This window comes from Ischnura elegans, chromosome 6 (assembly GCF_921293095.1).
Source record: "Ischnura elegans chromosome 6, ioIscEleg1.1, whole genome shotgun sequence".
Classification (NCBI taxonomy): domain Eukaryota; kingdom Metazoa; phylum Arthropoda; class Insecta; order Odonata; family Coenagrionidae; genus Ischnura; species Ischnura elegans.
This window is the reverse complement of record NC_060251.1, coordinates 121,005,490-121,582,205: the sequence shown is the minus strand read 5'-3', so window position 1 is coordinate 121,582,205 and position 576,716 is coordinate 121,005,490. Positions and strand designations below refer to the sequence as shown.

Sequence of the window (576,716 nt, the reverse complement as noted above, 5' to 3'; positions counted from 1 at the left end):
TAGAACGCGTGCAAAGAAGAGCTGCCAGGTATGTGAAAGGTCGTTACGATAGTCTTGTCAGTGTAACTGACCTCTTTGATAAACTCGGATGGGAATCTTTGTCGGACCGTAGATTGAAAAACAGAATAAACCTTTTAGATAAATTCAAGAGCAGTGTCTTTTCTAACGAAGTTAATCATATCTCACGGACACCAACATACTACGGAAGATCAGATCATATGAAAATCAGAGAGATAGATTGTAGAACAGACAGATTCAGATTGACTTTTCTTCCACGATCAATAAGATATTATAAAGGTAGCGTTAGAACTCAAAAACAGATTAGATGACTTGCATTGTATCCTACTCACATTCATATAACTTAATGCATGTTTCCGAATTTTATTATTATTTCTAACAGCACGTGGTAGCATAATTTCTGAGTATGCGTAATGTTTATTGGGTCGTGTGGTGTGCATGTGAGAATCCAATTGCATGCTGATAAATGATCACACCCTGCCAAACACACTGGAGACGGCTCGCAAGGTATTATGTAGAAGTAGATGTTATGAAAACCGGGTCGTGTTCACTTAAATATGTTAGTGAACCCAACAAGGTAAATGCTTATATTTTCCATGTATTCGTAAAGTTATTCAATGGATATATGTAACGGAGGGCCGATTTCACGAGTCCGAATGAGACCGAAGATTCCTTAGTTCGCGCCAGGTTTGAGTTGCGTCACTTATGTCGAAGAAAATTTGTGAGTAATAGAGGCGGCTTAGCCCCAAAACCGGTGCCTTAACTAAGTCTCGGCGTTCCCAGAATAATTAAAATACGTAAGGGTTCCACTATCAGAAAGAATGTCCGGTGGAATCGATTTCTATCTTAAACTACAATCATAATAACGGGGCTGAACTATGAGGATTTACGATGATTTGTAGTACGATCCCAAAGTAGAGCAACCATTGTTATATTACTCTTAATATTAGAATTTAAAAGATGTAGTTTGACATCAACATAAATTGAGTTAAACACTTCGTTCCAATCACAAGAAGAAAGTTCCTCATGGAACGTGACAACATTTAAGCCTTTCAAATTCCGAAACGAGAAAGTAGGTAACGGCAAATGCGGAAATTTAAATCGATAGGTTTGGTATGGCAATCAAATCGCTGGCAGAAAGGAATGAGGTTTAGTAGTAGTACATTATTTTCTCAGGGTCGTCAACAAAAAATTCAATGGTGGTAGAATTCGAAATGTGTTTCAAACGAAGAATGATAAAGAGAACGTGGTTCGCTCGAGTAAGAAATTAGGAAATGGTGAGAAGAGTGGAAGAAGGAAAAGAGAAATACTATTTTTTAAATCATCCGAAGAAGATGGAACAACGAAATCTGTCTCGCTATGACGTCTACGTCATAGTGTGCTCTCAAGTCATCTACATCTACATCTACATAATACCCTGCGAGCCACCTCTAGGGTGTTTGGCAGGGGGTGATCAATCACCAGCATGCAGCATGCATTTGGACTCCCACATGCACACCACACCGTCCAAAAAACGTCCCGTATAATAACAAACTAAACTACTATATGCTGTTAGAAATAGAATATAGAATAGAATTTCAGAAACATGCATTAAGTTTTACATAGGTTAGTAGGCTACACTACAAGTCATGTAATCTATTTACGAGTTCTATTGCTGCCGTTATAATCTCTTATTGATCGAGGAAAAAATGACATTCGGAATCTGTCTGTTCTGCAATCTATCTCTCTTATTTTATTTATATGATCTGATCTTCCGTAGTACGTTGGCGTCCGCAAGATATGGTTAACTTCGTCAGAAAAGACACTGCTCTTGAATTTATCTAAAAGGTTTAGTCTATTTTTCAATCTACGGTCCGACAGAGATTCCCATCCGAGTTTATCTAAGAGGTCAGTTACACTAACAAGACTATCGTAACGACCTTTCACATACCTGGCAGCTCTTCTTTGCACGCGTTCTAACTCTGTTATTAAGCCTTTTTCATGAGGGTCCCAAACACTGGCAGCGTATTCCAGATGTGGGCTAACGAGGGAAAAGTAGCTAATTTCTCTCACTTTGTCGTCGCACTTTCCCAATATTCTTTTAACAAAACCCATTTTACGATTAGCTTGACCGGTTATTTCTCGAATATGTTTATTCCACGATAGATCATTATTGAGTCTAACCCTAGATATTTCACGGATTCAACTGCCTTATTGGGTTCCACGAATTATATAGCTACGTTGTAGGGAGTTATTCTTCTTCCAGAAATTCATTACGACGCATTTTTCCAAATTTAATTCTAACTGCCAAGCATCGCACCAAGCTTGGATAGCAGCAAGGTCATTCGTTAGTTCATCTATATCTTTGCTGGAACGGATTTCTCTGTAAACTACAGCGTCGTCTGCAAATAATCGTAACTTACTCTGCACTACTTCGCCAATGTCGTTTATATAAAGAAGGAATAGGAGTGGGCCAATGACACTACCCTGAGGAACGCCAGAAGTGACTCTAACCTCATTGGAGACTGCACCATCTAATACTACTCTTTGGACGCGGTCGCTCAAAAATTCTCTAATCCAGGAAATGACATCTTAGTCTAGACCATAAGATTTCAGTTTTATTATTAACTTTCCGTGGGGGTACTTTATCAAATGCCTTTTTGAAATCAAGGAAAATCGCGTCTACTGGAATGTTGTCTTCCCCGGAGATTAAATATCGTGGGCGAAAAGCGCTAACTGAGTTTCGCAAGATATGCTTTTCCTGAATCCATGTTGAGTTCCCATTAATAAGTTATGCGCGTCTAGGTGTTTCATTACCGAGCTGACTACGATGCGTTCAAGGACTTTGCAAGAGATGGACGTTAAAGATATCGGCCTGTAATTAGATGGCTGTTCCTTGTCTCCACTTTTAAATATTGGCGTTACATTAGCGATTTTCCAGTCATTAGGTACTTCGTGTTGCTTGATGGATTTACTGACAATGAATATTAACTGCAAGTAATGGGCAATTTCTGAGGCTAGTTCTTTATATACGCGAGAAGGGATTTCGTCTGGACCAGGTGATTTATTTGGACTAAGCGATTTCAAAATATTTTCTATTCCGAGCGTACTAATGTCAATAGCTGGCATCTTATGTATACAGGGATTGTCATCGGTCTCGGGTGAGTTTTCGGAAGGCTCCGTGAACACGCTCTTAAAGTAGGAATTTTATAAATTGGCTTTATCGTAACTGCTTCTCAACACATCTCCATTGTCGTTTCTCAGGGAACATACGGTAGATCGTTTACCTTGAACTTCCCTAACATATGACCAAAATGCTTTTGGGTTATCCTGTAACTGCTCTACTAGCGTTTTTCTTTTAAAATTCGTGAACGCATTCCCGAACACTTCCTTCGTGGTGGCTTTAGTCATCCTATATTTTTTAATTATTAGCTCGCGTTCATTAGCGGATAAATCCGAGCTGACTTTTTTCATTTAAGCATGACACGCTCTCTGTCGCCTCAATGATTTTCTCACTTCCGCGTCGTACCATCCCTTCGTAAATTTCAGGGTTAATGGTACTTTGTTCGGTTCCCCAAAGGAGGATGACATAGTAGAGAATAATATGACATAGTAGAGAATAATATCAACTGTTGCACGGAGGCCATAAGGACATCGGCAGGCAAAAAAACCTTTCATTTAAAGAAAAGTCCCTTCGTAAATTTCAGGGTTAATGGTACTTTGTTCGGTTCCCCAAAGGAGGAGGGTTACAAGAAATGGGTAGACCGACAGAATATTAATTGAGAAATTACAGCAAGAAGTCCAAATGGAAAAAGAACCAACGTAAGAAATGAAAATAAGGAAGCAACGCTAGTCGCTTACTTATGCAACACAGCTTCATAACGACTATTACAAAAGGAAATATTCATTGCAAAAGACAATTGATGACCGAGAACGTCATACGAATAGGTATTGGCGATGGAAATGGGATGAACCTTTTATAGAGTGACATGAAATATGTAGAATGAAAAGGTGAAAAATGGAGATATGTTGTTAATTATGGCTGCAGCAACGAGCAGAAACATATCGAAAATAAAATATAAACTACTAATGGTAATTTGTAACACTTAAACATAAATTCAAATACCTAATTACTACGTCATTCTAATGAGACAGTTAAGGCTAAGTTATATATATGAAACGCTCTATCTTTCGCGAAGCCAATCTAAAAGCGTATTTCAACAACCAGTGCTCAAAGTTAAAAGTGATTCCATATTACGTCAATCTGTATTGCAAAACACCTTATAGGCAGAAGAGTTTTAAATTAAAGTCTTTAAATTACCGTTTGTGCTTTAAATTTTATCATGGATATATCGCATTTTCACCAAGTCAAGCCTGAAACGATTACATACGAGGTACAACATCTCCAGAGAAAAAATTCTTCAACGTCTACAGAAATATCTGTGGAATATTGAATATTCTTCCATTTCTGTGTGAACAGAAAAGGTTGTCCAAGTATCGCCCGCACGCCCTTCTTGGCCTCGGAGTTAGCGTGTACCCTCCCCCTCCTTCTCCCACTCCCTTCCCCCGTGAGAGTTCAGCGGATAGAATACCTCAGGGATATAAGGCGCCTCTGCTCAAAGGGTATCGGTCAAAGGGCATTCGACTGCAGCAACGAAGGCAACTGTTGAAACATGAAGGAGCTAAACAAACCCGTCTTTCGATTGCCAAAGTTTTTCCAAAGACTAAAAAACCACGGCAATAACTCTGATGGTCAGCTTCTCTATTCCGCAAAATTCAGGAGCAAATGAGTGAGCAAGCAAGTTATATTTAATTTATCGTATTTTCTACCAAAATTTTCAGAATATTATCTAATTGTGGAGGAAATTTTTATTAAAACATCGAAATCTGGAAGTAGGTGACTCAAGAATTCCAATTTGAATGTCTTTGGAAAACAAGAAAGTGACAATAGGTAGTGCGAAACATCCAAAGAGGAAAAATCATTCGCCTTCGCCGAGATGCGGGTGACTCAGTAAAAGTTATCACCGTGGCTAGTCTCGGTATACATGACAAAAGGTACTTAAAACGTACTCTGAAGTGGCTGAAAAACAGCCGGATGTGTAACTTAGCTGTTACACGCAAATATCTATAGCAAGGATCTCTGAAATAAACGGAATCCTCAAATGACTCATATCTAAATGCATTCGGAAAAATTGGATAGTTAAGTTAGGAGCATTTGCCATAATTTAAACCATACTGTAGAGACTCTTGCAAGGAAATACCAAAAGCTGTTGGCAAAGAATCGGGCTCATTTCAACACATTTTCAGTCAGTTTCTACAAGACAAAAATATTAAGATTATTTTACTAGGTTAATATGTTGTCGGAAGCCGTAGAACCAATAATGAGTAGCATCGGAACATTAACGCCTTAATGTTCCTAAAGAACCAATGTACTGATTCACCAAGTGTAAACATACTCATAAGATCACTCGTCAAACGTATTCAGAAGACGTTGATATTAGTAATGAATACAAAGGTGTAATTAAATTTTAGAAGCCACTTTTGGAGCAAGTTAACAATGTAAAGACAACTATGTCGCATATATGTTAAGAATTGCATCAAAAAACCTAACCGCACAAATTTCCACGCCTCTTTTCTGGTATCTTCCCTGGAATTTGAAAATTTTAAGAACTCCATTCAAGGCGAAACAAGCCAAATAAAATAATAGTTTTTTCCTAACCTTAAGTATGTAATCCCGTGAATTTTTTTCTATTTCAAGAAAACAATAAACATTAGAAATGGCAACAATTTGGCATATAACATAATAAAATGATGTGTAATATTAAAATTTTAAATTAACTCACCATTCATTCTTCAGGATCACTCTCCAATGTACAAGAATTCCAAGAAATATCACTCGGATAACTGACACACAACAACTCTCACATGAACTCGATATACTGAAAAGAATCAGAGAAAGACACACATCAACATAATGCTGTAATCATGCACGAATTCGTAGTACGAAATGCATAAAATTTGAAATATTATCGCAGCACTATGAGAAACGAGGTTGATGAATAATGATAGTTAACACACTAATGAATTCGAAAATCCTTACTTTATGATTGCTAAGTCCATGTAAGTTAACGGTCGGGAAGAGAATATTTAAGAAGAAAAACAGAAAGGTTTCGGATGGTTAAACACCAAGGAAATTCCCGAATATTTGAGATAAAGTTAGGCAAGTACAGCCACTCGCCGGCTTCAAACAAAGGCGTCAACAACTCTCAAAACGAAATTTTAAAGAATATATTTTGAAGGAACTATAAATAATAATACCATGGCACTGGTAACTACAAGGTTAGGCAATCTGCGGTTAAATGACGCAGCCTTACAATATTCAACTATCTAGGTGACAATGTCCCGAAAATTCTTTAACAACTTCCTTACGGCTAGAGCTAAGAAATGGACGTGAAAACTCGATTACAATGGCCTCTAGTCAACGATGGGAGACAAATTATTATTTTTCAGTTGTTCTCAAAACCCTTAAGGAATCACTGAAGAAGCACGCACGGATGACCTTCAAGCACTTCGTCGTCGACACACAAATACTCAAATAAGATAAAATTATACAGAGTACACCTTAGTAACTAAATTATCACAATACGACCACTGGATCGCTGCAATGAACAATTTTCCATCATCATATACGTGAGATAAGCAGATAACAAGAAGTACTCAGTAATGAACAATTTAGACGTATCCCGCATCAGAATATCAGTCGGACCGTGAAAATGAATAATCGATAACAATAAGGCACGGATTGGAAAAATATCCCCACTACCTCCTCATCTATGACAGGAACAGTGAAAGCTTACAAATCACTGGCGAAGGTATCACGAAAACACTTCCTTCAAATCTTAAGGTTCTTTGCTATGAGTAATACCTGTTCCGTATGAATAAAGCTTAATTAAGCAATCACCTCACATATAACTATCGGCACTAATCACAGCTAATTCACTGATATCTTAAACACTAAAATAATAAAGTAATGGCGTAGTTATGAAATAGGGAAGCGGTAACTTAAACATGGAATATTACGTACCTCTTAACTCGAAGACGACTATCACCGGACTGAGATGGGTCGAGGCTCCCGAAGATTCGAAAATTGAACAGGCACGTGATTGGATAACAACTATTACGTCACGAAAATAAGGCCGATATATTTTCGTAAATATAATAAAATTGGCTCTCAGTTTTAAATAAATAAATAGGATATCATCGAAATTAATTATGAAATGTAATACTTTATATAAATTCATTTATAGTAATTTAGTTTTCCAAATAACTCGTAGCCTTGAGTTGCGTAATAAGTTCGATAGTTTCAGTGCTTTTGACTCTCCAACGGTTTCAGTGCTCTATTCAACCAGGCATTGCTAAATTCCATTATTGATCCTCCCCACTCCCTAACTTCCTTGGAATTTCTTGTCTTATTAACAGTCAGGAGACCATGAGTCATCCTCCAGTGTCATTTCAAAAACTACTTCCGCACATTTAGTGTTGCAGTCTCTACACCAACGGACCACCCTCTATAACTTCATCAACATCGGCTTGCACACAGGGCACGCTTGAGAAATTTGAAAGGAGTGAGAAAACGTGTGCATGTGAGGTTAGAGTAGGATGATAGCGTGTTGCAAACAGCGGCTTGCTGGGAATAAATTCACGGGATTGACCGTGATGTAATGAGTAAGTAAATTATTGTTATTATTTTGCTGGATATTATTGCTATCATAATCTGCATTCCATATATTGGTGAGCCGGTTGTCGGCAAAATTGCTGTCATGGTACATAAAATTATCGTCGATTTTTAGCATTTAATGACTCAATTGCATTAGTTAGCTATCCACTCAACAGCTCCTTAAGAAGTGACACTGGTAAAACTGATATTATTTCAAACTTTGGTATTCTGCGATAGATTCTCTGAAAAAAAACCGTCTTAGTATTTTTTGAACCTCTCTGTCTTATTTTTGTATCTATCTTCTATTTTGTGCCTTGCTAACTTTCGCCATTTGCCGCATTAATACTGAGGTTGGGGTTTCAATGTTGACATCAGTTTATTGGAATTTCGCGTCTCTTGTATGTAAAATGTAAGAAAAAAATCGAAATTTTGATTATATTCACTTAAACAGATGTCCTCTGCCGATGCAATCCATGGAAGTAAGAAGCGACTATCAGAGGGATTTTCTTCCTTCCGCGACCTTCAATTCTCAGCACATTTATGAGGAAGCGTTTGAGCCCCCACCTTCAAACTCCTTCCCCACACACCTACCATAACCGACGACCTCAAATTAGAATGAATGGCCATGTCTCATACTAAAGTTCCCCTACTCCCGTTTCTTTCCAGCTGATTGCATTCGTTCTAAGTACAGTAGAGTCTCGATATATAATCAGAATTATTTAGGGACCAAGTCCACATTATAAATAATTTGGATATACCCTAAACTTGAATAAACATTCGGTAATAATTTGAATTCACTATGGTTCTGTTGTTAAATAATAAAAGTCGATTAATAAAACCATTTCATATAAAGTGTGTAGGCAATATTTCAATGAAGCATTCCTATTCATGTATGTATGTACTTTTTAGTCACTTCATCTTATGTTCCGCTAGATAAGAATCCACAGTATCAACGGTCCAGCGTTTTAACATCCTGCTTAATAATGATCTACTGTACTTTATATCGCACATATATATTCTCTTAAATTGGAATAAAAGTTTATATTCTAAATTATGAAGTGAGAAAGCTCAAGCATATGTATTTCATGCTTTGTCGAACACATAATGTTTATGTTAGGAATAAAAATAAATCGTAGACATTGTAATTTCAATATCATGGCTTCTAACTGTTCTTCATACGGACTGTCTAAAAAGCAAACACATAGTAGGAATTAAAATACAAGTACTAATATGAATTTATCACATAGTGTTTGAATAAACATAACCTTATATTTATGTACGTAAGTCAACTACCTTTTCGCAAATGCGAATCCATATTTTCTAGGTCCGTATTTGTAACGTACTGTACAGCAATGCTAATCTCTTTTTCACAAAAAGTAATCATTTGAATAATTAAGCAACCAATGAATTATTCTTTTAATCACGGAACAAACCGCGCATCAATCCTGACATTCAGTTTAAAGGACTAAAGACCTTCAAGAGTATTTTCATTAGGTAGACACAGCCATCTTACCTGCTACCCGATGAATTAAAGAGAATTCAATACGTTTTGACTTATATCGACTTATGACTGAGCTAAGGCTAAGTTACGGAATTTTAAGTAGTTTTGAACCATCAATACATTCTTTAAGAATTTAATTCCATTTTTAGTTCAATGCGAGAAGGAGAATACTTCGGAAAGATAAGCAAAATATCCCATGTGGGCCTATTTTTACCGGAAAACAACCTTTAGTTTACGCTCAATAACGAAGAAATCAATGCGAACTGCAATGCGAAAGTTTAATAAAAAAGTTCTCGGTGAATTACTCGAAGAAAATCCGAAATCCTTTTGGTCGTAAGCGAGAGAGCTTCAGGGAAAACATTCAACCGTAGATTCGTTATTTGATAAAGATGGTAAACTTGTCACCGAAAATATTGACAAAGCTAACACTTTAAATTCCCACTTCGAAAGTGTATACACTACTGACGATACTCAATTCAATTTAGACATTCCATATACTGAGGAATCGATGAAAGAAATATCTATACAACGTGATGGGATAACTAAACAACTTCAATCGATTAAGAATAGTAAATCTCTGGGTCCGGAGGGAATACCCTCGCGTGTCCTCAAGGAGTTAGCTCCACAGATCGCACCTTACTTAGAGATTATATTCAAGCAGTCACTCTCCGAAAGGAAGTTACCGCTAGACTGGAAAACTGCAAGCGTTACACCCATATTCAAAAAGGGAAACAGACATGACCCAGGCAACTACCGTCCGATTTCATTAACATCGATTATAGGCAAGATACTTGAGCATATCATCGTTAGCAATATCATGACTTTCTTGGACAGACGTAACTTCCTCCATGACTGTCAGCACGGATTCCGAAAAGGTAGATCATGCGAAACACAGCTTGCGCTCTTTCTTCACGACGTTATAAAATCTGGTGAATCGAAAAGACAAGTTGACGCACTATTTCTAGATTTTAAGAAAGCTTTCGACACTGTACCTCACAACAAACTTTTATACAAATTACAGTCATGCGGATTAAACGAAACAGTTGTAAACTGGATACGCGACTTTCTCAGAGATCGTAAACAAAAAGTAGTTCTTGACGGAATTAGCTCTGATGTTGTGAAAGTTACATCAGGTGGTCCACTAGGAAGCGTAATCGGCCCCCTGTTGTTCATTATATACATTAATGATCTTTGCTCCCGCATTAGCAGAAAAATACGTTTATTTGCTGACGACGCTGTCATCTACCGCGAAATTAGTGATCACTCTGACTATGAAATTCTATCTTCTGACTTAAAAAACGTTCATTTGTGGAGCCAAGAGTGGGGACTCGAACTTGATCTGAGCAAATGCATGGCGGTACATTTCTTACGGAATTCGTCCAACTCTAACCATGTTTATGCAGTGGATGGCATTAACATAAAGGCATCAGACGAAGTGAAGTACCTGGGAGTTACGATAACCTCGAACCTCACGTGAGGAACACATTAAAGAATATTTGCGGTATAGCCCTGAAGAAATTAGGATTCGTCAAGCGTATTGTGGGAAGATTTTCGGATGAGAAAGTAAAAGAAAGGTCCTATTTCGCTCTCGTCCGACCGCACCTTGAATATGCAGCGAGCGTATGGGATCCGGTGCAGAAAGACTTAATCCGCGAACTGAATAAAATACAAAGGAAGGCTGCACGTTTCGTCAAAAACTGCTACGGGCGTACAGACAGTGTTACCCAGATGTTAAGCGAATTAGGCTGGGAGCCGTTGGAGACTCGGAGGCTGCGCGCTAGGCTTAGATTGCTTGAACAATTGAGAATGGATATCTTTAAGAGCGACACAGAGAACATAATATTAGAGCCACACTATATTTCCAGGTCCGATAGAAGCGATAAATTAAGAGAGATGTTTTGCCGAACGGATAGATATGGGAATTCGTTTTTCCCCCGAACCATAAAGGACTTTAATAAACGCTAGTCCCAACCTCGTTAGAGCACTTCTTTTTTTATAGTTGTAAACGGCTGGCGTCCTAACACCCCCTGCCACACGCCTTTTAGGTGGCTCGCGGGGTATTATGTAGATGTAGATGTAGTTATAATGTATCTAGGAAAACTATCTTTGAATTTGTGGACGTTTTATAAAAATTTTGTTGGTGTGGTTTCATGAGGATATCAACGCTTATTCTACGTATTTTATAGAAAAATATCTGCACATATGACATACGGAATAAGGATTAGTCGAATAAAGGAGACGTAACCACTTTGGTCCTAACATAGTACGTCGATCGTCAATGGTAATTCTGTATTGCATCGCGTAACTTCCATGCGATTAGCGAAAGGGAGGATTGTTTATGCGCATTTTGAAGGCAAAGAACTATCACTAAAGTAAATCTTAGTGGCAAATTATCGATGAGTCGATTTAAAAATATTTTAATGTATTGTATTTCATTTTAATGTATTCTTAATTTTTCCGTGCGTTCATTTTTTTTGGAATGCTCTCGTCACGTTAAATATTCGATCGGTACATGTGTTTACTAAAGAGATTTCTGGCTATCCGACATCTCCTAAATTTTAATCTAAGACGGGATGGCAGCATACTCAAGGAATGGAGAAAGTAAAGTGTGCGTAGAGGAGGAGGAACAACGAATTGCTGGAAATGGTGGGTTGGGAAGAACAGCTTCTAGATGAGATACGAAGTAGACAGAGGGTATGGATGGGGGGAGCAATTAAGGAAGAGGGGATGTTGAAATCAATCAAATATACCTTTTGGCCATTTAAAAAATCAAACAATGGGTAATATTTAATTTTAAAAATCTATTTGCAATGCGAAGATGTCGTTCTCTCCATAAAAAATACAATGTCATTACAATAATAATAAAAAATACAATGGAATTTAACAAAAAAATATTTTCTCGTAATGACATGAAGAAGACGATCCTTTCGCCGTTGTTATAGTTTTTCACGTGTTTCTATTCACTTTTTTTTTAATTTTTTAATGATTAGTACTTGCTGTTGAATAAACAGTGAGTGTAACGATACTTGACGCGATCTTACAGATCTTCAGCAGAATTTCATACAAATACTTAAATTTCAGAGTTCTACCTTTTTTGCGGCAAAAGTACTTGGGTGATTTTTGTGTCCGGGAGGTGCTAATGCTACACCGTGAATGTGAAGAATACTAAATACACCCAGTGTGATTGATAAAGCCAATATAATTCGAGTCGATTGGGCGCTTGAATTCATCAAGCGGCTTATTTGGGGGGTGGGAACATAGTTGTGTCACGTGTTTCCGATTCATGTGCCCATAAGTGGTTCAAAAAGCGAAAGAAACACTCAAAATATCGTTTAAATGAGTGAAATATGCGGGCAATACGCTCATTCACTGTCAACAATACTTAAGACCTTCTTAGCAACCACGGTGATCAATGCTTCGGGAAACCGTTTTGATATGAATGATTTACGCAATGTAGAAAAATATAGTGTATGGTAGATGAACTTATGAAATGTAGCCGATTTTTCGTCTTTCAGCCCTTACCCTAGGATTGTATCACCTCTTGATTTACTCACCTATTTTTGATTTATAATGTTAGAATACAGAAAACTTAATGAAATTAAAAACGTCAGTTTTAGAAAATTAACGAACAGAGACTAATGAAATGATTATCCGAATAAATATGTCTCGAATAATGAAGTAATGTTCGGATTTCACTGACGATGTATGTCTCTCAATGCTGTCATATTATTATATCTAAGGAAGGTTTATAACAACAAAACAAATTGATAACAATAAATATATGAATACGGTTAAGAAACTTGAGTTGGAGAAAGAACCAAAGAATGTTCAACTGTCCCCGTAGATGTTAAAATCTATAAGTAATAGCAGTTCGATATATTTTACAAAAACGTAGATTCGATTTGTGTGGAATGGGAGCTTGGAAAGCAAATAGATTTAATTGATGCAGCATGAACAATGCTATAATAAACATATTCATTAAATTTCTTCGGTTTAACATCAATAGTTAGACAGATACGAAAATTTGCGTATTTGCTACCGTAATCATCGAATTATCAAGTATACTGAAACGTGAAATTAAAATTTCGCAATCATATTGATTTATCTTCCCGTTTGGTCATCTACCGTATATTTCATGGTCAAATACGCCCGCGGATGTAAAATCCTGCATGTTATAGCAATTCGATATATTTTAAGAAAAGGCTGAATCGATATATATCTAATAAGACACCACATGCAAAACATATTTCCATTGGGGTTTGTGAAAAATACCAGGATGTACAAATTCACCAAATTTCATTGGTCCGACGGATATACGAATCAAGTTATGCCAATTTGCGTGTTTTCTATAATAATCGATTCCATCTTTCGATTAAACTAACATCTGCACTGTAAAATCCACAATGCTGCATATTATAATTGCAGTTAATAGTCATCTACTCTATAATTCCTGGTCAACAATGCCTGTGGATGTAAAATCCTAAATTTTAAGGAAAATCGATATAATTTGGAAAATGAAGATTAGATATAAATCGCAAGTGAGACCATATACAAATCACATTTCAATTGGGCATTGTGAGGAATATCATGATACACCCATTCACAAAATTTCTTTGGTCCCACTTATATAGCAATCAAGTTATGCCAATTTGCGTATTTGCTATAATTATCGAATCGATCTTTCGATTATACTGACATCTTTACTGTAAAATCCGCAACGATATTAATTTTATTTCCAGTCTATGGTCACCTACTATATAGTTCCTGGTCAACTATGCCCTTGGATGTAAAATCCTATATGTTATAGCAATTCGATATATATCAAGAAAAAGCATATTCGATATATATCGAACGTGAGACTACAAACAAAACATTTTTCCATTGGGCATTGTGAGGAATACCAATATGTACCCATTCACCAAATTTCATTGGTCCAACGGAAAAACTAATGAAGAAATGCCAATTTACGTATTTGGTATAATAATCGAATCGATTTTTCGATCATACTGACATCTGTACTGTAAAATCCGCAATGCTGTTGGTTTAAAATCCAGTCAATGGGTGTCTACTATTTAATCCCTAGTCAACTATGCCCTTGGATGTAAAATCCTACATGTTATAGCAATTCGATATATTTGAAGTAAAAGCATATTCGATATATATCGAACGTGAGACTACATACAAAACATATTTCTATTGGGCATTGTGAGAAATACCAAGATGTACACATTCGCCAAATTTCATTGGTCCAACGGGTATACTTTTCAAGTTATACCAATTCGTGTATATGCTATAATAATCGAATCGATTTTTCGATCATACTGACATCTGTACTGTAAAATCCGCAATGTTATTGGTTTAAAATCCAATCTATGGGTATCTACTATTTAATCCCTAGTCAACTATGTCCTTGGATGTAAAATCCTACATGTTATAGAAATTCGATATATTTTAAGAAAAAGTAGATTTGATATATATCGAATGTGAGACTACTTACAAAACAAATTTTCATTGGGCATTGTGAGAAATACCAATATGTACCCATTCACGAAATTTCATTGATCCAATGGTAAATCTATTGAAGTTATGCCAATTTACGTATTTGCTATAATAATCGAATCGATTTTTCGATCATACTGACATCTGTACTGTAAAATCCGCAATGCTATTGGTTTAATTTTCAGTCTAAGGGTATCTACTATATAATAACTTGTCAACTATGCCCTTGGATATAAAATCCTATATGTTATAGCAGTTCGATATATTTGAAGAAAAAGCATATTCGATATATATCGCACGTTAGACTACTTGCAAAACATATTTCCGTTGTGCACCGTGAGGAATACCAAGATGTGCACCTTCGCCAAATTTCATTGGTCCAACGGGTATACTTAGCAATATATGCCAATTTGCGTCTTTGCTATATAAATCGAATCGAACTTTCGACTATACTGCCATCTCTGCTGTAAAATCTGCAATGATATTGGTTGTACTTCCAGTCTATGGTTATCTTCTATGGGTGCTTTCCATTCGTCGACGCAAGTTGACTTGCGTCGACACTTGTCGTGTTTTTTGCTTTCCATTCGTTGGAGTTGCCGACACAGGCGGACTCACACCGACTCTGACGAAAAGCTGAGTTTGAGACAGCGGACAGACGAATTGCGCATGCATAGTTGTTTTGGCGCCTTTCACCTGCATTGGAACTGGAGTTAAAACATTTTTTTAATAAGTTATTGGCGATAGTGCGATATATTCTAGGTATGACGTTTTAAATAAATAGCTTATATGCAGAGATAATAATGAATTTTTTAAATTTGCAGCAATTATTAAACAATTGTGAGATGATTCTTATTATTTTAAAATTTTGTGATTTTGAGTGATATTTGAGCATTAGCGATTTCCAAAAAGTTATGAACCCTTTGTAGTCTCTGTCCGTTCATTATTAAATTCATCACAGGAAAAAGAAGCTCTTCATCTAAGATAACATCGTCCCCAGATTCCTGGCTTTCACTCTGGGTTCCGCTTTCTAGACTCTATTCGGAATCATCACTGCTACTGCTACTATGTACTTCTTCCATTACATAGTCTATAAACTGCTCTTCGTTAATCTAAAATAAAAGACAATTTTCAGCACAAGTTTTAATATAAAAGGTCAAGAGAACAATCCAAATGGCCAATGATCAGAATCCAACATTGGTCAATAATATGCACAAGAAACATTCCAGATCTTCATTCTGAATCACTTACATCGTTCTCTTTGGATAAATTTCCCGGTGTTCTACCAAGTCCTACGCGCATCAACTTCTGCGCATACGGTGCTTTCCATTCGTGGCTGGCTAGGAGTTGACTAGAGTTAACACAAGGTGACACGTGAGTCGCCTGAATGGAAAGCACCCTATATAATTCCTGGTCAACTATGTCCTTGGATGTTAAATCCTACATGTTATAGCATTTGGATATATTTTAAGAAAAAGTAGATTCGATATATATCGAACGTGAGACTATATACAAAACATATTTCTATTGGGCATTGTGAGGAATACCAAGATGTACCCGTTCACCAAGTTTCATTGGTCCAAAGTATACACTAATCAAGTTATGCCAATTTGCGTATTTGCCATACTAATCGAATCGTACTTTAGGCTATACTGACATCTGTACTGTAAAATCCGCAATCCTATTGATATCCCTTCCATTCTATGGTCACTGCTTTATCCCTTCCTTCTCTACTATCCCCGCTTTCAAAATTTAAGCTATGTTCTTATATTGGTGACGTAGATAGACGGGATGCGTGTATTTCTTACGGGGGCCTATTACAAAAAGGTATAAATTCATATCGATGTATCTTCATAAGGAAACATAATTCATGTAAATAATTTATGTGTGCGCATAATTCATTCTTTTCCTCACATATTGTTAAAATTTTTATCCCCGTTACTATGTAAATTAGCCCAAAAAAAGGCTCAATCGAATACAACCTTGTATCGATCATAACTTCAAGTCTAATCAATCGATCCGCTTGATTTAACTTTTTTCGGATGAATGACATTAGTAGTTGTATAGTGTATGACTTTCATGTTTAAAACTTGATTAACTAAAAAGTTATTAGCGATTAAAGCGTATCCAAGGAGATTGGTATCGATATAACTCGCACGTGAATCGATCGAGCGGAATGGCAATCATTGCAAATGTTGACTATTTTAATGATGCAATTACCCTGAAAATTTTATTCCTCTAGCTGAAATAGTTGCTAAGATATTCAAGATTGTATGCTCCACAAAAAATGGCGACAATGATTTTTCGCGTGCAGGACATTTTTCGGAATTTAATTATTAATTAACCAAGAGGGATACGGAGAAAGTGAGCTCAAACGTAAAACCCTTTACGGTTTTCTAGGAGATTCCAAATTTTCACATGGCACATGTCTCAACGCCGAAATCCAAGATTGAAAATTCGACCACCTCTACAATGGAAAGTCGAAATCGTTTATTCCTCGGAATTATTTCGACAAATGAAAATTCCGAGAAAGCCAAAAAATCAACCAAAAAATCTAGTATCTGGCGTTTCAAGGAATTTATCCTGCAATGATTGCAAGTTGGTCAAAAAATTCTTTACGTAGTGCCATAAGAAAAGCATGGGGCACTTTCAAAAAATCATAAAAAATACTAAATATCAATTCATCGCAATGTCAACCACATCAAAAAATCGATCAAAATATCTAGTTTATATCAAGGGAATGTCATGTTCCTCACAAATTTAGAAATACATAATAAAAGTGAAAAAGTTTTAGTCCCATAAGGCTCCCATGTTAATTCAAGTCGATATATCTTTAAAACTAATCGACTTTTTAAAGATTTCAGATTTTTCCTCCCGATGAATATTTTTTTACTTTTACGTCCAATAAGCCAAATATCCACACCTAGCACAGTTTGGGCTACTAATTTGTATCAATAACCCAATCAGTGAATCAATTTCTAGCTTTTATAGGGACGAGTGGATGGGTGCTTGAATTCTTCAAGCGGGTAATTAGGGGGGTAGGAACATTGTTGTGTCATGTGTTGTCGAGTATTGTGTCCATAAGTGTTTCAAATATTCACAAATTTCCCCGCCGTTTTTTTTAATGGGAAATGATCTTAATTGTTTACTCATAAAAGAATTTTAATGTTCAATAGGATTTCATTTGACGGATAATTCATTCTATGGATAGGTTAAGTATAGCATTTAGAAATAATTGAACTGAGATTTCAAGATAGTGGTTATTTGGTGGTTATTTTTCAACTCTTAAAGTCCATAAGCGTTGTGATAGGCGAATCTTGAAAATGAAACGCAGATTCGTTAGATAAATATATTAAGATATACCACTGACGAAATATATTTCCATCATGCAATATGTAAAATACTAAATTCCCCAAATTTCTTTAGTTTTAAAGAAATAGTTTTCAAGATATTACAATTTGCAAAATGGCCTTGATAATGGTAACGGTATTTCAACTAAACAGACATCTTCTACAGATATATACTATTGATTTCTTTCCATTCAATTATTGTCCCCAATAATTGCCAACAAATCTATACCCGCAATGCTATAGATTTAATTCCAGTCATTGGTCATCTACTCTATAATTCCTGGCCAACAAAGCCCGTGGATGTGCAATTCTAAATGAAATAGCAATTCGATATAATTTGTGAAAACGCAGATCCATATATATCGAATGTGAGACTACATACAAAACATATTTCCATTGTTCATTGTGAGAAATACAAAGATGCACTCATTCACAAAATTTTATTCGCCTAACAGGTATAGTAATCAAGTTATGCCAATTTGCGTATTTGCTACAATAATCGATTCAAATTTTCGATCATACTGATATCAGTCCTGTAAAATCCGCAATGCTATAGATTTTAATTCCAGTCATTGGTCATACTATATTATTCCTGGTCAACAAAGCTCGTCGATATAAAATTCTAAATGTGATAGGAATTCGATATGAATTTGTGAAAACGAAGATTCGATATATATCGAATGTGAGACTTCATACAAAACATATTTCTATTGAGCATTGTTAGGAATGCCAAGATGAACCCATTTACAAAATTTCTTTGGTCCAATTTATATAGTAACCAAGTTATGCCAATTTGCGTATTTGCTATAATTATCGAATGGATCTTTCGATTACACTGATATCTGTACAGTAAAATCCGCAACGATATTGATTATATTTCCGGTCTATGGTTATCTACTACAAAATTCCTGGTCAACTATGCCCTTGGATGTGAAATCCAATATTTTACAGCAATTCGATATATATGAAGAAAAATCATATTCGATATATATCGAACGTGAGACTACGTAATAAACATATTTCCTTTGGGTATTGTAAGGAATACCAAGATGTACCCATTCACCAAATTTCATTGGTCCAACGGATATACTATTTAAGTAAGGCCAATTTGCGTATTTGCTATTTTAATCGAATCGATCTTTCGATAATAGTGCCATCTGTACTGTAAAATCCGCAATGCTTTTGGTTCATCTTCCAGTCTATGGGTATCTACTATATAAATCCTGGTCAGCAATGCCCGTGGTTGTAAAATCCTACGTGTTATAGCAATTCGAAATATATGAAGAAAAATCATATTCGATATATATCGAACGTGAGACCACATACAAAACATATTTCTATTGGGCAATGTGAAGAATACCAAGATGTAACCATTCATCAAATTTCATTGGTCCAATGTATTTTCTAATCGAGTTATTACAATTTATGTATTTGCTATAAGAATTGTATCGATTTTTCGATCATGCTGACATCTGTACTGTAAAATCCGCAACGCTATTGGTTTAACATCCAGTCTATGGGTATCTTCTTTAAAATTCCTGGTCAACTATGTCCTTAGATGTAAAATCCTATATGTTATAGCAATTCGATATATTTTAAGAAAAAGTAGATTCGATATATATCGAACGTGACACTGTATACAAAACATATTACCATTGAGCATTATGAGGAATACCAAGATGTACCCGTTCACCAAGTTTCATTGCTCCAACGTATACACTAATCAAGTTATGCCAATTCGCGTATTTGCTATGCTAATCGAATCGTACTTTCGACTATACTGACATCTTTACTGTAAAATCCGCAATCCTATTGATATCCCTTGAATTCTATGGTGACTCCGTTATCCCTGCTTTCTGTATTATCCCCGCTTTCAAAATTTAGCCTATGTTCTTATATTGGTGACGTAGATAGACGCGATGCGTGTATTTCTTACGGGGGCGTATTACAAAAAGATATAAATTCATATTAATATATCTTCGTTAGGAAACAATACTCATCCAAATAATTTATGTGTACGCCTAATTCATTTCTTCCCTTAAATATTTTAATAATTTTTATCCCCGTAACTATGTAAATAGGTCTGAAAAATGGCTCCATCGAATGCAACTTTTATCGATCATTACTTCGACTCTAATCGCTCGATTTGCTTGATTCAACTTTTGTCGGAGAAAAGACATAAACAGTAGTATTATATATGACTTTCATATTCATAACTTGATTTAGAAAAATGTTATTAGCGATTTAAGCGTAACCAAGGAGATTGGTGTCGATACAGGTGTGCACATGAATCGATCGAGGGAAATGGTCATCATTGCAAAAGTTGACCATTTTGATATAAGTATTACCCTAAAAATTTCATTCATCTAGCTGGAACGGTTGCTATGATATTCAAGATTGTATGGCCCACAAAAAATGGCGACAATGATTTTTCGCGTGCAGGATAATTTTTGGAATTTAATTATGAATTAACCAAGAGGGTTACGGCGAAGGTAAACTTAAACGTGAGGGTACGAAGTACCCTCTACGGTTTTTCTAGAAGATTCCAAATTTTCATATGGCACATGTCTCAAGGCTGAAATCCGAGTTTGAAAATTCGCCCATCTCGACAATGTAAAATCGAAATCGTTTATTCCTCGGTATTGTTTCGACGTACGAAAATTCCAAGATAGCCAAAAAATTAACCAAAGAACCTTTTTGGCAAAGGAATTTGTCATACGATTATTGCAAGTTGGTCAAAAAAATTCCTAAAGTTTTCCCATAAGTAAAGCATTGAGAGCGTTCAAACAGTAATAAAAAATACTAAATATCAATTCGTAGCTATTCGCAACCACACCAAAAAATAGACCAAAAAATCTAGTTCATGTCCATTGAATATCATGTTCCTCTGACGTTTAAAAGTACAAAATAAAAGCGAAAAAGTCGTAGTCCCATAAGGCTCCCATGTTAGTTCAAATCGATATATCTCGAAAACTAATCGACTTTTTCAAGCTTTCAGATTTTTCCTCCCGATGAATTTTTTTTTACTTTCACGTCCAATATTCCATATACCCACACCTATCACAGTTTGGGCTACTAATTTGTGTCAATCACACAATCAATGAATTACTTTCCCACTTTATAGACGCAACGAGTCGATTGGGCGCTTGAATTCATCAAGCGGCTTATTAGGGGGGTGGGAACATAGTTGTGTCACGTGTTTCCGAGTCATGTGCCCATAAGTGGTTCAAAAAGCGAAAGAAACACCCCAAATATCATTTAAATGAGTGAAATATGCGGGCAATACGCTCATTCACTGTCAACAATACTTAAGACCTTCTTAGTAACCACGTTGATCAAAACTTCGGGAAACCGTTTTGATATGAATGATTTACGCAATGTAGAAAAATATAGAGTGTACGATAGATGAACTTATGAAATGTAGCCGATTTTTCTTATTTTAGCCCTTACCCTAGGATTGTATCGCCTCCATTTTTGATTTTTAACGTTTGAATACAGCAGACTTAACGAAATTAAATACATCATTATTAGAAAATAAACGAACAGCGACTTTGAAATGATTATCCGAATAAATATGTCTCGAATAATGAAGTAATGTTCGGATTTCTCTGACGATGTTTGTCTCTCAATGCTGTCACCTTTTTATATCTAAGGAAGGTTTATAACAACAAAACGCATTGATTACAATAAATATATTAATACGGTTATGAAACTTGAATTGGAGAAAGAACCGAAGAATGTTCAACTGTCCCCGTAGATGTTATATTCGGTAAGTAATAGCAGTTCGATATATTTTACAAAAACGTAGATTGGATATGTGACGAATGGGAGCTTGGAAAGCAAATATATTTATTTGGTGGATCATGAACAATGCTATAATAAACATATTCATAACATGTCTTCCGTTTATCACCAATAGTTAGACAGATACGAAAATTTGCATATTTGCTACCCTCATCATATCGAAGTATCAAGTATACTGATAGGTGAAATTAAAATTTCGCAATCCTATTGATTTATCTTCCCGTTTCGTCATATTCCCAATATTTCATAATCAAATATGCCCGCGGATGTAAAATCCTGCATGTTAAAGCATTTCGATATATTTTAAGAAAACCCTGAATCGATATATATCTAATGAGACACTACACGAAAAACATATTTCCATTGGGGTTTGTGAAGAATACCAGGATGTGCACATTCACCAAATTTCATTGGTCCAACGGATATACGAATCAAGTTATGCCAATTTGCATATTTTCTATAATAATCGATTCGATCTTTCGACTATACTGCGTCTGTAATGTAAAATCCGCAATAATTCTGATTTTAATTCCGGTCTATGGCCATTTACCATATAATTCGTGGTCAACTTTGCCCGATGTCGTAAATTCCTATATGTTATAACAATTCCATATATTTTAAGAAAAGCAGACTCGATATATATCGAATGAGAGACTACATACAAAAATGTTTCCATTGGAAATTGTGAGGAATCTCAAATTGTACCTATTCACCAAATTTCATTGGTCCTACGCATATACTATTCAAGTTAGGCCAATTTGCGTATTTGCTACAATAAGCGATTCGATCTTTCGATTAAACTGCCATCTGCACTGTAAAATCCGCAATGCTGTATATTATAATTCCAGTTAATAGTCATCTTCTCTATAATTCCTGGTCAACATTGCCTGTTGATGTAAAATCCTAAATGTTAAGGCAAATCGATAGAATTTGGAAAACGAAGATTCGATATACGAGGGTCAGTCAAAAAGTAATGCCTCCCATTTTTTTTCTACTTAAAAAAATTAAGTTAAGTGAAAAATTTGAATTTGGCGCCATTCCTCAAACCTTCTTCTGCAATCCACTGCAGTAGTAACTTTCTGTGTCAACAGGTGGCAGCACAGCAGAAGTTTGTAAGATGGCCGACATCGATGTTCGTTTGAGACAGCGTTGTGTGATTGAATTCTTGAATGCAGAAGGTGAAACGCCCATACGCATTCATGAAAGACTGAAGAAGGTGTATGGTGTTGTGACAGTGGATGTCAGCACTGTTAGACGATGGGTTCGTCGTTGTAAGGAAGCTGAAGGGCAAACACCGTTGACTGACGAAAAGCGGAGCGGCAGGCCGGTGAGTGCAGTGACTCCACACAACATTCAGCAAGTTGATGACATCATTCGTGGTGACCGTCGGGTGACTGCAGATGAAGTGTGTCGCATTATTTCTCTCAGTAAAGGCAGTGTGATCACGATTATTAAACAATTGGGGTACTCAAAAGTTTGTGCACGGTGGGTTCCAAGAATGTTAACCGATCAGAATAAAGAGGCAAGGAAAACAATAGCCTCCCAACACTTGCAGCGCTTCCGTTTGGAGGGAGATGAGTTTCTGAAAAAAATTGTGACCGGGGACGAAACATGGGTGCATTTTTTTGAACCCGAATCAAAGAGGCAGTCAATGGAGTGGCATCACACAACCTCGCCGAGGAAGAAAAAATTCAAAACTGTGCGATCGGCAGGGAAAGTTATGGCAACAGTTTTCTGGGATACAGAGGGTGTGATTCTGGTTGATTTTTTGGAGCAGGGATGCACAATAAATTCTGTTCAATACGTCACAACCCTCAAAAAACTTAAAGCACGTCTTCAGCGAGTTCGCCCAACAAAATCAATGGCAGATGTTCTTCTTTTGCATGACAATGCAAGACCACACACCAGTCGTCACACCTCTGACGAGATTGTCAAAATTGGATGGGAAGTTTTGCCTCATCCCCCATACAGCCCTGACCTGGCACCATCAGACTTCCATCTGTTCGGGCCACTAAAAGAAGCTCATCGTGGGATTCATTTTGAAGATGAGGAGGCCGTCAAAACATCCGTGCGTCAATGGCTTAGCAAGCAGAGCTGTGATTTTTACCGTGCTGGGATACATGCCCTTGTTCAAAGATGGACCAAAACTGTAGAGATGGGCGGAGATTACATTGAAAAATGACAAAATGATCCTCAATGTTGTGGTTTTCAACCTATGTAATTGCATTTAAATTTCCTGACAATTAAACATAGAAAAAAAATAGGAGGCATTACTTTTTGACTGACCCTCGTATATCGCATGTGAGACCATATACAAAACAAAAATCTATTGTGCATTGTGAGGAATATCATGATATACCCATTCCCAAAATTTCTTTGGTCCAACTTATATAGCAATCAAGTTTTGCCAATTTGCGTATTTGCTATAATTATCGAATCGATCTTTCGATAGTACTGACATCTGTACTGTAATATCCGCAACGACATTAATTTTATATCCAGTCTATGGTTACATACTTTATAGTACTTGGTCAACTATTTCCATGGATGTAAAATCCATTAGGTTATAGCAATTCAATATATTTTAAGAAAAAGCAGATTCGATATATATCGAATGAGAGACTACATACTATACATGTTTCGATTGGGCATTGTGAGGAATACCAAGATGTACCTATTCACCAAATTTCATTGGTCCAACGGATATATTATTCAAGTTATGCATATTTGTGTATTTGCTATAATAGTCAAATCGATTTTTCGATCATACTGACATCTGTACTGTAAAATCTGCAATGCTATTGGTTTAACTTCCAGTATACGGGTATTTTCTATATGATTCTTGGTCAACTATGTCCTTGGATGTAAAATCCTGCACGTTATAGCAATTCGAAATATTTTAAGAAAAAGTAGATTCGATATATATCGAACATGAGACTGTATACAAAACATATGACCATTGAACATTGTGAGGAATACCAAGATGTACCCGTTCACCAAGTTTCATTGGTCCAAAGTATACACTAATCAAGTTATGCCAATTTGCGTATTTGCCATACTAATCGAATCGTACTTTAGGCTATACTGACATCTGTACTGTAAAATCCGCAATCCTATTCATATCCCTTCCATTCTATGGTCACTGCGTTATCCCTGCCTTCTCTACTATCCCCGCTTTCAAAATTTAGCCTATGTTCTTATATTGGTGACGTAGATAGACGGGATGCGTGTATTTCTTACGGGGGCCTAATACAAAAAGGTATAAATTCATATCAGTGTATCTTCATTAGGAAACATAATTCATCTAAATAATTTATATGTGCGCATAATTCATTGTTTTCCTTACATATTGTTAAAATTTTTATCCCCGTAACTATGTAAATAGGCCCAAAAAATGGCTCAATCGAATACAACCTTGTATCCATCATAACTTCGAGTTTTATCAATCGATCCGCTTGATTTAACTTTTGTCGGATGAATGACATTAGTAGTTGTATAGTGTATGACTTTCATGTTCAAAACTTGATTAACAAAAAAGTTATTATCGATTAAAGCGTATCCAAGGAGATTCGTATCGATATAATTCGCACATGAATCGATCGAGCGGAATCATCACCATTGTAAAAGTTGACTATTTTAATGATGCTATTACCCTGAAAATTTCATTCATCTAGCTGAAATGGTTGCTAAGATATTCAAGATTGTATGCTCCACAAAAAATGGCGACAATGATTTTTCGCGTGCAGGACATTTTTCGGAATTTAATTATTAATTAATCAAGAGGGATACGGAGAAAGTGAGCTCAAACGTAAGGGTTCGAAGAACCCTCTACGGTTTTTCTAGGAGATTCCAAATTTTCACATGGCCCATGTCTCAACGCCGAAATCCAAGATTGGAAATTCGACCACCTCTACAATGGAAAGTCGAAATCGTTTATTCCTCGGAATTGTTTCGACATATGAAAATTCCGAGATAGCCAAAAAATCAAGCAAAAAATCTAGTATCTTGCGTTTCAAGGAATTTGTCCTGCGATGATTGCAAGTTGGTCAAAAAAATTCTTTACGTAGTGCCATAAGAAAAGCATGGGGCACTTTCAAAAAATCATAAAAAATAGTAAATATCAAATCATCGCAATGACAACCACACTAAAAAATCAACCAAAAAATCTAGTTTATGTCAAGGGAATGTCATGTTCCTCACACATTTAGAAATACATTATAAATGTGAAAAAGTTTTAGTCCCCTAAGGCTCCCATGTTAATTCAAGTTGATATATCTTGAAATCTTATCGACTTTTTAAAGATTTCAGATTTTTCCTCCCGACGAATTTTTTTTTACTTTTACGTCCAATATTTCATATACCCACATGTATCACAGTTTGGGCTACTAATTTGTGTCAATCACCCAATCAGTGAATTAGTTTGCAGCTATTATAGGGACGTTAATTAGTTTCTAGCTATATAGGGACTTTAATTAACAAAGGAATTATATTCCTTTGTCCTTGAGACTCACAATTAGGGCTATATGACGTCTGGTAAACCAGATAAATGCCTTAAAAATTTAGTCGCCGATTGATTATTTATAAAAAAAGACTAGTGATACAAATATACAAAATAACCTCTCCGGTGTCTGAGACGAATTGATATATAATTCTTTACGCTCTCCTTTTTTATAAATCCAAAAGTGAATATTTGTCATAAAATTTTAAATCACAATTGCCATAATTTCTTCGACTGGGTTTTCATGTACGGTCAATTTTAATACCAGTTTTTTTATGCATAATATGGTTCATTCTGTGCATTTAAAGGAATTAGTATGCATTCCAATTTTGTAAAAGAAAAATGTACGTGAAAATTAAAGTTTGTATTTTTTTCAGCATGTGTGCTTTCAAATACCCCTGCCCTATATGATCGCCAAATGTCCGAAAATTTAAAGACCTTGTGTCCCATATTTTTCGCTGATATTGCGCAACCATTATATGATTTCTCCAATGGCTATCAATCAGTGAGCGATTGTGCCAAATTTATCTTTTTTCTCAATTTATGTAATCGCAAATATTTCAATATTTCACTGGAGTTTGAATGATAAATAATTGTACTCGTGGGCTGAAGTTTTCGCTACAAATGCCCAACGTAGATTTTTTTTAATAAGACTCATTATGGAAATATTCAGAGGTATTTTTGAGTAAATCTTTCTACTTCAGGTTCAAAATTTTTGCGATGAAATGTAATAAAATTTCCCTTTGGAAAATCCCTGCATATCTAGCCGATAAATGCAGCTTTAAGGTGCTGTCGATGCTTGAGTCCCGTAAGCCTAGACCGAAAAGACTGCCGACGAATTTCATACGACGGCCAACTGCACAGCAGTCAGTCTTTATGGCAGTGGCGGCGCGTGCGTATACGCATGTTAGCAAGTGCACACCCAAAGATGAATGAATTATAAAAGAAAACTATTCCTTTGCAACGAGAAGGATAAAAATCCTGTCTGCATATGCTAGAAACATGAACGCTACAGCTATCTTCACCGCTCTACAAGTGTGCGATCCAGTGGCATCGCGCCGGGCCAAAGGCATTGACCGGGCGCATTTTCGGTCTATGCGATCGCTTGAGGGTGTTCTGGCGGGACGAAGTATGCGGGGGGGTATATGCAGTTCAAATGGGTGATGGGAGCAGACTCAAAACGATGCGAGTGCGCAGGCGCATGTTTTTGGTGAGTGACTCGCAGGTAGTGTAGTGGTGTAGTCGCCACGTACACTACCTGCGCCCAGGATCCTAGTCCGTCTACAGAGTCATCTGTATGGCCGTTTTCTACACTACTTCCTCATAGGGTGTAAGGAAAGGAGAATGAATTTCGCCTACCGTCACTTGTAAAGGCGTGTTTAGAATAATTATTTTCATTAATGCTAATATTATTTCTGTTCATGCAATTTTAAGGTTAGAATATGCCAGTTATATGTTTTGCTTGCGATGTATTCTATTACGACGAAATATGATGCTCATGGATTAGCATTAACATAATATAATTAAATCATCCTATATCTGCTCTAATGCACACCCTAGATAAATTACCACCAGCCGCCACTGCTTTATGGGAAAAAATTCTTACGTTGCTCCGATGTTAGCAATAGTAATTCATAATTCCTGCGATAGTTTAGCTCTAGGATAGCTAAACTCGAAAAACTCGCCTCTGCAATTATAAACTTACTGTAATTGTCAATAAAGCTATCTGCATGTATTTCTTGGCGTGTTATAACTCATGCATGAATCGGTCACCATGCTAACTTAAAACAGCAAAATCGTTATAATTTTGATTATTATTATGATTTTGATTTGAAAAAAGCTAGAGTCGCCTTCTATACCCCGGCAACATTGGAGTAACGATTGTGTAACTCTATGGACATACATAACCAAGAAAACAAAAGTGGTATATACTTGCTAAAGTGTAATAATTGTGATATTCGTTATGTAGGACAGACTGGGAGGAGATTTAAAGATCGAGTGATTGAATACAGGAATAGTTTTATCAATAATGACGAAAAATCTTGTCTCGCTAAACATTTGAACTATTATAAATATTTTAGTAACTTTGATTTTGATATTTTACATTACACAGAGAAAGGGCAAAAGCTGGACTTAAACGAGAAATTTGAAATTGTTAATAGCCCGCATAATCTTTGTATTGACGAATGTATTCTACCATAGAGTAAGTATATATAGAGAGCTCACCACACGTACAAAAATCGTATACGTTTTTGGTGTAGTTCTAGAGCGATTAACCAGATGTCACTAGAAGAATTTTGGCAATTTTTTTAATTTGCTCGTTCCACAAGTCTAAAAATATATTCTGAAGCAGAAAGGGTTGCTACGTTAAGTGGAGACATTAATTATTCGATTTTGTTTATAACAATTGTTATAAAAATATTTTATCGAATTTCGGCTAGTTACTTGACTTTTCCGAGTTTATATTCCTAATCCATTTTCCGGCAGACTGTTCTTAGTAGAAAGTTGAAACTTGCAGGAAATGTTTATAGTACATTTTTTTCCATACTGGTAAACTTTAATTTGTTCATAACTCAGTTTCAACGTTGTTATGTGTGTTTATATATCTTTCGTACGAAAAATCTGGAATTTTGCAGGGTAAAAATCAATCGCCTGCTAACTTTCGTATCTTACGATATAGGTCCATATATGCTGCGTATGAAATTTGAACAAAACTATAAATTTATTTTTGGTGAAAGAATTGTAACTTTATCTCGATTACAAGGGGAGTTATGAATTTTTAATGAACGCACCTCGTCAGGCTTTCCTTTCTGGCCTGGGTCCACGCTGAAAGCTTCCGCCTCCCAAGGATATCGTTTTGCCATCAGATAGGTTGGCGAGGTGAGATGTTGTTTTGACGAGGAAGAGATTTTCCGTGAGGGAAGATTTTTTCCCTTCAAGAGACTTATAAATCTTATTGATGTTCATCGCTTCATTGAACAATCAACATATAGAATGAAATACATTTCGAGTGGTGTGCTTCAGAACTTCAGTTATGAAATACCTCACTTTGGTGAAGTGTAAATGTTATTTGCAACACCAAGTGCCGGAATATTACAATAAAATAGGAATGCGAGATAGGATCCCTACACTGAAAAACAATGCACTGTTTGCCTTTCGCTAACGGTCATAGCCTCTTCACCACAGTTGGTAACTAAAGCTTAAAAGTATTTGGTAATGAATTCTTAAGCGCGCAGCTTCAAACGAACACAAAGAGGCATGGATCAGCAGTAGCATTTTTGGGAATAGGGGTGGTCGGTGACCTTGATTTGTTTGCTCGATAGCGGGATGAGTAATGGCCCATTCTGTTACCACGTCGAAAATGGAAAGGTTTCTTTCGGCTCTACCATTTTTCTACTTCGGGTCTTACGTATGAGGCAGAGGATCATCTAAAGCATGTTTTTGTCTTTCCTTGAGACCTTATTCTGATCATAGTTGTGATAATCGTCGTCTCGTCAATAACAAGACGCATTGTCGTTTGAGGAAAGTTTTATTTTAAGCGTTAGCATTTAGTTGAGGCTCTTAAAAGTAAAACAAATAGCGGCTGCAATTGAGCCCAGGTTCACTCATTGCTTAAATTCTTGCCTCATTGTATGAATGAATCCCTTCTCCTAGGGGCCGAAAAACTAAATATCCAAAGATACATTTTACGCGGTGAGCATTTATACAGGAATATCGAATGGAGTATTTTTGGCATATTCCGATTGTAAGTTGTTGCGGCACTAGAAAAATATGGCGATTCAAAATTATACGCCCTCCCCTTTTTCGGAATTAAACCTCTTATTATGCAGTTTTGTGAATCGAAACTGCAAGCAAAATTTGCTTCGTAGGCCTCATGGGGAATCCTAATCCGTAGGCTAAAATATGTTATTGCGTTAGAATCTTGAGTTGTCCATTCATTAATTGTTATAAAACATTTGATTCTATGTATATTAAATATTGATTGCTTTTCGTACACAATTTAACAAACCAAAACCTATTTTTTTGTCTTTGATGACGAGTTATTCATTTAAATACAGATTTTCAACACTAATACAGGATTTATTATAATCTTGCAACATAAAGTAGGTTCGAAGATTTTCGCGGCGTTGATCAGATTATCTTTGCATTCTCTTCGGGTTTCCACCGCGTCCGTTGGCTTTTGTCGAAACTGTTCTCGCCAAAAGGCAACGGACGCGGTGGAAACCCGAAGAGAAGGCAGAGATCATGCAACATAAAGTTTTAAGTCCAAACTTCGAACTGTAACAGACCTATTGACGAGCCTTTCCGGAGATACTTCCTCTGAGTGGCTGAAATGTCACCTAGCAATGATTTTCCCGAGGTGTAATCCTCATTTTCCTCCATTGTTGGGGACTCATGTCCTGACGAGTAAAAACTAGTGATGTGTTTTTAGAAGGTTAAAAGACTTCCATCTGATGTAAAAAAATTTCGACGGAGTCGACGTGAAAGTAGCCCTCCGGCGCGAGAATGTAGGAAAACAAAATTGTGCGATATATAAAATTATATTACTTTTGCTAATCCAAGTAAATCTCACCGTATGAAAATTAATCACAAACAAGTTGATTTTGATCAATCAATTAGAAGATAAACGAAGGAGATTTGATTATTTCCAAAGCAGAAAAAAAGAACAGTGTGCTAATCCGTAATAAGATCTCATGCATCGCAAAATGTTACATTCAATTTAATGTTACATAGATAGGTCAATCTACCTTTAAATGCAGTCAATTTCAATTGTGAACTTTCCACAATGAAATCAATTGCAATTTCAAATGGCTACAGCTTAAATACTTAAACTAAAATCCTTCAGAGAAAGATGAAAACGCGAGCTATTTCTCAGCTTTGCTCCCTTCCGCCATCACAGAGAATTCTAAAAATTGGTGCCGGTCATTTTTTGTGGGAGACCTTTCCAACAGGCTTGCAAACAAATTCCCCAAAAATAAATTCTATGTTTCTTTCTACAACCCTTGCACTCTCGGTGAAGTTCTGTGTCGTGACAAAGAAAAAATAGAACCCATCCATCAACCCGGCATTTACAAAGTTAATTGTGAATCGTGCAACTTGAGTTTCATTGGTCAAACAGGCAGAAGTTTTATTATCAGAATGAAAGAACATAGAAAGTGCAGGAAATTGGGATGAAACATCACTTCTCGCCAAACATTTGGTACAGACTTTTCATTCTTGTCATTTTCAACCATAATTTTCTTCACCCCTTCAGTAATGGCACAAGGCTTGATGTTTTAGAGAAATTTGAAATAGTACAAATTTATACAAATATTCTTATTAGATGTTCCCGTAGACATACCCCGTTAAGACGGTCTTAGGCACAGCTCCGCGGTGTCATAAAACGTCCGTTTTCGCAGTAAAACCCTGGGGGTGAGGGATCGGAGAGTACAGAAGGTATAACAGTCTCAGCTGGTATCTTTCTGGTAGGTCTTTTGTATGATTCCCGGGAAAACAAGTCACTTTTTCGAAGTGTGAACGCTTTTAAAGAAGCATAGTCTTCGATCGTATCCAGTGAAAACGAAATGAACTGCAATGAAACGTGAACTCACCTCGGCTAAAATACTTCCACTGTCTTCACCACAGACCATTTGAGAATCGGTGTCTTGAATAAAAGCATAAAAACGGTGAATGCTGTGCGTTAAAACCCATACAGTTTCAATAACATTACCACGTCGCGGCTAATCCAACTCCCGACGTGCGCATATTAAAGAAAGAACACCATGCCAATAGATTATTTGGTTTTTTATTCCGCAAGAATCCACCTACAACTTCACCTTCTACATACTTTGGAAGATTTTCAGAGAAAATTGAAGGCGGGCGTTTTCATGGAACGTTGCTCACGTTTAAGCCTGTGTATCTCAGAATCGGGTAGGATCTTTGTCAAATGAATTGCATATCCTTAAATTTCAATCAGTTTTGAGTATACCTGCGAAGTTTTAAGTTTATAACTCAAAAAAAGTCATTTTGTAATTTTTTCCGGCTTTTTCCGATTTCCGCCCACTGTGCGATATCCCACGGTCAAATTTGCATCAAAATTTAATGCAACTAACGCGCACCCTGTCCCACCGTCAAAATTTCATCCAACTGGCTTTTGGTACTATCATTTGTACAAAACACCGTTTTGTCCAAATGGATAGGGCAGGTTCTAAATTTTCATCCAATGGGATGAAACCAACAATTCACAGGGCCCTTGACAAAAAGCATCGCCTAGCGCTGAAACAGAGGCCACATAGGTTAAGCCGGTGTCCCACGGTCAAACGGTGCAAATATTTTGATGCAACTGGACGGGGGTGTCCCACGATGCATATCATTTGGACGAAAAGGAAAAATACGATATTTATATATACAAATTTGGAAGCTTATGGAAGTGAAGGATTCTGTCTTTTTTAGCAAGCGAAATTGTCTAGACAGGCCTCTTGAATATTGAAGAGGCGAAAAAAAGAAAACAGAAGAAATGCTGAGCTTGGCCTTGGCTGGAAAAGGGGGTATGAATGGTTGGAATAAGCATGCTAAACATGATGGAGAAGGAGTTGGTCGCCGATGTTCCCGTATATTATCGATAATAATTGACGATAAGTGAGGATATTTGCATGTCCCTTATCAGCAAGGTTGGGGGCAGAATGAAACGGCAGGATACAAACGTGACTCAGTTTATTCCCGTGGTGAATATATTATTAATAATTAGATGGATATTGTGGTTGAGAAGATGTTATGATTAGTGCCGTAAACGTGCATTTAAATCACATTTTTCCTCTCCTAATCTAGCAGTTGCTAAAATAAGGCCCTTATCCTAAAATAATAGTGATAGAAACGGGCAGCTGTAGTGTTTCACAGGTATAATCGTCATTTCATATTAGTCATTTCTCCAGCTGCTCGCTCGCTCGGATTGCATGCCCGCCACAAAGATAACCTGTAGAATTCGGTCTCGATATCTTAAGTAAATCTTTTATTATTTCCAAAACTCCCCTCCTAGTATTGCGATTCTAAAGATAGCTTCCTTCTTATTAAAGATCAACTCATTATAACGGATTTCCTGGTTGAGAGTTTCCATCGCCTATCGAGACCAATTTTTGCTCATTTTTACTTTTAGGACCACACCAGTCGATGAAATAGACGATCACGAACGTATTTGAAATAATGTTTTGTGAACTCACTTCGCGGTATGGTGACATTACAAATTCAAAACTAAGCCATTTAGTATTCAATACAGTATTAATGAAAAAAATCAACCGGTTTCGATATTTTCAGGTATTTATCTAGAGGTTTACGATAACGCTAATGACCTGAAAAGAAGGAAACCGGTTGGGTTTTTAATGCATACTGTGTGGAATACAACAAAGTTTGCAAATGAGCATTTTAATTAATAAAATATATATTATGGACACAAAAATAAACTTTGTTGTATTCCACACAGTATGCATTAAAAATCCAACCGGTTTCCTCCTTTTCAGGTCTTTAGCGTTAATTGTATTGTATTCGATCGCTTCTCAGAACGACTTCAATTGCGTTTTGGTGATATATTGAAGTAAATACGATAGGCTACATGCACTGCTAATGGGAAAATCTACTACCGGCTTCCCTTTCTTTCAATCCGAAGTGGCAAGAGACCCGTCACCCGAACACATGCCGGACCTTAGGGGCGTGGGAAGTGGTCCTTAGTCGGGACCTTATGTTATCTTAACTTGGAGCACCACCCAACTTGAGTTAATTTCCTAGAGGTGGTCTGACTTGCAGTTGAAGCTACACTTGTTAATAGATGAGGTCTTTACCCTCCACCCGCCTCCTTTTGGACGGGTTGTATTGCAGGTCCGCCGCTATTTCATGGCATTGCATTTTCGCACAAAATCTAAACATTTCACATTCTCTTTACGGGTCCAACCCTACCCCTACAAGTTACCTGGGGGAATAGCCACATTTTCATGGCTCTTCTTTTTAACCCCGTCCAAATAGCGGTCAAAACATTTTGTTACCATTCAGTTTCTCCTTTTCTGCCGATGTGAACACATACCCATTACTAATTGAGAAGTCCTATTTTGGCCACAGTTTTTGTGTTTAACAGTGATCTCACACAGAAGTTATAGTGTTGTGATAACTAAAGAAATGTGATTCAGTGATTTATTAGTTCCTGACAACCACATACGAGTAGGCATACTATGTTTCATTTATTTCCGTTTCTAGTTTCCGTTTTTTTAAATTGGTCTGAGACGAGGCACAGCACTATTTTTCATATTTTCCCTTCTATTTTATGTTTCAACTTTGTAGGAAGAAGACTGTTGTGTAGCTTTTTACAAATCTGTGTAATTATTGTTGACTGTCAAAAATTTCATGGACTTTTACGCGGCGAGAACTGCACGGAAAAATGCTGGAGAAAAAAGAGAAAACCATAGTTGCTCGAAAAAGGAATTTGAATGCATATCTAGGGGGTTGTTTCAGATTACACGGAGATGAAAGGCAAAACTTGAGCTTATTAATTTTTTGAACATGAAATTTCTTTATTCCGACGAGAGAAGATGATGAGCTAGTTCACGATCAATCTCTTTTGTTTTTTAGAGGAATGGCAAATGGTTGGACAAAATTGTTGATTTCCCTGATGTATTTCGCAACCTTCCAAGCACCTCGAGTTCGTATTTTCCTAGTATTTTAATGGTGACATGGGGTCCCCTGGGATATTGTTCTAGTAGTCTTATTTTTTAACAGGTACTTCCGATATACAAGGGGGTAGGCCAAGTAACCAATTCACTGATGTTACTACGCGCTCCAAAATTAGGAAAACGAAGCTGCTTGAAGTCAATTAATTTGCAGGAGTAGAAGAAGAGTTAATCTTTCAATTCTCAACTAGTTTGAGATCTCTGTCTTGCAGATTTTTGATTGATCCGGTAAAATTTAAGAAGTTCTGCTTAGATACAGCGGATAATTTTGTGAGACATTATGGATGGTTTTACATGCCACCCATGGAGCACGAAGTATTTCTACATGGTGCAGATGTTATCGAGTTGGCTCTTCTTCCTAATGGAGAACTGTCAGAGGAAGCCCAGGAATCTCGCCATAAAGATATTAGAAAATACCGCGAGCATTACGCGAGAAAAATATCTCGAATTCATACGAATGAGAATATTTTCCGGTGACTGATCCTGACATCGGACCCTTTTATTAGCACATGAGGAACTGACTGAACAAATGTCGGGGCCTTAAAGATCTTTCGCAGGAGGTTCGTGATCTCTTGGTCTTGCATGAGTCTCAAAATTCTGCGAGCGAATGCGAAGAGGAGAGGGATGGGTGGGATTGAGAAGAATCTGATGATGAATAATTATAATACATAATTCGTAAAGTTATAAATCATTAACCATGCTTAAATGAGAATGAAAGAGTCACTTAAATACTATTTTGACATTTATTTAAAAATTACTTTTAGTCCATACAGAATAACCTCTCGAAATCTGCAAATTGCACCTCTTTCACGTAAGTCAATGAACCCAAAAACCCTACTTTTAGCCTTTTTTGTTTATTGACTAATTTCAAAGATCATTAACTCATACTTTATAACTAATTATAATTTATTTTCATGTTTTATCATGATTTGGGTTCGTCCATGCAGTCAGCGTTACAATTGGCCAGTTAATAAGTTAAAGTTCCACGTATCGCCTAAAATAATATTTTTTCGTGAAAATAACTGCAGAAATGAAAATAGCATGCCAAAAAACGTGCAAAGAGCAATTTTCAAAGACATCCAACGAAAATCTGATTTTTGTCCAACTTTTTCGCGATCTGGGCCATTGTGCGCCGCCTGTCCTCCTATGCTCTATCAGGCCGATATAAACATCTTGTTCCCTTCCTTCGATGCTTGGGGCTCGGGAGAACTGAGTCAGGAAGAGGGGGAGCGGGAAGGGAAGGGGATAGGCGAGTTGACCTTGAAGCGCTCTCGCCTCTGGCTAGCTACTGTCGTGCCATCTTCCCGCTTTTTGAGAATTAAAACTGTCGATACGATTTCCCCCTATGCCGTGAGCCCTCTAGAATATACTTACTCTATGATTCTACCCAATCGCCTCTTTAAACCTGAACATTCCTGACCGCTCTGTGAATACATAGATGTTTTTAATTTCTGACCTTCGCCAACTCCCGCTCCTCTCCTGGTTGCTATGACTTCTACATCTTCATCTACATAATACCCCGCAAGCCACCTAAAAGGCGTATGGCAGGGGGTGTTAGGACACCAGCCTTTTACAGCTATAAAAAAATCAAAAATAAAGGGCTTACACGAGGTTGGGACTAGCGTTTATCAAAGTCCTTTATGGTTTGTGGGAAAAACGAATTCCCATATCTATCCGTTCGGCAAAACATCTCTCTTAATTTATCGCTTCTATCGGACCTGGAAATATAGTGTGGCTCCAATATTATGTTCTCTGTGTCGCTCTTAAAGATATCCATTCTCAATTGTTCAAGCAATCTAAGCCTAGCGCGCAGCCTCCGAGTCTCCAACGGCTCCCAGCCTAATTCGCTTAACATCTGGGTAACACTGTCTGTACGCCCGTGGCAGTTTTTGACGAAACGCGCAGCCTTCCTTTGAATTTTATTCAGTTCGCGGGTTAAGTCTTTCTGCACCTGATCCCATATGCTCGCTGCATATTCCAGGTGCGGTCGGACGAGAGCGAAATAGCACCTTTCTTTTACTTTCTCATCCGAAAATCTTCCCACAATACGCTTGACGAATCCTAATTTCTTCAGGGCTATGCCGCAAATATTCTTTAATGTGTTCCTCACGTGAGGTTCGAGGTTATCGTAACTCCCAGGTACTTCACTTCGTCTGTTGCCTTTATGTTAATGCCATCCACTTCATAGACATGGTAAGAGTTGGGCGAATTCCGCAAGAAATGTACCGCCATGCATTTGCTCAGATTAAGTTCGAGTCCCCACTCTTGGCTCCACAAATGAACGTTTTTTTAAGTCAGAAGATAGAATTTCATAGTCAGAGTGATCACTAATTTCGCGATAGATGACAGCGTCGTCAGCAAATAAACGTATTATACTGCTAATGCGGGAGCAGAGATCATTAATGTATGTAATGAGCAACAGGGGGCCAATTACGTCTCCTTGTGGAACACCTGATGTAACTTTCACAATATCAGAGCTAATTCCGTCAAGAACTACTTTTTGTTTACGATCTCTGAGAAAGTCGCGCATCCAGTTTACAACTGTTTCGTTTAATCTGCATGACTGTAATTTGTATAAAAGTATGCTGTGAAGGACCGTGTCGAAAGCTTTCTTAAAATCTAGAAATAATGCGTCAACTTGTCTTTTCAATTCACCAGATTTTAGAAAATCGTAAAGAAAGAGCACGAGCTGTGTTTCTTTTCTGAATCCGTGCTGATAGTCATGGGGGAAGTTACGTCTGTCCAAGAAAGACTTGATATTGCTAACGACGAGATGCTCAAGTATCTTGCCTATGATTGATGTTAATGAAATTGGACGATAGTTGCCTAGGTCATGTCTGTTTCCCTTTTTAAATATGGGTGTAACACTTGCAATTTTCCAGTCTAGCGGAAACTTTCCTTCGGAGAGTGACTTCTTGAATATGATCTCTAAGTAAGGTGCGATCTGTGGAGCTAACTTCTTGAGGACACGCGCGGGTATTCCCTCCGGACCCAGAGATTTACTATTCTTAATCGATTGTAGTTGTTTAGTTATCCCATCACGTTGTATAGATATTTCTTCCATCGATTACTCTGTATATGAGATGTCTAAATTGAATTTAGTATCGTCAGTAGTGTATACACTTTCGAAGTGGGAATTTAAAGTGTTAGCTTTGTCAATATTTTTGGTGACAAGTTTACCATCTTTATCAAATTACGAATCAACGGTTGAAAGTTTTCCCTGAAGCTCTCTCGCGTACGACCAAAAGGATTTCGGATTTTCTTCGAGTAATTCACCGAGTACTTTTTTCTTAAACTTTCGCATTGCAGTTCGCATTGATTTCTTGGTTATTGAGCGTTGTGCAGCGTAACTTTCTTTAGTTTCAAGTTCCTTCGATTTATTACGTGACGTGATGGATTTTCTGTACAAGTTGTATAGTTTTCTTTGTTTCCTAAGTTCCCCTCTGACATCGTTATTGTCCCGGCGAGGTTCTTTATTATCACATTTCAGTTTTTGCGGAATATGTTCATTGATTTCTTGGCGCAAAATTTCTAGGAAGTGTTTCCATGTTACATCTGTGCTTTGGTCCTTTGATTTAACTACGAATTTTTGGTAGTAGTTATTAAGCATCTCGCCAAATTTAGTGAAGTTGCATTTATCAAATAAGTAAATTTTGCGTTTTTGTTTTACGGCTGACACTACATCAGTTTTTAACGTTGCAAAGATTACTCTGTGATCGCTTATACCGTAAATAATATCGAGTTGTTTTATCAAATTAGGATGGCTTACTACTAAAAGGTATAATATCTTATTTCCTCTCGTAGGTTTGTCAACTACTTGGGCGAGAGAGTGATTTGCAAGTATGTTGAGTAATACCTCGCTGATTTCTCTATTCCTTGAATTCGTTTTTACAGTGTAAGTATCCCAGTTCATGGATGGAAGATTAAAATCTCCCCCGATTACTATAACACTTTTACTGTCTCTCTGGGTAAATGCGGATATTTGATTTTCTAGAAGGTACATAATATCGACTTCGGAGTTCGGCGGTCTATAAAAAGAGCAAACATAATTACTCCTTTTGTTTCGTTGTTTTAATTGTACACCATACGCTTTCAATTTCGTTGTCAATTATTTCGTGGGCGGCGCTTTGTAAATGGGATTTAAATGCAATAAAAACTCCGCCACCTGTTCTATTGCGTCGATCGCATCTGTAAATTTTATATTCTAGAGGAAAAACTTCGCTGTCGCTTATATCTTCCGTAAGCCAGCTCTCTGTCCCCATGACCACGTCTGCGTCCTGAAAAATATGCTCGATTTCGGCGCGCTTGTTTTATACGCTACGGCAATTAACTACAACAAGGTTAATGTCATATTTTGTAGTTAGAGTTTCGGTTGGTTCTTTTCCAAGCTTTTGTGTACTCAGCGGGTGAATTTTATTGGCCGTGCAAATAATATTTGACATGTTTTCTTTCTCTGGAGCACGCGATTTGGGAATAATGACGCTATTGTCCGGCGTTACCGCTCTTAAGCTTACTTCCTCGTATCTTTCGCATTGCGGATTTCCTCGGAGGCTACGTTTAATTAAATCATTGGTAATCCCGCTAGATGACCTACCCTCTAGTCTAAAAAATGCCTTCAGTGCTCAAAAATCCTACGACCCACTCGTTCCGACGCCTCTTTGGAATAATACACCCCAGACGAATTGAGGGGAGCCCGGCACGATCTAAGCATCGGCCGAAGATCCACGAACCCTGCCCCAATGCTCACACAGAGTTCCCACAGCCTCTTGTTGATCCAGGAAATCCTGTCCCAAACTCGAGGGCCGCAGTCCGTCCGTGGAACAATGCTGCAGATGGACAGTCGCATATCGACACCAGTGCCCCTCCGCCCGCGTTTCACTTCCGAGCTTAGATCCCTGAAGGAATTTAATATCTCATCAGCTCTGCGTTCGGAGGCATCATTAGTGCCGACATGGGCCACCACCCGCAGTTTAGAACAGCCCGTGTCCTTCACCACTGCTTTTACCGCCGCCGTAGTATGGGGTACAAGGTCTCCTGGTATACACCAGGAAGAGACACGTTGCACAGTGGTCGGAAATCGAAAAGCGCCGGACAAAAGTCCGAAATGGCTTTTTTTGAGGTAGACAATTGAAATTTGGCACAAATACGGGGAAATAGTTGCTGATTTTGAAATAGCAAGTCATTTTTATTAAGTCTCAGCCGTTACGGAGGCTTAAACATGACGAAATTTCGAAAAACACGCCATTTATCATTTTTATTCGAAAATGTAAAAAGTTACGCAGATGGTAGAGCAGTGGATGGATTTTCATGAAATTTATAACATGTTCATCTGTCATTATAGTTTCTTGCCTGTACTTTGCATAAGTTTCAGACATTTTTGTTGATATTTGTGTGCTGTAATGTATCAAAATGGCGGTAGCTTTTTTCAAGCAAAATTTCACTTAAAGCAGTCATTATCTTTTTTATAAGAAATATGTATGTCGAGATATTTCGTAATAATACTAAGAAAACATATTTAAACGTTTGTCTGCAAAAGGTTTGGGAAAAAGTTTGCGGCCCTGAGAGAAAATTCGAATTTTCGACCGCGCGTCGCGGTCCGGCTCCACGCGGCGGACCCCGGTAATATCGATTGCGTGTGATGGTTGAAGTTGTTTGCACCTAAATTCCTCAAATTTGCCTTTTTCAAGCAAAAAACACTTTTGTGGATTTCCTAAGGATCTATATCGAAGATATTTTGAAAGCAGTATTGGTCATTAGGTCATAAAATGGCGGACATTTTGTTAGGCAAAAGTTAACATAAAGTAGTCATTATCTCTGGTTTTAGAAAAATGTATATAATGATTTTTTGTCAGGGTATTAAGTAAACATAATTTTAAAGTATTCTGCAAAAATCTGCGGAAAAAGTTTGCGACCCTGAGAAAAATTTCCTATTTTCGATCGCGTTTCGCGGCCCGGCTCGGCTCAGCGCGGCCTCGAAACTCCGACTCCCCGCACTGACGAATTTCTGAGGACCTTAATGTCCTGTATTCGCCTTACTCATGCTGTCAATGATAACCAAATGTCATATATTTATTATCATGGAGGGATACTATATCCAGCGCATGTGTTTGTAGACTGTGATGCCTAACTGTGATGAGTATGCTTTTCTTCGGTTACTCTACGGCATGTCTTTTGAAGAGGTCGTCGTTGGTGGCAACTCTGGAGTGCTTCCTAGTGAACCTTTCACGAAACTTTCTCGTATCTTTATTCCGAGCCTCCATCACCTCTTCGGACAGCTGACCCAAGGGAAGAATTGATTCTTTCGAAATTTCGCCACCATGAAAGACTACCTTATGGACAGTGATTGACATATAATACCAGGGGTAGAGATCCACATATAAATCTGCAGTCCTTATGCAGTACTGCGAAAACGCCTCGTTATTGAATGGTAGACCGCTGGATATGGCCTTCAATATAATTGAAAAATGTTGAACTAGGTCATAGCTAACTCCTGGAATAAAAACATCGCAAAATCATTATTGAAAATTTAGCAATGAATTAGGCTATCGTGTGGTGTGATATAAGTGATAACAACCTGTAAGTAGTTATTTATTTGATATAAGCCATTACCTGTTAGTTCTGAAGCCAGTTTTGGGGAATGAAAAAATCGCCTTGCAATATTCCCATCATTTGTATTGCCTGATCCGGGTCTGGGCACATTAGCAATTAAACCCATCCTTTCTCTAAAAGCTTTCTGTATCTTTGTATTTCTCTTAGAAAGTTGTTCTTTTCAATGACCACGAGCCTAAAGAGGAATTTCATCGAAATTTAGTGATAGTGAATTATTCTTTTACATCTTTGAGATACTATGTTTTATCTAGAGTAATTTTAATGCATTCCAACCTGCCATTGTTTAAAATCCATACGATAGGCTATGTGTAGGAGGCATTCAAAAAATCTGATGTACCAATGCAGAGTTGACAAACCGAATGAGTACTTGTCTACATCAGTCGGTCGCCGTTTCATCGCATTGATGACATTCATTTCGGAAGTTTTTGCTCCGCAGATGTAACATCTCATGCTTGCACAGTCAGTCAATGCATTGCAAACCTAAGAGAATATTTTTTAAGGTTAATAATTTAAGCCATATATTATTTTACTGCATTTGAGATTGGAATTGGCCTTACTTTTCCGTTTATCATTGTTAATAGCAAATTGAATGCTACTGAATAACCCCTAACATTCAATTTATCCAATCCATCAATCTGTTCTTTTATGTAATCTCTCTCTGCTTTCGCAACTTCTCTAGTCTCTTTTTGCCACTGAAGGCGAATAGGCCGGCAAAATCTCGTAGAAGATGGCCGAGGATTCGCCCATAATATCTCACCTGGAATATTAAAAGTACTAAAAATTCCCGTAATGATTCCAATTAGATAAATTACAGATAAAATAGACACATAAATCTCATACCTGTACTGTCATTTAGTAATCTAAGCGGCACCAGGGAGCTCATAAATAAATACTCATCTGATGAGTCAGATAGTTCCCACAATTGCTTATATTGGGCATGGCCCGAACTGCCATCAAATCCATATTTGCACACTAGTGTGCAATCTACTTCATCATATGAGGTTTCAGCAGTTGAAATGTATGACAGAATTCGCGAAGCTGTGTGATTTAAGAGAGTTTGAAGACTCACTTCGCACATGTTTTCAGTTACCCTGATTCCTTCGGGGTATGCCATACTTTTCGCGTTTAGGACTCTATCGTAGCTTGGATAAAGCTTGTGTCCATAATTTTGAGCCGAGCGTCTCAGTGTATTGTACTGACTCTTCGATAGCTCAGTTGTAATAACGAGAGACACAGCTTCTTCAGGGGTCATTTCCCTCTGGGAATTATCCCTTTTTCTCCATTTAGACAAAACTCTTCTCGCCCTACTAGGAGTGGTTGTCGTTACCTCGGAAATTAGTTCGGCGGCCGCAATATCTCCTTCCTCCCTTAAACTCAGAGAGGTTGCCAATGCGAGCTCCGCAGTAGAGGAAGACATTTTAATATTTTGGACCTTACGTCTTTTTGATCTCTCCGAGGAAACACTAAAATCTATATCCGGCCTTCCCATTGAACCTAGGAAGTAAGTAAATAACCCAAGAATAAAAATATTATGTCGTTCAATGAAAAAGAAAGGTTTTCACTGGATGGTACTTACTAATCTCAGCAGAATTGCTAGTCAAATACTGACGCACGGTGTCAGGAAAGTTCATCGACTCCATGAGCCATGCGTTATTTCCCTTTAAAAATGTTTTTTTATTCCGAGAACTTCTATTCCACCTTTGCAAGTAGGGCAACAAAAAGCTTGTTCTGACAAATTCACGAAGAATTCTAATAGCGTCATCAAATTGACCTAAATCAAATCTTCGCACAAGAAAATCCACCAAATACTCCATTTTTTCAGTTGGTGATTTGAACTTTATGCCCATCAATGTATTATGGAGATCAAGCCGTGTGATAAAATTGGAAGACATATCCAATCAGGACTGAAAAACTTGTCTAAGGTCTGAAAATTAATGTAATAGAATGAATCGACCCATTCCACAAATTGTTCAACAACGATAGGCTACATAACACCAGAAAGTAGGGGCGAAAAATCGGTATTGCAGAAAGTTTGTAAAAAATAGTTCAAGGGACGTTAGAAAACTGGGACGAAAAAGCACGAATGACTAACACCAGGCAAAAACACATGGAAATATATCTTACCTCGAATAAGGTGTGGATTTCTGAGGAAAAAAACAGCGATGTAAACCTTAGAAAAAAAACTCGGTAAGGATTCCTATCACTCACACTCAATATCGCGAGTAAAAAAATATTTATTCAGATCAGATTTCTCCCAATTCACTTCACCACAAATGCCAAGATAGAAATACTGCTCAACATGCATTTTCTTTGAAGGATAGGGAAGGTCTACCCAGGGAAAACCATCATAACTGTTAAAGGGTGCGCGGTGTCATAAAAACTCCCTCAGGGACCGAGTCGCATGGTGCTGTGAAGGCGGAGGGATTTGGCGGCTTGCAGTTTGAAAATGCAAAGAGAGTGGAAAGGGAAAACAGCCAACCCAACACCCTTCCACAAAAGAGTGGGGTTAGCCTCCGCTTCCCCCACTCCCCGACTTGGCCGTGCCACCGCCCCCCGCCCTTGGGGTACAACCACCCACTCGGGCCTCAGGTTATGAGTAATTCCCCGACTCGAAGACTGCACCGTCCTCTCCAAGGTCTCCGCGCAAGCTACCGGCCCCGAGCTTGCTCGAGACACCGTAGAGGAGACGCTACGATCCCCGGATCGTGGGATTTCCCCAAAACTCGTTACCCGGGCGTGTATTTCTGCCACCAATTTCTTGAGTTCGGTGACGCGTGCCTCAAGGAGGTCGCTCTTCGCCTTGCTCTTGGCCTTGGTGACGGAAGATCGACCAGCCATACTACTCTAGGGGCTTTATCGACTTTATAAAAAACGCTTTGAAGTTACACAAATCGACCTCCCCGATTCACTGATTTACGTAATCCCTAGTCCCCCCCTCCTTCAAAGACCTTCCCTATTATGCATCTTTTCCGTCGAACTGTGTCCCCCCTCCCTTGCTAGCCTTCCCAACCCACCTTTCTCTTGCTGGGCGGTATATATAGAACTTGGAAAGCCAAATTGATACCTTGATAATGACACTACGTGTCGAAACCGGGTCGCTACTTCAGTAAATAAAATTGTATGGAAGGTTACCATTTTATTTTCTCCTCATGGATATAAAGCATTTCCACCAGATATCGCCGGACACTGTGAAGTATAATGCACGGTACATTTTTGGTGGTGAAGATTCATTGCACTTTTGATGAAGATATTTGGACACAAATTGCAACTCGTTGCTGTTAAAAATTTCGCTCATAATCAGTGCTGTTAATGAAATAACTCAAGTACTTCAATGCCACTTATTATCTTGAAATGTGGACAAAATTGCAAATCTTAAATGTTAATGTGGACGCGAAATAACAGTGCTGTTCGTAAAATACCTCGGCTGTTATTAGCACTCATTTCCTAGTAAATCCGTTTTTAGATAATATGATACACGATAAATTCAAGTTTAGAAAACTTTATGAAATTTAGAATCATTTCTGGACCAAATCAGGACACAAATTGCAACTCGTTTTAATTGGGTTTTACGCGGACTTTTAGTGCTGTGCGTGAAATAACTCAGCTGTTATTCCGCTCATTTTCTTTGAAATATATATTTTGGCGAAGTAATGAAAAATATTTAAGGTCAATCCATCGCACTTAGAATCATAAAATTGGGTAACAAATGAAAATCTCTACTGCTAAATTATACGCGGAATTCCAGTGTAATAAACGAAGAAACTATCAAGTTATTCAATCTCATTTCCTTTGAAATTCGTTTTTAGACAATATCGTACACAATAAATTTTAGTTAAGTCAGAACCATCCCACTTAGCACCATGAAACTTGGGCACACATTACAACTTCTAAGTGTTAAATTTTAACCTTATTTGAGAGGTGGCCAGATTGGCGCCAATGCGATTCCACTCCACGTGACGTCACAGGGGCTAGATGCTGCTATATGTGTAGTCAGGAGTTTTACATTCTCTGAGATTACCAATGCATGCATGAGGCACAGAGCTCAGGGAAACATCTCTTAATAATCACCTGTTAAAATTACCTATGGTCGGAAAGTTTCCTTCGTTTGATAAGGTATTAATAATCCTTATTTAAGCCAAGCGCTACCTGTTAGCAGGGTAATCTGCTACCTGGTAGCAGCCTGCGTCGCACAGTGGGCTGAAATAAAAAAGCTGGCCAAAAATTGCTGTAGACTAAAGTATTGCAAAATGAATATACTTTTTGTGTAATGTGTAGACACAATGAAACTTATTAATTTATATATTTATTATCAACTTCCCCTTAAACAGCACATGACGGCCTTTTATAAAGAGGGTTTCCAATTTTAACGAAGTAGGTGCAACTCAAACATCCATGCCCTGGACAGGGATCACCTACCCAGGCGGGATTCGAACCCACGACCTTCGGTTTGGAAGGCGAGGACTTTATCCCACCGCCACCGAGGCCGGCTGGATTAGGATGATTTAGTCCAGAACATTGTTTAGGAGGGTGGTAAAATTAAAAAAATAGGTAAAAGTTATGCGGTAACCATAGTTACCAGGGTCAAATCGAAAATCACCAGAGAATTTTTCTCCTCTTAGGTAATATTTTTCAGTTTACTGGAACCCCCGCAGAGCAAGAAATGAAAAGATCTGACGTAAGCAGAAGCCTATGGAAAAGGTCATTGTTTGTGGCAATTCTAGAAATTTTCCTGGTGTGTTTTACGCGATATCTTCTTATATTCTTGTGTCGGGCTTCCAACGCCTCTTCGGGAAGCTGTCCAATAAGAAATATTTCATTTTTCACTAATATCCGATCCATGCAGTAATGCTTTATGAAGAGTTGGCGGCATGTGAAACCATGGATAGAGTTATATATAGACTTTAGCTGTTTAAAGGCAATAAGCTGAGAAAATCTTATCATTTACTCGCATTCCACTCGCGACATATGTCAAAATTACCGAGGGGCGGGTAATTAGTTCTTCAAAAATTCCTAGAGAAGAATTTAAGATGGCGTTCTATTATGATTGTCGATTAATAATAATTTACCAACCCACGCAATAATAATATCCTAACAGATTAAAGATTAAGAAAACCCAGTAAGTTGACAAAGTGAATTTCCTAAAGTAAAAATACTATTTCCACTTTCATAATATTTTATGGTATTTAAAATCAATATCAACTTTCAACAATTTTCAATTTCAACTCCCAATTGCTTACATTAGAATATTTTTGGAATAAAATACTTCGCTTATGATTCAATTCAGAAATCTACTATTCACTATGGTGCACGCATCCCTCTTTCTAAAGTATTTATTAAGAAACACTTTTTGAATGAAGGCTGCAAGCAAGTTTTTATTTTCTCATCTCCTCCCAAAAAAACATTTTTTGTGTAAAATCTCCAGTACTAACGTTTTCTTCTGCTTGAAGGTCCCCCTTCTATTTGCCTATATCACACTATGTAAATCTCAGTGAGTCACTATTGCTGTGTCCATAACTGGGGAACTAAACAGTGAACGTCCTTCGACACACACTTCACCAAGGAATACTGAAGGGAGACTGATGCTGAGCACTCGGCTAGAAATGAGCGTGCCAATCGCATAGACTGCATATTTTGGGAAAACACAATTTGTAGAATGGAAACACTTGCCCGCGTTCATAGCAAAAGAACAAATCTGGGTGCATAAAGGGATAGCCGCCGAGGACCAAGGGCTTGGAGAGCGCGCGAACCGTTAGGTTTATTGCCGTCCCCACGCGGCTCCCGCGGAAAGACCCAGGGATATATTCGTCAGAAGAGGGTACAAACCATAAATACACCGCAAATAACAAGTAGTTGAGTACAATGCACTTGCAATTAAGGGAAAATCCAGTCTCTCAAATTGACTAAGACGCATGTCGTCCTAAGTTCCCGAATGCCTACGCGGTGTATTGCGGGTCATGGGGCGCGACAACCGCCCGACATCATTTTGCTTTACCGCGAAAAAAATAGGAGGGGAGCAAGTTGAAGTAAGATTTTTTTTCCGTCTAATAATATAGACTTCAGTCTAACTCCTCGTTTAAATATCTTAGGAGCAGCAAGCGGCGGCAACTACTTTTATCCTAGCATTAGGTAAAAAATTAACGAAAAACAGTGATACTTTTAACAATTCATAAAGTTGATGAATAACAATTGAGTAAAACAAAAGTTCGTTCTTAATTAACGAAAAGAGTGGTACTATTAATAAATATCCTCAAAAATTCCGAATTATTTACTGTATTCCATTGCATAGGGAACAAACGTTGAACGTTTTCGTGTAAATCGCGCAGTCACGATTTCATAGATTTTTGTTGATTTTTGGCGAGCTATAAAAATTAAACAAAAAATGTTGACAAAATATCAACTTCAGTTGTACATGCCCTAAACATACTAAAATGATTATATGTTATTCCGGGTTCGAAATGAAAAAGGCGATATTTTGATTTTTGGCCAGCTTTTTTCGATTTCAACCCACTGTGCGTCGTAGCTGCGCTCATATCCTCGCCACAAGGTCGCCTCACTTTGCGGCAGCGGGAACCAGAATGACGTCACACGGGTTTTTCCGAGTATCCGTACTTAGCCGTCGCGTTTTAGCGCGCTTGTGAATTTTCACTTTTCATTTCATCGCGAAAAATAGACGTCGTCATTTAAAAATCTAAAAGTGTGAAATACGTACTCAAGGAGTAATAATATTTCGATTTAGGTAATAAAAAATAACATGAAACCACCCTGCTGCGAATCGCTATTTTTTTATTACAAGCGGAATTTCAGTGTTGTGAATTAAAAAAAAACTCCTAAGCGCTCTTTTTCTTTGAAATCCGTTTTTGTAGACGATATCTTTCACCAAAGATTTTAATTATGATAAATCCATTCCACTAAGGATTATATCATGGATTATATCCTCGTATATTTTACAGTAACGAGTTGCAATGTGTGTCCAATGTTCATGATGCTAAGTGGGATAAAACTATCTCAACTAAAATTGTTGTTTGATACAAATAAAAGTTTAAAAGCAAAGAAGACCGCGAATTACACATGACTTATGTGCACTGCACAGCTATGAAATTTTGCGAGTATTTTTACGGCATTATATATTGTATTCTATGTCAAAATGCCATGCTCCTTAGTGGGATGGATCTATCTCAAATGAAATTTATCGTACTGATTTTGTCTAAATAACAGATTTCCAAGGGAGGAGCGCGAAGAACTTCTGGGTTATTTCGTGCGCAGCACTGTAATTCCGCGTTTATTTATTTGTAATACATGGATGGATCTATGATAACTCAAATTTATCGTGTATGATTTTGTCTAAATAACAGATTTCCAAGGATGAGAGCGCGAATTGCTTCCGAGTCAATTCTTGCACAGCACTGAAATTCCACGTTTATTTTAGCAGTAACGATTTTGCATTTTGTGTCAAAATTTCATGATTGTGGGATGAATCTTTCTTGCCTTAATTTTATCGTGCAAAAAAGGAAGTTCAAAGAAAGAGAACGCGAATAATACCCGAGTTATTTCTTGCACAGCAATGAAATTCCGCAAATACTTTCACAGTAATGTCTTGCAAGTTGGGTCCAAATTTCATCATCCTAAGTGGGATGAATCAATCATGCCTCAATTTCATCGTGTATGATATTGTCTAGAAACGGATCACCAAGGAAAAGAGCTCGAATAACTTCTCAGTTATTTCGAGCTCAGGACTAAAATTCGGCGTATAATTTAACAGTAACGATTTGCAATTTGTCTCCAAATGTCATGATTCTAAACTGTAAGGAACTATCATACCTTAACTTAATTGCATATGATATATTCTGAAAAACGGATTTCCAAGGATAAGAGGGCGAATAACTTTTATGTCATTTATTGCACGCACATCACTGATATTTCACGTCTGATATTACAGCAACGATATAATTTTTGATGGCCGACTTTCATGATCTGTATTTCCATGGGTAAGTCTATTATGAATGAAATTATTGAGCATGTTATTATGTGCCGTTTGGATAATGGTTTTGCCAGGAAAGAGAGCAATAATAACCTCCGAGGTATTTTAATTTGCGCTTCAATGCAATTTCATGCATGATATTGTAATATCGATTTGCGATTTGTGCCCTAATTTAATTATGCTACGTGGGATGTATATATATCATAAATAGAATTTATCGAGGACGATATTGTCTACAGAGGCGCAGCGAGGGGGGGGGGGGGTTGTGGGGGATAAAACCCCCCTCCCCAGAGCTCAGAGAAATTTTTAATTTTAATCCATTTTACTTAATCGTATTGATATTACTAATAGAATAGTGTAAGGATTAATAAAATATCCCTCATGAAGCCGCGTAACACACCATTTTGAACAATTTATCTTAAAATTCCGCAATTTATTAATCTTGCACATACCGCTTATCCTGGTGGGTTTTCCATACCCCCACACACCCCGGTATTAGTTGCACCAATACCCCCCCCACTCCCCAGCCTTAATTTACAGCTGCGCCCTTGATTGTCTAAACGGTTGTGGCGCTTCGGACCGCCCTGTTTTTTTCGACCAGTATTATGTTAAATTTTTGATGAATAATAAACCATTAGAAATAAGGATTCCTTATTAAATTTCGCGATTTAGTAATCACAATTTCAGAATTGCTCCGAAAAAAATAAGTATTGGAGGAGTTGACGGTGTTCAAATATATGTGATGAATTATTTCCTGAACGTCTCAAGATTACGTCTCTGATTGTGAGACTTTCGAGATATTCGAGGCCATGGTGAGACGTCTCCAAGGCATTCATTGTTATGCGGCACCGTCGCAGGCTTAATCGCCTGCATTGCCCCAGAAGAAGCCCCAGTGGTTGACGTCACCAGCTCCTCGCGACCCCGCAGTGACTGCTGTTCTAATAGTGGCAGGAGGGTCGCAAGTGCGCCCCACCCAACTACTCCTACTCATACGTCGAGGAAAACACCGCGGGCAGATTGTGATTGTAGCTGCGGACCTCCTGCCAGCCGCCTTTTCATGACGAATATATGTCGAGTGCACCAAGGTGCAACTCCTGGTGGACATCGGAGTGCATCTGACAGTGCATCCGTGATCATTCATGAAAGGATCACGGACCAACTACCAACAACACTGCCATTGACACTTACGACCGCAAACGCTCAATTTAAATTTCAAACTTTCTCGCAATTTCACTCGGCGCTTTGTGGTAGCCGAGGTTTAAAAGCCAATCATTGGCGTCGACTTTTTAACTCACTTACGACTTTGGGCGGAAGTGAGACAAAATGGTGTAAAATACCTTTCATCGGCCCTTTGTCAAATACTGTTACCCAAGCTATCCATAAAAATAAATACAAAGTTGCTTTTAATGATAACAATACCTTGGGAAGACTGTTAAATAATGCTTAAGATGCTATTGAACCCAAATTATAATCTGGCATTTATAAATTAAAGAGTAATAACTGTGATTCATCCTACATCGGCCAAACGGGACGGGACTTCAAGACAAGGATGAGGAACACAGGGTGTGTTGGAAGGACAAGGATGATAGCAGATGATAGATAGAAAAACAAGGTTAGCTTTCGCCCGACACCTTTAGGAAATGGGGCACAGCAGTAGTTTTGACCCAAAAATACTCCATTTTACCAGTAATGGAAGGCGGATGGATGCCTTAGAAATTCAGGAAGTAGCTATAGCTACAACGTAAGAAACGTAAGTTAGTAAGTGACTACTTTTTACCTTGCAAAAATCAAAATTTTCTTGTCCTAAAGGGTGTTACGTCGGCATAACAACATTTTAACTCAATATTTGTACAATTGGTGAAGACCTTCAAAGAGAAAATAGTGTGAAGAATGTTGTGCAGAAGAATCAATTCAATACAGACAACGGTCAGGCAGCAATTGCGAGAAGAAGATAAAGTAAAAAAATACACGTTTCTGACGGAAATTTAAGGAAATGTTTTTTATAGCTTTTGTTATAATTTTTAGCGAAAAACTATTAAAACCATTGAATGCAGCATCTCTTTCTACATTAGAATGCAATTTTTAATCAGTGCATAACGCAACATTAATTTTCGTGCTGTTATTGACAACACCGCGCTCCCGGCCTTATGGAGATTAACATGGGAAACGATTCTCCATAAGAGCCCATACTGTCAACTAAATGTGGAACGCTCTATACAAATGGAAACCTGGATAATGATATGATATATCCCAACCCATCCCCCTTAAAACTCTTCACCCACCCAAATCCCCCACCACCACAACCCACTTGACAAATCCCAGGAATTTACCCAGGAATTACCAATCCCAGCTTTTAACCAAATTCCCCCCACCCCTCACAGTAACAACCATAGTATGTATAAACCTGCCCCCACCATATATTTCCTGCATTTGATAATGGTGCAATAGTGGAAAGCGATAATAAAATAGAAAATTTTATAAACTTGTGGAGGAAACAATGCGTCTTTCACTGTTAATATGGAGCTTTTCCACCACGTACATGCTTCAAGTTTCGATTGTATTTTGAAGTGAGAAACACAAAACTTATCAACGGTGCGAACTCACTGCATGCCAGCAGTAGTTGTATTGGCGTCCACTCCGAGGTCCAAATAAAAGCGGTTGTCCACACCCTTAAGTCTCATTTCCCTGAGAGAACTCGCCCAGAAGGAACGCCCGAGGGAACAAAGCACTTTGCCATTGTGCAATAGGGAAATTGCATACTTTTTATAAACAGTATGCTGATATTCTACAGTGCACACTTAGTACCGCATTATACTTTTTTCCGCTTAAAATTCAGGTTATACACTAGAAAATGACTCCCAAAAGTCTCCCGAGTTTCGCGGGCTAAAAAATACCGCCCCCACTAATCTTTGGCCGTGACGTCATAGTTCAGTAGGAGTCCAAGATCCAAGCCCAGTAACTGCAGGTTTGGAAGAGCCACGTTGCGTTTAAAGGAAAACATGGGTGAAATAAGGAAAAATTACAAGTGGTGCATTGTTTCTCTGTGCAATAACACCCCAGAAAATATTTTCGTGAGCATTCCCACGGAGGAAATAAGAGGAAAAGCCTCGATGCATGCCGTCTGTCGGGATGAGCGTTACGGAAAAATAAGAGTATAATAGACGGAATGATAAACCTGTGTGCTATGTGAGCGAAGATAACTTTAATATAAATAACATTTTCATATTTCATCGACTGAATAACTTGAAACTGGGATTTTTCTATAATTAGGCCGCCGTAGAATAAAAACTCAACTTCTCAACAAAAATCGAGATACTTGTTTCTCGATGGGTGCGATGGACTCGAATTATTTATGGCCCTTGTTCAATTTCAGTTACGGAAGGACAAGGAAAATTCCATGATGTTTAAAATCAAGGGAGGAAATATGAGAATAAAGAGCAACGTTGATCCTCATGCATTCGAGTGCCAGCCAAGAAGACAGCGTTTTCTTCTACTGTCGGCGTCAAAATGATGTGCCACTGTACTTTGCAAATTTATATCCTGGCTTCACTGCATGCTATAATGATGAACTATACGTCATTTTAAAGGAAATTTTATCCTAAATTCTGATTTATTTTATTATAAAAAAATTGAAAAATGTAGACACGGCCAGTGCAATAAATGACTCCGCGCACCGAAAAATTAGCCGTTTTGTCAACTTCATGAACTTTGTAACTCAACCTAGGGAAAATTACCACGTCTACAGTATTCGTCTTCCACAATAATTTACACTCACGAGTGCGGATTAATAAAATGGCTTTTGTGTATTTTTAGAACTTATATTTTGTTATAAATCAATGAAAATATTTAAACATTATCTTGTCCCATAGTTTACCCCGAAAGATAAAATAAAACTGATAGAATCACTTTCAATTTATTTGTAATTTTTCTATGATCCATAATCTATAAAAATATTGATATTTGTGAATGTTAATCAACTCTTTGCTATGTTGCCAAACGGGGCCGCGCCGGGTAAACAAGCAGTTGCTGTGAGAATGTATTGGAGAATTATTATATAATGGAAGTTGTAGATGGAAAAAGAATGGAATCCAGAGGTGGTCACAAAAAATGAATCGCAGCATTCTTTGATTTTATTCTACGCCGTTGCTTGCTTTTCAGAAAAAGTTGAGTCACAAGAGGAATGTTCCCCTGCCCTTGATTTGGAACTGTGGAGATAAGAAGAAGACATGTGTGGATCAGCTATTTCCATTTAGTTGGTTGTCAGGATAAACAAAGGATCCATTTAAAGGTTGTCAGGCCATCGTATAAAGATAGGACTGATGTGCACCACAGGGGAAATGGTGTGTTTGAGAGAAAGTTAAACCCAAAGTTGCCCAAAGAACGTGCAGTTCTATGTTGCTCTTTCCCCAGTTAAAACCAAATAGAAATTGGATTGGGATGATATTTTCACCACGGGTTCCAGTGATAGTGAGAGTGCAGGTGATCACGGTCATCCTCGAAGGTCATCCCTCCAGGATTTCCGATACGGAATTTTTAAGTGACAACCGATCGCAATGACGATGAGCTCGCCTTTAGAGTAGGTTTCAGATATATCGTGAGAAAATCTCCCAAAATGTATTAAAGACTGTTTGGAAAACATTCACATTTTAATGCTAATTTATGAAGGATCTCATTACAAAAGTAACTTATTAACACCTGAAGACGTTGTGTTTATTATATTGATCGAAGTGCGATTGACCGATTCTTTCTGCAGAATAGGAAGTAGCTTCGGGGTTTTGAGTCACAAGATGGTAGATTGTGTTGGAAGTTCGTCTATATTATCGCTACTAAATTGAAACATTAATAGTCTGGCTTCCTCAGAGCTTCCTGTCGCACTCCAGGCAAGGTATTTTTAAGTTGAAAGTATCATCGACAGCTTCGAGGTGGAAATAAGTTCACCATAAGACTCTCTACCGGACTGCCAAAAGAATACACATTTCACATGAGTATACGCTTTCCTCAATATTATACGCAAGTCTCACTTTGTTATGAACTATAAAACATTTCAGATGCACATCAGCTACCTTTCCATTTCTCGGCATCGACTTTCGGCGCCGACAAAGTCTACAGTTTCACTAAAATACCCTGTTATCATGATGGAATGAGTAACAGGAAGCTCGCTAGGATTAGCCTAAGAATAACCATATTCCTTCATCTTTACGCAATCTATCGCTTTCAATGGAGGAGAAATAGATCAAATAATAGCCCTGAAGTCACAATGAACAACTCCGATACGTCTGCACTTCAATAAATGAATCATAACCACGCCGTCGCATGTATTCAATTCAAGTACTATGGCCGTGCCTCCTCGTACTGAACTATGACGTCACTTTTCTACCAGCCAATCATCGGGCGTTTTCGCTTCTCACTTGCATTTGAAAATTCTCGTGAACTTTGATGCATTAAATATCGTAAACCACGTCATAAAATAATAAAAAAACTTTCACCGAGGTATGCAAACATGTATTTTTATATAATTTTGGGGCTATTGATTATATCTGAAATATATGGAAGTTCCCTATCCGAGGGATTTGCGGATGTCTGATAAATTGCAAGTACTGGCAAATCTGAAATATTATCCCTCCCAAAAATAAGATAAGTATATACTATTCTTATTTTCTGTCGTATATACGACGAAAATCACAGGCTATAATAAGCAGTAAATGTACTTTTCATGAGAGTTGCACCATCGATAACAGCTTGTACACACACATATTAGTATCGTGATCAAATCTACATTTCCAGAATGATTACACAATTCTATTGAAACTGAAATTATTTATACAATCAATGCAAAAAAATCTCATTAAAAATAAATTTTAAGTACACATAATTTAACATTTATATTAAAATAGATTCAATTTAGTAAGAGAGAATGATGAGAGCCGTCGTACATCTTGCGTTTTCTCAGTGTTACTTCATTCCTCCACTGTGAATGACATTGACCACTGGAACAACAGAACCTGTAATTTAAAATATGTATAATTTTGGAGCTTTGGCACACCAAAAAATGGAATCGTACAGCTATTTCATCGCTTCTCAGGATCCTTGGGGACTCTAAAAAGCGAAATCCCCGAAGTCTTGTGGCCATAACCAGTGGTGCAACGCGGTACCACACACGTCCACGGCATTTTCCTTTTTTCAGTAAATCTACAATATATATCCACGAAATATTAATGTAGAACAATAAGGAAATAATGCAGAAAACTTACATACGAAAATAAATTAAAAATAAATCTTAATTAATTACAAAAATCACCATTTCCACTCACCTGTAGCACGCACTCAACGATAAGGAAATGGACTTACCCGCTAATGCTTGCCCTCCAGAATACGTGGCGCTGCCCCGGCAAACGTGCGGCAGGTTGGGGAAACGACTTCAATAAAAGACCATGGGTTCCCATTGAGTGTCATAGGGCTGCAACAAACACATAACTACCGTGTGTGTAAACAAATCTCCAAGCAATTGTTGATTATCAGCAGCTCGATTCTGTAAATGTCATACCTGTGCTTCGCGTGGTTCGAACCACAGTGGAGTTCTCACGCCTCTCACCGTGAAAGACGTTCAAGCGATCCTGCAAGCCTGTGTCGTGAGAAGTTTGACGAATTGCAAACTATCACTTTAGTTTCTTATGTTGGTAGCTGTGCGGATGCGAGGAACGAATCAGAATCTCCGACACAAACGTACTTCAGCGGCCAACTGCAACTTCAGTTACCATAGAGAAACATATACAATGCCGTGGAATATTCACTCCCAAAGTAAATAATACTTCTTTACTCAATTTTGAGTGAGGTCTTTTCTTTTAAAAGTACCTATTAATGATAAGTGTAGCCAAGTGTATCAAAGTGTATCAAAGCCAGTTATCACGTAGCAGGCTCGTAATTGCACAATTAGCACTAATTTTCTTTGCAATAGCAATAATTAGCAATAATAATATGGAGCAAATGCTTACGCGGAATGAGAACAAGTGTTATTTTATTATTTGATAATGGTTCATTCTCGTATGCGTTTGAGCTGTTCTCATCATTTCAGTACATAATTTTAAATGCGCCGTCGTGCATATTTATTTGTCTGATTGTGCAAGCACATGCCACTATTCACGATTTATACTGGTGAAAATGTCTCTGGCGCGAATACGAGTTGATTATTAAAAGTTTCTGCTAGAAGACGAGATGTTTATATGTCTTAGTATTTCTATTATGTCAACAGAAAAAAGAGTCATGTTGGTCGTGTTACTGAACGTCGGCAGCAATAATGCATGGAAGAGATGGAATGGATGATTAATGTTTACCTTAACGTTCTAAATCATGCCCCGGCAAGCCACCTAAACGTCTACGAATTAATAGTGGTTTGAGCTCAGTGACAATATCCATCGCCAATCCTCGAGATACGCGGGACAAACCTCTTAAATCCTCTTCCCGCATCTCGAAGGGATTGTTGATATCGCGTATCTGCCGCTGAAGTATGTGCATCTATTGCCTCCGTCGACATTGATGCTCATGCAACAGTAGCGGAGCTATGTAAAGAACCTCCATTCTCCTTAATAAAAACAAATCGAAGGCTTGAACTTACGAAACAAATATTAAATAGATCTGTTAACATTCAATACCGTACAATACTTTTACCATTGGTTCTACTCCAAATTATTATGAACATTAAGTTTTCAGTATTTCACTTGTATATTCTAGCAGATGCAGAAATATAAGATAATTGTCAAACCCTCAGCGCAAAGTTTAACTTCTCACCAACTTCAATCGCAATAAAGGCAATGTCGCAATATTAAATGGTACGCTGATGTAAATTTAACTTTACGCATTTCTTTTATTTGTTTTTAATACATATTACTTATGGGAAGTGACAATATGAAATAGCCACCATCGTAATTAATGAATAATGTGCCATTAATTATCAATCAAAGCGTAAATTCATAATGAAAAATTAGAGCGCATTGCCGCGACGAAGCTACCACGGACCCTCTTGGGCGTGAATACATTCACGGACGCGGCTGTGAGAGTGACGTCACTAAAAAGTTTCAGAATCGCTCCAGCGTCAAAGCCGTGAATACATTGACGAAATCCGCCTGTGACGGGCATATCACATTTACAGAATCGAGCTGCAGTAATGTCCGTGTACTCTGCATGAATTCAAATCTTTTAACTTTCTGAATATTTAAAGTCCTTGGACTCACCTGGCTTACCACGGCACGATTTACAGCTAAAGGTAGGCTCTGTGTTCATGATCTTTCGAAACCTAAACCAACCAAAACTATCCAACGGAACGTGTTTGGTTAAAAAAAAAAACTGATAATGAAAGTGATTCACGCCACTATACTCAAAGGAAAATTCAAAGATGAGGAAGTTCTCAATCCGAAGATTCCATGATCCCAACTTATATGCCCTCTTGAGTTTAAACGTATTCAATTTCCAATTCGTGTTGCATTTGTGATAACGATAAACAAATCGCATGGTCAGTCTTTCAGTTTCTGTGATGTTTGTTCTCATGTGTCAGTGAAAACCCATGATTTTCTCATGGTAAATAATATGTGGTATGTTTACGAGTCGGTAAACCATCCGTTGTATTTCTTCCTTCGCTTCAAGGGCGCAGCTAGGAATTAAGGATAGGCGCAGCTAATACTGGCAGGTCTGTAGGGTATAGAAAACTCGCCGAGGTACCTAAGCGAGAGGTGTGGGGGCCCTCCCCAGACATTTTTTAGGATAAAAGGTTCAAAATGGTAGGTTTTGCGGCTGTGTGAACAGTTAAATATTTTGTGACTCATCCGTCCCCCTAATATTAATAACCAAATGTTTTATAAAAAGATTCCCTGAGCTTTTGGGGGGTTCTAACCCCCAAAAACCCCACTCGATGCGTCCCTGCTTCGCTTCGCTATTTTTATTTAGCTTCATTCGCTTTATCTTGCGCCTGATAACAAAACAAGGCGCGACCGGAGTTGGAGCCCCTTGGCGTATTGACGGCGGTTTGTAGAACTATTTTTACCGCGCGCTATGGTTACAAAAATGTTATCAACAAATCTTAAATTTTATCTCAGATGACTCTTGGAGAACCAAGAACCCTTTCTAACAGACCGTGAACATTCATGCTGATTATTTAAAGATTGATTTTTACATACCCATTCATGCCCATCAGTCTTCTTAGGTCTCTTCGTTAACTTCATTTGCCTTTCACACTTAGGACATTCATAACCGGACGCAATCAAACCTTCATTCATACACCACTCCAATACACACATTTGTCCGTAAACAGGCAGTAAAGCGAAATATCCGCTAGAGTATTTAACTTCTCTCTTAAAACATTCATCCAAATTCTTTTTATAATCCACTTCCAACAGAGTCATGTTTGAACGTGTTATGAAATGTTAACTTCGATAAAATATAATTTTTGTGGATAAAATTTTTGTAACTATAGCGCGCGGTAAAAATAGTTCTAGAAACCGCCGTCAATACGCCAAGGGGCTCCAACTCCGGTTCACCCCAAAACAAAAACAGTTGTTTATCAGAATGCGCTTGACGCAAGACATGTGTAGGGCACACCGTGGTGCCTTTACGCATGCAGCACGTTTACGCAGTGCATTTTTCCAAACAAAGATACTGTAACTGGCGCATCTAAAGTCATTTGATACGAATGCTGCTTCATAGGGGCTTTTCTTACACTATTTTGAGCATCAGTCAAGCGTTGGTCTAGTGTTGCGTTAACCTGCCCCGTGAACGAGCCAAGTTTACGCTAAGGACTTAGACCTAAAAACATTTTTTTACGGTTAATAACACAAATAGCCAACAACTGAACGAGTATAATTTTTATTTCATTTTATTCAATTTTCAAGTATAAGCAAGATCCCCAAAATTATATAAAAACTAGCTGACCCGGCGAACTTCGTACCTCCTAACATTCAATGAACTTTTGTTTAGTTGCACCATTTATAAATAAAGAGCGGCTGTATCGTTGTAATCATATTTGATTTATTATAAATTAAATGAGAAAATATTTATCCAATAACGATATCCAATGAATAGCTTCCTGGATGAGGAAAAACCAACTACAACTCAATGAAAAAAAACTAAGGCTATTATAATCGGTCCTAGACATCTTATTACTCAAATTGATGTGTCCGCTCTGGCAAAAATTCAATTAGAAAATCGTGTAATACCGTACAAATAAACGGTAAAAAATCTTGGAATAATATTTGATAAGGAACTCAACTGGAAAAAACAAGTCCATGTCACAAAACAGAAATGTCTGAGCATACTACATCAATTATATAGAACCAAGAACATAGTTCCGCCCAAAATTCGAACCACCTTGGTTCAGTCACTAATTTTTCCTCACCTTGACTACCGCTCCTCTCTGTTTACTAATCTCAGCGAAGAAAGTAACAACAAATTGCAAGTATCAATGAACTCTTCAATGCGCGACATTTATGACCTAAAAAAATGGGAAAGGATATGTAATACTTACGTTCGATTATGTTGGTTGAAACCACAGTTGAAACTAAAACAGCGTCGTTTATACCATGTGATCCTGCTAGCCTATAAAATTTTATCCACTCGTAATCCCGTTTGCCTATCTGCTAGATTTACGTGGAAAAAAGATCTACATGCAGTACCCACTAGGAATCACTCCGTAGATCTTCACATCCCTCAACATAGCACACTTCACGTAACTAAATCCTTCACAATAATCGCCTCTAGAGTATGGAACTCCCTACCATCCAAAATTAGAAATATTAATTCCATACATGCCTTCAAAACCCAGGTGTACGATATTTTAATAAATAACCCTAAAATGCTGTCTGTTTAAAATTGATTAAAGTAAAATTAAAACGGTGTTAAATCGAATGGCTCAAACATATGGTTGCAGAAAATTGAGTTTAAAATTGTGTTAAATTAGAGTGTTATGCCAATCTGCCATTTATTTTTTTGAAAATATTGTTTGTGTGACACTATTGTCATAATAAATTGTTGCCTTAATTTCTTGTAATAATTAGTCAGTTATATCGCAGAATGATATTTTTCCTTTCGATAATATTGTTTTGCCGAATTGTCTGTAAGTTAACGGCGGTCTGCAACGAGTGAATCTTTTGTATTTCTTTTCATTTTTTCTTTTCTTTTATGATTGTAATGTCATTCTACTCTTGTAAAAGTTGTACAATAATTATCTCATGGGCCACAAGGCCCACGAAATAAACGAATTTATCATTATTATATGCAAGTTCCCTATTCATGCGCACAGCACGCATCCCCCAAACCTCGACGCCTGGCCTCAGACAAGATAAACAAGCAGCAAAGAGGGAATAGCTGCGGAAGGTGGGACAGTAGCTGGTCGTCCCGAAAACAGTGGCACCACTGCGCAGACTACAGTGCCTGAAATGCACGTAGCACCTTGGATTGTTACTCCGTCCTCCACACCAGGGGCGCAGCCAGGAATTAATCCTGGGGGGTTGGGGTTTAGGTGCAACTAATACAGGGGTGTGTGGGGGTATGTAATACCCACCAGGATACGAGGTAGTTGCAAGATTAATAAATTGTGGAATTTTAAGATAAACGGTTCAAAATGGTGAATTTTACAGCTTTATGAGGGATATCTTATTAATCCATACACTATTCTATTAGTAATATCAATCCAATTAAGTAAAATTAATTAAAATTTAAAATTTATCTGAGATCTGGGGGGGGGGGGGGGGTTTACCCCCATAACCCCCCCTCGCTGCGCCACTGCCCCACGCACAGGACTATTCCCTGAGTGGTGGCAGAGTTTTTTCCACTATCGAATTAGTTAAGGCATGCAATCAAACACCCTGAACACACTCCCAAAACTGCCATCAGCATGCCTGCAGGGCTTTCTCAATTTTCTCATTATTTCTTATGAACACGCAATGCGGTGCAGACATTTCAGAGATAATTTTCGTTTCCATCCCTCCCTTCTTATATTCCAATCCCTGTCATTGGCAAATTTTTCTTTCCCAGGGTTTCACTGATTATTCCCTCGAGCTATTCAAACACCTCATCTACTTCTTCCTCCCTATGATTGCTATGTAAACTTGAGTCATCGCAGTGTTTGTGTGTCATTGTGGTATCAATTTCTAGAGACAGAATCGCTATGTATGTACTCCATTCGTACCACTCACATATCAAGTTTCCTATTGAATACCAACACTACCCATCACTTTCCTCCCTACAGCTGTATTCAATCCAATAGTCCCCACTATCCTTCCACTTCACCTCACACACACCTATTCTCCCTCACTCCAACTCCCTTTTACTATTTTCTAGCCTACCCATCCTCTTCATCATCCTAGCATCTCACGTCCCCATGAAAGTGGTTGCTTCCTTCTTTTCCATCTTCTAGATCCTCTTCTCTCCTCAGATAGTAATTGAGTTGGAATGGTGAAAATGTCAGAGTACGTAATTGGAATGCAGATTGATATAATTCTCCTCCTGCATCAACAATAGCATAAATGCATTGAATTCAATTCAATTCCATTAATTCAATTAATTTATTATCGTGGGTCATTTGGCCCATGAGCATAGGCGCCGACTCCATGGGGCCTGAGGGGGCTCGAGCCCCCTCAATAATTCGTTTGGGGGGGCGGAGCCGCCCCAATAATTCAAGAAATTAATTAAGTTATATTATGCTTTGTAAAATCACAAAAATATGTTGGTATTTTTTATTTTCCTTGTTTGGCGATAGTAACCTTTTAAAATACATTCAGTGATGATATAAAACAAATAATTATTACGGTATTAAACAGGTTAACTGAAAAAAGTGGTGTAAATCGTGATAGTGTTTCAGGGCTGCGACACACTTTGAATTTTTCCCGGTGTGTGTTTCCTTCGGGTACAAACTGGAGGGCCAAGACGGATGTAAGCTGCCTCCCGGTTGATTTTAATGGAAGAATGACTTATTTTTGCTCCAATAATGATCACAAATTGACCAAATACGACATAAACCCTATTGAAACCGGCCAGATAATAATGGGAGGTTTGTGGCGTTTTGGACCCTTTGTGTTACCGTAGTTACTCACACATAAGATGGCTTTGAAAAAAGAGCAATATAGAATTTTAGAGAAAAAAAGAAATTGGACCTTCTTGCTCCTACTAAGTATTATGGGTGACGTTTTGAGGGAGAGTGGGGGTCAGGATTGTCTTACATGGACTTACGTAACGAGGGACTGGAACCATATTACGTAAGATCTTGTCCGTATTGTAACATTGTATTGTTCTTCAATAAAACTTAGTTGTGGAGGTTAAGCATTCGCTCGCTACTTTCGTACATTTTGTAATCTCACCCCTACCATAATACTACTCATCTGTCGCCTGACTGCCTGGCTACATTACCTTCATGGCCAACCAAAACAGAAAGTATGCGGGAGACATTGGTTGATGGATTGGTCAATCCACCTCACTACATTGTTGTGGAAGGTGCAACAAAGATGCTAGCCAGAAATGGTCGATTTGCGCCTATGGGTATCAGATGACATCGCTGCCACACCGGGCTCATCAACACGTTCGCTTCCGAAGCATACGCAGCTTGGAGTCGTCTGCCGCGAATCCTTCTCTCGCGCTCATATAACAACCCCGATTTAAAAAGTGACAAGAATCCTCATCCTACTTGTAAGTAAATACGGTATAGAATTGAATTTTAGAGACTTTTTAGAATTATAATGACTTTTAATGATCAAGATCAGCTGAAATAATGGCCAATAATGGTAATAATGACCAATTTGCAGCCCTGCGGGCCAACGCTGCGGTCGCGGCGACTGCAAAAGGACTGAATCAGAAAGCAGAAGCACCTGAAACCCTGCGCGCCTCCGCATCGTGGCGCCTTGACACTTCAAGACATTACGACGCCGCGGCAATATGGAGTTCACCCTGCTGGAGCAGTCATTCAGTGTGGATATTTCCTTTCAGTGCAGACGTGTTTAGCATTTCGACTTTAGTATTTAGGAGACTCTTTTATGTGGCTATATATTATTTGTTTACTTTAGTCTCTTAGTGCATTGTGAATTAAGTTTGCAATGGATAAATTTGTTACCAAAAAGGCGCGCTTGGAAGTTGATGGTACTGCAAGTCAACCTCCGACAATTATTGTGTCGTCAATTGCTTCATCGTCTTCAGGCGAGAAGTGCTCACAGCCGAAACCTGTACAATCCGGCAAGGGAAGATCATTTCAGAAGTCTTGGTTAACCAAATATGCATGGTTAGAATATGAAGCATCTACCGAAAAAGTTTATTGCAAAACCTGCAAAGAGGCAGATGCTAAAAATCTATTGCAATTTTCTTCAAAAAAAGAAGATGCATTTCTTTCCCTAGGCTTTTCTAACTGGAAAAAGGCTTTGGAAAAATTCCGTCTTCATGAAAATACGTTTACGCATAAAGAAGGTGTTCTGAGACTAAATTCTATCCCTAACCGAAGTGTGGTCTCCCAACTGAATGAACAGTTAGATAGTGATATGACGAAAGGCCGTTTAGCTCTTGAGACAATTTTTACTACCGTGCAATTTCTATGCCGGCAAGGACTATCAATTAGAGGGCACGAAGATGTAAACTCAAATTTTTTTCAATTGTTGGAACTCCGAAAGAATGACGTACCTGAGTTAAAAGATTGGTTAGGGCGTTCGGGGTACAAGTGGACATCCCACGATATTCAAAACGAGATCATTGATCTACTAGGAAAGACTGTGTTGAGAAAGGTATTGGCTTCAATCAAGAAGACTGAGAATTATTCTATTATAGTTGACGAAACAAGTGATTCTTCGATTCACGAACAAGTGTCATTTTGTATTCGTACTGTCGATGATTCCTTAATCATCAACGAAGACTTTATTGGCTTATACGAGATCCCCAACACTGAATCACAGACTCTATTTATTATAATAAAAGACGTTCTGGCTCGTCTTGATTTGTCAATGGATAACTTGAGAGGACAGTGCTATGATGGTGCCTCGAATATGAGAGGTAGGCTCAAAGGACTACAAAAGTTAGTTTTGGATGTACAACCAAAAGCACGTTATGTGCACTGCACTGCTCACAGTTTAAACTTGGCAGTTGTAGACAGTCTCCGCGATCTTACGTGTATGAGGGATATTATGGCTTTTGCCAAGGACTTAATAAACACCGTAAGGGAATCCACCAAAAGGATGGGACTTTTCAGAAGCATACGCTGTGACAGCGCCAACGATCAACCTGGTCTACGACCTCTTTGCCCCACTCGATGGACAATGCGAGCTTCCAGTATTTTGAGAATAGTGAAAAACTTTGAAGAACTTCTAGAGTTTTTTAAAACATTTAGTGCAGAGGACAAAACAGAGGCTGGTTATAAATGTGCAGGCTACCTTGAGTCAATGCTACAATTTAAGACTCATTTATTTTTACGTCTTTATTGCCATGTAATGAACCCTGAGGAGGATGTCAATGAAAAAATTCAATGCCCTCATCTAAGTGTTGCTGATCTCGGAAAAATATATGAGGGCTTGATTTATATATTGAATGGAAGGCGTGATTGTTTTGAACACTTTTGGGAATTATGTTTAAAAGAGAAACCTTCAAAAGTTAATGATCCTTCGCTTCCTCGTAATCGACTTATGACAAAGAAATATGAAAACGACAAAGCCAGCTCACCGCACACTTTCAAAACTCCAAAGGATTACTACAAAGTTATCTACATTGAAGTTTGTGAAACGGTGCAATCTTGCATTAATGAGCGGTTTTCATCCACTGGACTCACGCAGGTTATTGCAGTTGAGCAAGAGTGTTTGCTTTTAGTGAACAGAGGGGAAACAAATTTTGTAAACTCAACTGAGTTTTTCAAAAATGACCTCGACATTGAGAGATTGCGCCTACACTTGCATATGTTAGCCGACATCGCTAATAAAAAACAGCTGGTCTTAAAAAACATGCGTGATGTAAGAAAGTACATTACACAAGAGCCTGCAGTTGGAGAAATGTTATGCGAAGTAGTGAAAAGCATTAAGTTTCTCCAAGTAGTTCCAATAACGACAGCGACAGCAGAACGGTCATTTAGCTCCCTTAGACGACTGAAATCATATCTTCGATCAACAATGGGGCAGAAGCGATTGAACAACTTGGCTGTTCTCCATGCCCACCGTGATGTTTTGGATGAATTGGATATCCGACCAGTCATCAACGACTTCATATACAGTAATCCGGTCAGACGGTCGACATTTGCACCTTTCTAAATACACTCTTGCACTAATAATGGCATTTATAGAAACATTAAAAATCTTTATAAAACAGATATATACATACAGAATGTTACATTTTCAGTTTCAAAATGTTAGTGCTAGGTCAGTACTGTATTTTTCTATTATGATTATATCTATGTTTCGTACTATAGCACTGTATTATTTATTTTCAAGTACTTCAGTATTTTTAGAGTGTAAGACCCAATTAAAACCCGCTATTCACATACTTGTTGACTGAAAGTATTAGGCGTACTTTATAAACGTTGCTAACTGTTTTAAAGGATTAACGTTGAGATATTGTTTTAATTTAATGAACCGCGGAGTCTTCTTCAAAGTAAACTTAAATTACCTATATAACCTATTAATTAAAGTGCTATTGCTGAGCAACAGCAATATTTTATGTTTTATTCTTTGTATGATAGTTTAGGATTTATTTAAATATAATTTTAGCTTGTTCAGAGCTATATATTCACTGCTCTGTAATAGTCTATGAGCGTAATTATAACTGTAAATGAAATTAGCTTTTTACCAAAATACCGTGCTGTTGATGTTTTGTTTCTTTTTTCAAAGGCAAAAAATGTGTCAGGCTTGCAGAGTTTCCCGAAGTTTCGAGTTATAGAGAGTCGAGTTTTCGGGGTTCTAATGTTGATCATATGACCCCTCTAAAGGCTTTAAAAAAAACCTTAAAACTCACTATTTTTCATCTAAAATTTAGAAAATTTCCCGAGGCAAGACCCGCGGTATGGGCCCCCCCAATATTTTTTATAAGTCGGCGCCCCTGCCCATGAGATAATTTACAAGTGCACAACAATTCAGTAAAAATCATTTGACCAAGGTTCAAAGAAAAAAAACACTACATCAAGACTCAGTAAATGCAAAAATAGAGAGAAAAAAAACTAAAAATCAAAAAAACAAAATATAAAGCTATACAAGCGTATGCATACAATTGCATCCCGAATGCAGATATCTGGGTATCTAGCCACACAACATTTTCATACATATTAAATACATTTGAAACAGTATCACTATTTATCCAAAGAAAAATATTCCGGTGTATCAGAAAAACGTAGGACCAATAGAAAATTATATCATGAATACAGAATATATTCTCCCTCATCACATCAGTACTTGATCACGTCAGCATGGCTAGTTACACTGGGAATTGCCAAGAACTATCATTAAACAGCTTATATACTTTATTCTTAAATACATGTATTGATGGCAAATTTCTTATTTCTATCGGCAGTGAGTTCCATATTCCTGCCGCTGTTACCATGAATGATTTATTGAGGTTAGATTTTCTATGGTGAGGGATATGAATGTCAAAGTTGTGGTTTCTAGTGGGTATGAAATGACTATTTCTTTTCCAAATATGTTAATATTTTGTACAGATAAGGCGGGTTACCAGAAGAAAGTATTTTGTATGCGAGGTAGGTGAGATGATAAAGGCGACGTAGTTTGAATTTCATCCAGTTTAGGCGGGCATACTAACTACTACACTTTTTGAGGTCAAAAATAAACCGTGTTGTCGAGTTCATTGTCACTTGTAAGTTGTTGCTGTTTTCTTCATCTACATTTGCAAGCAGAGAAGAGCAGTCTTCCAGGTGTGGAACGATTAGTGTTTGTACAAGGATGGTGCGTATTTTTGGTGGTATAATATTCTTTGATCTATACAGCTGGTGTTTTATACCTAGGGTTTTCTGTTTAGTTCTTTGTATTTGTTGCTTTCAAATAAGATGTTTATCAAATGTTACAGCAAGGTTTTTTATTGCTTCTTCATATGGTATGGTGTACTTTCCGATTTGAATGTTGGGTAGAGATAAAATGTCTATTTGAGCATGCAAGTAGCTTTGCCCAATTGTTATGGACTTTGTTGTACATTCATTTAATCGTAGGTGGTTTTTCAGTGTCCAGGATGCCATTCGCTCAACGCCTTCATTGATCAGAGCAATTGTTGATGTTAAATCCGGAATTGACGAGTGGCAATACATATATCTGGAAATCATCAGCGTAAAGATGGTATTTACAGTGTTTTATGACTTTGGGGAGATCATTTATGAATAATGATAAAAAAAGAGGGCTAAGGACTGAGCCCTGCACTACGCCTCTGGAATTATATATCCAGTTAGAAAGTGTGTTATTCGGTCCAACCACTGATTGGGTTCGGTTACTGAGCTAGGATCGAAACCAATTTACTGAAGTACTTGAGAAGTTATATTTCGTGAGTTTATGAAGAAGAAGTTCAGGATCTACCATATCAAATGCCTTTGAGAAATCAAATAGTACTAGGAGTGTGACTTCTCGGTTCTCCATAGCCACTCTTATATCTTCAGTAATGTTCAATAGTGCAATTTGAGTACTGTGACATGTTCGCAAGCCGGATTGTAATGATTCTAATATGTGGTTATCAATGACAAACCTATTGATTTGTTCAAATACCACACGTTCTAGAATCTTAGCAAAAGCACAAATGATGCCTATTGGAGTATAGTATAAGGGATAGGTAGGTTCAGAGCATTTGGGGATTGGACGTATTATGGAAAGTTTCCATAAAGTTGGATATTGCGCTGTTTGCAGAGAGGCATCGAAAATATTTAGAAGCGCAGGAAGTATCACCGGAAGAGCCATCTTTATTGTGGAAATATTTATTGTGTCATGACCTTTTACACTTGTCATGTTGTTTTTGCATGTTCTGGTGACTGATAAGGAAGAAATGTGTGAGAAATAAAACTGGTTTCCAGAGAGATTGTTTTTTTATGACCTTCTAGGACGTTGCTCACTTTGCATTCGTAGTTTATTTCTTTTAAAGAGAAATGATTATTGAGTATATCTAGATTTATGATGATGACATTCATATGTTTTGGCTGTATTACACCAAGATCACGAATAGTTTTCCACATTGTTTTTGTAGCAGTCTGCATTCCAATGGTATTTTGGAAGCATTCGCTTTTGGCCTTACGAGTCATATATTTGACTTACTTTTGTAGTTATTTGTATTCAGCGTACATGACCGGGTCCTTGTGGCATCTAAACGTAGCTCGAGCTACGTTTCTTTCTTAAATGTTAAGCTTTATTTCTGTTGAAATCCAAGGTTTTGGTGGGTGAGTAACTCGAGCAGTCCTAATGGGAGCATGAATGTCGAGAGTGTCTAGGAGCAGAGAATTTAATGTCTCCACTGTTTCATCGATCGAGTCGTGTTCACCGATACTACACCAGTTTATTTTGTAAAGGTCATTTGTGAATCCCTCGTGATGAAATGACTGATGGGCATTGACTAATACAGTGGAACTTCGTTAAAGCGAGTACGGGCTATAGCGACACCCCCGCTATAACGAGAGAGCCGATGCACCGTCAATTGACCCTATAATAAGCGTGTTAAAAATTTCGTTTTTACGAGACACTTTTGGTGCTGGCTCTCGCCATAGTGAGGGTTTCACCGCTGGAAGACTTTCATCAAGACTCCTTAACCTCTGTAATTGCTAGCGATCTGTTAGAAATGAAGTTAATGGAGTGCTCAGTCTCAAATTTATGTGGTAAACTGTCGCTCGATAAATAAGTAGTTAATTTTGGTGAAAATATTGTGGCATTAGCATTCGCGAATGCTTCATCCTCTTTTGTTCCTCGGGCGGCAGAAAGCAGTCGGCAGCATACCCGCACGTCCGTGAGTTGCAAGAATAGAAAGCATTTGATGGCAGTCACCATGGCGAAACAACACCAAACACGTCTAAGCGAGAAAATAAAAATAAATGAGTAATATGAGAGTGTCGAAATTAATTTATCTTCCTATTCGCCCTGCAAAATTAAAAAAAAACAGAAGCGCCCAAGGAATGCAGACGATGAATAGTTATAAGGAGCTTTGTTCGGGTGGTTTTGCCCATTCAAATCTGCTGGAACTTCTGAGAAAGGGGCTACGCCCAAGCCTAAAGCGGAATATTTCAGGGATAGATCGCGAATCGAGAATTTTAAGAGTGCAGAAGGTTGATTATACTAATGCGAAGCACCAAAGCGTTATCTCCCCTCATAGTTGCTGGTGATGCCTGCGGTGTAAACCCGAAGTCTTGGAAGAAAGGACTCCGATCATAAGTATCTTTAGAAGTGTAAGATTTCACTTTTTCCCGGCGTATGATGGCGGTGAATTCTTCTCGAGTTTCCATCCGGGTGAGCTCCATCTCCATCGCTGCCGACGTTTCGATAGAATCCTTTTCTATCGAAACGTCGGCAGCGATGGAGATGGAGCTCACCCGGATGGAAACCCGAGAAGAATTCACCGCTATCTTTAGAAGTGTTCCCCCCGTCATATAACATAGACGAAACGGAACTTTTTTTTACATACAACTCCCCGACAAAACCCTTGCAGTATGAAGTATTTCTTGCAATGATGCCTCTAAAGGTAGGTAGTGCGCCTTAGCGATGATGTAGGATGTACGAAGCAATAATACTCAGCGTGAATTGTCCGTATGGACGTATTTATTCTCCGTTGCGGATTTACAAGGGTGAACTATTCGCGTCAGTGGTCGGAGTCGTACTGGCGCTCTCTTTTGTCACGTGGGTAGCCGTGCATCCCCTGGTGGCCGCTGGAAGAACTCACAGAACAACTAACTCTCGTTTGCAGTGCCGTAGTAAACTCGGTGTATCTATATTATATACATTATTTCAAATACGTCGCGAGCGTAACACTCAAAAAGAAACTTTTTTTCGATAACGGCATTTTTAATCACATAATTTTTCAAGCTTAGCAAACTTTTTACCGTAGATGATGTAGATATTACATTATCTGATAGAATAAGTCTTCCAAGGCGGGAAATTTATACAACCTTCCACCGTTTTCGCCTGTAGAAACAAATGTAATGCGTTATTTCACTTCACTGCCGCTTACCGTACAGAAACAATAAACATACACCAATGGAAACATTTGAGGCATAAAATAACCGCGATACTGTTTTATCAGTTAATTTTTGAATTTTCAGTGGAAAATGGCAAAATAATAGAATGATCACGTAAATGAACTAATTAAGTGCATAGAAAAATGGCTTCGTCGGTTGTGCATTGGCATAATGATTGACGAAACAATGCTTTCCATGATTTTTATTCAGTGCGGCGCTCATAAATTGTTTGAATACAGTGGAACTTGGTTAGTACGTTCCTCGTTAGTACGTTTTCCTCCTTAGTACGGCGATTTCTCTCGGTCCCGGTACCATCGGAACAAAATACAGGTAAAAGTATTTGGTTAGTACGTTCGAAAAAATTGCGCTTTCCTGGTTAGTACGCTCAATTGCTTGCCGTGACGCAACCCGCAATTCGTTCTCTAGTATCTTCTTAAGGGTCGTAAACCTCCGAATTCATGATTTAATTTATTATTATTAGCCATTAACATTCTTGCATTCATTCCACATCTCTTTCTTCGACCGTGATTTATCCAAATGCATTTCTCAATTCTTATGACGTGATAAGTAATAAAATGCGGCCATTTATCAGGAATGTCTGACTATGTCAGACATTCCTGATAAATGTCACTCAAAACTGCAGCCAAGGAGAAGCCCCAATTTTCCCCACCCCGAGCTCCTCACCTTCTGTTGCCTCTGGAGTGCCCACTGCGCACAAATTTCGCGAGTGGGCAATTGTTGCTATTGCACGAGTCATCATGATGAAGAAATGAGTCTTATTCAATTCCCACTTTATCTAAAGCAGTACTGCACGCACTCCATAAACTCGGCGTCAAGGCTATGGAAGCATTGCATTGCTTCTCCTTCCAAGGAACAGTAGAAATAAATGAGATAACATTCTACAATTAGTATTATACTGCCTCCTTTAAAATGGTCTAGATTAGGTCTAGCGTATTTGACTACTGCTGCGGGAGCAGACGATGCTCTGGATCTCCACGCGAAGCTTAGCTTAAAATACGTTATCTCGGCACGTAAGCAGACGACATTATACAAATTTCTAAAGTAACTTTCAACTGTACAATATATAATCTTCTTGTAATTACGTCGTAATATAATAATCTTGCGTGTTATTAATCGATATATCGATCGATATAACAATCGATATGGTTTTATTACAGAAGCGAATGTGTACGGCTGTTGCCGTAATTTAAGGTTAATACAATTTTGTCCCATTTTTATGATGTTTAAAAACAACCAGTGGACATAATCAGGGTTGCTGTTACATTCTCCGAGTATGCTGTGAGAAAAAAGAAATGACTTAGCTTTACTTTCCTCTTTCTATAAATATATATAGGATAAATCACGGGAGATAGACGCCGTTTTCATGTAATTATCTTCGGGAATCCGATGAAATATTGATTTTTATTCACATGGTATTGTTTTTCAATGTAGCGCTCATTTTCGTGATTTTAAAGGTGGAAAGAGTTCAGGAAGGCGATCCTACGAGAACTACCGATAGTAATTGTAATTATGACGACTTTTCCACATATTGCAATTACCCCGACTGCTATTATTTACTTTCCTCGTTAGCACGTTTTCCTGGTTAGTACGTTCATTTTTTGTGGTCCCTTCAGAAACGTACTAAACAAATTCCTCTGTAGTTAGTCGTTGTTTGAGCAAGGAAATTTAGTGATCCAAAAAAACATCGCCTTTCATCTGGATTTATGCTTACGTTTATCGGATAGATGTTTATCTGTCGCCGCACCACTTCTGTTCCTGTATATCTGTTCGCAACAGGTTTATTGGCGATTATATGCTCCACCTCCTGTAAAGCGACAATTCGCTATAGCGAGTGTTTATTATTGCACCGTGGGGTGTCGTTATATCGAGGTTGCACTGTACATACTTGACATACCATTGAGTAATGCCTTTAATTTCCTAGTGAAACATCCAGTGATCTCTAACAGAGTGCTATTTGAAGTGTGATTTTGATTCAAGTGCATTTGAAGTTCTTTCCAAGTGGTCGTCATGAAGGGATTGGGAAGTCACTGAAAAATCTGCTGAGATTTGATCCCAGGTCCACTGAGTGGAAGGCCAGTATTCTACCAATAATACAAACATGATCATTTAAGATGATATCTTTAGTAGTATGGAAATGGCGACTTTGGGACAAGGTCAAATTAAACGTTCCCTTTCACTCCCAGTGAATTCCAGACACGTGCCGAGGCCATAGCTTCAGCACGTGACTCCCACTCGAGTTGGATATGTTCCCATTGATAGTTAGCAAGATCTTCTCATACGTGGAGGTAACGTGAATCGTATTTCCCCGTCTACGCATCGGAAATAACCGAAATTACACCTCTAACTTCTTTTTTATTTAACATTTTTGAAATAAAATGCTTTTAAGTGAAAGAGCAAGTTATTATAAGCATAAAAGGTCTCTTACACTTTTTCGATACAAGTCATAGTTATGAAGATAAATAGTATCTTCTCTTATAAACAATTGTTGATTATTAAAAATCGCAATAACTTTGCTAATATTTAGGCTATGATCACCATTTAAATTCGTATTATCATCAAATTAAATAAAGAATACTATAGCATTTCCAAAAATTCGTTACCAAAGCGATGAATACTCATTTTCATAACCCTCCTCAAAAACTGCACATATTGTCTATGGGGTGAGGCAACGCTATAAGTGAAAGTCGTTTCCAAGCGATCTAAGTGGGATGGGTAGGTTACGCCTAGATTTGCCCCTTCCACGATACCTTCTAAGCAGTATGTAAGGCCGTGCAGACACTGAGAAAATCACCAGCGGCCTCCGAACTAGTCTGAGACCATCGGTCCAACTGAATCATCGTGTAGGTCTTCAAGAAGTGAATTCTGTATGAATTCTGTATGAATTCTGCATGAATTCTGTAAGAATTCTGCATGAATTCCGGAAGAATCATCAGAGACCCAGACGCCGAAGGAGTTTGCTGCATTGAGGTAAATATGATCCGTAAAACTGAGTTTTTCGGATTTTTTTCTATTTTTTCTATTGCTTCTGGAACCGGGAAAATTCATGAGCAGGTTATGCCCTTCGACTCCCGGTAAAAAACAGGATGAATTTTTTTTAAGTATCCTAGGATACCAAGGGTATGGTAGAAATCCTGGCCCTAGTACTCTCGTTTTCTCCTCAAAAATTCGGGGAGATTAGTAAAGGAACAATTCCGTTAAAAAATTTTGATAAAGCAAATAGTTTAGATTCGGGGGGCCAATTTATGAGTGATGGTATTAGGAGAACATAGGTTAGTAGCAGGTATCGTTGTAAGAAAATCTTTAATAACTCCCTTTTTTGAATAAATAGGACCATAGTTTAAATTTGAATGTTGATGAGTTAGTGACCACTCATCTTTGGCGTGTAAAAGAAATCACCTCACTCCAAGGGCGTGGTCCCTATACTATGGAGATAATTCCTGCGATGGTCTATAACTCCATTATTTGAACAAATCGGACCATAGTATAAACTTGAATGTTGATGACTAAGTGACCACTCATCTTTTGTGCGTAAAAGAAATCATCTCACTCCAAGGGCGTGGCCCCTATACTCAGGAGATAATTCCTGCGATGGTCTATAACTCCATTATTTGAACAAATCGGACCATAGTTTAAAATTGAATGTTGATAACTAAGTGACCACTCATCTTTTGCGTGTAAAAGGAATCACTTCACTCCAAGGGCGTGGCCCCTATACTCAGGAGATAATTCCTGCGATGGTCAATAACTCCATTATTTGAACAAATCGGACCATAGTTTAAATTTGAATGTTGACGAGTACGTGACCACTCATCTTTTGTGCGTAAAAGAAATCACCTCACTCCAAGGGCGTGGCCCCTATACTCAGGAGATAATTCCTGCGACGGTCTATAACTCCCTTATTTGAACAAATCGGACCATAATTTAAATTTGAATGTTGACGAGTACGTGACCACTCATCTTTTGTGCGTAAAAGAAATCACCTCACTCCAAGGGCGTGGCCCCTATACTCAGGAGATAATTCCTGCGATGGTCTATACCTCCTCTATTTGAACAAATCGGACCATAGTTTGAACTTGAAAGTTGATGACTAAGTGACCACTCATCTTTTGCGTGTAAAAGGAATCACTTCACTCCAAGGGCGTGGCCCCTATACTCAGGAGATAATTCCTGCGACGGTCTATAACTCCCTTATTTGAACAAATCGGACCATAATTTAAAATTGAATGTTGACGAGTACGTGACCACTCATCTTTTGTGCGTAAAAGAAATCACCTCACTCCAAGGGCGTGGCCCCTATACTCAGGAGATAATTCCTGCGATGGTCAATAACTCCATTATTTGAACAAATTGGACCATAGTTTAAATTTAAATGTTAATGAGTAAGTGACCACTCATCTTTTGCGTGTAAAAGAAATCACCTCACTCCAAGGGCGTTGCCCCTATACTCAGGAGATAATTCCTGCGATGGTCTATAACTCCCTATGGTAAAATTGAGCTAGGTTTTCCACGCTGCTGATGTCCTTCAGATACCTACTCTGAACACTCATTTGAGGTGAAAGGAAATATGGAACGACTTTACAATATACCTTTTGAAGAGAGAATTGAGCTAGATGTTTCCACGCTGCAGGCGTCACTCAGTTGCAGGCTTTGTAGATTTCTTACCTTATTTGGGGTGAAAGGAAGTAGGGAACGACTTTGCAATCCACCCGGGGAGAATTGAGCTATGTATTTTCCACACTGCTGGCGTCATTCAGTAGCAGCTTTGCGCATTCCTTACCTTATTTGGATGTAAGGATATGCATAACTTTGTCATCTATCCGTGAGGATTGACCTCGGTTTTTTTCCACTTAGTTGGAATACCTCTGCAGCTGACATCATACACAGTCTTCTCAACCCACTTGGCAGCCATCCGCTGAAGAGTAGAAGGAGAAGATTTTCTTTTATAAATACCGGTCGAAGACAGAAGCATTCATTGCAATCTCGTCATTTGATCCGAGAACTTCCTCTTTGTGACTACTCCTCAAAGACAACGTCATCTTTTCTCTAAGAAGACAACATCATCGTATCTACATCTTGGTAAGTCCAACTTTTTAGCCATATTCCAAGTTCCCAACTTAAAATACCACCTTGAGGAAGTTATCATCGCAGAATAAACTAACATTTTATTTAAATTGAGATTTTAAGTAGATGGTATGCGTTACGAGGTTAAAATCGAACGTTTTTATGATCCTACAATTGATCCAAGACGAAGAATGAGATAAACTTTTCTCTATTTTTTCCGATTTCTCACTTTAATCATGACATCCATTAGAGACATCATTTTTAACTTTAAAAACATTACATAGAGAACTAAAGAAGAACTTGAACAAGCGTTAGCGTGCATTTACAGAAAAGAAGCTTTTGAAAACGAAAGCATTGATGACATGGAAACTTATCATGAAATGAAAGATGCATTAGATAAAGCAAATGGTAGAAAATTTTGCTTTTACTGCGAAATATTCTACAGCATTGATAAGGCTATGCCTCATGAGAATACCAATGCACACCAGATGAAAATTAACGAGCAAATAGGGAGAGGGTTCAATGAAATCGAATCGGCAATTAGATCCAGGCTAAAAACCTTTTGGATAACTCCCGAGGGGGATGTTCAGGACGTCGTAACTTTTCTCGATGGAATAAAAAATCTATTGATTGAGAAAATTAGAGAGCAAATAAGGACGAACAGAAGTATAAAGTTCAACCTTGTATTGATTTGCAAATTTCGAAAAGGAGAACACGAGGAGCTGGATACCTCATTTAAGACTAGTAATCAACGAGTCCTACTTGTTGATCAGTTAAATGAGATTATGGACGAGAATTTTTCTAAACTTTTAAAAGAAAAGTCCGAGTTTCAAGCAAAAGGGTCAGGATGGACTTTGGCTGAAGTTGTAGGTTTAGAGCTACGTATAAACAAGTACACCCTCCTTAGAGGTTCTACATTCATCGAGCTACCTACAAAAATTAGGCACACTAAATCCGTTATCAATGTGAAAAATGGTGATAAATACTGCTTTAAGTATGCTTTATGGGTAAAATTTGTAAACAATCATCCCGAACGAATTTCAAAATACAATTGCGAAGAATTTCGGGAGACCTATACTTGGAAATGTATCGATTACCCAGTCGATCTGAAGGATATCCTTAAATTCGAACGCATTAATAACATTTCAATTAATGTGTTTGGACTAGATGATAAAAACAATGTGTATCCTTTGAAAATTGTAGATCATGAGCTCGAGGCTCATCGCGACCTCCTCTACATTACCAACAAAACAACTGCTCACTATTGCTGGATAAAGACTTTTGAAAGACTCGTGCGCTCCCAAATAACAATATACGAACATAAAATCTTTATTTGTAAACGGTGCCTTACTCACTATCATGATGATCAAAAATTGCAGGCTCACAAAGAATTATGTATAGGAACGGGGACACCAAGTAAAATAGTGCTACCAGACGAGGACAATAAATTTTTAAGATTTACGCATATAAATCACTCTTTCCGTATACCTTACGTAATATATGCCGATTTTGAATGTCTACTTAATGATGTAAACACATGCGAACCGTCTTCTAATACTTCGTTCACTAATATCATACAGAAACATGACCCATTCAGCTTTTGTTATATGATGATGACTCCAAACCGATGCGAGGAGCCAGTATTGTATCGAGGACCTGATGCAGCACGTGTTTTTATTGAAAGCATAAAAGACGAAGCCCAGAAGGTTTTCAAAATTTACAAAAAAACTATTCCTATGACACCACTCACTGAGGAAATAGAGAGCGCTTTCCAAAACGCATTGACGGGCCACATTTGTGGGAATGAGTTGAACGAGGATAGGGTTAGGGATCACGATCACCTGACGGGACAGTATCGAGGTCCAGCTCATTCCTTTTGCAATGTGCAATACAAGATGTCTCAATCTCTACCAATTTTTATTCATAACCTGTCCGCGTATGATGGTCGTTTCATTGTAAGAGAGTTAGACTATGATGAGAGACAGATATTCGTTATTCCGAATTCTGAAGAAAAGTACATTTCTTTTTCAAAGTCTATCGACCATAATTTCAAAATTCGTTTTGTTGACACATTTCGATTTATGCCCGCCTCTCTTGCTTCTCTAGTCTCGAACCTAACAGAATTTAAATATACCGCAGAAATATTTGGAGACAAGACACGACTAGTTACACGAAAGGGGGTTTATCCCTATGATTACACAGATTCGTTGAATAAGCTCTATGAAACCTTGCTCCCGGACAAGGATAAATTTTACAACAGATTGAACGATGAGCATGTTTCAGACGAAGATTATCAACATGCAGAAAATATATGGGATGCATTTAAATGTCGAACACTCGGTGATTACAGTGATGTGTATTTGAAAAGTGACGTCACCCTTCTCGCTGATATTTTTGAGAACTTTCGTGACGTGTGCTTCCGAGCCTACAAGTTAGATCCAGCGTGGTATTACACGGCACCAGGTTTAACATTTGATGCAATGCTTAAGTACACTGAAATAGATTTAGAGCTTTTGACCGACTATGATATGATTCTAATGATTGAGAACGGTATCCGTGGTGGAATATCAGTGTTGTAAAAGATATTGTGAATCTAACAATAAGTACATGTCAGGTTATGACCCGGATAAAGATTCGACATATTTAACCTATCTAGACGCGAATTATCTCTACGGATGGGCCCTCTCCAGACCCCTTCCTTACGGTGAATTTCGATGGTTAACACAGGAGGAAATTGACGGAGGAAAATGTTCCCGATGACAGTAAAACTGGATATATTCTCCAAGTTGATCCTGAGTACCCACATCGGCTGCACGATACGCACTCAGATTTCCCTCTTTGCCCGGAAAACAAGAAACCACCTTACGGTAAACGCGCCAAGCTGCTTGCTACGCTCGAAGATAAAACTAAATATGTCATTCACTATGTTAATCTAAAACAGGCTCTTTCGCTAGGTCTTGTTCTAAAAAAGGTGCATAGAGTCATAAGTTTTGATCAATCGCCGTGGTTAAAAAAGTACATTGACTTAAATACTGAGAGAAGGAAATTGGCAGATAATGACTTTGAGAAGGACTTTTACAAGCTCATGAATAAAGCCGTATTTGGTAATACGATGGAGAATATAAGAAAAATAATTAATATGCAATTAGTGACTACCGAAAAAAGACTACAAAAATTAATCAATAAATCAACATTTTTGGATAGAACGATTTTTAACGAGACTTTAGTGGCAGTCCACATGCGGAAAGCTACCATTAAAATGAATAAGCCAATATATATAGGTTATTGTGTTTTTGATTTGAGCAAAACATTTTTGTACAACTTTCATTATCATACAATGCTACCCAAGTATGATAAAATTTATCACTAGCGTATACAGACACGGATAGCCTTATGTATTGTATAAAAACACAGGATATATATGTAGACATGCTAAGTAACCTTAATGCATTCGATACTTCGAATTATCCAAAAAAATCACCCCTGTTATTCCGAGACGAATAAAAAAATTATTGGTAAAATTAAAGATGAGTATGATGGCCAAATAATGACTCATTTCGTTGGTTTACGTAGCAAATTGTATGCATTCAAGATGGAAACAGGGAAGGAGAAAAGGAAAGCAAAGGGGATAACAAAATCCGTAAAGGATAAATGCTTATCGTTTGATGATTATGTGAATTGTTTATACGAAAATTCGACAGAATTTCGTAAAATGAACGTGATTAGGAGTAAGAAACATGAATTGTACTCATTACAAATGAATAGGTTGCTTTGAACGCATTTGACGATAAAAGATACATCTGTGAGGAAGGCATCAATACCCTTGCTTGGGGACATTACAAAATTCCACGGAAACGTACACATGATCAGGCATTTGGTAATGATTGAAATTGATAAAAACTAGTTTCATCGTAATCATAATTCCAGTGTTAATCATGACGTTGTCCTGGAAACATCCTTTCACATGCATCTAAGCGGGTTCGTCAGGTTGTGGAAAAACCACATTTGTCACGCAGTTTTTGGAAAAGTTGGATTATATGATAGATAGTGCTATAGAGCAAGTGGTTTGGTGCTGTGCCCCAGGAAGAGAGCCTAACATACGAATACCAGTTGAATTTTACTCCGAAATACCTCCTTTCGAAGAATTTGGTGGTGTTCCTACTTTGTACGTTATAGATGATTTAATGAGCGAGGGAGCCTACAGCGAAGATGTGTGTAGATTATTCACCAGAGGTAGCAATCATTTTAACATTTCGGTGTTTTTGATCACGCAGAATATTTTCTATCAAAGCCAGCAATCGAGAAGTTACAATTTGGTCATTTAGCTAGACAGGTCTATCAGAAAAAATCGGGGGAATTGGAGAGGGTATATAAACAGGTTACACAAGAACCATTCGGTTATTTGGTTCTAGATCTTGGTCAGGACTCCGACGACAGATTCCGCTTTAGAACCAAAATTTTCCCACTGTCATTTACATGCCCCAACGCGATGAAAATATTGAAGAACAATAAACACTTCCTCCACGTCCTAAATCTGCAAAGCCTAAATTACGTACTGCCATATTGAATAGCTCGGACGAGGAGCTGATTAAAACAATTTGCGATTGTTGCCTCAATACTCTAAACGGAAATCATAAGATCGATAAGCGATTGAAATGAAAATTATCCAAGCATCGTAACACACTGAGAAAGTTGGCTGAACGGAGGACGAGTGTAAAAAGGAAACGAGCGCTTCTCGTACAAAAAGGTGGCTTTTTGCCATTAATACTGGGTTCGATTTTAAGCGGTGTGATCGGTAGCCTGCTTGTAAAATGAATTTGCAGAAAATGCTCGTATTGAGTCCCGAAGTCTTTGATCGAAGTCATGCAAAGGCTAGGTTGAGTAAATTGGATAAGGAAATGAAAATTGTGTTAGTTAGTAAAGGGCTCAAGGATATTGACAAATGGCATTTGTATAAAAGAATACTCGATAAATATCTCGACTCAGTGTCAGACTTTAAATCTCCCGTACACGTTCCGATAGTGAAACACTCACCACCAACACGACTAGTTGAGGGTAGCGATGCAATGAGAAGGCGGTTAGCCGAAATTAAGAGGACAAATTCAGAGTTGGATTCGACATGGGCACGAATAAAGGAACAAATCGAAAGCGATTCTCCACCGAGAGAAATGAAGCGGATAGTAGCAACTCCAAGAGAGCCAAGCACACCTCAAAGGGAGCAAAGAACATCTCCAAAGGAGCGATGGACATCTCCGAGAGCAATTCCAAGGCGAACCAAGCGAAAAAGGGTACCAAAAATGTTCGGAGCAGAGTGGGACACGACGTAATAGCTAGCGTGTACAACAATCCCGCACACCCTGCTAGTTTTTCCACAGAACGCAAATTAAATAAAGCGACTGGAATCCCGATAAAAACAATTCGCGAGTGGTTGGAATCTCAAGAAGCGTACACGCGTCACAAGCCGGCGAGAAAAAAGTTTGTTAGAAACCGTTACGAAGTAAAGTATATAGATGAGTGTTGGCAATGTGATTTAAATGATTTGAGAAGTTTGAAAAAATACAACAATGGGTTCTGTTACATTTTAACCGTAATAGACATATTTTCCCGTTATGCGTGGGCTAGTTTTCTCAAGTCAAAAAGACCGGAAGAAATTATAGAAGCATTTAAGGTCATATTTCGCGAGCGCAAACCATTGAAAATTCAGAGCGATAAGGGAGGGGAATTTGTTAATAGCAAGTTAAAAAGTTTTCTCTCGAATCAAGGTGTAAATTTTTACACTACAAATAATCCAGAATTTAAGGTTAGCCTCGTGGAACGCTTTAATCGGACTCTCAAGACAAAATGTATAAATATTTTACAAAATACGCAACTTACAAATATATCGATGTCGCGTCACGGGGCCGTTGTGCTCCGCCCGAAATGCAATGCATGCAGGGCCGGAACTAGCCTTACATTTACGACGAAAAATAATAAGAAAAGAGAAATGAGGGACTGGAAACCAAAATTTAAATAAAGTGAAAGGAAGAAATGACGGGGGTGGAAGAAAATAAGGAAGGGAATCCCGCCTTACCTTGGCTTCCGCCCGAACTATGCACCCCATGCGTCCTTCCACCACTTGATTCTCGTCAGAGCTTCGACGAGATAAACGCGTCTTCGCCTTGACCTCAGGCGAACGAATGCTGTCGTCTTCGCCCGGACCCAAGCGAATGAATGAATACCGGTGCCGCAGGCCAGCACCGTTCTTCCGGTGCTGCTCAAGCCCTCTTTAGGCAAAAAAGTACGGCACAAAACAAAAAAACCAAGGCAGGCGGGAAAAAGAAGAAAAGAGGGAAATTCAAATGGAAGAAAAGAAGACATAAGGCTGTTCCGGCCCGAACAATCGATGTGATTCCAAAATTCATTAGTTCTTATAACCATAGTACGCATTCTAGCATTGGGATCGCTCCCTCTAAAGTGAATGGTAAAAATGCATTTATCATTGCTAGTCAGCGAAAAAGCTTAAAGAAGGCGGATGCAAAATTTAATAAAGGTGATTTTGTGAGGATTAGTAAAGAGAGGATTCCATTCACCAAAGGATACACACCAAATTATACTGAGGAAATATTTAAAGTTACAAACATTGATCGAATGAAACTAATACCAACCTATAAATTGAATGATTTGAACGGGGAGGATATAAAGGGTAGTTTCTATGCGTAAGAATTAGTCAAAGTTAACGTGTCTCCCGACACGGAGTACAGGATCGAGAAAATATTGAGACGTCGGGGGAGTGGTCCTAGGTTGGAGTATTTTATTAAGTGGGACGGATACCCACCGTGTTTTAACTCGTGGATTTCAGCTTCTTCCGTGTGTAAAATGTGAACGAATTTTATCTTACATTACCCAGCGATAGCTCGAGGGATTTTTTCCCAAGAAATATAATCGCTCATTATCGTACAAAGTTAAGTCATCGCATCGATTTAGAAAATAGCGAGTGGTATGTCGGTCTAGCTGAGATTTAGATTCCTTCTATTGAGGTAAAAAATGCTCCAGAAGACACACCTGCTGTTATCGAAAACTTTACTCCAGCGTCTCGCGTAGCAGACGAATTGCCTCCTAAGGATAATAGGACCCGGACTGAAGAGGGATTAGTTCGAGGGGATAAAGAAGTTATAAATGTGAAACTTTTAGATTCATACTTTACAATTCCATTGTTACTTATGACAGTATTGCGGTGGCATTTGCAAAACCATATATTACCTCAAGTACACAAAAGCAAACTTACATTTCAAATGAAGTAATGCGTTATATTAATAAACTGAGTGTAAGGATTAATCAGGTTGGAGTTGATGAACGCATATTACCACCGTCTGTGCAAATTTTTGCTAGCGGAGTAAAATACTCGTTGTCTCCGGGAACGTATGATTCGTTTGCTAACTTATTCAATAGAACTTTGTCAGGCTTCAGTGGAAAAGGCAAGAAAGAGATAAAAAATGACCTATCATTATTATCGGCTGTTCTTATTAGATTATCATTTAAAGATTCAACGTTGACAGATGATGAGTTAGCTGAAATCCTCGATGGTGCCAGGCTAGAGATTAACACTAAAGACGACATAGGAAAAAGAGGAAAATGAAGCATTGCAACCTCCTCAACAAATGTTTACGTTTACATAGATATAATAAAACCGCAGTTGGTTGGTGACACTTTGAGTCGATGCATCCGCATCATAAATGTCAAAATTGGTGAATATCAAACTTTCAATCCGATTTATTACTACCCCGTCGAGAAAAACAATATCGAGAGCGTTGAAATTCTTTTTGCAGATAAACTCGGTGAAGCAATTTCTTTTCATAGTGGGGAGCAAAGCTCGATAGTTGTGCTACACTTTAAAAAAAAGAATTGATTCACGTTAGTATATCATTTTACGACGAGATGGCACCGGTGATGGATCGATATTATAGTTATTATTCAAAACAGGTGGGTGGAGAGATTAGATCCTTGTATAGAGCTTATTATAGGGTGCAAAAGGGACGAGGTAGCGGGAGTTTCCTCGCGGGATTGTGGCGATTTGCAAAACCTTTGGTATTTGGTGGGCTTAAGACTGTTGGTAAGGAGGCCGCGAGCGCTGGGGCAGCAGCTCTTGGAGACCTTGGAACAAAACCGGTTAAGGAGATACTGCGCAGTAGAATAAACGAGGCAGGTCAGAACTTGAAACGCAAGGCTGAGGAAAAGATAAAAGGCATATCTGGAGGTGGGTTGAGGATCGCGAAACGTCCAATGTTAAATAAAATAAAACATAGCGGCGTAAGAAAAAAGCGACAGTCGATGAGAAGTCGAAGAGGAAAGAAGGTTGTTGGAGGAGATATTTTTTCGCGATAATGGCAGAGCATATGCTGACTTCGTTGGATTTATTTCAGCCCAATCCGCCGGTGCAAACTAACATCTTGGCAAAAAGACTCGTGTCCTACAAACCCATATCTTCGCTAGATAATCGATCGGTTATAGAATTACTGATCAAAGACTCTGGGGATGCGTACAAGGATTTGAATAGCATATATCTTAGACTGAAAGTGAAACTTTGTAAAAAAGACGGGACTGATTTCAATGAATCCGCTACCAATCAACCTGGAGTAGTGAACAATATTCTGCACTCACTCTTCGAGCAGTGTAACGTTTATTTCAATGGGACGTTGGTCACACCATCAGAGGATAATTACCATTATAGAAGCTACCTGGAAAATATGCTAAATTATGGTACAGATGCGAGCAAAACACATTTTCGAAATGTGGGGTGGGAGAGTGACACGGGAAATGATATTAACATGACAGATACTTCAAATTCTGGTTATACAAGACGCATAGGTTGGTTTAAAAATAGTGCAGAGGTTGAGTTGTACGGTAAACTGCACGTAGATGTTTTTAATCAGATGCAATTAATGATGGATCGAGTAAATATTGGTATCAGACTATTATTCTCTAATCATCCTTTCCATCTTATGGGAGGGAATGATGATGGACTACTGAAAATTTAGACGCAACTTTATACGTTCAACATTTCGATATTAACCCATCCATTTTAGTTGCACATAATAAAATCCTGGAAAACGACAATGCCAAATATCACTACAAGCGTACCGAGTTGAAAACTTTTACTGTTCCTTCTGGTGGACGAACTTTGAGCATCGAAAATGCGATCGTGGGTCGAATACCTAATATTATTATTTTTACAATGGTTGATAATGAAGCATATGCAGGAAGTTTGAATAAGAATCCATTTGCTCTCTCTCACTATTCGCTCGAGAATTTTTCACTCTTTGTGAACGGTGTGCAAATTCCATCCGAGGGATTACAATGCAATTTTTGAAGTAAACAGTATTGGGCGCGAGCTTATGACACAATATTCTCAGGTAGTGGGATTAAGCATTACAATCGGGGTAATCAAATCACTTACGATATGTTTGGACACGGTTATTTTATGCTAGTCTTTTATGCTAGCTATCTAACACCCGATGATTCGGGTAATGAGGATTATATAAGTTTAGGTGATAGAGGTGTGGTGAGAATAGATGCGAGATTTGAAAACGAATTATCGAGAACGGTTACATGATTACTTTTCTCAGAGTATGATGCAACATTGGAAATTGATAAAAACAGAAACATTATCACAAACTTTTAGTCATGGATGGAATTCAAATTAACAGGTTACTAAGACCACTCAATATATTTCGCGGAGTTTACGTATCTGATAGGTTACCAAAATCACCACGAAATGGAGTTTACATAATAAATTTAGATCCATCTAAATTACCGGGTTCACACTGGGTGGCGGTATATTTACATAATAATTATGCAGAGTATTTCGATTCTAACGGCCTACCTCCTTTTGATTCAAATATAAGTAATTTTTAAAAGTCATTTTCAGTCACTCGCAATCACGTTCAAATTCAAAGCTTTCGTTCGGATATTAGCGGTGAATACTGCTGCCTCTATACCGATAGTAAATCATTCGGTCAAACACTACACAAATTCCTCACACACTTTCATCACACCATCCCTCATCTCAACGACTGTCGAGCCCTGAAGCTGTTTCATCAGACCTTAAAGCGGGTTTGGCGGGCCAAATGTCATCCCAGAGCTCAGCGGTGCTGTTCCCGAATAAATACGATGAGCAGGAAGAGGAGTTGATTATTTGAGAAGAAACAGCCGCAGAATGCATATCGTGGTATCTGTGACTTATAGCCAAGGCGGGGTGACGGAGCTTGCAGCCGTCGACGTCGATTCAAATCGTTTATTTTGGGGCAGTTTCAAGAAACATGGGAAGCTCATCGCTGGTGGAAAGAAGCTACGTTTCCCAGACCCCTTACAACGAGAGGAGACATCCTTCAACGAGGGATTCATTTCACATACCGAAATTTCAACTACCCTGGAAGCTATGACTGAGGGTGCAACCGCTCTCTACGCATTCAGCGAAGCAGAGTGTGAGTTCCTGACCGATCTCACAGGACGTACTTTCATCTCTCTCGAAAAAGAGTTAAACTGTCCCCCTCCCGAAAAATGTTCCTTTCTAGCCTTTACCTGCCTCAATCCTTGTCACAAATTGCGCAACAGCACTTGCGCATTGAGAGATGCACATTCTCTCGCCCAGTGGTTCCAGTATAACCGTCTCAAAACCGAAGTTGATCCTTGCTCGGATGACTGTTCCCCCACCCCTCCTCCTACATCAGCCTCTAAATAAGGACGATTACGTCACCATACGTCAGTCGTCATGCAGTCATCGGAGGATGCAGACCATCAGTCTCCTCCGGTGAAGAGAAAGAAACCTGCCGGAAATTTTATTCCTTCTATTGGACAATCGGACAATTTACTTCTTCAAACTGTGTATTATTTGAATAAAACGAAGACAAAGAGTGTGTGTATTGGTTACGATCCTGGTAGAGACTTTGAATCAGTTGTGCAATTTAATCAAGTTGGGAAAAAAGTGTAATTGTTTCACAAAGTGAGTGGGTAAACACCTTGAACTGTGAAAAGGACGTGGATTTGTTCTTTTACAAAGGAGAAAAGCATTTTTTAACTTCCTGTTTGGCTTATGGGAATTACTTTGGGAAGACGCATTTGGTTATTAAAAAGACCTTTAATTTAAAGGAAGATGAGTGGTTTGCATTTGTGAAACTCTTCAATCTGATTGATTTATTTCTCCAGAGACTTTAAGCTAGTCGCGACAAAGTGAGACATTTTCTCCTCACAAAATTAGCAAAGAATATCACAGATTGTGATTTTGAAAGACTTGAATTAGAGATGGTACTCATAGCGTATGGTTCGGCTGATAATCAAAAGTTGTCAGCTTGAGTGTGAGTGAAAGGCTTTCTAACCTCTGGCGTGAATGAAAGTTCCATAAGTTAGAGAGTCTTGATGTAAGTTCAACCCCTGGCATTGGGCGTAAAAACCTTGTAAGTTGGACATACATCACGATGGGTGCCATTGTCGAATTTCAAGGATTTTCGGGCAGCAATGGAAATTTTATTGTCAAAGAATTGGCAATCATTGCTGTCCAGAATAAATGCTGTAATACGTGGTTATTTAAATCACCACAGAGATTGCTCTTTACAAAAGAGTCTTCTTGGCTGAGAAACAACTATCACGGCTTGTGCGAATACTCTGGAGATGTGGATTATTCAGAACTGGAGAGTATACTTCACAATTTTACTAAAAATTTTAAATATCTATTCACAAAGGGTGCTCAAAAAGCTGCCTTCTTAACAAGTCTTCTTCCCAAGGGAATATGTGTGGCTAATCTGGAACTTTATGGGTGTCCTTCATTCACGAAATTGACCACGAATGAGGGTTGTTTTATTGAAATTCATATGGATGGTAATCTACAATGTGCCAGAAAAAATTGTTTTAAGCTAGCTGATTGGTGTATACGAAATAAAATATGTTAGTTTTTTTGTAAATTTTATTATTTTATTACTTTACGTCATCGTGTTCACTTTGATCATTTACGATGCTATACAATTGAGACAATATGATTGTATCTGGGGATATTTAATCGAATGTGGTTATTTAAACGAGAGTGTTAAAGGAGTGTCTGCGCTCAGACGTGCTGTTCAATTGTTTCAAGAGGATTATAACATAAGTATGAGTGGGGAAATGAACTATGAAACCATGTATATGGTGAACAATGTAACCAACTCATCTGTGTGTGGTTGAAGAAAATAAACTTTTGTTGTTAAAATTTACCCTGGTCTTTCATTTGGAAATAAAAAACACATAATATAGTATTTAATATATTTATTGTTAATAAATATACATATCAACTTCAATTTTGAGTATAAACTTTATCACTCTCAGACGGGTACCTTTAATGGCGTCTGTGGTACCATAATCCACTTTTGATTTTCTATGGTCTGTATAACACACAGGTTTTGGACCGTCAATACAATCACTTTGAATCATTCCTCCTTCTCCTTTTGCGTAGACTCGAGGCCGGATGCATTCGAACACATCACACCAGATGATTGGGTGCTGCTTTTCCGCGAGGCGTCGCTTTTCCGGATCGGTAATGTCATCCTGGGTAGTTATATTAAATCTCTCCACAACCCCATTCTCATTCTCGAAGCCGGAGAAAGACACCTTCTGTCCGATCGCTTCAAATGTCTTTCTTTGGTGTCGGAATATGCAGTAGTAAACTGCGTTAAAAAGGACGGAGAGCACAAAATCTGTGCCTCGATGAGGGATGTATACGATGTGAGTATCCGGATCTGACTGCTTCTCCACCCGGAGATTGGTGTCCTCCAGGGAGGCTTCGGGATCTCTTCGCAGCTCAGCAACAGTTCTGGAGGCCATGTTAACGTTGAATGAGGTAATAATCACTCGGGAGTCATTTATATGCGGGAGTGGGAGGAGTCACGTTGCAACCGCACGTGTTAAGACCTTGGTAACTGCCAATGGGAACATATCAAACTCGAGTGGGAGTCACGCGTCGAAGCTATGGCCTCGGCACGTGTCTGCAATTCACTGGGAGTGAAAGGGGACGTTTAATGTGACCTTTTCCCAAATTCGCTATTTTCATATTACTATCTTTGCCACATAGAGTATTCTCCATTTTCTAATATCACATCATTAGTAGCAGTTGCTGCAATACGAAAATGATCAACCCTTTCTTGCCGAAGGTGGCTCATATCTTCCATTGCCCCACGGACCATTTCAATTGGATATCCCAAAATCTTGTGCTTTGTGGGGAAATTATTAGCAGGATGTGATCACTATCTCTTAACTCTATATGTTATTTTATGTAAATAGTGCATTTAAAGTATGTATGTATGTAACTGCATTTTATGCATGCATATAAAAATGAAATTGATAGCATACTGATGGAAACCATGATAACATGTGTTCACGTATTTTTATTGGTGGCAGAGATAATGAATGTCTCAGAAATATTTCGTATGCAGAAGTGGTGGGCATTAATTGTTCCATGGCTGACAACCACTGAAAACGATTAATTATATTCCAAATCATGCATTTTGGTACTAACTTGATGCCTTGCAGATCGCACAACACACAGTTGTAACATATCCTTCCCAGGGAATACAGCAAATCTATAATTGACTGTGAAATTAACTTACCACTTCTATTATATTATCATACTATGTATGTACTTCAAAATTTATACCGGCGCGACCGGAGTTGGAGCCCCTCATTCGCCAATTGACGGATTGGCGGCGGTTTCTAGAACTATTTTCCCCGCATGTCATGGTTACTAAATTTTTATCAACAAATCAAAAATTTTATCAAATTTTATTTGTCATTACAGCAAAAGTTAATAATTAATAAGAAATTTCGACAGTAATTCCCACTCCTCTATTTGAGTACTTTCTTCAATCAGTACAGTCTCACACACTTCTCTACAAAAACTATACCAATCAGTCACTGTTTTATCTGTCACTTTCAAAACTTCCATATTGTACTTTTGCATACACTGTCCTAACCATTGACTAGTCAATTTTAAAATTTGACATATATGTACTTAGATGACTATTGAAAAACCAAGAACCCTTTCTTACAGATCGTGAACATTCATGCGGATTATTTTGAGTTTGATTTTTACATACCCATCAGTCTTCTTTGGTCTCTTAGTTAATTTCATTTGCCTATAACACTTAGGACATTCATAACTTGATGCAATTAAACCTTCATTCATACACCAATTTAACACACACTTTTGTCCGTAAACAGGCAATAAAGCGAAATATCCGCTAGAATATTTAACCTCTCTTGAAAAACATTCATCCAAATTCTTTGTAATCCACTTCCATCAAAGTCATGTTCGAACGTTTTATGAAATGGTAACTTCGATAATAAATCCGATTCGTTGATAAAAATTCAGTAGCCATAACGCGCGGGGAAATAGTTCTAGAAACCGCCGCCAATCCGCCAATTGGAGAATAAGGGGCTCCAACTCCAGTTCACCCTTTATACTTGAGTGTGTTAAATTATTAATTATAATTGAATTAAGGGCTGTTCATAGTGATAACGCCCCTTTTTATATGAAAATTTCATATTTTCCTTCTTCATAGTCAAATTCAATAGTAGTGTTCCAATGATTTGGGTATTGAAATGTAAGGTGGATGGTGTGAATGCTCTAATCCTCTCTTTCTTGCAGTTTGTACTACATATCAAGCCGATTTTTGTTCTGAGGACCGTTGTCATGACTATAAAACAACTAGGTACCCAACATGACACAATTTATTTATTTTTAAACAACTATGACAATTGTATCACATTTGCAATTAAGCAAAAAACTGCCAACCTGCAAATTACTATGTGTAATAAAATTGCTTCCAAAATGATATTTTCAACATTCAAGTATCATATGAAATTGTCCAAATCATAAACATCTAAAAATTTACTGTTTTCCTCTAGCTTTTCGGAGTGATCATTTCTTGTTTTTTAAGCTGAAATTTCATGATACATGAATTTATTAAGTTAAAAGTAGGCTAATTTTAGATCATTCATATTTGCCAACAATTTAATTTTTTTTCAAGAGGTGGTGACTCCACACTTTTCATAAGGGCCCTAATGAGTTTCAATAGAATAGCTCTGAATATTTTTCTTTCAGAAGCACTTTTCCATTAAATTGAGTTTTGTGAGAGAGACAAATGGAACTCATTAGATATCTTGAAATGATCATTTTAAAAAGTTTTATTTTAAGATTTTGAACCAATATTCCCACCAAATTATATTTTTTATTAGAATAAGAGAAGGGAACAACTACCTAACTTCAGAGTTCTAAATCATTGTGAGCAGTGGGGCAGCGAGGGGGGGGGGTTGGGTTGTGGGGACAGAACCACCCCAGAGCTCAGAGAAATATTTAATTTTAATCCATTTTACTTAATTGGGTTGATATTACTAATAGAATAGTGAAAGGATTAATATAATATCCCTCAGAAAGCTGCGAAACTCACCATTTTGGACCATTTATCCTTAAAATTCCACAATTTATTAATATGGCACCTACCGCTTATCCTGGTGGGTATTCCACACCCCCACACACCCCAGTATTAGTTGCACCTAAACCCCCCCCCACAGCCTTTTAATTCCCAGCTGCGCCCCTGGTTGTGAGGATTTTTCCGCCCGTGAGCAAGAGGGCTGAAGACTGCAAGGAGTGCAAAGGAATAATGCTTTTGGGGTAAATCATGCGAGAGAAAAGTCATGCGTTGATTGGGAAAGCAACTCAACTAAGGGATGTGAAGCTCAAGATAAAAAGAGGTGGTAATAAACCTGAGAATACGGAGCAGTTCAACTATTTTGAGCAGCACGCTTAAGGAAAAGTGAAACAGAGGAAGGGAAATCTGGAAAATAGCAAATGCATTAGCAAAGTAGATATGAGTAGGAGTTAATGAAAGAGCTGATGAGAGAATTGTTACCTAAGCAGTGGTGTAACTATGGGGGGGGGGGGGGATGAGGGTATAGATCCCCTCAAAACATCAGAGAAAAAAAAGTTATTTAAAAATATAGCCTAGTTTTGAAATATAAGAAATGAACCTGCTCAAATTTAAATTTTTGTCATTTTTCAAATTTCATTTTTCAATAATTTTCCCACCCCAAGCCATTTCATCCTCCACCCCCAAAGCAATCTCCAAGTTACGCCACTGTACCTAAGAGTAAGGAAATACAAGGGTGGAGTCTCATCTTAAGTGTAGTGTCTTAAGGCTCCCGGATACCTAGTCCAAAAACTACGCTGCAGACGTCTGGGCAGATTCGTCTGACGCCTCTGTTATTCTATGCACATAACATTTGAATGCATATTTACGAAGAAGAAAGATCGATATTTAAAAAGATTATCGTCATTTTTCATTTCTCGTTTTTCACGCTGCAATATTGACCACGGAAAAACACGAAATTTGGTAAAATTGGCTGCCTGCTACGGCGTGTATAATGACGGAACCCAAAATTTTTTACAGTCTTTATAAACTATAATCCTTTATCTTCATATTAATCCATACCATTTTAATGTAGTCCTCATAGAAGCGGCACTAAATCAATCTATGCGAACCTTTGCACGCTATTTTTGCGCTCTCCACGGCGGCGACATTCTCCCGTTCACATCGCCGTCAGCCACTGAGCGAGTCTCATCGTGGCAGTGGAAGGGGACAACGCTTGCATGGAGTCTCTTTCCTTCAGTTCGCCGGCAGCTGCCGAGCTGCCGGGTATGGCGGGAGAGAATTCTGTGTCATTGCTCTTTGCCGCGTGAGGGTCGCTCTTGTATGTGAGATGCGTGCTTCGGAGCCGAATTTTGATCTTGTCCAACAACACGCTCAAGGACATTAATTGTTTCACGGTAGGAGCGCAGAACGCCACGTACTATTTAACAGTACATGACCCTATTGCCAAAATACTGTCTTACCATGATGATTTTTCCCTGAATCTTTTGTCCCGATGTAATTACAAAAAAAACGTATCAATACAACCAAGATGCATTTCCCACATTGCATGCGAGGAGATATACTTCGTACATTTGCTATCGGTAATGCCGGTTTATTCTCAGCGAGGAGGATTGCTACAAATGACCCTGGTCAGTTTATATCCGCTTCAGTACTGCATTTTACGCTGATACATCAGTTCATTTCGAGATTAAAAGTTTCCTCTCATCGGTGCAATCTTCCTTGCCATAATTTTATACGAAAAATAAGATCAATTACATTAATTCTGCTAAAAATGAAAGATTAGCTTTATATTTATGAGTCTCGGATGTTTATTTTTAAGAAATTCATTAGTTTAAATGCCTAAAATTATGTAACAAATATAATTCTTGATAGCTCGAGTCACGTCATAGATTACGCACCGTGTACCAGCGTGCAGATTTACATCCGTGTGTTCTATCACCGAAATTTTCAATTTTTTGTAATTGAAGTTTTTTATAACGTGCAAGTCAAGAACTCATGGACAACTTGTACTATGCATGATGCATGGAAACATGTTTGCTTAATTCATAGAAAAACTTGCTAATTCTAAATTGGTAATTGTAATAGAAAATGCTAATTCTGCGGTGAATGCATTTGTCAATTGCCAGGAAAATATTTAAGACATCGGTCTCTTACAACCCACGCTTGCACTCTACGGTCCCTAAAATAGAATTTTTCTTGGCTTCTTTTTTGTCTATTTGATCAATTGAGACGGAAACTTAGATGAGTAAGTTATAATGCAAAAGATAATGCAGCATTTTCGAATTCGTAATTCCTACATACAGGGTAATGGTCTAATTTTTCTGTGGAATGAGTGTCGTTTTGGAAACTTAAAAATAGATAAAATATTTTAGGACTAGTTTTGTGTCTCTCATTATTTTAAACTTAAACAGAATATCATATCGCACCCTATTTAATTGATTCAGGGATCCATAATTTTTTAAAGAGGTAACAGGATGCACGAGTGAGGAAAGGATTCCGCACTCGCGTCATCGCAATCCACGCAACACCGCATATTTGGATATTTTGCAGCATAAAAATGCGATAATTTGATTCTCATCTTCCCACTGTCCTATTCGTCTCTCGTCAATCCTTAGACCCTTGGTTTTTACTACTAGTTCGCTCGCAGTTTCATCATTATCAACTAAGCCTTATAAACCGAAAAAATAGGCATTAGTTTCAAATAATGTTACATTTTCATGGGTATCGAGTGAAGGACCTCTGGTTAAATTAGAATGAAATCACCTTGGCAAATGCTTATTTCTTTTATCGGAATAATCTTATATTTCCCTTGGATTGGAACTGCCCGAAGATGATTTTAATCTGGGACAGAAGTCATTGGAATATATGGTTGCACTGGACGCTTCCTCCGAGACGATACAAGTTCAAATCACGCAAGTCCTAAAACAGAGTAGCTATTATGGGCTTATCTTGAACTGTTCGTGATATTTGGTGATTTTTCCGGGTATTCTTCCGCGTTTATCCATTTTTAGGACGAATTTCGCCAAGGTTCCAGTTGGTTTCCTCAGGTCCATTGAAGTGTTGATGAAGAACAAAGAAGGCCGCTACTACCCGAGAATAATCAGGGAGGCAATTGAAATCGCCACCACAACAAAGAACATCAACCTTGAAGACGGCTACACTCTCTCCAGCGCGAGGAAACGGGTCTTCAAAGATCGCGACCAATTAAGGCACACCTCCACAAAAAAGGCGGAAAACGGGGTGTATATAAGATGAAAAACTTTATGCATCTTGTCAGTGACATCAAAACTATCGAAAAACTTGCCCAACATCCTTGCATCTGGGCGGAGACCTCAATGGCAAAAATACCGACTGGGGCTGCCGTACCACCAACCTGCACGGTGAGCTCCTGAAGAAAATAGCTGCTTCCCACACAATTCAAATTTCCGCTCCTGATTCACCGACTCACTTCCCCCCTTTCCCACACCTTCCGGACATCCTAGACTTAGTCCTAACCGATAACCTTCCCACCACCATCGCGCCGAGCACCATTGATAATGCTGCCTCGGACCACTGTCCAATAACATTTACCATACCACTCTCCCACGAAATCCTGCCTCCTCCTAACCCCCGAATAAACTGGAAGCAATTTACAGAACTTATTTTATGTAAATAAAAAATCTAGCACATTCTCCCTAAGGTGAACGAAACGAAACGTAATATTCAAAAGACTTGTGAAAAAATGAAGGTGAGGAAATACAATGTTAAAACTTTAATGGGAATATGAGGAGAGATTACTAACTTCTGGAGATTCGAATGGCAAAGAAAACTTGGATAACGAAGGAAACTAAAAAAGATATGGCGGTAATAAGGAAGTGGAAGACTGTAGACACAGCACAGGGAGAATTCTAAGTAAAATTAATCATCTATTACGGTGAGAAACCAAGAAGTAAGACAGAATTGGTGGAAAACAAGGAGAGACATTGAGAGGAAATGGAAAAGATTCAGAAGTAACGAGAGGTAGACGCGTTGTACATCAAGGTTAAGTTGCTATCTGGCGGCAAAAGAGGACAAGCCATGTCAAAAATTAATGCTAAAAATGGAAGGATGCTAATTGAGCAAATCGAGGTTCAGAGTAGATGGATGGGGAGAGAGGAGGATCTGCATGACAGCGGAAACAGGCAGGAAAGGTTTAACATGTAGAAGGGGCAGTGGTGTAGCATAATCTTGGGCCGAGGAAGAGGCCGCTTCTAAGACAGAAATCGAGGGAGCTCTCCCTGATATGAAACCTAGGAAAGCGGTGGGGGTGGATAATATCCCATGTAAGCTGCAGAATAATCTACGTTAGAATGGTATGAGAAGGTTATTCGAACTAGTACGCAAGATGTATGAGGAAGGGTCTTGGCGGGAGGATTTTGCGACATTGGGCAATAAGGCTAAAGTGGTACTGAGGATATTAAAAAGAAGAATAGAGAAAAGGACTATCGATTGCTTGGGCGAAGATCAGATTGGATTCAGAAAAGGTAAGTGAAAAGGCAATTGCGGTAATGAGGTCGCTGGTGAAGAGGAACCTAGACTATAATCAGGTTGTGTTTGCCTTCTTCGTGGATTTTGATAAAGTATTTCATAGAGTGGACTGGACAAAATTACGGATATTTTCAAGAAAATAGGCGTCAATTGGAGGGATAGTCGACTCATTTGTAATCTTCATATGGCCCAGCTGCGCAAGTGAAGGTAGCGGACAGAGAAACTGGGAGGGCAAGCTTTGGCCAAGTAGTAAGGCAAGACTGTTCACTATCTCCATTGCATTCTAGAGTATATGCTGAGGTGATGGTAAGAAAAGCGTGGGATGAGTTGGGAACTGGAGTAGAAGTGGGAGAAAAGATGTAAAATCAGTAAGGTTCACGGACGATCAGGCGTTGATTAGCCAGTCAGCGAGAGGGCTGAAGGCTATAGTGGATGCATTGGACAAGAGATGCGATGAATATGGCATGAGGATTACTCACAAGAAGACTAAAAGTCATAATTAAGTTAACCAAATTTCTAGGAAATTTAAATTCATCCACGCGACGTTTTACTCCCTTCGCAATAACTGTTACCCACAATTTATTAAAACTATTCATAATTTGTTAGTGCAATCATAATTAAACCACTTGATAACCTGCTGGGGAGGGGTATTAAAATCTGAGCAATCGGATGTTCTCCAAAAAGCAATATAATGATTGCTATAAAATATAATTTGAACCGTCTTTCCCTATATTTATAGATTTACAGTTCTCCATTTACGTCATCATTACCTTTTCAAAGTATTCAAAATTTTCCACCCCATAAGTGGATATAAACCTAAAGAACCTGAAACCAATTTATTAAACTTCAGATCTACAAATTTTATATTTTGCCGACGCCAAATTTTACCGTTCAAACGCTCATTTATCTACGTAAGACAAAATTATTTTCTTGATGGTCAAAAGTATAAGAGGATCAAATAATTTGACATATTTTTTTTGAAAATATTAAATAAATGGTAACTTAATGTAAAAGTCCAAATAAAATAATTTGCTAATAGTGCGTTTAATGCTCAAACTATTTTTTTGCACTACAGGTTGAGATTTAATAAAAAAATTATATTTGTTTAAGCATTTATTTTGTTTCGTATCTGGTCTCAGATTACTAATTTTTTCAATTCGTATTGTCATTTGTGTTGAGGTATCCTACAGGCAATGCCTAAATGGGATTCCTGCTTTATCCTTATTTATTTGAAATGTTTAATGTACTTTTAATGATGATTCCACGGATAAATAGAAATAAATTGGTTAATTTATTATTTATACGGTTCGTAAAGATTCACGAACTACGCTAGAGACAAAAGATAAAAGTAGGTGGACAAGAACGGAGAAAGTGAAGCGTACGGAGAAGAGGAAGAACGACGAAGTGTAGGACACAGTAAAGTAGGAGAAAAAACTGTGTTACAGGAAAGAATGTCGGGTAAACGAGAGATAGGAAGGAAATAAGAGATTTGATGGAAAGGAATTTCATAGTGAATTGAAGAGGAAATCCATGAAAGGAGGAAGTACAGCCAGAATGTTTCGTAAATAGTCATTACAAACCTACCTTGATCGGTAGGTTACTTTAGTAATAATTAGTGATGGGTCGGTTCGATTCCTCGATTCTTCGATTCTCGGTCAAGAATCGGAATCGAAAATGAGTACTTGCCAATGTGAAAAATCGATTCCGATTCCAGTAGTACTTCAAACCACAAATTTAAATATGACCGCGTTTCCAATAGTCATTTGACTTTTCGCGCCGCGTTGTCGTAACAACAAAACACATTATCTTCTAGGGATTTGCGAGTACTCGAAAGATTGAGTCGAGTCGAGTAGTTGGTACTCAACTCCAGTGTTTCGAGCAGCATTACAAATGTCGAGTCGAGTCAGTTACGGTTACAGGGCTTTCGAGGCTAGTACGTCCAGCAATCTGCCGACAGGAAGCGCTATCATGAAACTCATGTAGTAATGCAGTTTTCAAAGCCGATAAATCATTCTAATGCCTTGGCTTGGTAGTTTTAGCTTGCTGTACACTCTATAGTTGTCGACGTGGGCGCCGAATACATTTACGCCAGCCGCGGCGGCCGATCGTCTTCCGACCCGGCGCACACCGATCCGACATCGGAAAAGGCTGGAATGAAGTCCAAAATCACCTTTTTGAGGATAGAGGCATGAAACTTAGCGTAAATACTCATAAATCATTACCAAATATATACTTATATGCCATTTTACATAAATACGACGCTTTAGTGATGATACAGTGGCCCAAACATGACCAACTTTTCAAAACCACGCGCGATCTCGTTAATCCTCGAAAATTTTTAAATTTATCCAGGTGGTGTTGCGTTGGTATGATTTTTATGGAATAAAAAACGCAATATTCCTTTCACTTCGTGCTTTGTCCATACTTCCAATGACTTTTGGAGATTTTGGCTTTCATCTGTCTGGTTCACAACGCGAAATGGTCGACCCGTTTTTCACTTGAAATTTGACATAAAGTAGAAACTATCTTTCGTTTACGAAAAATATAACTCGGAAAATTTGAACCACAATATAAAGTAGAGAGTAAAGTTCTACTAACTAGTACTAGTTCTAAAGAGTACTAAGCAGAAATCATAGGAAAAAAAACGTTTGCGAAGAATAAGAGCGATTTTTCAATCGCGCGCCCAGGCTGAGCTATACGCCGCGGAACTCGGTAACTGAGGCCAATTTTTCAAGTTTTTTAAAACTTTAGTCTTGAAAATTGTCATTTAAAGCATGGATAATCGCCTTCATTGACTTAAAACACTAAACTGAGGGTGTTAAAAAGGGTTATGTATAAATCGACTTGACCATTTAACGCATTACTCGAGTGAAAATACTAAGGATTGGATATTTTTCGGAACCATCCCATGCATAAGAAATATGGCTCGGGTATTGAATTAAAGTGAAGAGATTAAGTCGACATGCTTAAGAGAGTGGAAAATGAACTGTTTCCTTGAAAGGCAACAACCGATACCCTTTTACCCTCTCCACCTTCGCAGTGGTGAGCCGCGCAGAAAGCAGAGTTTTCACATCACAAGGCATCTTTTAGCCTTTTTTGTTACTGCGTCCGTCCAATGTGATATTCATTTGTAGCTTTTAGTTTCTTTCTTGAACTTAAAAAAACAAGAGTTTTTAAGGTTGATTAAACGACGTGAGAAGTATAGATATTTTTGGCTCCACAAAACTAAAGCTAAGTTCTTTAGTTCATTTGCTTAGGCAACTTGAGTTCCAGGAGGATTCAAGATCCTTAAAGATCGATGATGTACTTCAAGTTTCTAAAATATTCCAATTTTGGGAAGAAAGTACTTGCCCAGCCACACAATTATGTAGCAAAAGGCAATTTTCTGCAGGCAGTAATACTCTAACATGGAGACATCAAAACCTGCTGGCTGAACATGAACATGTTGGTTTTTCTGCTTGAGAATTTGAAAGGGCCAAATATTACCCAATTCATATAAGTATTATTTAATCTTAATTATAACTGTGAATATGACTTTACTCAGGGCTCTCCCTTGTAGCTATAAGTGGTCTTTTTCTTGGAGCCTATGGCGTCAGAATCGATGGAATCGGTATCGGTAGAATCGGAATCGAAAAGTCAGATTCGGAATCGGGATCGGAATCAATAAAATTTTGGAATCGACCCATCACTAGTAATAATACATACATTTTGACGCATATTTTTGTACGAATTATATTTGTGAAAATTGTAAAAGTGCCTAAAATACCACAACACGCGTCTTCGTCATCCCTAACGTCCAGTTGCAGCCTCCAGGTAGAAGAAATTTCCTCCCGAGATTCTCCACTTGATGATTACTGTGAAATCCGGGAAGGAAATATTTATCTGAAGCGAATATCACAGGTTTTTATGAAATACAGAGGAAACAGAATATTTCTTTTGTATTCCACGTGGATTTATTTAAGAAAGAAATTAGAGGGACAAGGTTTTATGGGAAAACCTCATGGCGGAGAAGTTAAAAACATTTTACCTTCTTCCATAAATGTTTTAATTGGAAAAAGTGGGAAATTAATTTTTTATGTATCGGGAGTTAAGTTTTTCATTGAAAACGAAATCTCTAAGATATTTTGACGGGTTGAAATACCATGAAGAACAAACGATATTCTGAAAATGTCAAGGAATAATAAAATTGTACCTTTCAATTCTTACTTGCCGAATTATATCGCTACTACAGGAGATTGCTTTAATTAGTAACCAAATCAATTTTTTTATATTTGAATACTTCCGGATTTTTGGAGACGAAATCTCACTAATCTCTGTGCTCTACACTTCCGTAAATAATATCCATTTCCCAATCTCGAAGACCGCCGTGATGCCTTGAGATACATCTACTTCCATGCGGCGGAGAGACTAAGCGCGGTGACACTCGGCTACCTAGGTGTTCAACAGTCACAAACCCAAGTCCCAAGTTGGCGAGAGGGTTCCCAAAATTTCAGTCATCTAAACCCCATCCCCTCCACACCGCCTCCCCTCCCTTCCCTAAACACTGCCCCCTATGTACCCTCCCTCTACTCCAAGGCCGCTCGCTAGTCCGCTAGGCTCGTTAGCCATGAGGCCGAGTTTTTGAGGAGTGGGGGGAAGAGTCCACATCTCAGAAGTGCCTGATGTACCCGGCAGCCTTAAGGTGTGAAAACATGCAGGGGCGCAGCCAGGAATTATGGCCAGGGGGGGTTTGAGGAGCAACTAATACTGGGGTGCTTGGGGTATTGCATACCTGCCAGGGTAAGCTTGAGGTGCGAGGGCCCTCCGCCAGAAAAATTAAGATAAATGGTTAAAAATGGTGAGTTTTACGGTCTTCTGAGGGATGTTTTATTAATCCTCACACTATTCTATAAGCAATATTAATCCAATTAAGTAAAATACATTTAACTTAAAAATTTCTGTGAGCTCTCGCCCCTCGCTGCACCACTGAAAACTTGGACCCTTAGGAAGGAAGTTGAGAGAAAAGTGGAGTCGTACAAGATGTGGGTGTGGAGAAGAATGGAGAAGGAGAAGTGGAGGGAGAGGAGGAGGAACGACAAAGTGCTGGGCATGGTGGGTGAGGAGAGGCAGCTTTTAGATGAGATATGAAGGAGACAGAAGGTATGGATGGAGGAGGTATTGGCGGGGAGGGGATGTTGAAAATTGTGTTAGAGGGTAGAATGCAAGAAATGTGAGGGAGGGGAAGGATGATAATAGGAATTATAAATTTTATGAAAGGGAATTGGCCTCACTGTGACTTCAAGGGGAAAGTTCAAGCTGTAAGAATTGAAAGGCAGGAGTAATCTATAAAATGCATACTCCTCTTGAAGAGTAGAGGAGCTGCTATTGATGACACGATTTCATTACATAGTGTCAAATATACAGGGCAGTTTTTGAGGAAGTATGTAGTTGATGGAACTATTCCACATGAGATTTCTGCTAAAATTACAATCAGGGACGCCGACTTATGTAAAATATTGGGGGGGCCCAAACCGGGGATCATGCCCCGGGAAATTTTATAAGTGGTGAGTTTTAAGTTCTTTAAGCATTTAAGAAGAATCATATGATAAATATTAGACCCCTGTTAATTCAAATATCGATATCTGCACACTCCGGGGAAAATCGGCAAGACTGACACATTTTTCCTCTCACCCATAACGAATTCTTGAGGGGGCTCGGGCCCCCCAGGCCCCATGGAGTCGGCGCCACTGATTACAATGGCCATAGTTACCACCAATTATAAATATGTACCTACTTCCCAACATGGATAAGGGTACTGGCTTGCTACTCTGCTGCATTTCCCAATTAAAAATGGCTTGGTTTTATGCCAATAGAAATGAATTGAAAGATTTCAAAAATTAAAATTTCTTTTATTCAATCAAAAAAAGACAGCAGATAAATTTAAACAATGTAATACTCTGGTTTTACGAAATCATTGACTAAGTACATGACAGTTATTCACAGTTTCAGTAAGTTGTTTGGTCTACACAACCCAAAATTATATCATTAGCTCACATTTGTGGTCCTTTTTAGAAAACTATCTGGAAATAAAATGCAAGTCAAAGAGTGAAAACCCGCTGGTAAGAAACATGGTTACAAAAGATTGGTCGCGCAAGTCTCAATATGACTTTTAATTTGTTGTTGCTTTCTGTATATCTGTCATTATAGATTAAAAAAATACAACTTGAAGGACACATCAAGCTTTCTTACTTAAATGCTAACTATTAATTGACCAATGATTTTCAGCTAAATTGAACTAGCATTTTGTTTTACAAATATTTTCCTAAATAGATAATTAATGTCTACTACACTGGCTTCAGCCAACAATATACAATGGTAAGGGACGCTGACTTTTGTTCAAATATTCAATTCAATGACAGAATAATATTTTCCCATTCAGCAAATTGCATTATTTCATACCAACAGCAACACACTCTGCGTCAGCAGAAGTTCACAGACATCATTACTTTGCAGTATATTATTTCTAAGTTCCTACTTAACATTGATGACATGATAAGATTTTTTGAAAATTGATTTTTGGCACTGCAAAAATATTCCCTATAAATTATTACTTTGGAAAGTGTGAATCTCACCCACAACGGATTCAAAAAGTATAAGGCAGTTTAATTAAGCAAGGATGATATTTGGAATTGGTCTCCAAAAATAACGTGCTATTTTCATGTTTCAATGAATGAAGTGGATTCTCTTTTCATTTTTTGGTTGATATAAAAATTATACGATGCATAGATACATAAGAAAATGTTTGAAGAAAGGTGTGAATGAATGCAAAAAATCAGTCTTAAATGAATTCATCATTTTGTTCAGGATATGTTCACAGACAATGTAGCGCTGCAATAATGATACCCAAAATTTTCTCCGTTTCTTTAAATTCTGCAAACTTTTTGCCATAAACTGTGTAAACATTGAACATTTTCTTAAATTTCACAAGCACATGAGCACATCAGCCAAATGGAAAACATACCAGTAAAGTAATGCGTGTCTACTGTAAGGTAAAAAAATCTACTACACCAGATAGTTAGCCATGCCTATGACATTCTCTCTCATCTGTTCACTAAGGCTTATTTATTTTAATGAGGCAGTTTATTTTGACAAATTTTTTGGGTGCTCTTCTCCTCGGCGTGTCTCCATTCCTCTGTCTCTCTCTTTCAAACTGGTCTGCTAGTCTCTGGGAAATGTCGTCAGGTGGATATGTTTTTGACTGTACTGAAGTATTCATTTGTAAGTTTTTTAAGTCCACTTGTGAAAACCAAAGACAATTGATGGTCAATTACATGGAGCACCTTCATGAACCGTTGAGGCACGAAGCATGGAAAACTGCTATAATGCGTTTGGTGAATAGTTTGATGACAGCTCGTCAATTGCATTGATAGTGATAAATGACGGGATGAGAGCACTAGCAGTCCACTTCGTGTCTCACTTCCATGTAATCGGGATCATGCATTATGTCCTTGATCATATCCTTGAGTATCGTGTAGCGAGGGAAGATCGGGTAGACTTTGGAGTTAACATATTCACTCTGAAAGAAAAGAGAAACATTTGATGAAGCAATTGGTGACTCAAAAAGGTATTCGGTCGAACCTTGATTTCAGTGAGAGTTCCAGGAACCGGCATTTTTCCTCTCATTTACAGACGTTTCTGACTCTGTCAGAAACGTCTGTAAATTTTCTCAGAATGTCCTCCCTCACTTATTGAGGTACAAATAAGGAGGTTGGGGGAATCTATCATAATATACTTATTATGTACGTAATTATCTATCAAATTTAAGTTATTTACAATTTTTATTTAAAGAAATCAGTTGATGTCTTTTGAGATTCCCATGTGGAACTATTGATACGTTTTTTTTATCTCATTTCTCTCGTTGAAAATGGATTGTTACCTTTTTGAAATGACTTTACCACAATCAATTTACTTGATTCTAAGATGCTAAAAATGTAAACTTCTGAAATTTCCTTCGAAATAATAATGCTGTCTTTCTCTCTTAACCTCCATCAAAGTGAGGGTTAGCAATTGATAGGGCCATGAAGAATGTGTTCCCCTCAAGGGGGCATTAACTAAAGTGTAAACAAATCTAAAGTTTGAGTGGGACATTGGTTTCCCATCATTCCATATTGAGTAGAGATGTGCGAATAGTATCCGCGAATACTCGAATACCTCGAATACTAGAAAGTATTCGATATTCGAGATCTCGAATAGTTATGCCAAAGGTACCGTCTCGAATACCTCGAATACTTTGAATTTCGCGTCATACACTGTCGCTCGCACGTCGTTGGTAGTTGATTCGGAAAAATGAGAACTCTAGTCGTTTAGTGCATGCAGCGCCGTTTTAGGCAAGCTGACGAAATACATCAAATTCGCGGGTTCGAGCGGTGAAAAGAGTTCGACGTGGGGAACCGAAACTGGTCGGATGAAAAAAATCCGAAAATCCCAGGTGTCCCCCATCAGGAGTACCTCAGTTCCGTGGGATAGCAACATTGGCGCATTTCCCACGATCCGCTATCCCCCTCCATTCAGCGTTCGCCCCACCCCCTCCGACGATTTCCTCTTCCCCGAAATCAAACAAAAAGTCCCGGCTCGTGCCGAGATCGTATTACGAAGACCTCAGCTTTGAAAAAAATATCAAGTTACCGGAAAATAATAGAATCGCGTTTCACCCTTCCCTCTTTCTCCCCACTGACCATTTTCCCGCATCCATCTTTTGATAAAATGAGAGGAGGTGTTTGCCATGTGTCTTTTGTGGCTAATAACGACAGGCACTTATTTTGAATCTTCCCCAGGAGATGAAACTACCATAGGGAAGAACTCAGTGCCGTGGGATAGTGACATTGGTGCATTTCCCACGATCTGCTATCCCCCTCCATTCAGCATTCGCCTCACCCACTCTTGACGATTTCCTCTTCTCCGAGCTCGCGCAGGGATTGTATTACAAAGACTTTAGCTTCGAAAAAATATCAAGTTACGCGAGAAAAATAAAACCGTGTCTCGCGCCCACCCCCTTTTCTCACCCACTCACCTTTTTCTACCTACCTGCTTCGAATTTCCCCCTTTCTGAAGGTCAACTGCTGCATGAGTCATCTACTAGCCCGAAAGGTGTCTAACAATGACTTTCGGCAATTGTTATTACACCTTTATTGGATTGAAATATTAGTAATGTGCGCGTAATTTAAAAAAGAATAAGACCAAACACGACATATTTCTGACTTTATTTAAGCATTTTACGCAGGAAAATAAATACCGGGAAGAAGAAGAAATACGACGGAGGCTTAGCATTTTGGCGTAATGCTCAAATAGGGTGGTTTCCTATTATTTTTTTATTGCCTAAATCGAAATATTAATACTCCTGAAGTACGTATTTAACGCTTTTAGAGTTTTATAAGACGATATCTATTTTTCGCGATTAAATTAAAAGTGAAAATTTTCAACCGCTCGAAAACGCGACGGGTAAGTATGAATGCCGGGAAAAACGCCGCGTGACGTCGTTCTGGTTCCCGCTGCCGCAAGTGAGGTGACCTTGGGGCGAGGCTCTGAGCACTATTACGACGCAGGATGCTAGCAGGTAGCCGAGTACCATGTTAGCTGGTAGCGCTTGGCTTAAATAAGGATTATTAATACCTTATCAAACAGACTGAGTGATTATTAACACATGTTTCCCTGAGCTCTGTGCCTCATGCATGCATTGGTAACCTCAGACGATGTAAAACTCCGATCCTCTCGTGTAGAAAGTAGGTCCCTGTGACGTCACGTGGAGTGGCATCGCATAGGCGCCAATCTGGCCTTTTTCGAATGACGTAAAATTGACCATTGTCTAAACCGGTATTTATAGAACCAAATAATTTGTATTTTATGAATACAGTAATGGTGGGTAACGAATCACAATCAATGCCTTTCGTTTTCTTTAATGAAGGAAACTACCCTATTGTTTACATAAAATTAAAATATTCCATTAATCAGCTAAATTCCTGTTTGAATCCTTTAAAGGCAATCACAATTACTCGCCAAAATCTCGGGTTTCCTGCTGCATAGGCGACCTAGTCAAACATTTTCACATTCATCGTTTAGTATTCGAGGTATTCGAAATTCGAGGTATTCGAATATTCGAGCAATGATTTGATATTCGAATTCGATATTCGAATTCGAGAAATCTACTATTCGACCCATCCCTAATATTGAGTCCAACAGCATGTACTCCATTTCCCCACCTGAAGTCAGCCAAAAAATCTCTCACTTTTAGAGGCCCCTAGAATCATACGCACTTACAGAGGCATACGCTTAGGGCAAAAATGATGGGACATGAAAGTGATGAGTCTCACTTATTCAGGTTTGACTGTATCTATGTTTTTTGGGGATATATTGATCACATTTGACATTTCACAGCCAATGCAGATCACATACTGGGATCCAAATGCCAACTGATGAAATTATATTATCCACAGGGCAGTGGCGGACTAAATTCATTGTTTTGCGGGAAGAACTGCACTCATTTATTCCAGACACAATTCTGCTGTCATTGTATGAGTGTATGTTCAGTGGTGGCTGCACCCCCGTAATTTCTTGAAGAATTGAAAAAAGATGGTGTTATCTATGGGGAGTCTCCATTGTACGATTTTAGTTCACCTTATCTCAAAAAGTTTTAATAAATAATTTTAGATGGCTATAAATCCACTTTTCCACAAACATTAGACCATAGACATATATGTAGATATTATTGCTGAGAGCTATTGCATACCCCCAGAAGTTAAAAACAGACCCTCCCCCCAAATTAACAACATTAATCTAGCCCTTATTGTGTAAGCATGAAGTTTTCTGCTATTTCAGGAAGTCATACGTAGTGGAAAAAAATTCCTGTTCAATGATGATCAAAGAACATCAGAAGGTTGCCAAGGACAAGTTCGTCTGCCTCTCCAAAAATGTCACTCATAGAATAAAGCCACATATGTGAAATTTTACTAGATGAAGCTTTTAGTAAAATTGAGCTGTTACTTCCCTGTACAGGTACAAAAGGCCATTAAAACTCATGAAATGCAGAGTCCCTTCAACAGAAAGGACCGTTACTAGCTCCACACATCATGGAAGAGACTTATTCGAGCCAATCAACGTGTAGTATCTTGACCACCATCGGCGTATACATGTAAACAAGTCAAGAATGATACATCACCCCATTTGAACTGAGGATGCCTACAGAATAGTTAGTGAAGCTGTTGTCTAAAAACCAACAGACATGGTTGGATACCCAGAAAATGCAGACATACATTCATTTATGAAATTTTATTTGGATTCATTCACTCCAGATCAATGGGTTTCTAAATGCCCATGTTTCTGTGGCTGAGACATCCACTATAAAAAGGATACAAAAAATAATTTTGTCAACAAGAAAATTCAGTTTTCCCATCATTGTTGTTGTTGTTTTCAAAGACTGTTGCTTGGTGCCTCTTGTTCGTAGCAAAACCTCCAGATGGGGCTCAAGACAAAACTGGCGTCACAGCCTACATTGCTTGGTACTACTTGGTGAGATCAGAAAACCAAACATACTATTTCATTCATTTATTCTCTACTTTGCACCTCGCCCTGGTGGAATACATTACCTCCCAGCAATAATTCATCTACTAATAGCGGATTTTAGATACTCTCCAATAATCTTTGCCATGTATTTGTACATACTATGTCCATCTGGAATATTGTACATATGTCTTTTTTTATATGATGGTGGTGCCATTGTGGGTGGTATTGCGCTCACTCTGTCTTGCATTATGGCCGTCACTCATGAAGGAAGTGTCTCGTGTCACCATAAGTCTTTTAAATCATTTCATTCAATCAGTGATTGTTTTCACATATGAGACATCAATTGTTTAATATTGTTTGTTGAACTAGTGACATGAAAACTTGAATTGGAGAGCCACCTTAATGATACTCTCTTTTCAATTTTTCCAGAATATAGGTATTTGGGGGGGGGGGTTGCCCCTGATTTCTCCCTCTGCCTCTGGGTGGCCTTCTGGTTGAGTAGCCAACTAACCTACAGCCAACACTCGATGCTGATTGGCTGTGCAGCCAGAACGTCATCCTCAAAGCAATACCTGTATGAAAGTATGCTCAGGCCAAATTCAACTAGCTAGTATTAGATTTTATCTGAAGATGAGGCCTTTATTGGCAAAGAAACCTCATGATCAACATGCAGTAACATGAAAAACATGGTTATCATGGGCGTACCCAGTGGGGGCAGCAGCTTTCAACCCCCTCACCCCCCCAAAGTAAAAATCGCTTAAATCTTTCACGAAATTCCATACTGGATTGAAAAGAAACTTTTCCACAAATTATCTTTAAAACCATAAAAAAATGATACGAGCGTAACACATGTAACTAAAATAATTTCTTTAGGCAAATGATTTAAAAAAGAGTAATGAAGCAGTGTTATAATTTTCTTTAAATTGTTGGTTTTATTCACCTTTTCCATTTTGAATGTTACCAACCGTGGCTTGCCCCCCCTTCCCCCTAGTTTTGATCCTGGGTAAGCCCTTGATGGATATGCCTGCACAAAATCAATACAATAGCTTCAATTGGCATGGTAACTTTGAGTTTGGATCAACTTCAAGGAGTGGAAAACAGTCTTAAACACTAAGGTTTCTGGAATACAAATATCAATCTTTCCATTTGAATGACGGTGAAATTCACGTTAATTCCCCTTGGGAAGAAATTCCCCTCTACCATGAATCAAACCTTTGGCTATCACTGCTCAGACCTCTATGCCATCCAGTATCTTGTGTTCCCTTGGAGATATCCTAAGGCTCATAATGCCACATGTTAGACCTTTCATATAGGATGCCTATGCAAGAGGATATGGGTTTCAAAGAAACCACAACAAGTGGAAGTCCCTCCATGCCAGCACTCGACTCTATTTGTGATCTGCTCCAATCCTGCTGGGAATCTCATTTATTAAAGGCCATTGGAAAAAATTCCCCTGGGCTGCACCACTGTCCTTTGACTTTCAGCACAACATCTGGAACCTCAGCACAGCTGTTTGTGTGAACTTTCGTGTCACTTATGTCTACTTATGCATTAAGTACTCACCTTCAATTCTCTAATTAGATTTCTTAGGCCAGAGTATTTCTTGAGTAGACGATAGAGACCGTTGGTCATTTGTGTATTTTCTGCTTCAATTTGGGCAGTGGTCATGTCTGAAATGAAAAATGTATTTCATTAAAATTTTCAAGAAGGCAAATTCCTTCACAATTAATCTGTTGCATTTTTGGCTCTCTATTCATAATTTTATACTTCAGATGAATTTTGGGATGCTTGAGTTCTTAATCCAGTAGGTCTCTGATTTATAGATGAGGTGATGAGTAATGAAATTAATCAAATTGAGGCGAAAAGAATCAAGATAATTGTGATTAATTACAAAAATTAAATTATACTATTCGTCAACACATGCATGTCCTCATGGAATTGCGAATGATGAGATGTCATGAAACGTAAGGATGTAAATTTTTATAATTGAAAATAGTGATCAGACAAAGTCTGCCCCTCCACCATCAGTCAGCGAGAAATTCCATTACCCTTGTGATCGCTCGTTATTTCTAACATTGTCTTCGTATTTTCACTGTACAATTTGGAGGCTGAGTACTTCCATACAATTGAAGTTATTTTATAGTGTTTTCAGTAACATACAATGCTACATTAGATCATCTCGCTGCTGACGCTGAGGGGAGAGCGATCCAAAATATCACTAACTAATCATTTTTAATTTTGACTCTCAACTATTATGTAATATATATTACTGATGATGTGATCAATGACATTCATAACTTTTCAGTGCTAATTGAAATGACTGCAAATATTATATAGTAGTAAATATTGAAAATACATGGATCACTCTTCCCTCATTGCCACGCTGCAGACATTTGTGAAAACGATTAAAATGTGGCCGAAGTGTTGACGAAGAAGCAGCTTAAACTGGATGGATGGACTGGTGGCTCCTCTACGATAGATTTCCCCTCGCTTTTCACTCACCTCCCAGTCGATCGAGTCTTTCTCGCCTCTTCTCTTCTTCCTCCGCTATCTTCGCTGACGTTTTCACCCCCTCTCCTGACTTTTGGGTGTTCTCCATAATCGAGCATGCTCTGAGGACAAACGCAGGCACTGTCTCCTGCTTCTCTTGCTTGGGGATGTCCACCAAAGTCCAATACTGAGTTTCCAAGCGAATTACCTCCTGAAATATAGGAGAATTAGTCATTAATGAAAGTATGTATAGGGTTAATTTTAAGGATTTGAGTTTGATTCTACACAGCAGCAGATCCAGGATACGGACAAGGTCACTCTCCCATCCTGATTGTATTTGACAACTGAAGAAAATAACATCCATGTAACAGTGGCAGCGCATACATATTAGCAAGTGCAAATCCAAACATTAATGAATTATAAAAGAAAACTATTCCTTTACCACGAGATGGATAAAAATCCGGTCTACATAAATATGAATGATAAAGCTCCAAACGCTACAGCTATCTCCTTGGCGAATTCACCGCTCTACAAATGTGCGATCCCGTGGCATCGCGCCGGCCACAAATTCGGTCTACTTGATTGCTTGAGGTGCTCGGGTGGGACGAAGTAAGAGGGGGGGGGGGGTGTCCCATGGTCAAATGGGTCCTGGTAGCAGTATTAATACGACGCGAGTGCGCACGCGCATATTTGGTGAGTAACTCGCGGGTAGTGTAGCGGTTTAGCTGCCACCTACACTACCTGCACTCAGGATCCTAGTCCGTCAATGCATTCAGTGCCATTCAGCAGCATTCATTTGAACTTCATGCCCTTTTATATCATCATATATCTTCTCCAATGCATACCCTGGATATATAACCACAAGCCACCGCTGCTATGAACATAGTTTAAATTGAACACCAAATGCTATTACAGTGGAACCCCAACCTATCGTTCCCGCATTCATCGTTCGCAGTTCCTGGTCCCAAATAAAGTCCAATAAAGACAATGTAATTTTTTTCCCGCATCTATCGTTCCCCGAAGTATCGTTTTCCCGCATTGATCGTTTGAAGATCGCGGTCCCGTCGTATAATTTTCCCGCATACATCGTTTGACGAAAATGAGACGAAGTGTTTACAACGTGTTATTTGTGGCTTATAACGACAGACACCCCCAGGAGATTGAAATACTATAGGGAGAAGCTGAGTACCGTGGGATAGTTACATTAGCGCATTTCCCAAGATCCACTATCTCCCTCCATTCAGCACTAGCCTCCCCCTCTGAAGCTTTCCGTTCCCAGCTCGCGCAGGGATCGTATTACGAAGACCTTAGCTTCGAAAAAAATATCAAGTTGCACGAGAAAAATAGAATCGTGTTTCACGCTCTCCGATTCTCGCCCACTGATTTTTTCAGCCTATGAATCGCCTACTAGCCCAAAAGGTGTCTAACAATGAATTTCGGCAATTGGTATTATAATTTTATTGGATAGAAATATAAGTAATGTGCACGTATTTCCAAAAAGAATGATACCAAACACGACGTATTTCTAACGTTATTTAAGTATTTTAAGCAAGGAAATGGTTGGAATAAAACGATGGTGATTTCTGGCGAATCTACATATCCTCGCACTGATTGTGAGCTTCTCGGCAGTTGAAGCAGCATTTTTTTTTTCGAAAACAGGGCTTCAGGTTGCAATTTACGAATAGGGTGGTTTCCAATAATTTTTTTAATTGCCTAAATCGAAAGATTATTACTCCTGGAGTACGTATTTCACGCTTTTAGATTTTTAAATGACGATATCTATATTTCGCGATTAAATGAAAAGTGCAAATTTTAAAGCGCACGAAAACGCGACGGGTAAGTATGAATGTCGGGAAATCTCTCCGTGTGACGTATTTCTGGTTCCCGCTGCCGCCTTGTGAGGTGACCTTGAGGAGTGGCTTAGCGCTGATACGACGTCGGCTGCTAGCGGGTAGCTGAGTACCCTGCTGGCTGGTAGCGCTTGGCTTAAGTAAGGATTATTAATACCTTATCAAACGAAGAAAACTTTCCGACCTTAGCCAGTTTTAATAGGTGATTATTAAGACATGTTTCCCTGAGCTCGGCGCCTCATGCATGCATTGGTATTCTCAGACGATGTATTACTCCTATCTTCTCGTATAGAAACTAGGTCCCTGTGACGTCACGTGGAGTGGCATCGCATGGGCGCCAATCTGGCCCTTTTCAAATGAGGATAAAAATGGACCATTGCCATTCGTCTAAACCGGTATTTCTAAAACGAAATTATTTGTATATTATGAATACAGTAATGGTGGGTAATGAATCGCAATCAATGCCTTTCGTTTTCTTTGATGAAGGAAACTACCCTATAATGCTACAAGTCTCACTTGTCAGAGTTGCTAACGAAGCGATGTCTTCTCATGATATTTTGTTTCTCCCTACTAGCAATCTGAATTCATCTGCTCATCTAGAGCTACTTATTGTTAGAAATGAGTGGGTAAGTTGCCTTCTCTATAGGACAAAAAATTTCTTCGCGCAGTCACATGGTCATGCTTCACCCTCTGCAGTAAGCTCTGCTTACGCCGTACGCGATACCATTAGTCCCGAATTTCACCTCGTACGAGTGGTTCCGTACTTTCCAGGGTGAGTTGACTTGAAACCATCGAGTGTTTTCCGTGTGGGTTCAATGGAGTGCGGTTTCATTTTTATTAGTTTTATTCTTATTCGTCTTCGGACCATGGCCCTTCCGAAGATACAAGTGAGAACTTTAAAAGATGGACTCAAAATAACTGAAGATGAAGAAAAGAATTCGGGCAAGAAGCGCGCGAATATTGTAGAGCGCCTCGGGTTGTCCGCTAGCACATGACGGCAGGGTTGGGGGTAGAGTGAGATAACTGGTTGAAACAATTAGTGGGATGAAGCCGAGGATCAGGTGGGCGTGCCGCTGACGATTAACGAAACATTGTTAACTGGACACAATGGACGCTAACGTGAGACGCGAGCCGTTAACGGGAATCGGTAAAAATATGGCGGAAGGGAAAGCTTATAGAAGGGACGCAACCACCGTTTACGGAGAGTTCGTAAACACGAGAGATGGGCAACTTTCATCTCTTCCCGTGTCCCGTACACGGAAAGCCAATCACAGCGATACAGCATTGTTGGCGCCCATTGCTGAATATAGAAGTTGTTGTCGAGCAACGTGAGCTGAAGAGAAGACAGTTAAGGTAAGCCATTACTTAATTTAATTTACGTGCATACTATCCTCGTCGATTTCGAACATTCTTCAAAACTCTTCCTACATACAAACGAAAAGACTGAAGACCGCAAACAAAACCACTGCGCGGGCGTTAGTCAATTATCTTTTCGGCCACGGGAAGGTCAATTGTGACCGCACGGTGGCGTTTCCCGTCTCGCGTTCTCCCGGATCCCGTATTCCGTCTCATGATAGCGTTGATTGTGTCCCAGCCTTAACGCTCTACACATCGCCTCAATTATATTAAAAATTTAATTGTTAGAAAGGAACATTTCAAGTAATAAACTATTTTTGGCCTTTTTGATCCATCTCGCAACCAATCACTGCGTCGGCGAAAGCGGTTGTTTTAGGCATAACATGCACATTGCTCTCGTAAATTCGTGTAGGATTTTTGAAAGAGATATAAGTCGAATCAACAATATGTTTCGATAAAGTAAAAATATTCCTGTAATCAGCTAAAATCTTGATTGAATCCTTTAATGAATAGCATAATAGGGTAGTTTCCTTCATCAAAGAAAACGAAAGGCATTGATTGCGATTCGTTACCCACCATTACTGTATTCATAATATACAAATTATTTCGTTTTATAAATACCGGTTTAGACGAATGGCAATGGTCCACTTTTATCCTCATTTGAAAAGGGCCAAATTGGCGCCCTTGCGATGCCACTCCACGTGACGTCACAGGGACCTAGTTTCTATACGAGAAGATAGGAGTAATACATCGTCTGAGGCTACCAATGCATGCATGAGGCACAGAGCTCAGGGAAACGTCTTAATAATCACTAATTAAAACTGGCTAAGGTTGGAAAGTTTTCTTCATTTGATAAGGTATTAATAATCCTTATTTAAGCCAAGCGCTACCAGCCAGCAGGGTACTCAGCTACCCGCTAGCAGCCTGCGCCGTATCAGCGCTCAACTCGCCTCAAGGTCACCTCACTTGCGGCAGCGGGAACCAGAAATACGTCACACGGAGAGATTCATACTTAAGCGTCGCGTTTTCGCGCGCTTGAAAATTTGCACTTTTCATTTGATCGCGAAAAATAGATATCGTCATTTAAAAATCTAAAAGCGTGAAATACGTACTCCAGGAGTAATAATCTTTCGATTTAGGCAATAAAAAAGTAATAGAAAACCACCCTATTCGCAAAAATGCATAGTTTCCTGGGACATAGGCAACCTGGTCAAACATTCCCGCATCGATCGTTTTCCCGCATTCATCGTTTTTTTCATCCATCCCCCTGAAAAAGGACAGACCGAGGTTCCACTGCACCCTCCCACTCCTCTCGATCCGCCACTAGTTCTATAATTCTTGGATACACCAGTTATTGAGCTCAAAGCCAGAGGTATTCCAGAAGCTTAGAATTTTGTTTTACGGTCGCACATGCAGACCACACTGATGGATGGATGGATGGACTATGTTTATTGTTTGGTGAACTTTTTGTCTCTAAGGAACCGATTTATAATTAATAGTGGAGCAAAATGCTAAATTACTGGAAAATCGTGAAATATTATGAACATCGAAAATCCGTGATGACCAAATGTACGTAAAAAATTGAACAATCATAGATATGTAACTGAATGGAAGGAAAAACATGATAGACATTTAATGATAAGATATATTTTTCAAAAGTTCTGTTATTTTTATTGAAGTTAAAATAGATACATAAATTACTAAGAGAAATAAAATGATCAGATTCCCAACAGAAAAAAAACATCTTTGAACAAAGAGAAGAATAAATGAATCAGAAATTACATTATGAAATTTATAAATTTACTATTCTAATTTTACTGATATATTTTTCATTGATTTTAAGAAAAGAAGATCTGCACATAAGGTAAAAAGTCAATCATGAATACATGTTTCAGTATACAAATACAACATGCAATACAATACAATATACAATACTCAGAGATAATCCAAATGAGTCGCACATCCCTCGAATTTACGCCTATTCTCTTGAGGATATCCATTAACTCTATCCAGTTCAATCTATCAAATGCTTTCCCAAAATCCACGAAGCAAACATACACGTCCTGGTCATATTCCAGGTTCCTCTCCACCAGGGACCTCATTATTGCAATTACATCACGTGTTGACTTCCCTTTTCTAAAACCAAACTGATCTTCGCCCAAATACTTTTGCCTCCGCCTCCATTCGTCTGTTCAATATCCTCAGTACCACTTTCGCCGCGTGCGATATTAGGCTAATAGTCCTACCATTTCTTAGTCCTACCAGCTTTCTTCTTTTTCGGTAGCGGAATTTAAACCGTCTTCAGGAAATCCTACGCCCGACATCCCTCCTCATAGATCCTGCGAATTGCCTCGAAAAACATTTTTTTACCATCCTTCACTAGATTCTTCAATAGCTCGCACGGTATATTGTCCACACCTACTGCTTTTCTAGCCTTCATATCACAAAGTGCTCTCTCTATTTTCGAATCTAATATCCCCGGCCCAAGATTATCCTCCTCCACTGCACTTTCCTCCTCTAAAGTAAATCTCTCCGGCCTGTTTCTTCCGTCATACAGATCCTTCACGTATTCCTTCCATCTACTCTGTATCCCTTCTCGCTCGGTTAGCATCCTCCCATTTTTAGCCTTCATTTTAGACATTGCTTTATCTCTTTTGCTGCCTGATTGCGACTTAAATTTGGCGTACAACGCACCTACCTCTCCTTCCTTCTGGAACTTTTCCATTTCCTCACACTGCCTTTTCCACCATGCCTCCCTTGCCTTCTTAGTTTAACGTCGTAATCGATTATTTAGTTCTCTATACTTTCTTTTGCCCTGCTCTGTGTCCACGTTCTTCCACTTCCTTCTCTCCTCCATCACTTTTACTATTGCCTCCATAACCCAAGGCTTTTTTATCCTTCTGCTTGTCAATGTGGCTAATTGACTTCTCCGCCGCTTTGACTATTCCCGTTTTAAAACTATCCCACCCTTCCTTTACAGTCTGTGTACTTCCAATCTCCCAGATAATATTTTCTGCTAGCTCCTAATATTCTCTCCTCATAGTACCCTTCAGCTCTTCTAAATTCCATTTCCTTGCCTTTATAAGTCTTTTGAGTCTTACGTTGCATTTCATGAGCACTAGGTTGTGGTCTAAATCTGCATCCGCTGCAGGGAAGCTGCTTAAGTTTTTCACACCATTCCTAAACCTGTCTCTTGCCATTATGTAGTCTATAATGATTCCCCCCATGATGATTAAACCACGTGTTTGTAATGAATAACTTGTGTCTCCTCCAAAATTCTGCTGCTCTATCTCCCCTGTCGTTCCGAATTCCTAATCCAAATTCTCCTGCTCCGTTTCCATCCCTACCTTCCTCGACTGAAGAGTTCCAGTCCCCCATTACAAATAAATTTTTCTTACCCAGGGTTTCTCTAATTTTATTTCCTCGAGCTGTTCATACACCTCATCTACTTCTTCTTCTCTATGGCTGCTAGTGGGCATGTAAACTTGGATCACCACAAGGTTGGTGGGCCGCGCCTCAATTTCTACCACCAGAATCCTATCGCTTACCTGGTCTATACCTACCTCACGCTTACCCATCTTCCCGTGTAATACTAAAGCTACCCCTCGTTGACTTTACTCTCCACCACTATGCATAATCCTGTACCCGTCACTCCAGTAGTCCCCACTGTCCTTCCTCCTAACTTCGGATGAGCCCAAGATATCTATCCTCCCTTTATCCATTTACCTTTTCATATTTTCTAGCTTCCTCGCCCTCATCATTGTCCTCTCATTCAACATCCCAATGTTTATTAACCCTTTGGCTGCTCTTCAGGTCTTCTCATACTTAATACAACAATTATTGTAGAAAATATTCTTCATTTCGATATGAAAGTTATTAATATTAAAATAAATGATGGAGACTCGGTAATACACAAAATAAAACGAACCTAATGATACCCGTAATAAAAATCCTGTCTATTTCTTACGCGTCTGGGGGGGTCACGTGCCCCAACGGGCTCGCCCTCGGTACCTCGCCCAACCGTCATCAAAGTCTTTCCCTGATTGGAAGGCTGTTTTGCGGCCGAGTGCCGACTTTCGATGGTCCAACATTCGAAGGAACCGCATTGTTGCCATCTGACTACTGCCGGCGTCAAAATGATGTGCCGCTGTACTTTGTAAATTCATATCTGGACTTCAGTGCATGCCATAACTATATATAATATGTCATTTTACAGGAAATTTTATTCTCTATTCTTATTTATTTTTCGTTTTATGAAAAATTTAAAAATGTAGTCGCGCCAGTGCAATAAATGACTCCGCGCACCATAAAATTAGCCGTTTTGTCAACTTCATGAACTTTGTAACTCAACCTAGGGAAAACTATTACGTCTACAACATTCATCCTCTACAAAAAGTTTCAACCATTAATATACATTAATAATATGGCTTTTGCGCATTTTTATAACGCAATTTGTTGTAAAATAACGAAAATGTTTACATACTATCTAGTATTACAGTTTACCCCGAAAGAAAAAATAAAATTGATAGAAACACTTCTTAATTTATTTGAAAATTTTATATGATCCATAATCTATAACAATATTTATATTTTTGAATGTCAGTAACTTCTATTAATATCATGTTGCCAAACGGGGCCGCGCCAGGCCAGTGGTGGTTACCAGGAAGTAAAGTTTAGCGCGCAAGACGTGGCAACGCAGCTTTCGTTCACTATGGCGTATTTTTTAATGCCCATACATAGTCTATAATACATAAAAATCATGTATTTTCGGATCACAGAAAAATTGCAAATAAAATCAGACGTATTTCTATGAATTTTATTTTTTCTTTCGGGGTAAACTGTAGGACTAGATAACGTTTAAACATTTTCGTTATTTTAAAACAAATATGAGTTTTAAAAATACGCAAAGGCCACTTTATTAATCTACATTAATGTTTGAAACTTTTTCTTGGAAATTATTGTTGTAGACGTAATAGTTTTCCCTAGGTTGAGTTACAAAGTTCATGAAGTTGACAGAACAGCTGATTTTACGGTGCGCGGAGTCATTTACTGCACTCGCGTGTCTACATTTTTAAAATTTTCATAAAATAAAAAATAAATAAGAATTTAGAATAAAATTTCCTTTAAAGTGACATATTATTCATTAGTATAGCATGCACTGAAGTCCAAATATGAATTTGCAAAGTACAGCGGCACATCATTTTGACGCCGACAGTAGGTTGATGACACTGATATTTGACGAGAGTCGCATTCAGCAGTGGAATACGATAACCTCTAATCTGCTTCGCTTCACTCTCGGAAGCCATCGACTCCCTTTGCACCCCCCTCCCCTCACCCAGGGCTGCTATTCTGGATAAGCGTTGCAAAAAATAGCATAGGCTATTCTGCGGGTCATTATTGCAACGACCCCGTATTCTGAATGAAGCGTAGTAATAATTTTGTTCGGAATAGCAGCATGCTATTTCTTGCGCGAGCTATTTGGAAGCTCCCCCTCTTCCCGTATGAAAAACTTTCTGAACAGTTTTCGCAACCAATGAGGGAGAAAATATTTTATAAAATTTTCTGTATTTTATGGAATATTGACTTGCAATTATAAACAATTGCTTTATTTACATTTAAAAATTAAATAAAAATCTTGGATTTATATAATACGCTTTGAAAATCTCACTTAGGAAATCAGCTGTTTGTTGTGGCTGTGATAGATTTCACAATGGCTTCAGACAGGTGGGTTATAATTTGATAGTGATAATGATGATTTATCGGGCATAAATATTGAATCAATTACCTGTATCCGATCGGTTGTTTAACGTGAGATATTTGCTATGCGAGGTAATCATTGAAAGCTAAATATATTTGATTTTCTTCGTAATTGTCTTAGGCTTCGAATTCTGTTCGTTGCATGTTAAAATAAATATGTATCAACTTTTATTGCTTTGCTCGTGGCGATATAGCTTTACTGTATGAACTAGAAGCTTTCGTTTCTATTACTAGCTTTATATTATATGACTCCCTAATTTTAGTATTCATTCTCTGTTTAGGAAATGAAGTAGGTGGCAACGTCACCGCTGTGCTTTCATGTAATATGATGGAATAGTATCGATATTTCAGCTGCAGATTTGGAAAAAGCAGAGGGAGGTGATGGTGAATTTGAGGATGGATGGAACAGCTGTGAAAAAGTGAATCTAGCAATAGTGAATCGTGTGGAAAGTGCTGTTGTGTCAGTTATTACTGTTTTCGTATAAGCTGATTTTAATGTGCTCACTGAAATTTTTGATAGACCCTGAACTATGCCGATATACTGAAACTTAATTGTGTGAATAACTTACTTGTCTATAGAGGAAACAATTTGTATTGAATTCCACATGATATATATTGCATTAATGATGTACATGGATATTCCATTAAACGTTTGTGGCGAATCATATTTGTTCGGAAACTTTATTGGTGTTCGGAGAAATCCTTTGTTTTCAAGCAAGTAATTCAAGTCGACTGCCCGTGTTATAAGTTTGTAAATTTTAAGTTTTAATTGTAGAAGGTAGCGAATAGTGGGGAAAATAATTTCGAATCGTTGCATGTTTTTGTATATACAGTCCAATTGAGGAAATGAACGGCTGATCAAAGTATATGGTATTATTATGGTAATATATGGTTTTCATTGAAAGCTATAACTGTTATTATATTTGGCGAGTTAGTGTGTTCACACAAGCTTGAAAATTTTCAAGAATCGACCTGATAGCCTACATTGAGGATATTTTTAGTAGCAAGTCAAGTGATGAAATAAAATTATGAGTTGTAAATATGAATAAAACACGGAAAATTTGGGCTAATGGTAGTAATTCTTTCCATTATTGTTATCGTACTGTCGATGAAGCAAGCTTGAGCTTCATATATTAAGCTCGAATGTTAATTTCTAACCAATTCACTTGACTAGTGAAATATTCATCACTTATGCTACTATTATTTAATTAAAATAAAGCAGATAACATTTTATTTTTGGCTATTATTCCATTTTTCAATGCTTGATTATGTTACTTTAACCTCAGAAAAACAATTCGACATCGCAATACGCACGTTTTCAGGGTTGCAATACCGAATAGCTCGGCCTCGAAGACCGCGTAATATTATAGCAAGCCTACCGGTTGCAATTCACCGTTCAGAATAGTGAATTGCTACGGGCCTATGCTATTCTGAGAATTACGTCTTCCGGTGTAGTAAAAACACGAATTGCAACCGTTCTGAATACCAAATAGCATAGGCGTTGCAATATGCTATATTATAGCAACATCGGTTGCAATAACGGAGAATAGCATAATGCTATTCCATCCAGAATAGCAGCCTTAGTCTAGCTTTGAGCTTTCAATCTGTGGATCATGGAAAGGCAACCTTAAATGGCATAGAATTTTCATAATTAAATTTCGATTTTTTTGGAATATTCTTTCCTTAATGATTTTTTAATCAAAATTGATAAAAATAATAAAAATGTTACCTTTGGAAAGACATATTTTAATTTTCAATGTATAAATTGACTTTGTGTATAATTTGGTACAGATATCAACAAATATCATAATAAAGCATTGATACCATATTCAGTCAATGACTGAAGATATAAGCTTGTCATTTAAGGCCACATCACGAGTTAAGCGCCTGATGCATGTTAATGAATTTTTATATTATGCTTAGTATTTTAGATTTCCATGCTCTTAAGTTATTTTCATATTATGGAAAATGGATTAATTTTAAGGCTTCCCCAGCTGAGAGATTGAATGGGGCAGTCTATTTCCGTGATGGCTGGGCCAAGGGTTTTCCCAACATCAGCCTTGTTGGTGTAAGCAACATGACATATGATGGATATACCATCAGAATCCTATCTGATGTCATTGTTTGGAAACATATGGTGGTAAGTAAATGTCGCCTTAAACAGACTCTCCCCATTTCTACTGCTCCATTCTCTATTTTTATTACATCAATATTGATTTAAAATTATCTGTAGATGCAAAATACAAAGTGTTTTCACAAAAATTTGTTGTAATGGTGCACTTTCCCTGTTTTGGGGCCAAGTGCAGACTTCATCTTCCAGAGTTTTCCCAATTTACCTTTTCCCTACGTAGGCCGTGTTTTTCATGGCTTGAATTTTTCGACGCTTAACCCTCATACGGATTTGCTGCGCCTTAGCGGTGCTCGCGGTTTTAAAAGTGGTGTAAAAATTTTCCATTCCTATGGATCATTTTGAAATTTTCAGTAGTCTATTTTTTCTGCTTTCTTCATCTACATATAAAATTTTGTTTGCATAGTGTCTATAGTTTACATTTTATTCGCCTCTACTGAAAATCTTTACGTCGTTGGATTTACGGCGCCGCTGCAGCACTCAGTATTTCCTCGTCACTACATCAGGGACTGCACTCTCAATGTTAATGACAAAGCAATTATATTTTGTATGAAATGCTATAATCTATTTATAATCATATTTTTTAATTTTTAAACTTTATAAACAAAATGAAATTGTTAAACAAAAGGAAAATATTACTATACCAATTTTGCTTTCTATTTTCGCTAATAATCATTATGTTTGCCTCGATATAATGCTCATTGACAAAACTTCATCTTTTTACAAGAATAATCCATAGAATCTCATGGCTAGCCAAAGTTGTTTTTCCTGGGCCTCCTACTTAGTTTTGCTTGGGCCGAGAATTTCCTCGTCGCTACGTCAGGGACTGCACTCTGAACGCTAATGTCGAAGCAATTATGTTTCGTATGAAACGCTATAATCTATTTATAATCCTATTATTTAATTTTTGTAAACTCATAAACCAAGTGAAATTGTTGAAAAAAAGGAAAATATTACAATACCAATTGTGCTTTCTCTTTTAGCTAAGAATCATTATGTTTGCCACGTTGTAATGTTCATTGACAAAACTTCTTCTTTTTGCAAGAATTATTCGTAGAAACTCATGGCTAAGCTAGGTTGTTTTTTCCATGGCTTCCGTCTTAGTTTTGCTTGGTCACCTTCTCCGCTCCGCGTCCACGTACCTGCCGTGGTCATAGTCACCTTTGAGTAAATCCCAGTGTCACTCTGTTTAGAATTACACCAAGCAGCAATTCTAAGAAAATTTTAACACAATGCATAATCCGAACTTGCAGAATAATGCTTCCTCACCGTCGTGTGAATATTTCTCGTTGAATGAGCAACTGTAACTTGCCAGGAGATTCAGAGGTTTCACCGACTACCATGAAGAACACATCGCACGGTTACTGTAATATGTCTTATACCCTTCATTCGAAAATATTCCTTTGCGGCTACGATGGTCTATACAAAATTGCTGACGTTTATATAATTACCGATGACGTGACAGTTTACCATTGGGGTGAAATCAAGATAACTACCCAACTATAACTGTGTGATAGAAAATAATTTCTTTTTCCTGACCATTAATTCAGTATTTACATGGTAAAAATCGTTTCATGATGAATAGGAGAATAGCTAATTTACTGTGAAGTGAACATTTGTAAATATATTTCTCGTTTCTTTGTGTACTCAAATGCACAGATATTTTATTCATTGGGGGTTTTACTAACGTGAAGGGGTGAGTGAGGAGGAGAAAGGAGAAGGAATGCCAGGTAGGTTGTTTTGAGGTGAAGGGGTGGTAGTGTGTCGACTGCTAAGGATCAGGGAATACCCAGATCGTTAGGCCAGGTAAGAGTAGAAAACCCTTATCGCGAAAAAGGTTGGGAGTGCAAGGAGACAATGAGATACAAAAGCCTGCTTTTTCTTTATCTTTCCATCACTGCATGAGGGACAGGGAACAAAAGCCTTGTCAAAACGACCTGTGGTGGCCCTCGCTTCATTCCAAGGTCTAGCTCGGGTGGGTCATTAGGGCGGAGAGAAGTTCAATCAACTTTTGTGGGAGGGGGAAGAAAGCGGTGAATGACAAATAAGGAAGCATAGTGGGAAGGTATGGATAGTCTCAATGTTTAGGTCAGTGAAACACTACGGAAAGAAAAGGTGAGGGAAGTCCTCCCAGCTTGAGGGTATTTTTGTCACCCCAGAACATTCTTCCATCAGTCCCTCACGCAGAGCTGGACCGTAGAAAATAGGCACCTGTTCCTTCTTCCCTACCACCTATAACCCATACTTCTAAGAAGTTATTTTCTTGGATTTCCCGCCAATCCAGGAGTAAAACCTCATCTGGTACACTCCCACGCATCACATTTACTCGTCCATCTCTAGGGAAACGTCCTCAGTGAGGGAATGGGGCTCCGCGGCCGGAAAAAAATACCGGCTCTTCTAGCTCCACCTACGAAGCGGCGTTGGGTTGTTGGACACGTCGCTAATTATCCCATATTCATTATATTTCAAAACCCATAGGACTTTATTTTTTTAATTGCAGGTTATAAGCTCCCAGAATATTCGTAAGATTTGCCTTGATCGCCAGAATCCTGTAAAAATCACGAAAGTAGCACTCGTCTCTTCTCACTTCACCTACAACTGTTTCATTATTAACACTTAAAAACTTATCCTTCTTTATACACTGCCAAGATAAAACATATGGGTGGACGCAGTAAAGCAAAATTATGTCATATGGGCATAAACGATTTTATTCGCTACTCATTTTTAGTATTTAGATACATAAAAATATAAGCAATATAAACATTAAAAAGCGGAGTTTGTCCAGAACTGCATATCAGAAAAAATATTTCAAACAACCATTACACACAAAATTAAAACTTTCATTCGAAAATAACAGGCAAAGGGAGCAGAAATAGGAAGCATTATGGCAAAAAATGGAAAAGAATGCAGCGTTCAAGATTTTTTGTTATAACTTCCATAATAATGGGTTAAATCTAGCAAAACACTTTGAGAAATAAAGATAATAGATGTATTTACCATTATCAATCAGAAAACTTTTAAATTCAGGCTAACTTTGAAAGATAATAACAAAAAATGACGTGGCGCCGCTGCGGTGCCGTAAATCCAATGACGCAACTAAATTTGTAAATCCAATTGAGGGTTAAGGATGAAGGCCGTGTTTTCACTTTGATGAATCATTGTAATTCACTTTTTTAGCCTCTCCACGTCTTTTGGCTTTACCCTTTCCCTACGTTGGCCGTGTTTTTCACGGCTGGAATTTCTCGACGCTAAAGGACGAAGGCCGTGTTTTCACGGCTCTGCAGTCAAGCATGCCAAGTGGGTCCCAAGCACCATTAGGGTCCCTAGGTGCGAGAGGTCCGACCCTTTCTTATTGTCCGTGTGGGGATTATCTCGGCCCATTCCGGCACTTAATGTCCCACTCAAGGAAGGTGCTCATGGTCACTTATTTGTTTATTAGTTAGAATAACTAAAAACGTACATGTTGCATTTATTGAAAATCAATGCCAAGTATTACATTCAGGATGTTCTGCTGATTGGTTCCAAATTTTAAACGGAACTCTAGCGTTCAAATTAACGGAGGTCATCATCATCTAGAACATATTTTGGAGACGCTAAGGTTAGATGTATCATTGTTATTTTTAAACCTTATTAGCAAATTTATAGGAGCAATTTTGTTATGATTTACATCTAAAAATATACGTTACTCTGTTAGCCACATTCTAAGTGTAAATTTGTGGTGAAATTTGGTGAAATATCCGATTGAACTCATATGAAAAAAAGCCCTCGTAATGAAATGAAATATGATTCTCTTCTCTTTCTTATTTCGTGCGTAATATGAATTTATATTTATTTAAGCGAAATTGCTTTATAAATATAATTTAGCCATTTCAAACAACAAATTTGTAAGATTCAAGTAGTTTTATGAGAATTTTTCTGGAAAATATTCTTGAAAAAAATTCGAAAGGTGGTTTCATTCTCATGTTTTCAGAATGCTCGTGGAGAGCAGACGCGAATGAGGAGAGTGTGGATTTGGGCATCATGGATCTAAAATATGTTAATATCATAAATCGTAAATAACTAGAAGTATGCTAGGTACATTGAAAGATTTCGTTCCCTTGAAAGTACTAGTTGGTCAATGATATGCTGAAAACCCTAAAAATAGCCGAAAAACTTCGTTTAAAAGTTCTAGAGGCGAATTGCAAAATGAAAGGTGTACACTGATGAACTGACATTTGCTGCAATAGTAACAATTAAAAAAAATAAAATCACACTAGCAACAATAAACTGACCGCAAAAGTACGCCGTGATGGGCTGCCTTTGGGAAAAGGGTCGAGGATTATATTTGCCCAGTGGCCGAGGAAAGGGTCCGGCACCCCGCTAGGCAAGGTCCTTAAGTGGAGGAAGCGACTACCTGGACAATTCCTTGCCAAGAAACAACTCCGTACAGGGCGAAAAAGAAATGCTCAAAGCCTTTGTAGAGGCAAAACCAACTTTCCGTGAAGGAGCCCAGTGCGAAAGGGTTAAATTATGGGAGATTTAATTTGCATGCAATGGATTGATGCAATGCAAGGTCAAAAACTATTGTAAGGATAAGGGTCCATGACTTCTGTATAGGGAGGTTTCTCTAAACTTTTGCTTTACGGTAGTTCTATAGCAGTATATCACTTTGATGATAAAAATGTCATCATTTTTTCAGTTTCAGTGATATATTTTCGACTATTAATATATTTATATTGTATGTATATTTAAGTGAATGTATAATATATAAAATGAGATCAAATAGGCAGCACTATATTGCTTGGGGGTACATTATCTTCCATCATAGCTCTTCAGAAAATGTTGCTAGGAATGCATTCCCTACAAACACAAAAAGGATCAAATCTGTATTTTAGGGAGATTTCATAATACATCAAATCTAGATTTCCAAATCCTTTTTAAATACGGATTAAATCTGTTTCCGAAGTTTCTGCGGCGCTAGCGTCGGTGACGTAATTTTGCAAAATGGCCAAAACATTAGTGATGAAGAGTGAAAGTGTGTTTTGTGATTGTTACTAAACGACTAGATTTGACCGACACGAGCTGCATATGGTTTATTTGCTCCATTATCTGTTATATTTTTCCTTAATATCCATCGATTGCATAAGTATCGTATTTGCACCTCACAGTAACCTGGATCTTCCGTATGTAGTGAACTTTATCATTCAATATACATGCATAGTTTTTTTTAAACCATATTCCATTACGTTGGTGCACATTTATCTATTACGTTGGTTCATTATGAGCTTCATTTTATGACTGTATCGTAATGTTTCAAATTGTAAAGTGCCTCTGAAAATAGTAACGAGGGATGGTCTTGGCAACAAAAACGACGACGAGGAGAAATTTTTTGTTTCTCAATGTTATTCGGTGGGCTTATTGAACCCTGAAGTCTGAACTCCGTTTCCATAATTCCCTTCAGATTCCTTCTTTTGAACCTGGTTTCTCCATTAACTTTTTTCTTACTAAGCCCATGGTTGAACTGTGCTTTTAGTGTCCTCAGGTATGTTAACTTCAATGGCTTTGTTATTATGAACCTGCTTTCTAACTGAACCTTGCAATATAAAAATTTTATCATTTCTCTCCCTAAAAATTCAATAGAGTGACCGTTATTGGGCCCATAGTTGAACTGTGACTTTAATGGGCTCACTTATATACAGTGAAACCTCGATATAACGACACCCCATGGTGCACTAATAAACACTCGCTATAGCGAATTGTCGCTTTACCGGAGGTGGAGCAAATAATAGCCAATATACCTGTTGCGAACAGATATACAGGAACAGGAGTGGTGCGGCGACAGATAGACATCTATCCGATAAACGTAAGCAAAATCCAGACGAAAGGCGATGTTTTTTTGCATCACTAAATTTCCTTACTCAAATAACGACTGACTATTCAAACAATTTATAAGCGCCGCACTGAATAAAAATCGTGCAAAGCATTGTTTTGACATCATTTGTTTATCGAACGACAGTTTACCACATAAATTTTGAGACTGAGCACTCCATTAACTTCATTTCTAACAGATCGCTAACAATTACAGAGGTTAAGGAGTCTTCATGAAAGTCTTCCGGCGGTGAAACCCTCGCTATGGCGAGAGCCAACACCGAAAGGGTCTCGTAAAAACGAATTTTTTAACACGCTTATTATAGGGTCAATTGACGGTGCATCGGCTATCTCTCGTAATAGCGGGGGTGTCACTATAGCCCGTACTCGCTTTAACGAGGTTCCACTGTATTGACTTAAATGGCTTTATTTTTATGTATCTGCTTTCTATCTTAACTTTGTATTATAAGCATTTAACTCTGCCGTGAGTGTCGTCATGTTTGTTGATTTCAATGCCTTTGTTTTTATTGATCTGATAATCAACAATTCGACTCGTTGCATGTTTTTGTATATACTGTCCAATTGAGGAAATGAACGGCTGATCAAAGTATATGTTATTATTATGGTAATATATGGTTTTCATTGAAAGCTATAACTATTATTATATTTGGCGAGTTAGTGTTTAACACAAGCTTGAAAATTTTCAAGAATCGACCTGATAGCCTACATTGAGGATATTTTTAGTAGCAAGTCAAGTGATGAAATAAAATTATGAATAAAACACGTAAAATTTGGGCTAATCGTAGTAATTCTTTTGCATTAATTGTTATTGTTTTCGTACTGTCGATGAAGCAAGCTTGTGCTTCATATATTAAGCGCGAATGTTAATTTCTACCCAATTCACTTAACTAGTTAAATATTCATCACTTATGCTACTATTATTTAATTAAAATAAAGCAGATATCATTTTATTTTTGGCTATTATTCCATTTTTCAATGCTTGATTAGGTTACTTTAACCTCAGAAAAACAATTCGACATCGCATTGCGCACGTTTTCTGGGTTGCAATACCGAATAGCCTCGGCCTCGAACCCTACCGGTTGCAATTCGCCGTTCAGAATAGTGAATAGCTACGGGCCTATGCTATTCTAAGAATTACGTCTTCCGGTGTAGTAAAAACACGAATTGCAACCGTTCTGAATACCAAATAGCATAGGCGTTGCAATACGCTATATTATAGCAACATCGGTTGCAATATCGGAGAATAGCATAATGCTATTCCATCCAGAATAGCAGCCCAGGAATCCACCGTCTGTTTCTCTCCACTCCACTTCTGGCATTCGAACGGCTTACCTCTCTCACCGGAGGGGGTCGACCTTTGCCTCCGTTGCAGTTCCATCTTCTGGCCAGGAGTTGGATAGATGGTTTGGCGATGGAGGGGAAGTGTCTGTGAAAGATGTGTGGGGGGAAAAGGGAATGGTTAGAAGGGAGGGGGAGGTCGGGGAAGATATGGGAGGGTAGAAGACGATGATAAACAGTGGTCCAGAAGAAGGCATGCAAAAAAATCATTTTTTCGACTTCCTTTACGCTTTGCTTTGACTACGTAAGTTATATTGTGTTATGTCTGGGTTATCACATTCCAAGCTTATTTTTTCATTAAAACATTTCTTAGCTTTGATATATTGCGTCACCATATTGCTATTTCTTGCGGAAACGTGCTTTATTCCGATTTTTTATTTAAAAAAATGCGTGTTTTAGATTTATGTTTGGATTCATGTCGCCAATTGTATTTAAAACATTAACGGCTTACTAGAAAAATATAGGCTTTATCTATGCTATCAAAAAATGTAGATGTCTACCTTTTAGAGATGTGGATGACTGCTGTAGAAGTAAATTGAAACTTTTTTGTCACTTTTTTGTTGCAAAACAATCGCGTGAACGTTGAGATAAGAAGAAAGTGACGTATTATTGCGCGGGTATGTATATTGGTGACAATTCAGATAGTATTTTAAAGATGTTAGCAAATAAATCAGCTGCAAGACTTTTTTTTCGAGCGAGCGATTAACTACGATTTTTTTATTGGAGGGGTGGGGAAAGGTGTGAGGAGGGAAGGGAATTAAAGGGGGTGGGGAAGTAAAGGGGGGTATTGGAGGGGGAAGAGCGTCGCTCGTGGCAACTACGTCATCCGATGTCTTCCGAACACTGCCGACCGTCTTTCGTTCGCTCTCTTGCCAAATTAACACGACTCCGTAACCTCATCCCGGACCTACCCCCAACCCTCGAACGCAGTGCCCTCAACCGTCATGCATCAGCAGAGGAGGGGATGATTGCAACTGGAGTAAGTGCTCTCTTACCAGAGTCAAATGGGACGCTGGCGAAGGCTCTGCGAAGGCATTCAACAATCCCCTCCCACTGTGAACCCGCAAAACAAAATCGCATCACGCGTAAATAGCTATCTTACCAAGAACCTTCCGATTTGCTAGACACACGATAAATCGCGCGTTTCTTCTCATTGTCACTCCATGTAAATCGCGTGAGATTGCGAGTAGGGAAATAAATCACTCTAATTGCAGACGGCACATTTTTTCAATTCAGAGTACACAATTTTTTAATCAAATTTTAGGGCCATGTTGGCCTCAGCCCGGCTTCTATTGCTCCTGCGAGCGGTGCATGGCGTCCAACATCATCCATTGTTTTGACTTAATAATAGTAATAAATCGGCTTTATTGGGCGAGATTGGGACTAGATAGTCCCATCTTCCATCTCACCCCTCGTCAAATATGAAATTTTTACAGATGAATACATTGTCGAGTTACTCTTGAAATTACATGCAATCAACTATGGCAGAAGAGAAATAGAAGTAAGTACGCTTTTCGATCCACAAACAAAATTATAAGCTAAAGGAAAGAAATAAAAATTAGCAATCAAGGTCAACTCTACACTATTGACATTCTTTAAATATTGCTAATATTTTACGCGAAACCGAACATGAATTCAATAGTCTATCTGAAAACTCCCTTCAAGTGGCAGATGAGCTGGGGTTTAAAATATAACACAGAGAACGTGCATGCGTCAAAGAAACAGAGGCAACGCTCCCGTAGAAAATCCAGAAGAATATTTCAGGAGATCAATACCCTACCTTTTTTGTATCATTTTATTTCAGAGATAGTTTTACAATAGACAGCAGAGGTTTCTGTGGAGTCCATCCTCTTGAAGGGCAACCTATCAAGATTCGCAATTGGTCAAAAACCTCCACGGACGAACAGAAAGCTTTACCCAGATGTTAAACGGAAGGGATTGGGAGCCGCTAGAGACTCGGAGGCTGCGCGCTAGGCTGAGAATGGACATCTTTAAGAGCGACACGGAGATCATCGAATTAGAACCTCTCAACATTTCCGGGTACGACCAAAACGATAAAATAAGAGAGATATTTAGGCGTACTGATAGCTGCGAGAATCCGTTACTTCCCCCGCACCTTAAAGGACTTCAATAAATGCTAGGCGAAATTTCGTTTGAACATTTCCTTTTTTTTCGTTAACGGCGGGTGTCCAGACATCCCCCGCCACACGCCTATTGATGCAGCTTGCGGGTTAGTACTTATGTAGATGTAGATGAACAACACAATACTTTTACTAACAAAACGGCATACTACATGCGCACAGCAGTGTCTTTCTCTATGAAAGAATTAGCCAAAAACCGCCGCTTTTGAGTCTTGAAAATCCTAAGTATCCTATATCCCCAAGCCCTTTGACAGTTGGGCATTCCCTAAGCCCCCGGATCCCTCCCCCTTTGGTCCAAAATTAGAGCCGCTTCTGGTATCAGGCGTATCACTGCAGGTTTTGCAATGGTGAATCGTTTCTTTTCTTTCTTTGCGTTTGGCGCAATATATTGAAAACAGAAACTAAGCGCACAAAAAAATAAAATATGTAATATAAACTCACTGAAAAATAAACTCGACTATGGAGAGAAGGAATAACCGCACGGCATGTTGCCTATAGGAGCGTCACCAGACGGTATTTATTAAACTATGTAAATGAAAATACGAATATTCAAACGTACCTGAATTTGAATGCGAACTCTCATTGTGTAGTAAATCGATATAGCAACCGCTGTTCTTGTTCAGCCTAACACTCAAGGTTTTTGAGGTATTATTAACAATAAGATTTTCTTCTTCTCATTTCTTTTCTGTGCACCGCTTTTGTAAACACGTTTCATATTAACAATTGGAAAAGGATGAAACTCTCTCACTAACCAAACCACCATTCACTGAACTACTTAGGATTTCGCGGTGTGTGTGAGGAAAAATAGAGAATACTTTTGCTGCGCGATGGTCACTTCCTCCCTCCAACAACGCTTCATCCGTGGCATACGCTGTCACTTCCTATTCCCACGGTAATTGATACCCCTTGGTCAAAAAATCAGATAAGTGAGAGGTGTAACTATACCCAAACATAGTAATCTGAGATTTTTTCTCGATGAATGAATTGGGGTACCAGAAACACCTGCGGGGATATCGGGTTTCGCTACGGAACTGGGGACTTTGGGAAGAGTGGACGAGGAAAAAAATGGAATGTCACAAAATGCGTAGCGGTCCCCGAAGTATAGGTACTGACATATACACGGTCGCATTTGCATTTGCTACCGTGGTCTCATCTCACGAGGGATATGCACACGAACTCGTCGTATTTGTCCAAAACGTGGGACAGGAGAGAGAGAGAGAGAGAGAGAGAGAGAGAGAGAGAGAGAGAGAGATAGAAGAGACGCATCCAGCGCTCCAGTGCATGCCGGCCGTTTCATAATATACGCGAGCTTTGCGGGGAACCCCAACGATCGTGGATCCAAGAGTCCTCTGAATGGCAGTTCTTTACGGTGGCGCAGCGAGCCACTGGGTGATGTAACCCCCCCCCCCCCCCACCAGGCTCAGAGAAATTTTTAAGTTTAATCCATTTTACTTAATTGGATTGATATTTCTAATAGAATAGTTTAAAGATTAATAAAGTATCCCTTAGGAAGCCCTAAAACTCACCATTTTGAACCATTTATCTTAAAATTCCGCAAGTTATTAATCTTTCACCTACCGCTTATCCTGGTGTGTATTCCATACTCCCACACACCCCAGTATTAGTTGCACCTAAACCTATCCTTAATTCCTAGCTGCGCCCCTGGTTATTTACACTTCGTAGGGTTATGAACTGTGTAGTGTATATTTGACAATCAAGAGGACTTTAGGGGTCCGTAAGCTCGGAGCCCTCGGCGATCGCCGACCAGCCGAACTGGCCTGATCGCCCCTGACTATCACCAGGGGTGCCAGGGCGCGAGGCTCTGTGAGGACAGCATATTTTGTTGACTTCATATTGATCGTAAGGCGACAAGTTAATAATTAATTTAATTGTAGCAAGCATGGGCACTACGATATTTTTTTATCATCATAATGGCGTTTAGGTGTGAATTATCTTGGCACTGCATCTGGAAAGGCGAGTACCAATTCCTTTGACGCGCTATTTGGATGCATCTCTGGTCAGCCGCTGGAGTCTCCCAAATGAGATACTGTGAGTAATCGCTATTACTTACTTGTTACGTAGTTTTGAGGTATCTTGGTAATTCATTTTCAAAATGGAGTACCGTATCTTTAGTAGCGCTCACTGCAATCAGGGGCGGTCTGGCCAGGTCGGCCATCGCCGAGGGCCCCGAGCTTAGAGGGCCCCCAGAACGCTCGCGTCTATCATAAAGCATATACAGGAGGTAAGTAATAAAGAAAACTCGCATAACTCTAAGCCAGGGCCGGCCCTAGCAGGTGCGGGGCACTTCACATAAAATATTAAACACTATACCCCATCTACAAACTCGAGCATTTTGAATCCCTACCACTCTCTGGCTAAGTATGTGTTCCCCTCCCAAATTCAGACTTCGTAATTACGCCGTTATGATACCTTGATTCAAAACTATCGTATATTTTAATTTTTTGTCACGAACGCGGGGCCCCCCAAAGCGCGGGGCCCGGGGCGGTCGCCCCGCCCTAAGGCCGGCCCTGCTCTAAGCAAAACGTTTTTGCAATTACAAAGTGATACGTTTTCATTAGTTGCCTTATTTAAAACATATACTAAGTGTTAAGAGATTATCTGAAAAATAAATAAAATAAAGGAGTCAGGAGTCAAAATGAAGAAAACCTGCTGTTTCTTTGAAAGGTTCTTCGAAAAGGTTATTTTAGAGGTCTTTTCTTTTAGATTTTTGTTTAGTTTCAAGGAAAATCAATAGATAGATAATATAACCATAATACATTATTAAACTAAATAAGATGCGAAGTTCGCACTATTTATGCATCGTTTATTACGAAATAGCTATTTTTACTAACTATTATATAGTTTTTAAGATCCAGAATGGCAGATCAAAATCCATTTCCGGGCAATGCATTTCCTAAGCTGTTACGGTGGAGGATCCCCTCGTAAGGAGATGACGGGGCCTATCCGATGGCCCCCGATCACCCCCGACTGCGATAGGTACTTGGGCATATCGGGCGTTGGAGTCTCCCACGCGGGGGCGCAGTTGGACTCACTCCTGTCCGCTCGCGACACGCTGCACAGTGGGCGGAAATGGGAAAAAGCCGGACAAAATTACAAAATGGCTTTTTTTGAGTTATAAACTTGAAACTTCGCAGGTATACTCAGAAATGATTGAAATTTATGGATATGTACTTCATTTGACATAGATTCTACCCGTTACTGAGATACAGAGGCTCAAACGTGAGCAAATTTCCATAAAAACGCCCGTCTTCAATTTTCTCTGAAAATCTTCCAAAGTAAGTGGATGGTGAAGTTATGGGTGGATTCTTGCGAAATAAAAAACCACATAATCTGTTGGCATGGTGTTTTTTCTTTAATTTTCCGTAATCTTAAAGAATACCGTCCAGAAATTCTTACCGTGCAGTAACAAAATGGCGGATACTGTTTTTCGACAAAGTTTTACATTTAGGTAGAGTTTCAAATAGGTTTTCGGCAAGGTCGCGCGGAGTAACTTATATGAGAGCATTTGTTGAAGATTTCTTAAGGTTTTCATGCAGTTTTCTTTGTAATAAGTTTGCGTCGCCGGAAATGACATTGATTTTTCGACCGCGCGGCAGGGTTCGTCTCCGCGCGTCGGGAGTTGGATTAGCCGCGACGCGGTAAGGTTATTGAAACTGTATGGGTTTTAACGCTCACCATTCACCGTTTTCATGTTTTTCTTCAAGACACCGATTCTCAAATGGTCTATGGTGAAGACAGTGGAGGTTTTTCATGCGATGTAATTGCACGTGTCATCGAAGTTTATTCCGTTTTCTTTGGATACGATCGAAGACCATACTTCTATTAAAAGCGTTCAAACCTCGAAAAAGTGAGTTGTTTTCCTGGGACTCATACAAAAAGACCTACCAGAAAGATACCAGCTGAGACCATTATACCTTCTTCACTCTCCGATCCCTGACCCTCAGGATTCTACTTCGAAAACGGTCGTTTTATGACACCGCGGAGTGGAGCCTTTGAATGTCTTAACTTATTTCCACGGGAACTTCTAGCTTTTTTAAAATGTGTATCATACCCTCAGTTCTACTTTATATTCATAAAATGTTTTCTTCTTTAGAAGCAGAGAATAATGTTCATAAATATGGCTAATAATACAGTGTTCAGTGACTTAACATAACTACTTATCATGAAGCTAGGGCATAACATCTGATGGCAACTAAATAATCTAAATTTTATGGACGAAAATTATGGATCGCGTGACAATCTCATGTTCGGCACCTACAGTAAGTACTAGAAAGTTGTTGAAGCAGATACGATGAAGATAGGGTAGTTTAGGTAGACAATTCATCGGAACTTCTAGCTTTTTTAAAACGTGTGTCATACCCTCAGTTCTACTTTGACTGTGGTGTAGGAAAGTTAAGTTCTCTTGAGTGCGCAGAATTTGTGAAAGTGACTTGAATTTGTTTGTGGAGCGTAGAGATTTCAAACTTCCTATTGCCTGTAAGTACGTCTTTCAATAAATCCCCGAACATCTTTTTCAAAATAGTTATTTTAATTTATATTACTAATTTTTACTGAAAAATTTCTTAGCATTCCTTTCCTAACGAAAATAAATTACAGCTTAAATTATCAAATGACACTGTTTAAATTCCAATCGATACGACATATACAATATGTTGGAAGTAAGGAAATAAAACTTTGTAAGGTTCACTGTTATTTAATTATGGGCACGACCCGGGTTTCGTAACTTGGTTACATCGTCAGGTTGACGATGCCCTGACGATGTAACCAGCTGTTACGAAACCCGGGTCTTGCCCATAATTAAATAACAGTGAACCTTACAAAGTTTTATTTCCTTACTTCCAATGTGGAGAGGTTTCGCAAAGTAAAGCCTGAAGTTATTAGTTATATACAATACGCGTTCAGAAAATCGTATGTGGCAATGCAGCGTACACAAACCAACAGAATATTTATCGATATCAGGTGTACGATATTTTACATCTCCTAAGTTATTCATACCCGACGCTCTTGCTCCGCAGATTTAGAACCTCATGATTCAGCTGTCCGTCAGTGTGTTGCAAACTAAAAACTATCGCTTTTCTTAATTTCGAAATGACTATACTTTCCTGTAGGATGATAAATTATATGGGTTTTAAGATTAAGAAAAAATTAGGAAAATAAGGTGAGCAATATAAGCATTACTTTTCCGTTGATCATTGTCAGAAGTAAACAGAACTTGATCGTGTAAATTCCTGATCATTAACGCCATCCACTTGCCTTTCAATATAGGTAATGTCTCTGATTTTGTAACTTCTTTCGTCTCTTTTTTTCACCTAAAGCGGATGGGATGACAAAATCGTGTCGACGTCGGCCGTGGATTTTCCCAGATAGTGTCACCTAAATTGTAGAGCCCAGGTGTGAGAAGTGCCTCTGGTGGAAGTTAAATTTTTTATCAAAAGTTTAGAGATAAATGTAATTAACCAAGAGAAAGTGGAAATAAGACTTGAGTCGTTACCTGTAGCGTCGTTAATCAAACTAAGAGATACAAGGGAACTCATGAATAGGTATTCGTCTACAGCATCCACTTGTTGCCAAATTTGTTTATATTGAGAGTGGCCCAAACTTCCATCAAAACCGTACTTAGAGATTAATGTGTAGTTCAACACACATTTTAATTCTTGAGAGGTGGAAGTGGTGGCTAAGCAGGCTATTGTTCTCGATATGGTGTGGGTCAGTGGTGCTTGGATTGAACAGGGTGGCAGGGGGCGGAGGGGAGGTAGGAGCCCCCTGAATAGGGTTCCCCTCCAAACCCTCCCCTATCACCATCGGCATAAAAGGCGTGACTTCGCTTCCGATCTGTCATTACGCCAGTGCTAACGTTTGGCAGTTGATTAACCTCCGTGTTTGCCTTGCGGTACCAAGTAGGTCCGCTACCGTGGTAGTTGTTCTATTCGTTCGAACTCGTCAGTGAATTGCAAATTTCAGTGACGGCAGTTTCTAGTAGTTAGTGTTCTAGTGGTTGGTGTATGCAATAATAGTAATGGGGAGATGTCTTCAGTGGTCATAAAACTTCAGGATGACGGAAAGGTGTGAATTCGGGTAAGTAATTGTTACTGAGGTTTGTGTCGTAATTGTACATGGGCAATGCTGTTGCTTCACGTTTTTGATCGAGGTAGTACTCTTAAACCAATTTATTAACTTTTCCAGGTCTATAGCTGAAGCTTGATTGCGTTACCCGAATTGCCGGGACTCATGGATGGAACAATAGAAAACTATATTGGGCACGATAGACGCTCACTTCGTAGTGGAAACTTTAAAGCTAAGGATATGTTGCCCTCCACAGTATTCTCAGTTCTCCGGGATTAAAATGGCCTCAAGGAACCACTTCCTGATTTTCTTCTGTGCGTATTGTGGATTCCAAACCAGATCGTTGCCCTCCTCTCCCCATTGCTCCTGCTAATCAGAAAGTTAAAACGCATAGCCGTGTTACGGATTTTATTCGCGTGGGCTTGAAGAGCTCTAATCCCAGCAGTGGCAGATACATTCGGGGGGCAGTTGCGCAGCGAGGGGGGGGGTTTGGAGGATATAACCACCCCCAGAGCTCATAGAAATACTTAATTTTAATCCATTTTACTCAATTGAATTTATATTACTAATAGAATAGTGTAAGGATTAATAAAATATCCCTCAGAAAGCCGTAAAACTCACCATTTTGAACAATTTATCTTAAAATTCCGCAATTTATTAATCTTGCACCTACTGCTTGTCCTGGTGGGTATTCCAAACCCCCACACACCTCGGTGTTCGTTGATCCTAAACCCCCCCTCCCCCCACAGCCTTAATTCCTGGCTGCTCCCCTGACGGAGGGCGCTCCCCCCTTTACGGGGGCCGCCCACATTCCCGAGCATTGCAAAACCGCAGAATTAATCTTTTTTTATCATGAGATGGCTTTGACTTTTATGTGCATCACCAGTTTTAAATATTACTTCCTTGAACTTTGCATGTTACTTGATCATTTGTTATTACGACTAAAGTAAAGGTAGCGCTAAGATATCTTTCTGCTCCCCCCTTTGAGTGTGTATTTCTGTAACCACTGCTGAGACCAGGGCTGGGTGAGCTCTACCATCACCTCTCCGAACCAGCCTTTATGATTGAACTGGGCGAGTGAATCATTATGTTGAAAAATTCTAAATAACGAAGAGGTAATTTTATACGTTATTGCATCCCTTCAATCTTCTGTTAATCTAATTTTCATGAGAATTCCATTCTGATTTAAGTGAGAGAGGGTCTGGGAGTACATTATGTATGGCTCAGATGTTATCATTTTTTCCTATTTCTTATTTTGGATTTTCTTTACTTTAGTATGTTTTACCAAATGACTAGGGCGTTCAAGATAACTAAAGTGCCCTGTTGTGATCTTTCGTGGGTGCAACACCAACCCCTCTATGTACTTCAGCCCAGGGGTGTAGCCAAGAATTAAGGCTAGGGGGGGGGGGGTTTAGGCGCAACTAATACTTAGGGGGGGTAGGAGAATTGCATACCCGCTAGGGTAAGCGGGAGTTGCGGGGGCCTCCTCCAGAAAAATTTAAGATAAATTGTTCAAAATGGTGAGTTTTACCACTTTATCAGAGATATTTGATTAATCCTAACACTATTCTTTAAGTAATACTAATCCATTAAGTAAAATGCATTAAACTTCAAAATTTGTCTGAGCTCTGAGGGGGTTTATCACCCAAACCCCTCCTCTCTGTTAAATACATTTTTACCAATGATTGTGTGCAGCTGGTTTAAAGTCTTCTCTGCTGCATTTTTAATAAGCTCTGTGGAAATATCATAAATTCCAGATGCATTATTTATCCAAAGGTCTCTTACAGCTGGATCCACTTCTGATCTTATGACTAGGGCTCCTGTGTAATCTTCATCCACTTCCCTCTAGTTTTAGATAGCATTCATTCTTAGGCTTCTTCCTTTGTGCAAATCTATCAGATATTTTTTCCATCTCTTTCCTTTGCCTTAGTTTTCAATCATCGGTTGTCTGGTTTTCTGCCTAAGGGTATTACATCCTACACCTCTTAGTGGTTCCTCACTAGCCAATAAGCAGCCTCTGCTTCTCCATGCACAAGATTTTTCTGCACGTCTTCACAGATATTTTTCATTCACGCTTCTCTACTCTTCCTCGCTTTATGACATATCACGTTCTTTCTTATCTTGTAACAATTCTGCGCTTCCTCAGTCTTTGCAGCGTTTTGTCTTTCTTAAATGAGATGCAATACTTCCTGCGTGATCCATGAATTTTTCATAATGACTTATGTTTTACCAAGAACTTTCTCAGCTTCTGTCTGCAGGCCATTTCTAATGGTTTTCCAACTCTCTTCCTCTGATTTATTGGTCATATCCTCACCTCTTGCTTCTACAGCTTCTTTAAAAGCCAGTTGATGCTGAACTTCCTTCAAATTTTCAACCTACCATGTATTTTACATGTCTTTAATTTTTTGAATTTCATATGACATTTCCTCATAATAGTAACTGTCAATATCTCCCCCTGGTAGCTTTTGTCCTTCACCTGGTTCCTGAATCTTTCTTTCACTAGAATGTAGTCTACTTGGAATCTTCTTCGGTCTCCTGGCATCTTCCATGATATCTTCCTTGCAGGGGATTTGTGGATAGTGTTGGCAAGAATTAGCCAGTGTTTCATGCAGAGCCTTTCTTGTCTTTCATTTAGATTTCCTAATCCATATTTCCCTATTATCATTCCATGTTAACTTTCGCCGACGACAGTGTTCCAGTCACCTAATATAATATATTCTTCTGCCCTTACCTGCTTGATAACATCCGTTATATTTCGGAAGACATCTTCCACTGCTTCATCTTCATAGTCGGATGTTGGCATGTAAACCTACATCACTTGAGTAGCTACGGGTTTAGTTTCTATCTTCACCATTAGTCTCCTTTCATCAAACTGCAGGTAGCTTTGAACACTAAACCCAGTGCTCTTTCTAACCATTATCCCCACTCCAGCATTAACTTTTAGTGATCCTGTGTTTATCATTGCGTAGCTACCACTTCCTAAGTCTCTCCCAGGCCACCTCATTTCGCTAATACCTAATAAGTCAGGGTTCATTCTTCCCCTCTCCACCATCAATTTTTCTAGCCTACCGCAGGTACGAAAGAATCTAACAATCTAATCTTAAAGGGTATTTGTTAACCCTTTCGCTGCTGTTCAATCTCTAAAAACCTTCTCCTCACATGCGACGAAAAGGTTAAAATGCGTTTCGTGGGCCCATGGAGCAGGTACTTCCAGGATGGGCGTGGTACACCCTCCCAAGGGTTGCTAATCCAGGACCCTATCCTCGACGAGGTCACCCACGCAAGACCATTTCATCAACCCTACCATTTTCCGGAGGTCCACAGCCACGTTTTTAGCTAAGTTAGCAAAATCGTTATTTTTCATCGCAGAAACACTGTTCAAAGACGTACTTGATTGCTTGATTGGCAGGAGTGCAATGCAAAAATTAATCATTTTTTGATGATCGGATTGATTGATTGATTTTCAAATTGCAGTCAGTCGGGAGGGAGGCCCCCTGCTGGTAGGTTCGATGAGACAGTCCTGCTTGGGTGAGCTCGTCGGGGAAAAGGTCCCTTAGGGATTAGGGACCCTTCGAAGTGCTTTTGCCAAAGTGCATGGTGGGGGGGAAGGAAAAGAAGTACGTCCACAGCAGTCTGCCGTGCGAACGTACGTCCACAGCAGTGAAAGGGTTAATAAAAATAATGGAGGAAACTTTGTTCTCCAATTATGTAAGTCATGAAACCAATTTAAAATTTAATATTCAAGGTCAATGGGTAAAAAATGTTTGTACCCCAATAATATTTTTTATCTCTTTCCCTCTAGGCATGTATCTGCGATGCCATAATACTTCTACAATGCTGTTTTCCTGGAATTCTGCCTTGGAAAGATGTCTTCTGGCATTGGAGAGGCAAGTCATGTCATTAGACAAATTTATCTTGAGCATTGAAGATTCCTTTAGAAGCATTTCCACACATATTTGTCTTGCTGCATTAGCGAAGAAATTTTTTAATTACTTATCTATCAGCATAAATATGTACCTACATTCCTAAATAGGGCTACAATGGAAGAACATTTCTTTCGTGTGCAAATATTTTTTGTATAATTATTAAAATTACCTGGTACTTTATCTGAAGAGCATAATAGAAGCATAGGGGAATAAGTTTCATTAATCAAATTCATGAAACTTTAAATGATTTGATGCAGTGATAACTATAAAATAACTAAACATTGACTGATACAATAATGTAAACATTAACTTATATAGTACACTGTAAACGCCACCTGATTGCTCATAAAAATAAGATTGCATATGGTCCCTTGATTGAAATAGGAATAAATGTTTTTTTTTCAGGTGGAAGAGTTGGCCTGAACAAATAATACACACACACACATTCACAATGCATACATTAAGAGAGCTAATTGATTTCCCTCATGAATGTAAATAAAATAGCTGAATAAAGTTCTTGAAGAAAAAGCTTATTACGCCAAAAGGCTATGCATTAAGGAAAATTGACTGTTGGTGGAATATTAAATTTGTATTATTACAAATTCAGTTGGAAACTTCTATATGCTAGTAACTTAGGGACTCCTCCCACAAAAAGGCTGACGCCTGTGGGGGAAGAATTGGTGACTGCCTGCATCACCCTGATATTATTCGTAATAATTATGCTGGAAAATTAGTCACTCCTCCAACAAAAAAGCCGACGCCTCTGGAGAGAGAAATGGTGGCTATCTCTATCACAAAATACTAATGTTAATTATATACCTATGTTCTAATGGCAGCAATTGTCTTTTTCAGTAAGTATTACAGTAAAACCTCTTTACATCGTAATGGAGAGGACCAAAATTTGGGCAGTTTGATGTATGGAGACTCAATATAGAGAGGTTTTAGTGATAGGCACCATTTTTTCATATCCTTCGGAAATGAAAGGCACTGCTGTCTTTTAAACCATAATATTTATGTGTTTAAACAAACATGCATGAATTAGTGAACATGTGTTTAGTATTTCATAATAACAGAAAGCAAGCGCTATCACATGATTTTTACCATGATTCGAGAGAAAACAATGTGATCTCTTTTAATTCAATTGTCACTTAAAATGATTGGGATAGTTGGATACCCTTTTTCTTATTTACTGTTAGGTATGCTCTCATACCAAATGGCCATAACTATTGGTTATCGTGAAAATTACAGCATATTAAAGGTGTAAAAGAAAAAAAATAACGGTGAAACATTTATTGCTGAAAATGTCATTCCATGTATGTAATTGCAGGTGCATTAATGGTCTCCTTTTGTCTCGGTACGATTTGCTGAGGTAGTTATGCTCTCTCGGGGGTCTCTCCTTGGTATGATAAGTGGCAGTTTTACGATATGAAGAGGTTCACTACAAAGAGGTTTGCCTATAAATTTACATGTAAATCTGATGGAACCGTAGGGGTGGTATGAAGTATGGAGGTTTATGATGTAAAGAGGTTCACTACATAGAGGTTTTACTTTATATCTACTATTACTTGTGTTGGAGGGAATTTTTCTAACGTCCATGTATAATGCTCTTGTGGGTTTTGTAACATTGTTACTTAGGAACACACCAATATTTTTTGTTGTTTGTTATTTATTTATTTATTTATTTATTTCAAAAGCCCACATACAGCAATTATTGCCAATTTACAGTGGCGCAATAATAAGATAATAAATAATATATAACAAGAAATAAAATACACATAATGTTACGGGAATCACATCAACCTAAAATATGCAAAAAATCACGTACATAGAATATAACGAGAATCAAAACCTCGAAATTAAAGGACACAAGTATATTAAACTAAGGAAAATTGTAGCAATGGTAAGAAATGGGAAGCGTTGTTACTGATGTTCAGAGAGATAAGATAGAGCCAGTTTAGTAAAGACTTTCGGGGATAGGGAAAAGGGATCAATACTCGGAGGAAGGGAATTCAGAAGTGAAGGAAGGCGGTAAAAAAGTGAGCGTTGAATGAGTGATAATCGGGGAACTGGTGTGTGGAGCAGTGAGTGGGTGCGTGTGGGGCGGGAGGGTACTCGGAAATTAAGAAAAGAAAGGAGTTCAGGACAGTCTGTGATTGAGTTTAGGATATTGTAGATAAATTTAAGGTCACTTTTGAGACATACAGAAGGAAGATTGTGAATGGAGAGAGAAGTTAGAATGGTGTTAGTGGGCATATTACGCATGTGAGGTACTCTATATTTTACTATATTTGAGAAAAAGTTAGTAAGAGATTTAAAGGCGGAGAGATTTGACGGAGCCGACATCGCCCAAATAGGAGAGCAATGGGCTATAACAGGGAGGACGATTGTCGAAAAGTAGCAACGAAGAGCTTGTGGTTCTTTGATTTCCGAGCTTTTAGCTTTATAGGTTATAATAGCTTTTTATTACTTTTTCATCAACTTTCACACTATCAATGTTACATACGTACACTTCCCTCCATGGTGTTGACTTCACGCATGCTGATGCTGAAAGGCCTACTTCCTCATCACAGGAGGCTGTTCTTTGTTCTATTTACGTCATCTTTATGAAGATCGGTGTTCAGTTCTAAGTGTATGGTCTTTATAAGCCCTGTGTGCGTGAGTGTGAGTGTTTGCTTTGTATTTTTGGGCTAGTGTTCAAAAGTGATAATGCGTGTGCTTCGTGGGATCGTCGATGGAAAGCTGAGAATCTCCCTCCGTTGGACCTTGGTGTGTGGTGGTAGGGACTCTTCTCCTCTCCTTGCATGATCTAGGATTGGTGACACTGGCATACATTTAAGGTTAGCCAGTGTTGCTCTCATCGTAGGGCCCTTAAGTTGAAATCACATGTGACTCACACGAGATGTGCCTGTTGAAGCATGTATTCCCTCGCATGTGTCAGCAGTTTAGTGTATGTATAGGGTTTTGTCACCTCTGTGAGTTTATACATGGTTCTCTGATACGCATTTTCCTTTTCACTCCACACCCATGTGATTTTGACTTTAGTGGGCGATAGAGAAGTCACACTTAGAGAAAACAGCATCCTTGATGAACAAATGGTTGTTAGGTAGGCAAATTCCTTGGTTTACCATGTTCTCATATCATGAATATATACCCCTGTTCAAGGATTCTCTTCTTCATTTAGTTGGCAGGTTGAATGAGCTATGATTCTATCCCTATGGAACTTGTGATAAGTGGCTGATGTGGCTTTGTCACCATGGGTTCCTTTGCTTCAGTGTCCAGCTAGGATTTTAGAGTCCTTTCACACCCGTTAGAACTGGCCATTAGGTAGTGCTCTGGGTCTCCTATTTTCCTGCTGGATCTGAGGCCTGGGTTCTTGTGATATTTTCACCTTTTGCAGGTGAAAATAGGATTCCATTTAATCCTCTTATTATTCCTGCTATTGTACTTAGATGGGTGTTTCCTAACACAAATCATCATTGTTTACTGCGCTACTAGAAATGGTTGACTTACCTTTTTATATGGTTTTTCTTTTATGTCATCTCACTTTTGAGAAATTCTGATAGTATTTTCTATTTTTCATGCAAATAATGGTATTTTGCTTTTCAGGACCTAATCCCCCATTTAATCATTTTAACTTGTTATTGTTTAAATTTGTCTTTCCATGTATGTATTCAAAACATTCTAATTTTTACATAAATATAATACTATTTGAAACCAACAGTACTGAAGTCATGGATAATACCTTTAGCAAAGGAAACATAATCATTACCAAATTCTTTTTCTGTGGTTAATTTATGTTGAATGAACTAACCTGAACTTTCTTAAATTAAAAGTTGACTATCATGAGAGTAGCTAAAATATGTTTAAAAAATATATTTCACATTCAAATATTGATTGTCTAATGAAAATTATCTGATTGTATCAGCTAATACTGTATTTTCAAAGTATTTACTTTCTTGTATTTATGTAATGAATTTTGTAAGTACTTGCTTCTAATACTGTTCTTTTTCTCTCTCATGCTGAAATATGGTGGAGTCATTCTGCCCTTTTCATCCTCCATGGTTTTTCGGCCTGTCCATGTGATAATAAGCCAAAACGGTAACCTGGAGGTTATCATTGGTGGAATTCCCGCTCATCGCATGACTGGATGTCATTTTCATTGTGTGATCAATGCTTTGTCTCTTCATTTCCAAGCAGTGGCATAGCCAGGTGGGGGTTGAAACTGGGGGGGTCTGGACCCCCCCAAAATGTAAAATTAAATTATTTTCCTTTACAAAAGAAAACGAAATATTGAAAAATCATGAAATTATAAAATATGTCTTTAACAAATAGTTTTTCTATAATCAAGTGTTAAAATTAGTTTAAAAACCATTACTTTGTACCTGGTTTTTCAAACCTTTTCCCCCATGGTTTTGGACCCCCGCCCCCTTAACCCCGAACAAAATTCCTCGCTACGCCACTGCTTCCAAGGGTGATATCCATTGTTGTTACAATTTTCTTGATGCATATTGTTGTAGATGAGAAGAGAAATATAAATTTAAAAAATAAGCTGAATTAGAATTTTCTATTTCTATATATTTTTTGAATCTTGCTTACATTTGTTTTTAATTTTCATGAATGTGTTTTTCAATCTATTCGTATTTATTTTCCTTCCAAGGTATATCGTTGGTATGTCCATTTGTTTTCTGTTAATGTTCTTGCTGTGCTGCCACTGAAGTTATTGCATTGTTTATTGGACTTGAGTGCTTATTTCACCCAAAATATTGTATGTCACTTCAAAAAAAATTAATCTTTATTTTATTAGTTATTTCTTTCCTTTATTGACTAATAGCTGGGAAATTTCATGGGAGAGGGAAATTATTGGTGAATGACCTTCCCCATCAGAAATGGGTCAAATACCTAAGGGTAGACCTCTGAACCGAAGTCTGCAATACTTGAGTAAAACTCCTGTACAACAGCATGTTATCAACATGAATAATCAACTGCATTAGTGTAAAGAATAGATGACTTAAACGTGTAATATATCTAAAAGACCACAAGCATAAGTAACGGAACTTACCCCTCTATTGAAGAATCTTTAAAATATTTGAAAACATTTTGATTAATACCAAGTACAGTAAAACCTCTTTACATCGTGATGGAGGGGACCAAAATTTGGGCAATTTGATGCATGGAGACTCACTATAGAGAGGTTTTAGTGATAGACACCATTTTTTATCCTTCGGAAATAAAAGGCACTACTGTCTTCTGAACCATTATATTTATGTGTTTAAACAAACATGCATGCAATAGGGAACATATTTTTATTATTTAATGATTACAGAAAGCAAGCTCTATCGCATGGTTTTTACCGTGATTCGAGAGAAAACAAAGTGATCTCTTTTAATTCAATTGTCACTTAAAATGATTGGGATATTTGGATACCTTTTGTCTTATTTACTGTTAGGTATGCTCTCATATGGAACAAAATGGCCATAACTAATGGTTATCGTGAAAATTACAGCATATTAAAGGTGTAAAAGAAAAAAAATAAGGGTGAAATATTTATTGCTGAAAATGTCATTCCATGTATGTAATTGCAGGTGCATTAATGGTCTCCTTTTGTCTCGGTACAATTTGCTGAGGTAGTTATGCTCTCTCGGGGGTCTCTCCTTGGTATGATAAGTGGCAGTTTTACGATATGAAGAGGTTCACTACAAAGAGGTTTGCCGATAAATTTACATGTAAATCTGATGGAACCGTAGGGGTGGTATGAAGTATGGAGGTTTATGATGTAAAGAGGTTCACTACATAGAGGTTTTACTGTACTAATTTTCAATTTACGAGATGGACAAATGTTAACCAGTATATCCACATCACAGGATGTGGTCATTAAATCCCACAATAGTATTTAGGGTGCTCTTAAAGAAAGTAGTCTTTCAGCATACATCTTGTGGTACTAACCGCGGAAGCCTCCGTAATAATTTACATCTTGTGGTGTTTCACTGTTGTGCCATTTGCAGTATGGTTTATTGAAATAACTTTCTGCGGACTAATTTCAGTCTCATGATATAAATATGAATGAGGCCATATCACATCCACTGGCTTGCTGTGTCACCATACTATTTGTTGCAGGAAGCAGTGGAGGTGCAGGGAGGGGGGTTTTGGGGAATAAATCCCCCCCCCTAGATCTCAGAGAAATTTTTAATTTCAATCCATTTACTTAATTGCATTAATATTACTTGACGAATAGTGTAAGGACTAATAAAATATCCCTCAGAAAGCCTTTACCCTTAGGCTGTGAGAACAGTGGAAACGAGACTCCAGGGTGGGCTTGCGGGGATACACTCCTGGGGCTATAAGCGCTAGCTTTTCTCCTCTGCGCCCAGAAGGGGAAGGACAGGAGGGAACAAGGAAGGAGGCGCCGCCGCGATGAGAGCCCGACGACGCCTCTTGGGAGGGGATAGGGAAGGAAGGGAGGGACGAGGAATCCCGCACCGTCTCAAGGCGAACGAAGAGGTCCTACGAACAGCGAAACCAAGCTTACGCAATTAATGTTCTAGCGATCTTGGAGGACCATTCTATGAGGAAGAATGACCCAGTGATCAAATCGTTAGATAGGCTGTGAGTACAGTCCGCATGGTGGGTGTGGGGAAAACGTTTTTCTACGTTTGACCAGATTTTCTTACCTCTGGCAGCCTTTCCTTCTGATTCTATTGCCATCATTTCTGCGGTGGCTTGAACTTGGCTAAGCCTAATGGCAGAGAGTACGAAGGCGTCTTTCGAGGACTGGGCACCCCTCACCACAGAGAGCGCTACCCAGATTATCTCTTCTCAGAGTTCCCTGCTCTCGGCGGCGCATTCACTGTGAAAACAATTCCAATGAATCCTTGCGTTTCGTAGGAATTTATCTCCTGATTGTCCATTAGCTGGGGAAACTTATTTGAAAGCATTGGTCTCTCTTCTCTGTCTCCACGGAGATCCATGGAGAAAAAATTAGTATGCTGCGATTTGCTGACTACATTGCAGTCATAGCCGAGACAGAGAAGGATTTGAAGAAGACGTTGACAAACATGGAAAGGACAATGGCCAGATATCAACTGAAAATCAACAAAAAGAAGACTAAAATATTAGTTTGCAGCATTAGAGAGCAGGCTAAAACAAACAACAACCTAGGACAGCATAAGCTTGAAGAGGTGAACGAGTTCTCTTACCTGGGAAGCCGAATTACCAGCGATGGACGGAGCAAGAAAGAAATACACAGTAGAATAGCGCAGGCGAAAAGGGCTTTCTACAAAAAGAAGAATCTTCTTACAGCTGAAAATACCAGCATAGAAGTAAGGAAACAACTCATCAGATGCTACATATGGAGTATGTTTCTCTATGGAAGCGAGGCTTGGACGTTGACAGTGGCAGAGAAGTCAAGAGTGGAAGCATTCGAAATGTGTCGCTACCAAAGAATGATGAAGATAAAATGGATTAACCAAGTGAGTAACGAGGAAGTGCTAAGGAGAGTGGGAAAAAAAGAGAAGCCTCCTAAAAACATTAAGCAGAAGAAGGGACAACTTAGTTGGCCACATTTTGAGGCACGATGGTCTGATGAAGACAATCGTTGAAGTACAGGTGGAAAGGAAGAAGGGCAAGGGACGGCCCCGAATGAGATATATATTACAAAGGGTTATAAAGGATGTAAAAGAGAAGAAATATGTAGCTATGAAAAGATTAGCGGATAGGAGAGAGAAATGGAGAGCTGCGTCAAACCAATCTTAGGATTGTTGACTAATGATGATGATGGTCTCTCTTATACTTTTGGTGGTGGGTCTTCCGTCCCTGCGTAATTACCAAGGACATGTTATATTCTTGGTCTGTCTTCAGGGGGGATAGAGTGGGCAGTCCCGGATTATGAGGGTCCACCACCTGCTAGACACGCCCCCAGGGTTGACGGAAAAATATTTTTGCTGTTCATGTCCCGTACACAGTGGCAGCCAAATTTTAACGCTCCCGCACCTAAAGGGTTATAACTCACTGTTTATCCTAAAATTTTTCTGGGGAGGGCCCCCTTACATCCCGCTTACCCTGGTGTGTATTTTATACCACCCACCGGGATAGGGGGGTTTTTAGGTGCACTTAAAACTCCCCCTAGCCTTAATTCCTAGTTGCTCCCCTGGCTGGAGGCATCACTCCTGGTGTTATCAACTTTGAAATGGTTTTGCTATTTTGAATACTGAGGGGATAAGAAAGCATATTTTGTATCGCCCATCTGCATTTTCCTTTGATAGTGAAGTTAATGCAAGGGCAGTTATTAGTTCTTTTATTTTTTGTTGAGGAGGCAGTCAATTATTATTGTGTCGCATTGGATTGCTATTGCTTTGATTGCGTTTAGTTCTTCGAGGAAACTTCCTTTACGTTCATATAACCTTTGGGTTGCTAGCTGAGGAAGATGCTTGACTAGCTCTTACAGAGTGCCACTAACCTTGATCATTGCCTTCAGCATGGCGTAGCGCTGGAAGACATTTCGAACAGATTTGCTGTCGGTGTACTTTCCCTGGAGGATGATGAGGGCCTGCTTTGCCGTGTCGTAGGACTCTTCCAGGCGAATGCGTACAGCCCTCAGCCTCTCGTTCGTCTCAATCACCTCTTCCTTCGTGAGCCCACCTAAAAGGAATAATTCTCCCATCAGCTCATCATACACACAGTGAGTGGACATTCCTGGTTAATTTTTAGTCATGATATTTGTCATGGGCAGAGTTTTGGGGGAGTCAGGGGGAGCCTGATCCCCCAGACTTAACACGTTGCATAGCGGGGTATTTAAATTCCTAGGGATTGCCGATTCTGGGTGGAGGTGTTGAGATTGGAAATATGCCTTTGGTTTAAACATGATTAAAAAGTTAATGTTTATAATATAACTTTACCCAATCAAACGTTATGATGCATCAATTCATTATGAATAACGAACAACAACTGAAAACGTAGTAACGAATACGTATTGTACGCTTTAAAATTGTTTAGGCTGACGTGTTTAAATGGCGAGAATCTTCGTCATCCGTCCGGAACGTTCGGGAAAAAAATGACGAGAATTCTCGCCATCCGTACGCAACGTGTTAAATGGTAATTTGTCCAAAAAAAAGTACAATACCAGTAAATTCAAGTACAATGAAAACAAAAACATCAAAATTTTGTATAAATTTTAGTCTTACAATTAAATACTTAAAATGCTAAATTCAGTGGCTACATTAAAGAAATTTTCCAGGGACACTTGGGGGTGATAGAGTAAACCCATCCCCTGTTTCCCTGGGGGGTGTTCCATAGCCCCGGCAGGAAGGCTGACCTCCTTCAGACGTAAAACTCTTTAACCTCGCCCATGATATTTGTAACCTTTACCCAAAAAGTTAATCCAGTTTGAACAAAAATTGTTTGCTTCCAGGTGTAATTTTGTGTAAATGTTGAGCATTCATATTGTTCAATAATCAGGCTTGTAAAATAATGAAACTTTTTGAGTGACCTCGACCCTTTTTATGTAAGCCGACTGATGCATTGGCCCGAGAAGTATGTGCTGCCACGGGCCGATCCATCAGCCGGCTGTTTTTAATGAAATTTGAAAAAGAAATAGTTTCTCAAGTTTCCCAAAACTATGCTATTTCCTCTGAAATTTTATTTTGCAGTATGCATTTCACCACACTGTGGCATTGTTATGTATGCTATCACAATGCAGGCAGAAGTAGGTGTACATATTGTGACATACCGACCATATGTCACGTATTTTCTTTCTCTGTGTAATGACCCGAGTAGGGGATGATCACATATTTGTGGATGAGCGTGCGTATGTCTGAGTGTGTGCGTGGATAGTTTGTCATGCCCCGGGCATGAGGTACAAGTGACTCACAAGTGTTTAGTGTTTGGTCAGCACGGACTGGTGGTTGCCCCACTCAACAGTGAGGCCCAAGTGTAACCCCTCTTGTCCCAAAAAAAACCCATCCCCTGTGTATCATCCCCCTCCACATCACTATAAATCCGCGGACGGAGAGAGCCTCGAGGCAAGAAATGCTAGTTTGGTCGACGGGGCGAGAAACGCTATCCTGATCGACAGAGAACGGGATTGGTGACGTGCCAGATTGGTCGTCATTTTTCTGGTGGTAACCAGAGAGTGCTGTTTAGCGGGACGAGATTGTCTACGGAGGTAGCCAGCAGCGGAAAGCAAGATTGCAGACGAGCGACAGACAGGACCAACGCCCAGAGGTCGGGAGAAAGACAGCCCTCGATCCCACGGACATTTGGGGTCCAACGTGTCGCATCATCGACGGCTCCTACTGCTCAAGGCTCCGACAAAACCGTAAGAACGTCGCAGTTAGCGACCCGTCCCCGTGCTCGTTCGCCCAGGCCCGATTTAATCCCCAAACTGTGTAGCCAAAATATTTGGGTTCTTTCTCTCTATCCCGGTGCGCCGTATCTAATCATCAAACTGTTGACTCCTTGTCAGAAATCTGATTCAGTTTTACCACGAAAGCAGCCTAAAAACTTAATTTGGGCAAATTGTAAACTCGGCCCACGAATTCTACAAATCACAAATTGTTTCTTTTTGTATTCTTTTGGAGGGGGGGCAATTGAATCGTATCATCTTGTGCATTTTTCGTTCACCTCATTTTCATCAGGGTATTTAAGTTCGATAAATGTGTGTGTATGCTATGTCTGAAGTGGAAAATATATTTTTTTGTGTCTCAAAGTACTCAATAATTGTTCGATCATTCCGTACTCGGGACCATTAATGCCCTCCCAACCAAATAAAATATGTGGCGTTTTCATGTTCCGTCATAATATATTGGTTGGGGTCTGGGATAATAAAGGAGGGCAGGGCGATGATCGATACTGTTATAGATGCATTTCTGCAAAATTGAGGGTGGCACAGTGAAGTGGAACTCAATATTTGAGTTTAAAATAAAATTTCAATGGAAGTTATGAAGTTTTGATTGTTCGAACATAAAGACTGATAATTTCCAGGGAGGATACTAGGAATTTGACTAAGATTATTTTGTATGGTGTTAGGCATGATGCGGCGGAAGTTCTTAATATAAGTAAAATTGGAAATTGCAATGCATATTTCCACTGAGTTTTATTTTGACACTGCGCGTTTCATTGCTACAAGCAACATTATCAAGTGTAACACAAGAGTTCTTCCTTATATGGGCCTTGGTGCTTGAAGGGGAGGATGGGGTTTGGGTGTCGAGAAGTGGGGATATTGAGGGTTGTGGGAGAAAGAATCTTTTATAGGGCTTCGGAAGAGGAGCAGGGAGGACAGTGGAAATATTGGAATGTCCAAATTTACTCAAAACTAAGATTGGTTCTATTGATATTACCATTGTGCATATAATGATCCTGAGATTGGCACCCTGCAGCCCTTTCCTGTTACATTTCTTGTTCCCTTAGTTCCCTGATTTCCTTCTTCCTTGTGATCTTCTCTATCTGTCCTAAGTACCCATGTACTTTTGGACTTCCTTGGAATACTTTTCTTCATTCAATACCTCCCTCCACCATATTTTTCACGTAACCACTTTGTATCATGACATGACCTCTCCACCTAGTGCTGGCCTATGGCGCTGCATACATAGTGTCCTCTCTTCTCCAATGCTTTGCTGCGCCTCCTTTTCCCTCTCTGCATCCGTCCATTTGATCTTCTGCATCCACTGCAAGCGCCACGTCTCAAAAGTTTCTATTCGTTTCTGATCAGATTTTTATTAATTTTGAATACTGTAGTCAGCTGATAATGAGATGAAGGCTTCACTAATTTTTGAAAAATTTGGCATAATTTGTTATTCTAGAAATTAAGATTGATATTTCTGAATTACTTGATGTAGTATTTTTTTTACTCTAAAGATAGTCCACAAATTTAACTTGCTGTAATCCACAGGAGACATTCAGCAATGTAAGGAACCTATCTGCGATATGCTGAATTTTCATGGGAATTAGCAAAAAAAACTTTTATGTACTCATCACCAGTCTGAGGTGCTGTGTTTGGAAAAAACATCTTATACTTACATCACATTAAAAGGGGTATAAATGGTTATCCAATTACATCTTGGACCATACAGTCATGTGAAGACTGATCATGTTCATCAGGTATACCATAATTTCTTTTTAATGCATTCCATTCTTTGACGTAGGTACGCATTTTCACTCAGCTTACTAGCAGTCACTCTGTAACCCTTTGTTGTAGCTAGATTGCAGCTATTCTATCCTGAGTAGAAAAATTTGCTAAGGAGTGTAGAGGTGTTTTCTGGCGATAGGAGCAGAGCAGGTGTAAAGGAGCCTTGCAATGGAGCCTGCATAGGGCCTCCAAAGGGCATGTGTAGGGGGAGGGACCCAGGGGGAGGGACCCAGGGGGAGGGACCCAGCCATTAAGGGGACAGGATTATTGGAATTATGGATGATTTAATGGTGACTTTATTTCATCAACCAAAATCTACAAAACAAATATCACATGGAGTTTACTAGTAATTCTCCATTTATTTGACATCAAACATCAAGAAAATTGGTTTATATATACCTACTCACATCAGGTAAAAATCTCTTAGGAATCATTATTTCTCACCAATATAAACCAATTACCTTCTCGTATTCCCGTGTATCAGAGCACATATTCAGTGTAAGTACATAATTTATGAAACAAGATGTTCAATTATGTCTTGGAGCAAATTAAAATTTAATGCGCATTGAATGTGAAAATATAAGGTTTCAGAACTATCATAAAAAATATGAGTCACGATATTTTTATTTTCAAACAAAGACAAAATCACCAAATGACGAGCTGAGTCTGTCCCACTTTTTAAAATAGTTCAATGGCATAATGGAAACTAGGGATCGACGGATCCAGGATTTTTATCAGATCCGGATTCAGATCAGATCCTTCGTTTTCGGAGCCGTATCTTTCGGATCGGATATTTTCGGATCCAAATGCATTTTCAAATTTCTGACGCTGAGATTCCCCCAATGATTGTTCAATCTCTTGGGATGAGTCGCACTATGTGCCAGTTGTATTTTGCCTTTTTATTTTCCACGGCTGAAATTCTCCTACGTAAACTCTGTGAGAGATTTCAAGCAAAACGGTTCATGAGTAGGACAAGAATCGCATGCGATGGCACATTCCAAGATAGAATCAGAACTCTTTCCACCCTTATGGGGAATTGCACTCACTGGCACTATTATTTAAAATTTCGGATCCAGATCCAATGTCTTCTGCGACTTTGGATCCGATGTATCCGATGAAGGGCAATATCCGCTGCTATTTGCATCCGAGGTATCCGATCCGACCATCCCTAATGGAAACTATTAAAATTTTTGAAAATGACTCAACCTATCATGCTGTATATCTTCTTCAAGGAAAAACTATGTTTGAAATAACACAGTAAACTATCAGGTTTGTTTTGGGAAACTTTACAAAATGGTATCCAGAACTTGAGATAAAGCCACCCCTGTTGCAGTTGAAATATATTTTCAAGTGATTTAAAAACTTGCTATGCACATAGAATGTGAGGTGTTTCATTGTTACTGACCGTGTATATGAGCTTGAAACGTGTGCAGAAAAAATCCACGTAAAAAATTCATTCTCTAGTTTTCTTTTTTAAAATTATAACTTCAGAATCCAGAAGGAACAATTTGCCAGTTCCGCTATACATATAGGGGACTTAGTGCAGAATTAAATTCAATGATCAGTGCAGTGACCAGTCGGAAGTCCCATTAAGGAGATCTGGAAGAAATATGTATACTATTTCCAAAATATTTGAACGACTCTTTTGTGACTTAACAGTAAATTAGCATTATCCTACTGAGTATATGGGTAATTCATGTCATGTTTGCATGTTCCTTTTGTTATCTTTTTTCAATGAAAAGATGGTTACTCTCATAGTCCCTGCCTTTCGTCAGCATTATCAGTATTGTCTTTTGTTTTTCTTTGTCAATCATGAAAGATAATTGAAATTTTTGTCCTTTAATAAGATAATGATTAAAAAAAATATTTTCCTTTTTTCCACATTTTCATAAAGTCACCATCTTGCGTGTTTGTTTTTTCTTGTGAGCACATCTTACTAGCAATCCCATCTAACCCACTTCCTAAGAGCTGTCTGGTAAAATTTTTTAGTACAGATCAGAACCAGATGAAAATGCATTCTTATGTTATTTTAAGCTCTTCAGTGGTTGCATGAGCCAGCGGCACAGCTAGGAATTAAGGCTGGGGGGTGGGTGGGTGCAACTAATACCGGGGTGTGTGGGGGTATGGAATACCCACCAGGATAAGCGGTAGTGCGAGATTAATAAATTGCTGAATTTTAAGATAAATGGTTCAAAATGGTGAGTTTTACAGGTTTCTGAGGGATATCTTATTCATCCTTACACTATTCTATTAGTAATATCAATCCAATTAAGTAAAATGGATTAAACTAAAAAATTTCTCTGAGCTCTTGGGGGGGGGGGGTTTATCCCCCAAATCTCCTTGCTGTGCCGCTGGTATGAGCCACCATTTTTGACAATTAGCAGTTTTATAATTCCCTTAGATCATGAGATCTTAATATTGTTTTTCAATCACACATTATCCTTTTTCTCTCGTCTCTGTTGTATATGTCTTTCCTATAATGAACTCTGGGTTGTAGCATGCTCCACCAAGCTCAACCAAGGATTGTGATGTGAGTGGCATTGGCAACTTGTTTCTGCAGGCAGTTGCATTCTGTCTGCAGTTGCTGAGGGTTCCAACAGAGGCCACCAGGTGGTGTGCGGAAACAAAAAGTGGTTTCCTAGTTAAAAGACTGCACACCATTATTAGGCCACACCATTTTCATATTGTGTATCTCACAGTAAAGGATCATCAAACATTGTAATATTGATATTATAGTGCTCTTATCGGAATGCACACAACCCACAAATACTCAGCGATTGTTAAGTTAATATGTTTATAATAATAAAGTTAATTCTCAACAAAATTTACACATGCGTTCCAATGACTCATTTGATTTGTTTAGCATTGTGTAGTGCTATTGCTAAATAAAGAAAGTTATTTCCTTTGCCAAAGTTATTCAAATATCCATTAAAAAACAACTTCTGTATGAGCTCTTTACAGAGACCCCTATATGCAAAAAAATGGATGCATTTTGGTCTCTTATGAGTGTATTTACAGTAGTTCACTTATGAGCTGTATGAGGTGGGACTGTTGTCTATGGAAAGAATGAAAGGCATAAGACAGCAGCCACTATAGCTGTAGCACAAAGAAACATATTGAAATGCATGTGGTAGATATCCTTTCAGCCAGAATACAGCTTGAGTTTGGTCCAGTGAAGAAAACAATCGTTAACTCAAGGAGGTAGCCAGAAATTTACTATCCAATATGTAAGCTGTGTAAAGCTAGTGATTCAAATATGTACACTATAATAAATGGGAATCAAGTTAGAAGGCAGGTGAGCTTATGCTGGAGTTAGCCCCAGGGGTTTGAATTTCACTCATTCAGAGTAGAGGGGTGTACTCCTTTCCCAGAACCACCTTGTATGTACTTTGATAGATATTTGGGTTATCAAAAGGTTTCCCCTGGGATTTGTACTCTGGTTCAATTGATAAGCCACCCAACGAGCAATCCTTTGGGCTACCACTCTCCCAGGTTGAAAGGATTGGCGGATTTATGGTTGGGATGGGGAATCACAGTGTGCAGAAAAATTAATAGGGAGAAATACGTTTGTGCCTAGTAAATTTCCTCCTTTAACAGAGGAAATTATAGACTTCAATTCAGGATAAATTAACTGGTTCACAGCCATCGTGATCCATTGACAGGTAAATAATAAAAAATCTAATTAAGATGATACCCCCTCATTTCATTTTCCAGTTAATTCATCAGTTTTTTCAACTTTTTCTTAAATTAACTGATTACTGGTGGAAATCATTTTGTAATTAAGCTGTAAGGCGATTGCAGGTGGTTGGAGAGGCAAGAAGTCCAAATCTCCCTGAAATTAAAGTAACTGAGTCTACCTTCGAATAACATTTCAAGTCAATGAAAAAGAGGTGGTACTCTTTCCACAAATTATTGAGTAACATAGTATGCATTTTGACTGTTTGGCCATTTATTTAAACGGCCTAAATTACCTAAGGATTGACCAATATCATCATATTTCTTTGTCTATGACTGTGTATCTGATGAGTATACTTTTGAGTGGAGTTTATAAACTGGGTTATCTTGCAACTAACTGGAGGTAAACCCACCATCCTCAACCTGCATGCAGGGATACATTCCATGGCTTTAAAGCTACTCGGATGACCCTAAGGATTTTAAAATTTGCTATGCGTATAGGCTGCTATTTCTCCAAAATAAATTTCTAGCATTTGCTAAAATTCTTAGATAATAGCTCTAATGGGATGGTGCCCTTAATATCTATTTTTTGCCGTTTTGGTTGAATTTCAGTCAAGTACCTAATTGCTGCATTTGTTGAAATTTGGATTGAAAAAGGGGACCCATACTCACTTGATGTTCCTTCATCCTTCACATCTTGGACAATGCGTCGAACACTCTGGGTGAATTTTCCAACAAGGTTACTCCCTGTAATGAAACAAATGAACAAGGATGAGTTACAGTTCATTTTCAAGGTTAAACGTAGGAAAGGTGAAATTCAGGAAACATGGGTAAAAATTTGTATTTTTAGACCAGCGTTTTCCAACCTTTTTCCTCCTGTACCTACCCCTCTGTATGTGTACAACTTAATACTGTACCCCCAAAAATGTAATGTGTAGATTTTATGACATAATTTCACTACGGGTAGGTGACACTTTTAGCTATGAATAATTTTATGAATAATTTCAACAGATTCAGGCTTCAATTGGTGGACATATTTAAATAAATAAAAGATCGTAATACTTTTCCACAGATTTTTTTTATTCTGTGGAAAAGTGCTACGATCTTTCATTTATTTAAATAATTCTATGAATGGAAACTTTCTTATAAACACCCCATGCATAAAATGTACATATATTTCCTGATGCATAGTTCCTGGCGTCCACCATTTCCGATTACATATTTTTGCCGTACCCCCGACTGGTTCGTCGAAGCGCGCACGAGGCTATAGAATTTGCTTGGGTGGTATGCGGGTTGCCTACGCTATTAATTTGCTGCCGAATCGCACGTGCACTTCATTAAATAAGCTATTTATTTCGTTTGCATAATGCTGCAAGTTAAATTAAGCTCTTGTTATTGCTAAAATGGCAGTAGTCGTTACGGCTTCACCTCGATAGGAATTTGATCCTCATGAATTACACTGCAGAGCTGCTTGGTGGCATTCGTTAATAGGTATACGTACTGTCTGTCTATTGCAATTGCGCCGCAAAGCGATTCGCATCTGTCTCTGCGGTGATTCCCCTGGCAATCAGTCTGATTCCCCAGATACGCTGTCACTCGGGGAATACCCGCCTCCGTATGTGACTCTGAACTTTGGTGCGATCAAGGGCGAATTGGGGAAGGCAGTGGATATAACAAAGCGTGTGTGTCGCGGGTATCTTCGCGGCTTGAATTATCAGCTCCTCTCCTCTGCCGCAACCACCTAACTCAAGATGCCCTCGACACAGTGGCGTCTGTAAATCCTCATTTTTTTTGGGGGGGGGGGGGGGAGGGAGGAGCGCGACCCCTCTGGGCCTACACCCCCTCTACGTTCGCCCCAGAAGGTTACTTTCATTACGATTTGTCATCAAAGTATTCTACCGATTAAGGCAGGTTTAAAAGGAGCATCAAACCACTGCCCGTCTAACCTCCCAATTAGAAATTTCCTTCTCAATTCACAATAAGACCTTCTCCATTTCATTCTATTTAAAGAAATCTTATTCTCTTCCATCCCCTCCCTCGCTTTCCTAACATTCTTACCATCAACACTATTTTAACATTCTCTTCCCACGCAGTACTCGATCCATTGAATGTGTTCAACTTATTCATAATATCATATATTAATCTCTATAGTATCAGGCTCAACTTTGTGGAAGTTGATTTCAATAATTAAAACGAACAAACTTTGTATTTATCCACCATTTATTTTCGTGGTAAGACTAGTTTCGACGCAACGTCCTCAGGTAACTGAGGATGACGCCGCTTGGATTAATACAAAGTTTGTTCGTTTCAATTATATCATATATTATTATTATTGTTATTATTATTATTAAAGTAATCTACCGATGAAGGTAGGTTTTCCTGGAGTATTTAAGATTTAAATCTGGCAATCTACCCTCCCTTCATGGACTTCCCTCCTAAATTGGCATTTAGGCTTTTGATCTATCTACAAATCCGATTCTCTTCCTTCCTCTCCCTCGAGTACCCTTATCTTATACCCTCTAACATCGTTTTCGAAATCCCCTCCCCGCTCAGCACTCGCTACATCCAAACCTTCTGTCTCCTCCGCATCTAATCTAGAAACTGCCTCTCCTCACCCACCATGTCCAGCACTTTGTCATTCCACCTCCTCTCCGTCCACTTCTCGTTCTCCATTCTCCTCCAGGCCCGCGTCTCCAGAACGCTTCTAGTCTCTTCTGTTTCTCCTTCCTAAGAGTCTTCATATTTCCGCTCCATAAACCGCTGAACTCAAGATCGGAATCCTCTCTAGCCTTTTCTTTGAACTCTGACATATAGATCCTCTCACCGGCTATTTCCTGTCCTCGATAGCCTCCTCTGTTTACGCAATTCTCTTCCTAATGCCCTTACTGCCGTAACCGTTTTCTTCCTATAAGTTGCCCAAATAATTGAACTGTACTCACATTTGCACCTCAAAATAGGGGTTTGTCCCTGATGCAGAGCGTAACCTTGTGACGTGATATTTCTTGAATTTTAGCCGTGTGTATATTATTTTGTGAGTTGAAAATTTATTTAAAACTCTAATTTACTTTTTTAAATTTCCGGAGCAGCCATTCTTCCGTAGTTGCATACTACTAATGAGTTTACGATTAGCCTACGATTTATGTGCCTACTGGCCCTTGTTCACTTCTAAACTTAAGCCGCTGGTGAATCGCAGCTTGAAATGGAATGACCGATTCGATGGGGGTCTTGGCTTGACTTAAATTCATTATATACATAAATTAGACTGAAACCCATAAGCCCTATGCCCAGTGCTGTAGTTGCGAAAAAATTTTAGGCGGTACTCACCAAAATCTGCCAACAGCTGGACACGTATATATAAGGATATCTGGGCGCGATTGAAATGTCAAACTCCAACTCTTATATTAGTTCAAAGTTGTGCCACGAGATAACTCTGAACAAGTAAATTATCATTTCCGATTTTTCTTAGTGAAATACATTGGGCAATTTACATTGGGGCTCTTTTTTACAGATTTAAAAAAGGTAGTTTAATGGTACGCTTATAACGAGCTTGGATTCAAGGGGGTACGCCGTTCCAGCCCGTACCGACCCAACTACAGCACTGCCTATGCCACAGGTGGGACCGCGCCCCGCCCGAAATTTTTTTTGTATTCTAGAAAAATATGTTTTTCCAAAGCAAGTTTCTATTTCATCAGTTCCGTATGCAGAGGTGGTTTTGGTTTTGCAAGCACTGTGTTTCGTGTCTATTGATTAAAATACGATAGGAGATACTATAACTCTAATGCCGATTCGATGACGGTTATTGGATACCTTCCAGGTAACACGGTGAACCCCAGGCGTCCAGATGTTGCCATGCATTTCCTACTTTTCTGTGTTGATATTTGGGTGTCATGCCGGCTTTTTCCATACATACTGCCGAATGATCTGGCTCTTTGACCTTTGATAGGATGTTGTTCTGACCATATGAAATGGTATTGGGTTTCACGGTTCTATTCTTAATCCGTATTTATTTTGGAAGATGGGTTGAAAGAATTTGTAATAGTATTTATTGTCTGTTAGAGGTAAGAATGATTGGTGAGAAGGTATGGGGGAGGAAGAGAATGGGGTTTATAGATGTAGAACGAAAGGTAGCTGGCCATATTGTGAAATGGAGAGGGAAGTCCATGTTGAGAGGTCGAGGTAATCTGCACAATGCTCCATGTAAACCTATCTTAACTGTAAGAATACTTTCAATACATAATGACGCGAAGGTCTAGTATATTACGGATTTAACCTTGATGGCGCACATTAATTCTGCAATTGATAACTCAAGTTCGCATGCATTTGCTGCAACCTCCAAAGCTATGGATGGCTTGTAGAATTATGACTGAGGTGATAAGTATTTTAATATCAGTTCGCTATTATTTGTATGCGTTTGGGCAGTCAAGCTATTTGGGCAGCTCACTAGAGAGACAGCAGTAAAGATATCAGGAAGAGGATTGCGTCACTTAGGAGACTTTCATGTATAGGAAAATGCTGATGAGGAGATGCTCATGAAAGAATGTTGGGAAACACCTTGCGAAGAGTCTAATCTGGATTGCAGTGCTTCACGGAGCGGTTAAACATGGAAACTTAGGAAGGAGGACGAGAAAGTGGAGAAAAACATTTGCACTTGGAGTACTTGTGTATTTCTTGCACTATATAGCTATTAGTTTTTGCCTTGGTGGTATAAAAATTTTTTCACGTGTATTCACGATTCTTTTTTGGCGAAGACTATTGAAAATTTTGTTTTTTAAAGTATGATAAAACCATTTCATAAATCCCACAAGGATGAAAATGGTGCAAAAATAAGTATGACCATCGCCGCAGATAACGGTGTACCGATAAGTTCGCTATTCTAGTGGTAATCTGTCGCTGTGTCCTGCCCCGAGTACTCGGGGTGGCCATAGCCGTCGAGAAGCAGTGCATCATGGGAACAGAACAAGCGGCTTAAGTAGACGAACCCATTTTAATTATTCTCCCGTCTAAATGGCCATTTTACTCGAGTCGTGATGAAAAATAATAAGCAATAATCGTTATATCTGATTTGGTTGGGCTTTCGTTTGTGTTCCAATGTTTTGCGTCGCCATGGCGATAGCGACCCGGAAGTGTGTGGGAATGCAAATTGTTAGCCATTACTCGCGAGTGATCTCGGATGAAGGTGGACGTCCAATGCGGTCACGTTTATCGCAAACAAATGAGAAACTCCCTCCTTATCCTTTGTGGTGTGCTCAAGATAATACGAAGATAATGCACGGATTTCTGTGAAACTTTTCACGCGTGTTTATATTGTGATACACCGGCATGAAAGCTGGAAAAATTATACTTCACCGAGTTAGTTTTGTAAAAAGTAGAAGCAGTTTCATCGTGCAGTCTCATGAAGCGCTATGGAAATATATACTTGCAATTTTCCACCATTATATAATTTATTACCTCCTAAGTTTCAATGTGACAGCATCATCTTCATGTAGTAGCATTGGAACCTACGTTATAATTAATTTAATAGTAGTGGAAAATTGCGAGTATTAATTTCAACATGGGAAAATTCCGCTTCATCAAACTTGAATCTCAGGATTTATTCACGAAGCATTGCATATATTACCATTTAAATCGATCAAAATTATGTATTCATATTTTCATGTATTCTTTCGAGAGGTATATTATGCGTAAAATATGATTGCAAAGGATGGAAATGAAAATTAACTAAACATACCGTCGAAATGTATTGAAAAAATGTGTTTTAATTATTTTTTGCTGACGTCACCACAATGCGAGCGAATTATGTCGCAGAAAAAGATGGTATGTGAGTACCTTTTACTTATTGCCTTCAGAGCTTCGTCGCTCGTATTGTTCCAAGTTAGGTGTCTGCTGATGTAGATTATTTGCACGCCATACTTGACAGCGGATATTAATTATTAAATTGTCAGCATACCACTAGACGTGACATCACAGGGGCCTAAATGCTTTACGAGTAGTCAGGAGTTTTACATCGTCTGAGATTACCATGTCAATGCATGCATGCGGCACAGAGATCAGGGAAACATCTAATAATCACCTATTACAATTGCCTTGGTCGGAAAGTTTCCTTCGTTTGATAAGGTATTAATAATCCTTATTTAAGCCAAGCGCTACCTGCTAGCAGGGTACTCTGTGCTACCGCTATGCTCGGCTTTTCTTCGACTACGAAATTTCTTCGCATGCAAGCATCGCGAGCATTGCGCATAAAATGATTAACGAAATTTGTATACCGGGTGTACCGTTATGTGATAATACATTTACCGTTACAGAATCTTTCACACTGGCTCGTTATGAATCTTTTGTAGGCTGTTAGTGTTGCACTCTCACTGTTACTTGTGTTTCAATTGATTACCTTCATTAGTATTGACGTGAAAAGTTAACTTCACTAAATACTAAGGTTTTTCATGGCAAGATGAATGGCTTCAGAATCTGGCTTTGTTAGAGGGAGTTCTGATAATCTACCGAAAGTGAATATGGCCGTGGTGGGGTCTCCAAAATAGGTCCCGCGGAAGGCTTTCATCCGGCTCGCGCACTCGTTTCAAGTAAGTAGCGTTCGTTCGTTTCTCGCTCGTTTAACTCTGTGAGACGCCGCTAGGAGCATTGCAGCGCTGTTCTGCACGTCAAAGTCGCCTTCAACTGTTCGTAAATAAGAAATACGCCACCGGATATTTCAGTAGACGTTGGTAACGAATACATAGGCAAATTTGCTAACCGGCCCGCGGGGCGATTCGGAACTTGGAATGTGGCCCTCGTGGCCTAGTAAATTGGAGACCCCTGGTATAGATCATCAAAGAAGATCGGCGTTTCAACGCAAGTGATATAATATAGAAACTTGAGAAGTATAGTTTTTGCTCGAAACGTTGAGGGCATCCTCTCAGATGGTGCGTCGTGTGCTAGCAATGTGCAATCGTAGCCTGCATCGCAGCGGCGCTCATAGCCTCGCACCAAGGTGGCCTCACACGGCGGAAGCCGGAACCAGAATGACGTCACACGGGTTTTCCCAGCATTCGTACTTAGCAGTCGCGTTTTCGCGCTCTTGAAAATTTTCACTTTTTATTTAATCGCGAAAAATAGATATCGTCATTAAAAAAATCTAAAAGCGTGAAATACGTACGCCAGGAGTACGATTTAGATGACGATTTAGGCAATAAAAAAATAGAAAACCATCCTATTGTGGTTCATGCCTTTTTGTCGCTGTTTCTCGTTTTCATGTCAGGAGCAGTTGCGCTGAAATATGATTCAATACCACAGCTGTCCATAGAGATTTTTTAGAGTCAATGTCTGATTTCCCATCGCTCCAGTGACTGGCATTTTTAGAATATCTTACACGCGAGGAAATACCTTTATTGGAATAAATAGGCGCAATTTTGGGCTAAACCTGGACTTTATGCAGCAGAGAAATCCTATTTAGGAAACTTTATATTTTCAAATTTACCTGCAATCTGTTTGTGTCGCATCTGGCTTCTAGTAAGTATTTGTCTACCGATTAAAATTATACCCCTAATTTTCGATTTTTTTTTCTACCATTAATGAATCTGGGTGTCGCCTTAATTGCTAAAAACTAAAAAAATTGATAAATTTAAAAAGGATTTCATTTCAGAACTATAGCATTTGGTGAACAATTATTGCAATAGGAAAAAACCTGCGTGCTGCTTAACGTAATTTACGCGGCGAACCCGATGACGATCGAGAAAACCGTTGTGGCGATTCGTCGAAATACAAACAGAGACATAGCATATAGCGCCATCAAATCACCAGTAAGTAGTTTGAACCTGATAAAAGCGATAAAAGAGTAAAATATGTGATTTCGACTCCAAATTAACATTAAGCACTTTATCTATGGCATAAATAAACCTATAGCAAAGATTTTTTAAATAAATTTACGCCGTTTTAAGTTGCTGTTGACTAACATACACTCTCCTTAAATTCTCTGCTCCTAAGTTACGTCGCATTAAGCTACTATAAATAATATGCACTCATCTTGAGTTCTCTGCTCCTAAATCTCACCGATTTAAGTTACTTTTAACTAACACACACTCTCCTCCAATGCCCTACTCCTAACTTAAGCCGCATTAAGTTGCTATTATTAATATGCACTCTTATTAAATTCTCCACTCCAAGGTCACGTCTCTTTAAGTTTTTATAAATAATACTCACTCTTCTCCAATACTCTGCTCCTAAGTTTAGCCGATTTAAGTTGCCGTTAATAAATACTCTGCTCCTAGTTATGCAGCGTTAAGTTGCTATTAATTTATACACTCTCCGTATATGTATGCGTACGTTACGCCATGTTAAGGTGTTGTGAACGCGAGGGCTTAAGGGTGCCACCTTTCTCCTTTTTCCGTGGTGAGGGCGGAAAAAGGAGGGATCTGTGGATGCAGGGTTCGTCGCTTGGAGGCGCCACCATGAAAAGGGTTCTTTTGGGAGGCATAGATAGCTGTGGGATCCCTTTGCGGGCGTGGAACCCTGGAGATGGAGCCTGGGGGGGCGTAATCCCGCCTCCTATGGACCCTGGAACACGCTTGTCCCTTTCATTCGGGCTCAATCCATTCCATACGCCACGGCAAGGAATCAACTCACAGATATATAATCTGCCGAGTCAATTTTTCTCAGGACTACCTCGGAAAAGTCAGTATCTAGCTCTATGTAGGCATTGCAGGCCTTTTGACTCGTGACTATCTGCCGGCGTTTTTGAGTCACTTTCATGATTGAATCAACTCCGAAAATATTTTGTCCGTACGTTAAGGCTGGATTATATTTCAGACATTTTTCTGTCTATCCGAATTCCCACTGTCCCTATCTGGGATTTTTCTACCTCATAGGAAAATCTCCTCGGGATGGTGGTAGATTAATTGCGTACGCTTGGTTTCGTTATTTAGTGGGCCCTTTTCGCTCTGTAGCGTTGAGGTGTTTTTCCCCGTCCCCTTCCTTCCGCTCCTATCCCTTCCCAGAGGCGTCGACGGGCTCCTATCGCGGCGGCGCCTCTTTCCTTTTCCCCTCCTCTCCTCTCCCTCCCCGGGTGATCGGGCGTATAAGCCACGGGCTTGGTTCCCGGCCCCGGTGCGTTGTATCCTTAAGAAGGTTCACCTAGAACCCTCATTCTCTGTCTTTCCGAATCTATCTACCGATTCGATCGATGGACTTTTCTTCCTCATAGGAAAATCCAGTAGAATTGGTAGAAAATTAATTGCGTATGCTTGGATTCACTATTTAGTGGGCCCTTTTCGCTTCTATAGCGTTGAGGTGTTTTTCCCCGTCCCCTCCCTTCCGCTCCGATCCTTTCCCAGAGGCGTCGGCGGGCTCCCATCGCGACGGCGCACAGTGGTCTGGGGAGCGCTTTTTTCCGGACAAAAGTCGACTGTCCCATTTGTAGAGGTATATGATGGCGTTACACAACTTAAATATATCTTCTAATGCATGCATAATAACTTTCTCAAAAAATAAATACGCATTCGCTATTTTTTCTGAATAATTACACTACAACGACGTGTGATGCAATGGTGGTCTGAGAAACACCTACGCATTTATAAGTCGCCAAATCCAGTTTTACACGAATGAATGGATGTTTTCTCACTTAGAGATAATTACATGACCATTATGCTTTGGGGGGAGATATCTTTTATGAAAGTATTTCGTAGAATTATTAATTAATGAATCAATAATTAAGGGAAGCAAATGGATATGAGGAAGTAAAACAATTACTCTTCATCCGTAGTTTCTTCACTGTCTTTGTACACGGGTGCCGAGTCTACGTTTGGGGATGAAAGCAGTCGTAGCACCAAAAGGATAGCACAGTTTTTTTTACAGAAAGAATTTCTTCTTAAGGAGGTTAAAGACTTGCTGCCATTAGAGATCTGGCCCCTTTCCTGATGGACATAGTATACTGATGTTTAGTCAACTTTGCCTCAATCATTAAGCCTAATGCCTCGTCTGCATTGTAGGGAAGAACTACCTTGGTGTCAGATCTATGGATATTCCACGCATGCCTTATATTTCTGGCTATACTGGGGCTAACATGAATTGCCTCATCTACCATATGAGCTGCATCGCTTTGTTTGTTTGCCCGAAGACTTGCGTTCGTCGCATAAACCAGCTCTTCAGTTGTTTTTCTGTCGAGCAATTCCGTGGTTCTCCTCCGCTTTGATCGCTCGCACAACGTTTCAAAATTCTTACACGGACGACTGAAAGGACACCTAAATAAAATCAATCTGTTGATAGGTAATACTCTCATTTACGTAAATGCTATAAAATGTCCCATCGATAACATTGAACTTACCCGAGGAAGAGGGTTGAGAAGTTTCCGAGCTCGTTATCTGGGACTCGATTTTTTCCCGCCAAAAAAATCAATATCTGAATTAAGCCACAGATTTTTATTCTGCAAAAACACGTTTATTGTTCTACGGCTCTTTTCCCATCTCAGTGTCGCCCGAGTAATGAAAGAATAAACAGCCAGTTTTGAATTCTTAGCTTCCTGTCATCTTTCACGTCCGACCTTCCTTGTGACCTTAGAATAAGACACAAAAATGATATGATACGCAAGCTATGGGTTAATGAATCCACTTAGTACGTTGCACCTCGGAATTAAATCACTTCCACCTACCTTAAAATGTACTCATATAGATGCTTGTAACGAACGCTGTCCTTCTCGGCCCACTTCTCTGGTAAATTGAAAAAATATTCCTTCACGAGTGCCATATCCGAAGACTGGTTCACAGAAAATAAGTTTTCAATTTTCACTGAACAATTAGAGGAATCTTAACAATAGCTGGAGTTGTCGCACACTGGGAGAAGCCTAGTGGCAGCCGAATTGTTAGTTTAAGCCGTGTCAAATAGGCTATATTGTTGCTCATTTGGTCTCTGAATCATGTAGTATTTAGGCATGGATAAAATTTTTGCTGATAATGCTAATAAATGAACCAATTGCGTCTGATAGAGAGACTCAAAACGGAGGATTTTATCAGCGAAAGCGACTTGCCGAGAGATAGCGCGCCATGGCGTTAGGATAGCCAGGCGTCTCTGTAACACATTTCGGCTTATTTTTTAAAAAAAAGGCAACTAAAGGCAGATAATTCTTTCTAAATTGCTTCAAGGATAGTATTTTCTTTGCATCCTATTACATGAGAATACAGTGGTAGAGCGTGGTTTTTTTATATCTCTAACTGTGCATAATTAAAAATAAAATATTTGCTTATGATATTATAGCGCGCTATCCTGAGACCCCGGACACTTTCATAACATTAATAATTAGGTTTATGGATCATAAAAAAGGTGAGTTTGCTGAAATAAACTCAAAAGAAAACAAAAAATGGCAATTGGTTATGATATTTATAAAGTTAAAAAGCCGTCAAAAATTTGAGAAATTACACTCAAACAACTTTCGCTAAAAACCACTCCTGTAATTCGAAAAATGGGCAGTAAAGGAAGATATAAAGATCTATTTACAATGGAATGATGTTTTAGCTTCACATAATTAGCATTTTTGGATAGTTAGAACGCAATCGAAAAATCGACTTTTGTCCGCCGAAAAGGGCATCTCAGACCACTGTGCGGCGCCTCTTTCCTTTCTCCTTCCTCTCCTCCCCCTCCCCGGGTGATCGGGCGAATCAAGCCACGGGCTTGGGTCCCGGCCCCGGTGTGTTGTATCCTTGAGAGGGTTCACCTAGAACCCTCATATTTATTGTCCATCCGAATATGACATAATCAATTGAAATATTTTTGTCATTCCACTTCAATTTAGCAAACACAATTTAATAAATTATTTTTTACGGGATACCTCGGGAAAATGATTCTTGATAGAATGAAGTAAAAAGTATGTATTAACATAGAGTAAGTATATATTATGGTATCTATGGTATTAAGTAAGAACAACATATTTCACATTAAAGAATAATTTAACACTAATTTTTTCATGCAACATGTGTTCGGGAAGTTTCCTCGCTGTCGGACATCTTCACGTGGTTCTATTTTATGCGAGATAGTCAGGCGCACCCTAAAATTTTGTTTTTACGTGAAACTTCCGAAGTTTCTATTTCGTCACCATGCAGGAAGAGCACGCAAGCAGCTGGAGGAATAGGCGGCGGTCACAATCACGGAAAAATAAACGGACCTCTGCGTTTTTGTGAATATGAACAATGAAAATAAGCGAAACATGTGAACGTGATCATTGTGTTTAAATTGGAAAGCATGTACTTAGGGTGTCATTTGAGATTTATTTCAATCCTGCTGCGTGGACGGTAGTGAAATTTACATAAACTGCCGCGATAAAAATATTCTCTTTGGTCGGGAGTCGAACCGCGGACCTTCGGCTCTTGGGGCCACTGTGCAGTCCACTCTGTCATGCAGGTTCTTTAATAGATATGGCAATACACTCCCATAAATGTTCACACATCCCATATTGAGATTGACTATATTTATCTTGTATGGTGTTGGGCACGATATGATGGAAGTTTTTAATATTACCAAAATAAGACATTGCAATATTTCCACTGACAATGAGTTTTATTATGACACTACGCGTTCCGTCGTTACAAACAGCATTATCCAGTGTTAGACTTGAATGTGTTGCTCGTAACGACGAAACGCGTAGTGTCATAGTAAAATTCAGTGGAAATATTTCAATTTCTTATTTTAATAATGACTACATTTACCTCCAAGCGCAGCGTAAGCGCTGGAATGGGATTCACGTCTCGGTGGTGAGGCAAGGGTGCTTCCAAGAAAGACAGACTCCCTTGCGTCATCATCCTTGATGGACCGATAGGACTAACATCTAGTACTGTTGAAACTCGGTGAAATTGCAATGTCAATTAATGAATCTGGCTAGGGTAGTGGTCTGCGTAATGGCCCGGGAAGCCAAAGGTACGTGATTCGATTCCCGGAACATGGGAATTTGTTTTCTTATGGCAATTAATGTGACAATTAATGTGCCATTTGAAGTGATTCAATGATAAAAGTCCCATTACCTGCTTCTTTTTGTTTCCTTCTAAGAATTAGCTGTTTAGGCTTATGTTCAGTTCTTATCTCAAGGCGCAAGCTTTCAGTAGGTTACATCTTTAAAAAAAATTGGTCCGTAGAATAATTAGGTTGCGATTCGAGAAAAAAAAACATTCAGGCAAAAACCTCTGTTCTCTTCGAGTGCTGAGAAACTTTGAAGCTCATCCTTTAAGCCTCTCCAAATGAAAATACATATATCTCAAAGTTTTGCTTTTCTTCGCCATTGAAACTTTTTCCTGGGCACAAATACCTTGGAAAGATATAACTTTCAATAATTTTTGGCAGAAAGACTTTAACTCATCCTGCGAATTCAAGCTAAATATTAAATTTGTTATTATTTTAACGGAAGAATAGTTTTTCCGTCAACCGAATCTTTACTGTGATGTATAACAAGTTTAAAAGTTCATGATCTTACCTGTTTGCTGAAGAAGTCTCCTTCAATAATGATAAAATGTGCCTGAGACCTACATGGATGCTAAGTTCTGTGCATGAGTTTTTGTTTTGGAAATTTTTAATTAGGCTAATGCTAATGAACTATGACGACTAAATTTGATGTGTTATATTCTAAAAAAACTGGGAATGTAATTTTGTGTTATCTTTATATACTTTCTACCAATAGGGAAGTGCACTAGTGTTTCAAATGCACCAAACACATTTTTAAAATTAGAGTTCAGAATAACATAATGTCGTAAAACCACAGTTTAAATCCTAATAGTGAATACTTGATTCGAGATGACCGTCTGAAATATGGAAAAATTCAAAGGCCGCGAAAACGGGTGTCCATGTTGAATATTGGCCGTGACGTCACAAGGCAGTAGCAGAAGGCAGCTTCTACACCGTTTAGTTCTACCACTATTATTGCATAGAAAAATTACAGAATTTGAGGGCATCCGTTTTTTTAATGTCATAAAATATCTTCAGAATATATATGTGGCTGATTCTCTTTTGAGTAAACGACTTCATCATTGCGTAATATATTAATATTCATTTACGTGTCAACTTCAAGTTTGGAAAGAGTAGTACGAATAGCACATTGAATCTTTAATAAATACATGATGGCATTTATTTTTCGCTGGGTATATTTTGGCACAATGCCGTTTATCATGCCAAAACTTTTTTTGTAAGAACCGAGTCAAACTAATAAACCTATTTCAGACGTTTGCTGCAAGACTTATTCGTTGCGTATGTATTCACGCCGGCCGGAACGTTCGCCCTTCGCTACTAGAATCATGGGATGTTAGCCTTATTTCCGAGCTGGCTGGTTGTTGCAATGGTTCGCTGTCCAGGATGGGTTCAAGAAAAGATAATCTTGGTTGGGAGAAGGAAAATTCCAACGATTTATAAATGGTATACCAAACTTTGATGTATTTATGGTTACTGAATTTTTGAATAAGGAGGACAGGTTCAACGCTCCATAGAAATGCGAGACGTTAAGGCTAACAAGGGGAGACCGCGTACCTTGCTGCATCTTTTTCAATTAGGGCGTTAGTTAGGCTGTAATTAATTAATTTTCATGCGTTACTTTTTACTAGTTATAAATAAAAATCCAAAATATCCACAATGCCCCATTGGGTCGGTTGGGGTAGTGATAGCGTGCACGAGTCACAGAAAAAATGTTACCCGAAGGACCGTGGTTCAAGTCTACGTCATGGCATTATTTTTTTGTTGCCTTCATTGTGATCATACGGCGTCTAGTTTATCATTAATTATAATTGCAGCAATCATTGACATGAGACAATTTTTTTATCGTCATTATGGCGTTTAGGTATTTTAGCAGTGTCATTACAAACGCCGAGATACGATGACTACAAGGGTTGGTGTGCGCTAAAATGTTAATTTTTTCTTTGCTTATACTGACCAGCTTCCACATTAAAAATGAAAACCACTCTTGCAAGAGCACATACCATTAAAGGCTCGCGGCAAGCAACAATATGCGTACAGGCATAATTAATAGGAACACAAAGCGAATATAAAATGCCATATATCTCGAACACTTGTAATTCACATTACTCCAAAGGGAGTTTACTTACTCAGTACATACCTCAGTACCTTGTACTCAGTACCTACCAGTTTACCTCAGTAGCAGTGCTAAAAGAACCATTCTGAAATATAATTTCAACTAACAAATATGATGAAATAAAAGTTGATAACCCTGGACCGGGCGCGCTGGCGTATAAAATACGTCAATCTTTGAAAACCAAGGATTTCGACATTGTACGTACATTCTGGGCTATAATGGTCTCGTGTATTCTTACAATGTACTTTGACTGCCTATATTGCGAGTTTTCAAAGTTCGAGGTATTGTAGCTAATTTTTTAGATCAGCAAGATGAACCCGTCACCAATGGAGTACAAATTACGCCGCGCGACCTGCCATGTGCCTTTATATCTGTATCACCTATAAATGTACTAATTTCAACAAATAAAGATTAACTTTAACAAAAATCGTTTGTTATCATATATGCACATATCATGGGCAAAGTACGCATTTTGCCCGGTCGTGTAAAAAAACAGTCGCGCCATAATTCTTTAACCAAACTACTTTCAGTTTATAAATTACGTAGGTCTACGCGGAAGATGCTATATTTTGACTCAACACACTTTCTGATGTGACTGAGGTACCTATTAAGTAAATTATTATAACATAAATATCAATTTGATCTTACAATACCTTCAAACGATCTTCAAAACAGAATATCATCGATAGGTAAGAGTCAGGAGCAGCCTTGAACCATTTATTCCGTATAGCTTGTGCTTAAGGCACGGGAATGAATATCTTCTCCAGGCTTTTGTTTCGACGTCGAGATGAAATTTGGAACAAAAAATAATTTATAATTCTATTTTGAATTCATGTTTTCGGTACTAGACGACATTTTAGGAAGCAAACTCCACCGATTCCCGGAAACTCTCGCCGCGCTAAAGAAGGCGACGGAATACAGCGATACTCCACTGGTGACTACTGCCTTGTGACGTCACATCTCAATCAAGATGGAGGCACTGTGTTTCAGCGCAACATGAAATTTTCCGACTTTCAAAACGTTTTAAAGTGCATACCCCAGATGCAGAAAATAAAAGTGACTATACTAATGTTTCTTTTTTAGGCTAAACTTTCAAATTCAGCAATAAAATAAAATTAGTGCACTTCCCTATTGTGTTTTTCCTGTAATTATGTTCTACATCTACATCTACATAATACCCCGCAAGCCGCCTTAAAGGCGTGTGGCAGGGGGTGTTAGGACACCAGCCGTTTACAGCAAAACAAAAAAAAAATGAAGTGCTGTAACGAAGTTAGAACTGGCGTTTATTAAAGTCCTTTATGGTTCGGGGGAATAACGAATTCCCATATCCGTTGGGAAAAACATCTCTCTTAATTTATCTCTTCTATCGGACCTGGAAATATAGTGTGGCTCTAATATTATGTTCTCTGTGTCGCTCTTAAAGATGTCCATTCTCAATTGCCCAAGCAATCTAAGCCTAGCGCGCAGCCTCCGAGTCTCCAATGGCTCCCAGCCTAATTCGCTTAACATCTGGGTAACACTGTCTGTACGCCCGTAGCCGTTTTTGACGAAACGCGCAGCCTTCCTTTGTATTTTATTCAGTTCGCGGATTAAGTCTTTCTGCACCGGATCCCGTACGCTCGCTGCATATTCAAGGTGCGGTCGGACGAGAGCGAAATAGCACCTTTCTTTTCCTTTCTCATCCGAAAATCTTCCCACAATACGCTTGACGAATCCTAATTTCTTCAGGGCTATGCCGCAAATATTCTCTATGTGTTCCCCACGTGAGGTTCGAGGTTATCGTAACTACCAGGCACTTCACTTCGTCTGTTGCCTTTATGTTAATATCATCCACTGCATAGACATGGTAAGAGTTGGGCGAATTCCGCAAGAAATGTACCGCCATGCATTTGCTCAGATTAAGTTCGAGTCCCCACTCTTGGCTCCACAAATGAACGTTTTTTAAGTCAGAAGATAGAATTTCATAGTCAGAGTGATCACTAATTTCGCGGTAGATGACAGCGTCGTCAGCAAATAAACGTATTTTTCTGCTAATGCGGGAGCAAAGATCATTAATGTATATAATGAACAACAGGGGGCCGATTACGCTTCCTAGTGGACCACCTGATGTAACTTTCACAACATCAGAGCTAATTCCGTCAAGAACTACTTTTTGTTTACGATCTCTGAGAAAGTCGCGCATCCAGTTTACAACTGTTTCGTTTAATCCGCATGACTTTAATTTGTATAAAAGTTTGTTTTGAGGTACAGTGTCGAAAGCTTTCTTAAAATCTAGAATTAGTGCGTCAACTTGTCTTTTCGATTCGCCAGATTTTATAACGTCGTGAAGAAAGAGGGAGAGCTGTGTTTCACATGATCTATTTTTTCGGAATCCGTGCTGACAATCATGGAGGAAGTTACGTCTGTCTAAGAAAGTCATGATATTGCTAACGATGATATGCTCAAGTATCTTGCCTATAATCGATGTTAATGAAATCGGACGGTAGTTGCCTGGGTCATGTCTGTTTCCCTTTTTAAATATGGGTGTAACGCTTGCAATTTTCCAGTCTAGCGGTAACTTCCCTTCGGAGAGTGACTTCTTTTCTACTTCTATTCTACTTCTTTTCGGAGAGTCACTGCTATTTTTTCTAAATTTTCCTCGTGTTAGGGGAGGAATTTGCCCCCCCCTCCTGTGTACGACTTGTGCATCTCGAAAGAGATCTTCCTTTGCCCGTCGTCCCTCACACGATTGTATTCGTCAGGATTCTTTACGGAATATGCTCCTCCCATTGAGTTTGCTCCTTTACGGAAGTGAGGAATGGACAGTATCATCAACGGTAGTTGCCTGGGTCATGTCTGTTTCCCTTTTTAAATATGGGTGTAACGCTTGCAATTTTCCAGTCTAGCGGTAACTTCCCTTCGGAGAGTGACTTCTTGAATATGATCTCTAAGTAAGGTGCGATCTGTGGAGCTAACTCCTTGAGGACACGCGCGGGTATTCCCTCCGGACCCGGAGATTTACTATTCTTAATCGATTGTAGTTGTTTAGTTATCCCATCACGTTGTATAGATATTTCTTCCATCGATTACTCTGTGTATGAGATGTCTAAATTGAATTGAGTATCGTCAGTAGTGTATACACTCTCGAAGTGGGAATTTAAAGTGTTAGCTTTGTCAATATTTTCGGTGACAAGTTTACCATCTTTATCAAATAACGAATCTACGGTTGAATGTTTTCCCTGAAGCTCTCTCGCGTACGACCAAAAGGATTTCGGATTTTCTTCGAGTAATTCACCGAGAACTTTTTCCTTAAACTTTCGCATTGCAGTTCGCATTGATTTCTTGGTTATTGAGCGTTGTGCAGCGTAACTTTCTCTAGCTTCAAGTTCCTTCGATTTATTACGTGACGTAATGGACTTTCTGTACAAATTGTATAGTTTTCTCTGTTTCCTTAGTTCTCTTCTGACATCATTGTTGTACCAGCGAGGTTCCTTATTATCACATTTCAGTTTTTGCGGAATATATTCGTTGATTCCTTGGCGCAGAATTTCTAAGAAACGTGTCCATATTACATCTGTGCTTTGGTCCTTTGATTTAACTACGAATTTTTGGTAGTAGTCATTAAGCATCTCGCCAAATTTAGTGAAGTTGCATTTATCAAATAAGTAAATATTGCGTTTTGGTTTTATGGCTGACACTACATCAAATTTTAACGTTGCAAAGATTACTCTGTGATCGCTTTTACCGTCAGTAATATCGAGTTGTTTTATGTTGTTGGGAAAACAATAAAAACCAATAAATAAATAAAATAATAAGGATGTAAAGAGCAAAGGAAGTATATTTGTTATATCAAACTGAAAGGCTTCATTAAAAGATTTACCTTGGTACAATGAAGTAGCTTTATTCTGCGGAAACTTTGTGTAATACGTGTTACATTTCAGGAACACTTTCAACTCTACTAACCTGAGACAGCTTATACAATAGCCTCATCAATGCCTGAAACTCCCGACCGGACCGCGATAGGGCGAGTTCGATTAAAAAAAGTACTTTTCCCCATGATCTTTGCCCGCTCGGTTATGTTACGGACCAATTCGACGGCAAATGTCCCTCGGCTGCTGGACTTGAGGACCCATTGGACGGCGCACCAACGACCTCAAGTGGACCGTTTCGCTGTCTTTAAATAGAACATGGACATGCGAAGGAAAAAAAGAACTGTTCAGAAACTTCTCCTCCTTTCTGCTTGGATTCGATAAAACGCAATGCTAGTTAAAGCAATCTATAGTGGAATTAGGTTTTCTCATCCGAAGTAATTAAAAATTTCCGCCGTCTTTTTTCATGTTCTTCGGTCGCGCATTTAGGCAATGTTCTCAGCTTGTGATTTACCTTGGTTGAAGCGAAATAAGGGAAATATGGGCTTTAGGCATTGGAAAATAACATATATATTTTTTTCTAAAGATGGTTTTAAAAAAATCTCTATTGTTCACGGGTAGAAGTCATTTCTCTAACTCTCCGTTATCGTATTCCTTATCCATCTTTTGTGATAATCAATTAGTAGGCAGTATAAAAATATCCTTAACGCATTGATATAGTTCGTTTTGTTTTTTATGAAATGATAGAGTCAAAGGTTTCGGCACTCAGCGGTCGAGAATTTGTTTCCATTCTACGAGTTGCACTTGACTCGCTACGCTTTTTAACTTAGTCTTGTTCACCTTCGTTTTTACGCTCCATTCGTTGATACCATTAAGATGCAGATCGTGAGTAAATATAGGCGTAAAAAGTGGAGTTCTTAAAAATAAAAACTAGTGTATTTTCTGGAAAAGTAAGTACGTAAAAAAATGGAAAGGTGACTTTCAACCTTAGACTTACTAAATAACTCGAGCAATATAAAACATTGAACTATACACTCTAAGGTTTCAACCCTCAATACGCTCGTTGTATCTCCCCCTCGTTGTTGTTGTACAGCTCAACAGCTCGTTGTTGAGGCCCCCTCTCCCGGTAATCTTTGTCATGGTGGTATTATTTAGTACAGCCAATGGTGTGACCTGGGTTTTGGAAGATTGAGGTTATATGTTTCTGTAATTATCATAGTGGATCTTAATTAAAAAGGTTCTGTCGAGTTTCGGAAATATATTAGATGATATGATATTCAGAATAAAATCCTGTGAGAGATAATACAGCTTGTGAAACGTCTGTAATACTCTACTGGTGAGTGATATGTTTCGACCAATTTATTACTCTGAACTGTAGTTAAAAGTACGAGTTAAATGCAAGTTTGGACAGCTATTTATTTGATATTCTTGAAAAATAGAGCATAAATTTATATTTAATATCAAAGTGATGTACTATTTTTAATCAATTTCAGGTTATGACATCTCATCTATTTTATAGTACTTCGTCTGGATGCCATGTATAAAAACTTACAGGAGACTCTAAACTATAACTATACCTTGAGTGACTATAAACTTGGATTAATCACTGTTTAAACTGTTTTCGCACTGTTTTCAACATTTTTGCTCAATTTTGGCTGGAAACAAACTCGTGGTGCTTCATGTTCACTCCAAATTCATTGTATTCCAGGGTTAAAAACTTTTCATAACTAAAATGGATCAAAAATTTAATACTAATTGGAATATTTGCATAAATGTACTTCCCGATAGGGTGCGGCCACGAAATTCACGTGATAGATGCTTTATTATTGCGCCTGTGCAACGCTACGTTGAGAACGCGGAATGTTTAATCTTAACAGGTGTAAGTGTCGAAAAATGATAGTTGTACTATAGCTAGAGAGCTGGAATTTTTACTAACCGATTTTGGGCAAACCGATGTTATGTAAGAAAACCCCTCAAAAACGCCGGTGGCTTCCTGAATGACCCCCGAAAAAAATAAAATTTTGTAACAAGTCGGAAAATTTTGGTTGTTTCCGCACATTTCTACCGCAATACCGTGCCCCTTTGACTCAATGCTAGGGAATTCATGTGGACGATGGTGAACGTAGTCACTACACTCATAAAATGATGGTTGTTCTACAGCTAGAGAGCTGGAGATTTTATTGTGGGCGGGAAAACAAATACCATCCTGGGAAACACATCCTGGATCGAGTTAATGTAAAAGTCCTTACATTTTTCTGAAGTGGGATATGCATAGGCTGGTAATTATCACGCGTGCGGTTTTCATAATAACTTTTATAAAATATATACCGAGCATGGAGATTCTGTTAAAATTATTTTGAAAGATAGCTGATGAAGCAAATGGTATATCACCGGGCGCGAATTCGGGAGATTCGAGTTCGAATCCCGGTAGAGCCTAATGACATTTCCCCTGTGGAATTATTCTATTGCAAGTGCGTTTGCGAGTGTCCCCGTCAACTTTCACTCCTTATTTTTTTTGCGATAATTCCTGGAAAGATAATGAGACAAGTCATAGAAGCATGTGCGTGAAGAATAAGTTCGTGAAAGCCGAATGCAGTTCTTCGCACGTGTGTGATGACTTGATGTGCTATTTTGCACTCGTACGGCCCCACTAGCGGATACAAAAAAAACTCAAGGGGGAGGGGGGGCGCAAAAGATATGTTGAGTTACCTTTACTTTTTATCGCGAGAAAAAATAATCAAGTCACTTGCAGAGTTTAAGAAAATTTTAATAAAATTTATTGCACACATATACAAGACAATGCCATCTTATGATATAAAAAAGTTATAATTGTGGTTCTGCTACGCTTGGCAATACGGGCGGGCTCGCAAGGGGGGGGGGGGCGCCCCCCATCTGTATCCGCCACTGTACGGTCCCAACCTAAATGTGAAGCGAACACCTGGGGTCCAGCGCAGAACTACTTAATCCGTGAACTTGATACAATAGAAAGGAAAGCTGCGCGTTTTATCAAAAACTGCTGCGGACTATTCAGAAAGTTCTTATTGATGTTAAACGAGTAAGAACAGGAGACTCCTACGAGTTAGTCTTCGATTTCCAGACTTATTGAGAATAGATATCTTTCAGAAAAACACGAAAAAACATCATATTAGAACCCCTCTCTATTTTCACTTCCAAAAGAATAGATATATTAAGAGAGATATTTTTCCGAACGAATTCGTTTTTCCCCGGTGCGATAAAAGACTAGTATATGCAAGGGATAACTTCGTTAGGGGATTTTCCTCAATGTATGCGTCAATGGTTGGTCTCCTAACACTTCGAAGGTAACAATTTGCCCATGGTAACAACTATTGAGGTGGCTTGCGGGGTAGTAGGTATGTCAATGTAGACTCCATGTTGGGAAGTTTATTTCTTGGGCACGTAAAAGAGTGTAAATCCAACGATGAAAGAAAGGTTCTTCCTCACATCCATTTGGGGATTAGTGGCGTGTTTGAAATTTGAGCACCACCCAAGTGATACGTCATGAAACCTTTTGGGCTGATCTCTTTCTGATGTGAACGGAATAATAAAAGGAAGAAAATGGGGTGACGTAGGGAGTCGTTCGACCCTTGTCCCACCTACTACTATCTCTTATCATCAGCCATGTTCGCGGAGGGGCGCGGTGTTAAATATTTTGGCGAGAGGCCAAAGAATGGCTCGCGGGCAGTCAACCCTCGCTCGTTTTTTTTTATTTTGACAGAGGTCGTTTTTGACTCTTATTCCGGTCTTTCTCGGGTCTTTAATGAGTTTGTGCGACGATTGTTGGCACGGTTTGGGAAAGGGAACTTTTATGTCATGCTGGAGACGTGGTGTGGCTTACTTCCTCTCTCTCCTCGATGGGTTGATTTGCAGTGGGGACAGAGGAGAGCCATTCCATCGGACTTCGGTTCATACACATGAAATATGCAATCAGGTACAGTCAAAGACAAGTTCTCGTCAGTGCGATTCTCGATACTTTTAATCGGCGAGAATCTGTGGTTTTTTTCATCTTTAGAAGCCATATTGTAGTATTATATGTCCCTTCAAAAGACATTTTGCACTTAAGTTACTTTTTGATTTGTAAGGTTATTTATATCCCGCAATTATTATTGTTTCGCGAATCGCGAATGATCCGTACAGCCGCTGACAACATGAATCGTCTGTGTACTTTTTCCCTTACCTCGAAGGATCTGCCAGTTTTACCGATGTAAATAGCATTCCAGTCGTTGCATTTAAGCCACCTAAATATACTTTCCGCTCCTATTCTTCGGGTTCACTTTATCTTTCGTCTTTCTAATTTATTTTTTCAAAGGATTTCTATCAAATACCTTCACTTATAGATCTTACTGTCAACACGTTGGAAAACATGTGTACTTGGGGGAACATTCTTTATTTTTACGTTTCCACCACGAATATTAAAATAGGTACTTCCATTCAGTCGCCTTTTGGATGTGTTGTCACTCACTGCGCGTTCAAATAGGTTTACGAAAATCGCCATTCGCGTCGCTGACGGCTGGTGCGATCCGAATTCCTCGGACAATTAAGTTATAATTATGGCCGTTAACCGAAATTTAAGTTCAATACGATGTGATCCATCAAATGCAGCAGTATTGATAAGTAATCGTGTAAAAGTAATCGAATTACTTTTAACGATTAATTTTGTAGTAATTTTTACTTGGTAGGAGTAATTTTTACGAAATGTAATTTTTAACTTTTTTTAAACTAATTTTATTCCTTACGTTGAAAGAGGAATCGATACTTTCGCTGTTATCGCTACTTGCTCGTAACCCATTTCATTGATTTACATAGGGCAATAGATAACTTCCAGCGACTCTTATGTTGTACATGGGCGTACCCAGCGAGGGGTAGGAGGAGCCTTCCCCAGAGCAAAAATCGCAGGAGTCTTTAAGGAAAATCAGGTGTGGATTGAAACGAAAGTTTTCAAAACGTTTTCTTTGAATCCACGCAAAATGATATTAGTGTAAGACATGCAACTAAAACAATTTTTTTTCGAGAAAGTAGTTTTAAAACTATTAAAGCGTTATCATAATTTTCTTAAAATGTTGGTTTCATTCATATTTTCCAAGCTAAAATGCTACAACTTGAACAACCATGGCTTGACCCCCCCCCTAGTTTTGTTCCTGGGTGGGTACGCCCTTGATGTGGTTGCCTCCTCATAATTATGCACATAATACGTCACCCCTTGTGTTATTAGACCAATTATAATTCTATGTATCGCACGTGAGATTGCAATTAGCAATTTGCATGACTCAATTATTCCGCATCTTTACTAAATTCCGCAAATATTTATGGCTAAGGCATGGGACAATACTCATGAGGAAGAAGGAGAATGATCAAGTAATCACTCTGAAATCCTCTGATGACCTGGAGAAACTGTAAGCATTCTGTGAGTGAGTTATGTATGTCTTCAACCTATCTTTACTAACAAAATGCAGAGTACTGTTAATGATAATGGATTTAATGGTGGCAGGTTCCTTGTCTTGCATCAAAATATAAGAAGTCTAAGAGCTAATTTTGATAAATTTGTATTTCAACTAATTAATCTCGATATAAAACCCGCTGTAATTGTTTTGACAGAAATTTGGGTCAATGACACTGAAGTATCTATGTATCAAATAACTGGCTATCGGAGTTTTGATGTGTGTAACAATAACTATAGGGCTGGAGGAGTTATTGCATATGTAGCAGATACTTATGAGTGTTCTTCTATTGATCTGGGTGAATTAAAAACTGCTGATATGGTTAAAATATCAGTAGGGATAAATGATTCTTCTTGGATAAGCATTATTGGTGTATATAGACTTAATTTTAATCCTGTTGAACATTTTTTGAGTGAATTGGAGAATGTATTAACCATCTCTAGTGAGAGGAATTTAATTGTAATTGGTGATATTAATTTATGTTTATTACAACCCAACGATATTTCCTTTGAATATCAAACCCTTATGGCTAGTCATGGACTGGACCAGCTTATTCGAGTACCAACTAGAATTAGCAAAACGGGTAGTACATGTATAGATCACATTTTTTGCAGAAGTAGAGATAACTATAAGTATGAGGGAAGAGCGGACGATTGGGGTTTAACAGACCATCATGCTGTATCATGTTCTTTAAATATTAATGTACCCATTAATATATACGAACGAGTTTATCGAAGCCATTGCCGGATAAACTTTAACCATCTAAATAATAGTTTGCTAAGATGTGACTGGAATGATGTTTATTCACAACAAAATGTCAATGAAGCCTATGAAATATTTATAAATAAACTGAAATGCTGCATTGAAAAAGCTGAATACGTGTCAGACAGTAACAGATCGGGAGGAATGAAGAGGCCATGGATGACTTACGCTTTGTGCGGGAGAATTTCTAGGCGAAATTTTCTGTATAAAAAAATGAGGAAACACCCTGAAAATGAAAAGCTAAATAGGTACTACGTATCGTACACGCAAAGATTAGAATATGATATTAAAAAGCGCAAAGAAAAGTATTACAGGGACCTATTTGATAGTAATGTCAATAATACCGCTGCTCAATGGCGCATTTTAGATTCACTCACGGGAGGAAAGCAAGGAAATGAGAATTGTGTAAAAATTAGAACTAGTAATGGTATCGTTGTCACTAAGTGCCAGGACATTGTAAACGAATTTAGTTCACATTATGGTAAAGTAATTCAAGAATTGACCCAGAACAATTATTTTGAAAGTAATACGAATAAATACAAAGAAATATTCCCAACCTCCAATTCAATTGACTCACTGTTTTTTGTTCCTACTGATGCGAAAGAAATTAGCAGCATTATTAAGGAATTAAAGTCTAAAAAATCTAAAGGTGTTGATAATATTTCCACACAAGTTATAAAAGAAGTAAATGCAAATATTTCGGAGGTCCTTGCCCATATTGCTAATCTAAGTATGTATACTGGAATATTTCCTAAACAATTAAAAACTGCAATAGTGATACCAATTTTTAAAAAAGGTGATAAAATGAACGTAAATAATTACAGACCAATATCCCTATTATCTGTATTTGCTAAAATAATAGAAAAAGTTGTTAAAGTCAGACTTCTTAAATTTCTAAATCAGCATAGTTTTTTCAATAAAAACCAATTTGGATTTATGAGTGGTAAGAGTACAGAGGATGCATTATTAAAATTCTGTTCAGAGCTGAACGACGGACTGAATAAGAACTGTAGAGTTGCTGGCTTATTTGTAGACATTACCAAAGCCTTTGACTCCATTAATCATAACATACTAATGAATCGATTATGGGAAGCGGGTATACGTGGAACCGCATATGATTGGTTTCAAAGTTATCTTTGTGATCGAGATCAATGTGTGCGTCTCAAAAATTGCTACAGTGAAAAGATTCGACTCACCTGTGGTGTCCCACAGGGTTCTGTGTTGGGACCCATACTGTTTTTAATATATGTAAACAATTTATGTGCTGGCAGGTTTAAAGGTCAATTAACGTCATTCGCAGATGACACTGCACTAAGTTACTCTGTTAATAGTGTTGATGATCTATATGAACACATACAAAGTGATCTATTAACACTCAATATGTGGTTTTCGGCTAATTATATGTTGTTAAGTGAAAAAACGAAATATATTATGTTTAGCATGAGTAAACCTACCTCAAACAAAAGTAAACTATACTATCAATGTGCAAATTGTATAAAAGATAATGTTACTTCCTGTGATAAATGTATTTTGATCGAACAGGTTAGTCACATAAAATATTTAGGTATATATTTTGACCAAAATTGTAAATGGAAGTCTCACATAAATAAATTAAAATCAGAAATGATTACTATTGTAAGAAAATTCTACTTCCTCAGATACATATGCCCTGAATCAGTGTTAAAAATGGTATATTATGCTCTCGTTAATTCAAGATTGCAATACGGAATAGCCTGCTGGGGTGGAGCATATTTTATCAACATTAAACCATTGATAGTGGCGCAAAAAAGGGTTATCAGGGTTATAACACGATCGTATAGGAAAAGCCACTCATTTCCTCTATTCAAAAAATTAGATGTCCTCCCACTAAGGCATTTATTCATTTATAAAGTCCTTAGAATATTCTATAACCGTAGTGGTGAAAAGGCCCGACCACAAAACTATGACATTAGAGCTTGGAGAAACTTCCATATACCTAGGCCGACGACCGAAATTTATCGACAGTCATACAATTACTTAGGGCCTAAATTGTTTAGCATGTTGCCGAGTAATGTAGCAAACTCGGAAAAAAGATGGGGATTTAAATCCGCCGTTAAAAAATGGCTTATGATGTGTGAGGAAGTAGAGTTTCTACTAAGAAAGGTGGGTTAAAAAAGTTTACAATAAAAGGTATATTGTATATTCTATGTATGTAATTATGCGTTTATATAAGAAAAATAAGAAAAATAGTTATCCTTGTCCAAATATTTGAAATACGTTTTGTAATAATGAATGCAATCGGCAATAGAACAAATAACTGAATACAAAGAAATTTTACTTCTCATGTGTGCTAGCACCAGACCTATGTAAAAAGTTTATGATGGTAGCCCCAAAACTACTAAAAGGGGTACCTATATATTCCAAAATATTTAAGTATGTTCTAAAATGTAATATTGGATTGTAAATGGAATAAATTATATATTATTATTATTATTATTATTATTATTACTGCAATATTCGACAGATGCCAGTACATTCTCTGGAGCGGACTATCTTACGAGAAGTAATTGGGATTGTGACATTAATTTTACTTATTACTTTTTAAAATCAGTGATTTGTAGTAGTGATTGATAATTTTTGTTCGAAGTAACTGTAATTCAGCTAGTTTTAATTTTCTCCGTACCTTTACCATCACTGCATTCCTCGAATTTTTAAAGTATTTTTTGTAAAATGTGGAGAATAATTGGATCGCCTTGGAATCATTGCTACTGGCATCTGGACTGCAACTGGAAATATTGCTACTGGCAAAAATGCCCTCTGCGGACATTTTTGAAAATCGATTGAAGTGCCTTGAAAGTGGCAACAATGAATGAAGCTTCGATGGGACGGATTGAGGGTTACTTTGTTTGTTTGGTTTCCACAGCTAATGACAAGAGGGAAACGAAATGAAGAGAAAGAAACGGAGGCGGCAATGGCAAGCGGCCCTTCCAAGGTCAAATGAATCTCAGGTTGGGCTGGCCTGCCGCCCACTGCCAATACCTGCGGAACTGCATTCTTCATCTCATCCGGAACAGCAGCCGAGTTAATGTAATATCAAAAATTCCCGTTGAATCAGGAGCGGTTGCAGAAAAATCTCAAGGAGAGGGGGGTGGGGGATCGCAAAAGATACCTTGAGTTGCCTTTACTTTAATCGTAATAAAAAAAATAATCAAGTCGCATTCAAGGTTTAAGAAGGCTTTAATTAAAGTGATTAAGTAAAAATACAAGACAATGCCATTTTATGATGTAAAAAAGTTAAAATTGTGGTTTGGCAATACGGGCGGCCCACAAGGGGGCACGCCCCCTTTACTCCCCACCCCATCTGTGTCCGCCTCTGCGTTGAATACAAGTGCATTTTGACAGATGTTAACATATATTAATGACCTGTGCTCTCGAACCAGCAGTTAATTAAGTTTATTTACTAACGTTGATGTCATCTATCGCGAAATTACTGAACACAGCCTTAAAAATCCTATCATCGGACATAAACGACATAGGTTTATGGATACGTGGATTAAAGGGTGGGGACTAGATGTGAATGTGAGCGAAGGCACGACACAGCATTTCTTGCGTAGTTCGGTCGCCCCTCTCCATGCATTCGCAAAGCAATGGATGCGTCAATGGATAGACGTCAGTGGAAGTCAAAAGCTGGAGAGTTACGATATCTTCAAACCGGTGGTGGAACCACGGGTGGGAAATATTTGTGGGAGAGCCGTGAAGAAGCTAGGTTGTGATGGGAATATATGTATAAGAAGGTGATACGTCGCACTCGTCACGCGAATGAATGGCGAGCAATCAGTAGGGTGGTTTCCTATTATTTTTCTGTTGCCTAAATCGAAATATTATTACTCCTGAAGTGCGTATTTCACGATTTTAGATTTTTTAAATGACGGTATCTATTTTTCGCGATTAAATGAAAAGTGAAAATTTTCAAGCGCGCGAAAACGCGACGGCTAAGTATGAATGCTGGGAAAACCCCGTGTGACGTCATTCCGGTTCCCGCAGTCGCAGTTTGAAGTGACCTTGGTGCGAGGCTATGAGCGCCGCTACGATGCAAGCTGCTAGCAGGTAGCGCTTGGCTAAATAAGGATTATTAATACCCTATCAAACGAAGGAATATTTCCGACCTTAGGCAGTTTTAATGGGTGATTATTAAGAAATGTTTCCCTGAGCTCTGTGCCTCATGCATGCATTGGTAATCTCGGACGATGTAAAACTCCTATCTAATCGTATAAAAACTAGGTCCCTGTGGCGTCACGTGGAGTGGCAACGCATGGGCGCCAATCTGGCCTTTTCAGGTGATGATAAAATTGACCATTGCCATTCGTCTAAACGGGGATTTCTAAAACCAAATAATTTGTATATTATGAATACACTAATGGTGGGTAACGAATCGCAATCAATGTCTTTCGTTTTCTTTGATGAAGGAAACTACCATATTGTAAATATTAGTTTGGGCGCAATGAAGAGCATAACCTGGGTTACGGGATTTGATCGCAACTCTTCAGATACTGGAGAGGAGTATTCGTGAAACTCAGTGAAGGTATGGGGACATATACATAATCGCATTCATCAAAATATTTCGGAAGTCGATGGAAGGGGAAAAAAGTTTCTACGAAAAAACAATCTTACCCATTCAGCCATTACCTTGTAAGTTTAAAATAAGAAAATCTGAATGTTTCTGTCCACTTTTCGTGAGTTTGTGACGACGCTCCGTTATAGATCTGGCTCACTTACACCTTATGTGTGTGTGCCTTTCCTTGAGGAAAGAAATCGCTCACAAGAGTGCAAACAACTACGAACCACGCGAGGCCCATGCAAAATATCGAGGAGTAGAGGATAAACAGAGACAATCTCAGCATGAGTTAGTGACGTCATCAACTCATCTGCGAAAGGGTTAATGCCGTCGCTTTTCGTTTCAAGGAGCTCGAAAAGTAAGCGATGGAATAGAAACAGGAAAATACGGAGCTCTTTATTTTTCAAACTCCACCAAAATCGAAAATAATTTTTAAAATGCCGAACGAGCCGATTCTTGCCTCTCTCTCTCTCTCTCTCTCTCTCGCACTCTCTCTAATTGGCAATAGTTGGAAATGATCAATCAATGTCGGAGGCCAATGTAAGGTTTGGTTAACTAATTTTGATCAACGACTCCTTATAAAACAGTGCTCTTCCCTTTACAAAGACAGCCTGTATATTCAAACTGATAGTACCATCTACGGTTGTCATCATCACGTTAAGAATCACAACAGAACTTAAAACGGAAATAATAATAACTGAAAATTCCATTTTTGCAACCAGTGAAGCAAAAAAATGTTCCGTTTACTAGTCTTTATTATCCTTGCAACTTAAATTTCTGACGGATGGCGGCGTAAATCATGTGTGCACAAGGGCATAGTTGATCTGTCATTTGAAGAATCATTTGTAGCTGTAAGTTTAGTGGATAAAAATTTACAAGGTGTTTTAACCTCTCTGTTCATTTTGAAACGAGAGGTTTTTAAATGCATACGAATAATTATAATATTGGTGACGGAGTATCACAGCATGCCCCGAACATTTCTTCGTACTTAAACTCATTAATCTAATTTTCACTGCTATTTTTTCTAAATTTTCCTCGTTTTGGGGGAGGAATTTGCCCCCCCCTCCTGTGTACGACTTGTGTCACCTGTTACATGCATCTCGAAAGAGATCTTCCTTTGCCCGTCGTCCCTCACACGATTGTATTCGTCAGGATTCTTTACGGAATATGCTCCTCCCATTGAGTTTGCTCCTTTACGGAAGTGAGGAATGGACAGTATCATCAACGGAGTAATCAACGGCTGTGGAAGAATCCGCGAGTCTCAGACAAGGAAAAGTATTTATTGCGCGGCAAATTTCTTTCTTTATGTTACTCTAGAGGAAAGAGGTTTACCTGATTGGTGTAGCGTTTGACAAATGACCGAAGGGACTCGGAATCGAATTCCGGTTGGGGCCTTCGGACATTCCCAACCAATAGGGTGGTTTCCTATAATTTTTTTATTGCATAGATCGAAAGATTATTACTCCTGGAGTACGCATTTCACGCTTTTATATTTTTAAATGACGATATCTATTTTTCGCGATTAAATGAAAAGTGAAAAATTTCAAGCGCGCGAAAACGCGACGGCTAAGTATGAATGCTGGGAAAACTCCGTGTGACGTCGTTCTGGTTCCCGCTGTCGCCGTGTGAGGTGACCTTGTGGAGAGGCTCTGAGCGCTGATACGACGCAGGATGCTAGCAGGTAGCAAAGTACCATGCTAGCTGGTAGCGCTTGGATTAAATAATGATTATTAATACCTTACGAAACGAAGAAAACTTTCCGACCTTAGGCAGTTTTAATAGGTGATTATTAAGACATGTTTCCCTGAGCTCTGTGCCTCATGCATGCTTTGGTTATCTCAGACGATGTGTATATCCTATCTCCTCGAATAGAAACTAGGTCCCTGTGACGTCACGTGGGGTGTAATCGCATGGGCGCCAATCTGGCCTTTTTCAAATGAGGATAAAATTGGCCATTGCCATTCGTCTAAACCGGCATTTCTAAAACCAAATAATTTGTATATTATGAATACACTAATGGTGGGTAACGAATCGCAATCAATGCCTTTTGTTTTCTTTGATGAAGGAAACTACCCTAATATCCCGGACGTTCCAGGTAACGCATGGAAAGGAACCGACCCCTTAACCCTAAATATGTGAAATTTACTAATATGTGGTTCAGTCCAGGGTGAGCTCCACCCTCACCTAATCAAACCAAGCTTTTGGCAGTAGTTCTGAATGAGTTTTTATATATTTGTATAACCATAGCGTCTGTTTCCATTGTTTTAATTATTTCTGTGAAAATCTCATTCCATAATTTTTATATATTAATATCTTATGCCTTTCATTTTAAATATGCCTGAGAGTTTTTTTTTGCATAAATGTGATATATGCACTTATATTAATGCCTAAATTTTATTTTTTCCATAGTATATTTTTTCATGAAGTGCTGTATTACTTACTCTGATGACTAAGCTCTTTAAGCAATTTTAATCATTGTTCTAAGAATTTTTCTTTTTCCAAAAACTAATTATTTATTTTGGAAATAGGTAACGTCACCCGTCATTAAACTTTATGATTATTACAAAGGTGTGTGTTTCGTTAAAAGATGCTAATTTAGGGCATTCTCGTTAATACGTCTGGTTTTGTTGGTCAATCTTGGACGCCGAGGAAAGAGGACGAGAAAAGACTGGAGGTGTTCCTCATAAGAGTATGGAGAAGAATGGAGTAGGTAGGGTGGACTTTGAGGAGGAGGAGGAGCGACGAAGTGCTGGACATGGTGGGTGAGGAGAGGCAGCTTTTAGATGAGATACGGAGGAGACAGAAGGTATGGATGAAGCTTAGCTTACTTAGCGGGGAGAGGATGTTGAAAACAGTTCTTGATTTCCCGTGGCAATCGTACCGAGGCTCATGATACTAGATGGTAGGCCCTTGCAGTTGAGGAACCGGTTGTGTCTTCATGGAAGTAATTTCTCCCTCGCGTTGCTGCCTTGGATGGATAGCAAGGGCCAAAAACAACTGTATTAGTGCCATGAGCCTCGGTACAATTGTCATGAGAAATCAGGAACATGGATAGCGTAGTGGTCTGCGAAGTGACAATGGTCTGTGTTTCGAAAAAATGAAAAAGCAGAAACTTTGTGCTCTCACATGAATATGTATTCACACGACCATGGCTGCAACGCTGTACGCCATCATAAGGTGAACTCTACAGAGGTCCATCACATAATTTTATACCAGACTAGGAGGATAAAATGATGCGATGGACCTCTGTGGAGTTCACCTGATGATGACGTACAACGTTGAAGCCATGGTCGTGTAAATGTGAGAATAAATATTCATGTGAAAGCACAAAGTTTCTCCTTTTTCATTTTTCATTATGAATCGCTTTCACAAAGTCACGCCTCGAAACCATCAATTTTGTCTGTGGTGCGATTCCCGGTCCAGGGGAAACTTTTCTCATGGTAATTCATATTTATTTAGCGTGCGATAGTATTCCATTTCCGATTTGTCTTCTGTAACGGATTAAATATCGCAAGGCGAGGGTGCATCTCAATTTACGTCGCGTTGCCATCTTGGATGTACCGCAAGGGCCTAACATGAAACTCGGTACAATGGCCGGGGGAAATCAGGAACATGGATGGCGTAATTGCGGGGAAACTTACGTTCAATTTTTTCGCAGTCTTAACAAGTGCCTTTTGGCCACACTTGGTGCCGCAATCGTTGTCGAGATGCTTCCGAATGATAAGAAGGAGATGACGATGAGGAGGAAGAAGGGAGGAAATGGGAACTTGGTCTCGGTCAGACGTATTCGCGTGGAGGGCGTCGAGGAGGGGAAGGGGTTCTCTTCCGAAGTGAGCTGATTATGAAGTGTGGGGGAATGGAGGGGAGGGGAGGGGAGAAATGCTAATGGCCGCTGGAGAGGGGAGGGAGGAGAGGGGAGGGGAAACAAAAAATGAGCAAGGTTAACTTTTCGAGCAGTGGTTGGCTTCGCGTGGTTGATAATCATCGCCACTAGACCCGCGACTTCCCCACTGAGCAGTTCGGGAAAACCCAGCGTTCTGGCCCGCAGAGAACGACCGCTGATCCATCCTGCAGCCGTCCCGTCCGGCCTTTCGACTTCGCTCGGAATCAAAGCGCTGCCGTTTCAGGGAGGTGAGTGTATTCACAAACTGACCTCCACTACTCCCGGGCTTCCTCTGTTTAGAGGTTGTTCGTCTTGTCGCCATCGCGCCACACTAAAGCACTACAATATAAATAGAGGGTTCTCCAATGGAACCCACGACGCATTTGAATAGGTTTTCTGAAGTCGCCACTCGCGACGCTGACGGTAGGGTGAACCGAATTCAGAAATAAGCATTGATTACGACGGTTAATATATACCTGTTTTGATAATATAATGTATTTAGTGTAGGTTCGAAGATTTTCGCTGCGTTGATCAGATGATCTCTGCATTCTCTTCGGGTTTTCACCGCTTCCGTTGGGTTATGGCGACAACAGTTTCGATACCTAAGCGACAGGATAAAACTGCAAGACAAATTAATATACATTCACAGTCACCATCGACCTGAAGACGCTGACTGCAATGTCAGCGAAACTGTTGTCGCCCAAACCCAACGGACGCGGAGAAAACCCGAAGAGAATGCAGAGATCGTCTAATGTATTTAGTTCTTGAGTTTTCTATTCCTAACTAGTAGTTTAATTTGCATGGTAGGATGTTCGAGTCCATATCATTCTCCGACCGCGTGCTGTTGCTCTGACAACGAGTGCTTGGCCAGTGTCCGGAGACCGAGATGTTTTTTTTTTTAGTAATACTAGGATGAGTGGTGCATATCTGGTGTGCAGTCACCCCCTGCCACACACCCTGGTGGTGGCTTGCGCGGTTCCTACCTAATGTAGGTGGCCAATGCGTGAATAGAGGATTCTCCAGTAGGATATTGGAATCGCAGCTACACCACGGCAGGGAGACATCAACACAGTAAGTGGAGCGGTCCGAATTTGGAAATAAGCTATGATTAGGGCTTTTAATATATACTTTGGTGATGTAATGTATTTAGTTCTTAAGTCAACTCAACTCCCATTAAAAGCTTTTACGCTCTCGGACTAAAACATGGAAAGTTGAAATAAACGCATGATTAAAACACAAATAGTAATATCCACACTATTTTATTTAACACTTAACCGACCATGGCTTCGACGCTTTTTGCTATTTTTAAGGAAAAAAAATCTTGAAAATGACACAAAGTGTCGAAACCATGGTCGGTTAAGTGATAAATAAAATATTGTGGATATTACCATTTGTGTTTTAATCATGGATAGAGCATTATTCCACAAAATGAAGCCTGAAACGATTTTATACGTGAAATAAACGCTTCTAAAATTACATTTTCACTTTTCTTAACGTAAGAAACACGCAGCGCAAGTGAGACCACGCGATAATAAACAAAATATACCAAGACCAACCAAAGGCAAATTCTTCGGAGTCATTTTCGACAGTAAATTGTCTTTCAAACCGCATTTTAATTACAGTCTTTCGAAAGCAATAGCAGCTGTCCGTCGAGCATTTTATTCTCCCTCCCACCATTTCACTCTCTCACAGTTCAAGGATTCATCCAAACAAAGGCTTCATTCTCCCGGTGGCAATGTACGCATGCGAAATTTATTGCATTGCTTTGATGATATAATCTATTAAGTTCATACCTATCTTATGCCATTCTTCGCGGGTGCAGACACTCGCCCAATCCTCTCAAATACCCCAATTGCTGTCAAGTTTGAATGTGTGCGTTTGAAACCGAGCGTAGATGACATCCACCTGCGCGTAATCCCCATTCGTCAGTCAACTCGAGCGTATTTCTGGCATACAAAGTTCCCGTAAATATACCTACAGCTTTTTCATAATACGCTGGAAATTCAGGTATTTATCCATGGCTTACGCGGTAGCAACCGTCTACATTATCTAAAGCTGACCACGGTAGACTAGGGATCTGGTAAATTACCTGCCAAAGTGCGTGCAATAGCAAAGCAGCGTAAACAAGGCTCTTACCGAGACGGAAAAAATAAATCATCCCCATCATGTGTCATCAATCCGTTTTGACGCAGCTCTCCATTCCTCTCTCCCATCCGCTATCCTTTTCATAGCGACGTATTTCTTCTCTTTCACATCCTTTATAACCCTTTGTCCTATGTCCTAACTCATTCGGGGCCGTCCCTTGCCCTCCCACTAATTCTCTTCCGATTGTTTTTATCAGGCTATCATGCCTCATAATGTGGCCAAGTACAAGTGGTACATAATGTGGTGTAGTGCAGAAAGTTGCGAGATGTCTTGAGGCATAAATAGAAATGAGGGAAGGCAGAGAAGAGTGGAGGTGGGCAGTTGTTGAGGCGCAAACGCATCTCGGACTCACGTGGCCACGCGGGCAAGAGCAAGCCTAATTGCCAGTTTATAGAAACTATAGAGAAAAATTAAATCGAGGAGGAATCGAAAAATTCTCTAAAAGGATTCGGGGCACTTTATAAAAATGTTTACGCCTGCTGTACGCCATCAATCCTTCTTTTGAATATCACCATCTTTAGTCAGAAAATGTAAGATTGGTTTGACGCAGCTCTCCATTTCTCTCTCCTATCCGATAGCCTTTTAATAGTGACGTATTTTTTTCTCTATTACATCCTTTATAATCTGTGCTATGTATCTCATTCGGGGCCGTCCTTTGCCCTTCTTCACTTCCACCTGTCCTCCAACGATTGTTTTCATCAGGCCGTCGTGCCTCAAAATGTGGCCAACTAAGTTTTCCCGTCTTCTGCTTAAGGTTTTCATGAGGCTTCTCTTTTCTCCCACTCTTCTTAGCACTTCCTCGTTACTTACACGTTCAATCCATATTACCTTCATCATTCTTCGGTAGCACCACATTTCGAATGCTTCCACTCTTGACTTCTCTGCTGCTGTCAACGTCCAAGCCTCGCTTCCGTAGAGAAACATGCGCCATATGTAGCATCTGATGAATTATTTCCTTAACCATATCTCGGAGAAGCCAAGCGATTTTTCCATAGCGATTTCCATCCTTGGTGTGAATCTGCACCACAGCGCGTGACTGCGTACAGAGTTAATTCAAATAAAATATTGATAAAAAAATAAGAATTAATTTTTATGCATATCAGGAACCATAATGTCATCAATAAAAGAACACGCGAGTGACCATCAATTAGTTTATTTGAAAAGTTTTCCGTTTCCTTCTCTCTCCGCACTTGTTTCCCTGCGGTTACCGGTTTCTCAAACCTATTTTTATATATATATATTTTTTTTTTAGATCACGAGATGTGGGTCAATTGTAAATATTATTTATTTTTTCCAAACTTTGCCAACGTTTCGGACATTATATTTGTCCATCCTCAGGGCTATAAAAATGATAATTTATGATACAAAATTAGTTAAATACAGGCAATTTTACAGTTGTTATACATTAAAATACATGGAAATACATATTCAAAATTTACCTTTAAGTCTGCTGTTGTTTTTATTTATTTATTTATTTACAATTTGGTTGCTTGGATTTCTTTCTTTGTTGGTTATGTCATTTATTAAATTATGATAAATTTTGCTAAGGTAAGTAATGTCTGTTCTTTTATTGCAGCTTTTTTTATTTCTGGATATGTGGTACATTTCTTTGAATAATCTTTTTGATAAAACTGGTTCTGTATCTAAAATTTTGGCCTCTTCGAAACGAAATGAGTGACTGTTTGTAATTGCATGATCTGCTAATGCACAAATTTGAATTTTGGTCTTAATTGATGTTTTATGTTGTGAGATCCTATTTTTTAAATATTGACATGTTTGGCCAATATAATTTTTATCACAGTCTTTACATGGAATTGAATAAATGATATTGCTTCTAAGCTGCATAGGGGTATTTGACTTAAGTTTAGAATATATGAGTTTATGTTGGGTTTTATAGTTTTTATGTGCTATTTTAAAATTTGTTTTTTTGAATACTTTGGTAATTTGTTCTGATAATCCATTTATATAAATCATTCCTCGATATTGGTCTGTATTTGTGTTTGATATATTTGTTGTAGTTATTGTATTGTGAGTCTGTGAAGATGATTTTTTATTTGAATACAGTATGTTATTGATTAATTTTTTTGGAAAGTGGTTTTTTTCTAAAATATTACCAATTATTTTCAAATTTTTTTTATGGAAAATCTTATCACTTAAACTGAGTGCTCTAAATTTGAGTGCCATGGCCGTATTTATTTTGTGCTTTAGAGGGTGGTGGGAAAGAAAATTTAGATATCTATCTGCTTTATGCGGTTTCCTGTACCAATCTATTATTATGGATCCATCAGAGGTTCTTTTAGTGATCATATCCAGAAAAGGAAGTTCATTATTTTTTTCTTTTTCTATTACAAATTGCAATTTAGGATGGAAATCATTGAAATGTTGTAAAATAGTGTTATCTTGTATATTATTTGGTATTGCTAAATATAGGTCATCAACAAATTTGTAGATGAAAGGTATATTAAAAAGTATCTTTGGTAGCACTGTATCTAATAGTTTGTTCATGGTGAGATCTGCCAAAATGGTTGCCACTGGGGATCCCATAGGAACACCATTTTTTATATGGTATTGACAATTTTTATATTGTAAATACCCCTGGTTTATACATAAATCAAAAAGTTCAAAAAAATCTTCTTTGTTTAGAGTTGTATTTTGGTTTAGTATTTCCCAATTATCCATTACAATTTGGTTTACCAAGTCGAGGGGGATATTTGTAAAAAGGGATTTGACGTCTAATGAGCAAAGGTTATAATTTAAAGGAATATTTTGTTTTTTAATTTTATCAAAGAATTGAAAAGAATCTTTAATATTGTATTTATCTGAGGATAAATTATTAAGAATGTTGGAAATGAATTTCGCACATTCGTAAGTTGGGCTGTTTACGAAACTTACTACTGGTCTTAGAGGATTTTCCGGTTTATGGTCTTTAACTAATCCATAGAGTTTTGGTGGAGTACTATTGTGCTTAATTACAGACCAATACAAATACAGACCAATATCGAGGAATGATTTATATAAATGGATTATCAGAACAAATTACCAAAGTATTCAAAAAAACAAATTTTAAAATAGCACATAAAAACTATAAAACCCAACATAAACTCATATATTCTAAACTTAAGTCAAATACCCCTATGCAGCTTAGAAGCAATATCATTTATTCAATTCCATGTAAAGACTGTGATAAAAATTATATTGGCCAAACATGTCAATATTTAAAAAATAGGATCTCACAACATAAAACATCAATTAAGACCAAAATTCAAATTTGTGCATTAGCAGATCATGCAATTACAAACAGTCACTCATTTCGTTTCGAAGAGGCCAAAATTTTAGATACAGAACCAGTTTTATCAAAAAGATTATTCAAAGAAATGTACCACATATCCAGAAATAAAAAAAGCTGCAATAAAAGAACAGACATTACTTACCTTAGCAAAATTTATCATAATTTAATAAATGACATAACCAACAAAGAAAGAAATCCAAGCAACCAAATTGTAAATAAATCTATATATATAAAAGAAAGTCGAAAATCGTGTTAGTTAGAACACTTATAACTCGAGAACGGCTGCACCGATTTCAATGAGATTTGGTTCTTTGGATTCGTCTCAGGCGGGGTTAACATATAGGCTATTAAAAAAAGGATAATTTCACAAAAAAAATTCATCTCTTTCCTATGGACATGCTTTTAGGAGTTATAGTAACACAACAATTGATAAGTCGGTCAAAACTACAAATTAAATAATTTGTTTTGTTTTTACCACTTTAATAACTGAATTTAGTAGCAATATAACATTTTAATTACTAAATATATTCAAAATATTAATTAAATTGAAATCACATTTTTTAAATTTAATTCGAGCTGATTGTAAGCCCAGCCGTGGCCCAGCTCGAGTTGACACTTCACTACCGTGTTTGTAAACAAATCTCCAAGCAATTGTTGACAAACGGTAATGACCGTGTTCCTGTCGAGGAATCGAGTAGTTTTAACTCATTTCCTTGGAATGAATGCAAATTAGTTTTAGCGGGTCCATCAACAAAGAGTTCCAGAATATGATTGATCACCAAAAGAATCAAAGATGGTTGATTTAGCGAGCAAGAACGAAGATGTGGATGACTAAAACGAGGTAAATTCAAATAGTTCGTACTCTGCATGGATTCGAATCTTTTAAATGTGTAACAAACGAAGACGAAATCACCAACTATCTATCTGAATATTTTAAGTCCTTGGACGTACCTGGCTTACCAAGGCACGATTTACAGAAAAATGTAGTTTCTGTGCTCATGATCTTTCGAAGCCTAAACCAACCATAACTATCCAGCGGAACGTGTTTGATCATTAAAAAAATTGTTGATGAATGTGATTCACGCAACTTTACTCAAAGGAAAATTCAAAGGTTAGGAGGTCCTCATTCCGTAGATTCCATGATCTCAACTCATATGCCCTTTTGAGCTGAAACGCATTCAATTTCCAATTCGTGTTGCATTCGTGATAACGATTAAAAAATCGCATGGTCATTCTTTCAGTTTTTGTGTTGTTTGTGCTCATGTGCTAATGAAAACCCATGATTTTCTCATGGTCAATTTAGCGTGCTATGTTCACGAGTCGATAAACCATCCTCTGTATTTCTTCCTTCGCTTCAAGTGCGTAGCTAGGATAGGGGGTTTTGGGCGCAGCTATTACCACGGGTCTGTAGGGTATAGAAAACTCGCTAAGGTAAGCGGGAAGTGTGGGGGCACTTCCCCCAGACATTTTTTAAGATAAATGGTTCAAAATAGTGGGTTTTGTGGCTGTGTGAATAGTTAAATATGTTTTGTTTGTTAGTCATCCGTCCCCGAAATATTAATAACAAAATCTTTCATAAAAAAATTCTCTAAGCTCTTGGGGGGGGGGGGGTTTATCCCCCAATACCTCCCCTCGCTGCGTCACTGCTTTGCTTCGCTATATTTATTTAGCTCCATCCGCTTCATCTTGCGCCTGATAACAAAACAAAAACTGTTGTTTCTCAGAAGGTGCTTGACGCAAGACATTAAACCCGAATGTGTAGGGCTCACCGTGGTGCGTTTACGAATGCAGTACGTTTACGCAGTGCATTTTTTCCAAACAGAGATACTAAAACTGGCGCGCCTTAAGTCATTTAATGCGAATGCTGCTTCATAGGGGCTTTTCTTGCACGATTTTGAGCATCAGTCAAGCGTCGGTCTGGGGTCGTGTCAACCTGCCCCCTGAATGGGCCAAGTGTATGCAACAGACTTGGACCTAAAAACATTTTTTTACAGCTAATAACGCAAATAGCCAACAACTGAATGCGTATAATTTTTATTTCATGAACTGCTTTATTAAACCACAATGCCCAAAATTTCTTAAGCTAAAACGTAAGAAAATTTGTTGAAAAAAATCCGCGTAAACGTGCTCCGATTCACCCTATGTAGATTCAATAAAGAAAATGTCTTTCTGACAAGCAATTTTGTTACTCATTTACGTAGTTTTATTGAATTTGTATCCTTATTTTATTATAATAAATTAAACATGATTAAAAACGATACAGCCGCTCTTGATTTATAAATGGTGTAAGTAAACGGTAAGTTCATTGATTGTTAGGCGGTACGAAGTTCGCCGGGTCAGCTAGTAAATAAATAAAAACAACATCAGACTTAAAGGTAAATTTTGAATATGTATTTCCATGTATTTTAATGTATAACAACTGTAAAATTGCCTGTATTTAACTAATTTTGTATCATAAATTATCATTTTTATAGCCCTGAGGATGGACAAATATAATGTCCGAAACGTTGGCAAAGTTTGGAAAAAATAAATAATATTTACAATTGACCCACATCTCGTGATCTAAAAAAAAAATATATATATATATAATAAGGGGTCGTGAAGCATAAAGTTTGAACTATATTTTTATCCGAAACTTACCCCTTGGTGTCTTTGATGTATGAATTTCTACCCATGTATTTTAGGCGATTCGAAATAACTCCCTCGAGGTCCAAAAAAGGCTTTATCTTTTGGTTAAGTTGCTTTCGAAGAATATTTCCACTCAGTATTCAGGAATTCACAAGCAATTTATTAATTTCGTTGACTTGAAAACTTCTGAAGTTGCCTTGGATAACCTTGATACCAGAGCATCAGTATTATGTAAGCAGTGATGGTATATGTATTGAAATCGGGCGCTATTAAAATTACACTGTCAAATTTTAAATAATTTCAGTGACTCTTTGTAAAAGTTATTTGTTGGATTACAATTACATTAAAATAATTTTTAAATGTTGTTCCTGTACATGATTCAATTGCTATCAACATTTTCCCCAACAGGGAGTAATGACATGCAAAACAGAGTTTTAATTATTATCTAAGATAGAGGTGGTTGAATTCTGTTATTTGGGAAGTAAGATAACTAGTGACGGGAGAAGTAAGAAAGAAATTATCAGCAGAATTGCCCAGGCGAAGAGAGCATTCCACCAAAAGAGAGACCTGCTTACAGCGGGAAACTTAAATGTGGACGTGAGGAAACAATTTATAAGAACCTACATTTGGAGTATGCTCCTATACGGAAGTGAGGCATGGACAATGACCGCAGCGGAGAAAGCAAGGATAGAGGCCTTCGAAATGTGGTGCTACAGAAGAATGATGAAGATCAAATGGATCGACCGAGTTAGTGATGAAGAAGTCCGAAGGAGAGTAGGAGAGAAGAGAAGCCTCATGAAAACCTTATTTTAAAGGCAGAATAACCTTATAGGCCACATCTTGAGACATGATGCCCTGAAGAAGATAATCGTCGAGGGGCAAGTAGATGGCAAGGAGAGAAAAGGAAGAACTCGAAAGAAATATACGGAACATTTGAAGAATGATGTGAAATGGAAGAAATACGTATGTGAGAGAAGTTTAGCTGATGGGAGAACTGGGTGGAGAGCTGCGTCAAACCAATCCTAGTATTATTGAGCAGTGATGATGATGTCATTGTATGAAGTATTAGTTCAAATATTTGATTCAGGCACTTTCGGCATTAGTAATTATGTTCTAATCAATATTTGCACCTGTGGAGGTGGTTAATGTAGATCTGGAAAACCTTTCAGTCAGCGTGCGTGGAACGGAAATTTTCACTCATTCATTACTAAAATGTAACGATTACTCAAGTGCATGGATTACTCGTTCGACATTTAAAATAGATCGCAAATAAAAACTTATTATTAAATATTAATCGATTTAAAGTAGAAATTACCAAAGACGTAATCGTTGACATTAATTCAATTACTTTTGCTCGGCTACATTAAATCACTGGTGCTACGGCATCGTTTCTATCCGTTAGGTAGGTACATATTCGCACCTTTAGAGGCTAAATCCCTCTTGCTTTTAACTTGGGACGTGATTTCGTGCCACCACGCCATATGGGCCTTGCAAGGACTGCTTTTATGCTTCCTTTCAGCAGGAAGTTAGATTAAATGCGGGTAGGGCAATATTGCGTCTCTGTTTTGAAGTGATATCTCTATGGCGTATCTTGGTGACCCACATTAAGTGACGCAGTGAAGATTTTTTAGCTTTTAGCTTTCATTTTTTGCGGATTCTTATTTCACTTGGGAGTTATATGGTTCACTCCCTGAAAAAAATGCCACAATATCGCCAGTGGTCGCGTACCAAATCGTTGTGACGGAATATTTTGGTATAGAAATTCGTGATTATTTATTGCTGCTGTTACAAGTGCGCGATAAAGTATACCCAGCTCTTAACGGCTGGTCTTAATTCGATCAAAAATTCACTGAGTTTAGAGAATGTTATAAAACATTTTCCCTTCATCACATGCAACAGCCATTTCCATGGAATCCTTTTCATTACCTAATTTGTCTTGGGAGCGATCTTTCTTCTTTCTTTGCGCAATATCTCCCATTTCTCATTTTATCTGCCATTTTATCTATCATTCCATCCTTCATCACACCCACATTTCGAAAGATTCTTTTCTATTTCTTTCCTTCTTACCCTATGTCCACGCTTCACATCCATTTATGAAATCTCTCCTTGAAAAACGTAAGCAATTTTTCTTCTGGCACTAAATGTAATTAGTAAAAATTCAAACAACTTCTCCGGTCTAAGATTGGGAAGACTTGGCAGGAACCACATGAAAAATGAAAACTATTCGTAACCTGGGTTTGAAGATGTGTGAAGCAGCAATGTTTCGAATTCGTGGAGTTTTTACTCTCCATTTCCATAAATTCCTATGTCCATATCCTAAAAAAGAGACACTTATTTTTGACGGTAGACTGTGGGTATTCTTTGATTGAATATGAGTTTTTGAATCATACATTTTTATTCCTGGCTCTCGCTGTATACACTTAGAGTCATCATTATGTTAAGCTTTAAGCTATGAGACAAAAAAAGATCCGCTATAATGTCATAACCCTATGCGACCTCGACACGAGACGGTGTTCGTAAAAATGTCAAATCCGTCGTCATAAATTCTTTTTTTTTACTTGCATCGTTAATTGCCCAACCAAGCGATCCGTATGAGTACATTATCTCTCCAATTGTGCGCCAATTTTTTCTGTTACTCGAGGCATCATCGATCCTGCTTTAACGTGAAGTCGTGACTTTAGCTTTTAGGGGAACTGTTATTTTCTGCGAGCAGGCGTATTATTACGCCGAGCATAAATTCCATTGATGAGGGATTGATAACCTGTGAAACCGGCAATTAGTGTAATTGATGCAGGGAGGAAGTCTTCGTTTTTACCTTCATATTTTCTTTTTCTTCCGACTTTTCGAAATTGATGGCTTGTTTATTTCATTTTCACTTGCGAAACCATTATTACACACCAGATACATCTTTCTTTAACTACACCGACACTCGGATCTTTTGAAAGTGACGACACTGCTAAATTTTCCATCAATATCAAGCAATACTACATGTGAAGGGAAACTTATAATTGTTATATCATCCCTTGAATGTCATCTTAATTTATCTCTGTAATCATGCAAATATATCGATCAATCGAATGCTCTGTTATAATACTCGTAAATCAATCGCTCATAAAATGTGAAACGATAGACGAAAAATAATTTGGGAGGAAGATACTTAAAAGATCTGTTTCTTAGCAATGACTTTGGCTAATTATTGCCCTCAAATGGACCCTTTCATGTAATAAAATGGGCTTTCAGAAGAATTATTTCTCCGAAATTATTTGAGAAATTTATACTATAAATACGTGATTTTGTCATGATTTCGGGGCTTGGAAGGCAAGTAGTGCTCCTATAGTTCGTGAAGGTTCAAAATAATGCCCTCTATCAAATAAGGCACTTGGTGATGAGCGCCATGTCCCGTGGAAACACGTGTTGTAGAGTTTTGAAATTAAAAAAAGTACGATATCTTTGTGCATCCTTTCACAATGGTGCTCTACGATGTCACTATTGAACTATCTAGCGAAGTTATTAATTCCATTTAAAAGTTTATCTCCATTAAAAAGAAACGAAGTCGTACTGAGGGTATCTTTATTCAATTGAATTTGTAATAGGGTAGATATGAGCATTTCTTTATGTGTTTGTGAATATCTCCCCAAGGCATCCCTTTAATCATATTAGAATACTCTAAAATTGAATGCTAGGCTATTCACCGTAATTAATTTAATCAATGTAACACTTAGATGATTGATGAAAGATATTATTAGGAAGAAAGATACTTGATATGTCTGTTTCCTAACAAAGGTAAATTGCCCTAGAAAGGTGCTCCAATTGGCCTTTTATTTCCGGAAAATTGCCCTGTAATATAATATTTTCTCTGTATTAAGAAGGATGCATTATGGATTAGTGATTGTAGGTTAATCCAGAGGAGTATTGCAGTCAATTGTCATCACTATGGTACTCGATACTTTATAGGAAATTTAATGGTTCAATTAAGAGTTTATTGGGTTGCATAGAGGAATTCTCGGCTTTCCCTCCGGGTGATGAGGTCAATGGCTGCGGACTTTAAGATGGAAGAAGAGTTATCCATCTTCGGCGGCTCACTAGGATTAGGACCAGGGAAGCCCCGAAGAAGAAGGATACCTCTTCCGCCGAAACGTCGGTAGCCTTAGACGTCATCACCTAAACGGAAGCTCTAAACATCTTCTGTATAAAATTATCCGGAAAAAATCTCGTCGCACTTGTTTTGAGCTACTTTAGTGTCTTATTAGAGAATGTTTTCATTCCTTTTTTTATGTAGTTAAGCTTCGAAAGCGGCGGTGAGTACAGCGGACATCCGTGCTCATTTAGCAAATGGTTAGGTGCGTAATTACTGTGTGAGGACTTTTGGAAGAAGGCGTATAGCGGCCACGCGGCTGCTATTTCAAGGAAGGCGTCTAAATGAGTTCTCGACTCAACGTCAATTCTCTTGCTATTGTCCAATTTTACTTCCTCTTTCGCAACCACGTCGCCTTGATAATGTTTTGGCGCTTTGTTGCTGTGATTTCAGTTGGCTTTTGACCTCTATCAAGTCCTATAATCCCCTTTTATTTCTTGGACTGTTCTTTTTTGAAGGCGATCATCATGTGACAAAGGAAGGATTTCTTTTTCAGGACTGATGAAATTGCAACGCATAGTAGTCCCAAATGGAAAAAAAGTTGGCTGAGAGTAATTGTTTTTTTTTTTAATTTTGTGTACCTACGTAGCACCGTGTAATCTCATTGTAGATACTTAATTTAATGTCACTCATCAAGTACAAGGATGCCAAAATTTCTGAAACTGTGTGTGTCAGTTTTTTTTTGTCTGGGTAGGTCGCCGACTATGCTGATAGTCGCTGGTTCGAATCCCATCAATTTCATATCGTAAGTTATATCTTGACTTTTAAAAACAAATAATATTTATTTTGCCTTAAAATTACGCTGTTTCAAGTTCAACATACATCACTCGTAATCAACAATGACTATGATTTCTATATCGAGATTTTATAAGAATTGTTTAAATAATAGCAGCTCAAAAATTTTAAAATATAGAGACAGTGTAAAAATGATTCCAAAATCTTATTCAGGCAAACACAAACGATGGGAATAAGCTTTTTTGTCGCTAATTTGGGTGATTTAACGACGTTAATAATTTTGGCTTACTTTTTTGGATTTGGGACCACTGTGCACCGTCGCTCTCCTGAAATAATTAAAATATTTACGGCACCATGTAATATTAGTCCAATAAAACAAATAGAAAATAAACCTTGAATCTTCCGCATTACAGGCATTTCGTAGGTGCATACAAGTTCCCAGGACGTCTTACTTCTATCTCCCATCTCTAGATTTCCCAACAACCCCTTTACTTTATGGCTCATCCTCCCCTCCTTTCCTCTGCAATTTGGAGAAATCCCACCTCCGGCATTTTTTCATGGCAATCTGCCTTGGTAATGACAATAGCGACAATACTTTAGGCAATCTCTTTATAACGAAGGAGGAATCGATTTAGATTAAAATCGAAAATCGAGTTTTGAATGTAAAAGATCGTGGAGATCGAAATCGAGCCTTCATCTTCGAGTTTCGGTAAAAAATCGATTTTTCGACTTCGATATTGATCATTACCTTTGATATCACAATCAGTAGCTTCACTGTCGGCCTGCGATAATGTCATCCGTTCCGTGTGTAAGACTCTTCTTTGAGGTCGATAATATTTAAAAGCACGCCCTAGATCATCAAGAAAGCATCGCAAGCAGTAGATACATATAAAAAATTTAGTGCAACCGATTGGTTCAGAGCCGTGATCACACAACTGGAATATGGGTGCATTTGTATAAATGTGTACTACTAATATAATTAACGCATGGGTTCTAAATAGATTTTGTTGGGATTGTTCCTTCATTTCAGATTTGAATTTTGAGTGTTTTTCGAATGTGCCATAAACATGTTTCTGCAAAAACTGTATTTAAAGATAACCACTATCGATTTTTACATGTATCGATGATTTGATTTATTTGATTTAATCTTCGATTTGTATGGAAAAGTAGAACTTTTCATTTAGATTAAAAATCGATTTCTTCAAAAATCGATTTTGACTGATGTTTTTATGCTATTCTTTTTGCCACCCTTATGACCTTGACGGTGACCTTACTGGGTCAACGGTCGCATTTTCGCAAATAAAAGTGTTATTTTCGGGTTTCTTGGTTCCGAAACCCTAAGAATTGACACCTTGGTCAATGAATTTTAGACATTTTTCTATCTCGATTTTTTTAACATTGAAACATAAGGCAAATTCAAATTTTTGGTTTGGACCCAAATGGAGAGGTCAAAAGGTCAAAATTGTAAAATTTTGCTTACACTCAACAAAACTTAGGACCTTTCCCCATAAGTGTGCCAATTTTCATGAACATTGCTCAATGGAAAGTTACTAAAATTACAGGTCAAAAATGACACACGACCCTTGGGACAGTCTTTAGTTAAATCATACTCTGCTAGCCGTTTCTATAGTTAATTTGTAATATTCTTTGATATAGTTATTATTCAAAATTCATTTTGGAAAAAAATCTGTAGTATTTCCAACGCGTATCACTGCGGAATCGAATCTTTTGTTTGGCGTCGCCATAAGGTAGGTTATTTTTGTAGCACGGCTATTTTAACATTATGTATGAAAAGGTAAAAACATATATTTCTTATTCACGTTCCTCTAATACGTGTGTTTTTCAATTATTGAAAAAAAATTCTTCCTTTCACTACCTTTGATTTTGAATATTTTATGTTTATGTCTTAAATGGCAAAGCAAATAAAAATAAAAAGCCAAAATGTAATTTTTTTCTTTTAACCGATGAGTGTGGCCCCTCCTTTGGGCACTACTTCCTTACCCTTAGTAGTAGATACATAATTGGTTTAGCGATGTCTAAGAAGTGAAAAAAGTGGACAGGTGTCTTATTCTGCGATGGATCTCTCGCATTAATCCGTTCGAGTCTCGTTCCATCAGCCATAATTGAATTGCGTGCTAGCCGGCTGCTTATCTAATTTCCTTCCCTTCATTAATTCTCGTTTGGCTCCTTCTCATTCTCTCCTTTGTATCTAATACTTCTTCTTGTCTTACCTCCGTGACAAATGGGAATTTAGAACTGGTTCCTTGAATTAATGATTAAACCGTTGACTTATATTCCAAGTTCCGTGATCTAGATGTAGCTGTTCCCCTGAAATTTGGATGCAACATTCAATTCTTAACTCTAAGGAACGTGTCTAGGTAATATGTACACCTAACTGATACCATTTATTTAAAATCTGGTCTATCCAATTGTTGGATTTTCTTATTCTACCATACTTCCTTATCGTCATCACTGGGAACCGATAATAAGAATGTTTCGACGCAGCTCACCACTCAATTCTCCTGTAAACCCCGTCTTATTTGACATTTCATATTTTATATGACGCCACTTATACCACCCTTTTGCCCAAAGTTTAAAAAATTAAAGTAGTTTTTAAGTCACGCGGCCCCAAGCAATGTTCAAGATCCAATTTAGTTAAAATCAATAGTTCCACGAATTAGAACAACTCTGTCAACAACTGCATTATGCTGAAATGATCTAAATTACCCCGTTGTACTCGATGCGTGAAGATGAAGCTCATATGGAGTGAAGTGAGTTTCTGAGAGTTAAGATAATTTCAAACCTATGTTAGAGAACGCGTAGCAATTGGAAATATTTTTGGCTGGGAAACTGAAGAAGCTAGGATTCGTCATTCGTGTCGTTGGAGGGATTTCGAATGAAAAAGTGAGGGAAAGGTAATGTTTCGCTCTCGTTAGACCGCACATCGATTACACAGAGAGCACGCGGGATCCGGTAGTGAAAGATTAAATCCGTGAACTTAATAGAACACCAAGGAAATTCGTTGAAAACTGCTCCGGCATAACAGGGAGAGTCACACATCTTTTAAAGGCATTGGGCTGGGAAACTCTCTAGATTCGCGGGCTGCGTGCTACCCTTATATTATTTAAGCTGTTATAGACATACATCTTGTATGGCATTATATATGTTGTATGGTATATGGCAAGATGTGGTGGAAGTTGTTGGTAATAGTTAAATAAAGAATTGCAACATTCTCAATGAATATCTGAGGAAATTCAATGAGAATATTGCGATAATATTGAAAAATAATTATAAAAGGAATAGATGTCTAACAGAGAAACATGGAAACATGATATTTAAACTTCACTATGTTTCCATATCCAGCAGAAACGATTAAATCAATGATATATTTTGCCGAATCGATTGGAAATGGAAATCGCTTTTCCCTTTGGCAATCGAGGACTTAAATAAATGCTAATTAATGCTACTGTGTAGTCTAATATCTCCAACATGCGTATCCTTTTCTTTTTTTGTTTTTGCCAACTGTTTGTTCCAACATTCCCTAAGCCATACGCCCGTTGAAGCTACCCGCGTTGTAGTATTTAAATGTAAAAGGAAATGAAAGTCTTTGTGTGTCTAGAGAAACATTTCGGTTATTCTGAAACGGTGGGAATCCGACGAGAAAGGGAAAAATTGGGGTTTCGTTGTCACAAATAAAAATCAAAACATCTACACATTTATTTATTTACTACCCTTTTTTCAACTCATTCCAAATCGTCAGCATTCCCAGCATTAGGGGTGTTATTAGCAGGCCAAACTCAACGTATGCAAATGGTATGCTGATTAAGAATCATTCATAAGTTGGCTAAATTGCTTCCTGCCCATTTTGCGATGATTTAGAAAGCAACGCATATTTTTGGCATTGGATGGCTTTCGGCGGCGTCCTTTGGACTGATAGAATAAGTAGAAAAAAATGACCAGAGGTTCTGTGTCGTCTCCAATTTATTCTCTCTGACCTCTTTAGCTAAGTGTGATCACCCTTCGATGTATGTATATGTGTGATGGATGTTATGGAAACCAAAGCTTTCACGGAACAGAATGGCCCAGTTTCAGCAGAAGGCTTATCACTGAGAGTCACTGCTGCCACTCAATGGAATATTCCGAAGGGAGAAAAAAAAAATACTCTCCTTGACCCGAACTTGAATCTGGTTTTCCCGAAATATGAGCGGCCGAAGGTTTAGACAATCGTAAACGCTCACATTAGTTGCGCATTAATCCATCTATTAGAATTATCTAGCGGTCTAGCTAGCGGAGACGAATTCTTATGAATTAACCGCGAGTGCACTTTATGCCCTTGCTGCTAGGGCGATCTCTCTTGGTGACGGATTAAAACTATATCTCCACTAGTGAGTCTCATCTCGATATTCATCTAAGACCTATGTCCATTTATTTATTTAATCATTCTAATACAACGGCCTTCCGTTGAATATAAAACGTATAATCCGAAGCTTTAACAAATTTAAACTATGAAAAGGATGAATCCAAGATTCAGGTGAAGATGGCTTTTCGAACCTGCTTCCGGAATGGCATTGAGAGGTCTAGGGAAAGGAGAGGAGACGAAATGGTGTTGAAAAAGTAGGAAGTGTATGATAGAGTGATCTCTGGAATAGAGAAAGACGGAGTTTAGGTTGGTATAGTAGGTGATCATCACGCAAGGAGCGGGTGGGAATGTGGAGTGAAAAGATTGGGGAGCATCTAAGGAGATCGGTACTTGCCATTTAAGGCAGAGTGATTCAAAGAAAGGTCGTGAGTATTTCTGCGAGAGTCTAAGGTTGCCAATGAAAGGGCAGGCATTATTTCAGAGCGAGAAGAATCACGGAGGTGAGAAGCGCGGTGTCGGACGACTGAAATGAAGAAATTAACGATTGGAGACTGTGTGTAATATTTCGAGCCGGCCCTCGACCGGAAGTCGAACCACGGACCTTAGGCTTTCCTGACCATTGCGACGAACATTATATTATCCTGTTTCCAAATTTTAACGAATACAGTTTTCAGAGTGGTATTTTATATTATTCAATATCTTTCAACGTATATAACCGTTAAATTATATTTTATAGCTCTCTCATCGCTTCAACCCGGAGGTTTATTTCAGAGGGCAGAGCTCGACCCAGATTAATACTAAGAGTATGGATAACACACATTTATGTTAGGTAATCAGTTTTTTTTCACTTGGTCACCTTGAATCCTGAGGAGATCTTACTTTTATTTTATGATTCTTGAAGGCTTCTCTAGGGATTTGAACTCAGGAAAAGTAGATCAGATGCCTAAACACCAGTCGATCAGATACCTATGCACAGCCAAACGTTTAAATTCAACGTGGTCCCAGGTTGTGTTGTAGAACAGATTTAATAATGAATATATTTTTACACCAATAGGTATCTTTTATAGCTGTAAAAGTCAGCCATATTTTCCTCCGCAAAGGTTGTCTTAACTATAATAAGAGCGCATTAACTGCTTCCTCCTGAAAGACTGGAGTCCGTCGCCTACTTACTTCGTCCATCAATGAGCTTTTTAAATTCATTTATTATTTATTTTTTGCATTTTTAATAATGTTTTTAGTTGCGAACTTCTTTTCGCTCGAAAAATATCATTTATCCTCTTACGTAGATACTATTACGTTGGATACGTCAGTGAACGTTGGAAATTCAGGATGTACTTCACAGGCATTCGAGTACAAAACTATGTGCACCTGAGTTTGGATGTCAATGAGATAATAATCAACGATAGTGAAGCTTAATCAATGCATAGTTTTTGATTAGTTAGCATGAAGCGATAATTCATAAAACCCATCAAATCCTTTATTAATGTTTTGTAATCGCGAGTATATGGATGGCGAAATGTATCGGTTTCATTTTTTTGTTTTGATTCCCGTTCTTTGTCTCTCGGTGTTTAAAAAAATATCTCCTTAGTAAAACCGCAACTATTTTCTCGTAATTATGTGATTGAGAGAATTTGAGCCATTCATTGGGAATGGCTCAAATTACTGTCAAGCCAATTTCAAGGAACATAGAAACATCTACCGACAGTTCTAAATATTATTAAAAACCGTGTAAAATATTTCGTGGTTGATATGCGACCTGAACTGTAATTGGTGGAATATGTCGGGCCATATCGGCCAAATTGAACGCCGAGGTAAACTTGTATAAACTGGGCGGAAAGTTATTTATCCGGGCTAGGTGGGATTATTTTTTAAGTGTGGAGGTTATCTGAAAACCGGAAAATGAAATGAAAGGATACGAGACTATTTTTGTCGTCCATGTTTATGAAGACCAGTGAACTTTCCCTCGCTGTTTCCTATTTACGGAAGTCCTCTGTCTCCACCTCTCCTCTCTATCTACGGCTATATCCTGTGGTCTATACCGTGTGACTGCGGTAATCTAGTTTTCTTTCGCTAAAGATCCGCCTTCCTGGTGGGAAAATGTTATATCGCGTTTTCCTTTGATATTCCCACTTGTGATAATTTCCAGTGGGCTATAACTCCGTCGTAGACCTCTCTATTCATCCGTTCCTCGGGCGAGATTTATCACATATAAGTTGCTCGCGGTTTGTAAATATTCTTCAGGTTAGGGATCGGATAGAGGAAGTTTGAGTGGAGTTAAGGCAACACCGCAGACTGATGTGCAAAATACATCATCATTAACGTATAAGAAAAACCAAACGTGCCTTTTATTTTATTTTTGGTGAACTCCATTCTTTGATGTAATTCTTTTCCTTCCTTTTTTTAACCAATCCATCCGGACCCCCGAAATATAAAACACATTTATTTTCCTTCAGAAAAGAAAACAAAAATAGAATAATCATGAATTTACAGATTATTTCTTTAACAAATTAAGTCTTTTCGATTACGAAAACGGTTAAAATTAGTTTAAAACCCATTATTTAGTTTCCTGTTTTTTAAAAAATTTCCCCCCTGGTTTGGACCCCCCCCCGAACGAAATTCCTCGATACGGCAATGATCTGATGAAGTGACAGACGCAGTCAAGGTATTTTTGATTATTCGGTGCTGAAATGGGTCAGATTGATGAACACTATGACTCTATTTGATAGCCAATTGTCCAGAAGTAGTAATGGAGTTCTAAAGGATATTGAATTTCCATGAAGCGATAAAGGACGGCTAGGAATATAGCTTTTTTTACTTTCTAAATGTTTGTGGGACTAATCTAGTTTTTGGTCGGTTATAATGCCCGCGTAATTCAGCTCTAACGGAAAAGAGAATTGAATTGGTGGCGTAGTTAAATATAAGAGGTTGCGTTTCCACAACAATAGTCTGGTGATGTATTTTCGAGGTTCTAAGTTTAGTTTCCAGGTGTCACGCACGTGGTGCCAGAAGTAAGCTGTATATTCTACAGTGTGCTGTATCCTTTTTTACCTAAAATCACTGCTCTTTTTGAAGCAATTAAATGCGCACGTTTGGTGATACGGTAGGCTACACGTGGGACGAGGGAGAATGTTTTTCTTTTTCGGGGTTATCACGACCTCTTCAGCCGCGTCCCCCGGTGCGATATGCAGATGCATTGTGTGCAAACCCTTTGGAACGTGTTCCGAATCGCTAATTTGCGCAATAATGGATGCGTTGTCGGCCGCGAGACCATTGGCCCGTGACCGCGCGTCAACAACGGACCCTTCTTTTGTTTGTTTGTTTATTTAGAGCCGTCACCATGAGAACGGCGGACCCATTGCCCTGGTTGGAGCGTGCATGAGCCACGGGGCGAAATGCGATACCCACCAGTGATTGGACATGCGTATGCAATGCTTTTCGGAGAAGCGCATGGTTGTTGCAGCAGACGTGGTCGAATTTTCAGAGCGGGCACACATCCGTGATGAGTCCTCCAGAGCAGGTAAATGCACGAATGGCGTTCGGCGCAGTCGTAAATTAAAATAAGACCAACAATGAAACGGAGTGGCTCCCAACCAATAATTTTTACATCTTGAATGCGAATTACTCAGGGCATGATTTTCTGGAGTCAGATACTGGTTCTGGCATTTCATTTATTCCTAATTCATTGAATGAAAAGAAGTTGTCGACGTGTAAACTTCAAGACACTGCTATTCCCTTGAAAATGTATGACAAATTAATGCTCAAGTACGTTCAAAGGATATTCGTGGACCCTGTAGACTTAATGTTGCTGAGGGAGGGAGGCACACTTCCTCGGTTCGCGAGGGATCTAATGCTTCAATTCAATTTTCTCAGCAGTAATTTCATTAACTACTCAGTAAATGCCATTAATATTGTTAAATATTTAGCTGATTTTATGCATAAATATTCCATCTTATTGAAAGAAGGTTTGGGTAAGGTTATTTAGGAAAAGATATCTCTAAAATTCGTTTCCATTATCGTCGCCAAAATCAATAACTTGAATAATATTTGCTCTATGGAAAATTTTTATAGGTCATAGAATTCTTCAATAATACCAAAATTAAAATACAAAAGTACATGAAGAGTTTCTTACTGGGATAACAAAATAGGAAAAATGAATAGATACATTCAAATATTAATAATAATAAGAAATACTAATAAATAACAATACTAATAAATATTAATGATAAGTACTTCCAACATTAAAGTTGAAATCATGAAAAAGTACTGTCAAAGCAACCGATCTTTGTATCGAAATTTTATAGTACCGCTTTTGATGGAAAGCAGTGCCAGCAAAACTTTGCGTGAGAAGAGGCAAGATATGGTCGGTACTTTTTTCACAGAAGCACTAGTTTTCAGAAATAAGTGACGAAACGATAACTTCTTTTTGGCATTATGTGGTGTGCATTATAAAGCAAATAATATGGAAGATAAATGGTACTTCGTCGTTTCTCCTCCTCTCCGTCCACTTCACCTTCTCCATTCTTCTCCACACCCACATATCGAACGCCTCCCATCTCCTCTCGTTCTCTCTAGAGTACATGTTTCCGCTCCGTAAAGCGCTACACTCCAGTGAATCGGTTTTGTTAAAAAGCGAATGAAAGTAACCGTAATGGCTAGTTTTGAATGATTCAAAGCAGGTGCGTTTTTTGGAGGTTCTGGTCGTCATGGGGACGTTAAATGAATTATTCGTCAGCTCCAGAAACACCAAGTTCCGTGTCCGCCATTTTAAATACTTTTTTGTCTCCTATATTTCGGTGTGGTTTTCCGAGAGGCCGATGGCTCAATCGTGAATCACGTCACGTTCGCAGTGCTCCATATTATCGTGAAACGACGCAGGAGGCGCGCTTCGGATTCCATCGCTCTCTTGTCTTCCTCTCTTCTCATCCACCATTTGGAGGGTTTTCATCCGGTATTTCTCATACTTCCAATGCATGCTGGGCTCCCTCTTGTCCTTTCCGATGGATCTTGAGTGGGGCGAAAGGTCGCAGAATTCCATGACATGCCCACCGTTGAATCCCACCAAACACGTATACCTATACTATATTGTATTGATGTATATGTGGATGTGTGGGGTTGGTGTGTCCCTTGGAGGGATTAAAACGACCTCTTGTGTTTATTTTTCTCTTTCGTGGGAATTGAAGCGTAGATTCGACGGCCGATTTGGTTACCATGGGAACTCAGCGAGTGTAGGTAGGTAAACAACCGCGCGGCTTTTGTTTCTGTTGTTCGCAGATTACGTTTTCCCCCGCGGGGCGCCACTGTGCGTGATTCTTTTCTGACTGAACGCGTGCCGCCGCACAGTGGTCTGAAATCGGAAAAAGCTGGACAAAAGTCCAAAATTGCGTTTTTTGAGGTAGAGACTTGAAACTTGGCGTATATACTCACAAATAGTTGGTGATCACGGTATAATAAGTTATTTCTCCTATATCTAATCCGTTACTGAGATACAGGGGATCAAACATGACCAAATTTCCAAAAACACGCCCGATCTCGTTTTTCTCCGAAAAACTTCGGAGTTAAACTGCTGGTAGAGTTTTTGAAGGATTTTAATGCAGTAAAAAACGTTATATTCCAAAAATATGGTACTTTATCTACATTTTCCATTATTTTTTAACTTTTTGGTTAGTATTGGTGCAGTATAATGTCGCAAAATGGCGGACCCTTTTTTCTGGCCAAATTTGACATAAAGTAGACAATATCTTTAGTTTAAGAAAAAAAATATCTCCAATTTTTCCTCAGAGTATTTAATAGACATCATTTAAGAGAATGGAGCAAAAATCTTTGAAAAAAGTTTGCCCCTTCATTAATGAACGCGATTTTTCGATCGCGCTGCACGTCCCGGCTCCGCGACACGGGGGCCTAGAGACTCGGGGACACCGTTGGATATTTCACTTTGTTTGGAACTTAATTATTTAAAATCGTAATTTTAAGCACACTATACAGTCTCTATTGACCCAAAATACTTAACTGAAGACATTACTAGAATATTGGATCGATATACTTGGTTACTGAACGCCGTAACTCTGGTAAACATGCTTTGGTTTCGAAACCTAACTGAATCATTACACTTTTTCTTTCACTACGGAAGCACATTAGGAACACCCTTTGGGTAGGATTTAAGTTTTCTCGCGAAGCTTGCCATGCACAGTTACCAGGAAAGGCTGCAGCCCGGATTCTTTCACTAATTCTTTCCCTTTTCACCCACGCCGAGGAGGAGCGTGCGAAAAGGGACATTTTATGATACCGCGCGGCCGTTGAGGGAATTTCCGAAGGGGTTTTTCCAAAGGGTTTTTCCGCTCCCTTTCCTTTTTAACCATGCAATATTACCACGAGGAAGTTTTAGTAATGATGGGATAATGAAATGGTTAAATAGATTTTTTTACCTTATTTTTTAATAACATGGCGTATTATATATAAAGATGGAAATTATGAAATAGCATTTTTATTCTTCCATTGCATGTTTAACTATTGAACATCCCATCCAATGTAAATTATCTAGAGAATATACCTCAATTAATACTAAATCAAAAGACAGACCAATAAAAATATTTTTCAAATTTGATGAAGAAAAAGCAGGATATACACTCCTGAAGGGAATAATTTGAAATCATAATAAACATGTGTACAATGAAATAAGCAAAACATGCTAACTATAAATCTTACGAATGAAATAAAATTAATTTTAAACACCTAGGAATAAGAAAATGTACAATTTTGATGTTGCCTAATACCACCCTGGGTGTTAGTAATTATGATTATTGTTTGAAACTTCAATCAATTCAATACTTCAGTCCTCCGAAGAATCTTGGTCATCACCATTATCTGACTCTTCTCCTTCACTTTCATCTAAATCTAGTAGTTCCCTCAATTCTTTAGGTATTTTCCTTGATATTTTCTGTTTTATTGTTAGGGTTGATGAAATAAATGGATCCGACGTAATCAACAGTCTTTGAATGAGATCCTGATTAGTGGCCACGCTTGAGTGCTTAAAATTACGATTTTAAATAATTAAGTTCCAAACAAAGTGAAATATCCAACCGTGTCCCCGAGTCTCTAGGCCCCCGTGTCGCGGAGCCGGGACGTGCAGCGCGATCGAAAAATCGCGTTCATTAATGAAGGGGCAAACTTTTTTCAAAGATTTTTGCTCCATTCTCTTAAATGATGTCTATTAAATACTCTGAGGAAAAATTGGAGATATTTTTTTTCTTAAACTAAAGATATTGTCTACTTTATGTCAAATTTGGCCAGAAAAAAGGGTCCGCCATTTTGCGACATTATACTGCACCAATACTAACCAAAAAGTTAAAAAATAATGGAAAATGTAGATAAAGTACCATATTTTTGGAATATAACGTTTTTTACTGCATTAAAATCCTTCAAAAACTCTACCAGCAGTTTAACTCCGAAGTTTTTCGGAGAAAAACGAGATCGGGCGTGTTTTTGGAAATTTGGTCATGTTTGATCCCCTGTATCTCAGTAACGGATTAGATATAGGAGAAATAACTTATTATACCGTGATCACCAACTATTTGTGAGTATATACGCCAAGTTTCAAGTCTCTACCTCAAAAAAAGCAATTTTGGACTTTTGTCCAGCTTTTTCCGATTTCAGACCACTGTGCGCCGGTCTGATTGGAAAATTTGCGGTGTGGACCAGAAGCAGACTATGTGGGCCGCGATGCGCCCAAGGTATCCGTTGATATATCGATGCTTCCTTCAGAAGCATTCAAAATTCAAAATGCGGATTTGCTGAACTCTCGCAGACCACAATATCAAGGAAATACATTCGAGAACGGTGAAGTAAAAAAAATTCATTCTTCCTGAGATCGAATGAGGAGCAACTGCTGTACGGAGAACCAGGGAGCGTGATATTCCATTACCATTGCGTCAATGAAATCATGGAAAATATTAAGCGCAGAGACGTGAAAGTAGCGCGGAAATCAGCGCGGGGTTTGTTCGATTTCGAATTAACGGGAAGATTAGCCGTATTCAATTGTTTAAACGCTTTACAACAGTGCTATGTTAGTTTTAACTATGAATCACGGAAGAGAAGTCCTCTTATGTTAGTGAAAATACCGTTGAAATAATATGGAATTGAGATTTAAACTGCGGAAAATATATTGATGCACATGAGAAACAGCTCAACTCAATCCCAGCACCTCATTTGCGACAGTCTGCTTTTATGGTTCTGTAGAATAATAACAGATGGCGTCTAGTCCTCTCTATTTCTTTTATGAATTTTCCCCGCAGTTGTGAAGCTCATTTTTTCATTAAATCTAATTCATATCTTTTGCTCTTTTTTAACTTTTAACCGGCTTTAACGCTGCAATGTAATCCAAGGATAACGAAATGCTGAAAGGATTCGAAAAATTTGGCGTAGATGTCAGTTGCTAAGTATAAGATTGTATCGGGAATTAAACCGGGAAAGCATAAGATAGTACGTCAATCATTCGACGATTTTCCCATTTCCAAGCACATTTTGATTCCTAGTACATTTTAATAAAATACATATTTCTCGGCGATAATGTCGGATGCTGAGTGACTTTTCTTCGTTCTAACGCTAAACGATATGAAATGGCTAAATTACATGCATTATCAAGAAGAATATAGATATTATTAATTTCATTTAATTCTAATAATTTAATTCTATTGAGAACGTTGCAATATTTATAACACGGTTGTATGCGTTACAAAACCGTTTTGAGTTTCCCGTTGTATGACATAGCGTTTCCGATTTGAAAATATTAATGAGCAAAATGCACGACATCAAAGGGACATGGAATGACCCAATCTCTGAAATCTGAAAATGCATTTTGTTGCATGCATTGCATGATGCATTTAGCGAATAATTTATAGTTGTTTTCGTAACTTTTCACGCTATACGAAAAGTTTGGAAAACAGCTTGTGTCAAGAAAAAAGATTTCTTGCGTGAAATATAGACATTTCTTTCGAAAAATCTGTACCCATCAATGTGTTCTGCCTAACGCCTGCGATAAGCTCACAGCGGCGGATTGACGTGTGCTGTCGAATCAAAGTCACCGAGAGGATTAAAAAAAAAAGAGCTTATGTCTGTCGGATAAACCTTCGGTCACAAGTCTGCCAGTGAAACATGAATATAAAAACTCCACCTGACAAGATATTTTCAAATCAATTGAAACTTTTCGCCGCAAAATACCGTTACAGTCTAGACAACAAGACGCAAAAGTATTAGAGAAACTTCATCAGGCAAGGGTTTTTATTCTTGATTGATAACTTCAGGCTTTACTTTGTGAAACCTCTCCATATTGTAAATGAAGAAATAAAACTTTGTAAGGGTCACTATTATATATACTACTAGTTAACTATTAACTAATTCACTATTAATAGTGAACCTAATATAATATTTTTATGTAATTCACTATTATAATAGTGAACTTTACAAAGTTTCATTTCTTTATTCTCAACTTTTATTCTTGTTGGCAAATTGAATGGCACAACGTTGTTTTGAAAAGGACAAAAAATTCAAATTTTATATTTTGACTTGTTAGGAGGATAATGTCAGTAAATTGTCATTATCCATTTCGCAGCCAGCCTAAAATTATTTTTTTAAATAGTTGTCAGCCTTCTTGCTGGAATTGATCAAATAAATCATATCTATACAGTTATTTTCCAGCTTTAATTTTTCAAATTGCTCCAGGAATGCATGAGATCCACAAGCCTATTTTTATTTTTAGCTCCCATTGTTACTTAATGTTATCTTGCTCCCAAAATCACCCTACATAGTATCCTCGAATGTTTAACACGGATCCTTTTTCAAAACATACCTTCCATAACTTACCAATATATATATATATATATACGGCTATAGAGGTTTTGGCGTGCTATATTCGTTTATATCAACCACCGTGCAGCGAGCCGGGAAGAAAATCACACAAAAAATAATAAAGTCCCCATGGCACTCTCATGGTTTCTATGGAAATAAACGATAAATAAGCATAAATCAACATATTAATTCGCATTGTAGAGCACACCGATGCGTCAGACAAAAAATATCGGCCATTCACGTAACAATGGTTCTAAAATGCGCATATTTTAGCATGGGAGAGAGCGTAGAAAAACGTTACAGGACTAAGCGCTTCGCCGGAGAAACGATAGAGGTCAGGCGCATCGGAGCGTTAAAATACTCATCAGATTGTTTTGACGACACGTGCAAGCGAAAAAATGAGTTAAATTCATTCACGTCACAGATTTTACATACGTTTGAAAAGGCTCCGGAACACTAGTAGCCACAAGGTATTTTATAATGGATGGATTTAATAATGTATTCTAATTACACAGGATACTTACTGTTTGGATCGCATCTGTCGCATTTTTCTTTACTCGCATACTTTTTATCGTCCTGTAAAAAAAGTGTCATAAATACTATCCAATTCCACGATAAATTGATAGGGCGCGGAAAGGACAGTTTGTGGTCGTCATCAATACATGTAACTCAACTATGATTGGTTAGACGCCGCTCTCCACTCTGCTAGCCTTACAACCTGCCTTTCCATAATTGCGTGTTTATTCTTCGTAACACTCGTAATTACCTGCTTTATGTAGCTTATTCGAGTTCGTCCTTTCTTCGGGCTTCTCGTAACTTACAATTAGACCTTTATATCCTCTCTGTGATACTCGCTCCGAAATCCGATTTGGAGACTTTTTTTGCCTAAGAAATATATTACTCGAGAAAATGCAACGTGACTCTTATAAAAAAATTGTTGGAGTAGCTGCGACTGCTCGTGATAATACGAGGGACGTTTTTTTCAACCTCCGATAGCTCAGCAAAAACAGAATACAAGCGACAAGCGGGAACTGCGCGCATAGGACAACTGCGCATGCTCCGCACCACACGCTCAAGTCATTTGTGAACTTAAGTTTTTAGTTTAAGGCTATCAGAAATCTCATCGACTACTCTGCCTCAGTGGATTCTACCACCAAGTGTGCACTGTGGAGCGACAGCCAGAAAACTGGACGAACGACTCCAGCACTGACAAGTGTTCACCTTTCTGCCGAAAAAAGAGAATTTTAATGTTAATGCAATTTGGATAGAGCGTGAAACATTAAACCCATTCCCATTCAAAACAAAAGAGGAGACATGCTGGCTTCAGGAAGTGTTCTGATGCATGACAACGACCGTCATCTCAGCGCTGATGCAGCCAAAATTCTCCTTGAGCAATTTCAATGGGACATTTTCGATCATACACGGTGCAATGTCGACATAGTGCCGTGTGAATTCCATCATAACACTGTGGTGAAGAATTGGCTAGGAAGGAAGGGTTTTCAAACAGGCTTTGAACTTCAGAACTAAGGCAAAATTCATTAGAAGTCACTGGCGGCACCATCTTCTGAAGAGGGTATAGTAAAGCTTGACCACAGGCACGACCAATACCTCAATTGACGAGGCGATTATGTCGAAAGGACAACAAAAGTGTACTCAACATCTAGCAATGAAATAATGTTTAATCGATCACTTCGTCTTCTGTTCATGACCCATCGGAGGTTGAGAAAAAACGTCCCTCGTAGATCGTTTCTTTCCTGTGTTTGCGTTTGGCGCAAAATATTGAAAATTGACACCAAACGCACAAAACATCAAAATTTTATGCACAAAACAAAAGAGGTGATTATAGAGAGAAGAAAGAACCTCACGGCAATGTGACTCGTTGTGCATCACAAGGCGGTATTTTAAAAAAATATTAAAATGAAAATACGAATATTCCAACGTACCTGAATCTGTATCTAAATTCTCGTTGTCTAGTGAATTGGTACAGGAACCACACTTCTAATTCAGCCAGGTACTCAAGTTATTTGAGATGATATTGACATAAAAGAGTTTTTCTTCTGCTCATTTGATTTCTGCGCACCGCTTTTGTAAATTCGTTTCATATTTGCGCTTTAAATAGGATGAAACTCTGTCACTCACCTAATCAGCATTTAGTGAACTACTAAGGATATCGCAATCTGTGTCCCATATCAGAAATATGGCAACACTGTGGTTCACCAGGTTGTTATCATTTTCTCCTGGGAATTAAAATCGGCACTGATTCCCAAAGTAAATGATACCCCTTTGTCAAAGACTCAAACAAGTGAGATGAGAGGTCGTTGACCTACACTCCAAGAAATTGTTTTAACACGAATTAAACGAGCTCAAGATAAGGAAAAAAATTAATTAGTTTTGAACTTCACCAGTGTCGAAGGAAGTGCTTAAACAGTTGATTTCGGCATATCGCAGCCGATAGTCTGCTTAGGTGCACATCGCAAATTTTCCAGCACACCGGCGGCGCGCGTTCTGTCAGAAAAGTATCCCGCACAGAGGCGCCCAGCGGGGGAAAATTTAATCTGCGAACAACAGAAATAAAAGCGGCGAAAAAAAGCAGCCGAATAAATAATAGGTGACATCAGCGTGGGGGTTCGATTTTGAAACAACGCGATAACAAACGTGAAACTTTGTAACGCGCAGTGCCGTATTCACTTGTTTTCGTGCACTTTACAACCGTGCTTTGCTAGTTCCAACCGTGAATCGTGGAAAAAGATTCCTCATTATGAAAAATATCGTTGACACAATAAGAAATTGAAATAAGAATTAAACTTTTCGGTTGTTTATTTTTGTGAATTTTGTCCGGAGATCGGTGGAGCATGAGAACGAAAGTAACTGGGCACCGTTGCAGTTGCGCAAGTAGCATCATGTACTAGTATGATATAGTAGAATAGCGTAGTAATGTAATATGTATTAGAGTTAATCCATCTAAGATTTTCCCTTTCCCGCTTATTTTCCCAAACGTCTGCGTTTTTCAAGGAACTTGGTATGATGAACACAATCAACAATGTAGGCGTGAATCTTAATTTTCAGATTTCAATTATGAAATGCACGAGATATAAGCACGACTGAATTCATTTTTAAACGACGAGGAATACACGCAGAATTTGTTCAGTATTGAATGAAATTCAAATAAAAATGACTAAAGGTTAAAATGCATTTACGCCACTAGGCATGCGTGCGTTGTACAGTGAAAAAGGGAGCCTTTTTGGATCAAGTCTTAACGTTTCCCTTTACTTTCCGATTTACAATGATTCGCTCGTCTCCATTCCATTCAATGGTTGCAAAGAAGACTCGCTGTGACTCCGCTCCAGAATAAGAAAGCGATCCCTGCGAGGAATAATGTTCCTGTTGGTTTTCGATTTGGTCTCATTCGTATTCCCGTCGCGTCCGCACTCGCTTCGCCGCTCTCCTTTCTTTTGTTTCCCGTTTGCGTTCTCCTGAGCGATCCAGCGCATGTAAACAGAATAACCCGTCCTTTTTTGTTCCCTTTTCTTTACTTTCGCTTTTTGTTTCAATTCGGGCGTTCCGGTCATTTAAATTCGCCGCCTCAGTCCGCTTGACCCGTGACCTTCCCACCCTTCCCGCCCTCCCCCTCCCTCGCTCATGGATTCCCTTATAGATGCACACTTATAATACATTAAGTGGGGTTTTAATTTGAACGGCGGTGTATGAGGGGCCAGCCTTGGTCTCAGCGTACACGCAGTTATTGACGACGGCAAATAGGAGAGCGCTGTAAAAAAAAAGCCAGCACAGAGAGAAAATATTATTTACACATCAAAGTTACAACTCTCCTATATCATTTAACATATTCTCGTAGTCAACTTGTCGCACCGTTTTACCAATTTACCAATTCCGTCTGTGTAAAGAGCGTCCGTCTGCAATTTAAACCAATGTGTGACAGCGTTTTTAAGTTCCTCATTGTCAGCGAAATGCTGTCCCCCAAGCTTTTTTTCCTTGCAGTGAACGAATGATAATCATAAGGAGCCAAGTCCGGGCTGAAGGGAGAATGTTGGAATGCATCACATTTGAATTTGAGCAAAACTTCTCCCGTTCTTACCGCATGAAGGCGCGCGTTGTCCTGCAGAAGCACAACCCCGGAACTCGACTCGTTTCAACGTTTCGTTTTTTTTATACCGCGATTCGGAGGTTGCTCTCCGAGTTGTCCTAGTACATTCAAGATGAATGATCGTTCCTTAAATTTTAGGTATATAAGAGAAAATAACAAGGAATTTCGGAGAGAAAAGCATCTAAACAATTAAAATTTAACAATGAAAGAAGAAAACAAAAAAGTAAGAAAGTGGCAACTAAGTAAAAAAAAAACAATTTAATAAAAACGAAAGGCAAAAATGCGAGTAAAACAGTGAAAAAGAAATGATAAAAATTAGGGACTTAACAAATGTATAAAAGGGTTTTATTTGTTAACCCCATTGCGTGTACTGCACTTGCCCAGTATGTGTATATCTTTAAGCAGATGGTTGAACGTTCTCGCAAATGTAACTGCTAAAGACCCGGCCATCCTCATCGATCGGTGAAATGGAATTTTGAATTTAATCATTGTATTTATTGTGTTCATTTTATGTACTTTTCCCAAAATAGCCATTCTGCAATGGGCTTAAGGAGGGGTAGGTATGTGGTTTCAAATGGTTATTACAGTGAGAAATATTAAGAATGGCCTTTGTTCTTTTATTTTAGAATCCCTCTCGCACCGGTAGTGAGGGATGAAGTCCTCGGAATCACAAGAATCTGTTTTATAAGGTTTTCTCAATCCTGTTTAAAAATGAGTAGCTGGAGATGTAAATATTACCATTTTAATGTATTTTATAGTATTATATGCTGTTTTATGTATTTTGCTTGAACTCATTACGTACTGCTTTGTCCTATTTGTGCTGAATATTATTTCCTTCGAAGTTGAAACTCGCGGAAGATGAGTAAAATGGAATATGGTGACTATTCACTTAAATTCTTAGGAGATCAAATTTCCCTGGACCTGCAGCTCGATTCTGTAAATGTCATACCTGTGCTTCGCGTGGTTCGAACCACAGTGGAGTTCTCACGCCTCTCACCGTGAAAGACGTCAAGCGATCCTGTAAGCCTGTGTCGTGAGATGTTTGACGGATTGCGAACGATCACTTCAGTTTCTTATGTTGGTAGCTGTGCGGACGCGAGGAACGAATCAGAATCTCCGACACAAACTTACTTCAGCGGCCAACTGCAACTTCAGTTACCATAGAGAAACATAAACAATGCCGTGGAATATTCACTCCCAAAGTAAATAATACTTCTTTACTCAATTTTGAGTGAGGTCTTTTATTTTAAAAGTACCTATTAATGATAAGTTACGGTTGTTTAATTAGTATATAGCTATACACTGGACATTTCCTCTTTTATATGTTGTCAAGTGCTGCGTATCAAAGTCAGTTATCACGTAGCGGGCTCGTAATTGCACAATTAGCTCTAATTTCCTCATAATATGGAGCTAATGCTTACGCGGAATGAGAACAAGTGTTATTTTATTATTTAATAATGGTTCATTCTCGTATTTGTTTGAGCTGTTCTCATCATTTCAGTACATAATTTTAAATGCGCTGTGGTGCGTATACATATATGTCTGATTATGCAAGCACATGCCACTATATTCACGATTTATACTGATGAAAATGTTTCTGGCGCGAATACGAGTAGATTATCAACAGTTTCTGCTAGAGGACGAGATGTTTACATGTCTTAGTATTTCTATAATGTCAACAGAAAAACGAATCATGTTGGTCGTGTTACTGAACGGCAGCAATAATGCATGGAAGTGATGGAATAGATGATCAATGTTTATCTTAACGTACTAAAGTATGCCCCGGCAAGCCGTCTAAACGTCTACGAATTAATCGTGGTGTGAACTCAGTGATCCATCGCCAATCTCACGTCTCGAAGGGATTGTTGATATCGCGTATCTGCCGCCGAAGTATGTGCATCTATTGCCTCCGTCGACATTGGTCCTCATGAAACAGTAGCGGAGGTATGTAAAGAGCCTCCATTCTCGTTAATAAAAACAAATCGAAGGCTTGAACTTACGAAACAAATATTAAATAAATCTGATAACATTCAATACCGCACAATACTTTTACCGTTGGTTCTACTCCAAATTTTTATGAACATTAAGTTGTGAGTATTTTACTTGTACATTCTAGAAGATGCACAATTATAAGATAATTGTCAAACCCTCAGCGCAAGGTTTAACTTCCCACCAACTTCAATCGCAATGAAGGCCAATCAATTTAAATACGACGCGAATGTAAATTTAACTTTACGCATTTCTTTTATTTGTTTTTAATACATATTACTTATGGGAAGTGACAATATGAAATAACCACCATCGTAATTAATGAATAATGTGCTATTAATTATCAATCACAGCGTATATTCATAATGAAAAATTAGAGCGCATTGCCGCGACGAAGCTACCACGGGCCCTCTTGGGCGTGAATACTTCCACGGACGCGGCTGTGAGAGTGACGTCACTATAAAGTTTCAGAATCGCTCCTGCGTCAAAGCCGTGAATACATTGACGAAATCCGCTTGTGACGGCCATATCACATTTACAGAATCGAGCTGCTGGAGTCGAACCACGGACATTTGGCTTTCCGGACCATGGCGCTGACCATTGCGCCATTCAGGTTTATGATTTCTCATGGCAATCGCACCGTACAATTGCTTTGAGAAATTAGATAGGTGATTTTTCTTTTGAAAATACAGAATTTGCCAGTCAGGTCTAATTCGAAGGGGTTAGCTTTCTATAGGTCTTTACCATAGTTCTGTGCTTATCTCGTCTCTCTCTATTGTTCTCTTTATGCAGGTAGCTCTGCCCAACCGGTGAATACCCAGTGGATTGCACGGCGTCCAGGATGCAGGCGACTCACGGCTTGGCTTTACTGGCAGTGCTAGTGGTGTCCTGTGGTGCGAACGGCCTGTCGCACCGCTTCTACTTTCCGTCGCAGAATCTTCTGCTGGAGGCGGGACGTGACAGGTTGTACTCCACATCGGGGGATGTGCCCGAGGGGTCATCGAGGTCAGGGGGGAGCGGATCTGCCACGGTGGACATGGCCCCGGCGCCATCTCAAAGCCCCTCGCCGCAACAGCCGTCGAAGATCAGGGAACCATCCAGGTGCGTATTAGGTACACCAGACGAAATGAACACGCGTGAAGTTGGCCCTGGGGGCCGTCTTTATTCTATATACGAGGAATGTTAAAATATACATGTACTGACGTCATGTAACAAAACATCTGCATCGACATACTACCCCGCAAGTCACCTCAGTAGACGTGTGACGTGTGGGGGTTGTATGTAGGGGAGGGTGGTGTACCTATAGGAACACTAGGAAATATCGGCAAGTGCTTCCACGTAGGGGCTAGAAAGTAAGCTATTATGTGGAAGATGCGCCAGAGAGTAGCATAGGTCAATTGGAGTTCGTTGGGTTGTATTTACAAAGAAGGCGCTATTTTTAAGTTTTTGACGCTGAATAGTAAATATTTTTAGTTGCATATCGAAGTGTTTTTACCAAAAATCTATCACACCAACAGTGATTATCGTAGCACGGGTGAAATTGAAATGTAATGGTGATTAGTATTAGATACTTATTTGGTATTTTAGATGTAATATTAACCCGAAAAATCAGCCGGAATTCAAAATGGCTACCTCTTGTACCAAGGGACACAAGCACACGATGTACCTAGGAACATGTTTTCATAGGAGATATCTGTTAAATATACAATCAAATACATTATCAGCGGATTTAAGACTCTTGGAATTTTCCCTCTGGATCGTGGTGTATTCACAGACGACGTCTTTACGCCACCATATGTTAGTAATCGGCCTCTTCAACGGAAGATATCTGTTTTTGTTCTTGAAAGGAGTTATATTTTAAAACTGAGTTTTAACCAACTACAATATATTCTTTGAGTAACATTTTAATTTACTTTCATATTTAATAAACATTATATAAAATGATTTCATTTTTTACGAGTTTCGCTGCTGTTCCCGCCAATCTCACTTGTGTTCCTTGGTACAATACGTAGTGTCCCGAGGTGCATGAACATGATGTGCCTAGGAACAATTGCAAACACTTTTAGAACATCTAATTAGATACATTAATAGTAAAGGTACAAGTATAAAACTGAAAATTTATGTGAAGTAATCCAGATGGATAGAATTGCTAATATTAGACTGAATCTTAAGTAAATATATTGTGATTAGTATAACAAAGTTGAAAAAGTGTATGTCCCGTGGTGCAACACTCTCCCCTTCATCAGCCGTTAAAAAATAAAAAGGAATTATTATTTCATTAAGTTCGCGGATTCAGTCTTTCTGCGCCGGATCCCATATCCTCACTGCAAGTTGTGGCCGGACGAGTGTGATCACCTTCCTTTTACTTTCTCATCCGAAAATCTTCCCACAACACGCTCGACGAGCCTCTTCAGGGCTCTTCCAAAAATATTTCCTATATTTGCTCCCCACGATATCTTCGTAGTTTCCGTTAACCCCAGATACTTCATCTGTCGTCTTTATGCTAACAATTTTTAACTTTTAATAACAAAACTTTTTTATTTAGAAATTACATGTCTGGGTTTACTTCAAAGTAATCTCCTTCCCGACACACACAATTATCTAACAGTTGTTCCCACTTTTGGATACATTCTTGGAAAGCTTCCTTTCCGATCTCCATCAATTCCCTGGTTGCATTGGCCTCAATTTCGGGAATCGCCTAGAATATTATTCCTTCCACATGATTTTCGAATGCGAAGATGACGCAGGGGCCGAGGTCAGGTTGATAAGTTGGGCGGGGAGGAACAGTGATCGAGTGTTTGACCAAAACTTCACGAGGGCAGTGGGATGAATGAGACGTGATGAATGAAACCAGTCCAGACCGCTGACTTCTGCGAGCATGATGACACTGAAGACGCGTTCACACCGGAGTTTCAAACAAAAATTTCAAACTTTTGTTTGAAATTTTTGTTTTAACTTTGAAACAATCGTTCGAAACAGTTGTTTCTTACAAAAGTTTGAAATTTTTGTTTCATGGTTTTTATTTCCATGTCTCATGAAAATGTTTGAAACACTTTCGACCTTGATCACTACCCTGATGATAGCATGGCGCGACGAGTGATTAAGTGGTAGTGGTAGTGGAGGTGGAAGCGCGGAGGAGTAGCTGGGTAATGTTTATGTTTCATGTTTCAACGGCACATAGTTACCGAAACAAGAATTTCTGTTTCAAACACTGTAAAACTGTTTGCAGCAGTGAAATGTTTCGTCTACTAATGAGCGCTTTTTGAGATGTTTGCAATTTTTGTTTGAAACACGTGTTTCAAACTCCGGTGTAAACGCTGCTTAGGCGAATATAATTGGAACTAATTCGGACCGCGCAATTCACGCAGTCTACTTGTTACTGGACCACTTTCGTGCAGTTCATTCATTCATCCATGCATGGTATTATAATCTTAAGATTGGTATACGTACTGTCCATTTCTCTCTGTCTCCCTCCCATGACAGTTCTTCCATCTCCCTGAAGCTCCTTTTCCACGTACCTTTCTTCATCTGTCCTATTGGTAATTGTCCCTTGATATTCCCCTGGGGACTTTCCCATCAACAATTCCTTCGATTAGTGGTGTTACTGGGGGAGGGATGAGAGAATAGATCCCTCCCAAACCCTCAGAAAATTTTATATAATACTAATGTTTTCCCTGTTGTGATTATTTCTCGCGGATTGACGAGTGAAACACAAATTTTAAGTTCCAAAATTTTGTAAAATGTATTTCCAGGCATGTCATTTTTTTAATTTTCCCGTTGCCTTGGACGGTGGGGGTCGGGGTCACCCCTTTACCCCCTAATCCCCCCCCCCCACTCCCCCCCCAATGGATATTGCTAGTTACGCCACTGCCTTCGATCATGTTTCCCACGCGACTACCTACTGCGTGACAGTAAGCACGCAATCCTAACGTATTCCTTGACGCACTATATCCTCTCTCCTCCCATTCTTCTTCATTTCTCTCCCTATCCGTCCATTTTCTCCCCAGCATCCTCCCCCAGCACTAGGCCTTAAAGGCCTCTAGTCTTTTCGCACCACTCTTTCCAACTCTCCAGAACCCGTTTAGCTGATCTTCGCTCTACGATGCATTTTCGACTTACGACGCATTCGGGTAATCATCTCAGCTGACTTTTGCACTCACTTTTAAAATTTCTGTTTCTTCCTTTTTGTTTCCTCTTGCATAATATGCCATCAATTATTTAATTATACTCCTCATCTTTTTAACGGAACACATTTTAACATGACACCATTCAGTGCACTAATGCTCTATAAACTGAATCCATGTCCGAAAACAATGCAGATGCTACTTAAGATGGAATATTTTAGAACCGGGCCTCGGAGCTGACTAATACCATAAACCGATGGTTTACTGTACATAAAACAGGGGGTTTAATGGGATTTTGGGGTTGAATGGCAGCAGCCACAAAATTAATTATCACTTTGAAGCCCGTGGTGTTTTCATGTGCGGGTTACGAGAAACCCAGGCGTATTGTTGTTATTTTTATAAAATCGTTTCCTAATACGAAAAATTAAATTGATAGAACCTTCCGTAAAGGAAGATCGCATGGCTAAAGAAATGGGCTACGTAGTAATGGCCCGAGAAAAAAGCGTGGAATATTTTTATATGGAATCAAATACGACAGCCCTATACGACATACTCGGGCTCGAGTCCCGGGCGGAAAATATACATCCCGAGGTACACTCGGTGTAACAAGAAATGTTTTTGTTTTTCTACTTCGTATTATGCCCCACGTTGTGAATAAACATGTAACACGTAAAATTATTGATTCTTTTACCTGGAAAGAAACCATGATTGCGATATCTTCTCTTACCTTATATTTTAATTACTTTGACCCAGCTTGCTCGACGGAAAAGAAAATACAAGAAACATTGCAGGTTTAGAGATACGTTTGCAATTTACTTGAGAAAATGAAGTATTCAGTTTACAATAAATCAAAATAAGTCCTTGTACCCTTAAGTCATGATCAACTGTGTATTCTAATTTAAACAAAAATTTAGTATATGAAAAATTATTCCTTCTTTTAAGTATATTGTCTAATTATTTTCCACACTTCATCACTTAACTTTTACACATAATCCAATTGATACAAAGGGATACCAGTCACCAACATAATTCTTGGCCAATTAAAACCTCTTGCCTTATGGCTTCTTGTATCTTATATGAAAATAAAATTACATAGTTACAACACAATTATGTAACGACACAGGTTGGTTTGTTCCTCTGTGGTCTGGAAAATCCTCCCAGCCTGCGTGGTGTTCGTCTTTGGCGGGCCCTCAGCTTTTTGGGGTCTCGTCCTGTTGTAAAATCTCCCGTTCTCCTCCATAATCCCAGCTCCTTTGTCAATTCTCCTTTTCTACGTGGGCTATGCCTCGCACGATGCCTCACTCTTGGAATTCCCGCTACCTGAAACTCGCGTGCTCTCTCTTTGCACGACCGTACACTCCGACGGTTTGACCCACAATACCCCCCGCGCTCCGCTTACACTCCTTAAAGCCGTGTCCCAACTCGTTAGCCATTAGGCATCATGTATTTAGCCAGCCAGATTCTGGGCAGCTAACCACGAGGGAGCATGAATTGGGACATCCTTACGCAGGTGCTGCCATCTACTGGGCACTAGGCCAATGCAAAACCAGAGATAATCGGAATGATTTGAACAAATGATGAACAAAACCCACCCTAAATTGATAAAATGTGATGTGTCAAGTGATTTTGAATATTAGATATCGGAGAAGAGTATTTAATCATAATTTTAGTATCTTAGACAACCTTTTTGTTATAGCAAAGTAGGGGTATACTTTCAAATTCGTATTTTTAGTTCCGTATGGTTTTGTTAAAGAGGTTTTAGCTAAGTTTGTGGCGAAATGTTAACGTATATTCCTTTTGATTGGTTTGTAATATTTCAATCGTCTCTCAACCAAGTACTTTTTCGTATTCCTTATATTTTAGCAATTTCATTTCTAGTTTTGTATTATTAGAACAGGTCTATTTAGTCTATTCAAACGGTTACCGTCTGACTTGGGAATTATTTTCAAAATTTATTTAAAGTATGGTTTACGTACATAAATCAGGTTTCGGTATCATCTTATAATCACTATAGATTTTAATTTTTGTTACTTATTCCGATTCCAATTTCGGGACTTTGTCCAATAACATATAATAATAATTGTTTATTCTTACGAGTGTTAACCTAATGTACAAAAAGTTTTAAATAAGAATTTAGAGATAGTGTTACATAATTAAGTATATATTAGAAGCATATAAACATCAATAAGCATTATTTAACACGTTAAAAAAGTAAACGGTAGCAAAAGATAACATGTGATCGGTATAAAAAGTTATAAAATAACATAGACATACATAAGAAGCATACAAACATTAATTAGCATTGAAATTAACGCCGCCTTCTCATTAACTAATTTCTCCGTAATTCTTACACTTCCATTAACGCAATTTCATTATTATAAACAAAATAAAAATTAATAATTATTCGAACAAGTCTCAAAATATCAACACTACTTGCAAACAAGTACTATCCCTTGTTGACAGCCATGATGCCCTTTCTTCTGAAGACGCTTTGCACGCTTTGAATCATGGGAAAAGTGTGGCGAAGGATGCACTCCTCGATGCCTAAATCTGGCGGCCGCGTTAGCTGCCTAAATTCCCTCCCTTATGCTGGCTAACGAGTTGGGACATCCTTCCAAGATGGCGTCATGGCTAAATCCTGGAATTGGCATAGCCTAATGGCCAATTGGGACACTCCTTAAGGGTGCCTTCATAGCTCGGCGTTGCGTACTTGGGGGCGGAGCTAACTCATCGCAGCAAGTTGTAGCCCTTCACAGCTCTGCGTTGTGAAAACAAATGAAAGGCAAAAAGCGTCGGCTCCTAAAAATCGGCCTGTGAGCATATCATCTTATGATATCGAACCAAACGCACAATACATATGTTGTTTTCTGCATGTTTACCCAATTTCATTTCTTGAAATGTTCTTCTTAACTATAAATAACATTTGAAGTTAATATGGCGACCTTAAAGTCGAAAATAATGCATGTAGTGATGGCCTTTGCCTTTCCATATTATGTTTCCATATTATGACCTTTAAATTTTATTTCATAACTCGGAATATTCGAAAAATAGCTAATTACATACACTCAATGAAAATGAGTAACGTGGAATGTTATCAGGAATATTTATTAATGATAACTGTTGTTCAAACAGATTGTCCTAGTCATGTTATCTAAATAGCTCTAACTGAGTTGATCATGAGGGCACAATAATTGGATATAAAATGGAATTTAAACGACCTTAGTCACCAACAAGCACCTCTCACGCTGTATTAACTTTTGATACCATTAACGGGTATGAGTTACGCTAATCTATGCTCCTCAGTGATTGTAATCTAATTTAGGGTTAACATTTGTTCTTATGTTTAGGAAAGATGCGAAATATGTAGGCTGAACACTTCAAAATAATAGTAAATAATGCAATAAATAGGATTTGCCACTCCCATTAGAGCTAATCTTGCATGCGAATTAGGCTGGGAGCCGTTGGAGACTCGGAGGCTGCGCGCTAGGCTTAGATTGCTTGAACAATTAAGAATGGATATATTTAAGAGCGACACAGAGAACATAATCTTAGAGCCACACTATATTTCCAGGTCCGACAGAAGCGATAAATTAAGAGAGATTTTTAGCCGAACGGATAGATATAAGAATTCGTTTTTCCCCCGAACAATAAAGGACTTTAATAAACGCTTGTCCCAACCTCGTTAGAGCACTTCTTTTTTTTTTTAATAGCTGTAAACGGCTGGTGTCCTAACACACCCTGCCACACGCCTTTTAGGCGGCTTGCGGGGTATTATGTAGATGTAGATGTAGATTTGTATACTAGAAATAAACACCAATTCGAAATCGTCGGCGTACTGCCGCCTTGACGCAGAGAAAATCGGACAGGTTCAGTTTTTCTGCGACGACGCAGCGAGCAGGAGACGTGACGTCATCAATTCTCAAAGACGGGCTCTGATTGGCTCGCTAGCCGCGGCGTCAACGCAACGCCGAACTGTGAAGGCCCCCTAAGTCTATTGTTTATTCTCAAAATCCACAATATGGCGGGACCCTTATTGCTATTACAAACGATGAGGCGGTAAAAGAAAAATGGAGAGGCAAGCGTTGTGTTACATCGGGCTTGGACCATCAAAGAGTTATAATAGGGTGGTTTCCTATTATTATTTTATTGCCCAAATCTAAAGATTATTACTCCTGGAGTATGCATTTCACGCTTTTATATTTTTTAATGACGATATTTATTTTTCACGATTAAATGAAAAGTGGAAATTTTCAAGCGCCGGAAAACGCGACGGCTAAGTATGAATGCTGGGGAAAGCTCGCGTGACGTCATTCTGGTTCCCGCTGTCACTGTGTGAGGTGACCTTGGGGCGAGGTTATGTGCGCTGCTGAGATGCAGGCTGCTAGCAGGTAGCAGAGTACCCTGCTTGCAGGTAGCACTTGGATTAAATAAGGATTATTAATACCTTATCAAGCGAAGGAAACTTTCCGAGCTTAGGCAGTTACATTAGGTGATTATTAAGCGATGTTTCCCTGACCTCTGTGCCTCATGCATGCATTGTTAATCTCATTGTCAGACGATGTAAAACACGTATCTACTCGTATAGAAATTAGGTCCCTGTGACTTCACATGGAGTGGCATTGCATGGGCGTCAATCTGGCCTTTTTCAAATGAGGTTAAAATTGACCATTGCCATTCGTCTAACTGTGATTTCTAAAACCAAATAATTTTTATATTATGGATACACTAATGTTGGGTAACGAATAGCAATCAATGCCTTTCGTTTTCTTTGATGAAGGAAACTACCCTATTTTACGTGTTATGTGTTGATTGCGTTTGCAGGTGCAGCTTCGCGATCGTTGGCTGCTGCCGTGCTGGTTCCATGCGCGTCAACGACCAGTGCTTCGAGCAGTTCCAGTGCCACGGTCCGTTCTGGGGAGAGAGCCCTTGCAGGACGGAGAGCGCGGTGGCGGCGCACAACATCGTCAGCAAGTACTACGAGGCCAAGGAAGCGGAGAAGAGGGCGCAGGAGGCGGCGGCAGCCGCGGAATCTGCACCCGCTGCAGCCGCGCCCAGCAGGCCGGAGGCGGAGCCGGAGGAGTCCTCCCCTTTCGATCCCATCGGTCCGCTGCCCTCCAGGGAAGACGCCATGAGGCACGGCTGAAGAGGCATTTGTGCTCGCTCGTGAAAAATGGACGACCTGCGTGTGAGAGTCCCGTTTGAGGAGTTGCTGATCTCCTGAGTGATCCTTGTGTCACGTATTTGAAAAGCATTTATGTAAACTTATTGCGCTATCTAAAATATTTGCCTTTATTTGAATCGAATAGAACTTACAGAACGAGTTCCATTGTCTCTCCTAAATATCTCTAAGGTATTATACGAACTCAGTTTGGCATTAAAAAGTATTCTACTGATGAATAATTGGAATCTAATACATTGTATCAAAAAGGTTTCGGCATCATGTGCTCTTCATGATTCGGAAGTCGGACCGAAGGAGAAATTCGAATATATTTTCAAATAGCAAGGTTGTGCACAAGTGTTGTCTTCCTGTGGCTGTACTCAACCTTAGAGCAGTTTATGTTCACCAATATAAATAAAAAATGTTCTCTCGACAGAACACATTCATTTTCATCGGATCAATCGATTTGATACCTGGATAAATAGCGGATAAACTCTTGATTATACTTTAGAGGTCGATTATCGGGCTATATGGATACTATCACAGCAATATTAAAATTATGTGTTGTCGCGTCGTAAATAAATTTGCTCGTATTTATGATTTGAAAATTATTTAAAATTGAACATTAACGCGGCAATTATGTGAATCCCGCAGTGAATTTCTTTCAATTCGAGTACCTGCAATGAATACACAGGCTAGTGCTTATATTATTACGTCTATGTAAACATTGTATTGATTCAATAGCTCATTCATTAATTCACGTACTCGAATATTCATTTGAGTCCTTACATGTTTTCCTGAACACTCGGATATTTATTTCAGCATTCAGGTGTTAATATGGCCTCTCTAATTACCAGGGAATAATTAATTTTGATACTTACCCTAATTCTGGGAGAGGTAAAAAGACTACTCGCGTACCCATGTGACATCCACACGGGTCATATATTTGGCCATTTAATCGGAGGTCTTATGGAGATTCCATTTTGTGTCAGAAGTACTATTTCAGACGACATTTTAGTGTTAAGTCATAATGAGACTCGAGGTCTTTTGGAACAATATCAACTGGATATTATACCAGCAGAAAGTATATCAAATTAGCTGGGATACCTTCTTTCTTGCTTGTGTTTAAAATATAGTTATGCGATAATGATGAGTCAAAAGTTTTGCCAAGAAGATATTTTATTTAAGTGAGCGGCCTTATTACTAATTTTGCAACAATTGAAGTTGGCCGTTAATGGGTTGAACATCATTAAGGCAATGGTTGTATAAGTTCAGCTTAATAACTTCAATTCTCTTTAAGTTTTCAGTTTTCAAATATGGTTTCAGCGCTCAAACCTTCACTATGTTTAGGCGATGAGATGATTTTTGACTGATAGGTAGGCTTTTCCTTTCGTACCTTTGTGTCAATGATTTTTTGGTTCTTGTTCATAACGATAGTTTTTTGTACTCATAATGTAATTTGAAATGCATATAGATCTCGAAAACTTTGGCATGATCAAATCGTTTTTAGTATTTTTTCAATCGATATCCTTAACCCAGTATGCATACTTTTAATTTACTGACCAATCTGTCAGTTGTGTGTGGCTAATTCGTCTCGAACATAATGCAGCGAAAATACATTTCTCAAATATTATAAGTTAAAATGTTCACCTTTAAATATGTTCTACGGCATTTTCCATCGTACTTATTTTGAAAATTTTCCTTGAGGTGATAATTTTGTGATGTGCTTGAGTTTAGAATAGAAGTTTGATTTCAAATTTTTGGGAAACGCAGCTTCTTTATCATATGCTTTATCCACGTTGATATCTACTTAAAAACTCACATGAATTTCAAAAATGTTGCGCATATTTTATAAATTAACCAACTCTGCCTTAAATTGTGGCTTAATATCTTTTCTATCCGCATAAGAATAATTCTCCCTGCAGGAGCGTTAATGTGTAGTGATAATATCATTTTGCTATCCATGATAAACTGGAATAGTGAGTGGGATGTTGGATAATCAGGAAGTGGGAAGAAAAGAAAAGAGTTCATGGTTAGAATGAAGATGAATAGGCATGATGCTTAACCAGAAGAATAAATGTCATTTGTAGTATAATCATCTTCATGTTTCAATTTAAGTCCATTAGGTATCAATTTAGTATCACCGATTACTAATTTATTCATGCATCCCTTAGGTGATTTATAAGTGATATAATTTATTATTTTGGATATTAAAATTTCCACTACTTTCGTTGAAAAAATTATGCAGTCGATAGAAAAAGAAACCAAATAAATATCAGTTGGCGCAGTAAGGGTAACTTTGGCCTGTTAATATTTTTAATTGCACCGCACCAGATCAGCTTTCAGAAAATGGCGGAAAAGTGATTTATTATTTTTGGCATTGAGGTGGCAGTCACGTTTTGATCACCTAGTGACACTGAGGTGGGTATACCAAATTGATACAACAATGGAATATTGCCTTCGATACAAAAAATCATCAAAAATCATCCTAGACTTTAAGCAACCAGCAACGATGTTTAGATATTCGTAATTGGTTTCAGTCTTCACTATGTTTGGATGCTTTTTGAAAGATGAATCCAGGAGAGTTTTCTATACGTACCTTAATTTCAATGGTTTTTTGTTCTTAGTGACAGCTTTTTTTGTCTCATGACTAACTTAAAAATGCATACAGATCTCCGAAAAGGAATGATAAAACCAGTTTTGTGTTTTTTTCTCAATCGACTCACCAAGCCAATTATTTGAGAAAAATCCTGTGACGTACTGGCGAGGACCGCCATCACGCAGCTTTGCAGTATTTGGTTTCACTCATCGTCTCATCCGAACTTCTTCCCTCTCGATCCTGCCTCCCCCAAGTTTGAGTGACTATAACGATACGTCCACTGCAAAAACGCTCAGCAATCGCCCACCGAATCAAATCCGCTCATCAAGCAGCCCAGCAATACGAATTTGCTCAGCTGGCAGTGTCCGGAGCATAACTGCTCACCTCCAAGCTTGGAGAATAGGAGATGAGCGGCTATGCTCCGGACACTGCCAGCTGAGTGAATTCGTGTTGTTGCGCTGCTAGATGAGCGGATTTGATTCGGTGGGCGATTGCTGAGCGTTTTTGCAGTGGACGTATCGATAAGTTTTGATATCTCCGATTACCAAAGTACTTGATGATGACGAACCTGATCGAAACCTAGGTTGCAGTGAAGTTTTGTGATAGATCCATGTGGAAAAAATAAGATATTCTTATCAATGTGAAATTATGAGTAAATTCCACATGGTCACGCCAGAGAAAGTAGAATGTATACTGGTTGAATGTATGTTGTATACAAGCTCAATTCAATTATTATCCGCAATCTTTGTTTATTTTGGTAGTAAGGTAGTTTTACTTTGATGCTGAATGCTTAGTTTACTTGTTTTTCTATGTCTTTGCAAGTTTCAAGTTGCTAAGGTTTGTTTCGTTATCGCTGTCGTGCTGTTTATTGTGGCTGCTCCAGTTACTATTTTTTCACCAAAGAAGGCCGATGCACGGTGATCCGTTTTTTTGTGGTCGCAAGGCGCATGGGGGGCCGAAATTCATCGAGGACTTCCTGTAGGGTACGGAAACAGTGTTTTGACAGCGGAGTGTCTACGAATGGATGGTAACATTCCAAAATGGTCGCACAAGTTTTGCGGACGATGAAGAAGCCGAACGACCGCCACAAATGAAGAAAACATTGTGCTTTCACGTGAAATGATTCTCTTAGACATACGAGTTAAAGATTGGCAACGTCTCAAAATTAGTCACGGTTCTGCCTACGAATTTTATATTTATATTTTATATCAAATTCGTTGACAGTATTGTAGTATTAAATAGGGGGAAACTGGGGAGGAACGAGGTAAGCGATTTTTTTAAGTGCGAAAAAAACTGCGCCAGCATTAGTTATAGTTATTAGTAATAATTATAGTTATAGTTAGTTTAGTAGCATTAGTAATAGTTATAGTTATTGCCATTTTTTCCGCACTCAAAAAAATCGCTTACCCCTCCCCCTATGAATAAAATTTTATAGCTACATTGCGGCTAATGTTTAAATTACCTGTATGTATGCCAAATTCATTTTCACACAGATCGCGAATATACAAACATAAATGCAGATTGAAGATGAAATAAATGGATAGGAAAAAATACACATGGCGTTGACTCGGCGGTGGCGTGGAGATGAAATGATGGCCGAAAACAAATGGACAAATTTCAACTCTACGGGGAATATACATATGTCTATATATCGAGGAAGCAAAGAAAGCCCTATGGAAGTGATGGTTCAGATAATTTTTCTCTAGATCTCGTTGGGTGATCGTTACACTAAAAGATTTTCTCATCGATCAATATTAGTTAAAGATAAATAATGACCGTGCAATCGCATTGATACTCGGAGGGTAGCAGGAAAAAGACAAGGGTCCGGCTCGTATCCCATCCGAAAGGGGAATCCCGACAGTCAATTACTACTCTCCACAAGGGTTTCTCTCTCTCTCTCTCTCTCTCGGGTCGGATTTCTCCCGCCGCATCCATCGCGGAGGCAAGGGGTTGAAAACCCCTTCGGCGACAACAATACACCCGCAAAGAAACGGGAAGGGATGGAAGAAAGAGACGTTGGGGGAATTCCGATATGTCCGCGAAAGTGGGGCAGTGCAACGATAGCCATTCATTTCCCGTGGAAAGCCAAGCGAAGCCGTATCCAAGGGAGTCCTCATTCTACGTAAGCCTATCCCTCGGCCATTCGGTGATAACTGGAATCTGGCTGGGTTTTTTTTCTCACCTTCGACCACCATTACCTCCAAAAGCTCAACGTTGCGTCGTAAAGTAAGTGAAAGAATGGCCATATATTTTTACTCGTTGGTTTTCGCATTGTCTTTTGTCTATAGCTTTGAGTGAGCCGAAAAATGAATTTTTTCAGGAACGAATTTTCCCTATGGAGAAAAGTGCCAACTTATGTAAGGGTCTCAGATGTGAATTTTTTTCAAAATCACATGTTGTTAATCACTTGCTTGGTCTGTTACGCGTAGCTTTCGCCGCAGCGGCAGGGAAGTTCATATGCTAACCATGGACTGAAGGGAAGGATGAATGGAGGAGTGGAAAATGAAACGCAGCATTTCCTGGAATAAACAGCCATAACCACCCAGATAATTCACTCCTTTAACCAGTACCATCAAACGGAAGATGTAGGAAATATATTTCGTTAGGTAAGAAAAACTCCTGTGCCATTCCTTTTTCATTTAGGTTGGCTGACGGAGTTGCGCGGAAAATTTTGCGCATACCCTGGAGTGGGTAAAAAGGCCAATAATACACGACATTGAGATTTATGAATCATACTTTTTTTTCTCTTTAAAGCTGTTGATAATGGCGTGTTTAGTTTAGGTGATCGATGCGCAGCAAGTGATGCGCCAAAATATAAATACACGTGTAGAAGACGCTTCTGATTTACGAGAAGGCTGCACTTGTTCAGGCGTTAATTTTATCAATGAATCGCAGTGCAGATTTCCCATGCGGTTCAAAATTACCTGCTGTTCAACTTGGCCAAGAAATTGGGGCACTGTTAAAAAGTTTCATGAAAAGTTAATTTTTCCCGCAACGAACTGCCAGAATTTTTCCGCGGAGCCGCTATCTAAAGGGAACACTCTCGTATTTTCCTTACATTTTATTCTATATAATGCACCTCGCTTGAAACCATCTATGTTATATATCTGCTTTTCTTCTCGAGGCATAAAAGTTTTATGAAGTATTCCTATCTTAATTCAGTCTTCCATTTAATTTAATGTTAAGGTGTCTATACAATCGTTCCACTCTCAGCGATTTTCTGCCCACCGCACGTACGTAAAACAATGGATTTCTCAGCGAGCTTTTCAAATGTATTAAATACCTCCCATAACTTTCTTAGCTATTAGGGATGGATTCTTCATTCCCCTCAATAAATACTGAAATCGTTCTGACAATTTTTATTATGCATTTCACCATTAATTTAGTAAACAATCTGTTAAAATTTTTGATTTTTTAAATGTTACGACTCGCTTGCCGCGTCGAATTATATATCAATAGGCCTATCTCATATAATACTACATTTAGCATAAAGCCGATATGGGCATGTTGCCCTATTCCTCGATGATTTACTAGATTTCAACTAGCTCCCAGAAGGACATACGTGAAGACAACTAACGTTGGCTTCAATGAGACACGGTGCTATGCTCAATTTTCTTCTCATTGTACTTCAATTGGGAATGAAAACGTTATTATCGATACTTCCGAGGCCTCTTACAAACTCCATGACCGCATAAAACCTTCCGGCTTGGCTCCTGTCGCAACTGGTTCCGTCATTATTACCAATGAGTACTATTTAGCATGCCAAAGAACTTGATATCAAGGTACAGTATGGTATGGTATTTGGAGGAGGCCACCGATAGATAAGATCATTTACGCCATGAGGGAAGGGGAATAAGGAAGGAAAGGTGGAGAGAAACCCGGCGTCGGGGTTAGCCTGCTCTTAACGAAAGGCGCCAAGGGGACCACGATTTAACGTCCCATACGACGGACGGAGTGTTGCACTTCAAATATTCCCCAAAATTCACCCAAGCAGGGATAAGGCAGTCTGGAAAATCTATGTAACTCCCGGGATTTGAACCGGGCCAACTGGGTGGAAGGTACACACTCTAGCCACATCCACCAACCCGATCCCTAAGGTTAATAATAAGAATTTTTGCTGGATCACAGGCATATAGCCAGAAACGAAATCTGGAGATTTTCCTCGGAATTATGATGAATTTTAAAAGTGAATGCCAGCAATATGAAAAAGGCTGGTCACCCTTGATTTAATCTAAGCCTTATCACGTCAGTTGTCTAAATCAAATAAGAGGGTCAGTTGGATAAAATTGCCTAGAAAATTCATAGGTTTAAAAATATTTTAAATAAAGTTACAACCATCAACGTTTTATTTACCAATTTTTAGCTATACATTCTCGGTATTGCCTGAAATGGACAATTTTTTTGTAGGATGTGGGAAAATTATTTTTGTAGTATCGCGCAGTAGGGGACTTCAAAACCCCTGTTCCCACCCAAAATGTGTATTCCCATTGAGACGTTTTTTTAGGCATCGCATTTCAGCACGTGATTTCCCAAGCGGTTCAAAAATTACGCAACCCTCGCCTCGGCCACCCAATTAGCGCGCTATTAAAAACCCCTCACGAAAAATTCATTCCTCCTCATCGAATTACATCGAGGCCGGCCTATAAACTTTTTCGTGCGCGCAAGTACTCCTCCATCTCCCTGGATACCAATTCAACATCTGGCGAGAAAGAGGGAAAGGACGAAAAGATTTTTTAACCCAGACGCGAAGCCGCAAAGCGAGATGAAATGCCAAGTAGTTGGCCAAAACGTGAATATGCGGGCAGAAAAGGAGGGAAATTTGTGCTCATGGGTAATTAGGTCGCTGATTATGATTCCGAAGTCAAGAAGAGAAGATATTGAGGGTAAAATGGATTATATTTAAATATATTAGTAAGTATTTAATTTACATTGTGTATTGTAAGGGTGGCATTATGTAATGAATGAATTTTACACAACAGTGGAGTCTAAAATGAAATAATCACCATTTAGTGATAAAATAATCTATGTTCAATCCAAATTATTCGGAAAAAAATGAAAATTAGTCATTTTTTAGGTTAATCGAACTAAAAATTGTGGTGATTTTCGTTTTGTTGCCTTTTCCAATGCAATATGCTATCAATTACATATATATAAGACATTGGATACTTGAAGCCCAAATCTATATGCTCTTTCCTCATACTGACACTGAGGCATAACAGTACTCACTAATATTGAAAGGAGTAGCAAATAATTCACTCATGCTTCAATTTTTAATTTAATAAGATTTGCACAAAATGCGCATATTTTCATTGGTGATCCACTAGAGTAATATCCATATGAACTAGTATTAATAGTGAGGAACTATTCTAAGGAACACCGCGTTAAAAATGAAATTTTTCTCAAACTTAATTATGTTATTTATTTAATAATGTGCGTTTCTATTAAAATGTAAGCATTTAATGAAGTCCCCAAGTTACGGCCATTGCATTTGTTTCCATTCCCAGTTAAGCATTTAATGATCTTTGAATCCAAAAAAGAGTTTACTGCAGTGAAAACAGAGAAAAACAACGAATTATAACAGGGATTTGCGTGTCGGCATGCATTCCTGAGTTTATATGCTGAGTGAAGAATTGGTCACTCTATGAAAAAATTATGCGTCGATACTATCTTCTTTATGATATTCTCTTACACGGGTGGCACATATCTCATAATGCCCTTTCCAAATTAAATATAACGATGTTAGTAACGTCACTTTGGGTTGTTTCGTCTAACTTGTTCGGGGCTTGGGCCCACACGCCGAAGGATTTGAAATCAAATCATGACCAAAACTTATTTGCCGCTCCGGTATGCTGCTCTAAGGCGTGAAATTACTAAAAGAAGTTGTGTTTGTCTCTCAAACTTTGATTTTAAGATTAACCAAACGTAAAAATAACGCAATCGAAGCAAAAAGCGTAGTCTCCACCGTAAGTATATATTTACCTCATTACTTTATTGGAAAATAGTATTCCGTCCTTAATTTACACTTTTGCCAAACTTATTTCCGCGGGGGACTTTCGGGCGGCATTTTGATTTATGTCATGTTATTTTTTTTATCAAATCACCTTCTCCCCACTCGTCTGTCTGATTTTTTTAAATTATGAAGACAGGCATTAGAAAGAAGTAGCATAAACATGATACGAGACGCTTACGTATAATTTCGAGACAATTCAACTCCAGTGATTAGAAATTCAAATTAAAGTTTATATTTTGATCTCTTTAAGTTTTGAATTTTACTAAGCTAGCTTTAGACGATAAATTAAAAACTATGTAACATTTTCTTTAGGAAGTCAAATCAAGTATTTGCTTCTTAGGATGATGAAAACGTCAATTTAAGCAATTGATCAACACAAAAATTTGCTTATCTGTTCATACGGCGACGCGGCAAGCGCGTGGATGCAATATGGTCTCATTCACTTTTATATGTGGATAACAGATATGATAGTGATAGAAAATAATCACCAGTAATAAATATTACTACGAATGACTCCTATTATGCAATCGCTGGGCACTGCAAGAGGTGCATTGCAAGGTTTCTTTTTTTGAGTGCATTCCGTATACTACTACGGAGAATGGACTTAAATCGTGTGCTTAAAGTAGGGAAACGGACTCTTTTATAAACAAACAAACTATATAACAATAACAAATAACATATTCCTTAAACGTGATGGAAAATGGCTCGAGACAGTATTTGATTTTACCGAAATATCAAGTACTGTCTTGGTGCTTGAATAGTACATTATTCTTATCCAGTAAGTTTACTTAGTTTATATCTTTGATTTAAAGCAATTAATAACTATTCCTTATGCAGCATAATGTACAAGTTGCTTTAGTTTAGCAACTGCAGGTGGATGTCAAGTCGTATGTTCTCAGGGTTGTAGCAAGAGAACGAAAAGGGGGAAAACGATTGCAGAAGTAAGATACAGTGACCATCCTCGGAGGCAAGAAGGACCCTTGCCAAGTGGATAGAATGCAACCCCGAGTATTATGTGCTGCCAGATTAAGAGTACCTATCACTAAGTAACTGTGTCCATGCAGCTCACAAAATTTCAGTACAAGGGTCTTCGAAAATCTGAAATTCCCATGATATAATCTTAACGCCAATTATGAGAGAGTGAGGCGAGCATACGATTCCATTTACGCGAGTGAAATTATTGTAGCAGAGGCTATATGTGAAGTTTCCAAAAATGGTTTTGGACCATACTGCGTCTCTAATCGCAACGTGCATTTCAACAGATCCAAGTCTCGCGTCGCATATAAAGTGCACTTTCATTTGCAATCACGGCTTTGACAGCAGTTAGGACATGCTCAATATAATCACATGTTGGAACGAGAGCCTATGTCTCATGAATTCTTGCTCGTGGGCACCCTTGTGCCTTCTTGTTGTGGTAAAAGATGCTCTTCGTTCGGTAAAGCATGAAACAGGTAAGAGTATTCAAAAGTCATCACAATTATTCTAGATTTCCTCTCTAAATAGCCATCACTGACGCTTTAAAACCAATTATTCTATGCCTCCGATCGTACATAAGGTCTTCATTCAAGGAGGTTACGTTTTGAAAGCATACATTATCCGATAAGAGTAATATGCCTTTCGAAACGTTTACAGCTAGCAGCAGTCCATACCAAAAACAAGGTCGAAGGGCTCCGCACTACAACAATACTACAAAACGACCGTTGTCAGCAGGCCTTAAATATGTATGGGAGGTTAGGAAGTGGAGACCATTGATCATCGAGGACTCTTGCCTAGAAATAGAGTTTGTTTGTTTATAAATGCGTCCGTTTCCCTACTTTAAGCACACGATTTAAGTCCATTCCCCGCAGTAGTGTATGGAATGCACTCAAAAAAAGAAACCTTGCAATGCACCTCTTGCAGTGCCCAGCGATTGCATAATAGGAGTCATTCGTAGTAATATTTATTACTGGTGATTATTTTCTATCACTATTATATCTGTTATCCACATATAAAAGTGAATGAGACCATATTGCATCCACGCGCTTGCCGCGTCGCCGTAGGTACTCTCCGCCGCCGCGGGCCAGAACCGGAGTCGACCGCACGCTCGAAAAAACGATTTAAAATTCGGGGTTGCAAGTTGGTGCAAGGTTTCACTTTAGATCCACAATGTAGAAGCTTCATAGAACGACATGATATAAGTTACTTAGTGAAAGTCGATGATAATGTCTACTTTTTTTCTACGTTTATGTAAAAAAAAAGGGCTGAAAACAGGCTCCGCCATTTTGTTATATATCTATGGTTATTGATGAAACAAAATCTTTAAAAACCCTTCAAATGAAAGAAAAGGAAGTGTAAATTAATATGATATAACAGTTTTGTCGATAAAACTATTCATGAAACCACCGCACGAGGATAAAGTCGGCAATTTTCAGAAAAAATCGAGGGTCGTCGTTTTTCGCTAAATTTGTTCAACTTTGACCTCACATATATTTTTAACGTGAAAACACAGGAAATAAGGAATCTGGAAAGGTATGCAAAATTTATTTAAAAATATGTATGCGAAGTTTCAACTTCCTAGCTCAAAAAAACCGATTTTGACGTTTTGGCCAGCTTTTTTCGATTCTAGCCCACTGTGCGCTGTGTCCACGACTTCGCAAGCGGACGCGAAAACGATCCCTCTGCTGCCGCTTCCGTGAATTTGAGAGAGAGAGAGAGAGAGAAAGGCTTATCCCGAATGTTCCCGCAATGCACGAGAACCGCGTGAACGCCGAGCAGTCCACAGGCAGATTCACTCCAGGGGAAATCCCTTCGCACGGCCCTTCATTCATACTTCCCCAAAAGCCGTCTGAATACCCGTGTGGCAGAGGTTGTTAGGACACCAGCCATTGGCCAGTAGAAAGAAAATGCACCTAGGAAGTTTAACTAGTAATAGGGTAGTTTCCTTCATCAAAGAAAACGAAAGGCATTTATTTCGATTCGTTACCCACCATTAGTGCATTCATAATATACAAATTATTTGGTTTTAGAAATCCCAGTTTAGACGAATGGCAATGGTCAATTTTATCCTCATTTGAAAAAGGCCAGATTGGCGCCCATGCGATGCCACTCCACGTGTCGTCACAGGGACCTAGTTTTTATACGAGTAGATAGGAGTTTTACATCGCCTGAATGCATGCATGAGGCATAGAGCTCAGGGAAACATCTCTTAATAATCACCTATTAAAACTGCCTAAGGTCGGAAAGTTTCCTTCGTTTGATAAGGTATTGATAATCCTTTTTTAAGCCAAGCGCTACCTGCTAGCATCCTGCATCGCAGCGAAATAACCCTCGCCCCAAGGTCACCTCACACGGCGACAGCGGGAACCAGAATGACGTCACACGGGGTTTTCCCATCATTTATACTTATCCGTCGCGTTTTCGCGCGCTTGAAGATTTTCACTTTTTATTTAATGGCGGAAAATAGATATCGTCATTTAAAAATCTAAAAGCGTGAAATGCGTACTCCAGGAGTAATAATCTTTCAATTTAGGCGTATAAAAAATAATAGGAAACCACCCTATTGTTCAAGCACTTAAATATTCAGGGGATAAACGAATCCCCATGCCTATCCGTTCGGAAAAAAATATCTCTTAGTTTATTGTTTCCGTCGCACGTGGCATAGTGGTGAGATTCTAATATAATGTCCTCCGAGTCGCTCTGAAAGATATCATTTCTATCACTCTATTATACACTGTGCAGCGGCGGCCTATCCAAGTAAGTCGTAGCAGTGGAGCTAAGGAATCAGGAAAAATGAAGAAAAAAGTCCAGACGCCGGCGAATAAATGAGGGAAAGGTATCGAAGACGAGTTATCTATGTTTAGTTACAGTTACTTTAAAAATTTTGTCGTCGGCTGCAAGCACCTGTAAAAATTAGCCAATTCAAAGTCAATGTTCCACGCTAGAAGTGAATAAGTGCATTTAGTTTTGTTAATTCTGTGCTCTTACTATAAAATACATCATATGAAACCAAGGAAAATGCAGAATTTATATCGTCTTAAGTATGAACCTTAATTTTATTTCCCATTCGCTGGGGTTGAGTTTTATCGAAATAAAGCATGTGTATGAGGTACCTCTCTATGCGTCCATAGTTCAATCAATCAATAGCTCACACATAAAGGCGGGTAGAAGGCAAGGGAATGGATGAATAAGACTTTTTAAAACGACTTTTTTATAACATTTTTTAGCGAATGAAAGGTTTGGCAAATGCGGAAATTAAACACGGTATGATTTTCGTATACACTACGTATATTAATCATGTAGAACCAAGATGTTTAGCCACAATTGTGCTTTTTTTTCTCCTTCATTTATCTGAAAATAAAAAAATGAGGGTATCGCAACTAATTTCGAAGCATTTCCCTGAGTGGCGAATATTTTTCTTGGCAATGATTTTTCGTTTTCCGCTAGGTGAAGCGAGATTAATCCTCAAGTTGGCAAGAGGACAACTGTTGCGGATAGGGTAAAGGCCAAACGCCATATGGGAATATTCCTTTATCACAATTGTGTTTTTTCTTTGAAAAAAAAACTAAAAGTTTTCGCAGCAAACTAGTTTTAAGAGTGAGGGATTTGCACCTCAGGGAAATACTTAAATGAACAATAGGCCACTCTTTGATGCTCCAGAGATAATTGTCCAACTGGGAATGCACATCACTCATCCACTATGGCGTCAATTTTGACTTCATTGGTTTTCGCAACGTTTTTATGCCAAATGTCACCATTTTCCGTTTCAATCTATGATTTATTTCCCCTTTGGGACGAAGACTCGTTTGCAGGATAAAAGGAAAGGATATAAGTGTACGCATGAAAACCACGGCACAAGAATGCTTTGGAATCGGAATTTTCTGGCGCAAATTGACATAAATAAAATGTAATTAATATCTGAAACTAATAATTTTTAACGAATTCGCACATATCTAGGCTTTAATTATCAATTAATGAGTAGAATAAATTAATGTAAGACTAGATGATGGTGTAGCCACCGATACCGGAAGTAGAATTTTGTAATAATCACGTGGAGAATGGTATAAAGTCATGCTCATATTTCAATCTTTTAAGGCTCCCGGATACCTAGTCCAAAAACTACGCTGCAGACGTCTGGGCAGATTCGTCTGACGCCTCTGTTATTCTATGCACATAACATTTGAATGCATATTTACGAAGAAGAAAGATCGATATTTAAAAAGATTATCGTCATTTTTCATTTCTCGTTTTTCACGCTGCAATATTGACCACGGAAAAACACGAAATTTGGTAAAATTGGCTGCCTGCTACGGCGTGTATAATGACGGAACCCAAAATTTTTTACAGTCTTTATAAACTATAATCCTTTATCTTCATATTAATCCATACCATTTTAATGTAGTCCTCATAGAAGCGGCACTAAATCAATCTATGCGAACCTTTGCACGCTATTTTTGCGCTCTCCACGGCGGCGACATTCTCCCGTTCACATCGCCGTCAGCCACTGAGCGAGTCTCATCGTGGCAGTGGAAGGGGACAACGCTTGCATGGAGTCTCTTTCCTTCAGTTCGCCGGCAGCTGCCGAGCTGCCGGGTATGGCGGGAGAGAATTCTGTGTCATTGCTCTTTGCCGCGTGAGGGTCGCTCTTGTATGTGAGATGCGTGCTTCGGAGCCGAATTTTGATCTTGTCCAACAACACGCTCAAGGACATTAATTGTTTCACGGTAGGAGCGCAGAACGCCACGTACTATTTAACAGTACATGACCCTATTGCCAAAATACTGTCTTACCATGATGATTTTTCCCTGAATCTTTTGTCCCGATGTAATTACAAAAAAAACGTATCAATACAACCAAGATGCATTTCCCACATTGCATGCGAGGAGATATACTTCGTACATTTGCTATCGGTAATGCCGGTTTATTCTCAGCGAGGAGGATTGCTACAAATGACCCTGGTCAGTTTATATCCGCTTCAGTACTGCATTTTACGCTGATACATCAGTTCATTTCGAGATTAAAAGTTTCCTCTCATCGGTGCAATCTTCCTTGCCATAATTTTATACGAAAAATAAGATCAATTACATTAATTCTGCTAAAAATGAAAGATTAGCTTTATATTTATGAGTCTCGGATGTTTATTTTTAAGAAATTCATTAGTTTAAATGCCTAAAATTATGTAACAAATATAATTCTTGATAGCTCGAGTCACGTCATAGATTACGCACCGTGTACCAGCGTGCAGATTTACATCCGTGTGTTCTATCACCGAAATTTTCAATTTTTTGTAATTGAAGTTTTTTATAACGTGCAAGTCAAGAACTCATGGACAACTTGTACTATGCATGATGCATGGAAACATGTTTGCTTAATTCATAGAAAAACTTGCTAATTCTAAATTGGTAATTGTAATAGAAAATGCTAATTCTGCGGTGAATGCATTTGTCAATTGCCAGGAAAATATTTAAGACATCGGTCTCTTACAACCCACGCTTGCACTCTACGGTCCCTAAAATAGAATTTTTCTTGGCTTCTTTTTTGTCTATTTGATCAATTGAGACGGAAACTTAGATGAGTAAGTTATAATGCAAAAGATAATGCAGCATTTTCGAATTCGTAATTCCTACATACAGGGTAATGGTCTAATTTTTCTGTGGAATGAGTGTCGTTTTGGAAACTTAAAAATAGATAAAATATTTTAGGACTAGTTTTGTGTCTCTCATTATTTTAAACTTAAACAGAATATCATATCGCACCCTATTTAATTGATTCAGGGATCCATAATTTTTTAAAGAGGTAACAGGATGCACGAGTGAGGAAAGGATTCCGCACTCGCGTCATCGCAATCCACGCAACACCGCATATTTGGATATTTTGCAGCATAAAAATGCGATAATTTGATTCTCATCTTCCCACTGTCCTATTCGTCTCTCGTCAATCCTTAGACCCTTGGTTTTTACTACTAGTTCGCTCGCAGTTTCATCATTATCAACTAAGCCTTATAAACCGAAAAAATAGGCATTAGTTTCAAATAATGTTACATTTTCATGGGTATCGAGTGAAGGACCTCTGGTTAAATTAGAATGAAATCACCTTGGCAAATGCTTATTTCTTTTATCGGAATAATCTTATATTTCCCTTGGATTGGAACTGCCCGAAGATGATTTTAATCTGGGACAGAAGTCATTGGAATATATGGTTGCACTGGACGCTTCCTCCGAGACGATACAAGTTCAAATCACGCAAGTCCTAAAACAGAGTAGCTATTATGGGCTTATCTTGAACTGTTCGTGATATTTGGTGATTTTTCCGGGTATTCTTCCGCGTTTATCCATTTTTAGGACGAATTTCGCCAAGGTTCCAGTTGGTTTCCTCAGGTCCATTGAAGTGTTGATGAAGAACAAAGAAGGCCGCTACTACCCGAGAATAATCAGGGAGGCAATTGAAATCGCCACCACAACAAAGAACATCAACCTTGAAGACGGCTACACTCTCTCCAGCGCGAGGAAACGGGTCTTCAAAGATCGCGACCAATTAAGGCACACCTCCACAAAAAAGGCGGAAAACGGGGTGTATATAAGATGAAAAACTTTATGCATCTTGTCAGTGACATCAAAACTATCGAAAAACTTGCCCAACATCCTTGCATCTGGGCGGAGACCTCAATGGCAAAAATACCGACTGGGGCTGCCGTACCACCAACCTGCACGGTGAGCTCCTGAAGAAAATAGCTGCTTCCCACACAATTCAAATTTCCGCTCCTGATTCACCGACTCACTTCCCCCCTTTCCCACACCTTCCGGACATCCTAGACTTAGTCCTAACCGATAACCTTCCCACCACCATCGCGCCGAGCACCATTGATAATGCTGCCTCGGACCACTGTCCAATAACATTTACCATACCACTCTCCCACGAAATCCTGCCTCCTCCTAACCCCCGAATAAACTGGAAGCAATTTACAGAACTTATTTTATGTAAATAAAAAATCTAGCACATTCTCCCTAAGGTGAACGAAACGAAACGTAATATTCAAAAGACTTGTGAAAAAATGAAGGTGAGGAAATACAATGTTAAAACTTTAATGGGAATATGAGGAGAGATTACTAACTTCTGGAGATTCGAATGGCAAAGAAAACTTGGATAACGAAGGAAACTAAAAAAGATATGGCGGTAATAAGGAAGTGGAAGACTGTAGACACAGCACAGGGAGAATTCTAAGTAAAATTAATCATCTATTACGGTGAGAAACCAAGAAGTAAGACAGAATTGGTGGAAAACAAGGAGAGACATTGAGAGGAAATGGAAAAGATTCAGAAGTAACGAGAGGTAGACGCGTTGTACATCAAGGTTAAGTTGCTATCTGGCGGCAAAAGAGGACAAGCCATGTCAAAAATTAATGCTAAAAATGGAAGGATGCTAATTGAGCAAATCGAGGTTCAGAGTAGATGGATGGGGAGAGAGGAGGATCTGCATGACAGCGGAAACAGGCAGGAAAGGTTTAACATGTAGAAGGGGCAGTGGTGTAGCATAATCTTGGGCCGAGGAAGAGGCCGCTTCTAAGACAGAAATCGAGGGAGCTCTCCCTGATATGAAACCTAGGAAAGCGGTGGGGGTGGATAATATCCCATGTAAGCTGCAGAATAATCTACGTTAGAATGGTATGAGAAGGTTATTCGAACTAGTACGCAAGATGTATGAGGAAGGGTCTTGGCGGGAGGATTTTGCGACATTGGGCAATAAGGCTAAAGTGGTACTGAGGATATTAAAAAGAAGAATAGAGAAAAGGACTATCGATTGCTTGGGCGAAGATCAGATTGGATTCAGAAAAGGTAAGTGAAAAGGCAATTGCGGTAATGAGGTCGCTGGTGAAGAGGAACCTAGACTATAATCAGGTTGTGTTTGCCTTCTTCGTGGATTTTGATAAAGTATTTCATAGAGTGGACTGGACAAAATTACGGATATTTTCAAGAAAATAGGCGTCAATTGGAGGGATAGTCGACTCATTTGTAATCTTCATATGGCCCAGCTGCGCAAGTGAAGGTAGCGGACAGAGAAACTGGGAGGGCAAGCTTTGGCCAAGTAGTAAGGCAAGACTGTTCACTATCTCCATTGCATTCTAGAGTATATGCTGAGGTGATGGTAAGAAAAGCGTGGGATGAGTTGGGAACTGGAGTAGAAGTGGGAGAAAAGATGTAAAATCAGTAAGGTTCACGGACGATCAGGCGTTGATTAGCCAGTCAGCGAGAGGGCTGAAGGCTATAGTGGATGCATTGGACAAGAGATGCGATGAATATGGCATGAGGATTACTCACAAGAAGACTAAAAGTCATAATTAAGTTAACCAAATTTCTAGGAAATTTAAATTCATCCACGCGACGTTTTACTCCCTTCGCAATAACTGTTACCCACAATTTATTAAAACTATTCATAATTTGTTAGTGCAATCATAATTAAACCACTTGATAACCTGCTGGGGAGGGGTATTAAAATCTGAGCAATCGGATGTTCTCCAAAAAGCAATATAATGATTGCTATAAAATATAATTTGAACCGTCTTTCCCTATATTTATAGATTTACAGTTCTCCATTTACGTCATCATTACCTTTTCAAAGTATTCAAAATTTTCCACCCCATAAGTGGATATAAACCTAAAGAACCTGAAACCAATTTATTAAACTTCAGATCTACAAATTTTATATTTTGCCGACGCCAAATTTTACCGTTCAAACGCTCATTTATCTACGTAAGACAAAATTATTTTCTTGATGGTCAAAAGTATAAGAGGATCAAATAATTTGACATATTTTTTTTGAAAATATTAAATAAATGGTAACTTAATGTAAAAGTCCAAATAAAATAATTTGCTAATAGTGCGTTTAATGCTCAAACTATTTTTTTGCACTACAGGTTGAGATTTAATAAAAAAATTATATTTGTTTAAGCATTTATTTTGTTTCGTATCTGGTCTCAGATTACTAATTTTTTCAATTCGTATTGTCATTTGTGTTGAGGTATCCTACAGGCAATGCCTAAATGGGATTCCTGCTTTATCCTTATTTATTTGAAATGTTTAATGTACTTTTAATGATGATTCCACGGATAAATAGAAATAAATTGGTTAATTTATTATTTATACGGTTCGTAAAGATTCACGAACTACGCTAGAGACAAAAGATAAAAGTAGGTGGACAAGAACGGAGAAAGTGAAGCGTACGGAGAAGAGGAAGAACGACGAAGTGTAGGACACAGTAAAGTAGGAGAAAAAACTGTGTTACAGGAAAGAATGTCGGGTAAACGAGAGATAGGAAGGAAATAAGAGATTTGATGGAAAGGAATTTCATAGTGAATTGAAGAGGAAATCCATGAAAGGAGGAAGTACAGCCAGAATGTTTCGTAAATAGTCATTACAAACCTACCTTGATCGGTAGGTTACTTTAGTAATAATTAGTGATGGGTCGGTTCGATTCCTCGATTCTTCGATTCTCGGTCAAGAATCGGAATCGAAAATGAGTACTTGCCAATGTGAAAAATCGATTCCGATTCCAGTAGTACTTCAAACCACAAATTTAAATATGACCGCGTTTCCAATAGTCATTTGACTTTTCGCGCCGCGTTGTCGTAACAACAAAACACATTATCTTCTAGGGATTTGCGAGTACTCGAAAGATTGAGTCGAGTCGAGTAGTTGGTACTCAACTCCAGTGTTTCGAGCAGCATTACAAATGTCGAGTCGAGTCAGTTACGGTTACAGGGCTTTCGAGGCTAGTACGTCCAGCAATCTGCCGACAGGAAGCGCTATCATGAAACTCATGTAGTAATGCAGTTTTCAAAGCCGATAAATCATTCTAATGCCTTGGCTTGGTAGTTTTAGCTTGCTGTACACTCTATAGTTGTCGACGTGGGCGCCGAATACATTTACGCCAGCCGCGGCGGCCGATCGTCTTCCGACCCGGCGCACACCGATCCGACATCGGAAAAGGCTGGAATGAAGTCCAAAATCACCTTTTTGAGGATAGAGGCATGAAACTTAGCGTAAATACTCATAAATCATTACCAAATATATACTTATATGCCATTTTACATAAATACGACGCTTTAGTGATGATACAGTGGCCCAAACATGACCAACTTTTCAAAACCACGCGCGATCTCGTTAATCCTCGAAAATTTTTAAATTTATCCAGGTGGTGTTGCGTTGGTATGATTTTTATGGAATAAAAAACGCAATATTCCTTTCACTTCGTGCTTTGTCCATACTTCCAATGACTTTTGGAGATTTTGGCTTTCATCTGTCTGGTTCACAACGCGAAATGGTCGACCCGTTTTTCACTTGAAATTTGACATAAAGTAGAAACTATCTTTCGTTTACGAAAAATATAACTCGGAAAATTTGAACCACAATATAAAGTAGAGAGTAAAGTTCTACTAACTAGTACTAGTTCTAAAGAGTACTAAGCAGAAATCATAGGAAAAAAAACGTTTGCGAAGAATAAGAGCGATTTTTCAATCGCGCGCCCAGGCTGAGCTATACGCCGCGGAACTCGGTAACTGAGGCCAATTTTTCAAGTTTTTTAAAACTTTAGTCTTGAAAATTGTCATTTAAAGCATGGATAATCGCCTTCATTGACTTAAAACACTAAACTGAGGGTGTTAAAAAGGGTTATGTATAAATCGACTTGACCATTTAACGCATTACTCGAGTGAAAATACTAAGGATTGGATATTTTTCGGAACCATCCCATGCATAAGAAATATGGCTCGGGTATTGAATTAAAGTGAAGAGATTAAGTCGACATGCTTAAGAGAGTGGAAAATGAACTGTTTCCTTGAAAGGCAACAACCGATACCCTTTTACCCTCTCCACCTTCGCAGTGGTGAGCCGCGCAGAAAGCAGAGTTTTCACATCACAAGGCATCTTTTAGCCTTTTTTGTTACTGCGTCCGTCCAATGTGATATTCATTTGTAGCTTTTAGTTTCTTTCTTGAACTTAAAAAAACAAGAGTTTTTAAGGTTGATTAAACGACGTGAGAAGTATAGATATTTTTGGCTCCACAAAACTAAAGCTAAGTTCTTTAGTTCATTTGCTTAGGCAACTTGAGTTCCAGGAGGATTCAAGATCCTTAAAGATCGATGATGTACTTCAAGTTTCTAAAATATTCCAATTTTGGGAAGAAAGTACTTGCCCAGCCACACAATTATGTAGCAAAAGGCAATTTTCTGCAGGCAGTAATACTCTAACATGGAGACATCAAAACCTGCTGGCTGAACATGAACATGTTGGTTTTTCTGCTTGAGAATTTGAAAGGGCCAAATATTACCCAATTCATATAAGTATTATTTAATCTTAATTATAACTGTGAATATGACTTTACTCAGGGCTCTCCCTTGTAGCTATAAGTGGTCTTTTTCTTGGAGCCTATGGCGTCAGAATCGATGGAATCGGTATCGGTAGAATCGGAATCGAAAAGTCAGATTCGGAATCGGGATCGGAATCAATAAAATTTTGGAATCGACCCATCACTAGTAATAATACATACATTTTGACGCATATTTTTGTACGAATTATATTTGTGAAAATTGTAAAAGTGCCTAAAATACCACAACACGCGTCTTCGTCATCCCTAACGTCCAGTTGCAGCCTCCAGGTAGAAGAAATTTCCTCCCGAGATTCTCCACTTGATGATTACTGTGAAATCCGGGAAGGAAATATTTATCTGAAGCGAATATCACAGGTTTTTATGAAATACAGAGGAAACAGAATATTTCTTTTGTATTCCACGTGGATTTATTTAAGAAAGAAATTAGAGGGACAAGGTTTTATGGGAAAACCTCATGGCGGAGAAGTTAAAAACATTTTACCTTCTTCCATAAATGTTTTAATTGGAAAAAGTGGGAAATTAATTTTTTATGTATCGGGAGTTAAGTTTTTCATTGAAAACGAAATCTCTAAGATATTTTGACGGGTTGAAATACCATGAAGAACAAACGATATTCTGAAAATGTCAAGGAATAATAAAATTGTACCTTTCAATTCTTACTTGCCGAATTATATCGCTACTACAGGAGATTGCTTTAATTAGTAACCAAATCAATTTTTTTATATTTGAATACTTCCGGATTTTTGGAGACGAAATCTCACTAATCTCTGTGCTCTACACTTCCGTAAATAATATCCATTTCCCAATCTCGAAGACCGCCGTGATGCCTTGAGATACATCTACTTCCATGCGGCGGAGAGACTAAGCGCGGTGACACTCGGCTACCTAGGTGTTCAACAGTCACAAACCCAAGTCCCAAGTTGGCGAGAGGGTTCCCAAAATTTCAGTCATCTAAACCCCATCCCCTCCACACCGCCTCCCCTCCCTTCCCTAAACACTGCCCCCTATGTACCCTCCCTCTACTCCAAGGCCGCTCGCTAGTCCGCTAGGCTCGTTAGCCATGAGGCCGAGTTTTTGAGGAGTGGGGGGAAGAGTCCACATCTCAGAAGTGCCTGATGTACCCGGCAGCCTTAATGAAATGCCATTTTGGGTTGTGGGTTTAACCGTTGGCCTACTCTTACGACGACATAAGCTTTCCCTAGGACTGTATAGGATCACCCCGGGGCGGTTTCTCCCTCCCTCCCTCCCCCCCCCCCCCGCCACGTGTAGATTTCGGTGGAACGTCGGATATTGTGTGAAACATGGACGATAGAGAGCCTCATTCCCCGGCTTCTCTTGGATGTTTTCCAAGGTCTTCCTCGCCCACCGCCGCTCAAAAAGGACTCCACTTCCCGTGAAATTGCTTTCAATAACCCACTTCAACATTTTGCGGGCGCTGTGCCAACACCTCAAACACCTCTCTCTCCGTCAGGGTCTGGCTTCCGGGTCAAAACATTCCCAAACGCCGACCACACACTCACTGCAGAATGCACATCGGAGTCATCATTGATGAAACGGGGTCCAATGCTCCAATATTTCTTTTTTTCCCTACCATTAGGTGGAATCTAAAAGATAAGAGTTCTGCAATTGCAACAAATGAATAGGAGTATTAAAAAAATAGAGATGGCACTTTTCCACAGGTTTACTTAAAGTACGACGCGTTTCAACCGTTAGGTCGTTATCAAGTACAATCCTATCCCAATTACAATCCCAATTAACAATGACCTAATGGTTGAAACGCGTCGTACTTTAAATAAACCTGTGGAAAAGTGCCATCTCTATTTTCTTTTAATACTTATAGGATGTCATTCCATTACATTTCGCCTGCTTCTGTTAATTTTACTGAATAGGAGATTTCGAAAATTACCACTATTATTTTTTATGAGTATGTGTATTATGTATTTCAGCAGAAAGCAATGAGTATTCTGACGCTACACATGTTACCTATATAGACTATTGATTCAATTTGATCGAAATATAATTTCTTTGTTTATGAGTGATTGAAATTAAAAAAATGAAACCGTGGAAAAATGAAAACCTGGTATAAGTAATAATATTCTTTAGCTTGAAGCATTAGAGATCAACAATATTATTCGGTTGATGGAATGAGTAAGTTCCTCCAGTCGCCCTCCTTGGTGAGGTAGTGGGGGTGGAAGAAGGGGAAGGGGAGAGGGGGGGAAAGGGAGGGTAGGGTTTGTTTTGGCTTTTAATGGGCGATGTTTAGCCCGGGCGTTTCAAACGCCCTTTCAACCCAGATGTGTGCCATTTCCCTCGTTCTCACCTCGATGATAGTTGCCCTCTCTGGCAAAACTTCAATGAAGGTTAGGGAAAAACATTGGTCGAAGGTACTGTTGTGTGAGGAAGTGTGAATGGGGATGGGTTCATGAAAGGGGGGAGTTTTGCAGGAGTGCCTGTGGTTATTCATTCGGATGGATATGGGTGTGGTACATTCTCCTATGTAGTACGCGGGGCAAAAATTACAAAATAGCCACAATAAATAAAATAAAATAAAAAAATAAAAAAATTGTACTAATAAAAAATAATTTTTATTAGTACAATTTTTGTTCGTCCGCCTCGATCGGCCATATACTTATATTATCGCTTAGTGCGCTTTCATCAAGGTACCTTCACTACAGCAGTTGCCATCCACCACACACCAAACGTTCCATCCCTTATTCCCTCTCTGTCCGGGGACACAGAATCTGTAATAACCCCGAAGACCTTCAAAAATTGCTCTCCAAACCTCACTTTACACTTCAATCCCTCATTCTGAGGGACTCGCTGCTCTCCGCCACTATCTTTCATTACGACCCACTCCTCAAAACCCTAGCACTGACTTCCTTCTTGATCTTTCCCATTTCATTCTCACCCACAATGCCTTCTCTTTAAACAATAACTACTATCTGCAAATATCTGGCTGCGCCATGGGAAGTAGGTTTAGCCCTTCTTATGCAAATCTTTTCCTTGGCCTGTTTGAATAAAATTTCCTCACTGATTACCCTCTAAAACCTCTTCTTTGGCTCAGATACATAGATGACATTTTCATTCTCTGGCCTCATGACATCGACTCTCTCAATACCTTTGTTTCTTCACTTAACGCTTCTGTCTCAGTCTCTTTCACCTCTTCCATCTCCAAAACCAATATCACCTTCTTAGATGTGGACATACACCTTTCAGATAATAACAAATTCAAAACATCGGTTCACATCAAAGCTACCAACAAACAATAATACCTTCACTACAGCAGTTGCCATCCACCACACACCAAACGTTCCATCCCTTATTCCCTCTCTGTCCGGGGACACAGAATCTGTAATAACCCCGAAGACCTTCAAAAATTCCTCTCCAAACTCCACACCTCTCTTCTTCACCGCTACCCCGAAAAACTCTTGTTGAACAAAATAAGAAAAAAACCGGCTATTCACAATAAACCCCGCGCAGACAAACATTGCTCTCCTTCTCTGCTCACAACCTACTTTACTGGTGCTCATTTGCTACAAAATATATTGAAGGACCTGTACCCCATCCTTTCCAAACACAAGTCCACCTCTCAGATTTTCCCTTCCACTCCTCGGATAACATTTAAGAGACCGCCGAATTTAAACACCATATTTAAAGCCACCCGCCCTCTCCAAAAGTCGCAGTCAGTCACTATCTCCACACCCTCACCTTGCAATCGTCCCAGGTGTAAAACCTGCAAGATATTCTCTCCACCCCCTGCCTCTTTCCTCCCCAAGCTGAAATTCCTACCGATTTTCCCCTCCACTACTTGTACTTCCACCAACATCTTTTACCTTCTTCACTGTAATTTCTGCCCTGCTTTCTATATTGGCCAATGCACTACCCATCTCAATCTCAGAATTAACAATCATCGCGCCTCCTGTTGTCCATCTTCCCCCCACTCCTCTCTACCAGTTCCTACACATTGTCTTTCACATGATTCTATTTTCAATCAATGCTACAAAGTATCCATTATTGCCTCCCTCCCTCCCACCGACTCCGCCCTCAACCTCCACACCCTCGAATTGGCTTGCATTTGGCACTTTCAAGCCAATAGCTTTCCAGGTCTGAACGTCGCATCCTAACCCCTATTCCTAACTCCCCCTCCCCATACACCTCTCCCCTTACCCCTCTTCTCCCTCTTCCAACCCTCTCCTTTCCTCACCATTCATACTTCAGCTGACGAAGAAGCCTGAAGTGCTTCGATAGCTTCGAGTTTATTTATTCAATGTGAGTGTTTCTTCTTTTTTGTGTCTCTGTGTTTATCGATATTAACTTGAACTATTTATATATATATATACTGTGGTAAGAACCAGTGTTGGGGTTGCCATCTCTTAAATTAAACATACAGCTGGCTGGTGCGGCCAAAAACAAAAGAATATACTGTAAGTAATGAGTCAAAGTACGCTTTTCTTTAACGTCTGTTCCTTTGAGAAAATTATGAAAAATTGAAACATAAAAATAAATGAAAACAAATACATTAATTACCATGATACATAGAAATATTTCATACACTGTACAAAAATCAGACTAATAACATACAATGTAAAAAATAATGTGCAAAGATAGTATTTACAAGTACACTTCAATATTGTCTATAGAGAACAACCATATTTTTAATTCACGTAAAAACAACGTGAAGGACTTTATTGATGTGATACGAAATGGTAGGAGGTTAAACATCTTACTAGCACAATATAAATAAAATCTTCTGAAAGCTTCATTATTCGGTTGTGGAATAGGTACTCTATTCCGTGACCTCAAGCCATGATAGGGAATATTTACATAGCCATTGACATTTCCTCTTCTGATATAATACATGCGTAGGGCTCTATAAACATATAAATATCTGAGGGGTAAAATACCTAGTAATTTAAATAATGGGTAAGAAACGTCGTCTCTTTTTGCCCCCATTATCATTCTTATTATTTTCTTTTGTGGCACTAAAACTGGATTTAGATTCGAGATATATGTTACTCCCCAACAACAAAGACCATACTGCAGTTTGCATATGTTCTTTAACAGTTGGCAGATCTTTTGCAGAGTAAGACAAGGCTGTGTCATCAGCAAAACAGGTAAGTTCCCCATTGAATAGTCCAGTACATAAATTGTTGACGTATACTAGGAATAGAATAGGTCCGAGTACTGAACCTTGGGGCACACCATAAAGAATAGTTTCAGGTAAACTGTAGCAATCCTTACATTTTACCAACTTAAATTTCTTTAAAACATTTAAATTTCTTATCCGGCGAAACTACGAAAATTACGCGCGGTCTGTTTCTTCAAACATATCTTCCAGTCCCAAAAAATTCTGGACCTTTATCAATGAACGCCGTAGCCGTCCGCAGATTCCCGAAGCAGTCTCCTACAATGCCAGAAATGCCTTGGGCTCAGAGAGGCCTAATCTCTTTCTCAAATTCTTTTCCGATTGTGTACAGCCTACTTCCTTCCACAATGTAACCCCTCCTCAGTCCCTTCAACCGCTGTCTAGCGATTCCCTATCATCCATTCAGACAGATTCCAGGGAAGTTTATAAATTCCTTTGTAAAATACCCCTTCACCGCTCACCCGGTCCTGATGGTCTCAGCCCTAAACTCATTCGCAACTGCGCCTCTTCCCTTGCACAACCTCTAACCCTTTTGTTTAATCGCTGCTTTTCATTAGGAACCTTTCCTCCTCAATGGAAATGCGCCAACGTTATCCCGATACTCAAAGCGGGAAACAAAGCTGACGTCACAAACTATCGCCCTATATCTTTGCTTCCAATACTTTCTTCCGTCTGTGAGCGCATAGTTCTCAATAGGATTTTCTACTTCACCTCTCCCTTTTTATCCCCCCAGCAGCATGGTTTCCTCCCTGGGAGATCATGTCTAACAAATCTTGCTGTCTTCCAGCACCACGCCGTCACTGCAATAGACAACTCTCGTCAACTTGATACCATCTTCCTTGACTTCTCCAAAGCTTTCGACACACTCCATCATCAACTCCTCCTTCATCAACTAAGCCAGCAATTTGGCATGCATGGTAAGTTCCTTAGCCTTCTCTCAAGCTCTCTTTCCCACAGAACCCAGCGTGTAATACTCGCTGGTGGATCTTCTTCTTGGTCTCCTGTGACGTCAGGAGCTCCTCAGGGCAGTGTCCTAGGACCTTATCTTTTCAATTTATATATTAATGATCTTCCGTCCCACCTTCTGTCCTCCCAAACACAAACTCTTCTATATGCGGACGATTGCAAGATCTACAAGGAGATAAAAAACACCTCTGACTGCAGAGATCTCCAAATTGCCCTAAATAAAGCTTCCCTGTGGTGTGACACTTGGAAATTAAAGCTCAACCCTAAAAAATGCAGCATCATGACTATTGCGTTAAAAACACAGCCCATCAGTTTCAACTACACCATAAATGCATCTCCCTTGACCAGAGTTACGACGATGAAAGATTTGGGCGTTATAACCGACCCCAAACTAAACTACTCCGACCAATTCAGACTGTAAAAAAGAAAGCCATGTCTCTGTTAGGCCTCCTTTACCGCTTCACGGAAATTAAGGATCCCATTGCACTTCACTCCTATTTCTCAACGATTGTCCTTCCCATAGTTTTGTATTGCTCTCCAATTTGGTCCATGTCAGCCCCGAATAACCTAAAATCCCTCGATTGCATCCCCCACTTCTTTGCCAAAATAGTTAGGCATAGAATCCCTCACTTACGCAATATGTCCTCTGATGCTGTATTGTCTTATCTTTCCTTGTCTAATCTTCAGAATCTCAGACTTAAAACGGACTTCAACTTTCTACACAGTATATTGAACTCGACTTTAGACTGCCCTGGACTCCTCTCTCAGTTGAATTTTAGAATACCGACTCGTTCCACCCGCTCGCTCTCCCTACTCCACCTTCCTATTCCCAGAATCTCCCTGACCAAGCGCTCACCTTTATATCGCCTCTCCTCCCTCCTAAATTCGCTCCCTCCTTCCATAGATCCTTTTTATCTGTCACGCAAAAAATTCACCGCACAAGCTTTGACCCATATGTCTGCTAATTGAATGTTATACTTCCCTACTGGTTAATTCTTTGTTTGTTTTTATATTGTTATTGTATTGTGTCTAACTCATGTATGTCATTATTAAAAGTTTCACTGTAAATTAGCGTCACAGCGGTATGTGAAATTTACTTAAATAAATAAATAAATAAACTGCGTCCTTCCACTCAAGTAGCTACAAAACCAATTTAGAGCTACGCCTCTTACTCCTGCTTCCCTTAGTATACATAGCAAAATATCATGATCCAGTGAATCGAAGGCCTTTTTATGTCAACAAATATGCCTGAAACGCATGATCCTTTAAGCAACAAAAAAACTAAAATATGAGAGTGCAGCACAAGAGAAGAAGTCAAGACAAACATTAAAATAGGAAAACAAAAACCGGAAAGGATGGATGAATTTTGTCATTTGGGAAGCAGTTTCGATAGCGATGGGAGAAGCAAGAAAGAAATTATCAGCAGAATAGTCCAAGCGAAGAGATAATTCCACTAAAAGAAGTATCTGCTCACAGCGGGAAGTTTAAGCATTGAAGGAAAATTTTCATCAGAACTTAAACTTGGAGCATGCTCTGTGCGGAGGTGTATGAATTATGCTTCTGTTTCTTCTTCTGTATGGAAGTGTGGCATGGTTAATGACATCGGCAGGCAAATCAAGGAAAGAGTCTTTCGAAATGTGGTGCTACAGAGGAATGATGTGGGAAAAATGGATTGACTATGCACGTAATGACGAAGTCGTAAGACGTGTTGGAGAAATGGGAAGCCTCGTGGAAACCTTGATAAGAAAACGGACATTTCTTGAGACATGACGGCCTGATGAAGACAATCGCCGAGTGACAAGTGGATGGCAAGAACGGAAAAGGAAGAAACCGAATAAAGTATATGGAACAGGTAAAGAAGGAAGTGAAAGAGAAGAAGAAGAAGAAATACATAGGTAGGTGTGAAAAGATTAGCTGATAGGAGAGCTGAGTGGAGAGCTGTGTCAAACCAATCCTAGGATTGTTGACCAAGGTTGACGATGATTGGATAAAAAGCATATAGCTTTAATTTCTTCCGGAAGTCTTAAGGACTAATGACGATAGGAATGTAGTTATCCTAATGATATTTCTTTGTAAAGTGAGATTAGCTATCTTGCATTCTTCGTCCTTAACATATTTTGTGATTAAAATTAATCATTTTTAAATCTTTCCTAGCTTCAAATGTTGGGAATAACTCCTCAAAAAAGTTCAATATCATCACCAATAATTGTGCGAAAAATCCACAGAGGAAAAATCATTCGCCTTGACCGGGATTCGAACCCGGATCCCTCGATTTCCGGAAATCGAGGGATCCGGGTTCGAATCCCGGTCAAGGCGAATGATTTTTCATCTGTGGATTTTTCGCACTATTTGTGCATTGCGGGTGACTCCGTAAAAAGTTATCACCGTGGCTAGTCCCGGTATACTTAAATAAATAAAACCAATAATTGTTATTAACTAATGAGCGGATGAGATTACGTTCGTTGCAAAGGTTACGTATAGAATAAAGTTAGCGGGTTTGCTTCTATAAAATCAGAGAAATGTTTTTGGCAATTTTCCTTATGACGAGTGCTGTGGCAGAGGTTAAACATCTTTCGAGTCTTATGGGGCAATTTCACTAGCGCCATAGAAGGGCGAAGGTACTTATATGGTACCCGCAAACTGGAAAAAGAGGGAAAAAAGAGATAAGACAGAGAAGTGAAACACACCCATTCCCACAGGAAAAGATCAGATACGGGAAGGCACTCTTATTTATTTCATTGAAGTATTCTGCCGATAAAGTAGGTTTGAATTGAGTATTTACGAAGTATTCTGGCAATTTTCCCTGTGTTCATGGATTTCCCTCTTCAATAAGGCCTACTCCCTTTCATCCTATCTAGTTCCATCTATTATACCCTATCTTATCCTATATAGTATACATTCCATCTATTCCTTTGTCTCCCTCGTTCACCCAACATTCTAAACTCTAACACCTTAAAGATTCCTCTCCTCGCCCACCATATCCTGCACTTCGTCGTTCCTCATTCTTCGCGTCCACTTCACCATCTCCATTCTTCGCCACACGCACGTCTCGAATGCCTCCAGTCTTCTTTCGTCCTCCTTCCTAATGTCGATATTTCCGCTTCGTTACGTGCTACTCTCCAGATCAGTAGCCTTTTCTTTAAAAATATTTCATAAAAATCTTATCATCAGCTGTTTGCAGTGTATGTACGCCTTTTTTGCGAACACAATCCTGTCTTTGGTGTCTTTAAATTGGTTTCAGATGCGAGGCTTATTTAGAACAACGAGAATTTTAGTTTTTTGAAAAACATATTTATTTATTCGTCTTCATTAATGCTGTTTCCTTCCAAATAGTCCCCATTTGGTTTTCATTGTATTAGATGTCCATAGTTATTTCTATCCATTTTTCCCAGTTATCATCGGTCGTTGTTGCTCTGGAGCGTGTTCTTCATCTTCAAAGTATTCACGGCCATCTTGGAGACGCGTCAACGCTTATACCTCTCGCAAGTTTGTGTTTTACCCATAGCAGCCTCACCATAGGCCTTCGTTAACATTTCACACACATTGGTGCACTTTGTTTGCTGATCTTTCATTGCTTAGCTAAGCATTCTTTGATTCGCAATTTTAACAAACGGAAATGGCCGAGCGATTAAAAACGCGTCTAACCTTAGTGGCTGCCGCGGAGAAAGTAATCAATGAATGTAGCTGAAAATTTTATCATGCTTCAGGGGCATGGATACCAACAAAATAAAAAAAATGACTATCGGACTCTCCAAACCCACGCAATTAAAAAATTCTCGTTATTTTCTGAACACACCTCGATGTGCATATCGTTGTATTTTTTTTAAATACTGCGCATCGCCGCTGTCCTTGCGATGAGAGTGTGTAGTTCGTGGAATGATGACGAAAGCAGAGGGATCGGAGGTATTGATGATGGCAGCTGTGTCAGGGGGGGGGAGGGTTTATGGGAGGATCGTCGGTTGCCAGGGGAGACGGTGGCCAATGGACCCGAAATCGAATCTCCCCCGCCCGCCATCCGTCTCATTCCCCTTCCCCCCCACCCACACAGTAACATTTCATCGTCTTCGAGGAGAAAAATAGGGTCTCCTAGGATATCCAGGGTCTCCCGCTGCTGTCCTCGTTTCGGATTATTCTGACCCTTTCCTTCTACATGCTACATACAGCTCGTCTTAGCGTATCGTTGTCTCTACAATGTTGCAAGACTACACTCCATCAAATCGCTGAAAGACTCGACCGATCCCACCCTTGATTGCGAAGACGCAAAATTACATTTTTTATAATTTTATTCAAAATTGTACTTGATATGATTTTAAAGTCAGTCGTAATGTAATAATTATTAATTGCCTGTATAATTATTTGAAATTCCTGATATTTATTTGTTATTTTTTGATAAATGTGACAATTTGATTTACCAAAATGTTTTATAAGAAGCCCCTTACTCTTAGCTTGCTTTGAGACTTACTTTTCTTATTTTGTGGTATGAAGGAGTTGCTCATACCTTTGATTGATAAAGTGAAAATGGCTCAAATGGAGCAAAAATAGTTGGAATTTAATTCGCGAAAAAATATTTACCTGCTAAAAATATCAAATATATGTTCAAACTATGAGAAAAGTTTTACGGTATGTTTGGGGGTTTCGAAAGACTTCATCTGGGATATGATCCCTTTGGGACACTTGGATCATTATACCACCGCTCTAACCACTTGACCACCATCCCGTATCACATGGCACACGGTTTCCATAAAAAGCAATCGGTTACCTCAGTTAAGCAAACTGTATTGCCATCTCAAAGAGAAATAGCAAAAGCTGCACAAATTTTTTGCTGTCGTTCTTCCGTGTCAAATATTCGGATAGCTTTGATAAGTTATAGGTTCGTAGCGTTTTAAGTTAAATGTGTAAGTTAGTACGTGACATCGCGTTACAATGGCTTTGCGCAAAATCAAAGGCAGAATTCAACTCGAAATCTTTTGTATAGGCTTTTATAATTATTGAAAGATCATTTTTACCACACCATCGCATTTCCTGCATGATGACAGTTTTAGTCACGAATTCCTTTGAATATTCGTTTTGCTTAAAAAAATAATCCTCTTAAATTTTATTTGATAAAATTATAAACTTCGTAGAAAATGAGATAATAGTAGAAAGAATAGTTGAGATGGGAAAATACTAAATGTGAGCAATGTACTGAATTACTTCACTTACAAGATGTGCTTATACAACGCATGTAAACGAAAACATTTGTATGTAAATCTCGAAATTTAAGCGTTTTTCATTACATAAAGGAGAATAATTAGGGTCCAGTATAATATTTCGCCGATAAGAGAACGGGTAGTTGAAATATCACTATCTTATTCAATGAAAAACATTTATATTTTTTATGATGCGATGAATTTCTATAATCAATCGAAATATCGAGGATTGTGTTATAATGAAATAATCCATCAAACTGAAATACGAATCATCGTTCTCGCGAAAACGGCTGTTAAAAAGAAGAGCATTATTTTTTTTCACACTTTTTGAAAGAAACTGCTTTCAATACCGTGGAGTGGTCAGGAGGTGTTGTGTTGGGTTAGAGGTTAAACCAGATCTCATAGAAAAGCGCCAATATTCTCCCGGAATAAGTTTTTTTTGAGACATACGAAACTTATTACACTGATGGGATAGCTAATTTTCGATCCCTTCGAACCAATGGGAAATGTTAGATGTTTGACAGAGTACCTACTGCTGTTAATACTCATGACATATCTTGCTCATAGAATAGGGACGGGAATAGACTTCTCCAGTTCCGTTTATTTCTATTGTTATGGTTTACATGATCAATAGATAATATTCTGCGGGTTTATTGACCACTGGGGAAGGTAATAGATAGTTTTTTTCGGAATTCGATTTATGGATGCGTCACCAAATGCAGCTCGTAACATCGACCGAAAGTAAATGTGATTGATTTCATGGTTAAATGACATCCTACGGTGGCACCATCTTTGAAGATACTTTGTAACTCGCTAGGTATTGCGGTTTTTTACCCAATTTCTTCAGCGCTTTATGTGATGAGGTTATTTTTATCAAGAACATCTAATCACGTTTGCTATTGCCCAAGCAAGCCGAAGAGATAATAAGACCCTTCTTTTAGCCAATAAATGCTCTCACAATACAATTAAAAGAAAAAACGGTGAAAATTTCTGCTAAAAAGTTGTAAATCGAACCTTTTCTCATTCGTATGGCTAAGCACCCGCGTTGACGGTATTAGTGGTTTCCAGCGGCCTCGATCAAACAGAACTCATGAGTCTCCAACGGTTCAAACATATCGACAGTGAAAGGGCCAAGTTCCCCCTTGGGCCCCCGATTCCCTATTACAAAGATACAAATTTACGCAGACGTAATTTTTACGTATCGTTTACTTTGTTTTTGAGCCATTTAGTTACTAAAGGACGCAGTTTAATTTTTCTATTTTACAGCCGGATGGATTTTGTAATAGCATTAACCCCGTAAATGTTAAGTTATAACGTATTAATTTCAAATAAATTAATTCTTATCTAACTAACCACACTAGAATAGGATCTTGCCGGTCAGGTATTTGACCAATTACACCACACAGCCGCCATCTTCCTTCAAATGCGAATCTTAGAATGGGAATAGCGACCAAGTAGTCTTTATTTCTCCGACGGTGGCTCAGTTAACACGACCTTCATTGTCTGCGCCTCACTGTGGACAGAAGATGTGGACAGCTTCTTCGGTAAAAATCATTCTGAGATTAGCCTTGAGACAGGATGGTGTAGTGATTTACCTGGTAGCATGCCTATCCTGCAAACTGGAGGTCCGGGTTTGAATTCCGGCGCACCTTAGTATTTTTGCCTGGCAAATTCCGCCCTTAGTGTCTACAGGGGGAGGAAAATTGTGTCAAAATTTTAACCCGGGTTAGCTGTTGCCAATCGGAACCAAATTTAGCAATCATGTTTAGCTCGAAAACACACCATTTGAAAACTAAAGGAACTTTGAGCCAAGCGCTCCGATTGAACGCCCGTTTGCCTTGCTGCCAGATTGCTATCGTAATCTCCGGCAGGCAAAGTATTCAAAGTTATGAATTGTCCAGAGCATTCGGCAACAGGGAAAACTCGCAGCCAATCGGAGCGCTTTGCTCAAAGTTTCTGTAGTTTAAAAAAGTGATGCGTTTTCGAGCTAAACGTCATTTGTAGGGATGTGCAAATACTCGAAAATTGGAGTCGAGTAGTTTCGGTTACATAGCTGTCGATGCCAGTAATTTCAGAAACTGCCGACAAGAGGCACTGTAACGAAATTCATGCAATAATGTGGTTTTTAAATTCGATAAGTCGTTCTGATGGCTTGGCGTGGTAGTTTCAATTTGCCGTATAGGTGGCAGGCAGACAACCACTTTAGTAGTCGACGTGGGCACCGACAGCGGTCGCCGAACGTCTTCCGACTCGGAGTGGACCCTTTGCTCGTACTTTTCTTATGCGATACCTTAATACCCCATTCTCTTTACTCAAGCGCCGAGGGAATACGCAAAAATTGTTAAGATTTCTGTGAAAAATATAACTTCTACAGTTTAGCGGACAATGCCGGTTTTTCTCGGTGTTTGATATCATAAGTAATGGTAATTTATCGGGGCTATTTGAAGCAGTTTAGATACATGTATTAGTTAAATTGTCGACATATTGCAAGAGGTTAATTCATTTCAATAGTGCTCTTTTCTCATATTTGAGTACTACATACGTCCGATGTTGCTTTTCGTTTATTCATTTAGTGTGTTTAGTTTCCATCTTGAACTTACAAAAAAAAAAAGAGTTAAAGAGTCTAAGGTTAACTAAAGGAAGTGGGAATTTAAGGCATATTTTTGGTCTAAGAAGCAAAAACGAAGTTTTATAGTTCGTTTGATTGAATTCCGTCAAGATTTAAGTTTCATAAAAATTGTTGATCTAATTTTTATTAAAAATTCCCAAGGTTTCCAAATGTTGCAATTTTGGCAATAATGTACTTGTCCAGCCAAAAAAGTGTGTAGCGAAAGACAATTTTCAGCAGGCAGTAATACTGTAATATGGAGAAGTCAAAAACTCCTGCCTGAACATGAATAAGAATTTGGAAGGATCAAATATTACATGATTCATTTACGCATATAATCATTATTACAATTGTGCAAATGGATTTTACTCGGGGCTATTCCTAGCAGTTTAAGTACATGTATTAGTTAAATTTTCAACATATTACTGGAGGTGAATTCATTTCAATATTGCTAACAGAACTCTTTAAGACATATTAATTTTCAATCATCTCCCAATTCTGGCAAAATTACCATCAATGCTCCTCCTTATCTTGCCCTTTTCACATCAAGCTAAGCATTGAGAATTGAAAATTTACAAGAGGATTGGAATAAAATGAGACTATGTTGGAGCACGTATTGTTGTAAACGCCTGGTCGAGAAATTACCATACTCGACTCCACTCGATACTCGCGAGTAGCTTTCAACTCGACTCGATATTCGACTCGAGATCAAAAAGAGCTACTCGCACATCCCTAGTCCTTTGTAATTTTTGTTCCTGCTGGCTACACAGGGTTAAAATTTCATGACATAATTTTTCTTCTCCCGTTATAACTTAGCATCCGTGCGCGTGACCGCATACAAAATTAAAAGTTACATGCAGTGCTTTGACATAAGATATTGGGTTCGGTTTTGCGTTCAGTGAGAAGCAGGCAGTTGCCTCATTCACCTAGAAGACGCGAGGGATATGTCTCCTTTTTCCGGCATCCTCCTCGGGAGCTCTCCTATCATCATCCCTCCCTTTCCTAGCAGGCCTCCCTCCCCATCGCCACCTCTTCCAATATAATTGAAGCCCCCGCTCGAATAACGTCAGCGCACCGGTTACCTCTCTCTTTTTTTTCTTTTATTTTTCCAATTGAGTGACACAGCGACGTAGCATTGTTAGAGGCTAGGGGCAGGAAGGGTCGTTGGATCTTATTCTCCACCGCGACCCTAGAGGCATTCCGGAGAGAGCTATGGGGATTCCTTCGAAACCGATACCTCTGACCTCTACCGGTGCCATTGGAGATTAATCATAAGCAGACAATGTCTCGAAGTGTGGGTAAATAAAAAAAAATACTAATAGGCTACTTAGTTAAGAAATGTAAATTAATATTTCAGTAAAAAAATCAATAGCGGAAATTAAAGAACTACAATTTCGAATTTAAATAAAATTTATGACAATATAATATGAAAAAATTATTTTATATTTTATCCTCAAATCACCAAATACAGCTCATATTGGCCATTTTATGTCGGGGTATTCAACAAATTTAACAATTAAACATTCACGAATAACCACGCCCTGGGCAGGGCAAATCTGCCCAGGCGGGAGTCAAACCCGCGAGCTTCTGTTTGGCAGGCGAGGACGTTACCCCGCCGCCACCGATGCAAGTTCGCAACAAAAAAACTAATAATTTTACGATATTTCAGTTAAGGTACGTGCATTGTTTTACTGCTCAAAATCAATCAATCGGCTTATCAAACGGTTCAATTGCCCTCGGGTTTACAACGGGAGTAAAAAGAGTTCATTATGTCAGACGTTTTGAGGAACCACACATTCTGGGAACGATTGTGGTGACGTAGAGTTGTCGTGTATACGTATTGCATTCATTGTCTAGGCGCCATCTCATTGGGTGGAATTTGCCGCTTACTTTTTCTTCTTTTCCATGCACCGCTTGAGAGTTGATCAGCGAGTAAGTATCCGGTGACTTGGTTGAAATGCTGCTGCTCCTATCGGTTTCCAATCGCCTCCTTAGAAATCTCGGAAAACGAGGTGGATACGTGACGCACCTCGAAACTTAATGAACTCTCTCACCCGGATTGAATCACTTTATGCATTTCGAGGATCCCATGAATGGAAAATGTAATCGAGTCGAATCGAGTGGCTCCCTAACTCTTATAATCGCAATTTATTAAAAGCAATCGGTGTATGGAAAGGATATATAAATCTCAAAGGAAAAATCTTCCGCATTCAGCCGCTAATTCATAACTTTAAAATGAGATGACGGGCACAGTTTCCGCCCACTTTTAATGAGTTGGTGACGTCTTTGACTTCTGTATTTTATACTCGTTGAGGGAGAGCCTTTCATTGGTGGAAAGAAATCGCTTACATTACTAAGAATAACAGTGAACCACGCTAGGCTGAGAAATGGCGTATAAGCGATGAACCGCCCGGCATGAGTTCGTGACGTCATTAACTTGCCTTTGAAAGTGTTTAGATCGTTGATTTCCTGCCGTAAAGCACTCGAGATCGAGGTGTCGGGTCGAAAAACGGAAAATGCAGGTATCTCTATTTTTCAAGCTCCTTCGCAATCATCATTAAAATAAAATTTGTTATCGATAACGTGTTAAAAATTTCGCGGTCCATGACGTGCCACTGTTTTGGTATCACCTACTTCCTTATTTATAATGGCTATTTTAGTGAAAAATTATAGTGTTTCATTTCACAGAACAAACGTTTCGAAGGCGGAATAAGTAACAACTATTATTCACTATAACTTCATCTCCTCACGCTACTTCAAAAATTTTGTATGATATCGCCTTACTCATCATGAGAATGGCAAATCTGACCGCTATTTGAAATATACGGGGACAAATCAGTAAAAAATGGGTGAATTATCTATTGGAAAATGTTATCTCTACCCCTTGAATAAGATGCTGGGGCGTTTAGCTAATCCATCTGCGAACAGGTCAATGAGATGTCATGTACTACCTACACCATCCAGCCAAAACCCTTTATTTTTAACCAGTTCTGAAACTTGAATGAGATTGAAATGACGAATGCACGCTTGATGAAAAAATGAGTTCGTCAAGGGGACACCAACAGCTCTTGTACCACAGGTTTGAGAAATATAATAGAAACAGCGAACTCTTTCGTTTCCAATCCGTCCGATTTTTTTAGTATGGATTTAAAATGCGCTGCGCGTGGTGGCCATGTTGAATATGAATGAACGAACTCTTTCTACATCTATTTTCCTCCATTCTTCGTCTCCTTCCGCCATTTTGGTGTCCTTCCCTTTGGTGGTCCTAATTTATGCTACCCTTTTTCATTGGCACCGTCTCTACCACTCGCTCGCCCGCTTCTCTCTCTCTACTTCCTTCTCTCCCCCTTAAAATCCTTCATTACCCTTTCTAATCCTTAACCTCCTCACTCTCCCCCTCCCATGGAGACAGGGACTTTGCTCAGGGTTATGTCCCTTTCACTCCCCCCCCGACCAACGCTACTCCCCCTTCCACCACCCTACTCTACTCTTCTTTGCTTTCTTCTTTTCTCCTTTACTATTTTCTTCCCTGCATTACGTCCATCGCGGGTTTCCTATTCGAATTTGAAATTCTTCTTATGCTTATTTATTAGTATTTCACCTGAATTGAGTGACGCCACATTCTAGCCATCCATTATCCCACCCCAGGGCTCTTTAGATAGGACTCACTAAAGGAATATAATATTAAATAAATGAAATAAGGGCGGGTCATTTCATCCCAATACAGGAAATGTTTGTCCCTTATAGTCTCAGATTCCTATGAAAATTTCTGTATGAATCCACATCCACCTCAAATTGAATATATGTAGACTGTTTTCCAAACACAATTGCGCCTTGTACGCGATTTTAAATTTTTTCGCATTTTTTACGAAATAACTGTGCCTTGAATCATATATTTCCTTCTATTTCACCACCAAATTGCCGTGGGGCCACGATTTATGGCTTACTTTAAAGCCAATACTTTGCCTAATACTGTGAATGTGTAAATTATTCATTCAATTGATATATGTAAATGTTGGAAAATTTCTTAATTAGTAACTTGTATCAGCTGTTTTGCCTTAATTTTCTAGTTTACTCCTACCGTAATACCGTTGAGTAAGATACTATTTATTGTTTTTCTAAGTTGAGATAATATTTAAACTAATTGTTAAAATCTCATTAAAAGTGATTCCTGAAGAAAAATTAATCGTTCTGTCTTTTACATTGCTCCACATTGTTTTAGTTATAACCAATAAGTTAATGCTTACTCGAAATTTTTAATGTGAATGTTATACCTATTGCTCGACAGCATCTTCATTAAAACCAATTTTCCCTGCAATCGATTTAAATTTCAACACTACTTTATGGATGTAGCGTTAGCAACGACAGGGATTTTTCAATGTAATTATACTTCTGCTTCTTATTTCAGTATGGGACTGAAGAAACTTTCTCTTCGGTACAGTCAACGCACGCACGCAACGTATTTCACTTTCTTCATTGATTTCAGTAGTTCCCAGCCAATGGCTGTCTACTACTTGTTTCATTATTTTTGGTTTCTGGTTATTTGTGAGTTATGGCAATTCTGTTTATTGGTTAATTAGGGGTAAGGGATATGGGACGGAAGGAAGGCGGTTTTTGGGAGTTTGTGCTTGGCTTTTTCAGGTAGGTTATAATCCCAGAGATGAGCGATCAGCTCGTTGTTTGTTTGTGGCAGTGATTTTGCAAATTTGTGGAGAGAGCTCTTTAGACAATGTAGCAGTGGGGTGATCTTCAGGTCCTTTCGTATGTTCCGGTTACTGATGAACCACGGCGCTCCGACGATTTTTCTGATAATAGCGTTTTCGGTGGTTTGTAGTCGTTTAAGATGTGATGCGGCAGCATGAAGCCAGACCGGGGAAGCGTAGGAGAGCAGCGGTTTGATGGTGCTTGAGTACAGTAAGAGTTTGGTTTTCAGCGAGAGCGGCGAAGATGGTTTGATGAGTGGTAGTAGGCTGATTCTGACAGCTCTTGCTTTGTTCATTTGTGTTCTTATGTGATGGGCCCAGATTAATTTTTTATCCATGTGGACGCCGAGATATTTCACTACTTGTTGTTTTGGGATTTTGGTTTTGCCAAAAAATAATGAAGGGCCATCGCCAGCCTTGGGTCTTCTGGAAAAGACGACGTGAGTGCATTTGGATGCGTTGACAGACAATTTCCATAGTTTCGCCCAGTCCTCGTAGTCGTCGAGATGGTCCTGGAGTTTGTCTGCCACATGTTCCGGGTTTGGACTCTGGGATAGGATTGTGGTGTCATCAGCATACAGGTACAGTTGAGTGGAAGGGGAGGTAGGATTATCGTTTACAAATAGGTTAAACAAGGTTGGTGAAAGAATGGCGCCTTGTGGCACGCCGGAGGTAATTGGTCGGTAAAAGGATAAGGAAGAATTTACTTGGACGTAGAAGGTTCTTTCAGTGACAAAGGATTGAATGATTTTTATGAGATAGATGGGGATTTCAAGGGATACGAGTTTATGAATAAGCCCCAGAGTCCAGACCCGGTCGAATGCGGCTTCCAAGTCGAGGAAGACTGCATGAGAGATGAAGGATTTATTGAAACCTGTTGTTATGGCTTCTGTCAGACGCAGGATCTGGTGGGTTGTCGCCGTCTTGTGCCGGAAGCCAGTTTGTTCCGGGCAGATGGTTTTGTTTTCGTAGAGGATATTCTTCAGCCTGATGTGGATTATTGCCTCAAACAGCTTGCTCATGGTATAGAGGAGACTAATAGGTCTGTAGGAAGAAGGTTTGGTGGGAGGTTTGAGAGGTTTCGGGATCATAATAATTTTTTCCAGTTTCCAGGGAGTTGGGAAGTAGGAAATTGTGAGCAGAAAGTTGAAGAGGAAGGATAAAAGGTTTACAGTCGGCCGCGGGAGATTTCTCAGCAGGCGGTTTGGAATGAAGTCAGGGCCGGGAGCGGATTTTAATTTAAGGGTGTTAAGAATTGATTGGATTTCGGAAGTGGAGGTGAATATGGGTTCTGAATTGGGCGTGTTTAGGAGACTCATCCAGGTTTTGGTGCAGTCTTCCTCTAATTCCGATGGCAAGCTGTTCGTAAAACGATGTTCTAGCATGGTGGCAAAGTGGTCAGCTTTTTCTTGGTCTGTAGTGGCGGGTTGGTCTTCGGTGACGAGGGAAGGGATGTCACGTCGCGGCTTCCTTAGGGCTTTTGAGACCGGCAAGATGGTTCCGTCTGGTCCCCGGAGATCTTCATTTTTCTTATCCCAGGAACGGCTTCTGTGTTCTTTAAGGAGCCGCTGGACGCGATTGCGAAGATGGTTGCAATGGGCACGATCTATTGGATGTCGGGAGTGCTGCCATAATTTTCGGGCTGCGTTTCGTTGGTTAATGATAGAGAGGATTTCAGCTGGGATGGCGCCCGGGAGATCCTTTAGGGGAGCCTGGTATGAAGCTTCGGTCGCAGCGTTGGTGATAACTGCAGTTAGTTGGTGGATAAGTTCGTCGGCGTTGCTGCGGGAATTCAGTTGAATATCGGCGAGTTTGTGGGTGTTGTCGCCGACAATTTTTGAAAATTTTTTGTAATTAATTTTCTTCCTTGGTGTGGGTATGCGGCATTCGGGCAGGTATTGTACTACGTAAACTAAGGGAAGATGGTCTGATGAGCCTTGATCCAATGTTGTTGGCTCGCTGGAAAATTGTATGTTTTTTGCCAGCACAATGTCAAGAACATCAGCAGTGCCGTTGGTGGCAAAGTGCGTAGGTGACGTTGGGGCTAAGATGTTGAAGTTCTCAGCAGGTTGTCTGCGTGCCAGTAAGGAGTCTGCCTGATTGTTGGAGTTGCAGCCCCAGCTTGTGTGTTTTGCATTAAGATCCCCGCCGATTAGCGCAAGGCCGTTGAGGAGTGAAGTTATTTGCTGGATGTCTTCCTTTTTGCCGCGTTTAGGTCGTCGATAGACTGACCAGAGTTTAAGGTTCCCCAGTCGGGTGCGCACAGAGACGCCAACCGCTTCAATTTCGTTTTGACTTGTGTAGGGCAATCTATTAACTGACAGAGAATTCTCCGCCAATAGGAGTACTCCGCCGCCAACTTTGTTGTTAGGGTTGAGCTATCTGTCTTGACGGAATTTTTGGTAGCCGGGGATATAAATATTATCTGAAGGTTTCAGCATTGTTTCCTGGACAAGGGCAATGTCGATGCTATGATGGTGGAGGAGATGGCGTAATCTTCCTGTTTATTTTTCATTGCGCAGATATTCCACTGCAGGAGTCGCTGGTGAATTATACATCGCTGAGCAGTGACATTGCTCCTTGAATTACAGCGTTTATCAGAATTTCGGATTTGGGGGTTGAGGAGGGAGTGAGGAGTTGTTTGATGAGGGAAGATAGCCAGGAGGTTAGTTTTTGTTTGAGAGCAGGAGTAAGGAAGGAGAGTATTGATTGGATACTGAATTCGAGGGCAGGGTTTGAAGGTTGTTGTAAGGTTGCTTGAATTGGTTTAGGTCGGGTGGTTTGGATTGATGGGAGATCGGGGAATTGATTTGAGTCAAGAGCAGGAGCAGGTGGAGCGGCTGGACGTCTGGCGCGGAGTTTTTCGGCAAACGTTTGGTATGCGGGGCATCCTCTATAATTTGCAGGGTGAGATCCCTCACAATTGACACATTTGGCTGGGTCCGGTTGGTATCTCTCGCATTGTTGATGGGAGTGGTTTTCGCCAGATCGCACGCATCTGAAATTGAGCCCTCGGGTTTTATATGTGTGGCCGAATCTTTGACAGCGCTGGCATTGCGGCGGTCCTGGGGATGGTTTGTAAGGCTCTATTGTTACTTTCAGCCCGCAAAGGTATGATATGGCCATAATTTTTGTCTTTTCTTCGGCTGAAGGCAGTTTGACTTGGAACAAGGGCAGCAGTCTAGTTGATAGCGGAGGTAGAAGAGTGTCTGGATTTTCAGTCATCAACCTTTCTCGGCGTTCCCTTTCTTTCTTAAGCGGGCGAGTGGTTCTCATTTGAATTACGTATTCCAGTGCGACGCCTTGCTCTTGTGATTGTTGTTTAATGTCGTTGATTTCAGTGTCTGCGAACAGCCCACGGATGATGAGGAAAAACTTCTTGTCCTCTTGAAGCTGGTATATGTAGTATTCCCAGTTTCTTTCGTTAAAGAGTCGTACTAATGATCGAAAGTCTTCGATCGATTGTGATTGGATCCTTACTTGGGAGCCAGTGGAATTGCACACTGGCGGATGGCTGCAAGCGGCAAGCATGGCTCGATGTTTGATAGACCATTGTGTGCAGTCTTTTAAGAAAATCGGCGGAATTCGGGATCGCGCGGGTTGCGCACGTTCATTTTGTGCAGGAGCACGGGGGCGTTGATGCTGGAGGGGCTGCGTAGGCGTAGGACGCGTAGGCGCTGGATATGTGAACGTGCTGGCTGAGTTTTCTGGAATGCGGGCCTGAAGAGGGCTGATGAGGTCCTTAAGGGGGCCATTTTCGTTTTCTTCGCTTAGCGCGGAGAAGCGGTTAGATACTGTGATTGTCGGCGGTGATATGGGTGGAGAGTTCGACACTTTCCTTTTTTTTGCATTGACTGTGATGTAAGGCTCTTCAGGTTTTTCAGTAGGGCCATCAGAAGCAAGAAGCTGAAGGTCAAGGATTTTTCTGACACTGTTGTCAAGGAGCATGTTCTTGGGGATCTCTATTTGTATACTGTCAGTATCGCTGTCATCGTCATTAGGGATGCTAAGGGAGGGAATATTGCCATGACTCTCGTTATTTTCGTTCGTTATCTCTGGAACGGGGTTGCCGCATGCTGGCGGTGATGGTTCAGGATCCGGGGATGCCGGTGAATCCGTGTCCATGACGCTGGGTTGGGCCACCATGGATTCCATGGCGGCCTGTTGATTCGTAGTGGAGGGCAGGGGAGGCCTGTTTAGGGCCTAATTCCCTGACGAGGGGACCCTGCCGCTTTCCCCGGGGATGATATGGGCGATACTGACGGCCCAGAATCCCAGGTACTAACGGCAAGGACAACCAAGGGAAGTCGCAGTTGAAAAGTCACCACCCGAGAGTGAGAACCGCGGTGACTCGGCCCGAATTTAGGGACATGCCGAGCCAGCCGCAGCCCCTCGGGCGCCCTTTTGGCGACAGGGGAATGGCGTATTCTCTGGCGGGATGTCCCGCGGTGGTTGCCGGACAGCGCCGGTTGGCGTCCTCGACGGCTTCAGGTTGGTAGTCGTGCTGACACAGGGCACCAGGCTGTGGTTAGTTCAGTAGTGACCAGCTGACCGGACGAGAATGGAGAATTGGTTACACAACGAGGTGTGAACGCAAGTTCCCGTTAACCGTGGTTGGGATTCTGACCACCGTTTTCCGACCATGGTTGGCGGTAGTTCATGCGTGTGTGAACGCCGGTACAGTCAACATTTTTTTGTGTGCTTGTTTTATACTTTAACTAGCTGACCCGGCGAACTTGGTACCGCCTAACAATCAATGATCTTAAAGTTTAGTTACACCATTTATAAATCAAGAGCGGCTGTATCGTTTATAATAATGTTTAAAATATTATAATAAAATAAGGATACAAATTCAATAAAACTACGTAAATGAGTATCAAAATAGCTTAAGAAGTTACGGGTATTGTGGTTTTATAAAGCAGTTAATGAAATAAAAATTATACGCATTCAGTTGTTGGCTATTTGTGTTATTAACCGTAAAAAAAATGTTTTTAGGTCAAAGTCTGTTGCGTAAACTTGGCCCATTCACGGGGCAGGCTAACACAATGCCAGACCGACGCTTGACTGATGCTCAAAATCGTGCAAGAAAAGCCCTTATGCAGCAGCATTCGTATCAAATGACTTTAGCGCGCCAGTTATAGTATCTCTGTTTGGAAAAAATGCACTGCATAAACGTGCTGCATGCGTAAACGCACCACAGTGTGCCCTACACATTCGGGTTTAATGTCTTGCGTCAAGCACCTTCTGATAAACAACAGTTTTTGTTTTGTTATCAGGCGCAAGATGAAGCTAAATAAATATAGCGAAGCGAAGCAATGACGCAGCGAGGGGGGTTTTTGAGGGTTAAAATCCCCCCAAGAGCTCAGAGAATTTTTTTTATAAAAACTTTTGTTACTTATATATGGAGAACGGATGAGTAACAAACAAAAAATATTTAACTATTCACACAGCCGCAAAACCCACTATTTTGAACCATTTATTTTAAAAAATGTCTGGTGGAGGGCCCCTACACATCTCGCTTACTTAGCGAGTTCTCTATACCCTACAGACTTTAGTATTAGCTGCGCCTATCCTTAATTCCTAGCTACGCCCTTGAAGCGAAGGAAGAAATACAACGGATGGTTTACCGACTCGTAAACATACCACATATTATTTACCATGAGAAAATCATGGGTTTTCACTGACACATGAGAACAAACATCACAGAAACTGAAAGACTGACCATGCGATTTGTTAATCGTTATCACGAATGCAACACGAATTGGAAATTGCATACGTTTAAGCTCAAAAGGGCATATAAGTTGGGTTCATGTTATCATCGGAATGAGAACTTCCTCATCTTTGAATTTTTCTTTGAGTAAAGTCGCGTGGGCGCGACCGGAGTTGGAGCCCCTTATTCGCCAATAGGTTGGTTTTCTATTATTTTTTTATTGCTTTAATCGAAAGATTATTACTCCTGGAGTACGTAATTCACGCTTTTAGATTTTTAAATGACAACATCTATTTTTCGCGATTAAATGAAAAGTGAAAATTTTCAAGCGCGCGAAAACGCGACGCTTAAGTATGAATGCCGGGAAATATCTCCGAACGTCGTATTTCTGGTTCCCCCTCTCGCCCGGTGAGGTGACCTTGAGGCGAGGCTTAGCGCTGATACGTCGCGTCGCAGGATGCTAGCGGATAGCTGAGTACCTTGCTGGATGGTAGCGCTTGGCTTAAAAAAGGTTTATTAATACCTTATCAAAGGAAGAAAACTTTCCGAACTTAGCCAGTTTTAATAGGTGATTATTAAGACATGTTTCCCTGAGCTCTGTGCCTCATGCATGCATTGGTAACCTTAGACGATGTATAACTCCTATCCTCTCGTGTAGAAACTAGGTCCCTGTGACGCCATGCGGAGTGGAATCGCATGGGCGCCAATCTGGCCTTTTTCAAATGAGGATAAAATTTGACCCTTGCCATTCGTCTAAACCGGCATTTCTAAAACCAAATAATTTGTATATTATGAATACACTAATGGTGGGTAACGAATCGCAATCAATGCCTTTCGTTTTCTTTGATGAAGGAAACTACCCTATTGGTGAATCGGCGGCGGTTTCTAGAACTATTTTCCCCGCGCGTTATGGTTACTATATTTTTATCAACAAATCAAAAATTTTCTTCCAATTTGAGTACTTTCTTTGATCAATACAGTGTCACAAACTTCTCTACAAAAACTACCAATCAGTCACTGTTTTATCCGTCACTTTCAGAACTGCCATATTGTACTTTTGCATACACTGCCCTAACCATTGACTAGTCGATTTTAAAATTTGACGCATACTTAGATGACTATTGAAAAACAAGAACCCTTTCTTACAGATCGTGAACATTCATGCGGATTATTTTGAGTTTGATTTTTACATACCCATCAGTCTTCTTTGGTCTCTTAGTTAATTTCATTTGCCTATAACACTTAGGACATTCATAACTTGACGCAATTAAACCTTCATTCATACACCAATTTAACACACACTTTTGTCCGTAAACAGGCAATAAAGCGAAATATCCGCTAGAATATTTAACCTCTCTTGAAAAACATTCATCCAAATTCTTTGTAATCCACTTCCATCAAAGTCATGTTCGAACGTTTTATGAATTGGTAACTTCGATAATAAATCCGATTTGTTGATAAAAAAAAATAGTAACCACAACGCGCGGGGAAAATAGTTCTAGAAACCGCCGCCAATCCACCAATTGGCGAATAAGGGGCTCCAACTCCGGTTCACCCGTCGCGTGAATCACATTCATTATCAATTTTTTTTAAATCGCCAAACGCGTTCCGTTGGATAGTTTTGGTTGGTTTAGGTTTCGATAGATCATGAACTCAGAGCCTACATTTAGCTGTAAATCGTGCCTTGGGAAGCCAGGTACGTCCAATGACTTATAATATTCAGATTGATAGTTGGTGATGTCGTCTTCGTTTGTTACACAGTTAAAATACTTGAATTCATGTAGAGTACCTACTATTTGATCCTGATGTTGTACCTAGTTTGAGTAATCCACATCTTCATTCTAGGCCGTCAAAATTGTTCGCTCAATCAACCATTTTTTTTATTATTGTGGCGATAAATCATATTCTGGAACACTTTGTTGATGAGCTCACCTTCCGATGAAACTAATTTGCAAAAATTCCGAGGAAGTGAAATCAAACTCTTCGATTCCTCAACAGGAACACGGACATTACCGTTTGTCAACAATTGCTTGGAGATTTTTTTACAAACACGGTAGTGAAGAGTTTACTCGAGCTGTCCTTACAACTAGCTAGAATTAAATTTTTAATATACAATTTCAATATTTTGAATATATTTAGTAATTAAAATATTATATTGTAACGAAGTGCAGTTATTAAATTGGTAAAAACAAAACAAATAATTTAATTTGTAGTTTTGACCCACTCATCAATTGTTGTTGCGTTACTAACTCCTAAAAACATATCACTAAGAAAGAGATGAATGTTTTTGCGAAATTATGCTTTTTTAATGTCCTATATGTTATCCGGGGCTGAGACGAATCCAAAGAGCCTAATATCATTAAAATTGGTGCCGCCGTTCTCGAGTAATAAGTGTTCTAACTAACACGATTTTCGACTATCTTTTATATATATATATAGAAGAAGAAGATAAGCGCCCATACATTATGTTGATAGAAACATGGTTGAAGAGGTGAATTTAGAAAGTGCTTAAATCGCTTTGAAATTCTCTCGTGCTTTCGTCCGGAAAAAGCTGTTTCTGTCGTTACGTTAACATGGAATACTTCTACATCGCCCTCAGGGATGGTTGGCAGCTAGCATTAGCTAGCCATACCCTCAGGAACAAGCCCATCTAAGAACCTGACGATGGATAAGTATTCCATTGAAAAGTCGGCAGAAATGGAGAGCTGAGCTCGGTCGAAAGTTCGGTAAAAATACATCGCGATATCGCTATTCTGGAATTCACCTCTTCGACCATTTTATCGCCTGTATAATGTGAGGGTGTTTATTCGATGTTTTATATCTAGTATCTAAAATCATGTGAACATAGAATTCAGCGGCTATGCGCTACTTATGTAGTATTATCTTCTTATGGCTTCCAAATTTTAGCTTTAGTTATTAATCCTTGGCGGCTACCCTCGGCGTTTATTCTGATTGTTATAGGCGAATACTATCTCGTGTTTAAAGAAGAAATTAGCAAAATTTCGCTGCGATCGTTGCATTTATTTTCTTATGTCTTAGTAATGTTTGGTATTGCAAATTATTAGCAACAAAAGAACAGAAAAATAAACAACCTGGTATTCCAGGTAGTAAGTCTTAAGCCGCGTTCACGCCGAAGTTTGAAACACGTGTTTCAAACAAAAATTTCAAGCATCTCAAAAAGCGCGCATTAGTGGACGAAACATTACGCTGTTGCAAACAGTATTTCAGTGTTTGAAACAGAAATTTTCGTTTCCACCTGAAGTTGGTAAAGATCAAAGGGTGCTGCAAATGTTTGAAACGCTTGTTTCGGTAATGTGCTGTTCTGCTTATGTGCCGTTGAAACATGGAACATAAACATTTCCCCCGCTACCCCTCCGTAAATTTTCTGACCAGTCATTAAAATTATGGATTCAAAATCGTCACTGGACGTTCTTAAAAAAATTTTGAAGCTTCCATGCGTCCGCAATTTACCTGATGGAGGGTCTATATCGTCTCTATTTAAATCGTCCAACAGGTCATTCCCACTGTACGTAGCTCTGGATTGCAAAGACGGTCTCACCCAGTAACGCCTTGGTCTACGCTGCTTTGATAAGATGACACACGCCGCCGCGGATAGAACAACATCCTCTGCACAAGGCATCCCGAGAAGGACTGGCCCAAAGAAGCAGAACGTACAAAGGCGAGTAGTGATCAGGGTTGAAAGTGTTTAAAACATTTTCATGAAACATGGAAATAAAAACCAAGAAACGAAAATTTCAAAATTTTGTAAGAAACAACTGTTTCGAACGATTGTTTCAAACAAAAGTTTGAAATATTTTGTTTGAAACTCCGGTGTAAACGCGGCTGCATAAAATCCGAAGATCCAAAGCGTTCTGGAGTGCATTTTTCTTCCGTTGACATTTTGTGCAGCAACTTCATTGTCTTCAAGGTAGATTTTTTAATAACATCGAAACTTAGGTTGGAATACGTTTTTGTAATAGCGGAAAATTTTAAGTGTTTATTTCAATATCTAAGTGAGACCTTTACTACTTTCTAATTGAGTTTCGTGTATGCGTATGAGTGTGTAGTGATGTGGACTAATGATGAGTGTATGATGAAATACCAAATTCTTTATACTGATATTGTATTATTGCTATGGAATATTGTGGCAATATCAATATGTGACGAGGTCGTAGCCTGGCCGTTTTTTATCTTATTCTTTTCTCCGAAACCGATTAAGTTTTCATTTAACTGTCTCTCTCTGCTCGGACGGGACGTCATCGCCGCTATATTAATCCCGGGATCTCTTCTCTGGACCCATCTCCACCGAGCTGTCCAGTTTCCCTCTCCGCCAATCCTTCCATTCAATTACAGCTTCCTGCGCCGGCATCTCCAATTGTACGAGCCATTTCACTTTCTATTAATCTCCCCTCCCCGTACGTCTCATATCCCTGTTTCATCTTGTACCCATCACGTCTTTCGCTCGACATGAAGGACTAGCAATACTATTACGTTACTTCGTGTTCTATATAAATCCATCGCCATTATTTCGTCAAATTATTGCATTGTCGACCACACATCAGGGGGATTTATTTTGATTAAATAGTCAGTCGATCATACATTGCGGTTAACTGGCACATCTACATACCACCCTGCAAGACGTCTTGATAATAAATCACGCATCGGTCCAAATTTAAACCAAGCTGTAATCACAAAACATCTAATGCCAAAATTTACACATGAACTTAAAATACGTTTGTGTTATCACTTAACGCTACGAGTACATTACAATTCTTTATTTACCTTTCAATTCATTGGCGAAGGACGTTTCATATTAAGCTCTGACCTCTTTATTTCTTTAGAATTAATTTATTCAATTTAACATGGTGAAAGCACTTCTCTATTTCCACAATTCTTTATTTCAAGGCCTTGAAAATGGCATTATGTGCCGAAACCTGGGTCGGTTGGAATGAAGAAGTGTGGAAATGTACAATAGAAGGAAGTACTCTCATTATGATACACATCAAAGATTTACTCCGAATAACGCCGGAAGCTGCATATTTTATTTATTCATTGGTTGACAACGTAGCCTCGTATTTATGCTATAAACGTGTTCCAAAAAGTAAAGTTTAAATGAAGTTCATTAAAGAGAAATTGTTTGAGAACGACCATTCGATGTTTGAACTTCTTCGCTAAAAAAAGGTATTGGCCAGCTTTTTTTGTCGATTTTAGCCCGTAGTGTTCGGCGGCAGGGCTATTAGGATTACCACAGGTGGCTCCGGCGAAGAAGGGCTTAATATTGGATGGCATTGAATATTACAGACAGGAAAGAGAGCCTTCCTGCAAATTTAACTGCGACGGCGAAGTCCAAGGGGAACTTTCCATCGCTGGAGCACTTTGTGATCTTGAGCAGTCTAATTGATGAGCGCTTTCTCAGAGGAGACTTTAAAAGATGACGATGCACTCAGCGAATATCCTTTTATTCTCTTTTATAAAAAAGGTGAGAGTTTTCAAAAAAAGAAATCCACTCACATTCCTCGACAAGTTAGCCTGTAAGTGGCAGATACACGCTCGAAACTTAACGGTAGCCAGCGGAAACTTCTGCAGAGGAACTTATACTCAGTTTATCATCTAAATTACGGCGTCTTCGGTGAATGGTAAAAACTGCTTAGGTAAGTAAAAAAAGCCACTTAATCAGACTTCTTCAAGCAAAATGCGTGATAAAAACTTTTTATTTCCTAATACACCTCTCTAAAAATATTTTTTCGTGCATTTATGATTTATTCTTTTTAAAAAATATACCTCAATCTAAATGACAAACAAAAATAAGTTTGGCCCAGTTTTTTAATCCAAAAGTTACTCTATAATGACTTTCAAATGTCACTTTAGGAAGCTCGTCGTTTTAACTCTGTTCAAAGATGTCAGTATCATTGCGAAACGAAGCGCAAAAAATTGAAGCTAAGGTAGCCGTTTTGTGATCAATATGTCGGGTGACGTGCCTATAGTAAAACAGAAAGATAAGCTATATGTACTTATTCTACTCTCAAGGATTCACTGCCTTCACACGCTGACATCACATGACTTTATTGAATGACTTTTCAATTAAAATAAATCCTCCGAGAATATATAGTCAACAGATAATTCAAAATAATGGAATAGGAATGACATAAAATAAGCACATTTTTAATTGACACTGTACCATGAATTAAAGCGACACAGACACACCCACTTCTATTTCTTCCAGCCTAATGACTTCCACATGCCACTAAAGGAGACTAAGACGACATATATCTAATATTTTTGGCGTTATACAAAGATAATTGGTATATTACTCAAATAATCATTGTTACAATGAAGCCACTATTCAATAGAAAAATATATTCCATTATAGCATTAGTAAGTCAGTGAGAGGGCTGCAGGCATTAGTGAATCCATTACACAAGCGTTGTGAGGAATATGGCATGCAGTGGCGTAGGCACGAATTTCGTTCGGGGGGGGGGGGGGGGGTCCAAAACCAGGGGGGACATTTAAAAAAAAACCGGGCACATGGGTTTTAAACTAATTTTAATACTTTTCATAATCGAAAAAACTTAATTTGTTAAAGACACATTTTGTAAATTCCTGATTTTTCAATATTTTGTTTTCTTTTATGAAGGACAATAATTGTGTTTTTATATTTCAGGGGGGGGGTCCGGTGTTCCGGACCCCCTCCCAGGCTACGCCACTGATAGCATGAGGATTTATCACAAAAAGACCAAGATTATTCCGAATGTTAGACCCAAGATTTACTAGATGGGCAAGAAATTCAGTGGATAGAGCACTTTAACTATTTGGGCATCACACTGGAGGAAAACTGATACAGGAGAAAGGAAGCTAGGTTAGAAAGGAGGCGTTCAGGAAGAGGAAGAAGCTTATGAGAGTATCGTTATGCATGAGCTTAAAGAAAAGACTTATGAAATCTGGAAGCTTAGAAAATCTGGAGCTTTACGGTGTGGAAATATGGGCGCTTGTGATGGACTGGAGGCATTCGAGATGTGGGTGTGGAGAGAAATGGGGTAGGTGAAGTGGATGGGGAGGAACGACGAAGTGCTGGACATGGTGGGTGAGGAGAGGCAGCTTCTAGATGAGATGCGGAGGAGACTGATGGTTTAGATGGAGGGAGTACTGAGTGGGGTCGAGATCTTGAAAACAGTGCTGAGGGGTTAATATTAAGTAAACGTGGAAGGGGAGAAAACAAAAGGATTTTTAGATAGAATGAAAGGGAGTAGACCTTATTGTGAATTGAAGAGGGAAGACCAGGTTTAACGAGGAGACTAATACGCAAAAAACCTCTTTAAAACCTACCCGTAACGGTAGAATAATTCAGTAATAATAGTTATAATCATTATTTAACTTCAGCGTATGAATTACCCAGGCTTCATTTACATATAGGTCGCAGAATCAGTAAATCAATAATAATTTGAAATACGAGAAATACTCGCACGTGGTAAATACCCAGTTACCGTTTCAACCGCTTTATAGCACATGCGCAGCAATTCGTCCCCTTTATGTGTGGTGGGGAGATAGGGAGTGTTGGCCGTGAGAAAATAGGAGGAGGCGATGGGTGAGGTATGGGCTGACGACCCTTGTTCTAACTCCACTCCTCTCTCCAAATCTTTGTTCGACATCCCCAAGAAGCCCGCCTCTACCGTGTTCTCAAACGCACGGAAAGTTATTTTTTAACTTTAAATTCGAGAAAAGTGGGAGCAAAGGAGCCTTTCACCTTCATATTTCGCCCTAGTGCTCTTCCCATACTGTGGTGAACCATAAAAATATTCCGCTTGAATTAGAAAAGATTCACTAATATACAAGAGATCATGCAAAGTAATTATGCGAAGAAATCAGTCCATCACATCTATGAAAGCATCTACATCTACATAATACCCCGCAAGCCGCCTAAAAGGCGTGTGGCAACGGGTGTTAGGACACCAGCCATAACACATAAAAAATGAAGTGCTCTAACGAAGTTAGAACTGGCGTTTATTAAAGTCCTTTATGGTTCGCGGGAAAAACGAATTCCCATATCTATCCGTTCGGCAAAACATCTCTCTTAATTTATCGCTTCTATCGGACCTGGAAATATAGTGTGGCTCTAATATTATGTTCTCTGTGTCGCTCTTAAAGATATCCATTCTCAATTGTCCAAGCAATCTAAGCCTATCGCAGTCGTACCCTTGTGGGCAATATTAGAAAGGTTTTGATGGGTGCGGAAAATTTTAGGACTAAAATGAATTCCACTCGTATTTTCTCAGCCACAAATTCAACAATTCACCTTTCTAATGTATCTATTTACCTCTTAATTAAAATATCGTCATTGTTGAAGACATCCTATAAATCTCATTTATTAAAAAGCTCTCGATGATTACTGTCCGATGTAAGTGATGATGGGAGAGCAAGAATGAAATATTATTACAATGCTGAGCAGGGAATATTGTCGAATCGTCTCATTAGCATGTGGGGAAATTGAACAGCTTCGTTTTGCAATTGTATTTAAAAAGCAAAAAGTTGGTGAATTGAATGGGTTCTGTTGCTATCCTTTTATAGTCTGTATACCGTAAGTTGGCGCACGGGCCTGCAAAGTACGCGAGCAAAGGAGGGGAGGAAAGGACCGACAAAAAAAACTGTATGGGACCGACAGACACAGGTGGCTGCTGGTGGGTCCGCTCGCCCGTCCTCCCCCCGACGAAGGCAACTATCGCCTCTAATACAATTATTAACTTTTTTTACTTACTCACAATATCTCAATCTAAATTAAATATTTGTAAAGTACTAAAAAAGCTGAAAAAATGGCATGAAACACGAAGTGCCCCGATCATAACAAACGTAATGGTCGAAAGTGAAAACAAAACATACAGTACAACGACTAAAAAATAACTTTCGACCATTTCGTTATTTATGATCGGAGCACTTCGTGTTTTATAACATTCTTCTTGGCTTTTTTAGTAATTTAAAAATACCTATGCTACTTAAATTGAGGTACTATGAGAATGTAAAACAAGTTAATACTTCTATCAGAGGTGCCAGTCAGGGGCGCAGCTAGGACTTAGGGCTGGGGGGGGGGGGGGTTTAGTTGAAACTAATACCGGGGTGTGTGGGGGTATGGAATACCCACCAGGATAAGCGGTATGTGCGAGATTAATAAATTGCGGAATTTTAACATAAATGGTTCAAAATGGTAATTTTTACGGCTTTGTGAGGGATATTTTATTAATCCTTACAATTTTTCTTTTAGTAATATCAATATAATTAAGTAAAATGAATTAAACTTAAAAATTTCTGAGCTCTGGGGGGGGGGTTTATCCCCCAAACCCTCCCCCCCTCGCTGCGCCACTGGTGCTAGTATGCCTTCGTCGGGGGGACGTAAGGGAGGGGCGAGCGGACCCACCAGCAGCCGCCTGTGTCTGTCGGTCCTTTCCTCCCCTCCTTTGCTCGCGGCTCGCGTACTTCACCAACTTACGGTATGCACACTATAATTCATAATGTGTCAAATGCCCATGCTAAAAATCTAAAACGTTGAGTAGTAAGCGTTGTGAGCTGAGCCTTTAAACCCCGGAGAGAACTCGTCTTACAACGTGACGCAAGGTATTCGTCACGGTGTCCGGAAAAATAGGGATTGGCGATGAGCTGGTGGTGAGAGCTCAGTAGCGCTATGAAACACGCGGAGAGACAGACGTTCTTTGTCAGTAGTGTGGTCTCCTGCCGAGAGATATTCTGTGAAGTCATGAAGTTAGTGAGTTTATCATAAAAACATACTAACTTTACGTCGAACAGAGGATTATGGAGATACCAAAGCGATTTGGAAATAACGGGATTTCATGAATGAACATGAATTCGGTGTTTCAGTGTTAGTGATAGTTTATAAGAGACCGTACCTATTACCCTAGTGATGTGGTATAACATTTTGGTTCTGTGAGAGTGGAAAAAGGATAATGACCAGCATAGCGTTCCAGGATTCCAAGGTCTACTCAAGCCGAAGAATTTTGGCTTGCCGCACATGATGGGTGAGTGTTCAAATATGAACTTTAGTCACTGAAATTAATAGTATGTTATGATGGTCGCCGATAGAATAATTATATTCATGGTAACCCTTTTGCGTTATACCGCCGCGCCGGGTGTGGCAATGGAGCTTTAGTTCGAAAAGTAAAACTATAGTTTTTTTGCTGAAAAGGATTTTTTTTAGTTGTGCAAATTAATAATGTCTTCCTTTTCAAATTCACTGCTACTATTAAACTTACGAAAGTAGTGGTGATGATCATTTACCAAAATATTTCAAAACCGAGGGATGTGGAAGTGTATCTCTTTTCACCACTCTACCGGAGCCCAACCTTGTGCTTTTAAAAATAACATACGAAATTTCCTCGATAGATCTTGGCGCCATGGTGAACACAGATGTGCTGGGATGACAAATGCCAATGAACGTGTCACTGTTGTTCTAAAACGTACTTCCATTAACACTAGCGAGTGAATCTGAGAGTAAATAAGGGTTCGGTTCAGAGTCCGGTTCACATTAAACCATCCTTACTATTGCTCTATCGCTTTTGGTGGTTTCACACGAGAGGGTTGGAACATGAAGAATGTAATGTTAAGCTTTTTCTCTATTGAAGCATTTGGTGTCGTTGCTGTGAAGGATCCAATGTACGATGAGGATGTCGGAATGAAATTCTCTTTAGTTAGATGAAACCGACTTTATTTGTCCTTTAGTTCGCCCTTACCTTTTGAACTGTCATTTCTTATTTAATGTTCACTCTTACATTCAAATTTACTATTTGAAGTTTCTTTAATTTACAGCCAATGATGTGACTATGAGTCCCTTGTAAGATTGCCATTGCGATGCGATCTGGCTTTCGGTCGATGGAATTCCATTCCAATCACTCTGTTAACTAAGGAAAGAGGTCAACGATGACCCCTAGGAATTATCGCAAATGCAGGACAAGGTATAGTTTTTTTGTTGCTTTGTGACATTGTTATAATTTATTTTGGTGCAATAATCCATTGAAGCCCTCAGAAAGAACATGGTTATGTTCGAAATGTTAGAGAACTTAGATATTTTATTTATAGACCTACGGACACCAAAATTGATTGTTACAGGGCAACAAACTTACAAAAAAAATAAATAAACACGGTATTTCAATTAGAGCTCGTGCGATTTTGTACTGCTCAAAATTTTTCTGTAATACTGTTGATCACATGTGTGTAATTCTATTTCTGTAATATCGCTCACAAAATATCTTCTTTAATTCGTTATAATGTCCTAAGGAAGCCCTAAGGAAGAACTTCTCACGTTGGAAACGTTGGTCAACTGAAGTATTTATGTACCAACTCCTCAAGAATTAGATTTGATAACTGATTATGTAGAGGTCTAGAAAACTTAACCATTTATTGATAAGGAGATGTTTGAATGAGGATTATTTTTTTCGTTGTGACCTATCATTCTCTTAATCCGCCAAATTATTTAAATGGATTGGGATATCGGGTCTACGCATGGGCGAACCCAGCGAGGGGCTGGAGCAAAGAAGCAAAAATCACAAATGTCTTTAAGGAAAATAATATTTTTTCAAGCAAATAATTTTAAAAACCAATAAAGAGCTGTTACATTTTCCTTAAAATGTTGATTTCGTTAACATTTTCCGTGTTTAAATCTTACCTACTATTTGAACAACCATGGCTTGCCCCCCCCCCCCCTAGTTTTCATCCTGGGTACGCTCTTGTGTCTAGGTGAACAACGCAATCGTAATAGTACAGCTAGGAGAAAGGTTTTTACGATCATTACATGTAAGTGTCTGAATGTTCTTTGCTCCTAGCATCCCCTCCGATCGGCTTCTTTCTTAGCGCCCTCATCACTCTCCTCCTCGGGACGAACAGGGGTGGATCCAGGATTTTGTTCTGGGGGGGCACAAGGATACCTCGTAATACCAAATGAACGCAATGATAATGGGAGTGTATTAAAAATCTTGCATAATTTTTAAGGGTCTGGGGTGGGGTGCCCTCGTGCCTCCCCCTAGATCCGCCTATGTGCGACAGCCACTGAATGGCCCAACGTACGAGGAGTGTGTTAACAAATCCTCAATTACCTCCTCCAAGGGCACAGGACGTCTTCTTTCAACTAGGAGCGTTACGCATTTTTGTCACACATTTGGGCGCATTACATTCGGTTTAAAAAAACCTTCAGTGCGGTTACGAATCCAAAGCGATCCATTTATTATAAATATTTACGATCGCAATTAATAGCATGGGAATGTTATGACTTTAGGTTATGATGATAGGTTAAATTATCGCGAGTATTTATTTCGGTAAGCAGCCGTTGTTTGAGGCTTGTTTATTTCTTTTGAAATTCGAGTGTCCGTCAGCGACGCAAGTGGCGGCTTTCGAGAACCCAATCAAATGCGCGCAGTTTGACAACACGTTTAGTGTCCTGCTGAGGAATCCACTGGGCGACCTCCCTCCCGGCCTTATCATCGCTCATGAGAGAGTCTTTCCAGAGCCCAATCGGTGAGTTGTTGGTGCTTGCGTGCCGAAGGACTTATTGTTAGGCACGGATATTTTGCTGAAAAGCATTCAAGGATACTCTTTCATACTCCACCCTGTTATCGTACGGCATTCCTTGGATTAAGACCAATGTTTACGTCATCGGCAAGTGATCGTAATTTTTTTCTCGAAATTATTGGTTTGCGAAAGAATATAAAACACGCTCTTTGTCTGAATGAGTAGGGGAGACCGGAGTGCATTTTAGGTTTGGGACATGAAATTGATACAATAGATGCGAAGAATTGTAAATCAGTTGTATTGAATATTATTATTTTCAGATAGCTAGGTGCTAGGAAACTATGTTCTTATGTAGGCCGATATGCAGTGTAATCGCATATGGATGAGGATTTTCTGCATTTTCTATCACATATAGCTTGTCTATAAATTTCTTTGCGGGAAAAGCTATTTGAAAAAGGGATTTACCCGATGTAACCGTGTACATTTCCATGTAAAACAAGATTATCATCAATAATAATAAATTGACATTGCAATTTTTCCCACATGCAGAAGTAAAAATCAAAATAATTTGTTCAATGTGAGAATACTATGGTGTCGCACTTACTTGCAGGAAGTGTGTGATCCGGCCTTTTCGTTATTTTTCTTCTCGACTCAAACAAAATCACAATTAGCTTTGTCTCAACTCAAAGAATTATAGAAATTTTTTCAGCTCATATTCCAAGTTATGACTCACTTGTTGACTTTGAATATTGAAAAAATATTCGCTCATTTGGCTGAAAAATGAGAATAATCCTCAAAATAAGACGCGATGGCATGACGCTGCTAACATTGGATCTAAAAGACAAAGAAACTAAAATAGGCGGCGCTGTGATCTGCTCTAGCTTCTTTCGGTTTTTGAAAATTGACCAGCGTAAACACGAACCTCACGTGAAAACTTGTCTCCCTTACCAACGAAGATACATGGAAACCAATCCATTCCAATATTGGCTTGTTGAAATTACCAGTCGATTTTTTTCAAAATTTATTTTTCACCCATCACCACACTAGTTGTTGTATTTTTCGAAATACATTAAACTGCAATCGATTGTATGTTATTTGTAATTCGCTTTGAGATTAGAGATATTTTTGAACGCGTCAAGTGATCACCACTTTACAGCAGAGTATTCCTCAGTCGGCCATTGAATGATGTTCTGTGAGCTCCGCTTATAACAATGGTTGCCACTCGCCTGTCCACCGCATTTCATTAAACAAACTATGAAATTGAGGGTAAAGCTACGACGAGTCACGACGAGCTAATTGGACTACGTTAAATGTTTTTTCAGGCTCACCTTGTTTTGCTAAATTTATTCCACTTCTATCAGTAATGATGAGGAATCAATGGTCCTAATGTAAGCCAAAAGTTGATTTAATTTTATCACTGACAAGAGGAGATGAGAATATTAATCTTTCGACCCCATTATTCTTGACCTTTCATGATGCATCTTATTTACCAGCAATGGGCATCCATATTAAAACTCTGATTTTAACCTGTCTCATATAAAGTAGGATTATTTTTTATCAGCTTCAAAAATAAGTTCATTGATGGATTTGATTGACAAAACTTAAGCAGCATGCCTGTATGTGAAAATTTGAAAACAAGCTAGTGCGTTGTTTTCCACGAAGAGTCTCACTTGCCCAGCACGGAAGGACGTAACCAAATGGCTTCGGTGGGCGGAAGTTGGCTAATGGAGTATATTCATGTAAGATGGGAACGACGCGAAGTAAATTCCTCGAGGAAACAAGGGACAGTTTTCAACAGATTATAACGAAAGGAGGAATATTTGCAATAATTGCGGGAAATAGTTAATTAATTTTCTGACTTACCGTAAATTTTCCGTTTTTTAAACACAACTCATTTCATCATTGGCCTAATACAGAGGCGGATACAGAAAAAAAACTCGAGGGAGGGGCGCAAAAGATATCTTGAGTTATCTTTACTTTTATCCTAATAAAAATAATGAAGTTACATGCAGAGTTTACGAAAATTTTAATAAAATTTATTGCACACATATACAAGGAAATACCATCTTATGATATAAAAAAGTTGCAATTGTGGTTCTGCAAAGTTAAGCAATTCGGACGGGTCTGCAAGTGGGGGAGGGGGGTCGCGTCCCCTATGCCCGTCATCTATATCCGCCACTGGCCCAATAAAACAAAGATAAATCGCCTTGCATGTAAATTGGGATTCTTCTTTGCATGAATAACATTATTCGTAATTTCTTTTTATTTTTGTGAATGTACGGCTTCTAAAGCTCTGGAAACGTTTCCACGGTATATAAAGAGTTTTAAACGAATATTCATTTTATTCCATATTGTCGATGTAGCCACAAATTAAGTGCAGCATGCAATTAATCTACAAAGATATTTGGCCAATCACCAGTTATTACTTTCAGGATTCACGTTTCCCGGCGACGCTACATAACTTAGTCGTTAAATACAAAGTTAATTTCTCAGCATCCGTACACAATTGGCCCTTAATTTCTGCAAAATTATTTAATTTTACCTTAGACTGTTTTCATTTTTTAACCTCCGTATTGTATTAGCTATCGTGTGCACCCTCCGTATGGCCTTTGAAGCATGCGCAAAGTGACGGATAAAATAGCAGTCCCCCCACACTCGTGGGTTGGAAGAAGAAATATGCTGCATAATTAGAATGAATTGCTTGGAAATTATAATGACCGTTGGGGTACGACAGAGAAAACAGTTCCTAATGATGGCAATTAAGGATTTAATTTGGATCCGAGGGCAGCTTTAACTTTTTCATTCGTCGCTTCAAAGTTTCGCCATTGCCGCTCGCTTAAGCGTTACTAACGATGTGAAGAGAAATGAAAAATGCATAAATAGCTAAGGGTCACCAGCGGAAAACCCTTTTAATCCCTAGTTGATGCTGAATTCGCTGGCGAAACGTAGAAAGTTTTGCTTCTTGCCAGAGAACCACTTGAGCCCGACAGGTTTAGGAGAAGTCATTAAAAAAAAGATTTTTTTCTGGATTCACTCAATTATGATCGTCCTAGGTTTCTATTTGTTAGTTTCATGTGATGTAAATGCTTTAAACGCGCTGTTTTCGGGGCTGTGAAGTTAAATATTAAAAATTCATATTGAAAAACAACTACAATGTGCTAAATATCACATTTCATGATGTTTAGGTTAGTGTTGGATGCGATGGACACATTAGCTATACTAAATTTTATAAAATATTACCAAATATGCATGCTAAAGATTTCTGAAAATATCTATGAATTATTTTGCTCATGAATGACTTTTTTTTAAAGAACTAACCGCGGAATAGCGAGGGATAAACCTTTAAGATTCAGTTTATCGCCTTAAGACTTTGATTCTATCGTACCCATTCCCTGAATATCGCTCCAACAAGCGTAAGTTGGATAAGGAACTCCACGTCTTACTCCGCGAAAACCTTACCGATCATCTGCATCCTATTGACTGAAGTCTTCATTAAGTTTCGCTTCTCCTTTTTCACTTCATTTTCCGGCTTTTCAGAGTCTCATCATCGAAAATTCATCGAAATCACGACTTTCGCCCGGATCATTGTCAGAACCCCCACCAAGTTCCTTGCGCTTCAATTATTTTTAGTTTCACTTTTTTGAAGCTGGCCATCAGATGGCAGTAGGAAGCATTCCAAGGCTATTGTGTCTGTTGTATTATATGACGGCTCTTAGCGAACATTTGTAGTTGGCAGAGGACTTATCTCTTAGCAATATCTTGGTGAAAAATCGGTACAAGGTATTGTTTTGTCCATGGGTGCTCTATGGTATATGGAGCTGCAAAGAACAAGGACTAAATATTCGGAGTGAAGGCTGAAAGTTTGTTCAAGGCCAATATAAGTACCTCGTGGTATTCGACGTTAACCGCTTAATAAAGCATGATCTTCGTTGGTGATATTGTAATGCATCCATTGTTAAATTTCATTTATCGATGCATGATTTTACCATAACTATCTCCGTTATATGAAGGCCGTTGATTTTAGCCAATGTTTGTAAGTTCCAATGGTACAAAGCTCCATTAAATCTACGCAGAATTCGTCTGCTTGTAGTTGCATATGTAATTATTTGTTTCAGGCGTGACTTTATGGAATCTACTCAACATAATGAAAAGTTTAGAAAAATTTGATATTCCACTTACCTCCTATGCATATGTACCAGATGATGACGAGCCGAGTCTAAACTTAGGTCGTGCATAAAAATATTTATGTGGAATAACGAAGTTTTCTGTACTTTTCATTAAAGCTGCATATGGACTGGTGGCGCCGTGCTGCGTGCCCAGCTGGCAGCGCCCACCTGCTTGCTCTGCGCATAAGTTGACCTTGCTGGGCTACCGGTTGTTGCTTGTCATGGCCCAATCGCGAGAATCGTGGGCCTATTGAGAGAAATGGTCACGGGGGGCATGGAGTTAAATGTGGCATGCCAGTGTCTGGCTCTCCATTGCTACCGTTTTGCGAAGGAGAACCACTGCAGTGAGGAAACAGGAATTAATTGTGGCTTGCCACTGTTTGTCTCTCAATTTGTGGAAAGGCTGATTTTGGTCCGTTTTTGCACGTTCATTGTCCAAAACTCTGCGCAATGCCGAGTCAAAGTGCTGGGACCAAGTCTAAACAGTGCGCGCAGAAATTCTACGTCGAACGCACGAGACCGCCTCCCTGTAGTACTTGGTACGACTGAGATAGACCCTGAAAATGTAACTGCAAAAAATGCAGACAGACTGACTCGATACAAACTTAATATACATAGATTTTAGGCACGAAAGGAATAAGGACTAGTGGCTCGGGTGCATTGAATTGAATCTACCTCACACTTACGGCAGGGCAAGACACTGCACTGACATTGCAGAGCATTGTGAGAGCAGGGGGTCTCAAGACGCGCACCGATTGGCTACACGTCTCTTTTAAAGTGTAAGGATGAACATTGACCATATGATTTACGGATAGCTTATTTCTATCGGTGGAATATCATTCTAGCTCCTTCGCGGCATATCGATGGCTAAGTTCTAACAACATGTAACTCAAATTCGGGCGTTTTGAGACAGGTATCTTAAACAAAAAGTAATAACATTAAAAAAGTAAAATACAAGCAATAAACAACTCTTCGTTTAAAAATTAATGCCTCTTTTTCAGTTTTATGAACTTTTGCTTTTTAAATTCAGCGTACAATTAAAAAAAAATAATCTTATTTTTTGCTCTCCTGAAAAGTTGCTATTTTTGATATATGTGTTGTTAGAACTTGGCTATCGATATGCCCCATTGTTGACGAGACATGCGTGAATCATCCTCCCATCGCTTCTAAATTCGTCGCTGTTATTCCGCTTTCCCACCTCTTCTTCTGTTCACTGCGAATTCTCTCCCTCCCATTTTCTTCGCTTGTCCGTTCTGTTTCACTCTCGCAAAAAAGCGCTCGTCTTCATGCTCTGTCTCCCCTGTCTCTCTGTCTCTTCCCTTCCACCAGAGTAGGGCGTCACGAGAAGTTTTTCCAACTTCTCTCAGAATTGTTCCCTGGCGCCGGCGCCTCATCTGAGAGAGGGAACCCCTCCCCCCCCCCTGAACATGGCAAGAGCATTCGAAAGAAGGAGGAGGAGAAAATGCGAAACTCGGGACGGACTGAAACTTTTCCATCCCCACACACTACTTTCTAACATTCATCCTTTGCCTAAAAAATTTAATGCCCAATATTTGCCTTAATCTTGTATTATGTCGTAAAAATTTTATTCACTTACACAACTATATAATCATCTCCAAAAGTCGACATTTGAGATTGGTCTGACGCAGCTTACAACTCATCTCTCTCATCGCGCAATCACTTTATACCCACATAATTCTTCTGATCCGTATCCTACCCCACCTGCTCCATGCGCTACCCTTTTTAATAATGTGTAGACACCCACATGTCCCGTTTTGATGAGACCGGATCGGTAAAAAAACTTGCAGGGTTGGTACATGAGGAAGCCTGTATGTATTGCCTTTGCGTCGCCAGGAGCCGTCGAGTACTGACGCGGTTGCGACGAGGATGGCGTGATGGGATAGTGCAATGGGGGAACTCGAGTCCGCGCTCACGCTGGGCCGTCGCCACGCGTCGCAGGGATTTCTTTCGGGCTGCTTGGAGAGATATTTCGTCTTTTTAGATTCAAATCAGATTCCATTCATTATATTCACCGTGATTTTAGTTCCATCGTTTATTTCTCATGATGACGTGGTTCCGTAGACGAGTTGGTTCTTTCCGCCCGTGGTAGTTTCTTTAGTATTCTGAGAGGTTCGAATCGGAAGTAATCATCCTTTTTTCTTTTTTTAAAAGATGCACTCTAGCATTCGACACAATTGATGCAGTTGGGTTAAGGAAAGGTGAATACTGATTTTTTTAACGGCTAAATTTATGAAAACGGTGGCTCTCTTCACGTTAAAACATTTATTTCTCGGCATATCCAATCACTTAGAGGAAGTTAGCTGGGGAGATGGGAGTGGTTGTATTTCCGTTTAATTGCGGCTATTAAATGTCAAATCTCCGTCAAGTAAAATTCCTACTCATAGTGCCAACAATTCTTAATAAATAACCAGCGACAATGCACTCTACCAAAACGACGATTTCGTCTTTTTGATTTAATTTAAGTTAGATGAACAATATAAAAATTTCCTCATACGAAAAGTTTGGAAATATTTTTTACATTTTTAGCATACGTAACTGCGATATTCATTTTCTTTTCTGCACTTCGAAATTCGGAATCTAACTTTCGTGAATTTGAAAAATAAAAGAATGGGTAAAATTTCATTTCAAACAGCTACTTGTAATGGGAAAATGTCATTCTCTCTATAAGAAATACAATGAAATGCACCAAATAAATATTTTCCCCGTGACGAGATGAAGAAGACGATCGTTTCGCCGTTGTTATAGTTTTTCGCGTGTTTCTATTCACTTTTCCAATCATAAAAGCTAAACGTTTACGTTTGAACAATGTGTAATGATTCATTGCTGTAGTCAAATAAATAACGAGTAAAAATATACGGCAAGACCCTGTAGAGCTTCGGTAAGATTTTATACAAATGCTCAAAGTTCAGCGTTCTAGCATTCTCTTTGCTCCGGTGGTAGGTCAGGAAAAAAAGGAGATTTACGTAAGACATTTTCTTTCTTATTTGCTTTTATTTCACTTTCGGTATTGTGCGTTCTCACTATATCGTTAAAAGATGATAAAATGCGTCGAGTTTTCGTAGAGTAAATTCAGATTTATAAATAAGCTCCTACTTTTTTACACTCTTTCAATTTTACAAAATCAAATACAAGGCATAAGAACGATGATGCAGCCTTTGGGAGTAGAAGATTCTTTCGCTTTTCTGTCTGCTTATTTAATATCGAGTGCGCTCGCTTTCGAACTAGCCTTTGCTGATGAATGTATTCCCAGTAACAATAACTGCCATCGCTGCCATACAAAGCAGGTATTTTCCAAACACTACTTACAAGTTGTTGGATAAGAAAGTTCTTTTTTAGGTCAATGTCTTATTTTCGGTGTCCCTAGACCAGTGTACGCCGCTAAAAAAAGAAATATAGGCTGCCCATGAGAAAATACTGTGATTCGTAGATAGAATGAGATGATGCACGTTCGTCCATTGTGTCCTTCATGTTGGAGTTTGAGTGAAGAGTGGTCCCCCAACATGACCGGCCTCTAAAACCTCCTCGGCCTCATTCCCTTCCCTCTCTTCCGCTTATCCAATCGCATTGCTCTTCCTTTTATAATTTTTCTGTCTCCGATTGTGTGTGTGTGTGTGTGTGTGTGTGAGTGCGGGCCGAAGTTCTAACTGGAATGGCTGGTAACTTCATAGTGCTTTTCTTTCTCTGTATCTTTTTTTCAGGGCGACTTGGGGAACAGCGCTAGAAGGAGAGAGTATTCTTTCGTTTCCCGAGAAAATTGGAAATTTGGGGAAATCGCTTTCCAGGGAGTGAAGAACTGCAGTGGAGGTGCATTGCTTCAAGTCGGGACAGTTTTTTTGTTGCAAGTTTAGCTTCTCTTTGAAAAGTTTTCGCCCGATAAGGAGAAAAATTCTACCGCCTTCTACTGTTCAAATAACTTGTCTACTGAATCTGTGAAAAGAATCGTTTCCGGCGTGACTTGTGGAGGTTGCTAATCTTCAATATTAAGCACAGTATTAAATGTTTGTTGTAAAATATTTTATGCGATGAGGATGTCCTTTTCTCCTCTCAATCACCTCCTTGGTCAAATTCCCATAATTCCCTAATAATACCAATCGAAAAACTTCATTTCATACCACGCATCTTTAAAAAAGCTAGAACTACGTAGGAGCGATAGAAACCTCGGGTTTTCTTATTCCTATTTTTTAGAGTATAGAGAACTATTTAAATGCATCCGAATACAGTTTTTGTTGCATAAGGAGAATAACTTATTGAACTACTTTTCCGAGGCTTAGAACATTGTAATGACACCAAAAAGAGAACCCTTTCACTCACTTGGGACTTTCCCTTTCGAACTCACATGTATCATGCCATGACCTCGCTCACCTGTGAATCATTGCGAACTCATTTGACCTAAAATGAAAGCTCAGAATACCATTGGTAATTTATTGCAATGATAGAAATTTACTTTTTAACAGGCTATTAATATGTAAACTAGAGTGCTGTTTAAGATACTGGCAGAGGTACCGCTGATCTTGAAATGTCTGTCAGTATTTTTTTCTGAAGCGATGTTCTACAGACTCAACGGAGATGAAAAATAGTATTTTAATTCATGCTATCGAGATTACTCTCATTTCGTTTAACACGGGGAACTCAAGTTTCAATAAAAATACTGATTAACGTGAATGAATTTTGCAAAATTTCGTCACGCGGACCCCATTGTTGAAGTCAAAATGACCACAAACCCATGTGCGGGTCATTCCAAGGTCTTAGAATTCGGTGTGACGTTTTGATGGCCATCTTGAGGTCACGATGAGTTCAGCCCTACATAGCGTTCCACTTGATTAGCAGATGAAGCGTAGCTTCCGTCTTGTTAGAGTCAGGACTACCGTCACGAGAACACAGTTGCGGCGTCCGCCGCTTCGTGGTCATTATCCCACAGCACATCCCCTGCTGCCTGCAGGGGAGGCTGTTCTGTCCCTGTCCTAACCCAATGCGAAGGGAGGCTGATCGCTTCAAGCGACGACGACGCGCCTGTCCCTGTGATACGTTCGTTGCCCCCGGCGACGATCTGGTCGAGAGAAGCTGCTAATGCCCAAGCACATCCGACTGCTAGTCGATAGATCGATATCTCAGCGGGATAGTAGGGCGGAACTCAAGTTAATGTATTCGCGGTGTAACGTTGAAATTTGTTTAACTCAGAGTCTTATTAACGCCTGGTTACACGGTACATGAGAATGTACAAGAAAATGTGAGAATGTCTGAATCTCAGAATGAACGCGAAAATGCACCGTGTAACCACGCAAAATGTAAGAATGTATGAATTTCTGAACGCCTGCTCTAATTTCGTTCAGACAATCATACAATTTGAACTCAGAGTCACCTGGTGGCAGACTACGAAAACGACACATTCATTTCATCTGGCTTGTATAGGCGACTTCTTTGTTTACGTACGGCCCCGATAGTTATTTGGATTTGATATGATCTTGCTTGACTTGGATACCTTACTGATTGAATATGCGTAGCGAAAGAATGGAACACAAGAAAAGGGGATGGGTAAAAGGAAGGATCAGATGGAAAGGCCATTAATGTATGAACCGCGAGAATTATCCAAGAATGAGATCCAAATGATCGTTAAAAGGTCATAAAAAAGCATGAGATAGTCAAAGAAATAAGTTTCAAGTACTATTTACGAATATATTTACTCGAGTTCCTGTTTTTGAATCAAGACCGACTGCAAAACGAGTCGAAATTTTAGGTGTTGCGTTGATATGCAGCGAACGCTATGGGCATCGCAGTAATAAATACTGAATTTACTTTGCCAAAAGCCTCATATTTCTAGTATATTCCTGTAGCGTGCGCCGATTCACAGGAGAAGGATGGAGGGAAATCACGACACACTCGCTTTCAAGACTAAAATTCAACTGCCTTTATTATGTCCTGTTTTTTACATCACAAGGCTTAAGGGCACGAGAAAATTTTAAAATGTGCTTTTATTATGGAACACTACTATTCAACAAAATTTGAACGATATCGGCGAAAGACACTTCGTGAATATTCCTTGTTAGGGGCTCCTTTCGACGAGAGGCCGGCCGCCCATTACATTCCTTATTTTTCTCCGTGGTTTAAACGTAATCAGTATTTATTCTCGTAAACAGCCACTTTCCTTATAATTTGATCCTACAATGGGTAGAATGATAGGTACATTTATAGAGTTGTTTACAAAGTGAAATAAGTAACTTGATAAAATCCTGCGGTAACCATGATTTAAGAGTGTACTTACGTTGAGGATATCCCGTTGACAATATAGATAATGTATTTGGCTCCATTCTGTGAATCATTAACCACTTATTCCTCTTATTTTTGTCCTTTCGAACACAAGCAAAAAACTTCTCCGGCGAGTAAATAGAGGTACTAGACGACGGAGCACGTTATATGGTTTTATGGGATACACTATTTATATGGTTTTCACACTTTTTTCTATTGAAGGTCCATGCTGCATTACACTTACTGCATTAAGCAAATGATGTAGGTGTGTAACGTAGATCACAATCTGCAATCAACTTATTTGGATTTAATCTTTCCAAAGCTCCCCAAACAATCGCCTTTATTTATTTCAACAACGCCTTGGCAACCCAAAATATTCACAATCCGAAGTTTGACGTTAAAACAGCAATTATATTCGCTAAATATGCGTTTGAGGCCCCACATAGACAGTTGTTCTATCCACTTCCTAGGCCTGTCATCAGTGGATACCGTGCCGTGATGTAACGTGCGCACGCTCCGTCACGTGTTTTCAAACAGTCGATGAAGGTTATTTTTAATGACTCATATCTCAGCTATAAAACATTATTCATCCACGAAATTTTCGGCAAGTACATTTGAGGTAAGTATCTTATTGTTGTAGTACTTTTAAAAAAGTTTGCATGTTCCCCTTTGGTTTATATTTGAAGTTGAAATAATTTGTTGCGCATTTAAAATGTACGAAAAAATGTCGGAAAAAATGTACCGTGTAACCACCCACTCGTGGATCTTGTCCATGAGAATGTACAAGAATCTGTTCAGAAAACCATTCAGAAAAATGTACAGAATCTTGTACATTCTAATGTACCGTGTAACCAGGCCTTTAGGGAAAGATCTTGTCTCCATTCAAGCAAATGGAACAATTTCAAAGGTTTTAAAGAAGAGAAGAACCAAGCGTGATGGAGACGAAGCTTTCCATATTGAAATAATCACTTGTTATTGTCCACGATTATGTAATTATATATAGTGGAATCGTATTTTGGAATACATCTGTTATAATTGTGGAAAGTTGCAAGGGCTAATTTCAAGATTTCATAGGTTATTGTGTGAAGTTTTTACTTGGTCGCCGTACAACAAACTTGCAAATTTCACAATCTTTTTAATTAAGACACTACCCGTGCTTCAATATTTAGTTTCATTCTTAGATCATGTCGAGGATACTATGTTCGTTAATATTAATGACATATGACCGAATGACTTGCGAAAAAGCCATTCATATTGACAAACATTGACCTCAAACAAGACCTCGCGTAACAATTAAAAATTGAAATTCGCATTTTTTTAAACCCACCGTTAAATGTTTACCTACGAGAAATTACTCAGGTAAAATATTTGTATTTAAAATAAATGTAAGCTTCGAAAGAAATGCACTCCCTTGTGCTATAAACTTTCGACATGAAAATGTAAATAATTAGTAAGTAATATGTCCCAAAAAAAAGACTGTTCGAGGGACAGTGACGATTCATCTGAAATATCCCTCAAACGGTCGTTTAAATGTAACTTGAGATAAATTGTTGGAGCTGGAAATTGAGGCATTAGAGAAGAGCACTTATCACTAATTACTATTTTGACGACTCAGGTATTTTTATAGGTCATATTTTTATCAGATACATTTTGACCTACTCGTTTTATCAATAAGTTTTCTGAAATTATTACGTGCTATGACTCTGGCCCATTCAGTGGTCATCCAGTTTTACCGTCAAGGTTGACACTTTTAATGAATAACTGCGATAAATGCATTTTTACCAGCCCGCTAAAAATCATTTTTCGCAATGCTTTTTTAATTTGTATGTAATTTCTATTATCTAGTATCATGAGCCTTGATACAATTGCCATTGGAATCCAGGAACCTGGATGTCGTAGTAGTCTTCGCAATGGCCCGGTATGCCAATGGTCCGTGGTTCGATTCCCGGTCCAGGGGAGTTTTTTCTCAGGGCAATTCATTTATTTATGTAATTTCGTTTAAAAGTTTTGAATTTACTACTCAAGTGTTGCAATATTATATCGATTGGGCGATTATTTTTTAACATTTATATGCTATAAAACAAAACACTGATCAGTGCGGCTGTCAAAACTGGATGTTGAGGTGAGGAGAGGGTATTTTTCGATTCGATGCACGACAACATCAGACATCATCAGAGTGTAATCTTTGCTCTGTTGGCGTTTAGAGGCGCCAGTCAGTGAACGAGGAACAACCCGTTAAACCGGAGGCGGAGAAGTTCCGACAAGCTGCGACGTCATGAGGAGAATTTTGAAAATTCAGCGACGAAAATGTTGCATGTCGAAATTGCCGAATAGCTGGCGTGTTGGATGGACTTACCTTCGGAGCGCTGGCTGGATCTCTTGTCTCCTTTCCCCATCCTCGGCTGTTGGCCCTCCGCTTCTTCTGCACACTTTTAATCACACCCCTTCCTCTATTCTCCACCACGGCACTTTGGCACACACGACACTTCCCTTCGTCACAATGCCTGCAGCCTCGCCCCTTGCAGCAGCCTTCTGCTTTGGCACCCCCAGCCTTCACCGCCGTGCCTCCCGCCGCTTCGCCTCCACGCCTCCTCTCTGTCGCGACACCTCACACCCTCCCGGGAACATCTGCAAGCAAACATACACCACGAGAAATCACTTAATGCTTTGCCTTCCATCAGAGTTCGAGAACTACCTACCTGCTGGGAATTCATCAGATAAAATGCAATTTCTTTTACATTATTACAAGAGGATATTGAAATTTTGTTTCTGTAGAAGAATTATTATTCATTCGCGTAAAGCTTAAGTATTATAGTGGTTAGGTGAGGGAGGAGCTCATCCCGAAATAAGCCACAGTCGTGTTGTTTTCACGCGTTCATGCTAGATGGGCCAGTTACTTTCCAACTCGAAACTTTAAGACACTTTCAACTTCATTGAAATTTTTAATTACAATGAAATCGGTCAGTGTAGGAAGGTAAGTGTTCCATCTTTGGTTTGCGATCTACTTGATGGTCACGCGTCGCAAATTCTGAAGATCCAGGCGGGTTCATTTTCGGAAACGTAATTCATCATCGCGAAGAAATGAAAAAAATCCATTTCTACCAAAATATTTTTGTGGGTGGTGATGCAAGCTCAAAGCGGACACTCTGGTGGACGTGATACAAAAGTAGTAATTATCCTCGCGGGTGTGTGACGCACTATGCACTTTGAGATTTGGCACGAAGATTCAGGAGCCACTCATTAATTGGAACTTGAAGTACTTGGTGATGTTGGCTGTTATTTATCGGAGTGGGAAGGGGGGGTAAGGACAGGAATGGGGAGGTGGAGAAATGTTTGCGGATGTCCGATTTGTTGCTTATCTTCACTCTGATGTCTCCGTTGAAATTCGTTTTTTTTACTTGATCTTAATAGCAGAATGGGTAAGTCGGGTTTTCCCATCTTTCCATCATTTATTTATCAGCTAGAGTTGTCAAAGTCGATCGCCTATCATGTGGATTCGTGTTCCTCTAGAACCGACTTCATCGTGTACCCTAATCGATTGCCCCGTTGGTATCATTTCGGCTTAATTTTTGCCCTGCGTTCTGTTTCACCGATGGATTTTTTTGCCGGATATTACGCATTGGATTTCGTTAACTGGTGCCATTTGTGGCCGTGCCTTCTCCTTCATATTTCCCTTGAGGTGTTTTTCGAGTCGGGCCTTAATTTCTGGTTCCATGAAACCTGTTTAACACGATGCGTGCACTATCGTTTTCGATAATATGTAGATACCCACGAACCCTACTTAACTGATGTGGCCGGATCGGTGAAAACTTGGAAGGTTGACACACGAAGCAACCTGCATCCTTTGCCCTCACGGCATCAAGAGTCGACGCGGACGGACGCAGACGCGACCGAAGCTGGAGTCAAACTGCAGGGGCAAAAGGCCCAACGAATTTCATATTAGTGGATGGAATTCACTGAGGAAACTCACGTCCACAACCCGTCAAAGTGTTTCCTTTCTGACTCCGTGGTGAGGTTTTTCCTGTGTTTAAGTTCATGCTTAGACTCACCATTAATGCCTCACTAATACGTGGCTCCTAAGACGATTAGTTATATTCTGTACGCGGTAGAAGCGGTGAAGTTCTGGGAGGGTTCGAGTCCAACGGAATCATATTTTATTTCATTTTTTAAAAGAGGATTTCTGAAAATCAACATATGCTATGCAGATGACTAAAGAAAAAACATGGTGATCGCGGGACTGCCGTTGGAAGTGAAAACTTTTTATTTTAAACATTATGGACGTTGATTGATGTTAAAAAAAATGTGCAAGAAGCCTATGCTACCCACTAGATTAGGAATATAAACTCGGAAAACCGTTACCAAGGTACTAGCTGAAATTCAGTAAAATATTTTTTATAACTATTGCAATGCACAAAATCAACTAATTATTGTCAACACTAAACGTAGCGATCCTTTCTGCTTCAGAATATATTTTCATAGATGAGAAACGAGTAAATTCAAAGCTCTTCCTTTCCCTCTCCTTCGTGAACAGCAAAGCGGTGACGATTTTGAGGTGACGGTCTCGCGAGTCCAGAGTTTTTTTTACCAATCTGAAAAAAGTCACTTCAAAAATTATTACTTCCACGTGTTTCCTTTTTTATATTTTTACAATATATAATTGTAAACACTTCACATTTATAAATTAATTTTATGGCACAACATTCGAATAAGCTACTAAAAATTGAACGCATAAAAAGAAATTGAGTTATATTGTACTAACCTTCACTATTCTTGCAATGATAAATGAATAGCAAACTTAGTGCATGTCCACAGTAATTTTATTTGGTACGACGCGTAACAGCGACCTTACTTCGCTATCATCAGGTACAAAAAATTGTTCGCGTTTCAGCGACCTTACTTCGCTATTATCAGGTACAATTTTTTGTACCTGATGATAGCGAAGTCAGGTCGCTGAAACGCCTCGTACCAAATAAAATTACTGTGGACATGCACTAAGTTTGCTCTTCATTTATCATTGTATCATTATGTTCCACAACATCTCGCCGAACACCGATGAATACATCTGTAACGCCAGTACGGCACACCAGGCGAAGTTATTTTCCAAGTTGTTCACTATTCTTGTATCTAGTACACTCTCCTGGTGACGGTGATGCGAGTCTAATGGTTTGGACCCCTCCACAAGTACTGTGTACATAGCGAGTATACTGTGTTTATACAGAATATACACAATTATACATGTATGAAGTAGCGGTGGCGGTGATGCGAGTCCAATGTCTTTTACCCATCTACAAAAGTGCTCAACGCGCCATAAGAAGTTTTCACTTCAAAAAAGAAATAATCGAATTTTTATGACTCTTTACGTTAACATATTCATTTCTAAACGGATACATTCATGGTGTGGAAATAGGCAGAAATATATAGGTAAATGAACTCTTAACACTAATTAAACCGATGAATTTTAATAATTATAGATTGGCGACCGAAATAATGGTCACTCATGTCTTCAAACTTTTTATTCATGCTAATTCGTGAATTTATGATGATGCAATTTCTTCGGGATAGAATGGTAGAATATCCACCTCGTCCTAATAGCTACTTGTGGTTCGCTTACCCACTGTTAGGATAGCGTTCGTGCTCTTATACATGTAACTTCCCTAATTTTTTCGTAATCAAATACTAGAAATTAGAAAACTATGATTATCTATCGAATTTCAATTATTTTTTCTTACTCTAGGGTTATCAAAATGATTTTAAATACGAGTGTATCTTTAATATGAGTAAGAATTTTTATCAGGTGATTGCATTTTTGAGTAATATTCCCTATGGCGACCTCGTACTTTTCGCATTATATTGAATGGAAGGGGACTTAATTCATTTGCTTGCTTGCAATGCCCTAAAACATTTTATATAATTTTTTATTTATTTCATTAAAAATGTTCACCCTCAGAAATATTGCCAATTTACAGTGACCCGTTAGCAAAACAAAACTGTAAAGGCAAATGCTTAAAATATAACTAAGGGAAGGGAATAGTCGGTGAGTAAAATGTGTGGCCTGACGCTATTCATTGTTATCAGAGAGGTGAGAAAGATCCAAGTTTGGGAAGGCGTTCGGGGAGAGAGAAAAGGGATCAACGTTCGGAGGAAGGGAATTAAGGAGTGAGGCGAAATGGGGAAAAAGTGAGCGTTGAATGAGTGAGTGAAAGAAAGTTCGCTAATGGAGAAGGAATAGTGCTGGCGGCCATAATGCGCACGTTAGGGATTCTGTATTTTACAATACTTGTAAAGGAGTTGGTTTAAGATTTAAAAGCAGCTGTATTTCACGGAGATGTCTTCGCCCTGATGGGTGAGCAATGTGTTATTACGTGAAAGACAAGATAAATGGAAACAATGGGCTAGCGGATCTTTATGTCTGAGTATCAATGATTACTAATGTAATAAATGTGTCCAAATAAGCATACTGTTTTGTTGAATCGAAGGTAGGTAAGCGCCCCTAGGCAATATCCACGTTTCAACGTTTCAGAGCGTTGCGTTTGCAAAATGCTTCATTCCAATATTTTCGAGTAAGAATTAGAGGCTTATCAAGGCTTCGCAAACGCCCGCTTGAGTGACGGATTGTGTCAGAATGGCGGGCCGAAGGCGTTCAGAAGCCCGCCAGCGGGTACACTGTGTTTGACGAGCTTTGGGTTGACAAACGCGCGAAGTACGTCGAAATCAATTACGTAAATGCAACGGTGATGTGGCGGAGAGGAAACTGTCTGTCATTTCGCGGTGAGAACGCCCATTTTCAAGCAGGATTTTGCAATATTTCGCCATGTTTTCCTGCTTGGAGAACACGCTTTCCAATATTACTTCGGTTTTCACGTTCGAAAGGCAAACGTGACCAATTTAAATTTGCAAAGCATGACAATGACAGACATTTACACCCTTATTGCCTTCTTGATGCACGGATGGACTACGCATATTACAGTTAAGGGTTTTAATTGGTTGCAGCGGAGTATTTGCGCGAGTAAAAATGTGATTTGATAAGGTTTTCATTCCATCCATATTCCCTGTATACTTTGGGTATAAATTTCGGTTAATAGCCCTAGCTAGAGTTTGAAATTCGAATGGCTTTACCGTCAGCATCGCAAGTGGTGACGTTTTCAGCTACTAGATGTATAGATTATTGATAGAATTCAAAACATTGTATTGTGACCCTTATTTTCTTGGCATATTCATGAATCTGGAGTGATATGGCTGGAAATTTTTTAAAAAAATTTTGCCATGGTTGCGACTTTACATATGTCGAACACTTGTGAAAAAACCATCCCTAGCGGTTGACATCTCGCGCAAAAGAAAACTGCTTACGTTTGCAACTCGGAACCTTAACCTTAATAGGGTGGTTTCCTTATTTTTATTGCCTGAGTCGAAATATTATTACTCCTGGATTTATTTTTTTTTTAAATGACGATATCTATTTTTCGCGATTAAATGAAAAGTGAAAAATTTCAAGCGCGAGAAATCGAGAAGGCTAAGTATGAATGCTGTGAAAAACCCGTGTGACGTCATTCTGGTTCAAGCTGCCGCTGTGGGAGGCCACCTTGATGCGAGGCTATGAGCGCCGCTACATTGCAGGCTGCTAGCAGGTAGCAGAGTACCCTGCTATTATAGCTGGTAGCTCTTGGCTTAAATAAGGATTGCTAATTCCCTATCAAACGAAGGAAACTTTCCGACCTTAGCCAGTTTTAATAGGTGATTATTAAGAGATGTTTCCATGAGCTCTGTACCACATGCGTCCATTGGTAAACTCAGGCGATGTAAAACTCCTGACTGCTCGTATAGCATCTGGACGTGCTCGGCCGGAATAAGACATGAGAATAATTTTGTATAGACTATCGTAGCCGCAAAGGAATACTTTCGAATGAGAGGTACAAGACAAAGAACAGTAACCGTGCGATGTGTTCTTCACGGTAGTCGGTGAAACCTCTGAATGTCCTGGCAAGTTACAGTTGCTCATTCAACGAGAAATATTCACACGACGGTGAGGAAGCAATATTATACGAATTCGGATAATGCATTGTGTTAGAATTTTCTTAGAATTGCTGCTTGGTGGAATTCTAAACAGAGTAAAACTGGGATTTACTCAAAGGTGACTATGACCACGGCAGGTACGTGGACGCGGAGCGGAGAAGGTGCCCAAGCAAAACTAAGACGGAAGCCATGGAAAAAAACAGCCTAGCTTAGCCATGAGTTTCTGTGAATAATTCTTCCAAAAGTTGAATTTTTGTCAATGAACATTATAACGAGGCAAACATAATGATTCTTAGCTAAAAGAGAAAGCACAATTGGTATTGTAATATTTTCCTTTTGTTTAACAATTTCATTTTGTTCACCTCACCGCTTAAAATAATTTCTCCTGTTTCTGCTCTTTTTCATTTATAACTCGACGTCTGTTGAGCCTCCTTTCTCCTCCGTCTCTGTTCTTGCGCCGCCTGCACTAAAGTTAGTTTCCCCGATGGTAAAACATCGACTAAGTTTGGCTTACTTTCGGAATTTCCTCCCCCCCCCCTCGTAATTATTCCAACCTGATTTGATGGCTTTCTTCATTTTTTTTTATCCTCGACCGAGCGAGGGAAGAAAAGCTACCACTGCCTATTCCCAACTTATTTTTTCCTTCTTTCTTTTAATTAACCGTGAAAAGTTATTTTTACATGTTCCCTATAATTGGATGGTTCCTTCCCCTCCACGAAGCAGAGTTCTCTTCGATTTTCTGAGCGATGGGCTTCCTCGTCGTAATGGCTGTCACTCTCATCCAAAGGCTCTTGCATCGATTCGGATTAAATTCTGCGGGAATAAGTAAGTAGCTTGGAGGACGGAAGCTCAACTAGCTGGACGGAATCCCACGGGTACGAACACATGGGGCTGTGAGTTTGATAAGGTCTTACACGTAGATTTCATTTTTTATTAATTAAATTAATTTCGGATAATAATCCTAAGTATAGCATATTTTTTCGCGAAATTCGGATCGCTATGCCCTCCAGCGAAGCGAGTGATAACTTCAATGAACCCAACTAAATGCGTCTTGTTAAGCAACACATTTAATGGTTTATTGGAGAATAATTCATTATGTAATTTGTTATTAAATATTTTTAAGGCAAGTTTTCAAAGGAACTTCATTTCTGCGGCTGAAATATTCCGATTCTGTCCTGAATGAGTCGGAATACTAATCCTCGGAAAAAGATTGGACTGCGAAGGAAAAGAGGCAAATGACCCTTGTAAATAAAAATGGTGGAATTTTTGATCGCCAACTTTATGTTTTTTTATTTTTAGCGATTAATACTAGCATGTAAAATTTAAGATGAATCAATTAATATTTACTTTTGCCATTAATCTTTGAATGTATTCCCTTAGTGAGTGAAAATACGGAAGTCATGGACGTTTGCATTTAATTAGCAATGTTGAATAAATATTTTTAAAATCCTTCTAATAAGTTGTAAATAATTGAAGTTTAGGGAATGTAAGCCATCTGTCATGTTTCTGGTTCGTTGCTTCGATTTACAGGATGGAATGTCATCAGAAAGATATGAATTTTGAACTTTCAAAGAATATATTCCGATTATGGAATTGGAAGAATGAATATATTTCCTTAGCATTATTCCCACCTGATGTGGCTTTTATTAGTGTAGTCAAGTACATTGATCCAACAACGAGGTATGTTCGCAAAATATTTGAGATTTTAGTTTTTTGAAAAAATATTTATTTATTCGTCTAGGTAAATGTCGTTGCCTTCAAAATAGTTTTCATTAGATATACATGAGATTAGATGTTCATACTCATTTATTTGACCTTTGCCACGTTTTCATCGGTCGTTGTTGTGCTGGGGTGTCCGTCATCTTCAGCGACGTCACGGCCATCTTGGAATGGCGTAAACCACCCGTAAGTTCTTGTTTCACTCAAAGCAGACTCACGACAGACGTTTATTAACATTTCACACACTTTGTTACACTTTCAGCTTAGTAAAACCACTTGTCTGTTTCCACACACTTTTATTTAAACCGACCATGGTTTCGGCAACTCGTGCCATTATCAAGGTGCCTAAGCATGGCAAGCAAGGTGCCCTTTACTAAGCTGAATATCAAAGATTTCCTCCGTATCACGCCGGACACTGTACCTTTTATTGTCTCACCTTTTTGCCGATCATTCTTTTGTTTGCAATCATTCTTTGATCCATTTATTTCCAGAAACGAAAGTCGCCCAGCGAGTAAAAACACGTCTAACTGTAGTGGTTGCCACAGACAAAGTAAGCGATGAATATAGCTGAAATTTTTAAGTCGTCAGAGGCATGTAAGTATACCAAAATGATAGAAAAATTGATAATTGAACTCTCCCAACCCGCGAATGTTTCAAATTCCCGTATTTTCTGAGCGCACTTCGCCTTAGTCGTATTATTCAGTTGCATTAAACCATGTGAGTTAATATGCGCTTCAATTTTTTTGTCAGCGAACCTTAAACCTTGAAACCAAGGTTTCTTCGATGTTCCAAAGTGGCAATGGTTCTCAGCGTCTCGGCTATCATGATGGCTGTCATTTCCAATGGGAAGCCGCGGAATCGATGGGCAACATATTTCTCAGAAGAAAGCATTGAGATAGGAAAAAAGGAAGCTGAAATACTACTGTCGGCGTCACAATGGTGTACCGCTGTACTTAGCAAATTTACATCTGGACTTCTGTGCATGCCATTATTATGAATATTACGTCATTTTAAAGATAATTTAATTTTAAATTCTAATTTTTTTTACTTTATGAAAAAGTTAAAAATGTAGTTACGCGAGTGCAATTGAGGACTCCGAGAACCATAAAATTAGCCGTTTCGTTAACTTCATGAACTTTGTAAGTCAACTTAGGGAAGACTACTACGTCTACAACATTCATCTTCCACAATATGTTGCCAACATTAATTTAGATTAATGAAATGGCTTTTGCGTATTTTTACTTATTTTTATTCATTTTTAAAACGCATATTTTGTTGTAAAATAACGGAAATGTTTAAACATTATCTAGCCCTACAGTTTACCCCGAAAAAAAAAAATGAAATTGATAGAACCACTTCTTAATTTATTTGAAAATTTTCTATGATCCGAAAATACATTATTTTTATGCAGTATAGATGCATATATAGTATGCAGTTATGGTCATTAAAAAATACGCCGGGGCGAACGAATGCTGCGTTGCCACGTCTTGCGCGCGAAACTTTGCTTCCTGGTAACCAGCACTGGTCTGGCGCGGCCCCATTTGGCAATATGGCATTAATAGAAGTTATTGACATTCACAAATATAAATATTGTTATAGATCATGGATCATAGAAAATGTGCGCGGAGTCCTTTATTGCAATCGCGTGTCTATATCTTTGAATTTTTCGTAAAATAAAAAATTAATTAGAATTGAGGATAAAATATCCTTTAAAATTACGCATTACTCATTATTATGTTATGCACTGAAGTCCAGATATAAATTTGCAAAGTACAGCGGCACATCATTTTGACGCCGACAGTGGATAGGGTTAAGCTGAACGTAGTTGGGAGAATGAAGAGCAAAGAGAAAAGCGGGAGGGAGCGTGATTGGCTGTCGGGATAATCCGCTTCACGTTCGCCTCATTTGCCGCTGCGAGTGATACGAGCGAGTCAGTCTCGTGAGTTTACTTCATGCCATTCAATGCCTCCGACGCGTATCGAATGTCTCTCTCTCTATGACGCGTGGAAGCTTATCGATTTGGAAAAGTGTCCTGGTTCCCTCAAGAGACACAAAAACCACATCCTGAGCCTTGTGTAGCGAGAAAAAAAATGTTTCCGTCGATATAGAGTAATTGAAAGGGATGAGCAATAAGTGCTCCATCAGGGAAAATTTATCGAGGATTCATTATTCATCTTGATAGCTTCCGTCCCCGTGCAACACATTTTTGTTGCTCATTTTAAAAAGTACATAATTATTTTTAAAGAAGTCGACCGATTAATGAAGGTTTGCGTAGAGTATTTACGAAGAATTCTGGCAGTATTACCTTCCTTCGTTGACTTCTTTAATTCACGATAAAGTATATAAAAGTTCCTTCTACCAAAAAACCCTATTCTCTTCATGGTTAAATAAAAACACAGTACTATTCCACAACCTTATATATATATATTTTTTTTTATGAGTTATAAAAAAAATATAAGGTTGTGGAATAGTACTGTGTTTTTATTTAACCATGAATGTCTCATCGTTCCACCAAGTAACGCCTAAATCTGTTGATTTTTTTTCCTATTCTCTTCCTTCCTCTCCCTCGTTTACCAAACATTATACCCTCCAGCATTGTTTTCAACATCCCCTCCCCGATAAGTATTCCTTCCATGGAAATAATATACTTAAGCCATTTAAGTTGTAATTTTTTAAATTGGTGTGAAGTTACAGGCCCAGCTTACATGGGTTATGACATGGCCTCAGTTAATTCGGAGACCATGGCTATGCTCTTAATAGAGTAATATCCTTTATCTAGAAAGGATTAGAAGGGGCGATTGACGTCACTACCTTGGTCCCAATATACCTCGAGCGCCTCCATAATGACGTGGTACTGTGTGACGTGAGTTGCATCCGATCATCGAAATGGTTCGCGATTGTTGTACATTTGGGTTCCGGGAAAAATCATACAATAATATAATAATTAACTCATTCATTGATCTAGGAGTGAACTCCTTTAGAGAATGGACATTATGTACAATGGTGCGCAAGGCAAGTAATATGGTAATAAACCAATCAAAAAACAAATGAGGGAAGTGGTCATATGCATTCCTAACAGTATAGACATACAATGCTATCATTTAACAATGAAATGGAAAAGAACTGGGTTTCTTTTTCTAACAGAAAAAATAACATTAAATGTACCAATAAACAAATGACACAACTTTTAAAAAGGAAATTTAGCTTGAAAAATGAAAAAAGAACTAAATTTCTACTTCCCACACAACAATGGATATTAATCGCATCAATGAGCAGACAAATGAATTACATGATCAGTATTCATGGGTCGCCAGACAGTAAGTAGGTGACAATCCTTTTCTCAAATATTTCCTGTGATGCACTGTCTTTTACCTATCTCAAATCGTTCCACAGCTTTGAGGCAACAACAGTATATGATTTCTGAACTGTAGCTGTGCGGAACTGTGGGGCACACAAAAAACAGGGGTCTTGTCTTGTGACAACATTAGAGTGTTTACAACTAGGGACAAAAAGATCCTTTACTAATGGAGGGCTACCATATTTGAAGAGATTGAACATAAAACAAGCCTTGTTATATTTTCTCCTTGATTTCAGATCAAGCCAGGATAGCCTTTTAAAATAAGGGATAATGTGTTCATCTCGCCGTAAATTAAAGACGAATCTCACACAGGAGTTCAACAGACGTTGTTGCTCAATATTCAATTCCTCAGTCAAGTCATTGTACGCAAGACTACAGTAGTCTAGGTGAGGGAGAATGAGTGCGGTAACTAGTTTCTTTTTTTGCTGAAGTGGCAGTAGATTTCTATAGATTTTTAATTGAAGGGAATCTCAGTGTCCTTCAATTGGTGAGCAAAGTAAAAAATATTTTGATACTTTGTATTTCATTTTGATGCATGCCTATTTTTCCTCCCAAGCTCTGCGATGTTTTAAATTTCATATGTCACGTGATACATATGATGGGTACACTTGTTTATGAAAGAGGTTGCTACCTACTCGCCTCCCCTACTTCTATCCTTACTCTGAGGCTATGAATGTGTTTGCCATCGATTGCACAACAACGGCAACAACAAAGTCGCGAATACAAAACGTATTTATTTTATTTTGTGCAACAGTACGAAGAGCATTTAGTTCGATGCAACAACGTTTGAATAAGGCGGTGCTTGGTTATTATGCTTTTTTGGTCATTTTTAATCGGTTCTCTGCCATCAAAAAAACGTCAAATTAATTAACCAGTGAGCTATTAATTTCTTTTGCATAGTGATGAAATGATGAAATGCATAGTCACCGTAAGTTTTTACCGAATTGACCGCAAGGATTCTGGTTTGGTCTCCGCAGCCGTTAGTCTCCGAAATTCACGCGATTTTTCGGTAAAATTCCAAATTTAGGCTAACGGCACTCGAAGTAGTTAAAATAATCCGATTTTCAGAAAATATTACACATTCTCATTTTAGTCCGCAATTCTAAGTTGTTGAGGCAAAGTCCAATGTTAAGTGGCCCTTTCCCTAGTTTTCTTCTGAGGGAATGTATGGCGGGCAGTCGGCAAAAGGGGAAATTTCAGGCCAGGGGGAACATCTTTCTAGCTCCCCCTGGCTAATTTTTTGCTTCGAGGGAGTCCTATGGACTGGTAAAGTGCTGAAGTCACGGATCGCCAGTCATCTGTTTGTGTTCCCTTAGAAACTATTTTGACCCATCTCAAAGCACTCAATGAAACTTCAGTCATCATTTTCCCTATCTTGCCACCGAATTTCTGAGCATTAAAGTTGACTGAAATTGATTCATTCGGCATAATTATCTCTACACTCAATTCTCCCTGTCAGGTGGTGTTGAACCAGAAATTTGAGTTTCAAATTATGAAACTTCGGCAGGGCGGCCAAGGGCCTGAAGGTGATCAGCTTGCAGCTATATTTTCAGCTGATTTCAGTGATACTGAAAGTTCTCCTATCACTCAATAAATCTTATGTAATATTTTCGTGTGTGAATATCAATTATCTTTTTATTTTACTTCAATTAACAACAAAGGATAAATTAAGCATTTGCTGCACCACCTACGGGAAACGGGCCAACTACTAAGCTGCCGAAACGCCTGGACTGCCACGAGTTCAGTTTTTTGGAAAAAATTAGGATGAAATTGAAATCACTCTGCGTATTTTCCCATTATTTATTATTCAAAACATATCCCACTTCGGGAAATTACGGTGTCCCGGCATTCTCAATATTTGGTGCAACAGAGTACAAATTCGTCTCGGGAATACCTTTGAGTAGACTTTATGTCTCGTAATCAATGTTGTACCATATTTATTTACCGAAACAGAAATATTACATACAGCCTCTATTTTCATAAAAAAAATCACCTTGGGCTAATATGAGTAATCATTAGACATGGCATTACCTTGCGTGTTCCAATGTCGTCTGCACCGGTCATAAATAACCGGTTTATATTTATCAGAGTCGCGGGTACCCTATACCAAATTTCAGGTTTGTTGCGATGGATTTAAGATACGTTCAATTTAGAAATCATAGTTTAAAAATTCCTCAGGATCGCAGAATCTGCTCTCACTGGAATTTGATTGGAAAAAAACATGGCGATCTCCATGCCAACCGGCTGTCGTGACGTCAGACTTTACCTGTCCATTCGTCTTAATTAGATATAACACACTGTCAAGGTGTACCAAAATGTAGCGTGTCATGAATTCAAGCCCTCATTTTTACAGCTCAAGGTACTTAAACCCGTAAGTGATGCTCAAAGCGAGTGTAGATGAGCTTATGGCAGCCAGCGCCATCTAGTTATACTTGAGTCACTAAATGATGGCAGATGGCGATCAGCGCAGGGTTTGAAATACAACCTCTGAACTGTTATTTTTAAATGAGTACGCAATTTTTACCGGTAAATATTTTTAAGTTATTCATTTTAGTTTTTTCATTGCTTCCAATGCTTCTGAAACTATTCTATTAATTTGCTAAAGAAAATTAGCTGTGCTTATTTACAGGAAAGAGTAAAGGCCGTACTAATTTCTATGGAAACCTTTATAGCACTCGACTGATGCGGAAGTAGTTTGGTACATTATTGATAGCTAAGGTATACGGATATTACTGTTTTGGATTTTCTCTATAGTGATTTAAAGTACCACAAATATGAATGATAGATTCCGTCAGAAGGCGGCTATCCCGTTCTGTGAATTAAGCTATTATAGCTTAATTCGCAGCATACATATAGCATACAATTTGTTTTTCACAAATGCCCGCAGCGCAAGTGATATATGTCACTCCATCACAGGCGTAAATTTAGGTTTACAGCCCTAAGTTTGTCTTACTTCCTTTACATATAATTGGATAACCCTGCGCGACAATGAAGCGATCCAAATATATAACGGGGATGCAAATTACTTAAATTCCGCTGCGTATGACGAAAGATTTGGTGGCCAAATTGAGAATTCTGCATTGCTTTATTCTAGCTACAATATTTCATGGTGGGATTGTGTGCATAAAAAAAGCCAAAAAAATGTTTTCATCGCAAAAAAGACGGGAATATCTGCAGCAAGGCAATGCGTCTCCATAACAGCCTACAGAAATCTGCGGAGTTGAATTCATGCGAAGATATCCGAGCGATGCTCATGGTGAACGCCAAATTCCGGGTTCTCCAGCAGCGTTTGTCGTTTGTTTCAAAAATTTCCCAAGTCGCCCTGCTTTCGTCATCAGGTCGAAGGTGAACTGTCTTAGTTTTTCGCCGCCTTATATAGCAAACTATTATATCCTCTATAAGGCGGCGAAAAATCAAGACCTCTCAACTTCGACCTTCACATTTCTTGGGTTGAACTTCAAATTCAAAATATCTAAGAATTAAATGGCTAGCAAGTTACTTTCCCTCTATCACCAACTCGTTAATCACCTGGTAGAAGTATGCATGAAACTAAAAGAAAACCTATTTAGTCAAAATACTCGCTATGATAGGCGATGCGTTCAACTCGCGTCCTTCTGGTGTAAAAGCGTGGCGAATCCCGATTGGCTGTAACGGATGTCTCGTGGGAAGGGTGGGAGAGCAGCGCTCATTTGTCCGACCGTGAGATCGCTTCGGAAACTCCCAATTGAGGAGAGATTGGGGTGGAAAGGGGGTTGGGGCCTAACATCTATATGAGCCATCTCTCCTTTCACAACCCCACCCACGACTTATGACGCGTGCCATTTCATCTCATCCACAAATGAGCCTTTGTTCCCTAAACTACGTCTACATTATGCTCTAATTCGAACCAATCTTACAATAGTTATACGAGTTTGGTTTTCTCGGGTTTTCAGCCGGGCGAGAGTGTCCATCTTTTCCAATGTTTCGAGGTGCGATCGTCATATGGGAAAGGATGCTGGAAGGCCTCTTCATGCGCCCAAGGGACGGGGATAACTGTCCCGGTCGCTATGAAGCCAACACTACCGGTGCCTATTGTGCGAAAAATCCACAGAGGAAATAACCATTCGCCTTGACCGGGACCGGGTTGGGTTATCAGCGTCACTAGTCCTGTTATAAGTACTTAAATTACTACCAGTTCCATTCAGAAAATGTTGAAAAAAATAAATATTGTGATCATTGTCGAAAGTGATGAGTGATTTGTGTGAAGGAGAAACTCGGGAACTAATTGGCTTGAGATTGAATGTTAAAAAAAATAATCCTAAAAACAAAAATAACATTTCTTTGAACAACATATTTTTCCCCCCATCCATTGTAGCCTTTTTTATTGTTTTTGTTTATTATGATTATTTTTTTTTCATGTATTTTGAATTTATTGTTCAGAATTTTAGTATTTTTTTCTCTTTTTCTTTTATTTTTTACCAATCTTTTAATGTATTTTAAAGACTTTTGTGTTTTTTTAAGAGAGGAAGGAAAGACAGGATAGACTAATGGACGAGTGATATGGTTAGACAGAGAACGTCGTGTTTGCATATTTTCGTTACAATCTATCGGTTGTATCGCAGTTGTGGTCTCCTTTCACTGGTAGGCATCGATTGTCGTTCGATTTGTTTTCAGCACTACTCACAAGCGTTGCTCTATGGATACTAATAGGGTGGTTTCCGATTATTTTTTATTGCCTACATCGAAAGATTATCACTCCTGAAGTAAGAATTTCACGCTTTTAGAATTTTAAATGACGATATCTATTTTTCGCGATTAAATGAAAAGTTAAAATTTTCAAGCGCGCGAAAACGCGACGGCTAAGTATGAATGCTGGGAAAACTCCGTGTGACTACGTTCTGGGGCCGTATTCTGTATTTCGTCGGCACCGCACCGGTCGGTTTCCCTTCCCAGCCCACCGACAGCACATCATTCCGTACCGACGACGGTTTCCATACCGACGACGGCAAATTCAGCGATTCAGTATGGTCGTTGGTATCAAACCAGTCGGTACGGTTCCCTCTCCTTCCCAAACAGGGAAAATCCGAATATATCCGAAGTTAAACGTGTCTCCACCAATGAAAGAAGAGTAAAAATAAGTGAAGACTCATTGGCACAGTTTGTTGTCGTCATTCTCAATCTTTTTATTTGCGGAAATTACGACTTATTGCTAGATTAAGATAATCGATATTGGATAAGTTGTTAACAATGCTTATATAATGTGTGGTAGTAATGTTGTACCTACAGAATTGAAGGAAACAATATTACAACATCACAATAAAGTTTGTATGTGATGGAGATTGTTGATGCTGGAATGAATTATTGAAACTATCCTTAAGATCGTTGTTTCATTTTTTATATATTTTGTTTCCGTATAATGCTATTTATTCATGATTTGGTAATATAGTTGTCACTAAGCAAGTTCCGTCTAAATGTTATCAACGGAAGGTTATGCCATTGGCACCGTAGCAGACGAAAATAACATACCATGGAACGTGAACGTAGGATTCAAAAGCAAATGTAAATGTCATATTAGAGGAACAAGTTAGGAAATTTAGGTTCGAAGATTTTCGCGGCGTTGGTTTGATGATATTTCCATTCTATTCGGGTTTCTTCACCGCGTTTGTTGTATTTTAAAGACAACAGTTTCGCCGGCGTTACAGTCGGCGTCTTCAGGTCAAAGGTAAAATTTTTGGAAAATTTTTTCGCCTTTTATAGGCATAAAATTTTCCGCCTTATATAGGCGGCGGCGGCTGCTGATCCGCTGCTGCTCTCTCATTGGCCGGTTGTCCATCTCTCATTGTTGGTGGTCGGAGAATCCTCTTCCATGCAGTATGCAAGCTGTAGCCTTGATCTCTGTTGAAATTTGCGGGCGTTTTCGCTATTTCAATAGCTTCTCTGATCAAGCGAGGGAAGTATTTATTCTCTTTAGCTATTATCCTGGCGTCTTCAAAGAGGATGTTATGCCCAGGTTCACTCCAAGCATGCTCAGATATGGCTGAGAGTTGGTGCTGCTTGTTTTTCATAGCCCTCCGATGTTCCTGCAATCGGACTTTCATTGATCTGCAGGTCTCGCCAATGTAATATTTACCACATGAGCAAGGCACTCGATATATACCCTCATAATGGTCCATTGGGAGTTTGTCCTTCGCTCCGGGTAGCATGTCTGATATCTTTGCCACGCAATTGAAACGTGTAATTACGTTGTGTTTTCTGAGCATTCTGGCAATCTTTTCTGATGTGCCCGCCACAAAGGGAATTGTGGCGTATGCTTCCGGCTCGGGCCGGCTCTCTGCCTCAGAGGTCCTTTTTGGGGCTGCGTCTTTGTTCTCCTGCTCCACAAATCTTCTATTCAACATGCTACTGCTGTAGCCATTCCTTACCAGCACTTCAATGAGATGCTTCTTCTCCGCAGATAGTGACTCGGTGTCTGAGATGGCATAGGCACGATGTATTAATGTTGCCACCAAGGAGATTTAGCTTTAGGTTGAGATCTCTGTTGAAATAGCGAAAACGCCCGCAAATTTCAACAGAGATCAAGGCTACAGCTTGCATACTGCATGGAAGAGGATTCTCCGACCACCAACAATGAGAGATGGACAACCGGCCAATGAGAGAGCAGCAGCGGATCAGCAGCCGCCGCCGCCTATATAAGGCGAACAATTTTATGCCTATAAAAGGTCCGCTGTCACCGTTGCGCCGGTGACCACCATTACACCAAATGCCCCAAACCCAAGGAAACTCCGGCCAAATGTGTTAACTGTTCGGGCAATCATCCGGCCAACTACCTTGGATGCCCCGCATACAAAGAAATCCAGCACAAATTAGCAGAGAAACGGCAGCGTCTACTAAACCAACCTGAAGCCCAACCACCAGATGCTACAAACCAAACAGTATACCCCAGTATCGTTAACCCCTGGACCCGAAACCAACCCTCAATCACCCAAAATGCCCAACCACCCCAACCAAACATCAGCTCCTACCAACCACCAACCATCACTCCAAATCCAACAAACCCTCCTAACAATACCGCCCACTCCACAGCAGCACCCCAACCTTCCCCCACCTCCTTCGACTGGAAGTCCGCCATCAAGCCCTGGTTCTTAGGGCTCATCAAAAAAGTTCTTGCTCCTCCAGAAGGTAAGTCCAAACTGGACATACTACTGGAGGAATTGATATCAGGCGCTCTCTTACTCCTCAATGGCCTCTAGAGCGCGTCACCAAATTACCGTCCTACAATGGAACGCTGATTCCGTCAACAACAAAAAGACGGAATTACGCCAACTTATAGAGACACACCGTCCACATATCGTGCTTATCCAAGAAACTTGGCTAAAACCTGACAAAACATTATTCATCCCAAATTACCGATGCATCCGTCGCGACCGCGAATCACCGGGCGGCGGTGTTCTACTACTGATCAAAAAGTCCATCAAGTTTGAAGAATTAGCAGACCCTGCGGCTCCGAACATCGAACTCGTCGGAGCCTCCATTCATACCACCATCGGACCACTTGAAATGTGGTCAGCTTACAGTAAGCCGAATTGCAAATGGGAAAATGCAGACATCAAAGCCATTGAAAAAATTGCCCAACACCCCTGCGTCATTGGCGGAGACCTCAATGGCAAAAACACCGACTGGGGCTGCCGTACCACCAACCTGCACGGAAAGCTCCTGAATAAAATTGTTACTTCCCATACAATTCAGATCTCCGTTCCTGACTCACCTACTCACTTCCCCCCCTTCCCACACCTCCCGGACATCCTAGACATAGTCCTTACTGCAAACCTTCCTACCACTATTGAGCCGAGCATCATTGATAATGCTGCCTCGGACCACTGTCCAATAACCTTTACTATTCCATTCACCCACGAAACCCTGCCTCCTCCCAACCCCCGAATAAACTGGAAAGAATTCACGGAACTCTCCTCCAAGATATCATTACCAGATCCTCGATCCCTGAAAACGGAGGCACAATTGGACCAAGCAACCGAGGACTTCACCGGCAGCATCCAAAACTTCCTCAAGTCTGCCACCATTCCGCCAAAACCTGAGAACATCGCTGGAGAATGCCTACCAGCAATTATCCAAGACACCATCCAGAAACGAAATGCTGCTAGAAAACTATGGCAGCGTACGTTCCTCCCAGCGGACCACAATCTCTATCGAGCCTTCAAAAACCGAGCCACCTCCCTGCTCCGTGATTACAACGCCAGGAAATGGGATGCAATGGTTGAAGCCCTTTCACACAAGGACCACTCAGTCTGGGAACTCGCAAGAAACCTAAAAGGAAAACGCCCCCAACCGAAGCCCCTCATCAGACAAGGCACTACGGCTGTGTCTGACGCCTCAAAAGCCTCCCTCTTTGCTAACCATTTGGCCGAAACCTTCGAAAATCACCTCCCATCCACTCTGGAAGCAGACGCTACTTCGTCATCAATCTCTCTCAAGAACTCACCATCACCACCATTTCCAATAGTAACTCCATGGGAACTGCAAGGCATAATTAAAAACCTCAAACCTCGCTCCGCTCCAGGTCCGGACAAAATATCAAATCGGGCCATCAAAAACCTCCACCCAAAAGCCATTGCTCACCTTAGAAACCTGCTGAACGCCTGCTACCTACTTTCCTACTTCCCCCAATCCTGGCGCACAGCCAAGATCATCATGATCCCTAAACCTGGCAAGTCCCAAAATGATCCAAACAACTACCGGCCAATCAGCCTACTCAACTGCCTTGGAAAAATTCTAGAAAGAACTATCCTAGCCCGACTAAACCCCGAAATAGAGGATGAAAAACTCCTCCGAGATGAATAAACAGGCTTCCGACAACATCATGCAACTACGCATCAAATCACCCGCCTGGTGGAATACATCTCCTTTGGCTTTAATATCAACAAGCAAACGCATGGGGTGTTCTTGGACCTGCATAAAGCCTTTGATCGAGTCTGGCACTCCGGAATAACCCTCAAACTCTCCAATCTCCCAATCTCAACCTACATCCAAAAACTACTCCTCTCCTTCCTATCAAACCGCTCCTTCTACGTATCAGTCAACTCCGCCTCCTCCCCACTCAAACCAATCTCCTCAGGAGTGCCCCAAGGCTCTGTCATTTCACCCATCCTCTTCAACCTCTTCATAAACGACCTCCCGATTAATCCCAAAACTGAAACCTTCCTGTATGCAGATGACACAGCCATTCTATCCCGCTCCTTCAATCCCAATGTAGCAGCCAAATACGTCCAAGAACACCTCCATGAAGTCAAAACGTGGATGGACAACTGGAAGCTAAGCATAAATGCCAGTAAATGCAGCGCCATAACCTTCGCCAGAAAATCTAAATATAAAAACACTACCAAATCCTACTATGGAACTGAAGTAATCCCTGATTCCAAGGAAGCAAAATTCCTTGGAGTAATTCTGGACCCAAAACTCTCCTGGAATAATCATATAGCCTACGCCTCCAAAAAGACACAGGCAGCGACAAATGCCCTCAATCCACTGATTAACAGGAAAAGCCGAATGAAACTTGACACGAAAAGGACAATCTACCTTGCCATGCTACGCCCTCTCCTCACCTACGGCTACCCAGCCTGGGCTGGGACATCATATTCCAATCTAAACAAACTGTGCATCATCCAAAACAAGATACTAAGACGGATTGTTGATGCACCATGGTTCGTCAGAAATGATTATATCGCCAACAACTTAAACATACCTCCCCTCTCCCAACACCTACACACTCTAAAAGACAAATTTGAAAAATCCCTAAACAATATAGACAACACTCTCATACACAACATATGGGACTACCAACCAAACCCACATTTCAAACACAGAAGACCAAAATTCCCCCTCCGCTTAGAACCCCTCACAAACAAATGAAGAACACTTAAACCCACCAAAAACATTTCCACCGATGAAGAATAAGCCCTGATTGACAATACCGCTATAAACACCTAAATACACCAACGATTAGCAGCCGCGGCTGAATATCGAGCCAAATGTGCACCAGCACAGTCAAACTGCCTGCCTGCCTGCCTATAAAAGGCGAAAAAATTTTCCAAAAATTTTACCTTTGACCTGAAGACGCCGACTGTAACGCCGGCGAAACTGTTGTCTTTAAAATACAACAAACGCGGTGAAGAAACCCGAATAGAATGGAAATATCATCAAACCAACGCCGCGAAAATCTTCGAACCTACATTATTCGCCTCTACGGGGAGGAGATTCATCGGAAGATACGGAGTTTCGAGAAACTTCGGAAAAGGAGAGTAAAGCTGATGTCTTCTTTAGCCTTCCTCCAACGTTGCAGAGACTCAAACACCCTGCCATCTTGTGTCAACGTCAAACACCATCTCAACACGCGTGCTGCCAAGAGAATTCTCCGACGCACCAGCGAAGCATTACTTAGAGAAAGAGTGCACCACACTCGTGGCGCCCTCCATTTCTGCTCGAAGGAAATCTACAATGCTCATATGGAGTTAAGCAATATCTTGTCCACTGCCGACTGGGATACTATTGACAAAATAACCTACGAGTCATCCCGCATCACTCAAGCCACGGTACGGGAAACGCAGATCAAGAAATTTGAAAAACTGAGAAGCAGGCAACATCCAGTTCATGATCCTGTAAAGGGCCGTTCCGTATTCAACCTTATAGACGAAACCTTGGATTGTGCCACAGAAAGCATTCTAGCGAAAGGTTTCAACTTCGCCATTGCTCCTAAGACAATTCCGAAAGAAAAAATCATCACCGGAGTTGAATCCGCCATCCGGAAGCTTCCAAAAGGGATTGCAGATGAGATAAGGGAAGACGTGGGGAGTATCCTCCGCAAATCAAGACCACCGAGACCGAATATAACAGCTGCAGAGAGACGATCGTTAAGAAAGCTCCAGGACAATGGTAATATTCTCATATTACCCGCAGATAAAGGGAACGCTACTGTTTTGATGCGAAAGGAAGACTACGAAAAGAAAATATTATCTCTTCTCCAGGAGCAAACCTACAGAAAGATGAAGGCCGATCCAACAAGCAAATTGGAACGAAATACCAGGGCCATCATCAAGAGTTCATCCATTCCAAGAGAATATCAACGAGGCCTCCTCCCTTCGGCTGCGAAACCACCGAGACTATACGGCCTACCAAAAATCCACAAAGAAAACGTACCTCTGAGGCCGATTGTGAGTCAAATCGACGCCCCAACTTACTGGCTATCCAAATATCTAGCCCAATCACTCCAGGAATACGTTGGACGGACTTCATCGCATGTGAAGAACTCATCCCATTTTATTGATATCCTTAATACGGTCTCCGTCACAAACGAAGACATCATAGTTGATCTTTGATGTGGTGTCTCTGTTTACAAACGTCCCTATCCAAGAATCAGTGGATATCATCCGACGACTCATCTCTGAAGGAATCCCGAATGACTTTCCCAAATTAGTGGAATATTGTCTAAGAAATTCTTATTTCTTATGGAATGGGGAATTTTACGAACAAGCAGAGGGGGCAGCTATGGGGTCTCCACTATCTCCAGTTGTAGCGAACCTTTTCATGGAGGATTTCGAAGAAAAGGCCATCGCGTCGTACGAAAAGAAACCATCGCTCTGGCTGAGATACGTTGACGACACGTTCATCATTTGGCCCCATGGCGCCGAAGAATTGCAGAAATTCCTACAGCATCTCAACTCGCAGCACCACGCTATCAAATTCACAATGGAAATGGAACATGATGGTCAACTTCCCTTCCTGGATGTTTTGGTAAAAAGGAAAAGAAATGGGCTCCTAGGACATGCCGTTCACAGAAAGAAAACGCATACTGACCGCTATCTCAACGCTTCTTCGCACCACCACCCAGTGCAAAAAATCTCCTTGGTGGCAACATTAATACATCGTGCCTATGCCATCTCAGACACCGAGTCACTATCTGCGGAGAAGAAGCATCTCATTGAAGTGCTGGTAAGGAATGGCTACAGCAGTAGCATGTTGAATAGAAGATTTGTGGAGCAGGAGAACAAAGACGCAGCCCCAAAAAGGACCTCTGAGGCAGAGAGCCGGCCCGAGCCGGAAGCATACGCCACAATTCCCTTTGTGGCGGGCACATCAGAAAAGATTGCCAGAATGCTCAGAAAACACAACGTAATTACACGTTTCAATTGCGTGGCAAAGATATCAGACATGCTACCCGGAGCGAAGGACAAACTCCCAATGGACCATTATGAGGGTATATATCGAGTGCCTTGCTCATGTGGTAAATATTACATTGGCGAGACCTGCAGATCAATGAAAGTCCGATTGCAGGAACATCGGAGGGCTATGAAAAACAAGCAGCACCAACTCTCAGCCATATCTGAGCATGCTTGGAGTGAACCTGGGCATAACATCCTCTTTGAAGACGCCAGGATAATAGCTAAAGAGAATAAATACTTCCCTCGCTTGATCAGAGAAGCTATTGAAATAGCGAAAACGCCCGCAAATTTCAACAGAGATCAAGGCTACAGCTTGCATACTGCATGGAAGAGGATTCTCCGACCACCAACAATGAGAGATGGACAACCGGCCAATGAGAGAGCAGCAGCGGATCAGCAGCCGCCGCCGCCTATATAAGGCGGAAAATTTTATGCCTATAAAAGGCGAAAAAATTTTCCAAAAATTTTACCTTTGACCTGAAGACGCCGACTGTAACGCCGGCGAAACTGTTGTCTTTAAAATACAACAAACGCGGTGAAGAAACCCGAATAGAATGGAAATATCATCAAGTTAGGAAATTGTTATCAAAATATGGAGCTGGGTGTAATTAAAAGAAGTGTAATGACGAGGAAGTAAATAAATTGTGATTGGGTGAAATACATATGTATAAGTTGCGCATTCCAAGTGAGAGAAAATGATAATTTTGCGGCAAACCTCATACTTATTAACAAATATCTTCTTTTATCGTCAAGGGAATCAATGGCTGACGATGAAATGAAATATAGTTGCCTGTTACAAATGAAAGAAACTGATACCGTTGTGGCAAACTTCATACTTAAATAAAAATATCTTATTTCTATGCCGAGAGAAACGCCAAATTGATGATTGAGTGAAATAACAATCGCCTATTCAGAGTGATATAAAGTGATAACATTGCGGCAAAACTCATATTTAATCAAAAATATCTGTTAAACAGAGGATGTCACTACTAATGCGAGCAGCAAGAACGTCACCGTGGAAAGGTTAAAAAATAAGCATCACTACGATTCCGATGTGCATTTCTTCCGTTATAATTGCCTGTCTAATCTAGGCGCATCGTTCATAATTAATCTTATGTGACTTACATAGCAATTTCTGGACTATCGTATGCACCATAATACATAATACTTTATCATAATTTTCTTCGAATATATCATACGGCTGGTTTCAAAGTAGGTGTTACTATTACTTCATCATCATCATCATCACTGATCAACAATCCTAGGATTGGTTTGACGCAGCTCTCCACTCAGTTCTCCTATCAGCTAATCTTTTCACACCTACGTATTTCTTATCTTTCACATCTCTCTTTACTTGTTCCATATATTTTGTTCGGGGTCTTCCTTTTCCATTCTTGCCTCCCACTTGTCCTTCGACGATTGTCTTCATCAGGCCATCATGTCTCAAGATGTAGCCTATAAGGTTGTTCCGTCTTCTTATTAAGGTTTTCATGAGGATTCTCTTCTCTCCTACCCTTCTTAGGACTTCCTCGTTACTAACTCGGTCGATCCATTTGATTTTCATCATTCTTCTGTAGCACCACATTTCAAAGGCCTCTATCCTTGCTTTCTCCGCTGCGGTCATTGTCCATGCCTCACTTCCGTATAGGAGCATACTCCAGATGTAGGTTCTTATAAATTGTTTCTTTACTTCCATATTTAAGTTTCCCGCTGTAAGCAGGTCTCTCTTTTGGTGGAATGCTCTCTTCGCCTGGGATATTCTGCGATAATTTCTTTCTTGCTTCTCCCGTCACTAGTTATCTTGCTTCCCAAATAACAGAATTCATCCACCTCTTATCAGTTTTTGCCTCCCTATTTTAATATTGGTCTTGACTTCTTCTCTTCTGCTGCATACTAAGATCTTGGTTTTCTTCGTGCTTATTTTCAGTTGATATCTACTCATTACCCTACCCATATTAACCAGAATATTTTTCAAATCCTTCTCTGTTTCTGCTATAACGGCTATGTCATCGGCAAATCTTAGCATGCTAATTTTTTCTCCATGGCTATTCACTCCCAATTCCTTTTATTTGATTTCATTAATGGCTTTTTCAATGTAAACGTTGAAAATTACGGGTGACAATGTACAGCCTTGTCGCACTCCTTTCTTAATTCTTGCTTCTTCACAGCTGGGCCCTGATTTTATCACGGCTACTTGGTTTTTGTATAAACTGTGGATGATTCTTCTGTCATTATAAAGAACCCCAATTTGCTCTAGGATTCCAAGCATTGTGCTCCAATCCACGTTGTCAAATGCTTTCACTAAGTCCACAAACGCAACGAATGTTGACTTGTTCTTTTCCATTCTCTTCTCTATGAGCAGTCTTAGGGCCAATATTGCTTCCCTTGTGCCTTTGTTTTTTCTGATTCCAAATTGGTCCTCATCCAAGTACTCTTCTGCTTCTCGTTCTATTCGTCTATAAATGATCCTTGTCAGTATCTTTGACGCATGTGTAGTAAGGCTTATGGTCCTAAAATCTTCGCACTTCTCCGCTCTTTTCTTCTTAGGAATAGGGATTATAATGTTCCTCTCGAAATCCTTTGGTATCTCACCTGTCGCATACATTTCACTAATGATTTTGTATAGCTGGTTCAACGTCTTCTCTCCTGAATTTTTAATTAGTTCTGAAGGAATGTCATCAATGCCAGACGCTTTATTTATCCTGAGGTCTCTTACAGCCGCATCAAATTCCGATCTTAAAATTGGGGCTCCCATGTCATCGGTATCCACTTCCCTCTCGTTTTCGATAGCATTCGTTCTGAGGCGACTTCCTTTGTACAAATCTTCCAGATATTCCTTCCATCTCTTCCCTTTTTCTTCGTTTTCAGTCAATAGTTCTCCGTCTTTGTCCCTAAGGGTATTACATCTTACGCCCCTTTCCTTAAAGTGGTTCCTCACTATCCTATAAGCGGCCTCTACTTTTCCATGTTTAAGATTGTTTTGCACGTCGTCGCAAATGCTTTTCATCCACGTTTCTCTAGCCTTCCGCGCTTTACGACATATTTCGTTCCTTATTCTATGAATCTTAAATGAAATAGAATAACTTTGACCCTGTAGTAAGATCCGAAAATGGAGTACATTGGGTCAAAGAAACTATAAATAATATCTTTTTTCATGTCTCTTTTTCTTGTGAATGTGAGCAACTCCCTTCGGGTGGAAAGCGTTTATGTACACCTGCGGATACAAATTTGCTTGTAAATACATTCCAACGGCGTCATCATTGGATTCGCTACGACCTGTTGTATCTCCTAAATTATACATACATATTGACGTTTCCAGTGCTTTTGATTGTGGTAAGTTTTAAACGACAATGCAGCATGTTATGTACCTAACTCTTGGCGTTACTAAATATTGCATTGGAGAAACGATTGATCCAAAGGTGAATGAGATATATTATGCTTGCAAAACAGTCACAGTACGTTACCCTTTCTGGTAGATTTCGTATCCATGTAGATATCAACATATCGCCGCTCGATCCACTAAAAATGTGTTTGGCAGGCGTTTAAATTTTCATCTTCCTATAATATAACGCAAGACTTAGATTGCTTGAGCAATTAGGAGCAGTTATCTTTCATTGCGACGTGGAGAACATCATATTAGAAATCTATCAAATGTCCTGGTCCGACAGAAACGGTAAGTTAAAAAAGATGCTTGGCGAACGGATAGGTATGGGAAGTCGTTTTTCCCCACATAGTAAGTAAAGAAGTAAAGGACTTTTATATAGGTTATTGAACGATGTACGGTCATTTAACAGTTGAAAGAAAATGAATTCCCCAGGGCCGTGCTCTTAGCTGTGCAAGAAAGCGGAGGGGGGGGGGGGGTGAGGGGGGGGGTCGCTTTATCCCCTCTCTTCTTTGCCCAGCAAAGAGCACGGCCCTGGGGAATTCATTTTCTTTCAAGGACTTTAATAAAATACTAGTCGGAACTTCGTATTTTATTTATTTTTTAACGGCTGGTGGTGCATAACACCCACACACTACTCCGCCAGACGCCCATTGCGGCGGCCTGCGGAGTAGGTAGTATTTGTGTGCAATGCACCGTAAGGTTTGATGGAATTGAATTGATATTAATCAGATTAGCTACGGCTACCGAGTGCACAGTCGTGATAAAAATAAGCAATCGTTCTGTATTAATTCAAAGGATTTCGCTTTCAAGGTATGCACGCATGAAAATATATAGTGATGTATTAATTGTTTCCTCGTCTTTTTCAGAGAGACATGTTTTCTTCGTGTTGAGTTTGGGTGTTGTGTCGCTAATGTAAATATGGTGTACTTACGTGTGTCTAATTTTGTGTCCTGTTCGCAGCGAGTGTGAATTCTGCTGATGCTCTGCAGCCCATTGCACTCATCTTTGCTGTCATTTAGATTGATATTCCGATAATTCCTTACTGGCTGCTTCCGTCCTGTGAAAAAAGAGGAAAAATTGGTCATTTTATGAATGCAGAATATAGCTGAGTATCATTGCTTTTATTTATTGTTATTTTCTTAATTAAATTTCTTATAATTTGATGTGTTGTACATGTGTTTATATTAGTTAGTGGTGGAAAGGAAAATAAAATTCACCTTGTGCGTTAAACAATGACGACTTATTAATGGCTCTGGTCTTCTACACCGGTATATCAAGGTATGTTATAGGAAATGATAATGGCACGGATTCAGAAGACGTGGTTGGTTAATCGGTGGTAATTTCAGCCAAGACAGCGTCTGACAGCAAAGATAAGAACTAAATGAAGCCCAAGCAATACATTTAAATATTTTATTTATTGTATACCTGAAAATAATTTATTTCTGATAACTGGGATTTCATCACGTTATTGGTTCATTTATCGATATAATTTTTTATTATCTAGGTAAAATACTTTCTACATCTCATGAAATGAATGGTTTGAAATAAAATGACTCCGTAAATTGCTACTGACATTGAAGTTAAACTTTGCAGATTTCACTTATATAATTTTAAAAGAGCTGTTTCATTGAGATGCTACATCATATGGTCCCGGTACAGGACAACCAAAATTGTGAATACCGACTCTTGTACTTGCTAAAGCGTGCTCCAGAGAAAGAAAACACGTCAAATATTATTAGTACTACCAATAAAATTCAACCGCTGAGGATCGAAAACCTTGGAAAAGAACCAACCGAAACTTTAACTACAAAATATGACATTAACCTTGTTGTAGTTAATTGCTGTAGCGTAAAAAACAAGCGCGCCGAAATCGAGCATATTTTTCAGGACGCAGACGTGGTCATGGGGACAGAGAGCTGGCTTACGGAAGATATAAGCGACAGCGAAGTTTTTCCTCCAGAATATAAAATTTACAGATGCGATCGGCGCAATAGAACTGGTGGCGGAGTTTTTATAGCCGTTAAATCACATTTACACAGCGCCGCCCACGAAATAACTGACAACGAAATAGAAAGCGTATGGTGTACAATTAAACAACGAAATAAAAGGAGTATTCATATTTGCTCTTTTTATAGACCGCGAACTCCGAAGTCGATATTATGTACCTTCTTGAAAATCAAATATCTGCATTTACTCAGAGAGACAGTAAAAGTGTAATAGTAATCGGGGGAGATTTTAATCTCGCATCCATAAACTGGGGTACTTACACTGTAAAACCGAACTCAAGAAATAGAGAAATCAGCGAAGTATTACTCTACATACTTGCAAATCACTCTCTCGCCCAAGTAGTTGACAAACCTACGAGAGGAAATAAGATATTAGACCTTTTGGCAGTAAGCCATCCTAAGTTGATAAAACAAGTCGATATTATTGACGGTATAAGCGATCACAGATTAATCCTTGCAACGCTAAAAATTGATGTAGTGTCAGCCGTAAAACCAAAACGCAATATATACCTATTTGATAAATGTAATTTCACTAAATTTGGCAAGATGCTTAATGACTCCTACAAAAAATTCGTTGTTACATCAAAGGACCAAAGCACAGATGTAATATGGACACGTTTCTTAGAAATTCTGCGCCAAGGAATCAACGAATATATTCCGCAAAAACTGAAATGTGATAATAAGGAACCTCGCTGGTACAACAATGATGTCAGAAGAGAACTTAGGAAACAGAGAAAACTATACAATTTGTACAGAAAGTCCATTACGTCACGTAATAAATCGAAGGAACTTGAAGCTAGAGAAAGTTACGCTGCACAACGCTCAATAACCAAGAAATCAATGCGAACTGCAATGCGAAAGTTTAAGGAAAAAGTTCTCGGTGAATTACTCGAAGAAAATCCGAAATCCTTTTGGTCGTACGCGAGAAAGCTTCAGGGAAAACATTCAACCGTAGATTCGTTATTTGATAAAGATGGTAAACTTGTCACCGAAAATATTGACAAAGCTAACACTTTAAATTCCCACTTCGAAAGTGTATACACTACTGACGATTCTCAAGTCAATTTAGACACCCCATATACTGAGGAATCGATGGAAGAAATATCTGTACAACGTGATGGGATAACTAAACAACTACAATCGATTAAGAATAGTAAATCTCCGGGTCCGGAGGGAATACCCGTGCGTGTCCTCAGGGAGTTAGCTCCACATATCGCACCTTATTTAGAGATCATATTCAAGAAGTCACTCTCCGAAGGGAAGTTACCGCTAGACTGGAAAACTGCAAGCGTTACACCCATATTCAAAAAGGGAAACAGACATGACCCAGGCAACTACCGTCCGATTTCATTAACATCGATTATAGGCAAGATACTTGAACATATCATCGTTAGCAATATCATGACTTTCTTGGACAGACGTAACTTCCTCCATGACTGTCAGCACGGATTCCGAAAAGGTAGATCATGCGAAACACAGCTTGCGCTCTTTCTTCACGACGTTATAAAATCTGGTGAATTGAAAAGACAAGTTGACGCATTATTTCTAGATTTTAAGAAAGCTTTCGACACTGTACCTCACAACAAACTTTTATACAAATTACAGTCATGCGGATGAAACGAAACAGTTGTAAACTGGATACGCGACTTTCTCAGAGATCGTAAGCAAAAAGTAATTCTTGACGGAATTAGCTCTGATGTTGTGAAAGTTACATCAGGTGTTCCACAAGGAAGCGTAATCGGCCCCCTGTTGTTCATTATATACATTAATGATCTCTGCTCCCGCATTAGTAGTAAAATACGTTTATTTGCTGACGACGCTGTCATCTACCGCGAAATTAGTGATCACTCTGACTATGAAATTCTATCTTCTGACTTAAAAAACGTTCATTTGTGGAGCCAAGAGTGGGGACTCGAACTTAATCTGAGCAAATGCATGGCGGTACATTTCTTGCGGAATTCGCCCAACTCTAACCATGTTTATGCAGTGGATGGTATTAACATAAAGGCAACAGACGAAGTGAAGTACCTGGGAGTTACGATAACCTCGAACCTCACGTGGGGAACACATATAAAAAATATTTGCGGCATAGCCCTGAAGAAATTAGGATTCGTCAAGCGTATTGTGGGAAGATTTTCGGATGAGAAAGTAAAAGAAAGGTGCTATTTCGCTCTAGTCCGACCGCACCTTGAATATGCAGCGAGCGTATGGGATCCGGTGCAGAAACACCTAATCCGCGAACTGAATAAAATACAAAGGAAGGCTGCGCGTTTCGTCAAAAACTGCTACGGGCGTACAGACAGCGTTACCCAGATGTTAAGCGAATCGAATTAGGCTGGGAGCCATTGGAGACTCGGAGGCTGCGCGCTAGGCTTAGATTGCTTGAACAATTGAGAATGGATATCTTTAAGAGCGACACAGAGAACATAATATTAGAGCCACACTATATTTCCAGGTCCGATAGAAGCGATAAATTAAGAGAGATGTTTTGCCGAACGGATAGATATGGGAATTCGTTTTTCCCCCGAACCATAAAGGACTTTAATAAACGCTAGTACCAACCTTGTTAGAGTACTTCTTTTTTTTATAGTTGTAAACGGCTGGTGTCCTAACACCCCCTGCCACACGCCTTTTAGGCGGCTCGCGGGGTATTATGTAGACGTAGATGTAGATACTTAAAATGGAGGCGAAAGGATAGTGACAAAAGGTGACGGAATGTTGAACATACGGAAAGAAATTGGACGTTATAAGGAAAAATATTGTTAAGATTAAAATTATTAATTCTTTTTATATATTTTTAGTTTCCCACGGAACTCACTAACGACATTGAAATCTCTTACATAATTTCTTTCGTACATTAGTAGCGCTCACACATTAATTCGCGGTCAGTTAGAATCGAAGGTCAAAATCCTCGAAATGCTTTGCCAATTTGACGCAAACATCCCGATTGGCCGGTCTTTGTTGGTTCAGTCGTACACACCCGTAAAACTTATGTTGCTAGTTTGGATTTAGCCCTGTGTAAGCAGAATAGGACCTTTATAATATGGTGTACGGGATATGCGAAGTGACCCGTGAAGCCCAAGGTCCGTGGTTCGATTCCCGAACTAGAGGAATATTTTCTCAAGGGTTTTCATTTTAATATAATCGCCGGAGACGCGGCAGGCGTGAAAAATTACGCATTTCCGCCATGCACGGATTTAAGCGCAGGTTTGAGCCCCTTAATCAGCTGTGCCTTTATCGAAGTCCTATCTCCCTCGCGTATACAACATGGGTGGACCGCAAGAGCCGAATATCTTGACCCATGTGCCTCGATACAGTTGCCATGGGAATTCAGGAACTTGGATAGCGGTCGAGGGGATTTTTTTCGCATGGCAATTCATGTGATGAGTATTCCCTGTTTAACAAGTGCATCTGCCTTAATAGTCAAACAAATTGCATCGGAGCAAATATTTAATCTGCTAAATTATCAAATCTGAGATACAAAATGAGCTTCCTAAAAATTTCACAGGGTTCCCCTTCAACCGTGAAAACCTTAAAACCGTGAATAAGCCGTGAATTTCGTCCACCGTGAAAAAACCTGGAAATAGCCGTAATTTCGTCGCAAAACCTTAAAATACTCTCAAACTTGATTTTAGAACTACGATTGAGAGAGCAAAAGTTAAATGTCGGTCAGGTTTCAAGGTCATTCATGCGCAGACACTGTCCTCGCATATATCTGCTCGCGAATATTCTGGGGCGCAATCACGGGGTCCGTGTGCCATGATGACCTTACATTGACCTGTACCAAAACCGGAAGACTGGTAACCAAATGGTTCATTAACCCTGGCGAAAACTCAGACAATTCTTAATTTCCCTGGCACCCTGATCCCTCCATGTTCCCACACACACCCTTTAGCGGGAGCTGAATTTTGCTAACTATAGGTGACGTCAGGAGGGATAGCACTTTCATTGTTGCGTTGGCATCCACGACATCTGTCGCGTTTGTTAAATTATTAGTTGACGTGCGGCCGATAATCGTTACGCGATCAATATCTCTGCCTAAAATAGTTTGTCTAAAAACCATGAATTTGACGAAATCTAGACCGTGAAAACCTGGAAAAAGCCGTGAATATTATATTTTAGTTTGAGTGGGAACAATGATTACAGTATTATTGAATAAGTTTTAAGCCATTCGCTGTCACCAATACCACCGTTTGCTTCGTTCTCTTAAATTGACAATTTTACGGTTCATAAGTATATAATTTATAAACATAATTAGGAGATTTCTCAGGCTTTAAAACTACTTTCATGAGGAAACGGATTCTTTTTAAGTTACTTTTCTCATTCCCATGGACCCGCGACTTCCTTTGCAGTTAGTAGGTAGGCTTAATCTTTCGCTTAACACGGAAAGCGGTCTCAATCTGCTTCACGAGTTCACGGCTCAGTGAAGACTTAATTAACACAGAATTGTTGGAGCTAGGGTGACCTGTACTACTTATCTCAGTCTCTTTACTGGTGTATTCTGTTATTGCCAAAGTATTCTAACGGCTTAAGTAGGTTTTATGGAGCAGTTTGCAGATTAAAATACACAATAAGGCATACTCCATTTCATTCTATCTTAAAATCCTATTTTCTTTCTTAACCTCCATTGCTTACCCAACATTATTCCCAAATCTAACAATGTTTTGAACATTCCCTCCCCGCTCAGTACTCCTCCGATCCTTAACTTCTGTCTCCCCAGTATCTCACCCGAAAGCTGCCTCTCCTCACCCACCATGTCCAGCACTTTGTCGTTCCTCCTCCTCTCCGACCCCTTCACCTTCTCCATTCCTCTCCTCGCCTACTTCTTGAACGTCTCCTCATTTCTCGCCCTCCGTCCTAGCCGTCCATGTTTCCGCACCGTAACTCAGAAATAGCAGGATGATAGTAATGTCTCATGCATAATGTAAAATGTGACGGTTTGCCTGGGAATTTTTATGAAGAATATTTCTCAGGCTTCTGTCTGTCTGATACGATTTCATCAATCTATCGCAGAAAGATTTATTTTATCTTGCATGCAAAATTGTAATCGTGACAGACGGTTATGCCTTTGCGAAGCGTAGAATCCTTGAGGCGGATTTATCCAACAACTCTAAAGTGAAACCCAGGCGGAGGAATATGTGTTAATCCCGACTCCCTAACCGCCATGGGAAGCCCTGATCACGACGGATAACTCTTCCGTCGAAACGTCGGCATCAATAACTCGGACGGAGACCCGAGAACTCTTACGCGCCTATCGGGTATTTTGGCAAGGAGGTTACAATCACCAGTATGCGAAATAAACCAAACATGAACCCCACTTGTATAAAAAACTAATACGCGTAACAAAAAAATGCACGCACATTCATGAAAGGGCAAAAATTGCCAACGGTGAGCAATTCCTATAGTAAATACATGCAAGGTTATAACAATGGAAAAATTAAAAACATGCAATAAAGCCGTCGTAGCGAGTCAAGCCATCAACTTTCTTAATGGAGACACCGCTGCTCTCCTAAATAGCACGAGTAAAGAATGACCATTTTAAATTTCTCTGTTTTTGGTCTACTTCCTTTATTGTAACCCGTGATTCCGTCTACCATACTGCGACGGTAAACGAAGGATATTAAGGATATTTTCACGTCGCCTAAGAAAAACTCTTTCCCGAATTTACGCAGTAAATTTAGCCAATTCTCAATTTAATTTTAATACATTGTATGTTATAATTTGATAAACGATGCGTGATGAATCAATTATCTTGAATAAAAATTAAAAATTGAATTCTGTGATCAAATGTACATTATTAAGCCTCTTAGCGGTGAAACCTGTCGTCAAAATATTAAAATTTAGTGGAAAAGTTCGTTTATATAATTATAAATTTAACCCGGGTTTAACCCCCCCCCTCTCACTATTCCATTCCGTGTTTAACCCTCACCCCGTCCTTTCAACCAGTCCTTTTCCTTTCCGATAGATGTCCTCACTGTCACTTGTTTACTTTGTGCATAAATGTATAATGCATGCAAGATCAGTCACCTAACGATGTAACCAAGTTACGAAACCCGGGTCGTGCCCATAATTAAATAACAGTGAACCTTACAAGGTTCTTCCACCTCCTCGTGTTTCGCGTGTGCATTCCCATTTGGTAGCCATTTATTCCCCCCCCCCTCGGGAATTCTCCCTCACTTTAGCAGTTCGAGCTGCTCCTCTACCTGCGTCCGCCGTTACCCACCCTCCCTTTCCTTCCCTTGCTCTGGCCCAATTATCTTCCTCCCGCATTAACAACGCTCGTCAAAGCTGCAGAGCCTTGCTTACGGTAGTCTACTCCTAGATGTTATCGATTGATATTTGTTGGTCTGAAATGTGGACGACCACTCTATCGCTAGCAGGGAAATACCGGAAACGAAAGAAAATACATTTGTGTAGAATTGAATCATTATTACCCATTTAAATTATCAGATATCTTTGAAAATATATTATCAAAATTCATAGGAAAGTTAGAAGCAAATATATCTCCGAAATCGAATATATTGTCTATCTTTAATCAGTACGATAATTTGATTAAGCCATTCAATTTATAATTATTTATATTAAAAATTTGGAAAGGTATTCATTTGAATTTGTTTTTTATCTATTGAATTTTTTATGACAAATATTCTTATAGGGTTTTTAAAAATATATTTTGTTTTGGGGCAGAATTTTCAAATATCGACTTTACTGGAACGCCTCATTTTGAGATCTAGTGAAGCCCTTCCTCTTATCATGTAGTTATTTACACCAATGGCGAAGCTCTCCACTGAAGATACGTTTGAATTTGGGATTCAAACCCGGATTGCGCAATTGTGGGTCGGTCGGGACCCGAACCTGCGGCCCTCTGAATAGCATGCGAGGATTGTACTCCATTGCAACCGAAACTATTGAGGCTACTAATATTCTAATTTATGCCATCTTTCTAAAGTTTTAGGCTAAGGGTAGTTTCCTTCAATCAGTTGTATCATCGAAAAAATAAGAGTTCCTATCCATCATGGTTCTTTTTTGTTTTGATCCAGCATCCGTCAATGGGGTTGAATGGTCCACTATATCTTCCGGCATTTCCCGTCTTCCCTGCTTCTCGATCCATCAAAGTTGTGACATGCGTGACCGGTGTATATGGGGAAAGTTTCTTCCAATTGTTTCGTATTGAGAGAGTGAATCTTCTCGCGAAAGTGGAGGGGAGGCTAGCGATGAAAATGTCCCGAAAACATCATTTTCCGCCATTTAATCGAGAGATTGATCACTGCCCAGCGGAATTTGTCTCCTTCCCATAGAGACAGCTACTATTTTTATTTCTCTTTGTCAATGATTCCTTTGTAACGGGCAGCTGTGTCCCCAAGTGTCTTTGGCAGTGAAGATGTAATTTCTCAAACATTCCCTTTATTGATACCGCCTCAACAATGATTATTTATCCGGGAACAGTGTGGAGAGTATATCGATAAATTATTATTTACTTCCTAAAATATATTGCATAACCCTTGAGTGTATCCTGAGCTACCATAATCGCAGAAAAATGTAAAAATTTTAATGTTTTAAGAATATGTCACTCATTTGCGGTAAAATGCTTCATTTCACCTCACCACCATTAGGTCTCTTAACAAGGCCATTTTCACTGTCTCTATTTTGCTGTCATAAGCTTCAGTTGACTTCTCTGTGTTCCCTCTCTTTTCTGGACCTCCTCCTAAGCTCTATGGATTTTGATGCCCTTTGTTATTTTCTCTCAACAATGGGGTGCAGGAATATTTCTCGGGTTTCCCACCGGGTGTCGTATCGGGTTGTAGTTCCCAACGTTTCCATGACTAGGTCCGTCATCGTCATCAGGGGTTAATGTTGAGCCAAGTTTTTTCTCCGGTATTTATACACATGAGGGCCGTTCAAGTGGGCCCTGATTGGTCCTTTCTGAATTGGGGTGATTTATAGTGATTGATCACTGACTTCCACGTATTACTTAACTGGAAGCCTTTGTCTCTGTTTAGGTTCTTTTGGTGTATGTTGATTTGTATGGCTTCTTTGACAATTCGATCCCAGTAGTTGTCTGTGCGGCATAGCACTTTGGTACTTTTAAAATCCACTCGGTGACCGAGGTCCAGGCAATGCTCTGCCACCGCTGATTTCAGTGGGTGGAACAAGCGTATGCATCGTTCGTGTTCCGTCAGCCTTTTTTCTATGGTGCGGCCTGTTTCCCCAATGTAAACGTGGCCACATTCACATGGGATGCTGTATACTCCCGACGTCTTGAGGCCCAGGTCATCTTTCGGTGTTCCGATGCAGGTCTTTATCTTGCTGGACGGTTTGTGTATCGCTTCTATGTTATGTCTCTTGAGTATTCGGGATATTTTGTTGCTGACACTGGAGATGTAGGGGAGACAGGCTCTGGCTACCGGTTTCTCCTTTTCTTCTCTGTTGTTCCTTTCTAGAGAGGTCCTTTTTAGGGCCGCCTGGATTTCACGATGGTTGTAGCCATTCTTTCTGAAGGTGGACTTAAGATGTGAAATTTCCTGGATTAGGTGGGCGTCATCCGATATGGCTTTGGCTCGATGGAACAGGGTGGTCAGGACGCCTTTCTTCTGTGCCGGATGATGATGGCTGGAGGCATTTAGGTACAGCTCTGTGTGTGTTGGCTTCCTGTATACGCTGTGTCCAATATTTCCGTTTTCCTTGCGTTCTATTAAGATGTCCAGGAAAGGAAGTCGTCGATTATTCTCCACCTCCATTGTAAATTTAATGCTGGGGTTTACACCGTTCATGTGCTCCAGGAATGTTGGCAAAGTCTCTATTCCATGTGGCCACACTATGAGTGTGTCATCCACATACCGGAAGAAATATTTCGGGCGGAGCGGGGCTGTTTCCAACGCCTTCTCCTCGAAGTCCTCCATGAATAGGTTCGCGATGGCAGGCGAGAGGGGGGAGCCCATTGGAACTCCTTCGGTCTGCTCGTAGAATTGCCCGTTGCACAGGAAGTATGTTGATCTCAGTACGTGTTGGAATAGCTCGACTGTCTTCCGATCGAACCGGGTTTCCAGGAGTCTGGTGGTTTCTTCGACCGGAATCCGTGTGAAAAGGGATACCACGTCAAAACTGGCCAGTATGTCAGTCTCTTCAAGTCTTATGGATTTCAGCGTCTGCACAAATTGCATGGAATCCGTTACAAAAACGAACAACAGAGAAGAAAAGGAGAAACCGGTAGCCAGAGCCTGTCTCCCCTACATCTCCAGTGTCAGCAACAAAATATCCCGAATACTCAAGAGACATAACATAGAAGCGATACACAAACCGTCCAGCAAGATAAAGACCTGCATCGGAACACCGAAAGATGACCTGGGCCTCAAGACGTCGGGAGTATACAGCATCCCATGTGAATGTGGCCACGTTTATATTGGGGAAACAGGCCGCACCATAGAAAAAAGGCTGACGGAACACGAACGATGCATACGCTTGTTCCACCCACTGAAATCAGCGGTGGCAGAGCATTGCCTGGACCTCGGTCACCGAGTGGATTTTAAAAGTACCAAAGTGCTATGCCGCACAGACAACTACTGGGATCGAATTGTCAAAGAAGCCATACAAATCAACATACACCAAAAGAACCTAAACAGAGACAAAGGCTTCCAGTTAAGTAATACGTGGAAGTCAGTGATCAATCACTATAAATCACCCCAATTCAGAAAGGACCAATCAGGGCTCACTTGAACGGCCCTCATGTGTATAAATACCGGAGAAAAAACTTGGCTCAACATTAACCCCTGATGACGATGACGGACTTAGTCATGGAAACGTTGGGAACTACAACCCGATACGACACCCGGTGGGAAACCCGAGAAATATTCCTGCAGAGCATACGCCGGGAAAAACTCAGATTCTACAACATTGGGGTGGTTAACTCAGACCTCAAACAGATTTTCTTTAAAATAATTGGCCTAATGGAAGGGAAAGATGAGCTACGGTGATAAAAGCCTTCCCTTTCAGAGATTCTCGCGTAAGATTAAAATATGTAACTTTGAAAGTAATCGTTTACTTTTCGTGAGTTGGTGACGTGGTATTGCTCATTTTTAATCTTTTTGGAGAACCGCTCGTCGAAGAAAGATATTTAAGGGTGCGAACAACTAATTGACAGCCACAGGTCGATAAATGAGACTGAGTAGTAACTGAGAGACGGTGACCCGCTCGGCATAAGTCGGTGACGACATCAACATGTCTGCGAATAGGTTATAGCCGTCGAGTTAAATTGACAAATATCTCGAGAATTATGCGATGATTCTGAAAGACTGAAAAAATATTCGCCTCTTTAGTTACCAAACACAAACAAAATCCACATTAAAATAATATTGGCGCGCGAGCGTATTGTTTTAGAAAAGAAAGTGATTCAAATATTTAGATTTACTGCGACCTAAAGTTTAATGAATTAGGGAATTAAAACGCAATCGTAATCCCACTTAAATTAATCTGATTTAGCTGTATTCGAAACTTGGAAGTCTTTGAGTTCCTGTGCAATGCGTCCGTTGTGTCAATAGATTCGATATCTCCCCGAGATGTGGCTTTTTACTAAGCTCGCCAGGCAGGATGAGGCTCCTTGAGTGGAAGAGACGTCTTCCGATAGATGGCAGGCCATTCCTCCAATTGCCGGTGAGCAAGACTTGAGTTTTCGCTCGGGGGCAAAGTGAAGGGGGTCCGAGATAAGAGGCCCAATAAGGGGAGGAGAGAAGATTAATGGAAAGATAAAAGGATTTGGGGATGAGGGCGACGGCATTGGGAGAAAGTTGGGCAGTGGATCTGCTATAAGTAAGGGTGGGATCCCGTTGGTAGGGATGTCGTTTTCACAATAAGGATTTAACCCGTTGTTAAGAGGAGAGAGGTGGAGTTGGAGGTAATAGACTCTCTCTTTAAATTAGCAAATGAAAATTAAACCGCTTTCTACACCAAATTCACTATTTTTTTATTACCCAGTAATTTTCGAGTTTTTGCAGCGATCCAACGAACCAAAGCTAAGAAAACGTGCTCGATTGCAAGAAGGGCATTGCGAAGGGAAAGAGAAAAGTATATTACGGCTGATTTCTCTAGTCTGTAGAATAGACAAAGTGACGAGGGATTTTCTCAAAGAGAGGAGTCTCCAAACACCCGGGAATGTAAGAGTTGAAGTAACGAAGCTATTCATTTGGACTTTTGTTTGGAGCATGCTTACTAATACTATTCAGTGGTGGACGGTGACAATGGTAGATTGATAAAAGTTCGTATATTTCGAAAATTTGTGTTACAGAACAATTATTACGATTAAGTAGAGTGGGTAATGCGGAATTGGACCTATGAACGAAAAAGCCCGTGTCTCTTTACTTCTTCAGCCCTGTCACAAGATACAGTGAAAATAAATTGGTGGTTGATACCATTCTGTATGTTCTGGTTGTTTGAAAGCGTTGGCCTTCATTTTGCTGTCGTACGTCTTGGATGGTTGGGAAATGGTTGGATGAATAGTAGAGAGACGGGAGAATTCATGGAAGGAGAAGAGAAGGGAGCACTTTGTATCGCGACCATCGATTTGTCTCCATGAGTGTTAGAGAGGGGGGGGGAGGGTATCAGTTTGAACAACTGAGCCCCACTGCGCGAAATCTCCAAACATCGCTTCCGACTCGAATCCTGGATGCACCGTCGTCTCCCCGATCCCCTCAGTGTACCCCAGGGGGTCAGGCCCAGGGATACATTAGCCATAAATATGCACCTCACACATACTGGCGAGGGAAGGTACCATCATAGTGACAAGGGAAGTGTCATCGCTAGTTTTTGCTGAAGCTTCGCAGGGTGATGGGAAATGAAATTGAAAGAAACACCCGCTTTTGATTTTCTTAGTGATATGTCCAATGGCGCTCAGGTTTCAAAATTTTACCGATATGAAGCACTAGTAAATCGCATGTATTAATTCAACCCGCCATTGAATAATTTCGCAATATAATGACAACATAACACCAATTCACATTTACAGACACTCTTCAATTATGTCGACAAATGGGTCTGCAGTAGAATCGAGAAGTTGAAATGGACGGAGAGGAGGAGGAGCGACGAAGTGCTGGACATGGTGGGTGAGGAGAGGCAGCTTCTAAATGGGATACGAAGGAGACAGGGTATGGATGGAACGAGTACTAAGCGGGGAGGGGATGTTGAAAACAGTGCTAGAGGGTAGAATGTTGGGTAAACGAGGGAGAGGAAGGAATAGAATATTATTTATAGGTGGAATTAAAGGGAGTTGGCCCTATTGAGAATTGAATTTGGAAGTACACGAGGGGCGGGAATAGTGACGAATACTTTATAATCGCGGGTTGCATTAATTTTAATGATTCCCCGGTACTTTCTATCAATTACGTATCGAAAATTGTGGCGCATTGGACTCGAGAGTGTAAAATATGTCATTTAAAAGTTTCATTTTCTAACGAAGTGCAAAAAAGTTTTAAGGTAGTGACACTAGAATATCTGCCCTTGCTAGTCGGCAACTGCCGTAAGAGTAAGTAAGGGTACCGCTCGTTGAGGAAAGAATCTCTTAAGGAGCCTAAACAACAATGAAACCACGTGAGGCCGATGCTAAGTGACGCTTAAGAGGCACACTGCCTCGTTGGAAAGCAAAACTTTTGAAAGGTAATAGCTGTAATCGGTCGCCTTATTTCCAATGAAAGCTCTACACCACACTGCATCAATGCTATAAATGTACATCTTAGAATTTACTATCTTACGTTTTTAGTTTTATCTGTTACGCCGTGCAAATACCATTGAACCAACATTGAAATACCCTTAAGATTTTTAAAAGAGTCCGCTTTTTATTTATATATGAAGTAATGGATACTGTTTACATAACACGGTTAAGGACAAAACTTTGCAGCTATTACGTGATGCAAGTTAGTCTTGATTTTTATGGTTGAAATTGCATTGATGAATGTTAAAGAACACGAGAAAAACTTTCTTTTAGCATAATGTATTACTTCAACGCTAAAATGTACAGCATCTCGTAATGAATGCACAAATTAATCCTTGATTCATCCATCATTAGAATATGCTGAACATTTTAAGTGTGCAATGACCAAGGCCTAAGGGAAAGAAATATTTAAGTCGTGAAGGTCTTGAGCGACGAATTCTGCCGAGGTACTGAACCCTCTTACGAGGTGCGTCACTCGGAAGGAGTTTGTTACGTCATCAACTCATCTGCGAAAGGGTTCAAGCCGTTGATTCCCTCTGGGAATAGCTCAATCGATAGGATGGCAAAACGAAAAAATATGGTTTTCAATTTTCCAAGCAGTATTACAATCGGCATTGATTATATCCCAGTGAAGAAGATACGGTTATGCAACTACTACCGTGCTAGAGACGCCAGCCTAACCCTCGGGGGGGTTAACATCTGTTCACCCCATTGATGATTGCTGAGGACAATCGAAATACCTATTTTGGAGATGCAGCCATCCTTTCAACTTGATTTGCAGTTGCATTATTTCATGTCTTCAGGCAAAGTAGAAGGGAACTATGTAGGAGAAGAAAAACTCGGAGGGGTAAGAGAATTTTATACAAGAGTGAGGTAAATTGGTCAATACATGATCCTAGTTATATTATAGGCATTGAAATGTACTTCTGGGAAAACATACAAAGTAGACATCGTCATGGTAAATGGAAAAAGTTTGTACAAAAATGACTCACAACCGACTATTTATACTGAGGGAGATAAATAAGGATAAAACAATCTGTTTCGAGTAATTTACTTTTTCATTTACCATGACTATAATATGCTGGGGTTTTCAATGTTGGCCTCAGCTTATGGTTACTTTGCAGTCTATTCAAACGCTCTTGTACGTATGTGCGTACTCTGAAGTATACTGCGAGTAGTTAAAATAATGAAAAAAATATGTATTCCAATGGGAAGCATCAATAAAGTAGGTTATTCAGAAGATTCCCTGTGGATGAAGAGCAAGTCGTTCTTCAAAACGTCTGCAGACGTGGAGCAATCATCCGGTGGTAAACCCGACAATTTTTTCTGCAATTGATACGCCGGGAAAATCTGAAAATTCAAGCAACTTTCTATCTCTGACGTGGAACAATACAATTTTATGTCGCTAACATTTGCGAGATAAAAACATTATTATTACAAACGACCCAACTTTAAACGAAGGAATCATATTGATTTTGTTTTGAGAAGTTTGCCAATAAATCGCTTGGGATTGACTCCGTTCGCAAAAAAATGAGAATTGCGTCTTTCCTCGACGAAAGAATATTCCCTTTGTTGCCTCTGAACGCAAAGAGATCCACAGTGTGTCTCGATGTTCAGAATTCTCTTCATTTCCAGACACCGAATCGGCTCTTTTTAGCACAAAAAAGTTAAATGGGCATCACAAAATTAGCCTGCCCCAGACTGGAGTTTTGCTATAAAAAGCGATGTGACTTCTTGAAGATACACGCTGTTGAGACTTGCGTCTTGGCTCGCTAATATGAAAGGAGTTGAAAAGACTGCGATGAAAAGACGAGGGAACTTTTGCCTCCCCACTCCGGCGTAATTAGAGTAGTGGCCATTGACAGGAATGTTCCCATCTCAGAAAAAGTAAGTTCCAGAAAAGAAAACTTCACCCTTCTCCGTCTGCTTTCAAGAAATCATTTTTGTGGCGTGCACTCGATTCAAAGTCTGTGCACCCGACTGTTTCTTATTTGCTTAGAAGTGCAGAAGACACGCATCCCGTGTGTAATGTCTTAGTTTGAATGGCCTCATGAGGGTAGGCGTAGCATGCCTTTCATTTATTCTGCAAACTATGAACATGAATACATTCAAAATGCTCGCAATAAATCGCTCTTATTTGTCAGATAGCTTTCATAAAATACTACTAAAATTCCGCATGGGTTGTCCTGCATCTCTATGCTTCTTTACCTTGGCACATGTGTAAAAAATGCATATAACGAAAGTGAATAATTATTCATATCAACCTAATCCGAATTATAAATTTAAATATCCTCGATAAACAATGTCACAGCCTTTATTTATCGGTGGCGTAAATAGAACTTTGCCTTGGGGTGTGGTTATGATAAAATAGCAACAACATAGGGAAAAATTCGTGAAACTCTTTTTATAACATGAATTTAATTAAAGAAACATGACTAAATTAAATATAAGTTGTAGAAAATTTGAAGTTTTTTAGTTTTTTTTTTCTGGGAAATGAAAGCAAACTAACTTAATAGATGCATGCGATGGGGTGGGGGATCGAGGCGACTCTTTCGTCTCACCCCCCACTGCTTAATTAGGCCTCTGATATTTTATTCCTAACATCATCATCACTGGTTATCGGGGAATTATTATCATAATGATGATTTTAGAGTAAAATATGAGAATTTTTAGCCGTAAATATTTTGTTAAAATTCTAATCTTAAAAAAATTGACTGAAAGAATTAGGAATACAGCTGTACGTAAAAAACCCCAGCCCTAATATTTATACATGTATTTTTAATTTTACATTAATGCTTTATAAAAAAGCAAATAACTGGCAAAACTTCACTGAAACCCCTTCGAAGACAAATTGATGACGTCACCGACTCATTTCGACCGTGTAACGGCCTATCACCTCTTTCTCGCATTTCTGCCCATACTCTATTCGCCCTTGCGAGCAATGCCTAACTTCAATAAGCGGATCTCTTCCTACTTAAGTCTGATGATGTCACCAACTCGTGAAAAGTGAGAGGTGACTTCCACATTTTTTATTCAAAAATTAGGGTGGATTGGTGTAACTAGGATGATTACTTCTTCGCCGTGTTCATCATATATTTAGGATTGGTAGAGCGCGGGTGATGTCACTATCTTTACCCCGAGCGTGTAAATGGAAACGCGGATATTGTGTCATGTGACTTTCGGCCGATTAGCGAATGGAAAACTATTGATGTGCATTAGGGTATCCAGAAAAATCATCAAATGAGAAACTCAGTGACCTTTCATTGATGAGTTAAGTTAAAAATGTTTAAATATGATATATTTCATTTAGATATGTGCCTGATGCTTTTCGGGTACTCATTGTCCCACCCGGCGGGGCCGGGTTCAAATCCCGGCAGTGCCACAGAATTTTCAGAGACTGCCCGATCTCTGCTTGAGGGCTATGTGGAGGACATTTCAAGCGCAGCACTCCGTCCGTCGGATGGGACGTTAAGCCGTGGTCCCCTTGGCGCATTTCGTTTAGAGCACGCTAATGCTGACGCCGGGTTTCTCTCCACCCTTTCTTCCATACCCTTCCCTCATGGTGCAAATGACCTTATCTGTTGATCGCCTCCCCCAAATACCTGCCTACCTCATTGTCGCGTAAATTTCCCTCGTCACGTGTTAAAAATGAGCATACTGCAGAGAAAGTTTATTATCCCGCTTCCACTAATCCTAACTGTGAGGTCTTATGTGTTTCCCTGTAACCTTCCGAATTATTATAAAAAAATTGCGATTTTTATTCTTAGTGAACGACCCAATTGTGCAATTCGAACAAAGGAAGGGGTCTGATAACCACGAATATACTAGTCCCTAAAGTTGTAATGGAAAAAGAAGTAGACGCGTATGTGAGTTTAGCATAAATACTTTTAATTGGCATGTCATGAGGCTACAGGACTGTGAGAATACCCCTTAAGACAATCATGGCAAGAGTTAGAGCCCGAGCACCCTCTTCTCCCTGCTTTTGCTAACTGGTGTTATTTCGGACGAGGCAGACGTTTCGAAAGTTGCACTCCTCCCGACTACGAATGGATCTAATCTCTCCGGGAGAGAATGAGGAGGCCGTTGTGCCCTGGACAAGGGGCTCAAGTTTTGCCTCGGCTGTTCTCTCCGTCGTCGTCGACTCACCCGTGAATGCGGGCGCGCGGATGCTAATTACCAGTGTCTCATGGGTGCATTCTTAAAGAGGTTTAGAGGGATGCGAATAGCATCGTGCAACGGAGTAAGCGCTACTGCGCAGTATCTATCCATATGACAGCCTTGGGTAATTTTATCATGTACATTGTTATCTTCAGCGTAAGAGAAATCCAACCCTTTTAAACTCATCGTGGATGTCTGAAAGAAATTTAAGCTCATTATTTGATGCTACTCTGCAGAATAATTACAACGCGAAAACCGCATGCAGAGAGCTTCTAGTCAGAATTCTTCTTTTTGAAGACAGATCACTTCGATTAAGTTTTCTTACAGTCAGTTCAGTCACCCTAGGTATTGAAACTTTATAGCGTGGTTTCTCTTAACTTAGTTCCGTTTAAGATTATAACATTCTAGGGAAATTAAGAGGAAATTCAACGAGGGAGTGATAAATTGACTCAAAGTGTGAAAAAATGACTTTAGATAAACTGGAAATAACTTAAATTTAAAATCAATGCTCTACTTTCGATTCAGGTGACATAAAGCAACGCTTTACTCATGATTAGGGGCCGCTATCTAGACGTTTACTAAACTTTGAGTTCCCACTCTACCTCGCTGGTCTCACAGTCAGACTCAAAGTGAGTTTGAATTGAAGTTCTATTTTTGAAACATCAACTCAACCAGGACATTTTGGAACTTGGCGATTCAATTTGAGTTGGAAACCAACATTTGGAGCATAGTATGAGTGAACTGTGGGATATAAGGAAGTCCTCGTAATGCAAGCGTGGCAACCCATTCGCGTTTGAATTACAATGAACGCATGAGTTGCGTTCTGTGATGCGGTCCTAAAATTTGGCATTTCTCTTTAATTCCTTTTAGTGGCTCTTCAAACCATAGATATATTTAATGTAGCCCATTTTCAGACATGGTTTTTCATAAATCTGCGATTATCGGTTACGTGTGCCTATGCACTACTTTAATTAAATGAATTCCCCAAGACCGTGCTCACGCTGAGCAAGTAATGCTGTTCGGAGGAAAGGGATTCCCTCCCTTTCCCTCTATAAATGAATATCTTCCTTTCATTCCTAAATGACATTCTCTTGGGGTTTATTTTTTCTCCAATTGCGGCTTGCGCTTCATCTGTTTCTCAGTTAGAAATTAGACACTAAATATAGTTTTGCAAATATTTCAGCGAAATTTTTCGTGGAATTATTTTGACTATCTTTTGACGTTTTGAATGTTAGCGACCCCGACCTGCAAGAATTATTTCGCATTGAAAGCATTGCTATTTTTGTGTCGCAAAGGAAACATTCTTATCAAAGTCAACCGTTTGGCAGACTAAAAGATTGATAAATTTGGAAATAATTCACTAAGTGTTTAAATGTTAAGAGGTTAATGGGCTATATCGTTATGACCCGGGTTACTCTACTCTTAAACATTTCCCACACTCTCTAAATCCTCGCTGTCTGTCGATTAAATGGACTTTCTTTGACAATCTGGTGAGTATTTCTTTATTGCGAGTTGAACTACATGATTAGTTAGTCAACTAATCTCAGTACCCGACATTTGGTGGAGACTTGGGCGCACCACCTTCATGGGTAATTAATGTCGTTAATTAATGTCTCTTGCTGCGGTAACAACTATTTTTTAAATTTGGTTTTTATTGGAAATGTTTGAACCATACATACGTATGAATCACTTATGATTTCATTATTAAATTGTAAATGTAACAACAATTGTAGATAATGAGACATTTATGAATTTTTTGACCATGTGAAGTGATCTTAAGACTCCTTGGGTATCTCCCTAATTGTATAACCACTAGGGTTATGACTTTTTGTAAAAATATTGATTTTCTGTGCCACAAAAGGATGAACTTTCGCCCAAAAATAACGTCCGAAGTCTTAGTGTTGCTCTATTTTTTAAAAAGGTCACCCCCAACAAGAAATTACTAATTAGAATTTCACTCCTTTCTAGAGTCTTGTCAAACGTTCTTCAATGATCTCAATCTGTATGATGGAACTCTATGGAGTATTCTGGATGTTTGTAACTCTCTTAAGTCCTCTATGGCAGTATTGAATTTTATATTACTCAATAGAAGTGTCCAGAAAGTTCTAGAACATTCTCCAATTTTTAAGTATATAACTGTGTACGTTTATGGTCTTCTTATTAATTCTTATTCTTAATTTCTTATTAATTTGTTCCAAGTCTCCAACTGCAATTTGAAATTGCAATGTCTCATAAGGTAAGTGCAACTACTATTGAAGGGAACGAGAAGATCTGGGCGAATAATCCTACACAATATCAAGACTCAAATAGAAAAAAAAGAAGAACTGCTCCACTATGAGAACAGTCCCTGGAAAAGAACAGCAGGATATCATTGAAAATCCAAGTTTTTGGCCGCTATCTAACCCTTGGAACATCTATCAAAGGCAGGAAGGAACGAGTGAAAAAGGTTATGAAAGAAGTTACAAGTTTGTGGCGAAAGAAATTAAATTTCCTAACTTTATCAAATCAAGTAGTACAATCAAAACTAGAAAATGTGCTAAGACCTATGATGAATGTGTAAAGCGAGGAAAATAATTTTCTTTGAGTGAAGTATTTGACACAACAAAAGATAGTGGTGAATGGCTGTGCAGTGAGGTTAGAAAGTTATATCATCCACAAATTGAGAGTAAAGGAAAAGTAGGCCATTCTGCTGAAAAGTCAGCCAGTAATGAATCTATCCATCCATCCAAAAGAAGAAAATGCCTTTGGCCTATACTTCCTCAACAGCAATTGCAACAATAATGTCAGCTTGTGTATCAGAGACTTGTATCAGATAGTGAATATCAAGAGTCCGAAGAAGAGGAGCCCACAAGCACATGTAAGGAGTACAGCAAAACAACAATTTTAAATTTATCAAGCAGCAAAGCATCAGCACTGTTAGAGCGTAGGTTTCCGCGGCGATGGTCTGATCTCTGCATTTCTCCAGGGTTTTCTTCCGCGTCAGGTTGTTGGTTGATTGACAACAGTTTCGCTGGCTGTCCTGCCAGCGTCTTCAGGTCGAAGGTGAAGTCGACCTGAAGACGCTGGCAGGACAGCCAGCGAAACTGTTGTCAATCAACCAACAACCTGACGCGGAAGAAAACCCTGGAGAAATGCAGAGATCAAGCATCAGCAGTTTGTAAACAGCTATTTCAAGATGGGATTAATGTGGATATGCCTTCATAATAGGGTGCTAACAGATCCACTTTTAAAGAAGGCCTTGCAATAAAAGAAGAAATGAAGAAAATGCTACAATCAGAAGAATTTTTAATTAAAAAAATAATGGAATTAGAATCGAGACAAATGAAAAAAATTATGGAAACGTGTGAAGATGATTGTTGCTAACACTACAAATGTGAATACTGGAAGAAAGAACGGCGTTGTCATAAGTTATTCAGAGTTTGCTGAATAGAAACGAGGAAAGCAACAATCCATTGCCATTCCGCACCATGTTCTTGATCGACTTCTTCGCTTAGTAATGGATAGTGAAATTGAAGGAAAAGAGACATCTCCCAACATTGACTATCCATTTATTCCGGAACTTGTAAGTAATTATGAATAGCTAAAAATGAAATTCAACAATCGTAAAGGATAGATTACTGAATCAGCAGGATGACGTGATGATATGAAATTTCTATTTCATTTAACTCGGGTTTTGTCATTTATTATTTTACCAGAAAAAAAGACTTACTCAAAACTTTTAGATTAATCCCCGACACATGGGCAGATGTAGTGGGGTAGCCATGAATTACGTTCGAGTGGGTGGAATTTTTGAAAAACGGGGTTCTAAGTTCTATTTTAAACCACTTTTAACACTTTTTATAATCGAAATAATTTCATTCGTGAAATAAATATTTTGTAAATTCATGAGTTTTCAATATTTTGTTTGCCAACTGCCTCAATTTCAATCTTTTACGAAGATAAGTAATTGTGTTTTATATTTCGGTGGTGGGGGTTGGTCCGGACCCCCCGGACCACCCCCCTCGCTACGCCATTGAACAGATGTGTGTTAATGCATAAGTGTTATAAAATTGTATCATTATAATTTAATTTATAATATAAACTTAAAAAAGTGGTACAAAATTATTTTTTCACCGATAACGTTACTATTGTAAAAGTAGTTTTTTGGGTTAGGGGTGACCTTTTTTAAAAAGAAAATAATAATAATGCCTTTTACTTTAGTTTTGAACAAAAGTTCATCAATTTATAGCACAGGAACATGGGGTTACAAAAAAGTCATAACCCTAATAACCACATTGTTCATTTTAATTTTAATTTCCATGATTAATGAGATTGAGTGCTAAATAAATAAATAATAAATACCAATCCAGCATACTCCTGACTATGGCTTTTTATGCCCGTCAAATTTTTTCAATCATTGTTAATATTTGAGTGTTGATTTTGCCTTTTACGGGAATTTTACAATGTGATTTGAATGCGGTTAGTTATTATTTTCTTGGGAATCGTGCTAGCTTTAGAACTGGTCAGAGCGCTTCACTGCTGATCAATGGATCTAAGTCCTCTAGTCCCGAATGAAGAATTTGGATAATCCTAGACGTTCGATTTTAATAAGGGAAAGGAACCCTGAATATGTGGGATTCACATCGACGGCCAAATCAAATGATGCGATATCCAGTGAGTGCTTAGTGGCTGACTTGACTGATGGAGGGTGATGCTATGGAGCCGATGAGGTTTCCGAAAGAGTTCATGCCGGTTCATTGCAATGAAAGCGAAAAATTAAATTTATCTCCCAAAGAAATATTACCTTATCGGCTTGGCGCGTTTTGGCATCATCATTAGTCCAAAATCTTGAGATTGGTTTGACGCAGCTTCCCATTCCTCTCTCCTTCCCTCTAACCTTTCCATAGCGACGTATTTCTTCTCTTTCACATCCTTTGTAACCCTTTGTCCTATTTTAACTCATTCGGGGCCGTCCCTTCTTCCCTTCCACCTGTCCTTCTACGATTGTTTTCATCGAGACATCGTGTCACATAATGTGGCCAACTGAGTTGTCCCGTTTTCTCCCAAAAGTTTTTTAAGACTTCTCTTTTCTCCCTCTCTTCTTAGCACTTCCTCGTCCCTTACACGGTCAATCCATTTTATCTCCATCATTTTTCAGTTAGTCAACATTTCGAATGATTCCACTCTTGACTTCTCTGCTCTTGTCCCTGGGGCATTTATGGATAAAAATTAACGCCTACTCAACGCCATCTATCTTTCACTTGCAGAACTAACAGCAGACATCCACGCGCAGGGAAATGAAATTGAGAAGTATTGTTTCATGGCCGAATCTGTGTATTCCGGACTTCACCTCTCAGTCCCATTTTAAACCCATGGTATTTCTACAAAATCACGTTAATTTTCCTGCGAATTGCAAATGGACGAAACCCCACTTACTTATATCTATCAGTTAAATTATCCCGGTTCCAGCAATCAGCTATGTGAGCCACCCACATCAAAGCCCTGGAAGGTATCATTTACCTACTCAAGTGGTTCATAAAATATAAATTATTGTTTCATTTCAAAAGCGGTTTCGAACAATGCCAGTAAAATTATCAACAAGTCCAAAGATAGGAATTGCCAATTAATATTGGCAGGAAAAATATCTTTTTAATGAGTTACATAGGGCAGGTAATAAAGTAGATAAAATGGAAGGAATACGTTCCTGTGAAAAGGATAGCGGATAGGAGAGAGAGGAATGGGGGGCGGGATCAAAACCAATCATGGGTTGCGGTCTTTTTCAAGCTTCAGGCTTTCTTCTTTTAAGCGCCACCGGTCCCAGTGCCGTTTCATTTGTTTTAGTGAGAGCGCTTCCCAAGGAGGCTGCACATTAGAGGAGGCCCAATGCCATCCCACAGAAGGCTGATCCCTGTCGCCACTTCCATTGCATTTTTATCGGCTTCCAAAAATGTCAGCAATGATGAGTGCAATGCGATCCACTTTTTTTCAATATTTTGCGGTATAGTGCTTGTAATTTCGAGGAATAGCATTGAAAACTATAAAATTCGATAAATAAAATATCATGAATGTAAATTTCGGTGGACACCCCTAATTATATCTAATTTCCCAGAGAAACTCGGATCAATTTGTCCGTAAGCGACGCGAGTACAACACATCATGAGGCAGATTTGAGGATCCTCTCTTGTAAAATTCGTGGCGCTTCCGTTCAACGGACCGGGATTTCGGAATGTCAGTCATTTCGACTTGGTTATTAGGGAGTTGTTGAAAGTACACATTGGTTTATAAATATTATTTATTTATCAAACATCTTAATCTTTAATCATATGAAAATGGATGGCTTTTACTTTTAACTGTTTAGTCTACGTCTTCCTCAGTTATAAGAGCAATGTCTTCAATTTCCGTGAGTTATTTATCTCACCAGTGCATAGTAACCGTGATGATAGCACAGGAAATTAGTGCAATCTCTCGAACGAAACGTGTAAACGATATATCGCATCCGCTCCAAAGACTTCAAGTAAATGCTGTGGCGTTTGGAGCGATCAAACTAGGCCATTTATGCTCGCTCCCGGGCCCCACCTCCTGAGCCTCGAAGCCCTCCAAAGCGTGAAACGGACCGGCCTGCTACGCTTGAAGCAGCAAACGAACCGTAACCTTGGAATGTTGACTTATGATGATGATGAGGAAAAATATCTCCGAAAGCCGTTTTTCTATTGTCTCAGGCAGCAGGGTGAGAGGAGTACAAAAGCCAATTGGCCGAGGACAAGGCTGACTAAAGTTAATACCTGTTTAACTCCCTATTGATGATTACCGAATGCAATCGAAAAAACAGTTTCGAAGGTACTTTTCCTATCAACTTTAATTGGAAGTTGGATCTTCGGACTTATTCACTTCAATTTTATTAAATTTTTATTTTATTGGTGCATTAAAATTCTCCGAGATCAACGCTTAATAATTATTCTCTTCTTATATTCGTAAAAAATACGTAATATTACGCAATCCGTCTTTTGAAATATCGGTGTTTGACAGTTTTTTTTAACAAAGTGGTATAACCTCTACGTAGGCAAATGAAAAAGTACAAGCAAATTTCATTATTGAAAGTAATACCAAACACCTATTTTTCGCATCAAAGGTCGGTTTTGATAAATAACACAGAAGTATATAAAATGACCAGCACTGGGGTATAAATGTACTAGTTCCCGGGACTAGCCACGGTGATAACTTTGACGGGAGTCACCCGCAATGCAATCGTGCGAAAGATCCACAGAGAAAAAATCATCAAAAAAGGATGATTTTTTCTCTGTGGATATTTTATAGATGTAGGTACTATTCTTAGGTCAGCGCGATAACTGTTAAGGCTGGAAACACTGTTTATCCGACGTTTTGAACCCGCAACGTTTGGTTGAGCAGGGGCGAAAGTACTCTCGCCACGCCAACGAGAGGGTGTGCGGGGATACCGACTGTTTGGAAGGGGTGGGGGGGGGGGGGGCGCAGATAAGGGAGGAACACTAACAGAGGCAGTGAACGAACGGTGTGGTGGTGTGCTTGACACTTACCGTGCTGACCTTAGTAATGTAGATCTTTCTCTCAGTGCTGGCCGTTTCCAATAATTTTGTGTTATTTCTTAAGAACTAACCGTTGATGCGAGAAATAAGTGTTTGGTATCCCTTTAATGAATGAATTTTCCTTTTTTCACTTATTTATTGTGAGGCTAGTACCACTTTGTTAAAAAAAATAGCAAACTACGGTTTAAAAAAAGACGGATGGCGTAATATGACGCCCGTAGCATAAATCTTAGGATTTCACAAAAAATTAATTTTTCTATCGTTTTTTTTTCATTTGTTTATTTAGAGGTTAGCAGCACTAAGTTGAAAAATGGAAGGCTACGATTTTTCAAGAGACGGATGGCGTAAAATTACGTAGGTACCAAGAATCGAAGGATTTTACGCGGCGTAATATTACGCCGTTAGCACGCGAAGTGTTAAGCGGTGTGTCGGGGAGGAGGAGAGGCTGGCCTGAGGAGGAGGACGAAGCAGGGATGGATATATGAATGTATGTTGGGGGCTGCGGAAGTGCACGAGAGGGTCTGGGGATGATGGTGGCACTCTGTAGTGGGGACTCTGGAGATAGGGAGTGTAAGTGCAGATGAGGGAATTAGCAGCGGAGCGGAAGGAAGAAGAGGATGCGTGGGAATGAGAGGAAGAGAAGGAACGGGAGGGAAGAGGGACGAAGACGCAATAAAGGGAATGAAGTTGACAATCGCGTCGGAAACATTCGGAGGGGAAGTAACGCTAGAACAAAATAATTATTTAACAACTGCCCACTAAAAGTAAAAGGGGCGTGGCTAATGGTCAGGTTTTAAGGCTGTGCCGCGTTCGCATGGATTGCTGGTAATAGAGCGACTAAAAATGGCTCAAAAGGGAAATGAATTCCCCAGCGTGTGAGACTCACGGCCTGCATTACAAGCAGGCACAGCGGTCGGGATTATAAATGGCATTTTCCTCGAACGGAGTTCTCTGAGAGGAAGTAAACGAAGTAAGCAGAAATAGCAAACTGCTCGTAAACTGAAATAGGAAATGTATTTTAAAAGGAATGTAATTTTACAGTTCGTAAAACGATGGGAGCAGCCGTTAGGTGTAGATGAAACTGATGGAAGAACGCCAATAACATCGAATGGCTATTTAGGAGACCCGACTCAATGAGATGAATAAAAAAGAGAACCTACGTTGCAATAGCAAAAAGCATAGTAGCCTAAATGAGTTACGTTCGGCAACCGACAATTAAAAAAAACAAAAACAATTATTGACAAGGAGATGGATTAAATGCTTAGTCCAACTGACAAGCAAAAGAAAAATAATTTATCAAAAGATCAGCAAAATAGTGAATATATAGGACGCAAGAGTAAACGGAAAGAAAACACAGCAGTTGAAGTGGTGCAGGGAAGTGCAACGAATGGGGAATGAAAAACAAACTCTCGGAACGAATGCTGGAGTCAGAAGGGAGACGACGGTTAGTTAGGCAGACGAGAGTTAAGGAAAAGTTGGATGCATAAATAATTGACGGGAAGAGGATTGGATGTGGAATGAAGGGTAGGAGCGAACATTGAGAATCGGAAGACGCAGAATAAATAAAATAAATAAACTTCACATGTTGCACAAGTATTTCATAAGGAGTGAAACATCGCGATATTTGATACGTGCGTTTTCATGATACTAGTGTATCTGATTTCGGATTGCATCGCGCCAAAAGCCCTGTTCTCTCTCTTGCCATTTTACCGATGGCTGCCTTGCGCAGATTCATTTTGATCGGTGTTCTTTGGGGCATGGTTCCATACTGCTACTTCCATTTAATGTCTACCCTGCGAGCAACGTCTAGGGTGTTTGGCAGGGGGTGACCAATCACCTGCACCCAGCATGCAACAGGATCCCCACATGCACATCGTATGGTCGTAAAAGCATGCATAATTTAAAAACAAAATGGATGCAAATTCATGGATGTGGAGTGAGCTCCCACCGAAAGTGAATTGCTCCGAGCGAGCCGAGACCAAAAAAAGATACGTTCACAGAAAAACCCAAAACTTGCCAACCGTCAGTAATTAATCCTATCTAGTGTTTTTTCGGGGTTGAATTTGAACATTCGTCATCTACAGAATGTGTTTATTTATTACTCAGTCATAAAGGCATCATGTAGGCCATTTTATTTTGGAACATGAAATGATAAGCATATTTGCCAGTTAGAAAAAAAAGTATACACACAACAAAAAGAAAACATGCCATGAGTAATCCAAGCGAGCCGCCATTAATTTGATCAATTGAAAAAAAAACGATGCTATCCCTCAGAATACGAGAAAAGAATTAAATTTTGATACTCTCTGCAGTGGAGTCTTAAATCCTTCTCGTGGGCACGTCTACGGTGGTACGACGGTTAACTTAGGATATGTTCCACGCTCATCGTCTGAGGAAAAAGTTTCTTTGAAATTATTCACTTGATATAATTTGCTCAATACTCCTGTTGAGATTCCCCTCCTATATCACCACGAATATGGTCGTCTTGCGCTGCTTCAAAAGTTAATAATCGAAGTGGGACAATTGTTAACATTTTCCCCTTTTTAGTTTCAAATATATAAATTAATGATTTTTTGGACTTTCCGCTTGTTTCAATTTCGTTTGTTAGTTACCTTTATTGCACCAACTTTCCATTCCGCTCTGTGAAATACAATACGGTCCATGGTAGCATAGCAACGAAATCAAAACAAGCCCACTGCGTTTCTCAGAGATCACAAGTGGTTTGGAGTGATCTTCTCGGCTGCGTTGTAATGAAAATTGCGAGCCAACGTTAGATCACGACGCTATTATCTGACGTCATGGCTACGCGTAGAAAGGGGATGGGGTTTGCGTGATCCCACACTGTGTCCCCGGATTCAATTTCCGGTGGTGTCGGATATTTTTAAGAGACTGCCTGATCCTAGGTTGAGTTCAGAGTGTGGAGGTCACCCACGGAACAGCACTCGGTCCGTCGATTAGGACGTTTATTCGTCGTCCTCTTGGCGCGTTTGGATAACAGTAGACTAATGCCGACGCCGGGTTTCTCTCCACCGTCCCCTCGTGGCGCAAAATACCTCATCTGTTGGATATTATAAAAGTATTCTCTCGATTAAGGTAGGATTCCATCGGGCAGTTAAGACGTGTTCTGGCCGCCTCCCCTCTCTTCATGGACTCCCTTCACAATAACGCTAATTCCCTTTCATTCTACCTTAAAAAAATTCAAATCTCTTCCTTCCTCTCCGTCGTTTCACCCAACATTCTACCCTCTAACACCGTTTTTAGCATCTTCGTTGGCGGTTAAAGGTGCAGAGTGGCCCTCTTGCGTCGAAGTGTGGAAATTGGAGAAAATAAAAGAAAATCGAAATGGGTTGGAAATGCGACTATAAGGGAATTGAGGCGGAAGGAGAAAGACGAGTAGCCGTAAAGATGGTTGGAGTGCAGCAGCTCGAATCTGTAAATGTGATATGGCCGTCACAAGCGGATTTCGTCAATGTATTCACGGCTTTGACGCTGGAGCGATTCTGAAACTTTTTAGTGACGTCACTCTCACAGCCGCGTCCGTGAAAGTATTCACGCCCAAGAGGGCCCGTGGTAGCTTCGTCGCGGCAATGCGCTCTAATTTTTCATTATGAATTTACGCTTTGATTGATAATTAATAGCACATTATTCATTAATTACGATGGTGGCTATTTCATATTGTCACTTCCCATAAGTAATATGTATTAAAAACAAATAAAAGAAATGCGTAAAGTTAAATTTACATTCGCGTCCTATTTAAATTGATTGGCCTTCATTGCGATTGAAGTTGGTGGGAAGTTAAACCTTGCGCTGAGGGTTTTACAATTATCTTATATTTGTGCATCTTCTAGAATGTACAAGTAAAATACTCACAACTTAATGTTCATAATAATTTGGAGTAGAACCAACGGTAAAAGTATTGTGCGGTATTGAATGTTATCAGATTTATTTAATATTTGTTTCGTAAGTTCAAGCCTTCGATTTGTTTTTATTAAGGAGAATGGAGGCTCTTTACATAGCTCCGCTACTGTTGCATGAGCATCAATGTCGACGGAGGCAATAGATGCACATACTTCAGCGGCAGATACGCGATATCAACAATCCCTTCGAGACGCGAGATTGGCGAAGGATCACTGAGTTCACACCACGATTAATTCGTAGACGTTTAGATGGCTTGCCGGGGCATACTTTAGTACGTTAAGATAAACATTGATCATCTATTACATCTCTTCCACGCATTATTGCTGCCATTCAGTAACACGACCAACATGAATCGTTTTTCTGTTGACATAATAGAAATACAAAGACATGTAAACATCTCGTCCTCTAGCAGAAACTGTTAATAATCTACTCGTATTCGCGCCAGAAACATTTTCATCAGTATAAATCGTGAATAGTGGCATGTGCTTGCACAATCAGACATATATGTATACGCACCACAGCGCATTTAAAATTGTGTACTGAAATGATGAGAACAGCTCAAACGCATACGAGAATGAACCATTGTTAAATAATAAAATAACACTTGTTATCATTCCGCGTAAGCATTAGCTCCATACTATGAGGAAATTAGAGCTAATTGTGCAATTACGAGCCCGCTACGTGATAACTGACTTCGATACGCAGCACTTGACAACATATAAAAGAGGTTATATACAGTTTATAGCTATAAACTAATTAAGCAACCGTAACTTATCATTAATAGGTACTTTTAAAAGAAAAGACCTCACTCAAAATTGAGTAAAGAAGTATTATTTATTTTGGAAGTGAATATTCCACGGCATTGTATATGTTTCTCTATGGTAACTGACGTTGCAGTTGGCCGCTGAAGTACGTTTGTGTCGGAGATTCTGATTCGTTCCTCGCATCCGCACAGCTACCAACATAAGAAACTGAAGTGATCGTTCGCAATCCGTCAAACATCTCACGACACAGGCTTGCAGAATCGCTTGAACGTCTTTCACGGTGAGAGGCGTGAGAACTCCACTGTGGTTCGAAGCACGCGAAGCACAGATATCACATTTACAGAATCAAGCTGCAGGTGTCGTTTTAAATAGCGAAAGCCTGAGTCCCAAGGTCATTTTTCCGTTCCTCAGTGGGACAGAAATGGTGGTAACATAAAAATGGAGAATTTGGAATTTGTTGGCAATATTTTCCTTTACTCTTACACAATTGAGCATTTACAACTGTTACAAAGCGTAAGATTGTACCTTTTATTTTTCTCATGGGATATTTTGGAATTAAAATAACTGTGGTGGCCATTTCATTAAAGCTGTTTTGCAAAATATGAGGTTCAGGTTGAGGTTCACCTTGGAAGTAACATGCCCTGTAGCTTCACAATGTTCACAATGAATTGGTTTCATGAAGCTACGCCTGAAACCATTCATTGGTTTTGAAGTACCAAGTGGGTTTTGCAGTCAGATTCAGAATGTCACAAGACAGCGTGCTGTATTAATAGTAAATGAAATTGCCTTGATAACTAAAGATTTGAAACACGTGGAAAGTATTCGGGAGCTGCGGGATCAAATCACGGTCTAGGTAAATTTCTATTTCTCTGTGAAAATTTCGCACATATTGTTGAGAGGTTTTAGTTGTTCATAATACATAACAATCCTACAATTGGCAATATAATGTAAACTTCATTGAAACATTCCTTCTCTTGTATTACATTAGATTCTTAAACAAAGTCATGACCGCACGTTCATTTCCACCGTTTGATGATGGCTAATGATAGCTTTTCAGAGATCAAACAAGTGATAGCTTTACCCATCATTTTCTCAATCACACGGTCATTCCATCGTTATCATTTCTATTATTTTTCCGTCTCTTTTATGCTTACAGATGGTTTTAGACTCGGAGTTACAACCGCTATAAGCGGCCGTTCTTTCTTCTGATTGACTGAAAGACGGTGCAACCGTTGTGTATGTTTAATGACGGAAAAAGAGACGTGCTTAGTGAAAGGAAAATAGGATCAGATATCTCTTGGAGCCATCGCGGGAAATTATTGTGTGAAGCGGTTGTTTTTCCGTCGTTTTCGGAGAGATCACTGAAGCTAATGGGATGGACAACTTGATCGCTTTATTCTGGATCCCATTATGGTCCGCGTTTCCGCTGTTCCGGCAAACCAAGTTTTCCACAACCAGCCAGGTAATAATAAAATAATTATCGTGCGAATCTGTTTGTGTTTTATGGGTGGCGTGTTGTTCGTGATAGCAGAAACTTAAGTACTAAATGGCAACATAGATTTAAAAAAAACTTTAATACACAGGATAAGTAATTTTTTTTGCAAATTTGATATTAATTTTTACATTTTTTATACAAAGCAATTTTTTTTATTTTAATTTTTATTGCAAGAAGCAATTTTATGAATATCACTTTCTCATTTATTTGTTTTCTTGTTTCATTTTCATTGTTTTATATTCATTTGGACGTACTGGTTGTTCATCAAAACTAATATAACAATTGACATTTCTTAAAGCAAGAGAAATAAAAGACATGGGACAGACTCGTCGAAGCGACTTGATGAGGCAGTATGTATGTTGTTACAATTGTTGGATCATAATTCCAAATATCTATTAAGAGTACGTAAACCCAAGGGCACTAGGTAATAGAGAAGGCCACAGTCCGTCCTTCAGAAGCTTCACTTGTGTTGTCATCTCGGACGTATTTCAATTGGTTTTCGAAAATGTCCGCAGCGTGGCGCTGAAGGCAGAGCGATCCTTAATTTATCAATTTTTGCAATGCGGTGTTTTGCGAGTGATGGAGCTGAAAAGTTATGTATTTCATAGATTGTGCCGTTCCGTATATAAATTTCGGTCAAGCGCCCTAATTATAGTTTATTTTCCCGTGTAATTACGATCACAATGCCGTCTGAGACACGAGTGGCGAAACGAAATAACAAGACGCGGGGGTTGCCGCCCGCTTTCCATGAGTTTGTGTCGTCATTAGATTCATAAACTCGATCGCGAAGAAGCTCTCACTGGCGAAAGGCATCGCTCACGACAACGTAGGCGACATAGAACCACGCGAGACCAATGCGTAGGCCGAGGAGTCGCCGAGATGCTAAGACGAGGGTTAAGATTGTAAACTTTTCTCTCACAATAGCTTAAGAAGTAGGGGGCTGAGGATGTCATAATTATGCGCTCAAACAACGCACATAGACGCTTTTTTCTGGAAAACAGTTTACAGGTGCTCGCTGCGCCACTGGTATCAAGATATGATATCGCTATAGTGATTGTGCACGTTGCAGTTGATTCGCAGTGATAACATAGAAAGGAGGAGTTCCTCCCATCGGTTGTTTTAGAATTAAGCGGGCGGAGGTGTGAATACGGCTAATTTGGTTTACGGATTGGGATCGGTTCGCAAGGGAACGAAAGAATGCTCGCAAGGGGCGAAATGTTGGATTGTTGCGGTGGCGAGGGAACTAAAGGCGTCGTGAGAGAGGGAGGTGCTGACGAAAGGGGGGGGGGATGGTGTAAACGGGAAATTGGGATTGCCAAAACGATTGGAAAAAAGGTGCGATGTAAAAAAATGCCCATTCTTACGTTCCGCGATGCTTTTATTTGTGTTGGATTGAAGGGGCAGAGTGTGACGAGAATGAACATGTTGGTGGGAATGGAAAAAATGGAGTCGAAGAAACGGGAAGTCGTGAGATGGAGTGCGAAGGATATTTTTAGAACTTGTTTGAATAAAAAAATAAAAAGGGATATTGGACAGCAGTGCCATGGATGAAGTTGATTGTAGGTGAATTCAATTTCTGGAAGTTATATAACTGCAGTCGTGCTTCATAATGAAGTAGAGTGCGTCGGTTGCCGAGCAGTTAAAACAGGGTGGAAAGTTCAAATTTGCCTTTTATTATTACAGTGTCGTATATGTTTGAAAGATTAGTGTGACGCGCTTTTATATAGCTCTGGAAATAAATATATATATTTTTCCCAAAATACGAATAAAAAATGAAATATAAAGGGTGATTTCAGGATTCACCGTGTAAAAACTTTCCATTATGGAAAATGGTAGAATACACTTTACAAGGTTCACTAATATATTTGAAAAAGCACGACCCAGGTTCCATGACCTAACCGGACGATTTGACTGCGTTACGAAACACAGACCCTGCTTTTCCAAATATATTTGTAAACCTAACAAAGTTTTTTCGTTTCCATAATGAAGAATTAAATTTATCAGCGCTGCATGCAACAAGTGACTTAGTTCGCAGTCAGGCTCACGGGTGCAAAGTTATATGCATCAAGGATGGAATTTCCCATGATTAAATCATTTCGTGTAGCCGGGATTCGAACCCAAATATCCCGATTGGCGTTCAGGTATGTTAAGGCTTGGTGGTGTGAATGGTGGCATGTCTGGCCGGCATTCGGGAGATCCGGGTTCCATTCCCGGCTAAGGCAAATGATTTTATCATGGTGAGCTTGGTGTAAATTCTTAGCGAAGGCCAAAGTGATGAAGCCAAAATACGCGTATAATTTATTTTGTGTTTCTCGTTTGAATTTTCACATCTATTAGTAGTTCGTCTCATCATCAAATTCTTATGAATTTCTAATTAATCCTTATGCATGATGTTTTTGGTCCTTCCTTAATAGTATTACGACCGGAAAGAACCTTTTTGGACCGAAAAATTTCATGTGAACAGCGTAACTACTATTTAATTTAAGCCAATAAAGTTCACAATAATTTGAACCGTTTCAACGAATTTATTAGGGAGGAATACACGGCTATAAAGGAGCCGAAGTCTCTTTTCACCTATTGCTATGAACTGTTAGTTGATTGTGGATTTAAATTAATTAAGTATGCAAAGCTCGGAAGTGATGAAAATATTATTAGCTGCGTTTATATGTGGGAAGGCGGTGGGTGTAGCACCGGGCTACTATTGTCTGACCCTCCCAAATTGAGATCCGGCTGTTAAAATGTCAACCAATCAGTGAAAGGCTCTCAAGCTTGTTGGGCGAGTTGGGGTGAGGTACCGTGCGTAGCAGATCGGTTTACATCAGGGGTTTGTGTTGACGATGCATATTTTCCCTTTATTTATTTTAAAACAATATATTCTCGTCAAAATATAGCTGTTCAATGTCTGCGGCTGTATTAATAATCAACTGTGTAAAATGACGTCTACTTAAAAATGCCGCTATAACGTTGTGACACGTGTATAATGCAGACTACTGCGATTCAGCATGTATTACTCATAATCAATGCAATTAAGCACTTCTATTGTAAGAATCAAGGCTTTCACGGGCGTGAATTCATCTTCCCGTTACTCCCAATTACAAATTTGACCGTGAAATTTTAAATGAGCTCAGTGACAATTTTTAAATGCCTTTCCCAACTCTGCCCTTCTCACTGGAATGTTGGAGTGACATGCTGGACCAAAACTGCGTTGAGCTTAGACGGCTATTCTTACAACTCTTTCCTTTCATCATCTCCCATTTGCTGTCGCAATAGTTTGCCTGATCTTATTTGTATTCGCGTGCTTTTTTCTGTTAAGATGGCGTTTGGCTCCCACTCCTCCGTTAGAACTTTCATGTCTTTTTTACGCATATCAACATAAATTCTTAAATTACATCCTTGAAATACTCATCGTAACCAGAGTAATCCGTCGTCAATATTTTTCCTTATCTCGTTAAACTAATCTGAGGAAAACGGTAAGGCAGACTTTCGAAATTTGAACCTGTGATCGTTTTTGCTAATGAAGGATGGCTCTTCGAGTTCTATGCGTAGCTCGTCCCATACTCAGCCATTATCAATGATTCCATATATGTATTGTTACGGGTTCAAACCGAAATTAGCTGTCGGCACTTGAGAAAACAGCAGCACTTTATTCAAAATATTTAAACGTACGATATGTTATCAGAACTGATTTACTTCAATACAAAGGAATCAACATAAACAAACATTCCGTCACCCAGCGACGCCCACACCATACACAGGCGCCCCTACAGTATTATATATTTTATATTCTATGCATAGTATTTATGTCCTATGACTCGCAAACTTTCCTTCTTCCCGTCTCCTCCATAGACTGTCTCATCTCAAGACTCCCATCGCCTCTGTCTCGATTTCAGTCCACTTTTGCCCGTGCCTGTTAAGTGCATATCTCGCTGATTTCCTTTGAAATTTCTCCAGTTTTATCACGTTAGCAAAGTATTCTACCGAATAAGTTAGGTTTGTATGGAGTATTTAAGAAGTATTCTGGCTGCCTCCCCTCCCCTAATGGACTTCACTTTTATTTTACAGTAAGTCACACTCCCTTTCATCCCATCTAATAACCCCATTCCTTTCATTCCTCTCCCTCCTTTACTCAACATTCTACCCTAATCTAACACTGTTTTCAATATCCTTTTTCCGTTCGGTACTCGCTCCATCCATTCCTTTTTTTCTCCTTGGCATCTCATCTGGAAGCTGCATCTCCTCACCCACCATCTCCAGCACTTCGTCGTTCCTCCTCCTCTCCGTTCACTTCACTTTTTCCATTCTTCTCCACACCCACAATTCGAACATCTCCAGTATTCTCTTGTTTTACTTCCTATTAGTCCACGTTTCCGCACCGTAAAGCGCTACACTCCAAATCAGACTCGTCAATAGCCTTTTCTTACAACTCTCACATAGCGATCCTCTTAGAAGCTCCATCCTGTTCATGAACGTCTCCTTTGACAATGGAATTATTTTTCTGATGTCTTTACTACTGTGTTCCTTTTGCTATAATGTGCTGCCTAAATAGAATAATTGCTTTGCCTGCTCGAGTTTTCATGACATGGCCTTCTTTAAATGGGTCCCAATAGCCGCGTTCTCCAGCATAATGGGTCTCTAATTATTTTAAAACTACTTTATCCATTGAATATACCGGGACTAGCCACGGTGATAATTTTACGGAGTCACCCGCCATATATATTTTTTCCAGAGAGAGGAATGACGCCTCGGTAGTATAGAATGGCATGGATCTCAACCGAAAACTTTTAACCCGGGCTCGGATCTCGGTCAAGACGAATGGTTTTTTCTTCTGTATGGAATTTTCCTGATTTATCAAGTTCGTTTACGAATGAGAATTGGTGTTGGATCTCGTAGGAGTGACCATTCGTGAATGTGTGGGGCAGGGTGAAGAAGACTGTTGATTTAGGAGATGTGTGTGTGTGCCTAGGAGAAGAGTTTTCGGGGAAGAGAGGGGAGGGAGTAGTAGACGGGAGGTGGGGGCGGAGGGGGGGGGGGAGGGTGGAGGGGAGGGGAGGAGTGCCCGCACAAAATCGATATGCGTCCGAAAAGGCGAGGGGGGGAGGGGGAGAGGGGCAGGACACCCCCTTGCGCCCCCTTCCTCCACTACTACTACGGAAGGGGTGAGCCCTGGGTGGGTTTTAAACTGGGGAGAGGTTCCGTCGCCGGGAATGGGTGCCGCGGAGACAACGGATGGGGTGCCGCCAAAGAGAGACCGCCACCTGCCGCGGTGTGAACCTATCCACCCCTTTACGTCAGCAGGGGGGCTAGGTGACGAGGAAAATTATGTAGCAATAATGTATCATCTAGAGCACTGAGTCTGTTTATAAATAATAATTAGCAATAAATAAATCATTGGGAGCAATCAAGCCCGGCTAAAAAAATATATATACAAATAGGGCATGTAGAATTAATAGGTAAAACTTAAACTCGATTTTTAGATGAGAAAGAGCAACAAGCTATTAGTTAGGAGCGATTAGCGTAAGGACCTGGTGATATGAGCGTGGTGTTATGCCAATCTTCAATTAACGGGGAAATTAGAGTAAAATATTGGGAACACGCAGTGTTCTAGCCATTTGTTTAAGCTTTACGTGCGGTTTTTATCCGTGTACTATAATTCGAACTGCGAATCATAGAGGAAGACATCTTGGGATGATAAATGGCATGGATATGAAAGATGTGAAATCGAGAAGTAAACAGCAGGAAAGACACTTTGCTCTCCACATTTCCTTGTGGCAACTCTTCCCTTATAAATCCACGTATGACTCTCCAACAGTCTCCCCGACAACCGCTCCCCACTGAGTACTCGCTCCATCCAAACCCTCGGTCTCTCAGGCATCTCATCCATAAACTTTCTGTCTTCACCCACCGTGTCCGCCATGTCCTGTACTTGCTAGTTTGTCTTCCTCTCTCTCCATTTCACGTTGTCTTTTCTTCCTCTCACTCACTTAGAGAATACGTCCAATTTATCATCGTCCCTTGTGTAAGTTTCTTGGAGAATTGACTTCTAGGAACTTGACTCGATGAAATAATTAACATTTACTTCATAGTTTATCCTCCTGATGGCCAGAAAGCAAGCTCTGGACTTCTGTGAATTAAAAAAATTTGCATGAGGACAGTTTTCCAACCTTTTTAATAAATTGAAACGCTATTACGAAAGCAGCGTGGGTGTAAATTATTCTGATCAAATGAGTGCCTTTCTACACCCAAACTTCGTAAAGATTGAGTTGCAATTGATTAAACGAAACAAATGAGTAACTTTCCACTTTTTGAACGTGCCCTTCTTCCATATGTCTCCAGTGCGGATTGCCATTCCGGAGGAAGGACCACGGAACTGTAGTTTGTAGTATCGTGAGTATTTTCCTGAAAAATTTTTGGAATGGATATTTTACAAATGTATGAAAGAAAATGTTGCGTAGTTATCTATTACAATTGCCTCCACAAATTAATGCTATCATTAGTTGGCCTGTTTTTTTCCAGAAATATTTGTTTTAAACTGTAGGCAGGGAAAAATTCACGAGGTATATCAGTGTTGTTGCTAAACTTAATCAGTAAGATTAAAATAAATTTCTGTGTCTTCAACCATTCAGTTTTTAAGCACAGGATCACAAAGCTGCTGTTTACAGTTATGAGGGTTCATGGAAAAAAATGATAATGTTTTCATACGATAGTTAAACTTAAGATGATGATGCGCCTTTTTAATTTTATAGGACACATGGTCACTGATATAACACTCATATTCGCCGCTTTTTGTTGTTATTACTTTTTCCCTATCTGTTATCCTAGGTCTTCCTTTTCGCACTTGCCATATACTTCTCCATTGGAAATTGTCTTCGTCAGGCCGCGATGTCTAAGTGTTTGGCCGAATAAGTTTTTTCATCTCCCCATTACAGTTTTCATTCTCTCCTGCTCTTCCTCAGACATTCTGACTGCTCGCACTTTCTTTGTATGTTCATCATTCACTTCTAAAACAGCAATTGGAGTGCCTCCATCTTTGCTCTCTTTGCTTGCTCTGTCATCGACCATGCCTGTCTACTCCAGATGTAGCAACTGATAAATTGCTTAATTTTTTATATTTTAATTCCATGCTGTTTGTAGATCTTCTCTTTTGTAGAATTCTCTCGTGACCTTGGTTATTCTGCTGCTATTTCTTTCCATTGCTGGCTATTTTGCTTCCCAAATAACAAATTTATTCATTACCTATTATCCCATGCGTGCACCAGTAGGGCATCCATAGGGGGAAATTCTCCTCCCCACAAATGCATGAGAGAATTTTTTCCAAGTCTAATTATTTATTATTACTTCACAACGGAGCGACATAGCCGGAGCTGTTAGCCACTCCGCGGTGTTTCTGCGTCGCTTCATTCCTTGCTAGACATTGTTCAACGGGACAGCACTGTCTTAACCATCAAATATTTTGATGGGTTCATTTTGGGAGGGTTGGATTTGATCGGTGTAAGTTCAATTGTAAGGGGGTCTGATTCCACCCCAGATGTCAGTGAATTAGAACATACCTTCTCATTTCTATTTATAACTTTATTATTTTCAGGAGGTTCACTTTAGACTGAGACCAAAAAATTTGGGGGTGAGATAAACCTCCGAATCCCGCCACTCGGAAGTTCCCCCCCCCCCCACAATATTTCAGTCTCGATCCGCCCCTCATGCGTACAAGAATTGACTAATGTGTCATGGTTGCTGATAACAGCGTTAAACATCTTTTACTCGAATTAGGATGGAAGCAGGGAGGCTACGAACTAGGTTTAGATTACTTGTGGTATTAAGAATCTTCTATATTATTTCTACTGTATAGAAACCTTTTTCTCAACTTAAACGCAACCAATCTCTACAAATGAGGTACCAAAATGCACAGAATTTATCAGATAACATGCGACGGCATATCTTACTTCCTAAATATTGTTATTGTTTCCTAATATTGGCTTTTAAATAATTAAAAAAGAAACAAAAAAAAACCGGTAAATATTCCTGACGTTAACGGCGCACAAAGTGATACATTTGTTCATTTGCAACAATATCTCGCATTCTTTAAATACATTTTATCAAAATGCGGCTGATTCCACATTCAAGTCTCCTGTTGATACGTAAGTATTAGTCATCATGTGCGTTTAACAGAGGATAGTGTAATCACTTCCAATGTTGTGTTTTTTTAGGTCCTCTGACCTCAATTTATACATGAACATTCCAATTAAATTTGTACATAAGACCCTGCCTTTTTTTCCACATTTCAAAATTAGAAACGCGCCTATCCCTCTGTGGACCTGCATTGAAAAGAGCGGGGGAAGCCCGCTGGGAGCGGGCGCGGCGACATATGATATGTATTTGATATGTATTGATATGTATTTCAAAGCGACACTAAGAGCATCATCTTAGTGTCTCATAATGTTTCTAGGTCTAGTATAGGCGATAACTTATGAGATATATTTCCGAGCGAATTGGTTTAGAAATTAATTTTTTTCCACGAACGATGGATGACATAAATAAATTCCAGGTGGGACTCGTTGGCCACATATTTTCAAAGCGTATCCTGTACGTACTTTTCTCTTTTTTCTTAACGCCTGGTGTCCTAACGCGCTTATTGAGGCGGCGTGTGGGGTGGCATGTAGAAGATGGTCATTCCAGCAGAAGTTAAGGTAATTTGTGTGGGCAATCAAATCCGAATTGAATTTTATCCCTATTTTCTGAACAAAACTTAATATTGTAATTTAAATAGCATTAACAGATTTCAATGTTCTGCTCTTATCGTAAGATAACTAACAATGACTGACAATGCTATTTCTGTGTTTAAAGATTTTTGCCCTGGGTTTGAGTTGAGCCATCATTCATTGATCTTCTCGTACGGATGGCCCATAATATCTTGAGTATTTTCGGATCTTCATCCTCTACATCGTCTCCTTACGATTCTGAGAAGATCTCCTCTCCCGTGAGCGTCAGCTTACGACTTGGAAGATACGATAACGATGCACACTATTATATTTTCGATCATCGGTATATAAGACGCATGGAATGCCCAACGGAGTCATTCTTTTATACGCACTACTCATCTCAAATGCGATCTCTTCTGGTAACGGAATTAAGACCATCAATTTCGAGCCAAATTTTTATTTTAATGCCCGGATATCAAATGGGACCTGCTTAACTTCTCTTCCCCTTGACGTTAACAGTCTCCAGGCCTTTATCTCTTCCTTTTCTTTTCTGCTGGTCCTTTGACGTCCCTTAACGACGAAGAAAGGCTCTGACGTTAAGAAACGTAATAAATTATGCGTGAGCACCCCTAAATGCTTTCAGTGTTCGAGTTCCTCTCCCGGGGAAAGCAAGAAATGGATTATACTCTCGGATTTTCTGTCGTCGTAATACCCTTGAATATTTTAAGTCTCGCCGATCACCTTAAAATACATGGCAATAAAGGGATGCTTAAAGAAACTTTAGATTTTCAAGAGATGGATGCCGCCGTCATCGCGATTTTTATTTCTAAGATGTTATTATAAATTCATACAAGATCGGGAGCGTTAATGACGTACTCATTCTTCATCAGTTTCGTCTTAATCAATGGGTGATATTTTGTGTAAAAAAGTTATAAAATGCGATATGAGATAACACTTAGAGTATATCACGATGTCCAAAGCATCGTATTCATTATCAAACCAAATGCAATGACTCTGGGTAGAATAACACAGAGATGAGTTTTCTGTACTGCGTACTTTTAATTTATGTTTTATATCAAATTTCCTCAAATTTAGAATCAAGTTGCCAATGATAACTCAAAAAGTTCACTGTAAAAAGTAAGAAAAGTGAGAAGTAAGTTTTTTCTTGCTCGATCTCTGTAGACAACATCTTTCTATGCATAATCTGTTATGAAGCTAAGGACATAACTACACGGTAGTTTTCTTTGGTACAGCCACTGTTTCTTCGGATATTACTACCTCCTCAAGGAAAGTTTCACTTATCCTAAAATGTTACGTTCTGCTTATCTTCTGGCTACAATGGCTACTACTTTAAAACTTTTTGCATTTATATATCTTTGTTGACTGTTGCCCTTTATTTTCCCTCGTCCATTTTCAATCTCACTTCTGTCTAATGTTGATATTTTGTTGAAATATTCTCTTTCCTCAACCATGATCGATCTATTCGTATTTTGGAGCTCTCCTCTCTGTCATCGCAAACTTTTGGCTGCCCTAAATAATAATACTAAGATTGGAAAATCGTTGTTTTTATTTTATGTGTACATATTCAATGATAAATTTAAAAAAAATTGATCTTTTGAATTTTTATTTCAAGAGCTAACCGGACGGTTATTCCATTCATATTTACCGCTATAATTCTTTTGCTTTATTTACGAGTATAGCTCATTTCGAAAATCAGCAATTGCCTGAAATGTCAATATTACTGTTTTTATCAAGCTTAATTCAGGACTAGTCGGGGAAATTCTTGCTCCAACGTTAGGTTTTTTGGATTGAGATACTCGTCCCTAAACTCGATGAACACGTTTAAAGTGAGTAGAAGAGCAAAACGAGAGAAAGAGATAAACGAGGAATGCTAGAATAGAGGAAGAGGAAGTTTTTTGAATCTTGGCGTCACTTGCATGAGCGAATAAGATAGTCTTCTGGTATTTCGTACTCTGCTATTGTACCTCGTGAAGTTCAGTCCGTCAGAAACCAGTGAATATTTTGTGCACACTAGTCCATCCCTCGCTGAAACCAAGAGCGTCCATTTAAAATCCGCGCTTGCCACTCTGCTTCTCCGGTAATGTAAGTGGAACCTCGGCAGCAAAATGAAGAGCACGAGACGGTCAAATCAGGATCGAAACTCACTCAAACACACTTACAAACTCATCCATTACTTAGCGCTCTTGCCATTTTTTGTGGTGGTCCTCAGCCACAGTATTTAGGAAAGTTCACGAAATCCTTGATTTTTATAGCATGCACTGCGCGTTAACCACCACCGGGGAAAAGTGAAAGGAGGAAGAGAGGGTATATGAAGCAGAGGCTTAGATGTCACTCATCACTCCCATCGGAAATGACGTCATCAATCAGCCATGCCATTGTAATCCCACCCTAAAAATTTATAACACATCCAATAACTTTCTTCCCTCTGTCGCAGTAATCTTGCAGCGAAAAACAATTTTGTTTATATAACATTATATACAGCATAACTCGAATAATAATTTTTTTAATGTTTTATTCAAAAGATTTTCGTGGGAAAATTACTAAAATATTGTAGCACATTAGAGTGAGAAAGTACCCCTTCCGATTATCGCAATGTCAATAGTAATGTAGTATCCTATGAAGGCAAATGAAAAAACCCCCCAACTCGAAGGATGCATTTTGAGTTTTAAAAGAGTATTAGGTTGTGACAAGTGATTTTGTGAGCGATTCCTTCAAATCTGCCAATTTCTCCGTATTTATATCTTTTAGCTGCCTTGGATGGTAATTGGCCTCAAAATTGATTTACTAAAATGCACTTCTATTCATTCTTCGCGTATTTTATGATAAATAGGACAATGTATTGAAATTATAATACCAAACGTATTTAAATTACTTTGCGGAGCTAAGTAAGCGATTATTCGTGATCGTATGTGGATACAGTTCCTTTTACTCCTGTGTTCATGACAATTGCACTGCATAAAAAATCAGCAATATTTTAAAATGTCAGCGGTTTTACTTCGTCATTTAGCACTAACCTGCGCAACACATACTCCATCGCTCCTTAGGATTTAGAAAGTTGTGTCCGAACTCCATGGATACGTTTGGGAGGAAAAATAAAGAGATGGAGAAAGAGATGAAAGAAGGAGGCGAAAACGTGGGAAGAGAATTAAGGGAGGGAAGAAACAAGTATGAATAGATGTTTTACGGCTCCCAGCGGCCAATTATCAGCAGTCCGAGTAAAATCTCACTTCGGAATACTCATTAAACACTGCATCATCTGACGCTATCTGCATAATAAAAATTTATGTCCATAAAATTTCTCCTTTCTCTTGCATAATCTCTTAATGTACAAAACCTTTTAGCACAGGCTTGAATCATTATTTGTTTATAATTGCTGGGAATTATTGCGGAGAAAATTCTTAAATCCAGTAGCGCATTAAAGCGATAAATTTCCCGTTTGGAAAATCGAGTAGCGGTCTCTTCACCCACCGGAATTCATGTTAAAAAAAAGTACGGATCTTGAGTGGTATATTCCAAAAATCCTTCGATGTTCGATGAACACGTTTTGATCACATTACACGAGTGAGGAAAAAAGCACGAATAGAGAGAGAAGTAGATGATAGGAGATGAGAAAGTGAGAGTTGAATGGATGGGAGGATTTTTAGGCTGTAGCTCGTGATTTTGTAAACAATGCTTTCAATTCTTCAACTTTAAATTATTAGCTGTCATGAATGCTCTGGGAATTGATTTGTTCAGATAATAATTTGTTATTTATGATAAATGGAAAGATCGGGGTTAATCGTTAGTAAATTATTTTAATGGAGCTGCTATCAATGTGTCCATTTTCGTCCTTATCATTAATTTTTGCCAAATTCAAATTGCCAATTGCCAAATTGCCCATTATAAAATTTATGAATCGCGTACAGTGTATATATTATTTGGTTTTTGCATTTTTGCCTCGTGTTTTGTCACAAACGTGCCCAATACATGATCCATCGCTACTTTGTATTTAGGAAGCTGTCCCCGGGTTCGATGAATGCGTTTGGAGAGGGAACACAGCGGGAGGGAAGATGAAGAGAGAGGGAGGGTGCGGAAATGGGAGGTTGATGACTGTGGGTGTGAGGATGTGTTATTTCTCTGGCAGCGAAATGACATGCGGATGAAATCCCATTTCGGAATCTCGATAAAACGCTGCTGCCCTCTACTGATCTGGATATTAACCCTCGATCAGTCTTATCTGAAACACGAACTGTATCGCTTGTGTTGAACTCTATAAGATCGAGCGATATTTGTGTAAATAATTTCATCAAATCTCATAACTTCCCTGTATTTATAACTTTTATCAGTCATAATTAATGTCAAGGCCTTGAAATCGATTCATTTAATATACCCTTCGCTATCAAATTAATTAGAAATGGAAAATACGTTGTCTATCGATTGAAATGTTTTTCTTAATCAACTAACCAGATGATTTGCCAAATTTATGTGTACACGGACGCCATTGCATTTCTTAATAAACCGGCTTTGTTTTAAAATGTTTATTGCTGAATTTAGCGTTTTTACAGCGCCGTTTTACATTAAGTATGCTAAACACGTGCTCTATCGCTACTTAGGAAATGTTGTCATCGACCACAATTATAGTACCTATTTAGAGTAATCTACCTATTAATGCTGGTTTCCATGGAGTACATGAGGAGCATTCTGGCAGGCTACCCTTCCTTCAAGCACTTCCTTCTTCCATTTTCAATAAGGCCTACTCCCTTTCATCCTATCAATAGATCCAATTCTCTTCCTTCTTCACCCTCGTTTACCCAACATTCTGCCCTCTAACAATGTTTTCAACATCCCCTCCCCGCTAAGTACTCGCTCCATCCATACCTCCTGATGGACACGTTCAAAGGAAATCTGCACAATACCCCGCAAGCCGCATCAATGGACGTGTGGCGGGAAATGGCAGGACACGAACTGGTGAAAAAAATGGAACTGCGCCTACGAAGTCTCGCGTAGCATTTATTAAAGTCCTTTATGTGTTTTACCTAACTCGCGGCTAAAGGCCATCTGGAGAAAATTCCAATTCGGAATCTGGTTTATAAGCCGCTGCATCCAAAGCGATCTAATTTTAATTCTCGCTTTCATATTGGGCTACAACCTTGTCGCGGTGGAAAGGCTTGCGCGTTCCTATGACCCCTAGAGCTGCACTGGCGGGATTAATTATAAATTATTCCCGGTAGGGCCACCCATACCAGATAGGTCGAAGGGTAGGAGCCAGACGAAAGGTAGTCCGCGTGATGGTGTCACGTGAAAAACACTGTTGGAATGGAAGTGGGAAACCCTACCAACTATTAATTCCCTGAAAACATGGAGTACAACCAAATGAGCCTCGGAATCTCATCGCCCGGGACCCGTCCGCAAAGGGCGGGAGTCGGGCACGGCAGCGAGGTCGGCAAGGTCCTCTGGGTCACCAACATGCGAAATCCTTGCAGACACTCCTCCTCCTTATCATCATCATCATCATCATCATTATCATCAGCAGCAACAATGAAGAAAGAAAGAAAGAAGACCAAGAAGATGGAGAAGAAGAAGTCGGCTATAAATGTAGGGACGTGGAATGTGAGGACAATGATGAGGGCGGGGAAGTTGGAAAATATGAAATGGGAAATGGATAAAGGGAGGATAGATATCTTAGGATTATGCGAGGTGAGGTGGAGGGATGGGGGGGACTATTGGAGTGATGGGTATAGAGTTATATATAGTGGTGGGGAGGAAAGCCAGCGAGGGGTAGCTTTAGTATTAAACGGGAAGATGGGTAAGCGTGTGGTAGGCAAGCGATAGGATTCTGGTGGTAGAAATTGAGGCGCGGCCCACAAACCTTGTGGTGATCCAAGTTTACATGCCCACTAGCAATCATAGGGAGGAAGAAGTAGATGAGGTGTATGAACAGCTCGAGGAAATAATTAGAGACACACCGGGTAAGAATAATCTGGTAGTGATGGGGGACTGGAACGCCTCAGTCGGGGAAGGGAGGGATAGACCCGATATAGGAGATTTTGGAGTAGGAATACGCAACGACAGGGGAGAGAAAGCAACAGAATTTTGCAGGAAAAAAATTATTCATCACAAACACGTGGTTCAATCATCATAAAGGGCGAAGGTACACATGGAAAAGTCCAGGGGATGTGGGGAGATTTCAAATAGACTACATTATGGTAAGACAGAGGTTTAGGAATAGTGTGAAAAACTCGCGCAGTTTCCCTGCAGCGGATGCGGATTCGGACCACAATCTAGTGCTCATGAAATGAAACGTAAGATTCAAAAGACTTATAAGAGTTAGGAAGACGAAGAAATGGAACATAGAAGCCCTGAAAGAGAGTATGAGGAGAGAATATCAGGAACTAGTGGACATTAGTATGCGGGACATTGACAGCACCAAGACTGTTGAGGAAAGATGGGATAATATTAAAACGGGAAAAGTCAAAGCGGCGGAGAAGTCAATTGGTTACGCTGACAGTAGAAGGATAAAGAAGCCGTGGATAACGGAGAACATGATAAGGGAAATGGAGGAGAGGAGGAAGTGGAAGAACGCGGGCACAGAACAGGGCAAAATAATGTATAGACAAATTAATAATCGATTACGGCATGAAAAAACGAGAGCAAAGGAGGCTTGGTGGAAAAGACAGTGTGAGGAAAAGGAAAAGTTCCAGAAGGACGGAGAAGTAGGCGCGTTGTACGCCAAAGTGAAGTCGCTATCGGGCGGCAAAAGAGGACAAGCCACAGCTAAAATTAAGGCTAAAGATGGGAGGATACTAACCGAGCGAGAAGAGGTACAGGGTAGATGGAAGGAATACGTGGAGGACCTGTATGACGGAATGAATAGACCAGAGAGATTGACTCTAGAGGAGTGAAGTGCAGTGGAGGAGGATAATCTTGGGCCGGAGATATTAGATTCGGAAATAGAGAGAGCACTCCGTGATATGAAGGCTAGGAAAGCAGTAGGCGTGGACAATATACCGTGTGAGCTTCTGAAGAATCTAGGGAAGGAAGGTAAGAAAAGGTTTTTCCAGCTAGTTGGCAGAATCTATGAGGAGGGATGTTGGCCGGAGGATTTCGTGAAGACGGTTTTAATTCCGCTTCCGAAAAAGAAGAAAGCTGTGGAATGCGGAGATTAAAGGACTACAGTAAACGGATACAGTAATAAGGACATAAGGAAGAGAATCGCATTAGCGAAGGAGGCATTCATGGACAGGAAGGAGCTTCTGAGAGGATCGTTGTGTAAGAGTTTAAAGAAAAGGTCAGTGAAGAGTTTGATCTGGAGTGTAGCTGTCTACGGTGCGGAAACGTGGACACTGAGGAAAGAAGACGAGAGAAGATTGGAGGCATTCGAGATGTGGGTATGGAGAAGAATGGAGAGGGTGAAATGGACGGAGAGGAAAAGGAACGACGAAGTGCTGGATATGGTTGGCGAGGAGAGGCAGCTTTTAGATGAGATACGGAGGAGACAGAAGGTATGGATGGAATTAGTGCTTAGCGGTGAGGGAATGTTGAAAATGGGATTAGAGGGTAGAATGTTAGGGAAACGAGGGAGGGGAAGGTAAAGAATAGGCTTTTTAGATAGATTGAAAGAGAGAAGGTCTTACAGTGAATTAAAGAAGGTAGTGCTGGAGGGAAAGGGAGGCTCCCAGCTCACTTCTTGAATACTCCATGAAAACCTACCTTAATCGGTAGAATACTAATAATAATATCTCTTAATTTTTATGGAATTTTGATATTCAACGAATTAACGTTAAAAGCTTGAAGCAAATTATATAATTTTTGCAAAAAACCATTCTATGGAATCTTATATATCCAATCGAGAAATGATGTTCCTACTCATTCCATAAAGATCAGCCGTCGCTTGAAAGTCACGTTGTAAAAGAAAAAAAGTTTAATTTCCTATTTTTTCGTACTGGAAAAGCCAATAAATCGATGAATATTATAATGGACTTTGTGCTTTCCCTACGCACGAAGTTAATAAGATTATCTCAGAATTTCCACAGAGTATCTCAGGCTTACTAATTTCACCAAAGTTTAGACACACGGCTCATTTATTATCTCCGTTATTCTGGATCTTAAAAGGATCCACGGTCCGTTATAGGAAAGTTGGTGGTCATTTAGACTCAAGCCCAGGGAAATAGGGGGCCAGGCTGAATAAAATACGAGTGAAATCTTAATCGTATGATATCCTGAGAATATTTAATTCGCTTGATGAACACGCTACGTGTGTAAAGGAGCGGAAGATGTGACCGACGGATGGAGCGAAAGAGATGAAAGCAGAAGTGAAAAAGAGGGAGGGAAATCGCACGTCTCGTCCGCATCGCGCCCTCCCCGCTGAAGGCTATCCGTCGATGGAATCCCATTTCGCAATCTGGATGAAAAGGCCGCTGCGCACCCCTCTTGACGATGGCACTTGTGGGGCCCTGTTCCGAGTCAAGCGCTGTGTTTCATCCGGCCACTCGTGTCCTCCGCGGCGGGCTGCATGATTGCGACGCCGCCTCAAGGGAAGGCAAGGATTTAGGGAAAGGGCGGGGAAAAGGGTAGGGTTCGATGAAGGGGGGAGCATCGCATCGGAGAGAGATAGAGAAAGAGAGAGAGAGAGAGTGGGAAGGTAGCTCCCATTGTGTGGCATAAGTATCCAGTCCATTTAACAGGCGCGGCATTGTTGAAAGTTCAAAGATGCAACTTCACTACACTTTTACGATGGTGTGAAATCAAATAAACCTTCATCGACACTCTTTCGTGTTTATCATAGCTTAGCGCACTTATACGAAAATGAAAAGGAGACTTCGTTGACTATCACTGATTTATTTCGTCCGTAAGACATGTTTCGAACCATAGAGGTCATTATCAAGTGACTTGTTAGAGGACATTATCAAGCACTTGATAATGACCAGTGGCGCAGCGAGGGGGTTTTGGGGGTTAATTTCCCCCCACAGCTCAGAGAAATGCTTAAGTTTAATCCATTTTACTTAATTGGATTTACATTACTAATGGAATAGTGTAAGGATTAATAAAATATCCCTCAGAAAGTCGTAAAACTCACCATTTTGAACAGATTATCTTAAAAATTCCGCAATTTATTAATCTCGCACCTATCGCCTATCCTGGTGGGTATTCCATACCCCCACACACCCAAGTATTAGTAGTACCTAAACCCCCCCCCCCAGTCTTAATTCCAAGCTGCGCCCCTGATAATGACCTCTATGGTTCGAAACATGTCGTACGGACGAAATAAATCAGTGTACATCAACGAAGTCCGTTTTTAATTTTGGAATATTAACTTCCACATAGTTTGAACGAAGCGCACTTATATTGTCCCCTAGATTACCTTCCCACGGTCTAAATGAACGGAAACTTTCCCAGAGGGTAATATGTACGAAATTTTCTCGGTTCCGTCGCAGGGTAAGGAGAAAGAAGGCAGTGGAGGTTCCGTGCTCCGACTTGTCGTCAATTTTCAAGAAAAGTAGCCTAATATACCTATAGAAAAGAGGATGTCTGTCCGCGGTGCCTTTCCACGCGGCTGCACGGATTGCAACCGAAGCCCTTACTTAAATGCATCCCATGCTCCCAAAGGCCTTAGGTCTGTCTACTTCTGGTCGTGTCCCACGCGTCCTCTTCGACTTTTACTCGTTTTCTCTTTTTACGTCACATCATGAAACTACTGTGGTTGTTCATCCTACCGGGTATGCACAGCTCTTGACACACTGAAAGGATTCTATGAATCCTCAAGGTTAGAGATACGTGAAAATAGCACTTCCATTTTCATTTTATAGCATTTTCGATTACAGTTTATAGCATTTTGTCGCATCTATTTTTTCTTTATTTTGATGATGCATCACTAGTAGTTGACGACAAAGTGGGATGAAACACATTTATTTGAAAGAATACGGAATAGTTGAAATAATTATGGGGTAAAACAATATTAAATTAACGAATAAGATATGAAATATATAATTAAAAATGATATTATTAGCCTGAATATCATTTACACTAATTGAGCGTTCAACATACTACATTTACACTAGTTGTTCTTCAGCATTGCACAAGTTTCAGCGCTTTCTTCCTTCAACCGGTTGCGTCTGTCAGTCACAGCTAGAATTTACTGGGTTAAAAATCTCTCCGCATCCGCGATGCCAACTGGTGTTCAGATTGTGTGGAGTGCAGCATTACCAATCTCAGTTTTTTCTTGGCAGATGGTGAGAAATATTTGCTCAACAACGTAGAAGGTACCAGGGTTCTCTCTCAACCCCTCTCTTGCAGTTGCCGATGAAAATACACGCCATACATCTATGAAGCAATAAGGCCCAACGTCCAGTGGCGTAGCAAGGGGCGGGTTCGGCTCTAAATTTACGAATTTTTCCACCGAAAAGGCAAATTTGCGGTTTTAATATCATCAAAGTCCAGTCATCGCGCCTATGTCGCATTTATTCACGTTTATCGCATTGATATCTCAATTATCGCATATGCGATTTTCACGAATCACTGGTGCCCATGGTGCATTAAGCCTTTTTACTGGGGTATGCGTTCACACGACGGTTTTGGTCTGCGAACGTACGGACACTCATTATGAACAATGTTTTGGAGCGGGGTGTAAGCTGATCCCATTCGCGGTACACGGAAATCCATTTTCCATTGTTCCCTGTGTCACATGTACGCCATCATCATACTTGATTTGTTCCCTTACTTAAGAATCTTGCCATGAGACGACGAATTCCTAATTCCAAATATCCCTCTTCTCTGGGTGCTATTCTTCCCGCGCATCGCCGGGGGGCTAGCTAATCAGCCAATACAAACCCGAAAATGTTCATAAACGTTCTGCTGTTCCTCACGGAAGTGATATACTTCAGTAGATCAATCAAGTGGTTTTCTATGCGAAGCACTACTAGATTTTAAACTCCCTTATATTCATCGTCGCTGTTAATGGCTCGTTCGCAAAAACTTATATCGATTATAATAGAATTAATCCATTCACTGCCTTAGTGAGCGGTTCTGCCTGAACGAGTTGATGAACTGGATCTCTAATATCGACATCAACTCCTGAGATTTGGAAGGGTAAATATTTGTTTTCTTCTTTTTTTAACGTAAGAGGGAGGAGGCTGAATTAAGATGATTATTTACGTTGTAACTTATCTTACGCTTCCACTCACCGAATTCTTTGAATTACTACGATTTTGGGGTCTGACGGAATGACCATATTTTCAGCTAAGCATTTATGCATTGGAATATATTTCTTTACGGATGTGAGGCATGGACAATGACAGCAGCGAAAAAAATCAAGGTTGGAGGCTTCCGAAATGTGGTGCAACAGAAGAATGATTATGAGGATCAAATGGATCGACCGAGTAAATAATGAGTAAGAAGAGAAGGAGTGAAGAGAAGCCTCATGAAAACCTTGTTTTAAAACTGCCTTATAGGCCATATCTTGAGACGTGATGGCCTGATGAAGACAATCGTCAAGGAGCAAGTGTGAACGGCATGGATGAAAAATTAAGACCTCGAATCAAATACGTGGATCAGGTAAAGACAGTTGTGAAATAGAAGAAATACGTAGGTGTGAAAAGTGGACAATAGAGTGGAGAGCTGCGTCAAACCAATCTTAGGATTGTTATGGAACAGTGATGATGATAATGTATAATGTGCTGCGGGAATAGATGTTCGGCCTACATGCTGAAGACGATTACTCGTGCGAATGAAATTCATGGAGCTTTGATTGACCTTAGGACGTACATTGAGGTCATAATGTACGTACCACCGCTGTCACTTTGACGTGGGTGGACTATGGGATGAAGTTCGGCAATTGTTTCCGCATTACTAGGGATTAGAGATCAAGGCATGGGCGTACCCAGCGAGGGGCAGGGGGGCAGCTGCCCCCCTAAATGCAAAAATCGCAGAAGTGTTTAAGCAAAATCAGTGCTAAATTGAAACGAAAGTATTAAAAAAATATTTTTCCGCGGAAATTTATTGGATTTTACCATGCTGCAAGAGGAATAACTTCAAGGAGCGAAAGAAAGAAAAGTATAGTATGAATTATTTCGAAAATTTGGTACAAAGTGAAAAAAAACGATGAAATTTTTTTAAAGCAAATAATTATTTCTCTACGTCAGTAACTCCTCGTAAATAATAAAATGTGATGCATTAGCCATGGCTTAAAAGCAGGCAGACAGGCCACTCTATCGTGAATCGGAGCACGTGTTGAAATGCTATCTTTAAAATGAAATGGCTCTGTGAGTATGAGTGGGTGTTGAGAGAGTAGAAAGCGTTCTCTCTCTCTCTCTTCCATTCGTCTGTCCTTTTCTCCCCCCTCCCTTCTCCTCGCCCCAATGCAAAGCGTTCGCTCCCTCTTTGTTTGTCCGCAGATTACGTTCGGGGAAAGCCTTCGCTCTCGGCGCTCCAAACGCCGCTCCGATATTGCTCCTCTCCCACATCGATTTATTCACGCGTGTGCTGGTCGCTGAAAAAAATTATTATTGCGCGCTTCTTTTTTCATACAGACACTCCCATCTTCGGGAGAAAAGAGAAGTCCTCAAAAATCTTAAGGAGGAGACGGGACAACTTAGTTGGCCACGTTATGAGGCATGATGGCCTGATGAGAACAATCGTAGGAGGACAGGTGGAAGGGAAAAAGGGCAAGGGACGGCCTCGAATGAGTTAAATAGGACAGATTATAAAGGATGTAAAAGAGAAGAAATACGTCGCTATGAAAAGGTTAGCGGATAGGAAAGAGGAATGGAGAGCTGCGTCAAACCAACGTTAGGAGTGTTGACTAATGAAATTCCATCTTAGAAATGGTGGAATAAGTTTTGTCCTTGACCTCCAACGTGTAATTTTTCTTGCATTATAGGCCTCCATTTTTATTAATTTGAATCACATCCGTGGTCAACTTTTCTGGGATATATTTTTCAATTTACAAGGAATGATTTGTTTATGATTAACACCAAAAATGTCGTTAGGTTTGTGGTGACAGTAATGACATATTACTCATTGCATAAAAGTATTTATAAGGTAAAAATAAATTACCGGAAAGTTGGCCGTTCAAGTATTTTTTACTATATGAATGTAGAGACCCGTGCTTAAAGAATAAGCCTAAGCTTTTGAGGTGGTTATTGTCCGACTTATCGTGGCCCTCCTTGGTCCCTTTCCTGAGGGAATAAGTTACGATTTCCATTGCAGAGTACGTTGCTCGTGGAAGGGAGTAAGTTGGAAGGCGAGGAAAGGGTAGAAGGATCAAATGAAGTAAAATTCATAGGAAATTATCCGCAAATATTTTAATTTTACTTCACAATCGGTTTCAATAGAAATTGTATTCTCTTCAGGCGAGTTTTTCTAAAAAATATAGTTAAAAACCCTGAAGTGGGGGCAACTAAGGAAAAGGAGAGAGAAATGGGAAATATGTTCTTTTGCAGGCTTACGCGGATTGATGTAAATGAAGATGCAGATCTTCCGGGCTCTACTCTGCGTCGTTCCATATTTCTTCCGGACGGCAGTTTCGTCGGTATTAAAGTCGGCCTCTCTGGTAACTGATGTAAGGATGCAGCATATAAAAGGCAGAAGTATGCTGCATCGTTACATGCAGCCGACATCATGCCGACCAAATTCAATTTTTCTGTCCTCGAAGAATTTATTTCTTGCGAAACCCTCCCCTGATGCACTCCCTCTTCGGAAGAGTGTTACTGACGTCATATTGCATGTGGAATATTTTAGTGCCATCTCACGAGTGAAAATCACACTCAGAAATGCGTCTAACTCCCGTGAATGAGGCAAGCGATTGTTCATTCCTGGCAATATCGCAATTTTGAACAAGTCCAAACTGATCCGCGCCCTTTTCAACGTTGTCTAGTTGAGTCCAAAGTATTTTGGTTTATTTTGGGAAAGATTTGAACCAAAATCACCGGAAGATCCATTGCATTTCGAAGCTACGTGACTTTATTCTCAGCTAAAGCCTGAATCACGCGAGCATTTTCTCCGTCACTTCCGAGGGATAGCTCCAATGATGGCGGAGAAATAATCATTTCATCCATTCAATTTCCCCGATGACTCCAGGGATGGCAATCCCTCCTTTTTTTCATCACTCGATACGTCCCGTCGCTGTAATCATCGATGGTCCGGTCTTTCAGCCAATTGAAAAGCGCGGCCGCTAACTGCGATTGTAACGCGAAGTTTTGCTTTTGATGTGAGTGGGTTGGGAGCCAAGCGCTACAAGTAATTTTTTTCTCAACAGAGTTAGGTAAAGTTAATTGTTAGAATAAATGCACAAAAACCTGGTTGCCAAGGGAGACGAGTGAGTCTCAGTTCTGTGCTTTTGGAAATAGGTGCATTTGATTTTCCACTCGATGACAGCAAGTGATTTCTTTTTTCTATACATAGTTGGGTACAGACATTCGTGTGGAAACAAATTAAAATTTGTGTGGAAACATCTAATTTATCTCGTTTGTTTTTTAGGCCTAATTTCTGTCCCTAACTGTGCATAGAAAAGAGAAATCACTTCTACCCCTTGGCTTCCAACCCATTCAAATGCAACTTCGGAAAATGACGGAATCGGCGATGGAAAAAGGGGCGGTGTGAATGACGGTGTGTTTAAAAAATTAAGGGTTTAGCGATTACTCTTTTGGTCCCTGAAAACCTATCACTCTGAGGGACGGGAAAAATGATCTTGCGATTCAGGCTTAGGTAACAGTGTGATAAGGTAAGGGTTAAGAGGGTTGGTGGAGGTTGTTGCGCAAGGTGACGTCGTTACGAGAAATGGCAGGGGTTGCTTTTAAGTCGTGTGTTGTGTGCAGGTGTTCACCCTCTTTTTTTAACTTCATTCTGATTGGTGGAGAGAGCGACGCGAAGGAGCTTGGAGGAAACGTGGAATATACATATATTGGGCCTCTAAACCTCAAAGGATTGATTCCATTCAATCGCCTCGAATACTGCGTCTCTCCCTCAAATGAGAACACAGATGCTCCTCACTGCGCTAGAGCGTTTTCCACGCATCTACATCTACTTAATACCCCGCAAGCCGCCTAAAAGGCGTGTGGCAGGGGGTGTTAGGACACCAGTCGCTTACAGCTAAAAAAATGAAGTGCTCTAACGAAGTTGGGACTTGCGTTTATTAAAGTCCTTTGTGGTTCGGGGGAAAAACGAATTCCCATATCTATCCATTCGGCAAAATATCTCTCTTAATTTATCGCTTCTACCTGACCTGGAAATATAGTGTGGCTCTAATATTATGTTCTCTGTGTCGCTCTTAAAGATATCCATTCTCAATTGTTCAAGCAATCTGAGCCCAGCGAATGGAGAGAGTGTAAAGTGTCTCCTAGTTGAGAATAAGTCTCGTAGTGAGGATTATCGTTTTCTGGGAAAAGCTGAACCCAATTTCAATGGTGGGTGCAAAGGCTTACAACGTCTATCTCTCGAAATACTCCCGCCTTTCTCTTAGAATTTTCTGTCCTTCTTTCAAGAACTGGGTTTATTACGTGAATATTTAATGCATTCGTAAACATTTCAGCTCCCTCTGAGTAGGCTTCAGGAGGTTTTTCACACCCTCTTTTGTGTGCGCGTGTTTCCCTGCGGTGGATATTTCCTAAAACGGATACATCAAACAAAATCCTTAGGTCTGTCCCGCAACGATTCATATCTTTTCACTCATTAAATCGCTATTTTGTACCATTTTATTATGTTGTCGCATTCTGCATTTTCGTAATTGTCTGCACCACTATGTTTTGTGCGATTTTACCTGGGACTATATTTGAACACTTGCACGTATTATTTCAGTTGATTTTCCAAATAGTTGTACATATATTTGATATTAATTTAAAGACTTGGATTTATAAGTGACTTTAAAGTCTCAATTCCATCCCAGGAAAAGCGTTTTATTATTATTTATATTATTATCAACCCTCAGTGACGATGTTAATGTCAACACAAGTAGAAGGTAAAATATACAGATACAAACTGATGGAAGCACTGGATTGTAGAAGGGAGAGTGTTTCAAGGCTGAATCACGTAGATTTTGAACATATTAATGACGTACAAATGACTGGCAATTTTTCTCGAATAGTGTAATCTCATGACTGGTTCCCGGCCGCGAAGGTAATAAGAAACACGCCTCCAGGTCGTTAAACAATGATAGATAATATCGAATTAGGCCAACAAACTAATTATTGCTGAGACTAATGTCCGAGGACGTAAGTTACATAAAATGGGGCTCATGTAATAGGAATTGAAAAATCATTGGTTTAAAAATGTTCGTTTCGAATCTAACAAATTTTTCGTGCCCTAGTTTCACAATTGAAATTCAATTTTATTTTTTCAAATTCGGTGGATGGATTGAAAAAATAAGTTAAGGCGAGAAAAGAAATCCTGCCCATTCCCACGTTCGCTCGCAATTGTAAAAACACGAAATTTACCGCTAACTTTTCGCAAGTTAGTGACGTTATTGGGCATATTTTTTATACTTTTTATTCCCATATAACCGAAAAAAGCACATAATGGCCTTATGCACTGGGTTTTCCTCTATAGTTCAATAATAACACTTACACGATCAGTCATGCCAGCCTGGATAGGGGCCGCCTGCCCGGGCGGGACTCGACCCTGCGACCTACTGTTTGGCTGGCGAGGAGTTTGTCCTGCTGCCACCGGCGTACCTTACGTAAGAATTCATATAGAATGTTTCCACGTAGGTAGGAGTCGTTAACAAGTATGAGAACAACAGCGAACCGTGTGAGGCCGATTGGCGAGGCCGAGGAATAATTGGCGATACGTTTGGTATGAGCTCGTGACGTCATTATCTGCAACGCTATACTTAGTAATAATTAAGATCTTTCTTCGCTTATAGCACGATAAGTTGGCGATGGATTGAAATCCTGAAAAATACGGGTGTCTTCGTAATGATAGGTCGAAATCACAGTCTTAAATAGAATATAATTGGTGAACGAGCCCATTGTTGTGAATGATTTTGCGTCACCAGAAATCAATGTATCACCCGAGATGTCACAGCCCAATTGTTATTTGGACATCAATGGATAGGAACTGTTAAGAAAAGAACTGTTTTTTTAAACAAATATTCAAAGTTTTGCTTTTGATTTGTTTCGCCTGGATCGACTTTTTTTAGCTGGCAGGGGAAGTCACCAGTGAAAACGTGAATGTTTAGAATTGGGGATAAGAGGGAATGAATGGTGTGATTGAAGAGTTTCAAGTTTCCTGGGCTGAAGTGGGCCCTTGAGCAGTATCGGCGTGTATCAGCCCAGCCTGTCTTTGACGTCACACTCGCAGACTTTCCCTTATCTTTGGAACCCTTTTAAGCGAGGAAGGAGGTCTCGCTCTGCGCGCGGCACCCACCCTGGGACCCGCACCCTGGAGACGTTCGGAAAGCGAGCTCAAGACGACGTCGCATCTCTTATCGGGAAGCCCACAGCGCCCGAGGTACTCCAAAGATCCATGCGTAAAGGACGGAGGGAGGGGGGGGGGAGATGCTTTCCTCGGCCTTTCTCCAGACTACGACTCCAAACAGCGCTGCAACACTACCTTCTTACTCGGGTGGAATCGCTCTCACAAGTAGTATTGCATAATATTGCAGTAGGGAGTGGAAATATAGGATACAATGTGCTATTTCTCTAATTGCTAAACGAATAAAGATCCTGCTCTTTCCCGGTGAATACATTGAATAAGATTTCTCGGGACACCCTGACCCGCATCAGTTGAAAACAGGGAGATGAAAAACTAAGAAAATTTAATCCAGTGATGATCAATGTTAATTTGAGACATATTTCCAGCCCTCCCCTTGTACGGCCGTGAAATTTGCATTAATTTCCATGTTATATAAGCATCTACCGTATCGGGAATAGAACCAAGGATCTTCGTATTTCCGAACCCCTGCACACACAGCAGTACGCTTTCCTGGTTAATTGATTCCCAATTCGGCAAATTAGCGAGTTTCATGGTGCTTGATTTTAATCCACTGCGGATGGCAACGCCAGGAAATATGGCCTACAAAGGAGACATTACCGGAATACCAGAAGTTAGAGACAAGCGCGGAATTGGCGCTGGAATGGGGTTCATTTTTAGCGGTGGCTCCCACGATGTCCCCTCGCGTCCACAACATTATAATGCTTCGTCAAAACGCTCGCGGTCTCTCGTCATGTTAAATGAAAACTTTTGGGCTCTGTCGCCACGTCAATTATTGGGTGGCTTCTGAAGATTCCCTTGAAAAAGCGACCAGCATCGGTCGGGCATCGCTGGGACCAATCACAAAAACGCTGCGACATAGCTCAAAAGTTTTTATTTAACATTAAATGCTTCTTTATGGGGCGATATTGGGACTATAAAGGCCCTTCTTCCATCTAAAAGCTCGTCATGCATAAACATTACATAGTAATTAATATAGTTTTGGAGTACAAGGAAGGGAAATGAAAAATGTTTGCCGACGTATTTTCTCATTTCTTCACCAGAGCTATGAATAATGGTTCCTATAAACTAAAACATAAAGTGATGATCGATATTTTCAATGATACTTAGTAAAATAATAGAATTTTGGCATACCTTATTTGCTTTTTGTTTATCTTGTAGCTAGGCTAGAAAAATATTAAGTGGTTGCCATCAATTTCGATTAGTTAGATAAAAATAAATTTTACTACGGTTGTTAATGTCTGATATTTTATTGCAGTTATTTTCATTATATATATATAAATAAATGCCATGATAGGCCACAAAAATATAAACACAAATAAAAGAGAACTCACACGTTAGTTTCTTTCAAATTTTCGACCTCTTAGGGTCTTCGTCGGGAAGGAGACAAGGAGATACTGAGGAGGAGGACAGAGGATGCCCAAAGGCTGAGGGGATTAGGATAAGATAGGGGAAGGGAGAGGGTGGGGAATGGGGGATGGGAAAGAGGAGAAGGCTATGGAGATCAGTGGGCCCTGTTAAGGCCAGGCGGGTTGAAAGCTTGGTATAGCCAAATGGAAGACTGCTCAAGAGTTTTCAATTCTAGCGGTGAGGCGGAGGGTGGGAGGGAGGCAAGTATTCCTATGTGAAAGCAATCATCAAATTCTAAATTTTGGGAAAAGGCGTGGGTAGGGACAGGAAGCGAAGCAGATTGGGAAGTGGGTTTGCAAGAAGCTCGATGGTTGTTAATCCGTAGGTTGAGTGAGGTGGTGGTTAAACCAATGTAAAAGGCGGGGCAGGAATTGCATAAAAGGATATAAATTACATTACTAGTTGTACAGGTGGGGGATGGAGTGGAAGGAAGCGGAAAAGTGAGAAATTTGTTAGGAAGTGACTGGGTAATGAGGATAGCACACGTTTTGCACCGGGGTCGTTGGCAAGGGATAGGTAAAGAGCTAGTACGGGTGGTGAACCTTGAGAGTGGTTTAGTCGTTTTGAGAATGGAAGATAGATTTGGCGGCCGACGGAAGGATAAGGATGGACAGATAGAGAAGATTTTTCCAGTAGTGACATTGTTAGAAAGAATCGGAAAAAGGCTTTTGATGATTCTGTTCAAAGCCTGCACGCCCGGGAAGTATGTGGTGGAAAGGGAGAGATGTGTGGTTTGTTTCTTGGTATGAATTTTGGGTTTGTAAGTATTGTGTAGGATTTTCTTACGCAGAAGGTTCTCAGGATATCCTCTACGAAGAAGGGAGTGGTGAAGATTATTAAGAAAAATGTCCAAGGATTCGGGATTATTGCAAATTCTGTGGCCTCTTACTGAGAGAGAGTAAGGAAGGGATTGTTTAGTATGTGAGGGGTGACAGCTGTTGAAGTGAAGATATTGTTGCTTGTTAGTAGGTTTAATGTGGACTGAAGTGATGAAACTTTTATTTTCTAGGGAAATGGTAACATCGAGAAATGTTATTCGGGAGGAGGAATGGTTAGAGGTAAAAGATAGCTCGGAGAATTCATTGAGTGCTGAAATGAAAGAGCTCAGTGAGTCTTCTGTCCTCCTCCTCAGTATCTCCTTGTCTCCTTCCCGACGAAGACCTTAAGAGGTCGAAAATTTGAAAGAAACTAACGTGTGAGTTCTCTTTTATTTGTGTTTATGTTTTTGTGGCCTATAATGGCATTTATTTATATTCATATCACCTGTGGTGTCTTTCATAAGTAACATATATATAAACATATAGGCCATTAAAAAGGATAATTTCACAAAAAAATTCATCTCTTTCCTATGGGCATGCTTTTAGGAGTTATAGTAACACAACAATTGATAAGTCGGTCAAAACTACAAATTAAATAATTTGTTTTGTTTTTACCACTTTAATAACTGAATTTAGTAACAATATAACATTTTAATTACTAAATATATTCAAAATATTAATTAAATTGAAATTACATTTTCAAAATTTAATTCGAGCTGATTGTAAGCCCAGCCGTGGCCCAGCTCAAGTTGACACTTCACTACCGTGTTTGTAAACAAATCTCCAAGCAATTGTTGACAAACGGTAATGTCCGTGTTCCTGTCGAGGAATCGAGTAGTTTTAACTCATTTCCTTGGAATGATTGCAAATTAGTTTCAGCGGAAGGTGAGCTCATCAACAAAGAGTTCCAGAATATGATTGATCACCAAAAGAATCAAAGATGGTTGATTTAGCGAGCAAGAACGAAGATGTGGATGAATAAAACGAGGTAAATTCAAATAGTTCGTACTCTGCATGGATTCGAATCTTTTAAATGTGTAACAAACGAAGACGAAATCACCAACTATCTATCTGAATATTTTAAGTCCTTGGACGTACCTGGCTTACCAAGGCACGATTTACAGAAAAATGTAGTTTCTGTGCTCATGATCTTTCGAAGCCTAAACCAACCATAACTATCCAACGGAACGTGTTTGGTGATTAAAATAATTGGTGATGAATGTGATTCGCGCAACTTTACTCAAAGGAAAATTCAAAGGTGAGGAAGTCCTCATTCCGTAGATTCCATGATCTCAACTCATATGCCCTTTTGAGCTTAAACGTATTCAATTTACAATTCGTGTTGCATTCGTGATAACGATTAAAAAATCGCATGGTCAGTCTTTCAGTTTTTGTGTTGTTTGTGCTCATGTGCTAATGAAAACCCATGCTTTTCTCATTGTCAATTTAGCGTGCTATGTTCACGAGTCGATAAACCATCCTCTGTATTTCTTCCTTCGCTTCAAGTGCGTAGCTAGGATAGGGGGTTTGGGCGCAGCTAATACCACGGGTCTGTAGGGTATAGAAAACTCGCTAAGGTAAGCGGGAAGTGTGGGGGCACTTCCCTCAGACATTTTTTAAGATGAATGGTTCAAAATAGTGGGTTTTGCGGCTGTGTGAATAGTTAAATATGTTTTGTTTGTTAGTCATCCTTCCCCCAAATATTAATAACAAAATCTTTCATAAAAAATTCTCTAAGCTCTTGGGGGGGGGGGGTTTATCCCCCAAAACCTCCCCTCGCTGCGTCACTGCTTTGCTTCGCTATATTTATTTAGCTTCATCCGCTTCATCTTGCGCCTGATAACAAAACAAAAACTGTTGTTTAACAGAATGTGCTTGACGCAAGACATTAAACCCGAATGTGTAGGGCTCACCGTGGTGCGTTTACGCATGCAGTACGTTTACGCAGTGCATTTTTTCCAAACAGAGATACTAAAACTGGCGCGCCTTAAGTCATTTAATGCGAATGCTGCCTCATAGGGGCTTTTCTTGCACGATTTTGAGCATCAGTCAAGCGTCAGTCTGGGGTTGTGTCAACCTCCCCCCTGAATGGACCAAGTATGCAACAGACTTGGACCTAAAAATATTTTTTACAGCTAATAACGCAAATAGCCAACAACTGAATGCGTGTAATTTTTATTTCATGAACTGCTTTATTAAACCACAATGCCCAAAATTTCTTAAGCTAAAACGTAAGAAAATTTGTTGAAAAAAATCCGCGTAAACGTGCTCCGATCCACCCTATGCAGGTTCAATAAAGAAAATGTCTTTCTGAGAAGCAATTTTGGTACTCATTTACGTAGTTTTATTGAATTTGTATCCTTATTTTATTATAATAAATTAAACATGATTAAAAACGATACAGCCGCTCTTGATTTATAAACGGTGTAAGTAAACTGTAAGTTCATTGATTGTTAGGCGGTACGAAGTTCGCCGGGTCAGCTAGTATATAAGGTGTAAAACCTGCAAGATATTCTCTCCACCCCCTGTCTCTTTTCTCCCCAAGCTTAAATGCCTACCGATTTTCCCCTCCACTACTTGTACTTCCACCAACATCATTTACCTTCTTCACTGTAATTTCTGCCCTGCTTTCTATATTGGCCAATGCACTACCCCTCTCAATCTCAGAATTAACAATCATCGCGCCTCCTGTTGTCCATCTTCCCCCCACTCCTCTCTACCAGTTCCTACACATTGTCTTTCACATGATTCCATTTTCAATCAATGCTACAAAGTATCCATTATTGCCTCCCTCCCTCCCACCGACTCCGCCCTCAACCTCCACACCCTCGAATTGGCGTGCATTTGGCACTTTCAAGCCAATAGCATTCCGGGCCTGAACGTCGCATCCTAACCCCTATTCCTAACTCTTTTCCCTTTTCCAACCCTCTCCTTTCCTCACCATTCATTCTACAGCTGACGAAGAAGCCTGAAGTGCTTCGATAGCTTCACAAGTTTATTTATTCAATGTGAGTGTTTCTTTTTTGTGTCTCTGTGTGTAACGACATTAACTTGAACTATTTATATTACGTGCCACGTGCATTTCGTATTTTCCAATACATTTTATATATACATATACATATATATAATGAAATAAGAGTCTCTCCTTGTCTCCTTCCCGACGAAGACCCAAAGGGGTCGAAAATTTGAAACTAACGTGTGAGTTCTCTTTTATTTGTGTCAATGTTTTTTTGTGGCCTATCATGGCATTTATCTATATTTACATCACCTGTGGTGTCCTTCAAAATGTTATTCTATTGTTTGTTGATGATTTGTGCTTAGAAATCCTCTTCTTTAAATATTGCGATGCCTGTCCCAAGTAGCAGTTATTATAATCGAGACATGACACTTTACATATTATATTACTTTTCATATTTTTAGGGGCTCCTGATTTTATTTTTTCGAAAAGAAGATTGTTTCGTGTTTTATGATTTCTGTGCGCAATTTTATAATCTATTTTTTATACTTTCATAATTTGTTCGGATAATTTATTAATGTAGATTATCCCACGTCATGGGGATGTTGTTGCATTTGATAAAACTATATTACATAGAGAATTTAGCGTATTTGAACGTATAGCGCCGTTAGTGTGAATTAAAGTACGGATGAATGTCTTTGAAAAGTGATTTTTTATATCTCTGCGAGTTATCTCTATTGCCAGATGCTCTGGACGACTCATGACTTGGAATGATTTTCCTGATGAAGATCGTGGTGTATCCAAGGCATCCGGCAACAGGGTATACTCGCGGCCAATCGGACCGCTTGGCTCAAAGTTTCTGTGGTTTAAAAATGGTGCGTTTTCGACCTAAACATCATTGTTAATTTTGGTTCACACTGGCATCAGCTATCCTAACACAATTCACAAATTCAATTGACAAATTTCGTTACACAATTTTTCTTAACTCTGAATACAAGGGCAGATCGGCTGGGTGCATCGGTGCTCCTCCTGAAATACGATACCTTATGGCATGTGCATTTGATGCTTGATGGATCGCAAGGGCCTGTGGATCTAGCACCAAAAATCTTCGGGAATAACCATTGAATAATAAGGAACGTGGTGGTAGCTTAGTGGTTTGCGCAGTTCAATGGGTTCTTGGTCCCATTCACTGTCCAGAATATTTTTTCTCTAGGCAATTAAAGAGGATTGGCCATTGTGATTGCGTTTGAAAAATTGAGTTACCAGTATTTTTCCGTTTTCATAAAACGTCGCCTCCTTCTCGAGTCATTCACGACAAAAATCGACGGGCTTGACCCTTTCAATGAGAATTTGTTGACGCTACAAGCCCATGCAATGAGGGTAACCGCTTCTCAGATACCTATCCCCTAGTCGCATCGGTCTCTCGAGGTTTCTTATCTTTTAAACTCATGTGAGCGATTCCTTCCCTCTACAAAAGGTTCCCCAATGAACCAGGCGGACTAGAATGTATTTTTGAATGAAAAATGAGCGGAATCGGACAACATTAGTATCTTAAAATGAATCGTTCAGTGAATCATTCTTTGATCGAAGCGACAACTACTACGCGTTAGAAATGAATCATTCCCATCGAAGAGATACCTTTCAGTGAACCGTTAATCGCGCGCTCTAGGCGGACACTTGTTAAACTTCAAAACAATCTACATTTGGATAATTCCGTTACGTCATCCGAATTTGAGCGCTAATTCGGAGAAACAGAGTAACCTCCAGAATTCTAATGACGTCGCCAGCTCATTAAAAGTGGGCGGAAAATTAGGCTATTTCTTGTTTCCAGTTCACCAAAGAATGACTGAATTGGGGAAGATTTTTGCAGTAATTTTTTGTTCCATCGGTATCGAATTCTTTTAATGAGTAGCCATTGCTCATCCTTAGTTCATTGATGAACACCATGATAAACTTAGCTAAAGCGATATATACTTAAATGAAAGGTAGTTGCACTTTTCAACAATTATTTAATGCGCACGAAGCCTTTCAAAATTGAAAATTTGAAATTATGTTCAAGGCCGAATTTGTTCCCTTCTAAAGAGCTCAATGTACATACCTTCCTCAAGGGTTCACATCTTATTCAATGCATATTAGAATACCTATAAAATACAACCTGTTTGTGCATTCAAAGTAGGACACTTCCCGATATCCCATACGTCTTTAACATGCATAAAATACATGGTGTGATCCTCTCTCAATAGGGTAGTTTCCTACTTTTTTTAGTTGACTAAATCGAAAGATTATTAGTACCTGGAGTACGTGTTTCACGTTTTTAGATTTTTAAATGAAGGTATCTAATTTTCGCGATTAAATGAAAGGTGAAAAATTTCAAGCGCGCGAAAACGTGACGGCTAAGTATGAATGCTGGGAAAAGCCCGTGTGACGTCATTCTGGTTCCGGCTGCCACCGTGGGAGGCCACCTTGGTGCGAGGCTATGATCTCCGCTACGATTCAGGCTTCTAGCAGGTAGCAGAATACCCTGCTAGCAGGTCGCGCTTGGCTTAAATAAGGATTGTTAATACCTACCCTATCAAACGAAGGAAAATTTCCGACCATAGGTGATTGTTAAGAAATGTTTCCCTGAGCTATGTGCCACATGCATGCATTGGTAATCTCAGACGAGGTAAAACTCCTGACTACTGGTATTGAATCCAGGTCCCTGTGACGTCACGTGGAGTGACATCGCATGGCTCTAATCTGATTGATTGATTCTGTCCACATCCTTACTTTCATCCTTCCCCTCAAATCTCGCCACTATGGAGAACATATCTTCATTTCTTTTCCTCTCCGTTTATCTCACCTTTACCGTTCTTTTTTGTCATCACATTTCGGATGCCTTCATTCTTTTCTTGTCCCTCTTTCGTTGGCGTCTTAAGTTTCCGCACCGTAAAGCGCTACATCCCAAGCGGCATACTTAGTAGCTAATAAGTATAGTTTGTATTAATTGCACAGATATAGTCTTCAGGTACCCAACACGGTTTAATTTTTTATGATAAAAACTGTGCATGCGTAGTTTTTTGTTTTTTGGAACATGTTAAGTATTTGATCACCCGTAAGACTGACTCAAGGTATTCAGTACGTGAATGTAACTTCTTTTACTGCTATGAAACCACTCGTATATCAAAATATAGAGGACATTGACGTGCATGATATCACCACTCTGAATTACGACTGATCGTATGGCTGAGAACGTGTGCTTTGCCTTGTGTTCTGGCACCGTCGGGGGAGTCGGGGAAGTCACGAAGAATTGTGGAATAGTGGAGCATGCCTCGTTAAGTCTTACGCGGACGGTACGCTTACGGCCCTTTCAAGGTACAGAAGGCAAAGGCAATAACTTAAGGTCGAGGTCAGCGGTAAACGTAGTTACTCGCGCTGGCCGTGAGGACCGACTTTTGAAAGTGACTGTTTATTAATTATGGAAACTACCCTTTTATTTTTAAAGACGGAAGCCTAAATTAATTGCACAGAAGCCCTTTATGGTATACTTTGGTACTTGTGGTATTTTGCAAAATAACTATTGCTTACGACAAGGAAAATTAAATCCTAAATCTTATTACGATTTGTTGATAATCCGTATAAAATGTAATTGCATACTAAGGCCACTTATCTTCCTATCTAGCGATCGAATGGAAAATTTAACCATTACACTGCGATGAACTAATGGTGTATTTTAACTTAATCCACGAGTTTATATCTATATTTGAGGCACTGTGGTAGTTACATATTAGGGTCAAAAGTCACGTTATAAAATTAATACCGATCACAAATTTGATATCCGCATGATTACCTCTCTTTTCTTAGAAAATTTAAAATGGGTTAAACTGCTGCAATAGCGTCCACGTAGTATAATGTATGTTAGACTAGGATATGACTTCCATGGAAACGCCACCTTTCTTGAGGCTCCGAAAGTCTAGCTACACCTGTGTTCCAATACAAATATGATCTGATAATCTATGCATTCAATGACAGTTGTTTTTGTTTTGTGATTTAGCTTTAAATTTTACCTAATTTAAAATTTATCATAAATCACATGAATACATTAATGGTGATTTTCTCGATGGGGATCAATCAATCATTTCACGTCATATTTCATTTTATATTGGTGCGTATTCACATTATCCTTCCCCGCTTGTAAGTATGTATGAATGAAGTTTCGTGATTTACTCTGTAAATGGCCTATGTGTCTCCATGCGGTTGACGGTTTAACTGTCTAATTCCGAGCAAAGTTTCCCCGATATATGACGACGTTGCGGTGTCCTCTCTTCTTTTGTTCATCGTTTCTCGCGGTCGTGGCAATCGGTGCGATTTTGGTTGGGTCCGCTGTGAGCGTATGCGGATGAACTTCATGGATTCATTTCGTTAATGATTGATGAGGCCCAAGCTGGTTGTGATTGATGACTGGCAGGATTGGAATTGATGCTGGGGGCAGCTCTGTTGGCGGCGGAGATGAAGAATAAGTTGGATGAAGTGGATTTCACAAAGAACCGCGACATTAAACCTGCCGAAAGGAGGAGGGAGAGGGCCGATGTTATCGCAATCAAAGCTCCATCGATTGATCCTGATGAAATATCATCGTACGTCCTGTCCCGTCTGACGGGCTGAAAGCTCTGAACCCTGATTTTTTCCGTAGGCTTTGAAGAAATTGTGTATATATTAAGCACTATTATTTGGGCACGATAATTGTCGTAATTTTTCACCAATGGCTTTCAAACCCATCCAAAAAACATAAGCGGCAAATTCTCGGTAAAGTTCGTTCTGCAGCTAAATCTGCAGCAGTTGGGGGAGGAATGGGAAATTTTCTCTGATTTCATCATAAAACTTCTTCATAATATAATCGCCTTTACCACCATAATTTTATACTTTTTAATTGAAGCACCTTTTTAAAAGGGGATCATCATTTTGAAGCTTATTTTCGAAAACATTTTTCAGATAAATAAAATATACAAGCCAACCTTACAGTAAGGGGTAAACAAATTGATGAACTTCTTAGCAACTTTACGGTTTATGTTTACGAAAAACTTAAGAGCACTTGCGGACGCAACAGAGGCAATATATATGCCTGGTAATGTGTTTAGGAGGACTAAATTTTACTAGATTTTACTTATCACGAGGGCTGAAATAACCTCGTGTCTCACCTTTGTCGAAACACAACTTTTGCATTAATATCTTTCGATTACCCTTTCTCTCATTAACTTTTTATCATCCTGTGAACAGTAACATATTTAATGATAATGAAATTTAAAAAATTATTATTTTCACCGATTCCTAAAAAATCAACCCTGAATAAGTGGCAAGAAATCGCAACGCGAATTTGTAAATTTATGAAAGTGCATCTACCACGCTGTGAAGGCCGTTAATCGCACGCCGGATATTGATCGTCACTTGTTTACTCCATTACGTCCCGTTGCGGTGTAACAGAACCTAGAATTTGCAACGGGACCACATAGAGGAAGCAACAATTCCTCTCGTAGAAGATTGATCTTTGATATCTCTTATCTCGCGTTGAAATCGGTTTTCAATTCTGTTCGCAGGTGTCGCTGACCCCGGAGTGATGCATTTATTCCCAATGTTTGCAAAAGAGAATTTGCAATTGCGATAAGCAACATTGGAAAGTTATGACTTAGATATATTACATGATCTCGAACGTGAAATTTAACAGACCTGATTATAGACCATTTTCCCTGAACTTTGGGTCGTTCTACCATCATGGTGACTACTTAAACCCATTTATATGCGCGGTGGTGGACGGCAGATTAAGCGGCCGACTGTACATTCCTACGTGTAAGTATGTAATATTCGTGACGATGGTAATGCAAATATTGTGTGAATGCACGTGGGATGATTGCGCGAGTAGTAAGGATGAAAGTGGTGTGCGGATTGTGGAGGAAAGAGGGAGGGAGAGATATCAGAGGCTCTCCTCTCTTTTTTTATCCGCTGCTGCAAGAGTGAAAGTGGAGCCCCGTGTAAAAAAAAGGGACATGAAAAATAAATAAGGGTTAATAGCAGGGAAAAGGCAGAGGAGGAGGGAGTGAAGAAAAAAAAAGAGTCGGAGTTTGCGAAAGGAAAAAAGGGATTGCCCCCTCCGAAAAAGGAAAATAAAAGAGAAACAAACGGAAAAAGGGTTGCAGAAAAAGGGTTGGGTAGGGGATGTAGGAAGGTATATGGGTAGATAGCCACCGTTGTCAGGGGCGCCGCCGCTGCGTCGAACCGAGGGAGGGGGAAACGAAAAGCCTTGGGTGGAGTAGAGAGAGAGAGGGAGAGAGAGAGAGCCCACCGAGTGACTCACACACCCCTACGACGACGTGAGCTTGTAAATAACGTCCGCCGGGGGTGGCGAAGAAAAAAAGGGCACGGATGGAGAGAAAGAGGGTGGAAGGGGGTGAAAAATAAACATACAAACAAGGGTGCACGGAAGGAAAACGAAAGAGAAGAAGATGGCGAAAAAATCACCTGGAAAAACGAAAGCGAGGAAAGTGTGCGCGGATGAGGGAGGAGTGATGATAGAAAAGGCGCCATTAAATAAATATGCAAACGATGGCTTTTCCACTTCTTTCTCTCTCCTATTCCTTCGCCACACCACCTGTCGTAGGTATCAAAAAGTGGCCGAAGCTATCGGAGAATGCAGTTTTCTCGTTTCCTTATTTTATATAATATCATTGTTGATCGTGATGGAGTTTTTTTTTAATGAAGAGACCCGTATTTTTCATGTTTTCAATCCGTCGCCTACTTTTCTAGCAACGAAAACTCTTTGCAACGAAAAATAGATGGTCGTGATCCGTTCGTGTATGATTTGATGACGCAATGGGCTCTTTCTGCGCGAGTCATCGTTAATCATCCTCCTTGCGCTTCGGCCTCACGTGGTTAGCGTATTGATACTCTTGGAACACTTCTGAGTTGATGATTGGAACGAGTCAAGTCACTGGCAGAGTTAAGGAAAATTTTATTTAAAGTGATTATACACACGCAAAAGACAATTCCATCTTATGATATAAAAAAGTTACAATTGTGGTTTTGCAATGCTCGGAAATACGGGCGGACCCGCGCCCTCAATCTGTATCCGCCAATTATTTCAGGCTTAGCGATGTATGATTGTGTATGTGCCACCCTGCGGAGATGGTGATTACTGGAAGGGCCCTCTAGCCAAGATATATATATAGAGAGAGAGCTTCCTCGCCACTTATTAGATTTCATGAGGACTCCGTGTGACAAACTGACCTACAGTCGAGGAATTGACATGTAGCCATGGAGGATACATTGTGAAAGATTCTAATGAAGGTCGATCTAAGGTATATTTGGCTTAAGCTCTAATTTGTTTCATATATTCACTTGTACGAGTATAATTCGGAAGTCGTGAAGCGGAAAACGGAAAAATAAAAATTACGGAAAATAGGAATGTAGAAAAACCCATCTTTCATGCAATTGAAAGGGTTTGTTTCAGGGTGTAAGTGGCAATTATCGATGACTTCATTACGATGGAGTCTTCAATTTTTTATGTCAAAGTTCGATATTTCTTTTACACTTACGCCCTGGAACGTTTAGTATTAAAAACCTAAGTTTCCTCTTTATTCAGATGATTTGATTCTGGTATCATTAAAAATTGTAAACCTAGTTGTACAGTTAGAATCCACATGTGAAATATATATGTTTAATTCATTTCGTTTCCTCGAGTTTATCCGCTAAATTAAACTTCCCCCCTGGTTTGAGAACCTCACTACACCATTTATTTCAAATTTTAAGTTATTATGAAAACATTCGCTCGATTTTTCAGATAATAGCTATCTTTTAACCTTTCATTATTTCAATTATATACACGTTTAAACCCATTACTGAATGCAAATTCTTCCTAATGCTGAATTTGTCAATCGTCAAATTTCATTCCCATAGCATTTTCTGGTTGGTTTTCCTCTTTTTACCGTTATTCAAAGGTGGCAGAGAGCTATATTACCACAAGTACATCAAAGTCTTAATACTTTTACTCCATATAATCAATTTTAGCCGCTAAAAAATAATATCGCATATGCTTTTCCCATATCCCGAAATCACATACTTACATGTCATGTAATTTGTATTGATATTAATAGCCGTTAATATAACTCCATTATGTACCAAACTTTTTCTGTAATTCAGTCAGGTTCATGACCTCAAAAGTTAAAATGTTTTTTTTCTTCAGCATACAGATGAGCTCGAATTTTTTTTTCTCGAAGACCTTCATTTTTTCTTCGTGTTTCTGACTATAATTTCCGACCTATAGCCGTGATTTTATTTTCGGTAGCGTTGCATCATCATTTTGCTTTTGGAAGGGATTTTATTTCCGTATTTCCGTATTTATAATTTTTCATATTATTTCCATATTTATTTTCTACTAGTATTTGGGAATACTTTACTCAGCCTTATCTATTAATATCTTCAGGAGTGATGCATTTGCATTGCACGTGATAAATTATATGACAAACGTTTTATGCAATTTTATCAGGTTGTAAGCATCGTCACCGGGACTCTCTTTGAATAGCGAATGGAAGAATTGGAACTTAAAATAAGATGCATAGTCTCAGAATTTATTTGTCCTACACAGCGACAAGTAGATTTATATTTTCCTTTAAATTTAATGAAATGGAATATATTTGATTACGCATCTTTTTCACCTACCTATGGTTTAGGTAACATGATTGTTTTTTTTTGGAAGGTGAAGGCGCTACTCACCTGAAAACAGAGAAGAAAAGACTAATTACTTATATTGAACTGCAATTGATACATTTGATTGCTAGCACACACATGCGATACCTATTAATATCTACAATGCAGAGGGCATAGCTTTTAGCTATAAATTGAAATATTTGTTCAAATATATGATAGCTTAGACATATTCTTATTCCTATGGGCAATGACTTTCAGATCGTTGGTGATAATGATACCGTTTGTGTATTGGATTTCTTCATATTCATGCTTTCAAAGTTGGACTGCATGCATTCTGGTATATTTTGCTGCCATAAATATGTTGAAGAGTGATGATTTTGAAGAGTGATGTGAAGACAAAGGGCTTTTTTTCTCTTACTATCTTTGTCACGCTTTCATTCATCTCATGCCTTTTCAGAACGTATCCATTTGTAAATACCACACCGAAAGACGTCTCAATAGGCGTATGGCGTGGGGTGTAAGGACCAGGTCCCGATTTATCCAAAGTTGCGCTATAGGCACCTCTCCGTTGAGTACCCCTTCTCACTTGATCCCCTCCTCACCGATCCTATAATTATTTTCTGTTCATTTTATCTCTGCGGGTTAGCTGGTGTGGCCAAAGCAATTGGAGATGAGGCGAGGGAAAGTTTCTCGACACGTGACTTTGCCTTTGCCAATCAGCAAACAGGAGGCGTGGCCTCAGTGAGTCGCTCTCTGACCTCCGCCGAGTGAACATCGTGAATCTGCTAGTGGAGCAGTGTTGCCAAACCTCACGCGTTCTCCTTACATGTGACGAAGTATGCCTTCCACCAACGGTGCCTCATTCAGCGCGGTAGCTGACAAAGTCATGGGCTTCTGTGAAAGGATTATCCCAATGCTTTCCAAACGAGTAGGTATATAGTTTCGGCGCCGGGGCCAAAAACCTGTGGCTTCCTATGACTCACTCGTTTTCAGTGACAAAGTAGGGCGGCTATGCACATTTGGCAACGTTAAGAATGCTCCTGTAGTACCCCTCCCCTATCAGCGCAGCCCTCCGAGAGTGTCCGAGATCATACGAAAGCTCACCCGCAAACAGAAACGGAATAGACTATAGGCATAGCCGCTCGCATTCGAGGTGACAGAAGGCGCCCCTTGGACTGCGACGCCCCTACGCACGTGCCTATTTTGACTTACGGTAAATCCGGCCCTGATTAGGACACCAGCCGTTAAAGATAGGGAATGCGAAAACGAAAGTCCGCCTACCTCTTATTGAAATCCTCCGGGGAAAAACTACTTTCTATTCCTATATATGCTTGGGGAACCGTAACTTTTATTACCTACTATGTGATGGTTACTATGTTATTAATATACCTATCCGTTCGGTAAAGTTTCTCTCTTAATGTATCGTTTCAGTTGGACCTGAAAATATATTAGGGTTCTTATAAGATTCTCTCGGTGTCACTCCGAGAGATATATCTATTTTCAATTACTCAAGCAATCGATGTATGCCTAGTGTACAGCCTCCCGTGTCTCTAGCGGCTCCCGACCTAATTCCGTTAAAATCTGTGTGACACTTCCTGCAGGTCCATATCTGTCTGCTTATTTTGCTTACTTATCGCCTTCACTCTCACCAATCCGCTCGAGCCTCGAGTCTGCCCTCGTCCCCTCCTTTATATTCAAGCCTTCTCCCAAAAGAGCCCACCAAACAAATGTGGACGTAATTTTCATCTTTGTTTTTATTTACTTTGTACTTATTATTCAATCCTAAATACGAAACTGTAAGTTGTATGTAGCTCTATGTATTTTGATGTCTAGAATGTAAGTTTCTGCTAACACAAACAACACACTACCCTGACAACATATACAAATGTGCCAAATAATTATTGTATTGTACACTGGCTGGTAGGGGTAAACATGGCTTTACCGGAACGGCTATACACGCGCCTTCGGCGCGCCAAATAATGCGCCACCTCTGTCGCCACCGCCTCTGTCGCCACCGCCACTGACTTCTCTCCAAACTGTACTCGTTGCATCTCAACTGAAACTCTCAATAGTGGGCCTCCTTTTCCTGAGCGACGCCACAGCAGCCTCATCCGCCTTCCCTTCTTGAGTAAGTACGAAGAGTTGACCTTGCTCTTGGCTAACCCACTATTCACCAACCACGTGCATTGGGTAATATTTCCACAAAATGTTTTACCTTACGGTTCACTCTCCTGGCTGTAAATTAGTTCTTGTCAACGGTGAATCTACCGTGAGAGCATGTGTCACTCCTGCTCGAGCGGTCTTCTTCCGTGAGTTTAAATATAAACGGACTTCCATTCCTTTAAAACTTATCTTGTTGAAGTATTCGGGGTATTGAGAGGTAAGATCATTATTAATCCTTCCGTACAAATAGACTATCATAGTTTTAATATTTGTTAATTAGTGGTGGAATTCTAATGCATATTTATATTTAAAATATATTGAAAATAGTAGCCGTAATTAGAAATATCCTATTGGATAAGGTAGTTCTTCATGGAGAATTTTGCGAGTTAGAAATTGTCTCATGAAATGAGTTCTACGGGCGAGACGGGGAGGGAGAGAGAGTGTCTTCCAAAGAAACCACTTCCTATTATTCTCAGGTTACTTTAAACTTTGCCCCACCCCAGCGGCGTAACGAGCTCCGACCTCCCTCCTGTCTAACTCTAACAGGGTTCCATTTCCATTTTTAATTTTTAAGGGGACAACTATTTTCTTGCTTAACACTCTTAAAGAAAAATCAGAAATACATCGTATTTGGTCTCTTTCTTTTTTTAATTGCGTGCATATTACTAATATTTTAATCCAATGAAGTTACCTTATCAATTGCCGAAAGTCATTAGTTAAAATCTTTTGGCCCGATAGGTGACTCATGTTGGCAGCTGACTTCCAGAAACTGAGCAGGTGGCCTGGAAAAAGATAGTGAGCGAGGAAGGGGGAGGGGTGAAACACGTTTCTTTCGTTCGCGTGAAACTGATATTCTCTTTCGAAACTGTTGATATATGATCTTCGTAACATGAACCCAGTGGGAGCCGTGATCTGTTGTCTGAAACTTGTTGGGTGGTCTCGTAGACGAGGAAAGCTTTAGAGGGTTGGGCTGTGGGCTGATGGGAGGGGATAGTGGATTTTGGAAAACGTGCGACGTAGTTACTATTCCACGGCGCTGAACTTCTCCCGATGGTAGTTCCATCTGTTGGGGAAGTTTCACTCTGTATCCCTGTCGTATTTTCGTATGTGAAATATTTACACCCACGGCTTGGTCCAGGGTGAGCTTTAACCTCACCCACCCGAACCAACCCTCGGATTGAATAACTACGAAGGTTTCCCATGAAATAAGTTTCCCATAGAGCTGCAGAAGCAAGGATCGATGCTATGTAGAATTCGGTGAAACTGGCGTGTAGCTTACTTCCTCCTATACCCGCCATTGCGAACTGTCTGATACTATCAGCTTTAGCTTCTGCAATTTGTAAAGAGGGAGCTTCCATTCACTTCTCCCATCAGTTGCGAATCACGTGCTGTGGTTCGATTTTGGGCATAAACAATGCGATGGTGGAAATTATTTCCCAAATGTGTGAAATCCATCAAAAGTTGCTCGAAAGGCAGACGTCCATTGCAAACAGCGTACTGGACACTTTCGAACGAAACAATTGCGAAATTGAAAGACACAACGCTGAAAGCTCCAGAGGTGACGTTTCAGGAGCTGTGTGAGATTGTGAAAGCGTCGGAGATTTGGAAACTTTCGAAATCCGGTACATTAAAGGATGAAATCAATGTTTTGCGAGTTCACTTCATAAAATGATGGTTTCAAAAATTAACTTTGTTAAATTCCACACATATTCGTTAAAAAAACTACAAGTTTCGACCTTTTCAGGTCATTATCAAGAGGCAAAAGGATTTTGTTGTAAATATTGTCTGGAATGTAACAAAGCTTATTTTTGAGGCTATTATTGCAGGATAATGAAGATGAAATGAATAGATGGTATGAGTAATGCGAAAGTTCAAAGAAAAGTAAGATAGAAGTCTTTTGTAAACCATGTGTAGAAGGCGGGACAATTGAATTGGTCGCAAAATAAGAGATGAGAGTATAATAAGATTGAATCATCGTTGAAGGACGAATGGACAGGATGAGTGTTGGAGGAACAACATGGATGAAATAGTACATAGAGCACTTGATGAAGGATGCATGAGCGTACCCGGCGAGGCAGTGACGTAACTATGGGGGGATAGATCCCCCCCAAAGCCCCAGAGAAATTAAAAAATATTTTAAATATTTGTGCAGTTTTGACGTATAATTACTGTATTTACTTAACCCTTTAACAGCGGAGTTTTTTTTCGGAGTTTTATTTTGTTTTTCTGTTAAAAACTGTTTAATCACTGCCCTAGCATTCAGATAAACACTTAGTTTTAAAATTCTGATGATTCGTTCTTGCTTGAGGGGGTGTGCCCATATGGGCACGCTAGCCGTTCTGGCCACCGGTCTGCATTCTGCAGAAAAATCGCTCTTACTATCATAATTCTCATTTTTATTGCGTATTACGCTATATATTTTTGCATTTACATATAAAACTTATTTTATTTGGCAATTTGAAGTAATTTCAAATCACTTTACTTTATTTTTTCGGTAAAAATTTTATTTGTCCGTCCAAATAACTTAACAGTATAAAAATCAGTTTTGAAAAGAGTTATTGAATGAAAACCTGTTATCAATGGATTAATTATCAAAATTAGTCCTACATTGCTGGTAGAGTCCTTGAATACAATAAATTGGGTTTTCGATAGCCGAGTATGGTAGTCAGAATTTTATTGGAGGCAAAGACCCACGTCGCACTTAGCACATTTTGAGCGCGCGCGGGAAGAATATTCTTCATAAGAACATCGGCGTCTATGAAACGGGACAAATTTATCACTGCCATCATACCGTATGAAATCAGACTTTCTATGATTGGTTGCACTTGATAGGGAATGTAAAACACGACCAACAGGTCTGGGAAAGGTACATCTTCTTTACTAAAACACTTGTGCAATCTCTCGCCTAAAGGCTTACTGCGGAACCAGAATTTTCCATACAGATCCAGGCATTTACAATGACAGCATCAAGGAGAAAGCTTCATGTGGACCGTTACCAATTTTTTTCTCTGATAACATTCCTGTACCTGTTGATATTTTGATCCGTGAAATCAGTTCCGCACATCTATATATTGTAGCTTGAGAACACTACTGGCTGCGTAACTTGTACCATTTTTGAGGTAACACTTGGGAATCTCGTGACCTTTGTGTGTGAGTGTACACATTGGCAAGATGACTTGACAGTCACCACCGAATAGTCATTCTATCTAACAACAATATTCCCTTTTTTCTCCCGTGCGAAAGCATGGGAGCAGCTGCTTAGCTATAGAGCGTTCCACATTTAGTTGACAGTATGGGCTCTTATGGAGAATCGTTTCCCATGTTAATCTCCATAAGGCCAGGAGCGCGGCGTTGTCAATAACAGCACGAAAATTAATGTTGCGTTATGCACTGATTAAAAATTGCATTATAATGTAGAAAGAGGTGCTGCATTCGTTGGGGCCAATAGTTTTTCTATAAAAATTATAACAAAAGCTATAAAAAATATTTCCTTAAATTTCCGTCAGGAACGTGTATTTTTTTACTTTATCTTCTCGCAATTTCTGCCTGACCGTTGTCTGTATTGAATTGAATCTTCTGCACAAAATTCTTCACTCTATTTTCTCCTTGAAGGTTTTCACCAATTGTACAAATATTGAGTTAAAATGTTGTTATGCCGACGTAACACCCTTTAGGACAAGAAAATTTTGATTTTTGCAAGGTAAAAAGTAGTCGCTTACTAACTTACGTTTCTTACGTCGTAGGTCCCTATATGCTGCGTATCAAATGTGAAGAAAACTACAAAGTTATTTTTGGTGAAAAAATCATTAACTTACATCAATTCTGAAGCGAGTTACAAGGTTTTGATCTTAAGAAAAAATATTACGGCGCCGATGGGCCGGGTTTCTTGCGCGTAGAGGGAAAATTCTCGGGCGGAAAAGGAGTTTTTTGTCAATGCATACTATGAAATGTATTTATCTATTCGTTTGATATCCTAAACAGAGAATACTCATACGTAACAGCAGTGTTTTTGCATGCATTGATACACGAAAGTAAGCAAGCGGCTTGGAAATAAGACGCTTTCGCCTTGGGTGTTTCGGTCCCATCGCGGAAACCAAGAAAGAAAATATCTCATAATCTATGCGAAACACTACCCCATCCAGTGCACGCTGTTTACAAAAGGGGGCTTGGGTTTTTTCTGAGTTCCTTTCATAGGGTACCAGAAAACCTGCACCAGAATCGACCCTAGCCGAAGGGGTCGAGGGAAGAATTTATGAAGGCGTTTAGTTTGTCATTGCATTTTTTTGGAGTGAACAAGAGTTGTGTGGTCTGCTGAATTTGAGAATTGTGGAGTGTGTTTTACACTTATCTCTGCTGTAACACGCCCAATCAATATGTCCGATACAAAGAAGAGGAGAAAAGGTGAGAAGCTCATAAGCCGCGAAAGACAGTTGGTGCTCAAAGTCTTCTCGTATTTAAGGAAATCTCTCAGCATTAGTGAGGCCTGTCGAGAACCTTCGAAGGCTACTGGGTGCTAGGAGTCCACTGTTTACAAAGTGAGATAGGAAAGCTCCCGTGGTCCATTGGTAACTCCTTCAAAAACTAAAGAAATTAGACAGCCTCACAAAAATTCGAGAGCAACGATTTTCGACGATTTTGTGAGACCGGGAATTAGAAGGAAGGTACATGAATCCTTCGTGAAAAATATTCCTCCGGCTTTAAAATCCATCTTAAACTCGGTAAATATGGAAAGTATTCTCCCAGATTACAAAATGACAACACTATATCGTCTTCTTTTGGACATAGGCTTCGTGTACGAACGCAGGGGGAAAAGAAGCATCCTTATCGAAAGCGATGATATTATTCGTTGGTGGCACAATTAATTATTTAAGCCAGCTAAAAAAATATCGTCGCGAACACAGGACGAGTGTATTCACAGGCGAAAGTTGGACTAATGTTGGACAAATATTGAACATTAGTTTGCGAAACAAGCAATTAGAAAATCCGCGTCAAGCTTTCCTTGCTTGACTAAGTACTGGGCTTGGCCTCCACTTCCCGAGGAGGACGGTTTGCTATTATACACGCAGGAACGGAAAATGGGTTCATAAAAGAAGCATTGCATGTGTTATTTCTGTACAAAAAGAATTGAATGGATGAGCATGAAGAAGTGGGTGGCGAGTGTTACGAGAGATGGTTTGAGCACTCACTTCTTGCAAACTTACCCGAATGATCAATTATAGTGGTAGATAATGCCTCTTATTACTCAAGGAAATTGGAATCCTTGCCTACTACAAGGTGGAGGAAAAGGAACATTGAGGAAATTAGCTTCGAAGATGTCAGCTTGAAAAGAAATCTTTAATTTACAGTAAACCAAGTACGGGAAATTTTTGAAAAATTAAAGATTGATGATGTCTTATACAACATCGCCTCTCATGTAATACTAGCCAGAGCTAAAAAAATAATGCATAATATGGAAGGAATAGAAATTTTGTCTCATTCAGGAGTGGCGATAATTTTTATTATCCTTCAATTTATTGTTATTTTTTACATTACAGATTATTCATTCAGCTTGTGCATTGAATAAGTACATAATAAAATAACAAAAGACTTTTCCTTTTATATTGCAGCAAAAGTATTGTAATTTACGCTAAAAAAATTCCTCAATTTACGCCGTCTTTCGTGCGATCTCCAACTCCTTTTTGAACTAAACCATTTTGGCGCTCTATTATGTGTGGTTGCATACGCTGCTAGGATGCCTGCCGGCGGAGCGGAAGCTTGGCAACACTGTTATCCATAAGGCCCGTACTGTCAACTAAACGTGGAACGCTCTATAGCTGTTTTTTCGATCAATACGATACCTTTGCGTAGTCTTTTTCTCAGAACTGTTCCAGTGCCCTCATATCCTTGAGATTTTAACTGACTTATAAGAGGTAAGCTAGTTACACAATTGTCATAATAAATGGAAAACGTAAGATTTATTGCTTGCTCTAGTAAATTGTCCAACTCGATAAGCAAATAGGAAGTGCATTTACCTACGAATTTATGGTAGTTATTTTTTTGTTCGACACTCAGTCCCTGCTATATCCTGGAATCCACCAAGTAATCTTTAGGAGTATTCAAGTACCATTCTTTAAAGCCGAAAATTATAGGTGCACCCCGAATGAACTTTTTGCAGCCATGATTGCCAAAATATTTTATCATGGATTCATCGTATTTTAGCTCGGCGGTTGGAACATAGTTTTCTGAACAAACGTGCTTTATTATATTTATGAATGGCTTAAGTGTGCACATTTTGTCGCTGTTGTCTTAGTGATTATTATCTGCACAGCGATAAACCCTCATTATATTTTGCAACCTTGCGAATGGTATTATACACCAGAGTGTTTCGGACGTCATCGCCACTCTCTCAAAAATACTCTTCCTGCAGACAGCAAATACCACTAATTGTCAGAATAGAATAGAACAGAGAAAAATAAATTTCTTCCGTCATGAACATTTCGGAAACCTCAACAAGGGATTTACCGGGAAATACAGCGAAATTCATTTCGAGGAATATAATCTTACCGGATGACAAGTCATCTCGTGCCTATACGTATGCTTTGGTCATTTTTTTGTTTCCTCCATCCTGCTCGGGACAAAACTGATTGAGCTTGTAATGGTTGCTTGTTAACTTTCGCATTGATTGTATCCCTGCGACTAACAACCAGGAATTGGGCTTAGTTGGAAAATTTGGCCACGTTCAATGTGGTCGATTTGAACAAGGTTCAATCTACTTTTTATTGTTTCAAAGTTTTATACGCGGTGCAAAGCACTTCATAATGAGCTTCATCACTGTATTTATCAAACATCCTTTCCCCTTCCTCCATGCCCTTGATTGATGGGTATGTATACCGGTGGTAGAAAATTACCCTATCATTCTTCATACTAGATAGTTGAGCAAAGTAAAACGCAAGCACAATGAATAAAAGTGTTGAATTGTATAAAGTGTATTTTTTGTACTAAAAATTAATGGAAATATTACAAAAAATACAGAAAAAATATTGAAGTCGTTAAAATCGGATGACATAAGAAAATAATGAAAGGTTGACAAAAACTTAGCGTTTGAAATCGAAATTATTTGATAACAGCCCCAATAACAACGTTTGTAGCGAAGGACACCCGTCAAAAAAGACACCCCCGGCTACCGGCTAGCGTGCCCATATGGGATCACCCAAAAATAAATTCAAATTCCTTGTCTCATACGAAAGATATCACAATGCTGGCAAAAGAAACCGAAGTTGACAACATTCATTATGAGGATAAGATTAAATACTTAGCCGAGAATCAAAAATAAAAAGGAAAAAAATCGCATTTACTGAATACAGTTCGCCATTTTTCATCTTTTGCCGCTTCGAACCGAGTGAGTAAAAATACCAATCATGCCACAGTCAACTGCTGGTGTAAATGCTGGTCGTAAGCACACGAAACGAATAAAGTGATCCATTGTAATAATTTTTAGCGAAGACAGAATGCTCTATAATGTTTGCATTGAAATTTGTACGCAATTCTAAAAACCATTGCAGCCTTACCCATATGGGCATGCTAGCCGTTCATGGGTTAAAGTGAAATTTTACGCAAGTGCCAAAATAATGTAAAATGTATTTCCAGGCATATGATTTTTCAAAAGTTTTCCCGAACCCCTTTTGTTGCTCGGAGGGGGGGGGCCTCACCCCTAGACCCTCCAATCCCCCCCAAAGCATATTCCTAGTTATGCCACTGCAGCGAGGGGCAGGACTGGGCAGCTGCCCCCCCCCCCTGAAGCAAAACTTGCATAAGGCTTTAAGGAAAATTGGGAATGGATTGAAACGTAAGTTTTCAAAAAAAATCTTTAAACCCACGAGAAATGATATTGGTTTGAGATATGTAAACTAAAAAAGCGCTGTAATAGTTTCATTAAAATGTTAGTTTCATTCAACTTATCCAAACTTAAATGTTACAACTAGAACAACCATTACTACTTGCCCCTCTCCCCTGGTTTTGATCCCTTGTAAGGATCCATGATTAAAGGACAAATGGTAATATCCACACTATTTTATTTATCACTTAACCGAATATGGTTTCGACACTTGGTGTCATTTTCAAGTTTGGCCGCATGATGAGAGAGGAGAATCTAACGAGAATCATCGTTGAAGGACGGAAATGACACCGAGTGTCGAAACCATATTCGGTTAAGTGATAAATAAAATAGTGTGGATATTACCATTTGTGCTTTAATCATTGATATAGCATTATTCCACAAAATTAAGCCGGAAACAATTTTATACCTTGGAAGGATGTTGAGCAGAAGAATTATATCTTAACTTCTCACGCCTCGTCATCGTTCTGAAAAATGAACTCGTCCAGACTGCCAGGCATCTAGGGGTATTATCGTATCTTCGCCACCCGCCGCGGCGCGGCGCTCGCGTCTCCACTTCGAGGATATCTCCCCCGTCATCACACTTGTTGGACAGCGTTCGCCACCACTGCGGTCATCAGTCAACTTTTCCAAATCAAAACTTGCAAAAAAAATAAGGGAAGTTATTTTTTCCTATGAGGTAAGGTAGTATATCAAGGAAGATTTTGATAACCTCAACAAACATGGGCAGAATTGAGTCCTGATGGTTCTACGTGGTTTTATTGGGGATTCTACAGAACTTTATCTTTAACTCTTATTCTTTAACTAAGGCATCACTGCTGTTCACTTTTTTGTGACGTGTCAATTGCTTAAAACTTATTCCATGTTGCTAGGAGTGGAAATTCATGTTCAGGTGTCCTTTTTTATGGTATAAAAATTATTTGCCAAAGATGAAAGGAGAGATTTTTTATCAGTTGTTTTAGATTATTTTCTCATGAGGTACGCGGTGGTGATTTTATTACTTATTATCGAATAAAGTTTCTTATTCTAGTAATCGATTTTTAGTCTATGATATTTAAACCTCAATAAGTAGGTAAGTGTAAGAATGACAAAATATCTCATTTTCCCCCAACATCAAAATGCGTTTTTACTCTTTAAAATTGAATGCTCAGGTACGATTTTTCAACGATCGATGAAGCTTCAAACGCTGAGATTGGCATGAATATACGCCTGCAACAGCAATTTTGGTTCTCATGACCTCTAAATGAGTGTTGTTTTATATAACCTTTCGCAAGGCGCATGATTGGAATTGATGAGTTCAGGCGCAATATGCCCGACAGGCACAGATGTAAAAAAACATTATTAACTGTTATCACAGCTCAGTGGTACCCATTTAAAGTTTAAAGCACCATTATTAGTGTATTCTAACACTTAAGTGATGACTTACGTGATATGCATACACCCCTTTACACGCCGTCAAACGGCACCGAACCGATCCAGCAAGGTGCGATTTAACGTGTTATTTAGGCTATTAAATATTATTATATGTGATGTATTTTAGCATGTGAATTCTATTAGATCAGTGTTTTTTATTTTGTTAACTTACTGAGCTATCAATCCTTTTTTTTCCTTTATTTTGCCATTATTTTGCTTCATTATGTTTAATAATCCCCCACTGATCTGTCGGCATAAATGCGAAAAGCAAAGGACTGCATGGAGCGAGGCAAAAAAAAAGCAGCTACTACTACACCAAAGGTCTATGCCGCCTATTGGCGCGGTGAAATAAAAAAAAACACTCGCGCTGCGTATGTCAGATGCATTGCGCCCGACGGAAGGTTAAAGAGACAGCGGAAACTGCACTCATTGCGTCCTAGAAACCAATTTTTTTTCTTTCTTGGCTGTCAATGTAGCAGTTTTAAGCCGGGATTCTAGAATTATTACTAAAATTTGTCCACAATTTCGACTTAGCGAATGGTGTTGAATGCTCTGTACACCATTTTGATCTATTTCTCTCATCCTTTTACTTTGGACAGAGAGAGGCGCAAGGCGCCCTCGCCTCGGAAGAGAAAGATTTTTTTTTTTTTGGGAATCCGCGATGGCGCCACTTGGCTATCCGGGTATTATTCCGCGGAAATCCACGGGTCTCTGGCCGTGCCCTGCGGTACACCGTCGCTCGCATGCTAATACCGCCTCGCCGCAAGTCAGGAAAAAGGGAGCGGTTATGGCAAATGCCATTGGACAAGTGGTTCATTCGGCCATTCACCTTCGGATTTTTGCCTCGGAGGAACTATCGTGTTATCGCTCTGGGCTGCAAACGGTCACTTTCGGAAAACTGTTTCCCTCTTCTGTGGTTCTATTATGCGGCCATAACAATATCACTTTTTGGTCCTCAACCGCCCGCAACAATGAGGAGAAGGGGCGAATAACTTTTTTCCGCGGGAGAGCTCATAGACGGATTAATTTTTTTTTTAAGTAACAAGCGCTTTTGTGCCTCCAACACGAAATTTTGATATTTGAAACGTTGCAAACTGATGGACATAACAAGCCTTAACTATATTTAGATAGGGGATGTGATTTTTGGGTCTTTCATTTACGCTTGGGCAAATGCTCCGAGTTAAAAATAAAAATTAAGCTTTTATTTTATTTTCAGTGACCTTACTAAATGAAATCGTTTGGTGAGTACCGAGTCAAAATTGGCAGTGTAGCCTTTCATAGGATTTTTTTACGACTTTTGAATCCGGAATCGTATGAAGAATTTTTATCCAGTGCTTGCAATGTAAAATTTGAAAAATTAGTGTTCATGACTAAATTGTGATGAGAAAAGTGTTCTCGCGAAATCTTTCTCCTTTCCTCTATTCCTTTCTCCAGCGATTGCCTGGGAGAAAGAGAACTCTACGAAAGTAGAGATGCTAGCGATTAATTTTCCTGGAATTTGTTTGCCCTTTAGATTGTCCCTTACTTATTATTTTGCACTATCATTTTTAGTATCACTCAATCACTGAATCAATGATCGAGCTTACCAAAATGTATTCTTTACTCTAGTGTTTACTAATCTTAATTTCCCTGATGATGTACGATCTATCTGTTGAGCAAAATATAAAGTTTCAGGCATCTCAATGCACGTATGACATTTATATTCTCTCCGGCTGGTCCAACACTTCTCCAGCAACATGGACTTCTTTCCACGAATTCCCGGCGAACATACCTACAACGAAAACGATACATTAAGAGAGATATTTTGCCGAACGGTTATTTGTAGAAATACCTTTGTCCTCCGAAGAATGAAGTAATTTAATAAATTTTTGGGGGAACTTAGTACGCGCATTTACTTTTCTTTTTTATGATAACTGCTGGTGTCCTTACACCCACTGCCTATCGCCCTTTGAGGCGAATTGCCAGGTAGTATGTAGATGAAGATGGATTCCGTATGCTAAAATCAATATTCGACCGTAAATTTTACCATATTGGGTAAAAATTAAAATTGACTCCAGACACGATCGCTCTGCTTCCGAATAAAAACTAAGTTTCCCGCAGAGAAGTCAATAGCGAAATATGGCTACTTTGGGAAATAAATGGCCAGCAAAAATTCAAAATTAATGACAGAAATAACAATGGTAGGCACTTGCGTCATCGTTGGAAAATATGGGTTGCATGAAAGCAGACTTTATAGAAGCCCGCGTCGTAAATTTTTTCCAATACTTTGTTTTATTATAGTTTTTTCTAAGGCTACTGATTCATTACTGTTCATTACCCATCAGGTCTTCATGTCAGCTAATATTTCTGAATTAATATCTTTCCCATGGAGAAGTAAGAGCTATATAATTGCCGCTAAACATCAAATTTCCTGTCATCAACCCGCTTCTTTTATAACGCGTAGATTTATACGCGTTTTTATCCTCCTATATCGCCCTAATTGAACGCTCGAACCAATTTTATCTTCCATAATTCAATTAGGATGTTCGTGAAAGATTTTTTTCCAGGAATTTTCTCGTTAAATATTCAATAACAATATTCAATTCAATTCATGAAATTAATCTTTCTCGAAAGGAGGAAGGAGAATTTCACTCCCTCTACAAGAAGCTAAGGGAGCATGATGAACGATTTTATTTATATTGGATTATGGATTTAGAATGCTTTGACCAGCTTCTGCATGCTGTGAGGTACGACATCACGAAGGACTTCACTAGTACGGAAGTACGGAAGACCTATAGGACCAACGGAGCGTCTAGCAGTTGCACTGAGGTATGCTATCGAAAAAATAGTCGAAGAGTTAAAATATCAGTCTATTTATGTACTTCACTCGTTAGCTACGCTAAATAAAATAAAGCTACTGAAATCGTGCTAAAAATTATGACTTCTGAAAGCATTATTTTCTTCTGAAGGATTATTCGTACAAGCCAATACCGATATAATTAAAATACCAATATTTTTAGGGTATTAAGAAGCAAACTTTTACTAGGTTAAAGTATTAGGCTAACATTTACTTTTGTCAAAAATACCTTTCAAAATTTCATCATTTTGTTTGATTGGTGGAACTGGGGAATGGGTTCCTAAATGAATAAATCTAAACAAATACCAGAAAAATTAAATTAGAAAAAACTTTTATTAAGTTAAATGGTTAATCGTTTAATGAACAATACATTTACGATTTGCAGTAACTTCCTAGACCTAATGCCCATATATTTGCGGACTTAAGTTTTCATCATCATTAGTCAACAATCCTAAGATTGGTTTGACGCAGCTCTCCATTTCTCTCTCCTATCCGCTAATCTCTTCATAGCTACATAACTATTCTCTTTTACATCCTTTATAACCTGTCCTATATAACTCATTCGGGGCCGTCCCTTGCCCTTTTTCCCTTCCACTTGTCCTTCAATGATTGTCTTCATCAGACCATCGTGCCTCAAAATGTGGCCAACTAAGTTGTCCCTTCTTCTGCTTAATGTTTTTAGGAGGCTTCTCTTTTCTCCTACTCTCCTTAGCACTTCCTGGTTACTCACACGGTCAATCCATTTTATCTTCATCATTCTTCGGTAGCACCACATTTCGAATGCTTCCACTCTTGACTTCTCTGCTGCTGTCAACGTCCAAGCCTCGCTTCCATAGAGAAACATACTCCATATGTAGCATCTGATGAATTGTTTCCTTACTTCTATGCTGGTATTTTCAGCTGTAAGAAGATTCTTCTTTTTGTAGAAAGCCCTCTTCGCCTGCGCTATTCTACTGTGTATTTCTTTCTTGCTCCGTCCATCGGTGGTAATTCGGCTTCCCAGGTAAGAGAACTCGTTCACCTCTTCAAGCTTATGCTTTCCTATGTTGATGTTTGTTTTAGCCTCCTCTCTTTTGCTGCAAACTAATATCTTAGTCTTCTTTTTGTTGATTTTCAGCTGATATCTGGCCATTGTCCTTTCCATGTTTGTCAACGTCTTCTTCAAATCCTTGTCTGTCTCGGCTATGACTGCTATGTCGTCAGCAAATCGCAGCATACTAATTTTTTCTCCGTGGATATTGACACCCAAAGCTTTCTGCTTGATTTCGTTGATGGCTTTCTCTATGTAAAAATTAAAAATTAAGGGGGAAAGCGCACAACCTTGTCTCACCCCTTTTCTTATTCTCGCTTTTGCACCGTTTAGTTCACATTTGATCACAGCTACTTGGTTTTTATACAAACTATGAATAATTCTACGATCATTGTAGAGTACGCCGATTTCTTTCAAAATTCTAAGCATTGAATTCCATTCCACGTCATCAAAGGCCTTCTCTAAATCGACAAATGCTATGAAGGTTGGTTTGCTTTTCTCCATTCTCTTCTCTATGATCATCCTAATAGCCAAAATTGCTTCCCTTGTGCCCCTGCTTTTCCTAAATCCGAATTGGTCCTCATCCAGGAATTCTTCTGCTCTTCGTTCAATTCTCCTGTAAATGATTCTTGTCAGAATCTTCGACGCATGTGTCGTCAGGCTTATGGTCCTAAATTCTTCGCACTTCTCAGCTCTCTTCTTTTTGGGTATGGGAATGATGATGTTCTTCTCGAAGTCACTAGGTAAATCTCCTGTTGAGTACATATCGCAGATAGTTTTATACAGTTGAGTTAAGACCTTTTCTCCTGCATTTTTTATTAACTCTGCTGGAATGTCATCTATTCCTGGGGCATTATTCTTTCGCAGGTCTCTTACTGCAGCGTTAAATTCCGATCTTAAGATGCTTACTCCAATGTCATCCTTTTCAACTTCACTTTCCTCTTCGAGAACTTTTGAGCTAAGTTTGCTCCTGTTGTATAATTTCTCCAGGTATTCCTTCCATCTCTCGGCTTTGTCTTCGTTTTCAATTAGAATGTTTCCATTCCTGTCCCTTATGCCATTACATTTTGTGTTTCGTTCCTTGAAATGGTTCTTCACTATTCTATAGGCTGCTTCCACTTTCCCTTTTACGAGGTTATTTTGTACGTCCTCACATATGTTCCTCATCCACGCTTCTCTGGCTTTCCTCGCTTGGCGGCAAATATCGTTCCTTATTCTCCTGTAGCAAGCCGGTCCTTCCTCAGTATTCGTATTCTTATACTTTCTCCTTTCTTCAATGAGGTCTAGGATTTCATCCGTGATCCATGGCTTTTTCGTAACACATTTTCTTATCCCTAGAACTTCTCTAGCGGCCTCCTGAAATCCACTTTTTATGGTAGTCCAGTTATTCACAACTGAGTTTTCAGACTGATCTAGTCCTATCTTGCGCTCCACTACTTCTTGAAAGGTCAGTTTATTTTTTGGCTCCTTAAGTTTCTCTAATTGCCAGGTGTTCTTTGCTGATTTCTTCAATTTCTTGAATTTCAGATGGCATTCACATCATCACTAGATTATGATCACTGTCGATATCTGCCCCCGGGTAGCTTTTACAGTCCTTTATCTGATTTCTAAACCTCTGCTTCACTAAAGTATAGTCTAGTTGAAATCTTCTTTTGTCTCCTGGCATTTTCCATGTGTATCTTCTTCGCATGTGATTCTTAAATAGTGTTGGAAACCATTAATTTGTGTTCTGTGCAGAATTCTAACAGCCTTTCTCCTCTTTCATTTCTATTTCCTAATCCATATTTTCCGGTTATTCTTCCATCCTTGCCTTCGCCGACGACAGCGCTCTAATCACCTAAAACAATTAGGTGTTCTTCACCCCTTACCTTTTTGATTACTTCCTTTATATCATCGTAGACGTCTTCAACTTCTTCATCCTCGTAGTCTCTCGTGGGCATGTAGACCTGTACCACTACGGTATCTACCGGCTTAGTCTCTATCTTCACCATAACTATCCTTTCATTGTACTGTAGGAAGCTTTTCACACGCATTCCGGCGCTCTTTCTGAGCATTATCCCAACCCCAGCATTACCGTTCAGGGATCCTGTGTGTATAATCCTATAGCTTCCACTCCAAAAGTCTCCCTCCTCAGGCCATTTCATTTCGCTGATTCCTAGCACGTCGATATTCAATCTTTCCATTTCCACTTTAAGGTTTTCTAGCTTACCGCAAGTCCTGAGTGATCTCACGTTCCATGTACCTATTCTCATAACTTTATCACAATTGACCGATGTACCCTCTCGGGTAGTCCCCGCCCGGAGATCCGAATGGGGGACTAGTTTACCTCCGGAATTTTTTACCTGAGAGAATTCCATCATGTCAGACAATTTAAAGTTGGAGTAGCTGCGCCTCCTCGGGATAATAATGTGGTGGTTTCCCCTTGCCTTCCACATCGCAGTACTACAGCCGTTAAAGTAAATGTTACCACGCCTGAAGTGCAATGAGTGTCGCTGTACTGACCATCGTGATCTCCACCTTCACTCATATGAAGAAGAGCTGCTGCCCTCTCCTCCGGGTGATGTGAGGCATAATTGTTGGCGGCCTCTCATCGCCAAGTCACGGTATCTTCACAGGATTAGCGTATCATTTAGATGGCCTATCTCAACCAGGGATAGACCCATACCACCTCGAATAACCGCCGCTTTTTGTCCACGACTGCTTATTCGACAAGTAAACTCGCTTATATCGCAGCTAACCTCTATATCTAGAGGTTGACCCACCATCCGCAACCTGGTGGACGCACTCGGTGGCTTAAAGCTCAGCCACGAGACTTAAGTTTTAATAAGAGGAAAACGAGACATTGATACATTTTATGGCTCATTATTTTTAAACATCAGCCTCAATATATACCTCTTCTGGTTTATGAATGTTTTCGTTAATAAAGGTACCTACATTGTAAATAAATATTCATGGTTCCAATGGCCTATACGAAAGCGTTGTATTTTTACGGCTAATTGGTCTCAGATGTTTCAATCGTATATTTTTTCTGAAGAGGCGTCCTCCAGCATATTTGATCATTTGCTTCGCACACTGTTAATTTCAGGTAACTAAAATATTGAAATGGCTCAGGCTCGCGAGCGATTTTCAAAAGACAAAAAAAGAATTCAATCGGAAATTAATATATGCGTTCTTTGATCTTTTATAAACCGCAAATCGAATTATTTCAATTATGAATCACCATCGGAGGAGGTACATGGACAACCAATTTCTAGCGCTACCATGGTTAGAAATATACTGAAAATTTTCCTCAGGTAATTGTCTTTTGATGATTACCAAAAAAATCAGAAGCAAAGGCAAACTCATGCTAACGTTAACAGACACACATTTAGACCGTTTCGTGTTTGCGAAGCCCTATTTCGTTAAGGCAATCCATTGGAAAATTGAAATTTTGCAGGCGTGGTGAGTAAACGCGGCCGGCGGCCAAACTCGAGAGGTCGCGTTCGGCCGCCACCGCGGCGGCCACCCGCTGCACAGGCCGCGGCCGCGACCGCCACGCCGCTCTGGTGTGTGTGAACGCATTGAACGCTACATTGATACTTGGCCGCGTACCGTGGCCGCTCAGGTGTGTGGGAGCCTTAATTTATGACTGTAAGTATAATGTAATAAATATTATAAAGCGTTAAAATCCCGATATTCATTTATAAACACCCTATATAATTAGACTGAAGTTGCCAATGTGATTTCTATCATAGTTTATGAAATTTTAAATTTTCACCTGCACCATGAAGGATGCGTTGCAGCAAGGCAAAGTGCAGTGTGCACACGTGAAGTGTCCCTGCTCGCATCGCTGACTCCCTGCATATGGAGCGCGATTTTTTTTGAGCTCCGCCGCACTCTTTCATCCTCTCCGCAGGATAAGTGGGTTTTAGAGAAAGAGAGAGAGATTAATAGCCACCCCTCCGTGGCTCCAAGTGCCCCTTGGGCCCTGAGAACAGGACGAGGGTTGTTCCGCGCGAGGGGAGAATTAGGGTGGCAGAATGGGGGGGGGGGGGGGCGGGGTGGGGGTCGAAGTGTCGTCGTCGCACTCTCAGTTAAATTTTTTGGAGGCAATATTCGGGTTAAGCGCGTGATTTGGTGAAGCGATGTGTTTCCCATCCGACGACGCAACGATCAAGTCATTACGAGCCCCTGTACTCCTCTTCCCTTGTTTTCGCACGAAGATGACCTCTCCGGGGGTAATGATCGCTGAAAGTGGACACTATTAAGGGATTATCTATGAACAGCGTGGCTTCGGCGCAAGCTTAATCCGAGGGGAGATTTCGGTTTGAGGCACGATGAGTTATCTCGATCACTCAACGTTCTCTTGAGTCGTGGGGAACTTATACACACGACAAATACCTCCCGTTCCTCCTTTCGTATTTATTTTTTATGTTTTACTCATCATAATCATAAGCCAACAATCCTAGCAGTGATTCGAACGTAGAACATAGTGTACTTTATATGATTAGATTTCTTTCCCTCTTATCTTGACCTCATTTAATCAACGATAAAATAATTCTTTGAGTATAGGCCAAATTATGATTAAATTATTATTAGATCATTATTGGTCAAATTATTAGGTAATTTACATGGCCTAAGCGTTTCACGCGGCTCTCCATTCCATTCTCCAATCCGCTAACCGTTTCATAGGTACGTTTGTGTTCTCTTTTACACTCTATTTAAGCTCTCCTACGTAACTCATTAATATCCTGCTGGATAGAAGAAGGTAAGACTATCATTAAAATAGGGGAACAAAAACTGACAGAGGTGGGCGAATTTTGTTGTTTGGGAAGCAGGAAAACTAGCGGTGGGAGCAGCAAGGCAGAAATCGTCAGTCGAAAAGCCCAAGGGAAGAGAGCATTCCACCAAAAGAGAGACCTACTAACAACGGGAAATTCAACCATAGAAGTAAGGAAACAATTTAAGGGACTCAAATGGGGAGTATACTTCTGTAAGGAAGTGGACAATGACAGGAGCAGAGAAATAATGGATGCATGCGGCTTTCGAAATTTGATGCTCCAGAATCATGCGGATCAAATGGATCGACCGTGTTAGTAATGAGGAAGTCCTAAGAAGAGTAGGGGAGAAGAGAGGAGGGATAAGTAGATAGCAAGAGTGGAAAAGGAAGACCGCTTGACGGATATGAGCTTCTTCAGGGCTCAGTCTCAAATATTTCTTATGAAGTACGCGTTCCCGACGATAGGTTTGAAATTATCTCATCTCCCAGATTATTCACTTCATCTGACGTCTCTTGTTAGCGCCATCTATAATATATACGCTGTGCAGGGGCAGTTTTGGCAATTTCATCATAACTCTGGTGCAGAAGGAGTTCAAATAATTTATTTGCAATGATTTCCGTTTTGCGCGTGTCAATTCCTCGTGCAGATTTCCCTCGTATCTCATTCAGTTCACGGATTCTCTTTCCATTCCGGATCTCATACGTGCTGTTCAATGTTCATTGACATAAATGCATTGGTTAATTAAGTATACCTTCAAATAAAATTTACGGACAACATACATACTTCCTTTGCGAGAGAACAGCCAATTTAGCCTTTTAAATTCGACCAATGATTGTTTTTGATTTTATATAAAATTATTTCAGAGTCATCATCGAAGGAAATTTCCTTTGCAAACCCCTTTACTTTCACGGGAGGTGTCAATATGTAAAGTAGAATGATTCTTTATTTCTCCGCGACAATTGCGAACGTTTCTTCTCATTGCTGCAGACGTCGACAGAGGTAAAAATCCCGCTTATGCTGCGCGTCAATATTGTATAACCGATTGTGGGAGTCGATTTCAAATGTTGGGACGGCGTTTCTAGAAATTATTGGTTTTCTCGATCGAGCCCTTGTGCCGCGTGTTGTGCCACTGCCGGTTTTTCAGCACATTCCCGTCGGATTCATTGCACTTGGAACATTTTTACTTCTGATTTCTGCTGTTACATTATTACTCATGACAATCATAATTTAAAATAATGATACATTTTAAAGATTTTCAGTGCTCTTTTCTGAAGTATACATTCTTTTTCTGTCGCCCTTGGCTTTCAAATCCACATTGAAAACCGATATTTTTCATTTCCTGCTATATTATGAAATGGGCTTTCAAAACTGACCTAACATATTCATTGATGGACTCGTTTTGTACCAACATTTCTCATTGAATTTTTAAATGCATGTAACTAATTTAATATAGTTTCCACTCATCCTCTTCCTCATATTAATATGAAAAATTTCCATATTTAAAAGCAGCATCACGCATTAGCCTATTTTCATCCAAAATGATTCTACTACACCAATCTTACCTATTGTGGAAAATACTCGCTCTGAGTTTAACGGACAAGGTAAAACTTCCTCATTGTGGAGTGTCAATTCAGTGACATCGCATCATGGTCGTTAGTTATACCTGCCTTTCATTTACGGAATGCACGGCGTTTTAAATTGCTAAATGTTGTTCGAGTGGTGGGAGGCTTCAAATGAAGTCAAGGGTGTTCACTGTTTAGGTAGCCCTTCTATTACTTCCTGGAAGTGTTCCTGGAATATCCGCCGACCGTATTTAATTAGGCCACAAGAATGAGGGCGCTCCTGTTTCTCCTCGACAATGGGAGGCATTGCCATGGTTACTCTTCATCACGCTCGCAGTGCACGTGAGCCGTGACTTCATTTCGTACGTGACTTTATCGAGACTCGACAATGCTGGGCGTTGCCACATCGCCTCTAATTAAAAAAATTGAGCTTTCCTCGGGGAGATTATTACACCATGAGGAAAATAGCGAAAATGCCCCCACATAGTCTAGCCCTTTGTGCTGTGCGGATAGCGGAGCTGCCGATTTTTTTTTCTGAAAAAAAAAATGTCAAGAATTAGGAACACAAGGCAGTTGTCTAATACCTAAGGGTGTGATGTCTCCATATTTTCTTGAGGATCCGGCTAAGAGAATTTTATGCACTTTATTGTCGAGATTTACAAACTTTCTTTGCACTTTTCGCCAATTTATATTTAATATGTAAATCAAATTTACTGTGCCTGAATAACATATGATAAATTCATATTTGAATTCAGGCACAGTAATTCACTATTAAAAATGTAAATATATTAATTTCTCTCCCGCATTCCTACAGCTTTGTTGTTTCATTTTGACTTCCTGTTGTGAAATTTACCCTGGGCAGGTTACGAAAAACAATAAATAAAAGTATAATTTTATAAAAATAATATCGGAGGGATTCTTTTACACTTCCCTGCTGAGTTTTACGAACTATTCTTTGAAAAATTCGACAGTATCTAAGCCATGCCTAGAACGTACTTAAATAACAAGTACGGAGAGGTCGTCAGTTTATCTCCGTCTGTTGAACAGTTTCTGTATTTAATATGGGATGCCAGTGGTAAAATACACATGAAAGTAGTTGGCTCATAAATTTGCTGAAAAAAGGCAAAATTGGCCTAAAGACTACATTGATACATCGATATTAACATATTAGTGTAGTAACATGCTAGAATTATATTATTTAGGGGCGGTTTTATAGTTCCTGGTCAAACCTCACGTTAACTAGCGTAGAGATAACGGTAACGTGGAGTTTAACGAGAGGTTGTGTTTTATGAAGCAAATCCTACCGCCGGTTGGCTGATGGGAACTTTGACGAGAGGAAAGCGCAGCTACTGTAATTCTCATACCAACAATTGATCGCGAAAAGTGAAACAAGCGAAAGTCGAAATTGAAAAATCGAGTGTGGAGTATGGTGAAAGATTTGTTTACGTTTGTTTTGAAGTGATGGTTAGCTTTGAAAACGAAGATGACGCCAATATTTTCGGTTTTAATCGTTGACGATCTTATGGTCAATCATCAGCGTGTCGTTAAAATAAAAATAATCGCGTCGATTTTTGAGTATTTGGCAAAGTGTGTATTGTACGAGTGCTGCGATTCGAGTAAACCATAAATTACACGGAGACAATGAAATACTATTTGTGAATGGATCCACTAGTGGTGAAGGCTTATAAGGCCTATTTCCTTTCATTTTACCTATAAATCATTTTTCTTCTCCTGCACTTAATTGGCATTTTCCGCTCTCTTACGATTTTCATCATCTCCTCTCCGCTCTGTACTAGCTCCAGCCAAGCCTGCTGTCTCCTCAGTATCCAATCTAAATTATTTCCAACCTCGTTCGCCATACTTAGCACTTCCTCGTTCATCTTCCTCTCCACCTCCTCCTTTATCTCCATTATTCTATCTTCTTCTTTTTGTCGAACACTTCCAGTAATATATCTTCCTCCTACATACCCATGTTTCCGCTACGTGAATTTTTTACTCTAATAAATGCTCGGAGAAATTTCGTTTGAACATTTCCATTTTATTTGCTAAAGGTCCTAACTCTCCCCGCTACACGCCAACTGAGGCAGCTTGCGAAGTAGAATATAAATAGATAGGTAGATTCCATATAATATGCATTTAGTGATTTCTCTGTCGCACTCAAGTCGATTAGAATTTTCCGGGTACTTCCTGTGATTCATTACTAAACTTCTCTCCTCTTTCACTATCCTGAGCACTGCGTACACTATTCCATGACATTAAATGTCCTGGTATTTGCATGCATACGAGTTGTCAGTTGTCCTTATTCACTCCTTTTCACACTATTTCCTTCTCCCTAAACTGCAGATGTGCTGGCCTTTGAATACCTCGTGATCGCTATACGGGAGACTCCGAACCCACTGGTCCCACAGCGTGAAAAAAACTTCTATCTCAAACTGTATCTGAAAAAACCGTCCGGCAGACCCTAGGGGCAGCAGGGGGGCCAACCTTCCGATGTTCCTGTCATCCCTTTCTCTTCTTCCTCCTCTTTCTCTTTTCCTCGCGACTCTTTCCCTCTTTTCCATTTTCTTCGAGAGAGAAAGAGGGAGTATATGAATAGGGTTGTTCTCTTATCCTGTCTTCTTTCTTTCGCCGAGAGAGTGGGGTGGCGGAGGGTGGCTGAGGGTTTTTCGGGGTGAGCGGTGGGAGCGGCCTTCTTATTGATCAGTGGGCGGGACGACGACTCCAACAGCGGAGAGGATGTCTGTGAGCGGCAAAAAAAAGATACGCCGGGATATCTCTACGCCAAAACAGACACGCGGAGGAGTGCGCTGCCTTGCAGAGCCACTCGTGTCTTCTCAAACAATCCGTGTCTTACCCGACCTCTCAGAACATGGAGACCTGGGATCGGAAACCGAAATACCTATCGCTCTCATAACAATCACTTTTCCACAATTGCTTTCAGAAGGTCACTGTGGTTAAATTTGGGACCACTTTTAGTTTCCAGACTCTAGGAAACTAGGATTTGAAACCATCAATATTTGTTTCATAACCGGCCGTGGTTTCCGCGGCCTCTTGAACTGAGAGACCATGGAAGGCAACAATGCTTTTTGCTTTATTACCTACGTGTTCCACAAATGTTTTCAGATGGCCACGTTGGATATAATGGAGACATTTTAATTTCTGGAAGCTGGGAGAGCAGGGTTCGAAACCAAAAATGTTTCAAATTAAAAGCAGTCAAAATCTTTACTGGAGCTATCTTCTAACATAACACTTATGTATTGGGAATGTTATCAAAATATATTCATTTCCTCACAGTGGGTTTTTAACTTATAATTAGTGGAAAATATGCTGTCGAATATTTCAATGCCAACAGAAGTACACAAGCGTGCGTTCACTTAAAAGGATAAGGAGTGATTGGTTCTCCAACATTCTGTATCTTACGAGACCTCTTATACAGAGACAACTTCGCCCAGAACTTGAAATATTTTTTCGGCGGGTCAGGTGTTCCACTCGTGTTATCAGAAGGTGACTGGTAATAACTACGTCTGCTTTGGATCTGTGATTGGGAACACTAGGATCGGATCTCGAACTGGATAAAAAAGATCGCTTTCTTTTCTGTTCCGCAAAAGTTATCGATGGGTTACTCTAGTTAAAATTGTGAGTACTTTTCGATTTCAAATCGGAGAAATCGGATCGGTATCCATCTCCAAAACATTTTACTTATTTGGAACACCAAAACAATGTTATATTTTTGTTATCTCGTAAGTGATTCCCAAATTAAAGGAACACAGTAGATGAGAAGGAATACGGCAGTAATCACATCAGGGAGAGAATAAGCAAAGGGGGCGTTCAAGAGCGGGAAAGAGCTGATTATGGGATCGTAATGTAAAAGTTTAAAAAGAGACTTGTGAAGAAAAGATCTGATAGAGAATATCTGGAGTGCAACTATTTACGGTGCGGAGACGTGGACACTTAGGAAGGAGGGCGATAGAAGACGGGAGGCATTCTAGATGCGGGTGTGGAAAAGAATGGAGAAGGTGAAGTGGACGGAGAGAAGGAACGACGAAGTGCTGGACATGGTGGGTGAGGAGAGGTAGCTTGTATATGATATACGAAGAAGACAGAAGGTATGGATGGAGGAAGCAGTTAGCGGGGAGGGGATCTTGAAAACAGTGTTAGAGGGAAAAATAATAGGTAAACGAGGGAGAGGTAGGTAGATAGTATAATTTTTAGTTGAAATGAAAGTGAGTAGGCCTTACAGTGAATTGAAGAAGGCAATGCTGGAAGGAAAGGAGGCTCCCAGTTCACTTCTTTAGTACTCCATGAAAAGCTACCTTAATCGGTATCATACTTAAATTATAATAGAGAGCAGCTTAAATTTTGTTTAAAAATACCTTTATTTCGTCTTCGTGTTTCTGCGTGTAATATCCGAGCTCAAGCCGTGATTTTCGGTATCATTGCAAAATTGAGCCCATTTTGGTTCTGGAAGTGATTTTCTTTCTGATGAGATTCACAATATTTCCAACATAATTTGATTAGCTTTGTTGGGATGCGCGTAATTCTTCGTGACCGCATTTACATGTACTTAGTAGCCTTTAGAAAGTGAGTGGTGAAGTGACATTACTATTTAAAAAAATTCCCTCGGGTTTTGAATTTTCGGTTAATTAGTGCGTAAGATTGTGAATTATTCTGTTATTTGGGCGTGAATAATTATAAGCGCGCTTTTTGGAATGGAATCTTAGAAGTATTTTTCCAACGACTACATTAACGCATAATAATTTTGAAACTTTTTTTTCATATTATTTGCATATTGGCCTTGTACCTACCTTCATTTATACCTCATTTTTACTAACTCTGAAATTGCCTTTTTACCAATTTCCTTAGTTATCCATATATCTAAATTATTTTGTGATTTGGAAAATCAGAGTAGCTTTAGAGGCTTGGTGCAGTCGGTGAATGTTGAAGATCAAATGGACGGATAGGGCTCGAAACGTGGATTTGTAGCCGAGAGTAGTGGAAGAAATGGAACCCAGGGGGGACTATACGTCAGAGGAGGGCCCACAGGTGGGTAGGCCATGACATATTGGTAACGCGAGGAGTATAACGAAGGGGAAAGTTTGAGGAGAGCCCTCCAAGCAAAACCTCGATATTAGTCCCTCGAACAGTTGAAGAAGGACACGCGTAAGAGGCAGATCAGGTAGCTGAAGGAAATTAGATTGGAAGTGGGAGGGCGAAGCATGCCAATCTTAGGATTCATCTACATCTACATAATACTCCGCAAGCTGCCTAAAAGGTGTGTGGCAGGGGGTGTTAGGACACCATCCGTCTACGCATAGAAAATTAAGTGCTCTTCGAAGTTGGGACTAGCATTTATTAAAGTCCTTTATGGTTCGGGGAAAAGCGAATTCCTATATCTATCCGTTCGGCAAAACATCTCTCTTAATTTATCGCTTCTATCGGGCCTGGAAATATAGTGTAGTTCTAATATTATGTTATCCGTGTCGCTCTCAAAGATATCCATTCTCAATTGTTCAAGCAATCTAAGCCTTGCGCGCAGCGTCCGAGTCTCCAGCGGCTCCCAGCCTAATTCACTTAACGCTGCGTATCTGCGTAACGCTGTCTTTACGTCCGTAGCAGTTTTTGACGAAACGCGCAGGATTGTCCTACTATGAAAGAGTGCAAGGAAAAATCGATTAGTAATCGTGATATGTCGATTTCTTTAAAATTGATTCCCTCTAGGAAAACCGATCGCCTTTCATTTACGATAATTTTGGAATGTCCTAGGGCTATATCCGTCTCTCGACATGGGCTTTTTGGTAAACTTAGATTTTGAACATCGTCATTAATTTTTCAGTGCAATTCTAATGGCGTCAAGCTTAGATTATTTTTTCAATACCGAACAGCTATCTCACGTCAGTTTTCTTGAAACGTGAGATGATAGATTTTTTAAATATTCCTTGCCATCGCACGCTAAACAGTAAGTACCTTGTACTATCTCCAATGCAAGAACTTTCCTGCGCAAAAATTGCAATTTGGAATTCAAAACGCGAGCACATCTCCCAGGCGAGTGAAATCTTCTTTTCGTTGTGAATTTCGGTGCTTCGAAATATTTAACATTGTCGCCTTTAAAATGTAACGGAGTAAGAAAGCTTACTATCCCCATTTCGTGAAAAATAATGGCTGTGTTCGAAACACACTCGAGGAGAATTCTTGTGTTCCGAAGAGTTTTCGATTACGCGGTGTCAATTGGTTGATGGCTAGCTGCCCTTGCCGGGACTTCATTTCTTGCGTGGTGCGAATTTCGGAATATTTCTATGATGGGCCTCTTGTTTTGGATTTGACGCTTGGAGTAGTTATCTCAAAATCCACTCGAGGATCACATTATGCATAAGGTGATAAGTTAAATCCATTAGAACAACTTACGGCTATATTTAAGAATGTTCCCATGGAATAATACCTACATATCATTCCATGTTCAAAAATGAACATGATTGACAATTTTTCGTGTGCCACAATATTTCAGATTTCAATGACATGCGTGTATGGAATCGTAGTAAGTTTTCATACTCTGTTGATTTTTAAAGGTGGCAATATTTTCGTTCCTGAAGTATGGGAAGAAAATAAATTGATACTACGTAATGGCTGTAGGTACCTTCCTTGAATTCGATAACGGCGTGCTTTTGTCTTTCCAGGGAAGGAAATTGATCAAAGATTGTTGAATTTAATTCGATTAGTTCAATAGGAAGTCGTGAAACGCGTTAACTTGCGTGAAAGCGATGACGAGGACTTAAAACACGCATTCTGAGATGAAAAATCCGCACCCGTTCGGCGAAGAATTTTCACAATAGTGTGGACAATTCATGCTTCCATAAACTGGCCTCTGAAGAGAGCGGAAGATTGGGAGAAGACCTTTTATTCTCAAGTTTGGTGAAGAAGGAAGGAGAAGAAGGGAAACGATGGCAAAGGAGGAATTGTTAGACGTGCAGCAGCAAGGGAAGGCGGAAATCTTTCCATGGAAATTCCAAGGCGAAGGGGAGGAGGGGGTGTGAGGTTGAGAAAGGATGAGGAACCAATGGAATGCTCGGATGAAGGGATTGTTTTTTTTTATGGGAAAGGAAGGATTTGAGATCCTACGAGTCCTAGAGCCCTTTAGTGAATAAATAATGCTAATTGATCCAGATGGATAAATTATTTATTTTATTGGTGCGTTGTCCCATAAATAAACCCACGGGCGTAAAAAAGTTCAATTTATCAGCATGTCGGAGAGCAGAGCAACATAACGAAAATATAATACACCATATAACTCAATATAAGTTAATAAACAACGTAATTATAATTGCAATGTAAATATTTGCAACCAACAATGAAACACATCAATCATAAATTAAGAATTACAGAGAGGACACATTAATTATTACCGAAAAGAAAATATGTATACAGTGTAAGTATAGAATATCAATAAAAATAATAGAAAGTGTTATTATCACTGCATTTTAGGTACATACAACCGATAATATACAACATCAATCAAGTGGCACTCAGTGTTATTATTATTGCAATGAAAGTAGTTAGTTAAGTAATAGGTGAAAGAATTGTGCAAAAGCGTAAATAAACAAAAGACTGCTCATTTGACAAGAAAATGCGGCCATTACCGAGGAGTGTCTCCGGCTATTTCAATAAGACCAACTTCTAAAAACTACTCCGATGTCCACGTCGCGACGTCGATAGGCGTATGGCGGAATGCGGACACCAGTCGTTACCCTGTGAAAAAATATTGAAAAAATGCAGCGCGTTGTTAAATATTCAACTCCCTGACGTGGACGTCAACTTTTCTATTAATCAAGTCCTTTATATCCTGAAAAATAATACGTACGTCAATTGTGCGATTTAGCAAAAGCGTAACATTTATTAAATTACTTTATTTTTCGAGGCAAAAATGCTCTGAATTATATACTTCTCCAATCGTCTATAGATGTTCCTTGTTTTATCGATTTTGTAGACGATAGAAACAAAGAGAACCTCTGATAAGATGATGTTCTCCGCGTCGATCTGAAAGATATCTGTTCCTAATAACTCAAGCAACCTGAGCTAGAACTTAGCATCTGGCGTCCAAGGCCCGTATTCTTAGTTGACCCTGTAGGGCCAACCGACCCTGGATACGTCCCTGCCTACATAAAGCGATCTCGCCCTACATACGCCACATCAAGCCCTACGTATGGCCGTTTTTGGAACTAAACGGGCCCTACGTGATGTAGGGTACCCGAACCAGCCCTACACCCTACAAAAACATGGCGGCCAAATATCGTCTGCTGATCACTTCGATTAAAGAATCTACGTTACAATGGATATTAAGGGAGACGAGCTCACACAAACCATTTTAAAATGTACTGTAACACAGCGGGAAGGTAATAATATTACCACATTATTGCCACCAAGTTAAATAAATTATAAAATTGACTGAACTAATAAGAACAATATAACGGTATACATGCACCATGTTTCTACGAATATATAATAATATTTTTCAGATTTAGCACTTGGTATATTTTTGGGAAACCTATACTTCGTTTACGTATAACCATAGAAAACGTATTTTCATGCCAATATTTGCCACATAATAATCTTAACTACAGAAGGTGTAAGCGAAAGACGAACCTTGATGATGCAACGCAAGTTCCCCCCGTCAATGGTCATATTTGCTCCGTACTTATATCTTGTACAGACCGCCTTTTAAGTATTTTAAAGACAATAAGTTTCTAGTTTTGGATCGATGTGAGAGTATTTGTAGCAATAATTAAGGTACCGACATGACCTGGCGGACGTCACCGATTGTTTATTTACCTTCAGCCGTTGCCCTAAAAATACGCCCGAAAATTATCGGACGTCTTTTCTTAGTTTAATCGTTAGTTCCCATTACGCCACCAGAGTGGAGTCATCTCTGAGAACTTGACAACGGAATCACCCCCACCACTTATGTGAAAGAATCTGTGGCCTTGCCGGAGAAGATGGGGAAGATAATTCGTGTTGAATTAAAGGTTCCCAGATGGTGAGGAGAGTGCCATTTCTTCATAATTACCGAACTATCATTTAGAAGACAGAATAACACAGTGGTTAAAGTGACATATAGGATTGGTGGATTTGTTTTTTATAAGTGGATGATGTGACAATGGACATTCGTCGGAAAAACTATTGAAGATAGTTATTGTGGCTTCTGCCAGTGCTCTTTTAAATAATTTTTGTTCAAAAGAGATTACCAGTATTTTTTCCATCAAATTAGTTCATGGCAATAAGAGAAAATTGCTGGTATTATTGTGATTGACTAATGAAAATACAAAATATTTGTATTTTATTTCTGTGTTTTTTCTTTCCTGCCACCAAAATTCCTTGTGGTGATTACTTCATGAATGTAAAGCATGTAAAGTGAGATCTGAGATGTGATTTAAGAGATGTCGTGTTCTTTATACAAATGTCTATGCTGGTGATTTGGCAGGACTTTCTGATTTTTTATTAGATTGATACATCTACTGAAGTGACATTGAAACTTTTGCTCATCCCAAATAATTTTTCAAGTACTTAAGCGCCTAGGACGAGTACGTTTTATTAGCTGAGGCTGGACTATACGTAAATTTTGGCAGGCATTTTGATGTATTCGAGCGTAATAATAGCAGATGTGTCAACGATCTTATATTTCACAAGTAACTATCATTGAAAATATTATTTCGTCAGGCTCTAGGGTAAGATATTCACGGCCCATGGGCATATCTAATTCAGTGTCAAAATAAATAAGAATTCACTCTTAATTAATACATTCATTTGGGAACTTGTGTGAACACCTTTTACTCTGCCAGAAAGAAATTATTTATCCAAGGAAAGTATATGGACTGCAACCAGGTAATATTCCATTATTAGCGACCATCAAATACTTGACATCACCACTTAATGCTATCGAATTTCGAAACGCTTTTGTGTAGAAGAATAAATTCTCTTTGGATGCAAAGAGCCTTTTCTAGATAGTTATTTCAGGTTTTAATCTTGTTATGTAGTACTTCTAGTTCACAACGAAAATTTATGAATCAGTTATAAATAGTTTTTTTTCTGGAGAGCGGCGAAGTTTTATGGTACGTGGAGTAGACGCAATATTGACGAATAATTTCAGATTTAAAAATATTTTTTTAATGTGTGTCAGTATTTTCTCGGAACCCGCTGAATATTTTCTTATTGACTGAGTAAATTAGGTATCAATTATCTTTTCATTACGGCGGCTAAACCACCGTCGCAGACAGAACCACGACTACTTCCATTCTGCCATGCTCTCTCTGGCGGTAGCACTACAATGAGTGACGTCACACGCCTGTGAACAGGCCTTCTCTCTAGGTGGCTGTGGCAGAGCCCCCCCAGCGAGCAAAGGGAGTATATGAATAAGAGCTGATACCTTCTCTCCCTGGTGATGAGGGGCATAATAGTCTGCGGCCTCCAGTAGCCAAGTGACGACATCTTTTATTTATTTACTTAACACCAGAAACAGCGCTAAGGCATTTACATTGGGTTTATAAACAAAATAAATTATGTAAATATAATTAATAAACATGTATTTAAAAAAATCTCATAAATAGCAACCATTTTCAACGTACACAATCACAAGGATGGCGGCTTACAAAAAATATTGGGGGGGCCCAAACCGGGGTTCTTGCCCCGGGAAATTTTATAAGTAGCGAGTTTTAAGTTTATAAGCATTTTAGCAGAGTCATATTATCAAAATCAGAACCTTGATAACTCGAATCTCGATACCTGGACACTCCGGGGAAAATCGACAAACCCGACGCATTTTTTCCTCACACCCATAACGAATTTTTGAGGGGGCTCGGGCCCCCTCTTTAGGCCCCATGGAGTGCAGGCGCCACTGTACAATCATCACAGGCTTTGGTATCATTTATGTGGTCTATCTTACCAAGTGATAAACCAATATCCCCTTAGGATACCGTCGCCTTTTGTCTGCGACTGCAAACTGGTAGAGTAAAAACTCTTATCTAGCAGCTAATTCTCTTTATCCAAAGTTCAACCCACAATCCGCAGCCCGTAGGGTGGACTCAGTGGCTTTAAGCTTACTGTCGGCCGCAAGGGAAAATTTTTTAACCGCAAAAAAAAACGTGATTTCGAAAATACCCGATATTGACCTTTTTCTATTTTCCCAAAACCCTTCTAAGACTGTTTGTTAGATTGAGTTGTCAAATATGAATAGCTATCAATTTTTATCAAAATCTGCGAGGAGGTTGAGCCCCAGTCCTAACCGGAATCTTCCTAATACCTTAGCTACATTTCCTTGTAAATCATTCCAATAAAGTAGGTAATCATCAAGAGAAACTCAGTATCTCCTTGTAATCTGAAGTTATTGTTATGATCTTTCCTGCAAATGCGAATTTTTTTAGAAAGAATTGCTCATCACTTATTGGTTAATTACATAGGTAGTGGTTTAATAGGGAGAGTGTGAAATGGGGTTAATTGGGTCGATGTTCATTTGTTTATAGCTGTATTATATTAGAATTATTGTATTTAATGGATTGTTTGAAATTGGTTTATTGGGACAATGTCAAATTCTTAGCAGTATGAGATTACAACTAATGTATTATTTTTTACCACGGGTGTCTTTTCTGTTTCTAAACTTTGTATTAGATAGGTACATTTGTTATTCATGTGTATACATCTAATGCTGTCAACAGGCAATAGTCTACTTGCAGAAATGTGTGTAGTAATAATAATTATTATTATAATATATAGTTAGGTGCCACTTCTACTTAGGAGTGGCATTTTACTCTCAAAGCCGACAGCAAACGAGAATCCCGAGGATATCAATCCCCGACTCGCTCTCTTTAATTTTTTTCTCTCCGTTCCACCGCCAGAGAACGCATGAGAATTCTCTTTATTCGATATAATTCCCTTCTCACTCTCCCCTCCACATTCACAAGACCGTAACTTCCTCTCCTTTCCAATTTGAGAGAGAATCAGCGAAAGAATTCTTTCAGCTTCCAGTCTTCTCCGCTCCCTCCACCCTGGCGCCCTCTGAACATCGACCGCGAAAAGGGAATCTCTCCTTATCTCGCTTGCTCCCGGAAACCTTTTTTCTAATCTTTTTGTTCGCTTCACTTTGATTTTTGTAAAATATGAGCAGGCGGGAAGATTTTAACAAAAGGATTCACTTCCTGCCCGACGATAAAAGGTGATACTAAAAGTTTAATTCACATGAAAAGACAGTCATAATGAGAGGAAATTTACGGTGATCTACATCTACGAAGGTCGTTTCATTAGTGCCAGGAATGCTTGCGTATGCCGCTTCCAAATACTGTACATGCAACACGTGACTGAATATTCATAATTACATAGAATTTCTGTCCTTAGACTTGCAGCCCTGTATATCTCCCTATCTCTCTCGCATGCCAGTTACTTTCCTCCATGAGGCTTTTCTTCCTCGTGTCCTTCTCGGTCTGTTCTCTTGTCCCTTGTTGCTTTTCCATCAATTTTTCCTTTCTTTATGCGTTGTGTATTGATTTCCTCTGGGCAATGGGGGGACACCTATCGGAAACAATAGAAAGCTCTAGGAGACAAGATTTCGTCTTATTATAAGATTTCAAATGTTAGATTTTATTTTGTGGGTGTGATAAATTTACATCGCACGGAGATTTATGAAGACATATATAGAATGAAACGCATTATTGCAAATGTTACGAGAGTCCAAGATTCGTGGTTACAAATGTTACATCCTATTTCTCTGAATATAACATTTACCAACCGATGTAAAAGATAGCGAGAAACCATGACCTTTTTTTTTACATGCACTGGCTGTTGTTTGGATTCAACATTGCGCTTAGTTGCAGTCAATTATTGCAGGTGGCGCGCCCATTGTGTCGGTGGAAGGAATCTCCTGTAAAACTTCACTCACGTAATAAAGTTGCCGTCACTCGTTCACGTTGGTGTCCCAGCCTTAACGTGTCAGAGTTCATCATGTAATACGAAAACTTCAAGTGAGCGTTATATATATTGCTTGCCGACCTCCACCGAATTTTCTTGTGACATCATTGTATCGGCAACAGTCGAAATTTATCGTAAAGGTTTATCGTTAAATTCGGTCATATTCTCTAAGACCAATTACCTCTTTCAAATAACGTACTTCAGATTCTTTTACAATCCCGTAGCATGACTTTAAATTCCTTCCCTCTACCTTGAAGGATTTAGCATCCAAATCTTCCATTTTGGAAATCAAATACATTTGAGTCGCGACAATTGCTGCTATTGGAAACCATATTACAAAACACTTGAAAGTAAAATGAAGGTTTTAGAAGGCTGGAATGGACGTGTAAGGATTTTATTTTGTTAGTCTTACGATACAAAAAAAAATTGTGGGAAATCTTTCTTTCCTTTCGTCGCGATGGCTTTCGTTCCTTGCCTCGGAGCGTCCATTTGCATTCATATTATGCTCAACTTTCTTGTCCTCTTCCTTTCCCACCTAGACTCCTTCAAGCCCTTCAATCACTCTGCCATTGTGAAATAATAAAAATTCGCGAGGGAATGGAACAAAAAGAGAGGAAGGAGATAAAAACGTCTTTCTGGTATTTTGGTGACTCGGAGGAAGGCAAGGAAAGATGATGGCACGAAGGGAATTCGTTGAAGGCAGTCGTGGCGGCAGAAAAATCCAAATACATATCCCAGTGGCATTTTATTTCTAGAATAAAGGGAAGAACTTGTGAATCTATCGGCTCCTTGATAGTGAGAATCGGTAGAAGACGGCTAGACAGCTCACTCTTCTATAAACACGTGTACCTGCCCGTCATGTGAATCACGTGACGTGGAAAATTTAATGAATCGACGAACCCGGAAAAAAAATTAGACACACATGCAATGCAATTTATTCAAATATATCCAAATTTATTCGCCAATGGAAATTCACTGAGCTTCCCCTGAATTATTTTTTTATGACACCCAAAGGCACAAAATTGGTGCACCATTCGCTAATCATATGCAAGTCACGCGACTCAGTGCCACCTTGCCATTATATGAATTTATTCAATCAATTTACATATATCATAGCCTGAAATAAGCATCAGCAATAATATAATGAAATTGGACATCCCAGAAGGCACCCTTCTGATGAGGTTGCCATCCCATACAAATGGCAGCACATGCAAACAAAAATATCTAAGCATCAAAGCAAGTTTATGCAAAAAATTGTTATTATTAAAAAATTTCAAAATCAGTGCATAATAACGACAAAATAGAAATAATTTTTGCAAAAAACATAATGGATATTCAAATTACTTAACAAATAAATCCCTTACCGAGACATTTGATATTGTCCTGCAAAAACAGTCAGGCTCTATTTATAAAAATTTAACGAAAGAAAGCTGAGTGCATACCTAATTTATGTTATTTCTTTCAAGTTTTAGACACATTTTAGAGGCATATTGTTGTAAGTGTGTAAAAATTTCCACATCAGATTTTGGAACGATGATTGCGTGATTTGTTCTTAATTTACATCTGCATTGGTTTGGATTATTGTTATTGTTGTGACCTCCCCTAATATAAAACATGCTTTAAAATTTCCATTTAAATGTCGCAGAGGTGAGATTCTAAGTCTAACAAAGTATATGAGAATGAGGAGATAGTTATTACCGCTCATAATAAATTAAAATGAAAGTGCCTGAGAAAATGCCAGTAACTTTTTTTTTTAGTAATTTCTAATCCGGCATGTAACTGGCGAATGATGGTCGTGAAGTAACGCTCCGCGCTTAACGTCGCGCGGTATGCAGAGTGGAGCGAGGCGCTGGATGCAAAAGTTAGTTTCTTTAGTGTTTTTTTCTTTAGCACTACAAAGGGATCATCGCACAGGTATTCCGTTGCATTATCTTTGATGACGCAAACACAGGCACATGCTCGCGGGTTTCATCTTGTTCAGTCACGCGTGGAGGGGCACGCGTCACGTGTGCACGTCAGGAGATTTTTGCGTGCGCCTCCACTTCAATTCCTCTGCTCTTTTATTCTCACGGCAGAAATTTTACACGAATGCGCCATCGCCACGAAAATACCGCGCAGCAAGTCTTTCAGTGCATCCAAATAGGAAATAAACTCGGGTGGAAATCCTCTTTCAAATGGACATATGATAGTTTTTTTTTTGATGGGCGTTAAATTCCCAAAAATAAAAGTTGGTCTTTCGTGTTCAAACTCATAGGAAAATTGGTGAATGAATGAAACATATAAAAAAATGAGTGTAAAGAATTGGAAATATTCATAACAAACTCATTTTCAAAGGAGATGAATCGACTTTCTGTTGGAACCATAATACAGAGAAGATATTTTGGCCAAGTTGATGGTTTTTGAAAGGAAATTAATGAGCAAAACTTAATTTTTCTGTGCTTACGCCGCAGAATTATACTTTTAAAACTAATTTCTTCCATATTATCTCATACTGGATTTTACATCATTACTGTATAATTTTTATACTCTTGTGATTTACTCGATTAGTTCAGAAATCAACTGAAATATATGACATCGTATACATTGCATCTAATTTGGACAATATCCGCCAATATCCAGCTGAATAGTCTAACTCAGGGATCAATAATCTCCTTTTATGCGTACGTTAGGTGAAGCCAAGTGCCAAAACATTTCTTGGCGATATTTCATTTTTACAGGTGCAGAAAAGTTATCAGATTTAATTTTTTAGATATTGAAGAATCTTTGGACGATTGACCATTTTATAATAGTAAAGGGAGCAAAATATTTTCCTCGTTCCGCTTCGTGTTTGCTTTGGATGGACCACCGCTTCAATGCCAAACACAAACAAAGGCATACTCAAACACATCAATGTGCAGGAGAATTTGGATTTTATGTTTAATAATTATTGTTATTAACCTATAAAAATGTATTAATTAACACCAAAGGATGAAGTTCGCCATGAAAAAATATTTGACTTAGCCGGGATTCGAACCCGGATCTCCCGATTGCCGGTCAGGCGTGCTACCAGTTACACCACCAAGCCATCTTCTCAGAGCGAACTTCGGGATGGGTTTTACCGAATTAATTAACAGTCAGGAAATGAGTCGACGGAGACATTACAGTCACAGTGCAAGGAATTGTGTGCAGCAATTCAAGCAAGATTTACTGAGCGGGTTACCTTGGTATCCAATTCCAAAACAAAGCATAATTTTGAAGCAGGAGAGGGAAAAATAGTAATTTCGATGTCACAAAAAGACGAACGCTCGGGTGCATCCATCTCGGAAAGGGCCCTCACTTACTGCCCGTTTGGTCCAAACGGGCCTCTCCCACTCCAGCCCTGGATTCAATTATTGCGCTTCCTCCTAGTACCTCCTCCCCTTACCCCTTCCTCCCCACCCCCAACTGCCTTGCCGACGGAACTTTCCGACGAATCCCAAACGAGTCGCCCAGGCAACTAACTTCTCTGCGGCACACGAGTCAAGCACAGATGGGTCGCCAGGGTATCTCAGTCCGGAGCTAGGCGTTCATCTATTGCCATCCCTAACACCACTTGTCGCCCGGGCGGGTTGCCAAGTTACCGGAGGTCGTCAAATATCAACAAAGTGGTGCCTAATCTTACTGGAAATCGTATCAATTAAAGTTAAAAATATGAAACATAAATGTTTTGACGTCGGGTTTGGCTCTATTTAGATAAAATGCTTCGCTGATAAATCAATCATCGGCCGACTTGTGACCCTTCCAAATCTTGTTTTCTTTTCCTCCATTTCAGGGACCGGCATGTTAATCCTGCAAGAGATATTTATGGCAGACAATGCGAATTGGGTATTCCTATTCTCTATTGAGTAGTCTTTTTACTATTGTACATTTTCATTGCAGTAAAAATACTGTAGAGTGCAGAGTATTAAAAATAATGTGCGTGAACGAAAAAGAGATTGATTATTTGGTGACGGAAAATAATACCTACTTTGAACAAAGCTCAGTTATCCATAAAGCGTGTAAGATTAACCCTCGAGCGGGATCACTGGCGTACGCCAATCTTCGAAAACCAAATATTTCAACATTGTACGTATATTCTGGTCGGAAATGGCCTTGTATATTCATACAATGTGCTTTGACTGTCCATAGTGCAACTTTTCAGATCTCTAAGTATTGTAGCTAATTTATTTTTAGATCGGCAAGAGAAACCGACACCCGTGGCGTACGAAGTACGCCGTGCGACCGGCTCTGTACCTCGTGCTTTGCTTTTCTTTTATGGCTTCGCGTATTCTTAATGCATTCTTCATATTCATTTTGACTGTCAATAGCGTTATTTTTTAAAGCACAAAGTATTTTAGATTTTTTTTAGACCGGCAAGAGAAACCCGATAACCGTGGTGTATAAATTACGCCGCGCGATCAGCCGTGTACCACCTGTGTACCTTTATACCAGTATCACCCAGAAATGTACAAGCTTGAACTAAGTTCTATAAATAAAGATAAATTTGAGCAAAAATCGAGTGTTATTATGTAAATACTGCATGCATATGCATATAGGCTCATGCATATATCGTGGACAATGTACGCCACGCGCCCAGTCGCGTAAAAATATCAGGCGCGTCCGATCGAGGGTTAAAAGTGTTAAACATGGAAAGGCTGTTTAATTTCAACTGTACTGAAATTGATGGATGCATGAATTAAAGTATGGGTCGCGATCAAGGTTAAAATTATATTTCAATTATTCAGAATGCATTTATAAAATTTAATCTGCATTTAGGTGTTGAATCAAAATGTCTTGTAAATTTCACAGAAATGATTTTCATATCCACATCGTCAGGCGCTAATACAGGGATCTGTATTAGCGCCTGACGATGGATGTATACATACCTGTGGATACAGGATATGATATAGGAAGTTCATACTCTCCCCGTATTTCTGAAATAATTCATGAGATATTGACAAGGTCTAATTCTAAAATTAATGATCTATCAATGGCTTCGTGCTTGCCATCAATATTAATGAAATAGTATTTAAGATGTACGGCTGCTATAATTTTTATCATTTCATCAAGTTCTTATTTAATCCGTGGAACTGAATTTATAGATTCGTGGGAATTCATTGATGTGAGTGCGTACTTACGTTTTTATCTCAGTTTTCGCTACAGTAAGAAGGCTATTTATCGACTATTTATTAAATGTCTCGGTTTCGTAAAAAATGAATCGGCCATTATTTTTTGTAGGTAAAGTCTTCGTTGATATCTTCTTACATTTCGCATTTCAGAAGAAGAGAGAAGTTATATCTAAGCTGTAGACATAAATTTTGAGCCTACTTTTAGGACCTCGATATTGCGTGCGGGTCTATTTCGCTTTATATTGCGCCAGTTTCCAAGTTACTTCTTGGTAGGTCACATCAAATCCGAAAAAAATCAATATAAGCTCTGAGAAAGTCATATAATATCTCCATTTTTATGCTGCAGCGGGGATATAAGATAGAGTAGCCGAAGTAGACGCTATGGTGTAATACCGAAGCGGTGCTCCGTTACGGCTAGACCGTTCTGAGAAGGTTATAGGGCGCAGTTACTGAAGCAGTCGAGGCCCCGTGAAATCCTCCGTGGAAAATGAAGAGAAGATTGCCTTTCATTTTAAGGCGCGAACGAAAATGCACTGCGGAGACTACGCTCGAAGTAAATGTGGTCTTCTTTATCGAAGACGAAGGTTAGATATAAGGTCTGAAGTGGATCGGGCGTACAGAAAAAAATGGGACTTTATCGATGCGTTGACTTAAAGGTATTGCCGCGAAAAGAGTAGTGATATGGAAGCGATCAGCCTAGATGCATACTAGAGATCACCTAGGCAACGCGAGGCATCATTCTCCTCTCCATATACCCGTATTCCATCTCTTTCACGACTACAAAATATCTCCAAAACATTGAGAATAAGTGGAAGCATCAAATTTAGGGACATTTTGATGACATTGAGTTTAAACGAATTGAATGAACCATGTCGCAAAGCATTAAAAGCTGAAAATATTCGTTATTGAAAACTTTATTTTATTTGATCGATCCATGCGCGTACGGTTGCACGAATATATTGCTGAGCGAACGAATTCGAGTTACTTATCTCCAAATCCTAAACGCTGCATATTACGCAATTAAAATTAATGTAGATTAGTCAATACCGCCAATCACTATAATTTACAGCTGCGAATGGTTTCGCATTAATCTAATATAAGAGTCAGTAACACTTTGATAATACATTTTTCATTAAAATTGATTGTTTGAGGCGTAATTTGGTGAAATCGATTCATAATTAAATTAAATAGAAGAACTTTGTGCTTTCACATTAATATTTATTCACGACCATGGTTTCAACGTTAGACGTCATCATCAGGTGAACTCTACAGAGTTCCATCACATCCTTTTATACCAGGCTAGGAGGGGGAGGGAGGACGGTAACTAGGTTGAACAGATTAGTCAACAGAGAAGAGGGAGGGGGAAAGAACTTGGTCATATGGTTTGAAAGAAGTTAGGGGGAGGAGGCTCCCTTAGGGAGATGGAGGGAGATGGAGGGGGTTCAGGTGAGAGAGATGCCGAAGGGTTCGTCATGTCATTAGCCCTGGAATTCAGGAGAGGGAGGCTTAAAAGAGGGGAGTGGGAGTCATACAAAAATTCGTTTACAATGTTGTCATTGGAACGTACGTGCTCCAAAATTTCCATCTGTTCCAAAGCGTCTAATCTAGGTCCTTTAGGTTCATAATGAAGCACTTCAAAAACAAACTCACTTTGACGATTGTTACCTAACAAATGTATAGCAAATTGTGAATTAGTCTTTTTATTTCTCAGGCAGGCTTGGTGTTCTTTCACCCGTTCTTGAAATGGTGGCCCCGTTTGCCCAACATACACCGCGTTGCATTCACATTTTAACCTATACACCCCACTCCTTTCTTCTCTTGGAATGGGATCTTTTGTGAGGGAAAGAATGTTCCTGAGGTTGGATTTATTGTAAAACGCAACTTTAATTTTATCCTTTGCCACCTTTTTGTAAATCTTCGGCCCAATGCCCTTTAAAAAAAGGATTCTACGCCACTTGGTCGTGGATTCTTGTCGCGTTCGAGATCCATACATTTCTCCCACTGCTTGTTTTTTTAATTGTTTCCGATATAAGCTATCAATTAACTGTTCGTTGTATCCGTTATTTTTAGCAATTAGTTAAATTGCGTTTAATTCGTCATTGAAATTGGCAGGGGACATCGGAATATGCAGCAACCTATGTAACATGCTGTGAAAGGCTGATAACTTCTGAGAAAAACGATGTCTTGAATTGGAATAGATGACTTGGTCCGTATAGGAGTTTTTCCGAAAGACTGAAAACTCGAGATGATTGTTGACCTTAGTGACTTTAAGATCTAGGAAGTTGAGAGAGTCATTTTCTTCTATTATATTTTCTTTCTATTAATCCCCAGAGTGCATGTAGAACTTTAAACTTTATTTTTTCATATTTCCCGGTTTATTTAGGCCTAATTAAGATGAATTTTCATAAAACACTACTATATCCATCATAATTTATGATTTACATAATGTTGCGTTTAAGCATCGCTGGGAAAACTGCCCGTGAATATTAATGAAAATTAAACTAAGAATTTAAATGCCGTAATACGGAACGCTGGGGATTAATGGGTAAAAGTCATATTTCGATATAAATACCTTAGTGTAGTACTCATTAACATCTATTTACTTTCAAGCAAGCCGCCTGAATGTGTAAGTGCCGGGGATCTCAGAACAAATGGTCTTCTACAGATGAAAAAAAAATATGGTGAATGTTGGAAATATGAGGCGAATGAGTCCCAGCTAGCTTTTATTACAGTTCTTTAGTATTTGGGAAAACACATTTCTATATTTATTCATTCGGTAAGGTATCTTCCTCATTTTATCGTTTATTTCGGTCATAAGAAGATAGTACATAGGTTCTGAGATGATATTCTCTGCGTCGTTCTGAAAGACATCAGGTGTTATTAGCTGAAAGGATAGATGCCAAATTCGCGCAAAAAAAAGCCTGAGTGTTTGGATGAAATGTAATTTGGGTCGTCTCTATGATTCACCATAAAAAGATGGTTTTGTGGCCGTAGTTCACATTTCCAGGTGTGGACAACAAGCGTATCTCTCGCTTTGTTCAGAACGCTTTGAGCCATTCGGATGGAAAATGGCCAGGAGAAGATTGGCTTTGTCTCCAACGCCGTCGTCATACGATCTCTTTCTGCGTGGTAGGTACGTCGCCGTTGTAGCGACTTTTGAGCGACACTCCTTTTGTTGTGGATTAGCAGCAGCATGTGGCAACCGCGCGTGGAAGCGCGTCTTGCGTTTTTCCGCCTCACAATGCCGCAGCGGGCGTAAAAAGGCGGCATCTTTCTTTTTATTAACGACGCCAGACGCCGAGTGAAAAGGCGGCGGCAATAAAACATAGGTGGGAGTGTTCTCAAAGGCGGAGCGAAAGAAATTCAGAATACGTGTTCCTCTGTATTTACGTCCGAGCTTATTGCGTGAAGCCGCCAAATTTCACCTTATCCAGTTGGAAGTAAAACGTTTTTAGTTGAAGGTTTTTCATACGAAATGTTAAGAATTACCAACCTCTACCACGAAGTAAACATATTACAATTTTACCAATATTTTCGGTTTCGTAGATATTCAGTTTTGTGGGTTGGCAATATTTCATTTGATGCGGAAAAATTAATGCATACTAGAGCCAAGTGCCGCATTACTTTGCTACAATTATAGTTACTATGTTGTCGTTATTTGAAATCTTTTTAGAGGGCTTAAGCGAGCTATCTGTTTGGGACATAAGTGCAAAGTTTGGCACCTGATACTGACACGTAAGTACAATCAATACATATGATGTTCACGCCGTAAGGTTTTTTTTATATTTGAGGGAAGACAAAATGGTGAAATATCATTGCTAAAAGATTTGCGACCGTTATAGCCAAATTTATGCATTTACACTTTTTGTTAAGATAATTTAAGTGCTGTTTAATGTAGGTAGTAGTTCAAAGATGACTGTGAAAGCAGTGTAGACCACGAGAAAATTTTTCAAGGCCTTCCGCATCCCATTGTGAGAGCCCGCCATAGTTTGCTCCCGAATCGCCGAACCAGCCCTGAGTGAGTTCTTCCGCTCACCGTCGCCACGCCATAAATCGCAAAGCTCACTCACATGCTCCGCTCGCTCTCGCGGAAGTTCGCGCGTTTTAGTTCTCGACTTGGCGTAAATTTGGCGGGGAGGTATCTTTGATGTAGCTGAGCATATATTATGGCATGGATATTCACGTGTGGGAAGGCGGGTCCTTTGAGAGGAAATGAATGCACTTCTTGCCGCGGCTCGTGAATTGAGGCGCAAGTCACATACACACGGGTAAATTGCGGCTCACTAAGACCTCGGTAATATATCCCGCAGCTAAACCGACGAAAACCGTGCTTCATGCCCTACTTTTTGAACTTCAATCTGAAGGCATCTATGGATTGATGAGCCGTATTGCTCCATTTTACGTTGAGTATTTGAGGACGAGAATTTGAAAACGCAACCGCTGAGAAAAATGAATCGTGGAATGTTTTCAATCTAATATGATTTGTCCTTCGCATTTGTTCGATAGTCATTTACTTATATTGGGGAAATATCTCAAATATTTCTCCAAAATTATTTGAGGCATATAATGTTGACAACCAGTGATAATAAAAATGTAAAGTGAGGGCGGGCATTACTTGGAAATGGATTGCCATTTCCATTTTTGGTAAAAGATCTATCTATTTCTCCTCCTATTCTTAGTATTTTCGTGTATTCTGAGGAAAATAAATATGCAAAGATAACGTCTGCCAGATTTTGCTGGTATTCTTTAAATTTAAAGAGAATCTTTTGTTCTTTTAATGTTCGTTATTTTTAATGTTGTTATTCGAAATAAGTTTTTCATCACAAACATTTGCAACAAATTAGTATTTTACGAGAAATGTACCGAGAAATTCACTCATTATGCAGTTACGATAAAAATGTCACACGAAGAGACGTTGTATAAAGTTATTTAAGGACGTCTCTCCCCTCAATTCTACTATGATCTTACAATCTTTTCACTTCGAAGGATTTCTCATTCGAGTCCCTTTTTACCTATCATTATATTTTATTCGAGGTCTTCATTTTACGTTCTTGCCATCTACTTGTCTTTAGACGATTGTCTTCATCAGGCATTTGTCTTAAGATATGGCCTTTAAGTTTATTCCGTCTTCTTACCAAGGTTTTCATGAGGCTTCTCTCTTATTCTTCGCAGGATTTCCTCAATGCGCACTCAGTTTATCCATTTTATCCCCATCGTTCTTCCGCTGCACCACATTTCCAAAGCCTTCACCATTGATTTCTCCGCTACTGTCACTTTCCATACCACACTTCATTCATCCTGGTGAGGGAGGTGAAAGTGTAAACCCAAACATGTTTTCCTCTTGAGAGGGCAAACATGAGGAAATACTGTGACGAAATTTCCATATTTGAGATGCAGACGAAAACGGACAAGGGTCTATCCAGTATCCATATGCATGCAAAGGTATGCTGGTGGATCTAGTATCACTACACTTCAACTCCAATGACTTCAAAAGTTTGCAAACTAATGTATGCTTTCAAGGAGAAGGTTTTTTACCAACTTTGTTGAAGGTACTCACCAGGGTCTCCGATAGTCCGCGCTAATAATTGCGTAAGTTGTAGCAGATTAATTTTTTACTTTCAAAAATTGATTATAATGGAAATGGAGAACTGAAATCAGTTGTATGATACCGCCGAAAAAATGAAACTTTGAATGTTTTCAATCTAATTTCATTCGCCCCTCGTATTTTTATGATAATCGTTTTTATTAGGGAAATATCCCAAAATTTTCTCCGAAATTATTTGTTACATATTTCCTTGACAACCAGTGGTAAAAAAATGTGAAGTGAGGGCATTACTGGGAAATGAATGACCATTTCCATTCCAATTGCTTTTCGAGATTTAAGATTCTATCTATTCCTCCTCCTATTCTTAGCATTCGCGTGTAAACTGAGGTAAACAAATATGCAAAGATAAGCTAACGTCTGCTACATTTCACTGGCATCCTATAAATTTAAAGATGTGTTATAAAAGATAGATCCTCTGAAAATATCGGTCGTGTGGTTGAATTGCGTCCTCATAGGGATGGAATTGCATCCCGCTCACATGATAAAATCGTCAACATTCCCATGGAAAGAGATCATGTTTTTTTAAAAGATAAATAGGAATTGAGTTATTAACTGCCAACTCTTGAGGCGAGGCTCCGCTTCAGCTCTCAAGTCGGAAAATTACGCCACCTACCGAAAACTGCGCAAAGGTGCAGGTGGCGAACTTGGGGAGAACTTCTTCACTCGAAATTGGTGCGAGCGTTTGCCTCTCGAGTTCATTGCTACGCGACGGAAATTTTTAATGAGCAGGTTGTCTATGTTTTCGTGAACTTCAGGGTAGAGTTACTCCCTCAATGATGGAAGCTTGTCCCCACGCTAAAAGGCCTCTCCACCTCTTGCTTGATATTGCTTCAATTACATGAAACTCAAAGGTGAAGTATAAGGGGCGACGCAAATTGGAGAAGTTTACTGAATGATGAAAACTCCGATGCATGGGATTCTTAGTGCCTAGAAAACTATTGAATTTCATGGATATTGTCAGGCCGTGAATTTTGCTTGCATAATGTGTAAAAGTATCCTTTTTTTTTATAATTCCGAGATAAATGTTGATTTAGTGGGTTGAGGGTTCGCCTACTGGCGTAAATACATTATTTAAAAAAATGTATATATTGAATTACAAGTATAAAAAAAATTATTTGCCGCAAGGTGGATACAGAAATATCTTAATTCGGAGATCAAAAAGATATGGAGACTTTTATGTATATACTGTTTATATATTTTTATTTCTTAACCGTCGAATTTAGTGTTTTTTTGTGTGCCCATCCTGCAGCAAAAGAAGAAACCGAGGCTTAGTTGTTCGAGGTGTTTCGGTTTTTATTTGTTGTAGCTCTCCGATATAATTACATGCCATAATACTGTATTTGGGGTGATGAGTAAATATACATGTATAAAGAAATAATTATATTCAGGTGTAATGACGGTTCGTGCCGAGGAATGGCCATGGAATTTGAGTTCAAGTACCTTGTTCAGTTCAGCAATGTTTTTTCCGCGGATAACATTTTCATAAAATATATATTACAGTTAAACAAAATAAATGATAGCAAAAATGTGTATCCTCGGAGCTGTTCAGGCAGTCGCCTCTTCAGCATTAGCCACTGGGGTTCCTGGGCGAACCTGCATTCTCCCAAGGGACGGTGGGAAATCCGTAAAACCGCAATGAGACCACCAAGTTACAATATATTACGTAAAATATCAACATATCAAGGATAGGCGATGTCGATTACGAATGCTAATGTATGTTGGTATATCGCCACAACAATGTGTGGGCTTTCTTTTCTCGTGGAATACTCTCACCTCGGGAGAGCATTGTTGGTGGTCGTCTTGGCAGAGAGGTGTTGCGAGGGGTGGTGGGTGCGTATCGATTTGGCGGTGAAAGGCCGTGTCGTCACGGGAGAGAGAAAGCAGCGGCGAGGGTAGTGCCAAAGGAGCCTTGTCGACGCGGGCGAACACTCAAAGGGCAAACATTCACTCCCTGACGGCGGAAGTGATTTTGGACATTTTCTAAACTTCCAGAGGCATCCAATCCCTGCTGCTACTTACCAGCGTCAGCCATAGCATAATGCGTGGTTCACTCTGACTCGCCAATTCGGACACCGCATAGGAATACGGAAAAAAGTGCTCATAAATCTGTATGTGTAACTTCTATCGTCCTAGAGAGAGTAAGAATAATTAGGATAATGTGTTTCAAACTGTAATTATCCACAGTAGTTTTCGCAAAACTCCCGAATTGTCTTAAATTCTGGCTTCATTGTTTCGGTATGGATCCGCCATGTGCAAATCATAATTATTTTGACAATCTATTCGTGTGGCCCCATGGATAAGCAATGTACAGTAATGTGTGTCGTATAAGAGGAGGATGTTTCGATGAAAGAGTTCGTTATCTACAACCAAAAAACGCAGTCCAAACGACGGAGTTGGGCAGAACGAAGAGTTAGATAAGAGACGAAAAAATAAACATTTTTTCCCGTGTACCATAAGTCAACGCTCTTGTGATTGGTTAAACGCAGCTCTCCATTCCGATCTCCTATCCGCTATAATCCTTTTCAAATATCTTTGTGACTGGCCGGGTCGTGCATGCTCGGATTGTTTCGAGCGGAGTGCTTGCTCGAGCAGGAGGCGGGGCCTGCGACAATAGAGGTACGTGGGATGGGGAGGGAGAGAAAGAGAGAGAGGCGGGTCCTCAATAGGCTTCGTCAGTGATTGGGCACGAAAGACTGTCTCAAAAACCCTCTTCCTACTCGGCAACACAGCAAACTTACTCATGAAACGTGTGCTACGCAGGTTTAAAAGCGACTGAATTTCCCAGGGGCCAGGCTCCGCCTATCGCGTTTTGGTTGGTTTACAGGAAGTCAAGCGCCCTCCGCTCTCAAACCCAGAAAAAATTCGCTCTGCATCTCAGTAGCATAGATATTTGAAGAGAACTCAAATTACATATTTTTTCTCTTTTACACCCTCTGTGACTCATTTTGGGCTGTTCCTTGCTCCTCTTCTCTTCCACCTCTCCTACGATTGTCTTAATTAACACCTTTTTGTCAATCTTTAGCTGATATCTGGCCATTCTCCTCTCCAAATTGGTCAAAGTCTTCTTCAAATCATTCTCTGTCTCGGCTATGACTGCTGTCACATCAGGAAATCGCAGCATACTAATTCTTTCTCCCCGGCTTTTGAAACACATATAACCTTCTCTTTGATTTGATTGATGTCTTTCTCGGTAGAAACTTTAAAAATTGTGGGGGTGAGAGCGCACCTTTGTCTCACTCCTTTCCCTGTTTTTGCTTCTGCACAGTTTATTCCATATTTTCCATAGTCCATATTCCATAGTTTCCAGGTCCATATTTTATCACTATATATGAAAATGTGATAGTTTCCGCCATTTTCATGAGGTGGTGACGTCTTGAGACTTCTGGTTCACAAACCTACCCATTCAGGTGGACACTTTCATAGGAGGGAGGGGATCGTTCAAATAGAATTCTTCTCAAAGATGACTCAAGCGAGGCCCACGCACAATGCCGAGGAGTGGCTGAGAAGCAGCAACTCGTTCGACGTCAGCTTGTGACGTTATCAACTCATCCACGAAAGGGTTAATGGTGATAATTTTTAGTCACAGATAGTTGAAGAAGTAAGTGACCGCTCGAATCAGGGAAAAAATGTTCGTCTCTTTATTTTCATGACTATAAAATTTGACAATATGAGCCAATTGAAAGAGTAATATAAATTATTGGACTTTCGGGTTGAAGAAGATAGATTTCTACCCTGATTTCTAAAGCTTACCATTTTCATTATGTTTATTTTGTTTTGATATCTTGTTTATAATACAATAAGAACTCTCGAGGTTTAGGTCATTCATAAAAAACTCACTTTATTTATTAATAAAACTATGCCTTTATATTACATATACTTTTGTTTAAAATTGATTTAAGTATAAAAATGTAAATATTATAACATTTCAGCTAAAAACTAACTAAAAACTACATAAAAGTCACATCAATTTTATTAATTGTATTTTTTTTATTTGAAAACTATTTAATAAATTATTTTATCGATATTTTTTTCACTGTAAAATTCGTTTTTAATTTTTCACCACTTTTTTATTTATTGCATTTCTCATCTTTTCTTATAATAATCCTTCGAAATGGAAAATAAATTTCCATGACGTTGGAAAACGTGTTTTATAAATGGCGTTAACCTCAAGAATTTTAAAATTTGCACATAGAGGAAATGTTGGTTGTTAAGGGCATTATAATTTCTTGCTGAAACCATTCCAACCCCTTCTACAAGGTTTCTCAACCAAAATTTTAGCCTTTCGTAAATAGGCTAGTTGACTTACACTATATCATTTCCGATTGTAATAGAGTAAAATATGAAGATGGCAATGCATGTACAAACTTCCGTTTTTTCTATGCATCAGCAACTTTCCTTACCATTCGCGGAATAAAAAAACTGCGGCCGATCTGCCATTTGGAATGCGTGAAAAAATTCCTTTGGGTACCTAGTTCAAAGTGGTTCAAAAATTTGATAATCATAAAGAGTGATGAGAATAGAACAGAGGTCGTCGAGACGTGGTGCTGGAGATAAAATGGACGAATGGAGCGAGAAAAGAGGACGTACACTATGTGACGGAATGGGATAAGAAAGGACAATTTGCAGGGTTCCCTTATAACCGTGAAAACCTTAAAGTTGTGGATAAGCCGTGAATTTTGCCTGCCGTGAAAAAAACCTGGAAAAAGCCGTGAAATTCGTCATTAAACCTTAAAAATCTTTCAAAATTGATTTTATAACTACGATTGACGGATCGAAAGAAAAATGGATACGTCGATCATATTTTAAGTTCATTCACACGCGGACACGGTCTACGCATTGACCTGCTCACTTACATTCGAAGCGCATTTATTGGTCCGCGTGCCATGAGGACACGTTAACCTTAAGACTATACCAAAGCCGGAAGACTGGTAACAAAAGTGTTCATAAGCCCTGGCGAAATTTTAGACGCCTCTTAACTTCCCTGGCACCATGGTCCCTCCATTTTTCCCACTCACAACCTTTAACTGGAGCTGAATTTTGCAAACGATACGTGACGTCAGAAGAGAGAGAAAGCACTTTCAAAGCTGCGTTTGCATTCACTGCATCTGTTGCGTTTGTTACCTTTTTAGATAATGTGCGGCCGCGTGATTGTTTCGTGACCAATATTTCTGCCTAAAATGGATAATCAACAAACCGTGAATTTGACGACATTTAGACCGTGAAAACCTGGAAAAAACCGTGAATTTTATAATTTGCTTAGAGTGGGAAACCTGTATTGGATCATTTTATGCCAAAGAAGAACGCGGGGGGGGAGGGGGGGGACTGTCCGAGTGATGAGTCACAGCAGTTACTTGGAAAAATATATTAAACGGAAGAAAAAATTGATGAAGTCATGACTTCCAGGAAAAATTCATTTTCAATAGGGTAGTTTCCTTCATCAAAGAAAACGAACGGCACTTATTGCGATTCGTTACCCAACATTAGCGTATTCATAATATACAAATTATTTGGTTTTAGAAATCTCAGTTTAGATGAATGTTAATGGTCAATTTTAACCTCATTTTAAAAAGGCCAGATTGGTGTCCATGCGATGCCACTCCACATGGCGTCACAGGGACCTAGTTTCTATACGAGTAGATAGGAGTTTTACATCGTCTGAGATTACCAACGCATGCATGTGGCACAGAGCCCAGGGAAACATCTCTTAATAATCACCTATTAAAACTGCCTAAGGTCGGAAAGTTTCCTTCGTTTGATAGGGTATCAATAATCCTTATTTAAGCCAAGCGCTACCTGCTAACAGGGTACTCTGCTATCTGCTAGCAGCCTGCATCGTATCGCCGCTCATAGCCTCGCAACAAGGTGGCCTCACACGGCGGAAGCTGGAACCAGAATGACGTCACACGGGATTTTCCCAGCACTCATACTTAGCCGTCGCGTTTTCGCGCGCTTGAAAATTTTCACTTTTTATTTGATAGCGAAAAATGGATATCGTCATTTAAAAATCTAAAAGCGTGAAATGCGTACTCCAGGAGTTATAATATTTCGATTTAAGCAATTAAAAATGTATGAAACCACCCTATTAAATATTTGAGCTAATTAAATAGATGAAATGAGATTAAAATGTCGAGCCCAAAGGAATATTTTAGTTCTGAAATGCCGACTAGCTTCAACACTGCTAGCGCAGCTTTGGAAATCCACTTAAACCCTTTGCCAAAAAGATCTACCAGATGTTTCATCAGCATCACACTTGGTAGAAACGACCGCCTGGTTTGTAGTTGTGGGTCATAGCAGATGTTACGTGGCCTCAGCACGGTGTCGTCGAGTGAGGATGTCATGGAAACAGGCCGTGCATCTTAGTCGAGCGAGAAGTGGCCTCGAGTGTCTCTTGGCTACAAGTGGTCGTTGAGGTTTCGCAAACAACGTGAAACACGTGTTTACCCTCGACCTCACTATACTTATCCTTTATCGTCTTCCTTTAAGACTGAACAATTTTAAAGTTGAAAATGTCGAGAGCAAGCTATCTACCCATTTTTATTATTTAATATTTATGTTTAATTCGTTTATGTGTGACATAGTTATTTTTGTTTAATGTTTACCTTTTCACAATATCGTAAAATCCATTTTATCTCATATGAGAAAATTGAAAGAAAAAAGCAATTGAATTTTCCACAAAAGCTGGAAAAATGCTTCTAAATATGAATCTGTCGTTAGAAATTAAACAGCCAAACTCATCTAATTGATGAATTGTGAATAAAATATCAATCCCAGTGAAATTTTCAGTTCTAAAATACATACTACCACCAAAACTACTCCCATACTTCGAATCATTTACATGAACCTTTCGCTGGTAAGTGAGATGCGAATGTCTGTGGAAAATTGAAAGTAACCTTTTCGCCAAGTGCATGTCGGTATTCCACAGGATTAAGCCCTAAACAACAATCCATTCTATTCATTCCTATAAATTACTCCCAAAAAACATCAATACCGTTTTTCACCGATATGAGCTATTTTAAACCTCTGTTAACTAATATTCATTGCTCTTATTTACAGAAACATGGAGTTACTGTCCAGACTTGATTCAATAAAGTAATCATGTTACGCAGTCTCTTCGATGTGTTCAAAACACTTCTAGTCAGCAGAAGTATCACATGTTTAGATGTTAGAATTATATATTTCATTTCTTAGACAAATAATGCTGATTGTCTAACTGCTTTTGGAAATACGTTTTGTTGTGAAAACATTACTTACAATTTGTGTCATCCTTAACTGCATGTGAAAAAAAGAAAAGAAGTATTTACCTGAAAAGAGATAAAATATGGATTAGAAATATTTTTGACATCCAGTGTCTTATTTACTTATACATACTTTTCGAAAAAAAGGAACTCTCTCTATTGAATCTGAGAACTCCATCTATTTATTAATTACAAAATAGGAATTTAAATAGAGCGCATCCAACCAATGAATTACGCGCAAATATTGTGTTGCTTCAACGAGATGTTACCTTGAATGCAGAAAAATAGCACGGTGGGTTTTCCTCGTATTTTCCAATCCATGATAATTCGAGCGTCTTTTCTTGTCTTCTGTCTGGAGATTTCCGCAGCTTATTTTTTCCAAAATTTCTTTCTCATTTTTTACAGGTAAATGCTTATTATTTGGATAGAAGCCTTATTTTTCTTTAACTGATATTATATTTCCTCGCATACTAATCTCTCTGTACTTAATTATGCATTTCACAGCAGGTGAGACAGGTTATATCAGCGTGAGGGACGCCCAACTTGAGACTGGATAGTCCAAAATACTACATTCTACGCATGCCCACATGAGCATGGAACATGAGACCTGCGGGATTCATGGCGTGGAATAGTGGCATCGAAGAGAGAGAGAGTGTGTTTTTTTTTCGTTTTGGAATCCATCGCCTACTTCAAGAGATATTCACTGCGAGGATTTGGCGGATTTTACCCTATCGCAGATTAGTTGGTGACGCCATTGATTCCAATTGTGTGGGTCACCACGTCTCAGCTTCTGCCGATACTCATATGTCCACTTCGCGTGATTCCTCACTGCTCAAACACTTGCGATTGATCCCCCTCTTCAATGAGCGGTTCAGTCAATGAGTCAAAATTAATGCTATTTGTTGACTAATGATTGTCGTAATACTTTCTGGAGACAAGTGTTCCAATTCCTTCACTGTGAAAAGGAAGATTGTATTCATCGGTTTTTTAAATCAAAATTATATTAATTGAAGGCGGCCATGCATTTGAAAGTGATTTTGATGCATTGGATAAAATTTTAGCAAATCTTGCAAGAGTAAAGTCTAGCATCGTACAAGGAAGCATAGCTGATCGCCTTCAATGGATTTTTACTTAAGTGGTTTGCTTGGCATCGAATAGTGGGAACACTTTGGCCGTTTGCAAAGGATGTATTCATCGTCACATTGTATATATCATACGGACTTTGGCGGAAACAGCCGTTACCCAAAAGTTTATTTTTTAATAGCTGTATTTAGTCTCGCTTGTATTTCATGTTCCATTATGCACGACTAGTTATAGAAACTCCCTGGTACATGAACTGTTCTGTGACCTCCTAATTCTAGCGTAGGTACACAATCATAAATGGAAAAAAATTGGTGTGCGACCCCATTAACTACGCACACGTCGTAAAAAAAACCGCGCGATCCAGCACTATCCGAAAGTGTTTCGCTCCGTTGCGGAAGCCGGACACTGCGCAAATGCTGGACAATAATGAGCTCAGGTTATGTTAACGGTCGCACCTCATCAGTCAAAGGATTTAGGGAGCACACGGACGGACAAAGTAAAGGGAAAGGACAGGAGGAGGATGGGGGCTGGTTAGATAAGGCAGATGACTCGAACATGCTGGGGAGGGCCCCCCCACGCTGTAATATTCCGAGGTCATTGGCGTGTGAGGTCACAGAGGCGGCCGGGAGACCTCTGGGGGTCACCAGTGGCCAGCAGACAACGCCCCTCAATTTATGGGCCTCCTCGCTTAAAAGCACAGGGCCATGTTTAATAGAAAATTTATTGCGACCCATTACGAGTGAGGCGTTATCCGAAAACACATCTTTCCCGCCGCCGCGCCGTCTAATTACAGGCTGCTCCGCCAGTTCACGCTGGCTGGAACAATGGCCGAATCCATGGCTACTGCAGCGAGCGGGGGAGGGTCGCGCAGCTATCTCCCCTTCTGCACTGCCCTAAAATTATGCTGCCCGCTTAACTCGTAATGTCTTTTTTTTGCTTGTTTACATCCTAATATGCAGATTAACCACCACCACAGATACACCACAGATTAACGCTTGCATTATTCATAATAGTTCTTTCATTGATAGCATTTTCTTTCATGTTAGCCTAGATTTAAAGTTTTGAAGGCAGTTTTCAGAGTATCATCAATGTCGAATTTTAAGTCAAAATCTATGGTTTTACTTATAATTACAGTCTGTGACGTCTATGAAACACGTGTCGTCTGTAACCGTTTGATGAAAATTAGTACTGTGAAAAACTGCTAATATCTTATAATACTTCAACGTGCAACAAAAAACTCAAATTAAGAGGAACACTTCATGAGAATCTATCAAAACATATTTTCAGCTGTTGTTAAGTACTGATTCTTCCTCACATCCCTTCGTTGTCTGAAGATCTGATTATCAACATGCCATTCGGACGACACTACACTTCAATAAATTTTGATTATTAAATTTACTTTACTTTTATTTAGGTTTAACTTAGTTTCTTTCAACGCTAACATCGCTCCTACTGAATCGCATCGTTAAATTTGAACCATTTCCTCATCCATGCTCCATCCATCCTCATATGATGCACGTTGAATGATTTCCTCTTTTTTTCCTTGTTAGCTATATGAAATGCGGAGAGAATTTATCACCGTCCACTATAGAATAATATTCTCCAATCGAAGGCAAAAAGCACTCTAGGAATGGCGATAAAGTAGTGTGATCGATTAATTTTTTGGAGAATAGCGACGTAGATTTTGACTCCTACGTTTGTTTTCGTTGTGCCGAAAATAGTAAATTATAACAAAAACCTTTTAGATGTGTGCTGACCACAATTCCTGTAAGAACCATGCGTCGTGTCACATCATCGTGCTAGCATCATGAAACCCTCGTTTAAAGTAGGTCTGCTGCGGATCAGGAAAACGCGCTAAAGCCAGAAAATGTTCAATACTCCCTGAAATTCTTTTTATATTTCAGTACCACATAAATATTTAATTTTTCAATACTATGATTTGCATTAAAATTTTTCTAGGGATGTGCGAATACTCGAAAACTCGAGTTGAGTCGTTGGTACTCGACTCGAGTGTTTTCAGTAGCATTACGAATGTCGAATCGAGTAGTTTCGGTTACTGGGATGTCGATGCCGGTTAGTTCAGAAATCTGACGACAGGTGGCGCTATCATGAAACTCGTGTAATAATATTGTTTTTAAAGTCGATAAGTCGTTCTCATGTCTTGGCCTAGGAGTTTCAGATTTTGTATGCTTAGCAGTCAGCCACTATAGCAGTCGACGTGGGCGCCGAATACCTTTTCGCCAGCCGCGGCGGCCGACTGCCTTCCTACCCGGCGGCGTATTAGTATAAAATACTGCATGATTTATTTACGTGTATAATACTTATTATAATTCGAAAAATGCCTATCCTGAGGGCTCTTTTGAGCATTTTGGATGCTTACATTTATTAAATTGTCAAAATATTACTAGGGGTGAATTAATTTCAACGGTGCTTATGGATCTGTTTAAAATACATTAATTTTCATTCATCTCCCAATTCTGGCACAGTTAACATCGACGTTTCTCATCATCTTTTAATTTTTAGATCAAGCTAAGCATTCCCAATAGAAAAGTCACAAGAGATTTGGAAAATTGAGAATATGTTGGAGCATGCATTGATGTATTGCCTAGTTCAGGAATTACCACACTCGACTCGATACTCGCAAGTAGTTTTCAAATCGACTCGAGATGAAAAAGTACTACTCGCACATCTCTAAACTTTTCTAATAGTTGGAACTGGGTGGGAATGATAGACTGTGAATTTTGGCATCGTAAATTGTGGAGTGTCTTCCCATGTGAATGGAAGGCGTAACTGGATTGCCGATTTGATATCTTATATTAATTATATCTATGTATATTTCAAATTGCAATATAACTTTAAAACTTAAGTCCTATGTAAAAGCATTGTCGAAATCATCAAGACTTTTTTAAGCCTTTACTTTCTGTGTAACTCCTCAAAAGCGATATAGCAACAGTACTATCATAGATGTAAAGGAAGCTAGGGTCGAGGATGAAGGATCGTGTCCTCCTCGCCAAATTAATTGTTGCCTATATTGATGTTTCACACATGCTATTATGGAGAGGTCAGGGAAATGGTTGCCAAAGACCTGTAAAGTCAGGGACTTCAAAATTCAGATTTTGTAGCAATGATGTTAAGGTAATGCTCTCGTCTGAGAAGGTCCAATTGCGAATTTGTAGCCATGATACTATAATGATAGCTATGATTGATCATAATTATGGGTAAATTGACATGGTATGATATTTTTAAGAGTATTTTGGCTCATATGTGTTTATGATATTCTGCTTTCGTTGTAGCAAAACCGAAAAGCCTTCATTAAGCACCATTTGTACTATCTGCAAACAAATACTTCATATTCATTTCCCAAACCAAACGCTAATACATTTTAACGAAGCCTTATTGACTTGGGGCCAAAAATTTACATCTTTGGCTAAAAACATTACAGTGAATGATCTATATATTCTTAAATCAGGTGAAACTTTTGCTATTTAGGAACGAAAACATTATTGAGTATATTTCATAGAAATATATTCAAACCAATTTACTTCTTAATTATTTGACTTCAATTTCTATTGCATTGTTTTTCTTAGCCATATCATTATTGAATATTTCTTATGTAACAGTAGCTCATCAATAACACAATCATTGTCCAATAATCTGTACAGTATTGCGATAATTTTTAAGGTGATCCAACCAGTAGGCAAAAGCCTTTGGTGGCACCTAAAACTCCAATCTGTATTATTCTACGCTATTGCAAAACTTTTATGCAGTGACAGATATTATGTTAAATCCAAAAATAACTGCAACAACCCCTTTTCTTCCCATTCATCCGTGGGGGGTGCATTAAAATGGATGCACAATGAAGACACGATGAATTAATCAGCCGCGACGAAGGTATCCTGCAATGCAGAAGAAACTGTAAAGTTTTAGACGCGCGTCTATCAAAGGAAGAGCACCTGATAAGATATCTGTATTTTATGCATTGATGATGAGCCTAAGCCGGGTTGAAGACTCGAAGTTGATAATGGTATGGCAGTGGCTACGGAGCGGCATTATTATCAACAATGAAATATCTCCAGATTATCATGGCAATACGCTTTCTGAATCCATTAGTAGAGAAACGAAGAAGTGGTAGTAGCCAAGGAGAAAACATTTCATCTCCTCTTCTTCATGAGAAAATGTGTTTGAATTTAGTCTTACCCTTGATCCGTCATTGGTAATAAATTTAAAATAAAATCAATCTGCAATTATATCCTTTTCCTATGAAGTTGCGCTGCAACATATAGTAAAGAACTTTGGCCTAAAAGTAACCCCATCCACTACTAAATACATAATGATAGGGAGACACCACCAACCCGACGTGACAGATATAAAAATAAATCAATGCGCCTTAAAGGGAGGTAGCTAGTTTAAATATCTTGGTACGATACAATCAGAAAAAGCATCAAATGAAGTTGAAATGACATCAAGAATCCAAGCTGCCAATAAGGCAATATATGCTTTGAGCGGTATTCTGAAGTCCCGGAATTTATTGAGACTATTTAAAATAAGACTGTGCTAGTGCCTAGTTTTTCTTGTAGTGCTTTATGATTGTCAAAGTTGAAGCTCATGGAAATAAGAATACTATGTTATCAAACACAAACAACAAACTATTAATTGTCGAGAGGCGGTTGCTTAGGATGCTATATGGTCCAGTCCAGGACGAATTAAACTATTAAATTATTAATGGTGAAAACAACACGATTAGGAAGTACATACAATTTATGGGGCAAATACGAGAGTGGTAATATTAAAAAGAGGAATATTCGAATGAATTGGGCATGTGGAAGGGATGAATAAGGAAATATATCCAAAATAAGCGAGTTATATGTTCCCGAAGAGAAGAATATCAAGAAGATGAGAGAAGAAAATGTGGATAAATAACGTTATATAGGATGTTCAACGATTGAAATCCCGGAATGATTGGAGAAAAGTGTGTGGCCAGAAGAGGATTGGGAGAGCTGTGGTTTTGACGCTCCACTGGGCCTGATCGCGTAAAGTAAGGACCACAGTGGAGGAGGAACTTCTCGGGCGAACTGTTGACAGCGTGCGCCACCAGGGCTTGACGAGTGTACGCCTGAACTAACGCTATGAGCTCGTATGATAGTTTTGATTAATAAAAGCTATTGCGTGAAAAATTATTTTATAACTTCTATAATGTCATTGAGTTGGTATATTTAATAATAAATGGGAAATATGAAATATATGTACTTCCTCTATCTCACCCATTGACGAATCATGGATTTTTGCAATCGGCCAATGAAGTTTCGTCTCTTCATTTCGAAAGTTTTGATCGTTATGAAAACATCTGCTAACTGTGTACTGGTTAGATCTTACGCTCTCGCGATATTCGTTTTTAGGCGATGTTTATAGATAGTTGTTGATTCTATTTTAGTTTACTTCTCTCTACATCAAGTTTTTAAGCCTGCGTATAGTGTGTGAAGTGGTTGACAACGTTATATTTTCGAAAAAGTGATCACCTAAGGTAGTCACGTATATTCAGCTCATCAATGCTTACATGATGATCTTGATTCTGCTTACGAATCTGTGTTTCAACTATCAATAATCTCGTATTCAGAGCAGTGAAGTGGCCACTGGCGTGACAGCAACCCCCGCGTCCTTGTATTTAACCCCAGGCTGAGATCGACGGGCTCCTCTGATAGTGTTCAATGACATTAAAAGTCAAGCATCAACCTGGGATATTGCTTAAGTTACAGATAAATCTGGACAAGTCGGGGAATCCTCCAGTTTACCTGACTATGCTATATCATATACAAATTAATCATCTTCTTTTGATTTTTATCCATCTGAGAGATAAATCTAGCGGAGATGGCTGAGAGAAAATGGCTGCTTTTATAATATTTCTGTGCCATCATAGTGTAGTATTGAATCATTTCTACGAAGGGATTTTTATTGTTATTTTAAGAAGATGCTATTTTAGGTTTTCCTACCTAACATAACTATCGCAATAGATTATAATTTTTTATTTTCACTTACCATGCTATGGATGCAATGAACATGCGACCGCACTACCAACACGGCTATCATGATATGGACGTGGAAAGAGTATGAAACAATCTAGCAACGATCTCATTTCATCGTTAGCATTTGGCAAAGGATAAATATCAATTTTCTTGCAGACGTCTGTCGCCTCACTTGCGCTTCGTTTTTCTGACCAAATCGTCGGAAGGTGCCTCCCTTAGCCCTTGTGGCACAGTCGCAAGCACAGAGGCAAAATCTTTTCGTCGCGACAGTTAGGAACGGGAGGAAATTCTCCCCAGGGCTGAAGAAAAAGAAAAACGAAAAATCGCCCAAGTTCGACGCGTTTATTCTGAGAAAATAAAAAAGAGAAGGTGGCAGGAAATTTGGCGAAACGAAGGCTTTAATTCTTTCCTTCTCGACTTCCCCCTTGACACAGCCCCCTTCGTACTAGCAGCCAAAGCACTAAAAAAATCATGTCAAAATATGCCCTCGTAAATCAATTTATCCGAACTCAAATTTTCGCGTCCTCCTTCAACGAAATACTTTAATGCATCCATCGCTTCAACTTCAATTCATCTCTTCTCTCAGAGACTAATAGAATGGCGATGAAGGCGGCGTTTCATTAATACATCAGCCCTCTATCCCGAGCTACATCCAGCCACTTAATAAACTCAGAGCCAAGAATCACAGAATTAATTATTCATAGAGGCTTCCACATTTGAAATCTTTTACATCGAAATAATTTACTGCAAGCTATTATTCAAATAATAATAATGATAACAGTAGGCATAGATTATTATGTTTCACAAACTTTTACTCCTCTATATGAGGTTTACAGCATAGCCCATGCCTAAAGTTTCCAAATCACACATTTAAATTATTATTATTATTTGAAGTGACGCCAATAAACACTTAAAATTCTTGCATTCATGTTAATTCTCTGTGTTTGGGAAATTTAACTACAATTGCATCAACTTCGGAGAGAGGTAATAGTAATTATAATTTTGATTCAACTGACTACTTTTTCTAAGATGAATTTGTAATTGTAATTCATTAAAAATTTGACAGTGTAATTTAAATGGAGTCCCAATCAATTTTTAAAAATTCTTTTCCCATCGCTCATTATTCCTCCCCGAACATATTCGCGTTTACTATTCGCGGCATTTAGTGCTCGGCGACATTTATTTCATCACGCACGAATCTCCCTTCATCTTGCTTCTCCATCCGCCACTTCGCATTTCCCCCTTCACTTATCTTCTCAGCTTCAGCGAAGGAGAGTTCATGACACGTCCGGTAGCTTTCACGCGGATTCCACGAATATTCATCTGCTGCGGAGTTTACGGAGTCGCGCCATCGGACAAAGTGCCCCTCTCTTCCTCCCAACGGAATCCTCCACATTCCTCACTCCGCGAAATTATAATTTACTCTAAGCTCATCAGAGATCACGTCTACCACTCATAATTTTTAAAATTTAAGATGAGTGTCTGATGGAATCATTCACATTTTGTTAATTATTGTCGATTAAGACCGAGAGGGATAAATGGAGACGACCACATTGTCCGCTTTTCGATCCAACGACTAATTCTCGAGCAATTCTCAGTGAGAACAATCAAAGGTCGTCAAAAATGATCAAAAGCTGATGACGTCACTGACTTTTGCCAAACCCTCCTCCGCGTCTCCCTGCTACTCCTCGTTCAAGTGCATGGGCCTCGCGTGGTTCGCTATTGTTTCCACTTTTTTCTTTTCTTTGGCTATCACCCACCTTCTCAGTCAATCGTGATCGAGTCAGTGAGCCGAACTTTGGATGACGCCACAAGTTAATGAAAAGTGGCAGGAAACTCTACCTTGTACCACCCTAAGGAATCTATATAAAAATAAACTATTTTCAAGTCGAAAGTATGGTCTATAGTGTATGTGTTAACTGTGCGGGAACGTGGAATAATAGAAAGAAGTTCAAGGAAAGATTGGAGGCATTAAATATTTGGGTATGGAGGATATGAAATACATAGGGAGGATGAGGAAGGAAGAAGTGCGGGAGGAGGTGGGAGAGGAGAGGTAGCTTCTGGATGAAATCCGTAGGAGACAGATGGTTTGGATGGAGGTAGCACTAAGCGGGGAGGGGATGTTGAAAGCAGTGATGTTAAGGGAACGAGCGAAGGGAAAGGAAGAGAATAGGATTCGTGGATAAAATATCAGGGAGCAGGCCTTATTGTGAATGGGAGAGGGAATTCCAAGTTGCTTAGGGCGACAGGCTAGTCGATCCTCTGGTCATGGGTGCAGCGGTGTTGATGTGCGCAAACGTGCTCAGAGAATAAGAGGAGACCGGTGGCGCTGGAAGTGTGGGTGTGGAGGAAAATGGAAAAGATGGAGCTCAGGAGAAGTTTGGTCGACGAGAATGGCTTTGAGTGACAAGATGTAACTTGGCGAAATAATTTGAATTTATGGGCGTTATTATTAGCCTGAGAGCAAGCACACTCTCCCCCGTGGTGACCCGACACCGCCTCATTCCCTTCCCGCCCCGACATCCATCCATCCATCCATCGTGTCTCGAGTAACTCGAAGCGCCAAGGTTTTTTATTTTCTCTCGGAGGCGTCGCTGGCGTAACAAGGTATCCTCCCGAGAGGCGGAGAGGGCGATTATCCTCGGGAACACCTTTTGAAAGCATTTCACCCGTCTCTATGAGCGATTCAAATTCATCGCTCACGTTTCATTCTGAACGAAAATGTCACCGTTATAGTTTGTGGCTGATCTAGCCGGGAAATTTTGAAAAACGTGGCAGTGAGCTCAATACGAGCATTTTTTCCCAGCACGACATTCCATTTTTTTCATTTTCAGGCTGGCAATTTTATTACTTAAATATTTTTATCTAAAATTGGTCAACTCACAGTTTTTTTTACATAGGTCTCTTTCCAATGATCTAGAAGATAAGATCCATTTGCGTCAAGAAATCACTCGAAAAAGTTTGTTGTGGAGTTCGTCCATGTCCAAGTCACAACCTCTAAAAGGCTAAGCATGAAATGCCTCGCGCAAGAGGACTACAAAGAGCTGGCCGCAGTCCGTCTTGTGAACACCCTGCCATTCGTGTTGCCCCCATAGAGACCTTTTTACATCATTTTTCGAAAATGTCCGCAGAGCGGTGATGAGTGCTCAGAAATGTATTTAATCTCAAATAGTGCAATTGAGTATTTGTTTTAGTTCTCACAGTATCAATATTAAGGATAACAGACGTATTTTAACCATTATTACCTAATATTTATCAATAAGCGCATTGTAGCTCAGGGAGAAGATGATATGAGAATAATTTCTACAGAATTTAAAAAAAAAGCAGTTGGTACATTCGGAGCCATAACTAATTTTAATCGGAACATCGTTTCTCCCATTAACTCATTACTTTTACTCGCCCACCATGTCAAGCGCTTTCGAAATTTCTAAAGGAGTCAAAGAAACTCAAGAGAGGGAAGAAGTCTGCGCAACGAACTGGATTATTAAGCATTCCATCAGTTACATCTCTTCCAGATGACTATTTTCTATGCCTTTCCCCTCATCCCCGAGCTGTCTGACAATCATTCTAAATCATTTTATTTCTTTTTCTATGTCTTTCTTCCTTGACTTCCACTAATCTGTAATATTATTCCTTTTCTTCCACGAATAAACCTTCATTCACCAACTATTCCCCTCCTAAACTGCCACAGACCGATTTACTTGCTTCTGATTAATATGATTGATGATTTCATTCATCAGTCCTCTACGCTCCCCCATTCCAGCCAACCTTCTTGATTTCTCACTCTGTCTGCAAAACTCATTCCCAGAATTTACCTCCTACTCTACATCTCCAATGTCTCAATGCCCTTAGCATCTTTTTCGAGGCCGCCTGTACAAAAATAACATAGGGTAACAAGTTCCAAAAACATTATACATTATGTCTAAACCTTCATAATACTAATATCCGTTAGCTAGACTACACATTTTTAGTTCCATTAAAAGCATCTGTGATCGTTGCCATCATACTTTTAGGGTCAAAGAATAATTATCTTCAACAGTCATCAATCCTACGACTCGTTTGACGCAGCCCTTCACTCAATTGTACCATTGGCCAATTTTTTAACACCTGAATACTTATTTTGCTATAAATCCCTCATCTCTACGTATCTCATTCATGGTTTGCCTTTGCCGCTCTTCCCTTCAACGATTATTTTCTTTGTATCATCGTGCCTCGTAACGTGGCCGATAAAATTGTGCTATCTTCCACCCAATGTTTTCAAGAGGATTCGCTTCTCTTTCGCTTGACTTAAAACTTCCACATTATTTACGCACTCTTTCCGTTTCTATCTTCATCATTCTTCAGTAACGCCGAAATAGAGAAGCTTGCAGTCTTCATTTCTCCACTGTTGTCATCGCCCTTTCCTCGCTAACGTAGAGAAGCAAATTTGAGTCCTAATAAATTGCTTCCGTACTTCAACGCTTGTATTCCTAGGTGTGAAGGCACCCCCTTTTTTCGAGGAATGCTATCTTCTTCCCCTGACTCGAGGTGTAATCATCATCGTCATAAGTCAACAAGCCGAGGATTGATTCGACTTTGCTCTCTCCACTCCGCTCTGTTTTCTACTAATCTCCTCATATTCACCTATTATCTCTTCTCTTTTACATCCTTAATAAGGTTCCCTCCAAAACTCATTTGAGCCTTCCTTTGCCCCTCCTCCCATTCACTCTTTTTTCAGAGATTATCTTCATCAGCCCATATTTCTTCAAGATATGTCCGATTAAGCTGTTCCCTCAATTTCCATCAGTTATGATATGGCTTTCCCTTCTCGCGTACATTTATTAGGAATTCCTCACTGTTCACTATGTCGATCCATTTTATCGTCAGTACCCTTCTTTTGCAGCACATATCGAATACTTCAACATTCAGCTTAGTAAAACCACTTGTCTGTTTCCACGCACTTTTATTTAAACTCACCATGATTTCGGCAACTCGTGCTATTATCAAGGTATATAGCCTTGGGTGACACCCTTTTTATAGTGTTAGAGTTTTTCAGGAGGGTGGGGAGGGTTATTGGGGTGCGTTCATTCCGAGGTTAATGATGACGTCAATGGGCGATGGGTGGGAGGTAGGGTAATGTTCAGGAGGGGTAGGTGGAATGGGAACATATGGTCGTTACACAATTTACCCAAGGCTATGTACCTTGTTAATGGCACGAGTTGCCGAAACCATGGTCGATTTAAATAAAAGTGTGTGGTAACAGACAAGTGCTTTTACTAAGTAACCTGAATATCAAATATTTCCACCGTATCACGCCGGACACTGTAACTTTTACTTCGACTTCTCAGCATGACTCGCTATTGAAAAATACCTATACCACAAACGAAGCACCTTATGTATTTTCTTCTCACGACTATACTTGCACTCTCCCTTGTGTTTTGATTCCTTCGCGCGTGAATTGCAATCTTCGCCTATGCTATATGATCTCAGGTTTTCCTGGCGTATCAGTTGCAGAAAAGTTTCTCGGGGTTTCCACCGTTTGACCGGTTGATGTTCCACCGATTCGGAAGATCCCCTCAGGATGATCAGCAAGTCGTTGATCGAAACGGCGGGAGACATGGACGACATCAACCGGTGGAAAACCCGAGAAAATTTTCTTCGCCTATGCTATTTTACTGATTATTTCTTTTTGTCTTTGTCCATCGCTGCACTTCATGTCGCATTTAATTGAAAACGTGGTTAAGCATTTGGCAGTAATTAAAAGGCAGACTTTGCGACTCAACCGTGTGTTTCAGATGGTCGGCTGTAAATATGCTGAGGCAGGCAGTAGAGAGCGTACGCATCCTGAGCATGATGAGTTTCCTTAGATGGTCGCTCAACGACTGTAGGCGCCACAGTCGCGCAGGAGGCGTCTCTCAGAGCTGGGCTGCTTGCTTCCCTTCAGGGTGAGTTCATTTCGCGCGGCCGTAAACTCGAATCGGATGGGTCTCACGCTTTGAGCGCCGCATAAAGTGCAGCGCGGTATCCATTCGCACCTGTGCGAGTCGCGGAGATATTAAGTAAATCCTCCAAATGAATGCACGCGGCGAATTCCCACAAGGAGCGGTCCACCGCTCGAACGCTGCACCCAAAATGAAACTAAAGGAGAACCATTTATAGTGGAGACATAAATTCTCGGCGTTTTCATTCATTCTATTTTTATTTCATTCATTCTAAAGTTTTCATTCTATAGTATACCTATAGGTAGGTGCCAATTTCCCAAAAAATAACACCCTTTAGTAAAGGAACAATTTATAAGAACCTAAATTTGGAGTATGCTCCTATATGGAAGTGAGGCATGGACAATGACCGCAGCGGAGAAAGCAAGGATAGATGCCTTCGAAATGTGGTGCTACAGAAGAATGATGAAAATCAAATGGATCGACCGAGTTAGTAACGAGGAAGTCCTAAGAAGAGTAGGAGAGAAGAGAAGCCTCATGAAAACCTTAACAAGAAGAGGGAACAACCTTATAGGCCACATCTTGAGACATGATGGCCCGATGAAGACAATCGTCGAGGGACAAGTGGATTGCAAGAACGGAAAAGGAAGACCTCGGGAAAAATGTATGGAACAAGTAAAGAAGGATGTGAAAGAGAAGAAATACGTAGGTGTGAAAAGATTAGCTGATAGGAGAACTGAGTGGAGAGCTGCGTCAAACCAATCCTAGGATTGTTGACCAGAGATGATGATGAAGGGTGCTGGAGGAACATCGACGGCATAAAAATTACAAGTTATTCTCATAGAAATTTACTCCTTGATATTCTAATGAAGGAGATTTCTCAATCCCAATGACCGTGCGAGACCCTCACCAAGGTATTGTTGAAGCTAGATCCGAATTGGAGGAAGAGTTGTTGAGTTTCCATCCGGGTCCAAGGGTTTTTCAGCACCGACGTTTCGAAGGCTAAGTCAGCCATCGTCTCTTCATTGTAATCTTAGAAACGTCGTGTCGGTGCTAAAAAAAACCCGGATGGAAACTCGGGAACTCTTCTCCAGTCTATTCGCCGGGAAAACCTCAGATCCTTCATTAGTTCCGAATCATTTCGGTAACTCAAGTACGTTTGCAAAAGTGAAAATGAAGTAATCTTCAGTATATTTACAGACCAAATGAAGTCAATTAACATCATCAATAACGAAATGATACTGATTCTCAGACAGTGTTTATGAAAACGGAGAAGGTGAAGCGGACAGAGAGCACGAAGTGCTTGACATGGTGGGTGAGGAAAGGAAATTAGTTAAATGAGAAACGGGGCCTAAATTAAGATGCGTTATGAATCTGAATGTAGTGCCTGGTCTGATTTTCCATCGTGTATGAATAAATCCAAATAAATTAATCTTCGCTCGTGTGCTTACATTAATGTTTTCAGTATAATCAAGGGAAAATAGAGCACTCAACTCTCTAGCAAGTATCGCAACGGAGACATTACTCTCTTATGTTTTGAGGTAATAAAGGCAAACAATGGAATTTTGTTTCAACGTTTGTGTAGGCTATTTTACTTATCCACTGTTAGAGAAATTAATTCCTGCCTGGATTGAAATGAAAAGCCAGTTCCTGCTTCATAAGATCGTCCATTTCCACTCCTTCCATCATTTCTGAACCTTGGATTGCTCATTTACAATCATTGGATCTTTAGCCTTAGTTTTTCACATGGCTAGCCATCTTTTGCCGCCCAACTTTACCTTGGCGCACAGCACATAATCCCTTTTCAGTTCTCGTCTCCCTCTACACATTCACTTTTTGGCATTTATTAACTCATCTACCCTCGCCATTGTCATGGTATTCAATTCCCATGCATCCATTGCTGCCTTATTCACCTCCATCTTCTTGGTCTTTGTGTCTTCTTTCTTCATTGCCAATACTGATGATGAGTCTCTGCAAGGATTTCGCATATTGACCACCCCGAGGACCTTGCCGACTTCGCTGCCGTTAATGACACCCGCCCTTTGCTGACGGGTCCCATTAGATGAGTTTCCCATTTGACTGTTTCCAGGGAAGAGATGGTTGGTAGGGTTTCCCACTTCCATTCAAACAGCATTTTTTTTAGTGATACCATCACGTGGTCCACTTTTCGTCTGCTAACATACCTTCGTCCTGTCTGGTATGGATGACCCTATGAGGAGTAAATGAGAATTAATCCCAGCAGTAGGGGTCATAGGAACGCGCAAGCTTTTCCACCGCGACAAGGTTGTAGCCCGTGGGAATATTTTCTTTAATATTTTAGGCAATTTAAGTGTCGATTAGGCTCATCTCTGCATACCATTCAGGGATTTAAGATGATGGCGCAAGTTTGAATTGGGTAATTCGACGCCCAATGCGATCGGACCATTGGGAGCGAAGCGAGTCCTCTTCACAAGATGGCGTCCACCCGCATCAGAGACGAGTGCCTGAGCTCAGTTGCACTAAGGTTGTGATGAGCCCGAGCAACATCCTCGTTTTTTTCTTTCGAAATGATTGTCTGTTTTTTTTAATTCAAGAGTTGAGTGCAGCTCTCGAAATGAAAATATAGATGCTGCTTTGTTTTAGAAGATATGGAAAATAAAAATTGGCCAAAGCCATCCTGTTGATGCAAAAATTGATATTGTTGACTGATTGCAGCGTCGGTTTCGGCTGAGGAAGTCAGCTTCTTCCACTTCGCACTTGCCTATCTCTACGCGATACTTTTGAAACCCTCAGGGTACACCACTGGTTTCAAAATTGGGCGCTACCGCCACCTGTGTTTGGCTCCCGCGTTTGTCTACGGCGGCGAAAAGAGCAAATTTGGCGACAACAGGAAGGGGGGAGGGTCGCTGGAGGAACCTGAAAATGTGACAAATGCGAAGTCTCGCTGTCCTTCCTTTCCAGGCTTCGTTTTTAAAGTTGATATTGCTTCCCACATTTAGAAGCATTTACTTAGGAGAATATAAACCATATATGTTACCTTACATTTTTAAGTAAGAGGTTTTGAAAAACATTTCCAAGCATTTTTCGCGCAACGGAAAGATTTGAATGGGATTAATTGCATGAGAAAATCGTTGGCACGACTCCACTGCGCTGAGTATCTACTTCCGAAGTGAGGTTCAGCGTGAATACTACGAGTGTGAATCCGGGAAGGAAACGGGTCATTTCAGGCATAGATTCGATTCGATTTTAATTTCATTATTGCATGTGCCTCATTTGGTCGTATGATGGTGATCATCGTTTTAAAGTTACCCGTTGGGGGCGTTGATGTTTTGTCTCCGGCGGTAACGAGGGATGTGATATATTTCGGCTCGAATGTTTGGGAAACACTGATATACGGAGGCTTATGAAAAATTGCCGGTCTCTCAAGTACGGAAAGTTTACCTGAGAGAAAATATGCTGATTAATGTTTGCATTTGAGATGAGATAAATGTTGGAAAGGGTCCATTCTGCATTGAGTAGCATATTTATTACGGTATAGCTTAAGTTCGATACTGGTAAAACGTGTCCAAAAGAGACAGATGGAGTGGGAGTCTCTTAACAAGATGGCGTCCTCGCGCATTCGGGCTTCAGTTGCACGCTGCCGACGTGGAGAGGAGATGCGATGTCCTTGTTTGCTCCTTCATTTGGAAACGTGAGCTGAGGCACGCTCCGTGACACGAAGCGTCTCTCAATTAAAGCGCCATTATCCTATTTCCTCGCTCCCTGTGAGCTCCCTGCGGAACCATTTGCATAAATGCGAGATCGTCAAAGTTTAAGGCATCGTTAAACGCGCCCATCTCGCCTACAGCGAATATTATCTTTAAAATTATTCCCTCTCCACATTCTCATAATTGGAATCGCTCATCGTCATGGAAGAATCTTAATGAAAGTATTTATGCAGAGTTCAATGGCAGAATTTGATTAAATTTCATGATTTTACTTTTTAAATGTGGCAAGTACTTTGTGATAGCACCTTATTTTAATCGATTTATTATTCACAACTAAACTCGGTTACTTATTTTTTAATCATGCACCGTAAGATTATGGGGAAAGCATTGAAGATCGTCACAAGGTAAACCCCACTGGTCAGGTGACATTTGTGAAACTTTAAGAAATAAAAAAAATGAATGCAGATAGTTTGGTTGATGGACGGAGAAATAGGGAAAGACAGTTTACTGACACTATGGGAGCAAAATTTAAAAGAAACGTAAAAGGATTCAGACTGAGTTATTGGTTTAGATACAGAACGTTTGAAGAAAATATAATTGGATGCTGGCGGTAAAGGGAGCTCAATAAATTAAATTTGAGTTTTTAAAAATATATATAGAGCAGTACAACAGATGCCAAACTGAAAATGATATTATTATAAAAAGGTTTAGAGAAAGTAAAGTGCATATAATTTTGCCAGGCATTGGAATCTAATAATTACATCTATATTAATCGCCAAAACATTGCTGTAATAACATTAATTTAAAGTTCTTTCCATAGACATTTATTGATTTAGCTGGATTCATGTGACATAATACTTAAGATGAAGGGCAGCTAACGCTAGGAGTTACTAAACTCAACAAAATTGTGAGTATTCTTCTTGTCACTCTAAGCCTGCCATTGGTATAATAATTTGTTTTAAAAACATCTACGTTGTTTCAACAATCATTTGACAGCAGAGTGATAAATGTGCAGGCTGCAATTCCTGCGACGCGACGACAGCTCATGGGTTACGATGCCAACGTTAGCGTCTGTACTAATCCCCCATTTTTCCTTTAGATTTATATTTCCTCTTAGACGAAGTTAGTTAAATAAGGATACTATAAACATTATTCTATCCGCGCTTATGTTTTGAGAAAAATTAAGTTAAAAACTGCAGGGTAAATTGGTGACTTAGAAAGTGCGTAGCTATTTGCATTGTGCATCCTCTAATGCTTAAAAAATCCATTGCATACCTTTTCTCACCTATTTTGTTGTTTTATTTATCTTTTAAGACGGCACAATTAATGATTAATGATTTCTCTCTTTTATAGTCATTAAATTCAAATTTGATTTTGGTAGGTTAGATTAGAGCTCATCCCAGACAAAGCCACAAGTATGCGAAGTTCACACTCTAAGGGATTATGTATTAATACGGGGATAATTAATACACATCAATTAAATAAAGCCAAGAGCTAAGACGGATCACTTTTCCTTAGAAACTGTTTAAAAAAAAAAGAAAACATTTTTATGATCGTTTCTCTGAACTTCTCAAAAATGTTCATTCTGTGGTGTACGTATTCATCTTGAAATTTCTAATAACTCTGAAGTGAGAACTTCATTTTTTTACTATGCTCTTGGAGAGAAAATCTTTCAAATATAATGTAAAAGATCAGTGTTAATCAAAGTATGGAATTAAATGTCACTTTAAGTGCGTGAAGTTCAGTTAACTGTGTATCAAGTGTTTCCATACGGCCTCTCCTATCTCCTCTCAGCACAGCCTGCTAACTCTCTGGCGCTTTCCCGAATGAATCTCCCGCTACGACCGTTCATCTTTCCACCTTCGTATCCCTAGGGCCGCCTCAGATCGTGGATATTAACTTTTTAAAGTATTTTTTAGAGGAAATACCGAGCGGAGAAAACTTTCCTATATTTGTAATTCGTTAAAACGCGCTCTGCGATAAGAACGATATTTTTTAGAGTACCTCGTTGGGAAAATTCATTTTTTGTCATTAGTTCTTTGTGACAGAGATTTATGACTTGAGGGAGCTCACTTCATCGGCAGAAATCAAAATGCTATAGTAAAAGGTTCGCAGCGATTGGCCAATTACTATTTATTTGTAAACGGTATTTATTTATGCCCTTTCTAACATAAAGCTACTGCATGAAATATACTGAAGCACTCTTCGAATTGTTTTTCGTCTTGAGTATCACTGTTATATCAATGGACATAAATAATATACGTTAACATTTTCTATTTTTCTGTTTAAACTTTGTGAGCATAGTCGTTAAATAATTTTTTCATGCAAAGATTACCGGACTGATTTAGCTCTAATTGCGAGACATATGCCGGTCGGAAACTGCATGGAATCGTCTTTTTTTAATTATATGTTTTCGAAAAATCGAAGCTGAAAGAAAAATCTCTTATGATGACTGCGTATATCCTCCCCCTTATTTAGAATGGACATGCTATAAACCAACCTGTAGATAAAGAGGTTAGCGGTGATAAAGCGAGTTTACTTGTCGAATAACCAGTCGCAGACAAAATCGGCGGCATTCAGAAGATTTACCTAGGAAAGCATAAGAATGAAGAGGAGAAAGAGTTTTCTTACCTGGGAAGCCGAATTACTAACGATGGACGGAGCAATAAAGAAATAGTCAGTAGAATAGCCCAGGCAATGAGGGCTTTCTACAAAAAGAAGAATCCTCTTACAGCTGAGAATACAAGCATAGAAGTAAGGAAAAAATTCATCAGGATCTACATGTGGAGTATCTACGTTTCTCTATGGAAGCGAGGCTTGGACGTTGACAGCAGCAGAGAAGTCAAGAGTGGAAGCATTCGAAATGTGGTGCTACCGAAGAATGATGAAGATAAAATGGATTGATCGTGTAAGTAACGGGGAAGTGCCAAGAAGAGTGGGAGAAAAGAGAATCTTTCTTATTACCCTAAGGAGAAAATGAGATAACTTACTTGTCCACATTATGAGCCACGATGGCCTGATGAAGACACTCGTAGAAGGACAGGTGGAAGGGAAGAAGGGCAAGGGACGGCACCGAGTGAAGTACATAGGACAAAGGGTTATAAAGAATTTTTAAGAGAATAAATACGTCGCTAAAAAACGGTTAGCGGATGGGAGAGAGGGTTGGAGAGCTGCGTCAAACCAATCTTAGAATTGTTGACTATTGAAGATGTTGATAAAAACCGCCAGTGCTTCAGAGACAAGAGGTACAATAAACATTGTGCATTCTATAATTCTGCGTTTTTTTGACCTGATTGAGAATTTCATCGTGAGAGTTTTTACGACACTATCCTTGCCCATGCAGAAGCGCGTGACGCATAGCGAGCATCTTGGAAAGCCTGCTTCGTCGCAATCGTGGTAGCAAGAATGCATGTTCTCTTAAGTGACGCGGAGCTGTTTTTCATTCACATAGTTTAATAAATTTGGCCAAATAGCCGTCGATTAATCTAGTTTGCTTTTTTTTAATTTGCATCGCGATTGCCAATTGTTTATAAATGAGAAATAAATTAAAAGTTTTCCTGGACTTACACGTGTTTCCGTCTCAGTGTTGAGTAATCTCGAGTACGTCAACTTTCCAATCCGTTCAGCGAAAATCAAAGCTTTCCATTGTAACATTCCGACTAACTCAAATGACCCTGGAAAACATGAGGATCTTGTGAATATATTTGAGTTGGTTTACTAATTGACAAAAGTCAATGATTAAAAACCCTTTAATTATTAGTTTTGCTGTATAAACATGGAAAATAATCACTGATCGAGTAAATGACTCACAAAAAATATGATCGATCTTGCAGAGTTTTGTAGGTTGAGCTGATGAATTGAGAAATGTTTAAAAAAGTGAACTCATTTTCTAGGAAAAAATCCAACTTGTTCATCTGGGCAAACAAAAATTTCTCTACCAATCAGCATTATTTTGTCCGCTAGAATTCGAAAAAAGAGCTTTTATCAACGAAATTGAACTATAACGTGGAAAAACGGACAAAATTAATTAATTAATCAGTCGTTCCTTTCTCTCGCTCTATATTTCTCGAGTTTACTTTATATTATTCCTTTTAATGGGATTTTTCCGACAATTTCATCTTCATTTTTGGAATGACTCCTTACGGAACCACCGGAAATGTTAACTGCAAAAACAATTAATACGGCGCGACATTTAAATGAAGAATCTGACACAATATTGAGCCACTAATGAAAACAATTCATGAAATTACTTGGCGTCGTCGTCGCTGTACTTGTTATTTCCCGCTTGAGACATCTAAGCGCTATGCGATAAACTCGCTTTTTATATTGCTCGTGAAAGCTTCACGGTTTAAATATTGAAGCAAGCCTTTCTTTTTCGTCGCTATTGCACCGCACGTCGCCTCAAAGTGTAACCGAAGCATTTCTGGGACGTCCACGGGAGCGCTTTATATCGAATTCTCCGGTTCATTTGACTGTTGAATGTCACCGATCCTCGAAAGGGAGGAGCAACCCCATTCGATCGGATAAAATGCCTCTTTTGGATGGGGATTGTTGCGTAGTGAGGGGAAAGAGGTGGTTGGCAGGGGATGTCACAAGAGACGCAGATTAAAGCGACAAGGGAGGGGAGAAAACAAGAGTGTATTGATTGCTTCCTATACCTTCCTTCCCCTCTCCCCTAACCCACCCTCCCCCCTCAACAGGGCGCGCATTAAAAAAAATATAAGAAATCGGAAGATGTTACCCCCTGAGGCAAACCAACGGGGCGGAAAAATAAAACTTCAAGCAGCGAGCAGTTTCGATTCAAATTAACCGCCCTAATGATGGATTTGCCGACAAGCGCTCAAATTAAGCCGAAAAATTGAAACGAAAGAAATGTGTACAAGAAAATTCGTGATCGATGAGCCAGAAGTTCTCGCAGTTTCATCCAAGTTAACCGCCCTAAATTTCTTGTGGACTAAAAAATTCGAAGTACTGCTTGAAAGTAATCTCTCGAATTTAAGATAATCCAAATTTTACGTGAGCAATAAATTGGATACAGGATTAACCTTCGATAGATATTAAATAGTCAATACAGCTCACTTAACAATGACTTCGTTGATATTTCATATTTCTCCTTTAATAATTTTGATTTCTTTTGTTAATGACCTCTTGTTAAACTTTAAATATGAGCTTTTGAGGTTTGGGTCAGTTATAAAAACTATAAACGCCGATAATATAATGAAATTCTAACATAAAGACTACAATTTAATGACATTTTAATATGATATTGTAACATAGAATTAAAAAAACTACTCTAACAACTACATAGAATATCAAGTTTCTTTATTTGTTCTTTGTAAATTCTAAATATATTCTTAAAATATTATATAAGCAATAAAAATGTATTAAGCTATATTCGGTTGTTGTATTTGGTACTTAATCTCACCTGTCCCGAATTTGCTTTTGATTACTAATGTGACCATATTAACGCAATGTTACAAAGGTTTTGTAGAATTTTACACATTGAGAAAACTACCGTCGCCATAATAAGACTTATTCCGATGGTGAATATAGGCACACGAATTTAAGAGCGAAACTGTGGGAGGTGTGAAAAGTAAACAAGTAAATAGCAACAAGTAAACTGAGACCATGGCAGCCAAGTGTCAATATTGGCTGACGTTCGCATGGCCGACAATTTCCTTCTATCCATTCCACCTCTGTGGTGAATGCTCTGAAAACGGTTTAATCAACGATTTGAGCAAAGCTCTCGACTGTAAAATCATTTTCAAAATGCGCAGATGCTTAATAAGATCACATAAAACACTTAAAGGATAGAAAAAATATGTTCAAAATTATGGTTTGTTAAATCTGCTTTCGCCCAAGGAACTTTGATATTTTTCTCACGTAAAATATACCATCAAATGGTATATGTCTATTAACAAATAGCAGGGGACTTAATTATGAGTTTGAATTCCTGATGTATGCCAGTAAAATACAGACTATTTGTGCCATGCAGGTATTAGATTTTTAGTGAAAAGCTGTTTACCACTTACCATGTGTCTGGAAACTCTAAATTGTCGACATGATTAACAAAATTAAAGCGCAAGCATGGGAACAAGAGGGGCACGAGAAAGCTGTCCAGCAATATAATTAGTGTGGTTGCGAAAGAAGTTGGAAAACACATGCATTAGTAGAGAAGCAAGACCCTGTGATTGAGTCCCTTAATGCGATAGAGAAGTAACTGTTCCCGCGTATGAAAAAAATATTTAATTTACAAAGAGCAACACATAACAAAACAAAACACATAACAAAATACAATTGGAACTAAAAGTATATTATAGACTCGGTGTCTGATGTCGTTCAATTTGCTGTAATTCTTGCCAAAGCAAAAATGATTAGCGAATTTTGAGTTACTATTCCCATTTGTACAGAAATGTATCGGTTCTAATTTCACTACACCACTGTATAAATTAAAGATTGTGCAGAAATAAATCTCATTTTGGGATCGGGTTATTGTAGTGGCTGGATTATTGGCCTCCCAACAGTGGGTCCGGGTTCGACTCCCGAGTGGCAGTGGCAGAGATTTTGCAGAGGCTGCTCGAACACTCCTTGAGAGCTTTGTGGAGGGCACTTCTAGTGCAGCACTCCGCCCGTCGAATGGGACGTTAAACTGTTGGCCCCTTGGCGCTTTAATTTAAGAGCAGGCCAATGCCCACGCCGGGTTTCTTTCCACCCTTCCGTAATGGCGCATGTGACCTCTGCTGTCAATCGCCTCCTCCAAATATCATAGCATAAAAAAGGCCATTGGCCCATCAGTATTAGGTGAGCATGTTTCTTAAGGCCGCTATACACGGTGAATGATCATGCTGAAAGATCACGTGATCATTCTCAGGATCATGCGAGCAAAATAGAACATTGATGAAAAATTTCTCGGGATTCCCACCGGGTGTGGTATTGGGTTAATTCTCCCAACTTTTCAATGGCTGAGTCTGCCATCGCCTTCAGGGGTTTACTCTTCATGGTACTTTTTTACGGTACTTATGTATTTATTCATATCCCTGGTTGCCTTTATTGTTGTGTGCGGATGTAGCGATTCATTATGGCATTCCAGGCACTGCTTAATTGGAAGCCTTTATCGTTGTTTAAGCTCTTCTCCTCAAGGCTAATAGCAATAGGGTAGTTTCCTTCATCAAAGAAACCGAAAGGCATTGATTGCGATTTGTTACCCACCATTACTGTATTCATAATATACAAATTATTTCGTTTTAGAAATACCGGGTTAGACGAATGGCCATGGTCCATTTTTATCCTCATTTGAAAAGGGCCAGATTGCCGCCCATGCGATGCCACTCCACGTGACGTCACAGGGACCTAGTTTCTACACGAGAGGATAGGAGTTATACATCGTCTGAGATTACCAATGCATGCATGAGGCGCAGAGCTCAGGGAAACATGTCTTAATAATCACCTATTAAAACTGGCTAAGGTCGGAAAGTTTTCTTCGTTTGATAAGGTATTAATTAACCTTTTTTAAGCCAAGCGCTACCAGCCAGCAAGGTACTCAGCTACCCTCTAGCATCCTGCGTCCTATCAGCGCTCAGAGCCTCGATCAAGGTCACCTCACAAGACGGGAGGGGGAACCAGAAATACGTCACACGGAGAGATTTCCTTACCCGTCGCGTTTTCGCGCGCTTGAAAATTTTCACTTTTCATTTAATCGCGAAAAATAGATATCGTCATTTAAAAATCTAAAAGCGTGAAATACGTACTCCAGGAGTAATAATCTTCCGATATAGGCAATAAAAAAATAATAGGAAACCACCCTATTGCCTCCTTTACAGTTCTATCCCAATAGTTATTAGTGCGGCACAAAACCTTCGTATTTTTGAAGTCCATCCTACGACCGAGGTCCAAGCAATGCTCCGCTACCGCCGACTTCAGCGGATAAAACAGGTGTATGCATCTTTTCTTTAAAGAAATAAGTACGGTAAAAAAGTACCGTTAAGCGTAAACCCCTGAAGACGATGGCGGACTCAACCATTGAAAAGTTGGGAGAATTATCCCAATACCACACCTGGTGGGAATCCCGAGAAATTTTTCATCAATCGCCGGGAAAACCTAAAATTTTACGAAATAGAACATATTTTAATTTTCACCGAATGATCATGCGTATGAAGGTTCATTTGCGAATTATTCCGTTATACGCATATACGAATACGTATATACGAATTATTCCGATGAATGATCATGTTGAATCATCATGCGAACGAAATCATTCGCCCTGTATAGCGGCCTTTAAATCAACACGCTGAACTCACCTTTATTATATTAACCCGTAAAGAATTCCTTAGTTTAGCCCCGGGTAATTGGAATTACTTCACGAAGATTACAGTTCGCTTTAGTGGGTAGTAAAGGTAATCGCATGGGGATATTGTGACTTTATATAATGGTGTGACATGGAAACGGATGTAAAGGTTTCACTAGAGAGGGAGGGGGAAGCGGAATGCAGCCAGCGGGTATACGGCACGTGAATTTGTAGAAAGCCATCCAAACTGATGGAATTGTGGGAAGAAAAGCTCACTCTAGACAGAATATTATCTCGCTCTTAATAGATATCTCTGCAACTTAACATTTTGTTCAACATTCAAGTCATCACACAGTGAGGAATTGTTATCCAGATTGGGAAACAGCTGTAGAGACTCGGTGATTGCTTTCGTCAACATGCAGTAGGTTTACATCGAAGATGAAATTCGCCATGAAGAAATCATTTGGCACAGCAGGGATTCAAACTCGGCTCTTCCGATTGCTGGTCAGGTGTGCCTCCAATTGCATCACCGAGCTATCTTCTTCCAAGGCGAAGCTCAGACTGCGGTGGTTTCTAAATAATTATTCTGACTCTTCGTTAAACTTTTGTGGGGGCTCGTCATGTTGAATAAAATCTTTTGGGCTATGTCGTCTAGGGTGGTCCTTATATTTAAAGTTTTCGAATTCATTTTGGGACACCCCCCTGTTTTGTTCCATTTGGTGAGAAAATAAAGCGTCTAAATTATTTTTGAAATCGGCTGCCGGGAAAACGTGCCGCATCGCACTTAAAGTTTAGACATTTTGTGTTTTTTTGGGTGTTTTCCGAACATAACTTAAAATAATGTCACTCTCGGACTATTAACGGACGGATTTAACGGACGGGGCCACCCAAGAATTGTGGCCCTAACGTTTCCCAACCGATGCTGGTCGCTTTCTCAAGGGGTTCTGAATAGTTGGGAATTTAAAATTCTTATACATAGGTATCTTTGTCGGGTGTTTGGGGTAGGGGAACGGGAGGTTGGAGGGGAGGGTGGTTGATTTTTTTTCTCACTGCTAAAAACAATCAACAACCCATATTCGCCATAATCAACCTACCGCGACATAGCCCAAAAGTTTTTATTCAACAATTATTTTGACCATGCAAATTTTTAATCCCTGACTTGCCACAACATAATGTAAATACAATGCAAACCAAGTTAGACAGTCCTCTTGCGTGGGGGAGCTGCGATCGTTTCTTAAGCCCTTTACATGCGAGCAAGCGAGAGGTTTTCTTGGCGTAGCAGGTGGTGTGCAGGAGTGGTGGTGCTGGAGAATCGACCGAAGATTGGTCTGTGGTGGGAGCGGTCTGTTTCTCGCTCTCTGTGCGTTATATAATGCAGAGTGTGGCTGTGAATGTCTCGCAACACCAGCGGATCACGCGGCGGTGGAGTTGCTAGAGGCAACGGAGATGGTGGAGGTTAGTTAGCTCCTTGTTAGGTCGGGAGCCACAACGGTTCGTTAAAATCCTCTTATTTAGATCCTCAAAGGAGAGCTTCTCGATTTCTGATCATTGGAATCAATCATTAACCAACTTTTTCTGGCTCCACTTGTTAGAATTTCTCCATAATAGTGATAACAATATGTTTTCATCTTTAATTAATTAGTTCAACAGATCCAGGCTTCAATTGGTGGAAGTTAGACATATTTAAATAAATAAAAGATCGTAGCACTTTTCCACAAGATTATTTAATGCGTTCAACGCGCTTCGGCTCACTTGCACCAGATGATGGCTCAGTGAGCCGAAACGCGTTGTACGCATTAAAAAATCTTGTGGAAAAGTGCTACGATCTTTTATTTATTTAATTAATTATTTTGAGAATGAGGCGACGGATGCAAAAATGAAAAATACCTCTCCTCTAGTCATTAAAAATAAATGGCAATCGTTAATAAATGGAAAATCGTGAACGAACCTATAACCGTGTTCATGCCCCGTCAACTTAACTTTACTTAAACGAGGACAAAAATAATTGACATGAGATGCGACTGGTTCACAGTAACTTAAAGTGACGTAACTCTGCTTGCTTGTAGTGGTCATTTGTTGGAAATAGAGCATGGCTTTCTTGGAAGCAGCCAGTAGCACGGCAAATTGTCGCATATGAAGTATTCAAAGTTATGACATTCGATTTCACGGTTTAAGTACGTCGACATTTGATTGGTGGTATCTTTCACTCGTAAACACAGGTGACAGTTAAGTCAAGTTACGCCACGGTAAGTTATTTTCAACGAAGCATATTTCTTCTAAATGTTTCTTAAGAGCTTTCAATCAGCTTCCTGAGCTGCGATGCTAATAATCACTTCTATTTGACCGTGACGAAAGAAAAACGGTCCTTTATGGTGCTCGGGTGATATTAACTGACATCGTTAATGAATTCTTTCGTTTTTCTTCCACATTTCATCACGTCTAATGTCAGTAGAGTGCGTATATGTGGCGGTCGTGTAGGTAAGTGGGGATGGTCGCATTGTGGGTAGCGCAGCGACTGGAGGATGAAGGACCCGCGAGCATGCATTAGTGAGTGGAGTGGAGTGCAGATGGCAGGAGTGAGAGAGAGAGGGAGAGACACCTGTTGGCAGCGTCGAAAGAGGAAAAAAATGACACTCTTAAAGCGCACGGCGGCTAATGCATTCGAGAGGAGATGTCGCAGAGGAAGAGGGTTGGAGCATCGCCCCCCATTGTTTCATCTGTATTCATTCGGCGCATTTAAAACCTAATCTGTATTCATCGACCAGAAGATTGCTCCACTGAAATATCATCATTCCCCTTCTCAAGGAGGCATTCGATTTCATTCCATCACTATGCGCAAACTTGAATTTCAACTATTTGGATAGCGCATCATAGGTAAACGTATACAGCAGTCAGGACACCAGGTAGACATTTGCTTTAGTTAATCAAGCGTTCATGAGAGGATCGGTATAAAGAGGTAGAAAAGAGTAATATTTGTAAAAGTAGTGAAGAGTGTGATCTAGTGTGTTGCGATTTGCGGTGCGGGAACGTGGAGAGTTGGAAGGAGGACAGGGAAAGCCGAGAGGTGTTCGAAATGTGGGTGTGGTGAAGAATGGCGAATGCTCTAATTTCGTCACTCGGTCACTTTATAGCCTTTAGAAATCAAATTTTTCAGAGAAAGCACATTGAATATCTCTGATACATTCAATACATGCTCACCAGAGTAAGAATTTTTCCCCTTACAAATATGTATTGCAAGAAGGTTTAAAAACTATTTTATATAAGAGACGGCAATGATCCTAAAGGAATGGACGTAGGGGAATGAGGGGCAAGAGTACGCATCTAACAAACAATCATAAAAATTATGCATTTCGGTTCAAACAATAAATTTCATTTTAACAAAATTTATTCTTTGTTACATCTACTACAATACCTTTCTTCCAGTGCAACAGAAAAAATAAAGTACTGATCTTATTTAGCAAAATATAAGAGAAAAACAAATAGAAAACTTGCCCTTCACGTGGGGCAAGAGTCCTCCCTTCATGGGGTAAGAGTCCTAATCACATTTTTCGCATGTGAATTTCCGCTATCCAGAATATGTGGTGCAAGGGTCTTTTATCCATGTTTTACATTCATAACACATTATCCAATTGACAAAAAGTTTGAGGGTTCTAGGTGAACCCTTGGAAGGATACAACGAACCGGGGCCGGGAACCAAGCCAGTGGCTTATACGCCCGATCACCCTGGGACGGGCTGGAGAGGAAGGAAATAGGAAAAAGGCGCCGCCGCGATAGGAGCCCGTAGACGACTCTGGGAAAGGAAAGGAGCGGAAGGAACGGGACGAGGGAAAAACACCCCAACGCTATAGAAGCGAAGAGGGCCCTACAATTAGCGAAATCAAGCATAAGCAATTAATATTCCAGCGATTCTAGTGGATTTTCCTATGAGGAAGAAAAATCCATCGATCGAATTGCTAGATTATCCAATTGACAATAGGTGGCTCTAGGTACATTTTTTACAACCTCCAAAAGCTTAATCAGTATTTCCGGTGAAGTGAATTTTGCCGTCCACAAACCGCCGATGAGTATTGCGATCTCTATCCCTGTTTTTAGATTTTTTCACATTTAATTTCATGGTGTCGGATAAACTCGTAAGAATTCAGACCGCTTTGAGTTTTTACGCTGATTTTGCACTTGCAATGGTTTTGGATGTGGATTAATTCTCTCAAGTAAGACATGTGCCTTCCGGTATCTGCAAGACAAAGTATTCTCAGAGGTGGAAGGTTTAAACTGATTAAATGGACAGGAATAAAGGAGTTAAGGGAGAAATTCTTCAGGGCAAAAAGGCTTCTATGCCATCTACGTTCATTTTCTCTCCTTGTTCCCTCTTTTTATCCATCTCATATCCTCCTTAATTTGGATCCAACTTATCTGTAACCAATGAAGGCAGGAAACCAGACTCACTAAACGCGTATGGACCAAGTGAGTAAATACCGCGTCTATTATCCCTTTATTGTATTCCCCACAGTTGCACCTTTCTCAAACATTTCAGAGCACCAAAGAATATTTTATCTACTAGCTGAGCGTTGTGTGAGCTATGTAGGAAAGGTAAAAACATTATAAGGACGAAGTGAGTCTCACAAAATTATACATTAAGACGGGAAATATGGGAGATGTGGTTGAAAAATGAGCAAGACTGGATCATCAACAGAGGATTTTGCATTTTCCTTAACATGCTTCGGCCAGTCAATATAAATGTTTGAATTTATGAATCCCAAATCACTCGTTAGAAATAGAGTTCCTGGAGGTTCTACATTTGAAAACTTATTTTTCACAACTCAACCTGCGGGAACGATCATTGCTGTTGCTAGGTTCTTGCATATACCTCTATCACAGTTGGCAGACGCATTTTCCCCGAAGAAGTTCCAATTTTCAGTTTATAGTCCTTAATGTTTATTTTATGAGGAAAGTAGAGATGCAAATCGGCTAATTTCTCGCCAGTTTAAATTTCTTCGGATGAATTGATGAAGAAAATTTTTGATACTATTTTCCCGTACAAGAATTGACGATGTTGACTCAGCGCTCTCCAATTGTGGCATTTTTTTTAGTGTTCCCCCCCCCCAGAAATTCCTCCTAACTTCTTCCGAACTTATCCGCAGAACTTCTCCCGCTAAGGACTTTTCGCGCTAAGGTTTTTCGCGCAAAGGCCCTTCCACAAGGGCCCTGTCTCCAGAAAATCCTGTCTCCAGAAAATCCTGCCTCCAGAAAATCCTGCCTCCAGAAAACCCTGCATCCAGAAACCCAGCACCCAGAAACCCAGCCCCGAACCCACCCTACTTGCAACGCAAGACTTATATAGGACTACTGCGGAGGAATACTGACTCATTGGCAAGCTAGGGGAAATGGGTGATGAGTCTCTGTATGCAGTTTGGAGTGAGAAGTATTACCATAGTCCTATCACAACTCTCTCTCCCTCCAACACCTCACCCCACTATGTCTCTCCCCTCCTTGTGTTCCGATGAATATCCCTCTGATTCGACTGATGTCTCCAACCCAGACGTTTGAGGGGAAAATTCTGGCTGGTATGCTGTTCACTCCAACCTAGGGATGATGTTTTGCGGAGCAGCCTGTCAACAGGGGCAGTGACGCAGCGGATGAACATCGCCCTGACTACCCCTCCGCTCCTTGGAAAAACCCCTCCCCTCAATCCTGTCTCGTCGTGAAATAGCCAAGCCTGTCTTCTGCTCGGGCCCTGGTCGTGGACGCATGGCTAGTGGGACATGGCCAATTTAGAAAAATTATACTGCTGGTATTTAGTTGGTGATGTTTCCTATGGGATCATTAGTTCCCATCATTGTTTTCTGTAATACTTCTGATTTTGAATACTCTACTTGTAATAGATTTTGAACGAAAATACTCGTAAATTATTTGTGGCAATTTTTTTCTTGTGAGCTGATTTCTTGTTTGTGGAGTCTTTCCCTGCACCAGTTTGTGACCGACGGTTGGAGTTTTCCCTATGTCTGGGCTTACGTGAACAATCAACTAGATTTAACGACGTAATGCCACACAACGATTCCCTTTTTTTCTCTCAGTTGTCGAGTTTCTTTAGGATTCAATCCAGCTGCCATCATCTTTCTTTTCGTCAGCTTGTATCTCAAAATACTTCTTCATTAAGGGGAACCTTATGCTCCCCCTTGCACTTACACGCAAAAATATCGCATAATTTAAAATGTTCCTTTAAAATTGTTTGAGTGTTATACTTCAATAAAACCTTACTTTTGGCCTATTCTGATTTTCCGTAAGTTTTAGTACTTCCTGTGGTAACGCTAAATCCATTTAGTCACATTCATAATGGAAGAGAAGCGCGTCACCATAGTTCGCACACCTTTAAAGCCGCTCGATAGGCGTCTTTATAGACCGCAGGCTCCTTTCCTGCGTTCGAAGATCTAAAAATATTTATCACTTCTCTAAAAGTTGGTAACATCGATTTGTTTAACGCCGACGAGGCGTCAAATAAGGGACAAGTCGTCTCACTACGCATCGTTTTTTACCTTCTACCATCTTCCGATTTATATTATCAAAGATGAACGCCCTCCTAGCAGCACATGCGGGATGAATTTTGCTGCATTCGAGGCGTGTGAAGGGGAGAAGCGAGCGGGGAGGGGAGGGGATCGGCCTGCGGCTCTTGTATCCGCGACGCTGCGTGGGCGTTGGAATATTTTCTTCGCGGGCGCGGACTCAACTTAGGTATTTTGTGGCTAAACGGTGGCAGATACGTCAAAATGCACGAAATATTTGTTCCGAAAGGTAACTCGGTCAAATATATAGGGAATGACCATAATATATTATATTTTTTGAATTTTGACCCTCCCCCTTAAATTGCATTTGAGCGAGGGTCAGGGGTTCAAAATTTTCAGGCCTTATTTTTGATCGGTCCCATAACTTTTTTTCATTGGGCCAGATGGATTTGAAAAAAATCGATTTTTGCGATCCGCCCTACTGTACACGGGTTTGGATGACAACAGGGAGTATGATGTATATTTACGATTAAAGCTCGTCTAAAATTATGAAATAAATTATTATTTTCCAACTTTCCAATCATTAAATGACATATTTTCTACTGCATATTTTTATTACCGCTTTAAGACTTACGCAGAGAAAATTCATCAATTTCTAGACCAGCTGCATAAGAACGTATGGATTCTCCATTGCTTCTTCTCAGTCAGTGTAGCCACCTCCTAAACCTGTTATCCTAATCAGTTTTTTGTAACTTTCTGCATTTTCTTTCAATACAATTATCAACAAATTACATGTGATATTTATGGCAGAAACTCTTGAGGGCATAAAAAAAGCAATGGTTTAATGTGGGACGGGGCTCAGCGCCCGTGGGGCAAGAGTCCGCACGCGGAAACTTGCCCCAGGACTCTTACCACAAAGGCACTTGGTACACCTATATCGCCATAACACAAGCACGTGGTGAGCCGCAAACCAGCTAACTACATGAATTTTGAGGCAAAGAATGCACATAAAGAAACGTTAGACAAAAATGGTAATTCAATAATCGCCCAAACCACATATAAAAATTACACGATCCTAAAAATTAGATAAACGTGGCGTGAAAAGGAAAAATAAGAAAAGCTCTGCCATTCATTGTCTTCCGCTGAACACACCCCTCTCTAACATTCGAGCACGTCAATGAAACTGATTGACTACAAGTGTCATAATCCCGGCATTTCGATAAATATTTCGGAAAAGGAATCTTGCCCCATGCGGACACTTGCCCCTCACTCCCCTACATATTATGTATAACCTTCGTACAGGCCACTGGGTACTACCGTATGCCTTAAAAAACAGTTTTTGTTCATGGGACCTAAATTAAATAGTAAACTATCAAACAACTAAAGAGGAGACTTTTTGTACAATTTCGAAAAAACATTGAAAATCCGTTTCGATGATATTTTTTTCTTTTGTTATCTGAGTCAGTTCATAGGTTGAAGAATTTTTGTTTGTTCTTTTTCCTTAAAATATTGTTATTTATTATGAAGTATCCTGGCATTATTTGGGTTGTGCTTGTTAAAACCTGTTAAGATCTAAAAACATGCCATTTGCCTAGTAGGGCTCCTAACTTCAAAATATGTTCATATGTACTAACTTCAAATATGTTCATAAATACTGCAAATTTCACTGATTTTTTTCGAGAATAAATTTTATTATAATGATTGTTATAATTAAACACAGGCGGTGCAAAATAGAAAGTTTTAAGGCAATGATTGTTTCGAAAGCAAATACCGTTTCATCATCATCACTGGTCAATAATCCTAAGATTGGTTTGACGCAGCTCTCCACTCTATTCTCCTAAGTATCATCCATTCTTTTCACACATGCGTATTTCTTCTCTTTCACATCCTTCTTTACTTGTTCCATATATTTTGTTCGAGGTTCCGTTCCATTTTTGCCATCCACTTGTCCCTCGACGATTGTCTTCATCATGTCTCAAGATGTGGCCTATAAGGTTGTTCCGTCTTCTTGTTAAGGTTTTCACGAGGCTTCTCTTCTCTCCTACTCTCCTTAGGACTTTTTCATCACTAACTCGGTCGATCCATTTGATTTTCATCATTCTTCTGTAGCACCACATTTCGGAAACCTTGATTTCTCCGCTGCTGTCATTGTCCATGCCTCACTTCTATATAGGAGCATACTCCAAACGTAGGTTCTTATAAGTTGTGCTCATACTTATCGATTGAAGCTTTAGCGTCTTGCAGTGACAAAAATATCAATGCGTTTGAAGAGGTGCAAACCGCCTGTTAGCTCATAATGTACGAATTATTTCGTTTGACAGGAATTAAGAGCTTTCTGCATACGCAAGATATCCTATCTTTGATGGTTAGAGGTGGGATAATCTGATTCATAGTACATCATTCTTATTGTGGGCTAAACTTGCAATGCCTAAAATAACTCCTGTTTCCCAACCGCTAATCATCTTAGAGCCGAGGTTCCCAAACGTTTTTCCTCCCGCACTCCTCTATATGAATACAACTGATATTGTACCCCCAAAAATGTGACATGCACGTTTTACTACATAATTTCCCTACACGTTGGGTGACACTTATAGTTACAAATAATTGCATAAATGGAGGAAATGTAGCACCCACCATTACCGTTTATTTTCGGCGCACTCCCGGCTTACTGGTGCCTAGCGTACCCCCATTAGGGTAGTTTCCTTCATCAAAGAAAACGAAAGGCATTGATTGTGATTCGTTACTCACCATTAGTGTGTTCATAATATACAAATTATTTTGTTTTAGAAATACCGGGTTAGACGAATGGCAATGGTCCATTTTTATCCTCATTTGAAAAGGGCCAGATTGGCGCCCATGCGATGCCACTCCACGTGACGTCACAGGGACCTAGTTTCTATAGGAGAAGATAGGAGTTATACATCGTCTGAGGTTACCAATGCATGCATTAGGCGCAGAGCTCAGGGAAACATGTCTTAACAATCACTTATTAAAACTGGCTAAGGTCGGAAAGTTTTCCTCGTTTGATAAAATATTAATAATCTTTATTTAAGCCAAGTGCTACCAGTCAGCAGGGTACTAGGCTACCCGCTAGCAGCGTGCGTCGTATCAGCGCTAAGCCTCGCCTCAAGGTCACCTCGCAGGGTGGCAACGGAAACCAGAAATACATTACGCGGAGAGACTTCCCGGCATTCATACTTAAGCGTCGCGTTTTCGCGCGCTTAAAAATTTTTCTTTTCATTTAATCGCGAAAAATAGATATCGTCATTTAAAAATCTAAAAGCGTGAAATACGTACTCCAGGGGTAATAATCTTTCGATTTAGGAAATAAAAAAATAATAGGAAACCACCCTATTGGTTGGGAACCGCTGTGTTAGATAAGATCTTCTAAAGTAAAAATAATGAGCGATCCATTCGTTTTAGTTTTAAACACCACGAGATTTTTCTTGTAGAAGCGGTCTTTATGAACCCAGCATTGAGTTTCCGGAGAACCGCATTTTTGAACACTCGATTGTCATAATAGACATTATTTCCGGACTATAATATTTTGTCTAAAGTTATTTGTATCCACGTTTATCTTGAAATGCCAAATGATCGTAATCTTTCTGGATAAAACTTAATTCCGCAAACTTCCATTGCATCTTATCATGCATTTTTACTTCTGACCTCTTATGCACCTAACCTTATCTCGTTTGAACTGCAATTGAACAATCAAAAATGTCTTCCATCGCATTAAATATCCATGAATTGTTTAGATAGCTATCACAAATCTCGCACAAGTTGACCAATATCTTTAAAAATATCATGCTGCATGTTAAAACTCCTAATTTTGACCAAATACTTTGATAATTTATGATCGCAATCGAATATTTGGGGAATAGCGCAATGCTTAACTATGATATGCCAACCGTTATCTTTATACGGGGTCACATGAAACATGAACATTAGGGAAAACATATTGGAAATATTTGTAGCAGATTGCTTGAACAATTAAGCAAAGTTATTATTTAGAGCGACACGGAGGACATCATCTAAGAGCCCCACCATATTTCCAGGTCCGACAGAAACGATAAATTAAGAGGGATTTTATGCAGAATGTATGGGAATTCGTTTACCCCCTACAATGAAGGATTCTAAGAAATCCTTTTCGGAACTTCATTGGAGAATTTTATTTTTATTTAATTACGGCTGGTGTCTTATTATCATTCGACTTTGAGGCGGCTTGCGGGGTCGCGTGTAGATGTGAATTTAAAACCAACACGTGCATCAACCTCCTTCACATTTTTCATTCTCTTTTAATTCAATCTATATCATTTTTTCGTCTTTACTCATTGGTCTGATAATGTAGCCGGAGGTGATATTTTAGCACCTAAAGACGGAAAAATGATTCTTTGATGCCTTGATTAATCTGGAAACAGTTGATCTGAACTTAATCCACTTATTTCGCCAGCTTTAAACCTTCGGTTCCCTCACATGGAATCCTCAAGCCAGTGCGCGAAGACTCTTTGTCTCCGCGGGGCTGGGAAGAGTGGACACGTGGCCAGTTAAGCTTCCAACGGAATGAGGAGTGGGGAGAGTTTGGTCGATTTAACAATGAGCAAAGAGCATGGATTTGGAGCTCACCGCCATGTTATGACTCGTGTTGAAGAAGGAACGGTAGGGTTAAAGTTATTATTGTGATGAAAAAAGGTTTGGATGAAAACAATTTTGATAGATATGAAGTAAATAAGGAAGTAATACGAGGTGTGTTCAGAAAATAACGAGAATTTTAGTTTTTTGAAAGAAATATTTATTTGTTTGTTTGTAATAATTTCGTTGCCATCTAAATAGTACCCATTGGATATTCATTAAATTAGATTATCGTAATCATTTATTTCACTTTTTCCACATTTTCATCGGTTATTGACGTGCTGGGACGACCATAGAGATCGTCATCTTCAACATTATCAGGGCCATCTTGGAAATGCTTACACGAGTTGCTTTTAGGCAATTCGTGTAAGCATTTCCAAGGCTCCGGCATCGGTTTTGCAATTCTGAAGGCAAAATTTTTTAAGCTGCTTTTTCAAATTATTTGCTTTACAAGCTTATGTAACTCAAATTTTTTAATGTGTCATTTAATATTTACCAAAATCGCTATGATCATGATTGGTCGAAAAATACAAGATTCGCCTTAAAAAAGAGTAAGAGTAACTCTCCGCTTTTGAGCAATGGGAATTGTTTACCCAAATCTATGCAGCCAAATAGGTAAAACTTGCCTTATAACCTTAACACAACTAAAGTAGATGAAACAAAAAAAACTCATAGCTCGAGGAAAATTTAAAAAATTAACGGACACGATACGACAAGATAAATCAAGAGAGGCATTTTCGCCGAACGGATACGAAATACGAATTCATTATTCCACTGAAAAGTAAGTACTTAAAAATGCAAGGTATAACTCGATGGCCAAAATAATCCAAGGCGCATTTTTTTTGCAAACGGCTGATATCTTGGCAACACCCGTTCTCACGCCTACATTGCGACAGCTTGCGGGATTGTAACGTAGATTTAGACGTCAATGATTAGCCAAAAAAATAAGTGTCTTGCTTATTATTTGTTATTTTTCGACAGAAGTTTTTTATTTGTTGTTAATCTGAAATTGTTTTTTGGTGCAGGCGTAGAATGTTTATTGGCTTAAACAGGATCCCCTCTGTCGTGATAACAAAGTGAAATTTAAAAGTTGAATGGCAGAAATCATCAGCGAGGCTCCTGTATTAGCATGCAAACATCGGATTGATTTGAGTAATTATTACCCTTAGTAGTGAAGTCTGCTTGGTATTAAAAACAGTAGTGTATAGGTATGAGAAAGAGCAATAGTTGGAGTTCCTTACCTCTAAATGTTAGTGGACAATCAACGAAACATGCAGCAAATAAAAAAGGTTAATAATTTGCTCATCAAAATGTATGATCTCTCCTAATATTTGCGAAATCTTGGCGTGAGTTTGTAGAGGATGAGAGGATATAAGTGGATAAGTCGAGGAAAATAGAGGATCAAATGAAGAAAGGTCGCTTGGAAAAAATGAATGAAGGGATGATGAAGAAGAAACAATGTTTGAGCGGGGAGGAAAACGCGCAGAGATACAGGGGCGGTTTGGACGGCAGAGCGCCGACCGACGATTTGCTTGGTGTGTTCATGTGGGCCACACTCCTTCCTCGCTCGGTTGTTCTTCTATTGTGTTGGCCATTTCTCCTTCACGTGTCCGTTTCACATCGCTCCCGCCTGATGTTTTCGTTGGACTACCAGCGCCTCTCACATCTCTCTCTTTCTTTCTTTTGTGTCTACCTGCGATGAGCCTTCAAGCTTTTATGACGTGTTCGCCAAAATAATCGCTCATCATGTAAGTTAAATGAAACATTGTAATATTTCCACAGAAATTATTTTTACAAGAAACGTTTTGTTGTCACCCTTCAAACGCAATTGAAAATGCTGTCGTAAGAACGAAACGCGTCGTGTTCGTATAAATTCAGCGATGAAACATTGCGATGTCTCATCAAACAAATATTTATAACTTTCATCACATCGTGCCACATATTTTACAAGACTAGTCCCGCTGTCGAATCAACCCATAATCGGATGAAGACAAAAGAAAAAAAATGAATGAACGTCGCGTGCGAAATGCATATATTATAATCCTGAAGTTTTCTTTGGGAATGCAGCGAATTTGACGCATTTGTTTCCAACTCTGCACTACAATGTGTGAAAGGATGATTTAAGCAATGTTAGACGTTTATTAAAAATATTTTCATCATCGCTATTATATGGATCGAGGAAACATTATCTCATGGGTGAGCGGCGTAAGGGTTTCAAGTTATAGACATAAAAACAATCATTAGTCCTAAATAGGTCAATGGCGTAAAGGAAAATAAGTAGGTTAACATGAAAGTGTAAGCCGATATGACATGTTAGTGGGGAGCTATGAATATCAGAATCGTCAACAGGTGATTATATTGATAATGCTGATGGTTAGTAGACCAAGTAATCTTGTGAACCCAACGCATGTGATAACAGATCATTAGCTGCAGTTCGGAATCCAACTTAATTGAGAACATAATCAGTGGATTGTTTGAAGTACAAATTGAACCAAATATTTTATTTTAAAACACCGTGATTTATTTTCATGAACATTAGGCCAACATTCATAATTATTTCCCGAACCATGAAAAGGAAACTCTTCCCATTATTCGAGGAAGATCAATGCATGTAAAATGAATGCCCTCATCTTAATAAGTACTCTAGCGTTAATATTATGCATTAAATAAAATTTACACAAGTTTTGGAAAAGTGATCTTAATTTAATTTGATCAAGAAAGATTCAAAATCAATTTTCAATATTCTAAAAATCTCGGCAAATTTTCCTCGCAATGGTTTTGAGTAAAAAGGATACCACTTCATGCTCCAATTTAATTACAAACGATTTTTTACAATTTAAAATAAAATTTGAAGTAACAATGTACAAGATCTGATTACACAATCGTGAAGTATCGTGCATGCCAATACATAATGCTTTTTGAATATGCATTTCATTAATGATATTATACACGCACATTGAACGCATTGAACCTTATAGCGACTTAAAATAAATTTGGCGACCTCTTAATTATTGAATATATACTATTTCCATAGCCTAATGAGTGCTTTGCGATCATTAAGTTAATTTTAGATGATGTTTAAAGTCCCATATCCTCATAAATACTGCGCTCAGTCATAAATTAAATTGAAACAGTTCCATCACGCATATTGATTTGACGCCGACTTTGTTCTATTAGATATTTATGGCTTATAATTATCAACTGAGCAGATATGTGCTTTTGATGGCGCTTTTAAGCCTCGGATAATTACTTCACGATGAATTTATCATGGCACCTAATGAAATATTTACGTATGCAATCAAATTTGAAGAGGAGGTGAACATATTCTGAGCCAATGCGAGATGGTCCACGGAATAAACTGGCATTTAGTCTGTGAAATTAGGTAATTCCGGTATGAACTCTAGCCTTAACCATACAAAACATCCTATTGGTGGAAAATCTGAGTAAATAAACGGCATATGCAATCGTTTCATTATCCATTTCATTTCTTTATTAAAAAAGTGATAAAAATAGATGTTTTTCGGCCCAACAAAAACTGATAAATACTAAAATTCTCCCAAAAAGTCCAAAATTACGGCTCTGTTTGAGTTTTCTTTTACGCATTGTATTTTATGGATCTGAGATATGGACACCGAGCAAAAAATGAAAAAAAAGAAGCTTTAAATCTTCGTAAACTAACGCTACGTCCTTACTGTTCTTGGCGTATTAAGTGAGCTAGACACCTTAAACATACAGATCAACAGAGATTAAAGAGTGATCCACTAAGATCCCGACATTATTGCCAAAATGAATTGCAGAAGATTAACATTGACTGGCCACGTCAACAGGGGGAGCTGGACTCCACACGGAAGATTATTCTCTGAATATTCTCTTCGAGGCAGATGACCACTGGTGTGCACAAGGCTACGGTGTGGAGATTAAATGAAGAAATATATGAGAAGGCTCAACGTGACCTCGGAGCTGACGCAGTACCGACAGATGAATGGCGACCAGCTATTGGCGAGGACAAAAATCTTGTGGAGTTTTGAGAGGTCACATGGATGAGGTGGATGACTCACAATTGTCATTGGTATCAAGATTTACGTCAGATGTGCTTCTTCCATCTGAGGTAGTGCTACTATGGTGTTAAGTGAATGGTTCCGCCTGTTGCAATGTCTCTTATTTTCTCATTTGTGGTGGATATTGACCACTGCTTCCTCTCTTTTGCATACTATAATCGTGATTTTATTTTTACTGATGCTCATACTGCGTAAATAAAAAGTAGTGCGTGTATACTTATGACATTTTTTATATCTTTCTTTCCTTGGATCTTGGTGTAAACCGTATTATGAACAATTCTGACTTCTCTCCCGGCTGGGATAGAATACAAGGCAGGTTGTTTACGGCAAAGGGACTCGTTGTAGGGAAGATAGGGGTTGTGCAAACGGAGCTGTCCCTCAGCACTTCCGCGTTGCTCATACTATCCACTCTATTAATCTTCATCTTTCTGCCACAACACCACATTTAGAAAGCTCCCATTCTTGTCTCGCTGCATTGCTGTCACTGTCTATCTAGCGATTCGATCGATGGATTTTTCTTCCTCATAGGAAAATCCACTAGAATCGCTTGAACATTAATTGCTTATGCTTGGTTTCGCTAATCGTAGGGCCCTCTTCGCTTCTATAGCGTTGGGGTGTTTTTCCCTCGCCCCGTTCCTTCCGCTCCTTTCCTTTCCCAGAGGCGTCGGCGGGCTCCTATCGCGGCGGCGCCTTTTTCCTATTTCCTTCCTCTCCAGCCCGTCCCCGGGTGATCGGGCGTATAAGCCACTGGCTTGGTTCCCGGCCCCGGTTCGTTGTATCCTTCCAAGGGTTCACCTAGAACCCTCAACCTCTTTGCTGTCATTGTCTATGCCTCAGTACCATGTAGAAGCATACTTCAACAGTGAGTCTTAAATTAATTAACATCAATTACATCCTTATTTCAACGCTAATAACCCCGGGTGTTAAGATAGCCCTCTTTTTGAGGATTCCCTCTTTGCTCCGGCTACTCTACTACCTCCTTCGTTCTTGGTCCATCGCTGGTCTCTCGGCTACCAAAGCAGCACAAGTCCTTCGCCTGACTTCTTCCCGAATTGCCATGGGAATCTTGCAGCCTCGATTGCGTAGTAGTCTGCGCAGTTTCCCGGAAAACCAAAGATTCGTCGTTCAATTCCCTGTACTGGGGTATTTTTTCCTATGGGTGAACATTTTTGAACTTTTTAAGCTCCTTAATTTTATGGGGTACGTTTAATCTAGTTTATTAGTAATAGTATAAACGAGATTGTCGTCACGAAAACTGGCCTACATAAATTCCCTGTCAGAATAGAATGCTAGTATCTGATGCCTGGCTATTCCCCTTCCACGGCACCGAATCCCAGAGAAACCCGGAGACAGGGAGCTGATCTAAAGCTGCAAGCGCGGCACCAACTCACCCCCTCCCCCTTACCTCTCCTCTCCTCCTCGTCCCCACCTCCTTCGTCCCGTCGTTTCCCGGGAAACCAATCCCCTCCCTTCCCCCCACCATCCACAGCCCACCACCACCCTCCTCCTCATATCCATTGACGTCACGGGGCGTTTGATGAGAAACCAGAGGGTCAGCGGTTGTTTGTGAGGGAGGCATGGGATAGTGGATGGAGTAACCCACCCCCTCCCCCCCCCACCACCACCACCACCACGTGAGCCTATCCCTACTAGGATATATCCCCGTAAAGGATGAGGCCGCTCTCTGGGAGAAAAAAAGGGTCGGTTGCTATTCCAGGGTATGATGAGGGATTTAGGGGTCGTTCTTTTCAACTGGGGAACGGAGAGAGAGCTGTTGGGCGTCGACTTCAGATGCACATACACCTGCTTCCACGCGATAGTACTTATACCAGTAATCACTAGGTTTCTTGTAAGCGAGCGAGTTGCCCATGTATGCTTAGCATGTGTAGGGTAATTAGGCTCAGGTTATGCTGATGCAGTCAGCCATCATCGTATTACTGATTGATATGGTCTATTCAGTAAACATTTCTAGCAAATGTTTGTGAGCAGTGGTCTGAAGCAAAACTCAGCCACAGCTTACTCACCCTCCTTGAAGCATCCGCGAGTTGGATCGAAAATTACCTTAATTTAGATGCTGAAAAAGGTGACCCTGAATTTCTGATCTCGAGCAATATATTTTTGGAAACACTCCAACGAATGATTGAAATTAATGGCTAAAAAAATCCTTCCATTTTATTGAATCGAAATATTCATTGAAACATTTTGCAAACTATAACTTATCTTTAATGTTCAAAAACCTATGTCCAACAATAATCACAAACGCCAGTTCGGATTGATATTATCTGAAGCAAATAACTGCTCTAGTTCCGTTTCAACTTTTTCCCCAGCCTGTTCCATAGATTGCCCTACGTAAGTTTATTTAATCTAAAGCTTCACATTCATTTCAGTTTTGCATGTCCACAAATATGCAGTCTCCATATTTCTTTCACAAGCGTCGAACCCTTCATAGCTCTTAAGAGTATTATTTTAGTGGTAATTTTTTCTTGCACGTACGTATAACGTACTCTGATTAATAATGTATTAGATTAGCTGGTATATTGCTTCAAGAATATGAAGGCATTGACTAAGCTTTATTATCAACGCATGTAATGCTAATTACTATAGGGCTGTGGATAGGATATGGCGACAAAGGTTGCGGATGCTCTCATTGTGATTATGAAGGAAAATGTAAAAAGGGTGAGGGCTAGGGGGAAGCTTTGAAAATGTCGATTGAAAGAAAAAGTTTTTTGCGGAACGAATGTGTTAGATTTTAGATTGTTCCATTGTAACATAACATTTGAAAAGTAGTAGTTTTAGGCGTGCTTTTAAGGAATTTGCTCGTCATTGTATATGAAGAAAATTGTCATCGACAATCCACATCATTTATTTATCCCAGGAGAGGGCGCGCGGCGAAATAAAACATTAAAAGGCGCGTGGAGTCGACACCCCAAAGAAAATATTATTTTTTCTCTTCACATGGAATGATATGGTCATGTTGTGTTCTTTATTAAATAGGTACACCGAATTAAATTGATACTAAATATTTACTTATACACTATTACCATAAAATTTATTATGGGAGAAATGTATTCCACTGAAGTTTTGTATGCGCGTTATTTGACATTTGGGAACATATTTGATGTTAACTTTACAACTTAGGGTTTCAAGGCGTGAACTATCTTATTAAACATGCTGACTATAATGTTATGCGTGCTAAAATAGAAAAAATAATTAGCTCTCATGAAGGGAAAATTTTCAGGGCAAGTCCTATGGCTTGGAAGAGAAACGTGGAAGGACGCGTGGGGGGTAGGTGACACCCCACCACACTTCCCGTTCTGATCCCGAAGCGGAATGAAAATTTAACGGGATACTGGCAGTACTTTGTCAAAATGTATGACACTTGAAGGTCTAAGAATTAACAACACTGGAGGTACAGCGATGTACGTACAGTGGTCAAAGAAGATCCTTGGGGTGTCATCAACACCCCGCGCGCCCTTTCCCATGTTAACAGACCACGGGTTCCACATGTAACATCATCATCAGGAATAAAAAAAAGATTGAAAATACCCAACCATGCGTGTAAACGCAGCAATGAACAAACAACTGCACATAAATGTGTGTTTGTACCTGTGACAATCCCCGATCTGAAGTGTCACGTCAAAACCATAATCGATAAAAAATTATGTGGAATTAATTAATCATAGCGTTTCATTTACTAAAGTTACTAACGCTTTATCGTCATTCCCAAAAAAACTTATGAAGAAAGGCAGGGCTATACGTGAGTATTAACAATCCGGCTAAGAAAATTAAAATTGAGATAAATTGTGGGCGGAATAAACAAGGCCGATGCGAGAGCCATCCCTAAACATGCGGGAGTGAGGGAAGACCATATAATTCCAAAAGGGGAAGGTTGCTCAAACCCACGAAGGTGAAAATTGTGCGGAGGATCAGTGGGAAAACGCGATTGTTTAAAGAAAGGAGCAATGCGATGAGAAAAGACTGTGAGACGCAGGATATTAATTAATAGGTTTGTCTAACAATATCGTAATATAATGAACACACATAGATAAAGGAGGAGATATGATAGTGAAAGTGGCAAGTGAAAATGTTCGGATGCGAAATAGAAGTGTGGGGAGACCAGGGAAATGGAGGGAAGGGTACACTGGATGTGGGCTGAGAGGAATTGCACTGGAGGAAACAGACAAAAGGCCTGGAAGAAGGTGGAAGGATAAAAAGCTGAATGCATAGACACATTGGAAGGCTGATGTTAATTTATTGGTCTATCCGTCGTAAATTTTTGTTCGCTGTGATATACTTTCAATATATTTCTATCCAGTTGAGATTTTGGTAGTAGATACGTAACCTTATGATAGGGAAACGTGGGCAGTAAGTAAAGAGGACCATAAGAGAATGGAGACCTTGGAGATGCGTTTGTGGATGAGGAAGTAGGAGGTGAAGTGGATGGAGAAAAACGAAGTTCTCGACATGGTGGGTGAGGATAGGCAACTTATGGATGAGATATAGAGGGGATAAAATATATGGATGGAGCGAGTACGTAGCGGGGAGGGGATGTTGAAAGCAGTGTTAAAATGTGAGGATGTAAGATACGCGAGGGAGAGGAAGGAAGTGAATGCGATTCATCGATAGAAGGAAAGGAAGTAAGTAAGTCTCTTTGATGACTGAAGATAGAGGTTCAAGATGGAAGGGATGATACGCTGGAGTATCGAGGAAAACACTCCTTTTAAACTTCCCTTTACATGTAGAATACTTCTAAAACGTGAAAAATAATTCCATGGCGTAGGCAAGTGAGCCTTGTTGTGGAGGATTCTATGGAAGAGTTCAGAAAAGAACATATATGTCTCGCCCGATTTTTTCTTGAGAAAATGTGGAAGAGTTCGGAGTTGGTTGGGGTTTGATACATGGGGAGGAGTCGCCGGGTGATTGCCTCGCATAAAGATTTTCGGCGAAGATGAGGAGGGTACCTCGGCGGGCTGGCGGGTTGATGGCTCCTTGTAGATGGAGATGTAAAGCGAAGGTTCAGGAAATGGATAAGCCCAACTCTCCCGCTCCGAGTTCCCACCCGCTCCATCGCAAGAAACCGATTACGAAGAGATTGAATGCCTGGGAGGCTCTTCCTCCTTTCATTGAACCGTTTTCAACCAAGTTGGTTTCCCATTAGCCCTGAAATTAAGTTTAGTGGTTCGCATCTTCCGAATATTGGTCGGTTTTTAAAGAAGCTATCACAAATTGGCTAGCGTGTAGTCAAATACATCAACTATTGGGGTTCGCAATATGATAAAAACAACATATTCGTATTTGAATCATTAGATAAACCAATATAAAGACGAGGATGAAGATGTAACATTATTTAACACCCTAAAAATATGAGTATCTTTAATCGTTGCTTGAATTTACTTGGCGATTTCAGTATAGGTATGACGTCCATGAAAGTGATGTAACAAGCATTTGAATTAATGTTTAAGGATTTTGATATTTAATTTTATATTGCGGAAGTAAAAAAGTATATTGATAATAATTTTTATAGCATTGAACTAAAATAAAATTTGAAAGTAGCTGGTAAGCATTAAATTTATCACTGCATTTGTGAAACATGCGTATCATTGGCTCTCACCAAAGAAAGGCAAATTTTATATTTCATTTCTTGGCTTAGTTAATATTTTGGCGAGTGAAGTAGCCTAGTGGGTTCAAATCTCACGTGAGGTTGTCTTGTACTCATTAGTGAGCGACTCTGTCGTTCCGTGAAAGGTTCCACATGATCCAGTGAGCGCAACTTTCACGGAAACCACACAACAAAATTCTGGAAGTGCGAGGTGGCTCAGGAAGAAGCCCTCTTCCTATCCTAACTGGCCCTCTTCTCCTGAATACGTGATAGAAGCACTCCTGAGACCTAGTTTGAGGAAAAATCTACCCTCACCCTATTGGGTTGAATCACCAAGTGAGTGAATATACATTTTACGGTTTTGCGCCTATAAAATGTAACTATTCATTTCATAGCCACATTAAACCAATCATTACAACCACCTTTGTATTAGAATATTTCCAGCCTTCTACCAATACTTTTATTTGAAAAATGTAATATATGTTTATATTAATCGCTCTAATGATGTCATATTCTTCTGTTATGCTGTCTATTCTATTTATTGGAAGATAAAATTATATAAAGAAACCTCTTCAGGCTGCTTTACAATGATTCTCATTTTTCAGTCGTAGTCGTTTTTAATGGTGTTGATCTTTTTCTTTTCAGCCATGACGAGCAGTGCACTCGCTTTCTGGGCACGAGAGCTCCAGCCGTGTGCTGACCTCTAACGGTGAGTTAAAAAAATTTATCGCCTCTTTATATTTCATTCAATTGATTTATTTGTTTTTTTTTATAGTTAACACGAATGAAATAATAGTATCGTAGACTCATATGATAATAAACGTTATTTACATCGATCCGTTGCTTTAAACAGCAGCTGAATTGACTTCTGAAAAATTGTAGCCCTTTCCTTATTTTTATGCTAACATATATATTCCACACTGTAATGTATACTTATCTTATTTATTTTTATATGTTATATCTATGGGAAATAAATATTCCACTTTCTTCATGCGAGGGAAACTTTTTTAAAGAGCATCTTTACATGTTTGCGTCGCAACAAGAAAAATTGGACGGATATTTAGTGATGAAAATTAAGACAGAGACAAAAAACCAGACGATAGTGTATGCAGAGAGTGGAAAAATAAAATTCAGGAATGGGAGCTTGTATTAGGACGGAGGAAGAAAAAGAAACAAGTGAAGCATGTTAGTGCGCATCTGAACAATTTTGTCCTTTTTTCGCTATTAATCGGAATCAAATTGTTTTTAATGGCATTAAAGTAGTAAAACTGTGTCAGGTTCACTATTATTTTAATATGGGCGCGACCTGGGTTTCGTAACGTAGTTACATCTACAGGTGCTACGTTACGAAACCCGGGTCCCATATTAAAATAATAGTGAACCTAGCAAAGTTTTATTTCTTTAATTCCAATATGGAGATATTTCACGAAGTAAAGCCTGAAGTTATAAGTTATAAATTGTTTTTAGTTTTTTTTTTTAACGTTAATCACTGAAAAAATGATAAGTTAGCAGCTGAAAGCACAAAGAAATTTCTTAATGCCTTGGAGAGAGGTATGAAGAGGTGTTTTGAAGGGAATTCAGTAAAGAAAGCAGCGAGGGGGAATGTTTCCTTTCGCGGTCGTTTGAGCCTCGAATTCGTTTCCGGTCTTCCGCACAAACGGCAGTGATAGTAGCTGCAATGGATTCGGCTGAGTACGCCTCATTCTATTTGCGACGGAATAGAAATGTTTCCAACGTCATCGTCGGAAGCGGTGCAGCGTGAGAATCGTTGGAGAGTTGAGTTGAAAAATAAGCTGGTTCACCAATCACTTTTTATTGTCCATGTTGATGAAGTTTGAAAAATAAAGAGACACGTATGTACTTAACCGCTTATAGATCGCAACGCTTCGTCCACTTCTCGCGCAATTTGCGGTGAAAAATCATCGACTGTTTGAATTCATTTCGCAGAAAAGTCAAAGACGTCATGAGCTCACGCCGAGCGGTTCCACAGCTATTCCTAGGCCTTTTGTTCGTGCTTGTGTGCATTTCGTTTCTTTTATATTCCTTAGTGAGCGATTTCTTCGCTCGGTGAAAGATTCCTCTTGATCTAGTCAGTGAACAAGAAATCTCGTGACATCACCAGCGTCTGAGAAGTAGGTGGAAATTTTCGCGGCTTTTTATTTTCGAAGTATGAGGGAATTTGGGACTGCATGTGGAAGAGCCATTTTTCGTCGTTACCTATCCTACCATTTTATTCATCCTAATCCTTCGCGACTTTAGGTGAACAAGTAAACAAGTCTATCAGGCTACTTGTAGAACAATTATTTAAATAGACTATGAGGATGGTCACTTGAATCGGGGCACAAACTGTATAACATGACAGAATTCGGGGTGTATGAAGTCCCTTTGGCCGAAGCCAAGTTTGAATATTTAGAAGTGCATAAGGTCCCTTACGCTTCTACCTTTGCTAAACTTCTAAGCATGTTGTTCTTAATTTTTGTTTTGGTAAAATGTCTTACTTGATAACTCGTTTCCCCTTATCTCGACACTAAATTATGGAGGCGCTGCTGTTAATACAATTGATTTTCTGCCAACTAATAATAATAACAACCGTTTCATTTTATTTTTCATTCTATTAACGTTTCTTCTGAAATTTTCTCCCTCAAAATAAATATTTTTCACTCATTAGCAAATTCTATATTAGAAAAATAATTTCACAATAATTAACTATGGTAATGTGGAAGGGAAGATCTACAAAAAATACTCAAGCATTTGTTTTCGTTCCTAAAGTCGTTCTTTCTCCCTTGCTAATTATAAGTTAATATTCCATCATAAAACGAATCCCATCTTATCCACCTGGTCTTTTGCCTCGAAAATCAGGACGGAAGTTTGATAATTACAAATGAGAGCATGATCTGTAACGTTAGCGTTTCTGATCAACGGCAAACCGCTTACCTTCGAAGCCTTTACCTCTCTTCAGAGGTACGCATGATGAGAAGTGATGGCATTGAGACAAGGATTTGCTTGTTCAATCGATTGATTGAACGTGCACCTACCCGCTAAGGAATAGGGGGAAAATAATTAGATAATTCTTACAAGGAATGTTTTTCGTTAGGAATTAAACCAGTAAAATATTTGTCCGTGAAATCGCAGTTTAAGAAAAATGTCTGCCTACCGCATGAAGTTGGTCTGAAAAATACACCATCCAGCACTCCTTTCAGGGAGTGGTTTATGACCACGCTGTATTCCAACTATAGATTTACTTCCTCACCTCTGATATTAATGCCAAAGGTTTATGGAGGGATAGTTATACAGCAAATATCTAGCAATTTTACAACGATTGTATGTAATACTGCATTAGAAAATGATCGTCACGTTACAAGGTCAGTAAGAGTGCGTAGAAGAGGAATGGCGTAACTCTCAATGCACAGGAACAGAGCATAGATTAATTATTTCTAGGATTCATTAAAAACTCAAAGGCTATACTTATGTAATTTTTAGCGTTGTCAATCACAGGAAAAAGAAAATTAATGTTTATGTCTTTTCCTTTTGATGGTCTTTGTGGTATTAAATAAATCATGTCAGTCTCCTTAAATAAGGGTTACAAAAATTTAAGGCATGCTTATCGTTTCAACAATGCGTGGAGATGAAATTATCTTAAGTATTATTTACCTTTAAGTACAAAATTTAGAGTCAGATAGCAGTGTTAGAGAAAAGCTGTTTCACGAAATGTGTATGGTCCTAATATATTCTTTGACAACTGATGACATAGCCATATCAAATAAATTAAAATACTTACGGGTGAATATGTCTTCAATGATTGATGAAATAATGATGTCTTACGTCATAGTAGCACTAATTTTTAGGAGAATAAGATAATTAATAGCGTTTTTTTTAAAAGACTATTACTTAGGAAATTCAGTTACATTCATTTTCTTTTTTTCTTTAATCGACAATGTTTAAGGTGAAATGTGCATAGACATAATGGAACAAAAAGCCTCTTAGTCAATGAACAGTTCCTGTAAATAGAGTTATGTCGTACCTATGCTACGCTTTCTCACTGAATTCGGGAAATGTAATTCTACCTAGGCATATAATAATCTTTGAAGTTCCCGTCTAATTTCAAGTTACTCGCAAGAAAACCATTCGTGCATATTGTCTATTAAAATCTATGAGCTAGACTAAATGACTTAGCAACTTGCAAGACTGGAATAAATAGGATATTTGTATGCAAACAGCTTGGCTAATAAGCTCTGTTTCTTGGCAGCAAAGAAAGTTTATTCTATATTTTACGACTCACTAATACATAAAATTTTACCGGGCTACAAAACACGGTTAGTTAGGACCTTAAGTAAAAAGTTTTTTATTTCAATTTTTTCTATGATATCACAGCCGTAATAAAATGGTAAGTTTAAATCTGCCATAAAAAAGATTTTTAGGACTTATTTAGTTTTTTTAGATTTTCCTGTCATAAGTAGGCGCTATAAGTATGCATTTAAAAAGTTTGGTTAGTAAAAAATGTTTTAAGGGAGTGCTGCCATATTCCAAGTCGTCACATTCAGGTTTTTATGCTTTTTGATTTAGTTTTCGAACTCTCACTCTCGCAAAGTTTGCTCAACTACTTCATGTATTAGGAACTTATGCAGCCGTGACTGTTATTGTTGTATTAGTTTAATAATAACGTAAACTGAATAAAGTATAAGTATCAAACACATATGAAGGAATCTAAGAATGACAAATATAAACGTATAAGTTAAGAGGATTGAAAAGTCACAGTGTTTCAGGGTGAAAATCATATATTTATATTGTGACATACCGTGCGTATATCCATTTCTATTTATTGGTTGTTATCCCCGTGAATGATTACGCTAGTAATTGTCGGAGAGACGACTCACTATATTTTTTGAACTACCGCCTTTGAATTTGTGTATTTCATTTGTTAGTGGTTATGATCGCATAAAGGTGGCGTTGGGGGTTTGCCTCAAAAACCTATAAATACCGGTGTCGAGGTGGCAAGCTCTCTCTCAGTTATCTGACTTCTGATTACTTCGACCCTGAGGATGAACGTTTTTGGAGAACGCTGAGTGTGACGACTGGAGAGGAAGGTCGGTGATGAGACCGACGGAACGACACGTGATTCAAGAGCATGCGGTCGGACGACGAGACGTACGGAGGCGTACATAGACATCAGCCATTTGGAAACGAATATCCTGTGTTGAGTGTCGGCATCTGTTACGACCCATCCGTGAAGCGACGTCTACTAGTTGCCGAGCCGATGCGCATCAAAAATAATTAAGTATTACGGCCATGTTCCCATTCCCTAAATCATTTCAATAGTAATTGTTGAGTGTTTGTCTTCTGTCACCTCAGCCGCGTCACAAATCAGTCCATTTGTCTCCATCAAAAGGTGAAGTGATTTTGATTTCAAAGTAATCGTAAAAATCGTCACCTGGTGTCGAGCAGGGCAGTGTGATTTCTAGTTCTCAATGCTCAAATCTACGATCAAATAAGTTCTTACGAGTCGAAAGAAACTGAGCTCTGTGATAAAAAATTTCTTCACGTCAAATTTCTTACGCGGAGTTCAAACTCCCTATTGTATCATTGATCTCCCGTCATTTGTCCAATTAAAGACAGTTACTTTAAACGACGAGGAGCTTGTAAATAGTGTTTATAAGGGTTAATATTGCTTTAATTGTTGTATTTTGTGAATAGGGTTATTACTCAGTGCTTTATTTTATTCATTTTTGTCTCATAAATCATAAGTCATATCATCCATCTGTAGTTTTTAGAAGGTAATTTTCGAATTGAGGAATATTTTGTTGCGTGTGTCAAAGGTCATTCAATTTATTTTAATTTTGTGAATAAATTGTTCATGCCATTTAAAATAATTCAGAGTCGTCTCTCGACACGCCATCCCCATATTTCTAAATTCATATCCCGTTTATATAACCATCACCGCGAATGCAAAAAGTTCATAAAGGTTCCTTCCCTTGAAGATATTTTCTAAGTAGTCTACTCACTGGTAGCTAGGTCACGGTTTTGTGTTGGAGCCCTTAGTCGCTCTGATTGCACTGCCTCGCACAACAGTTCTTTCGACAAATGTTTTTACCTAACTTTCATTGAAATTCTGCCAGAGAGGGCAACCATCATCGAGGTGAGAACGAGGGAGATGGCCCATATCTGGGTTCAAAAGGCGTTTGAAACGCCCGGGCTACACATTGCCCATTAACAGCCAAAGCAAACCCTATCCTCCCTTCCCCCCTCTCCCCTTCCCCTTCTTCCACCCCCACTACTTCACCAAGGAGGACTACTGGAGGAATCCGCCTGCAACAGTTCGCCTTCGGCACTGAGGATAGCGGGTCAACCCGCTGAAACGTCTGGTTGATTCTTTGTGAGTGTCCTTTTTTATGTGTTTCTATGTTTTTATTAGTGTTATTTTTGTCCGTTCCCCTCGATCGGCCACATACTTATACTATCCCTTAGTGCGCTTTCCACAAGACTTTATATCGAGGAGAACGGACAAAAATGACACTTAGAAAAACACAGGAATCTCACACGCCGGGAATTTCAGGCCTTAAGATATCTCTCCACCAACAAAGACATCATCATAACCTCAGCAGATAAAGGCTCAACGGTAGTCGTTCTCGACAAAGAGAAATATGTGGCGGAAGGTTTAAGGCAACTCAACGACCTGACTTCCTATTCTCCCCTCCCTAATGATCCCAAGCCGCAATTTCAAAAAGAAATCTTCTCCTTTCTTAAATATTTTGGCCCCGCAGAAGAACTCAGCCTCTTCGACATTAATCTTCTATCACCTGCCGATTTCAACACTCTACAATTCTATCTTCTCCCCAAAATACACAAACCCAATAACCCAGGCCGCCACGCAATTGTGTCTAGCCGCAATTCCCCAACCGAAATAATATCAGCCCTTCTAGATCACTACTTGCAACCTCTTGTCACCACCCTTCCATCTTTCATAAAAGACTCCTATCATTTCCTAAGCATACTTAACTCAACCCCTATCCCTACCGGTACCAATATACCTGCACTATACCAGTTGCCATCCACCTCACACCAAACACGTAATCCCCTACTCCCTATCAGTCCGTGCCCATCGCATCTGCAACAATTCACCATCTCTTCAAAGAGCCACACAGAACCTCCATCATGCTCTCCTCAAACGAGAGTATCCAGAACCCCTGCTTAAAAAGAAAATACTCTCTCCCTCCGAACAGTACACCCCACGCACCAAAAAAGAACAAACCAGGAAACTTAATCTCACCACCACATTCTTCCCGGGCACTCAAAAAATTAAAAAAATATTAAAAGATCTGTACCCTATCATTAGCAAAAACAAAATCACGGCTGCTCTTCTTCCATCCTGCCCCTCCATTGCCTACAGAAGAGCACCTAACTTAGGTAATATTTTAAAATCCACCCGCCCCCTCCCCCGGCACACACTCCTCCACTTTCCTCCCTGACTCCATGCAACCGCCCCCGTTGCAAATGCTGCCCCCTGCTACGCCCCACCACTTCACCTGTCATCAATAGATCCTCCTCCACACCGTCTTGCACTTCCTTCAACGTTGTATACAGGCTATTTTGTAATTTTTGCCCCTCGTACTACATAGGAGAATGTACCACACCCATATCCATCCGAATGAATAACCACAGGCACTCCTGCAAAACTCCCCCCTTTCATGAACCCATCCCCATTCACACTTTCTCACACAACAATATCAACTTCTTAGATGTGGACATACACCTTTCAGATAATAACAAATTCAAAACATCGGTTCACATCAAAGCTACTAACAAACAACAATACCTTCACTACAGCAGTTGCCATCCACCACACACCAAACGTTCCATCCCTTATTCCCTCTCTGTCCGGGGACACAGAATCTGTAATAACCCCGAAGACCTTCAAAAATTCCTATCCAAACTCCACACCTCTCTTCTTCACCGCGGCTACCCCGAAAAACTCTTGATGAACAAAATAAGAAAAAAACCGGCTATTCACAATAAACCCCGCGCAGACAAACATTACTCTCCTTCTCTGCTCACAACCTACTTCCCTGGTGCTCATTTACTACAAAACATATTGAAGGACCTGTACCCCATACGATACATACGATATATATATATATAAATATGTGGCCGATCGAGGCGAACGAACAAAAATTGTACTACTAAAACATAGACACACGTAAAAAAAAGGGACACTCACAAATAAACGTTCAGACGTTTCAGCGGATTGATCCGCTATCCTCAATGCTGAAGGTGAACTGCTGCAGGCAGGGTAAGTTCCTCCAGTCGCCCTCCTTGGTGAGGTAGTGGGGGTGGAAGAAGGGGAAGGGGAGAGGGGGGGAAAAGGGAGGGTAGGGTTTGTTTTGGCTGTTTAGTGGGCGATGTTTAGCCCGGGCGTTTCAAACGCCTTTTCAACCCAGATGTGGGCCATCTCCCTCGTCATCCTATTCATAAAACAAGTTGTTTCCGATCGAAATCATTGATTTTCAAAGCACTTCTTCAAATATTCTCAGGTTTTCCCGGTGAATATTTGTGATATAGTGATCTGTTGCAAAATATGCCGGCCTCGGTGGCGCCAGGGTAAAGTCCCCGACTGCTAAACTAGAGGTCGTGGGTTCGGTCTGGTTGGATTGACCACTATCCAGGGCATGAATGTTTGTGATTGTCAATCAAGGTAATTGTAAGAGAGGACAATGCCGTCCTAAATTCGCTGGAAAAATAAAGACAACTATTATTATTAAAGACAATATATCTCAACTGCTACAAATAGGCCTCGAAAATAAAAGAATTCTCATAAAAAAAATTTTCTTTTTTCTAATGAGATTATGAGAGGTTCCAAATATTTGTATGCTATGCCTATTGTATTGAAACATATTTAAGCTTACCTTCTTTAACTTCTCCACCTTATCAAACTGTAATTTTTCCGATGTAATAAAATCATTGCAGACTCGATGAGGACATCACACTTCTCAAGTATGAGGCATTTCAGCTGCATAATTATTCAGACTTTCTGAGATTTCTGCCAATATCAAAAATAGTATCCACTGTCAAATAGGTTATCTTTTCTGAGTACACATCCCGGGAACTTTGTTTAACAATTGGCACGAAGATCATTGCAAAATACTATAGATGGTGAGCACTAAAGTTATGCCTTATACGCCGTGACTTATGGCCTTATTTGGATCATTTTGAGACTAGGAAAACATAACTTTTCTTGACTCTGAAAAATAAGTGCCGGCCGTTTATAAGGTTCCGCGGTAAAGTAGTTGACATATGGCGTGTTGTTGAGCAATCTAATGGCAGAATACTAGAGGAAGTATCGAAAGTTTTCCGTTTATCTCTTAATTCTATTATAAATACACGTGATGATTTCATTTTATTAAAAGTTTACGCTGCATTTCCTCGTTCGTCAAAGACATTACATGAAAGTCAATTTACGGAAAATTGCTTCATCAGCCTACGATGAGTTATGTAAGACTGGATTCTTCGTAAAAGCATTCGGTACTGCATACTGGGCAAAATGGCAGTATATGAAATTAATTATAAAAATCAAAGAAGAACCCATTGGAATAAACTCGCACTTCTTAACTTAGCGGCGTATAGGTTATCATTTTTATTCCTTAGAGAAAACATTGAATTATCTGAAATCACACAATAGAAATTATTTGTTTGGCACACATTCTCTTTTATTCGTTTAGCGTCACCTGACAAATTAGCAATTTGAAATAAAGAGCCATTTGGCTCCAGGTAGGCAAAACCATTCAGAGTGGGAGATAAGAATCCCCTTTCTTTGGAGGAATTGCCGAAGGACTTACAAGGTTTTTTTTGGTGAGTTTGGCCGTGTGGTGGCATTGTTCATTCATTGAGTGCATGGGAGTGGTGGGTGGGACGGTGGCGCCGTTTGTCACCGTCGGGAACAGGTTTATGGCGAAGGGTCGAACTGCTGGTTAGGGTGTAAATGGCGTGGAGTGGGCGAGATAATGTGTTTGGGGAAGGGAAGGGTGGAAAGAGATGGTGGCTCTTCGGAAAGGGGTTGAAACGCGTGGCTGGTTGCCCGAACACAAGGGGAGAAGTGTGGGTGGCCTATATGAAAGGATACTCGACTACACGTGGGCGATTCCACTTTCAGAGCTGACCGCGTGGAAAATGATAGTCGCTTCTCGTGTCGAATCGATCGCATTGTGCGTAGTAATCAAATTTAATGGAAAATGTTCGCTATTAAATTGTTTAATGGCTCTATTATTTAGAGAAAATAAATATTGCTTCGCTGCACAGTGGGCTGGAACAATGAAATAATTGACTATATTATTAGATTATGTTTTCTTGCGTGGGAAACTGAAACTTCGAAAATATGTTAAAACTTTTTCGAAATCAATTAATATATTTTTAGTTAACATGTAAATTATCCGTTTTCTAAATACAGGCATTCAAATTAAATAAACTGGTCCAACGTGGTTTTTCAGTGTTTTTAAAAAATCACAAAAAATAGAACTTACTGATGATATTGGTATATTAAATGGGATAAAATATGTTACCATCGATTACTTTAATATTCAGTCATTATTTAAAAAAATATTTTGAGAGGTTTTTAATTGAGGTTGAGTTCCTTAACTCTAAAAAATAGCAGACACAATTATATTATGCGTATATTGATGTAAAATAATTATAAATTGCGTTCATAAAGATGAATTTTAGGGATATTTGTAGGGCTTAAAAGTCATGAAAGAAGAAATTAAAATTTATTTGCGACGCCGAAAGTAAGTCCTAATTTTTTGAACTCATTGGCGAAGCTCGGTTACACGCACCGGCCATTGCAAACCCGCCAATGACTTAGCTATTTTGAATAAATGATATTTTTTGTCATGAAATTTTCTTAAGATACCGTAGATATTTATAGGTCCAGCTCTGTTATGTAATATTCTGAATATTAGTAGAGAACATTTTGCTACTGCAGAGTGATTTAAATAAAATAGATTGACCGAAGAAGAGATGAGGAAGTGCTAAGAAAGGTGGGATAAAAGGAAATCTGCCAAAAACCCCATGGAGAAAGCTTAGTTGGCTACATTATGATGAATGATGAAAACAATCGTAGGGGGATAAGTGGAAGGGAAGAAGGGAGGTCCCAAATGAGTTTCATAGGACAAAGGGTTATAAAGGATGCAAAAGATAGGATATACGACGCTATTGAAAGGCTATCGGATAGGAGAGAGGAATAGAGAGCTGCGTCAAACCTTAGTATTATTGACTTATGATGATTACGGAAAATTATGAAATTTGTGATGTTTCTTTACATATTTCACCAATAAACTTCATTTTTACAACCTTTTACCTCTTACGAAGCATAAAAAAGAGCTTGTCGAAAATTATTCATTATTTTACGTACTTTGAAACCTTTTTTATATGCTCCAGGTCGTAGGAGAGGGAATTTTCGGCAACACGGAATTTTAGGGCGTATAGAACGGCAATTTCGTTTCGTACCATTTTGTTTTCCCGACATCCCACTTTTACGTCCATATATATCATTCTCCACATCCATAAATCCGTCCGTAGAATCGAAACTGGATCTTTATTCGTATTTGATGCACGAAGTTTGTGAAGAGGAAGTTAGCAATGCTGAAACATTGTAAATTTATCTCGTAGCGCTATCAGCCACAAAGTATTATAGTCGGCCTTTTCCTCTAAATATTGTTTATTTCACTGCAATTTAAAGAAAGCAATGGTAGTGACCTGCTTTGGTGACGATTTTAACGTATTGTCCATAAACTTTCCTAGCAAGTGAATATTGGTGTATTTAGATATGGTGCTTTCCCGACATGTAGAGTGAGTGATGCTATGGTGCTTTTCCTGATGAATTGGCTCATGGTGATGATCGTTCCAAGATCAAAACTCCTCATTGATACCGGGAATAAATTCCCTCTTCTGCTCATTGAGAGATTTGCGGAGAATTAGGAAGGAGATAATATTAATTATATAAGTTTCCTTAGCATCAGGTTCAGGATATTGAGCTCTTCAGTTTTAATTACTTCTTCAAAATCAAAGTACATCGTCATAAAATACTAAAATTACAAAAAATATGGCTGCAAGGTAACATTATAGTAAAAATATGGCTGCTGCATTGTGAGCCAGGGGAGAGGGAGGGGTTGGTGAAAGCCGTGCCATGAAGAGTATCAGTCCAGCAGTGCACCCGTTTCAAAGTTTACTGCTGAACATGTGCGCGCTCATTTTAGAAAAACAAACAGTTTTGAAGACACTCTTGGAATTCCGAATCCACTTAGAAGACTGTTTAAAACGATGGCCACGAAATTGCTTTTCATTTTGTGTGCACATCCATTTTTGGGTGTGTTCTGGATTGTTTTCACTTGAAATTTTAAGGTTCCTAAATAGTGATGACATCAACTGCGATTTCAGCTATTGCTATGAGAATCTTCTTCTGCATTTTAGTTTTAATGATTTAAATAGCTACAATTTATTTATTTTTGTAGAAGTATCAATATTTGTATCTCCTTAGCGAGATAAAACATAATTTAGGACAGGAAATTGATGTTTCCAAGTTTTTTAATAACTAACCGAAGCACGGCAATGCTGTTATAACAAAATCAATGTATTTTACACAACCAATGTTTGACGTGGAGTAATGACAAAGGTGGCATTTATAGGCTTAGATATGGTAGAAATTATCTTTCGCTTTTGTGTTTGTTAATGGCCATCGCAATATTGCAGTTGGAGCGTGTCTTCGATGTGAGGGTTATAGCTCTCGAAGTATAAGGGAGAAAATGGAAGAGATCCAAGAAAGTTGGATGAACCTGAGTGTGAGCCAGGGCGAGGTTTATTGCACGTGTGTTTGTGAGGGTGGTGTATAGGTTGTTGAGGGCTTCGATGGGCTGAGCAAGGGCAAACTGTTGCTTCTCCCCCCAAACAATAGCGATGACGTAAAAAAGGAAGGAATTGATGAATGCCTTTGGAAGGGGAAGTGCAGTGTTCCAAGTCAATTTTTCTCCGCTCGATTCGAGCTCTGCGGTTCATGAAACGTGTGTGCAAGAAGAATTTGCGATAGAATTTTAATGTTTAATGTTTCATTGTTTAAATGTTTAATTGGAAGAATCGGTGATAAAGAGGTTTTATTAAACTACTTATAATGGAAGGAATCTCTTTACTTCGGGATTCATTTTAAAAACCAATGTCCCAGCTCGATCCATACGTGTATGAAAATATAACCACTGGTTATGAAGCCTACATTGAGTGAGTGAAACTGAACTAAAAAACGTCATTGCTTCCATAACGTTCCCATTGCTTCAAAATGGCTTCAAAATGGAAAGAATACCACCGAATGATTGAATGTATTGTGTAAAAGAGGTGACAAGGTCAAGAAAAATGTAAGATCATTATAAAGTCATTTCTAATTAATCCTAAATAAGTAAAAATTTGGTCACTGACTCGGTATTTTTTCATAAATGAACTTTCAACCAGACTCGCCCCAAATAAGTTGAAGGAACGATATCGCTTATAGTCTCATGTTAAAGTCACACTTAATCTATATGGTCTCTCAAATATATACCTATACCAAATATATTGAAAACGCAAAATATTAATTTCGTTCGTTAAACAGAAATTAACTAGCTCTGACTGTTCGAGATAAACTTGCTCTGAATCTAACTTTAGAAGTTTATAATCATTTACATTTTTTATCCAGAAATGTCCACATATTTTTTGCAACAATTTAACCCAATGATGTAATGATCAAACTAAGGTGGAAATAATGTACAAATGAAGCAACTTATTATGGATCAAACACTTTCAGCAATTTTGGTTGAGAAGAATTAACCATACTTGAACACCAGTATACCAAAGAATTATTCTAGAATGGGCAGTTTTACGAAGACCTTATATTGTGATTGCTATGCCTCGGAAGGAAATCAGTTTTAATATTATTCAAAGCCAAAAACATGCTAAATAATTAATGGGTGAAAATATTTTCATCGACAAAAAAAATTAATTTCTTTTATGGTCGAACTCGAATACGGCTCAAACGAACATCGAGCTGCCTCTCATTGGCAATGAAACAACACAAAAACTATCCCGAATGACACTTTTGTGATAAATGTAGAATACAAAGATAAAGGTGAAGATAAAGTTGATTGTTTCCTCTCATTTAAAAAAAATGGTTATCGTTTTGAGCGTAAATTATAGTTCATATCATGTAGATGGCTAACTGAAGTAAGAGCATTGCTGAATTATAATCATTCATCATCAACTGGATTATTATTTTTTCCTCATCACATTGAAATATAGCACTAAAACACAAAATATTTCGTCATTAAGTTCCCCAGTGATGCAAAATATAATTATAATTTCTCAAATATATGATTGAACGATTGTTTCTAACAATTTCTGGTACATGATTACTCGCGAATTGAATGATTAAACTCAACGTCTGCACTGATCACGGATAGCAACGAGGGGGCAGCAGTGGATGAGTGTCACGCAGATCAGTTCTCCTTTGAGAGGCGTCGTCCTGCCATCCACCAGTTCCCATATTTCCCCTTTCCCTCCCTCCCCCCCAATCTTCGCTCCCACCCTTCCCCGCCCCCAGGCAACCCCCGCGCGCCCCCTCCGCCTGATTGCCACCTCCGATCGACCCACTTCCCGACCGAAAACGTTTGCGCCCTCCCCGCTCCACACAAAATGCTCTCCCGCCCTCACTTGATCTTCCTCCCGTGCGGCGACGAGCGGAAGGATTCATATAATCTAGAAAGAGAGTGATTAGACTTTTTTACTATAGTAAAATATCAGCCGCCGGTGAGAACATTTAGCGATGCATGCCGTTGGTGTTACTTAACAAAAGAATTGCGGGCTTCTTCATTTACGGTCGTCGTCGAAAGTCGTTTTAACCCCTGCTAGTTTTTGTAATGCTTCTTCTAAGCTTTTTATCAATATTCATTTTCTAGTATCGTGATTTTTCATGCAAACTATCTTCATAGATTTGGTATGTATTATTTTCTTCCTTAAAATTTGATGAAACAGTGGCGATTTTGCGTCTCCTCTCTAATTAACAGTACCTAACTCTTTATGAATCCATAAAGATGGTTTATGTAAAATTTAATTTTTTAGAAAGAATAGTTGAGTTTATCCTGGATATACACAATTACTTGTACCACTAAAATTACATATACCAAATTACTTATACGAAATACTTATACACAATTGCTTATACCAAAGTAAACCAAGAGCTAGTGATAATAGTTACAGTTTAATTTTTTTAACCGAAAAACCTCCTCAGGAAATCAGGAAGGCGCCGTGTGAATGAATGAAGTAGTATATATATATATTGTAGCGAACCGTACAGAAAGTATTTTTTTCTAATTATAATTGCCGAATGGGCATTTTTTGTTTTTGCTCACGCTACCGTGACGACTCGAGCAGGGGTTAGTCTTGGGGTCGGACATAGCGTCCTGCGACGTGTGTATGTGAGAGAGTGAATGAGTCATGTGTATGGTGGCCGGTGTGTTGGCCCCAGTTATCTAGGACCAGCTAGTGACCCATTTATTTCCGGCCCCAGTGAAATCACCCTCCCTCCCCACAACCATTTCCACCTGTGATTTTTCCCCTCCCGAGGAGTATAAATGCCCGTGAAGGGAAGGCGTCGCGAGCATAATTGACTGGACGACTTAGGGGAAAGTTTTTGATGTGCGTGATCGCCATCATAGCTGAGAGCGGAGTATTTTTGGTGGCCAACGCTGGCATCAGCCCGGACGAGTTACGGCAGTGTCCCACGCCCGGTGCGAGAGGAGTTACCTCGGTGCCGTGGATCAGCTGATCCACCTTCTTGTGCTACAAACCATTTCTCCGTTCCAGCCTCAACAGAAAACTGTAAGAAAGTTCTTATATCATCTGTTTATGGTCAGACGACCGTTAATTTCCCCTAATCAGAAGAGAGAAATTGTTTTCTCCAAGATCATAGTGCATCGCTGCCTTTCAAATAACTTTAAGAAGTGCTCAGAAAAGCCAAGTTCAAAGAGAACAAAAAAAAACTTTATCCAAGGATACAAGTTGATGGTGGCCCAAATAATTCACATTAGATTTTTGTTGTTGTATTGTAACTTGTACTATTTTGGAGGGTGGGAAGCATCACGATATCATCATCGTCATTATTTTGTTCCGAAGTGGAATCATTTAAATCATATCATCCTCATCAGGGCATTTTTCTTATTGTTTTGTTTTGTGAAAAATGTAATAATCCATGAAGGGTAAAATATATCTTGTATGTTTAAGAGTGAGTGATGATTTGTTTGACTCCAGTATTCCTTTGCTCGAGACGATCGTGATTATCTCCCCCAAATCACGTATGTGACGACGCGTCCGGTCACAATATATATATATATATATACTACTTCATATCTTCATATATACTATTGTATATTGCACACGCCCGGTTGCCGTGCACCGTCGAACTGAGATTACGATCCGAGTTCTTAATTTTTCTTAGGTTCTGGGGCTCGCGGTCAAGATGGGAACTCACGGCATTGAACGCAATGGCACAGCAAGGGGATGAATGACCTCGTACACAGTGAATTTATATGCATATTTGCGCTTAAGGCGTCGTGTGAATGAATGAAGTAGTGTATCGGCCATAATGGCTTATTTCACTTGGGCTCAGCGTGCCCCGAAACGCATGTTCCTGTCTCTTTCCTGCTATCGTGTGAGTGTGTATCTTTCCTTTCATCCTTGTATCCTCGTCCATTCCTTCTGCTGGTGAGTGGTGAGCTGCCCCAGTGCCATCAATTGGTTACTCTTGTGGGCCAAAGCAAAGGGAGTTTACTGTATATAAACCCCCGCCGAAATCATGGTAAATCTAAGCGTCCTGGTAGCGCAACTGGTAGAGCACCTGGCCGGCAACCAGGAGGTTCTTGGTTCGAGTCCCAGTCAGGCCGCATTTTTACCCTCTGATTTCTGGCTTTTTTCCACCTACCACAGCACCGTTGTCCTTGTCCTTTTTCTATTCCATGTTCCTATCCCTTTCTTTCCTTACCTGTGAATTTATATGCATATTTGCGCTTAAGGCGTCGTGTGATTGAATGAAGTAGTATATATGAAGCATTCAGGGTTAGGGTCCAGTTGCATCCCCCGACTCACTTTTTATTTCGAGGATTTTTGCTCTGGATATCCCAAGGCTTTCACCTAGGATTTGAACCACGGACGCTACGATCAGCATCCAAACGCTAGGCTTTTCCGTACTCCCAGTGATAAACTATTTCTAAGCAGTAATCGGCTTTCCATCTGGGCGATGGAAGAGTCATCAGAGCTTATCAATGGCGTCATGTAGAAATAGCTTAGACGAATATTTTTGCTTCATTACCACAGCCTAATCACCCGACAACTCTTCCGCATAACAATTCGTCAGGTGGAGTCTCGTCATACAAATTTATCGTATGGTATAACATTCTTTCTAAAATATTATTCCATGCATGACTAATGAGAAAAATTTATTCATTGATCTAAAAGGCTGAAAGCCCACTAATAGCAGCGAGGGTTTTTTTTGTCCGGAGAGCAGACACAGATGGTGCAATAGCGTCAAATAGCGTTCCTCGTAATCGAGATATGTAGGACACCGTCGAAGCCTAGGCATCTATCATACTTTCAATTCTTTCGGATGTAGATCACTTCCTGCGTAACAAATGGCCCTACGGACGAAAAACTATTTATCAAATACGTTGACTGGCGCTGGAAAATCCATTATTTCGCACCGTCTTTTTTGATTATATATTCGAAACCTGGATACACTTTGGCATTTTTTACAGAGTTGACATTTTCAAGATGAATAATGCAGGCAGCTGTCATCAAAGGAAGATCAGTGTTTTTCGCTGTTCCTTCCGGCTCAAAATGAATTTTGGCCTCTTTCGTGCATAATAAATAAGTTTTACTGAACGCGGTATTTTATTAAGATATGATTGACGCAGTAAGGGAAGTTAATAAATATAATAAAATGTACAAAGCTGCACAATGGCGTTAAACGTTTAAACTTAATCCAAATTTCATATAGTTTCAGATAATAAATGAGGATATTAAACGTATGCATAAGGAAGACTCAAAAATATTTAGATATGCATAATAAAATACTAAATGGGAAATGTAAATTTTTTTGTCCTCAGTAATATGGTATTCTATAGCCTAAGTAGAGAGTAAGGCAGTGCTAAAGTTAACAGGTACAATGATTTTCGTTATTTCCTTATACTCGAAATTGTATCTTGATACAAGATTACTTGGGTTAAGTGTTTATTAAACAAAGAGCACCTATAAGTAGTTGCTCATACCTTTCTTTTAATTCCTTTTACGGTTTGGTTAAGTTCACACAATCACCATCGCATGCTATATAATGTTAGCGGTTAGTCATTGCTGATCGCTGTATTTCTCGGTCTCTTTCCATGAAATATCTCCAAGAAATAGTTCCGGTATGCCGATAAGAAAGTACTTAGGCCCAAAAGTGGTGGCAAAATATCGTCCCCTTTTATTTGCTGCTTAAAGATTGCGTGGACGGAAGTTTTTCTCCTCGGTACTAATTACCAATCTCAACATTGCCGTCTTTTTCTTAGCCTCTCATCTAAGTTTTAGGAACTTAATTGTGACCGACATAAAGGTAAGTGTTGTGGTTCTTTCAGCCAGATTTTCTCGAGTGAGAGCAGTTTATCACAAAAGCCTACAATCTAAATATCACTGAAAGCACTGGCTAGAGCGATTTCTTGCTCTAGTCGTAGAGTTGCTCTTGCGATAGAACGGCAGTGTGAATAGCAAGGTAAAAGTGTCTCAATAGGCTATTCTCGCTCTATCCGGGAGGTCAGATAGAACATTTTCTCCTGCTAGAAGAAATAAAACCTTTTTGTGAAAAATGAATGAGAAATGGGGGAAAAAATGGCCTCTAATTTCATTCATCTGCTCTCTTTTTTAACTCAATTTGTTCGGTACAGTTTGCAAAACGAAGTATCAGGCATTCCCTCTTGTCGCCAACCTTCAGTTACCAATGATTATCCATGTCCATGTCTAGTACTTGAAGTGGTGCATATTAGCGTGTCGGATTTCTGCGAGTAAGTATAGAATTGTCTAGAGCATAAGTTACTAGAACAATATAGGTTGATTTTTTGGGATTGTTGTAGTGGCCCTCTTAAAATACGACATAGTTAAGATACTATTCCAAAGGAACATTATGCCTCGAGTAGTTTTTCGGCCGTTGAATCTAAAATATTCGCGAATGAAATCTCGTGCCTACCTATCTAAATAGATTTGAGAGGGTGTGCTTCTTCGGTTTTTCGTTTAATTTTTCGTCCCTCCAAAACGAGACTTAACTTCCAAACTCCCCAGTCGAAACGGAAGCGTTCGGGGAAGTGTCCAGGAAGTGTTGCGGGAGTGTTCAGGAAGCGTTTAACGGTATGTGGACGCTTCCCGGCAGCTTCCTGAACACTTCCTCAACACTACCTGACTGTCGACCCTTCGCTTGCCGAACGATTCCTCGCCACTTCGTGTTGAAACACTTCCCGGACGCTTCCTCAACACTTCCCGTCTCCCGAAACTTCGGCTTCGTGGACGCTTCCTCGCCACTCCCGGTTGGAACTCTTCCCGGACACTCCCTGAACACTTCCCGTCTCCCGAAACTTCGGCTTCGTGGACGCTTCCTCGCCACTCCCGGTTGGAACGCTTCCCGGACACTTCCTCAACACTTCCCGTCTCTCGACACTTCGGCTTCGCTATTCTGGTCATAAGACTTCCTCAAAGGATTGTTAATTTGTAATTAATAAAGTATGATGGAAAGGGTAAATAACAGTTGAAGTTGAATTTGAGAGAATTCACAAACAACCCACGTGAAACGGAGCGTCGATGAAGTATTGCGGGAATGGAAGTAGCGGCTGAGTGTTGTGGGAGCATTTTAAATGTTATCACGGTAGTACACTAGAAACAGCTACGGCTTTACACAGAGCAATTTATGGTAGTGAAGACGATGGACGTGCCGCCGTAGATTTCCTGAGTCCCACCGCCGCCAGCGAGGATTGCAGCAGCTATGATGCCTAAGAATTACCATTTCGCTACCGAAGAGCGGTAGACAGGTGGTTACCGAATCCGACTCGTACCCGGATCTAGGGTCTAAGGTTCGATTTTTGGACGCGAATATTTTTTTCATAAATTGTTTCTACCTTTCATTTTACAAAAAACTTCTCTTCATTATTATTTCCATGATTTACAATTAAAATTTTATTTTCTACATGGAAATCTTTTTTTGCAATGTGGCAGCGTCAGGTGTCGGATGGACACTTCCTGAACACTTCCGAAACGCTTCCGGAGGCGTTCCAAGTGGGCCATAATCTGCTTCCCGGACACTTCCGCGACACCTCCTCAACACTACCTCAACACTCGCCCGCCACTTCCCGGACACTTCGTCCGACGCTTCCGCAACACTTCCTCAACGCTTCCGTTTCGCCTGGGTCGTTGGATCTACTTGATCCTATTGTGATTTAGAGTTTTCAAAATAATAATACTCACATGTATCCGTTTTTAAAAACGATGTCTACTTTTCAAGCTCTTTTCGGCAAAAAATCGACGGTGATAACCCTTTCGTGTATAAGTTGATGTCGTCACCGACTCCTGCCGAGTGGGCAATTGTATCTCATCTACTCGTCAGCGCGCCTCGGCATCGGCTGGTTCATTGCATTTTGGATTCTTAACGGTAACCTATCCCCTATAGTGGTTCTTCCTTAATGAGACGAAATGCTAATGACGTCATCAACTCATGAAAAGTTGGTGGGAAAATTTGCATTATTTATTTTCATGTAATTAGGTTATTGCTGAATGAGACATTTTTTATCGCTTTATTTTATCTTTACCTGTGTTCTTTCGAATTCTATTCACAAGTTGTGTTTTCGAGTTTAAGTGAAAAATCTCATTCATTTTTCTGGTGATGTCATACGCAATGACATTGTGGGAAGAAAATACCCTCGAACTAAGGTGCCGAGGACACTTTCACGGAAAAGGGCATCTCTCTATTTATTTGGGAGTCAGCTAGTTAATGCTGACTCCCAATCAGCTCATCGCTCATTATAAAATAATAATATATCATTAATTCTGGCGATCAAAACGGTGTACAAAATTACTATTTATATTCAGGATCTAGGTTGGCTAATAAGGCATTAAGCCTTTGATTTAGCTAACTTCATCGTAACAATAAATGGATATGACTTACATGAAACCAATATTTATACTAGGGATGTGCGAGTATTCGAAAATTCGTGTCGAGTATTTGGTATTCGTCCCGAGTAGCATTACGAATGTCGAGTCAAGTAGTTTCTGGTAAAGAGCGGTCGAGGTCAGTAACTTCTGAAATCTGCCGACAGGAAGTGCTATAATGAAACTCATGTAATAATATCGTTTCTAAAGTCGATAAGCCGCTCTAATGTCTTGGCCTAGGAGTTTCAGCTTTTGTATGCGTAACAGTCACCCACTATAGTTATCGACGTGGGCGCCGAATACCTTTTCGTCTGACGCGGCGGCCGAACGTCTTCCGTCCCAGCGGCTTAATCGGACCGCTTCATCGCGCATACTTTCTTATGCGATACTTATATATCCTACCAAACTTTATTGATGCTCGACTCGAGATTGACTAGTATGTTCCCGAAAGATAAATTAAGATTAACATTTTATAATATGACAATTGTTGGCAATTTTTTATTCAATTCAAAACCAAAATTTATTGACAAGGACCAAAGCGGTGTGTATAAATTGTATTGCAATAAGCCTAATTGTAATTCTGTGTATATTGGTCAGACCGGACGTGCCATAAAAACTAGAACAAATGAACATATGAAGTGTTGGGTAAGAGGCGATTCAACCTCTAATTTTGCCAAACATCTGTTAGACTGCAACCATAGCAGTGATTTCAATGTCAAGGTTCTCCACAATGTGTGTAAAGGTAGAAAGATGGATTTTCTTGAGCAGTTGGAAATTTTAAGAGCATGTCGAAACAAAAATGTAAGGGTGGTTAACGACCTTTTGTACCCCTCCAACTCCTCCCCTTTATTATCAGTTCTGCTGGACTCGGCAAGTAAACCCACTGACCTTGAGGAAACTATTCCTCGTTAGCTTTCCCCTCCCACCATCACCACCTCCTCCCTGCCTCCCTAAGCTATATAAGCTCGCAAAATGTTTGTATATTCACCTTGATAATGACAGTGTGTACTGCCGAAACCTAGGTCGGGATTAAAAACTCTTGTGGAACATACAAAAGTGTATTTCATTATGTTTCGTACTCATACATCCCTAATTCATACACATGAAAGGTATGCAAGAGAAATTAAGTTCGCCAAGTGTTTATCATTTTAGAGTCTTTAAAGTTAATGCTTTGAGGAATAATTTGTACTAATATAATGACTTAAAATAAAATACACAGGTCGTATTTATCAAAACAGTAAGATTCTTTCGTTGAATTTGGCCGGATATTGTACAATTTTGGTTCCATGTATAAAAAACACCTCATATAGATCTTTAAATTCGCTGTAGCGAAGAACCATATCGTAATAAGCAAGTTAAGAAACAAATAGATTACATTTATTGAGATTGAAATATTTATTTGCTTACTAGGCTTTCACAAATTATTTAAAGCGTAGTCCCATATTCAGTTATTCTATTTCAAGCTATAATCCAAAGTTACTCCCATTTATTTATTTCTTTTGCTATTTCAATGAATGCACATTTCCGTCCAGTCATACGTTGCAAAGTCTTCAAAGTATTGATATACAATAATTTAATATCAAGAATATAAGAGTTATTGGATGCCATATAAGCGATGCTGAGCCATTGTGTTATTTCTTTTATTTAATTCCAAGGCATTGTAATAAAATCAGAGTTGTAAACTGGATAAGTTAAGCTGCATGACATTTATCATACCGTCCCAGATAAAATTCACATGATTTAGGGCCTCACCATTCCCAAATTTATTACGTTAGCTCTGACTTTATGGTTGCACAAATCATTCAAGCAAATAAATAACAAAATAGGCTCAAAAACAGATCTCTGCAGTACACCAGTGCCAAAGCTGTTAAAAGCATTGAAGATTTATTTAACCTTAACACACTGTGAGCGATTAAAAAAACTAAGTATGGAACCAGTCAATAGCTGTGCCTCTAAATTCAGCACTCCCTAATAATTTCAGAATTTTCCGGTGGTCTGTGGAATCAAAGACATTTTTATGTTTATGAGAAGTAGCCCACACTCGTTTTTTTATGTTGACGACCTCGTAGACATCGAACGGTCATACAGTATATTAATACAAATTCAGTACTTTTGCCTCTGGAGAAGCGAAACTTATTTTGATTAAAAAAGTTTTACTCGATGAAGATACTTGAGAAGTGATTGCATTTGTTAAACAAGCGCGGTGTAATTGAGCACTTCTGTCTCTTGCCTTTCCTTACTTTTGATCATTTCTCGGTGACGCAGGCTTTCATTTCTATGCCCTGGACTTCTTTCTGTCGCAAGAGGGAAAAAACTGGCTTCATGAAAGGGGGAAGACCGCAGTTATGATGGGCTCGGCCGGAGTCTCGAGGGTGTGAAATATCTTCAAATAAGCGTCAGGCTAATTGAGAAGTGGCAAAGGGCTTGGAAAATTGGGGAAGGGAGGAAAAGAGAGGCGATGTTCCGTAAAAAACGACGTGGGGATGGAAGCGGTTAATGTAGAAGAAAATGCGCGCGAGGGATGATGGGAAGGGGGAGGGGGAAGCGCTGTTTCTGTGAGGGGGGAGTTGTGCCTTTGCAGGTTGGGAGGCGGTTGGAAAAAAGCGCTCGGGGAAGGAGCAGCGAATGAGTGCGGAATGAAACAGTTTCAGCGGATGTGAGGTCACAGCGACACCTTAGTGAATGAGGACACTCAGGGGTGGTGCAAAAGCCTCGATGTCCAAGTGGTCAAAGGGAATATTCTCCCTTCAAGAGAAAATGCCTACATTTAGGCGAGCAGATGCTTATGATAAACAAACGAAATATGAAAAATAATTCAACCTTTTGGTCAGTCTTTTATCACTCATACAGAGATTGTGGGCATGTTTTGTGGTAATTAGATGAATTTTCGATGCGAAACTGTTATGCTAAAAGTAAGAAATTGAAATAGCGTAAACAATAGTGAGTGGGATATTTTTATTCCTAGGTCAGTAAACGGCGTAAATAAATTGAAATTCACTCAAAACTATCAAATATCAGAATATGCTTTCCCAGCAAACTAATTTGAGGTTTCCATCGAGTCAGGCATTCCACAGCAAACGTTTCGACGAATACTGTATTGGCTGTTGCCCAACCTGGCCTCAGGGCAAAAATGTATACAACGATATAAACTCAGAGCAACTGCTTTAATAGCTATGCACGAGTCGGGCATTGAAACGTCGGCTATGGAATACCTTACTCGGAGGAAAACCCGAGGAGAATTCCTGCATTCCCAGAAAAATCTAGAAAAAAATCTCAATATTCTTTTTTAAATCTCATTATATTCTGTTTTAAAATATACAAAATGATAAATGATACCTTCAATACAGCATTTGTCCTTAATACGCATTCAAAAAATTAATTCATGTGGAAGAAAGTGGAGATGGTTAGGGAACATTGGATGAAAGGCGTGAGGGTGGTGGGATGGACGGCGGTTCTTTCGCAGTGAAGGGTGGATGAGGGGAAAATGATTCACTTCTCAGCAACAACCACGTTTCAGGTGGGAGTTGCGTAAATGGCCGAAGAGGAAGGAAAGTTCCTAGATAGAATGATACCAGCTCCAGCGGTCGATGGCACGGCTAGTCCTGCGTTTGTGTAGATTTCTTTGCTCAGTGAAAGTTCTCCCATGTTCTGGGATTGTTTGGAGTGAATTTCAATTCCTTTGCGCCGCTGACTGACCTAGTTATAATTATAATCCTGTCTCTGTCAATTATGCATTTCGGTCCTTCACTTTTAGACACTCCAGTCCGCATCCGAAACATAGTTTCTGCCTTTTCGTGTAAATGAGCCGTCAGCCTTTCAAATGACGCCTATTCCAATTATTTTTACAGTCGGAGGCAACTTTGGGTATTTTTATTTTAAATTTATGAGTGAAGACTTTTTTTGTCGTAACTATGCTTCCCTTTCATCTACTGAGTTCTCTTTATGTTTGCGCTCTTTTGGGTCTTAGTAAGTGAGCAATTATTAAATTAAGACTTGGGCACAATTCTCGTGAACGCTTTAAGGGATCCGTACGCTGTGAGTGACATGTGACGGGAGATTCCCTTCATGGACAATATTCACGTAGCGGTGCGCCTCCTTGACTATCTCTAAGAGCAGCGCTGAATCCCAGCAACTGCGAATAAAACAAAGGTAGGCTTGGTATCTTTTACATCGGTTGATGAATGTTTTGCATGGAGAAATGGATGAAGACATAGCGTTGTATTTTAGACACCTGTAAGTTTTTGTAACACTCATTCCATTCTATTTTTTATTAGTCTCCTTACAACGAGAGTTTAATTTATCACATACCGGTAAACAAAATCTTTATTTCAAAATATTACAAATCTTCTCAAGTAGACGATCGATTTCTAATAGGGGAGATCAGTTTCCATAATTGGGAAATCATCCCTCCTATGATTTCCGATAGGTGTCTCCCATCCCCTCGAGGGATTCTAATTGATGCTTCGTGAACGGGAAACGTGAAAACGTGCAAGCTGACAAACTCTCACGTTCGCGTTGATGTCCACGCCGGTTGTGTCCCAATACAGTCTCGTCGTCAACCATTTCTTCTTGTGTTTCCGTTAACGTATCGCGTCACGCGTTCAGGTCCAGAAAGAAGGGTTAAAGCCGAAAGAAATCTCGCAAAATATGAATCAGTTTCCAGAGATGTGGAGGCGAATTGTTGAAGGTATTAAGCGTTGAAATGAAATTGGGTGCAAGATTGACGGATCAAAAGAACTCGGTTGGATAGGAGAAAGGAGAGGGTGGGATATCCAGCAGGTCGCAAGAGAAACGTCGGAGATATACAACTGGCCGGAAAAAGTATCGGTGGAGGGAGAGAGAGAGAGAGCGGAGAGACGATAAAAATGTGGGCAGCGTGGGGTTATACTCTCAAAATCGTCCCAAGCAGTAAAACTCGAATTTTACGCGCAGCGATCGCAAAGACGCTGGAGACATCGAATGAAAAGTAGAAATTTATGTTTCACATACAGGCAAATGGAATAGACGGCATGTGTTCGCAAAGCTAGATCCGCTTAGCTCAAAGAAAATAAGTGTAAAAAATATATATTTCTGCGCATTTTATCTTTTAAACCGATAGAACCTTTGCAATACACTGATTTAAAAAAAATGAAATGACTGAGAAAATGAAGAAAATCAGGAATTAATTCTCCTTTTACAGTAATAAATACTAAATAAAAGAGAAGCGTAATCTAAGATAGGGCGATTTAGAGTTATTTATCCGCGGTATAGCTGAGTGTATTTGTATTCAACAGTAGTAAGTGTGCAGTTTTATCAGATGTTGGCGTTAATTTTGCCATAATAAAATAAATAATGGTCGGGAAAATAATAAGTTTCTGTAAAATGAATGTGGTTTTAGAGAAAACGTTGTCAAACTACGGGAGCAATTTATCTGAGACTCATTGACTCGTACCCAAGGTTTAATATAGAAACAAAAATAATTGCAGTCAAGAGAAAAGGCGTTGTTGTACATTTCTGTCCAGCAATAAGGGAAATATTTTTATAGCATTAAGAAAACTGAATGTCGGGGTGTGGGATTGCACATTTGATATTATAATGTGGAAAAAGAGGGGAAGTCGGCCGTTGAGCGATGGGATAGCAGCGGAAACAGATAAGCGCGCGCGCGTAAGAGAATGAGAATTTCTGTGGAGCGGAACAATCTCGTGAATAAGATAAAGTGTAGGAAGGGGAGGAAATATCCGTGTGAGGATGATTGAGGTGAGGGCACGTTATAAACGAGAGGGAATAAGGGGGTAAAGGGAAACGTGAGATGGAAACGGGTAGAAAACAATTGACGGTGATAAATGAAAGCGACGACGTACTACTGTGGAGGGAAAAAAGGGCGCTGAAACGATGGAGAAAAAGAGATCGGAGCGAAAGCAGAAAGGGTGAGAAGGAGCACTCGCGAAGGAGGCGAAGAAATATCGCGAAATACTTATAGAGAGAGAGAGAGAACTTGAGTACGAGGCTTTATATTCGACGCGTTGTTGTCATGCCAACGGCTGACTTTTCCCGCCTGGAGACCAAAATAAGGCAAATGAGCCAAAGTAAGACCACCTGACACTCGGCGATGAAATGATTCGAAAAACTAGTTCGGGTGCTCCCCCGGCGAATTACGTTTTGGAAATAGTTTTCAACCGCGTCAATTTTTTAGCCGTCTCCACAGTTTCATTTTCATGGAAATGAGTAAATTTGCTTCGTTTGGAAAATACATTAGCCAAATTCCAAGGGGATTACTTAGTTGGAGCCCTCTTTCATCCCTTGTAATATTCATTTTGGTCGCCACCTTGGGTACATTTTTATCGGTTTTTATATTAAAACATTTTAGCCCTAATTAAAGCTTATATCTCCGTGCAATTCGGTTCCCTGTCTATAGAACTACCGGACCCACATTAATCTTTGCTGTATGTGTTCGTAGCATGGCAAAGGGACCCATTTTTTCTCAATATTTAGAATATAATATTTAAAATCGTGGGAAGTGGCATTGAGATATATTTAAGAACGGGGCAGGTGAGGGTGGAGCATCGCCAAACCCCAGGTCTTTGTGCGTTCCACTCATTTTGGAGTGGGGGCAGTTCCTTTCCCTTGGCCACCTGACGTTTTGAGGATTAAAATTGATGTGTCGAGAGGTTTCAATTGGGAACCTATGGTCAGTAGCCAAACGCACCTCTCTGGGCTTCCATGATGACCAATGCATCAATATCACATCGTGATCTGTCGTATTTTGATTTTTTCATTGCAAAATAACTCTTTTAGAACGTACTTTATAATTGTGAAATTTCAAAGGTGTACATAGTTAACTCTTTCCTGTACCTTGCGATATCTCAAATATTAGAGGGTGAACGATTCCCGAAATGCACGCTAATGGAAAGACACTGGTCATACGAAATAGGAGGAATAAGGAACGATTTATAAGTAGAAGATAGTGAGGCAGACTATTTTTCTGGATTAAGCAAATGTGAGAGAACGAACTGAAGGCATATAGGTAATATAAACATGACACAGGTGGAGGGATAATTCTGCCTTTGCCTAAGCCGACTGAAAACAGTCAAATCCTCCCCTTTGAGTTTCAATTGTTACCACTAGCAAGTACTCAGTACGCTTTGAACACATCTAGATGAGAACGCGAGTTTCATAAAAGTGATTTCTCACAAAAAAGACCAGTAGAACAGGAATGAAGCGTTCCTTTTAATTATTTGGTTTAATTTCCCGGCTTTACCTCAGATGGTAATCAGAGTGCCCCCAAGGAGAGCAGAAGGCAGTAATCAAGAGAATCACCAAAAATTCACAATCCACTCCGCCAATTCCCCGAAGCCTTTCTCTTAACCATTGGCGATGCGCTTTTGTTTTTTCCCAAAAAGTCTTTTGCCGCGTCTCCGTCACCCACGTTATCCCCACGAGGACGAAGATAACTCTCTTCTCAAAGCACTAAGGGAGGCCCAAATGGGGCTGTTTACTCAGACCCGTGATTGCAAACCGTTTAAAGCATTGGGTTGATGGAAGGGAAGGATATGTTACGACAGGAAAATATCTTCTACATTCAATTGTTAGTTTATAATAAGAAAACACGGAAATTACGGCTCGCTTTCATCAGTTGGTGACGTCATTAGAGGCCTAGTTTATTCATTCTTTCATGGACAAACTTTCATTTAATATCGCTCAAAAGACTGTATAAAACATACGAAACCCAAGAAAATGACCAAGGAGAACTTGAGAAAGCGGTGACACGATCGGTATGAGTTCGTGTCATCATCAACTTATCGACGCAAGAGTTAAAACCGTCGCTGTTTCGCCGCAAATAGCTCAATAAGTCCCAATTTCTATTAATTGATGAAGAAGTATGCTATGATAGGGCAGCACCTGTCCGATTCTGCCGGTGGCCCATAAATGAAATGAATTAGGATTGATTAGAGTGATTTGAAGATTCATGATTCAATGGTGCTAATTATCATCATAAGTTGTGCCATCTATACAAAGAGCCCACTAACATTTTACATACATTTTTCCAATATGAGTTTTTTTGCAGGAACATAAAATTGCATTCAGGTAGTTAATTTTCGATGCAATTGGTATTATTCAGCCATCCCTATTTTTCTCTTTCCAGATTCAGCTGTAATTCAAGTTTTTTTCCCATAAATATCAATCCCAACTTCAATGCCACTTCGGTATCATTTCCGTTCCAGTTCTTCTCCCATCAGATGGATCATTAAAGCGACGTTACCGTGGTGCTTTTAGTATTGGTTACGATAATGCTGCCTCCATTTCCTTCGTTAGCCGAGCCACTTAGCTCTTCTTAATGGCGCAAATGGCATCAAATTATCACTCCACCCCAGCCATACGAAGTAAGCAGCTGATCGTATTATTTTTATTTCATTACAGCATAAAATCTCAAAACTTTGTCAATCACATCAGTTAGATGACAAGTAAGACATGCAAAGTAATTTCCTTATGGATTAATTTTTTATTACGGCTTAGTATCAGCGATTAAATCGTTAATGAGTCCACACTGCTATTTATGTAAATGATAGTGTCTTGTGGAGTTAAAAGTCTCCCATTTTTCATTCGTCACTTTCCTTTCATTTTCAATTTCTTATTAAATAGCAGCAAATACTTTGAAAACCGTCAAGGTGGTTGAAAATAGTAATCAGTGGATTTCTGACTGATTATTATATTTCCTGCCCGAACCTTTTCTGGTCAATTGAAGTCATTGGTGCTCCGATTCTCCTAGCTACCGGCTACCCTCTTATATTTGCTATATTTAAATTAGTGAATCCATTAGGCTCACTCGTTTCCCTTCCGCTAGAGATTAGAAATGCGATTATTGTCATACATAGCACATAACACTCCAAAATTTATATGATTCAAACGATTTTTTTGTTTATTATGGGGTTCGCCTGGTATATGATGCATCCGTTTCTTCCGGAAGTGATATTCCGGTTCTTCCTGTTTGAACCGTCAGTTATCTATAAAAAAAGATAAAGCCTGTAGTACTTAAAGAAGAATTAAAGCTTAAGCAGTAGTGTTTCTGCTTTCATTGGTGCAATGGCTGTGAAGAAACACTCCACTTCCTGTCTGGACTCGATGAAAATTCAACGTTTCAGACTCCAAGAAACTTCACGACGACTCAAGCGATCTTTTTTTCATATAAACCGGTGGCATGGATAAATAGATACATCGGTCTGCTTTGGGAGTGGTTATTTAGTAACATATGTCCTGTGTAACTCACAAAAATTCTCGAAGTCGAACGATTGCAACGATGAGAAAAATTCACAGAATACAATCCAATCTTCTTTCACTGAGCTCTCTCTAAAAATAGGATTGATCGCGTAAAATTTAGCACTGCCGAATCGCCTTTTAGGAATTCAGCATCGCTAAATCGGGAATCGTCGACCTTACAGGAGAACACCTCGGGTATTTGGGGTATCTGTGGAGGCTCAGAGGATATCAGTAATAAGAGAAAGTTATCTTTTTCATGCATATCATAGATTGGACTAAAACTCTTTAATGGTAGTTTTTACTCTACTCAAACCTCAATAGTTGGCACATCAAAAGCAATATTTTACTAATATCCCGCATTAACTTAAAATAAATAAATGGAAACTCTGGAATGCAACAAATCGTCAGTCATTTTTGAGAAGACGAGTTTAAAAACGCGGATCTCTCCATCTTTCAGGTTTTCGCCGCGTCGTTTGTCAGAGGTTGACGACAGTTACACCGAGATTCCTCCAGACGTTCTCAGGTCGAGTTTATACACCTTTGAATGATATGAGTTGATCTTTGAACATGTAATGTCACCACACCATAAAGTTTCACATCATGGATATCTTGATTCGATGAATACATGTTCCTATCGGTTTAATCTTTCATCCTTGTCGTTGCTATAAGCAAACACTGCATCACTGCGACTTTTAAATTTAAAGGTGATAGCGATTAAGTTTTCACGATACAAGACAAATTATGAACGGCCTTGCGGAAGTAATGCGCATTATTAAGCACACGAAACCACTTTGAAATCTCGTTGAATAACACTGATAACACTCGAATCATTCCGATGAGTGCGACTTAAAGTCTTCGAATGAAAAGTCTGGGACGTGGCTCCGGATTGATAATTGGGTTGAGCAAATTTAAGGCACCGGGGAAGCTAACAAGTCGGAGGATTTCTGAAGAAGAATATGGGGATAAGGAGAAGGATCCAAATAGGCGTCAAAAGAGTGACGCGAGCGTGAAAGAAAATAATTTCTCAAAGGAGCGAGAAAATGAAAGGAACGAAAAAAAAGGAGATGCAAAAATCTTCCTTGATGCTCTTCTGGGATGAGAAGACTCGGGCGAAATCCACGGCGGGCTCAAGTGATAAAAAGCGAGGGATGGCGCCGAGGAAGGATGAAAGGGACACGGGGGGAGGATTTGTCGCAGGCGCACAGTTCACAAGAGGAGAGATCTGCGCGGAAAAAAAGGGACACGGAGTCCGCTCGAGAATTATCGCCGGGAAGGATTTAGGGAGGAAGAAAATAATATTCCCGCGAGTAAAATTCACCACGACTCCGTTTCGAGGAAGCGGAGATGCCGATCACGGCAAGGAATTGGAGAAAAATCTGTATTGCTGTAATGGTGCCGCGAATAGTTCTTGCAGCATTACTGTATTTTCCTCATTAATACGTTCATTTTGAATAAGTTATTTTTATTATTTATTTTAAGTATTCATTTAATAACTCACGTATTCAGTAGACGCTTCCGGCTGGGACTTTAGGTACATAAGTTCTTTTGGAACAAATATACTTTTGTACTTTTCTGCGAAGAAAAAGTTCACTTTCACCAGTGTTCCCAAGTATTTATTTATTATTTTTTATTTATTTGATCCCAAAGCATTTAACAAAAAATTCAGCCTAATGGAAAAAACAAGGAATTACACGTCCTAAATGAAACTTGAACAAAATTGAAGGGATACGTTCAACAGATTCAGGCTTCAATCGGTGGAAGTTATACATATTTAAATAAATAAAAGATCGTAGCACTTTTCCACAAAATGTTTTACTACGTACAACGCGTTTTGGCTCACTGAGCCATCATCACAAGACCACGACTACTGTACGAGATGATGGCTCAGTGAGCCGAAAAGCGTTGTACGCAGTAAAAGAATTTTGTGGAAAAGTGCTACGATCTTTTATTTATTTAAAATTGAAGAGCGCTATTGTTTGAGGTCCTCGTCATCTAGGTTATTTTTCCACAAGATTCAGCTAAATACTAAACTGTTCTGCCTTGCTTTACGTGCCCAACTCATAGATACATCGTCATCAAACATAGTGTTTCAACTGAGTAGCATAATAGGATTAAATATGGGTATGGTTTGACGCAGCTTTTCATATATTGTTCTTTGAGCTTATCTTTCTTCGCGTACGAATTTTTTTTTTCTTTAAATTCTTCATCATCTTCACTTTACATGTTATCCGAGACTTCCCTTCACCGCTATTCCTGTACACCTGTTCTTATGCAAATTTCTTCATCTGACCTCCAAGTCCCAACGTCTATATTTACATAGTACCCAGGCAACCAACTCGATATGCCTGTGGAGGGGAATGTTCGGTCACCAGTGGTTTACAAAGGAAGCTAAGAGAATGCACATTGTTGTCAAGTGACGACTGTGTCTAGTATTTATTTTTAGTCTTCCCGTTCGCATTAGGGAAGAAGCTCTCTGAAATAGTTGAAGTATAATTTGAGATAGGACTGATCAAGGTGTTTCGTTTTCCTAATTAAATGCTGGCATTTCAGGTGAACAAAATTTTATGAGGGTGGGTGAGACCCAAGTCGAGCGAATGACCCACGTAAGCAGCCTCTAGATCGACAAAAATGTGGTCATGCACATGGTCCTATTTTTTTTATTTATCCCATTGGCTTTGATAGATTGCTCAAGCCTTTGACCTTACATAATAGTTTTATCAATCGCACATATTATCATTGTTCTGAAGAAGGCAAAGATTAATATATACAATAGAGTATGTGACATTTTTGGGAAGTGATCTTAAAAAAAAAATTAAACCTCAATTAGGCTAAATTCCGAGTCTGAGAATAGTGAGGTACTTTTTAAGTGAGATATTCATTATTAAAATTTGCAAAATTAATGATGCGCTGAAACACCAGTCGGCCATATTCTCAAGGCTGTGACGTCATTTTGTTCGATGTGTTCTCAGGCATACCTTGTTCTTTAGGGTGAGCCCCTCTACAGCGTATACTGAGTTTGGAAAGAAGCCATGGAATGGCTTATGAACTAGCTTAAAAGTGTGTACATGCCATCATCTACATCTTTTAATTCATTTATTTCTCGGTTACGCTGACGACAAGACTATCAACTTTTCTACCTTGAACTACCTAATCGTATTTCTTACTCCTCGGTTCTCGCATTTGCTTTCGTTTGCAGATTTATTGTGACATTAAAATTAAGAGACACTTAAACAGTGATGATCCTTGAAAATGGTACGACTTAATTCGTGAAAACCAAGTCACTAATTAGTAACTAACTATCTTAGTAACAGTACCCGTACTACTAACTAAAAAACGGAAAATTAATTTTCGATAAAAAGTGATAGTTTGGATATTCAAAATGTTTGTAATTTAATTCCAAACACAGTGATGCTAATATTTTCCAAATCGGATGTGAAAAGAGCTCATTATTACGTATCACAAGTCGGGACTACTTTTTGGAAATGCACCGCGCGCAGGGATTCCTCGCTTAATGGATAGTCATAACAAGGCAGTTGTACCTTAAAAACCTATAAACTTATGCTTTGAAGAAATGTAAAATGAACCAATTTTTAAATTGCGATAACAAATGCTCCGAGAAGCATATTGAAACCGAATGAATGAAAAGTAATGGTCTGATCTAACTATCAAACATTTGATTTCCAGCCCGAGAGATTTCCATCATTCATCCGGACCAAGTTTTCAATAATATTATTATTAGATATACCTCACAAATGCTATTCATAAACCTCAACCAAACAAATGTATATCTGACTGACATATCCCTGTTAGCGAAATTAAAATAACTTGTAGAAACATTGAGATAATCAGAACTCTGCTTTTGAATACATTAATTCTGCGAAAGAACAAATACGTCGATAAAAAGTGCGTTTTTTAAAGAAATTAAGATCAGATTACTGCTTAGACTGGACCAAAATGTAACTTCAGTTATTTGTGCTTACGTTTCAAACCTTACATAGCCCAGAAGAAGAACCCAGCTCAGTAGCGGCAATTAAATACTGAACTATGGATATTCATCCAGTCACCACGGGCCATGACTGAATGTTATGAACAATTACTTTTTGCGAGTCAGTAGGTTAAATAATAGAATATAAAATAGTTAAATAGATAAATTAAATGATTATCGGTATTTGAAATGATAATAATACAAATATCGATAGTTATCAACGTACCGGCACTTTTACTTCCGTAAACCTTCGAATCGTGCTAACGAACTTTTGGCCAATTACCTACTGTAAACAATCTTAACTTAATTCACTTAGATGTAATTTCCGATGAGGTTTCCCGTCGATTGCTCTTTATTATGAATGAGACAACACAACAAAAAAGCTCCAGTTCAACATTAAAACTTCGTGCCGAGGCATGTAGGTATAGTCCAACATAATCAGCACGGTCAATCATTGAAGCATCCACCTTCGGGATATTATTTGAAGAAACCTTCACGAAACCATATCCATGAAAAGCACTTAAACGTATTTCCCTTTACACAGATCAGATCCACCAACTTTTTCCAATGCACACGTAGTTATTGTATCGTAAACACGATAAACGCCTTGCACGGTGATGAGATAGAACAGAATGACGTCACATACCGAGGAGCCAATAGATGAGCGTTTTCGTCTGCCCAATATCGTTGCGAAAACAATGCATATTAAATATTAATTATTAAACAAACCAAGCAAGAATTAATGCTGTTATTCGAAAGTAATGATATTTACGATACACTTTATCGAATAAAATGCATTTCAATCGTATTCCTCCCGGGTGCACATACTCTATTGTATATATATTTCTATACCTTTGCTCTCGGGAAGAATTCCTTCCAACTCACATAAAAATGTGTTAATTGGGAGGGAATGATATCTGAATACGCCACATACAGAATTTGATACGGAGAAATCAATGTTAATTGTTACCTCAATGATGACTGAATACTAAAAATGATTCATTAATACACATCGGAATTACATTATGTAAAACATTTTAAAAACTTTCTGTTACACAGCAATTGTTCACACTCATTAATTCAAATTTCAGAGAATTTAATTGCTTGTGCTTGTCAAGCATATTTGGAGACGCAGTAAGCGCTAACCAGCGGCATAGCAAATATATACAGAAAATATCTCTCTTAATATCGTTTCTGTCGGATTGAGAAGTGTGGTAAGGTTTGAAGATACCAGGATATATGGCATTGATATGTAAGAGGTTTGCTTTGATATATTTTTTATCGAATTATTTGAGTTTTTATGTCTGCACATCAAAATTTTTCATATAAAATAGCGTTGGGAACAAATTCTAAGTAAATTTACTAAATTAAAATTATCAATGCAAGATACCGGGGTTGGTATACGAAAGAATTATGCAGCATATTGCGACAGAAGTGAAAAAGCATAAGCTTGATGGTTGAAGGCAATAAAAGAGGCAATTCGGCTGCTGTGGCTTTAATATTCATTGAAAAATCCATCATAATTCCTAAACTGGTAAAAAATGATTTTATGCTCAAAATATTTGATTTAATGAGCGAATCGAGAATGTTCCTAAGATGTTACACGAGGTAGGCTGTGATCCGCAAAAGACTCATATACGACGTTCCAGCCTTAAATTGCTGGAGATGATAAGAGATGATATTATTCAGAACAATGCAGACAAAATGATCAAATAACTTTCTTGTATTCACAAACAAGATAAAATAAGAAACATTTTTTCGTGGACGCATAGGTATGGTAATTAGTTTTTCCCCCTCAGAAAATAAAGCACTTTAACAAAAGCTACGTGAGAATTAGTAGTCACATACCAGCAGCGTGCATCGTTTTATATAATTATTTATTTCTTGTTGAGGTCCTCCGCCATCACCACCGCCCAGCACCTGTGGGGCAGTCTGCAGAATAGTACGAAGATATATTTTCTTTTCGCATAATTTGATAATATACGACTGCACATCAAGGTATGAATTTAAAAACCAATTTGTGAACCAACAAAAATTAAATTGACGGAATCATCAAGATACGGTCAATACGATGTATAGGTACATATAAGTAATTCCAAAGTAAGGCTGACAATCGGATGCTAGAAGAGAAATCAAAGCGGGGGTGCGGTTGGGGCGGCTTTTAAGCGGTTTCCTTGCCTCCTCCATAACCGAAAGGGCAAATCCCCCCGGGGGTGTTTCGGGGGGATGAATCTGGAAATAGGGGTTGCTCACCCCTCGCGCGCTTAAATATTAAACTCTCCCGTCACAGGTTGCCGCCGGGGTCGCCTCGCCGCCAGGGGGCGCGAAGGGGGGGGGGGGCAGCGCATGCCTCCAAAGGCACTTGGCAGAGGCACGGGGGCACCCGCGGGTCACGGCGCTCACTTCGCGGTTCACGGAAGCACGCATCACGCGCGCACTCACCACCCATTTCCATTTTCACGGAAATTGTGCGGAGTAACGGGAAGGAATGCGCGGTGTGGACTCTAGCAAGCAGATTTCAACCAACAAAGAGACTAGGAATCGCATTTTACTGTAAGACATTTAATTTGACCCTCTACATGACAAACTTTTCCATTATGATGATGCTGATAAGTAGATATTAGATTGGCACTGATTCACCATTGTGTGTGTGTGCGTAGCAGAGTATCCAAATAATGATAACTGAAATATTTTGAAGACTCCAATAAAATATTTCACCCTGAGACATCAAGAAAAGGCATGCGACAATCGAAAATTCCATAGAGCTTGTGGATATATTTTTCCATGCCTTCAAAAGCATATATTAATAAAACTTTGTCGTATTATTAAAAAATATAAAAAATGAAACTACTACATGAAATAAGCTTATCTTGTACAATTATCTTGATACAAACAGAGTTGAAAATTATCATGAATTATAAAAAATTATTGAGGTACCAAACCAGATGGATTCATACCTACATTCATACCTTGAAATTATCTCGAAGAGCTCACAAATTTTGAGTCTTACCACATGTGGTTAATCCATTTGCAAAGGAAAATTTCTACATTCAGCGTCCGTTAAATGAATACTTACGGGCGAGTTTCCCCGTCTGTTAGAAGCCAGATAAGCTACTCATATATTTGTCATATTTGACTCATAATCACACCCAATAATAAAGAGGTAATCCAAACGCATACACTGGATAATTTCCTCGGTTAAGTATGTACAACATTTTTCAGATAATTTGTAAATGAGACAATCGATAAAACTAGACTAATTATCTTCACTCACCGTAATCAAACTCCCATATTCTTTCAAAATGGGATTTCGAAGCACTTCGGTGACAATGATTCAAAGGGAAAGAGAATCGCGTGAAAAAGCTCGAGGTCTTCTCTTGGATAAGCAACGAACTAGGGAGCAATCCCACAATAACTGTGAGTGAATGAAGCGTTAGAATAAATCTTCTGCGGCAAAATTTGTGACTGAGAGCAAAAACTCCTGTTTGACTAAGTCCTACAGAAATTCACGTCAGGGAAATAATTGTATGGAAATAGTATACTGTCATTTACGGAATATGTGGCTTCGTGCAAGTCAAGTATTAACGTTTCAAATGCATTTCTTTCACCTTCCGAGTGTCAATCACAGAGTAGAGGCCTTATGAGTTTGGCCACTGGGTTAAAGGTTCCCAATTCAAATCCAATCGAGGCTGTACTCCACGAAAGATACTTGCCGCGAACCCTATACCTCATCCCGAGCTTCATTCGAATTTGGCTCTTTTCGGGGATCTCGCATGCCCTCAGGGTGTTAGTTGGAGAATTCGAACCCTGTAACCCTTATGAATCTGAACTTCCTCCATCATAGCCAGTTCCCAGTATATCATAGATTTTCTTCAAAGATAAAACTCTTACAGTACCACATTACAAGTCGTTAAACTATCATCCACGAAAAAGGAAATCTAGCCCCTTTGAAAAAATTCCGAAGAGGAAATCATTGCCTCTCAAAAGTAATCATCAACTGTCCTCAATCCTAAAAATATTTTGAAGCAGCTCTCCCCACCTCTCCAACCATTCTTAAGGTGCGTAGGCACTGTCACCGTACTTTTTCCTCAAACAGGTCCCGCGACTTGGCCGAGGCTTCACCGAACTCTTACTACGAAGTTTACCCTGGAACTCTTCTCAGGACTGAGTTTGTTGCCTATGACTAAATTTTTCTAGGGACATAGGACAAAGACTACTTCCATGCGTGCGATTGCAAAATTTTCCTCACCTCCAGCAATGAAATGCTTTCGTAGCTCAATAGTGTAATTCCCATGAATTACAAAGAGAAAAAATTCCACTGGACTGGATTAAAACACGGTTCTCTTGACTTCTAGAGCCACCGTACAGGCAAGTATGCTATCCAGCTTCCTGGTACAATTACCATGTGAAATGAGGAACCTGGAAGGCGCTGTGGTACGAAAAGCCAAAGGTCCGTGGTTCGATTCTCGGCCCAGGGGGGAGTTTTATCGTAGAAATTCATGTGTATTTCAAAAGGTGCTTAATTAGGATTGAAAATCTAGGCGTAGCGAGATTTTTTTTAGAAGAATTGAATGGTGAATATGGTCCAGAAAGGTACGTTTTCGTTGGTGGTTAAAATTGTGTTGGCATTGTGGAGGCCGAGTGTGTAGATACTTTGGCTGCCGACTGATCTGTCGAAATTTCCTTTGTAAATGGATTACCCACATATGATATACAAGGACTATCGTTCTCTTGGTGAGGCCTTCCGACAATTCTAAGTAAAATACACATAAGGCGGTTGAGGGAAATACTCCCCTTAAAGGGCCTTACAAACTGAAGCGCAGCTAGTTCCCTGGTTGCAAGTAGGGATTTACCTTGAACTAGGGCATTATCCATCGAAAAGAATATTGCACTGTTAAGAGGAAATATTTTTCCCTCAAAAGTCGTTAATCCTTAAGTTTATTTTACTCAGCGCTCCTTACCCAATTCTCTTATCGGCTAATCCTTTAACATCCTTAAAATTCTCCTGCTTAACCTTTTCATTTTTCCTCTAATTATAATTTATCTAATATAATCGCGGTGGTCTCATCATTTGACCAATTAAATCCTACCGTCTTCTTCTTCAAACCATGTTTCTTCTCTCCTATTCTAACTAGAACTTAGAACACATTACTCACACGATCTATCCATTAAATCTTCATTTTTCTGTGACACTACGTTTTCAAATAGAACTAACAAAGTATAAATGAAGAAGTTAGGTTACTGGTTCAGACTCAAAGTTAATTTCCCATGTACTCGATTGAATGAAGACATGAATATTAAGACATGAATAAAAAAAGTCTGGTGATTAATCTTCGTTCTGGGCGCAGCACTGAGCTCTGTCCTTACCCATCCTAACCAACCTTCGGGTATAAGTGATATTTACGGAATACGATTGTTGAAGCTTGTCACATTCAAAATGAGGCTTTAGTCTTAGGAATAATTGCAGACTTAGTGTGCAGTGTACCCTATAGAAATGGACTTGGGGGCGACTCTGAAAAATACGCCTTTGGTATGAAATTTCCTTTTTTTCTGGGAATCGAACCTGGATCTCCCAAGTTTGCGGCACTTGTTTAACCACTTTTTTTAGTTTATTTATCTTCACTACACCGAAAAAACGTTAACAATGCCTTTACATCGGGAGTTTCGACCATCAAAGGACGGTCACATACGTCAATTCTTTGGATGGGACAAGCTGCTTATGCGGGACTTGAACCCGCGACCTTCGCTGTGTAAGGCGGGGACTTATCCCCGCCGCCACCGCAGCCGGCAACTATCAAAGCATCTTCTTCCCATTGGGAGTTTTGTTGGCTGAAAGAGACTCCACTGGGAAATATGATGCGTTACTAGATCTAATGATGGAACACGGTGCGAATTCGGAAGATCGTGATTCGAATCCCGCTGAAGGCGTATAATTTTTCCTGTGTGGAGTTCTCCCACATGGATAACTTCGTTCAAATCCACACACTAATTGATAAAGCTAATCATGTTTTGGCATAGTATCAGCCGAGATGCAATGGAGAGAACCAATTGTTGGCACTACTGGTGTGTTGGCATCCGCGTCGGCAAATGAATGAAAGTGTGGATTAAATCAACTCGTTTTTCACTATAAATCTGAAAATTTTCCACAAAATTAAGCCATAAACTATTACGTATACCCGTAGGTTGGTTTGAATAGATAGGAGGAGAGGTCGCCCCCGAACTTCCAAATAAGTAAACTCACCAGGCTAACTGTACATTTACTCGAAAGCAAGGGAAAATTCAACTGGCAACCTAATGTTTGCACTTCATTGTTTTGAAAGGCAATTTCTTCCTCTTGGGGCCGTACAATTTCCTTTTGGACAAGTTCAATGTTATGTAAATTGCTAGCTTTAATTTTTGAAAATTTTCCAGGATATCCAGGGAACGGGCATTGTGAGGGGGGTGATTCAATTTCGCAATACCCTTTAAGGGGTTTCAATTCTCCAACAACCACCCTGAGCAAGGAGGATTGGGTATGGGTCGTGGCTTGAGCGATGGCCTCCCATCTAGTGGGCCAGGGTTCTAATACCGGCGGAGGAGACGGAGATTTTTTAGATTGCCAGATCTGTGCTTGAATGATTTGTTGAGAGCGTTTTTTGCGCAAAACTCCGTCTGTCGCATGGGACGCGAAGCCGTCGTCCTCTTGGCGCCTTTCGTTAATACTGGCGTCGGGTTTTCCTCCACTCTTCCTTCCCTACCCTTTCGCCATGGCGATAACGACCTCAGATGCCGGTCCCCCCCCTTCCAAATACTGTTGGAGGCTTGGGAAGCGCGCGACAAAGCCTCAGCAGTGAGGTTACGGAGGGCCAGTTCCTTTCATCTCATTTGCGAATGTGAGAGACGGCCTCGCAGGTGGGCGGGGAGGATTGTGGCACTCACCGTCCAATGAGGATTGGGCGCCGATTACTCCACTGCTGTCGCTTTCTCCTTGACCTTCTTCCGGATCTTGAGGTAACGAGGATGAAAGGGAGAGGCGAGCGTCCTTGGCGAGGCGGAGGGGTGTCCTTTGCGAGTGGGTATCACTGCACAGTTGGGTGCGCGTGTACTATCGGGACCTCGACCCGGCTGTGACTGGCGGAGGAAGCGCTCTCCTCCTGTTCCCCTCGAACCCTGGCTCTCTCTCCTCCCCCTCCCCCCCCGCCCCCTGCTCTCGCGGCCTGCAAGGGTTCAGACCCTTCCCCGACCACACCACTACCCCTCGAAATCCCTGCGAACCGCGCCAGCGCCGCCGCTCCTGGCGACGGCACTTCCCGGAGTTACTACTATTGGCATTGCCCTTCTGGGGAAAGCACAGAAGGATTTTCCTTTTTTTTCTATTTTTTTGATTCCCACTTTTTCCACCACTCTTCTTTTTTCATCGAGGTGGATGAATTTCGCGCCTCCAGAGTGTGGGTAAACTGCTATCGGGCGGTGTGCGACGATTTGGGTAATTTCGGATGGGCATGACTGCTATATGTACACACTGCTCGTGCCGGTACTCGCTCCGAATGACGTACTCTGGGTGGCTCGAAAAAGTTTCGCAGCCAACGGAGCGGCACCACATGTGCTTGTAGACGATATTCCACTTGTTTAAGTATACCGGGACTAGCCACGGTGATAACTTTTACGGAGTCACCCGCAATGCACAAATTGTGCGAAAAATCCACATAGTCACAAATCCACGAAAAATCCACGTGCACAATCATTCGCCTTGACCGGGATTCGAACCCGGATCCCTCGATTGTTTCATTGCTCAATGCTATTATAAGTCATTGCCCAGGAAGATCGGATACCGTGATGTCACATGATCTAAGCCTACATCTATGTCATCCATCGTTTTAGAAAAGCAATAAGAAATAAGATTTGAATAAAACATGAAAAATTGCACTTTCAGTGCCTAACCAATACTTGAGTGGACAGATAAAATTGTGAATTCGTCAAAATTGAGCTGGAGGGAGTATTAAGGAGGAAATAAAATTCTTTCATCTTATGCCGGCTACAGTAAGTCGGTTGCATAAGCCTACCGTTAAGCATTCAGGCGCGGTACTGTGTTAAATTTCAATCGCCGTTACGAGACTACAGAATGTTACATTTGCAAGAAAATACTCTGTAATTTCAACGACACCGAGAGAGACGCCCCTCTGTTCGTCTCGAAACGTTTTTGATCCATAGCGCCTACTTGGGTTGCTTCATGTTTTTTTATAACCTTGGAGTAAGAGGATAAGCTGATTTAGAAATGAAAGAGTGACTTTGTGGAATAGGTTGCGGAAGACACAAATACATCGATATTCACTACATTTTATATTTTGCTGAATATAATATCGGCACTTTTAAGTGCTTTATTGTTACCCTCTGAGTGACGCGACCCGATTGTTGGAAGAGTGTGGATAGAGCTCACCCCAGACTAAGCCGCATGCGTGTAAGCTTCTCACATCATGAGCAGTATTTTTCCCTGGGCCTTCTCGCACTTGGAGTCGTGTCCATTAAGTTATAGAGGCGTTTGAAAATTTCTGTTTCAAGGCAAAGGGGTCGCCTTGCTCGTCTTGGATATTTTTCGGGGGCGTCCGAAGGCTTCGCCCGACATTTGAACTGGTGACCCCTCGGTGAGAATGCAAGCGTTATTCGCTAGCTCGTATCCACGCACTATCATCATTATTAAAGAATTCAAAGAGTGAGGTATTTTATTGGGTAGAGTGGTTGGCTGCTTATAATGGGGTCTCGGGTTCGTATTCCGAAGGGAAGGGAACCCTTCGGAAACCCTAAGACAGGAACCTCCAATTGCGACATGATTCAGGGAAAGGAAATTCTTCCCCCCTTCTCCACACCCTGAAATTGTTAAATTTTTCGCTTATTTCGGGGTTAAGGGGTTGTTCTACCTTCATCTACCCAAACCTACATTTTCTGCTGAACCGCAGAGTAAATAAAGAGGCAAAGCATATTAATGCGGTCGGTCGCTAATTTTATTTTTTCTGTCGATTGTGTCACAGTTTGAAAAATAAAGATATATCGATGGCTAAGTTCTGACATCACGTATCTCAAAAATAGCAACTTTTCAGGAGAGCAAAAAAACGATTAGTTTCTTATTTGCTCACTGAAATTAAAAACCAAAAGTTCACAAAACTGAAAAAGAAGCATTCATTTACAAATGAAGAGTTATTATTTGCTTATATTTATTTTTTAATATTATCAAACTTTGCTCAAGTTACCTGTCTCAAACCGGCCGAATTTGAGATATGTGTTGTTAGAACTTTGCCATCGATATGCATGTACCCATTTGTAGGCATGTCTCCAAGAGAGAGACTGGGATTTGATTTCGAAAAGCACAGAACAGTGGTATCAACTCATATAACAGATATTTTTCCTAAAGCTAAGTACATATATATTGCCGACCTCAATGGCGGCGGGATAAAGCCCTTGCCTGCCGCACGAGAGGTCACAGGTTTGAGTCCCACCTTGGTAGGTTCCACCCATCCAAAGCATATTTGCTCGTGAACTTTTACTTTTGATTTTAAAGTTAAAAACCCCGATGTAAAAGTCCAGTGGTGGCGTTTCCGGTGGAACAGAAATAAATATTTAAAAAAAAAACGTGGCGTATTCTCTGAAAATTGAGAGTCAAGGCTTCATAAAAGATGACTTTGTCAAAATGTTTGACAAATATCTGCTGAATGACCTGAATTCATAGTACCAATCTCCTCTTTACCAAATCCCCGTCTCACCTCCCATAAAATATTCGGTCACGCTCACCCCCAAAATATTGCATAATTGAAATATAGTTTTTGCTTACGTCCTTAAATGTGCTTTACTTTGAATTCCGGGTCTCCTGATCCAATCAAGTTCCTCGTACATCCATCACTAACTCTTCACCGAGGAAACTCCCTTTCCCTCAATATCCTTTCGCGTATCCTTGGCTTATCTTTCCCTGTGGGATTTGTCTGCGGGGCACCTGTGCAAAGTTTCCTGTCACGAGGAAACTGGAGACACAAGCGCGAGACACGTATTGCAGTCGGAGATGTCCCATTTCATCTCTGCTCTCTCGGATTGGCAGCCCGCCCAAGGTCACCTCACTCCGCTCAAGGAAACTTTCGCGTCCAGGATTTCATGGCGGCGCCGTGCCGGAAAAAAATTGTCGCAATTTATTTGGGAAACTATTTCACTTCTCTTCACAACCAGCGCTTTCCTCCTCTCTTTACACTGCCGGAGATTTTCTCACATAAGAGAGGAAAAAACGTCAGCTTTTGTTTCAGAGGGACTACTCGCTCTTTCCTAACTTGTAGACGTGAAAAGTAGTGAAACATATTTAATAATTTCCGTAACACATCTTATTTTTCATGTTCCACTTTTTATCTACGTGTAAATACCACAACTCAAACAAGATTAGACTGTTGGTTTTTTAGATTTTTTCATGTTTAATAATTTATGAAATCTCAATTCTCGGACAATTTTGAAATTTCCACAAATTCCAATCGGTTAGACAAACATCTTTAAATGACCTAATACCATCAAGACACACTCTTTTATTGCTCCGGTCCCAGAAAATATTAGGTCGCATCCACCACAGTCTGTTGACTTACCTTAGACCTCCACGCCATAGACGTTCTCTCCCTTTGCAACCGCCCTTCCTCTCATCTCGACCTTCACCCCTCCAACTAAACACGGGGTACATATGAACGACACAGCATGCTAGAAAATGACGAAATCCCTCTTGTTAATGACACGGGTGTGTCGAAACCGGCCGGGTTTGTGATGAATAAAACTTTAAGGAATGCATAAAGTTAACAAATAATTATTTTATCATTTGATGCTATTTTAGAAAATAAAAAAACAGCTGAATGATGAATATTTTCGGATCGGTGATTTCAGGTGAGCACGGAATTTTTGACGTTACATATTTAGGATAAGGAATCGAGAAGAAAATGTACAACGTGATGAACAAAGCTCTTCAAACTTTATTTATTTTATTTGAGGATATAAAACTGCACACCAATTTTCATCAAAATCTAGTGGGGCTAGGGTTAACATCAATCCGAGATTTCGTTGAATTACGCACATTTTTACTATTTTTCCAGCCACCTCAATAGGTGCCTTGTGGTATTTGCTTGGACACCAGCATAATAATACTAAAAATTTAGCCTCAGGTGATAGTAGCAATTCTAGATGCACGTTGCGTACCTTTAGGACGTTTAGGACGTCTAAGTCTCGTTTAATAAGTTTCATCTTATATTTTGAATTCAATCTTATTCCGTTAGCCCATGTAGACGCCACAGAGGGAGAAGAAACTAGCAACGGAACTAATTAATATTTCTTCTTTTACTTCAATTGACAAATTATTGACATGCATTTTAATGGTTGTTTGATCTGCATAAAATAACTGAAACTGTTATTTATGGGGAAGGAAAATATCACAAGTTCGAAATGGAATGTTATCAGAAATTGGCAGAAAATTGAAATAAAAACGGGGAAAAGTTGAAGTTGCCTCTACCGAGGTATATTTTTTTCAATAGATTATCCGCTACTTCTAGATTATTTGCGATTTATGTGTTCAACTTTTGAATTTTATGCTAACTAGATACTGAATTTTAAAAGTTTTATGCAGAATTATTTCAGGTAAACCAATGCCAAATGATGCTCTATTTTCCACGGTAACTTTATTAATATCTTAATTCGCCTAGTTGAATTTTAACTTATCAATTGTTTTACCTTTATTCAAAAGATGGTATCTATACAAGTAACACGAAGTTTGGGTTGATACATGGGTTGATACACTTTGAATCATTTTCTTCTCACCTGAAATTGACAGGCATGTTATTTTTCGAGGGAGTAACATACCCTATATCTTAAAACCTCTCCTCAGGGTTTTTCGTGATAATTTTGTGTCTCGGTTATTCAATGAAATAGGAGCTCTTTCAGGGAAAATCCGTTTCTCTCAATTACCAGTGACATCACTTGCACTAAAGTGCCATTTTCCCCCAAGGTGCATTTCAGACTGGATTTACGGGCAAAATCTTTACTTAATGAGCGCACACAGTGGCTAAAGACAAGAAGGTAGTGTTCACTAAGCTACTATTATCATAGTATTCTACCGATTAAGGTAGGTTTCCATGGAGTATTCAAGAAGTGATCTCAGAGCCTCCCTTTCCTTCCAGCACTGCCTTCTTCAATTCGCTGTAAGGTCTACTCCCTCTCAATCTATCTAAAAATTCTATTTTCTTCCTTCCCCTCCCTCGTTTCCCTAACATTCTACCCTCTAACACCATTTTCAACATCCCCTCCCCGCTAAGCACTAACTCCATCCATATCTTCTGTCTCCTCCGTATCTCATCTAAAACCTGCCTCTCCTCAACCACCATGTCCAGCACTTCGTCGTTCCTTTTCCTCTCCGTCCATTTCACCCTCTCCATTCTTCTCCATACCCACATCTCGAATGCCTCCAAATTTCTCTCGTCTTCTTTCCTCAGTGTCCAGTTTCTTTCCTCAGTTTCCGCACCATTGAGAGCTACACTCCATATCAAACTCTTCACTAACCTTTTCTTTAAACTCTTACATAACGATCCTCTCAGAAGCTCTTTCCTGTTCATGAACGCCTCCTTTGCTAGTGCAATTCGCTTCCTGATGTCTTTGCTACTATGTCCGTTTTCCTCTAATGTGCTGCCCAAATAGTTAAATTGCTCTACCTGTTCAAGTTTTTCTCCACTTACTTTTATCTTGAGTCTCACATTCCTCGCTCGTGATACTTTACAAAACCGCATTACCTTAGTCTTCTTGTGATTAATCATCATGCCATACTCCTCCCACCGCTCGTCTAACGCATCCACTAGAACCTGCACTCCCCTAGCTGACTGGCTAATCAGCGCCTGATCATCCGCGAACCTCAAGGATTTCAACATCAATCCTCCCACTTTCACTCCTGCTTCCAACTCGTCCTACGCTTCTCTTACCATCTCCTCAGCGTATACGTTAAAAAACAGCGGCGATAGAGGACAGCCTCAAACCTCGGCCAATGCTTGCCCACCCAGATTCTCCGTCCGCTACCCTCACTTCCGCTATCTGGGCCGTATACAGATTACGAATCAGTCGTCTATCCCTCCAATCTACACCATTTCTCTTGAGGATATCCATTAACTGTACCCAGTTCACCCTATCAAACATGTCCTCCAAATCCACGAAACAGCACTAAGCTACGGTCGGATAGAAAAGCTTTGGCTGTCACTAATTATAATCAGCGAAATTTGCGTTGGGAGAGCACGGCTCGGTGAGATAACTAATCGCACGCCTCACCGCGATTTGAGAGATCCGGGTTCGAATACCGAGTAAATCAAAAGATTGTTTCAAGATGAATTTAGCATTAGTTGTATGCAAGTTTGCTTTTTCGTGTACTAAATTTGAAGGGGGTCATTTCCAACGTTCAGTTTTTCCGAAACAGTAACTATTCATTTTTTTTACGATTAACGGGCTTTTCGGGTTAAGAGCGCATGCAAACCTTACATGTATTTAGAAATCTCCAATTGTCGTGCACAAATTGTCTGACTCGGAATTACAAGTAAATGAAACACTCAGTGTCGCATAGGATATATGATACAGTTAAAGCACTCCATTTCAACGTTAAAACCTGCAATTATCAAGTATGAATCAAAATAACCAACTTTGGGGTGAAAATGGCCAATATTTTATGAAAAAATATTTACTACTAGGGTCTTATTCCACCCTGAAATCCTCGATGACGTGGACAAAAGTTATTGCCATCTGCTGGAAAATATCGAGGCACTTGCCTACTTACCTATGCAATTCAGGATATGTTATCTAGGTTGTGCAAAATCCTCGTGTCTTCTGGCATTGTAAATTTTTCTTTTGATTTTTTGGACTCCATTCCATTCACTACTCGTAATTTGGAGAAATTATACCTAAGATATTTTTCCGTTATGCTTACTTGAATTGGGAGGACATGATGAGAGGATACTTGAGAAAGAATTAAATAAAAGCTTAGTGAAAAGTCTGATTTGGAGTGAGGCGCCCTGCGGTGCGGAAACGCGGACATTCATGGCGAGAAAGGGCTCGAGGCGTTGGAGGTGTTTGTCTGCAAAAGAATGCAAAAGGTGAATGAGTCGGAAGGGAACGACGAGATGCAGGACATGGTGGGTGAGGAGTAGGCCGGCCCTCATTTTTCTGAACTGAGAAAAGTTATGTTTTCCTAGTCTCAAAATGATCCGAGTGAGGTTCATATTCACGTGTTAAAATTTGGTTACTTTAAAATTACGGCAACCCGTGCCCCAAGGGCCCTAAGTACTGAGGACCCTCAATTGAGATTTTTGGGGTTGAAAAAGTGCCATTTCTATGTAAAACGTAAAAGTAAAGTCCCTTAGAACCGATTTTCTGTTTGTTTTAACTTATTTTTAAGCGTTTAGGAGATATCGTCCATTGTAATGCAATCCACCCCCCAGGGCGCTACCCCCAGGGCACCTTGGCGCCGCTGAGGCACGGCCCGCACCATTTACTAGACACTTCCCCTCCACCCCCTCTCCTCCCTCGGCAAAGACTTTGCTCCTGCTGGCAATATTTACATGCTAGTGGTTCAGAATTGAAAAGGTTGTACCTCTTGTGTCATGATCAATGTTTTTAAAGCCTACAATGTCAATCTTAACCCTTCAACGCCGTCCTATGTACTGTGCGCCGGCCCCTTAAACCTTAGTTTGTTGCCACCATACGACCGCGCATCATTACCGCATGCTTTGTTCAAAACTGCTCTTTATATAAAATTTGATTAGTTTTTGATACAATTGTGTTAGCGAATTATAAACAAATGAAGGAAATGAGCAGGGCTTCCAGGGCCATAACAGTTGATAAAAATATTCAAGGAAGAAGAAAGGAGGCAGTCAGTTCACATTTGTATATCAATGTGGAGAGATAGTTAGTTCTTATGTATAGTGCGTAAAGGATAGGAAGTGCTAAGTTTTTTAGGATTTAAGGAGAAAAGTGGTGAAAAAACTAGTTTATCATGAATAGATACACGTGACGTTCATTTTAAGAATAGGCCAACAAGAAAAAGTATGGATTCAAGGCTTAATTCAGAAATTGAACTGGTTGGAAAAGAAAGTGAAGAAATACTTGGCTCAAAGTTACTTACATTGAGAGAAGTACTGAGTGTTTTTTCTATAACCTAAAGGGTTTGAAATATATCAGACTTAGTGCGAGAAAAACAGTAAGAAATGCATTTCGTCCATGGAACAAAACGAGAATTACTGTTACAACGGAAAATAAGGCGATTGAAAAGTTAGAAAAATTACTCAACGAATAGATGAACATGCGACGACGTAAAGAGAAAGTTGAATCTATCTTTGATATGCTCGCGCAAGAATGGTATTAACATCCTCATTACAAGAACGATTTGCAAATTATTCGGGGTCTTCAAGCGGTAGATGATTGTGCAGAGAGAGGGGTGAAACTAATTCAAGATTTTAAGTCAGTCACGTAGCAGGAAGAGAGCTTTCAAAATTAATTACTAACAATAAGTGTGGATTTTCATCGTAGCACAACCCCTAACGTCCGCAAATACACTGTAAATGCCAAATATGTCAGTGAAAGATTAGAAATACAAAAATGTATTTTGTTTTGGTTAATTTGTACTGAAATTCATGGACAAGTGCAAATACGAGTAAATCGATTACTTTGATTGGAAGTATTGTCATGGCAATTAAATTATTTCTAGCGTAAGCACATTTCTTCAAAGACTACATCTTGCCAGCAGGAGCAAAGTATTTGCCGAGGGAGGGGAGGGGGTGGAAGGGAAGTCTCTAGTAAGTGGTGCGGGCCGTACCTCAGCGGCGCCGCTATGCGGGGTAGCGCCCTGGGGGGTGGATTGCATTACGACGGACGATATCTTGTAAACGCTTAGAGATAGGTCAAATCAAACAGAAAATCGGTTCTAAAGGGTTTTACTTTTACGTTTTACATAGAAATGGCACTTTTTAGGCCCCAAAAATCTCAATTGAGGGTCCTCAGTACTTAGGGCCCTTGGGGCACGGGTTGCCGTAATTTTAAAGTAACCAAATTTTAACACGTGAATATGAACCTCATTTGGATCATTTTGAGACTAGGAAAACATAACTTTTCTCAATTCTGAAAAATAAGGGCCGGCCTAGTGAGGAGGGAAAGCTTTTTGACGAGATGCGATTTATAGATAGAATAAAAGACACCGGGCTTTATTGAGATTTGAAGAGGGAGGCTCATGATCAGATGGGAGACGGCGGAAATTATTTTAAAAATTTCTAATGAAAACCTATCTCAACCGGTTGAATAATTCATTTGTAATAATAAGTAAATTTCTGCATTATTATTTTGCTATTGGTATTAAATTATCTTTTCGAACAGAATGAGGAAATATTGTGCCGCTGGGAGGAACGGAATGCAATGGCGAAGTTTTTTTTTACCACAAAGATAATATTTCTCTCAATAGTCCTCCATAGAATGGTGTGTGCATAAGTGAAATTATGCCGTGTGGTAGCGAAAATGTAAGCATTTGCTAGTCAGATCAAGGTAAGATAAGATAAATGGATTCATGATATTCGGGATTCTTCTAAAATTGTGTGTGACCATATTTTTATGGATGTGCTTCTTTACTATGGAGTTTTTAGAATTTGATAGAGATCTTTATTCATTATATAGCCTTGAGGTTTAGTATTTCGTTTTAGAATAGCCCTGGTGATGGCAGTATAATTTTTGAACTATTGGTCAGGGAAATAAATATTATTATTAATATAATTGACCAAAACTCAAGATTAACAAAACTTAGGTATTGTTTTTCAACGCATTACCCGGCTAAGTGACTGTATATATTGTAAAGCTTTGTCAATTTTACACATCTTTATTAGGTAACACCGCGACCAGTTTCAACACTCCCGTGTCCTTCGCAAACGGAAATAATACCAATTGGTATCAATCATTCGAGGGACAGGCGTGCATCGACATTGGTCGTGGTTGTACCTCATGAATGTGCGTGAAATCGACAAACTTTTGCTATGTACTATTATCACTGAGCTATAAATCCGAAGCTCCACGAAATAAACTCGTCGACCATTGAACGTATGCGCTTCTTTTGCCTTTTCGAGTAATCATTTCTTTGTGACTTTTTATTCAATGATCGCGTTATTGCCGTAAATTTCTCGTTGGATGGCTCTTTCCTCTTTTTAAACAAAAGACGGCGAGATAAGAGAAAGCCAGGCTTGGTCGAATGGGATACGGCGACCAAAATCTACTTTCCTTTTTAAATTTGCTTAATTCGTTCCCGGCAATCCCTTGGCCCCAACTTTGCGGCAACACCACACGGCGACCGCAACTGGTCAGATAAGGGTTTCATGGTGTGTGTCCGTGCAAGGGGCGAGGGTTGAATAAGGATTTTTCCCTCCCCTCCCCGCCGCAACCATCCCCCTCCTCTCATTATGTGCACCCACCCCCCTCCCTAAACTCCTGACCCTCACCGCTCTCCAGAGATTTCTTTATCTCGACAGCCTCCAATTAGAATCACCCACCATTGCATCCGGAAGCAGGATTCTTTAAAATAATATTTCCTCAAATTAAAGAGAGTTTAAATAGATTTCGTCAAAGGATAAAAGGACTCTATGAGGTACTTAGTAATAATATTGCACGAATGTAGTACCAAAGAGATTGAAAACTGACTTACAAAGGAAAGAAATATCATCAAGTCTCTTAATCCTATAAATAAAATAATGGAATAAAATTATTAGCATGAAAACAAGTATTATATACGGAAAACAGTAGTAGAAAGAGTGATATCAAATGGAGCTAAGCTAAGCATTAAGGAAGGGAGCAGTAATGATTTTTAGACCACGGAAAGAGATTTCATGTGAAGTTGTGGGAAGGGTAGACCCTTTAAGGATGGGAATGAGAAAATAATGAAGGTGTTTCAATCGGAAATGATTATAGCGAAAAAAGCGGTTAGAAATCAGCCAATATGATTTGGGCCCTATGCATGACACCAAATTGCCCGAGCAATTGTTGAATTTGAGTCCTCCAGTAAAACTGAAAATTGGAAGTCTCAACTTTTACCATTACGGTTTTGGCAAATTTAATATTTTCACTGAATCTTTCAGTTGAAAATTATTCTCAAATCTTTTCTCATGTTGTTATGCACCGCTTTAACGTTTAATAAAAATAAGTCATTGATGTGTTAAATGCGAATACTCAAGCTGATGGCAATGGATTTCATTTTTAATATGATGACTGTAGGCCCCTGGGGTAGCTGTATAAAAATAGGTATAACCAGCCATTAAAGAGCATTTTGAAGGAATAGCCTTTATTGGTTTGAACGATAATGCAAAAATTTGAAACAATATATGCGAATGTTTCCAGGTGACTTAAGCATACTCTGCGGCGTGGATGAAATTTGAAAACGTCCTTGGCTCTGGCGAACCTATCGAATTTTGATTCATTCCTTGTATTTTATATCCTACGAGGGAAACAAATAAAAACTTGGAATTTATTTCTCATTTATGTCCAATTGCAATCATATTTTGCTTTTCTTGTTCCAATATTTTTCACCCGTGTGTTCTATTTAGATTTCCATTCAGGGAAAGGGTTTTTATTTCCTGTTTCCATTTATGTTTATATTTTCATTTCACATTTCGAATTCAATTTATTTCATCACTCTATGTTAAAATCAATTAGTTTAGCTGTACAGGTACTGGCATGTAGGCATAGATATGCTTGGGTGAACAGAGAATCCAATTTAGGATTGTTATAAACGTTTGATTGGACTGATAGCTTGTTATTGCCAATTAATCATCACAACTAAATGGAATGGAACTTTGAGGTGGTTATTTTTTTTATACAACTATTAAATGAAAGGCTAGTTACGAATAAGTTACCATATTCTCATTATTTTGTCCTTTTGAAAGTAATTCATAGTATACTGATGATAAGAGGTGTAGTAGATGTTTTATATGAGGTAGTTTTTGTAGTAAACATTCTTAATTTTCGTCTTAGTCAAGTCAATAATTTTGTCATTATTTTCCATGTAATTAAATATCTTTTAAACTTAACATAGGATACTGTAATTGATTTTAGCGGTTGACACAATATTGGAATCCATGCAAGTTTAGGCCTTGCTGAAACAGAGTAATAAAGAGCAGGTTATTATTGCTCAGTATAGATTCAGGTACCAACAATGTCACTGTAATTGTACAAATATGCATGGAATGCAGTCTCATTAGCAACTATTTGGTTCCCATTAGCAATAATGCGTTTTGGCGACCGCAGCGCCATTCCTTGAATCATGAACCAGACAAAATTTGCCTTTTGGCAAATTAATTCCAGTGCAAAATAAAACTTACATTGGTACATTAAAGCCCAATTAATAGCAGCAAACTTGGTGTAACTAGATTTATGATTAATTATACCGGTAAATTGCATATTTACTTCTCCCACAGAGCTGGCTACACTTTAATATCGAAACAATTAGTGGAATGAAGTACTTTATATGCGCCTTCATGGAAAAGAACATCTCTTCTTCTTGACGGAAAATCTTCTTTGCTCCTAGTCAGTTTAAACCTCTTTTGTTTTCATAACTCCGAGAATCCGAGAATCGAATCGCGGACCTTTACCCATGGGAATGAAAGAAGCTGGATAGCGTATTGGTCTGCGCAGTGGTCAGGAAAGCCTAAGGTCCGTGGTTCGATCACCGATCCAGGGCATTTAGGAAAAATTGGACCCACGGGCCTGTGGATTTCCGGTTTATTTCCATGGGAACCAAGACACCTGGAGAGCATAGTGATCTGCGGACTGGCACGGAATGCCAAGGATCCATGGCTCGAATCCCGCTCACAGGAATCTCTTTGTATGCCAAATATTGTGAATTCCAACTCCGTTATCGTGGCGAGTTATAAAGATAACACTCTTGAGTGCATGACGGTGTTTAATCACTCATATGGGCACTCGGATACCCAAGCACGTAAACATTAAAATGGTTGGCGTATTTATGGTTTTATCTGTGAGCTTTTTTGTCCTTAGATACGTCAATTTGTAAAAATATTTTATTGTTTCATTTTTAATAGGTGATACGAATTTTAATGCGTGAATCTGTAGGTGTGAGATCAAGACCTATGATGTCTAGACCAATGACCAATGGATTCAAATCCTTATATATGGTGTTGGCTGGAAATTCATTTCGCTCATTAATAATAAAAAATCATAGTTATATGATGTTATTTAAAGAAAAGCAGGTACTTATGGATACCCAATTGTGGCCGAGAACGTCGCCCTTAAAAGCGTCTTCTAATTAACCAACTGATATTTTTCAGGTTAATTTACAGTTACTTATAATTGTTTTTATATAATTAAAATACTAAATCTTGAGAATCGGGCAGTTCACGGTGAAGTTTTTCCCAGGACATTTTCCAATTCTTTTTTCTTGGGTTACCCGGGTACTTTTCAACAGCATATTTTCCTTCATTTTTTATCTGCTACCTTTGACGAAGATGTCTTTGATCAATTGAGCGCCGTGCGTTCAATTTCAGAATCTTTGTTTTTGTGTCGTACTACAACCGAATTGAGTGCAGTGACTAGAAACCAGTGAAGCTAAATTCAATGCATTTCTCTTTGAAACGCCAATTCGTATCATTTTAACTAAAAAGGCGGAGTGAGTGACGGATACAAATTTTCCCTCTTGTGCTTTTTTATTGCATCACCTGATTGATGTCTTTATTTTTCTTGCAATATGCATTGGGTATGATGATTGGAGTAGTAATGAATTCGTCATTTTCCACTCAACTTCCACACTACGGAACTTCAACCTTTATCGGTTTTAGCACTTATTGCATTGTGCTATCCAGGGGATGACTCAAAACTTTTTGGGAGTGATTTTCACACGTACTATGGGTAAACGTGGAATGATCGCGAACTTGGACTCAAAATAGGGGCAATAATTGCATTTAGATTAATTCATGGAGTTAGAATAATCTCATCCTCCGCCGCAAACCTTAAAAGCGACTTTCTGGGCATCATGTGGATGTAGACGTTAAGACCCATTGTGAGTCAAATAGACGTACCTACATATCATCTCGCCATTTATCTCGCTAGGCATCTACAGCCACACATGGGGAAGACGTCATCGCACGTGAAGAATTCAGCGCATTTTGTCGAAATACTTCAAGGAGTGACGATGGAGGACAAAGACATCATGGTCAGCTTCGACGTGGAATCTCTCTTTACAAACGTGTCTATAAACGATTCGTTGGAAATAATACGAGGACTACAAACAAAAGGGTTCCCGGAAGACTACGCCAACTTAGTGGAGTTCTGCCTAAGGAAAACTTACTTCACCTGGAACGGACAAATATACGAACAAGCGGAGGGGGCGAGCATGGGTTCTCCACTATCACCAGTGGTGGCTAATTTATTTATGGAGAAATTTGAAGCGGAAGCCATGGACAGCTACAGTAAGAAACCTAAACTGTGGCTAAGATATGTGGATGACACCTTCGTTATTTGGCCGCATGGAGAGAAATGCCTACAAGACTACCTCCGACATCTAAACGCCCAACATCCTGCAATCAAGTTTACGATGGAAGTAGAGGACAACAACCAGCTCCCATTTTTGGACGTCCTGGTCAAAAAGAAGAAAAACGGAAAACTGGGACACGCTGTCTTTAGGAAGAAGACGCACACTCATCGCTATCTTCACGCAGCCTCCCATCATCATCCAGCTCAGAAACACTCAGTGATTTCCTCACTAATGCGACTAGCCTTCGATATCTCCGACGCCGAGTCCATATCGTCGGAGAAAAATCTACTAATAAAAACACTGAGACGAAATGGCTACAGTGGACAACTGGTCCTGAAAAGGGCCGCTGAAGCGGAAAATCGAAGAAAGAAGGAGTTAAACGAAGAAGTTTTAACATGTAATCAAACCACCAATGAGAAGGAGGATCAGACGGAAGCAAGGGCACACGCAGTAATTCCGTTTGTATCTGGCACCTCAGAGAAGATTGCTAGGATTCTACGACAGCACAACGTCGTAACAAGATTCACTTGTGTCACCAAGACTGGCGATGTGCTACCGGGTCCAAAAGACGTTTTGCCGCACGACATTCAAGAAGGGGTCTATAACGTGCCATGCTCATGCGGCAAAGACTACATAGGAGAGACGTGTAGATCAATGAAAGTGCGCATCCAGGAACACAGAAGAGCCACAAGAAATAAGCAATTTCAGCTCTCCGCCATTGCGGAGCATGCATGGAGCGAACCCGGACACCAGATACTGTTTGACGAAGCATCAGTTGTTGCAAAAGAAAATAGATATTATCCCAGGCAAATAAAGGAGGCTATCGAAATATTCAAGACACCGGAAAACATGAATAGAGAAGACGGCTACCCTCTCCACAGCTCGTGGAAGAGGGTCATACGAGAGAAAAGAAGGTGGACCAATCAGCATCCAGCATGAAAAAATTCGCGCCAAAATGAACTATATATGTCAACAAAAATTGAATCCCTACATCGACCTGAAGACGCCGGTTGGAATACCGGCGAAACTGTCGTCACAAAGAAAATCCACGGGGTGAAACCCAGGAACATGGAAACATCACCCTTAACTTATCATGAAATTAGAAAAAAAGTGGACGTAAACACCATTCAGGAGTGAAATAGATGTGAGGGATTGAAGCACCGATAGGCTCACTGTGTGAATACTTTCGGAGTCATATTGGAGTATGCTGTGTTGTCACGGGAATGAATAGAATCTGCCATCAGTTGCCACCTAAATCATCCTTACGAGCGGAATGGAATTTTTAATTCTCGACTCATTCTAATCGTCAACAGTATCAACAGTCGTCAATCCGAGATCTATTTTCACGCAGCTCTCAAGTCAGTTCTAATATCAGCTACCTACTTTATTCTACTGCTTTGCATCCTCTATCACCTGGTCTATATATAACATCCGTGGTCTACCTCCACCGCTCCTCACTTCCACCTTTACTTCATAGATGATTTTCTTCTGACCATGGTGCCCCACGATTGAGTTGCCTGCCCAAATTCCCAAAACTTCTCTTCACTCTTCTTAAAACTTCCGCTTTGATAATAAGATCCATCCAGCTGATCTTCATCATCCTTGTATAACACTACATTTCGAAAGCTTTCAACCTTGGTTTTCGCTGCTATCGCCATCTTTCATATATTACCACCGTACAGAATCATGCTCCAAATGTAAGTTAAAGGGGATTCCTTCCGCACTTCAACGCTTAAATCCTCAGCTTTTAACAGACTCCTAATTTTTAGGGATCTCACATTTTTTACGAGATCTCCCTGGTTTCGAGTAAGCATCTGTTCTTGCAATATCTGGCCTCGTTTCTCTTAAATGCACTAGGATTTGGTCTCGACACCGTCTTGCCTACGCAAGCTCTATGCTATAGTAAGTGAAAATATTCTTTTAAATTTATATATTCGTTATTCTAAGTACTATTCTATTTTGAAGGATGAAATTATTTTTCAAACCATCATATTCACAGAAAAGTATGGTCTAGTTTTTATTTCCTCGTTGATATTTAAAAACGAAAATGGAAATTCACGAGTAACTTATTTTTCTCACATTTTCGCTCGAGTTATTGGCCTTTCATTTGTTCCAACCCCCATGAAAAATATCGCATTGCCTTACTATGTAAAATATCCGTATTGGATACTAAAAATCCACTTTCTAACATTGCATACGAGATTTCAAGTTTCTCGGACCTTTGTTGTCTTCCTTCTTGTGTTTGTCCTTTTGTCTGATTGAGGCATTCTGCGCAGCCGTAACTTCTTTGCTTTTGAAACTGCTCCATGACTTCCTTTTCGACGTCCCTTGAGTTTGTGAGCTCAACTGTAGAGCATTTGAACGAAATTTCTTTCTGAATGGCATCCATCTCCTATCGACATCAAATTGTCTTATTTGATGCAGCAAATAGATATATAAACGTGTTAGCTTAATTTAAAGGCTACATTCCTGGGATTTCGAGTACATATTAAAATCATATCATAATCATATGGAATCATAAAAAATATTTTTTTTTGGTTTCTGAGTCCCCGGGTACCTGCAAAATGATTTCCATTCACAAATTATACTTTGCTTTTCAAGAGAATGTTCAGCTTTAGCTTAAACTGTCCATTTGTATTCTGTCATTAAACTTAAGGGTATGTGTGTAACAAATATTGTGGCAAGTAAATAGGCTGAAATATATTGAACAGAGCAGGTTTTCGTGTTTTTGACGCTCATCATCATAAGTCTGCAACCCTAATATTGGTTTGGCGCAGCTATTCATTTCTCTTTCCTATCCTTTCCTAGACTTTTCATTTCTACGTATTTCTCCTCTTTTTCACATCTTTTGAAACCTTTCCCATTCGGGGCCGTCCCTTGCCCTTCTTCACTTCCACCTGTCCTCCAACGATTGTTTTCATCAGGACATCATGCCTCATAATGTGGCCAAATGAGTTACCCCGTCTTCTGCTTAAGGTTTTTAGAGGGCTTCTCCTCTCTCCCACTTCTTCTTAGCACTTTGTCGACGACATTTTTGACGATGCAGCTATAAAAATAATAAACATTGTGACATTATTAGGCCTAAGGGAATTGTGCTTAGTAAGGTCACTGCATGAATTTTTCAGGAATGACTCTTTAAGTTGAGTACATAGCTGCTGTCTTCAGCCCATTTTGAGCAGTCCAGGGGAAGCCAGTTCTTAGCAAATGCCATAGCCAAAATTCCCCTTGGTTTGGGATTCGAACCACGGGACTGGGTCACCACCCTATTTCAATGGCAATTTTAGTAAATAACACAGGCCAACAGTGGTTTTGGTGCCGGAGCTTTTAAAGCTAATTTCAAGTATAATTTTGGTGCTGAATCCAAATGTGATATTAGTTTTTCCTTATCAGCTCTAGTTTTCGAGATACAGACATGTTGTTTCTTACGTAAAAAAATCTTCAACATGATGATATGGGATAATTACATAAATGATGAAACCCACAAAATTTAAAGACTTGATTCGTTTGTAGGACTGTTGAATCACCTATAATTACAATAGTTTTAAAATACAATTGAATACAAATACTAACATTTTTGTTAAATAAAACACTTTGCAAAAAAGACGTAAAAACGTCACTCAATACTTAAGAAGCTTCTTTTGTGCAATTTTCTTGAGTGATTTTTGTTAAAACAGTCTCGTTTTAAGCACCAGCAGTAATCTGCCATCACATGGTTATCCTATCTTCCTTGGTAGCAATCCTCCATTGTTTTGATGTCCAAGTGAAATCTTTCACCTTGTTCTTCACTTGTGTCTACTAAATTTTCAGGAAAAGTCTTAAGTGCCTGTGTAGGTAGTGAACTTTTATTCTCATATTACATCCAAGTAATTTCAAGTTATTGAGCATATTGTTTACCAGCTCGAGATAATTCTCACTTTTGTGATTTCCCAGAAAAAGTTTTATTACCTCAACAAATGAAAACCAACTGTTTTTTAAAATCTCATTCATTGACACGAAAAAAGCAGAATTCTTTGTAAGTTGTCTGCTTTGTAGCTCATCAAAAATACCAGCTTTAAGTTTTTTATACTTATCTGCGGCATTTTTATTCTTATTGTAGCGCCGGTTCGCTGGAGGAGGATATTCAAAATAACGTTCGCTCACTTCGAGGTCCAAAACACAACTCTCTATTCTCTCTCTTTTACAACGGGCAGTAAAGCCCTTCTCCCGTTGAGGCCTTCACGCCCCCACCTCCTGGGATTTCCCCAAGAGTCCATGCCCTGAGAGCCGACCGCGCGCTCTCACACTATCCCCTCCTTTCGAAGGCGTCGCGCCCTCGCGACGGTCTGCATAGCGGGAACCTTCGCTGTCCTCGGACCTGGGAAAAAAGCGCCTTAATCTTCTTATCTCTGAAACGAAAGGAAAAGAAAAGAGACCAACCCCCCGGAATTACTCCTTTCTCAGAGCCCAGCTTGACACCTTTGTGGCTCTCTTGTCACCCGTCTGGGATATCGCAAGGTCGGCTCAATGACCGCTTCAGCTGGTGGCTCCTCTCTCGCTGCCGGAGTCGCTTGGCCCTCATGTGTTGGTGGGATGGAGAAAGACTTCCATCCACCCCCTCCGCGGACGACAGGTTTTTCCCTCGCCTTCTCGGCCTCTATTTGCCCAGCTTTTGTTTCTTCCACTCCGTCCGTATTCTCACATTCCTTTTCCGTGTCTCCTCCCGGTCTTTCCTCCAACCTTTTGAGTCGGTTGAAGTGTACCACCAAACGGCGGCGAGGATTATCCACCTTCTTCACCCGGTACGTGACCTCGGACAATTTCCGTATGATTTGGAAGGGGCCCGTCCAGGGGCGGTGGAATTTACGACACTTCCCTCTTGCCGTAGCGGGATCGTGGAGCCATACCCTTTCCCCATCCTCAAAGGGTGCACCGTGACACCGGCGGTCGTATTGTTCTTTTCGCCGGAGGTGGGCCGACCCAAGCCTCTGCCGTGTGAGATCATGGGCTCTCTCGAGGCTCTCTCGCAAGCGTCTCACGAAGTCGACTTCTTTCCGCTGCGCCATCCCCCCCTGCACCTCAGGGATCCCTCACTCCAACTCAATTGGGAGGCGCACCTCCCTCCCAAACATAAGGAAATAGGGGGTGAAACCTGTACTACCATGTTTTGCCGAGCGATAAGCTAGCATGACGGAGTCTAAATGTTCGTCCCATTCGGCTGCATTCTCCATCCACTGGCTCAACATGGCTAATAGTGTTCTATTAAACCACTCGACCTGGTCGTCCGACTGCGGATGGTAGGGGGATGTTCTTGTTTTTACCACACCCATCAGTTTGCATAGGTCCTGGAAGAGGCGGGATTCAAATTGCCGTCCTTGGTCCGTATGGATTTCCCGAGGCACACCCCACCTGCACACGAAGCCCTTAACATGATGCGCCACTGTCTCCGCCTCTTGATTATGCATGGCATACGCCTCGGTCCACTTGGTGAACTCGTCAGTGACGACCATTATATATTTATTTCCTGTCTTTGTTTGAGGAAGTGGTCATAAAATGTCCATGGAAATTCTTTCCATCGGTCCTCCAGTCGGGCAATGACCCAGTGGTGCTCTTAGCGGGTGAGGCGGGGATTTCCGACGCGAACAATCTTCACACGTGCGGCACCAAATTTCCACGTCTTTTGTGTATCCGGGCCAATAGCAGCGCTCTCTCACTTTACCTAGAGTTTTCTCACACCCTAAATGGCCTCCGACGGGCGAATCGTGCAAAGACCGAAGAATTTCGTCCCTCGCCTCAGCAGGCACAATTACCTGTAGACGGTCGGCGTCTCTTCCTTCTCCCTCCCACTTTCGAAAGAGAGCCCCATCCTTAAACACTAGCCTGTCCCATTGTGTCCACAAAGCCTTCGCCCTCGGGCAGTCACCCCTCCTCTCTCCCTCGGGCGGCCGAATTCCTGCCTCGAGTGCTTCCGTTGCCCTTCTCAACACGAGGTCCTTGCTTTGCCTGTCCCTCACGCTTTCCCTGGGGCCTCTAGGACGGCGTCGATTTCTGCTGAAATCAGTTCCCCCTCTCCCCGAGCGCAGTGTTTACAAACAGACCGGGATAAACCGTCAGCATTTCCATGTTTGATCCCCGGCCGATGCACCACCAAAAAGTCATACTCCGACAATTGCTCAAGCCAGCGAGCAACTTGTCCTTCCGGTTCCCGAAACGATCTCAACCATTGTAGGGAATTATGATCGGTGCGCACCGCAAACCGTTTGCCAAATAAATATTGACGAAAATGGCGGGTAGAATTCTCTACCGCCAAAAGTTCATGCCTCGTCACACAATATTGTTTTTCGGCACGTGAGAGCGTCCGACTATAATAGGCCACAACCCTTTCCTCGTCTTCCTGTCTCTGGCTGATTACGTCCCCAATACCCATCCCGCTAGCGTCTCAGTCGAGCGTAAATTCGAAGTCCATCCGCGGGAAGGCAAAAATCGGTGAACACGTCAGCTTTCGCTCAAGAGTCTGAAAGGCGTATTCACATTCTGCACTCCATTTAAATAGGGCATGCTTTTCGGTCAACCTGTGAAGGGGGCAGGCTATCTGTGAAAAGTCTCCAATGAACCACCTGTAGTAAGACACAGTTCCCAGGAACGCCCTAAGCTCCTCAAGGGATGCTGGAGTTTGCCATTTTGTGATCGCGGCAATTTTATCAGGATCCGTCGCGACACCATTTTTGGAGACTATATGGCCTAAAACTTTCACAGATGGTTTCATGATTTGGCACTTCTCAGGCTTAATTTTCAGTCCCGCCTTCCTTAGGCGTATCAACACATCTGTTAGCCTTTCTACGTGCTCCCTAAAATCCCTCCCAAAAATTATGACGTCATCCAAGTACACCAAGCAAGACCTCCACTGTGCACCCGCGAGCACTAGGTCCATTAGTCTTTGGAATGTACTGGGCCCGTTGCACAATCCGAAAGGCAGCACTTTAAACTGATAAAGACCGTCACCGGTGGTAAAGGCTGTCTTTTCTCGATCAACTTCCGCGACCTCGCACAGTATCCTGACGCCATATCTATTGTAGAGAAAGGTGTTGCGCCGGCGAGCGAATCGAGAATGTCGTCCATGCGGCGGAGGGGATAAGCATCTTTGTGAGTCACGGAATTCAGACGCCTACAATCAACACAAAATCGCGTCGATCCGTCTTTCTTTTTCACAAGAACGATCGGTGAACTCCAAGGAGATGATGATTCTTCGATTATATCGTCCCTCATCATTTCCTCTACGATTCGTCGCACTTCTCCGCGTCTGTGGATTGGCAATCTCATGCGAGGTTGCCGAATCGGAGACACATCCCTAGTCTCTATTGTGTGCTTAAGAATGTTTGTACGCCCTAAGTCGTAGGGTCCTCGAGAGCACACATCTGAAAACTCATTCAACACTAGTTTGTGTTCCTCAATTTCCGCTTCACTAATATCGGCACAGTTTAAGCCAAAGAGGGAAGATGCTGGGGGAAGATGCGCGTTCTCCAGACTAAAAACGGGCTTTTGACATGTTTCCACTTGTTCTCCTCAACACTCGTGCAATACGCCCACTTTCGTGTCTTTGTATAGAGTCACTGTCTCTCCCAAGGGATTCAGGAAAAGCATATTCACCGTATCCTTCACGTTATGCAAAATCCGCGCACCGAAAACGCCATAGCGTTATAAAAGTTTTGGGTTTGGCTCGATTATCCCCACTTTTTCTTTGAAACCCGGGTCCGAGCTCACCAAACACTCCACTACCACTTCGTGGTGAGGAAGAAGAACAACGTTCTCCTTCAACGTCACTGCGCAGCCCCACTCGCACTTTCCCTCACTTGAGAGAAAAGGCACAGCTTTTCCGCGGAGAAGAATGCAATTCCGGGAAAAAGCCACGTCACACTGATGTGCTCGCAGAATATCGGCACCCAGGAGGCATCCCTTCGATAGTCGCGGGGCAATTAGCTCATCATGAGAGAACTCTTCCCCTACGATCTGAAGTATCACTTCACCCTTCCCAAGCACCCGTAATGGCTCCCCATTCGCCGTTATTAGTGTCAAATTGTCTGTTATGATTTTCCCCGAATTTTCGGTGCGGCTCCATATTTCTTCCGATATCAATGACACTGCCGCTCCAGTGTCTATTAGTATTTCGGCGGGGATCCCCGAAACGGATCCGTGCACCAGGGGCACTCGGACAAAATTGTCCAAATTTCCTTTACTCCGCGTCCTCCGACGCCCTCGAGCGGTGAAGTAGTGTCTCGGGTTCCTTTTTCGTCTGCGGCCGAGAAGGTTACCACCTCCTCGGCCTTCCGTCGTTTCCAGAGAAGGAAAACCGTGGGCATTCGGCTCTCAGATCTCTCTTCGCCGCATATTCAACATCGCGGACGATCTCTGCGCCTCACACTGGAATTAGGGCGCCGCCTCTCCGGAGCAGGAGCGGGGCCGCGGTCTTCACCACTCCACATAACCATCCCTCGTAAATATTGCCAGACCTCTCTCATTGTCTCCGAATTCTTTGTCAACGTGGCCTCCACTCTGTCCTCGCGACCGCACCCTCGACTCTCCACACCGAGTTCCTGTGACCTGGTGAGCGTCGCCGGCACCAACGCATTCACTCCCCTGGTGGATGACTCGGCGAAATGGATTGCCTCTCTCGATTGAAACGCCGATAGCTTCTTCGAGGCTAGCAGACCTCGCCTGTTTCACACACACTCGAATGTTCCCGTCGAGCCTATCGAGGAAGCGGTCGCGCACTACGGCCTTTCTCGCATCCTCGGGCCAGGAAGGGTATGCGCGACGAGCAAGGCGCCCGAGGTCCGTGGCAAAGGCGGCGATGTCTTCCCCGGGGTTGCGCGCCCTTTGGACGAATCGCGCCTTTTCCTTCTCGCTCGCTTCCCTTGGGTTGAAGCGCCGCCCCAATGCCTCCCGCGCCTTTGCATAGCTCCCTCGGTTTTCCTCCGGTAGATCACGAAACGCCGAGAGAGCGTTTCCTGTGAGGCAGTGTCTCAGATAGAGCGTCTTCTGCTCCTCATGCCACTTATTTATTTCCGCCACTGTCTCAAATGGGAAGACCCAGTCTTCCCACTCCTCCGCACCACTAAACTTCTCCGGCATCACCATACCCGCCATGGCTGCCGCCGCCGAACCGCACGCGAAATCTCAGGGTCGAGAAAACAATCCTGCCGACTGCGCCAATGTAGCGCCGGTTCGCTGGAGAAGGATATTCAAAATAACGTTCGCTCACTTCGAGGTCCAAAACTCAACTCTTTATTCTCTCTCTTTTACAACGGGCCCTATACCCCTTCTCCCGTTGAGGCCTTCACGCCCCCACCTCCTGGGATTCCCCCAAGAGTCCATGCCCTGAGAGCCGACCGCGCGCTCTCACACTGTTGCCGAAGCATGGTCCATCCTAGTCAAAAGCCTTTATAAATTGCTTCATTAGACCCAGTTTAATATGAAGAGGCGCTAAGGTGATTTTTCTCCCGCTCAACTAAAGACTCAGCAATAATGTTTTTTGTCCAAGAATTAAGTTTTCTCTCTTTGGCCACTCCTCCTTACTTCAGTGGTTTGTCTGTCCCTGCCATCCCATAGACACAAGAAACAAGGACATTTTGTGTTGCCACTTTGCTGCCCAAGAAGAAAATTCACCATTTTTACATGTACACCAATCACCCAGCGATGTTCCTGGTATTTTATCTTCTGTAAGACCAATACTATTGTATTACATTCTTCTTTCATTTCTCTTGTATGAGCGATTGCTATTGAGCCGAACTTGTTACCATTTTAAACTACGCTTGGAGCTATCAATGAACAAACGCCAATCACTAGCTTCATATTTCGGTAGTTCCATTCCTTCCTGATGGCCTCTAACGTCTAAACAAACTGTAAGATTGACCTTCTTGAATAAAGGAGGGTAGCAGATCCTTTTCCCTTGTGCGATAAAAAGTAATTTTTGTACCTTGTTCCAGTAAATTCTTTTCACGCATCCTTGAAGCTAATAGTTCTGATGCTTCCTTCGATAAGTTCAATTCTCTAAAAAGGTCGCTTAGTTCATCTTGATTAAATAGTTGAGGATTTATTGATACTGCCTCGTAGTCACTGTCACTATCGTAAATAGAATCAAGAATGTGTTCACCTAGCTCATATTCGTCCTCACATACATCTGGTGATATCTGAAATATTATGATCAGGATTTCTTCCGAATGGGGCACCGGACATCTAGCTAATCAGCGATGCCGACTTACAAAAATATTGGTGGGGCCCAAACCGGGGATCTTTCCCAGAGAAATTTTATAAGTAGTGAGATTTAAGTTTTTTGAGCATTTTACAAGTGTCATATGACCAACACAAGAACCCTGATTACTCGAATCTAGATACATGGACACTCCGGGAAAAATCGACAAGCCTGAGACATTTTTTCCTTACACCCATAACGAATTTTTGAGGGGGCTCGGGCCCCCTCAGGCCCCTTGGAGTCGGCGCCACTGAGCTGAGGGAAATCTGGATATGTCCACTTATGGCGATCGTTTCGATTAATTCCCGATACATTTACCATGCAAAAATAACAGTCGTCAATATGGTTTGTGGGTTTTCTCCAAACAATAGGCACACCAAACTTTAAACTTTTCCTTTTTCCTGTAGTCCACTGCCGCAGATGTTCTGTACATGTTTTACACACAACATGCGGTGCCCACGTTTTATCTTGGTCACCAAGCTGAACACCAAAATATTCCAGGTATGACTTTTCACAAAGTCTCTAATGTTTTTCCTATTTTCTTTTAACATATATTCCCCGCAACTTTAACAAATCGCATAAAAATGATTTACACAGCTTCTTCGAATTGAGCTCATTTTTAGAGGTCAAAAAAATTTGAGAATTTGATCATTTGTTTTGGGGAATCCCCTTACTCCTTACTTACTCCCGCCTCTCCATTTTCAAAGACACGCGGCCTCTCTTTTTACCCTACCCCCCTTTTTTACTCTGCTCCACCCCCCACCGTTTTCTGTGATTCTTCCCACGTGTCCTTATTCTACAGTTATGACTAGATTCCTTCAACGTGGGTTCCCGACATCCCTTAGTTGTATCTTTTCCCACTGTCTCCATTCTGTACGCCTGTCCCCCCTTCTTCAAACATGCCAAATCTCCCCAACCCCTTTCTCAAGGGTATAAAGGTGATTTTCGAAGTAAGCGCTGCAGAGTGGTTATGAATTAGTTTGTTTATAGATTGTTTTAAATTTGAAAAATATTTTCTGAAATATATCAAATTATTTAAAAAATCTAATCATAAAATGCGCCGTATCTAAAAAAAGTAGAGCTGTTACATAAAAACGGATACTATATTTGGAATCCGAACCGCACATATTGTTAATATCAGCTCAAAAACTACCGGCACCCAAAAAAAATTATTTTTTTGTTGGCCTGTGTTATCGAAGAAATCAAGAAGTATCCAGGGAGATATTTTAATCAATATATTGTTCAGTGCAGATGCCCAGAAATCCAAAGTTTCGTGGTTCGATTCCCGGTTCAGCGGAATTATTTCCCGTGGCAGTTATTGTGCATTTCATTATCGTAAATTTGGCAATATATAAGAATTAAATTCAGGTTATTTAATGCCGGTATAGTGGATTTATTTTCATATCTGAGTGAAAACTCCTGAGCTATTAAAATTAAAAAGAAAAACGTTGTGTAAATATTAGGGTACAAGGGACGAGCTACTTTAAATGGGCCTTAACTCCGTTTCTCAATTTGGCTTTTCGCTGATCCCCCATCTTTATTATTATTTTGATGGAGGATCCTGAATCCCCCTCGGGACCTCACCAACCTCTCGGACCGGCCGTGTTCATCCACTGCCTCACGTTCCTGCCCACCGCTCTTCCCCACATCCTCAAATTCCCTTTTTTTCAATTTTTTTCCTCATCAACGAGAAAATCGAGCTTCGGTTCACGGCACTGGAACGGTGATCGAAATACAGTGTAACCATGTAATAGCGTCAGCATTGGTATCTACCCCGGGCAGCGTTAACAGGTAGATAACATTTTATATGGGTGTTAACGGAAGCATGTACTTTTGGCGTTATATAGGGTATTTTAGCTAAAATATAACTTCATAATAAAAATATATTTTACTCCAACTTTATATTCATGCTTTTGTAGAATTAATTTGGTGCTGTAGGAAGCCTCAAAGATGTCATATGTTGGGAGACTTCTTTCCATAACATATAAACCACTGTTGGCATTCCACAAAATCAATTTTCCAAAGCACAAAAATAAATCTGCTTGCTAGAAACATTTTATTTTTGCTCAAATAATATAAATCTTACTAAGACAATAGGAAATCAGTATGTACTGTACTGTATACTGCCATGTGCATCTAAAACAAAATAAAATAGTTACATAAACATTTTTAGTGGAGGTTTTCATTCATTTCTTAGAATAGCTACCGTGAAACTCTACTTAATAAGCCTGTATGCACTTAAAAAGCTTACACCCGAGCATGTCATTTCCATGCGGCCATTTTAAAATCTATTTATGCTAAACAATGTGAACCTCCGACACAAGGAAATCAATTTAAGTCCAAGTCTCCTCGACTCATCAGACAGAATCCATTTTTTTTAAACTTGAATAATTTCTTTGCATAAATTATACTTTTAATATGACTCGGTACAGATTTGTATATTTATTTAGGGTATATACACACGAAGGATCTCATGTATAGGGTAATACTTATTTTTGGAGGTCGTACAGTTCGCTTTCTTCTTGGATCATATGCATCTAAGGAAATAAGTACTTCAGAGCGACAATTTCATAATAACTGGGAGGCTTGTTCTTATGAGTTAGAAATTTTTGGGCTTTTGTATGGAAGGCGCTCGACTTAAAAAGGGTTAATTCTTTTCCATGTCAACATCCTCAATCTGGCTGGCATTTTCGTTTCGGTAGTACCCTCATTTTGCCAAGAAAAACTCCAAAAATGGTAGACGCAACACCAAAAATAACTTTGTGTAAAGCAATTTTATTCTGAAACAGTTGAAATAGCCATTTCAGCAAAGGGAAACAAATAATGTGGGAACATTTTCCTTAACATATATTTACACTGCTTTTCGTCTCACACCGTGAAAAAATCCATGTATACACTTCACAAATTTGCTCACGGGCTATTTTTAGTTCAATAACGACGGAAAGGTTGAGATTGAATTAAATTTTTTTATTAAGTATTATATCACTTATCATTGCTTTAGACACTGGCGTACTTACCTGAGAACACTCGTACCAATATATAAGCTGCTAAGCAGGAAAAAATTAACTAGACTTTGCGGAGGTGTCAAGGTAAATGCTATTGTGACAGAGCATTGTTTCAGAAGCGGCCTTGGCGGAAGTGCTTGGTGTACTTTTTTTCCTTCCTCATGAGACCATAATAATTCTGCTGGCATCATTATCCTTCCAAGGGTGTGTGGATCGTCAGCCACTTTCTGTTCTTCAAAAGTCCCTTCCTGCCCAAAAGGAACCCTTGGAACATAAACCGTGGCGACAAAAAAGGCGGCCTACTTGACGTGATAAAAAATATCGCCTTCCCTTCCCGTCTCGTGTCATTATCTTTTCCCATTTTGCTCCTTCGCTTCGTTTCCTTCGAATCCGTTACACATACAAATGCATCAGTCTTCAAGCTCATCACGCTGCTCTTACTCAAATACTCAAGAGGTAGCGTTCACCTTTTTAACTCTTTAATATTAATACGCTGATTTCCCACTGGCTGCTCAAAATTTTAATAGGGTAGTTTCCTTCAACAATGAAAACGAAAGGCATTGATTGCGATTCGTTACCCACCATATGGGGTATTCATGATTTACAAATTATTTGGTTTTAGAAATCCCAGTTAGACGAATGGCAAAGGTCAATTTTAACCGCATTTGAAAAAGGCCAGATTGGCGCCATGCGATGCCACTCCTCGTGATGTCACAGAGACCTAGATTGTATACGAGAAGATAGGAGTTTTACATCGTCTGAGATTACCAATGTATGCATGAGGCACAGAGCTCAGGGAAACATCTCTTAATAATGACCGTTTAAAACTGCCTAAGGTCGGAAAGTTTCCTTCGTTTGATAGGGTATTAATAATCCTTATTTAAGCCAAGCGCTACCTGCTAGCAGGGTACTCTACGCTACCGCCATGATCCTAGCAAGCAGCCTTTATTGTAGCGGCATTCATAGCCTCGCACCCAGGTGGACTAACACAGCAGCAGCCAGACGTAACACGGGCTTTTCCCAGCATTCATAATTGGCCGTCGCGTTTTTGCGCGCTTGAAAATGATCACTTATCATTTAATCGCGAAAAATAGATATCTTCATTTAAAAATCTATTCGTGAAATACGTACTCCAGGAGTAATAATCTTTCGATTTAGGCAATAAAAAAAATAAAAGGTAACCACCCAATTATCGATACATCAATATCAGTATCTCCTAAAATATCTAAGGTGAAATTTCAGTTTCTTAGTCAGGTATATCTATGTATACATAATACTCTGCGAGCCACCTCTATGGTGCGTTGGCAGAAGGTGGCTATCCACCAGTACCACACGGTCATAAAAACATTAATAACAAAATATGCGTCCAAATTAATGCAGAGGCAAAAATTGCCCACGGTTAATTATGCTTATGGTAAATCCATTCAAGGTTAGAACAATGGAAAATGTTAACACAGTTGGATTTTGCGCAGAAAGAATGCAGCTTATTCTTTTCGGTTGCTCAGCCTTTTATTTTTCTTTACTTTAGAAAGGTACGTAAACTAGAACAACAATGGTGATAACAAACGGTTTACAAACATCAACTGTTACTATATCTCCAACACCCCCACTTAACAGCTTATGTCGTCAGGCACATTCCATTCCTTAATTCTTCAAATTTTATTTTTGGAAGTGGCTTCGTCAGTGCATCAGCAACCATGTCCTCACTCCTGCAGTAAACAAGCTGAATAACATTATTTTTCATTAAATATCTTATAAAATGGTGCCGGACATCGATGTGCTTCGTTCTGGCACTAAATTTTTCATTTGAAGCTATTTTTATGCATCCCTGGTTGTCTTCATAGATTATTATTGGTTCATTCTGCACCTCCCCCAGATCATGCAGTAATTGTCGTAGCCAAACACCTTTCTGACTGGCAGATGCTGCAGAAACATACTCAGCCTCTGTTGTAGACAGAGCGACAGAAGACTGCTTCCTGCTGGACCAGGAAATTGCACTGTTTCCCAACTTAAAAATATATGCACTTGTAGATTTCCTATCTTTTATATCTCCACCCCAGTCGGCATCTACATATCCAGTCAATTTAAGATCTTCACAGGCATAAATATTCAATGCCATATCACTGGTTTGCTTGAGATAACGCATTAGTTTCTTTAAAGCTTCCCAATCTCGCTGTATGGGATTACTAACCCGTCTGCAGAGAATACTCATTGCTCCAGAAATATCTGGTCTATTAGTTGTTGAAATATACAGAAGTGCCCCCACTGCTTCCCTATATTTGCCATTATTTGGCAAGGAATCATTCTCTCCTTTCAATTTGGGGTATTCAGGATCCATCGGTATAGATACACCTTTTGCATCTTCCATCCCGAACTTTTTCAATATTCCATCTATTTTGGATTTCTGATTTAACTGAAAACTTCCATCCTCTTTTCTCTGGAATTGTATTCCTAAATAGTTAGTTGCATCTCCCAAATCTTTTACTTCAAAGTGATGATTCAACATTTGTCTTAGTTCCTTAATTTTATCTTCATTATCATGAATTATAATCAGGTCATCTACATAAATCAGAATATACATCCTTTTCTCATTTTCATTCTTCGTATAAAGACATGGATCTGCTAGGCTGCGCTGAAATCCTTTTTCAAGCAAAACATCATTTATTTTGACATTCCAAGCTCTTGCTTACTGCTTCAGTCCATATATTGATTTTTGAAGCTTGCAAACTAGCTTATCTTCAGTGGTTTTTGTGTAGCCCGGTGGTTGTTTCATGTATAATTCTTCTTCGATGTTGCCATTAAGAAATGCTGTTTTCACATCAAAATGTCGGACAAACAGCCTTCGTACTGCTACTATGCTCATAAGGACTCTAAAGGTGCTTTGTCTTACAACTGGTGCAAAGGTTGAATCGTAGTCTTCTCCATATTTTTGAGAGTAACCTTTTGCAACATGTCTTCCTTTTCGTCGACAAATATCTCCATTGGAATCATATTTTGTTTTGAACACCCATTTGCATCCAATGGCATGTTTTCCTTCAGGCAATTTAGTTAAAATCCATGTTTTATTTTCTTCGAGAGATTTTATTTCTTCATCAGCGGCTTTCATCCACTCCTCTCTTTCATTTGCAGGCAATTCCATTACCTCTTCTAAAGACTCTGGATCGGGCTTTGGGTTAATTTTAACAGTGTATGATAACCATTTTGGTGGCACCCCCTTGCATTCTCTTGATGATTTTCGAACTGGCTGATCTGTTCTGTCCATTTCCAGTTTGGTGTTATCATCTATCTTGGTGATTGGTATTTCTCTTTCTCTCATCAACCTATCATCCTGGTATGTATAACGCTCAGATGATTCTAGGTCGATATCCTTGATTAATTCCTCTTTATCTGAAACATTTTCATCAAATACTACATTTCTGCTGATGATAATTCTATTCGTACTGGGTTGTAGGATCCTGTAACCTTTGGACGTTTCATTATATCCTACCATAATTCCTTTTTGAGCACGTGAATCCCACTTGCTCCGTTTTTCTTTGGGAAGATAAGCATAAGCTTTGCTTCCAAATACTCGTATATGCTGAAGATCAGGTTTTTCAGCAGTCCACAGCTCATATGGGGTTTTATCAATGGCTTTACTGGGCAAGCGATTTTGCAAATAGCATGCAGTCATGATAGCTTCTCCCCAATATTGTTTTGGCAAATTCGCATCTAGCAGCATGCATCGAGCTGATTCAACTAGAGAACGATTCTTTCTTTCTGCTATTCCATACTGCTCAGGGCTGTATGGCACTGTGGTCTGAAACTCAATTTTCTTTCTTTAAAATATCCTGAGTTTTCTTACCTATATATTCACCGCCATTGTCCGCTCGCAGATTTTTCGGTTTTCTTCCGAATTTAGTGGAAACTGCTGCAACGTATTCTTCCACTTTGATTGACACTTCTTCCTTTAAGCGTAGCAGATATACAGTTGTGTAACGAGAGTAATCATCAATAAATGTGAGAAAATAGCGTTTCTTCCCTGGAATTTCTGTACTCATTGGACCACAAATATCTGAGTGAATGAGTTCTAGGGGTCTTTGAGCTTTATAACTGCTTGTTTTGGGAAATGATTTCTTCGATAATTTTCCTTTTACACAGTCCCAACATCTCAAGAATTTATTGAAGGTATCAATTTCTATTCCTATAGCAAGTTTATCATCAATTAATCTTTTCACTGCAACTGGGTCTCTATGTCCAAGCCGCCTATGCCATAGATGAATACAATTCCGGTGATTCCCAAACTTCACAGAATTAGCCATTTCTTGACATGATAATTTATAAAGATCACCATCAATCTTTCCCACAGCTTGCATTGTGTTTTACTTATCAATTATGCAGTCATTCTCCTTGAAAGTCACCACATTACCTTATTTAGCTAATTTCTTTACCGAGAGTAGGCTGCCTCGCAAATCAGGTACATACAGAACATCCTTCAATGGTATCCTGTTTATTTCTGCCGGAGATATCTTGCAATTGAGGTATCCTACACCTGTCCCTTCAATAGCAATGAATTCCCCATTGGCAACGATTACCTTTCCTTCTTTATTTCGACGAATTCTTGTAAAGAAGTCAATATCATTTGTCATGTGGCTCGAAGCGCCCGAATCTACGCACCATGAACAAAACGCAGTAGCAAACGATGCGTTCAGGCTGGCATCTGTAGCACCTCGCGCCTCGTGACTGTCTCTTTCCTTTTTAACTCTTTCATTTTTGCTTTCCATATTCTGCAATCCTTCTTTAAATGTCCCCGTTTCTTGCAAACGAAACACTCGCGAGTCTCTTTATAATTACTTCTTTCCGATCTGGATTCATGAGGTTTTCGTGTTTTCAAAGCTGACTCCGATTGCAGGTTGCGTGATTCGTCGCATATTATGGACTCATTCTTACGTGTGAATTCATCAATCAGTTTTCTTTTACGTATTCTAATGTGAGTTCGTCATCTGGACGCGTATCAAGGGCTGTTACAAGGGTGCTATACTCATCTGTCAAACCACTAAGTAAGAGAGCAGCTATATTAAAATCTTTAATTTCTTCTCCGGTGCTCCGCAAACGTTCGATTAGTTCTAATGTTGACTTTATATATTCTTGCATTGATTGACCCTTTTTAAGTTTTGATTGATAAAGTTTTCGAAGTAGATACAATTTATTGCTTAAATTGGCCCTTTCATGCACTTTTTGCAATTCTAACCACATTTCTCTGGCATTTTTACACTTGCAAATGTGTATTATCTGACCATTCTCGACACTAAGGGATATGGTACTTTGTGCTTTCTCGTCCTTTCCTTTCCATCCCGCCTCTGATTTTTCTGGTTTATCTTCATCAACTACTTTCCACGTACCTTCGCTTATTAAAACCATTATATCATCTTGAATTTCCATGCTCGATAATTATTATCATTTAGCTTCTGGACGGTTATTCTTTCGCTATGAGCATCCGATGACATCGTGAAAAATTAAATAGTCCGGATTCTGTTTCTTTTTCTTCTTTCACGATTTTACTTTCTATTACTGCGTTCTTTTTATCCTTGCGTAACCTCTGGGCCCATAACCAGTTGGATTTTGCGCAGAAAGAATGCAGCTTATTCTTTTCGGTAGTTCAGCCTTTTATTTTTCTTTACTTTAGAAAGGTACGTAAACTAGAACAACAATGGTGATAACAAACGGTTTACAAACATCAACTGTTACTATATCTCCAACAAACACATGCAATGAGCCACCCTAGCGATTGATGCCAGAAGATTTATTTATTCGTCGACCGCCACCAACTCGATCTGGTGTGGTTCATTGATATTTATTTTCACACTCGTCAGCGATTCTTTCGTTCAATGGATGCTTTTCTCTGAACGAATCAATCAGCCAAGACTCTTATGAGGTCATCGATTCATGAAAAATGAGCTGTGAAGTTTGGATTCCTTTTCATTTTTAAATCACAAGAGAATAGAAGAGAAGAAGAGCAGAATATGGAATATTTTGTTTTCGGCGTATGATACCATTCCTGTCAGCGACCAAACTCTTTTTATGGCTAAAATCAACTGATTTGGGCGTTACTTGGTGGAACGATGAAATATTCATGGTGAAAAACAAAGTACTATTCAAAAACACAGTACTATTCCACAAAATTTATTTATTTATTTATTATTTATTATAAATTTTGTGGAATAGTACTGTGTTTTTGTTTCACCATGAATCTTTTCATGGCATTTCGATATCTGATTTAAGGGAACAAACCTGAAATGTCTTAATAAGTCAATCAGTAAAATACATTATCATTATGGGTAAAGTCGATATTTAGAATTAATAGTCATTTGCATCGGCGTTCATTAATTTTTCAAATACTACCTAGTAATTACGTTCATAAATTAATACCTGATCTCTGTTTATTAATATTTCTAACCCTTATAAAAGTGGAGAGTTTTTAAGTAATGATTTACTATTCCAAATTGTGGCAAATTTTCGGGTTCATTGGAATTTTACAGAACTTCAAATTAAGAAAGTTTGAAAATTTTTGGGCGCTTTTAAAAAATGCTTATTGAATATATTTTGATAAAATAATTCCATAAATCCCGTTCTACAGTCGTTTTTCTGATACGGACACTTGAATCATTTGTACTACGGAAATGATATCCATAACTCAGTGGATATAGTACTTATTAATAATTTCCTCCATTGAAACATATAGTCCATTTGGTGAACACATACATCGTAACTACAAAATAAGTTTTGGGCCCAAATGTAAAGAATATCGACAGAAATGAAGGAGAACAAATATTCTGCAGAGTGGCCAAAGTAACAAATTAAATTCAAAAAATATAAAGGCTCTCTCTTCTGTTTCATGGACGTGCCTTGTCATAAGTCCCCTGCGGTACCCCTGTTATTTCTCACAATCAAACTTTTGCATCCTAGCGGGACTTTTAGCGAAATTTTTTTCTCCTCTCTGAACGTTTAGGTTAACCATATTTTCGTAACTCGGAGTCTGTCTATGGGAATCGCAGCACGTGAAGAAAGGGACATCTCTTGACCACCCTTCCCATCAGATAACCGCAAAAAGACAAACCTCTTTTCTTTTCGTCGGTTCTAACAATCCTCTTGAGTACTCTTAGCAGCGCCGAATCTGTCAAATCCTTATCCAGTGATCAAAGACTCCCTGATTCTTTTCTGCTACACATACCAAATGCTTCACATTTTCATCGCACTCTTAAATTCTCTCCCTTAGCCTCAAATCCAACAGGATGAACTATAAAAATCAAATACACCTACCGGAGGCTACATTTCAAAGTATTGCCAGTAAATTGTATTTATATTTATTAAATATATATTTCAATTGCAAAAATGAGAAAAGTAAAAGGCAGAGCACCATCAAATGAGCCGCATGCTGCTCTGAAAGACCGTCATATGAAGGGAATTAGGACCTGCTTCTGAAAAAATTTTTGAACTCAATGTATAAGTGTTTGTGATATTGATACATACTGGTAAAAATATTGTTGTGTGATATATTTAAACAATAAATCAGATCTTAATTTGATGATGATTTTTTAGTGCTAAAGAACTGTTCTCGGGTTTATTGC

The 576,716-nt window shown here is 39.5% G+C and overlaps 4 protein-coding genes and 1 non-coding gene across 5 annotated transcripts; 2 read left to right on the top strand and 3 right to left on the bottom strand.

The window, feature by feature from the left end:
- Nucleotides 1-101,662: 101,662 nt before the first annotated feature.
- On the bottom strand, nucleotides 101,663-541,465 carry LOC124161611. Its single transcript, XM_046538001.1, has 8 exons — nucleotides 541,275-541,465; nucleotides 329,981-330,106; nucleotides 302,725-302,996; nucleotides 156,734-156,808; nucleotides 148,721-148,902; nucleotides 109,833-110,031; nucleotides 108,894-109,000; nucleotides 101,663-103,350 (listed from the first exon to the last, which is right to left on the bottom strand). Exons 3-8 carry the CDS (start codon nucleotides 302,762-302,764, stop codon nucleotides 103,228-103,230), a joined length of 726 nt encoding a protein of 241 aa, XP_046393957.1. The 5' UTR covers nucleotides 302,765-302,996; nucleotides 329,981-330,106; nucleotides 541,275-541,465; the 3' UTR covers nucleotides 101,663-103,227.
- On the top strand, nucleotides 189,721-232,587 carry LOC124161612. Its single transcript, XM_046538002.1, has 3 exons — nucleotides 189,721-189,892; nucleotides 223,660-223,968; nucleotides 231,813-232,587. Exons 2-3 carry the CDS (start codon nucleotides 223,709-223,711, stop codon nucleotides 232,132-232,134), a joined length of 582 nt encoding a protein of 193 aa, XP_046393958.1. The 5' UTR covers nucleotides 189,721-189,892; nucleotides 223,660-223,708; the 3' UTR covers nucleotides 232,135-232,587.
- LOC124161475 lies at nucleotides 323,757-330,068 on the top strand. The gene is made up of 2 exons (XM_046537796.1): nucleotides 323,757-324,378; nucleotides 330,010-330,068. The coding sequence occupies exons 1-2, from the start codon at nucleotides 323,757-323,759 to the stop codon at nucleotides 330,066-330,068; spliced, it is 681 nt and encodes a 226-aa protein (XP_046393752.1).
- LOC124161474 lies at nucleotides 330,089-368,687 on the bottom strand. The gene is made up of 3 exons (XM_046537795.1): nucleotides 368,553-368,687; nucleotides 339,305-340,201; nucleotides 330,089-330,106 (listed from the first exon to the last, which is right to left on the bottom strand). Exons 1-3 carry the CDS (start codon nucleotides 368,685-368,687, stop codon nucleotides 330,089-330,091), a joined length of 1,050 nt encoding a protein of 349 aa, XP_046393751.1.
- Trnaa-ggc lies at nucleotides 439,174-439,245 on the bottom strand. Its single transcript has one exon. It is a non-coding gene; the product is annotated as a tRNA-Ala (tRNA).
- Nucleotides 541,466-576,716: the final 35,251 nt, after the last annotated feature.

Coding starts and splice junctions, on each gene's coding strand:
- LOC124161611 (XM_046538001.1), bottom strand. CDS start 302,764: ATGGGGAAAGGAGACAAGAGATCCAGCCAGCGCTCCGAAG. Junction 148,903..156,733: donor GAAGGATGAAGGAACATCAA/GTGAGTATGGGT, acceptor TATTCCTTTTAG/GTGGGCTCACGAAGGAAGAG. Junction 103,351..108,893: donor ATCTAATTAGAGAATTGAAG/GTGAGTACTTAA, acceptor CTTTTCTTTCAG/AGTGAATATGTTAACTCCAA.
- LOC124161475 (XM_046537796.1), top strand. CDS start 323,757: ATGTCTTCTTTAGCCTTCCTCCAACGTTGCAGAGACTCAAACACCCTG. Junction 324,379..330,009: donor AAGAAAGCTCCAGGACAATG/GTAATATTCTCA, acceptor TCCTGTTCGCAG/CGAGTGTGAATTCTGCTGAT.
- LOC124161474 (XM_046537795.1), bottom strand. CDS start 368,687: ATGGTCGATGACAGAGCAAGCAAAGAGAGCAAAGATGGAGGCACTCCA. Junction 340,202..368,552: donor AGCAGGAGAGAATGAAAACT/GTAATGGGGAGA, acceptor CAATTTGTGCAG/ACGCTGAAATCCATAAGACT.
- LOC124161612 (XM_046538002.1), top strand. CDS start 223,709: ATGCAGGCGACTCACGGCTTGGCTTTACTGGCAGTGCTAGTGGTGTCC. Junction 223,969..231,812: donor AAGATCAGGGAACCATCCAG/GTGCGTATTAGG, acceptor TTGCGTTTGCAG/GTGCAGCTTCGCGATCGTTG.